A 498,751-nucleotide genomic window follows, 5' to 3' on the forward strand; every position below is an offset into this window, starting at 1 on the left:
CAGAATGAGGAACGATTCCATCAAAAATAAAGCATTTAAATTCAAAAGACAATTCTGTGCAGAGAATGAATAATTAATCAGGTAAGGGATGGTAGCAAGGAAACTGGGATTTTGTGGATAAATTAAATTGTTTACATGGAAAAACAGACAGACCAACCAAATCAACAGACTCACCAAATCTCGACCAGCTGGAAGCAGGCATATTGGCTGCTAATATGGAAAATTATTTTGACAGTAAAAAAATTAATGACAGTTAAAAGAATGAATGTAGAAAGCACTGCTTAAACCCTCAAATGATGAACAATATCAAGAAGAAAAGGCAAAAAGAGGATAGTAGTGAAAACAAAATACAAAACAAAAAACAAAATAAAAAAATTAATGACAGTTAAAAGGATGAATGTGAAAAGCACTGCTTAAACCCTCAAATGAAGAACAATATCAAGAAGAAAAGGCAAAAAGAGGATAGTAGTGAAAACAAAATACAGAAGACTTACTTCAAAAGGAGGAGCAGAGCAAGATGGCTGAATAGAAGGCTCCACCAATTGTCTTGTCTGCAAAGGCAGCAATTTAACAAGTATCTACTCACAAAAAGCTTTTATAAGAATCAAAAATCAGGTGAGCACTCGCGGTACCTGGTTTTAACTTTACATATCTGAAAGAGGCATTGAAGAGGTAGGAAAGAGTCTTGAATTGCTGACACCATCCCTCCCCTGTCCCCTGGCAGTGGCAGCATGGCACGGAAAGAGAATCTGTGCATTTGGGCGAGGGAAAGTGCAGTAACTGTGAGACTTGCATTGAACTTAGTGCTGCCTTGTCATGGCAGAAAGCAAAACCAGGCTGAACTCAGCTGACATCTACCCATAGAAGGAGCATTTAGACTAGCTCTAGCCAGAACATTGTTCCCTATTCCACAAGATGGAACTTGAGCTGTGGCAAGCCATGCCACCCCAGGCTAAAGTGCTCTGGGGCCCTAAATAAACTTGAAAGGCAGTCTAGGTCACAAAGACTGCAACACATAGGCGAGTCCTAGTGCTGAACTGGGCCCAGATCCAGTGGACTTGGGGGGCACACAGCCTACTGAGATACCAGATGGGGTGGGTAAGGGAGTGCTTGTGCAACCTCTCAATCCCAGGCTGCATAGCTTGCAGCTCCAAAAGAGACCTCTTCCTTACACTTGAAGAGAGAAGAGGAAAAGAGTGGAGAGGACTTTGTCTTGCACCTTGGATACTAGCTCAGCTACTGTAGGAAAGGGCACCAGTCAGAGCCATGAGGCCTCTTTCCCAAGCCCTAGCTCCTGGATGCCATTTCTTAGACACACGCTGGGCCAGAAGAGACCTGCTGCCTTGAAGGAAAGGAACCAGTCCTGGCAGGACCCATCACCTGCTGACTAAAGAATCCTTGGGTCTTGAATAACCAGAAGCGATAACCAGATAGTATGCCCTGGGCCTTGGGTGAGACTCTGAATCTTACTGGCTTCAGGTGAGACTCAGCATATTCCCAGCTGTGGTGACTATGGGGAGAGGCTCCTTCTGTTCGAGAAAAGTGAGGGGAAAAGCAAAGGGAACTTTGTCTTGCACCTTAGGTAGCAGCTCGGCCACAGCAGGGTAGAGCTCAGAGTGGGCTCTTGTGGTTCTCAATTCCAGGACTTGGGAATTGGACAGCATTTCTGTACCTGCCCTGGGCTAGAGGGGAGCCCACTCCCCTGAAGGGTGTGTCCCAGGCCAGGCAGCATTCACCACAAGCTGACTGAAGAGCACTTGAGCCTAAAGGGAACATCAACAGTAGTCTGACAGCACTCCCCACTGGGCTTAAGGTGGCAATAGCCATAGGATGAGAACTCTTCTGCCTTTGAAAAGGGGAGGGAAGAGTGGGAAAACCTGCATCTTGTGGTTTGAGTGCCAGCTCAACCACAGTACAATAGAACACCAGGTAGACATCTAAGGTTTTTTGACTCTAGTTCCCTGATGCCAGGATAAAACCTCTGGACCCACTCTGGGCCTGGGGGAACTTGCCACCCCAAAGGGAAGTACATAGGTCTGGCTATCTTTGCCACCTACTGAATGTAGAGCTCCAGGGCTTTGAGTGAACATAGGCAGTAGTCAGGGAGTGGTTACAGCAGGCCTGGGGTGAGACCCAGTGCTGTGCTGGCTTCAGGTCTGACCCAGCACAGTCCCAGTGGTGGTGACCACAGGAGTGCTTGTGTCACCCCACCCCAAGCTCCAGGCAGCTCACAACCGAGAGAAACTTTATTTGTTTGGGAGAAAATAAGGGGAGAAAACAAGGGTCTTTGCCTGGTAATCTAGAGAATTCTTCTCGATCATATCCAAGACCATCAAGGTGGTACCTCTATGTGTCTGTAAGAATCAGACCATTTCTGGGCTAGGGGTGCCCTCTAATGCAGATACAGCTTCGATCACAACACCCAAGTCTTTTTGAATATCTGCAAAGCCTTTCCAAGAAGGACTGGTACAAGTAAGCCCAGGCTATGAAGACTACAATAAATACCTAACTCTTCAGTGCCCAGACACAGACAAACATCCACAAGCATCAAGACTATCCAGTAAAACTAAATAAGGCACCAGGGACAAATCCTGGAGAAACAGAGATGTGTGACCTTTCAGACAGAGAATTCAAAATAGCTGTGTTAAAGAAACTCAGAGAAATTCAAGATAATGCAGAGAAGGGATTCAGAATTTTATCAGATAAATTTAACAAAGAGATTAAAGTAATTTTTAAAACATAAAGCAGAAGGCGAGGCGTGGTGGCTCATGCCTGTAATCCCAGCACGTTGGGAGGCTGAGGGGGGTGGATCAAGAGGTCAAGAGATCAAGACCATCCTGGCCAACATAGTGAAACCCTGTCTCTACTAAAACTACAAAAATTAGCTGGGCGTGGTGGCACCCGCCTGTAGTCCCAAGCTGCTCAGGAGGCTGAGACAGGAGAATCGCTTGAACCAAGGAGGCCGAGGTTTCAATGAGCTGAGATTGCACCACTGCACTCCACTCTGGCAACAGAGCGAGACTCCATCTGAAAATACATAAATAAATAAAACAAAATAAAAAATAAAGCAGAAATTCTACGAAAAATGCAATTGATATACTGAAGAATGCATCAGAGTCTTTTAATACCAGAATTGATCAAGCAGAAGAAAGAATTAGTGAGCTGGACAGACTATTTGAAAGAAGATTTTGTCACAGCAGACAAAAGAAAAACAATAAAAAGCAATGAAGCACACCTACAGGATCTAGAAAATAGCCTCAAAGGGGCAAATCTAAAAGTTACTCCCTTACAGAGGAGGTAGAGAAAGAGAGAGATAGGGGTAGACAGTTTATTCAAAGGGATAATAACAGAGAACTTCCCAGACCTAGAGAAAGATATCAATATCCAAGTATAAGATGGTTATAGAACACCAAGCAGATTTAATCCAAAGAAGACTATCTTAAGGGTTTTAATAACCAGACTCCCAAAGGTCAAGGATAAGGAAAGGATCCTAAAAGCAGCAAAAGAGACAAATAATATATGGAGCTCCAATATGTATGGCAGTAGACTTTTCAGTGATAACCTTACAGACCAGGAGAGAGTGGCATGACATATTTAAAGTGCTGAACAAAAAAAGCTTTTACCCTAGAATAGTATATCCAGTGAAAATATCCTTCAAACATGAGAGACAAATAAAGACTTTCCCAGACAAAAGCTGAGGGATTTCATCAACACCAGATCTGTCCTACAAGAAATACTAAATGGAGTACTTCAATCAGAAAGAAAAGAATATTAATAAGCAATAAGAAATCATCTGAAGGTACCAAACTCACTGGTAATAGTAAGTATATGGAAAAACACAGAGTATTATCACTGTAAACTACTCTTAAGTAGAAAGACTAAATGATGAATCTATCAAAAATAATAACTACAACAAATTTTGAAGACATGGACAATACAATAATACATAGGTAGAAACAACAAAAAGCTAAAAAGCGAGGTGGGAGGACAAAGTTAAGGTGTAGACTTTTTATTAGTTTTCTTTTGGCTTGCTTGTTTGCTTGTTTATGCAAACAAAGTTAAGTCATTAAAATAATGGGTTATAGGACAGTATTTGCAAGCCTCATAGTAACCTCAATCAAAAAACAAACAACAGATACATAAAAAATAAAACAAGAAATTAAATCATACCACTAGAGAAAATCACCTTCACTAAAAGGAAGACAGGAAAAAAGGAAGAGAAGACCACAAAACAACCAGACAATAAATAACAAAATGACAGGAGTGAGGCCTTACTTATCATTAACAACACTGAATATAAATGGACCAAATTCTCCAATCAAAATACACAGAGTGACTGAATGGGGGGAAAAAAAGACCCGATGATCTGTTGCCTACAAGAAACATACTTCATCTGTAAAGACACACATAAACTGAAAATGAAGGGACAGAAAAAGATTCCATACCAATGGAAACCACAAAAGAGCAGGAGTAGCTATACTTATATCAGACAAAATAAATTTCAAGATGAAAACTATAAGAAGAGACCAAGAAGGTCATTATGTAATGATAAAAGGGTCTATTCAGCAAGAGGATATAATAATTTTAAATATATGTACAATCAACACTGGAGCACCCAGATATATAAAGTGAATATTATTAGAGCTAAAAGGAGAGATAGACTCCAATATAATAATGGTTGGAGACTTCAACATCCTATTTTCAGCACTGGACAGATCTTCCAGATAGAAAATCAGCAAAGAAACATTGGACTTAATCTGCACTATAGACCCAGTGGACCTAATTTATATTTATAGAACATTTCCTCTAACAGCTGCAGAGTACACATTCTTCTCCTCAGCACATGGATCATTGTCAAGGAGAGACCGTATGTTAGGTCATAAAACAAGTCTTAAAACATTCAAAAACATTGAAATAAAATCAAGCATCTTCTCTGATCACAATGGAATAAAACTAGAAGTCAATAACAAGAGGAATCTTAGAAACTATACAAACACATAGAAATTAAACACAATGCTGCTGAATGACCAGTGGGTCAATGAAGAGATTAAGAAGGAAAATTCAAAATTTCTTGAAACAAATGATAATGGAAACACAACATGCCAAAACCTGTGATACACATGAAAAGTGTTCTAAGATGAAAGCTTATAGCTACAAGTATCTATATCAAAAAAGAAAAAAGAAGAACTTTAAATAAACAACCTCATGATGGATGTTAAAGAACTAGAAAAACAAGAGCAAACAAAATCCAAAATTAGTAGAAGATAGAAAATAATAAAGATCAGAGCAGAAATAAACGAATTTAAATTGAAGAAAACAGCACAAAATATCAGTGAAACAAAAATTGTGGTATTTTTGCAAAGATAAACAAAACTGGCAAACATTTGTCAGATTAAGGAAAAAAGAGAAGACCCAAATAAATTAAATCAGAGATGAAAAAGGAGACACTGCAACTGATACCCTAGAAATTCAAAGGGTCATTAGTGGCAACTGCAAGCAACTGTATGCCAATAAATTGGAAAATCTAGAAGAAATGGATAAATTCCTAGGCACATACAGCCTACCAAGATTGAACAATGAAGAAATCCGAAACTTGAACAGACCAATAACAAGTAACAAGATCAAAGCCATGATAAAAAGTCTCCCAGCAAAGAAAAGCCCAGGACCCGGGGGCTTCACTGCTGAATTCTACCAAACATTTAAAGAAGAACTAATACCGATCCTACTCAAATTACTCCAAAAAATAGAACAGGAGAGAATACTTCCAAACTTATTCTACAAGGCCAATATTACTCCAATACTAGAACCAGACAAAGACACATCAGAAAAAGAAAACTATGGGCCAGTATCACTGATGAATATCAACGCAAAAATTCTCAACAAAATAGCAAACTGAATTCAACAACACATTAAAAAGATGATTCATCATGACCAAATGGGTTTTATTCTAGTGAGGCAAGGATGGTTCAACATATGCAAATCAATGAATGTGATACAGCATACCAACAGAATGAAGTGTAAAAACCATATGATCATTTCAATTGATGCTGATAAATCAATTGATAATAAGTCATTATATCAATTGATGTTGATAAAATCCAACATTCCTTCATGATAAAAATCCTTGAAAATGTGGGTATAGAAGGAGCATACCTCAACATGATAAAAGCCATATATGACAGACACACAACTAGTGCCATACAGAATGGGGAAAAACTGAAAGCCTTTCTTTTGGGATCTGGAACATTACAAGGATGCCCACTGTCACCACTGTTATTCAGTGTAGTACTGGAAGTCCTAGCTAGAGCAATCAGACAAAACAAAGAAATAAAGAGCACACAAATTGGAAAATAGTAAGTCAAATTACCCTTGTTTGCAGATGATATGATCTTATATTTAGAAAAACCTAAAGACTCAACCAAAAAACTGTCAGAACTGATAAACAAATTCAGTACAGTTGCAGGATACAAAATCAACATAGAAAAATTAGTAGTATTTGTATATGCCAAAAGTAAACAATCTGAAAAAGAAATCCAGAAAGTAATCCCATTTATAACAGCTACAAATAAAATAAAATACCTAGGAATTAACCAAAGAAGTCAAAGATATCTACAATAAAAACAATAGAACACTAATGCAAGAAATTGAAGAGGACACCAAAAACTGCAAAGATATTCCATGTTCACAGATTAGAATAATTAATATTGTTAACATGTCCATACTACCCAAAATGATCTATATATTCAGTGGAATCCCATCAAAATATCAAGGACGTTCTTCACAGAAATAGAAGAAAAACAATCCTAAAATGTGTACGGAACCACAAAAGACCTAGAATAGCCAAAGCCATCCTGAGCAAATAGAACATTGGAAGAATCATATTACCTAACTTTAAATTATACTACAGAGCTATTGTAACCAAAATGGCATGGTACTGGAATAAAAACAGGTATATAGATCAGTGGAACAGAATAGAGAGCCCAGAGATAAATCCACACATCTACAGCAAACTTGTTTTCAACAAAGGTGCCAGGAACATACATTGGGAAAAGGACAGTCTCTTCAATAAATTGTCTGGGAAAACTAGATATCCATATGCAGAAGAATGAAACTAGACCCCTATCTCTTGCCATATAAAAAATCAAATCAAAATAGATTAAAGACTTACATTTAAAACCTCAACCTGTGAAACTACTAAAATAAAACATTAGGGAAATTCTCCAGGACATTGGACTGCTCAAAGATGTCTTGAGTAGTTACCTGCAAGCACAGGCAACCAAAGCAAAAATGGACAAATGGGATCACATCAAGGTAAAAAGCTTCTGTACAGCAAAGGAAACAATCAACAAACTGAAGAGACAACCCACAGAATGGGAGAAAATATTTGCAAACTATCCTTCTGATAAAGGATTAAAATCAGACTATATAAAGAACTCAACAACTTCATAGGAAAAAATCTAATAATCCAATTAGAAATGGGCAAAAGATATGAATAGACATTTCTCAAAAGAAGACACAAAAATGGCAAACAGGGGTATGAAAAGGTGTTCAATCATGGATCATCAGATAAATGCAAATCAAAATTACAATGTGATATCATCTCACTCCAGTTAAAATGGCTTTCATCTGAAAGTCAGGTAATAACAAATGCTGGTGAGGGTGTGGAGAAAAGGGAACTCTTGTACACTGTTGGTAGGAATGTAAATTAGTATAGCCACTATGGAGAACAATTTGGAGGTTCCTCAAAACAATTTGGAGTTTCCTAAAAATAAAGCTACCTTATAATCCAGCAGTACCCCTCCTAGGATCAACCCAAAAGAAAGGAAATCAGTATATCAAAGAGATATCTGCACTCCTACGTTTATTGTAGCACTATTCACAATAGCCAAGATTTGGAAGCAACCTAAGTGTCCATCATCAGATGAATGGATAAAGAAAATGTGGTACATAGACACAATGGAGTACTATTCAGCCATAAAAAGAATGAGATCCTGTCATTTGCAACAACGTGAATGGAACCAGAGGTCATTATGTTAAGTAAAATAAACCAGGCACAGAAAGACAAACTTCACATGTTTTCACTTATTTGTGGGAGCTAAAAATTACATAATTGAACTCATGGAGATAGAGTAGATGGATATTTATCAGAGGCTGGGAAGGGTAGTAGGAGGCTGTGGGGAAAGTGGTGATGGTTAATGGGCACAAAAGTTAGAAAGAAAGAATTAATAAGATCTAGTATTTGATAGCACAACAGGGTGACTATAGTAAAAAATAATTTAATTGTACATTTAAAAATAACTAACAGAGTATATTTGGATTGTTTGTAACACAAAGGATAAATGCTTGAGGTAATAAATTTTTAAAAGGCTTCAAGAATAGCAACAACAACAAACAATGAATACAAGTAAATTGAACTTGCTCATTAAGGTCATGTAATTTGGAAAATGGTGCTTACTTTAATTATCTTTTTTCCTAAATATTTTAAAATTACATGCTGAATTAGAAACATGCATTGGAATTTCAAATATATATAACAATTTATTAGGTTGGTACAAAAGTAATTGCTGTTTTTGCTATTACTTTTAAATGGCAAAAACAGCAATTACTTTTTTGCCATTACTTTTTAAATGGCAAAAACAGCAATTACTTTTGCAACAACTTAATAAAAGAAGAAATAGATTAACATAAATGTGGCATTTTGAATAAAATTACTTTATGTAATTTTTCATTAGGCAAACACTAACAATTCTAAGTGGCAATTAGAGTGACTCATCAATCAAATTATTTGATTGCATCAAAATGAAAAACTCAACAATTTGGCATTTTAAGCAATGAGTCCAAAGATATTCCAATTATATTGTTTAGTCCCCAGAGTATCTTTCCCCTTGTCTGGGATTGTCCAATACTGAAAACCATGCCTCTTCCTAAAATATAGTGAAAGATACCTTTTTAAGACGTTTCCTAGGTCATCTAGACAGGGCCCTGCGATGTGGTGATGAGAGCTACCATTTATTGAATATCTAGTGTGTGCCAGGCACTGTGCTAAGTCCTTTATATGCTTATTCTGTTCACCATCATCCCCATTTTACAGATGAGGAAACAAAGATACAGAGACAGATGTTAGCTTGTTAAGTCACACGTCTAGTAAATAGTGGACACAGGATTTGCACCAGGCAGACTGACTGTGGCTCCAGTTTCCCACTGATTTTGGAGCTGTATTGAAACAAGCACCAGGATAAATAAATCTGGGAGTAACTGTGCAACCAAAGAAAGGAACCTGAAGAATTGTTGACATGTGCAGCTCAAGATACAATCTGCTGTCCCAATTTTCCTTTTTCTACTCACTCTTTTTTTTTCTGTTGCTACTTTTGCAAAGCAAACAAGCTATCCAAATAGTCCACCTTTTAAACTAACTGTAGACTAGAAATATCATTTATTTATATGTAAAAAAAACCTTGTAGATTTAGTAAAGAATCAGTAAAGAAAGTATTTTCTGCTTAAACAGCATAAGTTTACCTCTTGGTACACAAGATATGGCCCTGTATTAAAGACATGGTCTTCTGTCGCCATCTTCAGGAAGAGATATAAATATCTCCTTTATTTTGTGCTGTCAATTTTTAGTATATTCATGATTCAACCAAAGTTTGTTATATACAAACAGATAAAAGCAGAATTAAAAAACATATTTCTTAGTACATTTAGTGCACTAACAGCCAGTATTTAAAGAGGATCTAAAAACTAGACTTCAGTATAGAGAAAGAGGAGTATTGTATTATAAAAAATGGATTTTGACATTTTTAAGGAAAATTTGGGGTCTTCATCAAACTCCAATGTTACTGAAATATGTCTTAATAAAATATACCTGTAAGCATTGTCTTGCTTTCCAAAGGCTTATGTTCAATGAGCAGAGAACAAGGTGCATCTTATTTCCTCCTAAGCTTATTTCTGCGGGCATGGAACTTGCCCTTGCCTGGTATTCCTTAGAACATACTTAGATCTTGGCCCCAGAGAGCCTATCTTGTTCACTGATCTATCCCCAGCAATCAGCAAGATTTGTGACCCATTGTAGGCACCAATAAACATTTGTCAAGTCAATGCTTTCCTTGTTGTGTTCTACAATGAATCATCCTCTACTGTATAACTTTGGAGATAACCTAGATTTAACCAAAAATGTTGGTCAGGCTCACCCAGCTTATCTTATCAGTAAGTGAAATGAGCTTTCTCTAAGGCAAGCCAGCCTTCAGGATTAAAAAAACAAAAAACCCCTGCTTTTCACAGATCCTAAAATTCTGTTATGAAAAAGTCACCTTTTTGAGTGTTACCTTTTTAGAATTTCCTATTAAAATTTCACACTTCATAGGAAAATTAACATCTTAAGTGCTGTTAACTCTAAGTTTGGCTGGGCTCAGGGGAGTCTTAATTCCTGGGTTAAGGGATACCTTATTGGGGTACTACAGCAACTGTGGGAGGTGAGGGGTTAGGGTATGGGAAGAACGTATTAGAATTTTTACATATGTCATCTTTAAAATGTCTTTGTTTTACATGACATTTAGGGTATATAACTCATTTTTTTCCTTTTTTTTCCTTTTTCTTTTTCTTTCTTTCTTTTTTGTTTTTTGAGACAGAGTCCCGCTCTGTCACCCAGGCTGGAGTGCAGTGGTGCAATCTCGGCTCACTGTGACCTCCGAATCCCAGGTTCAAGAGATTTTCCTGCCTCAACCTCCCGAGTAGCTGGGACTACAGGTGCATACCACCAAGCCTGGTTAATTTTTTTGTATTTTTAGTAGAGACAGGGTTTTACCATGTTAGCCAGGATAGTCTCGATCTCTGGACCTTGTGATCCACCTGCCTTGGCCTCCCAAAGTGCTGGGATTATAGGTGTGAGTCACTGCATTCAGCCGTGGTATATTACTTATTAATACAATAGTACGTGTATATAATTTATTCTTATATATTTACACATATATCACAGTACTCACTAAAAAAAATTATTAATAAGTTTGAAGATCAATGTTTAAAAAACATGACTTTGGAGTCAGACCTACACTTGAAGTACAGCTCTTTCACCTGTAGACTGTGGAAAACTGGATAAATTCTTTAACCTCTTTAAGTCTTTATTTTCTCTTTCATAAAATGGGAATAATAATATTACTTCTGCAAGGTTGTGGTGAAAATTGAATGAGTGGTCTGAAAAGTATTCAGCCGTGGGCCTACAAAATATTAACAGTTCAGTAAATACAGCTGACTTCATGGGGTTGTGATCTGTATAGTCAGGGCCCTGAGTTCTGAGGTGGTTTGCATTTGGCTTAATGCTCTGCTATGGCTACCTTGAAATTCTTAATAATTTTTGAACAAGGGTCCTGCATTTTCATTTTGTACTGGGCCACATAAATTATGTAGCCAGTCCTAGTAAAGGGTAGCTTTTACTGCTGGCCGAGTTAAATTGCTGTTCAAGTCTTTTTAGTTCAGTTATCTAAAGGTTTGTACTTTTTGGTCCATGTCACTACTTAAGCTTCTTTAGGCTACAGAAGTTCCTTCTTTGGGGATGAGCACAGTATTTTTTCTAATGTAATTTTTTGTTAGGATATAATTCACATGCCATAAACCTTACCATTTAAAAGGTAAAATTCAATTGTTTTAAGTATATTCACAAGGTTAGCCAAGTCTCTTTATTTTATTGCATTATTTTTAATTTTTTTAAGACAGAGTCTCACTCTGTTGTCCAGGCTGGAGCACAATGGCACAATCTCGGCTCACTGCAACCTTTGCCTTCCAGGTTCAAGTCATTCTCCTACCTTAGCCTCCCGAGTAGCTGGTATTACAGGCGTACACCACCATGCCCAGCTAATTTTTGTATTTTTAGTAGAGACAGGGTTTCACCATGTTGGCCAGGCTGTTCTCAAACTCCTGACCTCAGGTGATCCGCCCGTCTTGGCTACCAAAGTGTGGGGATTACAGGCGTGAGGCACTATGCCCAGTCCCATTCTTTTTAAAGAACCCTAGATTAGGAGTGAATTGCACTGATTTTACATTGTTTTCCCCACCCTTTGAAGCAGGATCTAATAAGTGATGTGTGACTGAATTATACTACTTCACTAAAATATATTGCCCATAACAAACTAATGCTATTAATGAACTGGCCATAACATTTTAGAGGTGGGAGAGATCCTAAAGATCATTTGGTCTTACTCCTTCATTTTATGATTTAGTAAATTGAAACCTAAAGAGACTGACTGCTATGTTCAAAGCCACAAAGAAAGTGGTTAGGGCTGTGGTTAAACCCAGGTCTTGTTTTAATTTCATGTGTCCCTAGCTCTATGATTCTGTCATTCTGTTTAGACTGTTCACCATTAGACAGCAGAACTAAAAACTTCACTAATACAGAAAATTAGTTATTTGCAGGTACCAGCAGCAGGGTTCAAAAGAGTAAATTTTTTAGTCTCCTTCCCTTTAGTAAAGTGAATATTTTCAGAAATTCAGAATTTTGGGTGTCAAGCTATTTGGATAATTGTTTATCTAGTTTTCCTCACTCTAGAGCCCAACTACGTGATATTGAGGCCTTTATATTACCATTCAGTGATGGCATAATCCTGTCCCTTCTGTGTGCAATTTTGGAAATTTTTGGAAATCAGCCATGCTGCACAGTGGTAGCAATTTAATGAACTTGTAACATATTATTTAGCTCATTAAAGTCTTTGCATTTAAGCAATGTTGATGCTTTTAAGGTTGTGAAGAAATTTTAGTTTAATGCAGAATTAGTTCTAATACATTCTAGAATTTTATCAGAAAACTTTGAGAGAATAGACACCAATTTCATGGCCAGGCAAATTAAAAACACAGTAACAGTAACTCAGGCAATCACACAGACTCATGCATAATTAAGTTAAATCCTCCTTTTACATTTTTTGGGAGTCTTCTTTGGGAGGATATTTTAAATATTGATGTTGTGCAACTGTAATTAATAATAAATATTTGGAGTGTATTGATGACCGTGGTGGGCCTTCCGGAGCGGCCGCTGCCATCACGCTGGCTGCAGTGGGGCTGCGCACGCGGTGGTGGCAGGAGCCGCTGCAGGAGCAGCAGTGGCGATGGTGGGTCCCCTGTGCCCCACGTGCCCTGTGCCCCCCGTTCCCAGGGCAGCCAACTGCACCACCCTCACCGTCGCACAGCGGGGCAGGACACACTCCCACGTTTGGAATCTCCGTTGATGCTTCAACCTTTTTCCACGTCTTGGGAGCCCCCCAGCACCCAGCTGAAGGCACAGCCAGGACTCATGGGGCCGCCTAAGAGCATAGTGTGTGTTTGTGCAGGATTGGCTGGAGCTGCTGCGCCGTCTGCACCTTGCCTACCGCTGCTGCAGGCAAAATGCGGAGGAGGCTAGCAGTCCCTGGAGCCCACCCCTGGGAGACCCCTCGGAGCCTGCTGTCCTGGGAGCCCCCATGGTGGGGCCAGGCCGAGTCACCCACTGGCAGGGGAGCAGTGCGGTGGGGCATGGAGGGGCAGGCAGAGAGGGGCCCGGAGGCGGAGCTGGGCTCCTGGCAAGGCCGTGTTCCATGGAGTCGGCAGGAGCCGGGAGCAGGCAGGAGCCCCACCTTCCCAGGGTCAGCTGTAGCAGCCCAAGTTGTGGCTGTGGACCCAGGCCTCCCTGTGCTCTTGGGGGCCGGGAGCAGGCAAGAGCCCTGCCTTGCCAGGTGCAGCTACAGCCGCCCAGCCGTGGCTGCTGATCCAGGCATCTCTGCACTCTTGGAGGCCATGAAGGCCCCCCCTCCACTTTACCCCCGCAGCCCTGGAGGTGTCTGCTCCTGCTGCCTGGCCTCTCCCAGCTCCTGGTGCCCACTCTAATCTCGGAGCAAGGTTGGGGCCAAGCCCAGGTGCTGTTGCAGCCCAGCTGGGTGTGCACACACTCTGGGCAGCGCTGACACACCAGTCCCCTGCCGCCTGAGCCTCCTCTGGACTTTGGGCACCAATAAGCCTGCAGCAGGGGCTGAGGGCAGCTTTGCACTGGCCTGCAGGTGCCCCTGAGCCCGAACAGCCTGGGCACCGTGAAGGCGGCAGGATCAGACAGGCTCCTGGGAAGCAGGCAAGTCTCTAGTGAAGCCCCACCTTCCATCCGGGGAAGGTCGAAGCCTGGCGGCCGGGCTGCTGGTCCCATGATCAGAGTGGGAACTTGTAGCTTTTTTCAGGTCGCCCATGGCTGCTAATAGTCTGATTGGCACACACTTCCTCCCCTCTGAGGTCCATTAAAAAGCCACGGACTCAGACCTGAAGAGACGATAGGACGACCTACCTACAGAGAGGACCTACCCTCTCTGCCGAGAGCTGAACACTCATTGGGAAAACCCTGGCTACCGAGAGGAGCTACCTACTATGGGTCTCCTCTGAGCTGTTCTATTGCTCAATAAAGCTCCTCTTTGTCTTGTTCATCCTCCACTTGTACGTGAACCTCATTCTTCCTGGACACAGGACAAGAAATCGGGACCTGTCAAATGGTGGGGCTAAAAGAGTTGTAACACAAACAGGGCTGAAACATGCCCTTTGCTTGCCACGTTGCGGGCAACAAGAAGGAGAGAAGACAGAAGAAAAGAAGACCTGCAGCCCTTCAGGGAGCCCAGACTTAGGAGCTCCCCGAGCCAGGTCTGTGACACCCTCTTTAGGGCTCTGCGGTTTCTGGTGTCTCCAAGTTTCTGAGTATCACCATGTTCCCTGATGTCAGCTGTGGAAGTTGCTTATGGTATGCCTGGTCCAGCAGCAGCCTTGCGGGGAGCCAGCACTGGAGCCAGCACCTGGAGCCGCCCACCCTGTTGCAGCTGGAGTGCCTGGTTGTGCACAGTGGCGGGACCCCACCTCTCGCCCACACCCGTTGCTGCTCCACGCCTGACTTGCCCTTGGCAGGTGTGGGATCCAGGCCAGCAGTGCGAGCCAAGCGCAATCTTCCAGGCAGAGTGGGCGGAATGAATCCAGCGGGCCAGAGCAAAACCCAGCAAAGGCACCACTGGCCACAGAGGTTGCTGGCTGGCCAAGTGACACTCCAAGGATCCCATAACACTATGTGCTACGCATTATAAGCACTTTACATACATTCTCCCATTCATCGCATTCTCACAACGTATTTATGTAATGTTTTTTATTATCTATGTCTATTTTAAAAATAAATAAACTGAGATGTTAAGCGATAAATAACTTGCCCAGGGTCACATATCCAGATGGTAGAATTGGACTTGAATGGAGATGTCTGACTCCAGAGCCCAAATCCTTAACCACCACCCTACACTTTCTCCCTATTCTCGTTGGAGAAAATGATAAACCAAAATTTTACTTGATTCATTTTAGTGAAACTATAATTTAATAATGAAACTATAATTTATAATAATGAAACTATAATGAAAGCACTTTGCAAGGATAATGAGTAGACACCTTCAGATGGAAATAGGCCCAAGAGAAGATTCTGTAGCAGATGCTGCTCTTCTGATTATACCCTTAGTATTTTGGCTGAAATAGAGAGGACGCACCCTGTCCAGAATCCTGGCTCTAACAATATTTGGAACAGTTTAAAAATATTAATTTTAAAAACTGGAAAAAAGACATATATGGGGCATGTAAAACATATAAAAAGTAGAGAGAATAGTAGAGCAAACTTGCATGTGCTCATTATTCAGCTAGAGTAATTATCAGCTCAGGGTCGATTTAGCTTTACCTAAAATCCCACCCACCTCTCCCTACCCTCTCCAGATTATTTCTAAACAAATTAAGCAAATTCACACTTCAAATCTTTTCATGGTGAATAATTCAGCATGACTCTCTAAAAGATAAGAGCTCTTGTTTGAAAGCATAACCACAATACCATTATAACCTCTAAAATTTAATAATACCTTAAAATCATCAAACATTGAGTATTAACAGTTCTGTGATTATCTCATAATTCTTTTTTTTTTATACAGTTTGTTCAACCCTGGATCCAAATGTGCTCCAGAAGATAAGTTGGTATGTCCTTTAAATATGTTTTAATAAGAGTTTCCCCTGCTGTCCTTCATTTTTAATTCTTGTAATTTATTTGATTAAAAAACAAATTGTCTTTTAGAATTCCCCAAATGCCAGTTTTGCTGATTGTATCCCTGGGGTATTATTTAACACACTCCAATATGATGACTACAAAAAACTTAAGTTTTTCTTTTTAACTTTACAGTCAGTCTTTAGGGATGCCTCCCTTTTGTTCATTTTGTCGTTAAGTATACCTTCAGAAATGTACAATTTTCCATGTTTTAAAATCAATGTAGTTTCAATTTACTTTTATCTGATTTTGAGAATTTTTTTCATATGATTAAGGACCACTTTAATTTCTTCTTATGTGAACTACCTGTTCATATTTTTTGATAGAGCTACTGATTTTATTTTTAATCAAAAGAATCTCTGATATATTTCCTTTCTCTGTGGTATTAATTACAAATATTTTTTCCCAGTTAATTGTTTTTCTTTTCGCTTGCTTAGGATACTCTCTGCCATGCAAAATAGTCTTGCTTTTTTGGTAATAGAAGGTATCCATTTTTGCCCATGTTGCTTCTGGATTTTGAGTCATGATCAGGAATGTTTTTTTCATCTCCAGGTTGTGGGTGAATTTACTCATGTTTTCTTTTAGTACTTGATGGTTTTATTTTAACATTTATATTTCTGACCCCGTTGCAGTTTATTCAGGTGTCAGGTATAAGGAATGACTCAAATTCTACACTCTTCAGAGCAGGTTTTAAAACTCAGGACTTTATAAAGGGATAACAAAGGGATCTGTTCAAGATGATGGAACCCACAATCTCTGGTGTAATCAGAGTAGGGTAGTGATAGCAGTAGGGTTCTGCTGTCTCCACGTCCAGCTTGTTTTTACTGAAGAACTGGTACTAACACCTTGTCCCTGGGGCCATGAGAAAAGTGTATGCTCTGCCCTACTCAGGACTGGCCCCCTCTTCTCCTGTATCTGCAGATTGCCCTCTTGTCCAATGGCCTGTGCGGCTCCATGCTAGGAGTGGGTTTTCTTCATTACAGACACTTTCTGGGGGAGTTCTTCCTCTTCTCATGTGGAAATGCCAAGTTCCCATTTAGTATGGAATCTTAATTCCAATGTCAACCGATATTTGCACAGGGTTTTGCTGACCTCCTTGTCACACTGACTAACCTGAAAAGTGGTCTGGCCTCTTTGCTTGGGCCTTTAGAAATCTCTAACCTGAGTACCTTCTCTGGGCAGGCTGTGTTCTCTTTGGTCAGTGAGGTAAGGACATTTTTTTTTCTGCTACCTTTAGTGAGCATAGTCTCTCTCTAAGGTAATAATAATAATAGCTAAAAGGTATTGACTGCTTTGACAGGCACCACACTTACCCCTCATGCTTGTGGGGCCAGGGCAAGAGTATTAAAAAAGACCCACATTCCACATGTCTATGTACCTCAAAGTTAGATATCAAATAAACTTTTAAAAATGTCCTTACAGGCCGGGCATGGTGGCTTATGCCTGTAATCCCAGCACTTTGGGAGGCCAAGGTGGGTGGATCACCTGAGGTCAGGAGTATGAGACCAAGCTGACCAACATGGTGAAACCCTGTCTCTACTAAAAATACAAAAATTAGCTGGGCGTGGTGGTGGGCACCTGTAATCCCAGCAACTTGGGAGGCTGAGGCAGGACAATCACTTGAACCTGGGAGGCAGAGGTTGCAGTGAGCCGAGATCGTGCCACTGCACTCCAGCCTGGGTGACAGAGTGACTCTGTCTCAAAAAAAAAAAAAAAAAAAAAAAAAAAAAAAAAGGCCTTACACTGAAAAAATTACATATTCTTGAGGGGCCTTACACACAGGTTTGTGGGCACTCAGTCCATACATGTATGCCCCAGGTACATGTTCCCATACCCCACAAATCACTTTCCTTTCAGGTCACCCTCTAACCTAGAAGAACACACTCCAGCAGAGAAGTCCAGAAGATAGCCCTGTAAATGGGCTTAGAACCATTGGCGTAGGGAATTCCACGGTCTCAGATATCTGGAACATGGTCTTAAAAGTGGGGGTGGATATGGGTTCTGGGTGGGCATGCTTCTTTAGCCTTGTAGAATCTTTGCTCCACAAGGAAAAGGGAAGTCTAGATGGGCCCCAGGCTGCTTTATATATATTTTATGCATTCAATCCTTACAACAATCCTATGAAATAGGTAGTGTTATGCCTATCTTACAGATGAGGAAACTGAAGCTGAGAGAGATTTAGGTAACTTGTCCAAGGCCAAAAGGCCACTAAGTGGCAAAGTAAGGATGACAATTTGGGTAGTCTGGCTCCAGAGTCTTGCCTTCTGAACTGAAAGGATTGCCCCATTGGACTATTCCAGGGTGATTTTAGTGTAATATATTAATCCCTCCCCACACCAATACTCAAGTATTATTGCTCGAATACATAAACACTCAATAAAGTTATTATGGACTCCTTATTCTCGGCAATCACCTGAGCTTCCTTTAGTAGAATTAAAGTATCTCTAAATTACCTTCCAGCTCTAGAATCCTGATTCTTAGGTGGAGTTTATTACAATTTCCTCTTTAGTATAAACTTCAACAATATTCTAGAATGTATACCTGAAGGGAACACACAACTATTAATAATAGTTATTAGTAATAAAAAATTTTTAAAAGATAGAATCTCACTCTGTTGCCCAGGCTGGAGTGCAGTGGTGTGATCTCGGCTTATTGCATCCTCTGCCTTCTGGGATCAAGCAATTCTCGTGCCTCAGCCTCCTAAATAGCTAGTGCTACAGGTGCACACCACCACGCCTGGCTAATTTTTGTATTTTTAATAGAGATGGGGTTTTGCCATGTTGCCCAGGCTGGTCTTGAACTCCTGGCCTCAGGCAATCCACCTGCCTCGGCCTCCCAAAGTGCTGGGATTACAGGTGTGAGTCACTACATCCCACCTAGTAATAATAATCATTAAATTATTAATTTAGGAACCTACCTAGCAGTGAGATTATTGCACATCTTTAAGATTTTGAAACACAAATTAATACCTTCTATAGGAAACTCTCATTGCTCTTACTAGCAAACACTGATAAAACTGAATATCTAAGAAAAGATTTAAAACTGGGGGAAGTACAATGCAACTTAGTATAATAGGAAATTTAATATATCTAGAAGATATTATCATAAATTGTCCAAAAACGTAACAATGCAAATAGGGTATTTCTTGGTATAGATTTTAGAGAAAGCAAATAAATTAGCGTATACGGCCCACTTGGGAAGAATGTGTAATGATGCCAGATCCAGCGGTCCAGATCTAACAACTAGATGTTACCTCTATTATAAGATACCCAAAACATTTGAAATGTGTTGAAAGTATAGCATGCATTATTAGCTATATGACTAATTTTTCACATTCTTTCTTTGAGGCTAGTGTTTCAATAGGGGCTTTATTAAAAAAGTACACTATGACTGACATATTATCAGCAGGAAAAAAAAAGAAAGAATTGTTACCAGCACTAATGTCTGGATTAAGAAATATTAAGTGATGTGAAGTTTCAAATGTCTGTACATTGCAAGTTGGTCTTCAGGCAAACTAGACTTTATGTAGAGTTCTAGCTAGTTGCATTTGAAAGACCAGACTCTCTCTGGGTATCTAGGCATGCTTTGTAGAATAGGTCTTTTTCACACAGGGATTAAAGAGGCTTCTTCTCACTTGTCTGACCTGGTTCTTTCATGTTATCTTTATTGTACAGAGAATAAAGAGGAACCCCATCTTCAGAAGAAGAAATCATGAAAACTTTTCATTGATTTGATATTCTCTTAGACTGTACTACCTTCCACAGCTGAATAGACAGAAACTCTTTATCCTTTATTGAAAAAGTTTGAAAAAAGATGGGAGGGCGATGGGAAACTTTAGAAGTTTTTTTTTCCTCCACAAATGACTGATCATTCCCCTTTCCCTTTAGCCCTAGCATTTTATATCTTCTAATGTGACTTATATAGTTTATCTAAGATGTTAATTATTTCTGTAAACATGCTAAACATAGAATAAGTTCTGGATGATAGACAAAAATGCTGAATTTTAATTTAAAAATCAATCCTTTCCTTTATGAATAAGAAATCATTTCTGCTCTAAAAATAACTGCCATTTAAGGAATTGAACAGACAAATGATTGGCACATGTAATATGCAGGAAACCCACATTTCACAACCAAGTAAAACTAGTCCAACTTTGTTTTCATTTTTATTTTTAATAGCTTTGTTGAGATATAATTTAGATAGCATACATTTTACCTCCTTAAAGTGGTGCTCTTCAGTATATTCAGAATTGTGCAACCATCATTACAATCTAATTTTAGAACATTTTTATCATGCCTGCCCTCCAAAACCCCATACCCATTAGCAGTCATTCCCATTTCCCCGCCTACCCACCTCCAGCTATAGGCAACCACGAATTTACTTTCTGTCTATTTATATTTGTCTATTCTGGACACTCTGTCTGAAAATGGAATCACACAATATGTGTCTTTTGTGACTGGCTTCTTTCACCCAGAATAATTTTTTTTTTTTTTTTTGAGACGGAGTCTTGCTCTGTTGCCCAGGCTGGAATGCAATGGCATGCTCTCGGCTTACTGCAACCCCCACCTCCTGGGTTCAAGTGATTCTCCTGTCTCAACTTCCTGAGTAGCTGGGAGTACAAGCACTTACCACCATGTCTGGCTAATTTTTGTATATTTAATAGAGATGGGTTTTCACCATGTTGACCACACCCAGAATAATATTTTTAAGGTCTATGTTGTAGCTTGTATTAGTTCACTTCTTTTCATTGGAAAATAATTTTCCATTATGTGGATATACACATTTTATGTATCCATTCACAAATTGATGGATATTTGGATTATCTCCACTTTTTGGTTATTATAAGTAATGCTGCTATGAACGTTCATGAACAAGTTTTTGTGTGGACGTATGTTATTCTCTGTCCTGGGTATATACCTAGAGGTGGAACTGTTGGGTCATATGGTAACTCTATATTTAACTTTTTGAGGAACTGCCAGATTGCTTTCCAAAGCAGCTGCATCTTACTGAGATGTAATTTATTCTCATAAGCAGTGTATGAGGGTTCAAATTTCTCTACTTCCTCTCCAACACTTATTACTGTCTTTTTGATTATAGTTATTCTAGTGGGTGTGAAGTGTTATCTTGTGGTTTTGATTTGCATTTCTGTGTTGGGTAATTATGTTTAGCATCTTCTTGTGCTATTTTTATTTTTAAGTCTTTTACTTAAAAACGTGGACTCTAACCCCATTTGTTGATAACTTGTTATTCACTACTGTCAATTTTTATTAGTTTAATGGTATCTAAAGTATGATACCAATGAGGTCAAGGTTACAAGTTTTAGTTCCAAATAATTGGTTAGTTTCATACAGAGGAAACTGTGGTTAAAGAGCTACGCTCATATGTCCTAACAGTGTCCATCAATCTGACAGGCTTTTAATTTATTTTTATTTTTTTGAGACAGAGTCTCGCTCTGTCACCAAGGCTGGAGCACAGTGGCACAGTCTCAGTTCACTGCAGCCTCCACCTCCCAGGTTCAAGCAATTCCCCTGTCTCAGCCTCCTGAGTAGCTGGGATTACAGCTGCATGCCACCACACCTGGCTAACTTTTGTAATTTCAGTAGAGATGGGATTTCACCATGTTGGCCAGGCTTGTCTTGAACTCCTGACCTCAAGTGATCTGCCCACCTCAGCCTCCCAAAGTGCTGGGATTACAGGTATGAGCCACCACACCAGACTGATCTGAGAGGTTCTTGATCTTGCCGGTTATCAGGGTGTGGATTTATCAATCAAAGGATGTGTCCTAATGACTCCAAATATCATTTCAATAAAAATAAAATTTATCATTCATAGCTATTTTTAAGAACAATGATTTATTGTTTTAATAAAAATAGTACATGCTAATTTCAAACATTTTTGAACCATCAAAATGATACAAAGAAGAAAGCAGCAAATCTTTCTAAATCACATTGTTCTAAACAAAACCAGTATAGCTTTTGTTAACTGTATTACAATATCTTGATGTATAGATACAATTAGATGCATGGATTGATAGATGGTTGAATGAATGGAAATAATGTCATGAGAATATGACCATACTATACTATTTTAAAAAATAAAAAGTCCCATCTCAACTAATTTTACTTGGTTTAACAACAACAACAAAAAAGGAAAACTGAAGAACGGAGACAGTTGTTTCCCTACTAAATTGATTCAATGCCCACTTTCCATCTTTTTACCATGGCTTCACCATCTCTGATTCTTTTGCTTACTTCTTGGGTGGCTATATATCATTGTCAGGTAGTTTTTATTTCAAAAAGATCCCATGGGAGTGGTAGCAGAAACTTCTAGTGAATACCAACATTACTTTCTCCTTTTGTTCTTAGTAAAATATTCATAATTGTAGGCAGGCACAGTGGCTCACACCTGTAATCCCAGCACTTTGGGAGGCCAAGGTGGGAGGATGACTTCAGCTCAGGAATTTGAGACCAGCCTGGGCAACATAATGAGATACTGTCTCTTAAAGAAAAAAAAAAAAAATCCTGGCATGGTGGCATGTACCTGTAGTTCCAGCTACTTGGGAGGCTGAGGTGGGAGAAACCCTTGAGTTTGGGAGGTCGAGGCTGCAGTGAACTGTGATTGCATCACTGCACTGCAGCCTCAATGACAGAGTGAGACCCTGTCTCAAAAAACAAACAAAAAATTAAAAAAGACCTATAATTTTAAATGTACATACTTTCCCCTGCACCCAAGAATATACAGTACAATTCCAGCCTCCCTTGCAGCTAGATGTGCTTGGTTACTAAATTCTGGCCAATGGGATATAAGCAAAAATATTGTATGAGACTTACAGAAAATATTCTAAAGAGAGAGGATATGCTCATCTTCATTCTCCTTCCTGTTAGCAGGTATGCAAATATAACCACTAAAGTTTGGTCTATCGTCTTAGATCATGAGGTGAAAGACCTGTGCTGGATGTAGCAAGACAGGAGGGAGGATTCTGAGGATCTGACAATTTCCTGAAGCTGCTGTACAAGGCCTTAACTGCTTATCTCCACACTTTTTATGTGAGAAACTTCTACCTTCTTTAATGGTTTGAGATCTTTAGTCATTTGCCATTAACCATCATAACTGTCACAGTGCTATATAATTTCTTTAATATTTCGAATATCTGCCTGTTGCCTGTATACATAATTTAGCTAGTTATAATTCTGATGTTACACTTTGTTCCTCTCAGAACTTACAGACATTGCTCCATTTTTTCTGGCAGCATTGCAAGTTGCAGTGTAGAAAACTGAGACCAGCCTGATTTTTTTGTTCCTGATGTTCCACACACATCCTCGATTTTTTTTTTCTATCTAGATCCCTGAAATAAATTTTCCCAATTTTTTATTTCAAAAATTAAAACAAGTAGAAAAATATCTAGATTCAGCAATCGCTGATATTTTCCATATTTGCTTAGTCTCTTATGTATATGTCTGTATGTGTATGTATATATTTCTCTATTTCCATTCACATTTCTTCCTGAATTAGCTAGAAATAAGCTGCAAACAATATTTTACTACTAAATACTCCAGGATGTGTTTCATAAGATTTTCCTAAAAATAAAAACAGCAATTCCTTAATATCCTCTAGTATGCACTCTGCATTCAAATTTCCCTAATATTGTTTTTCCCCACATTCTATTTAAACTGTGGGGAAAAAACCAAACCAAACCAAACCAGCAGGATCCAATCAGGATTCACACACTATTTTTCATTGTTACATCTCGTTAGTCTCTTTTACTAAAGCAAGAATAATTCCTTGCTTTTTAGTTTTTTAGTTGTTATTACATTTACCCTTTGATGAGGCTAGGTCAGTTGTGTTATATACTGTCCTACCTTCTGGCTTTACCTGATTGTTTCCTTGTGATTTCAATTAACTCATTCATCTATGCCACTTTTCCTATAGACTGAAAGTTAGGTCTCAAGGCTTAATTAGACTTGGGTTAGATATTATTTGGTAAAAATGTTTTATGCAGCACTTTATACTCATCACATCAGGAGGCAGGAGGAGCAAGTTGTTCTGCCACTAATGATACTGAGTTTGATAAGCTGAGATAGTGTCCTCCAGATCTCCTCATTTAAAGGTAAGTAATCTGTGGGATGATTTTTTTTTAGCATTATGGGAACATTCTTTCATCTCATTATTTCAGTATACAGTCGATCCTTGAACAACACAAGTTTGAACTGTGTGGGTCCACTTTATATGAGGAGTTTCATTCTGCCTCTGCCACTTCTGAGTTAGCAAGATCAACTCCTTCTCTTCCTCCTCCTCCTCAGCCTACTCAATGTGAAGACGTTGAGGATGAAGACTTTTATGATGATCCACTTCCACTTAATGAATAGTAAATATATTTTTTCCCCCTTATGATTTTCTTCCTTATTTTTTCAGATGAAGCAAGGAGGAGCAAGTCACTTCTTCACTTCTTACATGGATGGCGGGAGGCAAACAGAGAGCTTGTGCAGGGAACTCCTGTTTTTAAAACCACCAGATCTCGTGAGACTCATTCACTATCAGAACAGTGCAGGAAAGACCCACCTCCATCATTCAACCACCTCCCATGGGGTTTCTCCCACAACACATGGGAATTGTGGGAGTTACAATTCAAGATGAGATTAGGGTGGGGTCACAGCCAAACCACATCACTGATACCTTAAATTCATGCTGTAACTAAGTTCTTCTCCAGCAGAGAATGTAAACTGTCTTCCAGGTGGGGTTCTTCATCTATCTCTTGCATGTTATGTACCTTTCTTTCAGGATTTTAGTTTGTGTTTGCAATGCCCTTTCTTTTCATCTTGCTCATATTGGATAGGGGCAGCTATTTCTAGATCATGTATCTCCCTATTCTGATATATTTTATAGAAATTATTGTTTACATCCTTCCCACTTTAGGAATGAATTGATCTTATCAGAGCTAAAATATGGTGGCTCCTGTTTTTTCTCCCCCGCCCCCCTACTTTTCTGTAGCCTAATATTGGAAAAGAGCAGAGTAAGAAAATGGGTGAAATCTGTTGGGACTAAGTACATCCTCCACTAAGGGACAAGGTTTTGCTCTTGCTTAAGGTACTATGAAATGACCAGTTCCAGGACCTATCCCATGCAAAGATATATCTCACACCTGTGAATGCTGGATTATTCCTTTGACTCTGCATAGTACAGCCATCATTCAACCACTTCCCTGATGATGGCAGGTCCTAGTGAAACTATTTTTGCTGAAGACCTAAAGTCATATGTAGGGTCTTCTCTAAACATATCCCCCTTCTTCACCTCAACCTCTAAAAATATATACATACATTTGACTTTTCCAAATTGGAGCATTTTTGTGAGAATTTTCATGAGTTTTTCAACTTATCTTCTGTCCTTAGTACTGTTTGTTGAATCTTTTTCCCCCTTATTATCTAGGAAACTTCAGGAAGTAAATTCTGAGATCTTGCTTTACTCAGCTATTACTTTCTCATCGTTTTATAATAAATGGATCTATGTCTTGGGTTGGGAGGTGTGGGAGTAGCGGTTAGTAATACTAGTTCTGTAGTTGGACAGACCTAAATTTGATTCTGGTTCTGCCACTTATTGAATAATCTTGGTTAAATTACTTATTCTCTGGGTCTCAGTTTCCTCACATTAAAATGAAGTTATTTACTTATAGGGTTGTTGTAAGAATTAAAAGAGGTAAGGGATGTAAAGTGCCACTTATTTTTTTTCCCATACCTCTATTTTTAGTTAGGTACATGGCTTCCCAGAATAAAAACTAGTTCCTAAATCTCCTTGCAGCTAGGTATGCCTACATAACTAAGTTCAGACCAATAGGATATAAACAGAAAAGACTTGGGGTAGCTTTTTCTTTTTTTATTTTGAGATCTCACTCTGTTGCCCAGGCTAGAGTCTACTGGCATGATAACAGCTCACTGCAGCCTCAATCTCCTGGGCTTAAGCAATCCCTCCCACCTCAGCCTCCTGAGTAGCTGGGACCACAGGCCTGTGCCACTACACCCAGCTATTTTTGTAGTTTTTGTAGAAAAGGGGTGTCACCAAACCCCAGACTGGTCTAGTACTCCTGGGCTCAAGCAGTCCTCTTGCCTTGGCCTCCCAAAGTGTTGGGATTACAGGGGTGAGGCACTGTGCCTGACCTAGGGTAGCTTTTGAGCATCCTCCTTTTAAAGGCAGCCAGGATGTGCCCCATGACCCTTCTCTTCTTTGAAATGTACTTGAAGTGTATGTTTGATGGCTAGTACTACATCTTGGACCATGAGGTCTAGGGACAGCAGAGCAGAATGCTGGCATGCTGCCAGTAGCCTGAGTGCTCAAGGATTCCTTTAAGCAGAGCCATCATTCTAGGCCTGTACTACCTCCAGGTTTTTGTCAGAAATAAAATTCTATCAAGTTTAAATCATGGCTATTTTGGGTTTCATTTACAGGTGAACCTACTCTACCATCTAAACAATTTTTTTCATCATTCTTAGCATTTAAGAGCAGCATCTGGAGTCAGACTGCCTGAGTTCAAATCCAGGCTTTGTCACTATTTTGTGCATTCCTGGGCAAGTTACTTAAACTTTCCTTACCTTCATTTCTTCATCTGTAAAATGAGGAAATAACAGTAACTACTTCATAGGATTATTACTAGGATGAAGATGAAATTATTTAATACACGTAAAGCACCATTTATAGTGCCTGGAACACAGTAACTGCTATTCATTACAACATAATGTTATTATATTATGAGTTTTGCTCATGTTTTTTAAGACTGCTTATTTCCAAAGGATATTACCAGCCTTATTTGATACTTTCAAGTAGAGGTTACTATCTACTGCCATATAGTAATAATTAACATTTATCTAATGCTTTACAAATTAACTTTTCACATATGTATTGTTTCATTCTTACAATTATCCTGTGGGGTAAGTATTGCTACACTTTATTAAATGAGGAGAGTAAAGATCAGAGGATGTAGTGATTTGCCTAAGGTTACAATTGTAAGTGGCAGACTCAGACTTATTCCTCCAACTCATTTAACAGGCTGGTACAGCATGGGGGTCACTAGTTATACTAAAGATAATTTAGGAAATGAACATGTTCCATCCATTTCATTTAAGAGACCCCTTTTCAGTACATTTGTACATTTTCTCTCCAAAGCGTCTCTTCCTTTCTAGACCACTGCCCCATCTCTAACGTAGCCTCAAGCACTACCCCAGACTTCTAATACCTCATGCTTTAATTACTGCTTTCATTGTTATTTCCTTATTTTTATTCAAAAAAATCAATGACTCCATTATTTTAAGGATACAGCGCAAACCCCTATTCTCAGCTCCAACTACAATATAACCTTTCATGTGTCCTCTTGATCTTACATGAATTCTCCCTTGAACCGAACTGGGTATTCTCTTTAGTGTTCTCTAAATCCACTTTTCTGCATCTACACTTTTGTTTATTCCCTAAACCCATGTGGAATGCTCTTTCAATTTATCTTTACTTATCTCAGTTCTATCTATATTTCCTGGTTCCTCCATGAAACTTTTCCTGATGTATTTTATCTGGAAAAACTCTTCCTCTTCTGAATTCTTATATAGAACTTACTGGCCAGGCACAGTGGCTCATTCCAGCACTTTGGGAAGCCAAGGCGGGCAGATCACCTGAGATCAGCAGTTGGAGACCAGCCTGGCCAATAGGGCGAAACCCTGTCTCTACTAAAAATACAAAAATTAGCTGGGCGTCGTGGTGCGTATCTGTAATCCCAGCTACACGGGAGGCTGAGGCAGGAGAATCGTTTGAACTTGGGAGGTGGAGGTTGCAGTGAGCCAAGATCTTGATATTCCAGCCTGGGCAACAGCCTGTTTTGTCTCAAAACAAAACAAAAAGAACAACAATAAAAACTTACTGTCTTTAATTCATTTGGCACTGTTTTATGGCACGACATCATTGATCAACTATATTTTTGCTTGTATCTCAAACCTTTCTCAGACCGTGTTTTTGTTTTTGGTAGTGTTCTTGTTGCCTAGCACAGTGCCATCTCACTTATTTGTTGATCTGTTTCCTTAAAAACAAAGATGAGAGCAATTCAAATCCTCTTCATCACTGCAGGCGGCAACAAATCATCCAAACTCTGGCGCTTCCAGTTCTTTCGAGCTTTCCTACTAGGTCAGACTGCTGTCTTAAAATTTGAGGGAGATGAACGGAGTAAGCGATTACACTGAAAGCCTGGGAAAGAAAGGACGTTCCAAACGTCCAATCCATCATCTTTTTGCAGCCTCTTAGTCACTGGGATTTTGAAATCTCTTTCCAAAGGCTAGCTATGGCCCTAAATTAGAAATAGGCTACCTGAGAACACAGTGGATTCATAGTTCACCTCGGGCAGTTTTAGGAGAAATGCCACTAGCTTCTGCGTTTGAAGGCCAAGGTTACTTGTTCACGGTATGAGCACCTTCCTGCTTCCAAACTCTGGTTATCTGTAAATACCTAAGTCCTCTAATTTAGGACGCAGGTCATGGGAAGGCGCCGGTTCTTAGGGCACAAGTGAGCTCACATTCCCAGCATTTTTCTTAAACTTGGCAGAACTGCACTCTAACAAATTAAAATCCATGTGAATGAAAAGGAAAACTGATGTAGGAAACAAACTTAAGCTTGAGTCAGTTACAGCATGGTGAGGATGTCGGTTACAGCAACCCTCTGGGACCGATGCAGGAGAAATTCTAATGGTGGGCTGTAGAGACCGTCTCTGTTCCAACTCCACCGCTTTTCTCCACAGAGACCCATGCACGCCAGTTCCCGCCTCAGTCACAAGAGAACGCCCGAGCGGGCACGCGGTCGTCCTTGGTGAACCGCGATCTCCTCACCCCAAGAGCCGCAGGCTCCGCTGACGCCGGTACCGGTCTCGCCGCGACTCCCTCTGGGCGCGCGGAATCCTGGGATTTGTGGTCCCTTCCGCTCACTGTCCGCCCTAGCCGGCGCGGAGAGGACTACGCTTCCCAGGATGCGACGGGGAACGAGGCCTCTGGGGCCGGGAGAGGGAGGGGGCGGCCCCAGTCCTCCGGGGCGTCGCTGTTTCCAAGCGCCGCGATCTCGCCTAGTAACCGGCAGCGGAGGTTCACTAGCGCGGCGTTGTGGCCCCGCCCCCGAAGCCCCAGCTGGAGGAAGAACCTGTCTCCCGCGGCGCCCCAGTGACGAAGCCCATCCCCGGGTGCGGGAGGCAGGGAGGGGAGGGCAGACAGAGGATTTCGCTCGCCCGCGCGGGATCCAGGACGCGCCGGTGGCGTCCGCTGGCAGCAGAGGTTAGAGGCAGAGAGCGCGGGGATGCTCCGCGGACGAGGCTGGCTCGGGAGTGGGAGGAGTGCAGGGCGCCGCCAGGGCGGCAGTGCGCGCGGGCCGAGCAGTCCTGAGGGCGGGCATCCCTCGCACAGCTCGCCGACCCCCGGGACGTGTGTGTCTGTTGGGGGTTGCTGTCCCGCGGGCGACCCCGCTCCACGCTGGGCTTAGGGCAGGACCCGGGATTCCGTAGGACCCGGTGTTTAGCGCAGACGTTTCTGGGGGAGAGGTAAACGATTTTTGCCGCTTGTTATTTAATTTCTCCTGGAACAGGAGCGTTTGTAGGTAGCGCACTCCCTCCGATTGCACTAGTGCCTCGTTTCTTCCGTGTAAGACAGTCTTTCATGATGCGGATTGGAGTTGGTGATCAATGAGAGCTGCTAAGTTCTTTATGGCTTTCTCGGTGAAGAGAAGGTTCACGGAGGATGTGATTATTAAACACACACATGAAAACTAATTGGAGCATCTAAAAAATGACCATTGCTTATTCGCCCTCGTTTATTAGGGAAACAGCAAGCGTTCATTCAAATCATATCAGCCAGGCAGCAACATTTACGCATATTTCATGTCATTAAGGAGATGGAACTGGAGGGAGAAAGCGGGAGTAGGGGAAAATTTTTAAAAATACCAAACTTGGTTTAGTTTGGGGATAATTTTCTTGGATTGGGTGACTTATGCGAAAAATCTGTTTCTTTCTTCCTCGCTCTTGCATCCTGGATATAGACTGTCAGTTTCGGATCCAAGGACAGCGATGGCAGAACTCACCCGGGTTGCCTGTCAAATCAAGGCTATCGCAGAATAAATCCCGCCGACTGCCGCGAAGCCCCGGCGCACCGCAAACTTCAGTGAGCGAACTGGGTGATCGCTGTTGGGATATGCAGATCCCTGATGTAAAAGGCGGGGTGGCCCCCCCGAGAGCCTCTCCTGGGGGCCGGAGCCCGCAGGTGCAGTGAGGCGCGCGCGCGGGTGCCGGCGCCCCCAGAGCCGCCTTGCCCGGGGAGAGGGAGCCCGGCGCCCGGCGGGGTCTGGCGGCCGCATACGGGCGGCGGCGGCTTGTCTGCGGCGGCTGCAGCGGATGATGGTGGCGGCCGGCCCGCTGGGCTGTGCCTGTGCGTCGCCTCGGAAATCAGCGCCCAGCGCCGCGCGCTGAGCCCCTGCAGGTCGGCCGCAGCCCCAGCCTCGGCGAGGACTGCTCCGGCGCGCGGGGGGGCGGGGGGCGCGCGGGGTCGGCTTATCATGGCGGATCGGACGGCGCCCCGCTGCCAGCTCCGGCTGGAGTGGGTGTACGGGTACCGGGGTCACCAGTGCCGCAACAACCTGTACTACACGGCCGGCAAGGAGGTGGTCTACTTTGTGGCTGGGGTCGGGGTGGTTTACAACACCCGCGAGCACAGCCAAAAATTCTTCCTGGGACACAACGACGACATTATCAGGTAAGGGGGTGGCCAGGGGCGGCGGGGAGAGGTTGAGTGTGGAGGCTGGGAGGGTGGGAAGAGGATGACCACCTGGGCTTTCCCGGGGTCGGATCCGGGAGCCCCGTGGAATAGAGGATTCTGTCTGGAGCCGCATGGAATTACTGAAGGGCTGCTGATTCTAGGGCCAGGGCAGAAACAGAGTCGGGGGTGCAGGTAGGAAGGAGAGGTGTCTTTTCGCTGTATCCCTCCGGAATCCCGGCTTTTGAATCTCTAGGGAGTTGAGTGTTCCTAATGCGTTCTTGCTGTTCTTTCCTGCTACAAGTGGAAGGAGCCTGGGTAACTATCAAACACTTCTTCCTTCCCTAACCAGGTGCACGGTAGGACCAATAGCCTGAAGTGTGGGCATCTTCTTTGGGAGGCTGCTCAGTGGGTTTCTCAGTAAGCAAGAGGATTAAAAAAGATCTAAAAGAAATTTTACTACTGGTAATTTGGAATCTTCATCTCAGATGCTTTGGACCTGGGAAATTTCTGCAGTGGGCGGGGAGTTTGTTCTCTAATATTTCACTTGGCAGTGTTTTAATGCCCAAAGCATATTTATAACTAAATGGATGCTTCCACAACATCGTTGAGGTTATTAAAGGCTGGCAGCTGCTGGATCACAAAATCCTACCAGCCAGCCCACACAATGACCAACATCTGCTAGCGGATGGCCCAAGACTGACTGACAGGAGAGCTCATTTGGATGAATGGCCATTTTAGGGGCCTTCCCGATTAAATTGAAGGGGGTTACATTGTGATTCTTGGCCCTATCCTCTCATCTTTGGACCAGACACATTTTCCTCCAACCGTTGTCAGCTTTTATGTGACCAAACAAGGTATGGGCCAAATGCTGTTCACAGGGAATCCTTTTCAGCCTTCAGCAGTTAAGGAAGATTTTCATCATATGGGAGCCTCAGCCCAGAGGGAAAATGACTTGCTGAGGATGGACTACAACTGACAGAGACCATATTTGTACCTTCCAAACTTGTGTGTTTCATTGATGTAGAACAACTACCATTACATTCTCAGAATATTGCCACTTTTGCTCTAAGTTTGTCTTTCACAATGAAATAAATGAAGTGGTGTCATGTCCATGCTTCTAATTTCTCAGTGCAGAGAATGATTTCAAAGATTAGCTTTTTTTTTCTCTTCCCAATGATGTGCTTATATTGCAGAGCCTTTTTTTTCCTGAGACCTAAGGTTGAAAAATTGTTACAGAAAGCAAACACTTAATATTCAAAATACAGATTTTAAAAATTCTTGACTTTTGTTTGAAGATGAGAGCTCTAATGTTCTTAAGATTTGGTAGAACTAACATGTAAAACTTTTTTCACGTCACATATGACAAAAATAGCTTTTTTTCTTCCCTCCCTAACATGGTAGTGGTTGTGATTGGGGCATCCTTACATAGTTTTGTTCTGCAGATTTTGCTTCTCTAATTGCTAGGCTGATTATGAAAGTTACAGGTGCAAATGATTAACAATGACTCATGAAAAGGTTAGATGTTAAAAAATTTAAGCCCATTATGTTTTTGTTCTCTCTGTCTTAATGCAGTGCTTTCCATTACAGCATCAAAATAATATGTAGTCCTTTGGGGGAAAGGAGAGAGTGGCACTTAAACAGAAAATTCCCTGTGGTTAAATAATACTAATGTGACAGTTCACTGAACTACTTTGTGGGTTTGAACTCTTAATCCTAATTTTTTCTCTGATACAAGGAAAAAAACCAAAATGCACTGTTGAAACTGAAGGTGGGAAAAGGGTGGAGCTGCAGTAAACCGTTGTTATGACAAGCAGCCGGGCTAGTGGGATGTGATGAAATCTAGCTTGGGTGGTTAAGGAAACATTCAGATTTGAAGAAAAGGTGAATGAAGTGATGTGTATAACTGGGTTTGTAGGGAGCCTTAACTGATGAAAAGCAAAAGAGACAGTTAGCGTCTGATCTATTTATTAAACTACCTTAGTGACATAGTAGTAAGGCTGATTTCAGAGAAAAGACTGTATTCATAATTCTCCACAATATTTGGTTGGGTCAGTGTATGTACAGGTGAGCAGAGTAGAGTTCTTTAACATCCATATATGTCTTTGTACATAAGAATAAAATTAAGTTTAATGAATTAAAAAACACAAACCACAGATTATTATGGAATTAAGAGCTATAAAATTGGAATGTTTATGCTGTTCTTTTGCTTTGTCTTATGTATGTAAATATCTTTTTCTGGTGAAGGCACTGCACAAACCACAATGCACAATTTTTTGTCCTTATGAATTTTAACTCATTTCCATGTGTTCTTCCACCTGAAATATTGAAGTTTGTTATTAAATGGAGAGTACTATAGCTAAGGTTCTAATGCAGAAATATTTTGGTTTTTTATTGAATCATTACATGAATATCAAAACTTGTTCATTTCTAACTCTTGTTTCGATCAAGTGAGATAGCGTAAGTAATTGTCCACTTGGTACATAGCTTTTTCATTAGTTTGAAAGATATATTCATGTGCATACATCTGTACTGCTTTATTTTTTGTGTTGCTTTGCCTAGAATATTAACTAGAAAGCAGCCCAACAAGTATTGATAACACACTCCATTTTATAAAACCATGTGATCTCCGTGATCATAATGAACCCTAATAATAATGCAGGTTTTGGCAGAGTTCATTAGGGCTCAGCATATGTGTCCTTCTGCTTTGACAGGCTATATGTTTAAGTCAGATTTTTAAAGATGTTGGTATGTGAGGCATAATATAATTTACTGAATGTGGAGGCTTAGTTTTATTCTCTTGAATGATTACCTTTCATTTCAGGTAACAGATTAGAAGATGATGCCATATTTTGGACCTGATAACATTGTGATAGAACAAGTGAATACTTAAAGTAATATTTGCTATTGGGCTAACAACAAGATGCAAATCAGGGCTTGATAACAAGGACAGTAATAGAGACTGGGATAATTACTAACTTGGTTTCTACTTTAGGTAGTAGAACATGACACAGAATGGGAGTACATGAAAGAAAAGCCCATGAACACATTCACCCTCTGTTACTTCCCTTCCATTTTCACAGTGATTCCAGTTGAGACGTTTATCTCCTCACTCTGGACCCCTATATATATTGCTTCTGACTAGTTCCCTGTCTCCAGGTTCTTCTCCCTCATTTTCTGGCTCCCAGTTGCAAAGGAGGTTTATCTACAATGCTGCTTTAGGGGAAAGGGCACTGACTTTGTTATCATGCACACTTGGGTATAAATCCCACTCTGCCATTTACTGGAGGTATCTGGGTGAGCGGCTTCACTTCTCAGGGCCTTGTTTATTTGTGAAATGGGAGTAACAATACCTAAACTGCGGAGCTGTAACTATTAGAAAAAAATGTATGCAAAGGGTTTAGTGTAGGACCTGGCCCTTAGTTGGTGCTCAATAAATATTCTTAGTTGTGGTAGAAGTAGTATTTCACTAAACACACACACACCCCCCAAAACAAAACAATGATTCATCGTTGCTCACAGGCAGAAGTCCAGATTCCTAAGCTTTCTGTTCTCTCTCCTAACCTACCATCCTATCCTTATTTTCCTTTTTTAAAAAATCATAAATTGTTTGCTTCCCACTTGCCATATGATGACTCTGTTCTTCCCTGCCTCACACTGGAATGATTCATCTTCCCCGCTGGCCCTTCTCTGTCTGTCCAACCCCACCCCTCCAATGGCATAGCGGTGGGAGCTTGGGCTTTGCTGTCAGTCATACTTGAGTTTCAACCTAGGTCTGCCACCAGCTGGCGACTTTACTAAACCTCTTTGACTCTTAACTATCTCGTCAGTGAAACAATTTGTCACTTATGAAATGGAGTTTTAAAGGTATCTCCTTTGTAGTTTGTTGTGGGGATTACATACAAAAATGTTTGGCCAATGGTAGGTGCGCAGCACCAGGGTCCTGTTTGCATCTGCATCCTGCAAGGCCCCATCTTCTGCAGTCTTACCTCTCCCATGAGACCTCGCACCATCCTCCGATGAAGGGGCGCCTTGCACTTCCAAAACTTTATGTGTTTTGTGACTGACGTTGCTCACTTCATATGTATCATTTAGGGCTATACTTTCATTCTGTTTTCATTTGTAAGCATATACAGGACCCTTGAGGCAGAGAATGAATCTTATAACCAGAGCTAACATCTCATGAGTGCCAAACTCAGAACTAAATGTGTGTATGGATTGATCTGATCCACCCTCTCACAATCCAGTGAGATAGGCACTGTTGCTAACCCCAGTCTACAGGGGAGGCAGCTGAGGCACAGAGAGGTTGAGGATCTTGCCTGTTGTCACTGTCTGGCAGACTGTAGAATGGGAATTGGAACCCAGATTGGTCTGATTCCAAAGCTCCAAGCTTTGGCTTCACTGCTCTGTGGCCTCTTATTTTTCTGTCATTGTGATCCCTATAACTGTGACTTCTTCCTAACCAGAAGGTAGTAAGTTGTTGCTCTTTGTAACTCCGCTTATCCTCTGTTGGTCTATAAACTGTTTGATTTATTCAAGAATATCTGAAGTAGATCATTAGAATTCTGCCTGGAAATGGAACCATGTTTAAGTTTACTTTAGAAACATCCCCAGCTTGGCCGGGCTAATCCCAGCAATTTGGGAGACCGAGGTGGGCAGATCACTTGAGCTTGGGGGTTCAGGACCAGCCTGGGTGGCATGGCAAAACCCCATCTCTACAGAAAATACAAGGGCTGGCTGGGCATGGTAGCAGGGCCTGTGGTCCATGCTATTCAGGGACCTAGGGCAGGAGAATCTCTTTGGCCCAGGAGGTGGAGATTGCAGTAAGTTGGGCTTGTGCCATTGTGCACCAGCCTGGGCGACAGGAGTGAGGCCCTGGCTCAAGAAAAAAAAAAAAAGAAAAGAAAAAAATTGAAAAAGAGAAATATCCACAGCTTTGGAACAATGATCTGTTGGAGATTTTAATTTAAAAAAATTATTTTAGTCAAAATTGTGACATGGCTCAAATAATCTAGCACTGCAAATACAATTGAACTTGTTGGATTTGAAGAGACTTGTCTAACAGCCATGATTGGGTCTGGAGTGTCAGGTAAGCAGGTTCACATGAAGGCCTAGAGATGTGACTTTATATTCTTTAGTCCCTTGACCAGTTTGAATAAGAGAAACATGGAGGTAACCACAAAGAATCAAATCCATATTAACTTGAGTGCTTGCTCTGTACCAGACACTTCATATATATGTCATCCTACTGAATTCTCCCACCCCCAACACTGAGAAATAGGTCTTCTCATGTTACAGGTATGGCTCTGAGAGGGAAAGAGGTTTAATCATAGTTACTCAATGGGACCATCCTTCTGCTGTTTGGATCCCACTTACTCTGTGTATTGGAAAGAGCGTGAAGTGAAAGCTTTTGATGGAAGCTTATAATGATCTTCATAAATGATTGCATTATTGCTCTTTTTATTAATTATAGTCTTTGGTGATTTTTATTAAGATTTATTTTTTCTCTAAGTTGGGTGTAATTTATTCTTTCATATTTGTTAATTCATCAAAAACTCATTTTACATCTATAACGTGCCAGATGCAGGGGGTGTAGCAGTGAACATGACAAAGTTTCTGCCGCCTTGAAGCTTACTTTCTGATGGGGATAGCCAACAGTGAATGCGCAAGAAAATAAGGTGACTATAGATTGTGATAAGTGCTAAGAAGAAAAATAATCACAGAGAAACTGAGTTGAATGGGGGTATGGAAGCCACCTTAGGCAAGATTTCCAGAGCAGCTCTCTAGGGAGATGGCATTTAAGCAGAGACCTGAAGGGTGTGAAGGGGAAGACAGGTGAAGATGTAGTGGCAGAAAAGAGGTTATGTGCAAAAGTGTCAGAGTGGGAAGCAACTTAATGTGCCCAAAATTCTGGTATAGATAGCCAGAGAAAGACCAAGGTCATTGTAATTCTCATCCAGGTCATTAATGCCTCATGGGTTTTGGTAACATATGTCCTAGATTTCCAAGGACAGTCACAAATATTCCATTCAGTTATTGTTGTGGATATACTTGTTCTTGTCACATCATGAATCTAATTTTTAATTCAGAAATATGAGACTGGGCTCACTCCTGTCATCCCAGCACTTTGGGAGGCTGAGGTGGGAGGATCATCTGAGCCTGGGAATTGAGGACCAGCCTGGGCAACATCGGGAGACCACATCGCTACAAAACATTTAAAAATTAGTCAGGCATGATGTCATGTGCCTATGGTCTCAGCTACTTGGGAGGGTGAGGCAGGGGAATCACTTGAGCCTGGAAGGTCAAGACTGCAATGTGCGGTGATCACACCATTGCACTCCAGTCTGGGTGACAGGGTGAGACGCTGTCAAAAAAAAAAAAAAAAGAAAAACAAAAAAGAAAAGAAACATGACTGTGTTTTCTTTTACCACATAATGGTCACTGCTTGAAAACATTGCGCTGAATAAAGAATTTTATCAGTCCCACCAACCGCATCAATCAGACATGCGGATTACACTGTGATAGGTGAAAAGCTGTTCCCATGGCAGCAACCCTAATTAGGCAACACTATCCTGCAGCTTCTCCTATCCTCAAGGTGTGGATCTGAACACCTTTTTGAAGCACTGTGAAATTGTTTTCCACAACAGCCACACCATTTTACCGTCCCGTCAGCAATGTATGAGAGGTCCAATTCCTTCACATCATTGTCAAGATTTGTTACTGTTTGTCTTTTTTTATTATAGCCATGCTGCTGGGTGTGAAATGATATCTCATTGTGGTTTTAATTTTCATTTCCTTCATGACTAATGATATTGATCATGTTTTCATAAACTTATTAGCCATTTGTATATCTTCTTTGGGGAAATATCTATTCAAATCCATTACCCATTTTTAATCAGTTTGTCTTTTTATTGTTGAGTTCTAAAAGTTTTTTTTTTTGTTTGTTTTTACATATTCTGGGTATAAGTCCCTTATATATTATTTGCAGATTTTTTCCCATTCAGTGAGTTGTCCTATTCACTGTCTTGGTGGTACCCTTGGAAGTACAGAAGTTTTTCATTTTGTTGATGTCCAATTTATTAATTTTTTCTTTTTTTAAGCTTTTGATGTCATATCTAGGCAACCATCACCTAATCCAATGTCATCAAGATTTACTCCTATGTTTTCTTCTAAGAGTTTTATACTTTTAGCTCTTACATTTAGGTAGATTATCTATTTTGAGTTAATTTTTATATATGGTGTGAGGTAGGGGTCCAACTTTATTCTCTTGCATGTGGATATCTAGTTGTCCCAACATCGTTTGTTGAAAAGACTACTTTTTCTCCATGAAACTATCTTGGATGCCCACAGCCTTTGAATTCAGCCAGCAGGGGACTAACTTCTTCCATGTAGAAGATGCTGAATGTTTGGGGGCCCAGAAATGGAAATAACCATTAAAGAGATTAACCTAGAAGAAATAGAAACCATAGGCTTTGGTTGCTATTCTATATTTGTAACGATGCTATTAGAGCTAATGAATGACATGTAGATTTTTATGTATTTATAAAGTAAACTATAACTTGAAGAGTGAGTGCAGTATTTAGTAACTGCTAGTTTAGGGACCAATAACAGTCTATCCATTGGATTTGTTTACTCCCAAAGGTTTTTGCTTCTTAAAAATGATTTTATAAGCATCAGCCTTGCTGCTGGACACAGGTCTGTTGAGCCAGCTGAGGAGGTGAGTGGTATGGAAAGCAGGGGGAGTTGTAACAGAGGGTGCCCTTTGATCTCTACCCCTTTATCAGTTCATTCCTTTCTTTCCCTTAAGGGAGGTAGGCATCTGGATGGCCTCAACTGGAATTTGAAGGATTCTGGGATTGTCCACTGGTTTGCTGCCTGCTACTCCCTTTCCCATGAACACAGAGGAGGGGAGCAGCAGGCCAGCTTACCTCCTGGAGGTGAAAGGAGCTCTCTCTGGACTGGTAATTCCTTAATAGGCTGGTTAGAGAATTTTTCTAAGGCTACGGGGAATTATTTTAAGGCATGAGCCTTCATTTTTAGTTTAACTGCTGTTTAATAATGCCAGGAAAACATTTTTCTGTGTTATGAGTTGATTTTATGGATAGGAATAAAACAAGACTCACAAATGACAAGATGTCTTCTAAGTAAGGATCATCAGTTGCAAGAAACTTTTTCAAAGAAGTACAGTTGAGGAGATTACAAGGTGGAAAGAAAACCTTTTGGAACTCAATTACAGGGAGTGCACACTATCAGTCACTGCACACTATCAGGCAGCTATTCTTTCTCTACTTATTTCTCTTGCAAGTGTCCCTATGCAACCCAGGGATTCACATCTCTGCTTCTCTCTGGAAAATCATGCTTTGATTTTCTCTGGCTGCTTAACTTAAGGATTCATTTTGCACATGGCCGCCCTCCCAAAAATCCACCTCAGTCCCCTGAGTACAATCAATCTTGGTCCTACAAAATCAACTGAATCAATCTTTTGAGTCTTAATTCCAAATTCCTAGGAAAGAGAATCTAATTTCCCTGTCATGGGTCAGGATGTCCACCGGGTCCAAACAGCTGTAGCCTGGAGGGTGGGACAGTGTTTCAAAGGGCTTCCCCTTTAGAGAAGATCCCCCCACCCCTAATAAGGGGGGACTAGACTGGGAGAGAATAAATGGCAACTTTACTACAGAAGGTGGATTAGAAGAGGAGGCAAATGATTTCTTGATGCACAGAAAAGGACAGTGATGAGAAATACTGAGTTGAGGACAAGAAAAGATAAGTAAAGGGATACTAAAAGGGCTTACATTAAAAATATTGGCGATATGGCCAGGTGCGGGGGCTCATACCTGTAACCCTAGCACTTTGGGAGGCCAAGGTGGGCAGATCACCTGAGGTCAGGAGTTCAAGGCCAGCCTGGTCGACATGGTGAAACCCCGTCTCTTCTAAAATACAAAACTTAGCTGGGCATGATGGTGAGTGCCTGTAATCCCAGTTACTCAGGAGGCTGAGATGGGAGAATCACTTGAACCCAGGAAACAGTGGTTGCAGTGAGCTGAGATTGCACCACTGCACTCCAGCCTGGGTGGCTGAGTGACTCTCCATCTCAAAAGAAAAAAAAAAAAAATATTGGTGATATATATTATGGAGTTTTCACTTCTCATAAGAGACCATGCCAAAGTGTCTCCGGACAGTGCTACGCAATGGCTGGTGGCCACAGTGTTGGAAGACCAGTTGGGCATTGTTTGCCCACTGGGGTGCCAGTGCTACTATTAAGGGTTTTTTTATCCCCTGCTGGTCTGGTGTCAGGGGTGGTGGGTTAGAGGAGTGCAGATGGAAATGAGGCTGATATTGGCAGGCACTGGGGAGGTGGCTTGATGGTACTCACAGGAGGCTTCCTGGAGCTGGCACAGTGGCCAAGGTAGTAGAGGTAGGGATGAGGGACAGAGGTTAATTACCAACTGGTAAAGAAATAGTTCCATATTTTAACTGGTAGAGATACTGGTGCATACCTGCTGAACATCAACCATGGCAATGAGTGAAAAGGTTTTACAAGTGAACCCTTGGGTGATTTAGTGAGTGTAGCTATCTAACACATTTTGAAAATGAATTTTCCTAAGGCTAGATTTAAAACCTGGTTAAGGTTCCTTATTGCCTGCATGATGAGAGTTAAACTCCCACAGGATGTTCTCCATGGTCTATTATGATCTTCTCCCTGGCTTCTCTTCCAGCCTGATGTCTCTCCCTGTCTTAACATCCTCCAGCCCTATCACACACCTTGCAGTTCCCTGAAGGATGCCAGTTCTGGCATCCTATTTTGTGTTTGCTCATCCCTGCATGTATCATTTTGGTTGCCTGAAATGATCCCTCCTTTCTCTACTTGTACAGTCCTTCACTCCCTTCAATGTCAATGCAAGTGTCACCTCTCCCTGAAGCCTTATCTAATAGCTCAAGACTGTCTTGTCCTCCTTTCTCTATGCATCTGGGCTACCATGCACATTCCTCCCTTCTGGAGTCATTGCATCATGTTGCATTTGTTGACTTACCCATGTTTCCATCTACTTTGAATTTCATGTGTATGTCCCTGTGCCTAGCACCTTGTCATGGGCATAGTAAATGCTTTGGATATTTTTACTTATTCTTTATATTTTGAATTATTTGGAAGGAGCAATAGGGGTGAGATTTCTATAGAACTCATTTTATACATACTTTGTGAAGATAAAACCCAAAAATATTATTCTCAGCTGGCATTGAGAGGCAGGATTCAGAATCTTCTTTTTTAAAAAAATATTTGAATGGCAATAATGAGTGATTATCGCTGTGTTCTTAGACGCCAAATTTGATTTGACTTCTTCCTTGTACTTCTCTACTGGTCTGGATGGAAAATACAGCCATTGAGGACATAATGTTTCCTACTGGAATATGGCCATGGCTCTTACAATGAATGAGGCATTCCTTTTGAATGTTTGTGCTTCAGATATTTTGACTGTATTATGAGAAAAATCATGATTTGCATCCCTTTCAATGTAAGAAATATTGTCTTTTAAGCAACTTTTGAAAATATGTTGGAATGTTTGTAAGAGGGAAGTGAAGTCCAGATGTCTGCAGAGATTGTAAGGTAGCACCTGCCAGCTCTAACTAAATTTGTCTTTCCTGGCCCAAAAGAGTTTCACCCGAAGATACAGAAGTAGGGGTTCGAGGGAAAATCCCTGGAGAAAGTGACTTTTGAAGGCTGAAGAGCGGTTTGGCAGGGAGGTGGAAAAAGAATGGGGAAGGAGGGAACGACGGGGCAGGAACAGCTTGTGCAGAGGCTCAGGGGCTTAAAATAGCAGGGTCCCCTGAAGCAAGAATAAGTAGCTCAATGTTACCAGAATGACGGATGAGAGTGAGGAGGGTATGGTGGGAGATGAAGCTGGATTAAGTGGGCTGGAGCTAGATGGCTAAGAGATTTACTGCGCATTCCACAAGTTATGGGGACCAGTGAGTTCATTTAAACAAGGCAAGACAAGGCCAATTTACATTTCAGGAAGATCATTGCAGGAGTATTTCTACTTTGTTTTTATTAACCTTTTCTTCTGATTCCTTTCTCCTCTTTTCCTTCAATGCCAGACTTCTCAGAAGAGGGAGCATGGCATTGTGCATGGGGATTGGGGTCCCATGGGGTTGAACACCCCATGGGCTCTGTCTCTAACCAGACATGTGACTCTGGGCATGGCACTTACCTTTTCTGGGCCTCGGTTTCCTCAGTTGTAAATCCCTAAGATCCTTCCAAAATCTCTTCTAAGTTAAAGTCCTGAGGTTCTTAGTTGTCTGCATTACTTTCTCTCTTTTCTTTATATCTCATTTACTTTTCAACATAGTGAACTGGTTTCTGCTTCCACTGGCCCCTGGAGTTCTCTGGAGCGGCTTCAGTGACCTCCATTGCTAGGTGGAGCCATGTCGTGCTTAACCTCTTCACAGCACTGAGTCAGCTGATCACCTTCTACTCAGTGCCCATCCTTTTCTTTCCTCATCATGGTGATCCCCTGATTTTATCTTACCTCCCCTGCCCTTTGCCTACTGTCCCTAGGCCTACCTGATACATACAGGGACTGGTCAATGTCACTGATCACATTCTCTTGCCAAAAGTGCATGGCCTCAATCTAATCATGAGGAAACAGACCAATGCAAATTGAGGGACATTCTACAATTTAACTGGTCTGGACTTGGCAACAAGTGTTATTCTTGTAAAAGACAAAAACAGATTGTGGGACTGTCCAGGTTAAAGAAGACTAGAATTATAGAACTAAATGCAATGTGTGACCTTGGATTGGGTGGAGAGGGGTTGCTGTATACAACAGTATTGGGACAATTGGTGAAATTTGAATATGGGACTATATATGAGGTAACAGCTCTGTGTCACTGTAAAATATTCTGAATTTGATTGTAGCAATGCAGTTATATAAGAGAATGTACTTATCTTAGAAGATGTGTGCTGAAATATTTAGGAGTGAAGAATCATGATGGCTGCAGATTACTCTCAAATGGTTCAGTAACGATGACAGCAGCAGCAACAATAATAATAATAATAATGCGTATGTTTTGTTTTTTAAGATGGAGACTCGCTCTGTTACCCAGGTTGAAGTGCAGGCATCTGTTCTCTCCTTTTCTCTTCATGCCATGCTCTTTCCTGAGACCTCTTGCCCACTGCCTCTTCCCTGCTTCCGTCCTTGCCTTTCCATTCTATTCTCAACACAGCAGCCAGAGTAATCTGGTTACAATAAGTAATTGCAGTCTTTGCCATTACTTTCAGTGGCAAAGACTGCAATTACTTTTGCACCATCCGTATAAGTCAGGTCATGTAAGTTCTCTGCCTTGGACCCTCAGAGTAAAAGCCAGAGTCCTTGTTATGGCTTCTAAGTCCCTATTTGGGGATTTGGCCCCTTTTACCTCTGTGATCCAATCTGTTTTCTCTACATTCCTTGATCCGCTCCAGCCACACTGGCCTTCTAGCTGCTGCTTGAATACCGAGGTGCTCTTCTGCTGAAGGGCCTTTGCACTCTTTGCACTCTTTATGCCTGGATCCTTGTCCCCTCAGATATTCACATGACATTATTCACTTCCTTTAGGTGCCTGATCAGTGTTAGCTTAACTGATTACCCTATTTAAAATTCAGACTCTTCTCTAACACATTCCTTATTGCCCATCCTTGTTTTATTTTTTTCCTTAGTAATTCTTTTGATCCATCTTGTCTCTTTAAGATATAAGCTGTATTTGGGCAGGGCTGTTTCATTCACTGCTCTGCCTACAGTTCTTATAATGGAGCTTGGCATGTAGAAGGTGCTTAAGAAGTGTTTGTTGAATGAATAAATGAAAGACTTGTGCATGACTTTTATTTGTTTTTGGATGATCCCCTTAGAATTTCTGCTTAGAATAGGACTTCTTTTTTGTACTCCCTTTGACAGACTATGAATCCTATAGACCACATCTCAGAATAATAGGCTTGTTTTTTCTGTTTTATACTTTTATTGCAGTGTAATACAGATACAGAAAAGTACGTATATCATAGTGCACACCTGGCTCAATTCTCACAAACCCAACACACCTGTAACCTTGCTCACATCGGGAAATCAATACCACCCGCACCACAGACAGCACCTCATGCCCTTGTCCAGTGACAGTCCCCACTGCAAAGGCGACCTCCATCCTGACTTTTAAGAGCTTAGATTAGTTTTGCTTAAGGTACTTTTAACAGGAATGGTACAGTTTGCATTCTTTTGTGCCTGGCTCCTTTCAATCAATATTATGTTGATGAGATTCATTTGTGTTTCTACATGCTTATTCTCAGTTCTGTATTTTTTGTTGTGTGGAAATACTGGAGTTTATCTGTTCTACTGTTTATGGGCATTTGGATGGTGTGCAGTTTCCTTTGGCTACTGGTACAAGCATTCTAGCACAAGTGAACATATGTGCAGTTCCACCTAGGAGTGGTATTGTCAGGTCACAGGGTGCACAGGGTGCCTTGCTAGATACTGTCTAATGGTTTTCCAAAGTGGTTGTATCTGGCCAGATGCAGTGGCTCACTCCTGTAATCCCAGCACTTTGGGAGGCCGAGGTGGGCAGATCACATGAGACCAGGAGTTTGAGACCAAAGCGATTGTATCGATTTATACTTCCACCATCACAGAGTAGTGTTTTCTCATCACAGAGTAGTGTATAAAGTAAAATATATACATATATTCTATAGGAAAGTAATTCTTTTGAAATATAGTTATAAAAATAGTTTTAATATGTGGGTATATAGTATATGCGCTTCTTTATTAACACATACACTTAAAAGGTTTAGCAGTTCTTATAATTACTGTGATTTAAAAGTAGCAATGAATATGCCTGATGTTTGAGATATCTGCAATGAATGTAATGTGATATGAAAATTCTGTGTTTTTACCAGTCACAGAGTCACAGGTACTGCTGATACTTCTATGGTTTGTTGATTACCTTCTGAATGATAGGATATCCTAGTCTGTTACAAGTTAGTGAAAATAAAGGTATAATTTTTAATCTAAGTTCATCAACCTCCTGAAATCTATAAAAGGGTACATGGACCCCCAGGTTAGGAACCTCTTAAGGAAAATGACTTACAACAAAGATTTCTTGAGTGCCTCCTATGTGCCATACTCTGTGTGAGGCACTGGGGACCCAGCAGCACACAGCACACATCTCTCAAGGAACTTGCAGTCACGAGGGCAGGAGTCCACACACGCACAGCTGGATACGGTTAGTTACCCAAAGTGTGTGAGAGCCTCAGGACATACTCCTAGCCCATTCATGGGAGGTGGGTGGTGGTTCGGGAAGGCTTTCTTCCAGAAGGGGCATCATTAGATTTAGGCTCTATACCTGTCACTCTGGCTGCAGTGTGGATAATGGATTGGAGGAAACAAGTCTGCAAGCACTCGAAGGAATCCAGGTGTGAAGTAATTGTGGTAGCATGCAAAGAGAACTATGAATACATTCTGGAGACTCTAGATTCCTGGTGATGGATTGGATATGGGGGAGGGCATTGGGAATGGGGTAGAAAGAAGGCAGGTAGGTGTAAGCTAGCGGTCAAGTTTCTGACTTAGTCAGCTAGTTGGATGGTGATGACCATTCACTGAAACAGAATGAGGAGCAGGTTCGGGATCAGGGGAGATGAGTTCAGCTTTGAACATGTTTAGATGGAGGGGTCTGTGAGACATCCGAGAGGTGGTTGTACATTTATATGGGCCTTTGCTCAGGAGAGAGCTGTGAGAGTTTCAGTGTGTGTGTAGGAGTGAGTGAGATACCCAGAGAGGGTAGGGAGGAAAGAGAAGATCCCAGGGTCAGGACTTTGAGAAAGATCAACTTTTTAGAAACCAGCAGATAAAGGGGTGTCTATGAAAGATGGGAATGGTCACAGGGGTAGGAGGTAAACCAGGGAAGTAGAATGCCCTGGAATCCAGAACAGAGAGGTGTCAAGAAGATGCTCAGTAGACTCAGCAGAGTAGAAGAAGGTGAGTCTGGAAAGGGGCACAGTGGGTTTAGCAATAAGAGGTCATTGATGAATTGCTTTTACTACATAAACACTGCGAATGCTGATTTTTCTCTGGACCGTACTTTTATCTGGGTTTTAAGCTTTCTGTTATAGCAATAAGAATGTCCAAGGGTCATTTCCTTTTAGGTTTACTTTTCTTCTTACATCTGCTTTATATATTTTTCCTCATGCTCCAGTGAGTTTTATGCTGCAGTGGTAGTAGGCAGTCCTTTCAGCTTTATGACTTCTATCTCTAGCAGACTCTAGCTCTTTTTTTTTTCTTGGGACAATAAGAGATATTGTTACAGATGTTGCTTCTTGGTGAAAAGACTTGCAGGCCTATTTTTCTGCGGAGTGGATATGATCACATTCACTTTGACTGGCCCTGTTTATGTATGTGAGGGGCTGGCCTACTGATAATGACTTTGCAGGTCATCTTCCTTGCCTTCAGTGAAATTCAGTTTCTAGTCCATATGATAAAAATGTAATAGAAGAGATATAAATTATATATATAAATTCTATAAATGTATAATTATTTTCTTCCCAGAATGTCAGCAACTTGGATTTTTTAATAATATATGGGAGAAAAATGAGAAGATACTGAAATTAAACAAACGTGTGTTGAGTGCTTACTCCGTAAATGACAGTGCAGGCCACACGATCCCAGCGATCCCAGCAGGAACCAGTGAGTGCCTGGATACTCCTTCCCTCTTCATTCTCATTGTCCAGGGAGCCCCAAGTGCAGTTGATCTTGGCCTCTCTGTCTTACTGCTTCTGCCCTGGTCCACATCCCTGGTTTTGTGTGGATGGTTGCAGTAAAGTACTGACTGGTCTCCCGGCTTTGATGGTTACCCCGCTAGCCCAACCTCTGCTCAAGAACCTGGTGAAACTTAAACAAAAAATTCAGATTTATGAGCCCACTCCTAAGGATTCTGATTCAGTAGGTATAGGTGTGAAGCCCCAAAATCTGCATTTAAAAATTATCATAGAAATATAGATATAGGTATCTATAAATGAGTACACACACACACACACAATTTCCTTGCTCTTTCTGTTGAGAGAACTAAGAAAGCAGTGACACAGCAGCACCAGAAACATGACTAGCACCCAGAATTCAGTTTCTAAAGACTGTTCTCCACAAAAAAGACCAGAACTCCTTGGAGAAATAGCTGATTCTAGGCCTGTGGCAGTGAAAGCACAAGATACATCTGGAATATCTTCTTGTGCTAGAAAATATAGCAGTGCTTAAAGAATAAGGGGAGATATTAAAATGACATGAGAGCCGGCTTGAAGGGACTTCCATTGGCCACATCTGGGATAATTTGAGCATGAATTATAATCTGTAGAATAAAATAAAAATCCTTGCATCCATAGTGATATAAATAACTCAATGGGGAGAAGGCAAAGCTCTTCCTTGTGTAGAAAGCCAAGTATTAAATATAGCTGGAATGATGGATTTAGAAAACCAATGGATGCTATAACTAGTGATGAAGGTTTGTTGAGGAACGTGATTTCACATCATCCTCCACCAGCAGGTATTTATTATTTACAAAGGACAAACAATAAGTACTGTGGAGAAACCTGGCAACCCACCATAACTAAATTCAAATTAACATTCACAACAATGAGACAAACCACACTATTAAAATTAAAAAAAGATTCCTCAAGTGGTTTTAGTCTCCAGAATTCCTGCTCTATGCTAGCACTGGAGTTAGTGTTCGTGGCACAGATCTGATCTGTCTTGTGCCTTGCTTAAAAACTCCTGCCAACTCTATTGCTTCTGGAATGCGACCCTACCCCACCTTTTTGCCATTATCTCCTGTCACAGCTCTGTTTCCCCAACTTTCCTACCTTTGGTCCCATCACCCATACTCCTTGCAGTAAGTCAAAGGGTTTCTGTGTCTCCATGTTACTGCCCACAGCCTTGCTGCTGAGAGTGCCTTCCAGGTCTCTCTCTGTGGCAGATTCATATAAACCAAGAGACAACTACAGTGTCACCATCTCTGTGAAACCCTTCCTGATTTCATGGGAGCAGAACTAATGTCTGTTTCCTCCTTGCCACTGTAACATTTTCTCCATCCGTCTCTTAAACACATCTCAGTTCTGCTATGGCTTTCCATTTGTGTGTCTCCACCCTAGCTATGCAGGCGACTGGCCCCTCTGTGACCCGGAGACACTTGATGTGGTGAAAAAAGCTAGGGCTTCAGTGCCAGTCACACCTAGGTTTGAATCAGATTCTACCACTTCTTAGTTGTTACGCAGCCAGCCTCAGCTGCTTCCTGTAGACACACTGGTAGGTTATTATTGAGAATTTAATTCAATAAAGCATGTAAGGAGCTTTGCAAAGTGAGTTGAAGAATGACATAAAAGAGAACGAACCCTCACTCTAGGCCCTGAGTAAGTTTTTTTACACGGTAAGTCCTCACTGAATGTCATCATTGATAGGTCTTCAGAAACTGTGACTTTAAGCAAAACAGTGTACAACAAACCAATTTTACCATCAGTCAATTGATAAAAAGAGTTAAATTCCTACAGCATATTTCTGGCAACAGGAAAATCACTAACCTTCTAACTAAAGATCAAAATGCTTATCATATTAAACATTAAAGTAAATGGGAGCTATCTAGATGTTTAAGAAAGATTAATAAAAACTAGTAAGATAATGATTTACTCGTTTATTCAGTTCAGGGTCCTGGGTGGCTAGAGCCCATCCCAGCAGCTCAGGGCACAAGGTGGGAACCAGCCCTGGACAGGACGCAGTCACATCGCAGGGTGCACGCACACACATGGTTGCACTCACGTAGCACTCAGGGAGACACACCAGTTCACTGAATGTGTGCATCTTTGGGGTGTGGGAAGAAAGCAGAGCACCTGGAGAAAACCCTGGCAGATGTAGGGAGATTGTGCAAACTCCACATGACAGTGGCCCTGGCCAGGAATTGATATTTTTTCTCATCAATGCTGTAACAAGCATTGAATAACAAGCATTGAATAACCTTGAATAACAAGGTGATGTTATTCAAGGACCTGCTATATGTATCTGTCATTTACATAGACATATTTTATATATATGCATTTTCCCCTGTAATCCTGAAGAAAATTCAGAGGGATAGTCACATGGCTAGTAACCAACAGACCCAACTTTGAACCTATTTCTGTCTGACTCCAAAGCCATGTTCTTTCTATTACATGGGAACTCATAAACCAGGAGAGACAGAGAGCGCCAAAATTACCTTAAATAAGAAGGCCATAGTGAAAAATGTTAAGCTAGAGTCGTAGTCTCTAAACTTTTTTTGATTGTATACCTCTCTTAGTAAAATACTCTTGTGCAACTTCCACTAGAGGAATATTTGCTTATTTATATATTTATGTTATATACTTGTATTATTGTGCTAACATTATATTATAAAACACATATAACATTTACATTAAATTTATATGTAAATGCAATTTACATATGAATTATAACATTTTCTTACTATACTCCCCAAATCATCTTGCACATCATCTTTGAAAACCTCTGAACTAGAGAACAGAGGACGGAAGGTAAATTTGACTAGTGGGGTTTTAGAAGAACACATTCTGGAAGAGATGGTATTTGGGTGGCCTCTAGGAGGATGTTAGGAAGTTAGCTGGCATACTGGGTGGGGGAAAGCATTGCAGGTTGAGGTCACAGTTAGGGTGAAGACAATGCATTGGACAATTCTCGGCATGTACATTGAACAATGAGAGTTGGGCCAGAGGAGAGTTGTGGGGGGCGGGGGGAATCTAGAAAATAATGATGTAGTGCACTTAGAATGCAGTTCTGAGACAGGTGGTCTTCTGAGCTAAAGAGATTGCTTTATGTTATTAGTCTTCTGTGGGGAAAAGAAGGACCCATAATGGTTGATGATAGCCTAGAAGAAAACAAGAACTGGCTGAGTGCCTAAGGGGCCAGAGGAAGGGATATAAACCCATGGGAATCTCCTTGGGTGGCAAAGTGACCCCGAGGGATAAATTTGCAGGAACATGTAGGTGATTTCACATTTGGATAGGATAAAAATCCAAATGCAGAGGTGAGCCATGGAAGTTTTAAAAGATGTTAGTGACTGCGACTGGATCTGGATTTTAGACATATAGACTTATAAAAAAGTAGCATGGACAGGGGAGTGGGGTATGCAGAGTGAGGGAGGCCAGTGTGAAGGAATGACCTTTGGAACGCAGAGCAGGAGGGAGACAGTGGAGAGCCAAAGGGGGCATTTGTGGGATGAGGAAGTGGGAGAGGGAGGAGCAAATGCATTGGTTGACTAGGAAGTTGTGGGTCAGTTAGGGGAGAGAGGGACTGAGGAGGAGGAGTGGGTTCTGGGGCGGGAGGATGGGGGCCTACTTCAGACATGCTGAGTTTGAGGTGCCTATTGAAAATTTAACTATGGACATTAGAAGTGCACAGAAGAGACCTTGCCTTTTCAGATGTCAGGCACCACTCTGTTCGGTGCTACTAGAAGGATGGGAATGTGTGTGTATAACACCACACACACACGTGCGTGCACACACACATACCCTGCCGTGGAGGCCTTCCCAGTGAGGGAGTAAGGGAAACAAGGCATTGTGGGATGCGGAGAAGAGGGCCTGCCTGCCTGCACACTGGTTTTGGGGAGCCTTTACAAGAGAAGGGATGCTGGAGGAGAGTCTTTAAGGCAGGAAGCATTCTCCAGGTGTGAGGTCTAGGAGGACTGTCCTGCTTCTGACTCCAGGGTAGATTAAAATGACCAGTTTTGGTGAAGCAGAGAGGTATTACAGAGCACTGAATTCAGTTTAGAAGCAGTTAATCTTGGGACAAACTTCTTTTAAGAGTAACTTCCCAAGGAGGGAACGGGTCGGCAGTCTTAACTGCAGGTCTGATCTTCAGGAAGGTTGTTGGATGGAGATCCAGATGGGATAGTCTCTTCTATGAAAGGTAGCCAGATGGATAAAGGTGAGACTCATCTCACAGCTCACAGACACTGACTGAGTGCCTGCCAGGAGACACTCATGGAGATTAACATATGTGTGAGCTGAAATGCATGTGAAATGAAAAGTGACAAGACCTTAAGATAGGCCAAGTCTGGTGGTTAAAATCTGTGATCCCAGCACTTTGGGAGGCTGAGGTGGGAGGATCACTCGAGTCCAAGAGTTCGAGATGAGCTTGGGCAACATGGCGAGACTCCACCTCTACAAAAAAATGAAAATAAAATTAGCCAGGTGTGGTGGTACACCCCTGTGGTCCCAGCTGCTTGGGAGGCTGAGGAGAGAGGATTGCTTGAGCCCAGGAAATTGTGGCTGCAGTGAACCATATTCCCTGCACCACACTCCAGCCTGGGTTACAGAGCAAGACCCTATCTCAAAAATAAAATAAAAAAGAGCTTAAGATAAAACCATGGGGTATATCCTTCCCTTTAACTAGTGAGGAGAGGAGAAACAGCATGAAGGGGCCTGAGCAGGAGCAGAGTAGCCAGGAAGAATTGGGGAGGTTTAGGATCTTGTAAGCCAAGGGAGGAGCAAGAGGCTCTGCGTGTGTTTTGCTGGGTGGGGCTGGTGGTAGAGGAAGTGGAGGCGGGGTCAACTGTGGAGCTGTGCAAAAAGATGGACCAGGATTGAGACTCAAAAGAGGTTAAGGGAAGAACAATTTCATTCCAGTGGTGTGGGGCAGAATCCAAACTGCTAGAATAATGAGTAAGAATGAAAATGTGGAGGCAACAGGAAAGTGTAGCCTAATTAGGGCAAGGCACTTCCTGGTATCTGGAAGATTTAAGAGTTGTCTTGCTCATAGGCACCTATTCTGGGAGATTCAACACGCCCAAGATGCCATCTGTTTCAGTAGGAAATACTGAATGAAGGTGCAGGTTGACCATCAACTGTGTCTCTTTTTCCCAAAATGATCCTTAATCAAGAGGACATACCTACTTTGATGGAGCAACAAATCAGAGGTTTGAAAATCTATTTATTGTTTTCCTTGGGTACAGGCTTGTGATTTCATTTGGTTTTATAGTGGTTTATTATTCCTGAAATTTCAAGATGTATACAACATTCTGTTTAAGGGCTTTGTCAAAAATAAAAATACAAAGAAGAAGAGAAAGAAAGAAAAGAGTGTTGTTGTTGTTACTAATCCTTATAGTATGTCACACTGCAAAGACTGATTTATAGGCACAAATTTTACATAATTCAGGACTTAGTTTTTTTCTGAGTTATAGCATCTTTTTTCTTTTTAAGTGACTTTTTTGTTTTATAGATAGAAAACGATTGATCTGTTTATAGGTATTTAATTCCATACGTGTCCTAGTTTCATCTAACTCTCCTATGAATCTCAAAAGCTAATTCAGCAGCTAGCTTTTTCTTTCTGGGTACCACACAAAAATAAAATATCAAATTTCCCGCAATAAATCAATGGAATTATTAGAGCAGTACTGTGCCATGAGTGATCAGTGATCAGCCATAGATGCCACATCAAGGAAGCAGTCACTCACTTGACATCCCAGGAGTGGTTTTCACTGAATGTCAATTACTGAATGTCTAACTTACTTTCTCTGGCACTGTATGCACTTCAAAGAGACTGCAGTATGAGCGCTGTGTATTTTCTACAGCCTATGCTCATTCAAATCCTCATTTGACCTTTTCCCTTGTGTTCATAGGAATCTTAACTATAGGATTTTAAAATTGATTTTATTAAATATCAAGGAGATACATAACATTTTGGTAAATACATAAAGTGTAAGTAATAATTAAAGATTTTTAGAATTTCACCAAATGTCACCACTATGCTGGTGGGTAAAATGCTTCACCCTAGACAGTGGGGTTTTATGTTTTCAGAGCAGGTCACTTCACCTTTTCAGCCACGACAGAAGCAAATCTAGCCAAGGATATCCTTTCTTTTCATGCCAAGTGTGCTTTCTGGATAATAAGGTAAAAGGTCTGCTAGACTGATGTTCAGGTGGTGGCAACATACTACTGTAGGACAAGATCCTGAAATTCAGAATAGTGGGAGTTAATAATGAGAAAATTTTGTGAAATGACTAAAAACAAACTCATTAACTTATATATTCTCCGGTAACCTTACTTATCACTAGAGAAAATTAGTATGTTTGTCTGAAGCCCACATAAAGAATGAACTTAATTCTTGCTTAAGACTAAATGGCAATAAAAAAGTGGTAATTGTAAGGGAATTGGAACTTTAAACTTATTTCAGGCTCTTTGTTTTATTTTATTTGGGCTCTAAGCAAAAATTACTGTACTAATTAGCATGATAGATTTTATGCCATGTTATTTATCCTTAAGATATGAAATTATGAAAAAAACTTTGAGATATATGTGAAAAAATGTTAAACAGTTCTTGTTTCTACTAGTATACTCATTTTAATCTTTTTTATTTATAACTACATTATACAACTTTATCTCGGATTTTTACTTTATATTAATACTTGGATTACAGAACTGAGTCATTATTACTTATCCTAATTTTGTGCTTAGTTAAATTTTGTTACAATTTATAGGTTTAGAAACTTTCACTTTAAAATGTGGGAGGTATTCCAGTAATTCTGGGGAAAATGGGTTCCTTATAGTGAAGATTATTACAAAAATTATAATGGGTAAAATTGTTTATTAATTCTGGCAAGACACCAAAAAGGAATTATAGTTGTTGACAGAAAACTCAGAAAAAATAAACTGTAAGAGAACATAGGAAATTATCAAAACTATGATTATATGGTGTCAAAGAAAGACTCAATAAAGCTTTATTTCCTTTTCACACAAAAAAATTTGCCCCAGTGCCTTTGGTGGGCATGATTTTTATATGATTTTTAGTTGAAGCTATAAGCTAAAAATCATGGGTGTTATTGAAAGCTGTCTTCTAAGAGCCTACCTGGCTTGGGAAAATATGGAATCTAGTTTTGGTTTTTCTTCTTCAGGCTAAAAGGCCAGAGTGTCTTGTTTGCTGTCTTCACCACTGGTCCAGCACAAGGACTAGTATAGGGAGGACACTCAACACATTTTTGTTGATTTGAATTGACTCAGAGGCCAGTGTTTACATACATTGTGGCTACCAGAAGAACCCCTGGACTTCTTTTTATTGCGGGGCAGGGAACAGGATTGCACTCTGTAGCCTAGGCTGGAGTGCAGTGGCATGATCATGGCTCACTGCAGATTCAACCTCCTGGACTCAAGTGATCCTCTCACCCTAGCCTCCCGAGTAGCTGGGACGACAGGTGCATGCCACCACTCTCTGCTAATTTTTTATTTTTATTTTTGTAGAGACAGGGTCTTGCTTTGTTGCCCAGGCTGGCCTCAAACTCCTGTCCTCAAGCAATCCTCCCACCTTGGCCTTCTAAAATGCTTGGATTACAGGTCTGAGCCACTGTCCCTGGCCAGAATCCCTGGACTTCTAATTTGTCAGTTCAATCTCAGTTTTATATCTAAGCCTTCATATCGATGGACATTTAGATTGTTGACTATTATGAACACTGTTGTAGCACACATCCTTATGTATGCTTTCTACAGTATATGCGTATTTCTGTAGCAGATATTTCTAGAAGTAGAATGGCCAGGGTCAAGGAATTTGTATATTTTATATTGTGATAGATGTTGACAAACTGCCTTTCAAAAAGAGATGTACCAGTGTACATGCAGGAAAATGATATTCCCGACAGCTTCTTCTGCTCTTATGTCAGATTAGTTTTAACTCTCTTAAAGACAAAGAATGTGGAAATTTTCTAATTTTAGAAAGTAAATCATTCATGGGTAAAAATAAACAATGTTTCTTCTTTTCTTTTTGGTCTCTTTCATGGTAAATGCCTACATTTACACATATGAAGACTTGCAGAAATAGTCTATTAAAATAATAAATTCAAATATAATAAATCTTATATTCAAATATCTTGGGCTTGATCATTTAAAATGTGATTGTTTAATTGCTATCATAACGTAAATAAGGATTTATCCTACTGTCTTTTCTATAGAATTGTCCTACCAATAATATATATTATCAATGCAGTGAGAAGATAAAACCAGTATTTTATAATGTGTACTTTGATTAATAATATGTAATGATATACCTCATACATATGTGATTTATATTACCTACTATGTGCTGGGCACACTGAGTATTTTGCATACATTACCTTATTTAATCCCACAAAAATTTTTTGAGGTAGATACTATTATTCTCTATTTACTAAAGAAGAAACTGAGGCCTGGAGTATTTAAGTAATTTGCCCCAAAATATCCAGCTGGTAACTGTCAAACAGGAGTTAAACCCAGATGTCTCTCACCCCAGATCCCAGCTGCCTAATTTACCTAATTGCCTGGCATATTTTAGTCATTCAGTTATTGTCATCTGATGGTAAGAATCAGGGACATTTTTCAAAGAAAAATAATGACATGAATTTAACATGAATTCCCATCAAGGTATGTCCATTTGTGGTCTTCAGAGAGGTCCCTATTGAAAAAACTAGCCCTCTTCTAAGAATTTCTGCTTGGTACTAGGTTCAGATCAATTTTTTTCCTTGATGGTTTGCTGAAAGCAATGGCAACAATTCCTATCACCTGTTTCTTGAACAAGGGAAGTACTTTGGCACAGAGCAGGGCCCTGCCATGGTGAGCTCTCGGACTATCCATGGTGCACTGCTCACAATACCCACTTAGTCTGGCTGCCCAGCCTGAGGGCCTGATTTTTGGCTTTTGGATATGGCCCAGGAAGAACTCAGGTGACATGCAGATTGATAATATTTGACTCCAGGGACCGGACTCAAGCTTTAGACTTGGAATGACCAAGCTGGAACTCTGCCATTCCGATGGCTTCATAGCTACTTACTCACCAGCCAGTCTGCACCATTAGGTGCTCACTCCTCTGGGAAGCCATAAAGAGTTGGTGTGAGCAGTTAGCTTATTGGCATCACCACCACAGTTTTTTGGTGTTTTGAGACTTTCAGTTCAGGGTAACAGAACCCAACTCAAATTGGCCTAAGGAAACAATGGAATTTAATGGCTTATGCCACTGGGAAGTTCTAGATTGGTGCTGATATCAGAGCCTACAGGGACTCAAATGACTGTGAGTAGTATTTTAGACTCTCCCTTTCTCCATATCTTGGCTGTGTTTCTCTCCGGTTGTTGGCCTCATTCTTTTCTTCTGCTGGCAGATTTTTTTGAACCTATGGGTATGGGCAGTATGTTGATGCCATGGTCATGGGTGGCTTCTGGCTTCCAGCCTCTCAGCTGAAGACCTCAGAGGAAACAGGGAGCTTTCCTAGCAACAGATTGTAAAGTTACAGGGAAGGACACTCTGGCCATGCCAGGGTCATGTGACCATTTTAGACATATGACTGTAGCCCAGAATGGTATCATGGTTGTCTGGTCGGTGCAAGAAATTGTGATTGGCAGTCCTCCCTGAGCCACATGGGATGGGGAAGGGCCAGTTTTTTAAAAAGGAGAGAAGAGTTATTACCAGAAGAAAGGGAAAGAATGTTGAGCTTACTAAAACAATATGTATTTCAAAGTGGTAGTTACAAGAAAGCCTGGAAAATGATAGGATGTTGAGCTTGACGCATCATTCAGAGAATAGATGAGTCCAGGAGACAATAGATCCCTGCTTGTTATCTCTTTGAAAGGGATGGTTGCCTTCACCAATATCTTTTTAGGTTGAGAATCAGATCCGTGTTTTATGGTGACAAAGACAATTTACTTGGGCAAAGGGCAGAATGATCTGGGCATGTTAAATAGCAAATATGAAACCTGCATATTGGATTACTGGTGTGGAGGACAGGGATCACTTCCTTAGTGTAGTTCCTGAGAAACACACGGACATGTAAGGGAGCTTGGGCATGAGCTTATCTTGGAGGACTCTAATGGGAGTGTAGATAAAATGGAAGCTTCTGAACAGAAGATTCCCTTTGAATACTGAGCAGAAGGTTCACAAGGAACTTTAGTTATTTTATGCAAAGCACAAGGGAACAGAGAGGATTAAATTAGAGCTTCTGCTTCCAGAAAAAGAAAAAAAATAGGATACGTTTAAAGAAAGAGAAGCTTACAAAAGGAAGGACAAATGCTCTGCAGCACACAGTAACACCCCGCCCCCCAACCGCAACCTTCCATCCCCCATATCCTTATCAAACTTTAGACACATTTTTAAAAGTCACTGAAGTTATTTTGTGGGCCTATATTTTACATTTATTTTTCAGTTCAAACAGAACATGTTATTCCATGTTGGCACACAGTAGCCTAAAAGTTGTCTTGGTTGGCTGTGCAAGGTTTGTTATGTGGAATGTGTAGTGCCATTTATTGTTAACTTCTGGCTAATAAATGTCTTCAATCTGCTTTCTGAAAACTGAGACAGTTAGAGGGTATCAAAAGAGGACGAAACTTTTATCATCCAGTTTCAAGAAATAAGGGTGATAGGCCTTTGGGTTTCATAATGATACCTGGAATCCTTTAAGGGTTTGCATTTTACACATTTAACCATTTTGAAGGTAAACTTCAGCAGCCTCTATTTGTAACTTAGGCTTCCAAAACTTTCCTCCTTCTTTCCCACCTTAAAGATGAGTTCACTTTAGGGCATCATTTTCAGCATGTCTAGCGTCCCAGTGTTTTTCATTGCACCGTGTTTAAATTACATGCTCTACTTAGATTTGTTGGGAACCTCGCAGAATCTCAGTTCTGCTGTTTTTTAAAGGTTACTTTTTTTCCACCATTATAATACCTATATTTACTCATTAAGCAAAATTTTAAAAATAAGACCAGCAAGAAAAAAATTATTCATAGTTGAACCCCAAATATCTGTTTACGTTTTTGTGAACGTTTAACTTGAAATATAACATATATAAAAAAGTATACAAATTGTGTATTTATGATGAAATTTAGCGAAGTTAATACACCCATATAACTACTACCCAGATCAGGAAATAGAACATTAATGCAGCCTGGAACCGCTCACCTACCACTTCCCAGTCATTATCCCCTCTTGAAGATAACCACTATTCTGACTCCTCTTATGTAGATACGTTTTGCCTGATATTGAACTTCATAGAAATTGAATAATAAAGTATATTCTCTTTTGTGTGGGGCTGAATTATTCAACATTTGTCAATGAAATTCATGCATGTTGCAGTAGATAGCATTTGTTCATTCTTTTCCATTGCTGTATAGTATTCTACTGTGTGAATATAATTTATTCTGTACTTGCTGTTAGCCAAAAGGCCAAGAAGTGATAAATATAATTTATTGTGTTCACTATTGCACATTTGGGTTGTTTTCAGTTTGAGGCTACTATAAATAATGCTTCTTTTTAAACATTTTTTTTTTTTTTTGAGACAGAGGCTTACTTTGTCACCCAGGCTGGAGTGCAGTGGCATGATCTCGGCTTACTGCAACCTCCACTTCCCAGGTTCAAGTGATTCTCCTGCCTCAGCCTCCCGAGTAGCTGGTACCACAAGCATACACCACTACACCCAGCTAATTTTTGTATTTTTAGTAGAGATGGGGTTTCACCGTGTTGGCCAGGCTGGTCTCGAACTCCTGACCTCAGGTGATCCACCTGCCTCGGCCTCCCAAAGTGTTGGGGTTACAGGCGTGAGCCACAGTGCCCAGTTACATTCTTATACGTGTCTTTTGACACCTAGATCATAGGGCATGCACATGTTTAGCCTTAAGAGGTATATTACCAAATGGTTTTTACCAGTTTATGTATCAGTAATGTATGAGAGTTCTAGTTTCTCCACATTCTTGCCAACACTTGGTACTGAATGTCTTTTTCAGTTTTAATTATCCTGGTGTGGAGTAGCACATTGTGTTTTTAATTTTATTTTCTCTGATCATCAATAAAATTGGCACTAGTGTAGTCACAATGATGTTCCTCTAAAGATATATCCATGTCCTGATCCCTGGAGCCTGTGAATATGTGACATTACATGGCAAAAGGGACTTTACCAATGTAATTAAGTTAAAGATCTTAAGATGAGGAGCTTATCCTGGATTATCCCAGTGGGCTCAATGTAATCATAAAGGTCCTTATAAGTGAGAGTGACAGGAGAGTCAGAAAAGGAGATGCCATGATGGAAGTAGTGATGCCATGAGGGAGGCTCGACTGACCATTGCTGGCTTTGAAGATGAAAGGGACCCGCTAGCCAAGAAATGTGGGCAGCCTCTAGAAGGTAAAAAAAGCAAAGGAACAGAGTCTCCCTAGGGCCCCCAGTAAGAATGCAGTCCTGACTTTTTTTTTTTTTTTTTTTAAAGAGACTGGGTCTGACTCTGTCGCTCAGACTGGAGAGCAGTGGTGCAGTCGTAGCTCACTGCAGCCTTGAACTCCAGGCCTCAAGCTCAAGTGATTCTCTGACCTCAGCCTCCCGAGTAGTTGGGACTACAGGTGCATATCACCATGCCCGGCTAATTAAAAAAATTTTTTTTGGCCAGGCACGGTGGCTCATGCCTGTAATCCCAGCACTTTGGGAGACTGAGGCGGGTGGATTATGAGGTCAGGAGTTCGAGACCAACCTGACCAACATGGTGAAACCCCGTCTCTACTGAAAATACAAAAATTAGCTGGGTGTGGCACCTGTAGTCCCAGTTACTTGGAAGGCTGAGGCAGGAGAATTGCTTGAACCCGGGAGGTGGAGGTTGCAGTGAGCCGAGATCACACCACTGCACTCCAGTTTGAGCAACAGAGCAAGAGCGAGACTCTGTCTCAAAAAAAAATTTTTTTTTTTAAATTAATCTTGCTATGTTACTTAGGCTGGCCTCAAACTCCTGGCCTCAAGCAATCCTCCTGCCTCAGCCTCTTGAGTTAGCTGAGATTACAGGTGGGAGCCACTGTACCTGTCTTGAAAATCTGACCACTAGTCAGTCTTAAAAATCTTTTTTTTTTTTTTTTTTTTTTTTGAGACGGAGTCTCGCTCTGTCGCCCAGGCTGGAGTGCAGTGGCACGATCTCAGCTCACTGCAAGCTCCGCCTCCCGGGTTCACGCCATTCTCCTGCCTCAGCCTCCTGAGCAGCTGGGACTACAGGCGCCCGCCACCTCGCCCGGCTAGTTTTTTTGTATTTTTTAGTAGAGACGGGGTTTCACCGGGTTAGCAAGGATGGTTTCGATCTCCTGACCTCGTGATCCGCCCGTCTCGGCCTCCCAAAGTGCTAGGATTACAGGCTTGAGCCACCGCGCCCGGCCTAAAAATCTTGATTTTTATTCATTGAGACACATTTTGGACTCCTGACTTCCAGAACTGTAAGTTAGTACATTTGTGTTGTCTGAAGCCACTAAGTTCATGGTAATTTCCTATTACGACAGCGGCAGGAAACTAATACAAGCACCTTTTCATGTGCTTAGTGACCATTTTGATGCCCTTTTTGTGAAGTGCCTCTTCAGGTCTTTTTGACCATTTGAAATAACTGGGTTGCCTGTCTTTTTCTTATTGATATATATGAGTTATTTATATATACTGGATATGAGTACTTTGCCAATTCTGTATTACAAATATCTTCTCCCATGCTGTAGCTTGCATTTGTATTCTTTGATGATCAGAAGTTCTTCATTTAGTGAAGTCCAATTTATCAATCTTTATTTTACTTTATGATTAGTGCTGTCTGGGTCCTGTTAATGAAATATTTGCCTAATTCAGGGTCATGAAAATATTTTCCTCTGTAATCTTCTCAAAATGGCACTGTCCAATAGAACTTCCTGAAGTGTAGAAATGTTCTATGTGTGTCCTGTCCAGTGGTAGCCCACTAGTCACATTTGGCTACTGGCCACTTAAAATGTGATTAGTGAAAGCTAAATTTTTAAATTTTATTAGATTTTAATTAATTCAAAATTAAATGTAGTCAGTCACATATAGCTAGTGGTTACCACAATGGATACCACAGTTCCAGAAACTTTATTGATTTACCTTTCAAATTTAGGTCTATGATCCAATGGAAATGATTTTAAGAGATAGTGGTCATGATTAGCAATTCTTTTTTTTAATACAGATAATACAGTTAACCCAGATGTATTATTGAAAAGATCATTTTTTAACCCATTGAACTAGTGGCAACCTTGTCATGTATCAGGCAGCCCTAATAAGTCTGTTTCTGATTCATTCTGATCCATTCTGATCCATCAGTCTTCATCCTTGCACTGACGCCACGCTGTTTTAATTACTGCAGCTTGAACTCTGAGAATATAACCTCTCTGACTTTGTTGTACTTCTTCAGAATTGTCTTGAGTATTCTACATCCTTTGTATGTCTGTATCAGTTTTAGAATTGACCTATCAATTTCCATTAAAAACCTGCTGATATTTTGATTGAGATTATATTTATTGTATAAATCACTTCGGAGAGAATTGACATCTTTATAATATTGAGTCTTCCAGTCCATGAAAATGATACATCCCTTTACTTTGTTCTCTTAGTAATGGTTTGTAATTTTCTGGGGGAAATCTTATCCATCTTTTGATGTTCATCTCTAGGTGTTTGATGGGTTTTGATGCTATTGCAGATGGTATACTTTCAATGTTCATTTTCTAATTGTTTTTGCTAGTATATAGAAATAGAATTTTTAAATTTTTTTTTGAGACAGGGGCTGGCTCTGTTACTCAGACTGGAGTGCAGTGGTATGATCTCAGCTCACTGCAACCTCCACCTCCCAGGCTCAAGCGATCCTCCCACCTCAGCCTCCGAGTAGCTGGGACTACAGGTGTGGGCCACCATGCCTGGCTAATTTTGCTAGTTTTAGTAGAGATGGAGTTTCATCATGTTGCCCAGGGTTCTGCTTAGGTTTTTAACCTCTTAACAGCTGTTTTCTGCTTGGCTAAGAAAGCTCTTACTTCTTGGTTAGGAATTGGCAAATACCTTAAGGGGAAATTGTGTGTAGAGTGTTGGACTTTCCTCTCTGCCATACCATTTTTAATTTGGATCTTGGCCCCTCTTCCTTAAGTTTAGGCTACCTTGGAAGCCCTGAATTCTAAGTTATATTTCTCCCGTCCAGTGAAAATGCCATGAGCGATAGGTGGCAGTTTCTGCTTACCATCTGGGCTCTGCACTGCAAACTGGTAAATGCCCCAAGGAGGCAGAGTGGATGAAATATAGGGCTTACTTTAATGTTCAGGGCATTGCCCTTCTATCAGGATCCTTGCCCCTAAAATTCCTCCTGCTTTGGTTTGTTCATCAGTGTCTTCAATCGACTGTGCTCTGTAATTTTATCTAGCTTTTATAGAAGTTCTCAATGGAAAGGTTGGTAGAATAACGTTTACTTTGTCCAACATAGAGTGGATGTCTAAATGTTAACATTTTAATGGATTTTCACTCTGTTTCCTTTAATGTGCTTATGTTTTTATGTCTGTGAGCGTGCTGTTTATACAAGTTTGGGTTTTGGTCCTGATTTTGTATTGTCATATATCGCAGTTTCTTGAACCATTTCTCTAGTATTTGGGCAGCAGGGTGTTTCTTTTATTTTCCTTTTTAAAAAACTCTTTGTTTTTAAGTTTATATTTTCCTTTTTATAAATGATGTTCTCAGGAGCATTTTTTCTACAAAAAGCCTTTTCTGGATTTGGGATTATTTTCTTAAAAAGTGGGATTTCTAATTTATTTTTGTTGCGGTTTTCTCTGACATTCTGGGTCGTTATTCCTGGCATGCTGAAATTTAATTATACTGTGCCTTTGTTTGGGTCTTCCGTCCATTGATCTGGCCTTTATTGAGCCGTTCAACCTACAAACTCCTGAGTCTCAGCTCTGGAATGTTTTCTTGCCTTCCTTTCCATTCTCTTTGCTCTTTCTTTTTCAAAGCTTTATGGTGGTTTTGAGACCTCTTGGACCTGTAATTGTAATCCTATTTGCCATATTATTATTGTTTTCTATTTTCTGGTAGATTTTTCTATTTTATCATTCAAATCTGTTGAATTTTTATATTTTAAAATGCTTTTTAAAAATTTACTGAATTTTTCTTTTTTTATAGCTTCTTGTTTTCAATATATTGCCATATTTTTTCATTTTTCTCTGAGTATATTAATTATGTCCCCCCCTTATGTCTCCTTCATTTTCTCTATCACCTCAGCATTCCATTTTTCTCCTGTATGTTTGTATTGGTCTTTAACTTTTAGGTTCAAGGCTTTCATCAGATGTTGGGCAGCCTTTGGCTCTCTTTGTATTTAAGAGCAAGACCCCTGAAAGCAAATTGGCAGCTGTATGTGAGGGGCAGCGTTGATGAGTGGTTTCACCTTAGGGTGTTAAGGTGGTGCACCGCCTTTGCGTTGGAGGATGCTATAATACAATGTCACGATGGAGAGGCATTTTCTCTTGTGTTGGTCAGTTTCCCCAGAAAGGAACCTCTAGTCTCTTGCCTGGGGGTGACCGTGGGGTATGCGGTACACCTGGTGGTCAGTGTTCCAGGAGTCAAATAGAGAGAGGTTTTATGGTTCACAAGGCCGCTGACTCACTTAACTTCCTGTATGAGCTTTCCTCAGGTGGGCAGCCCCAGAGAGTAAACCTCCAGAGTTTTGCTGGGTGAGAGGAGGATTCTGGTGGACTCACTGTTCTTTACACAAGCTTTCAACTAGTCCTCCTACTTTCACCCCCTCCTTCCATTCCAGCCTTCAGGATATGTATCTGCAAGCCCCGAGCCTTTCCAGGTTTCTGGCTGTGAGCTAGCTGCTTCTTTCTGACTTCCCCCTTCTTCCTCCCACCCTCGCCCTGGTAGGCTTAGATTTCTTGGGGTTCTAAAATCAGTCATCACTTACTCATTTGCTTTCTGGCTCCTTTTTTTTTTCTTCAAGGTTTCTTTTGCATACTTTATCCTTTCTTCTTGTTCTCTTTGTCTTTGTGGGCTTGTGTCTTTTAAAATAACTCCCTATCTTTTCAATTTGGCAAGAAGCATAGATAAATGCTTTAAAACTGAAAGTCTTGCATTGGGTTTTGTATGCCAGTGACCGTAATTTTCATTTCTATGAGTTTTATTTGACTTTCACTTTTCTTCTGTTCTCTTCTGCATTATTCTTACCATGTGATATCTATACCTTCATCTTTTTATTGATTTTAAATAGATTTAAAATCTTTCCAGCTGTTCTATTGTTTTCAAGTCCTGAAGGGAGAGGGGAGTGGGCCGAAAGAAGGGATGCTAATTCTCTTGCTTGCTGTGTCTCCTGAGTCTTCCTTACAGTGATTTGTTTTTCTTTGTCCTGTGTAATACTGTTTCTGGTAGGAGTCCTGTGTGTCCTGGTTGTGGAGACATCGCTACAGAGTAGGTTTCACCTTGCTTCTGATGGCCCAGAATGTGCTCTTATAGTTTCTCTTATTTCTGGACCTCTATACATGTGGTTTCAGAAGTGTTCTATTTTCTCATCTTTGCTTCACTGTCTCTTACTGATCTCTCAGATCTCTGTTTAGAAGTGATTTGCTCTGGGACGCTTTTCCCAATCCCCCATTCCCTGTATTGTCCCCTAGTATCTTATACTTCCTCCATTCGTAGTACTTATTACCCTGTAGTATAGTCATCCATTTGTTTGTCTCTCTCTTCCTTGTGACTGATTCTGGAAGGCAGGATCATTTTATCTTGTTCACTGTTAAATATCTGGTGCCTGCCAAAGTATCTGGCCCAAACCAGGTGTCTGTAAATATTTTCTAAAAGAATATGATGCTGTATCTTGTTTTAAGAGGCTTTGCAGGATGGATTACAGATTGGTCTGAGAGCATTGCTTTTTTAATCCTGGTTTTGCTACATTCCAGGTGACACTTCTTCATAGAGCAATGTAGGGTGATACAGGAATGCTCTGCAAACATAAAATATGGGCGGTTCATAGATGGTTCATAAGTTGTCTATTTGGGTTATAGATTTTCTTCCTGTTTTCATCACTTCCACATATAGTACATAATGGATCACACACTTGAAAACAAAAAATTGGGATGGGGTGCTTGGCACACAACCCAGTCTTCTTGTGTGGCTCCCTCTTAGACACAGTGAAGCAGCCTCCATTATGTGGATATTTTCAATTCCATTTTTCATTTGTGAAATGTGTGATTATAAAGCAGCTGTCTAACAGTCTGTTGTGTCTAGCATGTCTTGTTTTCAGGTAGTAGGAAATGACACGTTCATACCAGATGAATAATAATATGCATCTCTGATAATTAGGCCTATAGTTTACGGTGGCTTTGACTGGTATTTCCTGTAGCTATCTTCAAAACTTGAGTTTAGGAATACTGTCTAAAGAATATAGCTAAATAAATGAGTGACCTTGGTTTTCTGGAGTATTTTATGGTAATACTAGAAAGAATAGTGATGGTAACTATTATAAGATCATGGGGGAAGTGCTAAAATGAGTTACTTATTTTGGAACTAGCAGTAATATTATTTGCTAATACTTATTGAATGCTGACTAAACACATAGCAACCTTATTCATTTAAGGAGTTTTTAAAGGTTTTATGGAGTTTTTTTTTTTTTTTTTTTTTTTTTGAGACGGAGTCTTGCTCTGTCGCCCAGGCTGGAGTGCAGTGGCCGGATCTCAGCTCACTGCAAGCTCCGCCTCCCAGGTTTACACCATTCTCCTGCCTCAGCCTCCCGAGTAGCTGGGACTACAGGCGCCCACCACCCCGCCCGGCTATTTTTTTGTATTTTTTAGTAGAGACGGGGTTTCACCGTGTTAGCCAGGATGGACTCGATCTCCTGACCTCGTGATCCGCCCGTCTCGGCCTCCCAAAGTGCTGGGATTACAGGCTTGAGCCACCGCGCCCGGCGGTTTTATGGAGTTTTTAAAAGTCATAAATTCAGACATAAATTAGTAATGGATACCAAATCTGGGGGAGAGAGAAAAACTTTTTTTTTTTTTTTTTTTTTTTTTTTTTGAGACGGAGTCTTGCTCTGTAGCCCGGGCTGGACTGCAGTGGCCGGATCTCAGCTCACTGCAAGCTCCGCCTCCCGGGTTTATGCCATTCTCCTGCCTCAGCCTCCGGAGTAGCTGGGACTACAGGCGCCCGCCACCTCGCCCGGCTAGTTTTTTGTATTTTTAGTAGAGACGGGGTTTCACCGTGTTAGCCAGGATGGTCTCGATCTTCTGACCTCGTGATCCGCCCGTCTCGGCCTCCCAAAGTGCTGGGATTACAGGCTTGAGCCACCGCGCCCGGCCGAGAAAAACTTTTAAAACTCTAAAAACTTTACATATACCAACTCATTTAAATCTAAAGAAAAGTTGGATTTACATCAACACATCTTCATCACCAAGCTAGCATGTGAATGCTCAGGAGAGAGCAGGCACAATCTGCTCAAAATGGAGACATTTTAACTATGTCCCAATGTTAGGCTGTGCTAAGGTGATCCAAGAGTGAAGTTCGAGGTTGGACAAAATTAGATGTAATTAATAGTTGAGGAAACTTCCTTTCCTCCATATATATATATATCTTTATTTATTTACATATATTTATATATTTTAATGATTAAGTATAGGTGAGAAATAAGATAACTTGCTCTAGATATCAGCAGGATCATTATACACAGCAGGATCGAGTCAGACTCCGATTCTGGGCCATTACTCTGATGCATTAAGAATGTTAGTAATTTAAATAGCCTAACTACCAGTTTTTCTCAGTTTCCATTATTTTATAGTCAAATTGATCTTGGTCTTAGATTTATTTAGTGTTTGACTTGATCCATAATTTTAATCATTGAAAATTAATTTTTGACTACTTAAGTAATATATGAATAAGTTTTTGTTTTTTTTTTTAAATTTTAGACCATTCCAAATGAAGCTTTCATTTCCTGTCCTGGTCTCCCTCCATGCTCCCCAGATATTCACTACTGCTATGAGTTTGGTATATATTTTTCAGATCTTTCTATTCACATACTACCCGAGAACATAACAGAGTATTGCTTTATGCATGTGCTTGATTTCTTTACATAAATTCCCCTATTGACAGACTTTTAGGTTCTTTTGCTTTTCAAGCAGTGTTTTGGTGAATCCTTGTACACATGGGAGAGTGGCCCTCTAGGGAGATATCTAGAGGTGGACTTGGTTCGTCACAGGTACACCCATTTTCAGTTTTAATATAGCCTGTAGAATTGCAGTACCTAGAGACAGCAGGCTTGGAGAGTACCTGTTTCCCTACCATCTGGCCGGTATATGACACTATCAAATTCAATTTGTTTTGCCAAATGTAATTCTATCTGGGTTTTCTTTCTTACATGAAGAAGTAAGTTTCCATCTTTCCCTTATACAAACAAACCTTGACGGAGAATCACTGCCTTTTGTCCTGGAATTCGAAAGATTTCAAAGATGGTGGAGGTGTACATTCTCTCTCCCCACTGCTTTGAAGTTGAGGGAGCATTTTTTTTTTTTTTTTTTTTGTAGAAAAAGAATCTGGGACAGATTGAAAGATGGAGGTTACTCTGTGTCTGGGAAATACAAACCTCCTGAATCTAGAAGCATGAGGCTTACCATGATGAATGGTGACCAATAATGTTTTTATTAATCTGGGAAGTGCTGAGTTTGGTAGTCAGTATCTTTGAGGTTTATGCTAGTGAAGTTAATCCCAAGGCATTTGAGAAACTAGATTTCAGCTTCTCTGCTTTATGGTTTTAATTCTACTTTAATCTTAGTGGTAGTACAGCCAAATGATAATAAATCTCATCATTGTTGAGAAATTGTTTTCCATATGGTTATTTCATCTGAGAATATGATTTTAAACAGACTGCAATGTCATAGTACTCCCAGTTTGTGGAACAGACTTGTTTAATGTTACAAACTTGAATTTTGCAGTTTTGTGAACCAAAAAATATGATAATAAATGATATGTTTGTTTCTTTTTTATGAATGCTTAACTGAAAAGAAGCATAAATGAAGGTGCTTGCTTTTATTAATTGGGGAAATACCAGGGATTAAACAAAGCTTGGCACTTCGGTGTTTATAATTTCTGGTAAGAAAGTTGAATAAAGTATTTCCCCTTTTCAGAGCAGCTTACTAGTTTTATCTGAAGTATATATGAATATAATTAAATTATCAAATTTGGTTCATCATTTAAAAAATCACAAAGGCATGAAAGTGGACATTTATGAATCACATTGCAATTTGGTCAAAAGTGATTCTTTCACTAACATAAATCATAAATTCTGTGGATATAGCTTGACTTTAATTTGTCTGAATTATGATATGGAAATGTTTAAAATGGTCAAAAATAGTTGCAGGTACCTATGCTTTACATTTAAAATATAAGTCTATTTAAACTTATTTTGGAATAATTTCAAACTTACAGAAAAATAGCAAGAATAGTCCACAGATTTCATCCATTTTTAGTATTTTGACACATTTTCTTTGTTATTCTTTCTCTTTATAGATACGCATTAGTATTGCTTTTTTTTTTTTTTTGGAATCACTTGAAAGTAGGTTGCATGCATCATTCCCTTTTACCCTTAATACTAAAACATGTAATTTTAAGAATAAGGATAGTCACTTGTATAATCACAGTATGGTTATTAAATTCAGGAAATTTAATATTGACACAATACTGTTATCTGCTCTGTAGTCTACTTTAGTCAGTCATGCCAATAATTGCCTTAGGGCAATTTTTTTCTGGTATAAGATCCAGCTCAGATAATGTATTGCATTTTATTTTCATGTCTCTTTAGTCTCTTCTGATCTGGAAAAGTGCCTAAACCTCTCTTTATCTTTTAGGACATTGACATTTTAGAAGAACACAGGCCAGTTCTTTTACTGAATGTCCCTCAAGTTGGGTTTGTATGATGTTTCCTCATGATCAGCTTTAGGGTTTGCATGTTTGGCTGGAGTACCTCAGAGGTGACAGTGTGTCCTCCTCAGAACATCACGGATGGCAATGCATGATGTCTATCCACTCATTATTGGTGATGTTCAATCTGATCATGGTAAAATCGATCATTAAATGTTATTCATTTTCTCTATCATATCATTACTATTTTTTCTTTTCTAATTATAGAGTAATTTGAGTGGAAGTGCTTTAAGACTCCACATAAATATCTTACTCCTCAAGCTTCTCCCACCTCCAGATTTAGTATCCATTGCTGATTTATGTCTGAATTTATGACTTTTAAAAACTCCATTTTTCCTTCCATATTTATTAGTTGGCATTCTGCTATAATAAAGTGCTTCCTGCCCTTATTTATTTTGATGTTCAGATTATCCCCAGGGCCAATAGGAACTCCATTTATCTATTTCCTTTGTCCTTTTGACATGCTCTTATAAATTTGTGTAGTATGTTATTGCTGTTTGGCATCAGAGCTGTTCCAGGTCCATTTTGTACTTTCCCTTCTCTAGCACTGGGATCAATTTCTCCAAGAAAATCTGGTTCTTTTAGTGGGGACTGGTATTTAAGAACCATGATCTGTGATCATTGCTGTGCCAGAATGTCATTGTTCTTGACCTTTTCAGCAGATGGAGCTGGGGAATACATATACCTACATACTCATATATATAGCTAAAAAGATAGAGATATATTTAAACATCATAAGTTTATACTGGTACCCCCCCCCCCCAATTCCAACACAGCTTCCCACCCTACATTCTTCCTTGGTTTCTCCCATTTATTATTTATGTCTCTTTTCTTCCATCGTGAGAAGTCTGGCTCACAAAACATATCAATACATTTATTCATTTGATCAATCCTGCAATGTGCATAAAATAGTTTCAGGATTGTATGCCCATCGAATATGAAAAACAAACCACTAAGAAGAGTTCAAAATTTATTTGCAGTTCTTTTATATTTCTTTACACTTAGAGTGAATAGTCAAAGTTCTATGTTCAGAAGTTACTTGGATTAGTTCTGTATTTCAAAAATTCAGCATGGTTATGTTATTCATTTTAAATGAAGTTGGGTTCACTGGAAAACAGTTGGGTTTACATTCAGTTTTAGGCTTCTCCCTCTATCCTTGTTGATCTAATTGAATTTTTGAATGTTTATAGAAGATTAACATGATTCCAAAACTCCAGACTATACAAAATAAGATATAGTTAGAGAAGTATTCCAAGTTTCTTTCATTTTATTATCTTTTAAGTTAGCAATCTGCTTTTAAAGAATATTGAGAATTTAAAATCAAACACAGTGTTTGGCTAGATGCATTTGTGTGCATGTTTTTGGATGGGTAGGTGGGTAGAGGATATTAGTGTCTGTTCTCCAAGTCATAGAAAATATGGAGAATGAAAATGGTCTTTCTCCTTCTACCAGGAGCCTAAAAGGGTGACTGTATTCAAAGTGGTTAAGGTAAAAATTGGGTATGACATTAATTTCATCGGAAAGAGCTTCAGCAGGCCTGGCAGGGTGGGGTGAGGGTTTGGAAAGGCTCTGGTGCTTTCAGGGCATGACACTAGGGGGCACCTTGGCTCTGATGCTGCCTTCAGGCTCCAGTCTCTATCAGAGTGAGGCTGGGAAGAGAGGTTCAAGATCTCCAGCCCTGAAGGCCTCTCCAAACTCCCTTGGTTGTTCTGTGCCATCTTGTAGGGTTTTGACCCAGGGGTGGACAGAAGTTGAAAGACAGGAACATTCTCAGGCCTCTGGCCTTTTCCCTCTTTGACTATTTTAACTTCCTGCTCTCTAGTCAGCATTTTATTTTGTTTAGGTTGGCTAAAATGGCTGAGTTAAGTAACCTGTCCAAGGTCATCATTCAAACTCCAAGCAGTCCAGTCATTTTCAATATGCCATTTTAGAAAGGTTGTAGACAGCAGTCATGTATGCTGTGTGCCTGTCTGCCTGTAAAACAAGATTAAGTCCATATAATTTCCTAATACAAAACAAACTGGCACAAAGTAGACATAGTGGGAATATTATTAGTTACAAGTCATGAAATCGGAAAATTCAAATGAGAGCCATTTAAAGTAAATTTAGAATTAACGAGATTAGACCAAGAGGAAAAATGTTGAGCTGATAATTAACTCAACATCAGATCCCCCCAAAGCAATCACAAATAAATTCATTATCCCTATTGCTCATGAAACCTCGGGGCACTCCACTTGTATAAGGAATTTGAGGTGCATTAACCTTAAATTGCACTTGTCTGCCTCTTGTTGCTTCTGTAGGCATGTTTGCATTGCTTACATTAATGCTTAGTAATTCAATAGCTAATGTGAAATCCTCCTGCTTTAACTTTGGGGAAGATAAAATTAAATTGTGCTTTCATCAGTAAATACAAGAATAGGTTAAAGGGTGAACTTGTTTTTAAGAACATCACCTATCTCATCAGGAGTGACTTGTTAAATACTGTTCTGCCTAAGGCAGAATCAAACCCAGTTTGGGGAAATGGGGCAGCAAAAGGCCACGGTGGCCTTTTCAGCTTTATTTCTATTTGGTATATGCGTGGTAGGATATGCCAGATTCCTATTTAACCTCTTCTATTTACAAAATTGCTTATGCCAAAATTTATTCATGGGTGCTTCCATTAAAGCTTGTAGTGAATTTTTTCCACCTGGGATTGTTGGCATTTGATTAGTGGGAGATGTTAAATCACATATATGAATAGTTAGCTAATATTTTTGCTTTCAGTGTTTGTTTCCATTTTTAAAATTTTTCCTGTCTTGACTGCATTAGAATTTTTTTTTATTTCCCACTTTCTTGTAATAATATATTTTCTGGATATCTTCCTTCAAGTGGAAAACTACCTGAATTTAAAATTTAAGTGATCGTAGAGGTTTTAGAAGCAGTAAATATTTATTATATTCAGCCTCTAACTTATTGTGTATAATTTAACACACGTAAGCAGATCTCTAGAAATTACTTACAACGATATTTTTAAGAAGAGAAATGCTGATCTTATATTTTTAGTATGGACTGACATAATTTTAAATCTTAATGGCTAAAACTTGTTATGACTTATCTATATCTATAATTTTAGCATTTAATTATATATCTCCTTTTGAACTGTTCTCTGATTGTTTACCCTCTTTTTCCCTACAAACTTAAGGGCAAACAAATTTCATGCATTCTTTTATTTTTATTGTTATTTTTGGAGACGGAGTCTTGCTTAGTCGCCCAGGTTGGAGTGCAGTGGCGCGATCTCGGCTCACTGCAGCTCCGCCTGCAGGTTCACGCCATTCTCCTGCCGCAGCCTCCCGAGTAGCTGGGACTACAGGCGCCCACCACCTCGCCCGGCTAATTTTTTTTTTTTTTTGTATTTTTAGCAGAGACAGGGTTTCGCCGTGTTAGTCAGGATGGTTTCGATCCCCTGACCTCGTGATCTGCCTGTCTCAGCCTCCCAAAGTGCTGGGATTACAGGCGTCATGCATTCTTTTTAGTTTAGTCCCTATGGTATGTAGTACTATCTATACCATTATAAAATAGGTACTTAATAAATAGTAAATACTTTAACCATTCCTTATCTACATATGATCTACTTTCTTTCTTATTTTACTTTTTATTTTGAAACAATTTTAGACTTAGAAAAGTTGCAAGAGGCGTACGAAGAATACCAATATACCTTTCACCCAAATTCTTCAAATGTTAAGTGTTTTGCCACATTTGCTTTAATATTCTCTCTCTTATTCTCTCTCCCTTCTTTCTACCTCCTGCTCTTACACTTTCCTTCCTCTCTGTCTGTTCTTTTCCTATATCTATCCACATGTATATGTATGTAGATACATATTTTTTTCTTGAGCCGCTTGAGAGTAAGTTGCAGACTAGACACCTTGTGTAGTTACTAAAAACAAGGACTTCTTTTGTGTAACCATAGTACAGCTTTCAAAATCAATAAAATAATATTTAAACAATAGCTGGTGTATAGATCTGATTAATATTTTAGCAGTTGTCCCAATAATGTCCTTCAGAGCAAAAGAAAATCCAAGATCGCATGTTAAACTTATCAAGTCTCTTTAGTCTCCTTTGATCTAGAACATTTCCTTAGTCTTTCTTTGTCTTTCATGACCTTGATACTTTTGAAGAATACAGAGCAGTTATTTTATAGAATGATCCTCAGTTTGGGTTTGTCCAATATTTTCTTATAATTTTGTTTATATAATTTTGGCAGAAGTATCATAGAAGTGATGTATTCTTCTTAGTACATAATATCAGGAGGCACATATTAATTTGTCCTATTACTGGTGATGTTAACTTTGGTCACTTGGTTTAGAAGATCTGCCAGATTTCTCTATGGTAAAGTTACTATTTTTTTTTCCTTTGTAATTAACATGTATCTTGTGGAAAGATACTTTGAGACTGTGTAAATATCTGTTTCTTATCAAACTTTCACGCAGGGGTTTTAGCATCAACTGATGACTCATGGCATAGTAAATTATTAATATGATTGCCAAATTAGCTTCTGTTGTTTATTTTGAATATATATCTCCTTTGTTTATATGTTTATGTATATGTCCTTTGTTTAGCTTCAGAATTATCTCCTAATTGTCTTCGTCATTATATGCCTTATTCTATTGTACAGTAAATAACATTTATTTCTCACAAATAATTAACTTCATACTGAATACTTTTCATGATGGATTATCTGCTATCCTTAATTTGCAATAGCAGCCAAAAGTAGCACCAAGTATATTAAATATCACTAGCAGAACAGCTTGGTTTCACATCATTTTAGGAAAAAAAATAATATCTAGAAATATAGTATTTTGTGTCAAAATTACCCTCCTTGAATGAGGCAATCAAGGTAGGTTTTTGTAGAGCATCTATTTGCTGTCACTGTTTCTTTGAAGCATCTTGAATACTCTTTTGACACTGTTACAGCAGTGTATTAACTGATGCAGCATAAACACAATTTAACTCAGTATTAACAGGACATTTTGACAAACCCTAATCAATGAAGAAGGACCTACAACTAGGGAACAAAAGCCTAGATTCTAACGCATCAACATAGATATAGTTTTGCCGTTTTATTATATGATGATAAAGTAGAATCTACTAGATAAAAATAAATAACATGTAAATAGATATTTATATCAAGACTGGATAGTGTACTTTTATTTTAAGAAACACCCATGCAGGCCGGGCGCGGTGGCTCAAGCCTGTAATCCCAGCACTTTGGGAGGCCGAGACGGGCGGATCACGAGGTCAGGAGATCAAGACCATCCTGGCTAACACAGTGAAACCCTGTCTCTACTAAAAAATACAAAAAAAAAAACTAGCCGGGCGAGGTGGCGGGCGCCTGTAGTCCCAGCTACTCAGGAGGCTGAGGCAGGAGAATGGTGTAAACCCGGGAGGCGGAGCTTGCAGTAAGCTGAGATCCGGCCACTGCACTCCAGCCTGGGCGACAGAGCGAGACTCTGTCTCAAAAAAAAAAAAAAAAAAGAAACAGCCATGCAATACTTTTAGTCTCCAATCTAAAAAGATATTTCACCTGGAGTATCTATTTTATTGTATTTCTACTATGTCTATTGCAATTTAGTTCTGTGTAACACACATTTACTGAGTAGCCTGCCTGTACCTGTATAGTAATTAACTAATATGAAGAGTGTGTGTGTGTGTGCGTGCGCGCGCGTACATACGTTGCAAAAATATTGGAAGAAGTGCTTTCTTTTTTATTTTTTGTAGAGACAGGGTCTCACTATAGTTCCCAGGCTAGTCTCGAACTCCTGGCTTCAAGCAGTCCTCTTGCCACAGCCTCTCAAAGTGCTGGGATTATAGGCATGCTCTGCCATGCCCGGCTAGTTTTTGTATTTTTTCTAGAGATGAAGTTTTTGCCATGTTGCCCAGGCTGGTCTCAAACTGCTGAGCTCAAGCCATCTGCCTGCCTCTGCCTCCCAAAGTGCTGGGGTTACAGGTGTGAGTCACCATGCCAGCCAGAAGAAGTACTTTTAATTTAATTTTAAATTTCACCTGCAAACATCTGCATGAGATCACATTCAGAGTAATGATTCTTAGACTTTGTAGGGAGTGTGGAATTGTTGTCTAGGTAAGTTTTTTTCATTGGTTCAGATGTGGGCCTCTTGAAAGGGAACATTGTAGATGAGATCATATGCCAAGGCTACCTCCTCATTGGTGATATCCTGTTTCAGTTCTCATTATAGTTCTAAACAGATCAGAAAACATTTTTTTTGATGATTCATTGGCCTTTGAGAACAATGAAAACATGTTGTTTTGGCCTTAGTTGATCTCAGAGATGCCATCCTTTATGTACTTACTTTTTAATTAAAAGGATTCAGCAACTCTCAGAGAATCAAACTGATTTTGCAATGTTTTGGCATCTTATTGCTAGAACTACTGATAGATATGGTATCTCAAGGATAGCATGCAAGGACCTTTCCTAGTTGGTCCCACTACTACTTTTCTTCCCAATATGATAAGAGGAATTCTGAATTGGCTCTTTTGTAAAGTTTTCAGGGTGGCAGGCAACACAGTGACAAGAACACTTGTCAACAGTTTATTTACATTACGTTGATTATATTTAATCATTGTATAGTTAATTTGCTTAAATCTCTCTCTGTGTAATGTCCGCGAAAATGTTTTTGGTTGGTGACAAGCAACATGGCAGAGATGCAGAGAGCTGAGAGGCCCAGATTGTAGCCCGAGATCTGTTATCCTCTTTCTGTGTGATCTTGGGCAAGCCACTGTCTCCTCTGAGTTGGTTTTCTCATCTGTGAAAAAGACAAATTACAACATCTCTGAAGCTTTACATCTTAAAGTTCTAAAACTTTTCTGTTTAATAGTTAAATATATAAAAATTTTCTACTCAAAGTTTTTTTTTTTTAGAAAATGAATGGCATTTTGGCTTCTATATAAATAACAATTATACAAAACATTGTAATTCCCAATCTATGATTTATAGGTTCTAATTGAAATACTTCTCATGTTCATGTCTACATAATGCCAACACATGTGGATAATGATGACTTTGCATAAGATTTTGTCTGTATGAGTTTCAGCTTTCAGTTGAAAGCTGGGCAGTTAAGAACCACACTATCTGAGAAGCTGGGAAATAACTTATTTTGATTAATCAAAATACAATGTACAGATAAGCTGGTTGAGATACCCAAATCTGACAGGACATTTAAAATAAACTGGCAAAGATTTATATGAGCCAGTCCGCCTGCAGTGTGCACCTGGTGGGTTGTCTGGAAGCTTTGATGAATTAGTAGTGATGTCAGAAGACTTCACTATAATTCTAGGCTAGAATATTGCCATAGGGATGCAGCAGAGGACATCTGGTTTCACTTCAATTTGTCCATCAGAGCCAACAATTTGAGTGCTACAGGGACGAGCCCTAGAGAAACAGATTTTAATACCATGCACCTGATCTATGATGGATTCTTATTTTTGAGAATGGATGGGTATGTTTAAAAACGTTTTTAAAAATTATAGTACAAAAGTAATACGTGCTCACTGTAAGACATTGAAAGCTACTGAAGTGTATACATTTAAAATATCCTCAACCCCATCCACCCCAACTCTCACTCTCTTAGGGCAGCCAGTATAAGCAAAAATTTTAAGTACTTTATTGAGGTGTTATTGACATTCAAAAAGCTGTATGTATTTTAAGTATACAACTTGATGAGTTTGGAGGTAAGTAGAGGCCTGTGAAACCATCACCACAATGTATGCCATAAACATACCCATCACTTCCAAGAGTTTTCTTCTGCCCTCTTTATGATGATGATTAGAACATTTCACATAAGATCTCTTTGTGAACTTTTAAGTGTGTGATACAGTATTGTTAACTCTAGGTACTATGCTGTCCAGTAGATCTGTAGGACTTATTAATCTTGCATAACTGAGACTTAAACTTTGTACCCTTTGACCAATTCCTCCCTGTTTTCCCCTCCTCTTAGACTCTGGAAATTTTATATAGATCTTTGTAGGCCTTTTTCTAAGTATCCCACTATTATATTATGTTATTGTAATTTAGAATTTCAGACTTGACTGAATGTAGATAATTTTGCATTCTATGGAATGGTGTGAAGAAGCTCTTTAATATTTTTCAATAAAATTGATAGTCTATCAATATACTCAAATATTTGTCCGGAGCTTCTTGCCTTGGGCCAGTCTTGGGTAGTTTTCTAACTTAAATAGTGATCTTGGCTTAACCTAAGTGATGTAGAGCTTGTTCAGTTTTGGATAAGGAGATGGTGAACTATAAATAGTGTAAAGATGTAATTTATCATCCTAACTGGGACACTTTGAGAGTCCTTAATTACACTGGGACAACAGGTGTAAGCTGGGACTGTTGGACATTTGGTCGCTCTAAAAGTTGACACCAGCACACTTGGGACCACTTGCTTTCCTGTTCTGTTCCATGGTTCCTCATTCCTGTTGGATGACATAGCTGTGAACTCTACTGCATCTGGTCATTGACCTTAAATGAACTGATGGTTGATCGCCTTCTTGCCCTTTGGTTTCTCTAATAGAGAAACTGCAATATTTCTTAGGGAGACTTGTTAGCACCCAATATCAGACTAAGTTTCTTAATTCCATGATCATCTAGTATCTGTCCTTTCCACTTCTCACTTCCTAGTCTCTTCTCAGTTGCCTCCAGCTGGGCTTCTCTTGCCACTATTCCATAAAATCTGCTTTTGTTAATGCCATTTATGACCTCCATGTTCACAAATCTAGGGGTAATCACATCTCTGTTCTTAGTTGATACAGTTGATCATTCCTTTCTTAGAACATGTTCTTCCTCTTATTCCTGTGACTGCACGCTCTTCCAGCTTCTCCCCACTTTCCAGTGCTGCCTTCTTAGTATCCTTTGCTGAATGCTTCTCTGCTTGTCCTCTGTGTTGAATTGCCCCAGGGCCCTCTCCTACCCACAGTCACACTTTTGTGGATATAGTAATCATCTTCATGTTGGTGAATGGTTGTGCCATGTACTGAAATGGAAACACAAAGTGGAGCAGGTTTAATGTGGGGTGGGGAAGTGGAAGGTCAAAGGCTCTGTTTTGACCATAGTGGGTTTAAGATGCCTGTTACAGGCCCGGATAATGATGTCAAGTGGGCAGTTAGATGCATGAGTCTGGAGCTCAGTGGCAGGATCAGGACTGATGAGTTCTGTCATCCAGCCTATGTAATTTACTGAGCAGTTAATATTAATGGCATGCTACACATTTTTGCAGTTATAATTACAGTTTAGGCTCTCTACCTTCTCACCAGATCATCCCTAAAGCCTTTAACCTGGACTGGCTAGATGAAGTGTCCCTTGGTATTCTATTCCAATTGTTTCTTTCTCATCATGCTTATTCTCTGTCATCCTGTGAGTCACCACATGTCCCGTAACGCCACAGGCAACCATTCCTTACTCATACAAGAGTGGATACATTATCATAGGTATCTTACACTGTGTCAGCAGTTATTCAAAAGCCAATCTTTAAATTATGCAGGTTTTCTGCCTCAACTGGTCTTCATCAGCTGTTTATTACTGCATTTCTATTGCTAATTGCATAAATGAAGACAGATGCAGGAAACTCTGGATGTGGGATGTCTTTGAAAATGAATGCTGCTAATGCCATTTTCAGAATGTCTGCTACAAAATTCCTCCTATAAAATGGTAGCTATCACATATGTGTGTGTATGTATATGTATATGTATATATGTGTGGACACACACAGACACATACACAGTTGGGGTTGCAGCTGTTCCTCACAGTTGTCCAATAATCTATTAACTGAGGTAGTGTTGATACGGTTTCTTTGAGGCATAAAATGATTATATACTGGGCAGCAAAACTGCAGCCTATTTTTTTAGTCTGATGGTTTCATCTGTGTTAACTCTTCAAGAAGAAGATTAGAATTAAATTGACTAGGCAAGCAAAGCTGAAAATTGAATTAATTTCAGATTTGTAATAAAAAATGGGATCTCGCCTACTCAGTGTTAACGAGGGCCCTGTAGGCTATACAAACTAAACTGACATTCTCTCATTAAAATGATATTTTCTCCAGTGAAATGTACTGGCACTAAATAGTCTCTGAAATGCTTTATGCTGCAGGATCACAGCTGCCTTCAGGATTATGTAACTGAGAGCAGTTTTTGTGAATCCCGTGGAAGCCACAGCATTTATTAAATTGTTGCAATTTTACCAACTATTTATGGAATTCCTGCTTTGTGCCAGACATTGTGCTAGGCAGTTAAGATAAGGAAGGTAGCTCATGATTCTTGTGATGAAAGAGCTTCCAATCTCATAGGAGAAAGTATTACATATAAAACCAAGCTTGAAGTGACTTGGTCAGTGATGTGAGAGAAGTGCTATAGAAAAATGAACAGAGAGGTGACTAATTCTATCCAGTTGGTTTGGATAAGAAGGAAATGAGTAATGAGAGATGTGGACTTTGATGGATCTCACCAGGAAGAAAAGAGTCATATGGAACTGTGAAAATTACAAAACATTTCATGTCAAGTTAAGTACTATGGAATTAATTCCATTTTTACTATATGGTTTACCTTTAAGGAGATTTGATCATTTCATTCCAAGATACAATTTCCCCTAAACTGAGGCTACTTTTTTGTTTGTAAGAATGGCAAAAATTTACTGAATATCTCCCATGTGCTGTGTGCATATGTACAGTCCCTTATGCTACACATAACCGCAGCTCTGTGGTGTGGGTAGCATTGTCACCGTTAGATGGGAAAGGCCAGGAGACTTGTGCATGGTTACACAACTGGTAAATGGCAGAGCTGGGCTTCACACCCAGGTCTGTTCCTCTGTGGGGACCATGTGTTTCTCCCACAGAACACTGCCTTTCTCACACAGGATGGTTAACAGCTGTGACTGCTGGTGGATGGAGGTGATGACATTGTCAGAGTCCATTTGTACAATTCTGGATTAATTTAACCGGATGCTACATTTGGGGAAGTCTTGGAATGAAATACTTTGCAGTATTTTGTTGACTTGATGATCTGAGAGCTTAGGTGTTGGTTAGGCCCAGGGCAGGGCAACACTGACCTGTTCTTATGTCCTCATGTCCGAAAGTGACTGGATCTTGGAGGTTGAGTCCCAGATACTGAAGAGAGTGGTAAGACTCTCAGTGGCCCCAGATGAGCTGCCTCAGGAGTGCTACCCTGTGGGTGGCTGGGTGAGCTAACTGTCCAGCTAGAGGCTGTGGCTCTCCCCTAAGGTACTAATGGTTAAGGCCTCTGGCTACATAAGGAGAGATATTTTCTCTTGAAAGGAACCAGAGCTACAGTAAGTGACCTAAGTCCTTGAGGATTAGAAGGCTCCACTGAGCAGTGAAGCTGAGCATGTAGCCCAAAGCTGGGAGAACAAGACACTAGGACAAGTTTCAGAACTGCGTTCCCTGAGTGCTTCTATGTGCCCACCTCTTTTCTGCCAGTGTTCCAAGCCAGGCTGTCAAATTGCTTATCTCAGATCCATAACTGAGCCCAGTCTTCCCCTCCTGGGCCAGTGGCAGATTATGCCTGGAAGGCTGAGCTTTCTTCCACTCCTCATCATTCAAGATAGGAAGAGACATTATTCATCTTTGGAGGGGAATTTCAAGCCTAAAGGAGATGTACAAAGTATTGGTTGCTGACATCTATATCGCTAGGCAAAACATCACTAGGCAATTATTTCCAATTTACATTGTCTAAGCTCTCAGATGTCCATGGAAGGAGCCATATTTCTGTCTCTCTTCTTTCATCTCCTACTATGTTTACAACTGGGAACTTCTTTCTTGCAGCTTACTTTAAGTTTGCATACTTTATTTGAACATTCATATCTGTTTCTTCTATGCTCAGGAATTATGAAATTTGTACTTCTCCTAAGGAAAATTATCACAGAATTTTCTCCCAGAGGCATCTTAGTGTGGCATGAGAGCATAAGCTTTGGAGTCAGATCTAGATTCAAATCTGTTTCTGCTGTGTACCATCAATTTGATTTGATGACTGCCACAGGGCCTCCTTTGTTCTTGTTCCTTTGCTGTCCTCAAGAAGTGGCTGCCCCTACTCCAGCCTTCATGTCTGCATTCCAGCCAGCAGGAGGAGAAAGAGGGTCACTACTAAGAACACTTCTGGAAGTTGCACACATGACTTCCATTTTCATCCCAGTGGCCAGAGCATGGTTGCATGGCCACACCCAGCAGACTCCAAGGGAAGCTAGGAAATGTCTTTATTCTTGGTATTTATTTATGTAAAAGATGAGGAGTGATTATCATAGGTTGAGTTTCCTAGGAAGCAGCTCAGAGATGAGGTTCAGCTTGCCCAATGTTTATTGGATCAGTAGTGATGGAAGGGAGGGCAGAGAGAGAAGTCAGGATACTATGCGGGCTCCATAGGATGTCCTGGCCTTTACATTTCTACATTGATCAGTCATTAGGCACAGGTCATTTTGGGAAGAAGGGTGACTGTGCGTAAGGGAGCTGTTGGAAGTTGAGGTGATCTCTGAAGAACCTGACAGCCAGAGGCCTTCTGGCCAATAGCACTACCAGCAACATATCCTTCATGGAAATGGGTTCTGGATGGTTTTTAGCCTTCATCACAAATGGAAGAGCTAGCATCTCTGCTACACTACATCATAGGGTGGTTGTAAGGATCAAGTAAAATAAAACATAGAGGTCCTTTTGCAAGAGGACCTGGCTTATGGTAAGTGCCCAGTCTATCTTAGATGTGGTATTAGCATTTCCCAAAGTTATTTTTACAAGATGTTTTTCTCCCAGAGGATCTTGTGGTACTAAACGAGTTGGCATCCCTAGTCTAATGATCAAATGTCGGAAGTAATGTATTGCAAAATCTTTATCTTCTACTCTGTGTGGATTGGTCTTTAGTCAATCCTTCTCCTAATGATTTGCATTAGAAAAGATAGTGTTGACATTGCTTTTGCCTTTGATTTTCACCCAAGTGGAAATACAGAAAGTACTTACAATATGTAAAATTCTGTATTGTTGACATTCATTACTTTTGTTAACAAATGTATCACATAGAAATTTCCTGAAAATATGATCAAAAAATGAAAAAGCAAATACTTAGTGAGCAGACATGCAGCAGGGGGAACTTTACTACCCAATGTGAGCCAGCGTTTCTCACCTGTGCCACTACAGTAGTCTAATTGGTATGCCAGTTCCCACTTTTGCTCCAGGTATAGTCTATTCATTATGGTAGCCAAAATAAGCCTTTAAAAGTTTTGAATCAATCTTACCAATTCCTTTTACTCTCAACCCTCCAGTTGCTGCCCAGTGTATTGACAGTGAAATGTGGAATCCTTGCCATTCCTTGCCAGGCCCTGCAGGCACTGGCCCCTAGCCACTTCTCTGACGTCATTTCTGTCCCAGCCAGTTTGCTCTAGCCACACTGGCTTCTTTGCTGTTTCTCAGACAAACCAAGCAAATGTCTGACTCAGGACTTTTGGACTTGTTCTTTCATGTGCCTGAAACGCTCCTCCCCTTGATTTGGCCTTGGCTTACTCCCTCATTTTGTTCAGATTTCTGTGCTCCTCCTAACCTCATTGGAGGCCTTTCCTGACCTCTTTGTATAAAATTGCACCTCTTGTCACTCTTTATCTCTCTCACCCTATTTTACTTTATTCATAGCACTTATCACAACTTAAAACTGTGTATTTAATGTTTATTGTTCATTGTCTGACCAGACTATAGGATCTAAGAGAGCAGGACCTTTGTTTTTGCTTATTGCTATATCCCCAGGAGAGTGCCTGGCTTCAAGCAGGCACTCAGCAAATTTTTGCAAGTGGAGGAGTGAGTGTGCTGGAATCTGGAAGTATAGTAGTAACTAAGACATGTACCCTGCCCTTGTGGAATGGGAATATATAGTCCACAACTAAAACTCATTCTAACAGAAGATGCAATAAAAATTATAGAATTTTCTCTTTAAATATATTATTGTTATAAATACCCATAGCATTTCTAATATTGAGCTATCCTTGCATTCTTGTGACAACCTTACTTGGTCAGGATATACAATTATTTTATAATAACATACTATTCTTAAGATTTGGTTTGCCATTATGTATTCTACTTAATATTGGCAAGTAAGAATGGTTTTCTGTAGCTTTATGATGTCTTTATCTAGTTTTGATAACCATAAGCCTTATCCTGGTTATATCAGCAGGGGTCACAGGGGTCCAACCTGCTTTATTTTGTTGTTGTTGTGTTTTGTTTTGCCTTAGGCTTTTAGCAGCCCAAAGCCATGTTTTTTAGTTTCTGTCTCTAGTGATAAGTGGAGAAGGAGGAGGAGAAAGGGGCTTTATTGGCCCAACCAGAAACAGAGACTGAGAACCCATGACTGTATTCTCTCCCTTGGCAAGAATTGCCTTTTTTAAAGGCAATTTAAATAACATACAGAATCCCTGTTAATCTAGGTTTTACAGAACTTGCCTGTAAAACTGCCTGGGCTCGGTACCTTCATGTTGGGTAGAAGTTTGTCTTTATACATTTTACGATTATTGCCCTATTTAATTAGTTTCTTTTTCTTGAGTCAATTTTTATACTTTTATTTTCTGGAAAAGCTTTTATTTTATCTATATTTTTGAATATAGGTAGTAGGCTCATAAAATCTTACATCTGTATCTTCTAATATTGCATCTAAATATTCTAATTTGTGTTTTCTTTCACTGGTTGTAATCAAGCTTGGCAAAATTTTTTCTACTGTATTGTTGTTTCGTTTATAATCCCTTTGATGAGGGGTTTATTAGCAGCCCAAACTCCAGCATTATAAAATACATACAGGAAACAAACATGCACATGTATTCCCTGAATCTACTAGAAAAAGGAATGTCTCCTCCCTTCCCTCCTGTGCCACCCCACCCACCCCCATGTCTCTAAATCAACCTTGGGTGTTTTACAACATATAGTCAGTCTGAAAGCTAATACTGATACCTTGCTTTATATGAACATTTATATACTGGGACCCTGGTGAGGGACTGACTTCACTGAGATAGTTCATGGCTTAATGCATCTATGTGATTTATGTCTCGTTTTCCCTAAGTATTTATCCTAATAACTTTAACAGATTCTTTGGTTTAAAAAAACACCTTTGATTTTGTTCATTGACTCTACTTTGTTGTTATTTTATTCTGTTTCATTAGGGTCTCTTTTTATTCTACCACAATTGCCAAAGTAAGGACAGCTTTATCGCCAGCTGCAGCTTAGCTGTCCACATCACCCTGTGAGGCCTGGAGTCCCTACAGACTCTAACCTACTAATATTTGACCTCAATACTCACAGAAGGAAGTCTGCTAGCACTGAAAATGAATACCTACTTTGGTGCAAATCTTAAGGTTTTAGCATGGAGCCAAATGCCTTCTCACTGCCAGCAAATTATTTGGGGTGGGGGTGGAGGAGTTGTGATGGTAGAGTGATGGAGAGGAACCTATAAGTAGTCCAGCGCAGGTATCATTTAGTTGAGTGTCCTGATGGCTTCTTGACTCTGAGCTTGGACATTTATGCTCACTTTTTATTGCAGGCTTTTTGCTTTGGGTTCCATGTAAATCTGAGTCCTTTGCTTTCTGTCTTCCACATAGACCTCAAAACTTTTGGTCGACTACTAGCACCATTTCTCAGTACTTAATTTTTAACAAAACAAGACACTGGTATGATCTTGCTTTGGAAAGGGGAAATATAATTACTATCTTGGTGTGTCCTTGTGGTCCTCATTTAACTCCTGTATTTTGTCATTGGCCATGTGGGAGAGATGGGAATCAAGAGTTCTGTTGAGCACTGGAATCTTTTTCTCACCCCAGAGTGACCAATCTGCCCTCAGCTTAGTGATTTCGGGAGCAGAAGAGCCCTTTCCATGGGTGGGTACATGGAATGTTATATTAATGAGTGCTTGCTTGAAAGTACCCATGTTTTCTTTGGCAAAGAAACTATCTTAAAATCCAAGATGTGGATTATTTGAGAATATGATTTATTTATAGCAAACTTCTGCCATCAAAATAGACTTCAGAAATTGATTTAATAAAATTATTGGGGAATATTTACATATGAAAAAACACCACTGGTTCTATTTTAGAATCTAAGCTTGTAGAGAAACAAAAGATAAAGAAAAAATGTTTAACTCTATAAAAGATAATCTAGGCATTTATCACCTACACTTTCAAAGAGTGGAAATAATGTCTTGACTTTCTGTTTTCTCTTCAACTGGTTGGGGTCATTTAGACATGTCAGGGTAAGAGTTTTTTTCCACTTACATGTATCTGTGAATCTCTAAATGTTTGGCTTATTTGGGATTATGTCAGAATGTGCAAATCCAGAATTAATTCTCAAAAGAAAGTGAGATAAAATCAGTTTAAGATGGCAAGTGAAGGATTTGTATAAGATTTCATTAAAGCTTATTAAGTGTCGAAATTTATTACTAAAGAAGGCTCTGAAGTTTGTGCTAAATATAGAAAAAGAAGGAGGAAGAGAGAAGGGGGAGAAGAGAGAGAAAAAAGAGTTTTCTGTCTGGGATGAGGAGAAAATTCTACCCCCCTCCCAAACTGGGACTGAGCTGTAATTCTGACCCACAAAAGTCAGCTACATTTCCAAATGAGGATTACCATCATGGTCATTTTATCACTCTGTGCGAGATGCTGACACCACGCACTAACTTTTGGGTTCCACGTATTTCTTTTTATTGTGGAAGAGAAAAAACTAAAATATTATTAAAAGTGCATTGTTAGGCCGGGTGCAGTAGCTCACACTTGTAATCCCAGCACTTTAGGAGGCCAAGACAGGCAGATCACAAGGTCAGGAGATCGAGACTATTCTGGCTATCATGGTGAAACCCCATCTCTACTAAAAAAAATACAAAAAAATTAGCTGGGTGTGGTGGTGGGCGCCTGTAGTCCCAGCTACTCAGGAGGCTGAGGCAGGAGAATGGCGTAAACCTGGGAGGTGGAGCTTGCAGTGAGCCAATTTCGTGCCACTGCATTTCAGCCTGGGTGACAGAGTGAGACTCCGTCTCACAAAAAAAAAAAAAAGATGTGCATTGTTAGAGTAAAATTAATATATATATCATATATATAAAATATCTTTCCTTACACTCTCTACAGTTATGGTAGTAAGAATGAACTAATACTTTATACTTTCACCTGAGAAATGACAGAGCTTCAGAATTTGATTTCTTTAACTGTACAGTATTAATGAAATTCAAGATGGTATTTTGAATGAAAGAGCCAACAGGAAGAAAAAGCCACTTTGGTGACAGTCTCATGAACTTGTCAGTGGTAGAACTGGGGAAGATAATATAAGTTTTGACATCTCAATTTCTTGCCACCCTATCTGACATGGCACTAGCTTGTTCTTTTAGAATATAGGAAGGAGGGGCCGGGCATGGTGGCTCACGCCTGTAATCTCAGCACTTTGGGAGGCCAAGGTGGGCAGATCACCTGAGGTCGGGAGTTCAAGACTAGCCTGGCCAACATGGTGAAACCCTGTCTCCACTAAAAAAATACAAAAAAAATTAGCTGGGTGTGGTAGCAGGTGCCTGTAATCTCAGCTACTCCGGAGGCTGAGGCAGCAGAATCGCTTGAACTCAGGAGGTGGAGGTTGCAATGAGCCGAGATAGCACCATTGCACTCCAGCCTGGGGACAAAAGTGAGACTCCGTATCACAAAAAAAAAAAAAAAAAAAAAAAAAAAAAAAGAATATAGGAAGGAGGGCCTGGCATGGTGGCTTACACCTGTAATCCCAGCACTTTGGGAGGCTGTGGCAGGTTGACCACTTGAGCTCAGGAGTTCAAGATAGGCCTGGACAACGTGGCAAAACACCATCTTTACCGAAAGTACAAAAATTAGGGGGATATGGTGGTGTGTGCCTGTAGTCACAGCTACTTGGGAGGCTGAGGCGGGAGGATGGCTTGAGCCCAGGAGGTGAAGGTTGCAGTGAACCAAGATCCTACCACTGCACTGCAGCCTGGGTGACAGAGCCAGACGCAGTCTCAAAAAAAAAAATATATATATAGATATATATATAGGAAGGAAGGAAGGCAGGAGGGAGGGGAGAGAGGGAAAAAATATCTTTACAAAAGTTTAAAAAGTAGAACAAGATGGTTGTAAAACCTTCAAATGATACAGAAATGTACAATAATACAAAGTAGAGTCCCACCTCCTAATTCTGCTTTCCAAAGGTCCCTACTTTTCACAGTTGGTTGCATATTCTTCAAACATTTATCTGTGTAGAAGCTAACACATGCATTTAGCTAACTAAGAGACATTTATTAATAATTGTTTACAGTTTTTTACTACTGCAAATAATAACACAATGAAATGCCTTTTTACCCATTAGTGTAATATCTATTGAAATGTAATCAGAAAGGAATAGTTAGATATGATAAAAATGACTTTTAGTCTGTAAGGCTAAATAATTTACTAGACAAGAGTGTTCAAAAATCAGAGTGATTTAATATCCCTTAGCTTTTAGAATGCATTGGCAAGAATGACGTTTGTAGCTTTCGACTTGTGTAGATAGATAGATGACTGTCCAGGAAATATTTGATCTGATACAGACATCTTTGCACGTGCTTGCTTTGTAGAGAGGGCTGTACTGGAGTGAGTGGTTAATAAGGCTCTTAGTTCTTCCTATATTCTCTATTCATTCTCCCCAGCAATTAAAGGAACTGTGTCTATAATATTGGAGATCTGAAGGAGAATTCAAGGTTAAAAAAGAAATACACTGTTATTATGCTAATTGTCTAAGATAATAATATTGATTGTTTAGGGAAATACCTCAAATGTACTACACAGTTTTTGATGGAATATTTGCAATCTGGCTGTAAATATGGAATGATAATGGAATGAGATATTTTCATAAGAACATAGTAAAAGGATAATGCTTAAGAATAAACTACATTATGGCTTGTGAGCCACATGAATAATGATTTGAATTATGTGACTGTGGAATTGTTGCATGAGTATAATAGATGGTTCATTCTTGCCTCTAAGCATTTGACATGCTACTTATTATGAAGGTTCAAATCCCATGCTTATTTATAATTCTTTGGGCAGTAAGAAAGGAATTATTAGCCCCGCCATCCTTTATTTGTATGTAAAAATGTGAAGGGTAATACTATGTGGTTTTCTGTACATGAGGATATACTACTGGATAGTAAAAATAACAATTTACCTTTATTGAGTGCTTACTATCTGCGTGCATTGCTCTGAACACTTAAACATGGAATGATCTCAATGACCCAACTATATATATACACACACGTATGTATGTATGTATATATATATAACCCTCATTTTACACGCGAGGCATAGAAATGGTTAGTATCTTGCCCAGGGACGCACAGCTAGTGAGTGGCAGGCTGGCATAGGAGTTGAGAGACTTTTCTGGCAGTGATGATAGATTTGCAAGGAGCCAGCCATCCATTTACATTCTTGTCCAGACACTTCTGTGGCCAATAAATGGCATGAGATTTTGAAAAAAGTGATTCAGGTAAGAAGATGCAGCTGATGGCTGTGGAATGGGAAATGGTGTCATTCTCAGATAATTGGTCCACATAGGAATTAAACTATTACCAGCGTGCTTAAACTAAATTATGATGCTTGCCCAAATTATGGCAGTCACCCTCTACTTCACCTGACTGAAAAGTTTGAAATTTAATTATATCTAGACAGTACTGACAAATCATTAAAGTTAGAGATTGCTAAATATGTTTTCAAGCTCATATCTAATACTAAAAAACATACAAGTGTTATAGTGAAATACCAGCATGAATTTACAAGTATAAATAAATAAATATATATGTATATTTTATTCTATTTTGAGACAGGGTCTCATTCTGTCACCCAGGCTGGAGTGCAGTGGTGTGATCACACCTCATGCAGCCTTGACCCCTCTGGGCTCAAGTGATCCTCCCACTTCAGCCTCTCAAGTAGCTGGGACCACAGGTACATGCCACCACGTCCAGCTAATTTTTGTAATTTTTGTAGGGATGGAGTTTAGCCGTGTTAGCCGTGCTAGTCTTGAACTCCTGGGCTCAAGTGATCTGCCCACCTTGGCCTCCCAAAGTGCTGGGATTCCAGGCATGCGCCAGTGCTCCTGGACTACAAATATATCTTTTAAATTTCTTTTTTTTTTTTTTTTTTTTTTTTTTTGAGGCGGAGTCTTGCTCTGTCGCCCAGGCTGGAGTGCAGTGGCACTATCTCGGCTCACTGCAAGCTCCGCCTCCTGGGTTCACGCCATTCTCCTGCCTCAGCCTCCCGAGTAGCAGGGACTACAGGCGCCTGCCACCACGCCCGGCTAATTTTTTTGTATTTTTAGTAGAGATGGGGTTTCACCGTGTTAGCCAGGATGGTCTCGATCTCCTGACCTCGTGATCCACCCATCTCGGCCTCCCAAAGTGCTGGGATTACAGGCTTGAGCCACCGCGCCCGGCCGTTAAATTTCAAATTGTTAATATTGAGTTACCTTTTCTACTTTTAATTACAGTGCATGTAACAAAAAGTTTTCTCTATTTTATGCCAACCAAATCTATATTGTATTGAAACTAGGCATAAAATAATAAAACATTTGAAATAAGTCTACATTCTAAGTTTTATTTTGAATTTCCCTGTCAGTTCAAAAGTATCTTTTCTGTATGTATGTTAAATTTTACTTCATTGTTAATCTTATTTGTTGATTAGTTCTTTTCCTTGATATTTCCCTAATAGTAAACAAAATCTTTAAAAAAATATTTACAAAGTGTCATTTTATGTTTTATGAAATATTATTTTGGGTTTTTAAAGTCAAATTGGTATATTGGGAAGCATGATAAAAATGAGATTTTATAGTAATTGACATATTTTGAAATATTAGAGAGATTTCCCAGGGAAATTGAAAAAGACATGATTTTCCTTAATTGGGGTTATTTTATTTTCCTTGATCAAATTCAAGGCCTTGCTTTTAATTTCTTAGATCTTATTCTTCTTCCTTCTGGAAACCAACTAAGACATAAACACTGATTATCTGTTAATTACTTTGTTCTTGTATGGCTTCTCAGTTTTTTGTAATGAGTATCATGAATATATCTAATCAAATCATCAAGGGTTATAAGTATCTCTACTAGAACCTACTTGTATTTTTTTTTTTTTTTTTTGGCTAAATTCTGTCTTCTTGTCCTCTTCTCTAAGATGCGTTAGTGCTCCTACCCTCATTGCTTGTTCATCCTCACCCACCTCCATTTTGTTACCCTGTTACTCATTGATTAAAGGCCATAACCTCCACTAGTGAGAATGCTGGGTTCAGAGCTGTGCCACCACTTGTCTACTGTGTAACCTATGGTGAACACCAGGTGTCTCATTCACAAAGAGAAGAAAAGGTTAGCACCGAATTTTGGGCTGCTGGGATGATTAAATAATCTCTGTAAGGGGTTTAGCTTCCTGTCTAATACGTAGCAAGAGCCCAGTAAATCATAGCTGTTTTTATTGCTGTCAATGCCCAGTTACCTCTGTCCTTGTGGAATATTCTACATGGTAGGGAAGTTAATGTATGTATGTATGTATGTGTGCATACGTTATATCGATCTGTAAATAATAACTAATAAAAGTTACATCATACTGTATTACATCCTACACAGAAAATGCTAATTTACAATGCCTGGGAAATGTCATTTACTGACCTAAAGTCTTGCCTCGTAAAATAAGAAATTATTCATATTCCATGGCAATTGATGTATACGCATATTTCTTTTTTATTGTTCTGGATATAACTATGTAATGAAGCACTGTGTTATACTGCAAGTAAAAATCAAGCTTAAGTCTAGATTTTTAATTTATGCTTTTAAAATTTCCCTTTAGTTAGTGTTTCAAATAACACTCAGAACATCACAAATTGTTTTCTGTAATACCATTAGGTCAGTTTGTACACAGCCTTTAAAAGCTCTTTTTCATATCTAGAACAAAGCTGTATTTGATTTTAGATTTAAGGAAGTGAAATAGAGACATATACCTTTTCTCAATCTAATTTTAAAAATTTAGTTAAATGTGGATATCTGGTGTGGCAAGGAAAGAATTGTCCATGTAATTAGCTATAGTTTATGCTGAATTCGTGCTAGTTTGAGCTGACTGTGATGATTATATTCACTGAAATGTTTTTGAGGCTTGATTTTTTAAAAAAGATTTTGAGGAGACAAGATTTTTTAAAATGAGATTAAAATAATTCTTACTTTCATCACCCTAAAAATTGACTACAGTATTTTTTTGTGTAATACTGTAAATACGTATCATTGATATACATGTAATGAGACTGTATATGCTATTTTGTATTCCATTTTCTCTCATGTAAATCCACATTGCAAGAATTATTTTAAATATCTGCACACTAGTGTATTATTATGTTCATGTTCCATAATTTATTGAACTGTTTCAATTTTTTTTGAGATAGGGTCTTGTGGTATTGCCCAGGCTGGAGTGCAGGGGTGATCATAGTTCATGGTAGCCTCAAAATCCAGGGCCCAAGTGAACCTCCTGCCTCAGCTTCCTAAGTAGCTGGGACTACAGGCATGTGCTACTCACACCTAATTATTTATTTCTTTTGTAGAGATGGAGATCTTGCTATGTTGCCCAGGCTGGTCTCAAACTCTTGGGCTCAAATGGTCCTCCTACCTCAGCCTCCCAAAGTATTAGGATTATAGGCATGAGCCACAACACCTGGCCTGGACTGTTCTTTAATGTTAGATCTTTATGAAGTTGTAAATTTTTTAATCAATTAGCAAGCAACTAACTATATGGTGCCTATCACTTTTTTGCTGTCTTAGAATAAATATTTATGAGTAGAATTACCAGGTAAGAGTATAAATACGAATAAACCTTTTGTAACTTATTACCATATGTATTTTCAAAAGTGTTATAATATTTTACCATACCAGTAATAATGAATTTGTATAGTCTACTTTGCCAATATTGGGTGTTGCATATTTGACCCTTAAATAAATGGAAGTTAGGGATGCTGCCCCCACCTCCTTTCAGTGAAATTCCAAGTAGAACTTTTTGACTCCCCAGAACTTAACTACTAATAGCCTACTGTTGACAAGAAGCCTTACCAATAACAGAAACAGTCCATTAACACATATTTTCTATGTTATATGTATTATGTACTGTATTCTTTTTTTAAAAAATTTATTGTAAGTTCCAGGATACATGTGCAGGTTTGTTACATAGGTAGATGTGTGCACCTATCAACCCATCACCAAGGTATTAAGCCCCACATGCTATTCTTAAAGGAAGCTAGAGAAAAGAAATTAAGAAAATCATAAGGAAGAGAAAATACACTTACAGTACTGTATTTGTCAATAAGATAAGAGTACATCATTTGTTTACAGGATGAATTGTCTGTCTGACATAGCAGGCAACTGCAGCTGCATACCTCAAGCTAGGGCAAATCTCAAGCAATTCACCATTTTTCTTGTAATACGATGACTTTTCTGTGCTTCTTGGGAACACCTCCAGCCTAAATCACTAGTGGCACTTCATATGGATCCCATAGTGTTATTTCAGGTTTACAGTATTGCACTAAACACGATGAAAAATATGAGAGAACTACAAGAGATCCCCACCACCACCACACACACACACACACACACACGCACACACACACTTTTTTTTTTTTGAGACAGAGTCTCACTATGTTGCCCAGACTGGAGTGCAGTGGCACAATTTCGGCTCACCACAACCTCTGCCTCCCAGGTTCAAGTGATTCTCGTGCCTCAGCCTCCTGAGTAGCTGGGATTACAGGCGTGTGCCACCACGCCCAGGTAATTTTTGTATTTTTAGTAGAGACGGGGTTTCACCATGTTGGCCAGGCTGGTGTTGAACTCCGGGCCTCAAGTGATCCTCCCACCTCGGCCTCCCAGAGTTACTGCCTCGACCACCCAAAGGTGTGAACCACTGTGCCTGGCCCCCGTGGTCTTTTAGGGGATGCTCACAACACTTGAGTTTACGACAATAGCAAAGTATTACAGAGGTACAGTATGCACTACAGTTAATTTTATGCAGTTATGATTTAGTACTGCATCTTTATGTTTGTTTACATTTCTCTTGACTGTGAATGACTCCATGTATCGTCTGTGTGTAAGTTTGATAAATTTTAATGTTTTATTATACATTTGTATAAATTTTATGGTAGCAAATGATAAAATAGACCAGTACTTACATGTATTTTTTACATTAATGACATATTTTTTCTTAATTTTTTCAGTATTTCTAGACTACACAGTTCATTCAAATTGTCACAAATCTCCAAAAAAATGTTTCAGTATATTTACCGGAAAAATCTGGGTATAAATAAACCAGTACAGTTCAAACTTGTGTGTCATCTAAGGATCAACTATATATATAATATATGTGTGTGTGTGTGTGTGTGTGTGTGCATGCAATTTAGGGCATGGTTATGGCCAAGAGGAGGTGGAGTGGCTACCCAGGGTGTTGGGGTGAAGGAGCTAGAGGTGGAGTGGCTACCCAGGGTGTTGGGGTAAAGGAGCTAGCTGAGAGCACCCATTGCAGGGAACCTTCTGTTTTTTCTAGTGTAATGAATTTGAGAAGTCCCACCAGGGCAGTAGAGGAGGAGATGGCTGGGTTCTGTGGCTCCTATGCTTATTCCCTGAGTGTCTCTTTTCCCTGGAAGCTTTCTCTCTGCTCTGTCTTCAAGGAGGGTCTTTCCCTAAGTCTCTAATCCCGGCCCTTTTTTGCTACTATTATCTTAAACACCTAAGAGTAGCAGAGAGTTCCCTGGACTGAGGCCTCAGAATTCTTGACAGCAAACAATCTAGGTATTTACATAAGCAGAAAAGTCACTTATTGAAGGGTATTGGGACATTCACAGGATCTCTAGGAGAGACAGAGACCACACAATGGAGAACAGTGCCCAGCCACAGTGGGGTCCCCTCCCGTGCTCAAGTGCTACTACCGCACCCACTACCTACCCCTCCAGCGGGTTGTGGTGAAGGAAGAATCTGCTGTACCCTCTCAGGGGGACATAGCGGTATAGGTAGGTGGACAGTTTACACAAGGTAGAACCCACAACACACATTCCTCTCCATTATACTGAGTTTCTGGCAAATACTATGGGACTCCATTGAGTCCAGATTTCAACAAAGAAATGGAGCAAACAATTAGAATAATTCCCAGTGGCTTGAGTTTCCATATTGAATCCAGAGGCTCTGTTAAGACAGCTGGTCTCTAAAGGCCAGGTTAAAATAATGTTCTCCCCTTTCCTCGGAATTCATTCCCACACAGGTTCCCCAAGCATATACTGGACAAGTGAAACTTGTTAAACATTACAAGTTTATATGTTTGCAAAATAGTGCCATTGTTTTGGTGTGTAAGCCTTTTTCTCTTGGGCTTGACTTTTTATTTGACTCCCAGTGCAGTTGGAATCTGCCTCTGATTATGGATCTGGGAAGAATGGGGCAGGGAGAGGTTAGAACATGAGAAGACTTAGGTTCTCTTTGAAAGATAAGTGCCTCAGATGCGCCCACTGAGGTCTCCAGGCCAGGCAGGCACTGCCTAAGGAGATTCAGCAGGGCTCTGGGGAGTCGTGCAGTGTGCATTGGAGGGAGAGAAAGCAGGTGGGGGGGGTGTGGTTCAGGTGTTGGTAGTGCTCGAAGTGACCAAATGCTCTCATTTTCCCATCAATATCGTTTCATAGAAACACCTGACAAGGCTCCCATGGTCTGAGCCTTGTCAATGAGATGAGTTGGGGTGGAGGGGCCTTTATGTGTATCCAAAGGTCAGTTTTTATGAGAATTCAAGAGTATTTATATTTTAAAAGTAACCCGGAGGAAGACTGAATTGTGAAAAGATTGAATTGTAGTCATGCAGACCTGGTTCTGAATCTTGGCTCTGCCACTTACCAGCTATGTGGCCTGGGCAAGTTCCTTAACCTCTGTGGGCCGCAGGACGTCTGTAAAGAGAGAGAAGTATGTTTATCCCATTGGATGGTTCTTGAGCATTAAGTGAGATAATGTGTAAAGTAGCACATAGTAATTGATCTATAAACAGTAGGTGATTGTCACTGGATGATTAACAAATGCTTACGGAACTGAAGTGATCTTTAGCAATGAAGTGGAGCATTTTGCTCGTGGGGAACTTGGGAGTCGCGCCTGGAGATGTCTCAGTCTGGGGTGCTTTCTTAAGATCTCTCAAATCAGATTTTATAGGAGGTTTGTTTCACATGTTTAAGGTAGCCTGTGTGTTTAGGTGGAATTGTTCAAATGTCCATTGTCATAAATTTGTTTAATATCGTTGCTGCTTCTGCATCAATTTTTAGGCCAGACCTAAGTTATTTGAAACCTGATTGTACACACCCCATCACCCGAGGCCTAGTTGGAACCTCCCTCACCTGTGCGATGATTTTTGCTGTAGCCTGCCTCTTCCTCATCCCGCAGACCCAAAAACCCAGCACACCCCACAGCTGCTGACTGTGATGAAACCTGATGGTCAACATCAGAGTCAGGTAAATTAGACCCCCTCCCTTCACACGTGTTTTCTTTAAACTAGCCAACCACTGCCCTGTGGAAAGCTTGCGGGAGAGCACCCAGGGACTTTAATAAAGGCTCAGGCCCCCGAGTCCTCGCTCGCTTGCTCGCTAGCTGCCTACTTACTGGTTGAGCACGCAGGTCCCAGATGGCTCCTGCTTCCTGTTGGCCCTGCAAGGCAGGCTGCCCTCTCCTCTCTGGCATCTGTAAGTAACACTGGCTTGTTATTTCATGTGTTTTGTTGTGTGGACTCCTGTGCCTCACTTGAACCTAACTCCCTTCCTGGTCAGGGCCGGACCCAGGTGAGACAAGAGCCGCAAGGATGGCTGCCACTATAACTGAGTTTTCTGTGACAGGGGCACCTGGTCATGTGTTCACACTTAGGATTAGGTGTCCAGCTGGGAAAAAAGGTATTCTGTGAGAGACACTATAAACATCTTGGGCTGTCCCCCCGGAGTAGGTCTGGAATCGATAGCCACTATCCAGAGAGAGACCTCAAGACCAAGTTAGAGGAAAATTGAAGCTTAGTAAAATGATCAAACAGGATTTCGCCAAAATAACTGGTTATTTTGCTGGTTATATTAACTTGTCTAATAGGATGGTCAACAGTTACATTATTGGAAATTCCTGTTGCACTTGTTTTGTTGTGAAATGGTGATGAACATTAATTGGCTTGCTAAAAAATAGGGCCAAACTCTTCAGAACGTATATTTTAGGAATCAAAACATTATTTCTCCTGAAGTTTTAATAACTTTGTTGTTTAAAATACGTGTTTCATTTTTATTGGCTACATGAAAAATGGAAAGTCATTTCTGACTGGTTGGAGTTCTATAGACTCAGTGCTGAATCCAGTGGTTAGTATTGGCTTTTTATTCCCTTCCCAATCCACCCCACCCCCTTTGCCACTTGATTACTTTTCTTAATAAAATGAGGTAGGTTTGCTATCTTTTTGCTTTTTATGCTGTCATATCCATCATCTGTTATCGTTTCCCTTTCATGTGTTCTGTTTCTGCTTAATTCCTTCAGCACTTTGGTTTTATTCCAATAAATAGCTTCTGGAATATACTTGCCTAAACAACAAAAAACAACAACAACAATGAAAAAGTCCATTTTTAGCAAGCGTTATGCTGACCTTTAGAAAGAATGTGCTTTCCATAGTAGACATGGGTGGGATGTAACTGGCCCAGCTGATGTTGTCTTCAATACTTGTATTGGTTTTCTTCTCTTCCCTTGTCATGTGCCAGATACTGTATTGGATGCTTTACAAACTCTACCTTATTTAATTATATCCTTACAATATCCAGAAGGGAGTTAATATTCTCGTCCTGCAGATGAGCAAACTAAGGCTCAGACATGGTCCTAATAGGTAGAATAGAAGGAATTGGAACCCAGAGTTAACTCCGGCACACTTGCTACTTTCCTTACCAGAGCTTGCTTCTACCTAAATATTAAGTCAGTACGTAGAGCGAGAGCTTTAGAACACAGAATATCTACAAATACTGATTGACTTCTCTGGCTCTTGGACCCAAATTAGTATGAGCTTCATGGTGTGTATGTGTGGTGGGGATGCCTCTTATTTTTGCAAAGCATGTACACGTTGTATTTTTAAATGATGAAAAATGTAAAGGTAACCTGTGCAAGAGGGAGATCTAAGAATAGTCAGCATTCAATAAGTATTTGTTCAAAGAATGTCTTCCGATGATATTGCATAATTTCAATTCATGTATCAGAAAACTCAGTAATGACTAGTGATCTTAATAGCAGAGATTGAATAGTGGGCACTTGTTTCTAATCAGCCAATCGAAAAGCAAATTAGGTAACTTGCTGTGTATATGGTGACAATTCACCCATTTTCTATTTTCTCTCCCACTGTTTTCCCACATATATATATGTTTTCATTGACTTATCAATGAGCTAGATAGGTTAATTTTTATTGTGCCCAGAAAATATTTAGGTAATTTCGGATTCACTGTGGAGTGGGGAAGCACCCAAACTGTGAGCTGTACCCTGAATTGCAGAGTAAGTTTCCAACTAGTGGGAAATATAAACATTGACAATATTTGCACTCTTAATCTGTGTGTACATTACCATACTCTCTATTGTCACCACCCATTTCACGGCTGGAGAGCCCATTCTTGTGTCATTCAGATACCAGCATTTGGAAGCCAAGGACATAGATTTTAATAGACTTAGAAGCAAGAAATCTGTTATATTTTTAACATCCTTATCACCGGGCTTTCCCACAGTTGATCATTCACATCCATATCAGTATCAGGACCCTCTTGTGTATAAAGGACATTGGTAACTTAATTTTCAGACATCGAAGCAAATAGTCACAGGCCTGTCACTGCATTACCAGCATTCAGCATTTCTTCTGAATAAAGATTACAAAAATATAATAGGTGTGAAGAGAAATTCAGAGGGGTGAGGGAGGACTTGTAGGTTTTCAACTTTATTTCCTGCTTCTCCTGAGTTGCACATGGGAACACAGATGATGCGAGTAAATGTCTGATCGGGAAGTGACGGCACAGTTACAGTCCTGCCGGTATGCTCACGTGGGTGGGTCTTTTTCTTATCTCTTTTGAAGATAATTTATTGGGGAGGTGCCTACATTCTGTCTAGTTTGATTTCAACAGTGGTTTGCCAAAATGAGAATGAGTCCGAATTTCTCACTGAAATCTGTATCTTCAAAATCAAGAAATCCAGCAGTACTACCCCTTCCTCTTGTACCTGTGATACAAGTGTATCCATCATTGATGGAGTTCTCCAGCAATGTCAACCCTGAAGTTGATTCAGTTTCTCCCCACTTCTATTTCCAGTCAGTGGATTCTATAATTAGAAGAAAGAATGGCTGAGGTACTGTAATAAAATGTTTACCTTAAACAAAGCCACACAGATATCCCTTTTGTTCTCCTCTCCATGTCTCTGGGTAAAGTAAACACTAACTGTGATGTTAGCCTGCAGGCTAGAGCCAAGAGAACTGGAGATTGACAAAAAAATAATATAGGAGGTTCAGTAGTGTCCACCCTTCCATTTGCCCTCCGCTTGTGAAGTCCAGCCCTGGACTATACTACAAAGTAGCTGTGCTCTTGGACAAGTCATTTCTCCCCTCTGGCTTTGGTTTTCTTCAAATCTGTAAACTGAGAGGGTGGGATGAGATTATACTTGAGTTTCTTTTTAGTTCTGATTCTATGAAGGAGTAACATATCTTGTTTGACTCCGAAAATCCTGACGATCTCTTTTAGGCTTACTGTAGTGTTTATTACAGCGAGCTCTTTAGAAGCTTCCGCATAAGCAGACATCAGAACGCGCCTGGACCTCCCAAAGTCATCTGGTTTTCTTCAGTCTTTTAAAAGTTCAGAAATGTGATTTGTAGAAGGAGTAATAGGAGTATAAATTACAGTGGGAAATGGGAAAACATTCATCTTGAAGCCATATGTTTCTCTGTCTCCTTTTGACATGTAATATTTTCTCTTATTTCTATTGTGTTGGGCAGAATGAAAAATGGGTCTTGATATACTTTGTCCCTTCAATTGTAGCCTACTTTATTAATGCCCCCTGGGCTGTCTCCTATAATATTGGTGCCAGTTTCTCTTTTTAGTAAGTCATTATGCAGATCTTTGGGGATGACTGTCAGAATGCTTAATAAAAACTTGATAGCTAAGCTAACTTTTGATTTGGGTCTCTGAGTAGGCATCCGTATGCCCCGCAATCTCACTCCTAGATATCTCTCCAAGTGGAAAACTTATTTTCACACAAAAGCCTGTCTGTAAATGTTGATAGCTGCTATATTTGTGATTGCCAAATACAAGGGGCATAGGGGAAATTGGGAGGTGATAGAACTGTTGCACATCTGGATTACTGTGGTGGTTCCATGATCACAGGTGTTTCCAAACTCACAGAACTGTACACAAAAGGGTGAATTTTTCTGTATGTAATTTATACCTCAATTTAAAAATGAGAAAAATTACTGCTAAAGTCTATTTGAAGTATTTTTTGTACCTAATACTATGGGCACTTTGGGATAAAATACAAACACACTGTAGAAATGTAAGACATTGTTCACAAGGACCTTATACTTTAAGGAGATTGAAATTTAGGATTTCTAAAAAGATGTTATTAGGACATACAGATTATTGGAAGTAGTCATTATTTCTGTCAGACAACTGATACACCGGAGTTATAAAAAGGAAAAAGAGATAAATGACGTTTAAAGTTATAGCATCTGAACTTTTTCTTAAAGTTGATTTAAAGTTTTTGATCTTAGGCTGGGTGAAGTGGCTCTCACCTATAATCTCAGCACTTTTAGGAGGCTGAGGCAGGCAGATCGCATGAGGCCAGGAGTTTGAGACCAGCCTCATCAACATCGTGAAGCTCCATCTCTACTAAAATTACAAAAATTAGCTGGGCATGGTGGTGCATGCCTGTAATCTCAGCTACTAGGGGGGCTGAGGCAGGAGAATTGCTTGAACCTGGGAGGTAGAGGCTGCAGTGAGCCAAGATTGCGCCATTGCACTCTAGCCTGGGCAACAGAGCGAGACTGTCACAAAATAAAATTTTTGATCTTTGAGCATTTGCAGGGCAGTAGAAGGGAGGAGAACCAAGTAATAAAACACGGATCAACTTTATTTTCCTGAAGAAGCATAAGGTAAATATGTATGAGTAGGCTCTTTTTTTTTTTTTTTTTGGTCCGAGCATATCATAACTACTTTTGACAATCCTTGTTTCTAATAAAATTTATGCAACATATCTTTATATATTTAATTTTTCTGTGCAATTCAAGGAGAGCAAATGGTTACTATGAACACTAAATCCTGTTGAACTTCCTCACACACCCCCAACATAGGCAATTATTTCAAAGGCTGTGGAAAAGACTGCTAGTTGCCTACGTCTATTCTTCCCTTCCTTAGCAACAGAACCCCGGTTCTTTTCGGGAAAGCAGTGTCCCTGTAGAAAACATTTGCTAGTTTTCCTTTGAGTCAGATGTGGCTAAGTGACTACATAAGTGTGGACTTCGAGGAAGGGGAGCTGGTTCGGTTAGTAGGGGCAGCAGTGGCAGAACCTCCCCAACTCCCGCCTCCTGGTGCCTGAAATGCAGCTGTGATGGCTGGAACTCCAGCCTAGGTCTTTTCTCTTCCTTCCCTGGCTCCTCCATAGCCCACTAGGAGACAGTTCTTCTCGAAGAGAAAGTCTCTACTTGACAGTTGATGGGACAGTTGTTACTGGTTTCCCTGAAATAGCTCTTTGGTCAGTTCCCTTGCCTCACCTCATCTAATAAACACGAAAACTGACCCTTAATAAGCATTTCCACTTTGCCGGCAGTGTACTAAGTATATTCCATATATTATCTCGAATAAATCATATCCCAATGAAGTAAGTCCTGTTGTTATCCACATTTCAGACAAATATAAAGGCTAAGATAGATTAGGCAGCTGGTCCTGCTGCTTGGTCGTGCAGCAGGGGAGCTGGGGTTTCGGCAGAGGCCCGTTTGCTTCTGGACTGTGCCATTACACTCAGCTGCCCATTCATCTTCACTCAAGTCCCTGTTAATGTAGGTCACTCAGAGGCATTAAAAACACTAGTTCATGGATTTCTATCACCCTTTTCTCTGTTCTTATTATTGACATTATATAAATTTTTCTTGGTAAAATTCTTAATTTGACCACTTGCTGACCATGTGATTTCATTACTAAAACATTAGTTCTCAGTCTTCTTCCCCAGCAGAAACATCTGAGGAAGTAGGGACAGGAAGAAGAAGGGTCAACTCAGTTTCCTTAGTTCCAATCCTTTCCACACCCCTCTGGGTTCTGTAAACTGGCTCGTCCTGATGCCCCCTAAAGGATCCTGTCTGTCTAATGATTTTTTCTAAGAAAACTTCTCTGACCAATGGCCCCTGCATAATGCCCCTTTTTCTTTTCAGTGGAGTAAAGGCTGGGCCACCTATAAATGGTTAGTGCACTCAGGGATTAACTTTAATAGTAAAAAGGTCCTAAGCATTCTTATACAGGTGTTCAACTTACAAAAATTGTACAACATTATGCTTATGTGACAAGTGTAATACGGTTGTTTGGTTTAATAAATGCCTACAGGAGGGTCATTGGAGGTGAATTTGTAGCTTCAGTAGGTACCAAGACCAGCCCGCACCTGTATGACAGCAATTAAAGACTTTCAGGATATTGATTCCCTTAAGAAGGAATCATTTGTTAATTTGTTGACCACACTAGCTCCCACTGACCCAGTGTTCTTTACACTCCTTTACCTCAGAATTTTACTGTGCCATTCTTGTATTATTTATCTGTGTTTTTTTGTTAGTTTTTCTAGATTGGTTTTGCTTTAACTCGGTCATAAGCTTCTGGAGGGTACAAAATAAGTATAATTTGTTTTCACATTGCTATAAAGAACTACCTGAGACTGAGTAATTTATAAAGAAAATATGTTTAATTAACTTACACTTCAGCATGGATGGGGAGGCCTCAGGAAACTTATAATCATGGTGGAAGGTAAAGGGGAAGCAGGGCATGTCCCACATGTGACAGGAGAGAGAGGGTGTGTGAGTGAGGTGGGGAGGTGCCACACTTTAAAACCATCAAATCTGGTGAGAACTCACTATCATGAGAACACAAGGGAAATCTGCCCCCATTATCCAGTCACTTCCCACCAGGCCCCTCCTCCAGCATATGGGGATTACAATTCGAGATGAGACTTGGGAACACAGAGCCAAACCATATCAATGAGTCTCATCAAATACACACTTAACTCATGTGGGGGAGGAAAGGGGAAGAGAGGGCAAGGAGGAGGATAGGGAGCCAATTTAAAAAGCATGATATAGCATCCTGTTACTCCCAGCAAGGAGCATATGCCACCAGGGAATGTCTGGGTTTGGCTTCCTCAGTGGGCCTCAGTACTGTGCAGTCACGTACATAAGCCACATGCACTGCACTGCCCCTGAGGGTGCTCTAAGGAACTGACTATAAGCAAACTTTAGTATCCAGCCCTCAGCATAAGATGTGATTTCCCCCGTATTCAACACTTAATACTTGAGTGAGCCTGATTCCCAGGTGAAAATGCCGATGCATGCAGAGGCATAGATTAGGGGATTAGGGAGCTACATCTTAAGAATTTAAGAACAGTGGTACTAATTCAGCTTAAAAAACTGCTTCTGTGGAATTGGCATGATTTCTCTTTCATGCACATACTTATTGGTGGGCTACAACTGTTGGCATTAAAAATCCAGCACCAAAATCTAGATGAGATGCTGTCATCATCCAAATTTCAAAACACTGAATATGAGATAAAATTATACAAATAAAGTTATAATTTTTCTGTGAGAAAGTTTAAAGACAAGGATTTCAAAAGATTCTGAAGGGAAAAACAGTCAGGTATGATACAAAATCCATCTAATAGTATATAAGCAAAATCCCAAGATATCGTATCTATCTATGAGATCTCTCTCTCCGTATCTACATCTAATTTTAACCAAAAGAAATCTCTTTGGGAATAAGTCTGATTAATGGCTTCTAAAAATGACTGAGAAAATATTTCCTCCTGAATTTCCTTATTCAGTCTTTACTCATTACTCTCAAAATAACACAATAGGAGCCTAAAGAAGCTAAATGACCTATTTCTTCAGAGAATCCATTTCTTAAAGGGAAAATGAAATATTCCCACTTCAGGTGGAGTTACATTTATGTAACTTGTGTATTTTTTTTTGAAGTGCATTGAGTAAAGTGGGCACTTTTTTGTTTTGGTAAGTTTTTTTTGTAAATGGAATCATTTTAAATATGCTGAGAGCTTACTATCTTAAAGGGACACTTAAATCCTTTCAGAACAAAAACTGAGTATATTAAATATGTGTGTGTGTGTGCGCGCACACACACACACACTCAAGTGGCCATTAGTTCAGTGCCAAAAGACTTACAGAAACAGATTTAAGCATACTAGGCATCCAGAAAAGGGTATGGGGATCTACAAAGTACCTACTTAGGAGAAAATGTTGTGTTTCTTGTGGTGACATAAGTGAATGCATAGAACAAACCGTTTCAGAGCACCACCAGACTATTATAGAGGGTTAAGTGTGGTAGTAAATGATTCAGACCAGGACTCCTTACCCTGTGGCCATGTAGTCACAAGGGAGGATCCTTTAAAATGGTAAGCTCTGCAGCACTTTGGGAGGCCGAGGTGGGCGGATCACGAGGTCAGGAGATCAAGACTATCCTGGCTATGATGATGAAACCCCGTCTCTACTGAAAAAAATACAAAAAAATTAGCTGGGTGTGGTGGCGGGTGCCTGTAGTCCCGGTTACTCGGGAGGCTGAGGCAGGAGAATGGCGTGAACCCGGGAGGCGGAGCTTGCAGTGAGCCGAGATAATGCCACTGCACTCCAGCCTGGGCGACAGAGCGAGACTCCGTCTCAAATAAAAAAAAGCAATCTGTGATCTTGCAGGTCTAAGGTTGAGTCTGAGGAGCTATATTTATTATAATAAGTCCCACTTGTTGAGGATGCTGCTGGTCCGAAGACCACACTTTGAGTAGCAAGGGGCTAGTGTAGACAATAACAACCATCGGAGTTCAAAGGAGAGAAATGAATATGGTTTGGCCTTGAGACCTCTCTCAAACCTAACCCTCTCTTCTAGTAATATGCATCCTGTCTTAATTGGCTTAGGATATACACACCTTAAACAAATTAAGTCATGATTTCATATATAGGTATGTATCAGAGAGAGGTTTTTGTTTCAGACCACTGCAATAAAGCAAGTCACACAAATATTTTGATTTCCCAGTGCATATAAAGTCGTGTTGATGTTATAGTCTACTAAGTGTGCAATAGCATTATGCCTAACAAAATGTAGAAAACTTAAATTCTTTATTGTAAAAAAAAAAAAAATTGTTAGCAATAGTTGAGACTTCAGCTCAGGTCTGTGGGAAGTGGTTGGTTTCTGGTGAGACTGTACCATGGAAAGGCAGCCTGTGTAGAGGTTATAAGCACCAGCTTCAGAATCTGACTCCTAGAGTATGAATTCCTGTCTCTACCACTTATCAGCCATGTAATCTTGGGCAAGTTACTTGGCTTCTCTGGACTTCAGTTTCATTGATACATTTTTTTTTTTTAATCCTTATGCCAATAGCACATTGTCTTAATTTAACTTTATATTAAATCAAGATTTAATATAGTGTGAGTCTTCCAACTTCATTGTTTTTCAAGGTTTTGGTTTTTAAAAAAACCTATTCTAGGACCTTCGTACTTCCATATAAGTGTCTGGATCAGTGTGTCAATTTCTATAAAAAAGCTTGTTGGAATTTTGTTAGTATTGCAATGAAGCAATTTGGGGAGGATTGGCACCTTAACAAGAATTGAGTTTTTCAATCCATAAACATGATATCTCTTCTTTGTCTTTAATTTTTCTATGTAATATTTTACAAGGTTTTTTTTCTGAGATAGAGTCTCACCCTGTTACTCAGGCTGGAGTGCAATGGCGCCATCTCGGCTCACTGTAACCTCCACCTCCCGGGTTCAAGTGATTCTCCTGCCTCAGCCTCCTGAGTAGCGGGGATTATAGGTGCGCACCACCACGCCTGGCTAATTTTTTTGTATCTTTAGTAGAGATGGGGTTTCACCATGTTGGCCAGGCTGGTCTTGAACTCCTGACCTTGTGATCTGCCGGCCTCAGCCTCCCAAAGTGCTGGGATTACAGGCATGAGTGACCACACCTGGCCATTTTATAGTTTTTAATGTAAAGGAGCTACACATCTTTTTGTTAAATTAAGATCATAAGTACCTTATGTTTTTTGATGCTATTATAAGTGGCATTAAAACCATTTTCCAATATATAGCTACCAGTACATAAAAATTGATTTTTGTATATGATTTTGTGTCTTGCAGCTATTGTTATAGTTATTTCTAGTAGGGTTTTTAATGTTGATTAGGATAGTAGGATTTTGTAATTATAGATTAATTAGGATAAACGATATCTGAGTAGACAGTTTTACTACTTCTTCTTTTTTTTTTTTTCGTTTTTTGAGACGGAGTCTCGCTGTGTCGCCCAGGCTGGAGTGCAGTGGCGCAATCTCGGCTCACTGCAAGCTCCGCCTCCCGGGTTCACGCCATTCTCCTGCCTCAGCCTCCTGAGTAGCTGGGACTACAGGCGCCTGCCACCTTGCCCGGCTAGTTTTTTCTGTATTGTTAGTAGAGACGGGGTTTCACCATGTTAGCCAGGATAGTCTTGATCTCCTGACCTCGTGATCCGCCCGCCTCGGCCTCCCAAAGTGCTGGGATTACAGGCGTGAGCCACCGCACCCGGCCGACAGTTTTACTACTTCTTTTCCAATCTTTATACCTTTTATTTATTCTTGCTTTAGTGTACTGCTAGGACCTGCGTCTAATAATGAATAAAAATAAAGATCCTTGCCTTGGTCTTCGTCATAAAGAGTATTTCAGCATTAAATATTTTAGCTTACAGGTGTTTCATAGTTGCCTTTTATTAGATTGGAAATTTCCATTCTATTCTTAATTTGCTGATAGCATTTATCATGAATGGGTGTTGGATTTTGTTAACCAGCAAATCAGTACATCTGTTGAGATGATCGTATTTTTTTTCTGCTTTATTCTGTTATATAGAGATTTTTGTTTGTTTGTTTGTTTGAGACGGAATCTTGCTCTGTCTCCCAGGCTGGAGTGCAGTGGCACCGTCTCAGCTCACTGCAATCTCTGCCTCTCGGGTTCAAGCGATTCTCCTGCCTCAGCCTCCCTAGTAGCTGGGACTACAGGTGTGCACCACTATGCCCTGCTAACTTTTGTATTTTCAGTAGAGGAGTTTCACAATATTGCCCAGGCTGGTGTTGAACTCCTGAGCTCAAGTGATCTGCCTGCCCCAGCCTCCCAAAGTGCTGGGATTACAGGCGTAAGGCATTGTGCCTGGTGGATACTTTTTTTTTGTTTTTAATTTAAACTAGATCACCCTTGCATTTTCGGGATAAACCCCACTTGGCTATATATTTCTTAATTCAGTTTGCTCATTGAGGAAATTTTGGCATCCATGTTCATTAGGGGTAATTATAATTTTATTTTCTGGAGTTGTGTTAAGTTTTGGTGTCAGTATGCTTGCCTCATAAAGTGAGTTGGGAAGCATTTAATCCTCCTGTATTTTTTCACAAGAGTTTAAGATTGACATTAGTCATCCCTCGGTCTCTGTGGAGAATTGGTTCCAGGTCCTCCTGTGGATGCCAAAATCTATGGATGTTCAAGTCGTTGATATAAAATGGTGCAATATTTGAATATAATTTATGCATATCCTCTCATATACTTTAGATTACTTGTAACCTTATACAACTGCTATGTAAACAGTTATTATACTGTATTGTTTAGGGAATAATTACAAGGGAAAAAAGTCTGTATGCATTCAGTACAGATGCACTTTTTTCTGAATATTTATGATCCAAAGTTGGTTGAACCTATGGATGCAGAGGTCTAACTGTATTTCAAGATCGTTTTAGCCTGGAACCTTCATGTTTCCTTATAAAAGTTTGAATCGGCTTTTCCATTTCGATAAAAATACCCAGTTAGAATTTTGATTAGGATTGTATTGAACTGAACAATGTTGATTACAGTTCACTAGCAAAACGATCTGGGCTTAGTTTTCCTTGTTGATAGGTTTTTGATTATTCAAATTTTGTGCATATAGAACTATCCAGCCTTCTGTGTATATATGAATTCTGGAAATTTGTATCTTTCAAAGAATTTGTATATTTCATCTGCGTTGTCAAATTTATTGGCATGATGCTTCTAACATTCCCTTATCCTTAATGTCTGTAGGATCTGCAGTGATGTTCTCTTTCCTTCTTAGTATTTGTGATTGACTATTTTCATTAATCTCTGAAAAGCTGTTACTGTCTGTTAATTTTCTGTGTTTTCAGTTTATATTGATTTTTGCTCTTTGTTTTTCTTTCCTACTTGTTTTTGGTATAATTTGCAGACGCCATTTTTAGGGATATCTTAAGGACAATGCATTCTTATATTTTCAATTTTTTTGCTTGCCAGGACTTAACATTTAGGTGATTCTGACACTTACAACTTCGGATGGCTTTTTGGTTTTCGGATAGGTGTGCCCATTCATGCATTAAGGGATATTATCAGCTCCTTGGATACTCCTTAGATAAGAAAAAGTAGGCTTTTCCTTTCCTATTTAAATTAACAATTCAGATAAAGCCTGAGTGGGCGACGAGGAAAAACTTGTTTGATGATTATGTGTATGTAGGACTCCTATATTTTCTTTTCTCTGAAAATAGAATCATTAAAGAGTACAGGTTTTGGAGAAATGCACCAAATAAGAAACTAAAATTAGACTTTATACCTCAAATTCTGTGATTCAGTGTGAGAAATGATTAATCTCTGCCATTAACATTTAATATTTAGGTTTAAAAGAATATGTTGAGTTCACTTCTAAACTGAGTCTACGTTAGCTTCAGTCAGTATTGTAGAAATCATAGTTCTGTGAGTGCGTGTGCCCTTTTCTCCCTGCCTTTGCAGAACCACATCACAGACCATATCTAAGTCAGCTGTGTATCCTCTACCGGCAAACTTTGTTCTGGCTTAACCCCTGAGACAACTCTGGTGGCAATAGTTCTGGCCCCTTCCTCAGCTCCTGAACCTTCTGTCTATGGGATCTGCGTTTTTTTCCCCCACTTCTGTCCATGTGAATTTGCGGTTGCTACTGTGTGGTCCTTTTTTATGTTCCCTTAAGGCCTCTGAGGGTCTCCCAAGGACTGGAGCTTTGCTATGCTCTTATTAGTCATTCTCTTCAATACTAGGGACTTACTCCTGGGCTTTACCTGGTATTTGGTCTTGCTAAGGACAGGTTATTCTTCTTCAGCCATGCCTGTCTTGAATTTGGGGTTCTGCTCCTGACTGTTGTTCTTCCATCTCTCCACACCTGCCAGACTGAAGCTTCCAGGGAACCTGGGTTTCTGGCCCCTGCCTGCTTGTCTGGCCCCTCTGTGAGCGAGCCTCTGGAGCCGTGTCTGCCAGCCGATGCCTCATACCACTGGAAATCCTGGCTTGGTCCACACCTTTCTTCCCACAGCCTTCCTTACTTCAAAGGTGCAATACTTTGCCACATCCTGAGAAATCATGTTTCCAAATTGTTTGTACAGCTTTACAGTTTTAAAATCTGATAGTATGCCTTAGTGACATTAAAAAATGAAATATTTAAACTATACGGACTCTGTATAATCTCTATGTACATTAGAATTTAATATATATTCAGGTGCAGGTATATAAGCATTTGATGTCTATACCCCACCAAAAAAAGGTATTCAATAAATATTGTTCATTTGAGTTTCTTGTATTACATAAAGTAGAACTCTCTCTCAGATGATAATGGATAATAAATCCCTTTTTCATAAATGATATAGTTTTGTTAAATACACTCCAAGCATTAACACTTAACATATTAGTCTTGTCACATCCACTATTTGAGTAAACACAAACTCATAATGTTTGAAGTGGTAATAATCCTGAGTTAATTGACAAGAATGGATCAGTCCACATGTTAATTATTGGAGGAAAAAAGATACCATTGTCATTTCATGCATATCATCAGCTTCCTGGGTTATTGAGAACATGCCCCAGAGCCAGGCTGCCTCAGTGTGGACCCTAGGGTATCCTACAAACAGGAAGAGAGTATTTGATATGGAATAACTTAAGAGGATATTTCAAGGATGATCACAAAGAGAGGGAAACTCAGGAGTATAAAGATTACCAAAGAATGCTAAAACCAGGAAGTCATGTTGATAAGAATGGAGACGTCCTTTTGACACTTACCTGGTCTTCAGTCTTAACCTCTCTCCAGGGCACCAGACCAAAATTTCCAACCCCTTGCTAGATATCTGAAACTGCCTAAAACACAACAGATCCAGAATGGAAGTATTTGTTAATTGAATAGTTATTCATCAGACCCCACTGTGTGTCAGGCACTGTGAACACAGGAGGTGTGGTACCTGTCCTCAGTTAGCCTGCCGTTAGCTTATGTTCTTTTCCCACTGGCTTCCCTTCTTGGTTCCTTCCCAGACCCACCCTGGGATCTGTGCCCCTGCCCCATCCACTGCTCCTGCTAGTCTGCCAGTTGGCTGATCCTATCTCCTTGGCTTACCTCCCTACCCATTCCTTTTATTATGGTTATGGTTCTGGTCTTGCCATTAAGGCTATTGAGATATTTCAGCGCTTTCTCTTTCCTGGTACATAGTAGGGTTGTACCTGTCTGCCCACTTAGAGTTAGGTGTGGCCATGTAACTTTAGCCAGTGAAATATGAGTAGTAGTAACGTGTTGCTTAAAAGACGGCGTGCACTTCACCATGATCTCCTTTTCCTCCGGCATGTTCAAGATGGTGTCCTCTCTCCCAGCCTGGGCCGCTGAGAGAGGCCCTCTGCTGATGCATGGTGGAAATGTAGCATGAGGAAGGAATAAGCTACGGAGATGGTGAGGTCCTTCGTTACTGCAGCATAACAGCCTGTCTTACACAGTTGTTTACGTGCATGTCTTCACTAGAGTATACATGTCTTAAAGGCAGGCTCTGTCTCTCTCTCTTTTTTTTTTTTAAGAAGTGGGTATAGATCTACTTCTAAGCCTGCTGTACCTAGTGGGTCCTCAAAATAGTTTTACTTGAATCTTCCTGAAACATGGAAGAACAATATTGATTTGGGAAGAGCCAGGAGTGAATAATATTTTAGAAAGATTATATAATACATGCGTGAGTAAATATCTGGCTTCAGAACCTTTAGAAGGAAAGAAATTGATGGAAGAGAAGAGGTGCAGCTGCTAGAGGTAGGCCAAATCCACCATAGTCATGTTACTTCACTTGCCATGTCACTGGGGAATGCTGGCTTTGTCTTTAGCATTGGCAAACAGTTCTAGAAGGACACTTGAAGCTTTAGCTTTATCCTAACATGTTTTTCATGAAGTTATAAGATACACATGCCATGTTTTATTTTTTTACTTACTTTTAAATGCATTTTTATTTAGCCAGTCGGTAATTTGCAGTGGATTTTAAAGTCATTAGTGTGAATTAATGCAGTATTGCAGTGATACTGTTTTCTAGATGTATTAATGAGATGTCTCTTCTAACATTAATTTACAGAGAATATTTTTAATAAAGGCAGACGACCTGAGTCATTCTAATTAGATAAATGTACAGTTTCAATGGCACTAATAGAACTATTCATTTTACTAGCCTGAAAAGAAGATTAATGGTTTATATCACTTGAGTTTCTCAATCAATAATAAGTCAAGTCTACAATTCAATGATGCACTATCAAAGCAGCTGGATATGGGCCTCCATGGCATAGCATTGTGGGTCCATTTTTTCCAGAAGAAGAAATAATTTCAGGAGTGAAAATCACCCCCACAATCCCTAACCTTCAGCTCCCAGCATTATAATTGCACTGTTTGCACGAAGTTACTTGCAGTTTATGTGTGTGTCAGCCCTGTCTATAGAAATGATATTGGTGATTGGTCACTCCCCAGAAGATATGTTTTTGCTCAAAGGATTTTATTTAAACATCAACAGGTTCTTTATTAAAAATCTGACTTACATTTTTAGTTAGAAATCTATTGTTTTTATTTCATTTAAATTCAATCCTGTGAAAGAGTATACCTGAGTGTTGTCATTCATTCTCCTGTGGACAGATGTATTTCTTTTTTTAATACAGCTACAGCAAACATAGATGCAATCTCACAACATATACTGTTGAGTGATAGGAAACAAGCCCCAGAAGAATACATATAACACACCATTTAAATAAAGTTCAGACACAAACCTGTATACATGCTTAATAAAACTATATACTAAGACTCAATATGGAATTCAGGGTAGTGGTGTCTTGATGGGGAGGGAGGAGGATATGACCAGGGGTGGTAGGCAAGAGTGTCACTGTTTAGTACTGTGTTTCTTAAACTGGGTGATGGGCCTATGGACATTCATTTCTTTATGCTTTATATATACATATGTAGACATTTGTATTTGTGTCTGAATGTTTTATAGTTATTATCTCTAGTAAACAATGTCATCATGGATTTGGGTGTTAAGAAATAAAAACGATAGGATTTTTCAAAAGAGTTTTCAGAGGACTGTTAGCAGCAAGTAGATGCCAAAAGATGATGGTATAACTTAGGGGTCAGCAAACTACAACACACGGGCCAAATCTGATATACTGCTTGTTTTTGTGTGGTCCATGAGCTCAGAATGGTTTTTACATTTTAGAGTTTATTTTGAATAAAATCCAAAGACAAATAATACACATGTGAAAATTGTATAAAAATGCATTCATTCACTTATGTATTGTGTATGGCTAGTTTATTATTGGTTTATTTATTTATTTATTTTGAGACGGAGTCTTGTTCTGTCGCCCAGGCTGGAGTGCAGTGGCACAATCTTGGCTTATTGTAAGCTCCACCTCCTGGGTTCACACCATTCTCGTGCCTCAGCCTCCCAAGTAGCTGGGGTCACAGGCGCCTGCCACCACTCCCAGCTAATTTTTTGTATTTTTAGTATAGAGAAGGGGTTTCACTGTGTTAGCCAGGATGGTCTTGATCTCTTGATCTTGTGATCTGCCCACCTTGGCCTCCCAAAGTGCTGGGATTACAGGTGTGAGCCACCGCACCAGGCCTTTATTATTATTTTTAAGACGGTGCCTTGCTCTGTTGCTAGGCTGGCGTGCGGTGGCGTGATCTCAGCTCACTGCAACCTCCGACAACCTGATTCAAGTGATTCTCCTGCTTCAGCCTCCTGAGTAGCTGGGATTACAGGCGCCTGCCACCACGCCCAGCTAATTTTTGTATTTTTAATAGAGACAGGTTTCACCATGTTGGCCAGGATGATCTCAATCTCCTGACCTCGTGATTCACCTACCTCGTCCTCCCAAAGTGCTGGGATTACAGGCATGAGCCACTGCACTCAGCTATGCCTGGCTACTTTTATACTAGCATGGCAGAATTTGGTCGTTGCAACAGAGACCATGTGACCTTCAAAGAGTAAATACTTCTGACCCTTTATAGAAGGTTTACTGACCCCTTATATAACGGAAAAGAAATTGAGATTAGAGAGGTAAAATTAGCTCCCAAGTTTTCAGAAGCAGGCAAAACTCATTTTGAATCTTTGCTCAGTTTGTTACTAGATAGAGCTCTTTGACATTTGCTAGAAATTAAAAGGACAGCGAATGTGAAAATGTCCAGCAAACTGGTTGGTACACTTTATAAAGAGACTTGTGGTTTTGGCTGGGTGTGGTGGCCGAATAATCGGTCTTCAGAGACCCCACCCACACGGATGCTTTTATTTTTCCCAAAACAAGCATGAATTGACTTAGAGGCTGGCTCAGGGATGTAACGGCACCCTCCAGCATGGTGAATGCACTCAGGAGGGAGTTGTCCCTTACTACAGCTTACGTTCCTTGCACCTGGCTCCAACCCCTAGGACATGAGGTATTTGGATGGGTAGATGGATGAACCACCATTCTGGATAGTAATTTTCTTGGTTCCCAAGCAGCTTTGTTACTTTCTGTGGATGAAAACCAATATGGGGGAAGAGAAGGGAAGCAGAAGTGTTACTTACCTCTGTATAGTAGACATGTAGGATCCTCAACTCCATCCCAACCAGACCCTTATTGGGGATTAAATTTGATCTTACATGTGACGCCTCTGGAACAGGAGCTGGTAAATGGCAGACTCCAATTTCATTAGGGGTCAAGGAGCTAGAATAAAGTTACCCTTCATGTTATCTCTTTCCTTGCATTTACTTAGACCTGGACATTAAATTCTTTTCTTTAAAAGTTTCTCACCAAGGCCGGGTGTGGTGGCTCACGCCTGTAATCCCAGGACTTTGGGAGGCTGAGGCGGGCGGATCACAAGGTCAGGAGATCGAGACCATCCTGGCTAATGTGAAACCCCGTCTCTACTAAAAATATAAGAAATCAGCCAGGCATGGTGGCAGGTGCCTGTAGTCCCAGCTATTCGGGAGGCTGGGGCAGGAGAATGGTGTGAACCCAGGAGGCGTAGCTTGTGGTGAGCTGAGATCTCACCACTGCACTCCCGCCTGGGTGACAGAGGGAGACTCAGTCTTAAAAAAAAAAAAAAAAAAAAAAAAAAGTTTCTCATTGGAGTTGAAAATTGCTTCCTATGACATGTCTGAGAATATGAAGTAATGTAAAGTGGGCTGGGTCGGCCTTGGCCTAAAGTGATGCTTACATGAATTAACCATCTCTGAAGGGATACTTGTGTCAAAGTAGGAGTTTATTCATGCTTGGTTCCCCAGTGTGATGTCTGGGATTGCTTGTGCCAGCTCTGAGGAGGGCATGCTTGTCTTTTTTTTTGTGAAATAATAGAATATGGATGAATCTATTTCCCCATGAAACCATTTCTGTTGAACTAAAATACAAAGGAAAATCAGTGACCTTGAATTAGGCTTGTTTGCAGTGTTATTAGCTTTCAAAGGCCCTTTCATTTCCATTTAATGATTTTCTTCTGAACCAAACTATTGTAAGGAGTCTAATGTAATTTTTCAAAACCAACATCCCAAACCTGGTTATTATTTTGTACCTAATTTGGTTAGAAAAGTATGAAGCCCTATGTATTAAAATGTCATGCCATCACTTCTCAGAATGGCACTTTTAAAAACTGATTTTGGTCATCTGGATAACTATTTCTTAAACTACTGATATCAAGAATAAGTGGTATTTTTCATGATCTTTCTTGTCTGCAGAGTTCGTGACAGGAATTTTGTGCATGAAGGATGCTTGTGTCATTGAATATGTTCTTGGCATCCATCTTACTCTTATTCAGATATCTGAAGCTATACATGTCAACTTATTCAACTTGTATTTATAAAAGTGTCCATTAGAGGCTAGGCACGGTGCTGTTCCAGGGTTCATCAATGGAAAAAACAGACTGTAAAATCCCTGCCCTCTTGTAGCTAACATTCTCTTAAAATACTGATGACAGAGTTTTAAAATACTGATGGCAGAATTAGAATGAATGCCCCTGATACAAGAAAGAATGAAATGAAGTTTTTATTTTCTGCATCTAAAAATCACAATAAGTAACTTATCTCGTACTTCTAAGAGTTTGAATTTTTTTTAACTTGGTAGTAATTTTAGTAGGCAGGGTACAGTGGCTAACGCCTGTAATTCAGCACTTTGGGAGACTGAGGCGGGCAGATCACTTGAGCCCAGGAGTTTGAGACCAGCCTGGGCAACATGGTGAAACCCCATCTTTACAAAAAAATACAAAAATTAACCAGACATGGTGGCATGTGCCTGTGGTCCCAGCTACTTTGGAGGCTGAGGTGGGAGGATCAATAAGCCCTGGGGAGGTCGAGGCTGTGATCATGCCACCGTGCTTCAGCCAGGCAATAGAGTGAGACCCCGTCTCATAATAGTAGTAGTAGTAGTAATAATAATAATTATTATTATTATTATTTAGTTGCTCTGATAAAAGGCCTTGTTACTTATGGCTACTGTTTGAATGCCCACTGTCTCAGACCCTGTGCTGAGCGTTCCCATTTACCCCATTTGGCAGATGAAAGCTGCAGCATGTTCTCTGCTCGCTAGAGAGACACACTCTTACACATGGAATCTTAAAAAGGTTTTAATTAGTCACTTATGCCAAGTTCAGTGATAGTTCCACAGTGAGTGAATGCAAACTGCAGAACTGAGGGTAATGGGCAACAGTCAACGATGGGTTTCCAGTTCTGGAAACTTGGGAGACTGGGGTGACACAGGTCCCCTCCTTCCTGCCCACTTACTCCTCCAAACAAACACAGACATGCTTAATGAAATATTACATATGATCCTCGTTGAAAGAGAAGAAACTTGAAAGGGAAACAGGACAGAAGAAAGAGGAACAAAATGAAACTGAAGGGGAAGCGGGGGGTGCTGTTACCCACAAAAGCAAAGCAAAAGCCAGAGCTCCGAGTGTGAGCTGCCATAGTGTGGTGTCTGTAGTTTCCGTATGGCCAGGAAGTGCCCTTGGAAGCAAGTTTCATGAACATAAATGATCAAAGCCAACTAAACTGGTCCACTAGTCAAACTTGGCTTCATTAGAAAAGAATAGGACCTCAACTCAGCCCTGTTCCTCAGCTGCAGGTCAACGCAATTGAGGGGTAAGGGGTTGACGGTGGTAATAAAACATTGTGCTTTTAGGGGTTGACGGTGGTAATAAAACATTGTGCTTTTTTCTCTGCTTTATCTTTGCTTCATACCTTTGTCAAGCCACCCTAGACCCTCCTCTAGCAGCTCCAAGCCCCTTTTGTTTCTTGTCACTTCTGTTTAAGCCTTTGCCTTAGGCACCAGTTAGTGAAGTGATTATCTTAAACTTGCCATTGTCAGTGCTTTGGAGAATGCCTTGCATTGTGACCAAACTGATGAGGGAATTGTTAAGTTAAAGGTGAACTCTGCATGACCAAGGTATCAGAACAGCTTGAAGACTGCCATTTTATTTGTTTGTTTTTTTGTTTGTTTGCTTGTTTGTTTGAGACAGAGTCTCACTCTGTTGCCCAGGCTAGAGTGCAGCGATCTAGGCTCACTGCAACCTCCACCTCCAGGGTTCAGGCCATTCTCCTGCCTCAGCCTCCCGAGCAGCTGGGACTGCAGGCGCCCGCCACCATGCCCGGCTAATTTTTTTTTTTGTATTTTTAGTAGAGATGGAGTTTCACCATGTTAGGCAGGATGGTCTCGATCTCCTGACCTCGTGATCCACCCGCCTCGGCCTCCCAAAATGCTGGGATTACAGGCGTGAGCCACCACGCCCGGCCTGAAGACTGCCATTTTAATGCACCTTTCACGAGGCTGTGCAACTCTATATTTAAACAGGTGGCCAGTTTTGTTTTTAAGTGACCGTCCACATGGAGAAAATAATTCCCGGATTTCAATTTTGAAACAGTTGAAATTCTCCTCCTCTTAGAGTGTTACCTCCTGTGTGTGTGAAATACAGCTGGTCACTTCTGCCTGTGGTGCTGACTCTCCACTCATGGACGGGGTACCATTTGAGATGTTTGGCAGAACATTCTGAGGAACTGGAAATGATGAAATCACTTTGAATTCAACAGTAGAATGATAGGCCATTTAATGCAGCCTTAATCTTGTGGCTCAGTTGGTGTGGTGTAATATTAGGCTTGCCTTTCACCTTCCAAATCCCTTGATAGTATAAACTAGCGAATTAAGACTTACCCTGAAAATGACTGCGTGCTACACTACAAGAGAGGTAGAATGCTCCAGGAGCAGCACAGATAGAGGTAGTAACATTTTGCCATCTGGCAAAGCCACTAGACCAGATGGATTCATTAATGACTTCTCTAAAGTATTTAATCAGACCTTACTGAAACACATGACTGGCATATTTAATTATCCTAAATTACCAGGACTTCTGCCAGATATAATCCTCAATGCTTGAGTCATACTCCTTGCTTAAAGAGAGGAGGAGAAAAGGATGAATAGCTCCAGAAAGCTGGGTTTCACATAGACCCCTCTCATTAGTGAAACTTCTCATTAGCAAATTGTTGTGTTACAGTCTTAGGCAGTATTTCTTCTTTTTCAGAGAATGCACTGTAAGACTAGCCATGCTGATCAAATTCTTTTTAGCAATTATACTGATGAGAACATCTGGGGGTTGATAAATCTGATACAGCCATCAGACAACCCTTCCCACTTCCTGCCTGTGGAAGACTTCTAAACCAACAGATGCCTTCTTGTGTAAGTTAATTAGTTTTTATTTCTCCAGGATCACTTTTGTTTTAATCTTTATATTTGTATCAGAACAATGGAGATACAAAATTACAGAAAGCATTATAATGTAAATTTGCCCCTGCCCTACTCTTTCCTATCTGCAATCTACTTTTCAAAGGAACACTTCTAATTTTCATGACTGTTCTCTCTGGTGGTTACTTCCACATCTCAAAACAGTATGATTAATGGCTATTTCTTATTTTCTTTAGACATGTTGACTTCCTTTTAAGATACTTGAGGATGTAGCTTAGGTATACCATTCTTACATCACTTTCCTTCTCCTCCCTGAGGGTTATTTTATTTTTTATTCCCTTAATATTTACCTTTGTAGCCTTAGGTTATATTTTCATACCTCTTATTTTTGGGGTTGTGAACTAGAAACAGCATCTCTTGGCTCCTAACATATGATGAAGGTATTAGTAACTTGAGTATTCCACTGAGTGCTCCAGGGCTCTTTCACTCAATATAATATTTTTGAGATTAATCCATGCTGTGGATGTCACAAGTTCCATTTCTCTTTATGGCTGAGAACAATGCCATTGCATGAATAGATGATAATATATCCATTCACTTGTTGGACATGTGACCTATTTCCAATTTCTGGCTCTTATAAATCTATAAAGACTTGTATGCAAGTCTTTGTTTAGACATTTCCTTTTTGTTTCTCTTGGATAAATTCCAAAGAGTGGAATTGCCATATCATAATGGTAAGCATTATAAGCAACTGCCAAAAGACTTTCCAAAGTGATTTATCATTTTACATTTCGTGTTAGCAATATCTATGCATTGGAGTTGCTCTGTGTCTTCAGCAACACTTGGTATTATCAGTCTTTTTCATTTTAGTTGTCCTTGACAATGTTCAAGCCTTTTAGCCATATTTTAAATTGAGTTGTGTTCTTATTAAATTGTAAGCATTTTTATATATTCTGGGTAGAAGTTTTGGTGATTTTGTTGTTTTTTTCTTTTCATTCTCCTAGTCTGTGGTTTGCCTTTTCCTTTTTTCTACTAGTGTCTATCAAAGACCAGAAGTTTTTATTTTTAAAGTCCAATTTATCCTTTGTTTAATTTTTCATGTTTGTTTGTTCTCTAAGAGACCGTTATCTTTCAAAGATCACAAAGATTTTCTAACATTTTTTTCTATCAATGACATGGTTTAGCTCTTAAATTTGAGTTTTTTTGTATATGGTAGAAGGGAAGAGTAAGGTTCACTTCTTTCCATATGGATACCTAGTTGTTCCAGCACTATCTGTTGAAAAACAATCCTTTCTCCTGATGAGTTATCTTGACACTTTTGCTGGAAACGAGTTGATCATGTAAGTGTGGGTCTGTATATGGATTCAATTCTATACCATTGATTTGTATGTCTATACTTATAGCAATATTATGTCTTAATTCTAATTCCTTTTTATAAAGACTTTTTCTACTTTTATTAACATTTTTTCTGACATATACATGTATGTGTATATATATGTGTGTATGTATATATACATGTATGTATATATGTGTATATTTTTCTCAATAGTTGAGTCCAGGTTCTCTTACTATCCAGTCATGACTGGATTAAACTTCTAAACTGTTTTTCTTGCTTTAGATCTTTTCTTGTTAGGGAGGCATCTTCAAATAACTGATCTTGTCCATTCTGAATGGTTTTTATCAGTTTAAATCTCAGAGGATAGTCTTATTTTTAAATTCAAAGAGAGTTCACTATAGCTTTCTATGTACATGAGTTGCTCTGACTTAGAATGTCTGTTCCTGGCCGGGCACGGTGGCTCACGCTTGTAATCCCAGCACTTGGGGAGGCTGAGGTGGGTGGATCACCAGAGGTCAGGTGTTCGAGACCAGCCTGGCCAACATAGCGAAACCCTGTCTCTACTAAAAATACAAAAAATAGCTGGGCATGGTAGCACGTGCCTTTAGTCCCAACTACTCGGGAGCCTGAGGCAGGAGGAGAATCACTTGAACCTGGGAGGTGGAGGTTGCAGTGAGCCAAGATCACGCCATTGCACTCCAGCCTGGGCAACAAGAGTAAAACTGTCTCCAAAAAAAAAAGAATGTCCGTTCCTGGGGGTGAGGGGTAGGTTTCATGTGGGTCCATCACATGGCAGTTAATTAATAACAATACACCTATATAGTGCTATGTTTTGAGTGCTACTGTTTTAATCACTGCTTTAGGATTTATTAAGTCCTCATAATACCCACTTTCTTTGAGGTAGGTACTGTTGTTATTCCCATTCTTATGGATGAGAAACTGGAGCACAGAGAGGCTGAGTAATTTGCTGAAGGTGATATATGGGAAATGGTTCTTTCCCAGTAAGTAGAGGAGACAGGTTTCAGTGATGCACTTGTCACTGAAACAGCTCTCCAGGAGAAAAAAATGTATGCATACGCATTAATAAACTTATACACTTTACTGATATAAATAATATATAATGCACAACTTGCAAATAATAAAATGTCATACTTTTTATTTCACACAGCCAATCAATTCTGATAGAATGCTTTCATTGATTTTTTTTTTTTTTTGACTTTTTTTCTAAACCCTATATCTGTGGTCAGTCTATGGTTGCAGTTTAACCATGACTTGACAAAATCAAATGAGGAATAAATTCTTGATTACCATCTGGTTCAGCAAGGAAGTTGTTCACATCATTGGCAAATGATTAAGGTTCCAATATGTATGTTTTACATTTTCTTTATTAATGTAAATAAAGCTATCAGCCAACATTTGCGTTGGAACTACACTTGTTGGTCAATGATGTGAGAGAACATTGAGAATGTTTTCTCAATTTTTTGTATTTACAATGTAACAGCTATAGAGTGACACACTTTTATGCTTATTCTGCATTATCAACATTGTATCCTCTCTCTTTAGACAATCAACAAAACAATAAATTAAGCCCTGGTTTGTAGCACTTACTGATTTCCGTGATGTAATCCACTATGGCTGACTTCTAGCCACCAATGTGACATCATTGAAAATGGAGTTGGGAAGAGGTGTGTAGTAATACACCATCTATGGTATTTCTACCATACAGATAGGATAGCAATAAATAACTTCACGACTATAGAGAACAATGAAATGTAGTAAAATAATTACAAATGATGAGCTTTCAGTATGTATTACCTTTGCTTTTAATATAATTTATGTAATTGTAAATCTATATAATATCTAACAGTGGCTGTGATTAACTGGTTTACAAAGTTGCTAAAACTTAATCAATTTTTGGTAGCCAGTCGAAGCTGGCTCCAACCACGCCACTGTATGGCATGTTTTCAACCATTCTTTTATACGAAGGTATTGCTGGAATATAGTTTCATGCCAGTAAGTATAGCATAAAATTATGGCAAGGTATTACGTATCTTTATGTTACTATATCACATTTTCATGAGATGCACCACTCATCAAGCTTGTTAAAGTCCAGTTTTAAGGCCCCCTGCTCGACCATGGATTATACGGATTCTGTGGGGTTCACATAATTCAGGAAAATGGCAGTGGAGTTTGGTGGTTTGTCCATGTTGCTGTCATTCCTGTTTGTGCTGCCCAAGCCCACCTCCTGGAAGACAGGGCCCTCTCTGTGGTGTGGAGATCACAGTTGTGGTGGGGTACTCAAGTACTAAGCGCATCTCTTGGGACCGGGACTGGAATGCAGCCATCCCCATCTGAGGTTCCACTATTTCCAGGCCACTGTGTTCAAATCAGGCCTGCCTTTGCCTTTTCTGCCTTGCAGCTGAACATCCACTGAGGTTGGGTCACTCACCCTTCAATCCCCAAAACAGCAACCTCCCCTTCTGTCCTCAGACAATCCAACCTAATTTTGATGTGCCTCTGCCTCTGACATTGGAAAGCTGCTCTCAAGGTTATCTTCAGGGGAGGGAGGGAGAAGGCTTTCATGCTTTCCTAGTGAGACCTTTTTGTTAAAAAAAAAAAAAGAAAAAACATATAAATTATTACTCAGAATCGCTGAAGCAGCCTGGGTAAAAATGAAATGAGGCTTAAGAATTATGAATATTTTTTAAATACTGCACTTGGAACAAGTGCTCATAAAATTTTTTGCCTCAAAGAATCAAGAACGATTAGTATTGATTAGTGTTTTTTGTTGTTGTTTAATTTCATAAGCAAGGCTATTTCCTTCCATGACCCTTTTGATTCTCATCTTTTCTTTTACACAAGATGTTTGGAAATCTTCCTGATCTCATCTGACATCAGGAAGGACATGCTTTTCCCTCCTGGCATGCTAGAGAAAGAAATCAATTTCTTCTCCCAGATAGGTCGGTGAAAGTCCTTCTCTGCAGTGCTTTCTATTGCTATGGTAACAGAAGATGGGATTTCCCAACAGAACCAGCTTTATGTATTAAAAAACAGTTCTTTCAAAACTTGATCCCTTTTTTGTTGCCATATGTAAATTACAATAAATGCAATAAACTGAGTACCAAAGGAAAAAGAGTGACAGCAAACCTTTTTATGTAGGTGTGGAATGAGACTTGCATTGTATTGAGACTCTTAATGAAAGGATGTCAACTTTAAAAGTTTTAATATTGTGATAGTGTTGTCATAGCTAAAATAACTTGAAAAAGTTGCAAGTTTTCTTAGAAAAGCAGAGAATTAAATATACGGACTCTCAGTTGGCAGACAGACTTAAAATAGAGATAAATAGTGTCCGTACATCCAGTCATAACGTGGTAAAGAGGATGACAAGAAGCCCAAGGTAGAACAAGCATTTTGTGTGATGGTGGTACTCTTTGCTTCTGTGACGTCCTCTGTAGGAGAACACAACAGTTGGCCATTTCTCATGAGATCTTATAAAAAGCCTAGGAATTCAGGGGACAGGGTTCTTTCCATCACAGCCCCTTAATTGTATACAAAGACCTGACCTTTTAATCTGCTGGTTGACTAACAGTGTGGCTGGAGGGTGCCTTCAGAGGCTCAGAGAACTCAGAAAGGAGCAAAGAGCAATTTTGAGATAGGTGGAAAAGGATGGATTTGGTTTCATATGGGGAAAATTCAAACATAATACTCACCTGTCATTTAAAATGCTTCTGAACTAAAATTCCAAAGATATGTGGAATTTTATTTATTAAATAAATACTTAATAAATCTGTAACTCCACTATTATTGATACCTTATATTCTCTTGCAAATCTAATGAGTAAAGTTTGTGAGCTTTTCTCCTTTTTTGAGGCTTAACATGTGCTTTTGAAATGACATGACAAATTTAAAAGAGAAGTAAATGTCATTTGGCTGTGCCCTGGATGACACATGGATGCCATTTGGCTGTGCCCTGGATGAGACATGCCACTCTGGTGAAAGGAGTGAAGTTTCTGGGAAGCTGATGGGAAAGGTAACAAATAGTAAAGGGAATAAAGGTGGTTCTCTGTTCTTGCTGTTCTTGACATAGACATAGATAAATGGTAACATTGTGAGTCACTCTAAGCAATCATATTGCATCAAGCCAGAGAGGTGACATCAGAGACTGGCTCATGAAAGGAGAAAAAGCTCACTTTCTTAATGTACCCAAATGGCAAAGGAAGTCTGGAGAAAGGGCTGTAAAGAGGTGATTTAACAAACAGTGTGAAGGAACTTCTGGCAAGAAAAAAAATTGCAATGTGAACTTTTTAATAAATGTGATAAATTTATGGGCTTCAATAGGAATGAAAAGAACAATAACCAAAGTAAAAATACTTTAAATCCAAAATGTGAGGTGTTTGGGATAGCGCTGCTGAGTAACTAAGGCTGGTAAGTTATTTGAAGACTTGCTGAAATCTGTTTATTCCATTCTCCCAACCCCTCATTCAAAGAACTGAAATAAGTCAGGAATTATGGGATTAGAGTAAGAACAATTGCCTGGAGCAGTGACTTATTATTTCCTTCTGGATGCTTCAGAATCTCAGGAATCTACCAAGTATCTCAAGGATTTTAAAACAGAAGCTGTGATCACAGCAAAAGAGTTCAATTTATGTCTCTTGAAAGTGTTTCTGGCTATCCAGGGGAAATATGCTCATTCTTTATTTTCTAGTCCCTGGGTGGAATCTGTTGCCTATAGCAGGGGGAGAGGCAATATGGCAGCCAAGATTATTGGCACCATTCATTCCCTCTTGAAGTATTTTGTTAATGCTTACTCTGCCGTATCATGTTCCAGGAACTGTTTAGAGTGATGGAAAACAGCTCCTGCCCTCACGGAGCATACCATCTACTCAATCATCATCTTCCTAGCTTGAGGACTCCAGGTGTGATGCTAACCTGAGGAGTCTCCTTGGGTTCCCCACTAAAAATAGAATAGAGTTAGGCCATCTTTTCCCAGGATCAGGCTTATAGGCTGCAAACTTTACTATAGCCAGGCTCTGTGAGTTACAAACCCAGTTGCCCACACAAAATCTTCTTTCAACTTGAACGTGCCCAAGCTCGTCCTTTAGTCTCAAACATCCTAAGCCTTTCCCCCTCTGTTCTCGCCCCCAATAGCTCTTGACTCCTCTTCTTTATCCCTTCTACCCATGTCTTCCCTCACTGTCTCTTCCTGGTCCCTAACTGACCACCCTGCCTATCCTAACACCCCTCACAGATCTGTCCTTACCCCTGCATTTCATCACTGCTAGGGTTACCTTCCTCAACTATGAAACTGTTTATGCTGTGTCCTGCCCAAAATAGTCATTGGTACCCTAATTTTCTGGCCTGGCTAAGACAGCTTTCAAGAGCCGCCACTGCCTGCCTGACCCATCTCATTTCCTACCATTCTCTGTAAGACTTAAACTGTGGAGGACATTGTCTTTTCTCATGAATCTCCTTTGCACCTTGTCTGTCATATGAACTCATGTCTTCCCTAATGTCCTGGACAGCTGGTCACTCCATCCTCTATCTTTCTCCATCCTCCATCTTTCTATGTTACTGTGTATATATATTGACGTATTGTAATTATTTATTTACATGTCTCTTTCCTCTGAAAGTGGGCTCCTTGAAAGACAGCAGTGTGATTTCTGTTTATATATCTATGGTACTGTACCTCACATATCGTAGGTCCATAAGGACCTGTTGAATAAGTGAATGAGCTAAAATATACTGGTTTATCAACAAACAGGGTTTTCAGACTGCTTCCATCCACTCAGCTTAATGAGCAAACGTGGCATGCCATAATCTTGCAGTTTTCTGGGACATCTAGATACTTTGAAATAACAGGTGTGTCTCAACAAAATTGAGATTGGGAGGGTCCTTTCTAATTAATCATCTCTCACCAACTGAATGCCAAAGTGTTCTACAACCTTAAATAGTTACAAAGCTTCTAGCATTCACCTATTGTGAAAGCTACCCTTTATTATGGGTTATCTTTTTGTATTACTTGCTTATGAAGATTCCTAAAGATATATTTTCCAGCGAGCACTTTTCAGATGTCCAACGTGCATTTAAAGTACGTATTTTGTTTTTGGAAGCCATATTATATTCACGCAGACATGCTTATGTTGGTTATAGATATATAATGCCAATTACACAAATGATGAAATTTGTATTCATCATACTCTGTGCCAGGCACTCTGCTAAGTACTCTAGACTCACTGTATCATCTGTTTTCTGTATTACCTCTTTTTAGATGAGGAAACTGAGGCAAAAGATGAAGTAATTTGTCCAAAGAACCAGAGATAGCAAGGGCGGCCAACATGCAAATCCAGTGTCTGATGTCAGAACGTATACTCTCATTAACATCACGCTAAAAACTGGAAAAAAAAAAAAAAAAAAGTCTACTTCTATTTACTGTGTAAGCAGATGCTGAAAATTGAAATGGGAAAATTTCTATTTCTGTTTATTATATAAGCATAAGTTTATACAATGAGCTAGTTTCCTATATAGGTAATGTGCTCTTGATTCCCAACATCTATTTTTTAGAAAGGCACAACATCTGTACACACTGAATTTAAAACATTAGGGTGATTTTTTTTTTCCATCTAGGAAAAATACTTCTCAATGGCTACTGACTCCTTAAAATATCAGCTGGTATTTGACGAAGTTTCGTTTTTATCAAACTACAGAGGAAAATTGTTATACAAACCACAATTGTAATTTGTAGTTTTTTGGTGTCACAGTGATCTGTGTAAAATGGAAACTTTAACTTAAACTGTATCATCTATAGTAACAGACACAGAAACAGCACTTGACTCTGGGACCCCTTCATGCTTTGAAATCCTAATGAGGATAGTATCCGGCGCTTCTGCAAGCAGATTTAATTCTGAGAAGAGAACCTTTCCCTAGCAACAACATTAAAAAAAAAAAAATTAAAGTCAAAAGCTAACTTGAAAACAAGTAATATTTTGAAAATCAATAATTAAATTTCACAACATAAAACAATTATAAAACTATACAGATGACTTTAAATTGAATAATTACAATCACAATAGCGCCTAATTTTCAAGGTAACCAGTGGGTAAGACCAAATGAGATTGTCAGACTGTGCTGAGCCTCTCTGCTAAAGTGAACATTTCAATTAGACAAAGTAATTAATGACTTTGGGGACAGTTCAGCCTCTTTCTCTTGAGATCACCTTGTTAGATAATTTAAATGAGAAACAGATTTGGATAAAAGGTGATCAGTGTTTTCTTCAGTTGGAAGATGTGAAAAGAAACCTTTTTCTCTTTCAGCCTTGCCTTACACCCAGACAAAACTCTTGTTGCAACTGGCCAAGTCGGGAAGGAGCCATATATATGCATATGGGATTCCTATAATGTCCAGACTGTGTCTATTCTTAAAGATGTCCATACACATGGAGTTGCCTGCCTGGCTTTTGACTCAGATGGACAGGTGTGTATCTTTTTTTTTTTTTTTTTTTTGTTTACTTGTTTTATTTAATGACTTCTCACAATTCACTTAAAACTATAATACCAATAGCCAGTAGACTCAAAATCCATCAACTCTTGCTGGTTCTCCTGACACAGCCTCCTAGAATTTTTTACCTGTTTTTTCCTCGTTGAAGCTGTGGCACTAACACCAAGCTCTGGATAGGCCTTGGTGTTGGTTCCCCTAGTCCCACCATCTGGTTAAAAAGCCTCCATAAAAGAAGTCACGAATTCATGCTGATCAGATTCACCATAGCCCAGTAATTCTACTTTGTTGTCTGTTGTTAGCTTCCTATTTGGAGTAAGGGCTGGACCAAGCCTTATTCACAAACCTCAAGCCCTGAGCATGTCTGTAGTACTTCTTGATTTCGAAAGATGACATCACCTCCTAATAATCCACTGAGAAGATTATCCTTGACTCTTTAACTTGATGTCATTTCTAGCTTCTTCTCCCTGTCCTCTCCCAATTCAATCTATCATCAATTCCTGGGTATTCATGTTTCTTTACAATAACTGACATCCTCTCCTTTCCATTCTCTCTGCCACTGTCCTGTAAGTGCTAATAAGTCAATGTCATGTCTGACTTAGTTTAACCTCTTAGTCTCCTCACAGGCAATTTCTTGCTAATGCATTTCATCAACTGAAAACGGTGTCAAAGCGTTGTTTAAAACCAGTAAGAGCTTAAAACCAATAAGAGCTTGGAGTACCCAGTAAATAAAGTCCACACTTTGTTAAGTGGGCATTCTGTTTTAGCCAACTTTTCTAGACTTTTATCCGTTGTGCCCTTGTGGAATTGAACAAATCTGCAAGACTCCGGTATCAGACCTTGCACGTTTGTACCTCTGGGCTCTTCCTCAGTCTGTCCTATCCACCTAAAGTGTCCTGCTCACCCTTTTGCCCATTGAAGTGATTCAGTCTCCAAAGGTTTTTACAAAGCCTGGCCAATCCCTCCCAACAACATTTTCTCTTCTTCCTTTGACCTACAGGAATACTTGGCAGAAAAGATAGGTTGATATGTTCTAGAAAAAGTAAAAACAGAGGGGTCATTGCTGGCTCCGGCTGCATTCATCTCCTCACTAAGGCCAGGCCTCTTCTCCCCGTTTTCTCAACCGCCTCCGTTTCCTGTGCCACCCTTCCTCTCTCTCTCTCTCTCACCCTCCATGTTTCTGCCTGTTAATTCCTTCAATCTAATTTTTGACAAATTTCAGAGTTAAATGTGTAAGTTGGTGCCATGCAAAGATCTGTCAAATTATTCATAGAGGCTTAACTGAAAGTCTGTGGGAAATTCAGTGGATTATAGGAGTTGACCTGGTTTGAGTCACTTTTGAAAAACAATTAGCATTTACTTGCTGTTTTCTGCTATTTTAAGAGAGCATCAATCACTAGTCATTTTTCTTTCTAGAACTAGATTCACTACATATGTAGACCCCTGGAATTATATGTTCTTTATTTTACTTCTCTGTAATCTCATCCAGTTAGTTTAATGCATACATTCTCTTGTATGTCTACATAAAGAGACAATAGCTAGATGCCAGTATTTGTTCAGGCTTGCAGTTATATTGGCTTCCTAAATAAACTGAAGTGGGTCAGAATCCATATGCATGTACAAGTATAAATGTATGCTTATGTGTGTACTGGTGTGCACCTTCTCTAATCTGATTTTGTTATTCAAGCAAGCATTCTTTATCAATTTGTTCTGAAATATCACAAGAAAATGTAATGCAGCAAAGGGAAATCCAGCTTTAACGTAGTTTTTGTCCATATTAATTTATGTTAGAATCCTAACTATTTTCCTTTAGATTTCATTTTGAAGGATGGTGGTGGGGGTGGATTGCATGGTACTTAACTGTCAGGTGAGAGAAATAACCTCTTGTATGTTAGCCATGATGGATTTCATGGCTTGTTGATGACTATTGCTTCAGGTCCGCCTTACTCCCTGGACAGAGTTAACTGGAATCGAATGATATTTAGAAATGACAAATGGCCCATCACCTCACAATTGACAAAAGGCAATAGAAATGCTTTTCAGGTAGCTATGGAACCTGTCACTACAGATAAACAAAATAGGTTTCTTTCAGCTTTTTCTCAATCAAGAAATATGGGTTTTACTTCAGTGCCCTTATTTGTGTTAACTGGTTTTCTTCTCTTAAAAAGAATAAGCTGAATGGAATTCATCCATTCAGATTTTCTTATGAATAAAAATACAACCACATCTTATTTCCATTGCTGAAACCCTCAATTAAAAAATTACAGCAAAGACATTTCTTAAGGACACATTAAAAAAAAACCCCAGTGATGTGTGTTACGTTAAAAATTCCTGGTGGAAGCCATGTTTAGTGAAGAAACCTGAAGAATCTCTGCATAACAGCACATGTATACATTTAGCCATGTATGGCTGGCTGTTTCATCCACACTGAGTGTGCACATATGCAGACATACTCTCGAATGTACTCAGTACGTACATGCTCTTATACTTGGGGAATACCATATGTTTAAAACGTCTTTAATTTACGTTACTTCACTTGACCCATACAACAACCCAACAAAGTAGAAGGAATGAATATTTTCTATACCCATTGTACAAATGAGACAACTGAGATTTAAGGAGGTTAATTTTGCAAGGTCTTATGTCTGGCTACTTAAAAGTGAAAAGAAAAGCCAAATCTACTTACAGTTCAGACTTCTTACACAATGCTGTCTCCTTGCAAGTGATATCCTGCAAGAAACTCTGATTTTGGTATGACTGTTGACTGTTTTTCACACTTTTGGTTTTGTATATAATCATGTGTGTTGAATTTTATTTTTCCTTTAAGGACAGGTTCTGACCTGAACCCAAGGAATTTAGGCTGGGAGGTGAAGTACCAGATTACTTCTACTTAGATTATATTAGTCACCTTAAATGCTTGTAAAATTATAGAAAACTAAAAATTAATGTTCATTTATTCTATTCGTCAAACCCTTAAATTTTAGCAGTTTGAAGCTTTTAGGCTATAGAATCCTGGGTTCTATTAAATCTCACATTAAGATTTTACCTAAAAATTTTAAGTTAAAAATTCCAAATACTGCCTTCAAGTACTGTTTCTGTAATTTCTATTGACTTATCAGAGATTTCCTGAGAGTTTACCTGTATGTTTCTTACACTTAAAAGGATAAAGGAGCTGTAGCTCTTAGGTTTTTGAAATTTCAGCATATGCTAATGGAAAGTCATCTATTGAGATATTTTTAGTTTTGGGTTTAAGATGGGTTTTGAGAAATCGGTTTGTTATAAGAAATTCAATGCCTAACCCATAGTAATCAGTAACTATTTCTCAAGTGTCAATAAATTTTCCCATCACTTTTAGGTACTAAATTATTGTTCTTATTCTTAGCGTTTAGCCTCCGTGGGGTTGGATGCCAAAAACACAGTCTGCATTTGGGACTGGAGGAAGGGAAAACTTCTGGCCTCAGCCACTGGCCATTCTGACCGGGTAAGAACTTGCTGGATCAAGCTATGCAGATTTCAGAACTGGGGGGACCTGTGATTTTGCTTCTCAGACTTCTAATGTTTTTAAAAGTTAATTTTTCATGTATACATTTTTCCTATTAAACTTATAAGCATCCTCTTTTTTCATGGTTAACAGCTAACTGTGTTAATGTGCTTCTGGTGATCAAGTACTTTATATGGATTGTTACTGCTTTTCATAGGCAAAGCAAATTTTTGATGCTGGCATTTTACTACGTTATGAAATCAAAATGGAATTGAATTTGAAATTATGTATAGTTTAGACGTATTCATTTAGAAATGGAACTAGTTGTTAGAAAAGAGTCACAAAATATGATTACAGGGGTACACATTTTAATTTTGAATGAGTGTAATGACAGCTTTGTGATTCTTTGTAGTATTTGAGAACATTGAATGTGGCCTGCTTATTCCTATTGAAGTCAGTGTGATCAGAAATAATTCCATGTAGTCTTAGGCGATGAAGTGGGTTTATACATATAACTGGTCAGAAATCTAATTTGCCAGTGTCTTGCATGATTAAAATAATTTGACTCCTTTATTATCTTGGGTTCTCTAGTTTAAACAATGAATTTGCGTGACTGTCTTACTTGAATTTCTAGGTGTTTTGTATTTCTGCACAATGTAAGTGTTCATGTGGAACAGACTGTCCAATCTTTTGGCTTCCCTGGGCCGCAGTGGAAGAATTGTCTTGGGTCACACATAAACACCAACACTAATGATAGCTGATGAGCTAAAAATCAAATCATCTCATAATATCTTAAGAAAGTTTACAAATTTGTGTTGGGCTGCATTCACAGCCATTCTGGGCTGTGGGTTGGACAAGCTTGATGTAGAATCAGGCTCTAATTAAACATGAAATTCACTGTCTCTTGCTTAGAAGGAACTCCTAAAAAAAATTTTAAGTACGAATGGCACATTCATCTATGGAGGTTTGTAGTTGTAAGGAGACCCCACAGATGTTGCAAATTCTACTCCAGGATCAAGTCTTCAGAAAGCTCAGGAGTGACCAACAATAGAACCTCAGTACTGGAAGAGGCCTGGTATCCCACTGGTCCAGTGGTTCCCAATCCTAGCTACATATAGAATCCCCTGGGGAGACTTCACAGCTTATATATATATATATACTCATATGTAATATTTTATGAGTTATGCTGCATTTACTACTTCTATTTCTGAATCATTTTATATAGTTTGACCTGAACTAGTATACTGTCTGTCTATCTTATCACCTTGGAAAAAGTAAAAAACTAAAGTTACAAACAGTTTAAACCAGTAAAATTTCCTTACTTAGAAATAGCCTAATGTAATCACTTTGGCTTGTATAGAAAGAACTTTTATTGTTAAATTCTTACTGTTAAGCTAAATTTGGCCTCAGCTGCCCTCCATATGGTAAATCTCTACAAAATCAACTGCAACCTAGCTTGGTAAGTAACCAGACTGAAAATTTAGGTGCATGCTTCTGTAACAAATAGCTGAATGGCAGCCAGCTTCAGCCAATGGCAGGCTGCCACCTGTTCAGACCATGCCCAAATAAAGCAAATTCGGAGCTGAAACTAGGAAAGCTGTTTCTGTACCTCAGTTCATTTTTCCCAGGATGCATATACCTAGTGCTGAGTCTGTAATCTTAGGATGTTTTAATGAAATGCTTTATTTGGAACACTGTTCCCCCAGACCCCATAATCTGTGTCACACAAAATTTTGCTCTTTATTACTGATACCAGTATGAATTATTTACTGCTTGTGGCTAACTTCAAGATTATCTTCAAGATTATTTTAGTGGCACTAAAATACTTAATCCATTACATTTATATAATGAATGTTTTATACCCTGCAAAATAACGTGATATACTTTATTTTCATTGACCTTAACAAAACTTGAGGTGGTATAATCCACTGTAGAGAAGATGAGGTTAAGGTTAGAGGTGCTCAGATTTGCCTGCGCTTAGATGGCTGAAATGGATACTTGGACCAAGTATTTTTTCTTCAGTGCTCTTTCCGGGGACCCTAATTGCTCCTTTATATGTGATGAGCAGTTAGTGGTCTAGGTTATTTCTCTGGTCTAGACTTTGTCCCTGACAAGTAGTCCCTCCCTTTCTATCAGCATGTCATGGAATGTGGTCCATGGATCCACCTCTGTCAGAATCTCCTGGAGTCTGTTTAAAGATTTGGGTATCTGGACCCAATTCCAGACCCACTAAATGGCAGCATCTCAAATGGACCCTGGAAATACCTGTTTTAAGCAATTGCTATGGGCAATTTGATTCTCAGGATTGATGGTCTTTTCCTTCTTGTCTCTGAAATGGAAATAGAGCTACCTGCAAACTCTCTGGTAGCTCTTGTTAAAGAATGACAAATAGTAGTAGCAGATATATTTTCAGTTCATCGTATAATTGAAAATATAATAGTATGTTGGGTCAGATTAAAATGATAGCCTGAGGGACTATTTAAATTAGTGTCAGATAAATGCCTCTGCCTTATGTTTAGGAATATTAACTTCTGTGATTGCTAGAGACTATTGGCCACATTAAATTGTAGTTAACTATTGAATGTTTTCCTAGTTAAAAAGAAGTATTTAAAAATTCTTTAAATTTCTATTGAAAAGCTATCTCCAAAGTGTTAGCATTGTGGAGAGCTATTGAAAAATTTGATCAAAAATTTATCCTAAATTGTCCATTTGTTTATCCCAAAATATGATACCAGTTTGTTTTAAATAATTATGGTAAGTTCTCACTCTACTCAGGCTTTAAGGTAAGTAGACATGAGGTGATAACATGTATGTTAGTTCCTGACTCATTCCAAGCCAAATCTTCCATTTTTATCCTGTGCAGGTAACATTGTGTTCTAAATGTTAGGGTAGAGTCTTGGCAATTGGACTATTATTTGGAAAAGGCAAAAACATGTCAAATGATCAACATGGCAACTTTTAATGTTTTGAACAGATTTTTGATATTTCCTGGGATCCATATCAGCCAAACAGAGTGGTTAGCTGTGGAGTAAAACATATAAAGGTAAAGTTTTTTGTTTTTCGTTTTTTAATTTTGGTACCTTGAGTGCAAATAATTTTAGGTGTTTATATAGATAATTTCATGTTGAGAGACTGCTTGACTTTACCCTTTTTTTCTTCAATATAGAGCCCTCTTACCTGTTTCTCTGCTCCTGAAGCAAACTAACATCAGCTGATGGGGCTCTCTCTTAGAAATGCAAAGTAATGACAATCAAGTGAAGTGCTCAGCAGGCAGCTGAAAAGGAAATTTTATGTAAATTAAATATCGAACTGAAGACTCATAATACTTGTGGGATTGCATGTTTTAAAACAGTGCTGATTTTAATGTTGTGAAGTAAGTTTTTCCATTATAATGAATATTTACATATTTGCATGTCAACACTTTGACATGTTACATTCCCTTAAAAGAAAGGTGTCATGTTGCGCTCTACAAGGAAATAGAGAAATTCACAGTACAAAGCTATCTGGACCATTGGTTTTTAAAGCCCCAGTCTTCCTCTAGACTACTCTCTCATCTGGGTAGGCCCACATTTGCTTCTTATTATTTTGTTCACAAGTAGCAAAATTAACTGCATCAACATGTTTTGCTCTGACATAGCAAAAATTTATCCTGACCCCTGGGATATGGCCCAGGATCTTCTTTCTCTATAGGATTGTAAATAATAGAAGTTAAAACTCATAAACAAGAGTATAAGGATTACCTTCTTGCATAGAGCATGCATGGATTCTGTACAAAAATGGTACATTTCTGTATGAATGAAGATTTTCCTCTAACCAACCCCTCCTATTTTGCAGTTCTTTTAGTCTAGTTTTTCGCGATCCTTCCCATTATTCTTACTTGGTTAGAAAGGGACAGATGATAAAATACTCAAAGAAGTATAACAAATACGGAAGACTTACCTAAAGAATGTTACAAAACTCTGCAGAGGAATGTAAAACAATAGTTGAATAAATGAAGTGATAATGTTGATTCTGGACATGTCTAAAATTTACAAATGTATCATCTCCAAATTTATATTTGGTAGAAATGCAGTTAAAATCCCTGTTACTTCTGTTTTTACCTGACAGAATTTCCCTTTAAATTATCCTAAATTAATCTGGGAGCATAAAATAATGACAATAACTATGAACTTTGGGATAAAAAATCATGAAGAGGATATGTACCACTATTTACTAAAGCATAGTAGAATTTAATTTGAATGGTATAAGACTTGGATAAAAAGAAGTAATGCTGAAAAATAGACCTTAATATGTATGACAACTTAGAGTATAATAGCATCTGTAACTGGTAGGCACAAATTTATCAATTTTTTGGATAAAGTTAATACTTCATACTATACACTAAAACAAAGTCTATATGAATTAAAGAGGTAAGTTTCAAAAACTATAAAATAACTAGAGGAATATATAGGCAAGTGTTTAACTGCTCAAATTGGAGAAAGATTTTTTAAAATATAAAAGCAAAGACATCATAAGGGATAATACTGATGCAACTGTAGAAATATTAAAACATTCTGTGTAATTCCTTCTTTCCACAAAAAGAGGGAAACCGCAAACTAGCAAAAGTATAAGCAGCACACGAAGTAGATAACTGGGTTGTTCTGAAAATGCAAAGACCTCTTGCAAATCTGTAGAATGGACAAAGAACATGGAAAACTGACAAAAATAGAAACACTGTTGGCCAATAGATTTATGAAAATGTTTAAATCTCATTAATAATTAAGGAACACAAATTTTAAAATAACAGAACATTTTAAATATATCAAATTTATGACTAAAAGTACCCTATCTTGGCAAGGATTCCATGAATGAGCACTGTTAAACCTTGCTGGTGGAGAGGGGTAAGCTGATAATGGTCTTTTGGTCCAGAAATTTGGAAATATTTATCCTTAGAAATGTCAATTATCGTTGATCCAGTAATTTCATATCTTAGAATCTATCCCAAGCAAATTGTTATAAGTGTGAACCAAGAGCTGACTCCTTGCTGAGTAACTGATCAATAGCAAATAACCAAATAGAAGATCTGAAATAAACCAAACAGAAGATCTGAAACCACTTGTGTCTCTAGGAAGTTGAATAAAATGTTACATCCATATGATGAAACACTATACAATCGTTAAGTTATGATTTAGATGATTAATTATATTGGGAAATATTCAAAATCTATTATGTGGGGAAGTTCACAGTTGACTTTGTGGGTGGGTGATGGTGGGATTAGATTTGTGGCTTTTTCTTTAAAAACATTTTTATGTAGGAAATATATTAGAAGGACATCTCCAAATGTTAAACAGTATCTCTGGGTAGTGGGTTGATGGATAATTTTTCCCTTGTATACTTCATTGTAAAATTATTTTACAATAATATATATTCCAAAATAAGAAATTTAAAAATGGAGAAAAATTTCAGAGGTTCCACTACTCAAAAGTGTAAGATATTCCACAACACTTTAGAGTTTCATAAACATTTAATAATCCTGTACCAAGCCCTGATGTGTATATTTTTAATCTAGGAAAATGTCAGCTGAAATCTAGGTACTTTGCTTTATTAGCAGCAGCTGGAGGCTCCTTCTATGCTTGGTACAGCACACCTGAAAGACCACAATCTCATTCAGTTTTATATTTGAGTCGGTACTAGATGAAAGAACAAAAACAGACCCTACTTTCAATTTGCTTGAAGTTCAGCCATTAAAACATTAAGATAGACCGTTTTGGAAGAAAGGTAAAATCAAAGCCCTCTATCGATAAAGATGAGATCCCAGCTGGCTTTAGAAGCACGTTGTCAGGATGGAGATGCTGCTTAGACTGAGCCTCGGTGGGGGTGTGAGTTTGGTAGGAAGGATTGGGAGGCAGAACTAGGGGAGGGGTTGCACTTCTGTCAGGAGTTAAGAGAGGCATTGGTCACCCATGGAAGCGTGGGACTGGGGAGCTGGGATGGCCCATGGCTCATGATATGTTCCAAGATTACCAATGTTTTCATCACCAAAGAACCTATTCCATAGTTTTCTTAGGGAACAAATATTTTGAAAGATGGTGGCCACAAAATAAACTAGCCATTGAATCATAGTTTCCTTAGCAATGTTTTATCAGTCAAAGATGTGTTATCTGCCAACATGAGTTTCTGATCAGACTAAAATACGAAAATTGTTTCAACCATGAGTAAAAAACCATGTGAGTTCATGATGATCCTGATTTCTGTTAGGCTGTGGGGGGTTTCTGGAAATTTGGGACCCTAACCTGGGAGCCATCGTCCATCCTGTACTCAGCGCTGAGGAAACCCAGGACCCTAGAGGGTTAGGTGGGAATTTGACTTCGATTCGTGATTGTTTCCCTCTCCTTGACTCTGGGCAACCATTTAATCTCCCTGAGGCTGAATTAATATTGATTTGTTCTATTTCAGAGAGAGGTCACTACCTCCTGAATTTAAGATAATTACATTAAACAGTATGGAACCCAGTAGGGGCACAATAATGTTAATTTCTTTCCCCATTTTCCAGGATCACAAAAATGATGGCAGAGGTGAGATTAAAGCTCAGCCTCTGACTCATAGAGCTCTTTCCACTGAGAAATTTCTTTAGTGAACTACCTTGCCTTAACTTTTTTCAAAAAGAAAACCCCACATTTATTGGGTTCTAACTAGATTTGCTGCTTAATTGATAGAATTCTCCTGATTCCTTCCTATCTCTTTCTATCCTTAGTTAACTCTAACTTTTAAATCGGTAAATTCTAAAAGCAGAAAAGCTGAGACAAGATTCTGAAATTTTATTTGAAAACAAGAGCTACTTACCCTGTTTAAATTTAATCGTCTTAGCAGACTTGGATATTTTTTCTAAGCAAATACAAGCATTTTTACCTCAAAGAATCTGGAATGTCTACCTAGCAATATTTTATTAATTTTGTTTAGAAATATAATAAATTTAAGCAAACCTCAGCAAATTATTTTTCCTATCTGTATTCTCTATATCCAATTACCAGGATTCCTCAACTTTTCTTCCCAAAAAAACCTACCTTAACATTGAATTATTCCAGTCATACATTGAGTGCAAAATCTTTGTACTCGAAGAAAATACTTTCATCTGAAATTTGTGTAGCTAGGGTGAAATCCTTTTCGGATTTGTAAATCCCCTATGTTTTGGCAAACAGGCAAATCACAATTACATGAAACAAATGCTTGAAAAACAGTAACAGTTGAGCATCAGTCGCTTCATTGGTTTTATAGCAAATGAGCCTACCAGGTTTGTGGATACTGTTGAGCCGTCTCTAGTCAGACAGAAGGGACTTCAGGGACCACCTAGGGCTAGATGAACTCAAGGTACCTGCCAGCTGTAACAAAATTTGCATTGCAGTCTGTGGGTAGAGACAGGAGAAGATAAACAAGGTCTCCTCATTTGATGTGAATTTAATCATGCATTGCTACCCTAAACTGCCACTGTTTTTCATGTAGGAAATGCTTCTCAAAAAGAGATAATATTTCAGGTATTTGCCATTTTCTGCAGAAAACATCACAATTTTAGGGAATCATTTGACTATTTGGAATGTTTCATGTGGGCCTTATACCATCTGACCTGGTGACTTGTCAGTAAACTTTTATGTAGATCAAGTCTGAAGATAATGGGGTCTATTTTTTGTGACTGTCTAGAAATATTCAGATAAGTCAGGCTGGGGGTGTACATCCAAAGTTAAAGGACAAAATAATTCCTTTAATCTTCATGCATGAGGAGGTGTAAAGAAAAAGGGAATTGTCTGCTGTAAGCATTGCCATGAACAGCAAGTTCTTAGGCATGTTGGTACAACCAGTAATCATTTATGTCTAATAGTTTGTTTGGGTTCACAGTAACAGCTTAAATGTTTTCCAGAGCTTATACCTAACTAGCTTTTTCCTAGATCTCTTTATTCTTTATTAAAAAAAAACAAAAAAAAAAACTTTAGGCTGGGCACGGTGGCTCATGCCTGTAATCCCAGCATTTTGGGAAGCCGAGGCTGGTAGATAACGAGGTCAGGAGATGGAGACCATCCTGGCTAACATGGTGAAACCCCGTCTCTACTAAAAATACAAAAAAATTAGCTGGGCGTGGTGGCAGGTGCTTGTAGTCCCGGCTACTCAGGAGGCTGAGGCAGGAGAATGGCGTGAACCCGGGAGACGGAGCTTGCAGTGAGCCGAGATCATGTCACTGGACTCCAGCCTGGGCGACAGAGCGAGACTCAGTCTCAAAAAAAAAAAAAAAAACTTTGTTACAGGTGTGTGCTACCACTCCAGTCTAATTATTTTTGTAGAGGTGGGGTTTTGCCATGTTTCCCAGGATTCTCTGTAACTCCTGGGCTCAAGTGATCTTTCTGCCTTGGCTTCCCAAAGTGCTGGTATTACAGGCATGAGCCTGCTTTATTCTTTCAACATATACTTTAACACCTTTTCATTAATAATACCCAAATAAATGAGTTACCAGAGCTGATACCTTTTTCTGAGAAGATAATCCCATATTGGTCCTTCATTGTGTATCTGCCCTTCATTCTTGCCAAGGCATCCCTCTATTCCCCAACCTGCTGCCACGCACACACACAGCACAGCCCCCCACCCCCAGCTGCCTGAATCCTGGCCATCTTGGTGTTATAGCCATCCCAGAACCATTTCCTCCAGTACCCAACTACTCTGAGAGGCCCATGGTTTTTCCTCTCCTGCAGGTGTAAAATAGTGCGGTTATTACTCATTTATTCCCACATTCCTGCCATGTGGTTTCGTCTCATCCTGCTCTTCTGAATCCAGATGCAGTTTCTTCCTCACCGCTGATCTGAGTCCTCTTGTTCATTCTGTTTAATTCAACTTAGTTCTCTACCTTTGAATTTCCTTGCCACCTGGGCACAGTCTGAATATGTGATTTAAAATTATCTCATTGTTTCATTTGCCTCTGCATTGATTCAAAGTTGTCAAAGCAAAGATAAAGATTTCAATATTTTTTCTAACCCCATTAAACCTTTACCTTCAGTGAGCTACTTCTGTTTGTTTTCCCTGCCCTCCAGATGGAGATGACAATACTGTCTTCCTTAGCCTATTAAGGGTTTTGATAGGATCAAATAACTTAGCATATGCAAATAGCCTTTGTAAACCGAGGGGGGCCATATCAAGGACAATGAGGTTATTCTAGTTGATACATTAAAACTATGTTAAGGTTTTGAGAGGCCAAGTGGGGCTGATCACCTGAGGTCGGGAGTTCAAGACCAGCCTGACTAACATGGTGAAACCCCATCTCTACTAAAAATGCAAAAAGTAGCTGGGTGTGATGGCACATGCCTGTAGTCCCAGCTAACTGGGAGGCCGAGGCAGGAGAATCACTTGAACCCAGGAGGCGGAGGTTGCAGTGAGCCGAGATCGGGCCACTGCATTCCAGCCTGGGCAGCAGAGTGAAACTCTGTCTCCCCCTGCCCCCAAAAAAACTATGTCAATGCAAAATATTTTGTGTCTATATAACCATGGGAGTGTCCTTACTACCTTCTATAAAATTGCTGAAGTTTTGTGTATGGTCTTCTACACGATGGACACATTTTATACAACTAAAACTGAAAAGCCTAGTTAATTATTTGGGTATGTGGAAATATGACTCATTTATGAAACATTTCTAAGTAACATTTCTACAATGAAGATTTATAACATTGAAAGTTAGAAATTATTTCCAAATATATGTACACTAAAAATACCTAGATATAGCTGGGTGCGGTGGCTCACGCCTGTAATTCCAGCACTTTGGGAGGCCGAGGAGGGCAGATTACTTGAGGCCAGGAGTTCAAGACCAGCCTGGCCAACATGGAGAAACCCTGTCTCTACTACAAATACAAAAATGAGCTGAGCTCGGTGGTGCACTCCTATAATCCCAGCTACTCAGGAGGCCGACACACAAGAATCACTTGGCCCTGGGAAGTAGAGGTCGCAGTGAGCTGAGGTCGCACCATTGCATTCCAGTCTGGGTGACGGAGTGAGACTCTGTCTTAAAAACAGAAAAAAAAAAATCTAGATGATATGTCAACAGGCTAACCAGAAGTTATAGACCTTCACAGTTTTCCTTTTTATACTTACCTGAGTTTCTAAACTGCAATAAACCTATACTAGTTTTATAACTTGACAAAAATCTAAGCAAAACATGATTTGTCCATTTGATTCCAACTCTGAGAACATTATCTTCTATTAAATCACCATTAAACAATGAGCAAAGCTTTGAAATTTTGGAACTTTGAAAGTTTTAAAAGTGGTGTTATAGACTTTTCTCATGTTCCTGGGAGTTAGCTAAAATGTTTTTGTGTTACATGTTGTTGTGTTACAGCAAAGCAAATTAACTTATTTGTGCCTAGCTTGGATAGGGCAAATTACGTGAAATGCACTGAAATATAAATAAACACCAATGCAATACATCCAAATACTCTATCTTGGAGATCTATTTTATCACTTACATTCTAGTTTTGGACACTGTGTGGAAATGCCCTGACTGCAAAAAGAGGGATATTTGGCAAAACGGGGGATCTTCAGACCATCCTTTGCCTTGCATGTGCCAAAGAAGACATCACCTACTCTGGTGCTTTAAATGGTGACATCTATGTCTGGAAAGGGCTCAATTTAGTCCGCACCATTCAAGGAGCACATAGTGTAAGTATTACCATGTGGAAACTGTGAGTGACTTACTAAATAAGGTAAGACCACAAATCCCTCCCTGTATTTTTCTCTTGTTGCTTTAGAATCAGAGGACCCTGCTGAACACTCTCCACTCATGACAATTTCCCAAATTACATTTGCTCACCTAAAGGAAAACATATTTCAAAGCATACAATGTAATTAACCTTCACTTTAACTGTTAATTGCTTGATTTGTGTCGTCCTCAGTAGTTTGACAGAATACTAGAACTAGCTCATCAGGTTCATCTTACCGGCACTTCTCAAACTTTAATGTGCCCATGAGTTTCTGGAGGATCATGTTAAAATGCAGATTCTGGCTCCATAGGTCTAGGATGATGTCGCCACTGCTCATCAGTGACCCATAGTTTGAACAGGAAAGGTGTAGATAACTATTGCTCTTACATTGGTTGATAAGATAGATTGTCTTCATTCTTTATGTTGAGGTGCGGGGTGTTACCTCCACACCAGTGTCTTGAGCTCTTAAGGTACAATCAGAAACCATTGATAACCACATATCTTCTGGTGGTCTGCTCTGTAAGAACAAGGACAAACTTCTTACCACTCTGCCCTCTTTTTTGACACATATGAAAATGACTACATTTTTGTATCTACAGATAATAAAATTGTCCCTACAAATGGGAAGATGATGTGAAAGGCAAAGCCTATCATAGGGAATGGAAATTGGGTAATGATATTACTGGAAATGATAAACCTTTAGCTTATTGCCTCCAAACTGATTCCCTATACCCTTAATATGAAGAAAAGTTTAAGCAACTCTTAGAGCTATGACATTTCAGATCTTTCACTATATGTTGCAGGTAATTTTCTTGGCTTCACTAATTATGAAACAGCTCTTAAAATAATAGGTCAGTATTTGTCCTCATTCATAAAAGCAGCTGCCTTAGTAACCTAATTTCTTTTTATACTGGATCTTATGTCAACATTATATTCTTGCAGCACTCTTGAACAAACCAAATAAAGTATTTTCCTGTGGAGGAGCATCTTTAAATTACTAAAAGTATTTCCCATGTGAAAATCTTCAAACGATGCTTAACAAGCTAACACAAGTGCAATTTACATTTTCAGTTAGGTTCAAGTGATACCTTTGTGAGCTCACTGAGGTACATTTTGGGCACTTTTGTGCCTATGCCTATGAAAGTGTTTATGTTCCTAGCCTCTTATCTCTACTTAATTATTTTAGGCAGCAACTTCCATGAAACACCTCCATAGTTGTCTTTTCTCTCTAAGGGCCACTTATCACATAAAAGAATTTGATTCCCATACCTGCATTAATTGTATTTTTGAATTTTTTTAAAACTGCCATCTTTTTAGTAGTGGTAAAAGAGCACTTAAACTAGTTTGCTTTGATTATTATGATTTTTTAAATGTAGCTGAGATGAACAGTATCATAAATGGCTATTTGGTCTATTGTCAGCATTTCAATAGAGAACAAGGGGGTTTTATTTTTGTTTTTGCCTTGTTATGTTTTTAAATCAACATTCAACTGTATCTACTCATCATACTTAGGATGGTTGCAGCATTGAATATTACCTATTTTAATCAACAGGCTGGAATCTTTAGCATGTATGCTTGTGAAGAAGGCTTTGCCACTGGTGGGCGAGATGGGTGTATACGACTATGGGACACTGATTTCAAACCAATAACCAAAATTGATCTCAGGGAGACAGAACAAGGATATAAAGGTAATATATGTGTTAAACTTACCTGTAACTCTGGATGTGAAATATAATGTGAAGTTCTGTATTCGTATTTGTTTCTTTGTACCCCATTTTTAAAAGGCAGTTTATATAAATATATTGAATACAAGCAAAAGTATGTTAAAAGTAAATGGATGTCCTTTTTCCTAATTTGCACAAATGCATCTGTATGAACCAGCAATGCTGCAGCCAAAATAAGCATTCTGATGAAGTTGCTGAGGTTTCTTAGGAGATGGGATTGTTAGTGACAAAACCGAGAAATTCTAGACAAGTTGGTTATCATGAGAGTGAATGTGCCCAGCCTTTGAAAACAAATGAGAGGAGAAATGTGACAAATTTATTTTTTTAAAGATAGCGTTAAAGTAGTAGACACTATAGTAGTAGGGATTAAGGGCATGGGCTCAGTCATGTGGTGTGGGTTCAAATTCTTTTTCCCTATGAGAGAGTTAAGAAATTGAACGGCAGTCTCAAATCTCGGGGCATCTATTTCCCCATCTATAAAAGGGAGAGAATACTAGCACCAGCCTCCCATGGTTGTATGAGGATTAAATATACTTGTGAAATGCTTAGGATGAGGACTAAATATACTTGCAAAGTCCACTTAGCACTCAAATTGTTAGCTATTCTCACAGTATATAGAGTGTGTATATCAGAATACAATACATCTTTTAAAATTCTCATGATAGGCCTGTTACCTTTTGACAGATAAAGAATTTACAGCCGAGAAAGATTAAAGTGGAAAATGTAAATAGGAAAGACAAGAAGAAGTCAGTCATAGTGTTGTTAATATGCTAAGCACAGGTTGGGAGGTTCTGTTCACTCCCCACAGGTGGGCCACAGACCCAGCACCAAGGGAGGGGACATGGTACTGTGAGCCATGGAGGTCCACAGGATGAAAACTTACCCATCATTCTCATGAAGGGGAATCTTTTTCAGTGCCAAGATGAGGGAGAGATTTCCTGAGCATCTTTTAGAGAAGACCCGGTGACATAGGGCTCAAAGTCCTCAACAGGCCTGAAACGAGCTGTTTCTCCTGGGTTGTTTCTCATGAAGCCCCCACTTGTGACCTGATGGCGATGCTGCCACAGAGGTTGTTCGATAGGCCAGATCGTGTGGCAGTGCGCGATGCTCTCTGCTGGCCTTGGGTAGATTTCAGAGGACTGGGAGAAGACAGCGTAGACTGCGTATCCTTCAGGCCATCCTTAAATAGTGTTGTTTTCAGTAAAACTTTTCCAACAGTTGAGCAACAGGGAAATGAGCTGGATATTGTACCTCCTGTTTATACCTGGGGGCCAGCTACTTTACATGTCTGTGAACCACAAAAATGTGCATTTAAGTCAACTAATCCAGGATTGGACTGTTGTCTTCTCATGGAGGCTCAGGATGCTGGTGTGCACACGTTTCTGAATACTAGGCACAGAGGTTGGCATAGGAAGCTGTGGAATTTGGTGTCTACCTCAACGTAGGGACAAGGAAATCAAAGTCCTTAAGTTCTCTGCCATAGAGTGTGGGCCAGGGAAACTTGATCCAGAAAAACATAACAAACAGATATAAGCAGGCAAGTACCCATAAGACCAATTTTTTTTAAGTACAGTAGCCAAAAATGTTTCACCCTGAACCATGAAGCTTCTTGGTGTATCTTTCAAGGTAAACCAGAAACCAAAACATATAGTTAAAGAGTGAAGTCAACTTGCCAGATGGGATTAGTAACCATAAACTGCCTAAACATTGGAGAGCACCAACCAGGATTCATGACTTTTTTGGCAGTTACTCCATTTAATCCAAAAATTGTATCACATAATTAAGGCATACATTTTAAAGCATAGGGATCAGCTAAGAAGCTATTGGTTTACCCTGCTGTACTTTTCTGCCCAATACTGAGTCCTTGAGCCTGGCTCTCCTGGGAGAGTTCAGGGACCAGTTCTGAATGAGGATATACGTAACCAGGTGTTGTCCTGATCACATGGGCCCCACAGCCACCTCCCGTCTGCAGTTAGGACAGTCAGCGATGCCCTCCATTGGACATCCATCTCAGATTCCCGCCCCATCCTTGCCGAGATAAAAGCAGATCTGGGTGGTACACAGTGGACATTGGGAACCCGAAACAAACCTGCATCTCATAGGATGTGCCCTGTGGTGCGTGGGCTTGGCGTTTATCAGGGATTGGTGTGCATCTTAGATGGCTTACTGATAAGACAGTTGCCTGCGTTTTGTGGGGAGAAACAGACTGCTTTTAAAACATGGTATAGATCGTGTTCCAGTTTGAGTCCAAGAGAGTCAGAGAGGGCATGGGGGCTGGGATGGAGCTCCCAGGAGAGTGGAGATGGCACTGCTTAGCACGCAGCCCCGCAGTGTGGATGCTCTAGATGACGTCTTCACTTTTAGAATTGCTGCTGACCACCAGTACTCTTAATTGCTTAGTATTTTACTTTAAACTGATTAATGTATCTTTTTAAAACTTCGCTTTAAACTAATATTTGTGGCATGAGTTTAATATGCTGGGATCTAATTTTTGCCCTTGGAACACCCACCTAAAATTATCCCCTCCCCCTGGCTTGGGCAACATTGTCACAAAAGGCCACTGTGTATCATCAAGCATCAAAAGAGTTGCTGGCCTTCATTCCAGCCCCCAGTGAAAAAACAATATACATGTAGCATCAAAAGAAGAAAAGGCTCCTGGTTTGAGTTACTGGTAACAACTAAAGTCTGACCCACCCATTGCTCCCAACTTAGGGAGTTCTGGAGCCTGCATGGACAGGGCCATGTGGGGAAACTTGGTCTAAATCCCCCTCTAAGGCACTCGGTAGCGCTCAGCCAGGCCTTGGTGAATAATCAGCCAGGCCATTATTCCACTGAAGCAAGGAAGGAGGATGTGGAGTTCCAGAGCCATTTTCCACAGCTCTGAGCAGGGAGAGACTCTCAGAACCGGCCCTCCTGTGGTCTTGGAGGCTGGCTGCCGGGGCCATCCTGTGATGGGGCAGCCTCTCCAAGGCACGTGGAAGTGTGCCCCAAATCCGAAGTGAAGTAGAGTGATCCAGCACAAGTATAGTAATTAAAATACATAGGATTTGAGGAGATAAAAATAATCAAGATGTAAATAGCTTTCTGGTGTAGCTTCCCCTTCAGCCAGGCAATATCATACCCTTGGTCCTTTGAACATTAACAGAGAGCTGAGCAAATAAGAGGGCGGGAAAAGGGAAGGAAAGAGGGTGGGAAAGGAACAAAAGAAAGCAGAGTGGACAGAAGATGGTCAGGTGTCCTCCCCACCCCCCACCACCCTCTCGTCCCTTCCCTCAAAGAAGACTTGGCCTTCTGCTCCACCTCTCTTTGCCTCAAACAAACCAAGTGTATTTGAAAGGAACAGATTCAGGCAGAGCAGTGTTAGACTTCCTTGCCCTCAGTTTGGACATGACAGTTTTATTTTTATAAGAACTATCTTGATATAAATGAGCTTTCTTCTGTGTTTTTGCTATTTGTAAAACAGTGACACTCAAATTTATTTCAATGGAAATGTAGTGATTTCTCATCTTACTCAAACAGCCAAATAGTTTTCTAAGCAAATTTAACCAGAGAATTAATCATGGCCGTAGCCCAGTTCCCATGACATGGTATGGGTAATTTTCTATGTTCTATACATTTAAAAGTATTAGTGAAAATTAATAAATTGCTACTTACTAGTGCTTAGGAATCTGAGGGTATTTATAAAGATCACACTTAGTGTACCACCTGTAAAGACTTGTGTTGCTCTTCCTATAGATGTCTAGGTGATTTACAAAATGAATCTGACAATTTCCAAGTTGTTTAATGCAAATGTTTGCAAGATTGGCATACATTTGCATCTTCTAATAACTATTAACTGTTAGCCATCAAGAAAGAAGTTTTAAGATGAACCAAGATGGATACTAAGCTCAGAAAAAAATGATGACATGGCTTTGTAATAAAGTGACATTGTTAATTCTTTTACGTCTTTGTAGTAGCTTGAGCTAATTAGGACACTTGACTTACAGTAAAAACAATTAACCCCACTTTAGGTTGAGTGTGAATCGGCTTGGAGATGGGTCACATTCACATCAAGAATTGGTTAGTGTCAGATCTGATTCTCCAGCTCCCTCCTTTCTCCCCAAGGCTTAGTCAAAGAAAATGTCCCTCACATGATGAGGAGGGCCATCCCTCAGTGAAGGGAATTATAGCGTTTTACTTGCACCAGTGACTTGTGCATCTTTTGTGAGTTATTGGATTTTTGCTGACTGGGTATTCGAACAGGTTTCTCTAGCAACAACACAAGATGATAGAAACCAACAACCTAATTCACCCAGGATCCTTCATCAGCAATTCTGAAAGCCAAAAAGTTCAGATTACCAGAAGATTTTTAAAATAACTAATGTGGCAGCAAAACTCGACCCGTTATGAGGCTATTGGGTGTTTTTATATATTTTGTTATAGAAGTATTTAATTTCAAGGTGCTGCCTTAGTGTCTGCTGGATATATTACAAGTACAAAATCCAAATTTTTCTGAATTCCAAAATGCATCTGGCACCAAAGGATTTCAGCTATATGGAGTTGTTATACATCTTAGTGAATACAAACTTCTGGAATTTTCAAGTTGGGACAGACCCTGGATGTAAGGCAGTGGCGGGGGATGGGGGGAACTCCCTTACTTCATGAATGGTAGAATGAGGCCCAGGGTCATTAGCATCAAGCTAATTGTAAACTGAGGTCACTCACTCATACCTCACACCAAACTTCATGACAGTGCATGCTGAGTCTGATCACTTTTAAAGCACATTTATGATCTGGGTAAAATAATGAAGCTTAAGTAACTTATAGCGGTGGCAAGAAAAGCCAAAAATTCTTAAAATCCATCAACCAAAATGAATTACTTCTAGGATAATAAAACACCATTGAGTTAATGGTTATAAATGATTCTGACTAAAGGAATACAGTAATTATTCACATGGTATAAGATGTATTATTTACTTATTTGTCCACTCAGTAAACATTTATTAAACATCTAAGTGCCAGATACATGCCTAGGAACTGAATAGGAAGTCCTGAAAAGTATGCTTCAGTCATGATTACATTTAAGGTGTGAGTGGAGGTGGAGGGAATTCTGTGGGTTTTGTTTTAACTACCAACACATATTTGTTGAGTTGTTGCTGTGTCTAATGGACTATAAAGTCCGAATCCAGAAAGATCCTGCATTAGGTGAATCACTGAGCAAGAATTAGAGGCCGAAATTCCAGGACATGAGATGCCCTGCTTATACTTGTCACTATCTTCACTGCTCCTTCCCTGGTCTGGGCCACCGCTGTCTTTCAAATAGAATACTGCAGTTGCTTTATAACTTGTATTCCTACTTCGACCACCATCCTCTGCACAGCAGCTAGAGGGATTGTTTGAACTTTACGTGAGCCAGATCACATTACTGCTTTCCTCAAAACCCTGCAATGATTCATCTTACCCAGAGTCAAAGTCCTTAAGGCAGCCCACCACCCCTGCCATTGCTCTGCTTTTCCCTGTCTGCTCCTTCCCCTCTCTGCCCTCCCAGCCTTCTCCTTCTGCCTGTGACACTCTTGCCTAGAATCTGCATGACTACTTCCCTCCTCTCCTTCAAACCTTTGCTCAAATAAAACCTGTGCTGATGACCTCTTCTAGAATTGCAACTCATTCTGCCTCCACCACTCCAAGTATTCCAAATCCCCTTCTCTCCTGGGTCTGCCTTTCCCTTGTAACATACAGTATAATTTCTGTGTTATGTTCTTAGCTATTGTCTGTTTCCATAAAGGTAAGGATCTTTGTTCACTGATGCCTCCCACCCACTTAGGATGTGCCTAGTGTGTGCTGGAGTCCTGGAAGTAGCTGTCAGGTAAATGAAAAGTGTCGTAGGACTGGAGGGTGGAGCCTTGTGGAAGAGCGCAAGTGATGAGGACGCAGAAGGAACAGATAACTTGGTTTCTTTGTGTCAACCTGTGACACCGTAAGCTTCCAAGGGCCAGCTACAGGAGGTCTTAGAGGTTTAGGGAGGCATGTGGCATGATCGGATCTCCACTTAGTTCTCCTGCCCCAGAGCAGAGGGCAGACTGGGGCGGGATAGGATCGGAGGTGGGAGCCCAGGTGGTGGTTCCACAGTGTTCATGCTTATTACTGTTTTTATTCCTCAGAGTACCGTGATGGTCAGATAGTCTCACAGCTCTCAACCAGGAGTGATTTTTGGACATTTGACATTGTCTGAAGACATTTTTGATTGTTGCAACTGCAGAGTTGCGACTGGCTTCTGTGGATAGAGGCCAGGGATGCTGCTAAAAGTATTACAATGGACAGGAGAGTCACCACAACAAAGAATTACCCAGCCCCAAATGTTGATAGTGTTGTTGTCGAGAACCCTTGCAGAGAACATCCAAAAAACCAACTCTCAAACCTGAGAACACCCTTGTTTATGATAGAAGCAAAATAAGCACATCCTATTCTCCGGTCCCGCGGGTGGCTCCATTACTCACCTCTTGACTCCTTGCGACTGTCACCGCTCTCCCTGTGTGCCCACTGCTTTTCTTTGGGCATGTCGTTCAGCCTCACTGTTCTGAGAAGGTGGAGGAACACTGCAGAGGCCCGTGCCTCAGGAGCTGGAGACAGATTGGCAGCCAGGAGACGTGATGGCGTTGTGTGCTCAGGTTCCATGTGTGACATGGTGTCTGGGCTGCTGACCTGGCTTGCTGTGTAGTAATTCCTCTGTAAATACCCCTCCTGAGCCAGCCTTATGTAAAAGCTAGCCTGGATGGGTTCCCTCCCGGGGTGGAAGGCCATGGGCTTGGCTGTGTGTTCTCATCTTCTGATGTCTCACTAGGCTTTGTGGATCTTTCACAGTTCCTGTGGCTATAGGATTTTGAGTCCTGTGGAGTGGGTTTTGAAATAAGCAGAGATTTTGTAAAAAGAAACCTTCCCTGTGAATTCTGCTGGAGATTCTCAGGCAGGGAGCCTTTGTGAACAGGAGCAGCAGGTCATAGGCAGTCCGCACTGAGGTTGACCTGCAGCCCCAGCCCTGCGATTCTCCCAGCTCAGGACCAGTGCTGAATGCCCACTCTGTGGTGGCCTTTGTGGTACATGCTCTACACACAGGATCCCATTTAATCCTCAAACTCCTCTGGGGGTCCCCTGGCAGGGAGGCTTCTCAGGCCCAGATCTGGGCAGTCACATGGGGCCCCATGCTCACGAGGGCCCTGTGGTTGGTTGCATGCTTTGCTGTCACTTCCTTGGAATTCTTAATCATTTTTTAACAAGTGGCCCCACACTTCTGTTTTGTACCGGGCTCTGAAATCATCGGTTTATGAATCCCTGGGGAGATGTATGTCTTTCCTCCTGCATTTCTTTCACACATCCAAAGTCTGTTTTCAGCATTACCCTTAGAACATTAGAAGCCCCCGCAAGGCCTAGAGCTCCTGTGCCCAGGCTCCAGGCTCCCTGTGTGACCTCAGCCACCCCTTCCTGAGGGGCTGCAAGGGCAGGGGGCTTTGAAGGTCTCTGCTGTCTTTTCCACATCCTCTCCCAATACTCCCTCTTAAGTCTGGGTGAAATTACTGTTCCTCTTTCTCTTGTTCTTACTACCTTTTACCTCTCGCACTCAAGGCATTCCCTGGTTTTGCATCCTTAATAAAGTTAGGTTTACAGGGGACAGCTACAACCTTGTCTTGTTTCAGTACTATGTCCGGGGCATACATTCACAGAGACAGGAAATAACTTTGTGGGGAAGGGTATTAACGCCACACTTGAACTGCCTGAATCCTCATTTTTCCCCCCATTGCTTGCTTGCTCTGTGAGTTGAGGCAAGTAACACAAACTTTCTATACTGTCATTTCCTCGTCGGTTCAGCATGTATCAACTAGCCCCATCAAGGGCCTGGCGCTGTCCATGGGGTTAATGATAACACCGCCTTCTAAGCACTCACGAGCATTCATGGGCACAGGGCTCCATTATGTTGGTGAGGATCCTTACTGCCCACCTGCAGGGCTTGCTTGTTTAACTCAAAGTCGACTTCTCAGAGATGATACTGTCTTCGTCGTCATTTGCTCATCGTCCTTGGGCTTTCCCATCCAGTGGGGTAGAGTTTGTCAGCATGTGACTGAAGAACCACTGCATTAGAATCAGCTGGGGACCTGCCTGGCACTCTGAATTTTCAACAGTCTGACATGTGAGAAACATACTAGCTGGAGAACGGCTTGAGCAGGCGGTGGTTCAGCCCGGGGGAATTAAAAGTAATGAAGTCTTGATCTGCTCCAGACCAACTGGGAGGAATATCTGGGAGGGGGGCAAGCATCTGTATCTTTTAAATCCTCTCTCTGTAGATTCTGGTGTACACTGAGGGTTGGGAACAACCGTGCCTGGCCCTTTACCATATCAGGCCTTGGAACACGGGTTTTAAGAACACTGTTAAGTACGAGTCTCTCCTTGCTTTCAGTTTTCCCCTTTTGGACCAAATAATTGGGAGAAAAGGCCATTTTCTTCCCCAAATGGTTTGTTCTCTTTGTGTACTGGAACATAGCCTTTTCCTCTGCGAGTCTGCAGTGGCAGCAGATCAAAATTATAATAGCAAATGACAAAAACTAAGTGTAACATAAGGCAGAGTAAGACTCTAGGAAAGGTCTATGGGGCACTTCATAGTTCCTGGCACTGCCACCTTACAGGGCTCGGATGTGACTGCAAGTACAGCAGGTTGTTCTGTGCTGAGATGTAAACTTAATAAAAAGATCCTGGCACAAAGCCCTGTGGGTTAAAATAATAGCATAACGTATTGATTCATTCCTCGGTGCTAGACACTGGCTCAAGTGTTGTTGCATTCAGTTCTCACAATGCTATGAAGTGTGAGTGCTAATATCTCCACTTTACAGATGGAGGAACTAACGATATGAATGACTAAATATCTTACCATGTCACACAGCTGGGAAGGGCTGGTATATAAATCCAGTTCTTATCTTTAACTGTTGAAAATAAACTCGTGGTAGAAAATAAGCAATGTCTCTTAGTAATGAGGTCTGATTTGATACAGACTAGAGCTCCCCATGGCCAGGCTTCAGGACTACAGCAGAGGGGATTGAAAGGATGCTGTCTATATTCTCTGGTCTGAATATAAAATCAGGGCCACGGACTGGTGAGAATTTGGTCTTGGCATTAAAGGATTTTTTGGTTTAGATGGGTGGTTTGCTCTCTACTGCCATCTGCTGGCTCTCTGTACCAAGCACAGGCCCAAGTTCCACGTTTCTCATCACAAGTGGCACAGGGCATGGTGTCCAAATGTGGACACCTCATCTGCGTGGTAAAACGCCTTCAGTTCATACCGTCAAAAGTAACAATGATGTGTATTCCTCCAGAAAAGAGAACTTCTGTAGTTTTAAATGGTTAGTATGGTTTCTCCTGTTTCTCTTAACTACTATTGGGTTTGTAACCATATTCCAAATACTAGCTTATGTTTCTCTGACTCCCAGAGCAGAATATAAAGGAGTATAAGACAGTTTCGTTGCCTTCTAATGCTGCAGCTGCCTTGGCCAGCCCAACTGGGACATCATGATTACCTTTCTGTTCTCTGGGTTTGTGTCAGAAGTAAAAAACTAAGCCTGGATAGACAGGAGAATTGAATGAATGCCAGAACCTTGTGCCGTTCACCAAGCTCTCACCAGAAGAGACTGTGTTGTTCTCTTTACCACTCTTGCATGTAGAAGAACAATTAGGTTTAAAAAGGATGGAAATGGGATGCTATTAGGAAACATGAATATGGCTTTTGACCCACTGATGTCTTCCTTTTTAAAATGGTTATCTTAGGAATGAGAGTGACCTGGTATTGTACCTATCACCTGCTGGACACATCCCGTGAGGTTGACTTGTCTGATGTGACAAAAGACAATTGATGTGTTTAAAGAACTGAGTACTTACGGAGAGACCCAGTTGCTCTCTGAGAGAAAATGTTCACAGCTCATAAAGTTGATATTGCAAGCAATGAAAATGTAGCAACTCCTTCTCTGGTTCTCTTCCCTTCCACCCATATGTAGCCAAAAATAATCCTTGCTAAGCTTCGCCCTTACGTTGGTTAGTTCAGTGGAACCCTTTTTCAAATGAACCCTTTTTCAAATGAAATCGGAGATGGTGAGGTGCCGAGAGAAAGACAGCAGTGGGATCCTCAGACTCCCGCCTCTTGCTGTCCCATTTCCTGGCTCTCTCCTTGCCAGGACCCTGGCACTCTTCTGAGGAATGCAAGAGCTCCCTGGATGTGGTCGGAAAAACACTGAGTGCCGTGTGACTTGTCTGGTTCATTAGTCTGGACTGAGTTGGAAGGTTCGTCTTTGTTTCTGAGCCTCTTAAAATTGTTTTAAAGAGAAGATATATAGATATATACTTAATGTCAATATTTAATTCCAGGTCATGGGTGGTTATAATAATCTTTTTTCCTTGATGAATTTGTTCCCCCAAATAAGGTTAAAAAATAGCAGGACAATAAATACAGTAAAAAAGTAGTTTATTTAGTTTTTGCTCATGTTGGAATATCATTAACTCTTTCCTTCCTGATAATGCTGAAGAGTACAGCATTAAACCCTTTCTGTAATAAAGCATAAATATATGCTTGACCAAATATAGCTCCGGGTCCTAGGGAAGAATTCAAGTCATTTGGCCTTGAGAGACCAGACATGCTGTTGGAGGCCTTGGGAGAATTGGTGTGTTCATGCTTACAGTGAATCCATGGATTCCAGGCCTGCCTGGAAAAGGGCCGTTGTCTTTAAAACAATCAGTGGCATTATAAAAGGGCTATGATCTGAATATTTAATAACAGTTAAAATGTATAACATATCACTTAGATGTGATGTATATGTCTATGTGTGTATACAGTGTATGTGTATATAGGTACACATATACATTTGCATCACTTTAGTTGGTTTTTGATGCATGGATATCTGCTTGCATATGTCTGGCTCTTTTTAAAATGTAATCTTCATTAGGGCGGGAGCCTGTCTTGTTCACTGTTAAGCTCCAGTGTCAGGCACAGAGTAGTGCTGAATAAAAATTTCTGGAATAAAGGAATGAATATATCCCTTTTTTGAATGTTCTTACTGAGTAACAGGGGTAGTATCTTTTATTTCTTGGCATCTCCAAGGACTCAAATGTTTGATTCTGATGTTTTATTTCATTTGCTCAGTAATTCTTTATTGAGTGTCTACAACGTGACAGTCACTGTGCCCAGATACTGAGGATATAGCAGTAAATAAAACTGATAAAACTCTCTTCACAGACCTTTCTATTCTACTGAGAGGAAGCAGACAATAAATACAGTAAAAGTAGATTGTTTTTTGCTGATGTTGAAATACCACCGATTCTCCTTCTTTCCTGATGATGGCGAAGAGCAAAGCATTAAACCCTTTGTGTAATAAAACTAGATGATGCAAAGCCTGCTGGGGAGACAACTAATTCAGCCCCTCCTGCCAATCCCCTGCGGGAACTGAGAAAAACACCAGGGAGGAAACGGGAATATGTTGACTCATGAGTGGTAATGCAACCCCAAAAAGGGTAGGAAAGAGATCAAGACAAAGAGGGGAGCCAGTGGCAACAGGATTGTGGGAGCAAGGCCGTGTGGTTCTCTGCAGCTGAGCTGCATGCCCTGTCAGCTTGCAATGACATCCTGACTGCTTTTACCATACATCTGCCCTTCCCATCCTTGAAAGCCCATCCTGATGTTTGCAGTGGAGGATTTCAAGTAATTGATCCTGAACTAGTGTTGCCAAGGTGTCTGTACTCCTCCCGGCGGGAATAATGCATCTGCCTGTGTGCTTTCTCCCGCCATTTCAAGACCTGTAGCAGTGAATTCAGAGCAAGGAGTAAGGACAGTTATCTCATGTATTTGTTGAAAGCCTTATGCCTTGAAAAACTACTTTCTCTTAATAAATGCATTATCTCATTGGATCCTCTCAAGACCACAGTGAGGTGATTAAGATGAAGATTATAGTTAGGGTGTCCATATACCCCAAATTACCCCTTCTGTTGTCCCAGCATCCCAACTGGCTTAGTATTTGTCTTGGGGTTTTTTTTTTTTTTTTTTTAAAGACAATCTTGCTCTGATGCCCAGGCTGGAGTACAATGGCACAATCTCAGGTCACTACAACCTCCGCCTCCCAGACTCATGCCATTCTCGCGCCTCAGCCACCTGGGTAGCTGGGAATACAGGTGCATGCCACCATGTCCAGCTAATTTTTCTATTTTTAGTAGAGACGAGGTTTCACCATGTTGGCCAGGCTAGTCTCAAGCTTCTGGCCTCAAGCGATCTGCCTGCCTCAGCCTCCCAAAGTGTTGGGATTACAGGCATGAACCACCATGCCTGGCCATTTTTTTTTTTTTAATAGACTTTGTTTTTTAGGGCAGTTTAGGTTCAGAACAAAATTGAGAATGTATAGAGACTTACCATATACCCCTTCCTACCCACAACACACATACATAGCTTCCCTCAGTATCAGTGTCCCCCACCAGAGTGGTACATTTGTTCCAGGGGGTGAATCTACCTTGACATGTCATTATCACCCAGAGGCCGTAGTTCACGTTAGAGTTCGCTCTTGGTGGTGTACGTTCTGTGGGTTTTGACAAATGTGTAATGACATGTCTCTACCATTATAGTATCCCACAGGACAGTTTCCCTGCCCTAAAAATCCTCCATACTCTGCCTGTTCATCACTCTGCCTATTCATCTCTCTGCCCTAGATTTTTAATTTTGCAGTAAACAGTTTTTAGACTTTTATAATTGAAAATATTTTGATAGAACTATTTAGTAGGTCTTTCAACATAGGAAAGCTATTCCTTAGTCAAATACTTTAAAATATTATGTAAATTTAGTTTTAGAGCCTCTTAAAGGCATTCTAATTGGAATGACAGGTTACATAGTCACCATAATTATAGTCTACATCTTAAGGGGGGAGAAAAACCCAGCAAGGAGGGAACATTCCTGTGTCTAGCCAGCTGGGCCTAGAGCAGGAGTAGAGCCTGGGTCCTCGAGCTTCTGGTACTTTCTATCCCAGAGACACAGTGCCTGCTGGGGAGGTAGCATGGAGCCCATCACATCCTGGCCTTGTTTTAAAGTAGTTAGGAAAGTGATACTGCTTCGGTATTTCTAATTCGGATTAGAAAATTCGCTGCCTAAACAAACAACAAACCCAGTAAGGAATGGAACAGACTACAAAAAAATCCAAGAGATTGAGACCAGGCAAGTGAGGACCTGCCTAGGGAGGATGAAATAGTACTACTGAGATGGAAGTGTGGACTTTAAAGGAGTACTATGCTTTTGGAGAAGATTCCACAAATTAAGTCGGTGAAGAATAGTATTTTCATTGATAAATGTTTGATGGTATTTTGAGACTGAAATTGGAGTTTCATTTGCATATTTCTGAGACACGATGCATCTGTTTATTCCATAGGATGTATCTAGATTCTGATCAAATATGTATTAAACTTGTTTAATATGATAATCATCTGTTCTGTAGTATCACCTACATATAATTTTAACACAGTGTTATTCCTAAAGGTTGAACTGATTCGTCTTTCATAGCAAATCAGAAGGACATTATTCTGAAGGTTAGGTTTTCATAAAGACCGATTTATCATCTTATACTTACTTTAAGATATAGTATTTAAAATATTCTACTGTTGAAGACCAGCCTGGGCAACACATAGCAAGACCTCATCTCTACAAAAAAGAAGAAAATTAGCCTAGGCATGGTGTTGCACAGCTGTAGTTGCACCTCCCAGCTACTTGGGAGGGTGAGGCAGGAGGATCACTTTGAGCCTAGGAAGTTGAGGCTTCAGTGAGCTATTGTGCTACCACACTCCAGCCTGGGCAACAGAGTGAGACCCTGTCTCTAAAAAATAAAAACAAACAATCCTGCTGTAGAAACACATAGTTATCCTAAGTCTAGGAAAAGCAGCCACTCTTTCACAGACTAGATCACAAGGGGTGGAGGAAACATCCAACACTTGTAAGAAAATAACACAGAATGGGCCAGACGTGATGGCTGATGCCTGTAATCCCAGCACTTTGGGAGGCCGAGGCAGGTAGATCATGAGGTCAGGAGATCGAGACCATCCTGGCTAACATGGTGAAACCCCATCTCCTCTAAAAATACAAAAATTAGCTGGGCGTGGTGGTGAGCACCTGTAGTCCCCGCTACTCGGGAGGCTGAGGTAGGAGAATGGCATGAACCCGGGAGGCGGAGGCTGTGGTGAGCGGAGATCACGCCGCTGCACTACAGTCTGGGTGACGGCAAGACTCCATCTCAAAAATAATAATAAAATAACACAGAATGGTGGCAGCGTTGATTCTCTGCCTCCAGGAGTCCTTAAGATGTGTCACATTTGATGCTATCTTGGTTAAAGGGCATTTACTTTAGGTTTTGTGTGTGTATGAATAGCGTGAAGATTTGCTTCTGTTTTACTTATTTTTGTCAGGCCTCTCTATCCGGAGCGTGTGCTGGAAAGCAGACCGCCTTCTAGCAGGGACCCAGGACAGTGAGATATTTGAAGTGATTGTGCGAGAGCGAGACAAGCCGATGTTGATCCTGCAGGGCCACTGCGAGGGTGAGCTCTGGGCTCTGGCCCTGCACCCCAAGAAACCTCTGGCTGTGACAGGCAGTGATGACCGCTCTGTCAGGTGAGGCCCCACTGCTGTCACCTCTCTGACTTGAGACGGATTTATTTTCCCAAATTTGCTTATTAATAGAAGGATAAAGTGCAGAATAGAACCACACAGTTTCCAAATGAAACGTTAAGACCTTTAGCCCAACAAGTGGGTTTTTGGCATTTTGCTGCTGCTATTGTCTTTCTTGGCTGCATCTTAAATCATGGAAATGTTTTTTAGAAGTGAAAAATACTTGAATACTGGTGAGGCTGGCTTCCAGTTCTTTCTATTTGAAGATTTATGAGCTAAGCACACTCATCTGTGATGAAACCATATTGTCCCCTCGTGCCTTTGGTCTTCTGCAGGGGCTGCGTAGAGATTTTACTATTTGGTTAGCGACTCTCTCATTCATCATCATCAGAACTTAAATTCTGATTCTCAAAATTGTCTTTAGCACTTGAGTAAACTATTTTTTTTTTTAAAGTCTCAGATGAAATTTTGAACCACATCATCACGTCAAAGAATCATGGGGCCTGAGACAATAGTTTACTCAGAGCCTCCAGCTTTCTTGCTGTGGATCATTTTATTCTTTTGAGAGCGCACTGGCTAAAACGAGCGCAATGACTTATGATTCCAGGATTTTTATACCTATTAAAGGAATGAACATACAACTTAAAGGTTTGAGATGTAGAATATTACCCCAATTTCAGTATTTTATTACTTAGTGCTGAGCTTTAGATATGCTCAACGACAAACAGGCCAGAAAGAGGGAGCGTGTGAGAGGAACAGACTGATCAATCGATTGAATGGCTACTGCCTCTGGGTTTTAATGGCTAAAATAGAACAATGTAAACTGGACTAAAGCTCACTACTTCCCACCTCCCTTATTTTGTATGTTTATGAGTCTAATTAAAATACAGTTAATGTAGTCATTCATTCTATTTTTTCCATCTCTACCAAGCATGAAAACCTCATTGATCTAAAAATCAGTGAGGACAGCTAAAACAACTATTGTTGTCTCCTTGTGTGACATAAACGGTTATTTGGTTTATACTTCACTTTACTCACTTCCTCCTTTTCTGTTTTTCTCTTTTTCTTAGTCTTGAGTTTTCCCACTTATTCAGACACCTGTGAAACTCATTCATACCCATCCAAAAAGAAGTGATTTCAAGGAAGTCCTTCACTTTTATATTTTAGCAATTGTTGAGTCTCAGAATTGCAAACATCCCTGAGGAGCCCTGACTGCCAGAATCTTATTCTCTTTAGCCATTAATTTGACTAGAATCTGTAATGCATTTTTATACAAAGTATTAAAATTTAGGAATGCTGAAAGTCATAATTTCTTGAGAAAGATGAGCATAGTGACTTTAGAAGGATAGTACCATTTACTGAGGAGTGATGGTTTCTTTAATAGTAAAGCAAGGGTTACATTGCTTAAAATAGTACAAGGTTGAAGCAGCATGAGATCATGCATAATGGATGAGGTATTGAGAACCTACTCAGCTTGGGCAGGTCAGGGTAGCTCACGCCTGTAATCCCAGCACTTTGGGAAGCCAAGGCGGGCGGATCACGAGGTGAAACCCCGTCTCTACTAAAAATACTCAGAAAAAAATTAGCCGGGCGTGGTGGTGAGCGCCTGTAGTCCCAGCTACTTGGGAGGCTGAGGCAGGAGAACGGTGTGAACCCGGGAGGCGGAGCTTGTGGTGAGCCGAGATCGCGCCACTGCACTCCAGTCTGGACGACAGAGTGAGACTATGTCTCAAAAAAAGAAACAAAAGAACGTGGCTGGGTGCAGTGGCTCACGCCTGTAATCCCAGCACTTTGGAAGGCCGAGGCGGGCGGATCACGAAGTCAGGAGATCGAGACCATCCTCGCTAACACGGTGAAACTCCATCTCTACTAAAAATACAGAAAAATTTGCTGGGCGTGGTGGTGGGCGCCTGTAGTCCCAGCTACTCAGGAGGCTGAGCCAGGAGAATGGCGTGAACCCGGGAAGCGGAGCTTGCAGTGAGCCGAGATCGCGCCACTGCACTCCAGCCTGGGCGACAGAGCGAGACTCTGTCTCAAAAAAAAAAAGAAAAAAAAAAAATCGTACTCAGCTCAAGGCTGCACAGTACAGGCTGCCTAAGGACTAGTAAGCTATTTACTGTGCAGCTCAGCATCATAAGGGATGTGCCCCATCCCTTCTGATGGCGGAATGCTTTGAGAGAAACCGTGCTACGTGTGACTTATTCTTGTCTATCTGTTGCAGAGCTCAGTCTGCCAGACACTAGTTTGTGTTAAGAGAAGACCGTCTTTAGAAAAGCACTAATTGATGGAAGTCAGATACCACAATTGCAACCAACATGTAAAGCCTTATTTGTATCTTCAGATGTTTCATTCGGGTTCACTCACTTTGGGGTGCCTGGATTTAGGTGTTGCGGAGATAGGAACGCATGCTGAAAGCTGTGTTTGAGCTGCACTTGCCCCTTGTTTGCCACTTCTCCAGCAGTGACTGTGCTCACTGGCCAGGAGTCCTGTGAAGTGTCCATCCCCATAAAAGTGAACCCATTCACTTGGGCGCCCAGGGAGCTTGTGAGGAGCAACAGCGGGGATATCATTCGCTCTTCTTCATCTCGGACGAATTTTCTTCCTAGGAAGGCCAACAAATGCAACATATGTTTCAATCTGTGTGTGCTGAAATAACTGTTACCAGAAAGCACTTCTATATATTTACATACATGTATAGTTATATTGATTATGTATACTGATATGTAGATATATATTTATATTGAGAGATATATATTTATGTTGATATATATTTATATTGAGAGAGATATATATTGATATATGATTTTTTTTTTTTTTTTTTTTAGGCAGGGCCTTGCTCTTATTTCCCAGGCCAGAGTGTAGTAGTGTCATCATAGCTCACTGCAACCTCGAACTCCTAGGCTTAAGCTGTCTTCCCACCTCAGCCTCCCAAGTTGCTGGGATTACAGGCGTGCCTCACTACACCCAGCTATTTTTAAAATTTTTTGTACAGATGGAGTCTCACCACGTTGCTCAGGCTGGTCTCGAACTCCTGAGCTCAAGTGATCTTTCCTGCCATGGCCTCCCAAAGTGCTGGGATTATAGGCATGAACCACTGTGTTTGGCGCATACTTTTTAAAAAGCTGATAATAATGGCATCTTATCCTATAAGTACTTTTTAACATGTGTGTGTGATGAACAACCCTTGGTATACATAAAGGACAACTTTTAATTTCCGAAGTGAAAGTAATATTTTTTATGAAGTAATATTTTTTGGGGGGGTGGGGGGAGACAGGGCCTTGTACTGTCACCCATGCTGGAGTGCAGTGGCAGGATCAGCCTTGAACTTCTGGACTCAAGTGATCCTCCTGCTTGTGCCCCCCAAGTACCTGGGACTGCAGGCATGCACCACCACATCCAGTTAATTTTTGCATTTTTTGTAGAGTCTGTGTCTCATTATATTGCCCAGACTAGTCTTGAACTCCTGGGCTCAAGTGATCCTCCTGCCATGGCCTCTCAAAGTGCTGGGATTACAGGCATGAGCCATCATGCCGAGCTTTAAATTTTTTTTTTTTGTTGTTCTGTGAATCTCAAAATCTTTGGAAATGTTATCTCATTTTATAATTTGTGTTGGTTTCCTTCAAATAATGAAAATGACCCAAAGATGCACTAAAACACCTTTCCAGACTCTCTGACAGGCCATGATGAAGGGCTGTGGTGTGAAGTTCTTGTCTTTTCTTGTTTCTGTTGGTGTGGTGAGCAGGCCTTCTTGCCTTGGGCTGGCCGATGACCATGGGAAGTTGGTTTTGTTTTGTTTTGACTTCGTTCTTGTGCCTAGGCTGTGGAGCCTGGCCGATCATGCCTTGATCGCCCGCTGTAACATGGAGGAGGCAGTTCGCAGTGTAGCTTTCAGCCCCGACGGATCTCAGCTGGCCCTGGGCATGAAGGACGGCTCTTTCATTGTTCTCCGAGTCAGGCACGTACTGATGTTGAAATGGTATTTAGAAATGCTCTTGTGTTTAAATGTTACAATTTTCCTGGTTAATACATGCCAGGACCTTAGGAAAAATCCATTTACCCATTCAAGTAGGAATACTGTAGATCTATGATTCCCTGTCTGTAATTCCAAAGTCCTAACACTCTGAAAATACAAAATTATTTGATAATTTGGCAGCATAGTCTAACCCAGCAAACTGATGTGTGGTTGCTTATAATCTAGTACTCTCTTAGTAGAAATAATCATGCATCATGTGACTTGCTGCAAAGTTACTGTGTTTAATACAGATTGCTGCCCCAGCCCCCAGTGGGGATGTTACATGATATATTGTATATGAATCTTTCTAAAATCTAATGAATAATGAATTCCCAAGCACATCTAATTCCAAGGGTTTCAGATAAAAGACTGTGGGCTTTGTAGTAAGCCAAGAAAACAGGAAGAAAGAGTAAAGCAGCATCCAGCAGCACCAGATGTTTAGAGGTGAGCTTTAGTAAAAGATTTCTTCTACCTGTAATTGATATTAAAATGGAATATTTCCTATTTACTAACATCCTATATAATTTTTACTGGAAAAAATTATGACCCACCCTTGTAATTCCTCTGAATGCATTTGTTGTTCTCTGGACTCGCATGCTTTGTAATTACAGAAAAGAAATACAGCTGTAAATTAAATATTGCCCGCTTTGCACAGAGAATTCTCCATAGCTTTAATTGGAGAATGGTTTTAGCACAGTTTATTATACTACGTTCTCACTACCAGATTTCTTTTTTGATGGACTTCTCAAGCCTCCTAACACAAACACACACATATTTCCAGGCACTTATTTTATGACATTATAGTACACTATAATGCTATTAATAAATGATAGCAGGTATGAGGGACTGTTATGTAGAATGGTTATTTGGAATTCTTTATACATTCAGTTTTTTTGGAGTTGATGAAGCCATCTTTACTGGCTCCGGGGACCTGCTAGTCGTCATAATCCTACTCACGGTTGTAGGAAAAAAACAACCCCAATGTGCTTTCAAATGTGAGCAGAAATTCTTAAAAGAATCTGGTCAGAAACAAAACAAAATATTCCAGTGACTCACTGTATTCATGACTGAAATGTTTTAAATGATTACATCACAATTTAACATTTAAAAAGGTAATTTTCTTCAGCTGCTTTTTTGACTTGCTCTTTTTGTGACAAGTATCAAGCTTAACAGTCACTAGTTTCTTAAAGTATAAAAAAGATGATTTGTTTATGTTAACCTTGATATATTCTACCTTTCTCCATGGCGTATTTTTAAAACAATTTGACAAACCCCAACTTTTGAAACAAAAATTTTAGGGAAAAATAATATGTAGTTAAACATGAAAGCAAATATGTATTTCTTTTATAAACTTTAACAATTGATACATAATACACATATTTTCAGGGTACATGTAATTGCATACATTCATATAGTTTGTGAAGATCAGATGAATGTAATTGGGCTATCCATCCCCTTAAATATTTTTTTCTTTATGCTAGAGACATTTGAATTATTTTCTCTAATTTGGAAATATATGATAGATTATTATAACCTATAGTTACTCCACTGATGTATCAAATGCTAGCTCTTACTTCTTCTGTCAAACTGTGATTTGTACCCATTAATCAACCTCTCTTCATCACAAATATGCACTTTATTAAATTTTTTGTTTTTACTTTGGGAGCCCAAAATATCATTTAAACAGTTTGTTATTCTCCTAAAATGCTATAAATCTTAAATAATACCATTTTATACATTTCCTCAAAAGTTAATCCTTTAATTCCTGCAGGTTTGGTTCTCTTTCAACACACTTCTTTTTCTGACACATATATTTTAAAACTTGGATTTTCTACTTGTGGATTTGCTGCTTATCATTTTGCTTTTTATTCTTACAGAGATATGACAGAAGTAGTTCACATCAAAGATCGAAAAGAAGTCATTCATGAAATGAAATTTTCTCCAGATGGTTCTTACCTTGCAGTGGGATCCAATGATGGCCCAGTAGATGTCTATGCTGTTGCCCAGAGGTATAAGAAAATTGGAGAATGCAGCAAGTCCCTTAGTTTCATCACGCACATTGACTGGTCCTTGGATAGTAAATACTTACAAACTAATGATGGTGCAGGAGAACGATTGTTCTACAAAATGCCATGTAAGTCATGTGGAGGCCTTGGATGTTTCTGAAAAAGCAAAATTTTGAACCAGGTGAAGGAAATGCAGGACAAGTGTCATGGCTGTTTTTGAATTTGTAAAGCAGGTTTTCTGGTTTTTGCTGGAAAGCCCCCCCACCTCAGGGCAAGGAATGTTTTCTGTCACAAGATCACAAATCACAAACACTCAAAGGAAAGGTTGATGAGTTAGAACATGTTAAACTAAAAATTAGTGAACAATAAGGGAGACCATGAATGAAATTTAAAGACAAGGCATAGACTAGGCATAAATTCTTGCCATTGTTATAATGGACAAAAGATATATATCTAGAATATACAAAGAATGCCTAAGGATAAGGGCAAGGGGGAAAAAAAACTAGAAAAATGGGCAAATCTCAAATAAGCAATAAACAACTAGGAATCAGGGAAATGATAATTAAAACAACAGTAAAGTACCATTTTATGCTATTTAGATTGGCAAAAGTCTGATGGCGAGAAGAGGGGAAATGAAACCACGTATACTGCTGGTGAGAACATGCACCAAGGCATGTGCACAAGGATGTTTGTTATAGCAGTGTTTGTAATAGCCAAAAATGAGACACAATGCCTAAATGTTGATCAGCATGAGGAGAGTTAAATTAAATGTGGTGTAGTCACATAATGGAATACTTCAAAGAACTTGAAAAAATTAAACTAGAGCTACTTGCATCAGTACGGATATATCTCAAAAATATGCTGAGCAGACAAAAGAAAGTTGTAGAATGACATATAGACTGTATGGTCATTTATATAAACTTTTAGCACATGAAAAAATTCTGTGTTGTTAATGACCATATACATATGTAGTAAATGTTTTAACAATGCGTGGGAATGACAGACACCTCATTCAGGGTGTTGGTTACCCTGAGAAGCAGAGATGATCTTGGAAAGAATAACCCAGTGGGGCCAGGCATGGTGGCTCATGCCTATAATCCTAGCACTTTTGGAGGCTGTGGTGGGTGGATCACTTGAGATCAGGAGTTCGAAACTAACCTGGCCAACATGGTGAAACCCCATCTCTGCTAAAAGTACAAAAAAATTAGCCAGGCATGGTGGCGGGCATCTGTAATTCCAGCTACTTGGGAGGCTAAGGCAGCAGAATTGCTTGAACCCAGGAGGTGGAGGTTGCAGCGAGCTGAGATTGCACCACTGCACTCTAGCCTGAGCGACAGAGCGAGACTCCATCTCTAAATAAATAAATTAATTAATTAATTAATTAATTTAGAAAAATAGCCCAATGGATTTTAACTCTGAAACATTTTCTTTAAAATTCTACTGTGATAAAGACATAATGTTAAGATGTTTTGAAGCTGTGTGGTACAACACTTGTTACACTATAGTAGTCTGTATAATTTTCTGTATGCTTTAAGTATTTCATAAATTTTTAAAATAGAGAAAATCTGAAACAATTGTAGAACCAACTTTCAAGTATTTGGATGTTCGTGACCTGTTTAGTTCATTAACCAAGTCTTTTGCTTTATCTGTTATTTCTTCTTTCTTCCTGTTCTTTGCCCATTTCATTGTTCATTAATATGTACCTAAAAAGTTGAATAAATGGTGATAATGCAAAATAATCATAATGCTTCTGTCAGTGCCTTGAACACACAGTTCTGTAGCAGGGTTAGAAATGAATGAAAATGAACTGGAGGTGTCATCCATGGGTTTCAGCTTGTCAGGCAATAATACTCCCATCGTAACACAGATACCCAGGGATAGTCGGCTACATTATCATTAGGAAAACTGGTTTCTGCCAGAATAGAAAAGAACAGTCCATTGAAACTTTACAAGGAATGGCCCTGGGAGAATTAGAAACTCTGAGATCAGCTTAGAACTCCAACACAACATTTCAAGATTTAAGTCTTCAAAGATTTGAGGATCATAGTCCTTATTTACTTTGATTGTTTTAGTCCGGATCTGGGTTCTTCATAATTCGAATCTCTTATTGGTTATTTGGTGAAATGTGCCCACTGGGATTTTTTAAATGCTATTTTTGTGACCCTACCATAACTTTTATAAGAGATTCATCTGACTTACATAATACTCATTTACTAACATTTAGTTTGTATAATACCAAAATAAATGTCATAAATAAGACTCTGCCTTATCAAATTCTTCAGGGCACCATTGCTGAGGTATGTATTTCTTTGTTTTTCTTTGCTTGATATTACTTTTTTATATATTTTTTGTATGTGAAAAAATATTAAACACATGTTTATCATTTGCAATAAAAAAATACCATCCTGTTCAGGGGTGGTATCATAATTTACTTCATCACTCTCCTATTATTGGGTATTTGAGCTTATTTCTAGTTTCTTTGTTGGTCCAGTTGTTGGAATTCCAAATGCTTTGGTACTGGTGGAATTTCCTCTCCTGAGTTACTTCCTAGGACTGTATTCTCCAAGGCAAGAACACTAGGTCAAAGACTGTGTTCCAACTACAAACATTTTTATTTTGTTGTCTCTTTAATGAACTTTTATGTAATGCTGTGTTACAGTCCAGAATTTTAAGGTGCCAGTTTGATAATGCGCCAGTGTTATATAACGGCATTTATTCTCACTGATTCTTTATTTTGAAAATATTTATTTTGAGAGAGAAATTAGGTAATATGCTTAATTGTTTTGATTTTGAGTTTTAAAATTGTGTGTAGCTAGACACTTCCCCAAATGTATGTTTGTTTCCTCCTTTGCGTGCTCTCTGGGGAACATCCCTGACCTGCCATGGTGGGAACTGGGTACTGGGCCATCCGCATTTGGGAATATACCCAGCACAATGGTTGGGATTATTTTCCCCAGTGAATTACATTTTATTTCATCATAATCTTGTAGATTTTCAGTGTCTAGTACTTATAAATTTAAATAATATTCACTAATTTTTTTCATTAATCTACTGAGCCTGAATTTTTAAAACATCACTTCTGAGCATCCTTAAATTATGAAAAATAGAAGCTCAGGATGAACTTTGGCTAAGTTTTTAAAACCTGGCAAAGCATTGGTGACTAAACATGATAATACATGGTAAAAGTCTTCCCATTAATAATACAAAGCATAATACCATCTGTATCTAGGTAATTAAGTCATTGTTAGTAGCTTGAGACATTACATTTAGTATGATAATCATTTTCTTTTTAAATTTTTTCATATATTCGTATGTTATGGGTACATGTGAAATATTGTGACATGCATAGAATGTGTAGCGATCAGGTCAGGATATTTAGGGATGCATCACCTGAATGTTTCATCATTTTCTTTTTATGTCTGAGTTTTGAGTACGGGCTTTCTTTAAACCATGCAAAAAAGAAAAAATCACAAATGGGATAAAGAGATTAGAATATGTAGTTTTCTTTATCTACAAACTTTTTTTTAAAGTTTCAGATCTTTATAAAAAATGAATAAATTAGAATAAGCTTTTTATTTAAATGTAATGTTAATATTGATTATTTTCAGCGGGGAAGTCTTTAACAAGTAAAGAAGAAATTAAAGGAATTCCTTGGGCTTCCTGGACATGTGTGAAAGGCCCTGAAGTGAGTGGAATTTGGCCCAAATACACTGAGGTTACTGACATCAACTCAGTGGATGCGAATTACAACAGCTCAGTGTTGGTGTCTGGAGATGATTTTGGACTTGTTAAATTGTTTAGATTTCCTTGTCTCAAGAGAGGTAAGGCCAAAAGAGATGTTTCATTTCATAAAGATTTACTCTAAATTGAATATAGCACAATTAAGGCTGATCTTCCTGGTGTCTATTCCAGTACACTGTTTATTTTATCTTGTATATTCATATTTACTCTCTTTTTTTATTTTTTTTATTTTTTTTATTTTTGAGACGGAGTCTTGCTCTGTTGCCCAGGCTGGAGTGCAGTGGCACGATCTTGACTCACTGAAACCTCTGCCTTCTGGGTTCACGCCATTCTCCTGCCTCAGCTTCCCGAGTAGCTGGGACTATAGGCGCTTGCCACTACACCCAGCTAATTTTTTGTATTCTTTAGTAGAGTCGGGGTTTCACTGTGTTAGCCAGGATGGTCTCGATCTCCTGACCTGGTAATCTGCCCATCTCAGCCTCCCGAAGTGCTGGGATTACAGGCATGAGCCACCACGCCCAGCCCATATTTACTCTTAAATAATTTTAAATAGATTGTGTTGTTGATGTCTTCTACTTTTGACATCCTAAAATATGCAGTTTTGCAAATTTAAGTCAGAATTTGCTAATAGAGTTCTTACCATATTGCGATTTGTAAGCCTTGTTTCACGTTTCAAACAAGTGATATTTATGTAAATATTCATAGTTTATATATAGTCCATTAAAATGTTGTAACTAAAATTCTTTTATGATTCAGAGCTATTGTGCTTATACATGGAAAAGCAAAGGAAATCCTTTCAGACATAATTAAAATCTGACCATGGTTGTTGTGGTGATAATAGTTTATGAACCTCTCGTCATAGCAGTAATTTTGCAAAGTAGGTTTACATAACTGGTGAAATTTTTGAGAGAAGTTTGATTCAAAACAACCCTCTTTTGCCCTCGTGTTTTGTTGTTGTTTTGTTTTGTTAAAATTGTTTGACTTCAATTATGTGGCACGCTCAAGCTTTGTAGAAGGTGATGAATTAACCATGTAATGACCTCTTCTTCCTTTGCAAGTTTAGGCAAAGCCATATTCAGGCTCTTCTGAGACTCCTCAACTGTGCCTGAAAATCTGATCTTAGAAAAGTAATCAACAGGGACATGCTACTGCCTGAAAACTCTTTCACTTGAACAATTTTTAGATTAAGCACGGAAAGGGATTGAAAAATGCAATCAAAGTCATTTTCAGCTAACTGGCAGCTTTGAAGCAGTGACAGTTATGGTACAAATGGAACATAAAATGCATAGCAAGACACCATTGCTGAAACATCACAAAATGACCATCCGTTTAAAATGCACAAGGCACAGAATTACCTCAACATGCGCAGTTCATACTCTTCTTTTTCCCCACAAGAGCCCTTTGAGTAACAGGGCATAGCTTGTTAGATTGAGTCGTATACTTGCAAGGGGTAAGTTAGGCCTCTAAGAAATTATCTGGGAATTCAGAATTGAGAGGAAACAACATTGGGGTCAGTGGCAACACTACTGGCCTCCAGTGTCAGAACTTGAGAATAAACATAACTCAATGAGAATTGATATTCTATATATCCCAAGTCTTGTAAGGTGTGCTTGGGTCTGGAAAATAGCAATGGAAATGTGGATCTGTTATTAGAACAGAAAGGGTGTATTGTGTTAGTCTATTCTTACATTGCTGTAAAAAAGTACCTGAGACTTGGTAATTTATAAAGAAAAGAGGTTTAATTGGCTCACGGTTCTGTAGGTTGTACAGGAAGCATGATGCTGGCATTTGCTTGGCATCTGGGGGCGCCTCAGGAAACTTACCATCACAGCAGAAGGTGAGGGGGAGAAGGCACATCATATGGCCAGAGCAGGAGCAAGAGGGAGCTAGAGGAGGGTGCCCCATGCTTTTAAACAACCAGATCCCATGAAAATTTGTTCACTGTTATGAGGACAGCACCAAGAGAATGATGCTAACCCATTCATGAGAAATTCACCCCCATAATCCAGTTACCTTATACCAGGCCCCACCTCCCATTCTGGGGATTGCAGTTCAACATGAGTTTTGAACAAGGACACATATCCAAACTATGTTAGAGAGGGTGAGTAGTGTTGTCAAAATGAGTCACCATTGCATAAAAAACAACTCTTTGGATAATGGCACACAGAGGGCATCTGCATGAATGAGGAGAGATGGACAGCCAGATAACAGTGGGTGAGAGTAGCAAAACTCACCTCCGCAACCCACAAACGTATGCATGTCGTCATAGCAAATGGATTTGTGTTTCACTTTTCATGACACATGGCTTATAAATTTTATAATTTGCCTCTGAGACATTCAGGCTTTTGTGTCCTTTTTGTGCCAAAACTAGTGAGGAAGTGAATAAAAGAGAGGGAATTGTTGATGGGACTAATTGCAGTTGGTGGGATGTATCTGTCTATAATTTAGGTGACAAGTGACAAGTATTCCCCGTATGTTTTGAACCTGTAAACAGCCAGATATGAGCAGGTGCTGATGACCATGAGCAGTTGTGGGAAACGACCAAACATTATTGTTTTCCATTGTGATTTTTAAAAATTCCCAACCAACTTAATTTGACTTGTTTGCAATTATGTGTGTTTAATATTCAGTTGCACAGTAATTAGGCATAAGTGTTCTGCAGTTAATGAAAATGACTGCTACTGGTGTTATGTTTACATAGCCAAACCAATTTGTTTTTCTTATTTTGACAGTTTTCACACCTTAAAATAGGATCAATACTGACAGCTTTCTCTGATACCACTTAGACTATATCCTGTTTGACCATCACCACACAGACCCTGAAATGATGTAAAATCCAAGGCCTTGCTCAATGACATTTGCCATGTCCTAATAGCCTTGGTACTCACCCCTACTCCAAGGGGAGACTCAGAGGCTCTCTGTGTTCTACTTGGTGCACCCGTTGCATTCCTCCTTTGCATTATACCTCAGCAACCCATGAAAGTATCTGTGTCCTCATAGCAAATGGACTTGTGTTGTACATTTTATGACATATGGCTTATAGACATAGAGGTGGCTTGCACAGCCACCTCCCATGATGAGTGTCCTGAATGTTAAGACTTCAGTTGTGGAAATCTTGGATCTTGGATCTTGGACGGGCCAGTGCTGGCCTTCCATATGTCATGGATAAGCTCGATGCAGTGCAGGGACAGGAAGGCCACTACTAGAAATCAGAGTCGTCTTCTAAGTGCAGTGAAAAACTATGGACAGTTTTACGTGGAGTGATATAACCAATCTAAGTTTTTGAGACTGTTTTGATACTTTGTGGAACGGTTAGGAAAAGGGAGATTTCAAGTAGAGAAGTTATTGCAAGAGTCCAGGTAGGAGATGATGTGGCTTGGACAAAGGTATTAGGAAGAGATGCAGAGAGGTGGTCAGGCTTAGGAAACAGTTTCAAGGCAGAGGTGAGGGTCTTACAGATGGATTGGATATGAAAATAGAGGAAAAGAAAGTAATCAAGGATGACTTCTAAGTTTCAGACTTGAGCATTGGGGTGAGTGGTGGCAGCATTTACAGAGCTGGGAAAATGAGAAAAAAGATGTTTGTCTCTGGGAGTGCACATAAGGGGAAGGGAAACGTCTCGGTCTGTTTTCCCTGTTGTAAGTTAGGGGTCCATGCTGGGCATCCAGGTGGACATGGCACAGAGCTGTCAGTGCTCCAGGGAGACTTCAGGACTGGAGATGAGCACTTGGCAGTCAAATTGACAGCACTTTAAAGCCACAAGGGAGGAGGTTGATAGAGAAGAGATGAGAGCTGAGGCCTGAGCCCTCCTGTGGTGCAGAGGACAAAGGGAGGTCTGGTGGAGTCATTCAGTGTCCCAAGGAAAGCCTTTTCATTTATTCAAGAAGTGTTTGTTAAATGCTGTTCTAGGGGATGGAGATAGGCCAGTGAGGAAAACAAGCACAAATCCCTGCCCTCATGGAACTTTTGTTCTACTGAAGGTCCACAGTTAATATGCAAGAAAATATAAACATAATTTGATTGTGAGAAATGCTATGAAGAAAAAGAAAGCAAACAGTGGGAGCAGAGAATGCTGGAGTTGGGCAGTGTAGTGTTCTAAATAAGTTGGTCAAAGAGGGCCTTGCTCTTATGGTTTTATTTGACTTAGAACCTGAAGGAGAATGAAGGATCCAGCCGTTCAGATACCTAGGGAGAGAGCACTTCAGACAGAGGAAATGGCAAAGGCCTAGAAGCAGAGAATACCTAGCATGTTTGGGGAATAGCAAAGAGACCAGTGTGCCCGGAGCAGAGTGAGTGAGGGGGAGAGAGGGCAGAAAGAAAAGATCACAGAGATAAGGCCTAAGTATTAATGACACTAATGCTTTTGCAGATTCTAGTTCCAGACTACAAAGGCTATACTGATTATCTATTGCTGCATAACCAGTTATCCTCCAAACTTAAAAGTGTAAATGCACAAACACTTATTATATCATGGTTTCTGGGAGTCAAGGATTCCCAAGAAGCACAACTGGGTGATTCCAATTCAGGGTCTCTCGTGAGGTTGCAGTCATGTGAAGGCTAGACCAAGGCCAGAGGATTCACTTCTTCCAAGATGGCTCACTCATGTGGCTCTTGGCAGGAGGCCTCAGTTCCTGCTACGTGAGCCTCTCCATAGATTGCTCCAGTGTGCTTATGACGTGGCATATAGAGATCCAAGAGAGATAGCAAGGAAGAATCTGCAGTACCTTTTATAACTTCCTCTTAGATGCTACCTTCACTTTTGCCATATTCTGTTGATTTTGCATCAGAGAATTTGTGGACATATTTTTAAATCTCTACAAAGAGATAGGCTAATTGATCTGTGAGGAAGGTATAAAGATCAAGGAAGCAAAGAAGAGGCCAACACGTTAAGATCTAGAGAGAGATGGGAAGAGTATACCCTGCTCCCCAATTACTCAATCAATCATCAGCCAACATTTCCAAGTGACCTTAATCGGAGTCAGTTTGACTTTATTACCAAACTGATTTCGGTAACTCTTTCAAGTAGGCAAGTTTGCTTTTGAGACCCAATGCTTCCTTTGCCTTCTGCAACAGAATTCCCCTAATTTTTCTCAGAGCCCCTAGTATAATGGGGCTTACCTGGTCAGAGCATGCTCTCAAAAAATGTATGAGCATGACATGTAGCAGTAATTTTCACCTTCTTACAAATCATTGCCTCTCCAGTAGACATTTGAAATTTAAACATGTGATAGTTGAACAGATGGCCTCCCCCAACCCTGATAAAAGGGATTTCATTTGAGAAACTGTAAGAAATAGAATGTTTTTGAAGAGAAGTTGGGGTGTTTGACCTCCTGAAATCTCCTGTGGACTTTGGGGTTCTAGGCTTCCTTGTAAGATGGACCCTGCTTATTACTCGAGTGCCTTGATGCTGCTGTGTACTGAGCATATGCTGAAGGCTTTACTACTGTAGTTCAACCACAAATATCACTTCAAATAGCTTTTTCTATTGCACTCACTACCTGGGGTTAGTGTTCACTGAGTAAAGCAACCAATTTAAGGAGGGAAAAATGATTCTTGAAACTCTGTATCTACATGACTCTAAACAGTAATTTTATTTCCATAGAATTATTTTGTTTCCCTGTTGCAAAGGATTGCCTGTTTTATCTTGTATTTAAATAAGAATGTGTAAGATGTTTGTTCTCTATCATTTATTTTCAGAATCCGTGAAGCAGTAGGCATTATTTGGAACAGGTTCAGATGTGTCTTTAGCCACAGGGCTTAAATTTTAAGACCTATTTTTAGCTTACTGCATATTGGAATAATTGAGATACCTTTTGAAGCATTTGCTTATTTGTTACAATATGTAAGACAACTTCATTTTCAGATACATTTAAAGATTTTACTCCTTAACATGAACAGGAGAGGGGTTGTTTTAAACTAATGAACTCTTCCTTTTTCGTAACTAATCCTCTCAAAAAATATTCTTTCAGGAGCCAAATTTAGAAAGTATGTGGGTCATTCTGCACATGTCACAAATGTCCGCTGGTCCCATGACTTTCAGTGGGTGTTGAGCACAGGAGGGGCTGATCACTCAGTTTTCCAGTGGAGGTTTATTCCAGAAGGTGTCAGCAACGGCATGCTGGAAACTGCACCCCAAGGTAAACCCAGCAGTAATTTCTTAACATCATTTTATTTTTCAATAAGCATTTCAAAGAATGATCTAATATGTATCCTATAGGTAAGGAGTTTAAGCAATTTTGGAAAATTGATTTCTGTCATCTTAAAATTTTAAGAAAAGAAAAAACTTTAAAGATTAATATGGGTCAGTTGGATAATTTTCTTTGAAGGATGTTGCTATACCAAATGCAAGTTGAGCAGGACGTCAGCAACGTGACATCTGCAGTGTCAGAATAGGAAGCTCCTGATGCTCCCTCCACTCATGGACACCAAATACACATTGATTTGCAGGTCAGTTCCCTCTGAGAGAAAGTCATACAAGTTGAGAAACTCCTACCCACCAGGCAACTGAGAAAACATCCACAGCGGGTAGGTAGGAAAAGCTGAGCACTGCTTCATGAAATCAGGACAGGAATCCCCACCACCTAACCTCTCCCGTGGGGAGAAGGGTTTGGACCTCACACATAGTGCCCTAACTCTAGGTTCCCCATGGATTGGCTCTTAATTCACCAAGTCTGGGAGTGGAGAGCTTTAGACATTTGGGAGTCTCTAGACCATCGGAAAGAAGCCTCGGTTTGACACAAGTGCTCAAACCTTCCAGGGCCTTCATCCGCTGGAGCAGTTCTGACAAGGGGCTTAAAAAACGCAGCCCAGTTTCTACCTAGAAGGGGTTTATGACACATTTCTGGAGGCTACTTGGCAGCCTGGGTTCTAACCAATATGCAACAGGGAGTTAGAGGGGGAGACACACATTAGGCCAGCTGGCAGCCTAAGAAACAGGCTGTTACCTCTGAGCCTCCTCCCATGACTCATCCCAGCAATAACTCCAGGTCTAATAATATCCTCTGGAAGGAGTTTGTCCACACATTGAGCTCCCCAACTTTTATAGCTTCCACTCGAGGAACCGCATCCTAAACCTCCCACTTCTGGGAGCAGAGGGGACGAAGTATATGAGTGTCTATCTAGACCGTAGAGAAAAGTGGCAGTTTTATATGGACTTGTAGGCACTTCCAGTGGCTTCTTCCCTTAGGAGCAGTGACGAGAAGGTGCTCTAAGAATGCAGCTCCTCATTTCTCCCCAGATGGGGTTTATGCCATGCGTTGAACGCCCAACTTTTACAGCTATCTCCCAGAGGACTCCATCCTAAACCTCTTAGCTCTGGGAGCAGAAGGGACTAGGAATATTCTAGTCTTCCTATATCACAGAACAAAGATGTGGTCTTAAATGGGTTTACAAACACTTCCAGGAGCTACATCCCCTTGGAGCAGTGCAGAAAAAAGTTGGTAATGTGCAACTCCCATTTTTTTGTCCAGAAGGGGCTTACAGCACACACTTCCAATGCTACTTGATGACCTGCCATCTAATGACTTCCATCAGGGAGCTAACAGGGCAAACATGTAATAGCCTTCCAGCAGCCAGAGCTCAGCACATGAGCCTTTGCTCTGGCTCACCCCAGTGATAAATCTAAGCCTACCCGTACTTCCTGGAAAAAGTTTGGTCAGATACCAAGTGCCACACCTTCTATAGCTCCCACCTGTCTCCTTAATGAACTAGCTCTGGAAATTGACAGGGCTTTGCATTCCTGAGTGGACTTAAACCACAGAAAATGAAGAGGTAGAGGCACAATGCGCCCACTTCAGGAGTTATCTCCCCAGGACTGGAGGATACAGCCTAAATGTGAGTGCAGGCATTTGTCACAGATTCTCTACCTGGCTTAGTGCAGAAAAAGTGAGCGGTAAAGGACTGTGCTCAGCTTCACTGTGAAGACAGAAGGAATTGAAACACATAGCCCACCCTCCAACCCTTCTAGCTACATATCAAGACAGTCTGATGTGTTCCACCTTTACAGTCTTGTGGTACCAACAGGACATGGCACATCTTAAGCTCTAGGGGCCGCCAAAACAGACAGTAGTCTGGACAAACACACAGATTTGAGAGGCACCTTAAAAACCATTGGCCAGTCAGACTGGTGAGATCCTTCTCCTATACAAGGCCAGTCTGATGAGATAGGGAGAGGTAGTATGGTTTTTTTTAATCTAATTCACTGAAACCAACACACAGCATCAATGACAATGAAAAAATGAAATTCCTGATAAATGAACAAGACATCTCCAGAAAGCAACCTCAGTTAAGTAGAGATATGTGATTTTCCCAACAGGGAATTCAAAATAATAGTCATAAAGACCCTCACTGAGGTCAAGAGAGCAATATTAGAACAAATTGACAACTGTACAGATAGAAGGTGTTTTTTTAACAGTACTCAATGAATTTTGGTACTTTTAAAATACTTTCTCTGAGGGTCGGCTGGGTGCAGTGACTTATGACTGTAATCCCAGCACTTTGGGAGGCTGAGGCAGGTGGATCAGTTGAGGTCAGGAGTTTGAACACCAGCCTGGCCAACATGGTGAAACACCCCATCTCTACTAAAAATACAAAAATTAGTCGGGTGTGGTGGCACACGTCTGTAATCCCAGCTACAGGGGAGGCTGTGGCATGAGAATTGCTTGAACCCAGGAGGTGAAAGTTGCAGTGAGCCAAGATTGCACTACCGCACTCCAGCCTGGGTGACAGAACATGACTCCATCTCAAAAAAACTTTCTCCGAAGAGTACTGCAACTGAACTGAAAAATTCAATAGAGAGGTTCAACAGCAGACTAGATTAAGCAGAAGAAAGGAACAGTGAACTTAAAGACAGATTACTGGAAACCATCCAATCTGAGAAACAAAGAGAAAAAGAGTAAAGATAGCTTAGAGACGTATGGTGGTCCAACAACTTATGTATTACCAACATGCCAAAAAGAGAAGAGAGAGAAATGGGCAGAAAACATGTTCAAAGAAATAACAGCAGGAAAAATCCCATACCTAGGAAAGAAAATAAGCCAAATCTAGGAAGCACTAAAGGACACCAAGTAAGATGAATCCAAAAAGATGCACCCCCAAGAAACATCTTAAATTATCAAAAGATAAAGGCAGAGCTTTGGAAGTAGTAAGGGAAAAGAGAATCATCACGCATAAGGAAACCTCTATAAAACCATCAGCGGATTTCCCAAATGCAAGTTGAAGGTCTAAGGTTTACGTGAAGAATTAACCTTTGGGGATAACAGGAGAGGATACATTTCGGCTTCCTTAGGATAATTGTAACAGGTGGTGAGTCTGCTCAGTCAGGCTGCAGGGGGACAGGGTCACCTTTGAAATGGAAGTGGCCTTCAAAATGGGGCTTAAGGAATGGTTCACGGTTGGGGCCTATGTGTTCCAATTCAGTGGACATGTATGTAGTCTTTTCATTTATATCCACTCTTATGTCAGCAGGGATGAGCAGGTGGTAAAATGAAAAAATTATTTGGATAAATGTCGACAAGAGTTCTGTGGTGGTTTGGGCCATGACAATTACCAACACTTGGTGGGCATGGTTAAACGGCTAAAGAGGATCTGTGTTGAAGTAAACGGTTGGATTTATTTTTGCTCCAGCCTTTCCCTTTTTAAAACCTGCCCATTTTACAAAACAAAGCTTAAAACCCAGGTATCTACTATGTAATAGAAATGTGTAAATGACTAACCTGGGCAACATGGTGAAACCCTGTCCCTACAAATAAAATTTAAATATTAACTGGGCATGGTGGTATGCACCTCTGTAGTCCCAGCTGCCAGGAGACTGAGGTGGGAGGATTGCTTGAGCCCCGGAGGAGGAGGCTGTAGTGAGCTGAGACTGTGCCACTGCACCCCAGCCTGGGAGACAGACCCTGTCTCAGAAAAAGTGTAAATGAGTTTAGTCTGCCCGGTGAGTGGTGTGGGGAAGGAAGTTGGCCTAGTCTGTTAATGTTCCTGAAAGGAGTGAAGGGTGGGCTGAACTAAACCAAAAGATGAAAGAAAGATGTTTTAACAATTTATATTAAATCAAAACTATGGTATAGTTTTTATTCACTTTGCTGGGATAAAAGGAAAAACATTTTAGATAATTTCAAATGCTCAGAGTCTCAGAATTTTTGCTTGTTTCTTATGGGTTGTACCTCTGCAGAAGGTGGAACTGATTCCTACAGTGAAGAATCTGATTCAGATTTATCTGACGTGCCCGAATTGGACTCTGATATTGAGCAAGAAACTCAAATCAATTATGATCGCCAGGTCAGTAAGCAGGGAGCAATGAAAATTTGTAACCCTAGAAGGGGATCTCATTGGATTTGGACATAGCACTAAAAATCACTGGCACTTAGACAAAGAAAATTAAGGCAAAAACAAGAAAAGTAGTCTACTTTGTGCCTTTAAGTGCAGGTTAAACCCAAAGTTTCAAAACTGAACCCCTGGTATTTGGGCTCTTTGCCTCCCCAGCACCTAAAACTTTGAAATATTTTTTGGAAGAAAAATGTGCAAGTAAGCCATAGGTCTTTTTTCACTTTCTTAGCAGATTATGAAAGCATGTGTTTTCTTTACAAGGATGGATACCCTTGAGGCATGGTGGTTTGCATGTGAGCTTGTTAGCCCAGTTTTTCTATTAACTCCTGCAACCGTTTCCATTTAATCAAAGTAATTATCTACTTAAAAGCTCAAATAAAATGTGTATTAATCTCTCCAGTCAGAAATTACCTCTAGTAGGAAAGCTGATCAGTTGACTTCAATTTTTTTTTTTTGGAAGTTGACATTTTAGCGCTAAACAGTGAGTGTTAAAGCAATCCCTCAGAGGAATCTGAACACATACCACCTTGTTACGGCAATAACCATGGGGGTTCTCTTTTTCTTCCTTGTCACTTAACAAAGATATGCAAAGCAGATTCTGTACATGAATTGGAATCAATAAGACTTCAAATTTCAGATACATCAACTGTCAGTGTTGCCAATAGAGATTTAGGATATAGGCCTATGGCAGCTAACATGTATTGAAAGAAGTTAAGTAACTTGCCCATGTCCACTTTGCTTGTAGTATTAGGATAACAATGCTTATCTAGGCTTCTTTCCAAAGTGCACACTCTATGCACTACTTGGTTTGCTTCTATGTAAGCACTAAATTGAAATAGTTTTCAGCCCATAATTGTCACTCATTGATTCAGGGTTTGAAAAATTGTGTTCATAGCAAGACAGTCTAATGGTTTGGGTCAACCCCATGATGAAATCATCTTAACTGTGTATTGACACATTGTATTATGCAATATGACTACTAAAAAGACTTGAAAAGAGATTATTGTCTGTGGCCATACAACCCTGAACGTAGTCGATCTTGCCTGAAAGGGAATTATTAATGTGGAAATATTATGCAAACGCTAAACAATATTATACTCTGGTATCAGGAGACGATAAAATTTAAACACAATACAAAATTTAGGAAAAGAAATCTTTAATTGGGAAGTGTTTATTTAATAAAATGATGCCAATAGAAGAAAGAAAAGGGACCAGACACAGTGGCTCATTCCTGTAATGCCGATGCTTTGGGAGGACGAGGTGGGAGCATCACTTGAGGCCAGGAGCTTGAGACCAGCCTAGTTAACATGGTTTCTGTATCTATTTAAAAAAAAAAAAAAAAAAGTCTGGGTGTGTGCCTATAGTCCTAGCTACTCAGGAAGCTGAGATGGGAGGATTCCCTGAGCCCAGGAGTTTAAGGGCTACAGTGAGCCCTGATTACGCCACTGTACTCCAGTCTAGGCAATAGAACAAGACCCTGTCTCTAAGGAAAATAAATAAAAGAATGAAAAGATAGACTTAAAATTCATGCCTACAACTTAAACAGTTTGAATATCCTTAATGTGAAAATCTGAATTCTCCAAAATCCAAAACTTCGTAAGTACCAGTATGATGCTCAAAGGAAACGTGCATTGGAGCATTTTGTATTTTGATTTTGGATTTGGAATGCTCAACCATTAAGAATAATGCAAATATTCCAAGACCTGAAAAAAATCTGAAATCCGAAACACTTCTGATCCCAGACATTTCAAATAAGGAATACTCAGCCTGTATATTCTTCCTGACATTTCACTTTCCAGTGCTTACACCGATATGTGATTTCTATTCACAGTATTCCTGAGTTATTCCTGAACAGGGATTTTTAAACTCAATTTTACAGATGAGAATTTGAGGCCAACAGAGGTTATGAGACCTGTTTAAACAATAGAAATATCAAGACTAGAATTCATTGATCTAAAGTAAATCGTTGGTGAGCTGATGAAAGCATCATGAATTAAGATGAATAATTATCTTTAGATTCTGGAAACTTAATTAATTGCATCTATAGTAGACAAAACTAGTGAGATTTCTCCTGACTTTTACAAATAATTTTTGATCAAATCCTAAACAGGGACCTTATATTTTATGATTTTTTAAATAGTTTGATTAAATAAAAACTTGATGAAGATGAGAAATTATTACTAGATAGGATTTCATTCTCCACCTGTTAAATGGACATTTCTTGGTAGCAAAGTATAAATACACAGTAAACAACAGATTGGTTTTTTATGTGCATTTAAATGGTACAATCAGCAGCACATTTTAGGTCCCAAGTTAGACCAAGATTGATCTTTGCTCTATATCTCAGATCTGTTAAGATGCATGAAGCTATGAAGGGAATGTAATTCCAAAGAGGGATTTCAGGAGAAAATTGTCATGACTCATAAGGTCCACATTTTTCAAATTTCAGAGTCATTAAGAGATTTCTGGCCTTAGAAGAAATAAAACAAAATATTTATATTTTACTGATACTTAATTTCCTTTAAAATTTACTAATATATTTTCTAGACATTAAGAAAACAGTAACAAATCAAGAAAGACTAACTTAAAATCTCAATTACTTAAAAAATAGTTCATGTTACTTTTGTTCATTAGGAAAAAGTAATATTCAATCTCATGTCTTATGTTTCCAAAGACATTTTATTGAAGCAATTAAAGATTTTACAAGAATGCTAAGGTATTGATATTTTTGGAACCTCATGAAAGGCACCTCACCCAGATGTTTCTGTTGTACTTTAAGGTTTACAAAGAAGATCTACCTCAGCTAAAGCAACAAAGTAAAGAGAAAAACCACGTAGTGCCCTTCCTCAAACGAGAAAAGGCTCCTGAGGACAGCTTGAAACTCCAGTTCATACACGGGTGGGTGGCCTGTCACGGGCGCCCGTGCGTGTTCCTCTGTCTCTGCCTGGTTATCACCAATCTTAGCACCAGGCTTAAGGGATCCCCTCCCCTCAGTGTTGTCCTCCTCCTGGCTAGCTCTTCTCTGCAGTGTGTACTTAAACCTGTGGTTGCTATTTTAAGTGTGACTCTGTCCAGTTTCCTCGTCGATGTTCTGTGCCATCACAGTGTGATTGCCTCTAGATTTTTCAGACTTTATGTAATTCCATGACATAAAGGGTACTGCTGCTCATCGCTGCTGCACTTCTTTCTCATCACCATCTTCACTTCCTGTTTCTCCTTTCCCCTAATCCCCTGCTCTGTTTTGCTGGTTCCACCATAGGACAGTATTTCCTTCAAATATATTCTGCACATGTGCCCAAAATAATTTTGAATTTTATAAAATTATATGCACCCTTGCATATTTTAAGTAGACAACTAAAACTTTTTAATGTCAGTTTAAATGGTTGAGAAGATGCTGTCTATATTATGAATACATCAGTCCTTTAAATGGATGCAAAGGAACCTAAACGCCATAAATATTTGATTCTCACTATTATCAACTTAAAAAATACGTGAGGCCAGATACAGTGGCTCACACCTGTGATCTGAGCACTTTGGGAGGCTGTGGAGGTGGGATTGCTTGAGTCCAGGAGTCCGAGACCAGCCTGGGCAGCATGGTGAAATCTCATCTCTGCAAAAAGCTAGCCAGATGTGGTGGCGTGCACCTCTAGTCCCAGCTACCCAGGAGGGACGCTTGAGGTAGAGGAATCGCCTGAGTTGGGGAGGTCTAGGCTGCAGTGAGCCATGATCTTGCCAGTGCACTCCAGCCTGGGTAACAGTGAGGCCCTGTCTCAAAAGGGTAAAAAAAAAAATACATGAACAAGTCCTTCTGTAACAGGAAGAAATTTTACATCATTCATATTTCTACCTAAGCCCATGTTTCCATTCTAATTTTCCCATAAAATTTTACTCTAACATAATCTTTTTATGCTTGAAAGTCCTTTGTCACCATCCCTTCTGCAAGAAAAAAAAATTTCTGTGACCCTAAGACTCTAACTCAGCCCAATACAGTGTCCACTAGCCACACACAGCCACTGAGCACTTAAAATGTGGCTATTCTGAAAAAAGATGTTCTGCATGTGTAAAATGCACACCAATTTTGAAGACTTACTATGAAAAGAGGAATGTAAAATATCTCATAAGTTTTTATATTGATTACATGTTGACATAGTAATACCTTAAATGTGTTTTGGGTTTAAAATGTTACGAAATAAATTTTGTTTTCTCTTTTTCTAATGTGGCAACTAACAAATTTTTAATTACTTAGGAGGATCATGTTATTTTTCTGTTAGTGCTGCTCCATTAACAATTTATTTGAATTATAACTATTAGTAAAATCAACTAAGTCAACAGAAATATATTACTAATTATGACATATAATTATTAAGCACAGAAAAATTTTGTTGGAAATTATTTTAATATGGATTCATTTTCAATTGCAAGTTCTGTGCATTTATATTACTTATTGTTAGAATGTAACAAAGTTTAATATTGAGTCTATTCTCAGTTCTCATTCTTGTATAGATGTAAGCTCTGAGAAAGTTTATTCTCTTAAGTAGGTAAGAATGGAGGCCATTTTATAGCAATGTTATTCAATTCTTCAAACTCCTATGATAGGCCAAAAAAGTCATATTTGATTTTGATATATCACAAAATGTAATGATCTTTCAGCTGGTAATTCCATTAAGTGTCTGTACAATTTTGTTGAAAGCAAAGAATTGGAAATCACTTGATTTGCAGGATTCCTTAGCCAGTCGTTAGAGTTGTTTTCTTTCAACATCCATACTTGTGTTTTGAATTGTTCCTTTGTTTTGGTGCCCCTGGAAGGGTCTGTGTCCCAGAGTAATACCGCATGGTAGGATTCCAGATGGAGGAGAGGAATGGCTTCCTACAGTGGGCAGAAGGCATTTATGAGAGGGGAGATAGGAAAGGAGTACCTGCGTCTCATCACAGATGTGTTCTCAGATGATCATTTTTAAGAAAAAACACACACAATAGCTGAAGATCTGCAAACAGATTCTGTTATAATGTTCAGTGCCCATGTGCCTTTTTGAAAGTCATCTCATGCCCTCAAATGGCCAGATATCCTCATTTAAACATTGCTGTCCTATGTGACACCTGGGGTTCCACTTGTACTTGTTCACGTCAATATGTTAGCCTTGCCTCTGACGCCTCCTGCTCCATGCATTTGCTGTTTGTTCAACCACTGTGCATTTCTTGGACCTGTGCTTCAGTTATAGAGGCTACGACTGTAGAAACAATCTGTTCTACACACAAGCTGGAGAAGTAGTCTACCACATTGCTGCAGTTGCTGTCGTGTATAACCGGCAGCAGCACTCCCAGAGGCTGTACCTGGGGCACGATGATGACATTCTCAGCCTGACCATCCATCCAGTGAAGGACTATGTGGCTACTGGGCAGGTATATATCTCCTGTAAAACTAGGGCCTAGCCAAAAAGAGAATTAAATTTTTGAATTCAGTTTACATATTAGAAATTCAAGAAATACTGGGTAGAAATAAACATGAGATGGGAAGGTGAAGATTGAGTGAACACTGCATCATTCCATGATGATGGGTGAATCAACCAAAGCATTCTAGCACTATTGGGAGACCTCTGAGGAGTTCTTTCCCTGGAATGATGAGATCTATGAATGGGACCAGCTAAAACTAAAATAGTGAAAGTTTTGTCAAGGAGCAGTTTTATATACTTCCTCACTGTATGCCTAGGACTTAGTGTATCCTAGGTACTCAGTAAATATTTATTGAATGAAACATTTAAAAATACTATAACATCTAGAGTATAATTATATTTGTAAGACTTAAAACCATAAGACTTTTGACTAATTTATATTTTAGCCTTATGAAAACACCTTGAATTTTATCTGACCTTTTTTTGAAATGCCTAAACCTTAGATTGAGTCTATAATTGAAAAAGCTGCTAAAACAGGGACCCTCTACATTCATTTGGGGATGGAAAGAGAAAAATAATAGTTAATTTATTAAACAAAGACTTATTAAACTCAGATGTATTACCTTGCTGACAAAAGAGTAATATTTCAAAAGTATTTTTAGTTTTATCTTTTCCTCAAATGTATAGGTCATACTTTTGTTCAGTTTTTATCATGAGTGTTTAATTGCAGATAATACTTCAACTGGTATTAACTAAGTGGCAAATTCTAAGAAAACATTCTTGGTATAATGTCAAAGGTTAACATGAGACCAACCCTCTCCTGAGACTTGACATGCAGGTGGTAAAGCCTTTGGACAGGGTTCATAACCTGGGGTTCATGAAATTCATGAATGAAAATGAGAGCATGAGGGGAGTCAACCCCTTAAAAGGTATATTTGGGGGGGAAAAGGATCCATAACTTTTAAATTGTTTTTTAAAAGGGTTACAATCCTCCGAAGGGTAAGGACTGGCCATTGGTTTATACATGAATTTGCCGGCCCTCCAACTGAACGTTAAGAGACCTATTGTGTTAGTTGATGTTATAAGGTTTTCCAAGTAATTGATCATTGCTTTGCTTTTTCACTTGCCCTCATTTTTTGCCTATCTTATAAACAGAGGGTGCTTGATTCATGTGTATTTAATAGCCTCTTTTTTTAAGTAAAAGCCAGAGGTGATTTTTTTTACATAAACTCCCAAGAAGATACTGCACTCAATACTGTATTTGATGGAAGGTAAACTGGTGGCAAACAGTATTCCAGCAGCCACCTGCAGGAGACTGGGCCTCCACAGACCTCTGTAAGAGTGGCCTGGATGCTGCTGAATTATGCCTATGGCTTTATCTCCCATTTTTCCTTTTAAAGTCATCACACCTAGCAGATTTCCCACCCCCTACATATTACAAGTGAGGAAAACCACTTTACTATTACAATTTTCTTTGTTGTTGGGGATTAGTGTGATAGAAGCTTGTATCCCTGCAAAGATAATCCACCTTACTGAAAGATAGTTGTGCCATGAAAATGTTATTTCCCAGGGGGAGAAGCGGGGCCAGGCCTCCTCCAGGTGGGTAGCGTAATGGAGAATGGGTAAAATAACTCTGGATAGCATCATGACAATGTACAAGTGACTTCCTTGACTGAGAAGCAGAATCTTGTGTCGAGCTGGGAAGGCAGGAGAGGGAATGGTAGAAGTCATTGAGAAAAACAAGGCACAGTGGACATTTGAATTAGCCTTAAAGGCCCAGGCATCAGGTTAGGCTCTGCTGGAACTCTACCTGATTGCCAAGACAAGCCTCTTAGAGATACCGTGCCTCAGTTTCCTCATCTCAAAAATAGCTGAGTTGTACCAGATGGTTTCCTAGGGTCCTCCTACTCTCCAAATGGGTTTATCTTGGTTTCTGAGCAGTGTTGGACTGTAAGGAACAAAATCTTTGTTAGCATAACTTATTAGTAGTTAATAACAGTCATCCTGTTATTTAAGGTTGGAAGAGATGCTGCTATTCATGTGTGGGACACACAAACTCTAAAATGTCTGTCGCTATTGAAAGGACAACATCAGAGAGGAGTGTGTGCGCTTGATTTTTCAGGTAAGGCCCCGAGTCATTGACACATGGTTCTACATTGAGAGAGAGACACACACAGAGAGAGTGTGCGTTTACACGCGTGTGTGTATGTGTGTGTGTATTTAAACATGCTCCCACTTAGTTGTTCTTTTTGTATTGAAGTGCAAGCTCTTTGTATGCCAACTACCCACTCTTAGACTGGGAATCATACATGGGAATGCCTCATCGAAAAATGTGGCCTTTAGATTACACACCCCTTCCCATCTTCTTCATTTTCTCTCTCCCAAGTCATTACCCAGAGCTCACACTGTGTTCTGTATTTGCTTGAGCAATTTGAAATCCAGAGCAGCTGTTGCTGTTGACTTAGTCGCAAATGTCTGGCAGTGACTCAGAACATCAATTTCATCTCTCCAAATAAGTGGGAGCACATCACTTCTGATTGAAAATACAAAGTACTAGAGAGAAGGCTGCAAATTCTCTGCAGAGGGTCACTTTACAACATTGGTATTTTGGAAATAACTTTTATGTTGAAAAAATAGAACTGAAGTTTTCATCTTAATTTAAAATTTGAACACAGTATCATAAAAAATAACTGAAGAAAGTAAGTTCCTTTAGAGTGAGTTTTCTTTAAGCTAGCATTTGAGAATGAAGGCGTATCACAAAAAGTATTTCTACCCAGAAATTTTTAATAATCACAACTGTAGAAATTAGATCAATAGAAAAAGAATTCTGGACTTCCTACAGAAAGCTAATTTTATAATTTTTTTCTAAATTTTATTCAAGTGCTTAATAAGTATAACACATGTAATATTAAATTCCATGACTCCACAAGCCTGATCTCTCTTCCCTATCCCTTCCTCTCCCTGTTCAAGCCCTCATTCGCTCTCATCTATGCCATGGTAGTCATGCTGGTCTCTGATTCTATCCCACTTCCTCAGTCCATCCTACCCTCTTCTGGAGTCTCCCAAAAGCACAGTTACCATTGCCACCACATGGATTCCCCTTGGTTGACTGACTCAGTGTGGAGCCCTTGAGCCATCCATGGCCTTCCATGATCTGGCTTTAACCTTCCTTAACAGTATTTTTAACCCACCAGCCCTTAGTGCTCCTTCACGTCTCTCTAACTATGGAGGCTACATGTACTCTTGCCCTTCTTTTGCCTGTGTTCTTTGCTCATGCTGTTCTAACGTGTCTTTTCAAGTCCTCCCATCCTTTAAGGTCAAGCTGGAAGTTTTCTCTTCCAACTTTATGGGGAGAAATAACCTGTCCTTTTTTCTGCATCCCTTTTTTTCTGCGTCCCTTAGCCCTTTGTTGTCATTGCTCTTATGGCACCCATTGTTCTTGTGGCACTCCACGTGGCACGTAGTTATTTGTGTCAGCATCTCCCATGCATTTCACACACAGTAAACTACTTGGCAGCAAATCCCCTCTCTCTGCTCCCCACTGCACATGTCATACGGCTGTGCAGATAGAAGCTACTAAAAAAGTGTGAAGGACTAAATGAACAAATGAGGTTCTGCTTCATGCACTTCGTCTTGCCTTTCCCTATTACTGCTAGCATTTTACAATATAAAGCACGTTTGGGTGAAAACTACCTTCTTTGGCTGACAAATGCAACATGGGGCAATTTTTAGTTTTTGTAACAGGCTTGTTCTCACATACTGTAAATTACTCTACAAATCTGAGCTGCTGTATCATTATTAGAAGTTATTCAGTGCCTTCGGTGATTATTAAATTAGTAAAAATGAAGGCTAAACAGTTCATGCTCTACACTGGTGACGTGAGGTAGGAGAAGGCATAAGTGTCAAGGGAGAGAGAACTCCGCATACCACCTGCCAGCTGAATAACACACTCAGTAATTCACTCAATAAACAGTGAATACAAAGTCCACACTCCCGGAAGTTCGATGGACATGCAGTTTTAAAATACGTGTGCCATGTGTCACTGATAAAGCAGTGACACCTAAAACTGTAATTTTAGTTTCAATATGATTGTATTTCAAAGATGTGGATGAATTCCTTCTGCTTTTTGTTCTCCATAGTTCCACTCCTCAATGGCCAAACTGCCCTTTTCCTAAAATTAATTTTGCTAGCAGACATATATGTGTATACTCAATATAAGTAATTAATGTGCTTTAGAAGAGTGGTAAAATGCCCATTAAAGTAGCAAAAATAAATAACAACAGCTAAATGTTTACCACATTATTGGGAATCCAATATATTCATACTCTTGGCAGCGCTGAAAATTGACTCAATCCTAGCGAACAATCTGGCAATGTATGATAAAGCTGTAATTCAAAATGACAAGTGTGAAGACTGTATTTTATGCACATTTCAGTGTATCAGGATAAAAGAAAAAACTGAACTCAAAACACCATCTATCACTGATTGCAAATGAGAATGTGCATATGTATATTAGCATATAAACAAAGTGGCCAGAAATTTAGAGTCATATAAATAGAATTTAATCATTAGGTTATTTCCTCCATAGAGTTGATTAATTTTCTATTTTTTAAAATCAAAATAATTAGCTCATGTTATTTAAATACCTTTGGAGGAAGAGATTAGCAGATCAAAGATATTAATTATGAGTTGAGTTAATAGCAATAAGGTGGTCCCCTGTAATGTGGTCTCTGCATTTCAGATAGCTAACATTTCTTCTGGGCTCTTTAGTATTATAGAAGAAAGAACAAGAAGTTAAGTGAGCTTAGAAACCTTTTTCCCGTAAGACAGCCCTTCAGATCAGTGCCTGGGTAGAGAAATGAGATACTCTGGAGGAGGTGAGGAGCCCGATTCTGTAACTGCTTCTGATTCCCATCTTGGGCAAATAAATTCCCAAACATGAAATATTTGTGCATAAGAAGGGTATTTCAGTATTTTAACAATACAGTCTCCATTCCCCAGGTAACAATCACTGGGAAAGAGCCCATTTTTCAGCAAGTGTGTTGCTTGTGATTATGGAAATTCACCTTTTTGTCTTATAGGTTAAGGAGTATGTCAATATGTAAATGGTAGAAAGGAATCTGATAGCTTTAGAAAGTGCTAATACTAAGGACTATTGTGGAAAAACTTTCGCTGATACGTGATTCATTACCATGAATGGTTACATACAGATGAACTGTAGTCATTGACTGGAGGTTGGGGTAGGGGAGTGGGGACCTGTGGTGACTCCTGAAAGTGTGAGCTGAGGCCTGTTTGGTTTAATTTCTATCGATAGCAGTCTGTTACAATAATATAGTTTGAGTCTTAAACCCCTGCACCACTTTACAGGCCGAGAATGGAGATCCTGAAGTTTGGTGATGTGGCCTGGGTAAAAGTCAGCAGTGGCCGATCCAAAGGCAGAACCCAGGTCCATTACGAGAGCCACCAGGCCTGGGTTTGACAGCAGGCGGGAGGCATGCCAAGAGTTCTCCTCGGTGTCAGGCCTCCTCCGGCCCCTTCCCTTTGCTGGTGCTAGTGTGTATACTTGGCAAGAGTGTCATGCCTGGGTATGCAGGCTCACTTTCTGCTCCCTGTGCCCTCCAGTAAGCATGTCCATCTGTCCCTCCCACCCTCCACTGTAACTGTGGAGTAGACATGGTGGTGCATAGAGGCCCTCACGTGGAACAGCCCCAAGTGAAGAGAGATCCCGTTCTAAAACAGCCGAGAAACACACACTTACCTGAAGTATGAGCAAGGGCAACTAACGCTACCTTCTTTTGGAAACTGATAGAAAAGTGAGTAGCTCAAGTAGAAATGTTGAAAGAGGAGACTACGTAGACCTCCTTGTTTAACCATGTAAACAGGGCACTGACGTGACACTTATCAGTGATAATTTAGCTAGTGCTCCATCTGTGTGCCTCAGTACCCCTGTCACTGCCCATCTCTTAGGAGTTAGCTCATTTAGGGGGTTTTGTGGGCACCTACTGATAGTGTGCTTGTCTCTTACTAGAGAATAAATTGTCCTGGATATATAAAGCAGGCAAACAGTGCGAAAATTAGACAACTGAGGATTTAGATTGTTCTTGCCACTTTTCGAAAGCAAACAAAAGACATTTTTAATCAAAAACATTTCTTGGGACAGAATTTGTAACTGGGCTACAAGGACAAGAAGGAATGAATTTGTATTATCTCAGTTGAGAACCTCTTTTAACTCAGTATTTATTACTGTCCAGGGGAAGGGGAACCATTTTTGTTTTGTGCTTGCCGTGAGGGAAGTGCTTCCGCATGAGTAGAAAACCAGATTAGAAATAGAAAAGGTCAACCACATAAATATTTTCTAGCTTAAATATCAACCATATAATTTTTTTAAACCTTCATAGAATAATACTGATTTCCATAAGAGCACATCTGAGACTTGATTTCATTGTGTTCAATAGAAAAACCTATGCATTTTTTATGAGCCCTGAATAGAGTGACCAACTCATAATTGTCTGAATAAAACTTTTTCTAATTCACCCTTTACTGTTGACATTAAATGCCTTCCTATTATTTCTGGACTATGTCACAAACATCCATAATTAATGCATGCTATAACTGGAAAGATGTGAAAGGACATTACCTAAGACTCTAAAAACATGGCTAAAAATAAAAAACTTCAACTAACTGGCCAGAGAGTAGATTTCCAAAGCTAAGACCAAGCCTTACAGGGAAAGTGAGAACTGGGAAAGAGTAAAAATGTAGCCAATTTTATTTCCAAACTGTGTAGTATATACACAGAAATAGCCCACGTCGGCAGAACTCAGGGAAGTCAGTATCCCAAAGAAGAGGTATGGTTGTTGAGGTGCCTCTGGGTTTGCACTGCTGCTTCCATTGCTACCACAATCAGAATACCTTTTTTGGTTTAGAAAGGTGTTGCAACAGTGAGGATAAGCTGAGAGGGTCTTGCAGAAATTCTCCTAAAATAAAAGCTCACCTCCTACAATCCCAAAATCAGCTTACCCTTAGGCCTTCTTCAGATGACATAAAAATTTATTATTTTAAATGTATTTGTGCTTGCATTCCAAGAAGAACATATAACTACACAGATTTCAAAAGAAAACGTGAAATATAGTCAGTGAATGCAACAAGACATTGAATGTTTGTGCAGTGTTTTTGAAATGAATAATTTTTTAAAAATTTGTTTATAATTAACATGTAATTGCAAATGTTTACAGGGTATAATGTGACATTTCAGTATGTATTTATATTGTGTAATGATCAAATCAGAATAGCTGTCACATCCATCACCTCAAACATTTATCATTTCTTTGTGGTGATAACATTCAAGATCTTCTTTTCTAGCTATTTTGAAATATACAACACAGTATTAGCTATAGTCACCTTAATATGTAATGTAACACCAGAACTTACTCTTCCTAACTGTAACTTTGTACTCACTCTTTAATCATCATCCAAAAACAAAATTTTTTTTTTGAGACAAATTCTCACTGTGCCACCCAGGCTGAAGTGCAGTGGCACGATCATGGCTCACCGCAGCCTGAACCTCCTGAGCTCAATCAATCCTCCCACATCAGCCTCCCTAGTAGCTGGGACTACAGATACACACCACCACACTTAGCTAATCTTTTCTGTATATTTTGTAGAGACTGGGTTTTGTCATGTTGCCCAGGCTGATCACCAACTCCTGGGCTCAAGGGATTCACCTGCCTCAGCCTCCCAAAGTGTTGGGATTACAGCACCTGGCCAAAATCTTTATAGCTATATAACATAGTATGTTCCACTTCAATTTATACCATCCATAGGCATATTCTATCTTTATCTTCCTCCTCATCATCAATGTCACCAGTATCATCAACATTCATTGAAAGCTTGATTAGTGTGAGGCTTACAAAGGAAGTGTGATAAGATTATTTTAAGCCTTAAAAGAGGTTATGATCTTCAAGAGAGAAAACACCAATAAAATCAAATACAGAGGCATGCCAACATAAAAACAACCAGGCCATAGCAAGAGTTGTGGGAAAAGTAATGTTGGTAATGAATAGGAAGTCATTACTAGTTCCTTCTCCTAAATGCATACAGAGGGACCTTGCCCAATTTAAAGCCTGGTAACCTTTAAGCATAAGGGGGTATCATTAGTTGTGATTTGAAAGACGTAATTTATAATAATCACCTGGTGGTGATTTAGCCCTTAAGGAAAGTGTTAATGTCTTCATCTAATACTACAGCCTAGTAGCTTGAAAAGGTCATGTAACTTTCAAATCCTTGCCTCATACTTAATAGTGATGGAGGGTTGGAGAGGATTTGGTTTGTTAAACCAGACTTTTTCTTTCTCTGACTTTCCTTCCTCCAGAAAAGGAGGAGGAGACTACCATTTCCAGTTGGTTGGAGAAGGGTCTCTTGCACAAGCAAGGGCCCTCGAAGCATGGGCATTGGTTAGCATTTGAGATGGGGTTGCCAGATTGAGCCAACAAAATTATAGGAAGCTCAATTAAATTAGAGTTTCAGGTAAATAATTTTTGTCATAAGTATATTCCATGCAAAATAAGGATAAATATGTAATATACATATAAATATTGCATGGTACATACTTGTACTAAGAAATTAGTTACTGCTTACCTGAAATGCCAGTTTAACAGGGTTTTCTATATTTTACCTGGCAACCCTAATTTGGGGTCTACTGCAGGTCTGCCTTTGAAAATACCAGTTGAGACCTCTGAATGGACTGGCAGACCTGGGAGAGGCAATTTATCACAGACCTGTGTTGCTTTACCCTCATAGCTGGCCCTTGGTAGTCAGAGAAGAGCCCTGATATACTGACGCAGGATGAGCTTGATCACTCGTCTCCTAGCAACCGCACAGCTAGTGGAAGGGAGACTGCTGACCCAGAGATGCTTCTGTGTTGAATCTAGCCTTGCAAGGAGGCAGCAAAGGAAAGGCTTATTGACTATACCTCTTCTTTTGTCTTGAAAGGAAAAAGCAAATTAACTGTTTTTATTTGAAATTTAATTGTGCATTCAGTATATTTTTACAACAATTTTTGGGAAAATAACCTAAATGTCCAAATTATAGTAATCATGGATAATTATTGTTCTCTTAGAGAAATAAATTGTCCTGGAAATGTAAAGCAGACAAGTGATGTGAAAACTGACAATAAGCAGTTATGCATAGGGATTTACAGTAATCTATTCTTGCCAGTTTTCTAAACAATTACAAGTAATATTTAATATTAAAGGAAAATGTTCATGATATAATAGATGAAGAAAGACTAGATAACCTGTTTAGTATGATTCTGGTATTGTTTTTTCTAAGCACATTTATGTAAAGACTAGTAGGATATATATCAAATGTAAGCCTTAAAGTTTGGGAGATTTAAAATTTTTCTGTATCCATATTTTCTAAATTTCCTATAACAAGCACACTATATTTGAGATAGGGAACATAAAATTTTTTAATTGTAAAATCATCTTTTGAAAGAATTTTTTAAGTTAAATTTAGTTTCTGTAATGTTCCTAACTTGGAGAGTTAACCCAGTTTTTAGAGCTGAAAATGGTCTCAGGGTCACAAAGCCAAGTGGCACCTCAAGTAAATGTCATGAGATTTGTTTGTCACAAAATAGACAAAAGTTTTTGTAGCTTACCTGAGAGTCTCCCTCTAGCTCTGTGTCTGAGGATGTCAGGTGGGCAATTTACTTCGGCAGCCCATTATGCATTAGGAAGCTTGGCTGTCTCTAGTCATGCATTTCATTGAGTGAGGTCCATTTAGTACATGATACCTCTAATGTATTAAAATATAATAATTGTACATGTTTATAGAGTATAGTGTGATGTTTCAGTACATGTATACATTGTGTAATCAAGTCAGGGCAGCTATCACATCCGTCACCTCCAACAGTTATCAATTCTTAAGATCAATTACTTATTCCTCTTTATAGTATATGAAATGTTTTTTTCATGGAAGAAATTTTGACATTTGTGTTGTTTTCATACAGCTGATGGAAAATGTCTGGTGTCGGTTGGTTTAGACGATTTTCACAGTATTGTATTTTGGGACTGGAAAAAGGGAGAAAAGATAGCCACAACAAGGTAAGAAGCTGCCGGGATCTTATGGTATCCTGCTGATAATCATGGTTTAGTAAAGGTCAATAGTTTCCATTTTCTGGTAAGATTTCATCTTCAAACTCAGGTGAAACTCACGTAGAAAGCTTAGCACCTAAGTGAAAAAGTACTGCAGTGTTTCATGGTGGCAAACCTGACTTAGAGCAGGTAATGTTTGTTGCAGTGAATCAGAAAATTCTGAAATCCTCTGCAGAGAGTTGTTCACTGCTTCATTTTGAGTGGTCTGTGTAATCTGTATCAAAGCATTTCAGCAATACAAAAGGAGCTTTTCTTTTCTCAGGCTGGTGCCTTGCCCCTTGTTTTTCCTCTGTCCTAGCATCTGGTGAAAGATTGTCAATGTCATCAGAGTCAGAAGCACCGTTTGTCATGAGGCTGCAGCATGCTGGAAAGGAGGCCCCACTGAGTGCATCTGCCACTTGCTTTCAAAGCAGGCAAATTGTTTCCCTAATCTCCTGTCTTATAAATAGATTTTTTGAGACCGACTGCTGTTTATAGACCACCTGTCCTCCCTTACCCCAGCCTTCCTGCCTGCTGATTCAGCGCTGAGTCTGAACATGACTTTCCATTTCTACTTGCATTGAGCTCAGCTGTTTGCCCAACTCTGATCAGGGTTCAAAATAGTTGGCAGCCAAGGCCCAGCAATACAATTTGTTGCCCAGGCGTGTTGTCAGTGTACCTCCCCATTCTTCCCTGCATTAATGATGTCCTTTCTATCCTGCAATATAAAATCATTTTGAAGTTAATAGCCTTGAACCCCAATATTCACTTTTTAAATTAATATTTTCCTCTACAATATTAAAAAGGAAAAAAGTTTTGTGGGAATTTAATGAACGAAGCTTTATAAATTGCTAGACACCCGGAGGAGCAGCAGATGGAGGCTTGAGGACTCCAGCTGACCATCTTAGGAGAAAAAGAGAAGCTTTTCTGATGACTGCTATTGAGATTGAATTCTTGGCAACAAATGGCAGCTCATAAATCTGCCTGCCCAAGTGGTTTTCCTTTTGGTCTTTCTTTCTAGTATTCCTCACTGTCATTCTACTCCCTTCTAGTACTCAGAGTCAGCTTCTCATCAGAACTCTGTTTCCCCGCTAGACTAAAATACAGAATTTAATATTTCTGATAATATACCACCTGCCTCTACAGATAATTTCAGGGAAAGCACATGTCTGGATTTCAAAAGCAACAGAAATGCAATTTTCCTGCTAGAAAACGCTCTGCAGCTGTGGGTGGCTCACCAGTTTTATGACAGAAACATTAATAGAAGTGGAAGAAAGAAATATTTCTTAATATTAAAATAGTATATATTTTATATACTTGGTGGATAGTGTTACTGCTTCTATGTAACACGATTTATATTTGGAATCACTTCTAAGCCTTATGACACATTCCCAAAACAAGACACCTGCAGAATTACCCAGGAGAACATTTTGGATTGACATTAACCAGTGCTATTTCCAAGGAGGACTATCAAGGATTAAAGTTCTTCGGAAGAATAGTAGATTTTGCATTAATAAGTAAATAAAAGTTATGTAAATATCTATTTGCATAATATTAACAATGATACATATTTACATAAATACACGAGAAATTTAGACAAATAAATAAAACATATTTGTGGCCTTAGAGTGCTTAAGTAGATAGAAACTTTTAAAGACAGGAGGCCATGCACCGTGGCTCACAGCTGTAATCCCAGCACTTTGTGAGGCTGAGACGGGCGGATCTCCTAAGGTCAGGAGTTCGAGACTAGCCTGGCCAAAATGGTGAAACCCTGTCTCTACTGCAAATATAAAAATTAGCCAGGTACGGTGGCGGGCGCCTGTAATCTCAGCTACTCGGGAGTCTGAGGTGGGAAAATCACCTGAACCCAGGAGGCAGAGGTTGCAGTGAGCCACGATTGCGCCACTACTCTCCAACAGGGCGAGACTCCATCTCAAAAAAAAAAGAAAAAAAATTTAAACGGACATGATAGAAGTGACAAACAAGTAATCAACTGAATGATACCTTGATTCCAGGGTCATCTAAGCTCCCAAGAGGGCCTAATTCACAGAAAAACTGATTCAGTCCTACCCCTCATTTTTCACTTCTGTGTCTCAATCACTACCAGCCTCATTTATAGAGCAAGGCTGAGCAAGAAACCTGCTTCTGGCTGACTGTGCTGTTTTAGCAAGGGTGATTGTTCTGTACCACTCGTCGCCCAGGAGGTGAGATTTCTCCACAGAGGAGGAGCATGTTTGGTAGCTGTGGTGGCATCGTCAGTTGTGCTGCTGGTGGCCATGGTGACATGTGCCAGCTGTACACCCGGGCACTCAGAAATTGCTCCTCCCCCAATTGGTGAGAAGATTTTAAATGAACCTGCTCTTTAGCAGCTCACAGAAACTAGAGAAATTCAGAATTGGACCATAGAGATCTTATTTACAAGATACCCTAGATTTTATTTACAAGATCTCTGTGAGACTGGATCCAATCTATTTAAACAATTTCCCCGCATGCATCTTTGCTATTTTTTATGAGTGATTTAGGTTACCTCCATTACAAATGAATTTTTCAGTCTTTTTTTTTTCCCCCTAAAGATCATTCCAATTTTAGGCTAGTATACAAGTAGCCCATTTAAGAACCAAGGCTGATCTCCTATAGGAGTAATTACAGGGCCTAACATCACTGTCAATCAGGGCAGAATAATGTGACGATTAATCAGGTACATCTGTGCTCCTTTAGTTGGACTTGTGTTGCTCTGGTAATGTGACTGGGGAACAATGACTAATTACAGACACATTTCATCTCAGAGTTTGAACAGCAGGGATCTTGGACAAAAAAGAATTATCAATAAGAACACTTCCAAGGCCAGTCTGAAAGTTTTGCTGCTAGAAAGCTGAGGGACACACTGTAGGCCTGCATATGGCAGGCGTATTGAACTTCCAAGTAATCGCTTCTGTATTAGCTTCGCCACTTCATCTATTTTAGGTCCCTACCTTTACATGCACTTAATGACTATGATAGAGTCTCCTGTATACCATATGGGCCCCTTTCTTTTTCACTTTCTTTTTTAAAATAACACTTATTCTTTCCTCTGTTTTGTAAAAATTATATATGATCATTATAGAAAAATTAGCAGAGAAAAGCACTTTAAAAAAGGAAAATCATCTATAATCCCACTACCCAGATGTAGCCATGGTGAACATTTTAGCGTATATCTTTTAGTATGTATTTTTCTAGTATTCGTATTCATTTTTATTTACATGCGGGGTATTGAGCATATGCTCTGTAACTGGCTCTTTTCACTAATACATCGTCTCACTGTGTTTTAATTTGTTTCCTGTTTTATTCTATATTCTATATTTTGAGCCAATTTAAATTTTTTTTGGAGATAGAGTATATGTATCAAACACTCATCAGTCTTCCTGTTAAAGGCTACTGCCACAGAAAGGGAGAACCAAATTACACCCAGGACTGAGCCTCTGTGCAAACAGAGGAGTTCTGAATGGACAATATGGAAACCAAGTCACCCAGTGTGCAGTTGCCCTTGGCCTCTGGAAGAGGCTCCTTCCTTTGTGCTTGCTGATGGGGTTTATGTGGCCCCATGCGGTGAATCCCTTGTGATGGGACATGAGGAATTGTCCAGTGTTAGGACAGCAGCACAGTGTGTAAGTTCTTATTCTCACCATCTAAGGTCTGACAAACCCTTTGCATTTTGTTTTGTTTATACATACACAAATGCATGTGCGTGCACACACACACCTGTACTTACAGGCAACTTCCCTACAAGTATAACACATGTGTAAAAGAAAAATGAGAGGTATGCAATGTGTTCTTTATTTAGATACTGACATTAGCTAAACATGTACATGCCATCCTTAGCCACTTTAGCTATAACAGAAATAACATCGGTGTTTTTATGACATAGAGTAGGACAACAAAAACTCTCACCCAAACTCAAAGTGCTTTTTCTGTTTTCCCACTCAACAACAGTCAACACAGAAGACTTCTGTGACCAAACTTGTGGGGATTTCTCCCCACCAACAAGCAAACAATTCTGTGACAGACACTAGCTGAGTATTTTCTAGTTCCGTTCTATTCTGACTCTGTCTGCCTGGAGGTAGCCTCAGATCCCACAGGTTGAGGGCTCAGTTTCTGAGGCTGTGCCCCTCATCCCACCTTGAGTTTCATTAATTGGCTGGAGTCGCTCAGAGAACTCAGACGTACTTACTTCATTTGCCACGTTATTACAGAGGATGTTACAAAGGTTATGGATGGAAAGCTATATAGGGCAAGGCACATGGGAAGGGGCACAGAGAGCTTCCATGGCCTCCCTGGGTGCACCTTCCTCCAGGGATCTCCTTGTGTTCAGCTATCTAGAAGTTCTCCAAACCCTGTCCTTTGGGGTTTTTAATGGAGGCTTCATTACATAGGCATGGTTGATATACTCACTGGCAATGGGTGAGCAACTTAACCTTTGATCCCTCTCCCTTCGCTGAAGGTCAGGAATGGGGCTGCAAGTCCCAACCCTCTACTACTGCTTTGGTCTTTCTGGTGACCAGCTCCCATCCTGAAGCTACCTCTGGGCTGGCAGCCATCGAGTCAATCATGAGCATACAAGAAGACCTCACTGGAGATCCTAAGGATTGTAGGAGTTGTATGCCAGGAAATGGAGGGGGAGAATTGAAGACCCCATACGTATTTTGTAATATCACAATGGCACTAAGAAATTAGATGGAAACTAAAAAGTTCTCACAAAAAAAGGTTTTTGTAAATGTTTGACATTGTATAGATACAAGGAAACAATCTTTTATCTCTAGGAAATATAATTTGCTATATCTGTTCTTTATTTTCATTTTGGTTTTCTCTAGTCTCTCTAAAGTGTATATGAATGATTTTGAATTTAGGGGGATTTTCCTCCAATCAAGAAATCACTGGGCTGGGCATGGTGGCTCACGCCTATAATCCCAGCACTTTGGGAGGCCGAGGCAGGTGGATCACTTGAGGTCAGGAGTTCCAGATCAGCCTGGTCAACATGGCAAAACCCCATCTCTACTAAAAATACAAAAAATTAGCTGGGCATGGTGGCGTGCACCTGTAGTCCCAGCTACTTGGGAGGCTGAGGCATGAGACTCATCTGAGCCTGGGAGTTGGAGGTTGCAGTGATCCCAGGTTACACCACTGCACTCCAGCCTGAGTGACAGAGTGAGAATCTGTCTCAAAAAAAGAGAGAAAAAAAAAAAAAACCTAGTGCGGTGACTCACACCTGTAATTCCAGCACTTTAGGGAGGTTTAGGTGGGTGGATCACCTGAGGTCAGGAGTTTGAGACCAGCCTGAACAACATGATGAAACCCCATCTTTACTAAAAATACAAAAAATTAGCCAGGCATGGTTGCATATGCCTGTAATCTCACCTACTCAGGAGACTGAGACAGGAGAATCACTTGAACCTGGGAGGCAGAGGTTGTAGTGAGCCAAGATTGTGACACTGCATTCCAGCCTGGGCAACAAGAGCAAAACTCCGTCTCAAAAAAAAAAAAAAAAAAAAAAAAAAAAAAAAAAAAATTTTTTTGGATGCTTAATGTTTTTATGGTTATCTGGTTGATTTCTTCTCTTAAACTGTAAGAGGTTAAACACATTTCACCTTTAGACCTTTTTCTCCCCTAATTGTTAACGGTATGTCCAGTGATGTATCCTGGCTCTAATGTCCATGTTCACTTTTGATTTTCAAAGAGTCAGAGCCCCAGAATTCCATCTCTTCCTTGCCTCTCATCATAGGGTCCACATTCATGTAGCCATAATGGATCATGAGACATTCTATTCTTTTTATTGTGGAAAATTTCAAAGTTACGCCAAAGTAGAGGGAATAGCATAATGAACCCTCTGTACCCGTCACCCAGTTGCAACAATGATCAGCATCCTACACGTTGCACAGATCTTTCCTTCTCTCTTTTTTTTTTTTTTTTAACTTTTTTTTTGTTTGTTTTTTCTTGTTTGTTTTTTCTTGAGATGGAGTCTTGCTCTGTCACCCAGGCTGGAGTGCAGTGTTGCGACCTCAGCCCACTGCAACCTCCTCCTCCTGGGTTCAAGCAATTATCCTATCTCAGCCTCCTTAGTAGCTAGGATTACAGGTGCCTGCCGCCACTCCCGGCTAATTTTTTGTATTTTTAGTAGAGAACAGGGTTTCACCATGTTGGCCAGGCTGGTCTCGAACTCCTGACCTCAGCTGATCCGCCCACCTCAGCCTCTCAAAGTGCTGGGATTACAGGCATGTGCCACCACGCCTGGCCTCTTTTTTTAATCTATTATTCAGCTTCATCTTTTACCTTTAGATATGGTGGGAATGGAAAATGGTGCAGCAACTTGGAAAACATTAGTGCCTCAAAATGTGAAACACACATTCTCCACATTCTGGCCAACACTTGTTATTGTCTGTCGTTTTTATTATAGGCACCTCGTGAGTGTGAAGTGCTATCTCATTATGGTTTTCCCAATAGCTAATGATGTTGAGCATGTTTTCATGTGCTGACTGGGTATATTTTCTCTGTAGAATGTCTGTTTAAAGATACCACCCAATTTTAATAGAGTTATTTGTCTTTTTATTACTGAGTTTTAAGAGTTTTAATATATTTTGAATATAGGTCCCTTATCAGATATGTGATTTGCAAATAATTTCACCCATGTTCAAGTTTTTAGGCAAGAATACTTTATAGGTACTTCCTGTCACATCAGAAAAGATAAAATCGATGGTATACCAGAGAGTAGAGAGGCAGTAGGAATGGTCCTTCTCAGGTGCAAGCAATAGGGGTATATTATCTATAGAGAATTTGAAAATAACTAAAAGCCATACTGCTTTTTATTATTCCCATTAGCTGGCAATTCTAAACAATGTTAGTGATGGAATTCCTTCCCTCCAGGATGGACCACTTCCCCAGCACCACCTTGGTGTACGCCACTGCCCAAAAGGTCTAGTTGTTCTGCTGTCAGTCATACTCAGCTCAATTGGTGGATTCTGGAGTACTGACCTGATCCTTTCGTTACACAGCTCCCCATCAACACATTTTCTAATGGTTGTAGCATCCGCTGACAACCTTGGGCTAAATTGATTACTTAATTTGGGTTAAAAGTGGTAATTTTCTAATTTTATTCATTCTTCATATTAGCTAGAATTATTTTATAAACAAGAATTTTCCCTCGTGAACCATTTGGTTTCTCTGAAATATAATTCTCACAGGAAGTGTTTCTTTAAATGTTAGGGTTATTTTATTTTTGTCTATAACTTGCTGATTTTTTTTTCCCAGTTTGTCATTCATCCTTTGAGTTTGCTATGGTGTTTATCATCAAGCAAAAGGTTTCTATTTTTATGTGGTTATATTTATTAATCTTTTATTGCTTCAAGATTTTCATATTTAGAAAACTATTGCCCATTCTCACATTAAAAAGAAATCACCTATTCTAATGTTCTATGGCTTCATCTTTTATATTTAGGTCTCTAAATAGTTTATAATCTATTCTAGTATCTGAGGAACAGGTCCAACTTTGTTTTTTCCTTATGGCTGCCAAGGTGTTCCAAACACTATTTTTTCCCTTTTTAAATAGATTTTATATTTTAGAGTGGTTTTAGGTTGACAGCAAAATTGAGCAGAAAGTACAGAGAGTTCCCATTACCTCCTACCTCCTCATATGCACAGCCTCCCTTACTATCACCATCCTGCACTAGAGTGGTACATTTGTTACAATTCATGAACCTACCTTGACACATTATCACCCGAAGTCCATAGTTTATATTAGCGTTCACTCTGTTTTGTACATTCTATGAGTTTTGACAAATGTATATTGACACATGATCTGTCATGGTACTGTTACCAAGCTAGCAATGGGCTTGCTGCCCAAAAAGCATAGACGCCAATACTATGCCACCAGCTTTTGTGAAAAGAAAGAGTTTATTGCAGTTTGACGGCAAGGAGACGGGAGGCAATGCTCAAATCTCTCTCTCGAGCTGGGGGCTGGGGCAGGATTCATAGCAGCGGGTAATGAGGCGTGATCTGATTGGATCTTACAATGCAGTGTTGCCGGGAGACATGATAGGACTGGATCATGCCATGAGGTGTGTAGTTCTTAATTTGGTCCCTGTTCCTTGGTCCAGTCACTTAGGTTCCACCCATGGTTGCACGCTTGGTTCATCTGGGCATGATCAAGTTATATAACTTGCAACCTGGGTTCCATGATAACTGAAAAACAACTCACCATTGTATTATGTAAAGTTGAACCAGACTGGGCTGATTCTGCAGTTACCACAGTATATTCAGAAGAGTTTCACTGCCCTAAAAGTTCTTTGTGTTCTGCCTATTTATCCCTTCATCTCTCCCTCCCCTGTATACTGTGGCAACCACTAATTTTTTAGCATCTTTGTAGTTTTACCTTTTCCAGAATGTCATATAATTGAAACCATACAGTATATGGTCTTTTCTGATTGGCTTCTTTTACTTAATGATATATATTTACTTTTCTTCCATGTCTTTTCATGATGTGGTAGTTCATTTCTTTTTAACACTGAATAATATCAATTGTCTGGATGTACCACAGTTTGTTTACCCATTCACCTGCTAAAGGACATCTATGTTGCTGCCAAGTTTTGACAATTATGAATAAAGCTGCTATAAATATCCATGTGCAGGTTTCTGTGTGGACATAAGTTTTCAGCTCATTTAGGCAAATATCAACGAATATAATTGCTGGTTATATGGTAATAATATGCTTAGTTTTGTAAGAAATTGCCAAACTGTCTTTCAAAATAGCTGTATCATTTTGCATTCCAACCAGCAATTAACAAGAGTTCTTATCACTCCACAGACTAGCCAGCATTTGGCGTCAAACACCATTTATTTTAAAAGTTCATCTTTCCTGCTATTGATATAAGACCTTGTCTTTGTTATACACTACATTTTTATATTCATTATATGTGTCTGTTTCAAGATTTTCTGTTTTGTCATTTGTCAGTCAACTCATACACAGGTTCTATACTGTTTTAATTACAGAGCCTTTATAGATTGTTTTAATATCTAGGAGAGCTACTCTTTGCACTCTGCTTTTCTGTTTCCATTTTCCTGGTCATTCCTGCTGGATTATTCTTCCATGAGAACTTTAAAATCAAGGTGTCTAACTCCGGATTAAACACACACACACACACCCCGTGGTCTTTTTATTGGAACTAAGTTGAATTTATAAACTAAGGGATAACTGCTATCTTTAGGATTGAGTTTTCTTTTCCAAGAACATGGAATATGATTCTATTTTTTAAAGTCTGCCTTTTTAATCTTACAAATCAGGTCTTTTTTCTCTCTTCATTTTTATATGTTGTATGTATCTTGTTGAGTTTATGCCTTGTTATTTTTATTGTTTATAAATAGAGTCCTCTACTCCATCATATTTTTCAACCAGTCATTGTATATGCAAAGGTTATTGATTTGGTACTGAATTTTATATAATGCAGCTTTACTAAAATGTCTTATTTGTAGTCATTTTAAAATTACTTCCCTTTGAATTTTTTAGATATGTATAATTTGCAAATATGATTAGTTTTAGCTCTTCCATTCCAACTCTTGTGCCTTTTAAAATCTTGTCTAACTGCATTAGTTCATGTGTTCAATATGATGTTAAATGGTAGTGGTAATTATCCTGACTCTATTGGGAATGCCATTAAGTAAGAATCTTTTGAGTGTGCACACACAAATATGATGAATAAGCTATGTCAGCATGTTCTGTCTTTAAAGAAGGGATAATGACACATAGCGTGTCCGGAGAGCCGGCCTATATATAGTTACCTTGAATAAATCTGGATTTCTCAATGATGAAGCACAGGGAAATATAAATGTCTAAAGGACAAGTCTGAAGCATCCTTTAATTTCTACTGTATTGGGTGTTGAGTGTTTTATTTTTTAAATCATGGATGAGTGTTAGATTTTTGTCAAATACCTTTTCAGCATCTGAAAATGATAATATGACTTTTCTCTTTACATCTATTAATATGATCAATCGTATTACTTGATTCCTTAATATTGAGCCACCCTTGTGTTTGGTCCTAATGTATTATTTTTAATATGCTTTCAGATTCTATTTGCTAATATTTATGATGTTTGTATCTATATTAATAAGATAGATTGGTCAGTCATGTTCTTTTTGTTAATTACTTTTTTTTACATTATTAAAATTATGTCCTAATATATCAAAGACCATCAAATAGTCCCTCTCATGCTGTGAGATGCCAAGTCTACAGCCCAGGTCTGCAATTGGCCTTTACATTTATATTTGTCCTTCTGCCCCTTGAGTTATAAACCTACATCTCTGAATGTACGGCATCCCAAAGTGCCTCGAATCAATAGAAGACATCCTTTCTCTTTCCATAGCTGTGGGTCCAGGGCTTCAACTTCTAAATGATATGTTTCCAGCTGAAAACCCATTTAACCCAGAGCAATGCTTTCCGCAGCAAGAGTGGTTCATGTGAAGCTTTTCGTTAATACTATCTCTTTCCTCCTGCACAAGAGGAGAAAAAAAGGAGTCAATACTATCTCTTTCCTTCTGCATATCCCCAGAATTACTTACAACCCCACAGTGGTGGCATTAATTTTATCTTATGGAGACATTATGACATGTTTTAAATGTTTCATTACTTTGTTTAATGTATAAGTAAATAAACTTTGGCAGCAATATTAGGGTAAGAAGAAAGGGCTCAAACATGCAAAGAAAAGTGAAAGCTTTTTTTTTTTTTTTAATGTAAATGCCTGTGTGGATTTTAAACCATTTTCTAATTTAGTGGTCCTGTTAGATGTGCTTAAAATTAGACCAAATGCATGCTTTTAATAAAACTGTTGCTTCCATTCAAACTAGAATTTTATTTCCTATTTGTCTCTTACAGAGGACATAAAGATAAGATATTTGTGGTAAAGTGTAACCCACACCATGTTGACAAACTGGTTACAGTTGGGATAAAGCACATCAAGTTCTGGCAACAAGCAGGTACCGTCCTTTGGGTTTATCATTTATGTGACTGAGAGCTTGACCCTAGCTGGAAAGAAAAACAAAACGAAACTACTGCTACTACCTGGTTTGTCTCTGCAATCTAAAGTAAAAATGCGCCTAAAAAATTCACTCCCAAACTCACTAAGAACGCTTTGAAGCTTAGAACACTCTATATGATGCTATGCATATTCATCAATACCTAGAAAGCTTTGGAAAATGTTCTGCTGTGAAAATAATCATTTTTATATTTAGTCGTCTGTTCTGAAAGCAGTAATTATGTTAGACTACTGCACAGGAAATAAAATGATCATTTTGGTTTAGTGAATAAAATTGTATCTATTTGGAGGGTTCCTTTATTTATCTATTACTGAATTTAAACCTGAATTAAACCCTGAGTCTGCCCACAAATAGGTGGGCCAATAAATATTGGTGGATTTAATGTTGATAATAATGATAAATAAATAAGCATGAGAAAACATAAAGGATACCTTACTCTTCTCACTAATAAGTCAGACTTAATACAATTGAATCTGAATTCTTCGTATCAGCTTTGGTACCAAGCCCAATTTTATTATGCAGAAACTGTGAATAAGGTTCTGTTTCAGTGCATTTTGCTTTTAAAAGAAGGTAATGCCACCCAATATGTCTGGAAAGCCAGCCTGTGCATAACTGTCATGAATAAAACTGGGTTTCTCAGTGACAGGGAGTGTGGGGAAATGTGAATGTATAAGGGACAAATCTAATGACTTGTCCCGTATACTACATTTTCCTACAAAACGATTCATTTTTCTCACCCCAAAATTGCTGTGATAAATAAGCAGAGCACATATAACATGCTTATATTTTACATTTATAGTCAGTACTATTTTTATTGTTTTTGGTCAGCATTCATGAAGACTTTGCTTGCTCCTCCAGGCACTTAGTCACTCTTTCTCTTGGTTGACACAGAACTTGTGCTGAGCCTCAGTTAGACGCATGTCTTGGAGTGAGATGCGTATTGAGTCCTCCCTCCAGCCAGACTCTGAGTTCCTTGAATGCAGGAACCCTCTTTTCATCTTCATATCCCAGCAGTGAGCGCTGCACCTACCACATGTAGGGGTTCAGTGAACGCTGAGTTAATGAATGAATGAGAAATACTCTTAAAATATTTTTGCTTGTGATGTTCTCTGCCACTTTTAGACATCTTTACATAAATACCTAATGAGAAACACCAGATTTCTCATGGAAGTAGTCATTCTACATGCTCATAGGAAGTGCCAGATTTTTAAAATAATAACTGTTCTTGGTCCACTCTAGGTGGGGGCTTCACTTCTAAAAGAGGAACTTTTGGAAGCATTGGAAAATTGGAAACAATGATGTGTGTTTCTTATGGACGAATGGAAGATCTAGTGTTCTCAGGAGCAGCTACTGGAGATATTTTTATTTGGAAAGACATTCTACTACTGAAGACAGTGAAAGCTCATGATGGGCCTGTGTTTGCTATGTATGCATTGGATAAGGTATGGCCTGCGTTTCAGCATTCATTTTCCTCATCAGCCTTCTAAAATTATAAGGTAGTCTTAGGATGGCCCACCAAGATGATGCCTGTATCTAAAACAGGCCTTTCTGAATTAGGAAGTCGTTGTCATGAAGCTCTGTCAAGAGACAATAGGGAGGAAAGCAAAGATATTTTTATAATTTCATTTATCGTTGTTTCTTTATATGCAGCTTCTCTCCACTTTTTCCACACATTCTCTTTCTGGCCCCCACTCATAAGAGTCCCTTAAGAAGTGTCAGGATAAATGTGGACACTTAGCAGCAGAAGAGTCCTGAGAAATACTTCAGCATTGTCTTCCTCCTTGGTGACACAACGGGCAGAGACCTAAAAGTACCAGGTGGTTACATTATTGTTCCAGACATCGATTTGCTATGACAGAAATTTCCATCCATAACCAGCTTGCTCCTGTGTAGAAAGGCTCAGCTTTCACAAGAGTGTTAGAGTGAAGACTGTTCACTGGCCATATTTCCACTCAAGCTCATCATGATTGCCCTGGTCTGTTTACCTGCCTTGTAGTGTCCCTTTACAAAGATTACACTTACCTTCTGTCTTAGTCTGTTTTTGCTGCTGTAACAGAATTTCTGAGACTAGGTGCTTTATAATGAACAGAAGTTTATTGGCTCACAGTTCTGGAGGCTGGGAAGTCCAAGATTAAGGGGCTGCAACAGGGAAGGGCCTTCTTGCTGTGTTACCCAATGGCTGAAGGGCCAATAAGAGTGGGAGGGGCCAAAATCACCCTTCTGTAATGAACCCACTCCTACAATAACGGCATTAACCCATTCATGAGGGCAGACCCCTCATGGTCTAGTCACCTCTGAAAGTTCCTGCATCTTAATACTGTTACAGAGGCAGTTAAATTTCAACATGAGTTTTGGAGGTGACTAACATTTAAACCATAGCACCTTCAGTGTTTTAAAACACTTTATTCAATCAACTTGCCAGCAAATATCAACTTCTTTTCAGTTACTTCCAGTTTGCTGGTGGTACCACTTCATCTGTGCCCTCTGACCTCCAGTTTAAGCCACCTACTACTCCTCACCCAAGCCTCAATTTTCATTTACCTGTCCTTAGGCAAATGTGTTGATTCTACTACAAAAGTAGGTTCTTGTTAGATACGCAACTACAATGGTTGTTTTAGTGGCTAAGCTGTTTTTTGTTTTTTTGTTTGTGTGTGTGTGTTTTTTTTTTACTGGCAAGTATGTTTTTGGTTAGACTGGCAAGTATTAGAAAAGATTAAAGAAGAAGAAGGAATTTCTGTAGGCCCAGAGGTAAATATGGTGTAACTTGTTTAAGCTATTGTTGTTTGGTAAATTAAGCTGCAAAATCATGAGAAAAGACAAGGATATCACAATATAATATACTGCATTTAAATTTAATTTGGGGATTGAATTTTCCTGGGTACAAATTCTATATAAGAATAAGGATATTTAATGTTACACACTTCAAAATGTTATTTCTTTGTAAACTTCATAAAAATGCATTAAATTAAAAGTTGCTGAGGAAGCAATGAATTACTCAGCTTTTTTCTTAAAAAAAAAAAAACCCTCTAAGAACAGTTGGCATATATAATAAATTACCAGAAAGGAAAACTAGTACAGCCAAAAAATTATAAGCTTAGAACAGGAATAAAGATCACTGTTCAGTAAAAAATATCCAGTATGTTAAGCTTTTTACTTTCCAGGTTTTTGTAAAAATTAATCTGGATTTTAATTATGGTAATTGTGTCTATTGAATGAAATAGGATAGTTTCATTGTATGAAGTACCTAAGTTACTCTTAGTAAATAGTGATGTTTTCTTCTGGGCATGATTTTATCTTTAAATGTCTAACAATAATTTTAAACTGTGATGTTAACTTCAATCCATTTGGTCAGAGTATGTGAGATACCAGAAACTCTGCTAGGTTTTGAGGTTGGTTCCATTCTGTAGGAACCACATTCTGGTTGGGAGACTGGGCACAGGCACAGCCATGCTTGATCAGTGGGCCAGCTGTCAACCAGTGTTCTGAAGAGAGTGCAATGGATACATGATGAGAAAGTGCTTAATCTTGCTAGGGGAGTGTGGGAGAAATGCTCCCAGAAAATAGTATTCAAACATGGTTATCATCAGAGTTTTCCATCTCATATATTTAGGAAGGTAACATCCACAAAGCTGCCTTACTCAACGGGGGAATCCTTCTGGGGCCAAGTGGGTAATTGGTCATTTTGATGTGTATATAACACCTCCCACGTGTGCCTTCACAGGGCTTTGTAACAGGTGGAAAGGACGGCATCGTGGAGCTCTGGGATGATATGTTTGAAAGATGCTTGAAGACTTATGCCATTAAAAGATCAGCATTGTCAACTAGCTCAAAAGGTACCACTCCCAAACATGTAATAGAAATCTTTGTGTTCATAGGGATGGAGAAGATGGTACTAACGTTTTTAGAAAACTATTAGCCAATCAATTCTCTCCCTCTTCCATGTTTTGAACTCTCTTCTCCTGGTAGAAATGTCAAGGCTGACTGCCTAGTACCTTGTTCTTTGGAGCTATACAAATTGAATTTATACTGAGAAGCAGTGTTTTTGTTATTTTATTAAATATACCATCCCCTTCCCAGGCTTGCTTTTGGAGGATAACCCTTCAATTCGTGCCATCACGTTGGGACATGGACATATCCTGGTGGGAACAAAAAATGGAGAGATTCTGGAAATCGATAAGAGCGGCCCAATGACACTACTTGTTCAGGTACTGTTTGTACCTATTCTAAACTGCAGCTCACATCAGGGCTTGGACTAGGGTGAGGCAAAGTTGATGCTTAGGTTCCAAAACTTAAGGAGGCACTCACTCTCAGGGTTGCACAAGAGTTGAACTAGTTACCTATTGCTGTGTAACAAATTGCCACAAACTTAGCAGCTTAAAACAACACACGTTTATTGTCTCACAGTGTCTGTGGATCAAGAATCTGAGCACAGCTTAACTGGATCCTCTGCTTAGTGTTTTATAAGGTTGCAATAAAGACCAGGATTATGGTCTCATCTGAGGCTAAACTGGGGAAGATTCTTCCAAGCTCACTCATGCTGTTGGCAGAATTTAATTGCTCATAAGTGTAGGACTAAGGGCTTTTCTTTTTTCTTTCTTGCTGGCTGTTGGCTAGAGGCCACTCTCAACTCCTAGAGGCTGCACACAGTTCCTTGCCACATAGGGTTTCCCAACATTGCTGCTTTCTCAAAGCCAAAAACAGAGGAAAAAAATAGACACTACACTCTTACGTTACATAATTATGTAATCACATATGTGGAATCACGAACATTCAATCACCTTTGCCATATTCTGTTGGCTAGAAACAAGCCACAGGTCATACCACACTCAAAGGGAGGTGATTATACAAGAATGTGAAAACCAGGAGGAGTATGAGGGTCACCATCACTGGCCACCCTCTGGCCACCAGTTATTCATGCCCCTACCACATACAGAATTCTTTACCTCCACCCCCAAGGTCCCCAAGAGCCTTATCACGTTACAGGATCTGCTCAAAGTCCAGAATCTCATTATCTAAATTGGGTCCAGGTGTGGAAGAGGTGCCTTAGGTATAAGTCCTGTCAATCTGTCCATCCATAAAATGAACAAGACAAGTTACCTACTCCCCACATGCCAGATTCACCAGTGCCCCTTTGGAATATGGGCCTCACTGTAGTCTCAGCCTTGATCCACATAAACACATTACATCCTCCTTAATCCCTGTCTTCCCTCAAAAGTCATATTTAGGTAAAATTGAACTAAAATAATAAATGTAACAGAACCCTTTAGGAGCCAAGAAATAATAAAATCTCACCTCAGGGATGAGGATGTGGTAGAGTGTGGAGGTGCGTAGGTAGTCCTGCCCAGTATGGTGATGGATAAGACCATATTTAGTTGGAAGAGGCATAGTGGGGGGTGAAGGATGTGTGTTCAGAAGTTGGAGGGAAAAGAAAATGCCCTGATCATATGAGCAGTCAGAACTTCCAAGATTCTAGTGCAGGAGCTTCCCTTCCTTGCCCTGATCTCTGGGTGATGCCTGCAGGCTTGCTGTATTAGGAGTGAATCCCCAAATCCCACTGAGAGGGTCCCTCTGACTTAGTGTATCATGGAAACACATGTGCATATACACTATGGCTCAGGACACTGCAAGGCTTTAAAAACACATGTGCCCAAGTCCTATCCTGGGTATCCTGAATAAATCTGCGTTTTAAAAAGAAAAAATCTGTGTGAAAAACAAACCTCGAAAGCTCTGCAGCTGGTCGTGCCTGGCAGCCAGGCTGGGGAATGAGGCTGGAGATACATCCTTGAGGCATGATGTCTTTGTTCTCCAGCTGATCTTGCTTTTGTTGTTTTCTTCCAAACGAAATCTTTTTTTTCTGGCCATAACTTCTCATCTAATTTTACTGAAAAATATTTATTTACTTTTTAATCTCCAAATGTTTGAGAATGTAAATTGTTTCCATGTATGCTATATTGCTAGATATTTTGGAAGATTTACGCTCTCATATGATTTAAATAATACTGTAAGATCTAAACTTTGTTTTCTCTCTTACTGTGTTACACTTGAGGTAGTTTGGTTTAAATATGTTTTATGCTTGATAAAGGCTTTCCACTTCTTAATTCTCTACAATTCTATTCTTTCCTATGTTTCTTTCTATTGCTCTAGTAAGAAAAATAACCACAGCAATCATATATTCAGCACCTACTCTGTGTCAGGCAATACCGTTGTACTAAATTTGTCTCATCTCCACAACAGATTGGCTGTGTTAAATTGTTTTATAGATGAGGGACCTAATGCCCAGAAAATTACCCACAGTCACCTGCTGAGAACTGCAGAGCTGGGATTCCATCCAAGGTTTACCAGAGCCCTTTTTCACCTCACCAGGCTGTTCCCCACGTCTCTTAACCTGGACGCTGCAGGAAAGCCCCTGAGCTGTGGGGTGGCTGGTTGAGCTGGTGGAAGCTTCAGACCAGATGTTAGTTACCGTCTTTGCCACCTACATGTGTACCATTCTCTCCCTTTTTTTCTCAGCATCTTTTTTTCCTCTTCTGCTCTCTCATTTGCTATTTCCTCTTAGGTGGAACTCAGTATTTCAGTTCAGTCCATGTTTGTTGGGCTCTTGCCCAGGTCTGCTCTGTGCTGTGTGTATGCGCAGTGGAATAATGGCTTCTTGCCTGCCCAGGACTATCTCACAGTCCTGTTCTGAGAGACGATAGAGACACCAAGGGAAAGTGAAGGACTATGGAGGCAGTGTGAGTGAGACGATGGACTGTCCTGCTGGGAGAAGATTTTAGAACCATTGTGCCAGTTTCGGTGGCATGGCAATCCAATCACAGTTGGAATAGATGGCTTATTTTTAATAAGGTTGGGGGAGGGGAGAATGGCAGGTGATGGGTTGTGGCACTTCCCGTCATGTGTGCTTTGAAGCAGTCAGCTCGCAGTTGAACAGCTGTTTATGATCAGCTTTATGGGTGATCAGCACCAAAGCAGGATCCTAAGCCCATTTCCTTGTGCCATTCAAGGTCCTCCAGGCCTGCCTTGCTTACTGTCTGATCCTGTGTTACACGGGGATTAAAATAAACAGATTAAGGAAATATAATTTTGATATCAATATAAGGCAGTGGTTTAAAAGGATCTCTGGGTCCCACGATCCTGTTCTTAACTAAAATACACAAAGGGGCTCAGTCTGTGGAAGAGCTTCAAGCAGAGTCAGTCTGGGAAGATGTGAGGTTGACCCCTGACCTGTACCCTGACTGTGACTCTGGGGCTGGGAGGCTTCTGAAGAGAAGACTGGAAAACTGGGGATGTAGGGTGTCCTCAAATCCAATAAATTCAAAAACAATGTCTGTACCCTTCAGCCCCTCATTTTCTCATATTTGAATGTCAGCTGTATTTGGAACTTTACATCTTCTGCCAAATTTACTGTTTTGCTCAAATAGCTTCTCAGTTAGATTGGAATCATCCAATTTCTCTTTGGAAAGCCACCTGTTCCCCTTAGCATTCCAGCTACAAACACCTCTCAGATGCCTGTGTGTGGGCTTCCTTTTTGCTTTACTAAGCAAAGCCTTTTTATAATTAGCCATTAAAAAGCAAAAATTCAGTAAATAGTTAATCTGGTCTGTTTTATTGCTCTGTAGCACTAATCTTTACCCTGCGTTATTGAGTGAAAAATTATGAGAATCAAATTCATTTCCTCCCTGTTAAGTGTTCATTTTTTAAAAAATACTGCTTTATCTTAGTTATTATTCTAAGTCAGCCAAGTGTGTTTGTGATGAGATAAAGGTATATGGAATTGGTCCAGTGCTTATTAAGCACCTTTCAGTTTTGGATGTTCATTGTTAGCACATGGACAGGCCAATTTGTGAACAGATGTAGAACCTTAGCTACACCGAGGACACTTGAAATGAAAATTTAGCTTCCTTTATTTCTGCTCTGCCGAATGCTACATGTTCAAAGGACTAAAATTGCGTAAATAATGAGAATATTGCTCTTCAATTCCACTGACATGAATGGGTCAGACCTGCATCTTTTATAATTTAACTGAAGGAAATGGTTTGTGTCCTTGTGATTCAGCTGTTTTACTAGGAGGGTACATATATACTATGTTTATTTAGTATCCACAGAAAAGCAGGCGTTTCACCATTTACCTGGATGTTTCCAAATGGAAAGATGTTTGGCATCATACAAACAAAACCAATCAGCAATGAGTTCATGTTTTGCTTTTGCAAATGACTGATTTAGCATCGTGTGGGTCCAGCTCTAGTTTCAAGTTTAAATGGAAAAATTATTTCGGGTGATCATTTTGGTTCAAGGAAGCTCAAAGTGTGTTTATTCCTGTTTATACCTTTTTGTGATACTCTTGGACTGAATATTCAGCACCGGGCTAAAGAAGGGCCAGCCAGACAGCGTAAGTAGAGTTGATGTTGCCTCTTTTCCTCTCCCACAGGGGCACATGGAAGGAGAAGTGTGGGGGTTGGCAGCTCACCCTCTCCTGCCCATCTGTGCAACAGTCAGCGATGATAAAACACTTCGCATCTGGGAACTGTCCGCCCAGCACCGTATGCTGGCAGTACGGAAACTCAAAAAAGGTACGTAACACCACCTCACACATCTGTCAGAGTATTTACAAGTACCAATGTGTCAGGTTTATTCATTCATGTAATTAGTATTTACTGAGGGCCCCTGTTATATGCCCAAAAATATGCTGGGCAATGGGAATTTTATATTGGTTGCTACAGTCTTAACTAAGCACATGTAGAATTATTCAGAAGGCTAGCCTAATCCAGTTCCATTTTTCACTTCATTTTCCTTGCACTGCACAGATATTTGCCACCTGGGGGCAATATGTCCTTCTTCTTCTCATCGAGAGCTGTGGGAGTCAATTGAAACTCATCAGCTTTTAAAGAATGCTGTTTATTTTGTAACTGTCTCCAGAACTTACTTTATGACTTGAAAACAAACGTCAATTATATAGAAATGTAATACTTAAGAAATACTTAAATATGTCTTGAACACCTATATGCACTAGAACTATGAGGTGTACTGAGAGGTACAAATTCAGCAAACATTTATTAAGTAGCTTCTGTGTGGCAGGCACAGGGGATCCCATGATGAATGGTCCCATCTCTAGTGTCAGAGATAGATAGGACTTGAACAGAGTCCCAGCAACATATCCATTCAAATTTGGTAATTCGAGGAGAGTCTTTAAAATGGGACTATTTATAAAGGGATGGGGAAGGTGTGAGGAAATGACCCGGGATAGTGCAGCACTATGCAGCTAGTAATGGCGGCCTCTCTCACTAGCCCTGGTGTGAAGGGGCAGGAGGAGGGGACAACTGCTGGAACCCTGAATATGAGAGCCGCTTGAGATGGCAGCCTGAGAGGAGCCACCACTGTTAGCCAGGGGACTCTGCCAGCATGCAGTGCCTCTGCGGGAGGCAGCCAGGGAAATAAATGGCCTAGCTTCCCTATTCTTCCTCCATCTCTCTAATCTCCCACCCATGCTCCCCCTTGGCCAAACTCAACCAGAAACCAGAGGACAAGGGAGGCCACTGACATTTTCCGTGCAGGCCAGCTTCAGGCACAGAGCAGGGTGGACGAAGGCAAAGAGGGGATGTGGAAGGACAGACTGGAGCTATTTGGCACAAAGTACCCTGGAGCCTCAGAGGAGATCTACAGCCTGGAACTGCTTCATCAGGGAGGTGATGAGAGCTGAGGCTTAAAGGATCTGTAAAAGTTCTTAAGAGGAAAGGATGAAATTGGGGCCTGGCCCTAAAATATTTGTACTGAGTAATTTTATAAGCACACATGAGGATTGTATTCTAGGGTAATAAAATGAAGAAAGCTGTCAAAACAGTATTAACAATAGTGATGGTGGCTAGTATGGCTGGGCCAGCAACTATGCCAGCTCTTTCCATGTAGTCTTTGTAAGAATCCCATGAGTAAGGCTATTTTATTGCCACTTACAAATCAGAAAGCTGAGGCACAGGGAGCTTAATTAGTTTGCACATTTAGTAGGTAACGGAACCAAATTCAATCCCATGCAGTGTGACTCTGAGAACACACCTGTGACCACTGCTTAACACTATCTCCCTCTGCCGTGTTGCCTCTCTTTACACTAGACTCCTGGGAGTTGTAAATGGTGGAGGAAAGATTTCCCAAATCCAAGTCCAAAGCCCATGCTCTTAATCACTACAGGCTAGAATCATTTTGGCCACTAGTTCATGATAGGCCAAGTCCTCACTGTGGAGGACTTGAATGTCAGTCAATGGACTTTATTCCCTAAGTTAAAAATTAGTTAAAAAGAACAACTGTTGACCCATCTTAGATAGGATAACCATTCAACCTAGTTTACCCCTGTTGTTCTGGTATAATTATTAATAGCTTTCCTCTTCACTCTCAAATGTGTCTTGGTCTGTACAGTAGATTGTGGTTAACCAAATCTTGATGATGCTCTTCAAGGGCAGGCTTGTCTTTTCATTGTTGCAGTACTGGCACATCAGTTTTGGGTGAGAACATAGCTTTCAGCATACCATGAACAGAGGAGTTGGTAAAGAGGCTCGGTATTAAATGCCCTGGCACAAGGCCACCTGGCTGTCCTATCCCTGGGGCTGTGCTTACAACTCTTGACAATAAGAATGGTGGCAGAGGGTAGGCATATTCTTAATTTGTTTCCTTTTAGACATACCTTTGCAAAGTCCATGCTCCTGATTCAGAAATGTCTTTGTGACCCTACAAAGCAGTAGAAAACATGGTTCATGCAGTACCATCACCCTAGTGCCAATTAGTTTTCCAGATACCCCTCAAGAGAATGTTCAGATTCCATTCTTCCCATGACAGAAGAGGCAAGAGCAATATCTTTCACCCCTAGAGTTATGCATTACAATCCCTGAATCAGAGAATTGGAGCAACTAAACGAACGAGGTCCTCTAAAGCAAGTTGTATGTAAGGCATAATATTTTTTAAAGAAAGTTTTCTGAAAATTTTATTATAGAACTCCTATTCTTAAATATTACCTCTTTTCTTGGAAGCAAAGATACTGGTCCTATTAACCCTACACTATACTCCTTTTCTCCATTTACCCCACTTATTTTTTGAAAACCCCAAGTATTTAAATACTCATAAATGAATGAATAGACCTCATAGAAGCTGAAAATGTATTTTTGATATTATGATCATTTTCTTTGGATTTCGGGAGAAGAGATGTTTAATTTTATTTTCTTGAGACAGGGTCTCCCTCTGTCATCCAGGCTGGAGTGCCATGGCGTGATCACTGCTCACTGCACCCTCCACCTCCAAAGCTCAAACAATCCTTCCACCTTGTCCCCTGAGTAGTTGGAACTACAGGCATGTGCCACTATGCCTGGCTAAGTTTTGTATTTTTTGTAGAGATGGGATTTTGCTATGTTGCCCAGGCTGGTCTTGAACTCCAGGGCTCAAGCAATCCAACTGCCTTGGCCTCCCGAGGTGCTGGGATTACAGGCATGAGCCAATGCACCCAGCTTATTTCTGTATTTTTTGTAGAGCCTGGGTTTTACCTCTCGGAATGTTGCAAACCCAGGCTAGTCTTGAACTCCTGGGCTCAAGAGATCCATCTGCCTCGACCTTCCAAACTGCTGGAATTACAGGCACGAGTCACTGCACACAGCCAAGGGATGCCTTAAATTATGAAGTTTTAGTTTTCACAAGTTTAGTGTCAGTTTAAAGGCAGTCACATGTCTGTGCATAATGCACATGATCAGATTTCTTCATCTCTTCGTGTGGTTTGCTTGACAGTGAAGTTTTGGATAATAAGTGTTTTTTGTGGATTCTTCTGTAGGTGGAAGATGCTGTGCCTTTTCCCCTGATGGGAAAGCCTTAGCAGTTGGCTTGAACGATGGGAGTTTCCTGGTTGTAAATGCTGACACTGTTGAAGACATGGTCTCTTTCCATCACAGAAAAGAAATGATCTCTGATATTAAGTTTTCAAAAGGTGAAGATGACAGCAGATACTTTTTAAAATAGCACAATCTTGGGACAAAAAATTACAAGAATGAACTATTTAGATGTTTCTTTGACCATTTCCCCACTTTTAAAATACTAAGTTCCTGGAAGTAAATTCCTATATAAGATGCTTTGGGGTTAACCCCACATTTTTCTTTATAGATACGGGAAAATACCTTGCCGTGGCATCCCATGATAACTTTGTGGATATTTACAACGTACTTACAAGCAAAAGGGTTGGCATCTGTAAAGGTGCTTCGAGTTATATTACACACATTGACTGGGACTCTAGAGGTAAAGTATGTTGTGGCTTTTAAAATAGAATTTCTGTGTTTAAATAATGTCCATTTATGCATCGTTTCTAGAGAGAATGGCAGTTGAGTATTAGAAATGGGAAAGGGGAACCCAAAACAATATAAACGACTGTAATTTTACAACCCAGAGGCAGCTGGTGCTAACATTTTGAATACTTTTTCCATCTTTTTATGCTTAAAGTTATTATTGTCACTATTGATTCAAGCCATTGAGTTTTGAGACGGTTAAAGATACATGATGCCTTTTGTTATCATCGCAAGCCACCACCTCACCTTTAGTTGGGCGTGCCTTCTCCTTGTTTTGGGTCTCCTCTTTCTCCTCCTGGCTTGTTTCCCTTTTTCACCCAAGACTCTCCACCTCTTAGAGAACCACCCAAAAAACCTGCAGCAATTTTCCTCCTCCAGCAGAGGTAGAAATCTACATTCAGCCTGCCTAAAGTTTCTCTGCTCTATAAAGCTCCCAGCCTACTCCCACCTCCTCCAAGTCATGCCCACAAATGCCATCAGGATTTGTCTTTTTAATAAATCTAGCTTTTATGGTGTTGCAAAGTCTTAAGCTAGCAAATGTGGAGGCTCTGGAAGTGAGTAAGACATGGTTTCTGCTCCCTGTGGAGTTTATAATTGAGTGAGGGAGACATACTCATCCATAAATAATACAAGAGCACAAAGTGGGTATGGTGTGAGTAAGCAGTGGTGAGTCACAGGGGAAGTGGTGAGCAGGGACTCAGAACGGGCCACGGCAGCATTCAGTACCCAGGATGGAACATTGCACTGTAGGGTGAGTCACTGTAAATCCTATCCTCGAGATTCGGCTGGTGTTAAGAGTCTGGAGCAGGCACTTGGGAATGGGCAGCATTCCCGCCTTCAGAGACATTGTAGTCCACTGTGGTAGAAAAGCACCAAGCCCAATGTATGCTCTGAGGGAAAGCTCCTTGGAGGTAATCCACGGAGCCTCCATAGAAGGAAGTAACCTTTGAGGTTGATCTTGAGAGTCGAGGAGAAATCCACCAGATAGCGCAATCAAGGAAGAGCCATTTCAGGCAAGAAGAAATATGGCATATGAAGAGCAAAGGTGGGAAGAACCAGGGGGTGATGAAGAAATAGAAGTGCTGAGTGGCTGAGGGTGTACAGGGAGGGGAATGTGGAGACGCAGGCTGGGACGGAGTAGAAGTTTCATGCTGAACTGTGTACTTGTAGGTACTAGGTAACTCTGAGGGATCTAGAGTGGGGCATTCCCTCCCATCTTGGGGAGAAGATGTGAGCCTGGAGTGGGAGCAGTTAAAATTAATCAGGAGAACGATGATGAAGGCTTCAGCCAAAAAGGTATTTCAGAGATGCCAGAACATTTGTTTTTTCAAGTAATTCTTGGAGTAGTGGCCTTAGACCAGGACTTGGAAACCCTTCTGCCCGACAGGCATTTAGTTGTAACTACACTTGCCATACTGGAATTTGGACTTTATTTCAGCTTTACAGCGTTCAGGGGTTTTATACAGTGCAGTAGATAGAGAAGAAAGCATGCGATGCACTGCATTTATACAAGGTAGTACAAGTCCCAACAAGGGCAAAGGGAGATCAGATAAGTCCATTTCGCTTTCATGTCAGGGCAGTGACAGCCGGACACAGTGCTGAGGGCTTCAACCGGCATTTAAGACCAGTCAGGGCACTATGACTTATGTAGGAACTGGTGAGGCCGATGAAAGCAGTTGCTTCTCAGACTCTTCTTTGATATTCTCTGCTTTTTTTTTTTTTTTTTAAGCAGTGATTTCTCCCTATTTATTATCTTGCTATTCTCTTGCCAGGTAGAATAGGGTGTGATTAACTTTATTTAGAATCCAACATACACACACACACACACACATACACACAAAATAGTTGATACGATATGTGAAATCCCATTACCCAGTGACTATTAGGGGTTAAAACCCGTTATTTTTTCTATTAGGCAGTGAAGAGTCCAGAGAAAAGAGGGTATATAAAGAGTAAATTTTGGCTGGGAAGATTTCTTAATTATTTTGAATTGTAAAATACACATAACAAAAATTTACCATTTTAACCTTCTTTTTTTTTTTTTTTTTTTTTGGAGACAGAGTCTCGCTCTGTCGCCCAGGCTGGAGTACAGTGGCGTGATCTTGGCTCACTGCAAGCTCTGCCTCCCGGGTTCACGCCATTCTCCTGCCTCAGCCTCCCTAGAAGCTGGGACTACAGGTGCCCACCAACACGCCCGGTAATTTTTTGTATTTTTAGTAGAGACAGGGTTTCACCATGTTAGCCAGGATAGTCTCGATCTCCTGACCTCGTGATCCACCCGCCTTGGCCTCCCAAAGTGCTGGGATTACAGGTGTGAGCCACCGCACCCAGCTCCATTTTAACCATTTTTTAAGTGTACAGTTCAAGGATGTTAAAAACATTGACACTGTTATGCAACCATCGCTGCCTCTGTCTCACAACTCTTTTTGTCTTGTAAAACTGGAGCTCTATTCCCATTAAATGATAACTTCATTTCCCCAACCCCTGGCATCTACCATTCTACTTTCTGTCTCTATGAATGTAACCACTCTAGGTACCTCATATAAGTGGAATCATACAGTATTTGTCTCTCTATAATGGGGTTATTCCACTTAGCATAATGTCATCAAGATTCCTCCATGTTGTGGTGTGTGTCAGAATTTCCTTCCTTTAAAGACTGAATGTTTCATTTTATGTATAGACCATATTTTGCTTATCTATTTATCTGTTGAGGGGCACCTGTGTGGCTGCCACATTTCAGCCATTGTGAATGATTCTGCTATGAACATGGATGTACAAATATATCTTCAAAACCCTGCTTTCAAGTCTTTGAGGTATATACCCAAGGGTGTAATTACTGAATCATATGGTAGTTCTATTTTTAACCTTTTGAGGAATTACTATACTGTTTTCCATAGCAGCTCTACCATTTTATATTCCCACCAGTTGTACACAAGAGTTCAAATCTCTCCACATCCTTGCCAAAGCTTATTTTATGTGTTTATTTTGATAGTAGCTGTCCAAATGGATGTGAAGTGTATCTCATTGTGGGTTTCATTTGCATTTAAGGAGTTTGTTCTTAATTCTGCAAACGTATAGGCCCTGTGTCAGATGCTAGGGGTATAAAGAGAAGTAAGTCCCAGATAGAAAGCACAAGATCTCAGCCAGGATCGGGGGTACTGCTGTGGAGGGACCTGGGGAAAGATCTGTGTAAAGTCTCTCAATATGGAGCCATCACTTGGTGGAAAGAGAAGCAAACCTCCCTATTTCCATAATCCTGCCCAAGGCCAGCCTCCTAGAGCTCAGGAGGCTGAGGGAGGGCACTGGGAGTGAGCAGGAGAGGAGTGGAGTCAAAGGTCTTTGAAAAGCTACCTTGCCTGTCATCATAAGGGTGCCTTCAGTCAGGTGAAAGGATTGGACCCAGTGCTTTCTGTGGGTTGAGAGTAGTAGAAACACTTCTGATTTTTAGGGAGGAATTATACCATCTGGAGAATAAGAGGAAGTATGCCTGTAAATCTTGCCTGATCTAACTCCACTAGCCGTGAGACATGTATCATCCTGATATTCCTGCATTCCCGACATCCCAGTCCCCAAAATGCCTGATCTCGAGAATATGCCATGCTGCCTCAAGACCAGCCTGGCTTTCACAGCAGGGGCCTCCAGGGTCTGGCAAGGTTGAGAGCAGAAATTAGAAGCAGGGATCTGTTTCATGCCTTTGATCCTGTCGAAAATAGTGAAAGCATTTGCCAGAGCCAACTGGCTTCTCAGCGGCACGGATGGCACAGCCGCCAGCCTCAGCAGCCTCTTGTGCCCATGGCAACTATAGGTCCTTGGAAAACCAAAAAGTGCATTGGGCTTTTGCAGGAACATCAGCTACCCCTGAATGAAAGCTCCAGCATGGAATACTTGAGAAAGAAAAAATGTATGGAGGGAGAGAAAACATAGAAAGGATATTTTCTAAATGCTGTAAGTTCATTTCTAGAAATAACAGCCTGTAACATCCTTTACAAATTAACAATTTGAAGGCTGGGCGTGGTGGCTCACACCTGTATTCCCAGCACTTTGGGAGGCTGAGGTGGGTAACCTGAGGTCAGGAGTTTGAGACCAGCCTGGCCAACATGGTGAAACCCTATCTCTACTAAAAATACAAAAATCAGCCAGGCGTGGTGGCAGGTGCCTGTAATCCCAGCTACTTGGGAGGCCGAGGCAGGAGAATCGCTTGAACTGGGAGACAGAGGTGGCAGTGAGCCGAGATCGCACCACTGCACTCCAGCCTGGGTAACAGAGTGAGACTCTGTCTCAAAAAATAATAATAAATAAAATAAAAATGACAATTTGAGCCATAATAGCACACTTCATTCCCATTTTTATTGCAAATGGCCTGATATTTGGTACATTTAGTACCAATTGTTGGAATTAGTCTAACTTGTAAATTATATAGCAGCCGGGGTGATGTATGTGGATCACTTTGTGGGCTGCAAAGCTCTATGGTACCTGGAAGATGTGTGATGTAAGGACATGGGTGTCTTTCAGCTTTTAATCTGTGAGAGCAGATATTTCCAGTGAATAAAAATGTGATTCTGAAAGAATAGGATTACTGTTTTTGTAGAGCAATTATAAATGCATTAAACAGAGTTTTTGTTCTTGATTCTGCTCCTCGCCCTCAGAATATTTCAGTGGTGATAGAGAGAGAGACAGCAGGCAGAGAGAAAAAGGAGCAGTGACCCAAATATTTCCTTATGCTTAAAAAATGTGTATTAGCAGCAGTAAAGAAAATTTTGGTTTTAAAAAAAAAAACTCTTAATTATTCCTTCCTCATAGAAGAATAGCTTTTTGGTTTGGTTTTTTCTTCTTCACATCCTTGATTGCAAAGAACAGAAACCCACCAACCAGCTTAAACTTTTTTTTTTTTTTTTTGAGACAGGATCCCACTCTGCCACCCAGGTTGGAGTGCTGTGGCACAATCTCAGATCACTGCAATCTGTGCCTCCTGGGCTCAAGAGACCCTCTCACATCAGCTTCCCAAGCAGCTGAGGCCACAGGCGCCCGCCACTATGCCCGGCTAATTTTTTTTTTTTCTGTATTTTTAGTAAATATGGGCTTTCACTATGTTGCCCAGGCTGGAAACCGGCTTAAATTTCAAAATAATAATAAAAGATGAGTTTATTGGAGAGATACAGAGATATTTTATAGAATCCAAGAGCAGGAAACAATCTGCCAAGGAACTAACTTTAGGAATGAACTAGAAAATGCACAGGAACCAAGCAAGCAGTTCTTCTCCACTCCTCTCCCACTCTTAGGCAGCTAGTTTCAGCATCCACTGCTCTTCTGGGTCTTACCTCTGCCTATGACCCCTCTCTCTGCACAAGCGGCCTTTCTCTACCTCATCTGCACATGGCCAGTCTCAGCTGCCCCAAAATGCCACCCACAGGCCCGAAGTCCACATCTCATCCCGGTAGGCACCAGCTGATTCAGCCTCTTGGATTCCAGTTTCCCAAGAGAATTTGATTACCCAGCCCAGTGTGAGCCTGGCCCCTCCAGGGTCAACGTCTGCCCCCAGAGTACAAACATGACCACGGAGGCAGTTCTCAGGGAAGGGGCATGGGCTACATGGGGACCCTACGAGCTGTCTGCATCGCTATCCAGCACTTCTGGTACTTGTCTATGTGTTTAGATTCTCAACTATTTTTGCAATCATAAATTACCTCACTGAGAGATTTTTCTCGTTTTTGGTTTTAAGTGAAGTATGATCTTTGAAACTATGGTGTAAAGTAAGTTGTTGGGATTTATCTGAGGATTACAGTCCTCTGAGTTATTTTAGTATCTCATGGCCAAACATCATCTAAAATTAGCTGTATTCAAAGAATGTGTTCACTGAATACTTTAACTGTTTGTCCACATGCTTTGTCATTTGCAGTCACTCTTGAGTGTCCTAAAAATAGAATCACTTTACAGTATTAGTTACTCATTTTCTTATAATTCTAAATAGCCAAAGATAACTAACTCCCTTTTTTCTTTTCTCACTTACATATATTCAGCCATAAAGTCAGAAGATGTGCCCATTTCAGAGTACACATTTTCAGATACATTTGCTCCAAGTCAAGGAAAAATCCCCTAATGTTATAATTCACCAAATTAGAAATGATTACAGTTGTCATTTAGAAATGAGAGAACCTTATTTTTAGTCATATAGAAGTAGATCTACAACTTAAGATCAGCCAAGCTAGGCTGGGCGTGGTGGCTCACACCTATAATCCCAGCACTTTGGGAGGCCGAGGTGGGCGGATCACCTGAGGTTAGGAGTTCAAGACCACCTTGGCCAACATGATGAATCCCTGTCTCTACTAAAAATACAACAGTTAGCCAAGTGTGGTGGTGGGTGCCTGTAATCCCAGCTACTCGGAAGGCTGAGGCAAGAGAATCGCTTGAACTCAAGAGGCGGAGGTTGCAGCGAGCTGAGATTACACAACTGCACTCCAGCCTGGGAAACAGAGCAAGACCCCATCTCAAAAAAAAAAAAAAAAAAAAAAAAAAAAAAAAAAAAAAAAGATTAGCCAAGCTAGATTTCAGATCAAGTTGGTGCCTATTTAAGTGCTAAAGAGCACGATCTAAACCGAAAAGTTCTTATTTTGGTATTATTTTTCTAAGAAAGATATTTCAAGACTACTAGATATGCCATAGTTATGGGGAAGAAACAAAAGGAGGAACATTATGTGTATGTATACTGAATTATTCATAGGTGAAATATTATGATGTCTGAAATTTGCTTCAAAATAATCTAGGGTGGAGGTTCATGAAATAGGCTTGGCCATGTGTTAATAGCTATTGAGGCTGGACAGCGGGCATCCAGGGGTTCTTTATACTCTTCTATACGTGTTTGAAACTTTCCGTAATATTTTTAAAATGCCAAAAATGTTGAAACATATATACCTTGAGTCATTTACATTTTAAGCCTTACAAGATTGTTGCCATTGTAGGAAGAGAATTAGGAAATCTAAGCTTTTTCAACATCAAATCCAAGATTATAATTGTCCATCAGACTGAAAGACTATTTTTGCCCAACATTTTCTTTGGGGAAAGTCCTGGATTTCTTGTCAAATTTTCAAGTAGGACCAGAGGGTGGGGAAGGAATGAGCATTTATAGTTTATTTTGTGTGTTCTGTTTCTAGGCTTTAAAGGCAAACTTAGAATTCAGGCCAAAGTAAATGTGAATGCCCACAATAAGCGATTGACTTCTAATTGCCATAATCTTCCAATGCCATATTCTTGCCAGCACAGTTTGCTGAGAGGCAACTGGGAAAAAGAGGGGGAAAACTGATTTTTCTCAGGCTTTGGAAAACTATGTTTTCAGTGCAGCAGAGTAGAACATATCAAACTTTATTCTTCTGTTATTTGAATGATGTTCAAGGTCAAATTTTATGAAGTCCATATTCTGAAAATCACAGCTTTGGGGTTTGTACCACATCATGTAATTGGCAGTACATGCCCTTCTGAATAATTCAAAATGTATTTACTCAATTTATGAGGCTTTGATTAAAATGAATCAAAATAGCAGCACCCATGCTTCTCATTTTATAATAAAGAGTTAAAGTCAGAGTTTAATTGTCTCTCTACTTCATTCTTTCGTAACAGGAAAATTACTGCAAGTTAATTCGGGTGCCAAAGAACAACTTTTTTTTGAAGCTCCAAGAGGCAAACGGCATATAATAAGACCTTCAGAGGTAACAATCATACACAAAGATTTTTAAAAATATTTTGTGAAGATTTCATATGTGCATTTTAATAAAACCTATCACGTTAACTACTAATATGTATTATATTTAGTATACCTTTAAGCTTGATCATGTCTTAAATCCGATTGCTTAATCTGGTTTCCAGATTCCCAGAACATATGGATTTATCACACTGCTGGTGGAGCAATGTACAGTTGATGCTCTGCTTAATTTTTCTCTGCCTGAAGACAATGAATAAGCTAACAATTTGGATGTTATATATTCCTTTTTCCATTTGACATGTCATTTTGTGCAAAGCTTTTTATGAACATACATTTTGAAACATGATTTCTCAATGTTTATTTGTAATTGTGAACATTATTATCTATAACAACAGGTTTTTTTGCTTTGTTTTGTTTTGAGGTGGAGTGTTGCTCTTTTGCCCAGGCTGGAGTGCACTGGCACCATCTTGGCTAACGGCAACCTCTCCCTCCTAGGTTAATGAGATTCTCCCACCACAGCCTCCCAAGTAGCTTGGATTATAGGCATCTGCCACCACACCCAGCTAATTTTTTAATTTTATTCTTTTAGTGGAGATGGGGTTTCCCCACGTTGGCCAGGCTGATCTCAAACTCCTAACCTCAGGTGATCCGCCCACATCTGCCTCCCAACGTGCTGGGATTACAGATGTGAGCCACCGTACCCAGCCTGGAAATTATTTTTTTGAGACGAAAACAATCTGCAATCTGACCATTGTATTGTATCAAACTGTTTTCTTTTTTCTGTGTTTCCTCATGTCCTTAGCTACATATATCATTTTTTAATTGCTGAAATCAAAGCCTAGATAAAATTTTTGAATCCCTAAACTAACACCCTCTTGAAAGCTAGATGCCTTTTGTAGACATGTACCTCTTTCACGGTGTACACATAACGAGCCCTGGTCTAAGTGTTGACGAGGATGAAGAAATATTGCTTCCTTAGAGGAAAAGGAGGTAAGGGTGTGCCTCTGAGTGGCAGGCATCTGCCTCTCCCTCACTTCAGTTTACCAGTATCTTAAACCGGCCCAGTATTGTAAGGTTCTCCCAAAGACATTTGGACACGTGTACATTTGCATTTTCATTGTTTGTAAAGGAAGTATATGTGTAGTACTTTACAAATATACATTGTTATAGATCATGGCATTGTATTAATGGAAATTGTTGACTGAGAAAGTTTGATCTCACTCCTCTCCCTAGTTCCAATTTATTTGTCTCTGATCAGTCCTCTTTTTAACTTTTTTATATAGAGGAGCTTTTATGGCCTTGAGTAAGAGATATTTGTAATTATGTCATTCATTCACTGGTCATTTGTTGACTGCCAGATACTTTATATACCTTTATTTTTTATTTTAATTTCAGCTTTTATTTTAGATTCGGGGGTACATGTGTAGGTTTGTTACGTGGGTCTATTGTATGACACAGGATTGGCATACAAATGATGGCATTACCCAGGTAGTAAGCACGGTTCCCAGTAGATAGTGTTTTAGCCTTTGCCTCCTCCTCTCTCTGCCCCCCAGTAGTCCCCAATAGTCCCCAGTGTCTATTGTTCCCACCTTCCTGTCCGTGTGTACCCAATGCTTTGTTCCCACTTGTGAGAACGTGTGGTATTTGGTATTCTGTTCCTGCATTAATTCTCTTAATATAATGGCCTGTAGCTACATCCATGTTGCTGCAAAGAACATGATTTCATTATTTTTTATGGCTGCATAGTATTCCATGGTGTATACGTACCACATTTCCTTTATCAGTTGGTCACTGATGGGCATCTTGGTTGATTCCATATCTTTGCTATTGTGAATAGTGCTGCAATGAACGTATGCGTACATGTGTCTTTTTGGTAGAACAATTCATTTTCCTTTGGGTGTGTACCCAGTAATGGTATTACTGAGTAGAATCATAGTTCTTTAAGTTATTTGAGAAATCTCCAAACTGCTTTCCACAGAGGCTAAACTAATTTACATTTCCACCAGCAGTGAATAAGCATTCCCTTTACTCTTCAGTCTTACCAGATTCTGTTATTTTTTTTACTTTTAATAATAGCCATTCTGAATGGTGTGAGATGGCATCTTGTGGCTTTGATTAGCATTTCTCCAATGATTGGTGATAAACATTTTTTCATGTTTGTTGGCTACTTGTATGTCTTCTTCTGAGAAGCATCTGTTCATATCTTTTGCCCACTTTTTTTTTTTTTTAAGACCCCTTTTTAAGGGTCTTGCTGTATCACCCAGGCTGGAGTGTAGTGGCACCATCACGGCTCACTGTAGCCTCGATTTTCTGGGCTTAAGTGATCCTCCTGCCTCAGCCTTCCGAATAGGTGAGACCGTAGATGCACACCACCATGCCCAGGTAATTTTTGTGTAATAGTTTTAGTAGAGCCAGGGTTTTGCCGTGTTGCTCAGGCTGGTCTCCAACTCCTGTTGCCCACTTTTTAATGGGGTTGTTTTTTTACCTGTTGACTTCAGTTCCTTTTAGATTCTGGATATTAGACCCTTTTCAGATGCATAGGTTGCAGATGTTTTCTCCCATTCTGTAGGTTGTCTTTTTTCTCCATCGATGTTTTCTTTTGCTATGTGGAAGCCCTTTAGTTAATTAAACTTGTCAAGTCTCACTTGTCAATTTTTGTTTCTGTTACAATTGCTTTTGAGGACTTAGTCATAAATTCTTTCCCAAGGCCAATGTCCAGCATGGTATTTCCTAGGTTTTCTTCTAGGATTCTTGTAATTTGAGGTGTTACATTTAAATCTCTAATCCGTCTTGAGTTAATTTTTGTATATGGTGAAATGGGGGAGAGGGGGTACAGTTTCATTCTTCTGCATATGACTAGCCAGTTGTCCCAGCACCATTTATTTAACAGAGAGTCCTTTCCCCATTGCTTATTTTTGTTGACTTTGTCGAAGATCAGATGGTTATAGGTGTGCAGCTTTATTTCCGGATTCTGTATTCCATTAGCCTATATGTCTTTTTATACCAGTACCAGTCTGTTTTGGTTACTGTAGCCTTGCAGTGTAGTTTGAAGTCCAGTAATATGATACTTCTGGCTTTATTCTTTTTGCTTAGAAATGCTTTGGCTAGTCAGGCTCTTTTTTGGCTCCATGTGAATTTCAGAATATATACACCTATATTTTAATCCTCATAACAGTTTTACCTAATAGTTGTCAATGTGGTTTTACAGATAAGGAAACTAAGGCTCTGGGAGGGCAAAAGATCCACAGCACTGTGATCTCAACCCAGAGACATCTGTGTGTGACTCCATGGCCTAAACCATGAAACCTCTCAGTTTCTCCTATGGATTTAAGCATCATTTCACATCACTTCAGCTGTACTTTCCCTTCCTGTTTTAATGCTCCCAAATAAGTATACTAAAATGAAATGTAATTTAACAAAATGGTAGAGGAGGATGAGGCTGGCTTGGAACAGATGAGCAATTATTATATAAAAGAAAATGCACAAGAGGAAAATTAATGTTATAATGCTCCCCAAAGTGACAGGCGCTTGCTCTGAAGAGTTAATTTGTTACCCCATGGTGCACATTTGTTACTCCAGAGGCTGATTCGTGATGATGATGGTTGCAAGTCCCTCCAACTGATGCTTTCTTGGCCAACTTCCCTAGTGGTGCCAAGGCCCTTCGACTGAGCATGAGGGATTTTGAAAAATCTTTTTCAAATAAGCATTTTTTTTTTTTACAGAAACAATCATGGTAAACTAATACAAAGCTTACCCAGCAAATTGTTAAAATATGACAAATGTTAAAATGCCTATTTCAAATCCATCTGATACAAATAGTACAGTTAAAGCAGCACCATATTGGGAGGCAAAGTCTCTGGAGCAAACTTCCCACTTCGGCTTCCTAAGCATACTGTGACTGCAGTGATGTAACCTCTCTGTGGGCCTCAGTTGCTTCCTTTGCAAAATGATAACATATCTACCTGAGGCAAGGTGCTGAGGAAGGGATCCCTTGAGGGCTCTCCTTCTATCTTAGTTCCAGCATTTTTAACAAGTTTATTTAACGCTTTTGCATTGATGGATTATAGGTATCATTCTTAATGCTCCATTTTAAGTGCAGTTTCTGTAGCTTCCAGCAAGTTAGACATTTGCTTCCCCTGGAGAGTAGGGTGTCCTGATCTGGCCAATGGTGTTGTGTTACAGTGTCTGCCAGGGAAGCAATACCAGCTCCCTTTCCTTTCCTGCTGGGATAAGGAGGCCAGCATCACTGTGGGGATTGCAAGTAGACTAGGAGATGGAATCTAGAATTTGGAAGGGAGTCAATGGCCAAAAGCCTGCTTCCAGAACCAGCAAGGGATGGTTCCCTGCTTCTCTTCCTGTGAAGGTTAGGTTAGAACATCATAAGGGGTTGAGGGACTCTACTTCTAAAACTGAGATGATTTCTGGGGGAACCACCTTGAGTCACCTCAGTCTGTGTTCCTACCTGAGGCCCCCAAGTCACAGGACCAGATGCAGATTTTTGGTTCCACTTCTGTGTGCCTCCAAAAGAAACACACAAGATTAAATGAGGAGAAATTTGAGTGACTAACAAATGTATAGCATCTTACCATGTTGTGACTAAAACTCCTGGCTGCATCTTTTATCTTGTAATTTCTCTTCTAAGCAATAACAACAAGCAGAAATTAGGCAAGGTATTAGCAACGTGCAAAGCAGTTTCAGATTGAAAAGGAGAGCTCTGGGCTTTAATTTTAGCTACAGTTCTCTAATTTCTTATACTCCTTCTGAACAGTGCTTTGTCTAAAGAAACTGGAATATTAAGGTGTAATAGCAGATCTTGAATGAAAGTAAATGAGACAAAATCTCCCAGGAAAGCCATAATGTTGTTATTGTCTATTATTGTTTTAAGTAAATGGAAAGAAAACCCTCAATCTTACCAGAATTAACCTATAAAAATTACAAATATTCTAGCCAAGAATTTCAGACAAAACAGTTTTAAAGGATAAAAGATTCATGGCAATACAATATGAATAGCTCTTCGGATTTTTACAGTAGTCTCTCTAGAGCATACAGGATATTAAGCTTGCTGCAGAATCTTATTACTTTTTCCTCCAAGGAAGCGGTCATTTTTTTTTAAGTTGTGTCTTATAACTTCTTAAAATAATTTGCTAAATGATCATCTCCTTTGATCAGCTTAGCTTAGTGATCCTCAACTGGGAGCAATTTTGCTTCCCAGGAACATTTGGCAATGCCTGGGGACAAGGGTATGCTACTGGCATCCACTGGGTGGAGACCAGGGATGCTCTAAACATCCTGACATGCACAGGACAGTCCCAACAACAAAGAATTTTCAAGCCTAAGACATCAGTGCTGGGGTTGGGGAATCTGGATCCAGCTTATGGCTTATACAGTGATAAATGTCTAGTTAAGAACTAAAATAACTTATTATTGTCAAATTTCCACAATTTCAAAATGTTCATTTTATCTAGAGAAAAACACTTGGATATTTGACTGCAGTGTTGGTTTCTTAATGCAAATAACCACTTTAAATATGCAACTTAGAATTTGTGTACCTCAGCACTCAACACAAATACCTATTGTTGTCAAAGTAGTTTAGAATTACTCAGGTGCAAACTGTTTATTTTGAATAAAACAAACTAGGTTGTGCAAAAATATAATTCTCTTTCGTTCTTTTTCAGATTGAGAAGATACAGTGGGACACATGGACCTGTGTCCTGGGGCCCACCTGTGAGGGAATCTGGCCAGCACATAGCGATATAACTGACGTAAATGCTGCCAGTCTTACCAAAGACTGTTCCCTTTTAGCCACTGGAGATGATTTTGGTTTTGTTAAGCTTTTCTCATATCCCGTCAAGGTAATATTGCATGTTTATTGTCTTTACTTGCTCAGTCTCATTAATAACCTTAAATCTGTCTATTGTATCTAAGTGCATTTTTTAAAACTTGAAGTCATAAGCAGTTCATATTATCGGAGTATTATTTATGCTGTATAAAAACCTCCATGACATTGTGTTTGAGTGACTAATTTCAGTGCAGTTCTCACGGCATAGAATTCTACCTTGAAAGGCCTTTAGTGGTCACCAAATCCAACATCTCACAAACTGCAAAGTAAGTGTTACCTTTACAACCTCTCAGACCAGTGCCTTTCTAACTTTTATTAGGATACTTCCACAGATGAGGAACTTAATACCACACAGCAGCCCAACTGATTTTTAAATACCTCCAATTACTAAAACGTTTTCCTCTGTGTTGAGCTGAATTCTTTTCTTTCCTCTTTTTTTTTTTTTTGTACAGTGGCATGATCTCAGCTGACTGCAACCTCCGCCTCCCGGGTTCAGGCAATTCCCTGCTTCAGTCTTGCGAGTAGCTGGGATTACAGGCGCTTGCCACCATGCCACACTAATTTTTGTATTTTTAGTAGAGACAGGGTTTCACCATCTTGACCAGGCTGGTTTTGAACTCCTGACCTTGTGATCCACCAGTCTTGGCCTCCCAAAGTGTTGAGATTACAGGCATGAGCCCGTGCGCCCAGCCTCTTTTCTTTTTAAATACAGTTCTACCTTCTGAACCATCATTAAACAATTCCATTCCTCTAACAGCCATCATCTTTAGTAAGATCACATTTGACCCCCTGAAGTCTCATTTTTTTTCCAGCCTAACATTTCTAGTTCCTTCAGCCATTTCCCATATTCCATGGCTTACAGCTGTCCCCTCCCTTTAAGCACACTGCAGTTTATCAGTTCTTCCTTCAGCTGTCTAATCTAGAACTGTATTCAGTGTTTCAGTTGTAATCTGATCAGGTCAGAGCACAGTGGGACTGCTGCCTTCTTGGTTTTGATGTTTACATTTGTATTAAATCAAACGAAAATGACGTTGGCCCTTTTGCCTGCCACACTACAAAAATTGAATTCATAGATGTCAATCTCAAAAATGTTCAGATTATCCCCCAGCCTATACTTACACAATTGATGTTCTAAGATCTGAATACAGAACTTTACATTCATACCCAAAAAGTTTTATTTATTTCTTCTAAGTGTTCCATCCTATCTGTATCTTTGAATACCTTGTCAAAGCATTTTCTCTCCCTTGCAGCATCATGTCATCCTCTGCTTTCACAATCCTGAGTTCTAAATCATAGAAAAAAAGAGAGACTGGAACAATCAAACGTCAACTCTGGGAACCTCCTCGTCAATTCAATTTTACATTCCATTTATTTATTTATTTATTTATTTTAACTAATGAGTGAATGAATGACAGGGTTTTGCTCTGTTTCCCAAGCTGGAGTGCAGTGGCACAATCACTGTTCACTGCAGCCTCTACCTTCTAGACTCAAGCGATCAATCCACCTCAGCCTCCCCAGTAGCTGGGATTATGTGCATACCACCATGCCCAACTAATTTTTTTACTTTTTGTAGAGATGGGGTCTCACTGTATTGCCCAGGCTGGTCCCAAACTCCTGGACTCAAAAAATCCTCCCACCTGGGCCTCCCAAAATATTGGATTACAAGCATGAGCCACCACACCCAGCTGACATTCTGTTTGTTAATCTACACATTGTAACAGTTCTTTAATCAGTAACAAATATTTAAATTTACCTCCCTGTACAGCCGTTTATCCTAGTCCAAGAAGACATCATTAAATACTTGGCTAATGTCTTGCCTAAAGACAAGTGGATTTGGTCTCTGTCATCCTTAATCTCTCCTAATAAGTCAACCTATAAAATATGTGAGGTTAGTTCACAGTGTACCCGTTACTGTCTGGTTATCACTACTTCTTTTTCCAAATGCTTATTGAACTCCTGTGTAATATTTCATCCTAGAATTTTCAAGGGATTACATCACCTCATGAATCAATATTTGCCAGAACCTATTTGTTTTCCCATTGGGATACAAGAACCACTTTATGTTTGATGCCACCTCTCCTGATTTCTAAACTTTTCAGCTATTACTGTATTGTTTCTGTGGTCACGTTTGAAGGTACCTGTACTCACGTAACTGAGTTGTTTTCTCCTTCGCGGTTTGAAGAGCATTCTCTTTGACAGAGGAAATGAGAAATTGACTTTCAGTTCATGTGAAGCCATCTGATTAAGAAGTGTTCCTAACTTTTCTCTATTTTGCTTCTATCCCTAAATATATCTTTCACATCCTTTTCAAAAGTTATTTTTTGTCTTCATTCCAGAAACTACACTAAAAAGTCTGTGCAAGGCTTTTGTATTCATCCTCAATTGTTTGCTCCTCCTGTCATTTGTACATTTTAACCTGAACATACCAGTTACCTCTATGGCCACTTTGGTTACTTTGGATGCTTTTCCTCTCTTCTCCTTCCTTTGTTAATATCTGATTAGATTATTGTCAGTAGCCCTTTCTAAAATACACATCTGATTATGTCCAGTGTTACCTTCATTGCCCATCCCAAAGCCACCTGGCACCCTTCTGCCAATGATCTGTCACTTACCAGCCCTTCTTGTTTAATCAGAATTTAGTTCTAAGTAGCCATTTTTCTTGCTATTTCTACGTATAAATGAAATTGCTAGCAGTACAAGGCAAAAAGTTAGTGATACCCTGGTTTTAGTAGACCGAGGTTTTGGAGTAGCTGTTTAGATAACTAAAACCCCCACAGTACTATTGCACCTTGCTAGTACTTTCCCTGCCTGACAAGGAGGCTTATCTATATATCACTGTCATTTCAAGTTGTGTTCCTCAGACCAGAGTTCCAGGGAGGTATATCTCAAGTGGCCAGGAAGGAACCTGTGCAAAAGCTCTGGAATCCTATTCCTGTTTCAACAGAGTTACACTTTGTTTTGTATTTTGCACATTCAGCTTCTGTGTATGCTTTTTTCCTAAGATTTTACTGTGAAGATTTTCAAGCATACACATAAAGTGAGAGAATAATATAGTGAACTCACAGAAACCCACAACCTAAATTCTGTAATTTAAAGTAAACTGTAGAATTAAGAAAGAAAAATAAAGACCTCAAATGACCTAACTTTACACTTCATAAAAACTGGGAAAAGACCAAGCTAAGCTTACTGTTAGCAGAAGGAAGGAAATAATAAAGATTAGAACAGGAATAAATAGGGACTATAAAGAGAATAGAAAAGACCAACAAAACTAAGAGTTGAGGTTTTTTTTTTGAAAAGGTAAAATTGACAAACCTTTAGCGAGACTAGCCAAAAAGAGACTCAAAATTATAAATGAAAGAGACATTATAACCGATACTGTAGAAATACAAAGTATCATAAGAGACTACTTAGAGCAGTGATATGCCAACAAATTGGATAACCTAGAGGAAATGATACATTTCTAGAAATATACAACCTACCGAGACTGAATTGCGAAGAAATAGAAAATCTGAACAGATCAATAATGTGCAAGGAGTTTGAATCTGTAATCAAGAACCTCCCAGAAAAGCCCAAGACCGTGTGGCTTCCTGTGTGAATTCTCCTAAATATTTAAAGAAAAAATATTGCCAGTCCTTTTTAAACTCTTTCAAAAAAAAAAAAATTGAAGAGGAAGGAATACTTCTAAACTCATCTTGTAAGGCCAGAAGAACCTTGAGACCAAAACCAGATAAAGACATTACAAGAAAACTACAGACCAATATGCCTGATGAATATAGGTGCAAAAATCTGAAACAAAATACTACAAACCAGATTCAACAGCACGTTAAAAAGATCATAGGCCATGATCAAGTGGAATTTGTCCCTGGGATGCAAGGATGGTTCAACATATGCAAGTCAGTAAATGTGATATACCACATAAACAGAATAAAGGATAAAATCATTTTATTATCTCAGTGGATGTGGGAAAAGGATGGACAAAACTCAACATCCTCTCATGATTAAGATATATCTTCTAAACTCAGATATAGGAGGAAGGAATTTTAATAAAAGCCATAAATGAAAAACCCACAACTAACATACTCGATGAAAAGTCAAAAGCTTTTCCTTTAAAATCAGGAACAAGTCAAGGAAGTCCTAGCCAGAGCATTTAGGCAAGAAAAAGAGAGAAAAGGCATCCAGATCAGAATGAAAGAGGTAAAATTATCTCTATATACAACATGACCTTATATATAGAAAACCCTAAAGACTCCCCCCCAAGAAAACTATTAGAATTAATAAAGTTGGTGAAGTTGTAGAATGCGAAGCTAACATACACAATTCAATTACATTTTTATATACTTAGACTATCTAAGAAAAACTGTGTCATCAAGACGAATAAAATGTTTAGGAATAAATTTAGCCAAGGAGGCAAAAGAACTGTATACTGAAAACTGTAAGACACTCATGAAATAAATAGAAGACACAAATAAATGGAAAGAGATCCTGTGTTCATGGAGTGGAAGAACTAATATTGTTAAAATGTTCACAGTACCCAAAAAATAATCTGCAGATTCAATGTAATCCTTATCAAAATTCCAAAGGCATTTTTTTCACAAAAATTGGAAAAACATCCTTAAAATTTGTATGTAACCACAGAAGACCTACATAGCCAAAGCAGTCCCAAGAAAGAATAAAACTGGAAGTGTCACACTTTGAAATACAGATTTCAAACTATATTACAAAGCTATAGTAATCAAGACAGTATAGTACTGACATAAAAACAGACACATAGACCAATGAAACAGAAAAAAGATGCCAGAAATAGATCCGTGCATATTATATAGTCAATCTTTGACAAGGATACCAAAAGTACACAATAGGGAGAAGACAGTCTCTTCAATAAGTGGTGTCAGGGAAACTGGATATCTGCATTCAAAAGAATGAAATTGGATCTTTATCTCACACCATTTAGAAAAATTAAAATGGATTAAAGACTTAAATGTAAGACCTGAAATCATAAAACTCCTATATTTTCTATAGAAGAAAATATAAAGAGTTCTTTGACATTGGTCTTGGCAGTGATTTCTTGGATATAACAGCCAAAGCACAGGTAAAAACAAAAGCAAGTGAGACTACATCAAACTAAAAAACTTTGCACAGCAAATGAAACAATCAACAAAATGAAAAGGCAGCCTATGGAATGGGAAAAATAATTGTAAAACCATGTGTCTGATAAAGGGTTAATATACAAAATATATAATGAACTTGACAACTCAATAGCAAAAGCCATGATTTTAAAATAGGCAAATTACTTGAATAGACATTTCTCCAAAGATGACATAGAAATGGCCAACAGGTATATGAAAAGATGTTCAACATTACTTATTAGGAAAATGTAAATCAAAATCACAGATATCACCTCATGCCTGTTAGGATGTCTATTAAAAAAAGAACAAGTGTTGGTGAGGGTGTAAAAGGGAACTCTTGTATACTGTTATGCCCACCAACAGTGTACAAATTGGTATAGTCATTATGGAAAACAATATGAATGTTTCTCAAAAAATTAACTAAAATATGATTCAGTAATCCCACTTCTGGGTATGTATCCAAAGGAAATGAAATCAGTATCTTGAAGGGATATCTACACCAATATGTTCATTACAGCATTATTCACAATAGCCAAGATATGGAAACAACTGAAGTATCCATCAACAAATGAATGGATAAGGAAAGTATTTGTGTGTGTGTGTGTGTGTATACACATGTATATATGGCGGTATATTATTCACCCATAAAAAAGAAGGAAATCCTGTCATTTGCAATAGTGTAGATGAACCTGAAGGACATGGTAAGTGAGATGAGCCAGGCACAGAAAGACAAATACTTTGTGATCTCACATATATGTGGAAGTTGAAAAGGTTGAACTCATAGAAGTAGAGAGTAGAAGGATGGTGGCCAAGGACTGGAGAGTTGGGGGAAATGGGGAGATGTTGGTCAAAAGGTATAAACTTTTTTATTTTATTTTTTTGAGATGGAGTTTTGCTCTTGTTGCCCAGGCTGGAGTGCAATGGCGCAATCTGGGCTCACCATAACCTCTGCCTCCTGAGTGCAACTGATTCTCCTGCCTCAGCCTCCTGAGTAGCTGGAATTACAGGCATGTGCTACCACGCCTGGCTAATTTAGTAATTTTAGTAGAGATGGGATTTCTCCATGTGGATAAGGCTGGTCTTGAACTCCCAACCTCAGGTGATCCGCCTGCCTCAGCCTCCCAAAATGCTGGGATTACAGGCGTGAACCGCCACATCTGGGCAAAGGGTATAAACTTTTAAGATAAATAAGTTCTGGGGATCTGACATACAGCGTAGTGACTATATTTAATTATACTGTATTATTTACTTTAAATTTGCTAATAGAGTGGATCCTAAGTGTCCTTACCAAATACACACACACAGTGGTAACTATGTCATGATTAATGCATTAGTTAGCTTGATTATGGTAGTTATTTCACAATGTATGCATATATCAAATTCTGTTGTACACCTTGAATATATAAAATCTTTGTTAATTATACCTCAGTAAAGCTGGAAGGAAAAAGTACATTTTAGATATCAAGATTTCTTACCCCTAAATGTTACATCATGCACATTATTATCTAGAGTTCAAGATTTGCTTATGCTATTTTTTAAGTAAAATTTATATACAGTTGAAATACATAAATGTTCAGTGTTCCATTTGATGAACTTTGACCAAAAGCTCATATACCTATATAACCATCCTTATGAAGATACATAGGCCATTGCCACCCCAGGCTGCTTCCTCATACTCCTTCTGGGCCAGTCCCCATGCCCCCTCCCTCCTCAGGTCAAACAACTGTTCCAGTGGTTTTCACCATAAATTTTACCTGTTTAAGAATTTCATATAAATGAAATAGGTACTGCTTTTTATCTAGCGTCTTTCACTCAGAGATGTTTCTGAGATGCATCCATGTTGCATAATAGTTCATTCATTTTCATAGCTTAGTAGAATTCCATTGTATGGATATAACAGTTTGTTCATCCATATTCCTATGATGAACATACTTTTCCAGTTTTGGGTTATAGTAAAGCTGCTGTGAACATTTTTAGGCAAGTCTTTGTAGACATATGCTTTCTTTCTCTTAGGTAAATACATAGGAGTGGAATTTCTGAGTCATGGGGAAAATATATAACATTTTAAGAAACTGCCAGACCTTTTTCCAAAGTGGTATCATTTTGTATTCCCACTAGAAATGTAAGAGTTCCAGTTGCTGATACTCAGTATTGTCAGATGCATAAAATTCAGCTGTTCTGGGGAGTAGATAATGGTATCCAGTTGTGTTTTCAGTTTACATTTCTCTGATGACTAAGGATGCTGAGCACTTTCTCGTCTATTTGCTGTTTGGGAAGTATCTATACAAATCTTTTGTCTATCCTTTTAAATTATCTTTTCATTCTTAAGTTCTGTGTCAGATTTGATTGAAGAAATAGGTTCATAGCTTAAAAAGACTACTAGCCAAATACGAATTATTTTGATAGAATCATTTGTCTTCCTCTTTTTTTAAAAAGAATTACTTATTTACTTATTTTTGAAGATGGAGTTTTTGCTCTTGTTGCCCAGGCTGCAGTGCAATGGCGTAATCTCAGCTCACTGCAACCACTGCCTCCTGGATTCAAGTGGTTCTCCTGCTTCAACTTCCTGAATAGCTGGGATCACAGGTGCCTGCCACTACAGCTGGCTAATTTTTTATATTTTTAGTAGAGATGGGGTTTCACCATGTTGACCAGGCTGGTCTCGAACTCCTGACCTCAGGTGATCCACCTGCCTTGGCCTCCCAAAGTGCTGGGATTATAGGCATGAGCGACTGCATCTGGCCTCTTCTTTAAAAAAAAAAAAAAAAAAATCTGATTTTTCTGGCACACTTTCCTTCTGAAATACATGAATCTCTTGCCAGTGAATATTTCCAGCTGTATAGTCACACTTGTCCAACTGCTCTCACTCTGTTGAACAAAGTTCATTATCTGTTGTGAACTGAATGGTTGTCTTCCCAAATCTATGTTAAAGCCCGAACTCCCAATGGGACTGTATTTGGAGATAGGACATTTAGGGAAGTAATTAAGATTAAATGAGTTTATAAGGGAGGGACCCAAATCTGATAGAATCAGTGTCCTTATAGAAGAGATGCCAGAGAGCTAGCTTTCTGTCTCCACACACACACTGCACTCTCTCCATGTGAGCACACAGTGAGAAGGCAGCTATCTACAAGCCAGGAAGAGAGCCCTCACGAGGAACCAAATTGGCCAGCACCTTAATCTTGCCCAGCTTCTAAAACTGTGAGAAATAAATTTCTGCTGTTTAGCTACCCAGCCTAGGGCATTTTGTTATGGCTACCCAAGCAGACTAATGTACCATGCCATTGCTATATTCTCGCATTGAGTTCTATGTCATCAGTCTTGGTGATACCTGTGAGATCTTATTACCACCACACAGCTCTGTGTCCAAAATTCAAGTTCCATTTGTTAGGAGCTAAAATCATGTCATTATCTTGGCTCTTTTTCTCATTCTACTTTCCCATGAGTGGGTATTTCTTCCAGGCATTTTTCTTTCCATGCCAGATGTGTATCTTTATTAATATTCAGTTTTATAGGTTAAAGCCTTCTCAATTAGATCGTTAGTGCCCTGACAACCATCTTGTCCCAGCCTCCATGAGACAGACTCTAACCTTTGTCAGAGCCTTAACAAGAGCACGACCCATTTTTGTAGTATCTTAAACCATGGATCAGAAAACCAAATTCTGTTTTTTGACTCGATCTGTATGGCCTGCTGATTGCTTCCCATAGCCTCCCTTCCCTTCCAAACCTAGACCCTTCTGCTAAATGGAGAGAGGAAAACACCACTATGTCATTTGCATTTTTAAAACCCTCCATTCCCTCAAGTCCTTAAGTTTCCTGCTCAGAATGTCAAAAGCTCTGGAGGATGATTTTTCAGAGAGAAACTGTGCATGGAAAATTTTACAGATAGGGAAACTGAAATGTGAATGTAGGGGGTGAGTGCCCAGCTTTCATGAGATTCTCAGAAATTTCCTCCCTACAAGGGATTGGCAACCACTACGCTGGAGACATATTCCAGGTTTTTTTTTTATTTAAGACAGAGTCTTGCTGTTGCCCAGCCTGGAGTGTAGTGGTGTGATCTTAACTGACTGCAACCTCTGCCTCTCAGGTTCAAGCAATTCTCCTGCCTCAGCCTCCCGAGTAGCTGGGATTACAGGCATCCACCACCCTGCCCAGCTAATTTTTGTATTTTTAGTAAAGTTGGGGTTTCACTATGTTGGCCAGGCTGGTCTTGAACTCCTGACCTCAAGTGATCTGCCCGCCTCAACCTCCCAAAGTGCTGGGATTACAGGCATGAACCACTGCACCCGCCCATATTCCAGGTTTTTCTGGTGCTATCATCCATTATTTCATCACTCGATGAATAAGAGAGTCGTGGGGAAGCAGCAAGTTCTGATGGGTGTAACAAATGGAGATTCGGCTTGAAGACCCAGAAGGGTCATTCATCCCACTGGCTGTGCCAGGTCTTGAGGATGTTTCCTCCATGGGCCCTGCCGGGAACCACTAAACATCGCTGCCAGCGTCTTCCTCCTGAAACAGCAGCTGGTTTCACAGAACCTTCTACCCAGTGTCAATTCCCTTTATTGTTGCATGGAGCAGTGATCTCGTTTCCTATTCTGAGAATCTTGAATCACCCACTGCTGGGAGAATCTCTGCCTTGTTAAATCTCTTCATTGGCCCTGAATTTTTTCCTCTCTTTCTCTTCCTCCATGTCCCTTTTTTCCCTCTGCAACCTGAATCTCATCCCTTAGAGTCTGTTTTTCCCTGAACCTTTTTTTGCATTTTTTCTTCCCATCTGGAAACCCTGTGTCCCTCTTATAAGTTAAGGGTGTAGAGAGGCATTTCTCATGCTCTTTTACTTCTGTAAAGAAACAGCTTGCATTTGTGGTATATAAACTGGATGTGCTCCTGCTTCCAGCTAGAAGACCAGCAGGGCACATGGCTGCAGCTGCTGTGACTGTCCTCTGTTTCCATGCCTTCTGGATCTCACATGTTCGAACAGGTTTTTCTTGGAAATTCTTTTGTTCTGCCTATGCTAGCAAACTAATGACTCTGGAGGGCCTCCTGGAAATAGATCTGCCTGTTTGCTTCAGGAATCTTTCTAGGCTCAGTACTCTACTGAGGAGTTGGCAGTTCCACTCTGCTGTCAGCTAGGGGTTGGCCAAATACAGGGAGATCTTGACCAGGAGTATTACAAAGTCATGAACGCTCCTGCACCTGTTCGCTGCCGTGTGTCTATGCTGGTTTCAGATTCTCCAGCATGCCAGTCCAAACTCCTCTGGGAGCCACTTGTAAATTAATAAAATTTTCATCTAGGATACTGGTGGCTCTCTCACGACCTCAGAGAGTGCATGTGGCTTTCCAGATTGTGTAAGGTATTCCCTCGGAGTCGCTGAGAGGATGGAAAAACTCCACCTCTTTAAATGGCTCCCGCTGCAGCTGTTTTTGCCAGGCTGTGGCTCATGAGCTGAATATGGAAACTCTTTCTGGTGCCAGCTTTGATTTTGCACCACTTGTCAGGACTGCCCTAGCGTGAGCAGCTGACTCACATTCCACGCTCCACCCTCTGCCCTCTGCCCTCAACTGGGGATAAAGGTGGGGTGGCCTGGGCACACCAGTCAAAAAGCTTTTAGTCGTTACTGATAAATTGGGTTTTATGCATTTGGCTACGTTTGTTGAAAAGGAGCTTTGTCTTTCAATCAGTGTTTGAGTGTTTCTGTTAAAAATGCTTTCTAGCGTCTGTGGCAGAAACTGTTAGTTCATTTTACATCTTACTTGGGGCCCCAGGTTTATAAGAGATCCTTTGCTCTTCTGCCACTGCCTCGACTATGGTACAAAAGTCACTGTAGGGGATGGCTGTGAAGACACTTTTGATCTCAGATGTCAGCCAGACTCACAGTGAGTAGTTTACACTAAAGACCTGTGGAGACAGCACATTTGACATTTGAGAGAACCAGAACAAGCTTTTTATATGTCCACAGATTCCCAGAAAATAGGTTCTGTAGTCTAACGTTTCATTCATTCCCTCAAAAAATATATATTGAGGACCTATTGTGAGCTGGGTACTGTTTGAAGAAAAAAAAGAGACCTAGTGCCTGCCCACATGGAGCTTACATTCTAATTGAAATGTAGGGAAATTGCTGTTGAACTGTTTCCTTTGTATCCAGTAGAAGCCAGTAGAAATTAATATGGATAAATGAGCCCAGAGAAAGAAATAATGAGACAGTGGCTGGGGTAATCACCAATTTCGGGCTTTACAGGGACAGCATGCAAGATTCAAGAAGTATGTGGGGCACAGTGCACACGTCACCAACGTGAGGTGGCTGCACAATGACTCTGTGCTGCTCACAGTGGGCGGCGCCGACACAGCCCTGATGATCTGGACCAGGGAGTTTGTGGGGACCCAGGAGAGCAAGCTGGTGGACAGCGAGGAGTCGGACACCGACGTGGAAGAGGATGGAGGTGAGCCCCCACCTGCCACGCGCCTCCTGTGCCGACTGTACCTCCCACCACCTCCCTTCCTGGGCCACTGCAAACCAACTGGCTCCCCAATCTCTTTTTGTTGTTTGAGGCTATGACAGCGATGTTGCTAGAGAAAAGGCCATTGACTACACCACCAAGATCTATGCTGTGAGCATCAGGGAAATGGAAGGCACCAAGCCACACCAGCAGCTGAAGGAAGTTTCCGTGGAAGAAAGGTATGGTGTTGCCAGGTTTGCTTGCTTTTATATCTGATGACAAGAAACTTGTTTAAACCAGAGTGCATTTTCTTTGCCCTCAAAGTTGCTACTTAAGTCTTTTATAAATCTGCACAGGGTCTTCACCTGTACACAGGCTTAAGCTGGGAAAAAAAAAATGCACGACATCACAGTATGTGACAAAGGGTGGTTTATACTTTGTGGAAGTTGGTTCTGGAATGTGACTTGCATAGACATGAAATTTGGCTGGGCTAGGCTTCTCCATGCCCAGAAAAAATGCTAGGGTATTTCAAAAACAGTCCTGACTGTGGCAGCTGATAGGAAAGCCTGCTGACCAGCAAGGTAGGAGGGAGGACAGGCTTTTGAGGTCATGGAGGAATAGTTGTGGAGTTGTGAAAAAGCATCTTCCATTCTAATCAGAAGCTGTGCCTTATACTCCGTTCACTTGGTGTATCTTCTCTTACTGTGTCTTCATTTGCCCAGATTTGTCTAGGTAGGTTTGGCAGTTCCAGCCTATCCCATTTGATTTTGTTGCGTTGGATCCTCTATGTAGAAAGTGTGTTTTCTGTTATTATTTTAGGGCTTTTCAATGTGCTATTTTAAGTATTGATAAGAATGGTTAAGCACTTTAGCATTTCTAAAAAGAAAAGCTCAGAATTACTATATTACTTAATGTATCATATTCATGCTAAGAGAGGATATTGAATAAAAACTCTAATAACTAAAGAGAATTGCATGGATCTCAAAGATGTTTTAAGAATTCTGTTGGCTGTTCACATTGAGGTAGGCTCAATGTTCACAATACACTAGTCCCACAATATGTAATTTATGAGATTCAAGTAGTTTGCATTTAGTATGGCTTTCTGCCTAACAATAACCAATCAGTCTGACCTATCACTTCTTACTATTATGTGGGGTTTTAGATGCAAAGAAATGTAACCTCCTCCTGCTCCTCCTCCTTAAATTCAGTGCCAGATGTTAAAGTAAACTTGGTAAATGGTGGGTGTGCTACTGGCAAGAAGATTGAATCTAATGCAAAAAAGCCCTAATTTTTCCCTAGCGTCTTTGTTAGATGTTACAAAGATTCAGAGCTCTCTTTTAAGAAAAAATTAGAGATTTTTCTGCAGTGGTCTTTATAGTTCATTTTGCTTGCAACATGGTTTTAAAGTGGCCACAAACAGAAAATAATTTTCCAAGTCCTAATTCTAAGAATCAAGGGGAAAAAAGAACCATATGCATAGAAGTGCATGAATAGGCCTCCCACTTAAATAATCCACTCTAAAAAAAATGTTTGACCTGAATTATACATTCCTTTGGAAAAAAAAAAACTACCCAGTCTTTCTAATTTCATTTCTAGTTTCACATACCATTATGAAATGAGTTGACATGGCCATTATCCCAAGGGTGTTTCTGACTGATTTCTGTAACTCAATCATACATCATGCTGAGATTCTTGCTAGCCACCAAAATATAATCATTTAACCCAAGCCCCAAATTCCAAACACTGCAGCTGATTTCGAACCCAAACCAAGGCTCACCTGTTCCTCTTGTCTTGTTGCCTCTTTGGGCAAGTCTGTCAAAATCTCATACTACCCAACTTAATGAAAGGTAGGAGAACTGATGATAGAGAGGACCCCAATAATTTTTTATTTTAAAATTCAGAATTTTCAAGTTACCCCATTTTATTATCAAGCTATACCCACATCAGATAGGAAGCTGTATAGTAGCATACACTGGATTGACTCTTTTTTTTAACAAAAGGAAAAAGCCTTATAATATTATGAGATAGGGGTAGGCAGTTCAGTACTTTACTAGCATTAACAAAAAGTTCACACCAGGATTTAGCGAAGAAAACGATTTTGAGATAAGTCTAGGGTCTGGAGGAATAATCAAGCCTTTTCTGTGGAGAGCAACTTCCTAGATAACTTAAAAAGCCTTGACAGCCTCAATTCCCAGAAGGAATTGTAACTGGAGCACACACTGCCAGCTGCACAGCATGCTGGGAGCAGAGTGGGGCCGTGCCAGGTAGGGTCAGCTAGTAAAGAGCACTAAATGATGCCCAACTTAGCAGCCTCCATGGGGGCAAATCATAATCAGAACCAAGAACAAGCAGATTGCACCAGTCCTGGTCAGTAATTTTAGGGGAGCCTGAATCTCAGAGATCAGACTGCAGTCAGCTTCTGGACCACAAAAGAGAACATTGCCAGGCAAGTCAGGGCATTCAGGGAATTTGAGAGAAAGCAGGATGAGTGATGGAATTGGGAGGGTGGCACAAGATGTTAAACAGCATATCTTAGTCCTCAGCTAGGGTATAAAACAGGGCCCGTGGACTCCAGCATCCTGGAATGACAGAGGGCCTGAGACAGAAAAATGCTGACATCAGAACCACATGAAGCCAGGCAGCAGTAGCCAGCTTCTCCCTGGGAATATTCAGGGCTGTTGCCCAACAGCCCCTGACACTGCTTTCTTTGGCTACTTCAAGCCCTGCTTGAAGATTTGAGAGGCAGGGGTTTTCCTTGGTGTTCCCGTCATGATGCCTTCTGTATATACCTGTAAATACCTCTATATACCTGGGTGCTTTTTCTAAACACTTGGTTCAAGACATGCACCAATGAGACTAATGGGAGACGAGTACTCGAGGACTGAAAGAGATGTGAGCTTGGAACAGCCACTCCACGCAGGATCCTTAGCACTGTTTTGTCTCTTAGCAGTGTTTCAGGCAGCTCTACCTCTGGTAAATCCCCTGTCACCTAAAAACAATTAGAAACTGTGAGATGACTGTAGCACCTGTGGTACTGAGAAAAATGCCTTGAAGGCAGCTGTGCTTTATGCATCAGTTACCTTTTAAGCAACTGAATTCCTAATTCCTAAATTTTAAGATAGCTGTGGACTGCTTCTAATTAGACTCAGTTATTTGACTTTAAAATAGCTGTAAGACTTCAGATCATGCTTCCTTGTACAATTGCTAATTACATTGTGAGTTCCTATTCTTCAGAAGCCATATGATCTTTAGTTCTAATCTTTCAAAAAATGAGGAAGCTGAGAAGAAATTTACAACGGGTCTCAAAAGAATCCTGGGCTATCCCTACCAGATATATAATGTCCGTGAGGTGTTCAGCGGGTAGCCCAGTTACTCCAGCTTTCCTCTAGCACACCGGGATGCCCTGCCTCCGTGACCTAGACTCATCTGGCTGGTCCCCAACCTTGGGTGAACCCTTGGGTGTTGTTGCTGCTCAGCTGGCACGTGTGGTGCGTGGCTGAGGAAACTCATGAAGTCTTTTATTTTTGGGAATCCATGCTTTCACTCCTTATCTGGGCACTCAGGGCTACCCCACGCCACCCTCCTTCATCCCCAGCCGACTTGACGCTAATTCTGGTCTAGAGGAACCCTTCCAAACCTTCCTGCCTCTCAAGTGCCACGCCCCAACCTGACACACCTCTTGCTCTCAGCTTTTGACCTCACCTCCTTTGCCATGTTTTCTTATAATGTAATCTTTTATCCATCTACAAACTTAAGATATTTCATTGATACTTAAAATGTCAGGAAAGTTCCTTTTGAGGAGAAAAAAATGAAGGGGGAAGCATAGTTTTTCAGAGCAATTTAAGATGCAAAATGCTTATATCATCTCAACATGAGGGATGGTGCCCAAATCCTGTATTCAGACTTCAGTAAAAACAGTTTTCCCCAATTCATCAAGCGGTAAAATCCCTAAGGTTTGCTCAGTACCAAATTACTAGAGTTGCCTGTAAAATGAAGAATTTTCTTTTCACATTACTGAAGTCACGCCTAGCTTACATACTGTTTTTTGATTTATAACGTAGAGGCTTTTAAGGGGGTCACCCAACCCAAACTGGCCTAAGCAAAAGGGAACTTACTGGTTTACACACCTAAGTATGCAGGGGTAGGGCAACTTCAGGTATCACTTGTATCAAATCTTGCTGCCAGGATTCTGATTTTTTCCTTCATATCTCAGTTCTGCTTCCTCTGGGTTATTACAGTTCTTCAGACAGAAAAATGGCTACAGAACTTACAGTCTCTGGTTCAAAATCAGTGGGAAAGAATTGCCTCTGATTCACAAGTCCCCCCTACAAATGTCTTTTGAGGTGCTATTGGCTCTGGTGAGCCCCAGGCTACCCTTGAACCAATCACTGTGAGCTAGGGAGAAAAAGTCTTTGACTCTTCCCTTGGAAATAGTCACCTGCCACCATAGACTAGCAATATAATCACTTACACCAGAGGTGATTTGGACAGACCCAAAATAGAAAATGTCTACTACAATTCACCCTTTTCTTGTCCTATATATCCTCTTAAAATGGCCCCATTTAAAACTATCCTAAATATAGGCCAGGCACGGTGTCTCACGCCTGTAATCCCAGAATTTGGGAAGCCAAGGTAGGCAGATTACATGAGGCCAGGAGTTCAAGACCAGCCTAGGAAACATGGTGAAACCCTATCTCTCCTAAAAATACAAAAATTAGCCTGGTGTGGTGGCACACACCTGTATTATCAGCTAGTCAGGAGGCTGAGGCACAAATCACTTGAACCCAGGAGGCAGAGGTTGCAGTGAGTCACAATGGCACCTCTGCACTCCAGCCTGGGTGACAGAGCGAGAATCTGTCTCAAAAAAAAAAAAAAAAAAAAAAAAACCACCATGAAACCCCACTATCCTATATGTAATTTGAAATGCAGTTATGCCACCTTCCCAAAAAGAGGCGGCTCAAAGTCTCAGCCAGTCGCCACATTCAGGATCTCAGAGTACTGTGAAATTTTCTTATCCAGGTCCAGATAAACCCCTCATGGTCCTGTGGCTAATGATAATATTAACCACCCTAACTTGCCAAATAGTGGTAAAGAGAGGACAGAATGAAGACAATTTTTTTGAATCACCACTTTGGAGGAGGGAGAACGAGACAACATGCAGTGGTCACTGGTCCAAACCATATTGCCTTCAGCTGGACTTGACAGTCAACGATTCCTGCCCTAGCCATGTGCGAGTATTATATGGCTGGGTGGTAATATGAATGTTGGAAGATGCCAGCAGTCAGGATGTAAAGGTTTTGTTTGTTGTTTCAAAACATACACATATGGAAATGAAAAATAAAAGTAGGAAGTAACATAATACTCTCTTAAAAGTACAGCTCTCCAAGTGTCCCAGGTTCCTACTGGGATGTCAGTAATGCCCCTATATTTTGTCATTCTCATGGGAAAATTTGTATCCTCCTGCCCTCCCATGAGCTCCTCCGTTGATGAGAGACTGGCTCAGGACTTGGCTACTCCACAGACATGCATAAGCTGTCACTTTGTGGGAGGGAAGGTCAACTTTTAGAGACATCTGCCAGGAGGCCCACATTTCAGGTCAGTCCAAATTCCATTTTTGTCATTTAGTCCTCTGGCCTAAGATTTGGAGTTTTATAATATCAACTTAGAAAAAAATATATATATATATGTGTGTGTGTGTGTGTGTGTGTGTGTGTGTGTGTGTGTGCGCGTATACATATATATTTGAGACTGGGTCTGGCTCTGTTGCCCAGGGTGTAGTACAGTGGTGTGATCCTGTCTCAGTGCAGCCTCCACCTCCTGGGCTCAAGCAATTCTCCCACTTCAGCCCCGCAAGAACCTGGGACTGGGACTACAGGTGTGCACCACCATACCAGCAAATCTTTTTTTTTTAGAGACGGGGTGATCTTACTATGTTTCCCAGGGTATTATCAAACTCCTTGGCTCAAGCAGTCTTACCACCTTGGCCTCCCAAGTGCTAGGATTCCAGGTGAGAGCCACCGTGCCCAGCTCAAAAAATAGATTTTTTTACATCTCCAACTGATACTTGAGTTCTCAAGGGAAAGATATATCAATTAAACAAATTACTATTTTATTTCTTAAATCATTTGTCACTCTGCCCGCATATTTGGTGATAAACTGAATATGAGTTAATTTATTATTAGGAGATATTCCTTTTTAAGAGTGTAGTTTATATTATTTATCTCTGGAAGGAATATCATAACCTTTTGTAGGCTCAACAAATTTTCATTAATGGTTTGGTATTGGCATTGCTTCGTGTTTAGATTGTCACGTTAGCAGACCCACCTTTGGGTTGGTGTGCGTGTCATTTTTGTGCTACCACCATGTACCTTTGATATCGTCTGCTTTTTGCTAAGGGGTCCCATGCTTATCTTTGATATTCCTGTCCTGTGAGTGGCATCTGGGCTCTATGAGTACACATTAGTTGGAGATTTGGAGAACACACAAAATCTTGTTCATTCTCCTTTAATTGTTCTTTCTAATGGAAAGTGATGATTATCACAGAAAAGAACCTTAGGGTATTTCACTGTGGAACAGTAATTACTATCATTCGTAACTACTTTTGCATATGTTTTTATTAACTAGTATTATAGCTGTGTAACTTTTTAAAAATCAGAGATGCCAGTAAAAATGCAACCAAATCAATGTCAAGAATTTATTAGAGACATGTAAAACTTTACCCAAGTAAAGTGAAACAATTTTGGTGAGTTTTTATACCACCATCTGAGCATGCCACAACAATCAGCTTACAAAATACATTAATGCTGAGGTTTGTTGCTTTTAAAAATTGTAGTCTTGTATTCACATTATGTTTTGTTATTCCCATATATCCTTTAAAAATAATGTTTAAGGCCAGGCGTAGTAGCTCACACCTGTAATGCCAGCGCTTTGGAAGGCTGAGGTGGGAGGATAACTTAAACCCAGGAGGTTGAGGCTGGCAAGAGTTTAGATGAGCCTGGGCAACATAAGGAGCCCAGTCTCTACAAAAAAATTTTTAAAAATTAGCTGGGAATGAAAACACACTCCTGTAATCCCAGCTACTCAGGAGGCTGGGATGAGAAGATCACTTGAGGCCAGGAGTTCAAGGCTGCGGTGAGCTGTGATCACACCAGTGCACTCCAGCCTGAGCAAGAGAGCGAGACCCTGTTGTGAATGAATGAATCAATGTGTGTTTAAACATATTGGACTCATCTCCAGAAGTTTTCATTATTCCATTAAGAGAAAGCCAGAAATTAGAAACTTACAACTACAGCAATACTTAGTGCCAATGTCCACATTTTTTGTTCTTATCAAATTATCATGCAGCTTCAATTTTGTATACTGTGGTAACTACATGATCACAAGGGAACATTCTCTTTGATAATTGGTAGGTAGTATCTAATAATATCTCTAAGTATGGGTTATGATCTTTTACTGAAATTCATATGAGCTGACCAGGTATTAGTCTTCCTATTTACATCTTGTGGGGCCATGCTTAGTAATTTATTTTTAAATGCCTGCTGTTTGACATAGGTGGATGTCCTCATTTCTTCCTCACTTAACTGGCCACATGGGGGTTGGTCATAATGGATATTTTTATTTGCTATATACAGTTGGAACTTGCATTCTATAGAAACCCAGTTTTATAATGACAAGATACAGAATAAATAGAAGAATTAAACTATTATAAAAATTGGCATATAAGTACTCACTTAACCTTTGTATTTTGAAGAGGATACAATAATTAGCTCAAGGATTGTTTTCTCAATGCACCTGAGTCAGCCATCTGTATTTTTTTCAAGGCCCTTTATTAACAACTGCTGAGGCATACAGCTTTTGGCTGTCTATCCAGGGATGAATAAAAGAATGTTAGACTTAATACTTTCTGTTTCTATGTTATCTTTATAGCATTATTTTACTTACAGCATTTTTCACCTATCACTGAAAAGAGGTTCAACTGCTCCCTTCTTTTCTTACCTGAGAAGCTGCATAACTTATGGCCAAAAGTCAAAATCCCAGAGTCACCTAAAGCATATTTTTTTTCCTTCTTTAGTAGACTTTGGGCTTGTTGCCAGTCTCTCCGGCTTAGCTCAGGCTAAAATGGTCATGTCTCTCTTAAAAAAAAAAAAAAAGTCTGGGCCGGGCGCAGTGGCTCACGCCTATAATCCCAGCACTTTGAGAGGCCAAGGAGGGTGGATCACATAAGGTCAGGAGTTCGAGACCAGCCTGACCAACATGAAAAAACCCCATCTCTACTAAAAATACAAAATTAGCTGGATGTCGTGGCACATGCCTGTAATCCCAGCTACTCAGGAGGCTGAAGCAGAATTGCTTGAACCCAGGAGGTAGAGGTTATAGTGAGCCGAGATCACTCCATTGCACTCCAGCCTAGGCAACAAGAGCAAAACTCTATCTAAAAAAAAAAGAAGTCTTAGGCTAAGCACAGTGGGGCAAGCCTGTTCTCCCAGCACTTTGGGAGGTCGAGGCAGGAGGATCGCTTGAGACCAGCCTGGACAATATAGGGAGACCTTATCTCTATGAAAAATTTAAAAATTAGCCCGATGTGGTGGTTTAGTTGATTGGGAGGCTGAGATAAAAGGATCACTTGAGCCTGGGAGGTCAAGGCTGCAGCGAGTCATGATCATGCCACTGTACTCCAGCCTGGGCTATAAAGTAAGACTCTGTCTTTAAAAAAAAAAAAAAAAAAAAATGTAGAAAAGTGAGTTTTTAATGCTTAAATTGTATTGCCTTAGCTTCAACTTAGTGTAGTTTACTTTATAATGGATAACTGTAGATACTGTGATATGTATAGTTTTATCACTGATGTGTTAGATTTTATCCAGATATTCAGCTGTTTTACCTGGGTAGATGACATGTACGCAGCCATCATCTAAAAACAGTTTCAAGCAACATTGTGTTTATATACTCTATCAGTCAAACTTTGTGCATTAATTAAATACTGTTTGTATTTAAATCATTATGGAATCTCTAACTTCTACAAGAGTTGGCTCAATGAGAGTCAAAGGAAAACTCGGCTCCCCTTGGATTTCCTCTTACATATAAAACCTCAGAATAATTTAGTGTCTACCTTGAAAGTGGACAGCTACATTCTTAAAGACATCCTTTGCTTTAATCCCACTTCTGACACCAGTCTGCTTAGTCCTCACAGGACAGTGATGTTAATGATGTGAATGATGGAAAAGTGATTGTATAAAAGTTAGGTGGGGCCGGGTGTGGTGGCTCATACCTGTAATCCTAGCACTTTGGGAGGCCAGGGCAGGCAGATCACCTGAGGTCAGGAGTTCAAGACCAGCCTGGCCAACATGGCAAAACCCCATCTCTACTAAAAATACAAAAATTAGCCAGGCATGGTGGCAGGCACCTGTAATCCCAGCTACTCAGGGGAAGGCTGAGGCAGGAGAATCACTTGAACCCAGGAGGCGGAGGTTGCAGTGAGCTGAGATCGCACCATTGCACTCCAGCCTGGGCAACAAGAGCGAAACTCCATCTCAAAAAAAAGTTAGATGACGTTTCTCTAATTTTAGGGTATGCAGAAAGCTATAGTTACAGTTACATAAGGCAGGAGCTAATAGCATTTTTTTAGGCAGCACTGTTAGGGCTTCCCAAGTCCTTAGCATGCCCCAGTGAGACATACAGCCATGCTTATTAGCATTTTTCCAAGCACCAGAGGCTTCCTTTATTTCTTTGAGATGTATTTTATACTTTTCTACCATCTCCTCCTGAAACACATACCCAAATGTTTAGGAGAATCTGAGTACATGCCTACCAGCTCAGGCAGTGTAACTAACTACTACAAAACAATTCTAACACACTTGGACATGTCTACTATGGGAACTAACTGACTTTGGCTTCAACAGACCCTACCTCAGGCCCAGGTTTCAGGCTGTCTGAAGTTCTCTTCAGCACAATGTGATGGGTTCCTTGGCCATCTTCTGGCTGCACCTGTTCTGCTCTCTGAGAAGATTTTGTTTGTCTTTGTTCTGTCTTGCCAAGTCTGAGATTGGCACTGGGGAGAATTGCTTCTGAGGGCTTCCTTTTTGGTTTCCTTATTATCTCATTTCTGTTGGTGGGAGACCTGTGAGTTGCCTTAAGAACTGAACAATCACAGGCTCTTGCTGTTGACCTGATCAGGGTTACACATAAGGCTCTCCTCTCCCAAGTAGGTTGTCAACTCTGTGAAAGCAAAATTCCTGTTTTATACCTGCTTTATCTCTATAATCTAGAACATGCTGGCATTTAGTAAATAAGTGTTGAATGAATAAATAGACTCCTTAACAACTTAACAAGATTTAGGTTCATTTTCAGTCTAGCCCATGGATTAGATATCAAAGGTTGAGATCTTGTTGACACTTTGTCATTAAAATTCATAATCCAGCTAGGAAATCTCTGCTTCTAAGCAGCTGGCCTCACTGGTCACCCTTTCAGTGCTCAGGCTGCAGCCTTCTCCATCTGGGTTCTGCCTTTAGGCAATTCCAAACAGTGGTCTGAAGTGGAGAAGCCATTACCCCAGACTGCATCTCAGTGGTGTTGAGGGTAATTTTCTGCTTTTTCTGACAAGGAATGTGTGATAGTGGATGTTTAGGAGGGGTCTAGAGGATCAGGCAACTCTGCTTTCTCTGTCTTACCTGCTGTAAGTTTACTTCCATGTGGATGGATGAGTAGTGCTTCCAACAGTCCCCATGGACAAGGACTCATTCCCAGGTACCAGTAGCCCCTTGCAATATGCACCCACATTTGGCTGATCCCAGCTGTCAGCATTCCATCATTTTCAGTAGCCCCCACTTGTGGACCAGCAGGCAAGTCAGAATCCTGAAGGGTGATCCTCATCCTCCCCACTCCCTGCAGTGCCCCTGTCTGGGCTCTGCTCGGTCTCTCTTAACCCTCCCTCCATGCAATAGCAGAGGCTAACAACTTTCACACAAGAGATGGTCACCCTGGTTTATGAGGTTTGGGCACCCCATACAAGTCTGGGGGTATGTCCCAAGTGGAATTCCTCTCCCAATTCTCTGTGAAGAGAGGGGAAAGGAACCATTTCACTTCCCAAACTGCCTTCCACCACAGAGGCAACTTCACTCTCCAGTCATCTCAGCGGCCCGGCACAAGCAAACACGAGGAGGCGGTGCCAGAATTATTCTTAGCAGCAGATTATAAAGGAGGAATCTGTGAATATTCTACATTAATATTTTAGTCCTTGTGGAATATATTCACTGTCAGTCTATGGCATATGTTCCTTAGGAAACCAAGGAACTTTTACCAAACCAAAATTAGAAGTAGTTTCTAAGCCTTTTATAAATGGTGGTGCCCTTACCTGTGAACTGACAGGCGCTAGCACCAAATGACCTCAAAATTCCACTCTGGCATTAGCATTTTCCAGAATTTTTCTTAGACTGTGCTTACAGTTGAATAGATGAGGGCTTAAAACCTATCTTCTATCTCATTCTTTCTGAGTTGACTTGAATGGGTTTATGAACTGAAACAAAAAGAAAGTTCTATAAAGAAAACTATATACTGTGGGCTTAAAAATTTTTTATGGGGTTTCGGAGATTTTTTTTGTTTGTTTTGGTCATGTTTTAGTTTCAACTCCAAATTAATAGCTTCTTTAATCCTTGATTCCTTAGTATATGAGTCTATGGCATTAGTATAAAATTTCACTGGATTATAAACTGTGTAGGATTATCAGTTCCCCAGTGGTTGGTACTGTATCTACCATGGGACCACTGTGTGTCTAACACGGGGCCTTGCATTTAGTACCCAGGAAACAAATACTTTTCCAATGAATAGATGAATGGATGAATTTACTTAGCCTGCTTCTCTTAATATTTAAGTAATCTGTCTTCAAAATGCCGTGCAAGTCCATTCTTGGTCAGCGACACTTTTTCCTTCACTTCATTAGCAACTCTGGATGGTCTTTATGGGAAATGATGTGACTCATGTAGAATCCAGAATGCCCCAACTGGCCCTGGGACTGCACTTGGCAAATGACTTTTTAATCTTTGTAGTATCTGTCCTTCAGGAATTATAATGTTTGTTTGGTTTAAATCTATTTAAGAAGATTCTGTGTCACTGTGGCCATCATGCCTATCGTACACACCAAGCTGCTTTGTCAGCAGATTTACAGTGAAACAAAGAATGTGTTCACAAGTGACTATGAGAAAATGGGAAGGATGTAGATAGATTTCCTTCAGTCACCAAATCACCATATATAAGTAATCCCAGTTTTCCTTCTAACCTTTTATGCTGTGCTTGGAGACAGAAATCTGGGAGAATTTGCCCCCAGTTGGTTTTTAATTTCTAATTTTTTAATGGATGCAATAATTTTATGTTTATAAGGTAATAGTTTCAATACTTTCAATGTATAGTGGTCAAATTAGTATCATTAGCATATCTTTCACCTCGAACATTTGTCATTTATTTGTGTTGGGACCATTCAAAATCCTTTCTTCTGCTATTCACTCATATGTGGAAGCTGCCCCCAGTTTTTTTTGAACACCTTATTTAATCAGGAGATCTGTGGGAATTTCAAGCTCGCCTGAGGCACGATGAGCATGGTGAAGTGGCACAGTGTCAACGGCAAATGAGCAGCCTGCGCTCCCAGCTCCTTCGTCAGTGTAGCCGGACAGAGGCCCTTTGTTGTCATTGATCAATAGCTGCTTTGTGGGCCTGTATTGTTAGAGTTGCTAAGAACTGACGATCCTGCTAAGCTAGTGCTGCTGAATTTACCATTTGGAGATTGATGAAAACTGCTCCATCCTATCTTGGAGCTTGGTCCAATAAATGGGGAGGAACCTCTAGTTCTACATTTCCATCCCATTCGCGAGGCTGGAGTGACCTTACAGAGCCTGAGAGTTGGTACAGAGATCTGCGGTTGTGTGTGTGTTGTTTAAGCTGAGCCCAGCCTTCCCTGTGGGAGAGTGATGGCACACGTGTAATGCACACAGGGCGAGGAGCACTCCTGCTCCAGAGCCCTTCTCTCTAAGCTACTTTCTTCTTCACGCCACCCCTTCATTCTGCAAGAGTTCTGCCTGCAGAGCTGCGGCGAGCAGGTAGAACGGCAAGACTCCTGTTCTGTATGAAGATGCAAGGGACTGAAATTCTATTAAACCCAGAAGTGCTGAAATTAATCATCTCCTAGACCTATTGCTTAGCTAGGTAACTCCACTAAAAGCCGAATCATTCGTTGATTTTTTTCTAAGTGAATATGATGCTATTTTTATAAATGATTTTCTTTATTCAAACCCCTTGATTTTCTGTATTGGTTTGAAGCAAAGCAATGACTTCTATCTAATAATTTTAGGAAGTAAACCTGCTGTTCATTATAGAATAGTTTGTTCACTTTTGATGACAAAGAGTAGCCAGTGTATAAAAATCCAGAAGTAAAGTGATGGAAAATGATTTTTAGAAAAGATGAATGTGCCTAGGAAATCACACTCCCACAGTGTAATCATCGAATCAAACCTACTCACTTGTGGAGATAAAAGAACACTTCAAAAATATGTAAGCACTTTTCTGTCAAAAGGGAGTGTCTCTCCGAAGACTGTGGCAGAGTTGGGTCTGATTATTTTAGGCAAGTGTTTGAACATCTCACAGATTCTTCATTTGGGAGGAATGGGAACTACCGGGGGTGCTGACCCGCCTCTTGTCAATTACTGTGTGGTCAAGATGTGGTAACCGAGGAGGCATTTGCAGGAGTGAAAGGTGTGGAGGATCAGGGTGCTCTTGTGGGTGTGTTTAAAGTATGTTGGCGTGCTCTTTACCCGACTCCCTCCCGCTCATTAGAAGTTCGTGTTGTGCTCTGCCATCTTTTGCCCCTTCATGTTCTTGTCATCTGTCAACTTCCTGTCTCTGAGCATTTCAGCTCATGGTCAACTGGCCAACCCCAGCCAGCTCCTGCCATGCCCTGGGTTACATCATTACCTGGAACTCCTCTGTCCCTCAGTGTCTTAACCAACTGTCCTCAGGATTGCTCATTCCCGGGTACACCTGATCTTCATCCTGACAAATGAGTGCCTAGACACCGTCATTTTCCCCCAAGTTCATCAGCCCTTCCTGGCCTCACTTTTTGTGCCTGCTCAAATGCCATTTCCCAGTCCTGCTGGCCCTTCTCCCCTACATTCCTCCTACCACCTACCTCTCCACTCTTCTGATAGCAAGTCCCATGTTGGCACAGATGGCCACCACCAGAGAGCCTGCCTGGCTGCTGCACGTGGCCCTCCAAGCTACTGCCTATTTTCATCCTTTTCTTTGGTAGGTTCTCTCTGCTGCTTCTCAGCAGTCATCCAGGTTTCATCCCTTCTCAACTTCCTGCCCCTCCTTCACTGAGAAAACAGAAGCCACTGGCACGCACTCCATCTTGGCGCTTCTTTCTCTCTCCTCCATCTTGCTTCCCATCCTTCACTCACATAAGCCATTCACCTTCTTCCTTCTCTTCTCAGAGGAAGTAAGTCCCTTCTCCTATTTGAGACAGGTCCCTCACCTGGTGCTTGGCCCTGGCCTCCTGTCCATCTGTGATCCCTCATCATCTGTCCCCTCATCTGTGTCTCCCATGTCAGTCTCCCAACTTTCCACCCAACTTTCCTCAGGAAAAAAACAGGTCCTTTGACTGATCTTCTCAACTTACACACACATTTCTGCCCTCACCTTCCCTCCAACTTTATTCCTTTCTCATTCAGGCCTTGCAGTCTTTTCTTCAGTCTCTATCCTATCTGACCTGTCCTCTGTCCCTGCCATTCTGTTGACATGTGGGCTCTCTAACCCCTGAGTCCAGTGACCTCTCTCTGTCCTACTAAAAGAACTTGTTTATTCTAGAGTAGCATTGTCCAATAGAAATATGTGAGCCACAGGTATAAATTTTCTAGCAGGCACATTAGAAAATTTGGGATGGTGACATTGATTTTAATAATATATTTTAACTTGATATATTAAAAAACATTTCAATATGTAATTAATATAAAATTATATTTTACATTCTTTTAAAAATTTTTCAGTAGGACTTCAAATTCCAGGTGTATTTTACAGTTATAGCACAATTCGGGCTCTTGAAAGCCACATGTGGCATTGGCTACCGAATTGGACAGTGCATATTGGAGAAGAATATAAACATACTTTTCTCGTCTTTTTGAAAGAATCTCTCTTGGCCCTCCTAATGCCGCCCTCTCTCTTCTCAGTGTCTCACCTCTGCTTCCTCTTCCAGCCCCTTACAACGCTGTTGGTCCTCAGGATTTTACCTTTGGCTGGCCTCTTTTCACCCTCTACCATCTACCCTCTCTCTTAATTAATCTTTCATATCCCACCCATTGGCTAGTGATTCCCAGGATCATATCACTGACTCCCATCTGTCAGTGGAACTTCCAACTAACAAAGCTATCTCACGGGTGTTCAAAGCTCAACATGCCAAAACTGAACTCATGATCTTCCCTCATTCATATTTTCTCTCTGTCTCATTCTATGATGCCACCATCTATCCGGATATGCAAGCCTGGAAAACTGGTATTGCCCTTGGGTTGCTTTCCCTAGTTCATCCCATAAAAGCAATCTGTAACAGAGTGCTGCGAAGTCTATTCCACCAGTATTTCTTTAAATATGCCCCTGTTTTCTTCTCCACAACCACTGCTCCAGTCAAGTGCCTCATCATTCCTCTCTTGGATCATCACAGTGGCCTCTTCAGTATTCTGCCCATCTTAGTTCCCTTCACTCCACCCTTTGGGCTCTCATTTTTTCACCCAGATAACTTTGTATTCACCTAAAATAGCCAAGTCTAAGATGATATCCTGATTTTTAAAACAACAACAACAAAAAAAAACAAGGCTGTGTGATAGCGTCAGTCAAGAGCATTTTCGAGAGGGTATGCTCATTTTCAAGAGCATTTTCTTTCAGGACATCTTGTAGTTCTGCCTGAATCCTTTCCATCAACCCCATCACCAAGCATCTCTGTACATGGTTCTGGAAGATATAGGAATCCACTTAACAGAGTCCAGTTCTTAGGAATACTCTCAGCAGAGTCCAGTTCTGAAGACTGCACTTAACACAGTCAAGTTTGGTCTTGATAACAGAGAGGCCCCATGGCTTTGGAGATTTTTCCTAAGATTTTTTTCCCCTTCCCTCCCCCGACTTTCCTCCTCCCCTCCCCTCTTCCCTCCCCCTCCTCCCCTCCCCCTTCTCCCCTCTCCCCTCTCCCCTCTCCCCTCTCCCCTCTCCCCTCTCCCCTCCCCCTTCTCCCCTCTCCCCTCCCCCTTCTCCTTCTTCCCTCTCCCCTCCCCCTTTTTCCCTCCCCCTTCTTCCCTCCCCCTTGTCTCCCCCTCCCCCTTGTCTCCCCCCTTGTCGCCCCCCCTTGTTTCCTCTCCCCCTTGTTTCCCCTCCCCCTTGTTTCCCCTCCCCCTTTCCCTTTCTCTCTGCCTCGCCTCCCCTCCCCCACTCTTCCCCTTCTCTCTCCCCTCTCCCCCTCCCCTTTCCTCCTCCCCTCCCCTTTCCCCCTCCCCTCCCCTTTTCTCCTCCCTCTCCTCCTCCCCTTCTCTCCCCCTCCCCTTCTCTCCCCCTCCCCTTCTCTCCCCCTCCCCTTCTCTCCCCCTCCCCTTCTCTCCCCCTCTCTCCCCCTCTCTCTCCCTCTCTCCCCCTCTCTCCCCCTTCCCCTCCCCTTCTCCTCCCCTTCTCTCCCCCTCCTCCTTCTTTCTCCCTCCCCCTTCTTTCTCCCTCCTCCTTCTCTCTCCCTTCCCCCTCCCTTTTCTCTCTCCCTTCCCCCTCCCTTTTCTCTCTCCCTTCCCCCTCCCTCTTCTCTCTCCCTTCCCCCTCCCTCTTCTCTGTCCCTTCCCCCTCCCTCTTCTCTCTCCCTTCCCCCTCCCTCTTCTCTGTCCCTTCCCCCTCCCTCTTCTCTCTCCCCTCCTTCTCTGCCTTCTCTCTCCTCTCCCTTTCCCCCTCCCCCTCCCCCTCCCCTTTGGATTTCCTAAGACATCCTAAAACCATTGGTGTATTTTATGCCACATTTTGGAAGCTGAAGAAAGCTGTTTCCTCCAAGGACACTGAATATTGTCTGATGAACACGACTCAAAACAACTTCAAACTTGCATTTCTTGGCTAGATGGATCTGAGTTTTCCCACACTCACACCCACACCCCTCTTTATAGAAACTGGTTGGAACGACTTGGTTTCTCACAGGCTGTCCAAGCCTCACTCCCCAGTTGGCTCTCATGTTGTACTTTATCTTGGGTTGCAACTGACTCGTGACCTCAGTGGTTTCAGAAGCTTCCCTGAGCACGTTGGACGTGAACGCTCTTACACATTTCAGGTCATTGTGTGCTCTGCTCCACCTCTTGCTCTGTCAGCCCAGTGCCTTGGGGAGGGGAAAAGGAGGGACAAGTGCCCAGGCATTGGCCTGCCTTGGGGGTCTGTGCAGGGCAAGAGCGCCTGTCAGGATAACACTCCCCACATCTTCAGCTGAGTCTAAGCTTTCTCTTCAGCAGCCCAGCTGCTGGGCAGTGGGATGACAGCAGGAATTGGCCTTCCCATGATCCTGCCCTGCCCACAGAATGTGCCACCTGTTCCCACAGGGAATATAGGGTTGTGACTCTCCCCACAGGCACTGAAGAGCAGGGCCGACTTGTTACTCAACACCAAGCCCCAGGCTGGAGTTCACAGGCCTCTCCCTGGGCTTCCTGCCTTCACTGTGTCTTCCTTGGCAGGCTTCTCCTGCTCTCCAGAGCTTAGGCCTGTCTGCCACCCTCTCCCTGTTTATCCAGTTTGTTTGCTGTCTTGCCAGGCTCCCTCCTTAAATTTCTTGCCCAATGGAAGCTCTTCCTCCTTTATTCCCCCCACCCTGCGCCCCCCCCGCCCCCCCCCAATCACCTCAAAGCCTACTTGCCCCACCAGGCCCCTTTGTGTCTCTGCTCCTCCCACCTCCAGTCTCTCACCCTCTCACCTTCCCAGCTCTTGGCCCCACTGGGTCTCCCTGCCAATGCCCGGTTGTGCCCATGGCCTTCCTCGCGAGGAGTGTGAGGAAGGCCATGGGCACAACCGGGCATTGGCAGGGAGACCCAGTGGGGCCAAGCTGGGAATGACAGCTGGGAATGACAGCTGGGAACGACCAACTCTAATGAGTTGATGGGACTGAAAGTGAGTGAATGTCCTCATGCCTCCACTCTTTCCCACCTCAGCAAAGCTTTTCAGAGCCCCATTTCTGATGGAATCTGAATCTAGAAGGATTTAGATCCACAGAGAAATGTTAAACCTCCAGTGTCTGGCTGTGTGTGAAGCCTCTGGCAGTCCCTCCCATATTTGATGTTATGAACACTGTTTATAGATACCTGGAAAGAAGCCTTTAATACTTGTATTGTGTTTTAACTTGCTTTCCTTTGGAGGCAGGGAATTGTCAAGTAAGTATTCACACCGCTCTGGAGAAAAACACAGGTGTTCGGTGAACATCCAGTACTAAGTGTTCACGCGGAACCCACAACTGCAAAGGGTCAATACTTAAAATCCGCTGAATTTGCCACAATGCAGGTTTCTTCCCCTTGCTCCTCTCATCTTCAGTTTTGAAGCAATACAGCTGTAAACATATGCTTGCGAAATGAGAAAGAAACATTGAGATTGCTTTACCTTTCGGTTTTTTTCTGAAAATCAAGGTGAAAAAAAAGCATCAGATTGCCTCTGTGTATATATATACAATCTCCTGTATATATAAGTACACGGTGTTTGTGCTTGTATGCATACTCTATATTCACTGTATAATATATTACATATTATACAACCTGTGTGTCCCCTGAAAACGAGCCCTGTGTTTATCCTTGAATTATGCCTTATGAGCCATGCCATAGTTCCAGTGTCCTCTTGCTCTCCTCGTAGCCCCTGGCTTGCTTTTGTCATACACTTAAACATTCTTAGGTGAAAGAAGAAACCCACGGATTTCATTTGAAAGTGCCACTAAAACAGAAGAAAGAGCAGATGTCCTGGGAAGCGATAATTAATGTGAAGGAAGTGTCTCATTGTGAGAACTGGCATGCCCCCAGTCTCCCAATTTTGCTCAATTTGGTGGCGATGATGTCAGCCGGGGGTGTCGTTTTGCAGAGATGTGCTCTCTACCCATTCTTCAGTGGTGATTATAATACCATTTGGTCCAATTATCACTTATGATTGCATAACATGTTTTGATTGAAGAGTTTCTGAGAAAATAAAGGTACCCTGTCTTCCCCTGCACACAAAAAGAACCCCCGCAAGCCACTGGAGCAGGCAAGCTGACCTACCAAGAAACACTGGGAATTATTAGGCTAAATTATGAGTTGAACTTGATTTGGAAACAAAGTATCCATTGTACATAACTCCCCACGACATCCAGGAAGATGTCATTGTTTTTCTGACAGCAAGTTTGTCCCCAGCACACTCTAAAGTAAGCAGAGTCCCCGGGCGCATTCGTAAAGTCACGGAGAGTGTGCGGGAAGCATTGACAAAGCTTCCTTTTCTCTCCCTATTCTGTAGGCGCTTTAGTGCAGAGTTTGCCCAGAGACGCCGGGGTATGAGCTTTCTGAATTTGTAGACTGGTGCACTCTTTCATTTCTGTTTTAGTTCTTTGCTGGCATGCCGGGGAAGCATGGTGTGTGCCACACAGGAATGTCTGTTCACTTGGAAAATGCTTGTGCATGAATGAGGTGGTTGCTAATACGGCTCTAAACTGTACTAAGTTTCTCACTTGGCTTTGTTTGCTGCTTACAAGGGGATCAAGGTAATCCTTCTCTTTGCATATCCCGGGAGCAATAACTAATTACTTTGGAACGTGCGGTGGGAGCTGGTACAGTTCTCTCTCTCGACCCATCCATAGAGAAATCTCATTTAAGGAAACCCCACGTGACCAAGAACTGGTCTACTCATCTAGGATTCCATTAGGGCTTACACGTTATAAAATCTCTTCATTAAATCTGGAGGCCCCAGTCCCCAAAACTGAGGTGGGAAAAGCAACCTTTGGTGTGGTGTAACAGCTGAAGGCAGACCCGAGTCCTGAGGCGAGGGCGGAGTGGGAGGCGCGAGTGCTGTCTGTCTGCTGTCCCTCCGCTTCCTGCCTGCCTGTTTGAGAAGTGAGGCCGACCTAGGCACTTGGCACGTGGTCCTTAGGGCCCGTTCCGAAGCCTGGCTTGTAAGTGCCACTTCACACCACACCACGGCCATTGACAACTTAATTCTGAACAACATGAGCACATCCCTGTCTGAAAAAGGTCAGCAAGTCCAGGAAATGTAGCCTCTCTCCCCTCATGGTCAGGCCCCTCCTTGCTTTTGAACCAAGCCCCTCTTGTTTCAAGCCCACGTGGTCTTCCTGCTCCCAGGTGAAGGTTAAGCAGAGGGATGACGCCCAACCCAGTGCCTGTGAATTCAGGCCAGGTCCCACGGCAGGTGGGGAGGGGGAGAGGAGGGCAGGACCAAACAGATCCAGGTGGAGGGGCCTCAGGCGGGGGAGGAGAGAGGAGGCTGGCACTGGCCTAGACAGGCTGCACCAGGAAGGCGGCCTTGCAGCCCTCGTTCAACGCTGTGCTTCCTCTGGCCACTCTCTCTTCCAGGCCACCCGTTAGCCGAGCAGCTCCCCAGCCTGAGAAACTGCAGAAGAACAATATCACCAAAAAAAAGAAACTGGTTGAGGTAAGTTAAACAATTACTTCTAATTTGATATTGACGTTCTAAGACCTACCTGGTGGACAGCCCCATCTGCACGTCCCAAAGACAGTTAAGTGAAATGGAGTAGGTCCCTTGGCTCTCTTCTGTCCCCTCTCCCTCAGACCTGGGAGAGTCCCACATTGCCAGTGGGATTCAAGTTCATGGTTTCAAAACCTTACCCAGAGCCACCTTCTAAGCTTACTGCCTATGATTCCTCACCACAGTGCAAATCTCCAGCCCCACAAACCCACTGCTTGTGTTCTCGGAAGCTGCCTGGGACTTTCAAGTCCCTGTGTTGTCATTCCTTCTGCTTGGAAGGCTCCTCCTGCCAGCTCCCAGTACCCTGGTCCTTCCAAGACCTTCCCTGGTGTCTTTTCTGTACAGTCTTTCCTGATGCTTCTCACCTGAAACCTTCCTGCAGCTCCCTGCCGGTACCCGCCTCCGACCACCTGCACCATGCTGGGCACAGAGGAGCTGCCCGAGAGGTCCGTGTTGGATTAAGAACTGATCTGAATCAGCCACTGTTCTTTGTCTTAGAAGACAAGACAGGAAGAAGAGAAAGACTAGAAACCCTAACAGTATCTAGTTTGGGAGGGAAAAATAGCACATATGTAGTAACTTTGTAGAGCAAGCACCAGGCGGCAGAACGAGCATGGCCTTTGTCTCTGTGTTCTGCTCTGCCCGCCCTGGCGCGTTGATGAGAGTTTATTAGAGCAAACCTCTGAGCCGCCATTCAGCTCACCCAGAGTGCCTGCCAAGGCACAGACACAAAACTGCTAGGTACTCTTGACAGGGCATCAAATCTCTGGACTTTGGCACAACGACAGAGCCAGGAAGTAAATCTGGGTTTTTTGGAAAGTCACGGTGATTCTGTGTGTTAGCCTGGCACCCCAGCATTTCAGAAAACTAAAGAAGGGGTTACATTTTCTCAGCCAGTCAAGAAGCAGAATGTTTTCAGTGAGCGTGTATTGGCCTCACCAGCCATACCATTCCCGGGACACACAAGGCCGCTCACGCGATGTGGGTGTGTTCCTCGGCTCTCCCTTCCTTCCTCTGAGGGTCATGTTGATCTGTGTGTGTGAATGCAGGAGCTGGCTCTAGACCATGTGTTTGGCTACAGAGGATTCGACTGTCGAAATAACCTGCATTACCTTAATGATGGCACCGACATCATCTTCCACACGGCAGCGGCTGGCATCGTTCAGAACCTCTCCACAGGTGACCAGGGGATTAAAAATACAGGTTTTTCTTTTAGTTTTTTTTTTTTTTTTTACATGCTTTCCCCACTCTTCAAATGCCCAAAAGCTTAAGCATTTTCCTTCCTTTATAGAGCCATTCCCCCAATTCCAGCATGGTGTCAGTTAGGCCTGGTAATGCTCAGGCTCAGTTACCAGAGCCAGAGCCTTCTCTCTTTCTGACCGGCGCTTGACCTCACCTTGTCGTAGGCCTTAGAGAGAAGGCCTCCATGTTGACACCAGCCTCTGTAACCGAGAGCCATGGAGAGAAGCCAGAGACAGGGTGTAAGGAGTGGAGGAATTCCTTAGAGACCATAACCAAGAAGAAAGCACAGAACTTTGCCTATTCATTTCTACAATGAGCCATTTTTTAACAGCTCGGATTTTTCAAATTGTATTTTGACAGTTTAGCCACATTTATAATGAGGTTGAAAACAATTAAACAGTAAACAAAAATACCAGGCCCGGTGAGGTGGCTTACACCTGTAATCCCAGCACTTTGAGAGGCCGAGGTGGGCAGATCACCTGAGGTCAGGAGTTCAAGACCAGCCTGGCCAACATGGCGAAACCCCGTCTCTACTAAAAATACAAAAATTAGCCAGGCATGGTTGCGGGTGCCTGTAGCCCCAGCTACTCAGGAGGCTGAGGCAGGAGAACCCAGTTTGAGGTTGCTTGAACCCGGGAGGTGGAGGTTGCAGTGAGCCAAGATCGTGCCGTTGCACTCCAGCCTGAGCAACAGAGGGAGACTCCATTTCAAAAAGAAAAAAAAAAATAAACCACATGATGACTCAAATTTTTACAAATGAACATTTCAAACAAAAAGAACCATTCAGAAATTAACAGAAAGCTATACTATTACCACTAGATTTAAACAGGTTCACATTTTGCCTTATTTGCTCATGCCTCAAGAAAAAAAAAAAAAAAACCTTCATTTTAAATTCTTGCTCTTTGTCAATTCTGTGTAGTTGTTCATACATAGATTTAGCCAGTGAAATCACTGGGCACATGTTGATTTGTGTTATTTGAGGGAGGAGGACCTTGACATTGTGTATATATTTTCTTCACTTTCTAGCCCTGCCATCATATTGGTAGCAGTACATGCCTTCCTTGTGTATGTATCTACACCATCTTTCATCTTTAGGTTCTTGAGCATTTGGGTGGGTTTAAATTGGCCACTTTGGAAGTCAGCAAACCCATTTGCTGTGATAGATGATGAAGTGCTCTTTCTTCCACTTCCCGTGACGTATGTCGAGTCAGGGCTTTCTGGGGTAAAGCCGTCACCTGTGCCGTCCAGGCCCCCAAGTGGATTGGCATTTGGTAAATAAAGATGATGAGTCCCTGAGAGTTTCATATTCCACATGAAGAAGTGGCACCATTTTGTTCAGTGAAACATCATCTCCAGGCCCCCACCCCTCCTTCTTCCCAGATGTGGACGGTGAGAAGCCCACTCCTGTGCCACGGAGAGGAGGAAACTTTGATCTTCATCATCGTGGTCTCTGGAAGCCCCTGTACTTGAACTGTGCTCTGCACCCACACAGAGCAGTGGGAAGTATCGAAGAGCAGCTTGAATGTATCAGATAACAGACACTAGCGTCCCTTCTCCCGGACCCAAAACAGAATATGAACATTTCAGAAAAATGATCCTTCATCTCCCCAAGTGTAATTCCGGAAGTGAGAATTTGAGGGCTGTAAGCTGTCACTTTTATAACGAGGATCCAAAGACTCCATACGATGCTTTGGAGTTGCCCTGAAAGGTCTTTAGGTTCCACTGTTCACCCTCCCATGATCTCTCTCCCCTAGGGAGCCAGAGCTTCTATCTGGAGCATACGGATGACATCCTCTGTCTCACAGTGAACCAGCACCCCAAGTACAGAAACGTGGTGGCCACCAGCCAGATAGGTAGGAGGTCCTGCGGCAGCTGAGGCTCTCCCAGCTTGCAGGGACACTGACTTGTCAGCAATTATTGGGAGAGGGAGTGGGTGGGTTGCTTACATCCATCCCTTCTTGTTGATGTTGCTGTTGATTTTTTGAGTCCTGAATGTATCTGTGTCACCTGAGTTGACACATCCAGTGACTGTGATTCTGAGGGACCATGAAGTCTGACCAGTGCCTGAGAGTCTAAATACACGATGGCCCCATCCCTGTGGACTTGTAAGAGTCGTTTTTCAGACCCAAGTGTCAAGAACTCCGTGTGTTTTGAAGCCTGGTGACTGTGCTTGGCCAGGGTAGATTTCAGTAAGTGTGCCTGGACCCCCTGTGCCCTGGGAAACTGCCAGTGACAAATGTGAACTGATTCACATTTATGAGAAGTTTGTTTTTGCTTTGTCATCTCAAGAGCAATTTTTACAACTTCCTGCTTGTTTTCATTGAACCCATGTCCATTTTTAAGTTTAATTTGGAACTTTCTGATGCTGGTGTTGAGTGCTTCACTGTTGGAAACGTGACTTATTTTAGCTATTGTTTTCCCTTGACGCTTCCTCATTGCCATTGCTCACCCAATGCAGGTGATATTACGGAAACCCCAGGTAAGGCTGTTCCATCCGTGAGTAGTTTGAATCTGCACAGCAAAATCATGTCATTCTATCATGTTTGCTGATTGTATCTTGCCGAATTGCAGATACAAATCATTGACCTCACCAGTTTCCTTCGTATAAAATCCTCCACAAGTGTGTGTGTGTTGAACATAAATGTCTGTAGGGCTCTGCCTTTAAAAGCAAATTTCCTGTAGTCTTTCTCCTCTGGCCAGGTCAGGCTATAGGTCTTTTATGCCCAATGACTGTAACACCCTTAAACGCTTGTCTTAAGAAAGGCTTTTATAGGCTGGGCGACAGTGGCTCACGCCTGTAGTCCCAGCACTTTGGGAGGCGGGCGGATCACCTGAGGTTAGGAGTTCAAGACCAGCCTGGCCAACGTGGTGAGATGCTGTCTCTACTAAAAATGCAAAAATTAGCTGGGTGTGGTGGTGCGCACCTGTAATCCCAGCTACTCAGGAGACTGAGGCACGAGGATCATGTGAATCCTGGACACGGAGGTTGCAGTGAGCCGAGATGGTGCCACTGCACTCCAGCCTGGGCAACAGAGCAAGACTCCATCTAAACAACAACAAAAAAAGGCTTGGGCCGGGCGCGGTGGCTCAAGCCTGTAATCCCAGCACTTTGGGAGGCCGAGGCGGGCGGATCACGAGGTCAGGAGATCGAGACCATCCTGGCTAACATGGTGAAACCCCGTCTCTACTAAAAATACAAAAAAATAAGCCGGGCGAAGTGGCGGGCGCCTGTAGTCCCAGCTGCTCGGGAGGCTGAGGCAGGAGAATTGCGCGAACCCGGGAGGCGGAGCTTGCAGTGAGCAGAGAGCGGGCCACTGCACTCCAGCCTGGGTGACAGAGCGAGACTCCGTCTCAAAAAAAAAAAAAAAAAAAAAAAAAAAAGGCTTTTACATGAACATAAGCATTGCCTTGGCTCTGCTATTCATCAGTCTTCTTTGTCATGCCTCTCCACACTCAGGGACAACACCTTCCATCCACGTATGGGACGCCATGACCAAACACACCCTCTCCATGCTGCGGTGCTTCCACTCCAAGGGGGTGAATTACGTCAATTTCAGTGCAACCGGAAAGCTCCTGGTGTCAGTGGGAGTGGACCCTGAGCACACCATCACCGTCTGGCGATGGCAGGAAGGTAAACCAGCACTGGGTTTTCTGTCCCTCCAGGGTGTCTGCCTGTGGCATGGACTGGGCTCGAACCCAGATCTGCCTCACTCCGAAGCCTGCCGTAGGCACTGACTGCTGCTGGGCAAGCGGAAAACAGGGCACTGGGGATCCTGGTATAGCTGCCCCACTGATGCCAGTGCATCCCTGGGTCCCAGGGCCAGGAGGAGGCTGGCCAGGGACTCCAGGGCCCATTAGTGAAGGGGCTCTGGGGAGGTGCCCCGATGTTGGCAGCCCTCCTCCTCGGAGGGCAGCAGCCTCCCCGACATCTATCTTAGCCACCTTCCTACCCAAGAGTCCTTGTCTTCCATGCTCTTTCTGATGGCCCCTGGATCCTACTACAGCCTTATCACTCTGTCTGCTTTAGTTTAGGAAATGGGGTAATGTTTTATCATAGTCTCAGAAGCAATTAAACTTTTTTTTAACATTTTAACACATTTGAAATAGGGATTTATCTTACGATCAAGGTTTATATTTACTGTAACAGGATTTCTTTCTCGTGCTCCCCCAATACATGCACACACACCTCACACACATGCACACACGCAAGCTGCAACTGAATGTATGGTCATCTTAGAACTAAAGATGTGCAGTCTTCCACGTATATTCTCAGGTTGGGTACTGCCCTGGCAAAAGCGGATCCAATTAGTCAGGACGTTAATGAGGTCTGTCTGCAGCCAGGCAGCCTGTATCTGGGACACGCTCTACCAGGCACGCGCAGAGGTGGCACTTCTCCCATCCAGGGCTCTGGAGTCCCATTATCTCCTCATCTTCCCGTGGAGGGGATGGTGTGTGGAGGCTGTAAAGAGATCAGCACAATGGGAGGAAAGTTCCAGTCCCTCCTGAGCACCCCATATGAGGAAAAGAGGCTGACAGCTTGCAGACATTTGTGATGATACCATATTCCTTCGGAAGGTGACATGATCTCTAAGGTTTCTAGGAAACCACATTTTCCCATTCTCTTGTTCACCAGTATATCTCGCCCAGTTGGCTGTATAGTCAGTATCTTGGGTGCAGATTCATTCCTTGTGATCTTAAGTGGCCAACTGATTGACCAGACTCAGCCCAGAGAAATTGAGCATCTTAAATGATAGATATAGAGCATCTTGGAATGGGAAGAACTAGAGAAGACTTCCTGCACAGTCCGGACCCATCCTAAGGAGAAATTCCTCCAAATGCACCCCTTTGCCCTGTGCTTGAATACTTTCAAGGATGTGGTTCTCATCACTTCATTAGGAATCCCACACGCTGTCAGAAAGCTCTTGCATAAAGCCCCTTATGTGGGGACATAAATTGCTTCATTATGTTTTCCTTTTGTGCTGCTAACTCTGTTCCTAGATCCTTGGAAGAAAGCTCTCACACTGGTCCTGCTGCACGGCCTTGTCTCTTTAGGTTCAGGCTCACTGTTTTAACTCCCTCTACCTGTCCTCCAAGCATTGCTCGCTCTGGCCTGCCCCAGCAGACTCTTGCTCACCCAGGGTCCCTTCTGACCTCCCAGGGGAGGTTTAGAGGAGCCAGGGCTTTTAAACAAGCTCCCAGGGGAAAGAGGAGCCTGCTCTTGTTTGTACAGAGGGTTGTGAGCCAGTGCTGATATCTGACATATCACCACCACCACCTCTTCCGGGTTGACCACGGACATGTCATCTCTCCTCCCTTCCTTCTCCAGTGTGGGTTTGCCTTCATTTCAAGTCTTACTTACAGATAAATACCCTGTGTTTGGGGAGGTTTATATACATTTTGTATATCACCAGAGCCTATTATTCATTCTTCATTTATTAGAGGATTGTTTTGGGGAACGTGTGTGTGTGTAGGTAAAAATAAAATAGAACTAAAATGAACTTATTACATAAAATCCATGTTGTTAGGTCCTAGGTATATGTGTAATTTGCTCTAAGCAGACTAGAAACCAATGCAAAGAGGGATACAGGTGTCTCCACAATTAGAAGTGTCCATGAAATGAAAACAAGGAAAATACAAATGGTGGCCTTGAAAAAATATCCAATTCATTGTATGTTTGCACTTCTGCCAAGACTGGTGAGCTGGATCCTCTTTCCATCTCATTATTGGCCACTTGTATGCTGCTTTTGTAATTCACCTGCTCAAATCCTTTTACTACTTGAGGTGGGAGGGTTGTTTGTCTTTACTTATAATTTGTAGTTCCTTATAGATCTTTAATGTTAATCCTCTGAATCTTACAAGCACTGCAAATGCTTTCTTCCAGTGTGTTGTCTTACTTTGTTTATGGTGTCCTTGAAGATCGTGGATCTTAAAACCTCTGAGCCCTAAGTAGAGAGAGATCTGTTACAGTAAGTCAGGGATTCCACATGCAGACAGAATTACAGCTGGGAGAAGGACTCTGGCTTTCCACCACCACGGTGCTAGAAAGCTGTCGTAAAAACATACGTGAAGTGATGAGAACGAAGAAGAAACAAATATGTGTGTGAATAATCAAGGGAGGGGTGACAATTAAGAAACTGGAACAAAAACATTCAGAGTAAGTTAAAGGGTAATAGGTTTAAAACAAAAATTTAAAACTCGAGAGCTTAAAAATAATGAGATTTTTTAAAAGGTGGGTTTAAAATACAGGCTAAAAGAATAGAAGCCAAGAAATTTTAAAAGGGGCTAAAGGAGTTATGATAATACTGTTACTACTAATAATAATACTGGCTAAGACATGATTGCTCAGATCATCAAGCACTGTGCTCAGGGCTTCACTTAGGTCAGTTCTTTTCGTCTGCACTGCACCTTCTGAAATAGGAACGATTATTAGCCCCATCTTATAGGTAAGGAAACCGAAGCACAGAGAGCTTAAATAACTTGTCTAAAGTTGTTCTACAAGTAAATGATAGAGTTGGAATTGTATTAAGACGAAGGTTAAATAAAACTCAAGAGACAGTCAAAAACATAAATAAATGGGGTTGAGGAAAAAACTAGTACTTAAAAGGTAAAAAACATTTAAACCTAACCACCACAAAATACAAAGGAAAATGGGGAGCTTAAAAAAAAAAAAAAAGAAAGAAAGAAAGAAAGAAAATGCAGGAGAATCTTAGAAATAAAAAAAAAAAAAGAAAAGCTGTCCAGAGGAATGTGAGTCCCAGTGGCACTCTGGGAGCAGCTCTGTCGTCCTGTGCGGGGATGACTCCTGTGCTGATGGAAGGGGGATGGGGGATATCTTTAAGCCACTTTGCTGCCTTCTCATATCTGGAAGCTTCCGTCTCACAGACCATCCTTTCCTGCTACGTTCATGAATGCCTGGGTGCGGGGATCTGTTACCAGCACCTGCTGCTCTGGAAACTTCCCAGACACACTTTCCCCACTGCTACCTGGGAGTAGTGTCTGCAGGGGAGAGAGAAAGTGCTGTAAAGAAGAACTGAGGCATGCCCCAAGCCTGCTGGGGTGGAGACCTCCTGGGCTGTGGCTCCCCCTGCCTGGCCCATGAAGCAATGAGGAGCCTCACCAGACTCTGTCACCCACACAGGTGCCAAGGTTGCCAGCCGAGGGGGTCACCTGGAGCGCATATTCGTGGTGGAATTTCGCCCTGACTCAGACACGCAGTTTGTATCTGTCGGGGTCAAACATATGAAGTTCTGGACCCTGGCAGGCAGCGCCTTGCTTTACAAGAAAGGAGTCATCGGGTCCCTGGGAGCTGCCAAAATGCAAACGATGCTCTCCGTGGCCTTCGGTGCTGTGAGTTCTAGCAGCTGCTCCCTGAGAAGGGGACCCAGGCCCCCTGGGCATGGGCAGAGGCTGAAAACAGCAGGAAAGCCATTTCCACATTAGCTCCTGTACTGGCTTATTTGCAACCATTGTTCCGTTTCTGTAGCACATATGGGTGGGTTGACAATATATATATAGATATTTATATCTATATATAAATATAGATATATTTTTCTGAGACAGAGTCTTGCTCTGTCACCCAGGCTGGAGTGCAGTGGTGCAATCTCGACTCACTGCAACCTCCACCTCCCAGGCTCAAGTGATTCTCCTGCCTCAGCCTCCCAAGTAGCTGGGATTATAGGCGCCTGCCACCATGCCTCACTAATTTTTGTATTTTTAATAGAAACAGGGTTTCATCATGTTGACCAGGCTGGTCTCGAACTCCTGACCTCAGGTGATCCGCCCACCTCAGCCTCCCAAAGTGCTATGATTACAGGCGTGAGCCACCTTGCCCGGCCAATATTTTTTTTTTTTCTTAAAATATTAACCAGAAAAGGTAGGACACCCACCCAGGACAGGAGGTTTGTTGTTGTAAGGGCAACCCTGACTTGCAAGCCCCAGAGAATATTGGGACCAATTTCCACTGCTAGATAATGATCCTTTTTCTTCCCAGCCCTCTTGTGCCACAGATGCCCCCAATTGCCACCCTTAAATGAGCTATGGGGTGCCCTCAGCCAATGCAGGCTCCAAAATGGGGACATGTTGGAACACAGTCACTTCATGGTCCTCCAGGAGTGGGTTTCTCCCTTTCATAGAGGAGCTCCAGGAAAGTGTCCTGTGGCCCGGAGTCTGCCCCTGCCCCTGCTGTCACTTGGGCAGTGCTCACGGAAGAGAAGTCCTTGCTAATGCACAGCTGTGCTCAGAGGGGAAGTCAAATGCCCAAGCCAATTACATATAGTTAATTTCCAAGCCAGGCGGACTACCTTGTGATGTGCTCTCAGTGGTTTCTCTGCAATTTCTGCTGCTTTCCTTAGCACAAAAAGATCAAACCGCCTTGGCATGTCTGCGTCTCTAGCTATGGTTCCTTAATGAGAGAACGGGTGCCTGGGGAGGGACCTGCTTGAGTGTGTTCCAGGTATAGAATATGTTCTTTTGTTTACAGAACAACCTCACTTTCACGGGTGCCATCAATGGAGACGTCTACGTGTGGAAGGACCACTTCCTCATCCGGCTGGTGGCCAAGGCTCACACAGGCCCCGTGTTCACAATGTACACAACCCTTCGGGATGGACTCATAGTGACCGGCGGAAAAGAGCGGCCGTAAGCCAAAGCTCCTATGAAAACAACTTGTCGTTTGTTGTTATCTTGGGAGAAACTGACAGAAGTGTCCCCAGCTTGGAGAAAATGCAGATTGTCATCCTCCTATCTTTTTTGCTTTAGGAAGATCAGTCTGCTCTCTCTCCAAGAGGGCCCTAGGTCAAGATCCTCAGAAGGAAGAGAGGAGTGCAAAAGTGGTTTGATGGTAGTTTAAAAACCCGAGAGAGGTGTAGTGGTTCACCCCTATAATCCCAGCACTTCGGGAGGCCAAGGTGGGCAGATCACCTGAGGTCAGGAGTTCGAAACCAGCCTTGTCAACATGGTGAAACCCCATCTCTACTAAAAATATAAAATTTCGTTGGGCATGGTGGTGGGCACCTGTAATCCCAGCTACTTGGGAGGCTGAGGCAGGAGAATGGCTTGAACCCAGGAGGTGGAGGTTGCAGTGAGCCGAGATTGTGTCATTGCACTACAGCCTGGGTGACAAGAGCGAAACTCCATCTCAAAATAAATTAATAAATAAAAATTAAAAACAAAATCTTGAGAGGTATTCTTGAACAAACCACAGTGACTTTGCTGTTGATAAAATGTTATTCTTGGTAGCTCTGTGGAGGAATGGAGGAAGGAGAGGGGAGATGTGGAAGCGAAGCCTGAAGACAGGAGAAACGTTTCTGTGTTATAATCTAATAAGTCTGAATTTCCAAATTACATTTTCTTTCCTCCCAAGATAGTAGCATTCGAAGGCATTTTAGGAAATCTGCAAGCTCAGGAGGTTGGGATCGCTCAGCAGCAGGGCCTAAGAGGGAGGCTGCCTGGAGGGTCCGGACCCCTGAGGGTCTGTCCTTCTGGGCTCCAACCAGCCAGGAAGGACCCTGATGACTGGGAAAGAGGGGAGAGGCCTGGAGGCAGGAGTAGGTCTTAGGATGAGGGTTAACAGCCTGAGTCCCTTTCAATCTTTTTTAGGACCAAAGAAGGAGGTGCTGTAAAATTGTGGGACCAGGAGATGAAGCGCTGCCGGGCCTTTCAGCTGGAGACCGGGCAGCTGGTGGAGTGTGTGCGCTCTGTGTGCCGTGGAAAAGTGAGCACAGCCAGCTCCCCTGGGGGCTGGGCCAGGGAAGGGGGAAGTGTAGGTACCTTCCGAGCCAGGCACTTTCCCTGGACTGGTTTAATCCTTGAAACAAGGCTTCAAGATGTGAATTGTGCTGTAGTGGGAAGCAGCTTAAGAGAGTCAGACTCCCCCAGGAAGAACCAGTTGGGTGACCTTGGGTGTGTTCCTTAATGTTTTTGTGTCCAGTACACAGGTTTGTCATGAGGGTCACATATTTATACATGACAGTGCCTTTCATCTTGCCTGGCATGTAGTCCCATTCAGGAGGTGTTAGCTACTAGTATTATAGATGATATTCTCATAAGCTCAGAGATACTAAATAGTTTGCCTATGGCCTAAGTTATAGGGTCAATAAGGAGGAGGTAAGGGCCAGCAAACTAAACTGTCTGACTCAAAGCCATTGGTTTCCAACTCACATTTGGCAGCACATCCAAAACAACTGGTGAGTTTTAAAGAATATGGATGTCCGGGCATCCACCTGGGACTGGACCAAAATCTGAATCCGAATCTCAGGGATGGGGCCTTGACTTGTATGTTCCCTTCTATTTCCTTCTATTTAAATTCCCCCAGGAGATTTGATGCACTTAAAAGCCAATCTCCAAACCTTGATCGAATACCTTGTGTTTGTTTTTGAATATCAGTCTAAGAATTTGCTTTCTAGATGCTCTCCATGAAAAAGGCAAACCAGATGTGGAATACCACGTGATTCGAAACTGGGGATTTTGTTCTTAAATAGCTAAGTGATGCCCACCTGGAAGGGTAGTTATCGGACATGAAGGCAGGACTACACCTGGAGCCTGGAAGTTATCAGGAAGTAGATTTTTTTTTTTTTTTTTTGAGACAGTCTTGCTCTGTTGCCCAGGCTGGAGTGCTGCAGTGTGATCTCAGCTCACTGCAACCTATGCCTCCTGGGTTCAAGCGATTCTCCTGCCTCAGCCTCCTGAGTAGCTGGGATTACAGGCGCCCGCCACCACACCCAGCTAATTTTTTATATTTTTAGTAGAGATGGGGTTTTGCCATGTTGGCTTGGCTGCTCTCAAACTCCTAACTTCAGGTGATTCACCCATCTCGGCCTCCCAAAGGGCTGGGATTATAGGCGTGAGTCATCACATCTGGCCAGGAAGCAGATTTTTGTTCAGTGGAAGGAAGAACTTACTAAGAGTTTGAGCTGTCCAAGAACAGGAATTGGCTGCCTTGCTCTGCAGTCACTGGAATATTCTAGCAGAGGCTGGGTGATGGAGCTCTCACCCAGGTGAGAGCTGTGCTGAAGGTCAGGTCTGTGCTGAAGCTCTCACCTGAGGTAGCTGATGGAGAAAAGGCAAAGTGAAAGGGTGGAGAAGAGCAATTAGGAACGGACGGTTTGTTGTTAAAAACAAAACACTGGCCAGGCGTGGTGGCTCACACCTGTAATCCCAGCACTCTGAGAGGCCAAGGGAGGCAGATCACTTGAGGTCAGGAGTTCGAGACCAGCCTGGCCAATATGGTAAAACCCCCATCTCTACTAAAAATACAAAAATTAGCCGGGTGTGGTGGTGGGCACCTGAAGTCCCAGCTACTGGGGAGGCTGAGGCAGGAGAATCACTTGAACCCAGGAGGCAGAGGTTGCAGTGCAGTGAGCCAAGATGTCACCACTGCACCCCAGCCTGGGTGACAGAGTGAGACCCTGTCTCAAAAACAAACAAAAACAACACTCTCACCCCTTCCTATTTTAATATTAACCCTGCAAAGGCATTTTCCCAAGTTACTTGTGTTTTGTTTGTCCTTTTTCTAATAGTGTTTCAATTACAACAGGGAAAAATCTTAGTGGGAACCAAAGACGGAGAAATAATTGAAGTTGGTGAAAAAAATGCTGCTTCTAATATCCTGATTGATGGTCACATGGAAGGGGAGATTTGGGGCCTGGCCACTCACCCTTCCAAGGACCTGTTCATTTCTGCCAGCAACGACGGCACAGCCCGGATCTGGGACCTGGCTGACAAGGTGAGGCCAACTCTGCCCAAACTCAGATGCCCACGAGTGGGCTGCCGGCCGTGGGAGCTGAGTGAGGGGAGGCCCAGCCAGCATCATGGCAGAGACAGGGATGGGGCCAGATAGGAGATCAAGGTAGAAAACCTAACAATAAAAGAAGGCCCACTCACCACAACCCATCTAAACAGTATATTTGACAACGATTATTCTCTTGTCATGAAAGAACCCACAAAACTAAAAATATGGAATCAAATGATGTTTTCCCTGGATGAGAAGACTAAAAATGATTTAAAATGTCAATGTTCCCAAATGGGCCTAATGTATTTCTGTCAAAATCCCAACAAGGTTTCTCTTAGAGTTTGGGAAGGCAGTGTTAAAGTTCACCTGGAGTAAAACTGTGAGATAGCAGGGAGTGGCTGGGTGGAGGGGGTGAGTGGGAGGGAACAAAGGGTTCTTCCCAATCCTCATGCCCTATCCAGTGTTAAAACAAGTACTCAGGTTCTACTAATTAAAATGCTTGGTTTCATTTTAAAATGGCTGGTAAATGTTGTATTTTTAGTGTCATAGTCACAGAATAGACAGGTAAAAGCCTGAGTATGGTTGTTAGACTCCTTAGTTTCTGTAATTATTTATTAAACATCATTAGCAACAGCTGTCACTACTTGACGACCTACATAACCCCAGCTGCTTCATGGACATGATCAGTGCCTACAATAACCTCGCAAAGCCCTTATTAACATCGCTATTAGTAAAACTAGGGAAACTGAGATGTGATTTACCCAAACACACCCAGCTAATAAGTGACAGGGCCAGGATTCAGGATTTGAACCAGCAGAGGCAGAAGCTCAAACTCTTTCCCCTAAACAAGAGGTTGGCAATCTATAGTTAAAGGCCAGATCTGGCCTGTGGCCTGTTTCTACACGTCCAGCTGCCCTGTTTTATTCAGGTACTGTGGCTGTCTTGTGTTACAGTAGGCAGAGGTGAGTAGTTGCGACAGACTTTATGGCCCACAGAGTCTAAAGTAGGTGCTACCTAATCATTTACAGAAAAAGTTTGCCAGCCACAGCCCTAAAACTTGTTGTCCCCCAAGCTGCTCTAATCAAAACATACAGCCCACTTCAGTTATTCAGGGACATTTACTCTAAGAAGTAAGAGATTTGGTGGCTTGCAGTGGCTGCCAGGTCAGCCTGACTTCTCTGGCCTGGTGCACGATGTCTCCTGGAGACCAGCCGAGGGGGCCAAGGGCTCAGGTGACTTTCCTTTGCATCAATGCAGAAGCTGTTAAACAAGGTGAGCCTGGGCCACGCAGCCAGGTGTGCAGCCTACAGCCCTGACGGGGAGATGGTGGCCATTGGCATGAAGAATGGAGAGTTTGTCATCTTGTTGGTGAACAGCCTGAAAGTTTGGGGGAAAAAAAGAGACCGGAAATCTGCTATCCAAGATATCAGGTACCTAAGTGGGTGGTCTGGGCGTGGAGGAGAAAGGCAAGCATTCTGCTTACCAGTGGTTCCCATTCCAGCCACGGCTGGAATAAAGAATTCAGCTGTGAGAGAGTCACTTTCAACAAGTCACCTATGAAAGAATACCTTCTCCCACGCTCGCTCTCAGACAAGGCTTTGCTAATTTCCATATAAGTGTGGTTAAAATTACTTGTAAATGTCATTCTACCATATTTCCCGGGGATTCGATCCAGATAAATTGTTGAATTCTATAGAATGCCAGGAGAGGTGACCACATGTGAGTCACAAGGCAGCTCTCGTTGCCTTTGGGCCTGGAAGGCCTGTCAGAGCAGCCTTCATGCCTGACCAGCCCCAAACAGCCCTCCTCATGGACCCTGCTCTTGGATTGCTTTTTCTAGAATCAGCCCAGACAACCGATTCTTAGCCGTTGGTTCTTCTGAACACACAGTTGACTTCTATGACCTCACTCAGGGCACAAATCTGAACCGCATTGGCTACTGCAAAGATATTCCAAGCTTTGTCATTCAGATGGATTTTTCTGCGGATGGCAAATACATTCAGGTATGCTTGGGGTTTACTGATATCTGGGGCAACCAATAATAACAGCAATAATAACAATGGCCTATATTAATCGAGTCCTTACTGTGTGCCAGGCAATGTGCTCACTCTTCACCAGAACTCCTTAAGTAGTTACTTTTTTCATGTTTTGTAAATGTAGAAACAGAGACTTAGAGAATTTAAAATAGTGAAGAGTGAGAAAAGCAGGAAACACAAGCCCTAATCATCTTTAATTTGCCCCTCACTGTCTCACGTGTCTGCCTGAAGAAACCATCAAACAGGCTTTGTGTGAGCAACATGGCTGTTTATTTCACCTGGGTGCAGGTGGACTGAGTCCGAAAAGAGAGTCAGCAAAGGGTGGTGGATTATCATTAGTTCTTACAGGTTTGGGGATAGGTGGTGGGGTTAAGAGCAATGTTTTAGGGGTAGGGGTGGATCTCACAAAGTACATTCTCAAGGGTGGGGAGAATTATAAAGAACCTTCTTAAGGGTGGGGGAGATTATAAAGAACCATTTTAAGGGTGGAGGAGATTACAAAGTACATTGATCAGTTAGGGTGGGGCAGAAACAAATCACAATGGTGGAATGTCATCGCTTAAGGCTATTTTCACTTCTGTGGATCTTCAGTTGCTTCAGGCCATCTGGATGTGTATGTGCAGATCATTGGGGATATGATGGCTTAGCTTGGGCTTAGAGGCCTGACACCACCTCCTTTTCAGAGTTTCCTGATTTCTAGTTTTCTGGGGTACACCTAAGCCTTGTGCCACTTCTGGTATTTATTCATGTAATTTCCAAACTCTACTGGGTAGAATGGCCCCTCCATATGTGGGCCCTGGACTCCAGCCAGTGGGCCTGGAGTGAAAGCTCATCCCTGGGTCCCAGGGCAGCTGACCAGTGGAAGGGAGGGAGAGGGGTCCACTGCTGGGACTGACCCCTGAAAACAGAATGATTTCTCCAGCACTCAACAAATCTGCGTTTGTGAGCTGGCCTGGAGCTGGATATTCACTGCAAAAGGAGAGAGGATGTATTTATTCATTGAACTATTTGCTGAACCGGGCACTATGCTAGACTTTTAGATGGACAAAAGGAGACTGGTCCGGTAACCATCCAAGGGGTTCACCTTGCCCACTGCCTAGACAGAGCCAATTTCTCAAGACAGGGGAATTGCAATAGAGAAAGAGTAATTCACGCAGAGCTGGCTGTGCGGGAGACCGGAGTTTTATTACTCAAGTTGGTCTCCCTGACCATTTGGGGAGCGGAGTTTTTAAGAAAAATTTGGTGGGTGGGTGGAAGCCAGTGAACCTGGAGTGCTGATTGGTCAGAGACAAAATCATAGGGAGTTGGAGCTGTCTTCCTGCACTGAGTCAGTTCCTGGGTGGGGGGCCACAAAATCAGATGAGCCACTTTATTGATCTGGGTGGGGCCAGCTGATCCATCAAGTGCAGGGTCTGCAAAATGTCTCAAGCACTGAATTTACGAGCAGTTTGAGGGTCAGAATCTTGTAGCCTCCAGCTGCATGACTCCTAAACCATAATTTCTAATCTTTTGGCTGTTAGTCCTACAAAGGCAATCTAGTTCCCAGGCAAGGAGGTCTGCTTTGGGAAAGGGCTACTACCATCTTTGTTTAAACCATAAACTATGAACTCTCCCATAGTTCAGCCTAAGTCCAGGAATGAACAAGGACAGCTTGTAGGTTGGAAGCAAGATGGAGCCAGTTAAGTTAGATCTCTTTCACTGTCTCAGTCATAATTTTGCAAAGGCAGTTTCAGTCCCTGTTTCCTGGAGCTTGCTCTGTAACAGAGAAGACAAGCACTGAACAATCACAAAATATAAATACAATTACAAACTGTGATTATGTGCCAAGAAGGAAAAGTACAGCATTCTGGGGAGCATGTAACAAGGTGCTGAATTTAGATGCACTTCCTCTCAGCAAGCGATATTTCAGCTGAGGTCTGCAGGGTGTGTAGGCGTTAGCCAGCAGAGAGGTGGGAACACTGTTCCAGTCCATCTGCATGAAAGGCCCGAGGCAGGAAAGAGCTCAGCTTCCCAGCTCATTCCAGGAGAAGCACTGCAGGGACAGAGGAGGCTGAAGAGGAAGGCAGCAGCCATTCACTGCAACTGTCCTTGATGGTAGGAAAAGTGGTCTGTTTCCCTTGGAAGATTCCCAGAGCACCAAGGGTCAGGTTCTAGACACCTCAGAGATCCCCTGTATCAGCTGCTGGTGTGAGAAACCTGCCTTACCTCTGTACCAAAGGTTCTTGGTTTCCTGAGAACTGGGATTGCTGTGTATCAGAAACACCTGGCAACTTTGTTACAGCCAGCATTGCTGGGCCCCACCCTTTCAGTGTCTGGGTAGGTTTGGGGTGGGGCCCAATAATTTGCATTTCTAACAGGTTTCTAGATGCAGCTGAGGTTGCTGGTCGGGAACCACACTCAAGAGAATCGCTGCCTTAGGACTCTGGAAAATAGCAAGAAAATGGATGAGAAGAAAGATGGGGAAATGGCCTGCTGGTGTTGCCGTGGGCTGGCCATAGGCTTTGCAGCCTGGAGCTGAGCTTGGGTTTGGAGAAAAGCCCTCGGGATGTAGAGGCTGGGCCAGTGTTCCGGGAAACAGTGCACCCAAAGGCAGTCTGTGGAACTGAGAAAGAACGTTGATGAACATGGCTTCTCTTCTACCTACAGGTGTCAACAGGTGCCTATAAGCGCCAGGTGCATGAGGTCCCCCTGGGGAAGCAGGTAACTGAAGCCATGGTCATTGAGAAGATCACCTGGGCCTCCTGGACAAGGTGACTGACTGGAAGAAAAAACCTGAGGAAAAGGTCACAAGAGAGTCTCTTGTCTCAGGCTCAGCCTCCAAGTTTGTGCAGGATCTGGAGAAGCTGAGAAATGGAGTTGTCTTTTCTTTTGGGGGTGAGGGTGGGAGGCTTCTTGGCACTAGTAGTGTAAGACACTGGCTTTGATCTGACCTAGGTTTTTGAAATGCAAAGTCCCTCTTTTTGTGTAATTTCTCCTACAAGTCTCCAACCCCTTCCAGCAAGTTCAACAGGAAACCATCTGCTGTCTCTTGGCCAATCCTAGTGCACAGTGAGGTCTCCAATCACCAGGGGAAGGGAGTGGGAGGGCCAGACCCCTGCTTAGCAGGATGAGAAACAATGGCTAATTCATGGGAAAAGAGGCCATTTAGCCTGTGAGTTGAAAGGAACCCCTGCTGTTCTCCCCAACACACACATATTCAAGGGGACCACAGGGAACAGGGAGAGAATCAAAGATGGGGGTAACTTTTGTTTTTGGAGTGTAGGGGACTGAGGCAGAGGGGGAACAGTAAGAGCTGGCACAAATGTACAGAGGGGAAGAAGACAGATGCTTTCATGCCAGGAGGGCCACATGGCTGTACGGAATTACATAAAATAGCACCAGGGACCAGTTTCATGGAGTACAATTTTTTCCAGAGACCAAGTCGGTGGTGGGGTTTCAGGATGAAACTGTTCCACCTCGAGGAGCTTGCAACCTAGATCCCTCGCATGCTCAGTTCACACTAGGGTTCGCGGTTCCTATGAGACTCTAATGAGACGGCAGATCTGACAGGAGGTGGAGCCACCACTGCTCACTTCCTGCCCTGCGGCCGGTTCCTAACAGGCCATGTACCAGTCCCGGTCCGCGGCCTGGCTTTTGGGGACCCCTGATGTTAAACATCCCTCTCTTCCTTTTCCCTGGGAGGTGATGACTGACTGCAAGAAACCTTTGCACGTGACTTCCTTCTAACCCTTCTTTCTGTTGGAACAGTGTCCTGGGAGATGAAGTCATTGGAATCTGGCCACGAAATGCAGACAAAGCTGATGTCAACTGCGCATGTGTGACCCACGCTGGCCTGAACATTGTCACAGGAGATGACTTTGGGCTGGTGAAGCTCTTTGATTTTCCGTGCACAGAGAAATTTGTGAGTCTTCCTCAGAGTAACCTTTCTGCAGGTTCTCTGTTTTGCCGTCTGCAAGAGATAGGGGCCACATCTAGATGAACCTCTGGGAGACACAGAGAAACCCTGTCCCAGTACTGTGGAAATATGGCAATGACTTTTTCACCTCCTGGAGGGGCAGTCCTGGAAGCCAGAAGGGAGGATGGAGGGTGGATAAAATGGCCAGAAGTGGGGCAAGGATGAGAGGCAGGAAAGTCAGCCAAAGGCTGGCTAATAGATGAGTCCAGACCAAATGGGAGTCCCCAGTGAAGGTTGGTTCTGGGACAGGGGATTTGAGTGCTGGAAGTAGCCTGTGGTTGCTGAGAGGAGCCAGGGTCTCTTAACCATCTCCATTCACTTTTGCTCACAGGCCAAACATAAGCGATACTTTGGTCACTCAGCTCACGTGACGAACATCCGTTTCTCTTATGATGACAAGTATGTGGTCAGCACTGGAGGAGACGACTGCAGGTACTAACCTAGCTGACCCAGTTCTTACTCCCCAGGCCTGGCCAGCTCTCCCTCCCCATCTCAGGCGTGCTGTGAGTCAGCCTCACCCAGGGGCATGAGGAGGGCTAAGGTTGGGCTAATAAACAGGTAATCCCATGAGTCCTCATGAAGGCAAGTACTTTCCGAGATAAGGCATTTACTCTTTGGTGACTGTCAACCCAATGGTTGTGACTGGAGCTGTCCTGGGATGGCGTGGGCATGTGATAGCTACTCTGGGCACTGCTGGGGGACAGGGACAGGTGGCTGAGACCTGAGACGGCTGATTGGAGTAGGAGCTCTTGGCAGCCCACAGGCTGTTGTGCACAATCAGGTTAGAATGGAAATTCATCCATAGAACTCCCAGCTGATCACCAGTGTTGGGAATTTATTTATTTATAGTATAGAGGAACAGGACTAGGTCATTCTAACTCACTCAGCTTCCCCATTTCTGATGAGCTTCATTGTAGCAGGAATACTGGGTTCTATTCAGCCCAAGCAAAACTCTTGAGGGGATAAAGAAGAAATACATGCATTCTGATACTTCCTAGTGGTCTGAGTTAGGTTGTAAGAAAGGCACCTATAAAGAATTTCGTCCCACTTCCCACTCAAAAGCACTGCATATTTCTGATGGCCTGCCTGGGAGCACCCATCTCCAGCCTGCTGTGCTGGCTACTTCTGGCACTTATAGCCCTTGAGATAGGACTGACAGCAGCTCCCTGCGAAGTGCAGACACCCATTCAAAGCAGCACCAACCAAACTATCAACAAGCTAGGAGTAAGAGACATAAATGAACTGGTCACCCCAATGCAGGGGATACAGACTTGTTTTAATATAAAAGACTTAGAAGTGACCTTAACCATGCAGGGCTTATAGGCCTTTGTAGGCACAGGAGCATGCTGTGACCCCTGGCTCTGTGCTAAACACTCGAAAGGGCTCTCTGACTCAAGTGGAGTTGATAAACCTTTTCAGTAGTACCAGGAGAGAGTGTGATATCAAAGTGCCAAAAGTCCTCACGGACCAACATTCAGCACAGACATTCAAACTGCTGAAAGAACCAAACAGAACTCAATTGAAAAAACAGACCTTTAAAAAAAAAAAAAAAAGCAATAGATCTTAATTTGGTGGCAAGATCCCTGGTTTACCTTTTGAAGTCAAAATGTTCAGTACGTCACCTGAGCTTGACTTTTGAGCACTTGGCAAGATTGTTTTTTGCCACTTGACACAAGTATGACGTCCAGCTATGCAAAATGACTGTTTGGTCTGCCTTTTCAGTGTATTTGTGTGGCGATGTCTGTAAATGCCAGAAGCCTCTTATGTTATTGCTGCTGCTGCTACCAGCCAGCAACTGCAGAGGCCACGCTGAGGTGCCTCCTTGCCACCAGCCGTTGGGAAATGCCTACCATGCTGCCCCGGACGCACAAGCTCAAAATGCTGCGGAAGTTACACAGCTGCTCCCATATCTGGACTCTCCAAAACTGTGATGCCACGAAGGAAGGTCAAGTTGTAAAATGTTAAGACTGCTTGCCTCTGTTCCTGAGACTAAACACTATACATACTAACTACATTGACAAAGAACTCCTATCTGATAATGTAGCCCGCTGACAAATTTTGAAGCCTCGGTTACCCTAAACCAATATGTAGCTTTTAATTTGCATCAAAACTTTTACAAAGATGTTTTGCTATTGTTTCTATACACTTCAAGAATGTTCATTTTTACAAATAAGTTGAACAAGACAGCCTAAGTTAGATGCACCGAAGTACTAGAAGTATCACTAGCCTCTGTTCTCCAATTTAGCTTTCAAAACCAAATGAGCCATGTATAAAGGAGTTGAGAAACTTAATTTTTTAATGTTTCATTTGCAGAGTTTTATATCCATTAAGTGCCTTTGAAAGTTTCCAGTTGTGTGGGCTGCTGTCTCACCTCCCACCAATTTCTCCTTTCTCCATATGGTGCTAAAACTTCACAGCTGAGGAGGGCTGCAGGACCCTTAGCAGATTCAGCATGTCACCCTTGTCCTGTGTTCATGCCAAGGCTTCCTAAATGAAAGACGTCAGTTACCTGCTTATGGGAAGGTGAGCAGCAAAGGAACTGAAGTTCGGGACGGGGTAGAATCATGGGTTTTCATTGTGTTTCGTGCCAAACCCACAAAATCCAAAATAGAATTCAAATTAAACAAAGTTCTACTATAAAATGGAAGGGAAAAAAGGCTCTGGAAGGTCCAGGAGAATGAGCTGACTTATCTCGTTAAATCTTAAGATAAATGGGGTAACCCAAGGCTGCACCTTATTGTACCACCCTGAGTGGAGTTGAGGTGACTCCATTGATTGCTTCAGATGAACTATGTAGGTCAAGTCCAGATTCTAAAAAAATTACCTGCAGAACAAATTGTAAACCCAAGGAATAGCTGGTAAATCAAAATTATAAAGTGAGTTAGAGTTCCTTGGAGTTGGTTGTATGACAGAATATGACTTGGACAATCTTTACCGGAAGCCATCCGTACGGCCCTCAGTCACACTTTCCATGTAGCTGACCAGTAACTACAGGATGTGGCCGACAGTGCTCACTGAAAGGAGAGCTGGTGAGGGATTGGTCGTTCTGAGCACATAGACGCCTATTAGTCCTTCCGTTCAGTGAACACAAATTCGAGATCTACATTTACTGGCTACTTGCATTTGTCAGTTTAGAGAAAAGGTAAAATGAAGCATTTTCAGTTAAAGAATAGACTAACAAACATTTACCACAGAAGTGCTTCAGCATTCTAAATGGATTAGATCACTCATTAAGCTATTTTTATATGCCAATTTACTAATGCCTTACATCAATCCACGAATACGTTGTTGGGCCCACAGTAGAGTCCCTATGCAGTCCCAATTCTGTTTTCTGTAACCATGTGACTGGTGATGCTGAGTGATAACCATGTCTGCCTATATTGTACTAGACTCTTCATGCTGATCGGATCTTGCATTGAAATAACCACGTGGAAGAACAATAAATCGATTAGTTATGAAATGTACAACCATATTTAAAGAGCAATAGTGTCCGTGTGTCATGAAAAACTTATTTGTAAACGTTTATATGGTATGATTTTATGTATGTTCATAAATCCTGCACTGTATGATATACGTTAAAATATCGGTGCATGAATTTATTTTCAAAGTATAAAACACATCACTTAAACATTTTATGTGTCAAATAAATTTATTTGATTATGTAAACACATTTGTTGACTTTTGTTTCCCAAGTAAACAGCTGCACCATCAGCTGAAAAAACTTTTCTAAAAGCACAAGCTACCATTCACTGGTTGAAGCAAAGTCTACCCACTATGTGCATTTTTAATCTGCAGTTTCGTTTCATGAAATGAAAATACCAAAGTACATTTTAAGTCTATAAGCTTTATTGATACTTTGCTTTTACAGTTCACAATGCATTCCACAGATTTAGTTCAGTACAGCTTAAACCACAATGGTATAAATCTTCATTTTGTAATTTCTTGCATAACAATGTTTGATATTTGCAAACAACATTTTTGGAAGCATTAGATTCAGTCCATAGAGTTGAGTTTGTGACAAAATTAACTACAGGAAGTCTGTGCAATGAAATTTATGTTGGAGTTCTATGTGTGTGGCATTTCATGTTGAAAACAGATGGTAGTGCTCCTAGAAATGTATTTTCTTTTTCTAGCTTATGTGCTTTGGAACTATACATGTATAACCAATGACTCTGAAATACCAAGCACTGTGGGGTGGCTGGAAGGTAAAGGTCTAAGCTTTGTGAAACACTATATATACATAATCTATATTTACTTATATTGGCAATTAATATAACAGTAAAAGTCACAATACACCTAGAACATACCAGAAAAGCAAGATTTTCCATTCCTGCTTTACTGTTATGATCTCGTCTAAACATTTCATTTCAGAAAATCTGCATCAATCTACACGGACCATACACAGTGCACAAACTGAAAAGGGCTTTTTTTTCTAACTCCACCATCTCTGCAACTTGCCAAGATGCAGCAAGACTACCTGCAACAAAGTAAAATATACAGGTTTTTATTCCACCAGTGCCTCAGATAGGAAAAAGATATGATTACGGTTTAAATCCATACATAGCAGCTTACAATACTTAGATGATGAACACATGGCAGTCAAGACAGGTAATTTTCCCTCACAACAGTGCATGGCTAAAAATAAAGATCTAACAACGATCTGTGAAACTGCACTGCAATGTCAAGGTTCGTACTTCCCTGACCCTCCCCCGTATACTCAAATGAATACCCCCTTTAAAGATGAACTCCTAGTAATTATTTTGGGTGTTTTCATTCAGCTTTGCGCTTCAATCCAGGGATTTTCGCTTGGATTCTGAAAATGAAAAAGTCAATGTAAATATCAGTTTTGTTTGCTGCTGCTTAACATACCATCTTCCAAGAACCACTTGTATGTTATTCAGCTAACACAAGAAATGAAATCCTTGAAGCTGCCTAATTCTACACTGTAATTTTGCCACCTTGGCCTCATGAATTAGATTTAAACAAAGCCTTAAACACATAATAAACCCAGAAATGAATGGTCCAAATGTTGTTAGAAAAACAATTTTTTTTTGGCAACTCTGAAGTCACACTTGAGGTCTGACAGAGATTCGTTACTCATTATGCCTGCAATATGAAAATACTGTTCTCATAATCCAGCATACCTTATCCTAGTAAAAACACTGCAGATTTTTAAATACTTACTTAGCCATAGCATCTTTAACATTCTTATTTGCAAGTCCTAGATAATGATCTATCTGTGCCTGAAAGAGAGGTATAAAGGAATTATGAATTACCATTGCTAAAGAATCTTATTAACCACTACTATGTGTCAAACTAAAGGCTTAAGAAACTATCACATTTCTCATTTTTATAAGACATTGAAAATGGGCACTAATACATTCATAAATCCCATGTAATAGAGTGGGCGCTCTATTCTGAAGTCAGCAGTTAGGAAATTACCTGATGCCGTTCATAAATAACAGGAACACTGAAGAGTGAAATGAGAGCTGAAAAGGGAAATATACAACTTTTCAAAAAGACTGGAATGATTTGGGAGAAATAAACACTCAAAAAACTATGAAACTGGCACCTCAAGATAACCAAGCAGTGTTGCTAATGAATGAATACGAACATAAGGATCTCTGGCTGCACCTGCTGTTGAGGAGCCACTCCAGGAGTGAATGAACGGTGTGAGGCTGCAGTTAGTTATTCATTAGAGCCAGGAACCATTCCTAGCTTCATTCATATCACAGGTTTCATAAAATACAGGTATTCCTGGTAAGATTGATGACTGCACCATCATATAAGGCCACCCTTTATCTGGTCTGTCACTGTTAGTAGGAGCAGTCTTCAGCACCTAAGGTAGCATTTCAATAAACTGGGAAGCAGTATCACCAACTTATTTAAAGAGAATACAACCTCAAACATTTTTTTTTTTTTTTTTTGAGATGGAGTTTCACTCTTGTTGCCCAAGCTGAAGTGCAATGGCGCGATCTCGGCTCACTGCAACCTCCGCCTCTTGGGCTCAAGTGATTCTCCTGCCTCAGCCTCCTGAGTAGCTGGGCTTACAGGCGCACGCCACCACGCCCGGCTAATTTTTTTGTAATTTTAGTAGAAATGGGGTTTCACCATGTTAGCCAGGCTGGTCTCAAACTCCTGGCCTCGGGTGATTCACCCACCTCGGCCTCCCAAAGTGCTGGGATTACAGGCGTGAGCTACCGCGCCCGGCCCAAACTTTCATCCTCTACTTTTCATACAGTGAGAATATTCCCCACTAAAATGTCTAAGCTCTCCTGGCACACAATCTTTTTTCCAGCAATTTTTCATCCCAATGGCTTTGTAGACTTACCCAAAATCAGTAGCGTCAGACCATTAAACAAGGCACCAACATAGGTAAATACCCACATCAACACTGCAAACTATAAGAAAATAACAGCCCATTATAAATAAAATTCAAGTAACGTTTCTTAATTATGCTTTCAAAAGCATCCCATCTAAATGCCAACCTACAGAGGCATACAACTTGAAGACTGGGTAAAGTACCATGAACAGCTCACTTTTAAGTCACCAGTCTCAATTACGAATTTCAGAATCCTAAAATAGTAGATTTGACCCATTTTCTCTGGACTACACTACCAAGTAGTTGATTCTGCTGAGATGAGAAAATATACCAAGGGTACATCTTACCCCTCCAGCACTAACAGCATTTAGCTTTTTTTTTTTTTTTTTTTTTTTTGAGACGGAGTCTCGCTCTGTCGCCCAGGCTGGAGTGCAGTGGCCAGATCTCAGCTCACTGCAAGCTCCGCCTCCCAGGTTTACGCCATTCTCCTGCCTCAGCCTCCCGAGTAGCTGGGACTACAGGCACCCGCCACCTCTCCCGGCTAGTTTTTTGTATTTTTTAGTAGAGACGGGGTTTCACCGTGTTAGCCAGGATGATCTCGATCTCCTGACTTCGTGATCCGCCCGTCTCGGCCTCCCAAAGTGCTAGGATTACAGGCTTGAGCCACCGCGCCTGGCCAGCATTTAGCTTTTAAATGGGAAGACTAGAACGGTAATATGATAATTGTCTATTAAAATTGATTTCAAAGTACTAACCAGTTGAGTGCTTGAAGATATATGAGCTGAATAATTCACACATTAATATCTCAGACAGCTGATAATAATTGGGCAAAGAGTACTTATCTGGGAAATTATGTTTCAGGTACCAAAAATACCACCTCCAGCCTTTGAAGGATCAGGTACAAAGTTAGTCTGAATTTTGTTAAACACTGGTCATCATCAGTTCCTTTGCTTTCTAATTCAAGGCCTTCATGTATATGTCTGGCAATCACTCTGACCTATTTCATAGGTAAACAACATGATGCCACCATCTACAGTGATTATTTAGTCTTACATAACAGTATAAATGAAAAGGGGAGTAGTAGAGCACCCCCATTATCTAAAGCAGGGAACAGCAAACTTTCTCTGTGAAGAGCTACAGTAAAATTTCAGGTTTTATGGGCCACATAGGGTTTGTATCTCATATTATTCTTTGTTGTTATCTTATAACCCTTTAAAAATGTACACCACCCACTCTTAGCTCCCACACTATACAAAAACAGGCCATGGCCCAAACAAGCAGTGGTTTGCTAACCCTTGATCTAAAGCTTATCTTTCTCCATGTATTAAACGAACTCTGACTGAATGCTTACTGAGCATTAAGGAGTCAAACATTAGTAAGCATACTTGTTACACCTTAGGAAGACACCTTGGATGACTCTACAAAGCAACAATTCTACAAATAGCAACACTCTGGTCACCCTAACTGAATTTAACTAATGTTCAAGTCAGTAAATATCAGGCATTCTTAATATCTGTCAATTGAAAAAAAAAAATTAAGCTGTCCTATTCTTAGCAATTGCTATTGGAACCCCTGGTAGAAAGGTTTGAAGGATGACTTCAGTTAGTAAGGCTTTTCTCTCACACAGTTTTACAGACTCCTATTGCTGAAGCTAAATATAAGTTTTGCACTTGAGCAAGTTTACTATAGAGCAAGGGAGTTATTTTTATCCATCACTGTCCACAAGTGTAAAGGGAAAAGTGTTGACCTTCCACATTTTAGAAGAAATTGCTTTAGCAACAAAGATGCCCTTAACATGACAGAAGATAGTAACAAACACAAACTAAAGTAAGTCCTCATTTGGTCATTACAGTCACTGACAAGGCTTCACTCCAAGTCCATAGGAGAGAAGCCCAAGACTTCACACCTGAGCCACTGAAGGGGCTCATATGTCACTTGCCTCTTTGAGAACACTTCCTAAAAGCCAGGCTATTCCGAGGCAAAGAGAAGAACAGAGGGAGGTCTCAAATGTCCTTAGGGCCAGACAGGTGACACACATGTATGTGAGGGGCTGGGAGAGAACTGAGGCACACAGTGATATGCATTCTTCCTCTCAAAGGGGTACTTACAACAGCCCTGCTCCATATGCTGTCACCATGCAAATACTCCAGGCCAGTGTTGCCAGAAATGGACACTTTTGTGTGCTATCACTTAATTTTTAAATGTTGCAGCTATGTTGAGAAAATGGAAACTTCGGGGGCCCAAAACAAAAATAGCAGGTAAGTGTATCCAGGGACACACCATCAAGAGAGAAATGGGTGGCAGCGAGAACTAACCTAGAGAGTAACCATTATTAATGGGAATCCACCACAAATGATGGATTTGTAACACGGCAGGAAGAAGGTCAATAAACACCACTTTAAAGAAGCAAACAGGCTGCTCTCATTTTGGACTTAGAAATTCCATGAGCTTCCATGGCAAATACTTTGCAACATTATAGCCAATACTTATTAACTGAAGAGGTCAAAGTTTATCCCTCTTTTGCACAGTAAGGAGACTGGAGGAAGGAGGCCCAAAATGTAATGAAGATCTAACAAATACTTACTGAAAAGGGGTAAGGGCCATGTCTGGTTTATCTTTCTTTCTGGGCAATAAGAGAATTAAATTCACTGTGTATCACACACCTGGTGAAAAAGCTCTGCAGATTTCTGATGTTTCAATTTAGGGAAAGGGGACATCTTTAAGGCAAATGGTGGGAGAGTGCTTAATAAGATCTCAGAAATTACTCCGGCAGTTCTGACCATTTCAAAACTTTTCTGCATTCTCAAACTCTAAACTCTACTTGCCCTTCTGTCTCCTTCAGATTCATTCATTAGTTGGTATTGTCTGGACTGTCTCTACATCCCCAGACCATTTCCTTCTAATTTTTCTGAGAGCTCAAGGAACCTGAAAGGAAGCTGTCAAAATGTGAATGTTAACAGCTGCCTATCTATGAGCGTGAGAGCTAGATTTTGTGTTCTTTTGGGTCAGCTATTTCTGGAGCTCAGGCCGTTTTTTTTTTTTTTTGCTTCCCCTCACTTTCAGATTTAAGATTGTATTCTGGAGCACTATAGTTGCCTCAATTACAGGAAAGTAAGACCCTCTGCTGAAAATACCTGGTCTTAGTCCCTTCAAAAGTAAAATTATTAGACAGCTTTTTGGGATTTGAGGTTTCAAAAGACAGGAACCCGCTAAGAAGACTCAGAGGCATATTCAATTAGCCCAAAAGCTGAGCCCAGTAGGCACTGTCATATGCTTTTCTTTCATTTTTGGGGGTGGGAAGTGGGGGTAGGGAGGGTTTACGGTTTCATGCCACAGATGTTTAAAACAGTGATTTTTGCCATACTATTTGACTAGAAAACTGGTCGCTGCTCACTCTATAAACACTTGAAATCTTTTCTAGGACTTAGAAGTTTGTAGTTAATTTGCAAAGGAGCAAAACAAATGGAACATTACACAAGAATTTAAAAGGAGAACTCTGCAGAACATGTCTTATTTTATTCACCAAAGTCAACCACCAGAAAACTTGGACCAGGCACACGGATGCCCATCATTTCACACTGGCGTTTACAAAAGGACGAATGAGCCCTGGAGTTTGGTTATTTCTTTGATCCCATTTTGAAAGGCCAGGCTCGTCCTTCACTGCCCCTTCCAAAAGGCAATAAGCAAGGAAAAGGTTTCACATGCTAGCAACAGTGGCTCTAAAATTTCAATTTCTGAGGAAGATGGTTTCAAATAGAAATAGTCATAGTTGTAGGCTGGGCATGGTGGTTCACACCTATAATCACCAGCACTTTGGGAGGCCAAGGAAGGCGGATCACCCGAGGTCAGGAGTTTGAGACCAGCCTGGCTAACTTGGCAAAACCCCATCTCTACTAAAAATACAAAAATTAGTTGGACGTGATGGCGGATGCCTGTAGTCCCAGCTACTTGGGAGGCTGAAGCAGGAGAATCACTTGAACCCGGGAGGCAAAGGCTGCAGTGAGCCAAGATCGCACCACAGCCCTCCAGCCTAGGTGACAAAGTGAGACTCCATCTTAATAAAAAAAATAAAAAATAAAAAAGAACTAGTGATAATTGTGACCCAGAATCTAAAAATGTAGATATACATTTGAGGGCACACAACAGATCTTGCATTTATGAAGACAATGAGTTATAGAGATACTTCTTTCAAATTGTTGTTTAAAAACTATTTTGTAAACACAGCTTGATAAAATTATCTTTTCTAAATGACAAAAATTTAGAAATGAGAATTTCTACATTTTCCTGAAATTAAGATGGTTTCCATTTTCCTAGCTATGAATCATATAAAATCAATGTAATTCCAATAAAAAGTTGCTTCCTATAAATTTTTAAAAACTCATTGTTATTTAAATAAAACATTCATCTAAACTGGAGAGACTGGGGCTATTAGCAAACTTCCCACAAATTTAAAATCTGACTAAAAGGCATTAAAATAAATCCTTTTAAACAAGGTAAATACATTTTTCCTTATGCTGAAAAAGTAAAAAAAGAATGGGAATTGGAAAAACACATTTTTTGCTTGCTTTAGGGCTAGAAAATATAACTTTCCCTACCAGTTTTTGTGGCTAAAAGTCAAAAAGTAATACAGTCCACTATTAAGGAACTTAAGATTAAGATTTTAATAATTTTTTTTTTTTTAAGGAGACAGGGTCTCACTCTGTCACCCTGGCTGGAATGCAGTGGTATGATCATGGCTCACTACATTCTCCACCTCCTGGGCTCACTCAAGAGATCCTCTTGCCTCAGCCTCCCAAGTAGCGGGGACTACAGGCATGCGCTGCCATGGCTGGCTGATTTTCTAGTATCTTTTTATAGAACAGAGTCTCACAATGTTGCCCAGGCTGGTCTCAAATTCCTGGCCTCAAGCAATCCTTCCGCCTTGGCCTCCCAAAGTACTGGGATTACAGGCATGAGCTACCGTGCATGGCCAGGAAAACCTTTTTCTTTTTAAAATGCTCTCTATATAAACAAAAACTGTGGGGGATAAGTGTGGCCATACACAGAAGTCTCTCTAGAAAGGTAATCCCTATCAAGCATGTTTATAAAAAGGCGAAGTTATATTTTTTTTATCAGCTTCCTTTTTCAATAAAAGCTGTTTTAAGGAAGTATTCAGTATTTCTGTAGTACCCTCATATTCAATGGAAACAAACAGATGGAATCTGTACTACTCATATACAACGACATTAAGAAAGCGTTTAGCTAAATTCTTGTGTGGCAAAATCACAAGGGTTATCAAGGAAGACCTTTCATGTACATGATCAGAGTGTGCACCAGAATCACCAAGGGCTTCATACCCATCACCTTTCATGAGGAGAAAAGGACACATTCCCTGCCTTATTCATTTGCCTCTAGAATTTGAGATCTAAATGCCAGGTTCACTTTAAGTGCTAACATGATGAAGCAACTGTTATTTATTTGCAGTCCTAAATGAACTGCAATCTGGGGAAGTCACCAAGCCGTTTTCCTTGAGCTCTGGGCTTGCTAAAAACACAACACAGGGAAACCAATCAAGTATGTTTTTCTTCGCTTTTCTTTTTAAAAGTATTGCTAATCCTTAAGGAGAAATTAAATTTTAATCAAAGTCCTTTTTTCCAACAAGTTGTTAAGAAACAACAAGCGTTCCAGGAAGGAAATCTATCTCATCATGTGTCACTTTCTGTTACTTTCAAATTAGCAGTCACTCAACGCGAAAACTTATCAAGTTTGATTTCTCTCATTTATGCTAGCTTCCTCATGAATAACATAATTGCTTTTATAAAAAAATGTAGTTTTCGAAAGAAATTAAAAGATTTAACAAAGAAATTATTTCTCAAAACTTATTTTAAAAAGTCCTCATATTCGATTCTCAAATACCTGTGCAAAACAGAGATTTAAAACGTTTCTTAAGATCTCATCAGCCCCTAACATATTTTCTCTCCTCTTGCCTTTGACAAATATTTCTACACCTACGTAAGTATCTACACGTTGGACTTTGTATGGATGAAAATTTTCTCTGAAAGAATAAGTTTTCTTTTGATTAAAGACAAGTGGAAACTTTATACTCAAACTCAGAAAACTAGAGCATAATGCATCATTCACACATCAATTTAAATAAATAGATTTATTCAAGAATGACATTTCTCTCAAGAAAAATGTTAAATTGTAGACATATAGCTGCCTTCACTGCTATACTGTGCAAACATGGAGGATGACTTTTGGTGTATCTCTGTTGCCATGTTTATTGAATCCATAAAAACAACAACCATCTCTCCTCTCCTAAGCTCACCAGGCTTTTCTTTGAAGTCACCTCTCTCCCCCACCAATCTTTGACTTAAATTCAGAGATGGTCCTTTGCCGTTTGAAGCTCTGAATTACTACCTATAGACAGTGTTTCTTCTCAGTCAATTCCTATCCACAAACCATCCATCTTAAATGGCATCAGTACCTCCTACTCAATCACTTTTCACACATGTTCTACCCTAAAAGTCAGCTACATACAGAAGGTAATAACACATGAATAGGAACTGGCTTCCTCTAGGCTGTATGTACAAGGTTCTATTTCATTTGCTCCAAAATATTTTTACTTTATCTCTTTTGAAACTAATCAAACATGCCAAACAACATAACCATAATCTTTTTATTTACAGACTGACATCAGATCATTTTAAAACATCACTACAGATTTAGTCACTAAATGCAACCACTCTATATGAAAGAGATAAGTAATAAAAGGAAACTACATGATTTACCCTTGATGTTATTAGGAAGTAACTTAAGTTCCAAGTCATAAATAAAATAAGAGATGTGGCTGGGCAAGGTGGCTCATGCCTGTAATCCCAGAGACGCAAACAACTGAAAATAATGTATCAACTACCAGGTTATAAAGGCTAAACATTTTTTTTTTAATAAAAGCACTTTAAGCACTTACACCTATTCTGACCAGTTCAGAAATTGTTTTTTTGAGTCTAAAGGCCCAGTCACCCCCTTATTGCTACTATATCCTTGGCATGTGTGATAAATATAAACTAGAACATTTCTCTTGGAAATGAAAAATGAAAAATTATGAGAATTACCACCACTACATTTCTGTCCAGGCTTAGATTGGAAACAAGTCTGCCTGTTTTCTGCAGAGTCACAGGCAACAGCATATAAAACACAAATGCCAAGTTCTATGAAAAAGAAAAGCACTACAAAGTCCAGTGCTTCAGGCTTAATTAAATTACACAACTCTGGTTTAGTGCCTGTTTCGTCAGTCAGAACTTTGGGAGAGTTTATCTGCAAGGTGAGACTCTTAACAGCTGCTTATGCAGCAAGATCCCAAACTAAAGAAAAACTTCCAATAATGACCAATTGAAGATCAGTTGAGGTGTTTCAAAACATTAAATCTTATCTAGAATAAGAAGAGTCCAAGATATGAAATAGCTTTCATGTATGTATGAATCACATATAAGATAAGAAACTAAGTGCTGGACTGTAAAACAAAGTCAGAATGAATAAATCACATCTGGTATTAAAACTGGCATTAGACGATCTTTATGCTTATAGTCAAAATTCCCTTTAATTTCCTCTTCCTTTTAATCTTTATGATTTCCAAAAGTATGATTTTATATATATATATTAAAAAACAAAACAATTTTTTTGAGACAGAATTTTGCTCTTGTTGCCCAGGCTGGAATGCAATGGCGCGATCTCAACTCACCAAAACCTCTGCCTCCCGGGTTCAAGAGATTCTCCTGCCTCAGTTTCCCGAGTAGCTGGGATTACAGACATGCGCCACCATGCCCAGCTAATTTTGTATTTTTAGTAGAGACGGGGTTTCTCCATGTTGGTCAGGCTGGTCTCGAACTCCTGACCTCAGGTGATCTGCCCGCCTGGGTCTCCCAAAGTGCTAGGATTATAGGCGTGAGCCACCGCGCCCGGCCCAAAAATATGATTTATAACTTATTCTCCTTTAAAAAGGAAAACAGGACTCTCTGTATTAAGTATTACCCAAAAAAAAAAAAAAAAAAAAAAAAAAGCACTTACTCATCCTTATCTGATTGGATTCTGAATTTTAAAACACAAGTTTCTAGCCATGTGATTTAATTTTTATCATTCACTTGAATATAGAAAATATAATTTTACACTCAACTCTTTTGATACTAAATTCTGAGTATATCAAAAATGAAAGGCAAAATAAACTTACCTTCAGAGAATCAACTAAATCATCAACTAAGAAGAGGCGCCTGAGTTCCTTTATCGTGCAGTTCACATGACCAAGAGCAGAATTACTGTACTTCTGAACCAACTCCTCAGATATAGCAACTTCAGATTCCAGATATGCCCTAGAAAACAAAACACATTGTAATTGTCACTAATTGAAGTAATTTTCCCCAAAATGTCAATCAGAAATTATATATCTGTAAGAAATTAAGAAAATATTCTACTATGAAAGCCAACTGTTTCCAAATTAAGGGCAATATAAAAACTCAGCAGTAAGGGGTATTTCCTTGATATGCACTGTCTGCTGACTAGCACAGAAAAAGCATACACTTTGAAGCCAGACTGATCTAGGCTTGAATCTGATGCTCTGCCACTTACCTGCCTAGGTAATTTTGCAAAGTTATTCTTCCCTCTAAACTTAGTTTCCTCATTTATAAAGTGGAGATTATCACGATAATTCAATGAGAAAAGTGCCTAATGTAACTGGGCACAAGGATGCACTCAATAAATGGTAGTTATGACTATGGGTTTTTTTTTTCCTTAAAGTTGACACTATGTTGTCTCATCAAGTTTTCCTAACAAAGATCTTTTTCATTTCCAAATCCTAAACTCTCTAAGACTAACCTCTAGGGGAAATTGCTCAATGTGTTAAGAACAAGATTGTAAAGTGGCCGCCAAAGCACAGTGGCAATCCTAGCAAAACCTAAGAGTTACGTCATGCTTTAATCCATTCTGAGATGGCTAAAATTGTGAAATTTAAAAATATTGTATTGGTAATAAATAAATACATAAAAATACTATAGTGGGGAAAAAGCCAAGTCCACAGGAATGTAAGGAACAGTTTCATTATTGTTTCAAAGACGCCGTTTTATCCTGGCAAAGTACAACCAACTCAGAAGTGCTGAGTCTTCTTTCGTATCTGCTGGAAGTAGTCCTCATAACCTCCCCATGTGTGAGGACGCCAGTTTCATACACTGGAAATAACATCTTAGACAACTCCGTGTCCCATAGTTTTACCTCTGCAACATGCCCCAAATATGTTTTCTGGTTTTTATTCACAGTGCCATCACTCTATTTTAAGTGCTTACTATTTATGAGCTGGAATATTCTATCGCTCTCCAAACAAATCTTTGATCTGCCTGCATCCAAATCCATTCTGTCAGTCAATGCCAGATTAACCTTACGTGAGCTATCCTAGATAGTGCTGTCTAGGCTGAACTCAGGCAGGAGTTAGAAGACCTGCCACTACCTACCTATACAACATTGCAAAAGGCATTTAACTTCTCTGGGTAAGTGCTCCAACTCTGTAAATTTGAGAGACTTTCCTCAGTTCCTTCAGGCTCGAACATTCTGTGATTCTATGACTCCAACTTTTCAACCAGGGACATCCTCCTGAATCTTTCCAAACTTACTTCCAACTACTCTTTATGTTGCAGTCAGAAATGAGTCATTCACTAAATATTTTTTAACCTTAATGTAGCCTTTATTAATCATATGGTTTTCCCAATCCGCAATGCTCTCTTACCTCTGGTGATGCCTTATTTAGCCAGTTAGCCCGATCTCAAATCTCTCTCATCCATGGGGCCTCATCTGACAATCTCTTTCATAAAACCCTGATGTTATCTCTCACTCCTGTATAATTCTAACAATGCTTTCTTTTGTGTTAGTCTTATAGTATTTACTGGATTCAGCTCTGAAATATAGACACGTGTATACTTGTATATTTTTCCTACTTGAGTATGAACTGTTATGGACCAGGAATGTATCTTTACTAATACATGGTCTAATACACTGTTAGACAATTATTAACAAAAAACCGAATTATTAATATCAAGTGAAAAATACTCAAAGATTCACACTGATATTTAAATCAACAATTACTTGTTTACCCAAATTTGAGAAATATAAGAAAGTGGCTGATATAACCCTGGTTGGAATTCTGCTTCTTTGTACCACTGTTGCTGGTTCTTGCTAAAGACAAGATGCCTAACCAGAAGGCACAAAGACAGCACTCCCCATCAATGACATCCTGTAGATATTTACATTAATTCAACTGACATTTATGTGATATTAATACAAGGCCAGCACTGTTCATCACTCTTTCAGTAACCACAGATATTAGATACAAACCACATAATATCACCTTTACTAGAGTGATTAAGGGGAACTAGGAAAAATTGTCCAACAAGCTTAAACTGGTAGTTGGCTGAATTTACTTTATAATGACTATAAAAGGACTTTAAGAATAAAAGTGTTTCTAGCCAGGCACGGGGGTGCACGCCTGTAGTCCCGGCTACTTGGGACACTGAGGCAGGAGGATTGCTTGAGCCCAGGAGTTCGAGACTAGCCTGGGCAATACAGTGAGACCCATCTCTTTGAAGAAAGTTTAAAAAATGAATAAAGTGTTTCTAAGAAGGAAATAAATCACTAATATTTTCCAAAAACCTCAAAAATCGATGTGTAAAATTGGAACTGTAGAAAATTTAGAAGTTTTGGCTTGACAATATTTTTACATATTTCAGCATAACTAATTAAAAATCATACTTCTTTATCATTTGTGGCTTGATAACAATATGACTCAGCCTTTTTTTTTTTTTTTGAGAAAGAGTCTCGTTCTATTGCCTAAGCTGGAGTACAGTGCCATGATCACAGCTCACTGCAGCCTTCAACTCCTGGGTTCTAGCCATTTTCTCAGCGCAGCTGCCTGAATACCTGGGACTACTGGCATGCATCACCACACCTGGCTAAGTTTTAATTTTTTGTAGGGATGGTGGTCTCACTATGTTGTTCAGGGTGGTCTCAAACTCCTGGCTTCAAACAATCCTTCTGCCTTAGGATCCCAAAGCACTAGTATTACAGGCATGAGCCAACACGTCTGGCTGGCTCTGCCATTTTGAAACTACAATTTCAAGTTACTGAATTCCAAGTTTTTCTCTGCCACCCTGTAAAATGGAGTGATACCACCTATTTCATAGAATTATCATAAACTTAAACTTATTAATAATATGTACATAAAAGGTTAGACATATAAGAGCTATTCAATAAATGTTGGTCTCACCCCCAAACTTGTATAACGTCATTACTTCATCAAAAAGAGAAAGCCAGAGAAAGATCACCAGTCTTTACAATAAGCAAAATAATTTAGTAGGTCTCCTCTTTCAAAGTATGTAAATCCATTTAATTTCCCCATTAATATCAACTGGATCATGTTGTAGGTAGGTACATACTCATATGCCCAAACAGGTATTTACCTTGCCAGAAATAGTTTTTTTCTTTGTTTCCCCTACTTTCAAGCTAACAAGTTAGAAATAGTTTTTAAATGATTGCAATCTATTTGAAGAAAAATGATCTCCTTATGCAAAACAATTAACATTTCAAAGGCATACTTAATGCAGTAGGAACCGAATTCTCAGATTATTTGGGGTCAGGGTTAGGAAATCCTCCAAAGAGCTGGGTCTTGAATCAAACTCAGAACCAAATAAAAAATATGACTGAGGGATCTAGGGAGCTAAGGAAGGCAGCATGAACATGGGTACAAAACTCTAGAAGGAATAAACGAGAGACAAGACAAAGACATCTGGACTTCATCCTACAGTCTATAGAGGGCCCCTGCCTTTTTTTTCTCTTTAGAAAAAAAGGGGTACTTCTAGAAAAATTAATCTGACATCATCTGTAAGAACGGCAGTAATCCAAGGTAACTAGAAGTCAATCTGGTAACAAATGGAGTCCAATTAGGGGTCAGCAAACGTTTTCTGTAAAGGGCCAGATAGTTAAGCATTTTAGGCTTTCATGTTCATATGGTCTCTGTTACAACTACTGAATTCTGCTATTACAGTATGAAACCAGCTAAATGAATGAGCGTGGCTGTGTTCCAACAAACTTTATTTACAAAAGCAGGCAGCAGACTGAATTTGGCCATGGCTTTGCTTTAGAGGCTCCTGGTAGACTGAGGAAGCAGTGGAAAAGAACAAAATTTTGTGATTTTCTCAACAATATTTAGTGATTTTCTTTACATGAGATAAAACAAACATAACATCAAAACAGGAGCCTGAAAACTAGCATGGTAGTGGTGTTACAGATAGAAATTAACAAGTTTGAGGGAAAAAATTCATTTAAAAACGTGGTGAACTAGTGGTAGTTGTGCGTTGGTTGGGGAGTTGAACTGTTAATAAGTAGGAAGTTTCTTTTTGTGTGATGAAAACAGTGATGGTTGTAGAATTCTGTGAATATACTAAAAACAAATGAGTTTTATGGTATATGAATTATATGTCAATTAAAAAAGAGGAGGAAAAACATGCAGAGTATGAGGTGAGGGCAGACTCAAGCTGAGGTGTGTCTCAATAGCAACTATATAATGCCATAGTACACTTGTGAAAATAAGGGTAGAAGATGATAGTTGAGAGACAAGGAGATGCTGAAATAAAGCTCTCCAAAAAATAATCAAAAAGTAATGCCTTAAGAAACTAGATAAATACATAAATAAAAGCATAACAGAAAAATATCAGCATACTACTAGAAAGATATGAAATATCAGAAAGGATGTTATCAGACAGCATAAAAAGTAAACAATAAAGAATATATAACCCTCACCAAACCTACCCATGTTAAAAAGACACAACACTCATTAAAGTAAGATAACCAATGCCTAACTCTAATAAACATTCGTAACAAGTAGCAGAGTTAGTTTAATGATACGTAAACAGTCTCCTCCATCATGAGCCTTTGAAATGACTTTTTGAAAATCTCGAAAGCAGATGTTTTTGGTATAGCTTAAGCAAATATCTGCAATTATCTTTAAGAAAAAAGTGCATGCTTGTAACTCTATAGACAGTAGATGAAGTCCTAATGCTAATCCTGTTTACACTATTGCCAATGCATGCCTTGTTTTCCAGACATCTCACCTGAATGGGTGGCCTTCATCTGATTTCTGGATAGCTTGGATCACACCCCTGTATATCCTAAAGCTGATGGTCACAGAGAGCAGGGCCAAGGCAATGTAGGCTGTTACACTCACAATGCTGAATACTGTCAATGAAAGCAGCAGGAATAGGCTGGCACCAAACACCACTCCAGTCTTCTTAATGTCTCTCCAGTAGAGGAGGTCAACAACTAAAAATTGAAAAAGAAATCTGAAATTAGAACATTATTTTATCAATTTGGATTTGTTCCATCTATGAAAATAAAAAGACTACTACATAAAGTAAAACCAAACCTAAAAAGTTAAAGAAACACTAAGTTAAAGAAACATTAACTTTAAAACCCACATTTTAAACCCACTCTTAGTTGTATATCAGTATAACACCTCTCCATGAAATGTTATTTATTTCTGCATAACCAAATCATTCTAGCCATACACAATGATTAAATGTCTCCAAAGCCTAGAAGACTTCTAATCCAAAACAAGGAGTTACTTAAAATAATCTTGGGGGCTGGGCGTGGCGGTTCATGCTGGTAAACCCAGCACTGTGGGAGGCTGAGGCAGGTGGATCACCTGAGGTCAGGGATTCCAGACCAGCCTGGACAACATGGCGAAACCCCACCTCTACTAAAAATACAAAACTTAGTGGGGCATGGTGGCGCATGCCCGTAATCCCAGCTACTCGGGAGGCTGAGGCAGGAGAATTGCTTGAATCCGGGAGGCAGGGGTTGCAGTGAGCCGAGACTGCACCACTGCACTCCAGACTGGGCGACAGAGCAGGACTCTGTCTCAAAAAAAAAAAAAAAAGAAAGAAAAAGAAAAAATAAATCATCTTGGGGTTTTTCATCTCATACAATGCATGCTATATAATCAAATAATTCAATAAATAAATTCCAATAACAAAAAATATTAACACACTAAAATGAGATACTTCAGTGACACCAAAATATATGCAGAAAATAAATCAAAAAAGACTGAGATAGAAAAACTACACATATGAATGAGCTTTACAACTCTGCTCTTTTTGTTTCGTTTTGTTTTTTTCAGATGGAGTCCCCCTCTGTCACCCAGTCTGGAGTGCAGTGGCACGATCTCGGCTCACTGTAAGCTCCGCCTCTTGGGTTCACGCCATTCTCCTGCCTCAGCCTCCCAAGTAGCTGGGACTACAGGCGCCCGCCACCATGCCCGGCTAATTTTTTGTATTTTTAGTAGAGATGGGGTTTCACCATGTTAGCCAGGATGGTGTCGATCTCCCGACCTCGTGATCCACTCACCTCGGTTTTTATTTGATTTTTTTGTGCAACAACTCTGCTCTTAAGATCTCTCTTTGACAAACAAAATTGTAACTTAACCTGGGTATCATTAAAAGAAAAATTTCTACAAAGCAAAAGACAAAACAGCCTTTAGATTACCTGAAAAGCTACTTCCTTCTAAGAGTTGATAAATATAATGCTGTAAAAATTTTGGGGTCAAAGAAAAAAGAAAAGTAAATGTGCTACACTGTTACATAATGTTTATTAATAGTAATGAGTCAGACAGAGCCCAACTTAGCATGTCTGCTCTTGGATATGGCCACAGGGCCACTGAGGGGATCAAGGAAGCATAGCCTGATGTCTCAAATATACTCTTTGCAAGAAGAGGTGACATCGAAGAAAAATCACAGTTTTAGGGCTGCTTTGGTTTTGATCCCCAGGTCCCCTAAGGTGTACGTAACTTTCTGTGGGGAAAACTATGTATGTGAACTGCACAATGTTGGATATTAGTACAAAGTCCTTAATTGCTGCTAGTATATCATGAGTACTGTTTAGGATATTTTAAATGCCCAACACTGTGTCCAGTACATAGCAGTGATTCAAACACTTATTTCAGTCACCTAAATGGCTTGAATGCTATTAATTTAACATTCTATATATGATTTCGAGCTTTGTTTCCAAACTCTGATTTCAACTATTTATTCAAATATTCCCCAACTTGTTTGGTACAGCCCTGCCTAAAACATCTAAATGAGCTCAGTGTTATTCCACTAGTTTCTACTATTGTACTAGCATAACTGAGGACTGACAAGAACTTGAAATGGTCTATCTATAGGTTGTCAAAAGGACATTATGAATAATGTCATACTGAATAAGGAGATAGGAGCAATGCTAATAGGTTTCTGGCAATCAGCAAACACTTAATGAGGTGATACTGTTCAAGTAACTCAACTTAGCAGAATGAGAAAACTCATTCTGATTCTTGAAGGTCCTGTCCAACATTACAATTCTAGGAAAGATAAAACATGTAAAAGCAAGTCAATGAAGGTATAAAATAAATACTGCACTGTTATGAGAACTCAGAAAAGGGAAAAACTGGAAGAAATGTTAAAAGATTGTGAAATACTGTAAATGGAAATTAAGCTGGGTCTTGAAGAATGAATGGCATCTAGAAAACCTAAAGGTACAGGTCTAACTGTAAGCACCTTTCTGCTAGCAGTGGTTCTAGCAATTAATGCCTTTTTTTTATTATTAGGAGGGTACAGTGAGAGAACAGGGAAGTGATGATAAAGACAGCCCTTGGTAAGATCACTCTTTCCTGTGAGGCTCCCTTTGTGCCCTACAGCAGTGGTTTAATACACACAAACAAAAAACTTAGGTTCTATAGTTGGGTCACAGAGACTAAAAAAAATGACTGCATAACTTACAAGCTATGTGACCTCAGGTAAGTCACTAAAGTCCTCTATATTTCAATTTCTTCATCTATAAAACGTATATTAAAATAGGAATGAACAAAAGGCATAAAGTTTCTAGATAGAATGGAGAAAAAAGTTGAGATTTACTGCACCCCAGGGTGACAACGGTCAATAACAGCAGACTATATATTTCAGAATAACTGAGAGTAAATTTCATGTCTCACCACAAAAATAATAGGTAACAAGGTGGTAATTTAATTAGCTTGATTTAATCACACCACATTGTATACATGTCAAAACACACTGTACCCCATAAATATATACAGCTAATGATTTGTCAAAAAATAGGAATGATCTCGAGATGTGATTCACTAGATTTTTCATTAGTAAGATAATTAATGTAAAGCACTTAATAGAGTACATAGCATATAATAAATTCTTAATAAATGTCAGGGCTATTTGTTATTATCACCACAATCACATTATTTAAATAGTAAATATATAAAGAAGAAAATTTCAAACGTATTATTAAAGTCAATAAACTATACTGTTGTGTCGTACTATAAACATGTTACTTTATAAACCACATTGGAAAGGATTTTAAACCTTATCTAAGTTTTTACTATTATAGGGTAAGTAAAAGCTAATAGCCCAAAGGAATCAGCAGGTAAGGTATACCTCAAATCTATTTTTCTTTTCTTTCTTTTTCTTTTTTTTTTTTTTTGAGACAGTCTTGCACTGTTGCCCAGGCTGGAGTGCAGTGGCGTGATCTCAGCTCACTGCAAGCTCCACCTCCCAGGTTCCTGCCATTCTTCTGCCTCAGCCTCCCGAGTAGCTGGGACCACAGGTGCCCGCCACCACACCCGGCTAATTTTTTGTATTTTTATTAGAGACGGGGTTTCACCGTGTTACCCAGAATGGTCTCGATCTCCTGACCTCGTGATCCGCCCACCTCAGCCTCTCAAAGTGCTGGGATTACAGGTGTGAGCCACCGTGCCCAGCCTCTCAAATCTATTTTCCAAATGAACAAATGCTCCTTTATAAAAGTGGTTCTCAAAATGCTCAAAAACATTAACCTTCAAAATCACTATTGGTGAGAAGTTAAAGTAAATGCAGATGTGCTCGCTATTTTTTACTATCATTAAAAACTACTCAGTAAAACCTGGCCATGAAATCAATGACTGTAGATTTGAGAGGTTTGTACTGTACAACATAAATGTCTAATCAAACCTAATATAACAGAGTTACTGTCTAAACAGGTGTAGTGACTAGATATGATTTATAATTAGTCTGTAATTTCTACCTAAATGAATATGGTAAAAGGAAATATCAGGTCTGGGATTTAAGAGACCCACATCCTAGCATGTACCAGCTCAGCAATTTTGTGATTTTGGATACGACTCCAACCTCTCTGGCCTTCAGTTTTATCGTTCATAAAGGGCATTAATCTTCTCTCTTTTCCCTTAAGGAATTAACATGATCTACAGTCAGTACAAAGATACATACATTAGTACTGCATTCAAATTCCCTGTCAGTGGATCCAAACCAATGAAGTTGTACTACTGTGGCATTATCTGTGCTCAGTATAATTTAAAAATATTTCCTTCCTTTTTAGATCTAGATTTTTTGGGGGAGAAGGAAGCTTAAATATTTTTATTCATACCAGTCTTCTGATTTGAACCTTCCTAGAAATATCTTAAGTACCAGACATTATTAAAACTTTAGGAATATAACAAATTCATATTCCTACAATTTTCCAAGCAATTATAAACTCTATCATTATGGCAACTGTATGAAACTTTTTAAAAGTATGAGAAATGATACGCTTAAGACTGATAAGATGTTTGACTGCTGATCTACATTCTCCAATCTCCACACCTTCTTTATTTCCTGAGCACATAAACTTATGCCAAACACTGCAGTAGCCTATACAACATTATCTCTTTCAATTATTAAAACCTAATGAGCCACTGTGCAGAGTGGCTTATGCCTGTAATTCCAGCTCTGTGGGAGGCCGAGGTAGGAGGCCAGGAGTTTGAGACCAGACTGGGAAATACAGAGACCCCTCATCTCTTAAACAAACAAACAAATAAACCTAATGAAAGGTAGGCTTGAAAGAGTGAAACCCAGCTCCTACATGACTGGACCGAGATCACATCATTAATAAGTGGCAGAACATGGATCTGAACCCAGGATTCCTATAGATAAAACTCATACTCTCCGTTGTATGATGCCAAATTGAAGGCTCAGCTGATTAAAGTCCTTCAAAATGTTATACGTGTGTGTGTATAACAAATGGGCAAAGCGTAGGCAGATAATTACAAGATGCAAGATGAATCATAAAGGCCAAGAAAGGCTAAGTGAAATTAACAAGACAGTTTAATCAATAAGGGACAAATTTTAATGTGAATATTTCACCTACCGTTAGACCCAAAAACGGAGAAAAGGGCTTTACTCCAATATATTTGATAAGTACTTTCCCACAGTAGAGAACTATAATTAAGTTGTTGAAAAATGACTTTCAAAAACCATGTGAATCTGATTAAATAAAATTAGGGTATATTTATGCAAGAGAAGTGTTAAACAGCCATTTAAAAAAGTGATACAGATCTACATTATCACAGAAACATGTCCATAATGACAAATGAAAACAGAAATGTTACAAAAAGACTCACAGTATATTCTCACTTAAGAAATTAAACATATAAAGTCTGAAAGGATAACCACTAAGCAGTGTTTTTCTCTGCATAACGGGAATATCAATGAGTTTTACTTGCTGCTTTATTCTTTTCTGTGCCATCTGAAATGGTCCCACTCTATTGGCAAGTATGAATCATGACTATAATCAGAAAAAAATCACACCATTCTGTTTCTATTCGGTACTACTAAAGAATCTTACGAGTGTTATTTTTCACAGTAGGCTTTCCTATTGGAAAAAGAACACCCTCTCTGTTAGCTTAATAAATATTTGGATCCAGCTGACAAGTTAAAATTCTAGAGTATTTAAGTTGATGATTCTGGTGTTCTGGGTTGAATCAGGTCAATGTCCCCAAAGTTGATGATACCAGAATAGTCATGTATACGGCCCAGCAGTACTCAATGATCACAACCTTAAATAAAATTAAGAAAGTACAGTAAACCCTAACCTACCACTTCCTTTCCTCTTGTCATATGGTTCCTAGGAACAAGGTCTTTTCAATAAATGGAAAAGTTCTGAAAATTACATGCGTAAGCCCACACAGACTGCATAAAAATATGTAAGCAGCTGCATGAGAGTAGCTCAAAGCAGGTATCACAACACACACTGAAACAAGCACTAGGAATGCTCTAGTGGAGCCATCAGACCCTTTAGAGCACTGGAGAAGAACAAAAAGGGAAGAACAGCCAAGAGAAATGAGACAACTAGGCACTGATAGTCACACATAAGATAAAATGAATACATCCTAGAACAGGAACATCTGAGAGGCAATCTACACTGCCACCAACCCCACTGTGCAAAGTACAGAAGAATTTCAATCTTTTCCTGTAAAGAAGCTGAAGAGATTGTTAGTGAAGCTGCAAGAATGAAAAAATATTAGTTGCTAGCAAACAGTGTGGCTGACTTAACTGACGTTTGCCAACAAAATTTCTAGTCCCTTACAGTTTCCTCAAATTGGTTTTAATAAAAAAAAGTTGAAAGATTGTTTATCCAAGATAATTGATTCTCAATAGGAGGGAGGTATAGAACTTTACTAAAATCCCTTCTGAGAAGTATATTCAAATACTGTTGCTTCTAATGGTCAACGAGAGAATTATTAATTTAGATTCATTAGTTAATTTAGAAGTTTGTTCAATCCTGATACCAAATCAGACAAAGACATCATAAGAAAGGAAAACTACAGATAAACATCCCTTATGAATCCAGACGCAATAATCCTCAACAAAATACTAGCAAACTGAATTGAGCAACATATAAAAAAGATTATACACCATGGCCAAGTGGCCTTTATCTCAGAAATACAAGATTGGTTCAACATACGAAAATCAATCAACATAATATACCATATTAACAGGAAAAGGACAAAAACCACATGATCATCCCAATAGATGCAGAAAAAGCATCTCACAGAAAAAGCATCTCACTAACTCCAACACCCTTTCAAGATAAAACATTTAACATATCAGGAACAAAAGGGAACATTATCAAACTGATAAAGATCATCTACAAAAACCCACAGCTAACCTCAAACTAAATGGTAAACATCTTTCCCCCTAAGACCAGGAACAAGACAAGTACATCCATTCTTGCCACTTCTGGTCCAACACTGTCCTGGGGGTGCTATGCAGTGCAACTGGCCAAGAAAAAGACATACAAGGCACCCATGTTGGAAAGGAAGAGACTAAACTCTATTTGCAGATAACATGATCTTATACAGTAAATCCTCACTTAAATGTTGAGGATAGCTTCCTGGAAACTGTGCCTTTAAGTGAAATGACATGTAACAAAACCAATTTTACCATAGGTTAATTTACATAAACAAGACTTCAGTTTCTATGGCATATTTCTGGTGACAAAAACATCATCATACTCTAAATAAAGGTTGGGTGCAGTGGCTCACGCCTGTAACCCCTGTGCTTTGGGAGGCCAAGGCAGGCGGATCGCCTGAGGTCAGGAGTTTGAGACCAGCCTGGTCAACATGGTGAAATCCCGTCTCTACTAAAAATACAAAAATTAGCCGGGCATGTTGGCAGCTGCCTGTAATCCCAGCTACTCGGGAGGCTGAGGCAGGAGAATCGCTTGAACTCAGGAGGCAGTGGTTGCAGCAAGCTGAGATCACACCGCTGCACTCCAGCCTGCACAAGAGAGAAAGACCCTGTCTCAAAAAAAAAAAAAAAAAAAAAAAAAAAATCTAAAGACTCAAAACACTGCTACTATTAAACATTGAAATAATGTAAGCTATACATACATTTAAGGAAGATTTTTTTAAAACACAATTTTTGGTGAATCAGTGATGGTGGTTGTAGCAGTAGTGGGTTAAATCAAGGAACAAATGTTTACAAAGCAAACACTGCGGTAGGAGCACCTCCTACCGCCACCACACAGTTCAAAAACAGCAAACATGGCAGGATCACTCAGTGCCTTCACACTGCACCATTGATTGTTGTGCATTTGCATCATTATTGTATACTTTACGGGTTTTTATTTTACAATAATCTGCATTCATTCATTCATTCATTTTCCAACCTGCTTATTCCAGTTCTGGGTCATAGGTGGCCAGAGCCTATCCTGAGAGCTCAGGGTGCAAGGCAGGAACCAACCCTGGACAGGACAACATTCCATCACAGGACACACTCATACACACATCCCCACACTCATACTGAGACAACTGACACACACCAATGAACCTAATGTGTACATCTTTAGAATATGGGAAGAAACCACAAAGTACCCAGAGAAAACCCCGTGCAGACATGGGGAGAACCTACAAATCCCATACAGACAGTGGCCCCAGCCAGGAATTGCTTTTTTTTCCTCATCTACATTGTAACGAAACAACACTGAACAAAACAATGATATGAGGGCCTGCTGTATACATTTAAAAAAAGCTAAGCAATCCACAAAAAAGCTACTAGAAATAATGAATGAGAGTCCAGCATGGCTGTAGGACACAATATCAATATACAAAAATTGTATTTCTATACACCAGCAATATACAATCTGAAAATGAATTAAATAATTCCATTTATAATAGCACAGAAAAATATAAGATACTTAGGAATACAGTGAAAATAATTTTAAGACATATAAACTATAAATGATAACACATTGTCGAAAGAAATTGAAGACTTAAATAATTGGAAAGACTCCTGTTCATGAATTGAAAGACATTAAGACAGTAACACTCCTCAAATTGATCTAAAATACAAACACCATCAAATTCCTAGCTGTCTTTTAGCAAAAATTGACAAGTCAATTGCAAAATTCATATGGAAATATAAGGGATCCAAAAAAATCAAGAAGAACTTGAAAAAGTACAACAAAGGTTGGAGTACTCGAACCTCCCTATATCAAAACTTCCTAAAAAGGTATGGTGATCAAGACAGTAGAGTAGTTACACAAGAACAAACAGGTAGATTAGTGGAATACAACTGATAACCCAGAAATAAACCATTACATTTATGGTCAACTGACTTTGACAAGGGTGCCAAGGCAACGCAATGAGAAAAAAACAGTCTTTTAAACAAATGGTCAACTGGATATCCAACAGCAAAACAAATAACGTTGGATTCTTCTACTCCATATCATATACAAAAGTTAACTCATAACGGCTCAAAGAGTCAAAGTTAAGAGCTTAGACTAGAAAACTCTTTTATCTTTCTTTCCTATCTTTTTGTTGTTGTTATTGTTGTTGAGACAGGGTCTCACTCTGTCGCCCGTGCTGGAGTGGAGTGGTGCCAAAGCAGGCAGCCTCAGCTTCCTGGGCTCAAACAATCCTCCTGCCTCAGCCTTCCAAAGTGCTGGGATTATAAGCATGAGTCACGGCACTCAGCCAGAAAACTCTTTAAGAAAAAAAAAAGTGTACATTTTCATGACTTTGGATTAGGCAATTATTTCTTACATATAACACCAAAAGCACAAACAACAAAAGAAAAAAAAAGATAAATTGGACTTCATTAAAATTAAACTTTCACCACAAAGAAAGTGGAAAGATACCACACAGAATGAGAGAAAACACTTGCAAATCAATGATCTGATAAGAGACTTGTACTCAGAATACATTTTAAAACTTTTACAACAGTAAAAAACAATTTAAAATAGACAACGGGTTTGAATAGACATTTCTCCAAAGAAGATACACAAATGGCCAATAAGCACATGAAAAAACACTCAACATCATTTAGTCATTACAACAATGCAAACCAAAACACAATGAGATACCACTTCATACCCCCCAGGATGGATATAATCAAAAAGATGAGCAATAACAAGTGTTAACAAGAAGTGTCGAAGATTAGAAGCCTCATACATTGCTGATGGGAATGTAAAATTCAGTCACTGTGAAAAACAATTTGGCAGTTCCTCAAAAAATTAAATACAGAGTTACCTTATGACCTAGCAATTCCACTCCTAGGAATTTTCACCCAAGAAACTAGAAAACCTGTGTCCAAACAAAAATTTAACACACAAATATTCATAGCAGCATTACTCAGGATAGCCAGAGGAGACAGACAACCCAAATGTCTATCAATTGATGAATAGATTTTTTTTAAAAAAAGGTATATCCATATAACAGAATATTATTAGGCCATAAAACAAAATGAAGTGCAGTAGTCCTTCCTTACCTGCATTTTCCCTTTCCCTGGTTAGTTTCCTGCAGTCAACCACAGTTAAAAAGTAGGTGAGTATAGCACAATGAGATACTTTGAGAAAGACACCATTCATTTAACTTTACTATAGTATACTGTTACTATGATTCTATTTTATTGTTAAAGTTAATTTCTTACTGTAACTAATTTATAAATTGAACTTTATCACAGTTATGTATAGACAGGAATAAACAGTATATACAGGGTTCGGTCCTATCTGCAGTTTCTAGGGCATATGCAAGGGGTCTTAGAGTCTTATACCTCAAGAATAAGGGGGAAACTACTGTACAACCTGGATGAATCTTGAAAACATATGCTAAGTCAAAGAAGCCAGTCACAAAAGGCCATATATTTTATGATTCTGTTTATATGAAATGCCTTGAATAGGCAAGTTATGAATTCTGTAGAGACAGAAAGTAGGTAAGTGGTTGTCAGGGGCTGGGGAAAAAGGAAGGAAGAGGAGTGACTGCTAAAGGGTGTGGGGGCCTTTTTTGGGAAGGGGGTGAAGAAAATCGTCCTGGAAATAGATATAAAACTTTAAAAAAACATTCATTTCAACATACTTCTCTACTAGGTTGCAAACTCCATAAAAGAACATGTATGTATTAATACCCAACTTTATCCCCAGAGCTGAGCAGAAAGCCAAAAACTACTACATTTTCAATATTATTGTTGACTGATTAGAATGAATGTATACCTTATGACAGGTTACTAATTCTAATTGATGTATTTAAAAAATGTTTCTATGCTTTAGACTTAACATTTATTTTATTTACACTATTTTCAGATGTCTACATTTATTAAATAACAAAAAAGCTTTCAGGTAATTTATAAAAAATAAAACACTGTTTTGCAGGCTTGTCTCCCCTTATTAGACCCTGGAAAACTGATAAATGCCTTTCATCTTTATATTCCCATTACCTACATCATTAATGCTTGCTGCATTGTCTGAATAGCAGTCAGATTATTTTTAGAACACAAACATTTAATTTTCAAATTAAAATAAAGGACACCTTTCAATAAGAACTACAAGATCACCAAAATGCTAATTTTGGATTCCTCGGTAATCACTTTAGTAGCTCCTTATTTTTGAAAAACCAAAATTAAGACAAAGAGTTTATATAAGGAAAGTTTAACTTTTCATGGTTCCTCAAGTCTCCTATACTGCAGAATAAAGGGTTAATCATACAAGGTAACCCTATTCTGTGGCCTCAACCTTACTTATATAAAATGTTCATTAAACATCCTTTCAAAGATCTGAGATGAATCTAGCAGTACTTTTCCATGTATAACTTTGGGGGAATGCTTATGAATTGCTAAAAATAATGCTCATCAATTTTAACAAACCCTTGTAGTTTAGAAAAAATTTAATGCTCTGCAGTCCTTGCCAACATTTGTTTCCAAGATAAAAATGTGGAAAATGATTGTGTTTTGTGTAATAGCATCTTTATCAAACTAAAATTTTAATTCAAAATAAGTCAGTACACTTAAATCTTTTCTTTAAAATAAAAACTTCTCGCTCAATGCACAGTAAGAAGAGTTGCCTACATTTGGTAATCATAAACTGTCATTTGCCATAGCTAAAAATAGTGTCAGCCTGCATTGTACATGCCTTACATGCAGAAGTCATCCAATTACATTTTAACTCAAATCAAATTCTTACGTTCTTCTTTGAACAGCCCGAAGTCAGGTTTCAATTTTAAAAAGCTTTTGTCTGGGAAGGCGGGGCAGGGGGGAGTTGAACTGGCTTGGCTGTTCCTAAAAATACTAGGACAGGAAATGGCTAGCAAAAAAATACCTACTTTTGAAGCAAAAGCAAATATTAAGTTCTCTTTAATAATGCCAGGTGAGGAATGAGAATGGCAGTTAAATAGGAAATAAACAAATATATAAATATTAGAATGGTATTAAAATTTCATGTTTTTCACAACTATAATGTTTATAATAATAATTACATATTTATTAGGAATCACAATCCTTAATCAAATTCTTCCCAAATGCCAGGAAAAGTAATTAGAATTCAGAATTGAAAATTTAGTACTTACATAATAGTAAGCTTTTATCTCAACACAGTAAGCATTCACCTGAAAAAGGATCTGTGCAGAGTTTAGCTCTCTGCATAAAGACATTAAGAGGGGCTTGAGTCCTATTTCTTTTGAGTCCTATTTCTTCCTTCAGGTTAGTATCAATATGATCTGAGAAGATAATGTAATCTCTGTTTCCCTGCGTGTAAAATTAGAAAAATAATACCCACCTAAGAAAGTATTTGAAGCTGAACTGTAAATTTCACATATGGAAATGCTTGGTGAACTGAACACACTAAATAAAGGAACTAAAGCTCAAGAGGTAAGAGATAAGGTCAAGAGATAAGGACAAGAAACGCAATCAAATATTAAATATGATGCTCAGCTAAGCCCTGATTTTTTACAAAAGGTGAATTCAACTTTCTCTGAAAGTATATCTAAAGAGGTTTCAATTAGCAAGTCTCAGGCTGATGGGTACCTGTTATTGCTACAAAAGTATCTCATCCAAATACCTGGCAAACCAGCATCTCTCTTGGCTATCTCCTCTTCCTTTAACTAGAGTTTTTCAAAAGATACATGCAAAATTTCAGATCCTTGTCTCTTCCACTAAATCTTTCCTATCTTACTTACAAGGTTACAGTGCTTTGGTGAATTTGAACCACCACGCCTAAGAAAATAACACTTTACATGATAAACAAATAGCACAATAAACAAACAGCAGAATTTCTACACTTCCCCTTTCTACAATGATTTTGTAATCTCCCAGTCTGAGCAAGGCACTGTGCTGAGAACATTGTATATACATTACCTCCAATTACAACAACTCTAAAAAGTATTATCTGCATTACATATATGATGCAAATGTATCTGTATATTTGTAATGTAAACATATTGTTAAATAAATTGTGTAGGGTTACAAACTGAAATTCAAGTCTGACCATGAAGGTCTCACTCTATTATACTCTTTTGTATTTAAAGGACTATACTAATATTATATTTTGTATATCACTCTTTTGTATTTAAAAGACTATATTAATACTCAAGTTTGCTTTTTAGCCTACTTGAGAATACCAAGTGCTGTTTCTACCTTAGTTTAAACAATTGAGACAAGAGACACAATTTACTAACACTACGAGTAGAGTTATAGGTGAGACCAATAAATTTCATTGAGATTCAATATGAATAAACCACGTTTTGTTTAAATTGTTTTCTAGAAGCAGTCGAAACTGTTCTCACCTTAAAAATAATAAATGTATACTATAACTATACATGTAATTACATATACATAAAAACTATAAAAATAGATTAAAAAGACATTGGTGAGTTTAAGAATGATATACAAATTTTTAAATAAGCAATAAACTTGACAAAGCATATAACGAAAATAGAAATACCATTTCTAGAAAATCTCCAGCAAATAGAAGCCAAACATAAAGATGTGAAGTTAAGTCAATGTTTACTATTCATTTTATAAAAAAACCAATCCTACACCTAGGATAGAACCTTATTATTATTACAGAGAACGGCCTTTACAATTAAAATCGTTTTAAACACTGCGTTTTCACACACATACTCCTCTCCCCACATAATATGAACTAAAAGATGGTTTGTGATTTAAAAAATATGTATTTCTAGCTCTCTAGTAACCAACAATATTTGAGGAGTACAAGATTCTCTTACCCAAGTTTAGTATTGTTAAATGAGTCCCTGCAGTTATGAAGTTGCATACGAAAGAAAATTTTCATAAGAAAACATCCGCTAAGTAATCTTCAAAATTAATCCAAGCTCATAAATATCCCTTACTGTTTAAATTCACCATCCAGCCTCACTCATTACCTAAATGTCTTGTCAGATAAAACCACCCAAATCAACAGTGCACAACTGCAAATCTTGCTATTAACTTGAAATTCCACAAAGTTAATGTTGTGAGCTATGCTGGAGAACTGCTCCAAAAAACACTAACAGTCCAACAAGGCATTTCAAAACAGCCTCTCACTTCAAAAGATTAGGAAGAGCTCCCGGGAAAGTACACTTTTAAACCACTAAACATTTTTTGTGAAGGGACATAATAAATGATCCACTGTGAAATTCAATCATAAAGCGAAAGAAGCCATTTTGTGCTAGTATACAATTTTGTAGCAAAAATTACATTCCCCTAAATCCCAAAAATCTGATTCATCCTCCGTTTACTCTAAAACTTTATGCACAGCTGTGATTAAAAACTAAATTATGTTAAGAATGAACTAAAATACATTTATTTTCATCGTTACTGGTTTTTATGTGCCAAGATAAAGTCAATCAAATTCTTTTTGTTGTTGTTGTTGTTATAAGATAGGGTCTCCCTCTGTCACCCAGGCTGGAGCAGAGTGGCACCATCATAGCTCACTGCAGCCTTGACCTCCTGGGCTCAAGCAATCCTGCCACCTCGGCCTTCCGAGTAGCTGGGACCAGAGGCATGCACCACCACACCAAGCTAATTTTTTAAAAGTTTTGTAGAGACAGGGCCTCCCTATGTTGCCCAGACTGGTCTTGAACTCCTGGGCTCAAGTAGTCCCCCCACCATGGCCTCCCAAAGTGCTGGGATTACAGGCATGAGCTACAAGGCCCAGCCAGTGGTCTTTTTCCTATATTTCAAGTAGAAAATGCCTCAATATGTTGCAGGAACATAAAAACTACCTACGGCTGTTTACTGTCTTCTAAGGATAATATGAATTTCTCTAAGAGAAAAGTGAAGTTCAATAACACCACACATGCTTCATTTATAATTAAATTCACCAGTTTACTTCATTAGTTCATCTAGTTTTCAGTATTTCCCTTAATCCTAGACTCTATTTCCAGCTTTACTAGGAGAAAACAACAAAAACGGGCAGAAAACAGTTCTAGTTTCTCACTCCTAGTTTTTCTATACCATGATAATTTTCTCTTTACAGAACAATTCTACCTTTAATTTCATTTTCTCTAAGGTAAAGCTAAGTATCTTCTCTTTAAGTATGTTGGATATACATGACTCTCCCTACCTGCACTCACTTCAACGACTTTCAATTGCAAAGAACATTAAAATGAGAACTTTTCCTATGACAAGTCTGTATTTCTGATATTTTGATAAGCATGTAGTTATTATTTTAAATTACTGGAATTGATCAAGACCTACATAAATAGAAACCTAAAATTAGAAAATAAACTGGTTCAATGTGTAATTTACTGTAGTTTAAATTTTCCTTCTTGTTGGCATCTAAACTTAAAGTAAGTAGGCACCAAGTCTTAGAAACAGGAAGTTACTGCTCAAAATCCTATTTTCTACTAACAAAAACGAAATGGCGTTAACTCTAGAAACTTAAAGCTTAATATACTAGAGTTGGGGGAGGGGAAAGCTCAAAGCAAATTACTAGTTCAAAACACAGAATGAACTCCACTAGGAAGTAAATCAGTTATATTTCTTCTTCCATAACCTTATATAACTATTGTACATACAATATATGTTCACCGAATCAACGAACAGTACAAATAATTATCATTAATATTTGATAATTTGATAATTTTTCAGTTTTTAAATTGCATTGAGCTTCATAAGTAAATGTTATATAGAATATAGAAGTGATATAGTATTTGAAGAAAGACAACACAAAATATTTTAGTGTCTATAAGACGTCAAATGCCTGAGGGGCAGCTGAATCAAACAAACTTGAAAGCCATGAAGCAGACTAAAAAAAATACACACACACTCAGTAATATGTCAGCCTTATTCATGAAACAGCAGAGAAGTAAGTATAAACGTGGTGTCGGATCACTGCTCCAAGGATGCAAAGAAAAGTACTGCCTAAATTAAACATCATCCTTCAGCCCAAATTCTAGCAAGAGATGGGACCAAGTGAATACAGTCAGCCCTCTCTATCTGTGGGTTCCACATCTGCAGATTCAACTAACTGTGGATGGAAAAATGTAGCTAGGCCTATGATGACTGCATCTGTACTAAGCAAGTATGGACTTTTTTCTTGTCATTATTCCCTGAACAATGTAACAACTATCTACACTGTAAAAAGTAACTCAGAGATGATCTCAAGCATGCAGCAAGATGTGCGTAGGTTATATGAAAATACTGCACCGTTTTATATAAGGGACGTGGGCCTCTGTGGATTTTGGTATCCATGGTGTGGGGGGACGCACGGTGGAGGGCTGGAAATAATCTCCTGCAGATACTGAGATGGCTGTAAATAAAAAGGGAACTTGGGGGACACCCAGAGAACAAATTTAAGAATTCTATTCTCTGCCTAGATATTCTGCCTACATCCAAGCATGTAATCCAATTCTTAAAGACGAAAAGAAATTATTCTCCTGGCCCAGGAAATTCCCACTAGGTTTAACCTTTTGACAATACCTGTACTAAATGACTAACCTCACCTACCTTCTTCCATGATTAGTGTGACAGACAAATGCCTGCCTTTTTTATTGCAGTGAGGACAATACGAAAGAAGTATATGACATTCAATAACATGCCACAACTAGACAATGCACAAATAAAGTATCAAAACATAGGCCATTTTAGCTTTTATATACTTTTCATTCTTTGGTTATTCAAGAATAAATTATATAAATGCAAATATAAATTATAAGATAAAAACAAAGGTTTCATGCCAGCATGGACCAGTGGCATGGTCCTGTGTGGGCCTGATAAATATTTAAATCTCTTGTTTTCTTGGTTTCCTTATCAGTAAAATAGAAAGTTGGAATAAATGATTAATAGAATGTCTTATCTGCAGGAATACTCTAAAAATTCTGAACCTACAGAAGTTCCTTAAGTTGCTGAATTGTTCCTTTAAGAAGGGGAGAAGTGGGGGAAATCCTTTTTCTAATTTCTCCCACTTGAAATCATATTTTAACATTTTCCAAAAATTTATGTGGGTTTAAGGCCAGAAGTAAACCTGGCTGAACAATGGAGTTCTCAGTTTTTCCCTTCACTGAGAAGCTGCACCAAGTCAATCAGAAGATCCAGTGATGAAGCCACTACTGTTGTCAGTCTTCAAAAAAATTTGGAGGCTGGAAAAAGAGCCAAGATATTTACGCATAAATAATTGCAATAGAAAGTACAAAATGAGACCCCTTATGCCCTTCCCTTGGGGGGAAAAAAAAGTACCAAGTGAAAACTGAGGGATGGGAGTGAGGAACACTGAACTACCTCCCCTCACTAAGGGAGGCTTAGTGAACACCTCAAGGAGAACCGGGCCTTTGATAAGGACTACTTGAGCAAAATGAAATGGGAAGAAAGGGTATTCAAGGTGGAGAGAAAAACACAAGCAAAGGCAAAGAACAGGCATGTTTAGAGAACAAGTCCTTCAATGTAGCTAGAGACAGGGAGTAATAAGAGATGAAATTATAAAGGTTGGGGCTAGGCCATGGAATGCCTTTTAAACGTCTAGGATAGACACTATAAACTTCATTTGAAAAGTAAGTAAAGGAAAATCCCTTAAGTGCCATGATTAGAGCTACATTTTGGAAGAGTAATTTTAATTTGGCTGTGACACATATAATTTAGTGGAAAGACCAGTTATGGGTCCTGGTAAGGATTAGTAGTACACAGACTTGAGTAAATAAAATTGAAAGGGTATTTCCACCATTGCTCCCACTGCTTACACATTCTTACAATACAAAGCTGCTTCTTATCAATAACTTAATGAGTTAACACTGACAAAATAACTATCTTAGAGTAAAAACTCTAAGAAAGGAATACATACATTTAACCTTAGCCAGAGATCCATGATGGACACTCACATTCACTAATGAAAATAATTTGTACAATCTTTCTGGAGAGAAGTTTTGTAAAAGGCACCCAAAGCCTAAATAACATAACCCAGAAATTTGCAAGTAATCACAAATAGAAACAAAGACATATTCAGTTATAATCATTTCAGCATTGTTTCTACAGGTTGAGGTATTCCTGTAATACTTGGGACTAGAATACATTGGAATATTTGGAAATATTTTGGAATACCTGCACATATATAATGAGGTATCTTGGGAGTGAGGCCCTAGTCTAAAGATGAAATTCACTCCGTTTCATCTACATGTTATACCCATAGCCTGAAAATAATTTTACGCAGTATTTTATATAATTCTGTGAACGAAACAAAGATTGTGTCAAGTATTTATGGGTGGAGTTTTCTACTTGTGGCATCACATCAGTGCTCAAAATGTTCCAGACTTTGGAGCATTCTGGCTTTTAGATTTTCAGATTAGGAATGTTCAACCTGTACTTGCAAAACTTTAGCAATAACCTGATTTAACTACATGGAATTAAAATATTGCAGTCATTAAAATAATGTACAGTATTTAAAAAATAAAAGTTATTTCCCCACTTAATGGGGGAAAAAGACTACAGAATAAAATATACCACATAACCCTCCCAACACACATTATCCTGTTAAAAAGATGCCCCAAAAACCATTCTCTGCGTGATGTGAGTTTTGCTTTTCTATTTACCTTCTAAATTCTCTATAACACATACCTATGTAGTGCTGCATTACTAACCCAAGATCTAGAAGATGTATCTAATGAATGCCTAAATATTCAGTTTTAACCAAGTTTAGAACTGAAAGGAGAGTCCTTCCAATCAGTAGACCCCGTAATTATTAATTAATGCCAAAGTTCCATCGTTGGGTATTTTTTGGCTTTCCCAAGTAAGGCATTTCAAACACCAAGACCCCTGCTCCTCTCTACCAAAATGGCAGTATGAGCTTTACTCAAGGCTTTCAAAAACTGTAAAGCAGCTTATCACAAGATCAGAGAGTCCTATAAGAATCTCTACGCGGAAGTATGCTGCAGAAACGGTCCAAAACTAGTTTGTCTTGAGATATAATTACATTGAGTTTTAATGCTAGAAACATTTATTTCCCTATCCTACAGAAAGAAACTTCTCTCGAAGGTCACCTCTGGCACATTAACTGACAAATCCAAAGAGTACTGTAACAATAAAGAATAGTGTTGCACCTACTTTTAAAATTTAACAAGATTCAAAGATTCATATCCATTTCTCCCTCATATTAACCAGTTTCTTTCTCTAAGTATTTAATTGCCCACTCCTTCTTGAAAATTCTTACCCCCCTTAGTATCAGTTATACTATCTTGCTTCTTTTACTGCTCTATAACTCCTCATCTTCCCTGATGCCGCAGACCTCCGTAACATAGGTTTTAGGCTTGCCTTTCTTAATAGTCAGTTCCTTCAGGGCAATCGCCTCACACAGTATTTACCTGCCTCCCTCTACATTTGACTCTCAAATTCAAAGTGTCTGAAACCCAACTTGGCATCTTTTCTATTTTAGCTTTATTTCTCCTGATACTAAAGGACTGTCATTGCCAATGTTTCACTCTAATTCAAACTTCATGTTGCCCCTTGAGTCTTTATACCTCATCCTTGTCCTGCAAATCTATACCAAATGCCAAGTATTCCTTCCTTGAATTTCTCAAATCTACCACCTTCTTTTTCCTTCCTATTTCAGGCCAAATTCAAGACTATCTGTTTTAAATCTGGGCACAACTACAGTCATCCTAACTGGTGTGGCTATAGGTTATTCTCCCCCAGTTGATCTTACGGGGCACGCTAAACCAGTCTTTCAAAACTGCTATCATTTACCATTCTCTACTTTAAAATTTCCAAAGCCTTTTTATTTCTTTTACAATGAAATTCAAAACTCAGTGTCTTCTGCGGTCTGGCCCAGGGTATCTTTTCCATAAAACCAGAGAACCTCTCAACTGGAACCCTGGACAGCATGCAAACGAGGAAATTAAGACCAAAAAGGGTAAGTTTCTTGTTCTAGCCAAAATCAAAATATACCAGAAACAAGGCTTAAACCCTAGATCACTGTTTCCCGAATTTGCCCAACAACATGAATTACACCAGGATGCTTAATATGCAGATGGCCAGGCCCTATAAAATCTGATTTGGTAGGTTAGGACCTAAGGAATCTGCATTTTTAAGCAGCACTAGATGATTCTCATCTACAGAGAAGGATGAGGAAACCTAATCTAGATCATCTAAATTTTCTACATTATTTGACTATACCAATCTTACCTTTCAACTCCTGTCCTAAATATTCTGTTCTACCCAGAAAGTTATTTACTGTCTCAACTACAGCTTTTTAGTGGTTGTATCATTCTCCTACCCCCACCCAAATCCCTAGGCCTACCCATTCCTTCCTATTTTGAGCTCCTAAAAATCTTCTGACTGCCTTACTCAAAATTTCTCATATAACCCCAATAATCAAATACTATGTAAATGTCATTTGTCATAAGTATCCTCCTAAAGAAAATATGAATATATAAAACAATACAAATTATTAGTAACACTTCTAGCCTGAAAGATTAAATATCTTAAATACCAGTTAATCAGCACGCACGGTGGTGTGTGTACACCACCTTTTAAAGAACACTGAAATCAGAGCATCTCTCTCAAATCTGTCACTATACTATACTGGTGGTCAGGGGGAGAATGCAGTAGAAAAATGCTTAAGTATATTTTTAAAATTTACCTAGACCCTAGATTAGGCTCTTTTTCTGCCATCAAACTCTTTTTTTTTTTTTTTTGAGGAAAAACTCATTCCATGGTAGCTTCCAACTTCTGTGATTTCCAATTTAAACCTTACTCTCACTCTGTAATCTTAAATTAATATTACTCTAATATTGAAATTGGCTGCTGAGAAAATACTAAAACACAATTTTACCACTGAATCAGAAAAACAGGCAAAGTTAATCTTACTGACCAAAACAGCCAGACAACTACTAAAAAACATTAGGCCATTCCACTTACAAAGTTAGGCCCCCCAGAGATATTCAGGAGTAAATTCAATTTTACATTTGGGTACCTAAAAATAATCAAACAAATCTCTGGAAAAAATATGAACTACACTGGATCTTAATTTCTCCTGTCTCATAATACCCTTAAATTACTTTAACAAATAAAGAACTTAGGATGTTATTTAATGATCTAAGACTTAAGTTATTAATAGAGTCTTAATAGTTGCAGAATGAGCCCTGATATGACTTTTCACCTACTTTTAAGGCCTGTGTTTATTGTATTATCATTTGTATCATTTTCACTTAGCAAAAGCTACCATATATCAATTCATCAATCTGTAACGGCTAACAGGATGAAGAAATAAAAAAAAATCCTTCTCTTTAGGTTCACATATAAAGAATTCCTAAAGGCAAAACCCAAAGCTGTTTGGTTTTCTACTGTTTTGTAAGTTGCAACCATAAAATCTTACCAATGTCTCAATATGATCTCAATCTTAAATTCACCTTTTCCCCACATCCTTATTGAACAAATTTTTAAAAGGATATTGTAAAAGTTACTGTAATTAGCTCTACATACTGCTTTTAGAAATATTGTTGCCAATCCTGCTTGAAGGAAATAATTTTTTTAAGTATAAAACTTGAATGTAGCCAGGAAAAAAACTGCTTATGTAGAATGTCTATTGGAGCTACTTAAAAATAGCTCTAATAATTTTAAGTTAATTTATTATAAGTGGTTACACAGCCTACCACCTTCTTTAAAAAAAAAAAAAAAAGGTAGATTTAACCATCTACATAAAAAAATATTATTTAAATATTCATTCTAGTCAACATTTTACCATTTACAGGCTTAAATTCTTACACAACGATCCACTGAGATTTGAAAGGATCTGGGCTTTCAAGGGGGAGGAAAAGGGATCAAAATCACTGATTGGTCATTACAAGGACAAAGGTTAGTGACTTAAATATAGACATGCGTTTAAAATTACTGTGTAATCATACTGTGTATAATTTGAATGATTTCAAGATGCATATAATCTGATTAAAAGAAAGTTGGTAATAATTTTAAAGGTTCAAATCAGATTTTCAAAGAAAAGAGGCTTACTGCAAACACAGTATCTTGCTACCTACAAACCTTTACACAGAATTTCAACTACACCAAGTAAGGTTTGTTTAAAATAGTCGCGGAAAATATGTCACTACAAAATACAGAAACAGCAATGTATATTTACCACATCCAAGTGACGAACAAATGAAATCTGTCAGATCTATACTGTTTACAATGTGCAAGATTAGAGAACAGAACCTAAACGGCAGGACTGAAAAGACTAAACCGAATGCCAGTGAAACAGAACAGCATGACATTTTCTGGTATACAACTAAATGTAAAAACACGTGAGATAGCTGTTTTAATCCTTTAGCCTTCAACTCTTCAGTGGTTTCACTTTTAATCCAAAATATCTAAATTCCAAGGCTTATACATAGAAATATATTAGTGGTCACATATAAAAACTGAGTAAGAAATTAAAAAGCAAATATACCCTTGTCCTTCCAATTTTTCTTCTGACCGTCCATCTCTTGTCACGATCTGCTTTGCAGCTCCAATTATTAATTATGCATACCAACAGAAAAGCTGTAACTGCACAAATCTACTCCCTGAGACATGAAATACCCGTTTCCTCAACCGAAGTCTGCAGTCTCCTCTGCTGCACAACTGCAGCAGAACTGAAGTCACCTGACGTCTTCTGGGTGTGGAACAGTCTGACGCAGTGCAATCTGTAACTAGGCTACTAATACTCCAGCATTAATGCTTTCCTTCTAACTGTTGATTGTTTTGGGCATTTGCCTTGTTGCTCATACCAAATGGAGCTGCATTTGCAGGGAGAGGGCAGGTTACCAAAAGAAAGGAAATAAGGGTTGTTCTTAGAACTAACCACTGAATGTATTTGAAATGCACTTAAAGCCATATGCAGTCTTTTTTTTAACACATGGTTGAATTATGCTACTGGTTTTCACTTTCATTTGAAACTCTAAAATTGATGGTTACCTGATAAGATAAAAACGGACTGATCAAATAGTAATAGCCTACATTTCAAGCTTGTGAAATGATGTCTCCTTAATTGCTCCTAAGTTTATTAAGACATAAAACATTCAGCATTTTGCACCTTATGAAGGGATAAGTGGAAAATAAGTCAAATTAGTAATGTTTATTGAACATATTACTTGAACAGAAAACAGACTTCAATGTTAGCAACCTAATCTTCCTAATATCTTTTTTTCCTTTTACAATTATGGAAATCCAGAGACTTACAAACATACACTTACTCTTAATCATCACCTGCTCCAACTCAATCTTTCATTGTTTATTAGGTATCACTACAGACACTATAAATAGATTCTTAGCTTGGGGAGATATATTCATGGGCTAATGATACTATCTGCCATGAGAAAATGACATAAAAGCAAACTATAAATTTTATTTTTTATTTTTTTCTGACACAGAGTCTTGCTCTGTCACCAAGGCTGGAGTGCAGAGGCGCAAGCATGGCTCACGATGCAACCTCAACCTCCCAGGCTTACGCGATCCTCCCACCTCAGTCACCACAGGCATGTGCCACCATGCCCAGTTAATTTATTTTTTATTTTTACTTTTTTTTTTTTTTTTTTTAGAGACAAGGTCTCCCTGTGTTGTCCAAGCTGGTCACAAACTCCTGGGCTCAAGCAATTCTCCCGCCTCAGCCTCCTAAAGTGCTGGGATGAGCCACCACACATGGCCTAAAATTTTACAGAAAAATATAAAAACAAATCTATGTACAGCATTTTAAAAATCTGTGTTCAACTTTATAAAACTGACTTTCATTCCAATGCAGTGTCTCTAATTACGTTCCACAATCAATTTACCTGATACATATATCCACCTAAGCAGAAAAGGCAGTAACAGAGCAGCTCAAATTGCAAAAATACTGTAAGGTATGTAGCCTATGTACAAAAATACATACTTAAGACTGTATAACTACAATGAAATAGAGATTTTTCTGGAACCTGCTATCTGTCAGCTGCAAAATCCTTAATATCAGAAGTGGCTTGATATTAATATACACTCCTATTATATACCCACAAAAATTAAAAACATCTAAGAGTTAAACATAGAAAGAACTAAAATTAGGAAAATGAGAGGGGAAAAAGGAAGTGGCTTGAATACCAATGACACATTTATTTCCCTATCTGCCTCTCTAACTCCAAACATAAATAAAGAAAAGTAATTTTTAAAAGAGCTCAGTATTCTCAGCTCAAGTTAATATTTAACTTTAAACTTTATTCACTGAACCCTTGCATAATGTGATATTTGAGAACCCAGTCATCAAGTCATATCATGGCCTGAAAATGTCTGGCCTCTTCACACAACATTCAGAATCTCTAACTATTTAGTAAATACAAAATACTAATTTTCTAATAACAAGTCCCTTAAAACTGAAAGCCAATAAATAACTAGCATTGGAATAAAATACTCAACTATAGTATTAAAACACTATTTTCAAGTCAGAGATTACTTCGCTAGTAGAAGAAAAAAGATTTATTGTGATCAAGTTACTCGGCACTTAAGACTACTTGTATCTTCTGCGGTACTTGATTTGGCTTAACAATTAAAGAAAAAAGCCTGAGAGGGGCACGAATGTGTAATAAAACATACCCACTCATCTAAACATTAAACATACCTAATAGCACACCTGGCAGATTAAAAAGTCAAAATAGGAGCCCTGAAGTTTAGTAAACATTTCAGCCTACATAATGACATCTACTTCTTTAATTTTTATGGTCTTTGTAAGTGTACAAGGAAAACTAGCTTGTGGAAATCAATTGACGTTTTGCCCAGTTCTTTCTTATAAAGTTTTTCAATTAGACTTGTTTTAAGTTTGGCAAGATAAGCAAAAAAGTGCTTAAATCTGAAAAACTGGTATGACACAAATTTGTTAAAAGATATAAAGCCAGATGGGCTATGTTTATTGTGAAAATCATATAATCTCTACTAAAATAGAAGCCTTTAAGGACATTGCCTGACAAAAAGTAGGCACTATGTAAGTGCTATTTACTTACCAGTATGCTAAAAATAACAATCAAACTAAGAGACAAGAAGACAAGTAAGGCACATCTAGGAAAGCTTATATATTAAGTCATTTAATTCTAGGCAATAACCCAATCTTTCTAAACAGAATTGCCCCCCTCTCATACACAAACTATTGTCCTTGCTGTATAGTTCTATTATTTTCCAGCTGAGAAAAATTTACATATGCATAGGTAATATGGTCCTACTCCACAATGAACCCCAACTTAACAAGTCAAAGAAAGGACATAAACCTGTTAAAAACTTACCTTCATTTATTTTATTTTCCTTCAACCACATAACTTTTTTAAAAAATTAAAATTTCTTTCAAGGACAATTTGTAAGTAGAGCACATATGTCCCAATTTGCAGAATGGCATTTTGATTATCTGATACAAGAACCTCTTTTCTCTTAAAAGCAAAGGCTCACAAAGGAGAGGCCACAGAAAACTCCTTTATTTATACTGCAAGCCAATAAAAGTGTTGTATGAATTCTAAGTCCTATTTCATATTGTGTGTTTGTAGGGGAGAAGAGGAGGAAAGCATTCTCTTTTTCCTGAACGCAAAATCAGCTTTACACAGAACTTTTGAAATAAACTGTTCAAAGTTTGTATTTGGCAATTTCCCACTCCTCAATGTCCATGTCCCCAGTATCCCCTTTTCCCAAGCATGACAAAAAAAATCAAAGATGAAAACTTCCCCAAGTACATATCCATAATGTCTTTCCAAAGGGTAATATGCTCTAAAATTACCTACACGGTTTCTCTGCTCACATCTCAAACCAAACTCTCTTTTCCTTAGTGCACTTACCTCTTAAGTAGGAAAATTACATGAATAAATCAATTCCTACTAACAAAAAACTCTTTTATGACCTCAGAAACTGTGTATGTTTTCTGGTGGGTTTTTTTCTTGGGATGGTGGGTGGTGGTATCTAACTGGCGAGATTTCAGACAGTAGAAAGTTGTATTTTAGATTTTAGAACAGGCAGCACTATGCAGTTGTTAAGTCCACCCCAGCCAGCTCTTATTCTAAGACATTCTTCCTTCTCCATTTCTTTCTTTCCTCTACTTCTGCACCCAAGAAAAACTCAGGCTTTTGTTTTGCTTCGTTGCCTTTACAACATTTAGAGATGCAAGGGAAAGAGGGTGGGAAAGAAGCAATCTTTTGGATTGAAAATGCTCCACTGAAAGTTAAGACACTGCTTATGTACACTGCTCTTGAAAACTAAAATAATTTCTACTTTTCAGCCACAGAAAACAGGCATTTTAAAAAAAAAAGAAACAAGTATAGCTACACAGTTGTTTTAAGCTTATTTCAAATTTTAACTATTCTGAGCTACTCAAAGGTATGATATTAACATGTTTCATTACTGAAATGAGTTAATTTTTAAAACCCTACCATACGCTGTAATATAATGCCCTCTATGGACTAAATTACCGCACTTCAACATTACTGAATTAAATCTTAAGAACTGGAAAAAGATTTTAGTCTAGAAAATGAATGACAGTACAAGTTAAAATAGCAAAACAACGAGCATTTTGAAGTTCATAAAAAATTTAACATAAGGTACCAAAAATGAATACTAATAATTCATAAACTGGAAGTGACACTTTTAATGAAAATATGCTAACTTCTTACATTATAATCTAAAATATATAAATATTCTTAAACACCCAAAGCATTAAAAAAAATTTTTTATATAAAAATATGAAACACTTCATGAATTCTGTGTGTCATCCTTGTGCAAGGGCTATGCTAATCTTCTCTGTATAATTCCAATTTTAGCGTATGTGCTGCTGAAACAAGCATGTTTTTTTTTTTTTTTTTTTTTGAGACAGAGTCTCGCTCTGTTACCAAGCTGGAATTCTGTCATCAGGCTGGAATGCAGTGGCACAATCTCAGCTCACTGCAACCTCCACCTCCCGGGTTCAAGTGATTCTCCTGCCTCAGCCTCCCGAGTGGCTGCGATTACAGGTGTGTGCCACCAAGCCCAGCTAATTTTTGTATTTTTACTAGAGACGAGGATTCACCATGTTGGCCAGGATGGTCTGGATCTCCCAACCTCGTGATCCGCCCACCTCAGCCTCCCAAAGTGCTGGGATTACAGACGTGAGCCACTGCACCGGGCCTCAAGCACGCATCTTTAAATTCTGAATTCAAAAATGAATAGTCACTAGGCTCTAAACAGATCTCCTTAAACTTTAATGTCTTCATTTAAGTATCCAGGTTTGGGGGGAATCTTTAAGGTCATTTCATAATGTTTCCAGTAGTATGATTAAAGCATTTGTTTGATTTGGTACAAGATGTCAATATTCAAATTTGTTTATAAAAATTTTCAGCTCACCTGTTAGTGCAAAATGATATTCACAGCTCACTAAATTTCTCTGGCCAACTGACTTCATTCCACAGTCAATTATAGATCATTCCACAGACTTGATTTTCCATCTACAACACTAGATGGCACCAACACCCATAGTCTACAGTTGATTGTCCAATTCATGGAAGGCAATCTGGCAGACATTAACTTTCTGGCTTTTCCATAAGATTGTTGCCTGGTACTAGGGAGCTAGATCAGAGTATGGGAATAGGAAAACAACTCTAACACGAAAAAAATAAGTGGGGTAAAATAATCTCTAATCAGAATCCAAAATCAATTTTAAATAGATCAGAATTAAGTGTAAAATTAAAACTATAAGTAAATAACGTATTTTCCTTTGTGAAAACTGAAAATGTCCACTGAAATGTAAACTAAAAATCTTTTAGAAAACTGAGGGAAAACTAACACAAGAGTTGACATCCTTTATATGTGAAGAACTCTCAGAAAAAAATGAACACCTAAATTTAAAAATGGGCAGAGTATGAACAAGCAAATTACAGAAAAAATAAACTGCCAACATGTTCACATCCACTAATAATCAAAGATCAAAAAAGCAAGACACTACTTGCACCTATCAAACTGGTAAAAGGCTTTTAAAAAATACCAAGTACAGAATGTCTGGAAGAATACTTAAAGAACAAGTCACAGCAGGTAACTCTAGGAAAGAGCACTAGGCAGCTGGACAACAGAGAGAGGAAGAAGTCTGACTGTGACTGTACTTTCTGAATTTTGTATAATGTAAAAATATTATCTATCAAAAAATAAACAATATGAATTGGTGAAAGTAGAGAAATGGGTGTTTTCTTATTCTGATATAAGGGTAAAAATTAGTACAACTTTTCTTGTGGCCAATTTTTGTAGACACCCTTATAAATGCTCATACCCACTAACCTAGGTTTTTATTTCGAATTAATTTATGGAAAATAATTCAGGGATATGTAAAACATATTTAAATATAAAGAGGTTAACAGCATTATCAATAACAAAGGAACAATCTAAGGGTCCAACAATAGCAAAGTGACTGGTTAAAATATATCCATACTAAGGAACACTAGGTAAAAAAATCAGCAGCAGAATATTTAAAGACATGGAAATGTTTGCATTATATAAGACATCGCTCAAGTTTTTAAAAGCTTATAAACAATATATAGAATATGATTGAAATTTCATGAAACACTATTACATTCTTAAAAATACACATATGCGGCCAGGTGCAGTGGCTCATGCCTTTAATCCCAGCACTTTGGGAGGCCAAGGTGGGCAGATCACTTAAGGTCAGGAGCTCGAGATCAGCTTAGCCAACATGGTGAAACCCTGTCTCTACTAAAAATACAAAAATTAGCCGGGCATGGTGGCCCACATCTGTAATCCCAGCTACTCAAGAGGCTGAGGCACGAGAATTGCTTGAACCCAGGAGGCAGACGTTGCAGTGAGTAGAGATCCCGCCATTGCTACTCCAGAGCCTGGGTGACAGAGCGAGACTCTGATTCAAAACCAAACAAAAAATCACATGTGCATTGAAAGTAGACTAGAATAATATATTCTAAAATATTAACATTGATTATGTCTGGGTAATATGATTACAATTTTTTTCATCTCAAAGATTTTCTGTATTTTTCAAATTTGTACAATGAGTGTGTATTGTATATCAGACTGCTTTATAAACTGTTGCCCTAACTTCACTGATAGTTATCAAGTCCTTAGAAAAAAATCCTTATTACTAAAATATTGAAGCTTGAGTAGATTAAAATATTTGCCAAGGGTCATACAGCTAAATCAGTGAAAGGGTCGGAATTAGAACTCAGGTCTGTAAAATGCCTAAAATTAAGCTTTTTAAACCACATTATATTTAGCAGGTATCCCTCTTTTATGGTACATATTTATTTTCAATCTGTTTTGGACCCACAGTAAGCGCTAAATAAATCCTCACTAACAATATCACTTTTTAAAAAGTAAACATAATCATTTCCTTTATTAACAATAGTCAGGTTCTACTTTAGCTACACTGTACATCTATTGATAGCCTTCCAGTTAAGATAAACTACTTATCAAAGTCCAACTTACATCAAAATTTTCCAAATATATTTGCTCAATAAAAATGTATTTTAAACAAAATATCAACTCTTGGTATCTACAGTACTTCAGTAAATTACAGTACTTCAGTAAATTATGAAACTACTGAATTATGAAATTCAGTAAATTATGAAAATGTGCTAACTTCTTACATTATAATCTAAAATATACAAATATTCTTAAACACCCAAAGCATTTTTTAAAATTTTTCATATAAAAAGATGAAACACTTCATGAATTCTGTGTCATCCTCATGCAGGGGCTATGCTAATCTCTGTATAATTCCAATTTTAGTGTATGTACTGCTGAAGCAAGCATGCTTTTTTTTTTTTTTTTTTTTTTGGTTGAGACAAGAGTCTCGCTCTGTTACCAGGCTGGAATTCTGTCATCAGGCTCAAAGGCTATATATACTTTTTAATAAAGAAAAATATTTTAAATCATAAGAATATCAAAATAATTCTTATTCATGAACATATGTAAGTTCTTATTCATGAACATATATAGGTTTGAAAAGCATAATTTCGTATATTTACCAAGACAAACAAGTCCTTTTAAAGTGAGTTATCATGGTAATACTACTTGGTGAATCCTGGATATTACATAGTTTAATTATAATGAACAAATAATCCACGTATGGTCAGTTTACACTTCACTTACCAATAGTTCTGATGAGTTCAGCAATATACAATCTATATTTCGAATGCGAACTAAAAATATTCTCTGTGCATTAGTGACAAGTAGCCAACAAACGTATATTAAGGTATCATTAAGTCAAGATCTCAGCAGTTTGGACAGGAGACATGAGCACCTTTCTGTACCAATGGCCTACTAACATAAATAGATAGCAGTTGTCCAAAGTAGGGTTTTTCAGTCTCTACATACTAGCAACAGAATGTTACCCTAGTTTCAATATCCCCACATACAGAAAAGTATGTTAGAAAATGTAGATGGCAACCAACTTTCTTGACATCTTAAGATGTCAAGAAATGTCTTACATTGCCTAATGGTTCAACACAACAGGTGTGTGATAAAAGCAGCAGCACCTTGATTGCTTGCTAAAGTTAGGACAATAACTGCTTATTCCAAAACCAGGAAATAACTGTGAATGGACAAAACCTGTGTTGGAATCGCAGTTCATTCTTGTGAAACTAGGTAACAACTAATATAAATAAGAAGTTAATCCAATGTCTGAAACACGGCAGAAGGTCAAAACATTGTGCTTATTACATAATTTACCACGTATCTTTGAAAAAGTTACTTAACATCCTTAGGCTTAGATTTATCACCCATAAAATGGTTCCTTTTTTTTTTTTTTGAGATGGAGTCTCGCTCTGTCACCCAGGCTGGAGTGCAGTGGCCGGATCTCAGCTCACTGCAAGCTCCGCCTCCCGGGTTTACACCATTCTCCTGCATCAGCCTCCTGAGTTGCTGGGACTACAGGCGCCCACTACCTCGCCCGGCTAGTTTTTTTTTTTTTTGTATTTTTTAGTAGAGACGGAGGTTTCACCGTATTAGCCAGGATGGTCTCGATCTCCTGACCTCGTGATCTGCCCGTCTCGGCCTCCCAAAGTGCTGGGATTACAGGCTTGAGCCACCGCGCCTGGCCAAAATGGTTCCTTCTTACAGATTATGGTGAAGACCTAAATGAAACAAATATGTGAAAACTGCTTTGTGTTTAGAAGATGTTCCATAAATGACAGTCTTCCCCTTCCAGGTAAAATGAGAAGAATTCAGCTTTTCTCAACACTTTAAAATTCTCAGTTAAAAATCTAAAATTGGGAGAAAGAAAATCTAGAACTGAAACAAATGAAGCTAATTGTATTTCAAATGAATATCATAGCCATTAGTCAGTCGGAGAAGGAAGGAGGGAAAAGAAAAAAGAACGAACTAATACAAGTAATCTGTGAATAACGTATTTGACTATACACATTCCACTTTAGGCAGGGTTGCGGAGTAGGGACTTGCAAACAATCCAGAACTCTTTTATCAAGTTTTTTTAATTATAGTGATATGAAAAAAGAATTCCAAAACTCTTATAGGTGTATTAAAGGATTGGATATAAATAATGTATTGGCGGTCTTAGGAACCAGGGTTCTCACTATAAAAGAAGAGACAAATATGAAATAAGGAAAGAACAAAACCTGTGAGAATGGATTAGAATCAGAGGTATCTGTGTGAACTCATTTCTTATGTATGTGTATGTGTGTATGTTTATGTGTATGTATGTATATAAGCATTTCCTAGCTTTATCCACTGAAAGGTTAAAATGGAGAAGATCCCCACAGTAGCAATGACCACAACTAGCATCTAGCTTTTGATCTTTAATACCTCACTATTATGAAAATGACCTCTCACTCTACATTAAAAGGAATCGGGGATCCTTGGAGAAACTGCTGATTCCAGGGCTGGGACACAGCATAAAACAGGCCTGCAATATTTTGTTAGGCTAAAAAGTAAGATGTTCCCCTCCCAACCCCAAAGAAAGAAGGTTGCATGTCCCTGAGCCTACCTGAAGGAACCCTCAAAATATGGAATAATTTACCACCAAAATAATAAAGTTCAGTAATGAATCATAAACCATTGGAAAGAAAATGGAAATTCATAGATCCATGCTGATAATTAATCAGCTAATTAATTCATTAATGGAAATGGGGGTCTGTTGCTTAAACAGGAATGCTGAGGGTCAACAGAAAAATGTACGGGGAGTAATGGGTTAAAAAAATTATTTTTCAACTCTCATGGTAAAGACTGGATCAAGCAAGAATCATCAATGGTTTACTAAATCAGGGGGGCAAATTTTGTTTTTTGTTTTTTTTTTTTTTATTTTATTTTTTATTTTTATTTTTTTTTCTGAAACGGAGTCTCGCTCTGTCCCCCAGGCTGAAGTGCAGTGGCCAGATCTCAGCTCACTGCAAGCTCCGCCTCCCGGGTTTTACGCCATTCTCCTGCCTCAGCCTCCCGAGTAGCTGGGACTACAGGCGCCTGCCACCTCGCCCGGCTAGTTTTTTGTATTTTTTAGTAGAGACAGGGTTTCACTGTTAGCCAGGATGATCTCGATCTCCTAACCTCGTGATCCGCCCGTCTCGGCCTCCCAAAGTGCTGGGATTACAGGCTTGAGCCACCGCGCCCGGCCAGGGGGGCAAATTTTGATAGGGAGTGAGATATCTGCATGCGTTCAAGTGTCACTCCTCAGACTGCTTATTATCTGTAAGGGAGAAACAAAGACAGTAATTATACGATAAGCAAATCAGAACCCATCTTGCCCAGATGGTCAAAATTAACATAACCAGTGAGGGACTGATGAATAGCAGGTAATTCTAGAAGTGGTGCTATGAGAGGGACACATCATCATCTATACAGTAAATGAATTCATAGCCTCAAATTAATCACTAGGAAACATCAGATAAATCCACTATGAAGAATGTTCTATTATAAAGGGGGGGAAGAGAGGCCCTGTGCTCTTTAAAACTGCCTCAAACAAATTTACAAGAAAAAACAAATAATCCCATCAAAAAGTGGGCAAAGGATATAACAGACACTTCTCAAAAGAAGACATTTATGCAGCCAACAGACACATGAAAAAATGCTCATCATCACTCGCCATCAGAGAAACGCAAATCAAAAACCACAGTGAGATACCATCTCACACCAGTTAGAATGGTGATCATTAAAAAGTCAGGAAACAACAGGTGCTGGAGAGGATGTGGAGAAATAGGAACACTTTTACACTGTTGGTGGGACTATAAACTAGCTCAACCATCGTGAAAGACTGTGGCGATTCCTCAGGGATCTAGAACCAGAAATACCATTTGACCCAGCCATCCCATTACTGGGGATATACCCAAAGGATTATAAATCATGCTGCTATAAAGACACATGCACACGTATGTTTATTGCGGCACTATTCACAATAGCAAAGACTTGGAATCAACCCAAATGTCCATCAATGACAAACTGGATTAAGAAAATGTGGCACATATACACCATGGAATACTATGCAGCCATAAAAAAGGATGATTCATGTCCTTTGTAGGGACGTGGATGAAGCTGGAAACCATCATTCTCAGCAAACTATCACAAGAACAGAAAACCAAACACCACATGTTCTCACTCATAGGTGGGAACTGAACAATGAGAACACCTGGACACAGCAAGGGGAACATCACACACAGCGGCCTGTTGTGGGGTGGGGGGAGTGGGAAGGGATAGCATTAGGAGATATACTTAATATAAATGATGAGTTAATGGATGCAACACACCAACATGGCACATGTATACATACGTAACAAACCATCACATGGTGCACATGTACCCTAGAACATAAAGTATAATAATTACCAAAAAAAAAAAAAACCTGTTAATGTTATAAAAAATAAGACTGGAAATGGGAAGTCCTACTCAGAGCAATTGGGCAAAAGACAAATAAAGGATATCCAAATTAGAAAGGAGAAAGTCAAATTGTCCCTGTTTGCAGATGACAAGATCTTATATAAAGAAAAACCTAAAGACTACCAAAACCTTGTAAATTCTGTAAAGGTGCAAGATATAAAATCAATATACAAAATTATTGCACGTCTATACACAATAAACTAGCTGAAAAAGAAATCAAGTAGGAAACTCTATTTGCTTAAAAAAAAAAAACCCCTTGGAATAAGTTTAAGGAGATGAAAGACCTCTATAAGGAAATCTACAAAACAATGATGAAAGAAACTGAAGAGGATACAAACAAATGCAAAGAAAGACATTCCATGTTCATGGATCAGAAGAGTTAATATTGTTAAAAAATGGCCATACTAGGCCGGGCCTGGTGGCTCACGCCTGTAATCCCAGCACTTTGGGAGGCTGAGGCGGGCGGATCACAAGGTCAGGAGATCAAGATCATCCTGGCTAACACGGTGAAACCCCATCTCTACTAAAAATACAAAAAAAATTATCCGGGCACGGTGGTGGGCGCCTGTAGTCCCAGCTACTCGGGAGGCTGAGGCAGGAGAAAGGCATGAACCCGGGAGGCGGAGCTTGCAGTGAGCTGAGACTGCGCCACTGCACTCCAGCCTGGGCGACAGAGAGAGGCTCCGTCCCCTCCCCCCCCCCAAAAAAGGGCTGTAATATCCAAAGCAGCCTACAGATTCAATGCAATCCCTAATAAAGTACCAATGACCTTCTTCACAGGAATAGGAAAAAAATCCTAAAATCTGTACGGAACCACAAAAGACTCCAAAACGCAAAAGCAACCCTGAACAAAAATAAAGCTGGCAGAATCACACTCCTAAATTTCAAAATATACTACACAGTTGTAGTAACCAAAACAGCATGGTACTGGCATAAAAACAGCAACACAGACCAATGGAACAGAATAGATAACCCAGAAATTAATTCACATATCTATAGCCAATCGATTTTTGAAAAAAAAATAAAATGCCAATAACATTCATTGGGGAAATGCCAAGAACATTCATTGATATTACTGAGAAAAAATATCAGTATTTACATTCCAATAGTAAGAATATAGTTTGTCACACATTTCTTTATAAATGGAGGGGGGAAGAAGACCAGAATTCATTAGTTTCTTGACAAACCTGACTCCTCCAAATTAATAAAGCACCATCTGCATCATAATACCTTATTCATCTCTCTTGCAAAATCAGTCTTTCTTCCAAAAACTAAAACTGATTTCTGCCTACAAAATGTCATTTTAAGAAAACAAGAACAGGAAAGGCCTGGAGGCTCACGCCTGTAATCCCAGCACTTTGAGAGGCAGCGGCGGGAGGATCTTTGAACCCAGGAGTTTGAGACCAGCCTGGGCAACAAGGCAAGACCTCCTCTCTACAAAAATAATTAGCCGGGCATAGTGACATGAGCCTGTGGTCCCAGTTACTTGGGAGGCTGAGGACCACCTGACCCTGGGAAGTCGAGGCTGCAGTGAGCCATAATCGCACCACTGCACTTCAGCCTGGGTGACACAGCAAGAATCTGTCTCAAAAAAAACAAAAGAAGAACATATGAGATAATAAATGATCTGAGGAAATTAGTATTTTATTATTTAATACTTTTAACGTTTAAATGCATATACATTAAAATGACCGAGAATTTTTTTAAAAACACACTTAAGTATTTCATAATTAGAGATGGCAAAAAACTTTTAAGCCATCTGATAAGAGAGCTTCCCTTACATTTTATAAGACCATTGCTGTATTTTGGTACATTTGACTTAGGTACACTTAAACTTCACTTTCAGGAAGACAGAGAGGTAAGTACCTACCCTCACTATACAATGTTTAACTATGTCCTCAACAGTGTGTCTACACCAGCTGGCTGTAATTTGCATAAGGGCAAAACCTCGTCTTAGTTTCATCTTTTCCCCTCCCCCACCCCCCCAAAAAATCTCGTATAGTGCTTGATATAAGCATGTTAAAGCAACTCTTACCTGATTTTACACCTATTTTTTTTTGGGGGGGGGGTCTTTTTTTTCCTTTTTTTTTGGAGAACGGGGTCTTGCTATATTGCCCAGGCAGGTCTCAAACTCCTGGGCTCAAGCCATCCTCCCACCTCTGCCTCCCTGAGAGCTGGGATTACAGGCATGAGCCACCAAGCTCAGCCACTACTTACCTGCTTTTAACAGATGCCTGTTATATAATCAAGTCAAGAAAATTATTAAGTTGCAAGGACTTGAGCTAATCCACCCTTCCTTTTATAGAAAAGGAAACTGACATGTAGAGAAACAAAGTGATTGTCAATGGTATAGTCAAGACTAAAACCTCAGGTCACCTATATTGTTTTCATTACAGTAATACTGGGTTTCCTTCCCATAACTTTTGTAGAATACATATACTGGGTGTTCTAAATAATTCTCTATTCCCTAGTAAGTTGCTATGATAACTAATATCAAAAAAGGTGAAGTCAAAAAGGCAGGAAATACCAATTTTCTCAGAGAAGGGAGATAAACATATTCTAAAAGAGAATGCCCAAGCATTGCTTACACTTTCTTCCACCATCCCCATTAAGCTTTCAAAGGCAATGCCCCCTTTTCTTCCCTTTCTTCTAAACTATTAGGCTATAGATTTCCCACGTTTAACAAAAATAATCCAAGAAGCAGGTGACTCCTGAAATACTGAAATTCTTGAGGGCCACATCTACCAGAGAACTGCTAGCTTTAAGTTTTGGGAGGGAGCACTGGCGGGGAAGGGAGACTTCAAAGGTGTTGCTATACTGATTACTCCTTGCTCTTCAGTCATCACCACACTGCTCTGGGCTTCTGAGACCCTTCTTTCTACTCTTCCCTCCTAAACCATTTTACTGTGCTGTTTGAAACCCCCTTCCACTGTGAACCAGCTCCTCTAATCCTCAGCTTCTTTACTGAACATTCCTGCCTTTACCTCATCTTCACTAAAACCTGGCTCTTCCTTGAGGATACTGCTTTCCCTGTGCAACTTGCTAAATGAAGGCTCAATCGTTCTCTCATACTCTACACACCTAAGGGAGGCGGGGGGAGGTCAGTACCCACTGCTCACCAAACTTTATTTCAGAGGCCTTGGGCAAAAGTCTTGGCTATTCCACTATGTCATTCTCTATCCTTCCTCATTTCTTCTATCTACTATCCTCCAGTTACCTCACTGCCCTTTACCACAGACTCTTACCCCAGTCTTCCTCTCCACCCCTAGTCCTGCCATCATCCTGGGTGACTTCAATGTTAGGTGCAATGTGCAATCCAGTATCACCACCTCATAGTTTACTTGACCTCACCTCTAGCAATCCTAATCTGACTACACAGTAGGCCTTTGCCTCATGGCCTATCACTGGCCATTATAATCAACCTGAACTGCTATTTCTCTGAAATTCTAAATTCAACATCCAACACACACACACACACACACCCTGCTATCCCGCGCATTCATTCTTTCTCTCTCTCCCCTACTCTGACCACAATCTCCTATCATTCTGGCATGTATTTATTCCTACTACTCTTGGTTCCTTAAACCTAATTTGGGCCTTGAGTTCACTGACCATCTACTCTCCTCCTACCTCTCCTACCTTTTTCTATTCACATCCTTCAACTTAGATGCCACAGTCCATCACTTCAAATTACTCTCTCGCTATCAGCCTCGACTTTCTTGACTTACTGTCCTTCCATAGGGCCCACCTACCAAAACACATCCTTGAATCACTACAACCATTTGCCTTCTCTGAATCCATACCTAGGTTGTTTGGCACAGTCAAAGAAAAGTCACCCTACCATTTAGACCACCTTTCGACCTTGATTAGGCTCCTAATACAATGCCTTTGGTTTCCCTAGTCAGAGGTATTGCAGACCCCTTCCACCCAATCATGACCTAGTTCATTCCTAGCAAATGAACTAACATACTGCTTTAAAGAATAAACATAAACCAGCAAATAATTCCCTCAACTTTCAGCCACAAAACCCTAACAGTATGAATACCCACACTTTCCTTTCCACTCACTACAATCAAAGCTGTATCCTTCCTTCTAATGCTAATTCTTCCACCTGAACCAGGGAGCACATTCCCTATCCCCTTCTGACTTTCTGCCAGCACCTGTAATCAGATTTTCCCCTTCTCGTCTTAAGAGAAAAAAAAAAAAAAAAAGGCCCTTCCTCCACTACATACTCTCCTTCCTGCTTGCTAATATTTTAATTTTTCTCCAGTAAAACACTCAAACTTCTTAAGAGTAATCAACATTTACTATTGATTTGCTCAAATCTCATTCACTTCTCAATCCTAGCTATGCCCAAGCACACTACACCATTTGCCGCTGTCATGCCAACACCTTCCCTCCTTTTTGACCAACTTGCAATCCTTAACTGACCTCTCTAGTATTTGATAATTTTGACCTTCCACCTTCAAGTAGTCCTCTTCTCTTGATTCTCCCCAGTTGATATCTGGGGCTTTAATTTCTATCTCTAAGCCCACGACAGACACATACAGCCAAGATCTCTCTCAAGAGCTGCATATGTATAATATCCATAACTTACTGGATATCTTAAAGGTATGTACATCAATACCAACATATTCAAAACCGAATTTGTATCTTCCTTCTTAAATCTACTTTAATCTCTCATGTTCCCTATCTCAGTTTCTCATACTGCCATCCATACATGTGCACATGCCAAGAATGAAATCCAGGGTTCCTGGGGTCATCTTTACTTCTTCCCCTCATCCTTTACGTCCTTATCCATCAAACACCAAGTCCTATGTCTCTGTGCTCATCCCACTGCCTCAATGTTCATAATCTCCTCTTTCTTAGATTACAGCAACTGGTCTACCACTGTTCCAATGGTGATGAGCTGGACTGTACTGCTGAAGCACCAGCACTTACATACATAAGCATGTTCAGTAAATTTATCCTAATCACTATTTTAGAGAAAACGTAGCCAAATCAGAATACTAATAAAGAGCACATGTGCAAATCACCTTATGCAAATCAGGTATGTGTAAAATGGATAGTCAAAAGAAAAAAGGAGAATCGGTACTTTTCAAAATAATTCATAATAGCATAACTCAATTTATACTTTTCAACAAAAAGTCTACACTCAATATGCCTAACTTTATACCTACCACTGGAAAAGTACTATACTATATTGAAATATTTAAAACATGCTGCAGAAATGTTCTTTAAAAATTAAATATGATAATTTCTGGGATAACAAAAACACATCTGAAAATATTTTAATATCTCTTGCTCTTCACGTTATCAAGAAAAACAAGTGAAAAAAATAAATAAATAGGTATTAAAGTCAATTCTTATAAACAAAAATATTTTCTATTAATAGTTCCATAGTGCATTATAAAAGTGTAACTGTGTGGAAAAGTTAAGGGTGAATGCTGAGTGCAAGAGAGTTAGAAAAACCACTAAAACCTTTAAGTGAGAAAGTGGAGAAGACTTCTTATCAATGTGACATATTAGACACTATAAACATAACATAAAACACAAAATGTAGTGGAATGTTCCCTAAGTCAAAAAGTGGTATGAAAGCACAAAATGCATATAGATTGGATTACCTGAAGTTTTACTCAGCTCTGCTGAAAATATAGCAGATGGTGATCTGTCCTCCTTTTCTGTATCAGAAGGAAGATTTTTCTCAGCTTCTTTCACAAGAACTTTGGGTTTAACTATGCCGCCTATCTCTGCTTGAGTGGTCAAAGCAGAAACATCTGGAGGCAGTAAGAGCACCTTTGATGTAGCAGACCCATTTTTGGAAAAGTCATCTGAGAAACTGATTTTCTCTTCAACTTTGGGTTGTACGTTCTTCAAAGAAAGGTCATGGGGCAATTCTGTGCAAGGCAATGACCCAGCTCCACCCGGGGCATTAGCAATTTCACTTTTGTGGGATACTTCTAGGTCAGTATATTCCCTGGCTAATTTAGAAAATGAATCAGTTTTAGAACTGATCAATGTAGGGAACTCATCTATAATTTCAATTGGAGATGAATCTGAAAATGTTTCAGTTTCTCTTACTTGTGCTTCCTTAGAAAGAAATAAGTCATCATCTGAATAAACTGCAGTACTGAGCTCCTCCATCTGCAAAGGAATTTTCTCCTTTTTGCTCAATGTTGAAACTTCATCAGGTAACAGGGTATCTTTTGTGTTATCTAAATTGAGCTTAAAAGATTCCAAATATGGCTTTCCTCCCTCAGGTGGTAAAGCACTAAGTTTTTCCTTATTTTCATGTTCTATCATTGACTCAAATGAAGTTTCAGGGAGATTTTCTTTCACAAGCATCACAGCTTCATCTTGTTTTTGTGGAACGTCAGGTATGGAATCATCACTAAATAAGTCAACTGGTTCAGAATCAGGTGAGGAATCTTCAACTAGCTCAGAATGATCAGGCACTGGCTGTTCAACTTTTGCCATTTCTGAATAATCAGAGAAATCTGGAGTTGGTTCAGCAGAAAGCTTTGTTTCTTTAATTAAATCACATGCAATAGATATATAAGGAGCTTCTGTTTCTTGAACAGCTGCATTAATGCTTTCAGGCTCTTTAATTTCTTCCTTTATTCCTGGTACTTTTTTTAGTGATACACTCATGGCCTCTTCGTATGGTGGGGGGTTTTCAGGCTCATGTATTACACTTTCATAATTAACTGAACAAGCTTCTAATGGTGATGAGCTGGGCTGTACCGCCGAAGCACCAGCACTAGGAACTGCAGAATTCAATGGTGCTTCCATAACAATGTCAGGCAAAACTGGTGAAGGAGTAGCTTCTGATTCTTCAAATGATGGGCAAAGCTGTGCTGCAGGATAGAGGGACTCTTGCATAACTTCTGATGTTTGAACCAAGTCCATTTTTGTTTCATAAGCAATCTTTGTACCAGTAACTTCGTTCAATTCACTTTCACATGCTTCCTGTACTAAATCTGGAGTCAGGCCTTCAGGCATGTTTGCCACTACTTCCTCAGTCACCTTTCCTAAATTATCTGTTGTGACATAATCTGTCTCAGAATCCTGTGCTGCTACAAGAAAAGGGTTTGATGTTTTGGTGCTAGTATTCTTCTCTGTTACTATTTGGGCCTTCTTTTCTTCTATTTTTTTTTCATCGGTCTTATTTTCTGAAGTATGATCTCCTAACAAAGGAAAAATGTTTGTTGCAATGCTCTCCGTTGCTGCTGGGTTAAAAGGAGCACATGTGATATATGCTCCTGAACGATCCTTTATAGCTTCTGGTGTACTGGGGAAAGAAGTATCATCGTTACTACTCTCACTATCTTTTTCATGATTAGTTTGCTCAAGGCTATCTGCAAAACCTTTTTTATCCACTTTACTTTCCAACTTGCTGTCGATTTTACCTCCAGCAGCCAACACATCACTATCTTCCTTACTATCTTTCACTTCCCATACTCGCTCAAATGGTTTGAAGTCTGCATATTCCTCCCTCATAGGAGCTTCCACTGCAATTCTCTTTTCTTTAAAACTGTCTTTTGCTTTTTCTAAAGACATAACTTCATCCTCTTCTTTAACCAATTTAGTAAGAGCTATAGGCAACTCTTGTTGATTATGAAGGATGTTATTACTAACTAAATTCTCTTCTTCTTTATTTTTCACGATTATTTCTTCCCTAGGATTTGCTACTATTATGGCAGATTCTGCTTTTGGAGAGACACTGAATGATGATCCCATTTCTGAGTATTCTAATTCTGAAAACTCTGTTAAATCTCTATCTACAAGTGGAGTTTTTGCCTTCTCTGAGAACTCTTTAGAAGCTTCATTGACAGTTTCTTGAAGTGTTCCTTCGGTGGGTAATACTGTTGACAAATTACCAAGGTATTCATGTTCTTTAAAAGAAGCAGCTGAGAGAGGAGACAGAGAAGGAAGAGAAGCAGCAGTTTCAAGCAGGACAGATGGGAAATCCTCTTGACCAGCCGAAATAGTGTTACCTGGCTGCTCCTTCAAGTCCATAATATTTTCTGTGACCATGGACAGAAAGGAAAGTTAGAGAATGCCAGTGTTCTCAGAGTTAATGCAAGTTTTATGACAGATTCAAAATAGTGTTAGTAAAGACTTACTGTTTATTAAAATGAAATGTTAATAGCAATTAATAAGTAACAATAGAGTAGACTTGAATCATTACTGAAAATATTAAGCTACTGTAAAGATAACATATGCATGGCTACAGAGGCAATTACATGCTATGCAAAGACAAATCAAGTCTGAGTAAACCTCAAATGTTATCAACTAAGATACTAAGAGCTAGTTTTAGAGAAGAGAAGAATATCTGCGAAAAGAGTTTGAGTGACAGTATAGGAAAGAAGGGGCACTGGGTAATTAAATGCCATAGACTGGTATTTATTTACAGGAAAGTCTTTCTGGCTATACTCAAACTATATTTGGAGAAAGGGAATTGTAAATATGTAAATGTAATTCAAGGGTCCAAGAATTCCTTATGTACTTCCGAGTGTTCATCGGATTTTGCTCATTTTTCCCTTGGGCATACCATATAAAATGCAAATTTCAACTTTTCCAGTAGACAGACATTCTTGGAACCATGCTAATTTTTAGTAAATCCAAGCTACTCTGCATAGAGTTAACACACTAAAAAGTTAAAGTTAGAATACAGAGAGGATAAAAGGCTGGCAGAAAAGAACTTGCCTGCAGAGGAGCGTATCACAGGCTCAGATGCAGCAGGAAGAGCAAAAAGGGTCTCATCTGAAAAACAAATAGAATATAACCTCAGCAGAAATAAAGACAGACTGAAAGGAGACTAAAGATCAGAGGAGCAAGCCAGGGTTCAGTTTGTAATAAGTTAACAAAAAACTTTACAGAGAAAGGGCCATGATCAAAAGGAAGTCAGAAAAAGTAGTGCTATTAATTCAGGTTAAATCATCATATATATTATAAAGTTAATTAAATGTTATCCATAGAACCTATCATTTTTCAAGACGCAATACAACCTGTTTATGTTAAAGAAACTTAGGAATCAAAGTGGCTTTAAAATACTGTTCTACTTAACGTATCACATCCAAAGCTTCCTCAGGTTTTCATATAGGTAAATTGTCTTGTTCTATTCAAGCCAAAACTAAAAAGCTGAATTTGAATAAAATTAACAACTACAAATGTTTAATCTTTTCTTACTGGCATATGTTTAATTTAGAAAAACACTTTTAAAGAATTACGCATTTTCTCTTACATTCTAAGTTGTTACAGTCATTGTACCCCGTTCTTTGAAGACATGAGTCCTGTGCCAACGTCCAAATGCCAGAGTCCAAAATACAAAAAAAAATAATAATAATTAACTGCCTTTAGGACGACACTATTATTGGTGTTATTTAAAATTAACCTAAGTGAGGGCTACTTGTTATTTGTATACACAACTAGTGAGAGACTAAGGCAATTCAATTCCAGAGCCCATTTCCTTAATCACTGTATGTTACAGAACTGAATGCTTGTATCTCCTCCAAAACTCATGTTAAAGCCCCAACCCGGAATGTAACAGTATCTGAAGATGGGGACTTTGGGAGGTGATTAGGGTTAAATGCAGTCGGGGTGGGGGGCCTGGGCCGAGGGGATTAGTGCCCTTATAGGAAGAGACACCAGAGAGCTTGCTGTGGTGCTCCCTGTCTCCGCAGGCACACATAAGAGGTCATGTGAGCACACAGTGAGATGGTGGTCACCTGTAAGTCAGGAGAAGAGGCCTCAGAAAGAAATCTACCTTGCCAGCACCTTGATCTTAGACTCACCAGCCTTCAGAACTGTGAAAAGTAAATTTCTGTTCAGCCACCCAGCCTATGGTATTTTGTTACAGCAGCCCAAGCTAACTAACACACTCTATTTGGTAATATTAACTTTGTACAATGTCATCTTGAACCTGCAGTTGGGAGACCCTAAGCTGTAGGGAAAAGAAAGAAAGATCAGACTGTTACTGTGTCCATGTAGAAACGGAAGACACAAGAAATTCCATTTTGACCTGCAGCTAAAAAATTGCTTTGCTTAAATGCTGTTAATTTGTAACTTTGCCCCAGCCACTTTGCCCCACCTTGTGCTCACAGAAACATGTGTTGTATGGAATCAACATTTAAGGGATCTAGGGCTGTGCAGGACATGCCTTGTTAACAAAATGTTTACAAGGAGCATGCTTGGCAAAAGTCATCACCATTCTCTAGTCTCAATAAACCAGGGGCACAATGCACTGCGAAAAGCCACAGGGACCTCTGCCTTGGAAAACCGGGTATTGTCCAAGGGTTTTTCCCCATGTCAGAGTCTGAAATATGGCCTCATGGGATGAGAAAGACCTGACCGTCCCCCAGCCAGACACCCATAAAGGGTCTGTGCTGAGGTGGATTAAAGAGGAAGAAAGCCTCTTGCAGTTGAGATAGAGGAAGGCCACTGTCTCCTGCCTGCCCCTGGGAACTGAATGTCTCAGTATAAAACCCGACTGTACATTTGTTCAATTCAGAGATAGGAGAAAAACTGCCCTCCAATGAGATGTTTGGGCGGAGAGAAACATAATCTGGCCTGCGTGCACATCCAGGCATAGTACCTCCCCTTGAATTTAATTATGACACAGATTCTTTTGCTCACATGTTTTCTTGCTGACCGTTTCCTTATTATCACCCTGCTCTCCTACCGCACTCCTCTTGCTGAGATAATGAAAATAATCAATAAAAACTGAGGGAACTCAGAGACCGGTGCTGGTGCAGGTCCTTGGTATGCTGAGTACCGGTCTCCTGGGCCCACTGTTGTTTCTCTATACTTTGTCTCTGTGTCTTATTTCTTTTCTCAGTCTCTCGTCCCACCTGACAAGATATACCCACAAGTGTAGAGGGGGAGGCCTCCTCTTCACTAAGCTAAAGATCTTCTACAGTTTACACTAGACAAAGGCCTCTACCATCAGACAATTTGAAAGAGCCTGAGAGATGACTGGAAGGTAATATTCCTTGAACAGAGAGAATCTAATAAATTTAGACAATTTCATCTGGATGGACAAGCTAGACAAGGCTGTCAAAATAGATAAAAGTCCAAGAGATGTAGCTAGCATGAATATGGACTTACCTTCCAAGCGTATTACCCTTAATGAATTAGGAGAGCTAATTTCACAAGGCCCTATATATTTTAGATAAATATATACTGGGCATGATGTCATATTTAAAGGATTCTTAGATGAGGGTGATGACAGGAAATTTATGATGTGTGTTTAAAAGGGTTTCCTACAACCCAGAGCAATAGGTAGGATGGGCTTTCCAGTCAAAGGAGTAACATAATGGCTTATAAGATTTTTAAATAAAGTGCATATATATGTGTACACATTTTTAAAAGATTACTTGCTATGTGATCTTAAATTACAGTTTCTCATTTGTAAAATGAAGGAAAGTTCCCTTCAGCTAAAATAATGAATTATTAGCTTGTATAAAACTGAAATTTGAGGGTCAAAGAGCAAAACCAAATAATTACACAGCTGCTCCATCTAAATAAGAGTTAGCCAATTCTTAACAAAATAGTTGCCTTTTTTATCTAGACAATATAGTTAAAAGCCATTAATTCAGAGGCTTGTCTATCTGGAAAGCGAATTAGAAACACGTATTATTTTTAAAATTAGTGGGAAAACAAACTACATCTAAATTTGTGCCATAATTTTGAAGTATTTTTTTTAATATACTGTACTCTTATTCTTACCTAGTACAATAATCTCTTATAATAAAAACTATATTCCTGGAATTTTTCTAAGTAAAAAAGTTTTCAAATTGGTATTTCAAAGATTCATTATGTTTAAGAAAAAAAGAAAAATCTTCATTTTGTAAAATGGGATTAAAACCAGAGTTAACCATAAAACAAGTACTACATTTCTAAAAGCTCTCAAAAAAAAAATCCAGAATAGTTATCTTCTGGGCCTTCAAGAATACAGCTCAGACTCCTAATAAGGCAATCATGGGTCATGAAATTGAATTGCCTAAGTTCAAATCACAAATCCATCACTTACAATGGTGTAACTCTTAGCCTTTCTGTGCCTCATGAAATCTGTAAAGTAAGGATAATAATAGTACCCACCTCAAAATGTTGTGAAGGAGGGAGAGGAAAAGAAAAAAGAAGTAACAACCTGCCCTAAGTCACAGAGCTAGGAGGCCAGAGGGTCAGAATTCAAAACATCTAATTCCCAAGTCTTTGTGCTTTGTCACTATTATTTTTTAGCTAGGCTTCCTCAAAGCATAAGATGTGCTTCATCTGAAGGATGTGTTTATGTACGAGTGCAACTGGTACAATCCTTCTCACTGTATCAGCCCCTCAAGTCTGTTCACCTCAAACAAGGTAAACTGTCACCCAGTAAATACCTTGTAATTAGCAGAAATATTGCATTGATCAATTGCTTCTATTCTACAATATAACAACATTTATGGAAACATTAAAGTGGGACAGGTACTGTGCTGAGCCAGCACATATGTTTCAGAAGTTCATTCAGTTCTCAAAACTACCCTGTAAGGTAGGTACTACTCTTACCCCGTTTCACATATGAGAAAACACAGGCATTTAAATCATATCTAATGATAATACTAGAAAAAACCTGCATTTTAAAACCACAGAACTTCTGCTTCTGGCTATGAGATTAATCACAACAGACTAATTCTTCCAATATAAGCAACTAAAAATATGGGCAAAATACTGGAAGCAACTATCTTGAGACACGGACAAGAGGCAGGACAGCAGTGTGAATTCTGAGGAAAGGGAAACCTGCGAGATGACTACCCTGCTTTCTGTCTGAAGGCACATTCTGGTCTACAGTACAGAGAGAAGCCCAAGAACACCGCAAACTCTTGCTAAGCTAAGGAGACTGAGGAGTTGTCTGGAATTTGTGGGACAGGGTAACATACAAAGAAAAGCTTCACAGAAAAGGAGCTCCAAAAATCTGGATAGGGGTTCCTCTTAAACCTCTGAGTGAATACTACGCTGCATGTGCACAGCACAAGACTCGGCAAAGCCTAGCCAAGAAACCTATGGTAGATCTGCAAGCTAACTGGATTATATCAAAGGTCAGAAAGTGCTGGAAGACCTGACCTAAAAATTCTGACCAGGCAGAGAGGAAAGATCTCACTAAACACCTCAAGCAGGACTACTCTAAGCCTAAAGGACACTCTAGACCAAGAGTCAGCAAACCATGGCTCATGAGCCCACACTGTATTGGAACACAGCCATGCCCATTCACTTCTGTACTGTCTATAGCTACTTTTGCACAATAAAAACAGAGATGAACAGTTTAGACAAAGGCTGTATGGCCCACAAGCCTAAAATATTTACTCTAACTGGCCCTGTAAGTCTGCAGACCCCCGCCTCCAGACCCACCCTCACTTTACAACCAAAACTTGAAAGGATCAAAATGATTTTCCAGCAAATTAACTGCCTGCCAGAACAAAGTTAAAACCACCGAATCCATGACATACAGTATCAAATAAAAAACTACTGGACATGTAAAGCAGCAAGAAAATATGACCATAAATAAGAAAGAATAGCAAACATAAACAAATAACGTAGATGTTGGATTTGCACTTTTTTTTTTTTTTTTTTTTTTGAGGTGGAGTCTCATTCTGTCGCTCAGGCTGGAGTACAGTGGGGCTATCTTGGCTCACTGCAACCTCCACCTCCCAGGTTCAGGCAATTCTCCTGCCTCAGCGTCTGAGTAACTGGGATTACAGGTGTCCGCCATCACACCCAGCTAATTTTTGTATTTTTAGTAGAGACGGGGTTTCACCATGTTGGCCAGGCTGGTCTCAAATTCCTGACCTCAAGTGATTTGCCAGCCTCAGCTTCCCAAAGTGCTGGAATTACAAGAGTGAACTTCCACACCTGGCCTGGATTAGCAAATTATTAAAATGAAAATTAAAACAGCCATTAAGATATTAAGTACAGAAAGAGACATATAGAGGAGACAGGGAATCTTGGTGGAGAAATATAGACTAAAGGACCAAATGGAGATGCTAGAACTGTAAAATATATTAACTGAAAAAAATAATCACTAGATGAACTTAAAGGCAGATTAGACAATACAGAAAAAAGATTTGTTGATAAACTTAAAGAAAGATCAACAGAAATTATTCAAACTGAAACACAGCAAGGGAAAAGCGCAAGTGAAAAAAGGAACAGTGCCTCAGTGCTGAGAGACAATCAAGGAGTTAAAATACCTGTAATTGCAGTCCCCTTAAAAAGCAACAGTGGGCCGGGTGCAGTGGCTCACGAGGTCAGGAGTTCGAGACCAGCCTGACCAACATGGTGAAAACCCATCTCTACTAAAAATACGAAAATTAGCTGGGCATGGTGGCGCGTGCCTGTAATCCCAGCTACTCAGGAGGCTGAGGCAGGAGAATTGCTTGAACCCAGGAAGCAGAGGTTGCAGTAAGCCGAGATCACGTCACTGTACTCCAGCCTGGATGACAGAGCAACACTCCATCTCAAAAAAAAAAAAAAAAAAAAAGCAACAGTGGCCAAGCATGGTAGCTCATGCCTATAACCCCAGCACTTTGGGAGGTCAAAGTGGGAGGAGCACTTGAGGTCAGGAGTTGGACACCAGTTTGGACAACACAGTGAGACCCTATCTCTACAGAAAACTTCAAAATTAGCTGGTGTAGTGGTGCACACCTTTAGTTCTAGCAACTCAGGATGCTGAGATGGGAGGATCACTCAAGCCCAGGAGTTTGAGGCTGTAACATGTCATGATCACGCCACTGCACTCCCGCCTGGACAACACAGTAAGACTCTGTCTCTTAAAAAAAAAAAAAAACTGAAGAAATTTAAAAAAAAAAAAGATAAAATGGTCTTAAGTAATGCTTAGAGAGAAATCTATAGCTTTTAAATGCTTTTAGAAAAAAGGCTTAAAATCAAAGTGTAAAGCTTCCACTTTAAAAGAGCAAGTTAAATCCAAACAAGTAAAAGAAAATAAGTAGTAAAGAGCAGAAACCAATGATAGAAAACAGATTTTAAAAAATCAATGAAACAAAAAGTTGCTTCCCTGAAAAGATCAACAAAATTGACAATCACCTAAAATGATCAAGAGAGACAGAGACTGAGAGACAGAGAGAGAAAGCAAGTATTGAAAATAAAAGAGAGACTATTATTGTAGGTCCTAAAAACATAAGAGAACATTATGCACAAATTCATGGCAATAAATTAGACAACTTAGATGAGTAGACATTTTCCTTGATGTCTACTTATCAAAATGAAATAGACAAGTTTCTTTATACCCAGTCATCAAAATGAAATAGATGCATTCCTTGAAAGACACAAATTACCAACACTGACACAAGCAGAAATCAAAAATCAGAATAGCCCTATGTGACTATACTTGTAATTTAAAACCTCCACGAAGAAAACGCCAAGCACAGATGGAGTACATAATCATTAGTGAATTTTATAAAACATCTAATCAATAGTACCAACCTTACACAAACTCTTTCAGCATATAAAGGAAAAGCAAACGCTTCCCCAAAATTTTTATAGATTTATGCATTAATACCAAAACCAGAGAAGGATATTACAAGAAAATTAAAATTAATTTATATAGTATTATTCCTTATAACCACACATGCAAAAAATCTTCAATAAAATAGTAGCAGATTGAATCCAGCAACTCATAAAAAGTATAATAATCACCAAATGGGGTTTAATTCCAGGAAGGTAAGATTGATTTAACATTCAAAATCAAACAATAGGCCATGAGCAGTGGCTCATGCCCGTAATCCCAGCACTTTGGGAGGCCGAGGCGGGCAGATCACTTGAGGCCAAGAGTTTGAGACCAGCGTGGGCAACATGGTAAGACCCTGTCTCCACTAAAAATACGAAAATTACCCAGGTGTGGTGGCGTGCACCTGTAGTCCCAGCGACTCTGGAGGCTGAGGCATGAGAAACGCTTGAAACCAGGAGGCAGAGGTTGCAGTGAGCCAAGATCATGCCACTGCACTCCAGCCAAGGTAACAGAGTGAGACTCTGTCTCAAAAAAAAAAAAAAAAAAAATTAAAAAAATTTTATAAAATCAAATAATGAAATTCACTATAGTAACAGCAGCCCGAAAAAGAAAAACCATATGATCATCTCAACAAATGTCAAAAACTTATCTGACAAACTTCAACACCTGTTATCATAAAAATTATCAGCAAACTAGGAATAGAAGGAAGCTTTCTCAACCTAAGAGTCAGGATATCTAGGAAAAAATACGCAGCTAACATCATACTTAAAGATGAAAGACTAATGCATTCGCTCAAGATTCTGCGTAAAACAAGCAATCTACCAGGCTTCTCATAAAGATCTGAAGAGAAAAGTAAAACTATCTTAACTTATAGACAACAGGACTGTGTAGTTGGAAAATCCTAAGGATTCAAAATAAAATAACCCTACCAAACCCGGTAGTGAATTTACAAGGATATAGGATAGATGCAAAGACAGTTTACAAAACTTAACTCTATTTCCATATAGTAAAAACAAATGGAAAATGAAAATATTTTCTAAATATCATTTACTATAACAAAAAAACATAAAATATTTAGGCATAAATTTAACAAGAGATGCACAAAATTGCTATACTGAAAAACTGCTGAGAAATTACAGATGATCTAAACAACAGAGATAGCACATTCATGGGTTGAAAGATGTTAATATTGTTGAGTGTCAGGAAGCAGTTCTCTACATGAGTATCAGTTCTCAATATGAGTATATTGTGTTTTTACACATCTTCCCTATGTTCCTATCTTTTAAAAATGTTTGTATTGTGAACGGCCTCGGAAAATAGAGCTAGTTTCTTCTTCTTCAGCAACAAGCAGCCATGTTTATTGTGTGACACAAAAGATTTGTTTCCCTAAGCTTAAGATTTCTGTCCTATAATACAACCTGCTACAGGTGCAGATCTCACTCAGCCATCTCAGTGTTGTTCCATGTGAAATGGGGCTGAGGGAACTAGCACAAGAAAATGCTAATATTCTGGCTACTGTCATTGCTGTGAGTAATAAAGGTCCTCTGCCTCTGACCCAGGCATCTTATATCCTCTGCCAGCATCCATGAAACTATATGACAGGCTAACTTGCTACCTTTGAAGTAGTGTAAAATCTCAAATCCTAAGATGTCACTTATTCCCCCCTACTAAGTTAAAGATTCAATGCAATCCCAATCAAATTCGTAACAGGAATTTTATAGAAATGAACAAGCTGATTCTGAAATTTATGCAGAAATACTAGACACCTAGAAGACACAAAACAATTTTGAAAAAAGATCAAACTTGCAGTCACACTACTTAATTTATGACTTGCTATAAAGCTACAATAATCAAGTATTGGCATAAGGATAGAAAAATCAGTAACACAAAATAGATGTATATAAATAGACACACTTCATATGGTCAATTTTTTTTTCCCAAAGGCATCAAAGCAATTCAATAGAAAAAGAAAAATATTTTCAAAAAACTCTGCTGGGAAAACTGGATATTATATGCATGGAAAAAAAACAAATCTGGATCTATAGTAACTCATACCATAGACAAAAAGTACCTCAAAATGGATCAAGACAAACAAAAGCTAAAACTGTCAAGCTTCTAGAAGAAAACAAAGTGTCTTCACAATCTTGTAAGTAGGCAAAAATGTCTTAGACATCACAAAGAAAGCACTAACCATGAAAGAAAAAGTAATTATGACTTCTCAAAATTAAAAACTTATACTCATCAAAAGAAATGATCAATAAAATTAATAGGCAAGCTATAGACTAGCAGAATATATTCACAACACATGTATCAGACCAAAGATTTGTATCCATAATATATAGAGATAACTCTTACAAATATGTAGGAAAAAAGGCATACAACCCAATTTAAGAATGGGCAAATTACTTGAACAGACACTTCACCAAAGAAAACATACACATAAAGGACATGTAAAAGTCCCCTAATTCTTTATTCACTAGGGAAATCTAAATTAAGATCACAATGAGGAACCACTACATAACCACTAAAAAGGTTAGAAATCAAAAAATTGACAATATCAAATGTTGGTGCAAATGTAGAGCCACTAGAATTCTCACACATTGCTGGTGGAAGTGGTTGGGGGAACAGTTAAGCAACTTCTTATAAAGTTAAATATATAGCTACCCCATGACTCAGCAATTCTACTCTCACGTATTTACCTAAGAGAAATGAAAATATATGCATACAAAAATGTCTATGTAAGAACGTTCACAGCATTCTTTTGTTCATGGTAACCAAAAAATATAATCCAAACGCCCAACAAGTGAATAAATAATTAAACTGTGCTATATTCTTAGTATGGAATACCACTCAGCAGTAAAAAGGAACAAATTAGAGATACCTGCAGCATCATTAGTAAGTCTTAAAAGCATCATGCTGAATGCAAGTAGCCAAGCACAAAATGTATGATTCCATTCATACAGACTGATGCTTTAAAATACGTAAAACTAATCTATGATGAAAGAAATCAAAACAGTAGTTGTTTGGGATTGGTGTAGGAGGTAGGAACCAGAGCAAAGGATTGAAGGACTGACTGCTAAGGACCCAAGAGATCTTTCTAGGATGATAGAAATGTTGTATATCTTGTCAGGGATGTGGATTAAATAAATGTATGCATTTGTCAAAATATGAAACTGTTAAAACTTAAGATCTGTGCATTTTACTGCAGGTAAAAACATTAAAATGAAAAAATTGTATGGGCATTCTTCAACAAATAAACTGCAGAGAGAGAGAGAGAGACCACAAGCAAGGGAGAACCTGTTGACAGATTAAAAGACTAATAAATCAAATTGATCTACTGTAACATGTGGACCTTACTTGAATTCTGATTCTGTTAAAAAAAAAAAAAAAAAAAAAAAAAGGCCATTTATGACATTCAGTAAAGCTCACACCAGCACTTTGGGGGAACGAGGCAGGTGAATCACCTGAGGTCAGGAGTTCGAGACCAGCCTGCCCAATATGGTGAAAACCCGTTCTCTACTAAAAATACAAAAATTAGCCAGGTGTAGTTTTGGGCCTACAATCACAGCTACTCAGAGACTGAGGCAGGAGAATCACTTAAACCCAGGAGGTGAAGGTTGCAGTAAGCCAAAATTACACCACTGCACTCCAGCCTGGGTGACAAGAACGAAACTCCATCTCTAAATAAATAAATGGAAATGTGAACATTACCTGGATGCTTGATACTAATTCTATTGTATTGAAGCCATTTTAACCACAGTTTTACCCTCAACTCTTTTAGAAGTCCATTAAAATATATACGTTTGATTCTATCAATGTTAAACTTAACCATAGCCCCCACAACATGTTTCATTAACAAAATTTTAACAAGGGAACAAGAGTGAGTTTGGTTGATAAGAGGGTAAATGAGAAGGTATGCTGTAGGTGGCAGTTTCTCAGTCCTTGTTCAAGTGATGTCTTATAGCCCTAATCCTTATGGCCGATCTGTGTGTAGTACAGATGGCCTATAAAATATAATGAAATACTTACTTGATCTTCTATATTCTGATTTCCAATAATTCACCTATGCAAGCAAAAGCATCTAACAAAGTTTTTATCAAGTTATTTTATACAAAATTTGGTTTTTATACAAAATTAAAATATCAGAATTTGGTAAAATAAAACTTTCCATAATTTAACAATGATGTTGATGAACTGAGACTCAGAAGTTGTAAAGACAATATTTATGAAAGGGATTTATATCATAGATACAAGCATCTTTGGTAACCTCTTCAGAAAAGAAAAGAATAAATAAAAGTAAATTCCCTTATTTTCTGAGATCAAAACCTCTAGTAGCTTAAAAACAAAAAAAGTTGTCATGCTTTTAGGTCATAGGTCACCTCCATCTAGGGTTGCCAGGGCACTGAGATAAATGAACTTAATAATGGCACCTTCCAATTAGGCGAGTTTACAAACCAACCTACAAAATTGGGGAGAAAGAACATGTAGGCAGACCTGGAATCCTTAAGCAAGCTTCTCTCTTTCCACAAAAGCAGTTCAGAGATCTGTAACTATGTCCCGTAAGGCCAATCACAAAATCCTCTGGTTTTAAGAGCAGAAAATTCTTTATAACTAGGGGCTTGTATTTTTTCCTTATTCTGCTACCTGTACCTCTCGTAAGTACAACCTCTATCCATCTTTCTTGTTCTCTTACTCAGCCCTAGGCCTAGTTTAAAAAACAAAAAAAGGAACATATTAATTTTTTTCTTAATACTGAACTTCTAAGAGACCACCAATATAAGCAGCAACTCCAAACTCTTGAACAACAAAACTTTATAAACTTTCTGTATCTGTGGTAACAATTCCATCAATGAAAAGAACAAGCTATTAAAGAAATAATTATTTTTGAAAAGTAGAGGGCCACCTATGTAAAGAGACTGCTTTTTTAAAAAAATCCAGTATTTGGCAGCTATAGCTCCTACTACAGGAATACAGAGAATATTTTTTTCATTCTCAACACAATTTTTTTTTTGAAATGAAAAAGCAGGAAGACTTAGCTGTCTTTCTCAGTCAATTATCAACTGAAAAGAGAGAGCCAAATACCTGTATAATTCAGTATGTTTCAAGGAGGCTAGAATATTTATTTTTAAAAGTCTCTAGTTCACTTAATTATATGCTAATTTTTAAAAATACATGTTAATAAAAACCATGTGTTTATGGAAAAATACACAATATTAACACCGAAAGTATTTCGATTCTCCCCAAAATTAATCCATAAATGTAATGCAACCTACTAAAACTCCAACAGAGGGAGAGGGGACAAGATAAAAAAATTTTAAGATGAGGTAGAAAATTATACACACATAAGATAGCCAAGAAAAATATTTCTGGAAAAGCCATCTAGCTAGTATTTAAAAATTATAGTACAACAATCTGATACTTCTGTGTGATCTGACAGATAAATGGAAAAGCAGAGGAAATATTTCACCCATACTACAAGAATATGACAAAAATGGTACTTCAAAGTGGTTAAGAAGGATAATTCAAAACAAAAGGTATTGGAACAAATGGGAAATAATCTTGAAATATAAAATTATTTCACTACTTCACTTTCTAGAACAAACTGCAAATAAATCAAATAATTAAATGTTAAAATGAAATCATAAAACGTATAAAAGTACTCATTAGGAGTAAACATGGGGGAAAATTATGATCCTCAAGAAGGATTTTCTAAGAATTACATAAAACTCAATTACTTTTTTGACTTTTATGACTTTGAGTCATAAATGATAAACCTGACTACGTAAAAATGTCTAAACAGAAAAATATACCATATGGTCAAAATACAAATAACAAATCAATAAAAAGTTTTCAAGACATATGACAAAAGGCTAGTTACCTTACAATGCAGATTAAGTGAATCTACACACATGAGACCAAAAACCCAAAAGAATAGGCAAAAGCTGTGATTAGAAAAAAACTGACACCTAAGTCTATGAAAAATGACTCAAATGGAAATTAAAAGAACAATTTGCTAAACAATGTATTAGTTCACTAATATGTTGTGTTCGTAAAGATATAAGGGAAAAGGTACCTTAACAGGTTAGTGGGAATAAATGTTGGAACAATTCTTTGAATGATACTTGCATTAGCCACCAACATTTTAAATGCAAATATCCTTTGAACCAGTAATTCTACTTGCACAGATTTATCCTACAACATATATAATGGCATGTATTCCCAAAGAAGTGTATACAAGGGTGTTCACAGAAATATTATTTGTAAGAGAAAAAATTAAGTATCAACCTAAATAACCATCAATAAGGGACGGATTAAATAAAATACGGTACATCCCCAGAGTCCTCTGCATCTGTTTTTGTGGAAAATAAAGTGAAAAAGATATACATGTATAAATATTTTTCCACAGATTATCTCTAAACAGATACTCAAGAAACTACTAACAGAGGGTGGATCTACAGAAGACAATTTGTGGAAATCTGGGTAACACCTACAAAGAGTTACTTTTCTGTATATTCTTGTAGCACTATCGGAATTTTTAACGTATATATAAATAAATAAATGCTTTCATAAGATTTGGGATTTTTATCGTGAGAAAATACTATAGTAATTCTAGAACTATACAGAATATGAAGATCAGCATCTTACTCATTCAACAAACTGAGTGCCTATCACATCTAAGGCACTGCAATGCAGATACAATGCATACAGTCCTTTTCCTCAAGGAAAAAGGTAACAGCACCTTTCCTCAAGCAGTACACCATCTGGTGGAGAACAAAAATCAGTAACCATACCATTACCTTTTATAGAATGATATACACTATGAAGAGATAAGAACAGAATGTTATGGAAACACATGATGAAAGCAACTTAAAAATCAATGATCATTCCAAGAAACATAAAAATCAATAGCTTAAATATGAAATTATTAACTCCTCCTTTGGGGTTAAAAAGGATGATGAGGGCATTAGTCTGAGAAAATCTTAGCATCAGTAAAGCTGGGTCTCATCATTTTGCATACCTATGTACTGCACTAGCTATCCACAAAGGTCACATTCATTCAAACACTACTAACTATAGTTTTACCATTACAGTTCCCATCCCTAGTGCTGTCATCCTCAGAAGAACCTGATCCCTTTAGAAACAACAACAAAAAGTCTCAAAGAATGTACCATAAGTATAGTATATCTGCAACATTTACTTCTACTTATTTAGGGGTTCCAGGGAAGAACCAAGAAATAGCCATTCAGTTGATACTTTTATCCTGGGCTAGCAAAGTACTTTAAAAAGGAACCATTAAAGTGAGGCTTTGAATCAGCAGTTACTCAAATAAGTTGCTTAAAGGTATATTATGAAAGTAACTGGCAGGGCACAGTGGCTCACACCTGTAATCTCAGCACTTTCAAGGGTCGAGGCGGGAGAACTGCTTGAGCCCACGAGTTCAAGACCAACCTGGCCAACATAGTAAGACCCCATCTTTAAAAAAATAAAAATAAAGTTGGGAGCAGTGGCTCACACCTGTAATCCCAGCACTTTCGGAGGCCAAGGGAGGTGGGTCACCTGAGGTCAGGAGTTCAAGATCAGCCTGGCCAACATGGTGAAACCCCATCTCTACTAAGAACACAAAAATTAGCCAGGCGTGGTGGCACATGCCTGTGGTCCCAGCTACTTGGGAGGCTGCAGCAGGAGAACTGCTTGAACCTAGGAGGTGGAGGTTGCAGTGAGCCGAGATTGCGCCACTGCACTCCAGCCTGGGCTACAGAGCAAGACTACACCTCAAAAATAAAATAAAATAAAATAAAAATAAAAATAAATTTAGGTTGGGCGTCGTGGCTCACACCTGTAAACCCAGCACTTTGAGGGGACTGCTTGAGCTCAGGAGTTTGAGGCCAGCTTGGGCAACATGGCGAAACCCTGTCTCCACAAGAAATACAAAAATTACGTGCCTGTGGTCCCAGCTACTTGGGAGGTTGAGGTGGCAAGATCACTTGAGCCCAGAAAAATGAGGCTGCAGTGAGCCGAGACTGCACCACTACACTTCAGCCTAGGTGAAAGAGCAAGATCCTGTCTCCAAAATATAAATAAATGTAAATTTTAAAAATAAAATAAAATTTTTTTAAAATTTAAAAATAGCCAGCATAGGGGTGTGCACCTGTAGTCCCAGCTACTTGGGGGGCTGAAGTAGGAGGACTGCTTACGCCCAGGAGGTCAAGGCTATAGTGAGCCATAATCACGCCACTGCACTCCAGCCAGAGCGAGAGAGTAAGACTCTGTCTCAAAAACAAACACACACTTGCCAGGCATGGTTGCTCATGCCTGTAATCCCAGCATTTGGGAGGCCCAGGCAGGAGGATTGCTTCAGGCCCCAAGTTTGAGACCCACCTGGACAAAAGTGAGACCATCATTTTTTGGTTTTTAGATTTTTTTTTTTTTTTTTTTTTTTTTTTTGAGACGGAGTCTCGCTCTGTCACCCAGGCTGGAGTGCAGTGGCCGGATCTCAGCTTACTGCAAGCTCCGCCTCCCGGGTTTACGCCATTCTCCTGCCTCAGCCTCCCAAGTAGCTGGGACGACAGGCGCCCGCCACCTCGCCCGGCTAGTTTTTTCTATTTTTTAGTAGAGACGGGGTTTCACCAAGATAGCCAGGATCGTCTCGACCTCCTGACCTCGTGATCCGCCCGTCTCGGCCCCCCAAAGTGCTGGGATTACAGGCTTGAGCCACCGCGCCCGGCCGGTTTTTAGATTTTTTAAAAGAAAGTAACTACACATAAAACAAAGCCAATTAATGGACATTAGGTAGCATGCTCCTTTTCAGAAATGTTTTTGTAATATGGCAAATCCTTTAAGTTTACAATAACATAGCACTAAAATAGCATGTTTTCTAAACACTATTCCGTGTAGTTATTTATCAGTGGTTCCACGTATATCCATTACTTCATTTTAAAAAGGACTTGAGAGTTTGCAAATTACAAAAAAAAAAAAAACACACACACACACAAATTTGACACTGAGGTGCTGAGGAACCAATCTGAAACATAATTCACCATATCCATAGGGAGGATACTACTTATTCCCAACTTTTAAAAATAAGGAATGGTTTAACCAGAAATTATTCAGAATGACAAAAATGAAAGTGGGGAATGGACGGGCATGACTTTCTTGTCTTTAGAAGCATCTACTTACTTCCTGGGAACTTGGACTTTATATTAAGAACTGATACCTAATATTTAAACCATATGTCACACAATCTCTTAAAATTTCTAATACATGCTCCTATGCCAATAGAAATGATCATATAATAAATGGCTTTACAATACTAAAAACTAGTAATTTTTAAGCCCCAACCCATAATCTATATTTATGAGCAATATTCAATTTTACACAAATTTTCATGGCAATTAAATTTTGGCAGTCTCTGAAGCTGATTTAATAAGCACTAATATTCTTTTCTTTGTTTTTACATTCATGGTTTCCAAGTCCTATCAATTCGTCTTTCATACAGCCTTTTTGTAACCTAACTATACAAACAGATTCACAGCCAATTAAAGAAAGCGTGCTTCTTATACTCTTATATTCCTCCCTTCTATTCTATTCCATTTTCACTGAATGAACAAATAATGAACTAGTTCAGGCCCTACTCATCTCTCTCAGAACTACTGTAATAGCTTTCTAAATAATTCATCTCTTTTTCCTTCCCACCTATCTTAAATATTGTCACCAATTTTCTAACACCGCTTTCCCAGTGCCTCCGCTCGGTTCAAATAACCTTCAATGGCTGTCTTCCCAAAGCCTAAAGCTCTAATTCAAGAGGGGGTGAAAAATAACAACTTTAGAAACAACAATTAATAAAAACATTTTTGGTTTCATAATATAAATTACCAAAAGCAAGGGCAACTGGATAGCAGAGCATGGATTAAAGTGGAATGATAAAATCCAAATTCCTTAATTTTGCATTCTGTATCCAGATCTATGTATTTTCAGTCTCAATTAACCTTGGTTTAGAACATGTCCAGAAACCAGCCTGAAGTCACCCTTAATTATGTTTCAACTGCTCTCAAATCAATTTCTAGCCAGAGTTTTCTGTGCATATCCTCAAAGCCTAACTTAACCAACCACTAAGCCAAGTATTTTTCCATGAAAAATGGCCCTGAAGTGAAAGGTTTTAGTCTCACATCAGTTACTGCATTGCGATGGAGATGTGCTGACAACAGCAAACAGTAAAATTACAACTTATTAACAGATGAAAATCAGGGATTACTCATAAATAATGTAAACAGCAATGTTAAACAGACAAGTGTCAGTGATCTAGAAACCCTCTCTTCCAGGTAGGCTAGTCTATGCTTCTAACCCTGCTCTGCACATTTCTCACCTTTATCTCACACATCAGTCCTCTCAGTAGCCCTGAATCTTCCAAACTTATCTTAGTTCCAAAATCACAGTATAATTATTTAATAACCATATATATATATTTTTTAATGCTAAACATTTTTACCATCGCCTGTTAGAGACCCCCAGTGATCTGGGTGGGTGAGGCCACCTCTCCACTCTCCCACTAGTTTTTCTCACTAGTCTTACACTAGATTCTCCGACACAAAGAGCTCATTTCTGCCTCAGGGGTTTGCCCTGAAGTTGCTTGGAAATTTTTTATCTCTGCAGCTCAAATCTCACCTTCTAAGCCTTTCTTAGTGTTTATGGGGGCTTAAAAAGCCCCCATAAATCTCCATCATTCTCTATGCCATTATCCTGTTTATTTTCCTCATACCACGGCTATTCTGGGTTCTTTACGTGCTTATTATCTGTACTCTCCCAAGGGTGAGAACATGTGTCTTGCTTATTGCTATACCCTCAAAGCTCAGAATAGAGCCTGTCTCTTGGTAGGTAATCAATAATCGGTTGAATTAATGAACAAACTCTTGAATGCATTAAGAAATCCAGACATATTGAAAATGGTTAACTATCCACGACCATAATCACAATGCTCTTACACTTACTAATAGAACTTAAGTTTCCCAATAGGTATCATCAATATGGAATTAGGGAACTCTGAACAGGCAATATTCTTTCCCCTTTGCCTTCCAACCTCAGCATTCCAACACACAAGATTCCAAGAGAGTGCTGTCACCCCCTGAATCCCTAATGTTCAAAGACAGAACTCTTTTCTTTGTTCCCATACCAATACAAGATGAGTATGCTTTTGTCAATCATTAAACTTCCTGTGGCCAGGTGCAGTGGCTCACGCCTGTAATCCCAACACTTTGGGAGGCTGAGGCCGGCGGATCACTGGAGGTCAGGAGTTCAAGACCAGCCTGGCCAACATGCTGAAATCCCATCTCTACTAAAAATACAAAAATTAGCTGGGCGTGGTGGCAGGCACCTGTAATCCCAGCTACTCGGAAGGCTGAGGCAGGAGAATCACTTGACTCTGGGAGGTGGAGGTTGCAGTGAGCCGAGATTGTGTCACTGCACTCCAGCCTGGGCAACAAGAGGGAGACTATCTCAAAAAAAAAAAAAAGAAAAAAAAAATTCTGTTTAAAAACTTATTTTATATTTTTCCTCTCTTGCCTCAGTTTCCCTCAAGTATGTCTTTTTCATAAAGAAAAAGATTGTTACTCCTCATCTTCTAAGACCTTTAATATGGCAATTAGTGTTTTGAGTAGTATGGGGGTGAGGAGTATATCAACATCAAAATATTATTCAAAAGCATCACAATTGGCTTATTTTTCCCCATTGTGGAGAAGTGAATTGAGAAAAAAAAAAAAATCAGACTGATTTTCTTTTAAGAAATAATCCACCTCTAACATCCTACAAGGCTATGAAGATTTCCAAGCAGGCAGTTACACTACTTGATTCTTGACCTTTTATACCTAAAGGTCCTACTGCTAGTGGGACACACTTTCCGTCCCCGAAGTAGCAAGTACTTATGAATGCATCTAATTTATTATGCATTCTCAATCTCTAACAAACGTGATTTTTTTCCCTTCCAAAATAATTTCCCAAGATGAAAACAGCAATAAAACAATGGGCCTAATAATAATATACAATCAGGGACTTAGGTGAAAGAAAGAACTTGAAAACTATTTTACAGACCATACATACAGTCATGCCTCACTGAACAGTGGGAACAGGATCTGAGAAATGTATTGTTAGGCAATTCTGTCGTTGTGCAAACATCAGTGTACTTACACAAACCTAGATGGTAGAGCCTACTATACACCTAGGCTATATGGTATAATAAATTGCTTCTAGGCTACTAACCTATACAGAATGTTACTGTAGGCAACTGTAACACTATGGTATTTGTGTAGTGCTTATCTAAACATACCTAAAATACACTGTACAAAGGATTAAAAGATGGCACACGTGTACAGGGCATTGGCCATGAATAGAGCTTGCAAGCCTAGAAGCTGCTCTGGATGTTAGTAGCGAGTGAATGTGAAGGCCTAGGACACTACCATGCACTACTGTACAACTTACACTCTACGGTTAAGCTACACTAAATTTATCTTTAGATATATTTCTTCAACAATAAATTAACCTTAGCTTACTGTAACTTTTCTATTTTATAAACTTTTTGGCTCTTATTGTAATAACGTTTAACTTAAAACACAAACACCTTTTATAGCTATAAAAAAAAATTTTATATCCTTATTCTATAAGCTTTTTTCTACTTTTTTTTTTTTTAACGTTACAAACTTAAGATACAAACACATTACCCTAGGCCTACACAAGGTCAGGATCAAGACGTCGCTAGTCCGCAGGAATTTTTCAGCTCCATTATAACCTTTCGGGGCCATTATAACCTTTCGGGGCCACCGTTGCATATACGTCTGTCCTTGACCTAAACGTCGTTATGCGGCACGTGACTGTATTTTGATTCTGTAACCTAAAACATATCACTTCTGAAAAACTGTATTTCTAACCAATATATATGAAAATGTCTGTCTCAAAACACTTCTCTATGTCTCATGGTAAATCTGCCACGAGTTCAATTAGCCAATTCCTGGCAAGGAATCCACAGGTTTTCCCTTCTTTAGGAATGTCAACCATTTTGCCTTTTATTTTTTTCTTTAAGATTCAATTATGATGCACTAAGAGGCTGGGCCAAGTCCACACTAACATCAATTCCTCCGACCCTGCAGCTGAAACCCTGGCAGAACTACGCCCCCTCGGAATACAATGCCCAGATCCTCTCTCCCTGGCTCGGTTTAGCTGGTGGGGAGCAGTCCACATCACACCCCGGTGAGCTGGGCGGTGGCAGGACTTTACCAGAACTCTCTCCTTCCCGTTTCTCCACGCACCACACCACTGGAGGCGCTCTCCCTTCACTGCGGTTGGGTCAATGTGGACGTTTTCCACTCGGCCAGCTCCCCACAAGCACAGGAGGGGGAGGGGAAGCGCAAAGGGGCCACCCACGCCAGGCAGGAGGTGAGAAGGGAGCCCAGGGCCGAATGCAGGCCAACAGACCTGCAGCAGAACTGCACCTTTTCCAAAGGAGCAACCCAGATGAGTAGACAAAAGCACCTCCTAAAAAGGTCTGGGTGCCAAGGCCTTTCCTTCCTTACTTCGAAGCCCAACCAACCCAATAAATCCACAACCCTGGTTCCCGGGTACACACCCGGCTCCTACTACGGGTGGGTGCCTAACTTCCGAGAATCGGTAAGCTGGGCACCACAGAGGGTAGAAGTGGGAGCCGGGTGCGGTGCACGTGTTCCCCGAAACGAAGACGGACAATAAGAACAAGCCCGGCCTCCAAGGGCCGCCCCACCCTTCTCCCCGCGCCTCCAACCAGGAGGGGCGCCATCGCCCCGAAGTCTGCAGACAAAGCCCCCTCGGGGCGGACAGGATGGCCCAGCCCAAAGCATCTGGGGCTGCACACAAAAGAGGGAGGGGCGCGAGGGGCGGCGCAAAGCGAGAGGGCGCGGCACTCACCCACGGAGCCCGAGGAGCCCCTGCGCTTGGGCGCGGCCGGGGTGGAGGGGGACGCGGCGGGAGCCGGGGCGGGCGGGGTCCACGCGGGCTCGGCCTGGGGGCTCACGCTGGCTGGGGGAGGAGGGGGAGGCCGGGCCGGAGGCTCGTCGTCCTCAAGGAGCTTGGAGGGCGAGACTGCGGCAGCAGACAGCGGGGATGGCGCGGGCACCGTCGACGACACCGGGCTCGGGTCCCAAGACGGCTGCCGCTCCGGGGCGGCGGGGGGCGCGGCCGGCAGGGGTCCCCGGGGCGCCGGAGGCACGAAGTCATTTCCGAAGTCCATCAGGGGGGCGCCGGCGGCAGAGGCGGTGGGCACCGGGGCCGCGGACAGCCCGGCGGCGGGCTTCCTCTCCAGCACCTCCAGCTCCTCCAGGTCTTCGTCCTCGTCCTCTTCTTCCTCCTCCTCTTCTTCCTCCTCGTCCTCGGGCTCCCTCACGAACTGGTACTTGAACGCCGGCTGCGGCCGGGGTGGGCTGTCCGAGGACGAGACCAGAGGCGACTGGTCCAGGTCTTCCATGGCTGGCGGGTGGAGATGATGCTGCAGCTGCTGCTGCCGCCGCCGGAGCCGCGTCTCAGAGCCGCCGGCGTTTGTGGGGGTTGGGGAGGACTGAGAGGGGCTGGGCCGAGCGAGCCGAGGGACCTACTGTGGTGACGGCTCCCGGAACAATGAGACTGCTCCTCCTGCCTCCGCGCCGGTGATGCGCCACCCGCCCTGTCCCCAGTTGCCGCCGCCGCCGCCCAGACGAGCTAGGAGAGAGGCCAGCGGACTCTCCGCCCAGTTTGGCGTGACTCACCCTACCCGGGGGAGGGCAGGGACTGGCGCGGGAGGGAGAGAGCCAATCGGCTACAGGATAGAGAAGATAGGCGTCCAGCCAGGCCAACGGAAAGGGAAGGAGATGAAAGTGGGTGGGGATTACGGCACTTCCTCTCTCTTACCGGCGGGGATTGCGTTCAATGGGCGGTGCTGGGAGCTGGGAGCTCCACCCCCACTTTGGGTAACTGTGAGTTGGGGTGGGGTCTTGGCCTTGCCGGCAGCTGGGGGTCCGTCTGTCGTAGAGCACTGGGAGAGGGGGCGGGCTGCTGGCTAGGAGGGGTCGGCGCGGTTCCTGGCGCGCCACCGGAAGGGCGTTATCCTGGGGGACTGGGAGTGGAAACTTTCCTCCCGGGAAAGGAAGAAACCCGACTGGAGAAAGGTATTAACGGGACTGTGAAGTGGGCCCTAAGGATTTTTAAAGATTCTTGAAATAAAATATTATTTTTTCACTTAATGTTCCAAACCACATCACTACTACTACCACCCTCAAATAAGAAAAAACTTGTTTTTTTGACAGACTCATTCAGTCTAAACCGCAGCCCCTGGAATTGGTAGGCAAAACAGCTGTGCTGAATTAACTGGGGATCTGAGGCCGACCATTTGAAAGTCTGCTCTTCTTCCAAAGCGAGTTTGGGGCCCTGCCTGATGCTGGACTCTTACATGGTAGGAGAGTGAGTCACCCAAAGAGAGAGGCGGCGGGAGACCGGAAAGTGGAAATACAAAGATGCCTTGGAAAGCTAATTTGGTTCACGTTACATTTCAGTCACCTTAGGTTCATGAGTCAACATTTCGGATGATTCAGGCCCTCTGGGAGTCAGGAAGCCCCATACTCATTGGTTTGATACGCAGGAATAAGCATGATACCCATTCCACTTTTTCTGAGGCTGGAGAGTTTAAAGAAAGTAATTGCAGAACATGTAAGAATCAGGATCTTTCTGATTTACCTTTCAAAAATATTCACTGCATGCCTACTCTAGAGGCCCTGGAGAGAAAAGGATAACCCGCTTTCAAGTTGCTCAACGTCTAAATCTGTGCTGTACCTGACAGGTATTGGCTACTTAGTCACTGGCTACTTGTGGCTACTGATTGGACACTCAGAATGTATGTAGCTAGGCTGAAATTAGATGTGCTGTGTCAAATGCGCACTGGATTTCAAGAATTAGTACCCCCCAAATGTAAAATATCTCAGCTTTCGTATTGACTTAATGTTGAAATTGATATTTTGGATATATTGGGATAAGTATAATATTAAATTAATTTTACTTGTTCTTTTTAAAGCAGCTTCTAGAGTATTTTAAATACTGGCTCACATTATATTTCTTTTGGACAGTGCTAGTCTAGATTAATAATTAAGAAATTTTGATTGCCATGGGGAATCACTGGTTATTTAAGCAAATTCTTAGCTCCAACTAATTTATATTACTGTGGCTTAATTTGGGTATTAAAAAAGAAAAGTAGGAGTTGGAGGGAGGGTTAAATAGGTGGAACACAGAAGATTTTGGGGGCAGTGAAACTGTTCTGTATTATCCTGTATTGGTAGATACATAACATTATGCATTTGACAAAACCCATAGGACTATACAACAGAAAGAGTGAACCCTAATGTAGACTATTGACTTTAGTTAATGATATGTCAATATCAGTTCATCAGTTGTAACAAATGTACCACCTCAATGCAATATGTTAATAATAGAGGAAACTGGTTAGGGGGCAGGAGTGGGAGTGTATGGGAACTCTGCACTTCCTGTTCACTTTTTCTGTAAACCTAAAACTGCTCTAAGAAATAAAGTCTGTGAACCTTTAAAAAAGGAAAAGAATAAAGATTTCCTGGCAATGTTACTTGATTGGGTTAATTATCAACAAGATATTCAAGACCTATCACATCAATTCCACAGATAACTGGCTTTATTTGTACAAAACGTTTGTGACTTGCTTTGAGCTTGGTTTTATTTTTTGGAGGGGTTGGGAAGAATAGGAAGAGAGATGTATTGATGTAGAATTTTGGGGCGGGAGGTTAAAGCCAAATGAATTTAAACAAAACAAATGTCTACAATGATGACTACAAGAGACATATTTGAAGTCTTTGTCAAATATTTATCAAAAATTATCAAAAATTTGCCTGATTTTCAACCAATTGCATACACATACAAAAATATACTAACAATATTTTATGATACGACCTTTTCTATTGTCACAGTTTAGCTATCAGCAGTTCAGTCTTCCCCTTATGCTTTTCCCACTATGAGTGTTCCGATAATCCTTAGTGATAGGTTTCACAGGGCTTTTCTATAGGTCTAATATAAATAAGACTTACGTTATTTGTAAGTTGTTTATATGATAGTTCTACATTCATATATCGCTGTACCTACTACTACTAAAATAGTCTCAAGGGAATATCTTTAACCAAAGTTTCACAAAAGAATAATTGTAGCCGGGCGCGGTGGCTCAAGCCTGTAATCCCAGCACTTTGGGAGGCCGAGACGGGCGGATCACGAGGTCAGCAGATCGAGACCATCCTGGCTAACACGGTGAAACCCCGTCTCTACTAAAAATACAAAAAGCTAGCCGGGCGAGGTGGCGGGCGCCTGTAGTCCCAGCTACTCCGGAGGCTGAGGCAGGAGAATGGCGTAAACCCGGGAGGCGGAGCTTGCAGTGAGCTGAGATCCGGCCACTGCAGTCCAACCCGGGCTACAGAGCAAGACTCCGTCTCAAAAAAAAAAAAAAAAAAAAAAAAAAGAATAATTGTAAATAGTAGATTTACAATTTTAATAGGAAATAACAGTTAATATTGATGCAATAATATAAGCACTATCTGGTGCAGAGTAAAAATAAATTTTATTAATCTCAGTGATTTCTAAAAAAATAAGTATTTGATTGACAGATGAGTAAAGAGTTTGCCCAGCGTTCATAGAATGATCAACAAAGCAAAAAGAAAGGAGGCTGTTGCTGCTCTACCACAATTAAAAGTAAAGCTAGTGATACGTTATTGTAACTAGATGTGAATATCACTCTCACTAACAGAATTCTGGTGGACATTTGAACCAGTTAAAGGAAAAATGCACATTCTAGGTATTAATAATAGTTTTAAAATAATTGTTCAATGATTTATATTTGAAAATAGCTTATCGGCCGGGCACGGTGACTCATGCCTATAATCCCAGCACTTTGGGTGGCTGAGGTGGGTAGATCTCTTGAGGTCAGGAGTTTGAGACCAGCCTGGCCAACATGGTGAAACCCCATCTCTACTAAAAATACCAAATTAGCCGTGCATGGTGGTGCACACCTATAACCGCAGCTACTTGGGAGGCTTAGGCAGGAGAATTGCTTGAACCTGGGAGGCAGAGGTTGCAGTGAGCCAAGATCGTGCCGTTGCACTCCAGCCTGGGTGACAAGAGCAAAACTCCATCTCAAAAAAAAGAAAAGAAAATACCTTTTCAGAAGTAGAAGATTAAAGTTTTCAGATACCACTGGTTAGTAGCTGTTCTCTCTGAGAACACTACAAGAGAGCCAGCCTGGTAGAATCATAGAATCTCAGGGTTGAGAAAACTTTGGGAGGTCAGCTTGACCAATCTCCCTTCCATTATCAGGGTCTCGCTTATAAGCAAGAGCTAAATAACGTGTACATATGGACATAGAGTTTGGAACGATAGTGGAGACTCAGAAGATGGGGGAAGGAGAGGGGATGATGAGAAATTCCTTCTTGGTACAATGCACATTATTAGGTGATAGATACACTAAAAGGGTGACCACTATGCAATCAATACATGCAACAAAATTACACTTGTACCCATAAATTTATACAAATAAAAAATTTAAATAGTTAAAAAGAAATTCTTAAGAGTACCAAAATGATGTTTCAGTCTCTTTTAAATAGAAAGATTGAATGTAATTCAGTGGTGCTCTTCAACACAGGCCAGTCATTTTCAGTAGGTGAAAATCTGTGGTTGACTGCTGTTGAAACAGGTAGTATGTCTGTAATCCACCTCTCATCTTTCTTCTCTTGCTGAACCATCCCTTTTGTGCTTTCACTTTATACTTTTTCATAAGATAAATATTTGTTGGGTATACAGTCTGCACCAGGCCCTGCTCAAGACTTTGAAGAATACAGCACTAAGCCAAACAGACACAAATGTGCTTGCATGTTTTCAGTAAGAGACCTATTAGTTGGAGAAATCACCCATTCCATTTCTGTAGTATTATTTGCAGAATGCTAAATTGACACCTAAGCTGGTATTTGTAGAACAAGTTAATCGTACTTGCATTATGTATGCCCCTCAAAAGAGTTAAAAGGCGCAGGATGGGTATCTTGCCTACATGTAGCAGGATGTGAACTCCAGATGAGAGGTGGATTGTAGAGAAACCTGTTTCAAGAGCAGTCAACCACAGCTTTTTCACCTCTGAAAATGACTTGCCTGTGTTCAGGAGCACCACTGAATGACATTTGACCTTTCTATGTAAAAAAGACTGAAATATCATTTTGGCACCGTTAAGTGAAAAATTAACAGCATGCTAAGTTGTTGTCCCTGTCATTTTGCTGGGATGTTAGATTTTATGAAATGTACCGTTGTGTGAAATGCACCATTTTGTGAAATGCAGTTCATGGTTCTATTCAACATCTTAACCTATATTAAATCCATTCTGTAATAAGAATAGAAATATAAATATAGGATCAACTTCTTTCAGTCATGCTAGTGAAGCATTGACAGTTAGTGTTAGACCTAAAATAAAAATGTTAAGTCCTAAAAAGAAATCACATAATAAGCAAGTGGAAGTCATAATTAAAATTGAACCAAATCTTTCTCCTTTAACTGTTTTCAGTCCTCTGCATTATTAGAAATTAGGCTATTTGAATATGCATTGTTTCCCTGGAGAAATTTATTTTAATCTAGCCAAAAAATTATTTCAGGTCCAAGAAAGTTAATTTTGATCTAGCAGTACAAAACCAAGCAGAAGACATCCTATGCTGTCTTAGACAAATAAAAATGTGTCCTCATATGAAAAATGCAGACAAGAGTCCACAAAATTTAACAACTCATTCTAATATATAACTTATTATTTTTAATACCTAAAGGTTGAAGTGTAAGTTCTGTTATTTCATCTTCAATGTAGATAGATAGAAACCAAGTGGTCACTGTCTTTAAATATCATTCATTGATTCACCTAAAACCTACTGACCATCTAGGCTCTGGTGATAAATAATAGATAAAACACATTTCCTAATGTCAAAGAATGTATAGTCTAGTTTACATAAGAATGTATACATGTGTATATATATATGTATATGATACAGATTTATATATCTATATATACATATATGTGTGTATGTGTGCGTGTGTGTGTATATATATCTGTACCCACACAGTTGTTCCACTGAATCCATGCTTTTACTTTCCATGGTCTTAGTTACCCTCAGCCAGCTGCAGTTCAAAAATATTAAAATGAAAACTCCAGAAATAAACAATTCATAAGTTTTAAATTGTGTGCTGTTCTGAGCAGCATGATGAAATCTCAAGCAGTCCCCTTCAGTCCCTCAAGGGAGGTGAATCATCCCTTTGTCCAGCGATCACACTATCTATGCTCCCTGCTCTCCCCTTGTGATAGAGAGTCACTTAGCAGCCATATCTGGGATCAGATTGGCTGTCATGGTATCACAGTGCTGCATTCAGGTAACCATTATTTTACGTAATAATGGCCCCAAAGTGTGAGGGTAGGGACGCTGGCAATCTGGATATGCCAAAGAGAAGTCATAAAGTGCTTCCTTTACATGAAAAGGTGAGCCGGCTGTGGTGGCTTGTACCTGTAATTCCACACTTTGAGAGGCGGAAGTGGGCAAATCACTTGAGGTCAGAAATTCAGGACCAGCTTGGGCAACATGGCAAATCTGGTTTCTACAAAAAATACAAAAATTAGCTGGGTGTGATGGAGTTATGCATTGCATAGCTGCGATGGAGTCGCAGCTACTTGGGAGGCTAAGATGGGAGGATGGCTTGAGCCTAGAGGGGTCGAGGCTTCAGTGAGCCCTGATCACACCACTGCACTCCAGCCTGGGCGACAGAGCAAGACCCTGTCTCTAAAATAAAATCAATGAAAAGGTGAAAGTTTGTCATAGATATGTATGTATAAGAAAAAACAGAGTATATATGTAGGGTTCAGTACTAGCCACCATTTCAGGGATCTGGGGGTCTTGAAATGTATCCCCCAAGATAAGGAGGACTACTTCATACCTTTGTGTGTGGGGGAAAAGAGAGAGAGAGAGACATATTCCAGCAAGATTTGGGATAAGGCCTCATAAAAGTTGACGCTTGATCTTTTAAGATAGAAAAAGATAGGCATTTAAAGAAGAGGGAATAACATCTGCAGAGGCAGGGTGAAATGAAACTTCGACAAAGATTCAAGACACAGAGAGACATCTGCTATAGCTAGAAAGGTCCAAAGTGATTGAAGATAAAACCAGAAAAATAAGCTAAGTACAGACACCGAAGGTCTCAAGTGCCATGCTGAAGAGTAGAAGCATTTGCCTCCCAGAGTTATTAAATATCTTTTGAAGCAGTGTGGTGGGATGACCTGACTGGTAATTTACAAAACAACAGTGACAGAGGATGGATTTTGGGTGCTAGAGTAAGAAAACCAAATACTGAAAATGCAATTATCATAGTTCAGGTAACCATTGCCTTTATTTGTAGCTTTATTATAACAACTGTAGTTTAAGTGAAACATAACTACTGCTTTTAATTCTGGCAAAAGTTGATAAGAGCCTAAACTAATATCACAGGAAATAGGGAAGAAAAGATAAATTTAAAATACATGTAAGAAGGTGAATTCATAGAATCTGATGACTGATAGGATGGAGGGACTAATGGAAAAGAAGAAAGAAAAGCTGATTCTAAGGTTTAAGCTTGGGTGACAAGGTAAATTGGTGCTGCCATTATGAAAGAAAAGAACTCTGAGGAGAGAGCACAGTTTGGATGCATAATGCTAGGGAGACTATAATGACCTAAGTTTTGAGGTACATTGAACTTGAGTTGACTGCAGAACATTGAAGCAGAAGTAATCAGAGAGCAGCTGGAAAACCAGGGCTGGACTTTAGATAGAAGTCTAGACTGCAGAGCAAGGTACCTGAATCTCTTAGCTTTCGTGGGTCAAGATTTGATGGGAAATGGTGGGGCTGTGGAAAGGTGATCAAGCAGGTTGCTGGGTACTGTCTGCTACTCGTGGGAGAAAACAGCCAAGAATGCAGCCCTGGAAAACATTAACACGTAACATCTCTGGATGGAACTGAATCTCCACTTAATCTTTATTTTTCCAAGCAAAACAAAATAAAACAAAAAACTCCTTTTAGCTTTTCTTCATAGGTCCAGTGTTTCAGTTTTTAAGTAGGTGCTCCTATTTGTCTTCTCTATCCACCTTAAATATTAAACTCAGAACTCAAAATAGTATTCCAGTAAGTGTCCTGCATTTTTACCACAAAGTAATCAATAGTAATAGGTACAGCACCAATAATTTAAGCCTACAGATTGCCTGAAAATCTTCAGTAAGCTAGTGACTCCAGTCTCGTAGCCAATAACAAGCCGTAGAATTGCCTACCAGACGTTTGCCTTCTCCTGTAACCATCCACTAATGAAGACCCTAAAGAGAAGGAAATGGCTAAAAGAAAAGTAATAAGAGATTAAGCAAGCTCCATTAAATTACAACAGTAACTAAATAAGTGGTTCTCTTATATGTTACTTGTATTTATGAATTATATAATTTTAAAAAATCAATAGATCTATATTGCTCCTACATCACTTGTTTTCTACTTTTATTCAGAGAACCCAGAAACACAGTCATCACCAGAATGCTACAGTATATGACCCTACCTATGTCTTTGTTGAAACTCCTTTACCTTTCATTACTAAAAAGTGATTGTAATCTAGAATTTTCATTTCATATTAGTTTTATTTATTGTCCTGAGCAGAATTTTTTCCTGTCAAGTAGTAGAGGAAATGTTAATCATTTATGAATGATAAAATGCTATTTAATCTAATGAGTTAAATATGGTGTATCATCAATTCATTTCATGTCTGTCCCAAAACCCCATCAAAATGTCAGTAAAGCAATTAAAAAAAAGATATTAACCAACAATGACAGAGAATAAGAGAGGAGACAACAATGGGTAAAATATTTCAACACATTTTTGGAAGACAAAAAGCAAATGGAAGAGCAGTTAATGACTTAGCAAAGTGGATGAAGTTAAAACCTAAATATCTTTCAAGGGGCAGTATCAACTAGAAGCAAGTCATTGTGTGTCACAGAACTCCTAAGAGGCCCAGTCCTTGGAGATGTCAGGATTGAAAACAAATGGATTCAGTAAAAGTGGAACCCTTAGTCCCCATGTCCCCATCCTGCTCCTAAAAAGCCTGTTTCCCCCAACTCCTGCTGTCTATTCCCCATTCTCCACCAGATAGGACATGGGAGAAATCTTAAATGGTGAAAAACAGTGGCTCCAGAGAAAATTCTTCAAAATATTGGCATGTAGAGTACCTCAGTAAAAAAGGCCTGATCAGCCCTACATTTATATCCACTCACCTTCTTCCTTCTCCCCACAGAGCTTCCAATACATATTTTTAAGGCTATACCCTTACACATGAAACAAAAAACAAGAACTACCAGATATTCAATAAAAATCTTGAATGAAAACAAATAGAAAAATAAAAAAACTTGAAGGAACAGAGACATACAGAGAACAGAAGAAAATAACAAAGAAACTACAATTAATATTTAGAGTGACTGGCTGGACATGGTGACTCACACCTATAATCCCAGCACTCTGGGAGGCCAAGGCTGGTGGATCATCTGCGGTCAGGAGTTTGAGACCAGCCTGGCCACATTATTCCCAATAGCCAAAATGTGGCTATGGGATGATGAAAAATTTTGGGAGATGGATGGTGGTGATGGTTGTATAGCAAATGTGAATATACTTAATGCCACTGAAAAATTGTTAAAATAATAAACTGTGTCATATGTATTTTACCATGCTAAAAAATAATTACTTGCAGTTTTTTTTTCATTAGTAGTGTTAGAACATGAAGTTGAAGAATGTCTCAGGAAATAGGGGGAAAAAAGAACAAAAAAATGTATTACCAACAAACTAGTGGAAATTGAATTTTTTTAAAAAAGCAATAATGATATTGCCCAAAGATACACAATTTTAGTTAGGAGGAATAAGTTAAAGAAGTCTGTTGTACAACATTGAGGCTATAGTAAATAACAATGTATTATATTCTTGAAAATTGCCGAGAATAGATTTTAAGTGTTTTAACCATAAAAAATGATAAGTATGTGAGGTAATACATATGTTAATTAGCTCAAGTTAGCCATTTCACAATGTACACATATTTCAAAACAGTGTGCTATACATGACAAATATACATAATTTTTGTCAATTTAAATAAATAAATCCCAAAAATCAATGACATTTATAACAGCACAAGAAAACATGAAATATTGAAGGATTGATTTAATAAAATATGCCCAAGACCAACACACTGCAAGCTTCAAGCGTTGCTAGGAGAAATTAAAGAAGCCAGAGGGACTTAAACTTGATATAAAGACTTATGATAAAGCAACAATAATTAAGTTGATATAGTGCTGGCATAAAGATAGACAAATAGATCAATGGAACAGAATAGAGGGTGTAGAAACAGACCTATAGAGCCACACATATATACTCAATTAATTTTTAACAAAGATGTCAAGGTATTTCAGTGGGGAAAGGACAGTCTTTTCAACAAATAGTACTGAAACAATTGGACATACGTATGCAAAAAAAAAAAAAGAAGAACTCTGATCCTTATTTCACATCACATTCAAACATTAACTCGAAATGGATCATGAGCCTTAATAGAACAATCAAAATTATAAAATTTCTTGAAGAAAACAGCATAAAAATTTGGCACGGAGATATAATGCTTTGGCAAATGTAAAATGGTACTACTACTTTGGACAAACACTGGGCAGTTTCTTAAAAAGTTAAACATCCCCAGTCATATGACTCAGTAATTCCACCCCTAGGTATTTTTCCAAGAGAGATGAAAACTGGAAACAACCCAAACGTCCATCAACTGGTGAATGGATAAATATATTATAGCTTTGGTATTTTAAACAGCAATAAAAAGGAACAAACTTGATATAGACAACAACATGAAGAAACTCATGAGGATTATGTTAAGTGAAAGAAGAGAGACACAAAAGACTACACACTGTATGATTCTGTTTATGTTACATTATAAATTAACAGGAAAAACTGTAAGGCTATGGGGTGGAGGAAGGGAATGACAGCAGAAGGACTAGGGAACTTCTGGGATTGATAGAAATCATCTATATCTTGATTGTGATGATGGTTATACGACTATATACGCTGTCAAAAATCATTGAACTGTACATTTAAAATGAGTGAACTTTACTGGATGCAAATTATACCTCAATAAAGCTGATTATTTTTTCTAACATTAAGACAAAAAGATGAAAAATAGATGATAAAGATAGGGAAGAAGATAAACTTGGGAGGTCCATGAATTACTAATAAAAGATCCGGAAAGAGATAACAGAGAAAAATACTAGGTTTCTTATTATTCTAATTTATCCTCTAGAAAGTGAACTTACAGTACAGTACTCCATTCTCCATGACAGAGCATTATTTAAGAGTTTACATTTTAATTTAGTACTATAAATGTGGGCAGATTTCGTGTCAAAATGTTTTAAGACTACTTTTTTTAGGTTTTATTTTATTTTTGAGATGGAGTCTCACTCTGTCACCCAGGCTGGAGTGCAGCGGCGAGATCTCGGCTCACTGCAACCTCCACCTCCCGGGTTCAAGTGATCCTCCTGCCTCACCCTCCCAGGAAACTGGGACTACAGGCATGCGCCACCATGTCTGGCTAATTTTTGTATTTTCAGTAGAGACAGGGTTTCACCATGTTGCCCAGTCTGTTCTCCAACTCCTGGCTTCCAGTGAACTGCCCGCCTCAGCCTCCCAAAGTGCTGGAATTACAGGCATAAGTCACCGTGGCCAGCCTTAAGACTACTTCTTAAACAATCTGCCTTCTCTAAGTTACTCTCTACTTCTATGAAATTGATTAGGCTATAAATAAAATATAATTTTAAACTAATTTGTTATTTAAACCTTAGAATCAGGACAAGTTGTGTTTTCAAATGACCCTATACTACTGTGTAATTTAAAAAGAAACTATTACGTAAAACAGATGTTTCTTTTTTTTTTTTTTTTTTTTTTTTTTTGAGACGGAGTCTCGCTTTGTCGCCCAGGCTGGAGTGCAGTGGCCGGATTTCAGCTCACTGCAAGCTCCGCCTCCCGGGTTTATGCCATTCTCCTGCCTCAGCCTCCCAAGTAGCTGGGACTACAGGCGCCCGCCACCTCGCCCTGCTAGTTTTTTGTATTTTTTAGTAGAGACGGGGTTTCACCATATTAGCCAGGATGGTCTCGATCTCCTGACCTCGCGATCTGCCCGTCTCGGCCTCCCAAAGTGCTGGGATTACAGGCTTGAGCCACCGCGCCCGGCCAAAACAGATGTTTCTTAAGCATATTGTGCTTTCATTACTGTATCTCTGTGTTTCATCAATCTATCTTTGCTTCAACAGCTTTATTGAAATATAATTCACATATACAATTCACACATTTAAAGTATGTGATTCAGTGCTAGCCATTTATCTTTTGTGCAACTTTTGAGTAAGATATGGAGGAAGAGACAATGTGAGTCAGCAGAGCAAGACTGTAAATCCAGTTTTGCTATGCCCTAGCTAAGTAACCATCAGTAACCTCTGGACCGCCATATCCTCATCTGCAAATCAGGGGATTAAACTAAATGACTTCTTAGTCCCTAGCTCTCGTCTACTTTCAAGTTATCTTATTTATGGCTCACGCCTATAATCTCAGCACTTTGGGAGGCTGAGGCTGGCAGATCACTTGAGGCCAGGAGTTTGAGACGAGCCTGGCCAACATGGCGAAACCCCTGTCTCTACTGAAAATACAAAAATTAGCTGGGCATGGTGGCGAATGCCTGTAGTCTCAGCTCCTCCAGAGGCTGAGACAGGAGAATTGCTTGAACCCGGGAAGTGGAGGTTGCAGTGAGCCAAGATCGTACCACTGCAGTGTACTCCAGCCTGGGCGACAGAGTGAGACTCCATCTCAAAAGAAAAAAAGTAACTTATTTATTTTTAACCTTTAATTCCTCTTTAGCACTAACACCAAAAATTGGGATAAGCAGCTCAGAAAGTTATACTTTACAGCCAGACAGTTGCAACAATGCTCTGAATTAAAGATGGTGCTGGCAGATTTATTACAGCACTTGGAAGTCCTTATAAATGTAATACGATTCTTATGCCTTGTCTTGAAAGAAGACAGTTTCATTTTACGCATTTCAGTAAGAAAAAGAGAAAGAAGGTAGTCACAGAGTGTGTTTAACTTAGATGAGCTTCTTTTTTCTAACTTTATTTTTCTCACTTCTAAAAGGAAATATGAAAACTCTATGTAGAAAGCTGAATAGATTTGGAAATATATTCAAGAAAATGAGATTAAAGTCAGTGGCTCAGCCAAATATCAAAACTATAAACAATATTGACTGTGGAGCTTTTATTAAAATCAAAAATGAGAGTCCCCATAAAGACCTGGTTGATATGCAAAATTTTGTCACTGCAGATATTTTAACAGTATATTACTTCATTTGTCTCTTTTCTCTATTTCAAATTACAGAGTGGAATCAGTGATTACATTTTTTAATGAATTTACCACTATTTCTAAACAGGATCTCTTAGTAAGTAATTAGGTATTGTTATAGGTTAAATTGTGTCCCCCTAAAAAGATACGTTGACATCCTAACCCTCAGTACCTCAGAATGACCTTGTTTGGAAATAGGGTAATTGCAGATGTTATTAGCTAAGATAAGGTTATGCTGGAGTTAAGATGGGCCCTTAACCCAGTTTGACTGGGGTCCGTCTGTGAAGAGAAGACAGACACATAGGGAAGATGGCCACGTTAAGACAGGCAGAAACTGAAGTGATGCTACCATAAGCCGAGGTACTCCTGGGGCTGCCAGAAGCTGGAAGAGGCAAGAGTGGATCCTTCCCTAGAGGCTTTGAAGCAAGTGTGGCCCTGCCAACACCTTGATTTGGAACATCCAAACCCCTGGACTGTGAGAGCATTAATTTGTTGCTTTAAACCACCCAGTTTGTGGTACTTTGTTATAGCAGCCATAGAAAACATACAGACATATTCCCAAACACTACATACCAAACATACACACAGAGACCTTAAAAACCAGACTTGGGAGGATGGGACTGTCATGAGTCATAAATCACTCTGCTCTTGGTTGTTCTTTGAGATTGGACAGTGGTCTTTTCCTGACTAGGCAATATCTAGGAGATAGCCAAAGGTAATAATGTAAGCATCAGCTAATGTGAGACTAGCACATGGCAGCCAACGTTAATTGGCCCAGGGAAACCAAGAAACTCTAGATGGAAATAGAGGTAAGCAGCCCTCCAGGCCCCAGGAGAGTATGCGTCTCCACAAAAGCTATGCCTCTCCTAGGTTGTTTCCTGCCAGTAAGAAAAAGAGATCATCAGCAGTGGGTACCTTCTGGGCCAAAGGTGACTTCAAGCCCGTGAAAATTAAAAACCAGTAACTATGGTCAGAAATACAATTTTAGTAGGCATTTTGGGGCATATCAGCCTGCCCCAGACCCCTTTTATCTAAGAACTTCCCTACACAGGGCTGCAGCCCTGGCAGCATTCACATTTGTATTGTTCTCTGCCCCTCCATCCAGAGCTGATTAACCAAGGATGCACACGTAACTCTAGTCAGGCCAGTCTTGTCTATCTGTCTGTGTCTGTGTCTGTGTCTGTGTGTGTGTGTGTGTGTAAGAACTGACACTTAGAAACAAGAACGTGAACTGGTTACTTGAACTTAGGATGTGTATACTCAAGAGTGAGGGGATGGCTATATCTTGTCCTATGCACACCAAGGCAACAAAGTCAGTCTACAGAAAGGGCGCATGGGGGGATGCAGGGGTGGGGGTGGGGGGGTGGAGAGAGAGAAAGAGAGAGAGAGAGAGAGAAAGTAGCTGCTTATATTCTTGAGGTGCTTCTAAGTCCTAATTCCAATCTTTCATGAAACTTGGCTGCACTTTCTGCCTTCCTTAAGATACTCTATTCTTTAAATAAATGTTTTTGTTTATACTGATTTGAAATAAACTTCTATTACTTGCAACCAAAGATCCTTGACTAATGAAGCCATAGATATTATTATATTATCTGTGTTATTAAAATGTTTTTGTTGACAGTTACCTATAAAAGTCAGGTGGGGCTGGCATGGTGGCTCATGCCTATAATCCCAGCACTTTGGGACACCGAGGTAGGCAAATTCTTTGAGCTCAGGAGTTTAAGACCAGCCCGGGCAACATGGTGAAACCCCATCCATACAAAAAATACAAAAACTAGCTGGGCATGGTGGCATGTACCTGTGGTCCCAGCTACTCAGGAGACTGAAGTGGGAGGATGGCTTAAGCCTAGGAAGCAGAGGTTGCAGTGAGCCAGGACTGCGCCACCGTACTCCAAGCTGGGTGACAGAGCAAGACCCCGTTTCAAAACAAAACAAAACAAAAAAAGTCAGATAGGAGTGAGACTTCTCTGGATACCCTCTTTATGTACTTTGACCTTCAAATTATGTATCTGTATTACCTATTTAAAAAGTATTTAATTTAGAAATTATTGTTGAAATAAGTTCCCAATATAGTGATTATGTGTTCTGCATCACAATTCAGGATGCCCACTCTGTTTATTAAAGCAGAATAAAAAAAACAGATCAGAATTTTAAAACTCAGGCCTATGTAACAAAGCCAGAAATTTTACAATGGAGAATCAGAGGTTATGCAATAAGATATAATTCCTAGGTTTAGGTAGTAGGCTTGATCTCAAAATAAGGCTTGTTATCCAGAAAGTAACCCAATCCCCTTCATAGACCTCTTTGGGATGCTTTGAAAACTTCTGACCCCAGAAAAAATGCACAAACACAAAACATAATTTTTCAATGGTTCATGCATGCTTCAAAACCCATCCATGGATGTCAATACATTTAGCTGCCAATACATTTACACTGCTCTCCTGTTTAACTGGAGATGAATTTACATACCTGAAACAACTAAATAACTATGCAATGGTATTAAATATCTGCATAGCTTAGCAAGAAAGCCAAATAGGGAAGAAATCAGTGGGTCTGATACGATGTATGGGGATTTTTTGGAGGAGCTGAGAAATGACTTCGCTCTCAAAATAGTAGAATTTGGAGGCATAGAAGGTACAGAAAATAGAGCATAGGCATTTGAGAAGAGAGCAAGGTATGTATGGGAACCATGGGACACAGGTCTAATTGATGTAAGGACTTGTGTGAGCAAATTATATATGGAAAGCACCTAGCACAGAGTCAGGCACGTGGGTATTCAATAGTAATTATTATTATTATTATTAGAGCAGAATAAAGTCACATAGCTAAGGTGAACCCATGTTCTAAAGGACCTTGAATGTCACAAAAGCAATAAAGACTTGATAAGTCACTCTATTTTTGAGCAGAAGAACTTGATTCAGCAAAACTATTTGGAACATGTGAAGAACGGGTTGGAGAAAGTGAAAAGAAGATGAGTACTAAGAGTAGTTCAACCAGGCATGGTGGTTCATGCCTATAATCCCAGCACCTAGGGAGACCAAAGCAGAGACTTGCTTGAGGCCAGTAGTTTGAGAACAGCCTGGGCAACATAGCAAAAACCCATCTCTACTAAAAATAAAAAATTAGCTGGGTGTGGTGGTGCATGCATGTGGTTCTAGCTAGTTGGGAGGCTAAGATGAGAGGATCGCTTGAGTCAAGGAGGCCAAGGTTACAGCAAGTCATGATTGCATTATTGCCCTCCAGCTTGGGCAACAGAGCAAAATCCTATCTCAAAAATAAATAAATAAATAAATAAATAAATAAATAAATAAATAAATAAAGAATAGAGTAGTTCAGTGGGTTTTGATTACAAAGCTAAAAAGAACTAAAACTAGGATGGTGGGAGTGGAAAAAAGGACCTATTTGAGGGACTTTAAAAACTGGAGAGGCCTCAGGGACTCATTCATGATCTACAAGGGATAAAGGAGAGGGAAAAGTCAGAGGGATATTTTTAAATTTACATTATTATTATCATTTGCTTATTAAATATTACTAAATTAATCTCCTATTCTTTAGATTCTATGAGTGTTGCACTACTGGAATGTTTGTTCTGGGTAAAAGATGCAAACATCCTTGATGAAGCTGCCCACGGCTCACACCAAAACTAGGCTGAGATATGATGTAGGAGGGAATCAGGGGTTTCTCTTCAGCCATGAACAGCTTTTAACTGAATGTGTAGGTGGCGATAATGTTAAACGTACCACACAAAATCAGATTCATTTTTTTACCCATACGAAATTTCCGTGGTATACATGCCAGCTACCAGCCACTTTCAGGCTTGTCTATGCTTAACAGCTTCTGAACTGTTTGTTGATGAAATTTTAATGGAAATTCTTATAGTAGAATCCCAACTGTTCTCTTACTGTGGTAAGCCTGATTCATGGTAGTTGGAAGTTTTCATTCCCTCTTGGTGATTACGTTGGGTCTGCAGCTGCTGGAAGCAGAAAGAAGAGGGAAAATAAAGTGGTGCTTCCAGGTTGCTAAGAAAAATGGAAAAAAATCATAGAAATGACAGGAAGCGTTAGAAATCATCTCTACAGTCAAGGTTTATTTCAGTCACGTGGCAGCTCTGTTACTTGTTCCTCGTACATTGTACAGTCAAAAATGCAATTCTGGTTTAAGTTTTGGCTTTCTTTTTTGACAATTTTTTTAAAAATTAAAATAATGGGGGGGGGGTCTCACTATGTTGCCCAGGCTGGTCTTGAGCTCTTGAGCTCAAGTGATCCTCCCACCTCAGCCGCCCAGAGTGCTGGGATGACAGGCATGAGCCACCATCCCTGGCCTATGTTTTGGCTTTCAGGAGGTAGTGTGATAGTAGAGAACATGGTGCCAGAAAACTTGGGTTCTAATTCCAGGTTTATCTCTAATTATGAAGATGACCTTGAGCAAGTCAATTCATTTTTTTTTAACCCAGCCTATGACAAGGTATTGTTTCAGGAATAAGTGAAATTTCATTGTCAAAGCTCTTTGCAAATGTAAAGCACCACAGAAAAATAAGGTATTTGTTGGAACTTTTTACTTTTTGTTTTGCCTGTGCTGATCTCAACATCCCAAGGACAAAAATCAATGATTTAGACTTAATTGGTTTTCTTTTTTAAAATATACTTAATACACATAGTAGAAATTTAATTAATACTTTTTTAATTTTTGAGATAGTCTCACTTGGTTGCCCAGGATGGAGTGCAGTGGTGTGATCACAGCTCACTGTAGCCTCAACACCCCAGGTTCAAGCCATCCTCCCACCTCAGCCTCCCGAGTAGATGGGACTACAAGTACGCACCACCACACCTGGCTAATTTTTGGATATTTACTGGAGATGGGGTTTCAGGCTGGGCACAGTGGCTCATGCTTATAATCCCAGCACTTTGGGAGGCCAAGGCTGGCATATCACTTGAGGTCAGGAGTTCGAGACCAGCCTAACCAACATGTTGAAACCCTGTCTCTACTAAAAATACAAAAATTAGCTGGGTGTCATGGCAGGTGCCTGTAATCCCAGCTACTCAAGAGGCTGAGGCAGGAGAATCACTTGAACCCAGGAGGTGGAGGTTGCAGTGAGCCAAGATTACACTACTGCATTCCAGCCCGGGCGACAGAGTGAGACTCTGTCTCAAGAGAGAGAGAGAGAGAGAGAGACAGAGAGAGAGAGAGAGAGATATGGGGCTTCACCATGTTGCCCAGGCTGGTCTCTAACTCCTGGGTTCAAGCAATCCTCCTGCCTTGGCCTCCCAAAGTGCTGGGATTACAGGGTGAGCCACCCCACCCTAGCCTTAATACTTTTTGATTAATGTTGCAAACAAGAGGGAAACTGTCCTGGAATGTCACTGGCTAATGGATTGAAGCTGCAGTCAGCCAGTGGGTGTCTTGCTATCTTCCCACAGCAGTAGTAGGAGAAGGAGATAAGGTGGAGAGTAAGGGGAGAAAAAAATAGATTGGATTTCTAACAATCTCCCAAAAAACACACAGAATTTAGCATTTTATATTTGGCTATTTTTGTTACAAAAAGCTAATTCAATGCCCTGGACTTTAAAAGGAATGGGCATGGGGCAATACAATTAACAATAGTGTCTTGCCATTATTTTTACCATTTTAATGTTTTCTATCTTTTATTTGTTTCTTTGCAGTTTCATAGTTTTTCACACCTTTTTAGTGCTAATTATAGCATATAGTTGTTATATTTCAGTTATACCTATTTTTAAGTGCAGTGATCTCTTGAGAGATGTCTGCTGGATTCTCAATGTCAGTGGAAGTCATGGTTAATTTCTACATTCCTTTATCATCCTCACTTATTCATTCATTTAACAAATATGCAAGGAGCACCTACTGTATGCTGGACAGTGTATGAAGCACTGGTTATAAAAGCAAAATAGGCACAATCCTTGCCCTCATGCAGCTCACAGTCTGGTGGCAGAGTATCCTAAAGACTTCTTGGGCCGGCCACAGTGACTCACACCTATAATCCCAGCACTTTGGGAGGCCAAGGCGGGTAGATCACTTGATTCCAGGAGTTTGAGACCAGCCTGGATAACATGGCAAAATACCATCTCCACAAAAAATACAAAAATTAGCTAGTATGGTGGCACGCATCTGTACTCCCAGCTATTCAGGAGGCTGAGGTGGGAGGATTACTTGAGCCTAGGAGGTCAAGGCTGTGGTCAGCCAAGATCATACCATTGTACTCCAGCTTGTGTGAGAGAGCACAATCCTGTTTCAAAAAAAGAAGACTTCTTGTTGGCCCCCAGTATCCATTATCCTCTTCTTTAGAACTGGACCTCCAAAACTAAAGAATGTTAAGCAAATAACAGTCATGGCATTCCTCCTCTAAATTTTAGTATGCATATTTTAAAAATAGGATTTTTTTTTTTTTTTTTTTTTTTTTGTGAGACAGAGTCTCACTCTGTCACCCAGGCTGGAGTACAGTGGCACCATCTCGGTTCACTGCAATCTCTGCCTCCTGGGTTCAAGCAATTTTCCTGCCTCAGGCTCCCAAGTAGCCAGGGTTACAGGCGTGTGCCACCACACCCAGCTGATTTGTATTTTTAGTAGAGATGGGGTTTCACCATGTTGGCCAGGCTGGTCTCAAACTCCTGACCTCAGGTGATCTACCCGCCTTGGCCTCCCAAAGTGCTGGGATTACAGGCGTGAGCCACCGAGTTTTCCCACATAGCCAAAACAACAATCACAGCTGACAGTAGTAATAATTCCTTAATAGAATATTATATCTGAATGCCCATGCATATTGAAATTTCTCCCGTTGTCCATGCAATGTCCTTTATAGCTGGTTTATCCAAACCAGGATCCAAGTGAGGACCACACATTGCATCTGGTTGTTGTGTCCCCTCAGTCTCTTTGAAATATATCAGTCCCTTTATTCCTGATACTGCAATGTTAAAGAGACAGAAACAGGGACAATTGTTCTATAGAAGAATGTCCCAATTTCTCAATTTCTTTGATTGCTTCGTCAGGGTACCAGTTAGCTTGTTTCTCTTTCCCTTGTGATTTCTGTAAAGCTGAAATTACGTTATGACAAATTGATACAGAAGAGGGGCAGGGAAGTGCTGGAAGGAGAAAGGTGGGTCCCTGGCAAGGGCTCCACCCCCGGGCCTGTGCCCATAGACCTAGGTGACCACAGGCACTCCTGCCTTCACGCCCAAATGTTGCATTTCCCAAGACCACCCTGGCCTGCCACACCCCCATCCTGTGCCTATAAAAACCCGAGACTCTAGCAGGCACACACACACAAAAGCGGCTGAACGCTGACAGAAACACATTGGCGGAGGAACACACGAGCGGCTGGATTTCGAGAGGACATCGAGAGCACATCAAGAGCACAGGGACGGGGACAGGCACTGGCATGGCAGCAGGTCATTGACCGGCAGAACACAGTTTGGCCAGGGCTGTCGGAGAAGAGTCCGGCCGCCGCGCAGCCCCACTTCCAGGGAAAAAACCATCTCCCTGCTGGCTTCTCCATCTGCTGAAAGCTACTTCCACTCAATAAAACCTTGCACTCATTCTCTAAGCCCACGTGTGATCCAACTCTTCCAGCACACCAAGGCAAGAACCCCGGGATACAGAAAGCCCTCTGTCCTTGCAATAGGGCAGGGGTCTAATTGAGCTGGCTAACACAAGCCGCCTACAGATGGCTAAACTAAAAGAGTACCTGTGGCCGGGCGCGGTGGCTCAACCCTGTAATCCCAGCACTTTGGGAGGCCGAGACGGGCGGATCACGAGGTCAGGAGATCGAGACCATCTTGGCTAACACGGTGAAACCCCGTCTCTACTAAAAATACAAAAAACTAGCCGGGCGAGGTGGCGGGTGCCTGTAGTCCCAGCTACTCGGGAGGCTGAGGCAGGAGAATGGCGTAAACGCGGGAGGCGGAGCTTGCAGTGAGCTGAGATCCGGCCACTGCACTCCAGCCTGGGCGACAGAGCGAGACTCCGTCTCAAAAAAAAAAAAAAAAAAAAAAAACAACAACAACAAAAAAAAGAGTACCTGTAACACGCCCACTGGGGCTTCAGTTGTAAACATTCACCCCTAGATACCGCCATGGGGTCAGAGCCCCACAGCCTGCCCCTCTGTAGGCTCCCCTAGAGGTTTGAGCAGCGGGGCGGTAAAGACTGGAGCCACCCTCCCATCGCATGCCCTGCGAGGGGGACAAGGGAATCTTTCCCATTTCAAAATTAAGGCCCAATTAGACTCAAATTTGAACATTTTTGGCAAGATTGTGTCTCAAGTAGTACTGTGTACTTCAAATCACATTACATCAGGAGACACAGAATATCTGACCCCTGGATTGAGGTGATGACAGCCTGAATTTTTCACTGTAAGCTTTGTTCTTTTATGGACAGAAGTAATCTGTGCAGAGGTTTCGTTTTGTTTGGCACCTTATGAATGTCCTTTCTCATTAGCTATCTACCTGATCATTTTAACATCAATTGAAAATCCTTGCCTGAGTCAATAATTTCACTAAGGAACCCTCGATTTTTAACAGTGTGTATAAAATCTCCCTTACTTTGAATAAAAACTGAATTTGCCTTCCCGACTCCAGCTGTATGGAATACAAGCATAATGGCTGGAACTGGAGCAACCATTTTGGACCGTGAGGTGGAAGCCATATGCTGAATTTGGTGGAATAGCTAGAGGGAAGAAGCCTTGGTCTCTTATGACCATGGAGCTACCATACTAACCTTGATCTACCTGCCTCTAAACTTTGTTTATATGAGAGAAAAATGAACTATCATTTTCAGCCACTGTATATTTTTCAGCAGTTGAACCGATTCCTGACACAACAAAGAAGATAATAAAACAAGCATATAATTATAATTTTGGTAAATTATATTTTTAAAAAATAGAACATGGGACTAGAAGACAGTGGGCTTCTTAGGTGAGGCGGGAAAGCCTTCACCAGGAGGTTGCATTTAAGTGGAGAGTAGAATGCTGAGAAGCAGCGAATTGTGTGAGGTGGTAGGGAGTATCCTAAACAGCGGAGACTGTGTGTGGGAAGTGATAAAGTAGAAAGGGCTTGCTTGGCATGTTCACAGAATTAAAAGGAGGCCATGTAGCTGGAGCTTAATGACACCAGATGGCGGGGGAGAGGCTAGCAGATGCAACGTCATTTAGGACTAGCAGGCCATAGTAATGAGTTGACTTTTTTTTCAAGCATAATGGTAAGAGTTGTAAGCAGGAGAATAACACTGAATTATGTTTTAAAAAGTTATTCTGGGCCCGACGCAGTGGCTCACACCTGTAATCCCAGCACTCTGAGAGGCCGAGGCAGGAGGACCACCTGAGGTCAGCAGTTCCCGACCAGCCTGGACAACATGGTGAAACCCCGTCTCTGCTAAAAATACAAAAATTAGCCAGGTGTGGTGGTGGGCGCCTGTAGTGCCAGCTACTCGGGAAGCTGAGGCAGGAGAATCGCTTGAACCTGAGAGGCAGAGGTTGCAGTGAGCCGAGATTGGGCCACTGTACTCCAGCTTGGGCAAGAGAGGGAGACAGTCTCAAAAAACAAACAAACAAACAAACAAACAAACAAACAAACGTTATTCTAACTGTTGTGTGGTAAACAGAGGGCATCAAAAGTGAAAGCAGGCCAAGCGTGGTGGCTCACGCCTGTCATCTCAGCACCTGGGGAGGCCAAAGAGGGAAGATTACTTGAGGCCAGAATTTCAAGACCAACATGGGCAACAAAGTGAGGCCGTCTCTCCACAAAAAAAAGTGAAAACTTAGCCAGGTGTAGTGGTGTGTACCTGTAGTCCCAGTGCCTCAGGAGGTTGAGGCCGGAGGATTCCTTGAGCCCAGGAGTGGCACCATGATGGCTGTACTCCAGACTGGGTGATAGAGTAAGACCCTGTCTTAAAAAAAAAGAAAAGAAAAGAAACACATAATAGAAATTTATTTTCAAAAGAAACATCTAGAGTCGTCCCAGACCAACTATAGCACTTTGGCAACAATTATTCATATTTAAAATAACATAAACATTCTTTTTTTTTTTTTTTTTTTTTTTGAGACGGAGTCTCACTCTGTTGCCCAGGCTGGAGTACAATGGCACAATCTCGGCTCACTGCAATCCCTGCCTCCCGAGCTCAAACAGTTCTCCTGCCTCAGCCTCCCGAGTAGCTGGGATTACGGGTGTCCACCACCACACCCAGCTAATTTTTGTATTTTTAGTGGAGACGGGGTTTCACCATGTTGGTGAGGCTGGTCTCAAACTCCTGACCTCAGGTGATCCACTGGCCTTGGCCTCCCAATGTGCTGGGATTACAGGTGTGAGCCGCTGCACCCAGCCTACACAAACATTCTTAAATCATTAAAGAATATATTGGATTTCTATACAAAAATACCAAGACTGTGAAAGTACAACAACTTACTTAAAAATGCTCATCAGTAAAAAGAGTTTTCTGGTTAATCTTCAACCAGGAGTCAAATTAATTATAATGTAAAATTCCAGTTAATTGAGACTTTCTTATTTTAGATTATGTAATAAACTAAACATGAATTTTTCCCTAATATAACTTTCCTTTTTGAGGAATCACTTATATGAAAGTGATAGGGTATCAAATTAGATTAATAATATAAATTAACAGCTTTAATTTTCCATTTACAATGCATGTATTATATTATATGTGTTTGTACACATTGTATCCCAAACAAGCCAGTAAGCACATGCTGGAAAGAATGCAAGTGAAATTACAGAGATAAGTTGAGTGTATTACTGATCGACATCCATAGCCTGAAAAAGCCATCGGTTCTACTCTCCTAGGATGTCTTCTTTATTCAGCATTCTACAGGAGTTTATTCATATCAGAATCCACTGGCATGGTAACATCCAGCTTACATAGATAGCATTTTACTAGAGCACTTGTTTTTATTTATACCACATTTTCTTTACATTTCTATAACTAAAAGCTTTTCTTAAATCACACTCATAATCTCTGTGTTTTTTCCTATCTGCCTTCTACCGCTATTTACTAGTATGATGAATGTGTTATACTTCCTCTGTAAAGGGCCACCTTTATAGGCATATTAACACATTTAAACCAAAATGAAATCAAGTAAGAATATACCAAAGAAAATTAATGGATATCCACCAAAAGACATGTAAAGGTGCCCATGGCAGCTTTATTCATAATATCTGAAACTTAAAAATTCCCAGTACTTTGGGAGGCCGAGGCAGGCAGATCATGAGGTCAGGCAATCGAGACCATCCTGGCTAACACGGTGAAACCCCGTCTCTACTAAAAATACAAAAAAAATTAGCCAGGCCTGGTGGCGGGCACCTGTAGTCCCAGCTACTCGGAAGGTTGAGGCAGGAGAATGGCGTGAACCCAGGAGGAGGAACTTGCAGTGAGCTGAGATTGCGCCACCGCACTCCAGCCTGGGCAATAGAGTGAGACTCCATTTCAAAAACAAACAAACAAACAAACAAACAAACAAACCTTAAAAAATAAAAAAACAAATTTTCATCAAGAGTAGAATGGATTAATTCATGTAAGGGAATACTATTAAAATGGTTTGCAATAAAAAGAGCAAACCATTACACATGCTAATGTAAGTCAACCCTAGAGAACCCATGTTGAACAAAAGAAACAAGGTACATACATACACACACACACGCAAACCATGCAGTAAGATTCCATTTATATGAAGTTTAAAAACATGCAAAACTGCCTCTGGATGGCTAGATAATAAAAAAACAAACATGCAAAACTATGATGATAAAAATTAGAACAATGGTTACTGGGTTAGGGAAGTATTACTGACTGAGACAGGGCTTGATAGGGCCCTGTGGGATGCTGGAACTACTCTATACTTGATTTGGATGGTGGTTACACAGTTATACACACTCATGTAGAAGGTAATGTATATACACATGTGGAAAATAAATTTCAAGATTAGTGCATTTTACTACGTGGGTGTCATGCTTCAATAATTTGTTTTAAAGTCAGTAGTAAATTATGGTACATTCTCCAATAGACTAATAGAACTTTTCAAAAAGAATAGAACTACATGAATTGAAAGGAATTATATCCCAAAATATTAAGTGAAAAAAGCAATTGGCAAAGTAGTTTGTTAGTATGAACCGATTTGTGTGTGTGTGTGTGTTTAATAACCACATGTTTGATTGTATATGCATGGGTAATTCCTGGAAGGACACACAGGAAATTGTTTTAATAGTAGGTTACCTCAGACAACTGGGATGTGGGACTGAGGGCTGGGGTTTGTACATAAACTCTTATTTTTCAGTTTATCCTTTTTAATGCTGTCTTTATATAAATTTAGCCTAATTTGGCTGGGCACAGTGGCTCACACCTGTAATCCCAGCACTTTGGGAGGCCTAGGCGAGTGGATCACTTGAGGTCAGGAGTTTGAGACCAGCCTGGCCAACATGGTGAAACCCCATCTCTACTGAAAAGACAAAAATTAGCTGGGTGTGGTGGCAGGCACCTGTAATCCCAGCTACTCAGGAGGCTGAAGCAGGAGAATTGCTTGAACCCAGGAAGCAGAGGTTGCGGTGAGCCACGATCGTGCCATTGCACTCCAGCCTGGGCAACAGCAAGACTCCAACTCAAAAATAAATAAATAAATAAATAAATAAATAAATAAATAAATAAAGCCTACTTTACAAGACCTTATTAATCTTTTCTGCATTTGTAAAATTGTATTATGTTGAGCTATATGAAATTGTCATTTTTGTAAGTCAAAAATGTGAGCATATTGACAGTTTCATTTAGTTCAGTGTCATACAAAGAACAGAAGTAGGTATATGAAAACATTCATTTAGACATTACTCATTCAGAATTCGAAATAATTTGCATGTTCAACATAAAGAACATAATCCAAACCCAATAAGATTATCTATGTATATTTGAGTTTAATGTTACCCAAAAGTATAGTAATTTAATAAACCCTTTAAAAATTGTTTATAATGTACACTGTTCATATACTAAATTATTTCTAATAGTTTCTGAACCTATAAATTAGTATTACAAAAATGTAATGAAATTGGAAATTGGAAAATCTAGGGTTAATGTCCAGCTCTGTCACTGGCTCTCTGATGTAGGATAAGCTGCTTGCTGATTGCTCTGAATCTCCATTTTCTTCAGTATAAGATAAAGAATATGATACCTGACCTGCAGGATTGCTCAAAGGATTAACTTGTTGACGCATGTAAAAACGCTTTGGAAAGTACAAAGCACCATCCAAATGTAGTCATTTACGTTTTTAAACAAGGAAAGGGAATAGCACATGTTTGCTTTGAAGGGATCAACTTTGCAGTAATCATATTGCAATTTTTTTTTTTTTTTTAAGATAGGGTCTTGTTCTGTTACCCAGGCTGTAGTGCAGTTGCGTGACCTCAGCTCACTACAACCTCCACCTCCTGGGTTCAAGCGATTCTTGTGCCTCAGACTCCCGAGTAGCTGGGATTACAGGCATGCACCACCATGCCGAGCTAATTTTTTTGTATTTTTAGTAGAGATAGGGTTTCACCGTGTTGGCCAGGCTGATCTTGAACTCCTGACCTCAAGTGATTAGCCTGCTTCAGCCTCCCAAAGTGCTGGGATTACAGGTGTGAGCCACCGCACCTGGCCCCATATTGCTATTTATATTCTTCTAGATCAATAATTCTCAGATTTTTCATCTCAAGATCCCTTTACAGTCTTCCATGCTGTGGATTTTAGCTATTAATGTTTACTGTACTGTAAGTTAAAATAGGTTTTAAATATTTATTTTAAAATAACATTAATAAACTCACCACATGTTAAAAAAATCACATTTTTATGAGACGAAGCTATTGCTGAAACAACAAATAATTAGTAAGAAGAGAAGTGTATTATTTTACATTTTTGCAAATTTCCTTAAAGTCTAGCTTAATAGTTGGAGTCTCATATCTACTTCTGCATTCAATCTGTTGAAATCTGTTTTTTTGGTTGAAATATATAAAGAAAATTTGGCCTTAAGCAGATATGTGGTTGGAAAAGGGAAGAATATTTTAATGATTTTTTAAGATGATTGTCGATATTACTATTTGGTACCATATCAAAACTCAATAAGTAGTAGTTCCTTAAAGGTGATTTGCAGTGTGGAATCTGAAACTATATCGATGAACTTTTCCTGCCCTGCTATGTTAAAATCCATTGGTCTGTCTTGCACTCTGAATGGATCTTTCAACCGTGCACCATCTAGTAACATCATATTGAAAATATCAGTACATAGACTTATTCACATCTTCCCAAGGTTGACACATTTCCTTAGATGATATTTTAAAATCATATTAATCATATGATCATTTCTTGCATCAGAAAAGTCTTTTAGTACTAGGAAACTGTCATATTCACAACGGTGAATACACGTCTTCTAAAATTCAAAATTTTAGTTGAAAACTCAAATTTTATATTTAACAAAATACTGTCAGTTTTTCTTTCCTTGAAATGACAGGTTTACTTTGTATATTTGTGATTAAAGTTCTGCTGAAAATCCAAGTTTGAATAGCCACAGTGTTTGCCTGCCAGTTGCTCTTTCAAGTGAAAAATGGTGTTCCACAAAAAAAAAAAAAGTGGCTAGTTTGGCTTGCAGCTCAAATCATTGCATAAATGGTTTGCTCAAGACAACCACTTTTGTACTTCAGTATGCAGCAACAATGCTTTCTGTGTACTTTCCATTTTACCACACAGAATGTTAAAAAATGAATACTCAAGGGTCAAGATTTAATAAAATTAATAATTTTTACTACTTTGACAAGGACCTTCTTCAGTGAAACTGGCTTTTCTTTTTACCGTGAGTGCACAGAGGTGAAGAACACAAAGACAATTAGTGTACTTTAAAGCCACTGCCTTGATTTGTGCCAAGGCACCCAAAGTTCACATCACCATTTCTTCTGCATCATCAGTGCAAAATTAGAGAGAAGTGGCACAAGGGGTGGGAAGAGGGCAAATAACATCTTAATATTATTATAAAAAGGGTTTGGACCTTGCAGACTTTCTGAAGAAATCTCAGGAGGAGCACCCCGGAGTCTGTGGACCATACTTTGAGAATTGCTGATCTAGATAATGACTAACACATTTTACCTAGCTCAGAACGAACCCTAATTAGACTGGTTTAGTCCAGTCATCTTCAAGAAATCAATTGTTTAGAATGTGAAAGTTCTAATCTTTATCAGTGAGATAAAAAATTATGCTTCTCATCCACGTCAGCATTCTTCTGGAAAATAAAATCCAAAATTACCTAGTCCTCTGTAACTGCCCCCTCCAAACAATCAGAAAGCCCCTCTAGTAGTCTAAGGGTTCCTCTTAGTAAATTCAACTCTCCCCTTGTCTAAGAACAAACTGAAAATATCTGCATGGCCAGAGACTACTTTCCACAGCGTTTATTGCTATTAAACAAATAAGAGTTACAATTTGTAGGTGAGTACGGAGTATAATTGTTCACCCTCCTTTCAGAAGTAGTTAACTTCTAGGAAAATTCACCTGTGAGTTTTCTCTAAGGCACTCAGGGCAGGCCTCTGCCTCCTCCACCTAAGCATTCTTCCAAAATTAATAATAGAAGCTGGCAGACAAGCAATCTCCCAGAGAGGCCCAACCAATATTCCTGGGGGTGCCACCAGGGCCTGCAGCTCCACCCATCACCCAGTGTCCACGAGGTTCAGTGTTTTCTCTAAGACAGCAAGAAAGAAAGACCAGAGTGGAACTGAACCATGTCAATTTGATGTCAAAGAGGAAAAAGAGAGAAACACAGGTATATGAATTAAGCCAAATGCTGGCTGGAGAAGTAGGGATGATGACTACTGGGGCAAGGATTGAAAGAAGGGATGAAGAATTAAGAGAAAGCACCAAATGTGGGGTAAAAGATGACACATTATTGAACTCCCTTTTAAAAAGTTTGCCCAGTGGTTTGTATAGTTTCTATGGCAGAGACTAATCATAGGGCAAACTGAGAACATGCCAAGCACCATTAATCAAGGCAAAGAGACAGTCTAAAGCAGGGGTTCCTCAACCTCAGAACAATGAAAACTATGAGGTGGATATTCTTTGTTATGGGGGCTGTCTTGTGCATTCTAGGATGTTTAGCAGGATCCCCAGTTGCTACTCACTAGGTGCCATTAATACTCCCATAATACACCCCCAAATCCTCTCCACCCCCGAAACAAAAGGCCAGGCACAGTGGCTCGCACCTGTAGCACTTTGGGAAGGTAAGGCAGAAGGATCCCGTGAGCTCAGGAGTTCAACATAGCAAGATCTTGTCTCTACTAAAAATGTTAAAATATTAACCACGCATGGTGGCTCACACTTGTAGTCCCAGCTACTCAGGAGGCTGAGGCCAGAGGATCACTTGGGCCCAAGAGATCAAGGCTGTAGAGAGCAATGATCATGTCACTGCACTCCAACCTGGGTGAATGAGCAAGACTCTGTCTCAAGAAGAAAAAAAAGAAAAAGAAAGAAAGAGAAAGAAAGAAAGAAAGAAAGAAAGAAAGAAAGAAAGAAAGAAAGAAAGAAAGAAAGAAAGAAAGAAGGAAAGAAAGAAAGAAAGAAAATACTCCCTCCCATTTGCAACAACCAAAAATTCCTTTGGGAAGAGGGATGAGATTAGGGGTGGGGAGCAAAATTGACTTTAGTTAAAAATCACTGGTCTATTATTATCTCAGCATATAAAATTCTCCACTCCTATCAAGGACAAACAATTGTTTAGATTTTTTTTTTTTTTTTTTTTTTTTTTTTTTGACGGAGTCTCACTTTGCCTCCCAGGCTGGAGTGCAGTGGTGCGATCTAGGCTCACTGCAAGCTCCGTCTCCTGGGTTCACGCCATTCTCCCGCCTCAGTCTCCCAAGTAGCTGGGACTACAGGCGCCCGCCACCATGCCCAGCTAATTTTTTGTATTTTTAGTAGAGACAAGGTTTCACCGTGTTAGCCAGGATGGTCTCCATCTCCAGACCTCGTGATCCACCCGCCTCAGCCTCCAAAAGTACTGGGATTACAGGCATGAGCCACCGCGCCCGGCCTTTCTTTCTTTTTTTTTTTTTTTAATGGAACTTTGAAAATCCAAGCCCAGGCTAAATTCCTGAAAATGGTTTCAAATTCTGCTTAGTTTTTACAGTAATAATTTACTGGCCACCGGGGGTCGCTTGCTTGTGATCTACAAGATAAAATATCTGGCACAGAGTCAGTCATCCTGGCTCCTATTACTATCCTGCAATTAACTCTTTGTGTCTCAGTTTCATCATTTCTCAAATGGGAGCAATAGTACCTCCCCTACCTTCTGTACAGGTGATTATAAGGATACGATGAAAGGAGATGGAAAAGTGCTTTGAAAGTTAAAAGATAACGTAACCAGACATAATTAAGTCATTATGGTCTTTCAGAAACTGGAAACACACTAACAAACAACCCTGTGTGTTTGATGCCCGTTTCTACTTTTAACTACATATGATTTGTCTTGATGGTGTAGGAGAGGCCCCATTTGCCATTAAAAAATGCTAGCCATTTACTTCTGCTAATGCAGAGAATAAATGTGATCTGATTCTATGAAAAATGCCACAGGCCATCACTGACTTCAGACTGTCCATTTATAGATTACCGCTTTTTAGCAAACCATAGCCCATACCCTTCACTGACGTCCCCAGCACTGCTGCAGTGCCTGTGGATGTCAAAAAACCACAAACAAAAAACCCTGACTCTTTTTAGAAATTCTATGGATTTATTAGTGAAGGGAGGGAAGAAGTTGTAAAGATCATGAACAGTTTAGGAGAGAAGAGTCCAAATTACTTTGTAAAGTAAAAATGTTATAATGACTGAGTTAGCCTGAGAATTTTGGAACCCCAAAGAGATTCCAAGAGATGAGAAGAGCAGAAAGTAAAGTGAGAAGATTGCTAAAATCAACTTCATTTATTTGAAAATTTTCCAGAGTACAAGAAAGTCAAAATGTTCATCATCTTTCTCCTCCATTTCCTGCAATAAGGAGCTCCCAGCACTATCCCAAATCATTAAGATGTCCTTCCATGGCATGTGTGTGCCACAGTTGGTGTCAACAGTCCCCTATTAATGTGGATGGTTTTTAGTTTTTTTTCTTTCTTTTTTTAAAAAATATAAGTAAAACTGGAGTAAACAGAGTCAAAGAAAAGCATTATTTGTATTTATATTTTCTTAGGATATATTCTTGGTTGTGAAGCTTCTGGATTGAGGGGTATACACATTTTTTAAGTTTTCTCCTTTGATAATAATTTTTTGAGCAATTTCTTCTCTTTAATTACCACAGTACCATCTTGCTGTTCTAGATATAACTGTACCACTTAGCACTTGAGCACATGCCTAATGATACTCGATATGCATTCTAATTTTGAAAGTCCCCAAAGGAATGTTTACATGATCTTCAAATTTGGAAAATCTCTTAACTATAAGGATCACAACTATTACTGTTTTCTGTCATCTTTTTCAGGATTACCATTTGTGCTTTATACTTCTCTATTAAATATGCAATGTTCATTTCAAATAATCAAAAGAGAAATTGTTAAAGTGTTTTTTTTCTGCAACTCTATCCTCCGAAAACGAGCTTCTTCAGTTGCTCAGCTCAGTTGCTGATTCTTTCATCTTATTCAATCACCCCTTCTAGCTTCCATCCCGCAATATAATTATTTATGTCTACAATTTTATTAGGCATTCTGTTAAGAGGCCAGGCTGGGTTTTACATATTTTTAAATAAATTATAAAGAAAAATTTTACTGTACCTACAACAGCAAAGAAAGACAATTCTAACTAGCCATGTGTCTCACAGAAACCACTTTCAAAAGTTTGTTGCTATGCATAAACTTGTGACCTTTTTCTTGCCTGCTGGGGATAACCTTTAACTCAATCTCTATTTATTTCTCTCCGTAAATATCAAACAACCAAGAGCATTAATTTTATCATCCAATGTGCATCCCATTATATCTTATTATTTGCAATAGTGTCTACAAATAGCTTTATAGAAAACATAAATATGCAGTAACATAGAATTTAGTTGTTACTGTTAGAAGAAACAGTAGCAGTAGTTCAATTTTTATGTGTTATCCTTGGAGCTAAGAGTAGGAGGAGAACAGAGAATTTGGCAGCAAGTTGGTATACTTAAGGAAATGCCTAACAGCCAACCCCAGTATCTTTGGGAAGCAATTCTGGGAATTACAACAGAAATGCTAATACATGACATCTGTATGAAGCTACACTACTATGTCAATGTGTGAATTTCCAGGGACTCATTAGGAGCCACTTTAACATACAATTTTCAGCATTCCCTTTTATCTTTAGACTGCTCATATCAGTGGCTTTCTGGGGACATTTGCTGATTCTATGCACTGAAAATTTCAATCTAACAGCTTGATTCACAGATGTTGAAACTGAAAAGAACTTTAGAGATAAAGCACAGTTTTTTTCACTTAAAGGCAAAGAGACTGACAAACTTATCCAGACCACTCACTGGTTGGTGGCAGTGCCAGGACCTGAGCTCAGCTTCTGACATGAGCTCTGGTGTACCACCCACAGCACCACCCTCCCTCAGGACCACCTGCCCCAGTCTCATCGCAAGGTGGCATTCACTGTGAGGTTAAACCAGAGTCACAGCATATCCCCAAAGCAGTTCACTTGCCCAACCTCAGCAATGAAAACAGGTGGCAACTAAGTACACATAATGCACCCTTGTCATCAATTTCAGGTGTTCTCTCTCAGACACCCATGTTTGAAGGTGATGTGCTTTAGTAACCCATTTGTTTTACAGGATGCTATGGAAGTTGGTAGTGACTCTGAAGCTAGGTCAGAGATGAATATCATAAAGTAAGAAAACACTGGCCGGGCACAGTGGTTCATGCCTGTAATCTCAGTGCTTTGGGGAAGTGAGGTGGGAGGATCGCTTGAGGCCAGGAGTTTGAGACCAGCCTCAGCAACATAGCAAGATCCCTGTCTCTACAAAAAAATTTAAAATTATCCAGGTGTGGGGGCACACTCCTGTAGTCCTAGTTACTCAGGAAACTGAGGCAGGAGGGCTGCTTGAGCCCAGGAGGTTGAGGCTTCAATGAGCTATGATCACACCATTGCACTCCGCCTGGGCAACTGAGCAAGACCCTGTCACTCCACTGCCCTCACCAAAAAAAAAAAAAAAAAAAAAGAAAATATAGAGGAAGAGGGAATCCTCCCTAAATCATTCTATGAAGACAGTATCACCCTAATATAAAAATGAAGAAAGGATATAACAAAGAAAGGAAACTATAGACCAATATCCCTGATGAACATAGATGCAAAAGTCCTCAACAAAATACTAGCTAACAGAATCAAACGGCATATCAAAAAGATAATCCACCATGATCAAGTGGGTTTCATAACAGGAATGAAGGGATGGTTTAACATCTGTAAGTCAATAAATGTGATACACCACATAAACAGACTTAAAAATTAAAAAATCACATGATTATTTCAAGAGACGTAGAAAAAGCATTTGACAAATCCAGCTCCCTTCATGATTAAAACCCTTAGCAAAACTGGCATATAACGGACATACCTTAAGGTAGTAAAAGCCATCTATGACAAACTCACAGCCAACATTATACCAAATGGGGAGAAGTTGAAGGCATTCACCCTGAGAACTGGAACAAGACGAGGATGCCCTCTTTTACCACATCTGTTCAACATAGTACTGGAAGTCCTAGCCAGAGCTATTAGAAAAGAGAAAGAAATAAAAGTCATCCAAATTGGTAATAAGGAAGTCAAAATGTTACTGTTTGCTGATGACATGGTCGTATACCTAGAAAACCCTGAAGACATCCAACAATCTCCTAGAACTGGTAAATGAATTCAGCAAAGTTTCAGGACACAAAATTAACATACACAAATCAGTAGCTCTGCTATATACCAACAGCAACCAAGCTGAGAATCAAATCAAGAACTCAACCCCTTTTACAATAGTTGCCAAAAACAAAACAAAACAAAACAAAACCCTTAGGAATATGCTTAACCTAAGTGAAAGGAGCTGAAAGGCCCTTATGAGGAAAACTACAAAATACTGCTGAAATAAATCATAGGTGACACAAACAAATGGAAACACATACCGTGCTTATGGATGGGTAGAATCAATATTGTGAAAATGATCATACTGCCAAAAGCAATCTACAAATTAAATGCAATACCTATCAAAAAACCACCATCATTCTTCACAGAACCAGAAAAAACAATCCTAAAATTCATATGGAACCAAAAAAGAGCTCATATAGCCAAAGTAAGACTAAGCAAAAAGAACAAATCTGGAGGCATTACATTACTTGACTTCAAACTATATTATAAGGCCCTAGTCACCAAAACATCATAGCACTGGTATAAAAATAGACACACAGACCAATGGAACAGAATGGAGAACCCATAAATAAACCCAAATATTTATAGTCAACTGATCTCTGACAAAGCAAACAAAAACATAAAATGAGGAAGACTCCCTATTCAACAAATGGTGCTGGGATAATTGGCAAGTCACATGTAAAAGAATGAAACTGGATTCTCGTATCTCACCCTATACAAAACTCAAGATGGATTAAAGACTTAAATCTAAGACCTGAAACCACAAAAATTCTATAACAAACTTTGGAGAAACCCTTCTAGACATTGGTTTAGTCAAAGACTTCATGACCGAGAACCCAAAAGCAAATGCAACAAAAAGATAACCAGATGGGACTAAATTAAATTTAAAAAGCTCCTGCACAGCAAAAGAAATAATCAGCAGAGTAAACAGACAACCCATGGAGTGGGAGAAAATATTCACAATCTATACATCCAACAAAGGAGTAATATCCAGAATCTATAAGGAACACAAACAAATCAGCAAGAACAAAACAAACAACCCCATCAAAAAGTGGGCTAAGGACATGAATAGACAGTTCTCAAAAGAAGATATGCAAATGGCCAACAAACATATGCAAAAATGCTCAACATCACTACTTGATATGGTTTGGCTGTGTTCCCACCTAAATTTATTTTGTTCTTTTTTTTTTGAGATGGAATCTCACTCTATTACCCAGGCTGGAGTGCAATGGCACAATCTCAGCTCACTGCAACCTCCACTTCCCAGGTTCTAGGGATTTTCCTGCCTCAGCCTCCTGAGTAGCTGGGACTATAGGTGTGCACAACTACACCGAGCTAATTTTTGTATTTTTAATAGAGATGCGGTTTCACCATGTTGGCCAGGCTGGTCTCAAACTCCTGACCTCAGATGATCTGCCTGTCTCCCAAAGTGCTGGGATTATAGGCGAGAGCCACTGTGCCTGGTCCAACCAAAATTTCATTTTGAATTGTAGTTCCTATAATCTCCATGTGTCTTTGGAGGGACCCAGTGGGAGATAATTGAACCATGGGGATGGTTACCCCCATGCTGTTCTCATGATCGTGAGTTTTCACAAGATCTGATGTTTTTATAAGGGGCTTTTCTCCTTTTGCTTGGTACTTCTCTCTCCTGCAACCTTGTGAAAAAGGACATGTTTGCTTCCCCTTCCACCATGATTGAAAGTTTCCTGAGGCCTTCCTAGCCATGCAGAACTGTGAGTCAATTAAACTTCCTTCCTTTGTAAATTACCCAGTCTTGGGCAGTTCTTTTTTTCTTTTTTTTTTTTTTTTTTTTGAGACGGAGTCTCGCTCTGTTGCCCAGGCTGGAGTGCTGTGGCGCAGTCTCGGCTCACTGTAAGCTCCACCTCCCGGGTTCACGCCATTCTCCTGCCTCAGTCTCCCAAGTAGCTGGGACTACAGGTGCCCACCACCACGCCCTGCTAATTTTTTTGTATTTTTAGTAGAGAAGGGGTTTCACCATGTTAGCCAGGATGGTCTCGATCTCCTGACCTCGTGATCCTCCTGCCTCGGCCTCCCAAAGTGCTAGGACTACAGGCGTGAGCCACAGCGCCCAGCCTCAGGCAGTTCTTTATAGCAGCATGAGAACGGACTAATATACTACTTATCAGGGAAATACAAGTCAAAACCACAATGCAATACCACCTCGCTCCTGCAAGAATGGCCATAATCAAAAAATCAAAAAATAATAGACATTGGTGTGGATGTGGTAAAAAGTAAACACTTTTACACTATTGGTAGGAATGTAAACTAGTACAACCACTATGGAAAACAGGAGATTCCTTAGAGAACGAAAAGTACATCTACCATTTGATCCAGCAGTCTCACTCCTGGGTATCTACCCAGAGGAAAAGAAGTCATTATATGAAAAAGATACCTGCACACATGTTTATAGCAGCGCAATTCACAGCTGCAAAAAAAATGGAACCAGCCCAAATGCCCATCAATCAACAAGTGAATAAAGGAAATGTTATATATATGTATATATACACATATCTACCATGGAATACTACTCAGTCATAAAAATGAATGAAATAATGGCATTTGCAGGAGCCTGGATGGAATTAGAGTCTGTTATTCTAGGTGAAGTAACCCATTTCACTTAGAATGGAAAACCAGACATTGTATGTTCTCACTCATAAGTGACAGCTAAGCTACGAGGACGCAAAGGCATAAAAATGATATGATGGACTTTTGCAGACTTTGGGGACTCGGGATTCAGGAGAAAGGGCGGAGGGGGATGAGGGATAAAAGACTACACATTGAGTACAGTGTATACTGCTCAGGTGATGGGTGCACCAAAATCTCAGAAATCACCACTAAAGAACTTGTTCATGTAACCAAACGCCACCTGTTCCCAAAAAACCTATTGAAATTTTAAGAATTTTAGAGAAAGAAATAATAGTTTTTAATAGTTTTATCATATTATTTTTATTTAATTTATTATTTTTCAAGGCTTGCTTTGCTGCCCAGGCTGGAGTACAGTGGTACAATCATGGCTCAGTGCAGCCTCAACCTCCTGGGCTCCAGTGATCCTCCCACCTCAGCTTCTGGAGTAGCTAGTTCCACAGACATGTGCCACTGTGCCCAGCCAAGTTTTGCCATATTATTTTTAAACTGAATAGTATAGATTTAGAAATGATATTCCAGTTCTTCTTCTACATTATAGAGGAGAAAAACAGTAACAAAAAGTAAACAACTTCCTATGGCTAAATACTTTTTTACTTCATAGGAGACTTTAGCCTGTCTTCCTTTCTTCCTTCCTTCAGAAAATATTGAAAACCTGCTAGTAATACTTGCAAGATACTATCCTGTGAGTTGTGAGCATACAAAATGACTCAGAAATGAACTCTACTTTCAAAGGATTTACTGACAAGTAGGGACAATATTTGTAAACACAGAGAAAATGTGTTAAGTGCTTTAAAAGCAGGGAGAAATTGCTTCTGATTGGGATCATGGAAAGATGGAGAATGTGAAATTTAAGGTTACTAAGAGAGAGGTAGATTTTGAATATGTGGGTGTTTGAATATGTGGGAATATTTAAATTAAAAGAAAGGATGATCACAGAAGTAGACAAACTCAGGGCAAGTACTGGGAAAAAAAGGTTCGATTTATCTGAGCATCCTTGGAATAAGGAGAGGAAATGGGAAATGGAAAACAGAGTAAGATAAACGGGAGCCAGTAGACCGGTTAAGAGGCCATGTATTAGGACAGTCCAGAAAAGGGGCCAGGAGGGCCTGCATTAAGCTGGTGTCTTGCAAGTGGCTGTAGTGAACCTGGAGGAGGTTGTGGTCACAGAGGTTTGGTGGTGGAATCTAGGATTTGGCAACTCATTGATCTATAAGACAAGACAAGGGAAGGGCCGAAGAGGTTGCCAAAGCTTCAAATATCAGTCCCTGGGGAGATGATGAGGGAAACCAAACCAATCTCAGTCTTTATGGAAGCAAAAAGTTATCCCAGTGCTAATGAAAATGAATTGTGCCTGGGTGGTTAACTCATCATGAAGGAACAAGTGTTACTTCTTCCACTTCTTGGGAGGACAGACTGGGCTTTGTTAGGAAGGAGAGTTTTTTGTTTTGTTTGTTTTGGTGTTTTTGTTTTGTTTTGTTTTGTTTTAAGTCTGACCACTGAATCGTCAAGTAACTTAGAAGAGTAAAGGGCCTAAGGATAGAAACAGGGAGAGCGAGGAAAACACACATGTCAGGTAAAGTAGCAGAAGACAATGAACTTCATCGTCTTCACTGAAACTGAAAATCTCCGCTTTTTAATGAAATCTCCATCTTTTAATGTTGTCAGTTCAGAGTGTTAAAAGGTATTATATTCATAGAATAAAATGTGTCTGCTGTCAGATCTGATCAGAGATCACCAATTTTCCGACTTCAGGTATCAGATCATGAGGCAACAGTTCTGGACTCTCCTACAGAGGGATGATGCCTAGGAATAAAAAGACCAATAGCCCTGTCCAAATACTGCTGAAATGCATACACTCTGGAACTAGTACAGTATACTATAGTGGTTAAGAGCACAGACTCCCAAACCAGACTGCCTGGGTCCAAATCCTGGTCCCTTACTAACCAGGCAGTCTAGTGCAAACTACTCTCTGTACCATAGTGTCCTCAATTTAAAAATGAATGTAATAATACTGTGACTTATCTGGTACAGAGTGAGTGAGTGCTATGTAAACATTTGCTAGCATTATCTGTGATAAATCTCTTCTTTTTGTGGGGCAGGGACAGGGTCCTCCCAGGCTAGAGTGCAGTGGCATGATCACAGTTAACTGTAGCCTTGACCTCCCAGGCTCAAATGATCCTCCCACCTCAGCTTCCCTAGTAGCTGAGGCTACAGGTACAAGCCACCACACTCGGCTAACTTTTTGTATTTCTTTTGGAGATGGGGTCTCTCCATGTCGTCCAGGCTGGTCTCGAATTCCTGGGCTCAAGCGATCCTCCTGCCCCAGGCTTCCAAAGTACTGGGATTACAGGTGTGAGCCAATGCGCCCAGCCATATTTTTGATGAATCTCAAGAGAAACATAAGGGGCTCTGCAAAATGACTGATTAGATTTCTAATTATCCTGGATAGGTGGCAGTCTTGAGCAAAATTTAATTTGATATAAAAAAATGAAATATGACATTTCTTGTATTTGCGTATCACAGAGCAAATTCATACCAGTTACCTTGATTCTGTTGTCATATTTCATCTTCATCATAGTATTTCTCTCCATATCCTGTGTCAAATAAAATTTTTATACCCTTCTTTAATGGCTTAGCATCACATTCCTCAATGTTACTCATATCCAGAATAGTCCTGTTATTTTAGATGACAACCCTCTATTGAAAGAAAAGGGTAGGAAAAATTAAGTATACTGAAACCATCTTTCTAAGAAAAGTTTTTAAATCTTATTTTACAATATTCTCCCTTTCCTAACTGATTGGGCATACGACCCTTCTGTCTTTTATAAATAGCCAATAAAGTTTTTTTGCACATTTATACATACATAATGCATATCCACAAACTGTGCTATAGACAGGATCTGTTTACTCAAGCTTAATTAAAATGATTTGAAAGAACTAATTTTACACTATGTAAAGAATATGCAATCTTTATCTTTTGAAAATATTGTGGTCTTAAAAATGAAAAAAATTCTTTTGGAAGGAAGTGACATTATGCTTTTTAAAAAATATTCGGTGCTCTCAGAAGGTACACTGTATTCACTCTCTCTTTCTTTTCCCCTTCTTCCTTCCTTTCTTTCATTCTTTCTTATTTTGAAACAGGATCTCACTCTGTTACCCAGGCTGGAGTGCAGTGGCAGGATCACAGCTCACTGCAGCCTCAACCTCCTGGGCCCAAGAGATCCTCCTGCCTCAGCCTCTGAAGTAGCTGGGACCACAGGTGCTCACCACCATGCCCAGCTAATTTGTTTTTTATTTTTTGTAGAGACAGGGTCTTACCATGTTTTTCCAGCCTGGTCTCGAACTCCTGGGCTCAAGTGATTCTCCTTCCTCAGACTCCCAAAGTGCTGGGATTACAGGTATGAAACACCATGCCCAGCCTTCACTCTCTTTTAAGCTACTACACACCAGAAAATGAATTCAAAACTTACTCTGTCTAATTTAAACAGCATATATGCAGAACAGCATTATTCATACCTAAATATATACATGTCATTTTGAATACATTTGTGATTATTACACTAATTGCAAACTCAGAGAATTTATTTATTTCATCCCATTGATTAAAAAAAGATATATCCAGCCAGGCGTGGTGACTCAGACCTGTAATCCCAGCATTTTGGAGACCAAGGCAGGAAGATTGCTCGAGCCCAGGAGTTCAAGAGCAGCCTGGGTAATATAATGAGACCTCATCTCTCAAAAAAAAATTTGAATTAACTGAGCATGGTAGTACATGCCTGTGATCCCAGCTACTCAGGAGGCTGAGGCTGGAGAATCACTTGAGCCTGGCAGGTGGAGGTTGCATAAGATCATACCACTGCACTCCAGCCTGGGCAACAGAGTCAGACCCTGTCTCAAATGAAAAAAAAAAAAAAACAGTGAGTAAGAGAGAGATCTATTCCCTGCCTTTCTGCTAATCAAGATTGCTAATTCATTTTTACCAAGTATGATGAAAAAGAGGCCTTACATACTTTTGCTTTTTTTCCCTCATGCTGCCTTTAAATATAACAGCCATTTTATTCTTTCAGGTAGATGGGTACTTTACTTGGTAGAAGGCCTAAACTGAATTTCAGTCTTTGACATAATCAAGAAGCATAAATGTGCAATAATTTGTATAAAGACAGTATCTTTAATCTCTTTACAGAGATTATTTCTCACTGGCTATACCATTTCCAGGTATGGAGCACAGGATCAGGCTGACAGAGCTGGATCCAAAGGGCTCAGAATGGAGCAACCAAGGTGCATTCTCGATGCTTCGGTCTCCCTAAGCTCTTCCACAGAAACAATTGTCTATCACCTCAGCAATGGTTTTGTAAGTACTCAGAAATTATATCACAACCAAAATGCTATTGTAGATTCATATATCTCCCAAAAACCAGAGACTCGAGAACAGCCAAATCAGGAGCAGCCACCACAGACCAAACCCCCACACTCCCAACAGGCTCCTGAAACAGGCGATCCCCAGCAAGCCCAGCCTTGGCGACTGGCCCAACTTCACCCACCCCTGGCCAGGTAGAGACCAATCTATAACATATTTCCAAAGCCTTATCTGTCTATAAGCCTTGGCTCAGTAATTCCACTTAAGAAAATAATCCTAAATTTCTGCAAAGCTCACGAAAGCAAATATGTATTATGCTAAGTTGTATGCATCACAAACCACGGTAGGTGTTGGAAACAATAAAATTATTGCTTGCCCTTATGAACTTTACAAAGTGAACTGGAAATTTTATACTTACCATTTACTGAATGTCTCCTATGTACCAGGTGCTCTACTAGGCATTTTATATGTGTTATCTCACTTAATCGTTATAGCCTATAAAATACAAGTAGCATCACCCACATCTCACATTAAAGTGGTTTAGTAATTTGTCCCAAGTCACACAGCTAAGAAGCAGCATTTCTGAGATTCAAACTCAGGGCTAAAGCTTTTCAAATTTTGTGCTTTACCCACCAAGCTGCATTATATATTTTAAATAATAGAAACAACATCAACAACCATCTAATGCAAACAACAGAGGAGTGAGTACATAAGTTAATATCAATAGGTTGGATATGCAGCCGTTAAAAGTGATATCTATGACAGTTTGTCACAACACAGAAAATTGCTTGTGTGTAAATACAGCAATAAAAACAGGATGTGGGGCTGGGTGCGGTGGCTCATGCCTGTAATCCCTGTACTTTGGAAGGCCAAAGTGGGAGGAACACTTGAGACCAGAAGTTTGAGACCAGCCTGGCCAACAAGGCAAAACCCTGTCTCTGCTAAAAATACAAAAATTAGCCAGGCATGGTGGCGTGCACCTGTGGTCCCAGGTACTTGGGCAGCTGAGGCACGAGGATTGCTTGAGCCTGGGAGGCAGAGGTTGCAGTGACCCAAGACTGTGCCACTGCACTTCCGACCTGGACAACAAAGCGAGACTCTGTCTCAAAGTACAAAACAAACAAACAAACAAAAACCAACCAGGATGTGAATTTGTATACTATGATTTAAGCTATGTTTAAAACACATACACACACGTACTAGAATAAAAAGCACATTTTAAGAAATAGGCAAATCTCCTGCACTTTCACTTAAATAATACAAAATTAAGGGAAAGTATAAGGGGAAAAATTGTGTTTTCACATACGATTCAGACAAAAACAGTTGACCCAAGCCTATTTAAAATGGGGACTAGATCCTCTTTTCCCTAACAGTTACTTTAAAAATTTCCTCTCATCATCCTATCTGCTATGTGAAATAAGAAGCAGCAGATATTTGGTCTGACCCCAGTTTCTGGCACACAACTCCTAAAACCCTTGTAATTTCCTGAGTGTCTCAATTGCTAGGTGCATTCTTTGTTCTAATATTTGGTCTTTGACCCCCCGGTTCCTGAAACAGCTAATTCCTTGGGGTTTCCTGGGTTAAAGGAGCACCTTTTGTTCTAATGAGGTAACTCTTGGCAGGTTTCTGGAAGTGGAGTGGTCACCAGAAAGACCAACCCATGATTAAAAGTTTGGAACTTTCAGTACTACTCTGCAACCTCCAGGAAGGAAAGAGGGATCGGAGTTGAGTTAATTGTTGATCATGCCTACACGATTAAGCCTCCATAAAAATCCCCAAACTATGGGGTTCAGAGAGCTTCTGGGTTGCTGAAAACATGGTAGGTGGCATCCCCGAGAGGGCGTGAAAGCTCACAACCCCTTCCCCATACATTGCCTTATGTATCTTTTTCATCTGACTGTTCCTGAGTTGCATCCCTTTTTTTTCCTTTTTTTTAAATAGAGGTGGGGTCTCTGTATGTTGCCTAAGCTGGTCTTGAACTCCTGAGCTCATGTGATCCGCCAGCCTGAGTCTCTGAAAGTGCTGGGATTACAGGTGTGAGCCACCATGCCTGACCCTGAATTGTATCCTGTTACACAGGATACAATTATATAATAACAGGTTTTAATAACAGGTAAACAAAAAGTGTTCTCTGAGTTCTGTGAACCATTTTAGCAAATGATCGCACCCCTGAGGGGTCATGGGAACCTCCGATTTGTAACCAAGTCAGACAAAAGGTGTGGATAATCTGAGAACCTACTGTTTGCATTTGGCATCTGATGTTTGGGGTAGTCTCATGGGACTGAGCCCTTAACCTGTGGCATTTGTGCTAACTAGAGTTAGTGTCAGAACTGAATTAAATTGTAGGATACCCAGTCAATGTCTGCCAAGAAGTGGAGAATTGCTTAATGTGGCCAAAACCCACACATTTTGGTGACCAGAAATGTTCTGTGTTGTTGTTGCTATTTTGAAACAGGGTCTTGCTCTGTCACTCAGGCTGGAGTGCAATGGCGCAATCACAGCTCACTACAGCCTGAACCTCCTGGGCTCACATGATCCTCCCGACCCTCGGCCAACAAAATAGCTGGGACTACAGGCACACATCACCATGCCCAGCTAATTTTTAAAGAAAATTATGTAGAGACTAGATCTTACTATGTTGCCCAGGCTGGTCTTGAACTCCTGGGTTCAAGCGATCCTCCCACCTTGGCCTCCCAAGGTGCTAGGATTAAGGCATGAGCCACTGCACCTAGCTCTGTGTTGCTTTGAGAGTATAAACAATAGGAAAAGACATTTTAGTTTTTTCCTATTGCACACTGTATTAATTAGGGTTTTCCAGAGAAACAGAACCATGTGTGTGTGCATACACATAACAGGAGAAACATATATATACACACATCCTATTGGTTCTGTTTCTCTGGAGAACCCTGACACAGTGTGTAATAGGTGTGTGGGGGGGGTGTGCGTATATATACATATATACCCACACATACACATAGAGGGAAAGAGAGGTAGATAAATCTGTTTCAAGAAACTGGCAATTGTGGGAGCTAGCAAGTCCAAAATCTGCAGGGCAGCCTGGAGACCTGGAGAGGAGGGGTGCCGCAGTTTTAAGTTCGACGGCAGTCTAGAGGCAGAATTTCTTTCTCCTCAGAGGATCTCAGCCTCCTAAGACCCTCGACTGATTGTGTGATGCCTACCCTCATAATAAAGGGGAAACTGTTTTACTCAAAGCTGACAACTCAAATGTTAATCTTGTCTTAAAAGTACCTCACAGCAACATCTAGACATGTTTGCCCAAATAACTGGGCACCATAGCCTAACAAATTCAAACATCAAAATGAATAATAATATAATCCTTCCCCAATCTACATAGAAAAAAAATGAATGTGTATTTCAGATCCTGAAATATAAGCTTGTTCCCTCCTTTGACAAACATTATTGAAGGCCTGGCCCCTTTCTAATGTTAGGCCCATTATGAGACATAAATATAATCTCACTGCACATTTGTTGGATCATAAGAAATCAAATCTATAGCCCCTTCATGTTTACAAAATATGTTTATAAATACATCTTGTGTAATGTTCACAAGTCATTATTGTAGTCCTCACTTGACCAAAAATAAGGCGAGATAGAATACTCTGACACATCAAAGACTGTAGCAGCAATAGGTGATAGAGCCAAGAAGAATCAGATCTTCTGACATTTCTTCATTAAATAGAGCCCTTTCTTCATCAAATAGACACTGTGAACAGAAGTAACACAGGTCCTCAAGGATAGCACCTATTTTATTATTTCCCGATTAATCTACACTGAAAAGACACAAAGGTCAAGATGCCTAGCTTATTCCCCTGCCCGGGAATATAAAGTTGTATAACAAGCTTAGGAATTGATCACTGTCTACAAGTAGTGCTTAGCTTTGTTTTTAACTTTTTATTAAAGTATAGCATGCTACTCAGATCATAAGTTTACACCTCAATACATTTTCACAAAATGAATACCCCTGTGTAACTGCTACCAAGATCAAGAAATAGAATATGACCAGGGCTAGGTGCAGTGGCTCACACCTGTAATCCCAGAACTTTGGGAGGTCAAGGCAGGAGGATTACTTGCGCCCAGGAATTCAAGACCACCCTGGGCAACATAGTCTGATCCAGTCTCTCCAACAAACATTTAAAAATTAGCCAAGCATGGTGGTATGCACCTGTAGTTTCAACTACTAGGGAGGCTGAGGTGGGAGGATCACTCAAGTCGAGGATTTTGAGGCTGCAGTGAGCTGTGATCACACCACTGCACTTCAGCCTGGGCAACAGAGGGAGACACTGTCTCCAACCAACATAATAATAACATTTAATAATAATAATAGCATCAGCATCTCAGAAGCCCTTTTGGGACCCCCTCCCAGCCATCATCTTTCCCACAAAGGTAACCACCAGCCAGATATCTTTCACTATCAACCAATTTTGCCTTTGTTTTCAACTTAATCCTACTGTATGTGCTTTTTGATATCTGGGCTCCTTTGCTCTATGTCTGTGAGATTAATCCACTTGTTCAGTTATGTTACTGCTGTGTAGCATTCTGTTGTATAAGGTACCACAATTTATTCATCTGGTCATCCAACAATTTGGGTGGTTACGTTTGTGGGTACTGTGAACAGTGCTGCTGTGAATATTCTGTACCCAAGTTGTGGTCCATCTTATACCTTGAAGTGGAATTGCTGGGTCATTCATCTGCATGCACTCAATTTTACTGGAAACTGCCAAACAGCTTCCTAAGTGGTTGTCCTAATTTGTACAACCACTAGCAGTCGATGAGATTTCCAGTTGTTCCACTCATTAGCTTTTATCATTGTTGTGTTTTCAATGTTATACTTTTACAACATATGGATATATCCATACAATGTATAACATTGGTTTGCATGTTTTCAAAACTTCATAGAAATGCTATTATATCATGTTGAAAATATTCTACCACTTGTTTCTGAGATTTATCTGTGTTGGTACATATAGTTCCAATTTATTCTCTTTTACTGCTACACACCATTCTAGTTTTTCAAGTCTGACTCTTGTTGATGGCCACTCAGGTTGTTTCCATTTTTTCATGATTATAAATGACACAAAGACTGTTCTTATTCATGAGTCTTTGTACCCATTTGTGAGAACATCTCAAATGCAACTGCTGAGTCACAGTGTATGTATATCTTCAGCTATACTAAATATTGGCAAAATTGCTTTCCAAAATTGTTGTGCCAACTTACACTGCTATAAGCAGCCTGATGAGGGTGTCCACTGCTCCAGATCCTCACCAATGATTTGTATGGCTGGATTTTTTCTTTTAATGTTTGTTGATTGAATGGGTGTGTAATATCCTAATAACTTTCATAAATAAGTTTTCCAAATACTTTATAAATATATACACTTATATTTGCAAAGAGGAAGAGAGGTTCATTCCTTCTCTCTGTTCACACAGAGCTGTGGTTCTGGAACCTTAGTGTTCTTTATCTAAGCAGGGCCTGGAGATCTGCCTGACTGCATGCAGATGTCAGAAGACCCTGAGGAATGTTGCCTCAGTGCCTTGTATGCACAGCTAGAGCAGTTATCTCAAGTACTTAGGGGTTATGTTATCTTCTCCTCAGCTAGGACATGGGCTGCTGGATGGCAGAGACAAATTCTATGACAGTTTTGTATCCCTAGGGCCCAGCCCACAGAGGAAACTCAGTGAGTATTCATGGATGTAGGGAAGGAAGGGAAAGTAGGAATGATAACTTATTTTCTGTTGGTCTGCATCAGATCTTAGAGGATCTGGAGATACATAAAATTTGTTTATTTAAAAATGCACACCATACACATATTCTTTTCTATTAACTGTTAGGGGTTGAATAATATTCCTTCATATAAATAATTTTCAACTTGGCCTAATGAATGACATATCAAAGCCTTCCATTTTGTAGTATTTCCTCATGTTTTCTTTCAGAAGGATTACATAGTGAATACTTTGGAACAGGGTGCTCCCTGGACAATATATGGATGCATTCATACGATACATAACATTGGTTTGCATATTTTCAAAACTTCATAGAAATGCTATCATGCTGAAAATATTCTACCACTTGGCACATACACTGGAGCTCTCCTCCCAAGGGTCTAGTAAGCAAAATACATTCAAAATGATGACTGGGAGTTAGTGAAAGGCAGAAAGAAAAGAATCTTCTGAAAGTAAAAAAACAGAGATGGATAGAGGCAGAGGGAGGAACACAGAAAAGGAGAGAGGAGATGAAATTTATCCAACAGTGGATTCATTCATTAGGAAGAGCTCCTCATTAGGCAACATTTTTTACAGGGCAGTTTATTGGTCTCCCATCCTCTGGCCAGACTGACAGCACAAGAATAGGGTTATCTTTTTATTATTTTTTTATTTTTTTAATTTTTTTTTGAGATGGAGTCTCGCTCTTGTTGCCCAGGCTGGAGTGCAGTGGTGTGATTTTGGCTCACTGCAACCTCCGCCTCCCAGGTTCAAGCAATTCTCCTGCCTCAGCCTTCCATGCAGCTGGGACGACAGGAATGCGCCACCACACCCAGTTAATTTTTGTATTTTTAATAGATGTGGGGTTTTGTCATGTTGGCCAGGCTGGTCTTGAACTCCTGACCTCAGGTGATCCACCCACCTTAGCCTCCCAAAGTGCTGGGATTACAGGCGTTAGCCACTGTGCCCGGCCAGTGTAGGGCTATCCTTAAGACTCTTTTAACTCAGGATATCGCAAAACAAGAGGGTTGAAAAGGGCTGAACCCTAGCATGTAATCTATAATTAACCTGAGCATCAGTATGGATGCTAAAAATCAGTACAAGTATACCCAATGTGGTAGCTAGATACCTCCCCTCCCGGGACAGCACTGTTAAAACCTTCACTCTGGGCTAGAGGAGGGTCTCTGTTCTGGTTTTGAGGTCACACTCCTGAATGTGACTTGTCTACTTCTACGGTTCTTTCTGGGCACATCCCATTTTGGTCAGCTCAGCCACTTTTTGGCATTATCTGCCAAGTAATCAATGGATTTATCAATTACGGAAAAATCTGTCTCCTTGTCTGGATGTACTTAAAATTCAGCGTTTAAGGAACAGAGACGTTCTGCTCCAACTCAGTGAATGCTGTCAACTGCATGTCTAGTGCTTTAGCTATTTCTGTTTCTAGTCATCATTTCCCAAATCTGCGAAATGCAGAAACGCTTGAGATACAAGCCTCCTCCAAAGCTAGGCCATTCTACAAATTGCCTTCTGCTGGCCACCACTCTTCAGCACAGCACTGTGGTCCTTGTGCCTGGGAAGGAAGTCTTATTCCTTTCCTTGTCACTGGCCTCCCAGGCATGTGGTAAAAAGGCCCCCCTGGCACACCTGGGACATGGAACATTTTCCCCATTACTGAGATCACTGACTGAGAGCAGCAACTAGACTGACTCCCCTCCTCTGGTTCCCACCCCAAGCAGCTGTCTGAATGTTAGAATAGGCACAAGGAGTTGTTAAAGCGGAGAAAGGCTTACTTTTCATAAACAACACATGTTTTCTAAGGAGAGATTTATTTAATGAAAGCCTTTTTTCCCCCTGAGTCTGCGGTAGATTTGAATTGTAAAATAGATTTGGAGCTGTTTTGAGGGGAAGGATAGGGCTGGAGTGGAGACAGCAGAATTCCTCTACCCAGAGAAGTCTAGGATCTGGGAATAGGAGGTATGATAAGGCCATAGAAATATCCCCAAATGTCCCCCAGGTAGAGTGGCCCAAGAGAGTTGAAAACAGAGAGACCCAATATTCCATTTAATATAATTTGTGTTACAGTATCACCTTCACACTATTTCCAAACACGCACGCTCACATCTGCTTCCAGCAAATCTTTAATGCAGTTCCCTGCACACTCGATATCTTGGCTGCATATGGACATAGAGAAAGTGGCTGAATTTCCTCTCTGAGAAGAGGATGTCACGGAGGAAGAAGACATAGTTGCTAAACGGAGCCAATTTAACCAAAGCAGAAGCTGGAGCTAGAGACGACAATGAGAATGAAGCTTCCACCTCCCCTCTATCCACCTGGAAGTTCCACCAAAATCATCTCAAGAGCTTGGAAATTCCATGAAAAGTGGAGGAGGGCTTTTGGGTCCATTCTGAAGGCCAAGGAGGACTACAGCTGATGGTTCCCAAAGACCTGTCTTCCACACTGACCCAGGGTCCAATTGCTCACACAATTTCTCCTCTTAGATGTCTAATAAGTAACTCCCATTTTAAACAGCCAAAAACCAAACTTGGCTCCGTCCCCTAAACATGCTTCTCCCTCAGTCTTTCCCACCTCAGTTACCAGCCTCACATCCACTCAGTTGCTCAAGCACCAAATCTACCAGTCATCCTTGGTTCTGCTTTCTCTCTCTCTCTCCATCCAGGAGATCAGCAGGCCTTGTCAGTCCCTCCTCCAAGACACATCCCAAGTTGACATTTCTCACCTTCTCTGCACATCTCCATTGATTTCACCCAAGAAGTCTCAGCCACCATTCCTCAACGGAACTCCCAGTTTTGCTCAACTGGTTATAGCAAAAACCTCCCTAACTAGTTGCCCTGTCTTTCCTCTGGCCCCCAGTGGCCTTTTCACTACCTGGTGGTAGCAGCCAGAAAGGGGTATGTTTGTGTATAAATCAGACCATATCACTCCACCATTTACAATCATCCATGGCTTCCCATTGCAATCCAAACTCCTCTCTGTGGCCTAGGGGGCCCCATGTGACTGGGCCCTGTTCACCACCCTGACCTCTTTCCTCCTCCATTCATAGGGTGTCATCCACACTGGGCCCTTTCTTCCACATACACACAAAGCTTCGTCTTGCCTCAGAAGCTCTGTACATGCTATTTTTCTGCCTGGAATGCTTTTCCCTCAAATTTTCATCTATCTACCCCAATCCCTAAACTTCTAGCCCCTGCTCACCCTCTACCCTTTATCTTATTTTCCTGTAACACTTATTTGTTGCTTGATTATGTATTTTTCATCTTCCTGTCTTCATTAGAATGTAAGCTCAGGCCAGTTACAGCAGCTTGCACCTAGAATCCCAGCATTGTGGGAGGCCAAGGCAGGAGGATTGCTTGAGCCCAGGAGTTTGGGACCTGCCTAGGCAATATAGCAGGACACTGTCTCTCTAAAAAGAAACATTTTTTAAAATTAGCCAGTGTATTAGTCCGTTTTCATGCTGCTGATAAAGACATACCTGAAACTAGGAAGAAAAAGAGGTTTAATTGAACTTACAGTTCCACACGGCTGGGGAGGCGTCAGAATCATGGCAGGAGGCAAAAGGCACTTCTTACATGGCAGCAGCAAGAGAAAATGAGGAAGATGCAAAACAGAAACCCCTGATAAATCCATCAGATCTCGTGAGACTTACTCACTATCATGAGAATAGCACAGGCAAGACTGGCCCTAATGATTGGATTACCTCCCCCTGGGTCCCTCGCCACAACATGTGGGAATTCTGGGAGACACAATTCAAGTTGAGATTTGGGTGGGGACACAGCCAAACCATGCCAGGCATGGTGGCACGTGCCTGTAGTCCCAGCTACCTGGGAGGTTGAGGTAGGAGGATTGCTTGAGTCCAGGAGTTTGAGGCTGCAGTGAGCTGAGATGTCACCACTGCACTCCAGCCTGTGCGACAGAGTGAGACTATGACTTTAAAAAAAAAAAAAAAAGAAGCTCAATGAAGGGAGAGATTTTTTTTCTTTTTTTTTTTTCGAGTCAGTTTCCCTCTTGTTGCCCAGGCTAGAGTGTAATGGCACGATCTCGGCTCACTGCAACCTCCGCCTCCTGGGTTCAAGTGATTCTCCTGTCTCAGCCTCCCCAGTAGCTGGGATTACAGGCATGCATCACTACACCCAGCTAATTTTGTATTTTTAGTAGAGACGGGGTTTCTCCATATTGTCAGGCTGGTCTCAAACTCCTGACCTCAGGTGATCCGCCCGCCTCAGCCTCCCAAAGTGCTGGGGATTACAGGCATGAGCCACCACGCCTGGCCCAAAGGGAGAGATTTTTTACCTCCAGCTCATAGAACAGTACCTGGCAGAAAAAAAGTGCTCAATACAAACTTGTGGAATGAGTATACCTGAGTTTCACTTGTTTCCTGCTTGCCCTCTGTCAGAGGCCACACCCAGTTGTGGCACCTGGTAAAAGCCTCACTCATTAGAGTTTTGTCATTTAACTCCTTCCTGTAAGTCAGGTAAAACTGACCACGTATACATGTAGATGCCCTTTTCCAATTTCAGTTTGGGGGCTCCCCTGGAGAAAGCAGAGGCCTCGCACTAGAGCTAGCAGCAGCCCCAGGAAAATTCACACAGGGGTGAAGTTTTATTCTTTTGAAGTAGCCAGTTTTGCCCCTTGGCATTTTCTTCTTCATAGACATTTCCCCAATGGGTAAAACTTTTTTGTTTGATTTTAAAAATTCACTTTTTCACTCATCTATTCAGTGTTGCTTACTGAGTTATGATCACTGACAAAAATAACCATTGTGTGTGTGTATATGTATGTGCATGTGTAAAATAGCAGACAATGAGGGCCTTGCATTGTTCTACGAGTTACTTGAAAATGCCTGTGTTTTGATACCTCGTGATGCACATTCATGGGCCAGCCAATTGTAGTGACAGCTCTTTAATGAAGAAATGACATATACATTAATATAGAATTTGTATTTGCTCTTAGTAAATACCCGTAAGTGCCTAGTTCAACAGTTTCTGTGGTTGAAATGCTAAAAAATACAACTGAAATGCTGTTGAACTTTGAATGGCTAAATGCATGTATACCTGTATGTTGTTTTATTTACACACACACATACATATGTGTGTATATTATATTTAAATAATTTATTCTATATATATTTAATTTATTGTACATATATAGAATAAATTAAGCAATAATGTCCCTGGGCCCAAAGAAAGTATTCTGCATTCTCCTGTTATGCCAGAAAGGTGTTTATTATGTTGAGGGAAGTTCCTGCACTCATAACCTCTAAGTGATTCCCCAGCACAGCTTAGAGGTGATGTTTCTGCCGGAGGAAGCCCTGAGTCATTCTCTGAATCTTTCCTGAGATCTGGAGAGTGCAAGGGTACCCATACCTCTCCCTCCACCAGGCCAGGGGGATTAGGAAAGAGTCAGAGATGAAGGAGAAAAGGAGAAGAGAAATTGGTAAGAGGAAAAAGGGTAAATGTGCTCAATTCTCTCCTCCTCTGATTACATCCAGAGGAAGGCAGTCTGAGGGCCCCTTAACTAACTCCCTTTTAAGGTCTGGCAAGGATATAATGCATTTCATTTAGCTATGCTTCTATTACTTGAATGGCTTGCTTTTTTCTAAGGGAAATAGAATTGGGGAAGGAATTATAAGGAATAGAATTTTCTTGCTTTTATTCTGTCTATAAATGGCCTATGAGAGGGACATGGAAATAGCATGAAAGAGTCACAATTTTCTTACAATCACTAGTATCCTACACTAATGTACCTGGGTGGCAGAGCGGATGGAGCCATAATGGTGTTTATTATGGACTGAATCATATTCCCCCAAGATTCATATGTTAAAGCTGCGTGCTCAGTGTGATGGTATTAGGATGTGGAGCCTTTGGGAGGTATTTAGGTTTACAGAGGCCCTGAGAGTGGAATCCCCATGATGGCATTAGTGCCTTCTAAGGAGAGATCTCTCTCTCTCCACCACATGAGGACACAGTGAGAAGGCAGCTGTCTGCAAGCCAGGAAGAAAGCCCTCACCAGGGCTCATCCATCAGCATCTTCACTTTGGGCTTTCAGCCTCCAGAACTGTAGGAAATACATGTTGTTGTTGAAGCCACCCAGGCTATGCTATTTTGTGACAGTCGCCAAGCTGACTAAGAGAGTGTTTTACATGAATTAATTAAGCAGATATTTCCTGAGCATCACTAGTACTCTGGGTACTGTTCTGCAGTTAAGTATAGAGCAGTGATCAATCAGGTGAGGTTCTGCTTTCATGGGACTTCAGTTTGAGTGGGAAAATATACCACATACCATAAAAAAGTTAACAGACAAGTAAATATTAGATAGTGAGAAGAGCCATGAACAAAACACAACAGAACCATGCTATGTGGAGGGACTGGGGAGTGGCTACTTTAGATCAGGTCATCAAAAGAGGCTTTCTGGGGAGGGGACATTTGAGCTGAATGACAAGGAAGAGCTGATTAGGAGAAAACCTGGTGGAAAACGTTCCAGGCACAGGGAACCATGGTGCTAACATCATGTCTATGTAAGACCAACAGTTAACCTCTGAGTTAGGTCAAGCAAAGAATGAAGGGGACTTGAGACAGGCTTGAGTGCTAATGTCCAAAAATGAAAGCAAGAGATGCACAGCAAGAAATTCATAGAAGAAGCTTTAGATTTTGAATACCAATGAACTAACCATGGTTTCCGAGTGACCTCCTACTCCACACAAGTCCTCCCCTTGTATTTCCTGCATTATTGCCATCCACCATCCACACAACATGCAATATCCAAATATCATAATAAGGCTGGGCGCGGTGGCTCACACCTGTAATCACAGTACTTTGGAAGGCCAAGGCAGGTGGATCACCTGAGGCCGGGAGTTTGAGACCAGCCTGGCCAACATGGTGAAACTCCGCCTCTACTTAAAATACAAAAACTAGCTGGGCGGTAGTGGCATGTGCCTGTAATCCTGGCTACTTGGGAGGCTGAGGCAAGAATTGCTTGAGCCTGGGAGGCGGGGGTTGCAGCAAGCCAAGATCATGCCACTGCACTCTAGTCTGGGCAACAGAGTGAGCTCCTGTCTCAACACACACACACACACACACACACACACACACACACACAAATATCATTATGAGACAATTAATTTTTGTTAAATAATTTTAAAAATTAACATCTTATAATTGTGAGGTCCATTTGTCACAATTGATGAATGAATCAATGTTGATACATTATTATTAATTGAAGTCCACACTATTCAGATGTTTTTCTTTTCTTTTAGTGAAACCCTGTCTTACTTTGTTGCCCAGGCTAGAGTGCAAGTGGCTTAATGAGGGCTCACTGTAGCCTTGACCTCCCAGGGTCAAGTGGTCCTCCCACCTTGGCACTCCCTACCCCCCTGCCCCCTACTCCCCTAAATAGCTGGGACTATAGGCACACACCACCACACCTGGCTAATTTTTTAATTTTTTGTAGAGATGGGGATCTCACTATATTGCCCAGGCTCTATTCAGATTTCTAATGCCCTTTTCCTGTTAGGATCCCACCCAGGATACTGCATTGCATTTAGTCATGCTTCCTTAGGCTACTTTTGGCTCTAACAGTTTCCTAGACTTTCCCTGTTTTTGCTGCCTTTGACAGTTTTGAGCAGGGACTGATCAGGCAATTTGTAGACTGTCCCTCACTTGGGAATTATCTGATGCTCTTCTCCTAATGAGACAGTGGTTATGGGTTATTGGGAGAGAGATCACAGTGGTAAAGTACCATTCTCATCCCATCACATAAGAGTGCATGCTGTGCCGGGTACAGTGGCTCACGCCTGTTCCTAGCACTTTTGGAGACCGAGGTGGGTGGATCACCTGAGGTTGGGAGTTCAAGACCAACCTAACCAACATGGAGAAGCCCCATCTCTACTAAAAATACAAAATTAGCCGGGTGTGGTGCCGCATGCCTGTAATCCCAGGTACTGGGGAGGCTGAGGCAGGAGAATTGCTTGAACTCAAGAGGTGGAGGTTGCAGTGAGCTGATATCATGCCATTGTATTCCAGCCTAGGCAACAAGAGCAAAACTCCATTTCAAAAAAAAAAAAGAGTGCATGCTGCCACCATGATTTATCACTGCTGATGCTGACCTTGATCTCCTGGCTGAGGTTCCAAGTGATTTTTGATCCCTCATTCTCCCATCCCTGGAATCTATCATTCATCAGGCCTCATCTGATACATCTCTCAACGTTCTCTCTCAGAACCCACTCCTCATCAGCATTACCTCTACAGTCTCAAGTCTGAGTTCCCAGACTGTTCTCAGCATCCTGTACCACATTATCAAAGCTCTAATCATAGCCTTTCTCTGGCTAAATAATCCCACTTAGGAATAAAACTTCTGTCTTAGTTGGAAGTTAAGGTCCAAGGTTTTCAGTGTTGCTCTGGGGTCTTTTTCTCAATCTGAATGCAAGCTACTTTCCAGTTTCAGCTCCTGCCCTGAGATCCGGGTACTGTGCTAGCACTCCTCCGCCACACCCTCTGCTCATTCCATCATGCTGCAGTAGTTACTGCTTATTAAGCTTCTGTCCTGTGCCAGGCAGCGTTCTGGGCCTGAGAACACAAAAACTACTAAGAAAGAGTTCCCTACACTCAAGGAATGAGGTGTAGTTGGAGTGACAGTCATTGTAAATGGATAATTGCAAGGTGGTTAGGTAGATGCGGGGCATTTATTTGGGCATGTACAAATTTTAAAGGGAGCAACTAGGCCAAAGCCCCTCACTGTGGCCCCAGTACTTAGGGGAGATTATACTAAGATAGTGATACCTGAGCAATGATGTCAATAAAGAAAAAAGTTCACCAAGCAGACAAGAGGCCAAGAGAAGTTCTGGGCAGAGGGCACAGCACACACTAAGGCATGGCCACTAAGCAATTTAATGTGGAAATATTTGCAAAAGATGAGTAAGAGCTAAACTGTGATGAAACAAGTTAAGAAACTTGAATTTTAACCCACAGTTAAAGCACAGTGTTTTCAAGCTGTAGGTCTTGAAATCAATTTAGTGAGTCCCTATGATTATTTTAAAATGAAATAGAGGAGAAAAATTTGTTTTGTGAAAATGTCATTTCCATTACTGCACACATATGCATCTTTATGTGTGGTTTGCAAGGTAAACTATACTTCTTACTGGAAATCACCTTTACATAAAATACTGCTATATGGAGGTTTTGCAAGGATATATAGCAGGGATGTATTTTCAAACAGTATTTCTCAAACTTACAGAGCCCGTCCGGGTGTGGTGGCTCATACCTATAATCCCAGCACTTTGGGAGACCAAGGAAGGCAGATTGCTTGAGCCCAGGTTTGGACAACATGGTGAAACCCTATCTCTACAAAAAAATTTTTTTTTTAATTAGCTGGGCATGGTGGCACATGTCTGTAGTCCCAGCTACTTGAGAGGCTGAAGTAGGAGGACTGCTTGAGCCCAGGAGGTCAAGGCTGCAATGAGCCCTGATTGTGCCACTGCACTCCAGCCTGGATGACGCAGTGAAATCCTGTCTCAAAAAAAAAAAAAAGTCTTGGCCCCAATCCAGACTCACAGAATCAGAATTTCCAGTGGCGAAGGCCTGGTAATTCTGTATTTGTAATCAATACCCCAGGCACTTCTTGTGAAGAAAGCTTTGGAACACTGGTACTTTAAGAGAATAATAGAAAAAAAAGATCAGAACAAGAAGAAACTAGAGGCAGAAAGAGCAGTTGGAAGACACTTGCTATTGCCCAAGAGATGGCAAAACTTGAACCAAGGCAACAGCAGTGGGGGAAGGAGGAGAGGCGGCTTCAGGAGGCCTTGAAGACGCAGACTGTCAGAGGTAGAGCTGCAGGACACCACCCAGGCCTCTAAGGATTGTATCTTGAACACTTTCATAAACGTTGGGAATATGAGAGGCGGAATAGGTTGCTGGGAAAGATAATGAGCTCAGTTTTGGAACATGTTGACTTTGAAGTGAAATCCATAATGAAGAGTGGACATTTGGACAAGCTGTTCTGGAACTCAGCATAGAGGTCAGAGCTGGAGATAAGGATTTCTGAATCATTTGAATCGCTAGTATATAGGTGAGAGGAGGAAAAGTGAAATTCCCCCAGGAAGCAGGTGGAGTCTGAAGGGCCAGGAATGACATATGGAGGCCTTCCGCACTCCTGACCCTCCTTATCAACCTTCAGCCTCATCCTTCTCCTCTGTGCCCTTCCCCCAATCTCTTTTTCTACCTCACACAATTTTATCAAAGGCCATCTCCCAACCGTTACTACCTTAGATGGAATTAACCTCTGCATTGTGCTACGGTATCTCTTTGTACTCCCTTTATCACATCTCCAATCATTTTAGATTAGGGCTAGTGTTGTCCCATTTTCTTTTTCACCTGTTAGAGGCAGAAGCGTGTCTGGATTTCCAGCACCCAGCACAAAGTTGGTGTTTAGTAAATGTTTGTGATCTTGTGGTGGAGATTTAAGGATGACTCATTCATTTGGACTCATAATTCTAGTGTCTAAAGTATAAATGAATCTACTCAAACAATAGCTGCCAAGTTATAATAAATTATTGCTGATGGTATTTCTTGACACAGTACCATCTGGCCTTTGTCTTCCTATTTCTAGTTCAAGGTTCTTACATTTTATTTTAACAATAGCTACCCAAATTTATCTTTTTCATATCACTGCATCACACAGAAAGGGCATATTACTATGATAATTTAAAACTATTATGTAATAATAGAATAATAATACACTTCCAAATACCCATCACTCAACTTCAATAATTACCAACTCAGGGTCAATTCTGTTTTATCTTTACCTCCAACCCCATTGCATATTATTTTGAAGCAAATGCCAGAGAACGTATCAGTAAAAGAGAAGACGTTTTTAAAACCATAATATTATAACACCTAAAAACATTAACAATAATCTCTTAACATCAATATTGATTCATTGTTCAAATGACCAATTTTCTCATAAATGCAAGTTCTTTTACAGTTTAAAAAAATTAAGATCCAAATAAGGTCCACTTGTTGCAATTCATCAATATGCCTTTTAAATCTCTTTTAATCCATAGGTTTCCCACTGAACCCCCTTTCTTGCAAATTATTTATTGAATAAATCAGGTCATTTGTTCTGTAGAGTTTCTCATAGTCTAGTTTGTTTGCTTCCTTCATTCTCCCAGTGTAGTGTAACAAGTTTCTTTGTCCTCTCTATTTTCTGAAATTGGTATTTGAACAAGAAACTTGGTAAGATTTGAATTTCCTTTTTTGTTAAGACTTCTTCATGAATGGGTATCTTCTTCCTTCTTCCTTCAGGAGGTCCATACTGTTTGGTTGTCTGTATTCTTGTTATGTTAGCAATCACTTCTCCTTAAGGCCTAGACCCATTAGTTCTTTAGAGGCTATCGAAAGGGGACTCTATTATTCCTTTGTTGTTTAGTGGTTGAATTAGTTCTTTAAACAGGAACTTTGTCTCATGCACTATTTAGTTACTGGGGCATACAGTTCATATAAGAAAGGCAGAAAAAAAATGGTAGAATTTATATACTGGTTATCAGTTCAATAATGAGTTGCCTCTCAATAATCTTCTAAACATGACCAGTTTTTTGAGCATCATTATGGACTCATAGATTTAAACATATTTGAGGTGTTTCAATCTATTGCTGGTATCATCCCTATTGATGTCAAAATTGTGACACCTTTGGCCATTGGGAGCCTCTTTAAGTTGGTTCTGCTGTCCTTTTGAGAATGACCCTGTAGTCTTCAATATCTTCCTCACTATCTATACGACAAGGTGCTTCAGGGTTCCCTTGTTCATTTCCTGCCCTAGACCTTGACTCAGCCGTTTCTTTAAGGAGCCTGGCTCTTTTACGTGGGAAATGGTATTTCAGGACATCGATCAGGGATTTGGGGGTGCTCATTGCACCTGGGTTGGCTAGAGACTGACTTTAAATTTTTGAATTTCTCAGACATACTAGTGGCTAACAGTGCAAGTGCCAGAGGTAGACTGGATTTGAATCACCACTCTACCACATATTATGTACGGACACGGCGCTAGTTTACCAACTTATCTGTGCTTCAGTTTTTCTCAATTGTGAAAAGAGAATAATAACAGTAGCTAAGTTTGTAGAATCCTGGTAAAGTTTAAATGAAGTGATTCATGTAAAATGCTTAGAATAAGGGCCTGGCACATAAGGCTGTGTAAGCATCGGCTATTATTATTCTTATTACTAGTCTCTTTCCAGCCTTGTCATTGCTGCCTGCCCACACTGTGGGTCATCTGATATGCAATACAGACTTACATTTTATTTGTATCTAGTGACATACGGACTTATTTTAGAGAACTAGTCTAAGTCACATCTGCAACATTTGTCCTACTAATCTGCTACTTTAAATGATGCAATACTCGCACATATTAGAACATTTCCTGTAAAGGAATTCAAATTCAACAAAACTAATGGCATTCATAAGGTCACCAAGCACCAGCGTACTTTCTGCTTTTTATACTTGTCTGGAAAGGGGTAAATTAGCAGAAGCCTGGCTAGACCTTAACCACTATGGAGTTAAGGTCTTACTTTGCACTGGGGTAAGTGCAATGTAAATTGTTTTTACTGGGGTAAAAACAATGGCTTGGACAAGCCCCATTCGTCTTCTCTTTCCTAGTTGAACACAGGGAGCTATTAGGGGTGGCATTCCCCAAGCCCTCCAGATCCCTTTCTAATCAAACTGGTAGAATTACAAGACATATCCCAGATCACATAAATCTTAATGTTGGTTCTGTCTGGAAGCCCATGCATATTATGAAATCTTGATCTATTCAGCCATTTATCATAACTCTGTCCTCAGGTTCGAGGAGTTAAGATCTCAGCACTGCTGCAACCGAAGACAGTGAAAAGCAAGCAGCAGACCCGTCGGCTGTTTCCTTGGTGGTCCATCAGACCCCAGGAAAACTTAAGGTACAGTTTCTCTAAACCTAAAAACCCTATGGAGCTCTAACAAGAACAGTCTCTACAGTAGTTAAATTACAGTTTCTTTAAAGCAAAGGCATTTGTTTACCTGCAATTTCATATACTTGCATTACTGACATATGATTGTGCTATCATTGCATCAGCCGTGTCAAGTTGTCCACAGCTCGCTGGCTAGAAATTCTCAGGATGCGCTAGGGTTCATTTTTGCTTAAACAAAAATTTACTTGCTTGTTTTATTCTTTTCTTTCTTTCTTCTCTTGACAGCACTCTTAGCATTTTTTAAAAAGTAGCTATCATTAGATTACTTGACATTTAAAACACTTTGGAATAAAATATAATTTTAATCGGCCGGGCGCGGTGGCTCAAGCCTGTAATCCCAGGACTTTGGGGCCAAGACGGGCGGATCACAAGGTCAGAAGATCGAGACCATCCTGGCTAATACGGTGAAACCCCGTCTCTACTAAAAAATGCAAAAAACTAGCCGGGCGAGGTGGTGGGCGCCTGTAGTCCCAGCTACTCGGGAGGCTGAGGCAGGAGAATGGCATAAGCCCGGGAGGCGGAGCTTGCAGTGAGCTGAGATCCGGCCACTGCACTCCAGCCTGGGCGACAGAGCGAGACTCCGTCTCAAAAAAAAAAAAAAAAAAATTTAATCACATATTTGTCAACAGGAAAGTGTGAATAAATAATGGTAAATTCATGCAATAGAAACTATTAAGCCACTAAAATTATAAAATGCATTTTTAAATACTGACATAGAAACATGAGAGAACAAAAACAAGCTCCAAACAGTTTGTATAGTAGGATTAAATTTTAGTAAAATAATAATTATTTTACATGTCGGCATATGTATAGAAAAAAATCTGAAGAAACAAGTTGTTAATAGGGGTTATCTCCAGGGGTGAGATTATCATTGTCTTTTCCTACATATTCCTATAGTCTCTGAATTTCTTATGAATATTTATTAGTTTTCCAATCAGAAAATGTTTATTTTTTTGAAAATCAATGTTGTTATAACTTGTTCAAAAGAGTGAAGTAATACATTATCCATTGTAATAATAACTTTACTGAGATTTCTCATGGTAGCTTCTCAGGAAATTCTATAATACTAATAAGTTTCCGTAAAAATCGAAGTTATTAATACAATTACTGAAGAATTGAAAAACAGTATACTTAGTCTTCTCAGAATCCAAAATAATTTAGTATATATTTTTATACATATGCAAAACCAAATGGAATTTAAAACTTTGAAATCTTTAGAACAATCAACAAACCACTTCATTCATTAAGCATACATTTCTGCTATATAGTCTGTGCCAGGCAATGTGCTAGGCATGCAAATACCAGTTACACAGAGATGAAAAAGATCAACTCCATTTCTGTCCTCATCTGCTGGACTGAACCAGCCCTGTGTATATCCTGGAGCATAGGAATAATTAACTAGAAGAACTGCTGCATGTGAATAAATAATATGCAAATTAACTAATTTTTTATGCTAAAGTGAATTTTTCATTTCATAAGGGCTAAGTGACTAGAAAGATTATACATTTCATCAGCACATTCAAACTTCACAAAATCATCACACACTGTAGGATGTATGTTCATATATCTTGACACCTCCAAATCAAATATAAAAGGAAAGGAAAAACAGACGTGAAACCTTATCATCGTTTTCTACTGATGTTTCACTTTTAGATGTGACATCTGAAATCTAAGACAAAAAAAAAGCTTCTGCTTTTATTTTGAATCATAAAGTTAACAAGTCTGTTTTTAAAAATCATGAGCACCAAATTCCTTAAAGATGAGATATTCTTATTTCATAACTTTCCGTCCAAATCATGCCTAAATCATTTTTCAGTTCTTTGGAGCAGATGACGATTAAGGGGGAAAGGGAATGAGGGATCAAAATGTTCAGTGAAATGGAATTTAGTTTGTTTTTGTAAGGTTGAAATCCCTTGAAGATGCTATATAAACTACTACTTTAGGCCAGGGGGTAGCAAACCTTTTCTGTGAAGGGCCAGATAGTAAATCTTTTAGGATTTGTGCATCATGGACCATGCTGTCTCTGCCAAAATGGCTCAACCCTGTTGTTTTAGGGCAAAACAGCCATGAACTACACATAAACAAAGGGACATAGCTGTGTTTCAATAAAACTTTATTTATGGATGCCAAAAATTTTAATGTTATGTAATTTTCACATGTCATTATTCTTTTGATTTTTAAAAAATAATTTAAAATGTAAAATTCGTTCTTAGCTGGCAGACCTCACAAGAATCTAGTGGCTGGTTGGACTTGACACATGGCCAGTTGCCAGCCCCTGCTATAGGCCAGTGTGTGGTGCTTGGGATCTGCGGCTTCTCTTTGGTCCTGGTATTGAAGGGTAGGAGGTAGGAGAGGAGAATCTAAGAGATTTATAAAACAAAACTCTATTGTTTTTCTAAAAACAATTCAAACCTCTTTATTAATCTAAGAAGTTACTATCATGGCCGGGCACAGTGGCTTACACCTGCAATCCCAGCACTTTGGGACGCTGAGGCAGGCGGATCACCTGAGGTCGGGAATTTGAGACCAGCCTGACCAATGTGGAGAAATTCCATCTCTACTAAAATTACAAAATTAGCTAGGCGTGGTGGCGCGTTCCTGTAATTCCAGCTACTAGGGAGGCTGAGGCAGGAGAATCGCTTGAACCCGGGAGGTGGAGGTTGCGATGAGCTGAGATCACACCATTGCACTCCAGCCTGGGCAACAAGAGCAAAACTCTGTTTAAAAAAAAAAAAAAAAGGAAGTTACTATCATAAAGTGTGTGTGTGTATATATATAGAGAGAGAGTTTTTTTTTTTTTTTTTTTTTGGAGAAGGAGTCTCGCTCTGTCACCCAGGCTGGAGTGCAGTGGCATGATCTCGGCTCACTGCAAGCTCCACCTCCCGGGTTCATGCCATTGTCCTGCCTCAGCCTCCCGAGTAGCTGGGACTACAGGCGCCCGCCACCATGCCTGGCTAATTTTTTGTATTTTTTTAGTAGAGCGGGGTTTCACCATGTTAGCCAGGATGGTCTTCATCTCCTGACCTTGTGATTCGCCCATTTAGGCCTCCCAAAGTGCTGGGATTACAGGCTTGAGCCACCGCGCCCGGCCGTAAAGTATATTTTTAAAAGTTTATAAAACATTTAAAGAAACAATGAGTTTTAAAAGGATGCACTTGTATCCAGAACCTACAAAGAACTCAAACAAATTTATAAGAATAAAACAAACAACCCCATCAAAAAGTGGGCAAAGGATATGAACAGACACTTCTCAAAAGAAAACATTCATACAGCCAACAGACACATGAAAAAATGCTCATCATCACTCGCCATCAGAGAAATGCAAATCGAAACCACAATGAGATACCATCTCACACCAGTTAGAATGGCAATCATTAAAAAGTCAGGAAACAATAGGTGCTGGAGAGGATGTGGAGAAATAGGATGACTTTTACACTGTTGGTGGGACTGTAAACTAGTTTAACCATTGTGGAAGACAGCGTGGTGATTCCTCAAGGATCTAGAACTAGAAATACCATTTGACCCAGCCATCCCATTACTGGGTATATAGCCAAAGGATTATAAATCATGCTGCTATAAAGACGCATGCACCATATGTTTATTGCAGCACTATTCACAATAGCAAAGACTTGGAACCAACTCAAACGTCCATCAATGACAGACTGGATTAAGAAAATGTGGCACATGGATCTAATTAAACTGAAGAGCTTCTGCACAGCAAAAGAAACTACCATCAGAGTGAACAGGCAACCTACAGAATGGGAGAAAATTTTTGCAATCTGCTCATCTGACAAAGGGCTAATATCCAGAACCTACAAAGAACTCAAACAAATTTACGAGAAAAAAACAAACAACCCCATCAAAAAGTGGGCAAAGGATATGAACAGACACTTCTCAAAAGAAAACATTCATACAGCCAACAGACACATGAAAAAATGCTCATCATCACTCGCCATCAGAGAAATGCAAATCGAAACCACAATGAGATACCATCTCACACCAGTTAGAATGGCAATCATTAAAAAATCAGGAAACAACAGGTGCTGGAAAGGATGTGGAGAAATAGGAAGACTTTTACACTGTTGGTGGGACTGTAAACTAGTTCAACCATTGTGGAAGACAGTGCGGCGATTCCTCAAGGATCTAGAACTAGAAATACCATTTGACCCAGCTATCCCATTACTGGGGATATAACCAAAGGATTATAAATCATGCTGCTATAAAGATACATGCACACATATGTTTATTGCGGCACTGTTCACAATAGCAAAGACTTAGAATCAACCCAAATGTCCATCAGTGACAGACTGGATTAAGAAAATGTGGCCCATATAGACCATGGAATACTATGCAGCCATAAAAAAGGATGAGTTCGTGTCCTTTATAGGGACATGGATGCAGCTGGAAACCATCATTCTCAGCAAACTATCACAAGAACAGAAAACCAACCACCACATATTCTCACTCATAGGTGGGAACTGAACAATGAGATCACTTGGACACAGGAAGGGGAGCATCACATACCGGGTCCTATTGTGGGGAGGCGGTAGTGCGGAGGGATAGCATTAGGAGATATATCTAACGTAAATGATGAGTTAATGGATGCAGCACACCAACATGGCACATGTACAAACCTGCACGTTGTGCACATGTACCCTAGAACTTAAAGTATAATTAAAAAATAAATAAATACATACATAAAAAGAAAATGTGGCACATATACACCATGGAATACTATGCAGCCATAAAAAAGGATGAGTTCACGTCCTTTGTAGGGACATGGATGCAGCTGGAAACCATCATTCTCAGCAAACTATGGCAAGAACAGAAAACCAAACACCGCATGTTCTCACTCATAGGTGGGAATTGAATAATGAGAACACTTGGACACAGGAAGGGGAACATCACACACTGGGGCCTGTTGTGGGGTAGGGGGCTGGGGGAAGAATAGCATTAGGAGATGTGCCTAATGTAAATTACAAGTTAATGGGTGCAGCACACCAACATGGCACATGTATACATATGTAACAAACCTGCACATTGTGCACATGTACCCTAGAAGTTAAAATAAAATAAATAAATAAATAAATAAATAAATAAATAAATAAATAAATAAATAATTTTTTAAAAGGATGGACCTGGAGAGCATTATGCTGAGTGAAATAAACCAGAAAGAGAAAGATACTGTATGATCTCACTTACATGTGGAACCTAAAAACGTTGAACTCAGGGCAGAGAGTAGAATTGTGGTTACCAGGGACTCAGGAAAGGGAAAAATGGGGAGGTGATGATTACAGGGTACAAAGTTTCAGTAATGCAAGATAAATAAGTTCTGGAGACCTATTATATAGCATAGTGCCTATAGCTAATGATACTGTATTGTACACTTAAAATGTGTCCAAGAGGGTAGCTTCTATATTGAGTGTTCTTACCATGCACACACACAAATTAATGATAATAATAATAAAGGGGTTGGGAGAAAACTTCAGGAGGTGATGAATATATTTACGGTCTTGACGGTAGTGATGGTTTTATGGGTATATGCTTATCCTCAAACCCACAGCGTTGTGTACTTTATTTTTTTTTCCTCTTTTTCCATGTCTCACAGAAGACTTCTATAGAGTTGTATACTTTAAAAATGTGTAGCTTTTTTGTTGTTGTTGAAATGGAGTCTCGCTCTGTCACCCAGGGTAGAGTGCAGTGGCGCAATCTCAGCTCACTCCAACCTCCACCTCCCCGGTTCAAATGATTCTCCTGTCCCAGTTTCCCGAGTAGCTAGGATTACAGGCTCCTGCCACCACACCCGGCTAATTTTTGTATATTTAGTAGAGATGGGGTTTCACCATGTTGGCTAGGCTGGTCTCAAACTCCTGACCTCAGGTGATCCACCAACCTCAGCCTCCCAAAGTGCTGCAATTACAGGCATGAGCCACTGCGCCTGGCCTATGAGTAGCTTTAAATATGTAAATTATACCTCAATACAGTGTTTTGGTTCTTTTTATTTATTTTTATTTTTTTTTGAGATGGAATCTTGCTCTGTTGCCCAGTCTGGAGTGCAGTGGCACTAGCTGGGCTCACTGCAACCTCCACCTTCCAGGTTCAAGCCATTCTCCTGTGTCACCCTCCCCAGTAGCTAAGATTGCAGACATGTACCACCATACATGGCTAATTTTTTTTTTTTTTTTTTTTTTTTTTTTTTTTTTTTTTTTAGTAGAGACAGGATTTCACCATGTTGGCCAGGCTGGTCTCAAACTCCTGACCTCAGGTGATCCGCCTGCCTCTGCCTCCCAAAGTGCTGGCATTACAGGCGTGAGCCACCACGCCTGGCCGTTATGTTAATCTTTGAGACAAGTCTTGCTCTGTTGCCCAGGCTGGAGTGCAGCACTGTGATCTTAGCTCACTACAACCTCCGCCTGCTAGGTTCATGATTTTCATGCTTCAGCCTCCCAAGTAGCTGGGACTACAGGCGCATACCAACACACCTGGCTAATTTTTGTACTTTTAATAGAGACAGGGTTTCACCATGTTGACCGAGCTGGTCTCGAACTCATGGCCTCACATGATCCACCTGCCTCCCAAAGTGCTGGGATTACAGGTGTGAGCCACCATGCCTGGGCTTGTTTTTATTTTTTAAGGGCAGCTTTGAATGAAGAGACATCCATTCCTTCCTATTTTTCTTGCTGGGCATTGGGAAATAATTTATTTTTAAAAAAAGAAACTTCCTAGATTAATAATAAGAGGCAGTATCTGTTTATTGTTTTGTTTTAGTTTTTTGTTATATGTGTCTTTTGAAACAGAGTCTCATTCTGTCACCCTGGCTGGAGTGCAGTGGTGCAATCTTAGTTCACTACAACCTCAACCTCTTGGGCTCAAGCGATCTTCCCACCTCAGCCTCTCAAATAGCTGGGACTACAGGAGCATACCATGACGCCAGGCTAATTTTTGTATTTTTTGTAGAGATGAAGTTTTGCCATGTTGCCCGGGCTGGTCTCAAACTCCTGAGCTCAAGCAATCTACCCACCATGTCCTCCCAGAATGCTGAGCCACCTGGTCCTGCTCATTGTTTTCATTAGCTTTTCTTTGATTACTACTCATGTGAACTTTTTCACATTTTTAGGCCTTTCATATTTCTTCTTTGTGAATTACTCATTGCCTTCCACCCAATTTTTTCTATTGAGTTTTTGTTTGTTTGTTTGTTTTTTGTTTTTGAGACAGAGTCTCGCTCTGTCATCCAGGCTGGAGTGCAGTGGCACGATCTTGGCTCACTGCAACCTCCACCTCCCGGGTTCACGCCATTCTCCTGCCTCTGCCTCCCGAGTAGCTGGGATTACAGGCATTTGCCACCATGCCTGGCTAATTTTTGTATTTTTAGTAGAGATGGGGGTTTCACCATGTTGGCCAGGCTGGTCTCAAACTCCTGACCTCAAGTGATCTGCCCACTTCAGCTTCGCAAAGTGGTGGGATTACAGGCGTGAGCCACCATGCCGGCTGAGATTGTTTTTCTAATTTATTTTATGCAAACTCTGTATATTGTTACTGATCCTTTATCTATTATTAAGTAACAAATATTTCCCCATTCTCCCTTGCTCTTTTATTTTGTGGAGCATGTTAATGATAGGTAATCTTATTGCAGTCAAAAGCAATATTTTCTGCTGAGTGTGGTGGCTCATGTCTAATCCCAGCAGTTTGGGAGGAGAAGGAAGCAGGAGAATCACTTGAGACCAGGGATACAAGACCAACTGGGGCAACATAGAGAAACACACCCCCACAGACTCTACAAAAAAATGTAAAAGTTAGCCAAGTACAGTGGCACATGCCTGTAGTCCTAACTACTCTGGAGGCTGAGGCCGGAGGATCGCTTGCACCCAGAAGTTCGAGGTTACAGTGAGCTATTATTGTGCCACTGCACTCCAGCCTAGGCGACAGGAGGAGCCCTTCATCTGTAAAATAAATTTTTAAAGCAATCTTTTATTTTGTATCTTATTTCTTTTCTCTTATGCTTAAAATATACTTCACCTTTTCAAAAGCACATATACAATTATATTTTCTACTATTTGGGGGGTTGTACTTTTTAATATCATGCTGTTGAGACTTGGTATTCGGTTTGTTATATAAGCTAGAGATCCAAAAACCATAATTTTCTAAATAGCTCACCTATTTTCCTGTGTTCAAATCCTTCCTCATCTATAGTCCCAGCTCAATGCACATATTCCACTTGGGAGACAGCTCACCCTACCCTGAATTTCTTGCCCTCCTCCTATTCTTCCTCCCCTGTAGCTTTTCATTCTCTCTCATATTATAATCATCTGTGCATATTTCTTCTATTGCACCACACTGTACACTCCTTGAGAGTTGGGACTGAGTTTGTCCTCTTTGTGTCTCCCAAAGCCCTCATCCAGGGCCTCCATACATTTGTGAGAGGAAAGAGCAAGTGATAATGACAAATTTCTAGATACACTTTCTTGCAAGTTTCATGTAATATTTATTAAAATCTTCTTAATGGAGTTTTGCTGTTGTCACCCAGGCTGGAGAGGAGTGGTGCGATCTCGGCTCACTGCAACCTCTGCCTCCTGAGTTCAAGCGATTCTCCTGTCTCAGCCTCCTGAGTAGCTGGAATTACAGGCGTGCACCACCATGCCAGGCTAATTTTTGTATTTTTAGTAGGGATGGGGTTTCACCACGTTGGCCAGGCTGGTCTCGAACTCCTGACCTCAGGGGATCCACCGGCCTAGGCCTCCCAAAGTGCTAGGATACAGGCGTGAGCCACCATGCCCCGCCTTATCGAACATTTTGACAAATATTTATTTTTGTAAGCCTAAAAGTCATTCTTTGAACGTTTAAAGAAAGTTAACCAAAAGATAGTACAAAAGCACTAGCACCTGAATGTTGAACGTCACCATATGTGTAAAATTATATATTTCAGAGTAGTGTGAGCTTTTAATGTTAAGTCATATTAAACTCTTAAATCAAATTAAGCAGACCCAGCATTGGCAGTGTAGCTTTAACTTTCTGATGTTAATAAAAACAAAACTGATGACTTGAAATTAAATCATGCCAAGGTGTTGATACACTTGTCTTAAGATATTAATGAAACACTTCAAAACACTGATATGAAGTGCCCAGATTCTCAGATGTTTGTTGAGTGAATTTTGTTTAGCTGTGTTTTTTTTTTTTTTTCTTCAGTGAACGTCTGGCATGTTGCAATCATCAAACATGTGGTTATCTTTGTTGTACTGGCATAATCAGTGACTCATACATTCAGTGATAGCATTTAAGCAAGTTTTATCAGCAAGCAATATTTTCAGTTCATAAATAAGTTTTCAAAAATCATGTAAGGATTTAAATTTGCTGAATGTAAATACTGAACCTCAAAAAGGAAGGAAGGAAGGAAGGAAGGAAGGAAGGAAGGAAGGAAGGAAGGAAGGAAGGAAGGAAGGAAGGAAAGAAAGAAGGGTGAGTGATGGCTACTCTAGGCCCTACTTTCTTGCCCTTGCTCCTTCCACAGGGGAGGGCAAAACAAACCTCACAGCCAGTATGAGACTGCCTGGCTGGTACATCTGGGGGTTTTGTGGTGGCCAGGAATCCAAGGAAGTTCTTATTTGAACAACAAGGCTGGTATTTATAGAATGAGGTCAGGCACTTCAGGCTAAGCAGATACAAAAGTGAGCAGAGATGGCAGTCAGGCTCTGGGTGGATAAATGGTGCCCTGGGCATCCAGAGGCCCAGTATCTATGAACATCAGGAATGTCTGTGCGACTCCCCAGACAAACAGGGATCCCAACTCAGGATTTCTCACCCTGGGTCAACTATAATTACAGAAACAGAGTTTGTGAATAGTTCTGCATGACTCTGGAAAGCCTGTGTGTGGTATAGTTAAATACACGTCAGATTCTGTACAACCTCATCATACCTTTAGCTACTTAGAGACTGGATTTTAAAACACACGTTTCCTATCCTGTTAAATTCAGTCCTTTTTTTTTTTTTTTTTTTTTTGAGATGGAGTCTTGCTCTGTATGTAGCCCAGGCTGGAGTGCAATGGCGCCATCTTGGCTCACTGGAACCTCTGCCTCCTGGGTTCAAGTGATTGTTGTGCCTCAGCTTCTCAACTAGCTGGGATCACAGGTGGTGCCACCACTCCCAGCTAATTTTTATATTTCTAGTAGAGATGTGGTTTTGCCATGTTGGCCAGGCTGGTCTCGAACCCCTGACTTCAGGTGATCCACCCGCCTCGGCCTCCCAAAGTGCTGCGATTACAGGCATGAGTCACCCACCCGGCCCAGTTCTTTATGTATATAAATATACGGACAGCTTTAGGGAAGTGTGATTAAGCATTTTTTTAATTGCCCATTTCAGTTGCAATCCCAAAATTCTAAGCTAGAGAGCATTTAGTTACTTGAGTACTCATCTCTTGCCAAGGCAGGAGAGGGAGAAGGGTGAAGGGGCTCCAGCATCTGCGATGGGCCTGGAATTCCACTCAGGGTGAATGACATATTGAGAACTGAGGGTTTAGTAGGTTCAGAGTCCCTTGCTAGCCATATTGAATAGGGTTTGTTTTTCTTACAGAATTTTGAGAAGAACCAGTTAAGAGCAGCTCTAGTGGAGGGATGGGGGAAGAGGGGCTAATAAAAGTGTTTCTTATTTCCACTGGATTTGGAAATAAGAAGCCACAGGGCCACGCTCCTATCCTTACCTACCTCTCCTCTCTTATTACTTTGACTCCCATAAAGAAATAAATATTTAGATTGGCACAAAAGTAATTGTGGTTTTTGCCTTTACTTTTAATTAAAAACATTAAAGTAATGGCAAAAACCGCAATTACTTTTGCACCAGCCTAATAATAGGCCAACTTCTATGACTAAAATCCCAGAAAATAGTAAGAATAAAGAATCTATAGGAGCTCTTTACAGCCATATTCCTCACAGAATAATTCCAGGAACTCTGTGCTAAACACATCCCTAAGGAAACTCTGTGGCAAAGAGAAGATCAAGGCCAGTAGTTTTTTCAGGTCTGCAGCATTTCTGAGTGACAGCAGGCTCAGCTGGACACGTCTCTAAGTACAATTTCTAAATTATGAGAAGTGGGATTGTTTTAAATCTATATATCGAATTCTTATTTTAAACACACACACTTTTGAAATGTTTCAGCCACAACTGTTAAAAGATTGATAAATTATAAGTTCCTGAAATACTGAAACGAGAAAAACACTTATATATTAGAAGAGTGCTAAATTCCTTTAAAAATGAAAATGCACTAAATGTTTCAGAGCACAGCCATAATTTTTAAATCCCAGCAATTGGATGCCTGCATGGGAGAAAGTCACTGAACAGCCTGAGCCCTTCAATAATAGATGCAAAGTTAAAGAAATGTCAACGCTGATAATAACTTGCTCAGGGTGACTCAAATGCAGCTTCTCTGCTGATCACTTCCGGTATTAACTGTGCTTACAAAAGCAAATACCTCATATTTCTTCCACTCTATAGAAAAACCAACAGGTACAGTATCACGTAGCTAGGTAGGCCTTGAATAGAAAAAAGGGTAACTCAGCTTTGACAAGGACATTTATCTCTGGAATTTCTGTCCTCTGAAAATATTTGTTACTGATATTCGCTTGCTATGCCCCAGTTCCCTGATTCTGCTAAAACACCGTTTAGAAAAGGAAGCACTGGAGCAGGGTTTTTACTTTGTTGATGGTCTGGAGCAAGGGGGTGTTACTGTGTATGTTCCATGTTAGGGGTTTGTCCAAGAAAAAGGAACAGACGGCTAGTGACTCAGAGCACATGGTGACCCGAGTGCCCTTGGGCAAACAGGAGCTCCAGGAAGAGAGTAAACATCCTCTAAATATTTGAAAAAGAGAATCACCCAGCCACGAAAAGAGGAGTCTGAGGGAGCACCCTAAAACAATCTTAGCCCTTTAGAGGGATATTCTTTCTTCCCTGGGGAGAAAACTGTTTCTCTCTTCCAAAAGAGAGTGGACATTGAATTTATACTCATAAGTGGTAAGAAAACCCTTGGGTAAGGGAAAGATGATAAATAGTGAAACGAACAAAAGAAATTCTGGAATCTCAGGTCTGGGTGCTGTGGTTCACACCTGTAATCCCAGCATTTTGGGAAGTCGAGGCTGGTGGATAGCTTGAGCCCAGGAGTTCGAGACCAGCCTGGGCAACACGGTGAAACCCCACCTCTACCAAAAACATACAAAAATTAGCCAGGTATGGTGGCCTACGTCTGTAGTTCCAGCTACTTGGGAGGCCGAGGTGGGAGGATTGCTTGAGCCTAGGAGGCAGAGGTTGCAGTGAGACGAGTTTGAGCCACTGCATTCCAGCCTGGGTGACAGAGGGAGACCCTGTTTAAAAATAAATAAATAAACAAACAAATAAAAATAATAAAAAATTATGGAACCTCGTCCCTGTCATCAATAGAAAACAGCTGTAAAAGAAGCAGAGGCACAGCCCAAATGGCCCCTGAGTACCCCTTCTCACCTTCCATTTTCTTAGAATGGTAGATATTTGCCCAAGGTTATAATAATATCAAAAGAAATAGAACAATTAGGAATACACTGTGACATATCAGAGCCAATAAAGGCTCAAAAAATTCTTGCTGATGAAGAAAACAAATGTTCCCAAACAGCATTTCCTGGTTACTTATCAATAATGCAGACCAATGTCAATCTATCTCAGGGCGCATATGCGTCCATTTGGATCCTTTAAAAAAAATTGTCTCATTCTTTAAATAAATGTCAAGGCTGTTTACTCCAGAAATAAGATAGAAAGCCAACCTCAAATCAGGAAAAATACAGATTAAAAATATATCTAGGCCAGGCCAGGCACAGTGGTTCATGCCTATAATCCCAGCACTTTGGGAGGCCAAGGCAGGCAGGTCTGCTGAGGTCAGGAGTTCAAGACCAGCCTGGTCAACATGACGAAACCCTGTCTCTACTAAAAATACAAAAATTAGCCGGGCATGGTGGTGCATGCCTATAATCCCAGCTACTCAGGAAGCTGAGGCAAGAGAATTGCTTGAACCCAGGAGGTGGGGGTTGCAGTGAGCCGAGATCGCACCACGGCACTCCGGCCTGGGCAACAGAGTGAGACTCTGTCTCAAAATAACAATAGCAATAATAATAATAATAATAATAAATATCTCTGCATGGGGGATAAGGTCTGAAAAAAAGAAAAGAATAAAAACAAAATAAAAATAAATCATCTTTGTTTTTACTTGCTTGCCTGCTAACCTCGGGAAATTTGCTAGTTGCAAAATTGCTTTTTATTTTCCAATAATTCCTGAGGGATCACTGGAATACTTGCATGAAAAAACAAAAAACAAAAAACAAAAAAAACTTCACTTTTACCTCACTCTTCCCAGATTTTAAAAACAGAGCAAGCAAATAGATAACAAAGAAATCTTTTTCAGAGGCATCCTCAAATCTTAGGCCCAAATACATGGTGGTATTAACAGAAACAACGAAATATCCATAGCAACTGTGGAAAGCAGATCACATCCCATAGTGAGATAATAAATAAAGTCACTGCCTTTCGTGACACCTTACTCAACCTCAGACAGAAATAAATGCTCCTCACTCCTGTTCCCATAAATCCACCTAGCTTGTGTTTGTGGGAGCAGAGGGAGGATTGCTCCCCAATCCAGGCCCTCAAAAGTGGCTTTCCCTTCCACAGCACCTCCCACCCTCTGCTGGGAGTCAGAGACCTCTCCCAAGGACCCACTCAGGACGGTGTCTGGGGCTGTTTAGGAGGGGTCTCCACTGGGTAGTTTGGAGGAAACTCAACGAAATCAAAGCCCAACAGCAGGGGCCACGTAAAGAGTAAGTGTTGAAAAAATGTTCATGCCCACCCTTCCTTTATCCAGACACATTGAACAGATATTCACTGAAATTTCCTCAGAAAATCTACCTCACCCCATGTCTATCCATCTTCCCGACTGCTGCCTGCCTCCTGCCTTGTGACCAGCTCTGCCGGCAGACCCTGCAGTATGACTCAGCGTGTTGAAATCTGCCTCTGTGGGCACGCACTGCTCTCAGAACTGCTTCAACCACCAGAAGCAGCTAATTGCAATAAGTCTCTGGGGACCCTGCTCCAATGGCAACACTCAAGAGGAAGCGACCACCAAGGCAGTACCTTCCTATTAAATGCTACTGACCTCCAGAAAGAACGTGCCTTGGCTTTGTGAGGAGCTCAGAGGCTCTGAGAGGGCCCCTGTGGGGGAGCGTGTTCAGGACTATACGAGGCCTGCCTTCCCAGCTCGCCTGCACTGGGCTGAGATGATGGTGGTGATGACGACAAATAATACTAAGAATAAAGGTACCACTGACTGAACGCTTATCATTTGCTAAGCACTTGGCATATGTTGCCTCATTTACCCCTGACAGCAACCCAGTAAAGTCCTCATTTTACAGGTGAGGAAACCAGAGGTCACAGAGCCAAAGTCAAGCGGTGATTAAGCAAGGCTTGAGCCCAGACTGTGGGGTTCGGGGTCTAGGCTCCCCACCATGTCAACACGACTGACTTTAGAGCAGCTGCACTTTCCACACTAGTATTGTTCTAAATCTAAGCATGGCCAGAGGAAAGAATAGGAAACTCCACATTGACCTCTAAGCTTTTTATAGAGAAGCATCTCCCCAGACACTGCCCCTCCAGCGAGCCTGGAGCCGGGCTGCCTCAGCTGCGTCTGCAGCAGTCCTCACAGGCCATGCCGGAACCTGACCCTGAAGCTCCCCGCATCCATGCTGCCGCTGGCTCCCAGCCCCATCTTGCAGCTCCAGCTGTCTTTATGAAACAATTTCCAAATGGATCAACCCAGGAGGTTCAGGAATAGGCCTGTACTTCTATAACTGAATAAATAGGGGCTGAAGTGGCAAGGACAATGAAAATAACAGATAATCTCCAACTCTCTTTTGATGATACAGTTAGAGTTCTCCTCTGCTAGAGAATTCATCAGAGCTGCTCATGACTCTGGCTTCCTTGTTTTATTTCTTCTGCCAACCCCCAACTGGAGTTTCTGGAACAACCAAATAGCTAAAAGCAAAAAGAGGAAGCTGCAAGAGTCTGACATTTACAAAGATGGAGAAATTGGTCTCTAGACACATGAGAACAAACTGTAGAAAGAAAAATTGTGGCAAGATCAATGTGGCATCTGGGAGCTCAGCGGATGGTCCATAGATAGAAGGCCCTGGCCACATCGTGATTCCAGGGCCCCAAAAACCACCAGCACTGGTGTGAGAAGGAGGAAGACCATGACCTGACATTAAGAGAAAGGCTATGCCCTGTGCTGCTGCTAGGAAAATAAAAAGGCCACCACCAAAAGAAGCCCTCTCCTTTCTTTTGCGAGGAGGATAAGCAGTGCAGTCCAAGGCTTCCTAGGGTGGGAAAGGGTGTATTCTCTACTGTATGTGTGGAAGCCTTGCTTACCTGTAGAAGAGGATCCCTCAGGACTTCAGAACTATGGTTTCTACAGACTGGGGCATGTTCAGGCCCATGTGGAACTGAATTCAAGTCTTATCAATAATCATAAGCAACAGAGGAGGATGTCAGGTGAGCATCCCTGGCTACTCCATCCTCCTCTGGAAAGCTTCTGTCTGTCTCTCTGCAGGAGATAAAAGAGACAAGGGTGGTGATGGTAGTTGCTCTGGGGGAGAAGTTGCTGCAGTGGCCCTTGCTCCAGTTGAACAATATTATGGATTTCCGTCCCGCAGGTGACCTTTCACCCCGGACCTGTAGGGTCCATGCAGTCCAGTGTAGGTAAATTTGCTCTATCCGCCTGGTTTACAACCCACATCATCCCAACTCTGCCCTACCCGAGAGTTGCTAGAAGCACCTATTACTCTTGTAGAAGGTGAGGGAGAGGTGACCCCCAGTCCAAAGTGACTGGAGACCATGACTGGCCAGTCCAGGATCAGAAGGCTAAGGAACCACCTGTCTAAAAGTCTGGTGCCAAACATAGGCCCTTCAATGCTTTTGGGAGTGTTCTTGGCCACCCCTCTCTGGCCAAAAACAGAGTATCAACTGCTTCTGAACCTGGGCCCTGCACAACTAAACTGGGCTGTGAAAGAAACATCCATGCTGAGCCTATTGCTCCCTGAAATGGCCTCACAAATGTGTTTTGGAAACCATGCATTTTTCAAAGCTTGATTTTCTTTGTACTTGTTGAAAGTTTTGTTTTCATCTTTAAATGCTAAATATACAATTTATCGGAAAATATAGCTAGATTTATATTTTCCCAGTCAGCAGTTTAGAATCGTCTGCTGGAATAATATTATAGATTATTTGGAATAATATTATAGACTATTATACATTAGTCTATAATAAGACAGGCACACTTAGAACATTTTACCATGTTGCTTTTTCATTCTGGGACTTGGTGCATCTTTGCACCAAGTGTTGATTTGTCCCACCTCCCTCTTTTGTGAATTAGTCTGCAGCTCCACTTTGCAGTTTGAAACGTGAGTCAGCAAAGGAGAAACTCATTTCTCTATGCAGGGGATGGAGCTGGAAGGGAACAAGGAGGCTCCAAAGTCCAGGTCATGGTTGATGTCTCCTGATTAACTCCAGGCCAGGGGTGGTGGCTCACGCTTGTAATCCCAGCAGTTTGGGAGGCTGAGGCGGGTGGATTACTTGAGGTCAGGAGTTCAAGACCAGCCTGGCAGACATAGTGAAATCCCATCTCTACCAAAAATACAAAAATTAGACAGGTGTGGTGATGCACGCCTGTAATCCCAGCTACTTGGGAGGCTGAGGCAGGAGAATCACTTGAACCCAGGAGGCAGAGGTTGCAGTGAGCCAAGATTGCACCACTGCACTCCAGGCTGGGTGACACAGTGAGACTCTGTCTCTAAATAAATAAATAACTCCAGAAAACCATAGAAAGTTATTATACCCCTTCTCTAGTCTGCCTTTGAAAAGGCACGTTCCTCCTCTAAAGCTTCTGTGGGTGCAAAGGCTCAGGGGTGGCAATAGCGTGAAGAATAGCCACCCCCATTCATCTCCCCTTGTCAATCCCAGGTTCACTAGAGGGTATACCAGCTTAAAGATGACTTAAGAGATAGAAGTATTTATTAACTGTTACCACTGAGCTGCCACACCAGTACATGCATGTGGGCTTACAGGTTTCAAGCACTTGGGATATAGAAGTCACAGCTGGGAAAGAATATAAAAACTTCTCCCTTCAGACAATTTGATTTTCCAAATTATATTCTTGGTATATGGGTTAAATGGTGCATATCAGCTTTCTATGGTTTATATAATGAATTACTACAAATTAGTGGCTTAAAACAACACACATTTATTATCTTATCAGCTCTGTAGGTCAGAAGTCTGACATGAATCTTACTAGGCTAAAATCAAGATGTCAGAAGGTCTGTATTCCTTTCTAGAAGCACTAGAGGACAATCTGGTTCCATGCCTTTTCTGGCTTCTAAAAGCTCCCATTTTCCTTGACTCCTGGTCCCCTTCCTTCATCTTCAAAGCCAGCAATAGCTGATTGAGTCTTTCTCACATTACATCACTATGAAACTGACTCTCCTGCTTCTCTCATTCTCTTATAAGAACTTCTGTGATTACATTGGGCCCATCTATCACAAAATCATGAGAAAAGAAGGCTGGGGCCCACCCCTGTCTTAAGCTTCTAATGCTACTGCCCAAGAAAGCACAGTCTGCTCCCAATAGCCCCTCAGTATTCTATTCCAGGGCACTATGTTTTTGTCATTGACAGAAGAAAAGCATTCTGTCTAGCTCATCCTTCCTGTACATTGCTTCTCCTCTTACCATATATGGGCAGGGAAATCCAGCAACTTGTATGTCTGGCTCAAAGTTAAAGTCACCAATGTGCTGCAACGAAACCACTACCTCCTCCCCACAGTTCCTTCATGCCATCCTCTTAGGACCATTTTTTAACCCTTGAAACATTTTGATGACTCAGTGCTGTAGAATCCCAGCTCAGTGTGATTCAAGGCTTCAAGGTAAGCTAGGGCTTTGTAAAGTGACAGGTGAGACCCTCTGGGTGCATTCAACATGGCTACTGTTGTGGCCATTAGCTTCCATTGTGAGAGACAACCCAAAAGAGGATCACATAACAAGGAGATGGGGACTAGTCTCGTTTTGTTGTTGTTGTTTTTGTTTTTGAGATTGGGTCTCACTTTGTTGCCCAGGCTGGTCTCAAACTCCTGGCCTCAAGCTATCCTCCTGCCTGGACTCCCAAAGTGCTAGGATTACAGGCATGAGTCACTGCTGGGGCCTCATTTCTAATTGTTTCATCAGGCTGATCCTAGACCAGCAGCTGATAAGACTCTGGCTGTGCTAGAAGCCGTGTCAGAGGTTTGAAACAGATAATGGGAGAAATATATCAAGAATATCAAAACCTTGACATAAAATGACGATAAAAATAGATACACAACACAGTGGTTAAGAATGTTAAAATGTCTCCACACCACATATTAGCCATGGGATCCTGGGCAAGTTTCTTAACCTCTCTGAGCCTCAGTGTCCTCATCTGAAATTGAGGATAACAACAGAATCAATCATATAGGATTCCAGTAGCTAATACATTGGAAGCATTCACTGTTAGCTGGAATTATTAGTCAGATGCTAAGCTAAGCACTTTCCAAGCATTTCTTAATTAATCATCAAAATAGCCCCATGAGGTATGTACTATTATTATAATCTCCATTCTAAGATGAGGATGAACTTACAGTCACATGGCTGATGAGTGGCAGAGGCAGAACCAGAATCCAGGTTGGTCTGACTCAAAAGCCATGCCCTTAACCTCTGTAGGGAGCAAGATTCTAGGCGAAAAGACTGGTCAATAACTGCACCTTAGATGTCTCATCTCTTCTACACTTCCCAGCATTCTCCCTTATGCATAGCTGTATCTTTTTCTTTCTTTTCTTTTTTTTTTTTCCCCGAGAAGGAGTCTTGCTGTGTCACCCAGGCTGGAGTGAGGTGCAATCTCAGCTCTCTGCAACCTCCACCTCTTGGGTTCAAGCAATTCTCCTGCTGCAGCCTTCCAAGTAGCTGGGACTACAGGTGTTTGCCACCATGCCCAGCTGATTTTTGTATTTTTAGTAGAGATAGGGTTTCATCCTGTTGGTCAGGCCGGTCTCGAACTCCTGACCCCAAGTGATCCACCTGCCTTGGCTGGTGATTGATTACAGGTGTGAGCCACTGCACCCGACCGGATAGCTGTTTCTTATGTGATGGATCAGAAAACTTCAATGAAAAAAGCATAAAGACAGACATGTGAAACCTTGAAATAGCCCTGGGTCATCTCGGACTTGATCCAATGTCACACACTGGTTGAGTATTGGGTTTTGAGGCTCCTGAAAGCTCACAGCTTCCAGCATTTCCTTCAATGAGCAGCATCTTCCTGAAGGGCCTCCTAACCATCACCTCAAGCTCGTCCTGGAACACAGAAGACACAGCCCTGGAGCAGCAAGTCCCAATCCTGGCTCAGCAGCATCCCAGGGAATAACACCTGGCTCAGGGAGCACAATGAAATCCTCATTAATCAAATTAATTTTAACTTGCTGTAATTTTAAAGGAGAATCTATGCTTTTCTGAGGGGTTGCTATGGATCTAAACAATGAGAGGGCGTGGCAGCTCTAGAAGGGGCAAGAATTGCTGTGTTAAAAGCTTCATGAAATCTCACAGATAAAATATGCAAAAGAAACCAGACACAAAGAAGTAAGTACTTCATGATTTCATTCAGATAAAGGTCAACAACAGGCAAACTACTCTGTGCTGTGCAGGGATGCTTTCTTTGATGGTAAAAATATAAAAAAGGAAAAAGCACAGAAGCCAGGAGAGTGATTACCTTTGGGGTAGGGAAGGGAGTTGGAATTCCACTCGGCAAGGGTCTACTGGGGTGCTAGCAATGTTCTATCTCTTAACATGGGCGGAAATGACACAGGGTTCCTTTTATTATAATTCATTTGGTTTTATAAGATTCCCTTTATATAATGCATCTATGCAGTTTTCTGTGTGTTATATTTCATAATAACAAAGGTTGGTTTGTTTGGAATTTTTTGTTTTGTCTCACTAATGAAATGTGTAGCAACCCCACCCCTGAGAAGACTGAATTTCTAACAATCTTCTAATTGTTGCTGATGCTGCTACACTTTGGGTAGCACCGATCTAGTCTACTCTCAAAATTTTGCCCTGTCTTTTAAAAGACACCCAGGGCTGGGCATGGTGGCTCATGCCTGTAATCCCAGCACTTTGGGAGGTCAAGGTGAAGGACTGCTTGAGCCCAGGAGTTCAAGAACAGCCTGAGCAACATACTGGGACTTTGCCTCTACAAATATTCTAAAAATTAGCCAGGAGAAGTGGTGTGCACCTGTAATTCCAGCTACTTAGGAGGCTGAGTTGGGAGCACTGCTTGAGCTCAGGAGGTCAAGGCTGCAGTGAGCTGTGTTCACACCATTTCACTACACCCTGGGCAATGGAGCAAGACCCTGTCTCAAAAAAAAAAAAGATACCCAGGAAGAAGTTTCACATGATAAAGCGTATAGACTATGGTCCTCTGCTTCTAGTGGACAGACTATTGAATTTAGTTCAGGATTCTCTTGTAAAGCAATCCTCCCTGCCCCGCAAACACACACACACACACAAACTCCCTCTCAGTGTCAAGTTGAATCTTCCCCAAACCAGGAGTTAAGTCTAGTGGTTTCTGAAACCATGCAACCAGTCATCAGTGCAGAGGGAAAAGGACAGAAAGGTCCTAGCTCATGGAACCCTGAAAAAGAGACTGATCTCTAATGCAGATGAGGACACAACCATTCTGTTCCCTGTTGTTCTGATTGCTATCAGAATTCAACCATCAGATATGGGTCCCTGACAATTTATCAGGAAGCAAGCAGCCTGCCTTTTCTCCTGTCTAAATTCCGCATTATATTTCCTTGTATGCTACACAGAATGCAAAACAGCAGCTAAAATTAGAAGCTGAGGTGCTAGTGAGGCTGATTTGCAGTGCGAAGAAGGCAGAGAGATGTCAAGGGGAAGAATTCAGAGGAGAGCTGCCTGGGGCCCCTTCCTGAGCTGTCACAGACAGCAGCCTGGAAAAGAAATACAAGGGAAGGAGACAGAGGTGGGAGGCTGGATGGACTGCCCAATTATTATACCTGCAGAGAATCCTTGCAGGTTTTTTGGGCTCCCTAAAAGCGCCCTGACCTATTTTTTGAAATTTTTTTTTCCTTATTCATCAAAACATATTCTTAGTGAATTGCAGTCAAGTTTCCTGCAATTACTCAATGTAAAGTTTTGTTCTCTACACTGGGAGTTACAGTCTATGCCTCTACGTGTAATGGTAATATACTCAACAGTACCAGGCTGATGGATAGGGTGAATTTTTTAAAGTGGCAGGGAAGCTGCAGTTTTAAATGAATCCATCTGAAAAGCTTTGAACAAAGCCTTGAGTCTATTCAAGAACGGAGAGCTCATGTGATAGCTGGCTGGCTTCATCCCTTAGCTAGGAGACACAGACTTATTGGATGCGAGTATAAAAGCCTTATAGTAGAAGTAAATTTCATAATGCCTTGGATTTATAGAGCATTTTATTGCACAGAACCTGTATTCTCTGGGCAGAGTGACCAGCCCAACTTGGAATCTCGCTTAGCCATAGTGAAAATGATGAAAGTATTACAGGGGGCAAAAAAGCAAAAGATCAGGGAGAGAAGTCAATAGTTCCCCAGGGATGTCCCAGGGCAACCTTGCTCCCAGGCTGCTGGAGCACCACTAGGATCTAGGGCATGTGGTTTTCACAACTGCCTCCTCTTCCTCATGTCATAGGGCTGTTGAGAAAATGGGATTAGCTGTATGGCCAACCCATAATTAAGCAGGGGCGGAGGAGTCAGGCCATTGGCCAGCTGGCTTCTCATTTCCCCTTCTCTCAGCTGCTCACCAGCCTCAGATGCAGGAGGGTGAAGACGGGATTCCCAGAACACCTCTACATTTACTCCCATGAACTGGAAAAAAGCACAGTCATTGCAAGTGACTGTAAAATGCAAACCCATGCCTCACTGTGGGCTATGTGAGGCCCAGACTGGCCCATGGCACTGAGAGGTGGGGTGGATGAATGATTCCCCTGCCCACTCTGGACACCCGGGCCTTGCCTTGGCAGAACCTAAGGAGGGGCTGAACAGCACAGCTGCATCTCTGAAGAAAGCAACCCTGTGCCACCCCAGGCAGAGGCCGAGGCCAAAGGAAGCAAAGGTTCTTAAAAGGAAAGCAACACTTCCGGTCCCTCTCACTTCAGCTCTCCGAAGCCACTTTTCCCATCAGGTTTCCCCTTATCTTCAGCTCACCAGGGTGGGCACAAACAGAAAGAAACTCCCGGATGGGCACCCTGGCAGGCTCAGGGAAACTGGAGCCCATCCTCGGGCCCTGCCCTGCCAACCTCCCTCCGGCCCAGGCTTTACGAGGGGCCCTTCCTCCAGGCTGGGGCTGGCCCCCAGACCTCTCACTGTCCCTCCACTCAGCTTATCCCCTTTCCACTGCTCAGCAGCCAGAAGACAAGCAGGGGTATTTAAAAACTTGAACCTGACCAAATGAACTTGGAGATGGTTTCAATAAATGTCCAAATGAGTTTTCTGTGTGTCTATGCTTTCTCTGACTCCCATTCTCAAGCAAGTGAAAAAATGTCTCTGAGTGAAGCCCTCAAGCTCTGACTGAGAATATAATGTTGTTATTATTAGAGCAACCGGGAAGGAGTCATGCCATCTCCAGGCAGGGCTAGGGTGGGCCGTGTGGGAGGCAACCACCAGCAGCTGCTGGGCGGAAAGCTTGTTTATTGTCAGCAGCCTGGCTCAGAGATTAAGAAAAGCTCGGGTCTCCAGCTCACACACACATAGCTGCAGGCAGCAGCTGCTCCAGACATGGTATTCAACCGCACGGGTCCCCAGGGTCTCCTTTCAGGGTTGACTTGACCAATAAGGAAACCCTGGTGGCCACTAGGACAGCTGGGAAAATTCCCATGGGGCCACAGAACCAAACACCCCCAGTAAAAACGTTCAGCATCCAATGTTCCCCAGACTAAACCCCAGAACCCAGAATCAGCCTTGAATCCCACACAATAGCAACAGCTCTATGTCCTGAGACTGTTTTCCAGTCATTCACCAAATACTTACTGTGCAGTGTCTGACAGACACCATACATGGGACTGGAAATAGACCAATGAATGAGACAGTCAGTCCCGATCCCTGCTCTCATGGGGCTCACAGTCTGGTAAAAATTACCTGCAATTAAACTGGTAATCATGTGTTGAGTATTATGATAGAAGAAGCTCAGGGAGCCAAGAGCACGACATCAGGAAAAATCTAACTGACGACAAGGAATTACCCTGGTAAGAAAACTATCACTAAGAGAATGTGAAGTTTGCGATTAGGGTCTCAGGAGACGTCAGCCCAAGACCGTCACCACTATTTCTCCTTCTTTGGCTAATTAAACTTTTAGCTAATATCTACCTATTTGATTCATGTTCTATTTATTACCAGTCTTTTCAACAGAAGATTCTGAGAAAAGATAATTATAATCATAGAGCATCTATCAAAGTATACAGGATTTTCTGGGAAGCATGACAGATCCTTTTATCCACTGAGGTCATTATTATTATCATGCTATTGTCATCGATCATTATTCTTACTCTTCCTCTGATGATGACAATTACCAGGGAAGGAGGAAGGAAAATGGGATTTGTGTGAGGTACCAAAGGGACTTAAACTTTATCAGTAATGTTTCCTTTTATATAAAATAACCTGAAATAAATATACCAAAATATAAATATTTACTCATTCAGGATACTGAGAACATGAGTGCTTGTCATGTCATGTTATTCACTATACATTTCTATATTTAACTTTTTTTCTGAAAACATACAGAAATACAAAAAGATGGCTAGAGCACATAACAAAATTTTAGCGGTATTTCTGCCAGGTGGGATTTCTTACTTTTACCTATCTGTATTTTCTTTTTTTTTTTTTTTCTTTGAGACAGGGTCTCACTTTGTTGCCCAGGCTAGAGTGCAGTGGTGCAATCTTGGCTCACTGTAGCCTCAACCTCCTGGACTCAAGTGATCCTCCCACCTCAGCCCCACAAGTAGGGGCCCTTCAGGATAATTTTTGTATTTTTTTATAGAGAGAGGATTTTGCCATGTTGCCCAGGCTGGTCTCAAACTCCTGGACTCAAGCAATTCACCTGCCTCAGCCTCCCAAAGTGCTGGGATTATAGGCATGAGCCACTGCACCTGGCCTTGGGTTTCCATTTTTTAGAACATGTTCCTGATTTTTACAGGTTCCCTGACTTAGAGTGCTTTCTGGCTTATAGCACCAAGAAGTCATTACTTCCCCACCAAGGTTTGCACACATGGCCCTGATCAGAGCTGGCTTCATGGGCCTGCAACCTGTGTAGTCATTTGCACAACCCCAAGGCTCCAAAAGAACCCCATAGTTGGTTTAATGTTCTGTGGCTATTGTCTGAAATTCATAATAATTTTATCTTTGAATTTGTGTTTTGTAAGTGATGTCTGATGAGAGGATGGAGCAGGCATGTCAGTAGGGAAGATAAGCTGGCAGCAGTCCACGCACACATGGGTCAGTCTTATGGGCACGAGCAGGCAGTGTGCTGGGCAGCACCCAGAAGCAGAGCTGAGCCCAGATTAGTGACAGTGGTGGTGGGGGCAGCAGAAGCTTAGGTGGCAGTAGTGGCCACAGTCCCAGAAGAGGTAGAAACTCCACGAGGGAGCACGAGGACAGAGGTGGGAGACCTGCACACACACCCATCCCCAGAGCCTGTCCCTGCACCATCTGCACAAATAATAACTCTCCAGCCAGAGCACTGGGACAGGAACTGCCAATGCTCAAGCAGTAAACCTTGTTGTTAAATTAGTTAATACCACAAGATACAAATGTACACATGGACATTGCAATAAAGTCTATCAATCAGAGTTGTTAGAATTATCCAATGAGTTTGGAATCTCTAGTTTCAAATTATTACAGCACATCCACAGACTTAGAAATAGAAATTAAATGTAGAGACCATTGCATCAGCAGAAAGAGCATTATTTTATAAGGAATAAGCCAATTATTAACAAGAAAGAAAATCTAAAATTAATTTATATAATGGAAGATAAAGCAATAGAATGCATAAATAGGCATTTTAAACTATATACAAATCATGAAACCACTTTTGATTCTCGTATGACCTCAGCAAGTTGCAGAAAATGCCAAAGGAAACATTAAAATGTCATTCATAAATTTATATTTGAAATTAAATTCAGACTTACTTGAAGGCTATCATCAACTCTAGATGTACTAAAATTTATATTTTAAAATAATTTATCAGAAATTTACCCCAATGCTGTCCCAGCCTATAAAATACACTTAAGAGCTCCAGTAACAATTACATCAGCAGAAAGATTATTCGCAAAATTAAAAACTGTCAAAAATTATCTGAGATCTTGTATTTGCCAAAAATGACTGTCACTTTCAATTATATCAATTGAAAATGAAGTTGCTAAAAGTAAAACTTTTGATGACCTCATAAATGAATTTGCAAAAAAGTAAGCCAGAAAAATCTTATGATCAAGATATCACATTGGTAATTATCACTTATTATATAATATAATACCATATGACACCAAAAGTGGCTTTTTGCATTTTTAAGTTTATATTGTTACTCGTGTAACACTATTATGCCTATTACGTTTATAAGTAACAAGATCTTTTTGAAGGAAAAAGTTTATATAAAGCACCTTTAATAGCACTTTTCTTTCCTAAGTTTTGAATAAGGACTCTGCATTTTCATTTTGCACTGGGCCTTGCAAATTGTGTAGCTATCCCTAACCAGGACTATTCAGTCACCATCTCCCTTTGTAATGAAGTCCAGCATCTCTCTGTAAGGCAGCTGGTCTTGGGAAGTAAAATGGCCCATTCAGGGATGGACTAGGAACTTTGTATCTTTATTGTACTGGCCCACAGCTGAGCAAAGGCAAAATAATGCAGAAGCCAGTCACAGGACTCTTCTCCAGAGACCACAGTGCAACTGCCAGCCCCACACATAGATGCTGCAGCAAGTTTGAGCTGAGAGAATCACCCTAACCCCCTCTCTTTTGTCAGTATCCTTCTCTGATGAATTTCTTCATTCTTTTGGGGACACACCATGGAACAAGACTGAATTCCTGAGGAGGGGGCACAGCATAGGGTGTATTGAGGCCCCAATAGCCAGTTTCTCCGCCTTTCCATCTAGATCCAGTTTGATGGCTCCTGGTTTGATACCTAGAAGCTCTCACAGGGTCATTTAACCAAGGAGGCAAAGTCTTTGGTAGATAAAAGCCTTGCAGGCATGTAAGGCTAAATCAAAGGAAAACAAAGAGGCAGGCTTCAAACCAAGAGCCAAATCAGAAAGGCAATCCTATTCACAATTGCCACAAAAAGAATAAAATAGCTAGGAATACAGCTAACCAGGGAGGTGAAAGACCTCTACAATGAGAATTACAAAACACTGCTCAAGGAAATCACAGAAGACACAGACAAATGGAAAACACATCCCATGCTCATGGATAGGAAGAATCAGTATCATTAAAATGGCTATACTGCCCGAAGCAATTTACAGATTCAATGCTATTCCTATCAAATTACCAACAATCTTCACAGAACTAGAAAAAAACTATTTTAAAATTTATATAGAACCAAAAAAGAGCCTGAATAGTCAAGGCAATCCTAAGCAAAAAGAACAAAGCTGGAGGTATCACATTCCCAAGTTCAAATTATGCTACAAGGCTACAGAAACCAAAACACCATGGTACTGGTACAAAAACAGGCACATAGACCAGTGAAACAGAATGGAAAGCCCAGAAATAAGGCCACATATCTATGAGCATCTGATCTTCACCAAAACTGACAAAATGGGGAAAATGGGGAAAAGACTCCCTATTCAATAAATGATGCTGGGATAACTGGCTACACATAAGAAGAAGACTGAAAATGGACCCCTTCCTTATACTATACACAAAAATCAATTCAATAATGCAAACTGCTGTACAAAACAAAAGAAAAAAGTCAACTCAAGATGAATTAAAGCCTTAAAAGTAAAATGCGAGGAACTTGAACAGCTTTACAAGAGAAAAACAACCCCATTAAAAAGTGGGCAAAGGACATGAACAGATACTTCTCAAAAGAAGACATATGGCCAGGTGTAGTGGCTCACGCCCATAAATCCCAACACTTTGGGGGGCCAAGGCAGGTGGATGACTTGAGGTCATGAGTTCGAGACCAGCCTAGCCAAAGTGGTAAAACCTTGTCTCTACTAAAAATACAAAAACTAGGTGGGCATGGTGGCACATGCCTGTAATTCCAGCTACTCGAAAGACTGAGGTGGGAGAATCATTTGAACTCAGGAGGCAGAGGTTGCAGTGGGCCAAGATCTCACCAACGCACTCTAGCTTGCATGACAGAGCAAGACTGTCTCAAAAATTTTAAAAAAGCCGGACGCAGTGGCTCACGCCTGTAATCCCAGCACTTTGGGAGGTCGAGGTGGGTGGATCACGAGGTCAGCAGATTCAGACCATCCTGGCTAACATGGTGAAACTCTGTCTCTACTAAAAATACAAAAAGTTAGCTGGCACATGGCACACCTGTAGTCCCAGCTTCTGGGGAGGCCGAGGCAGGAGAACGGCATGAACCCGGGAGGCGGAGCTTGCAGTGAGCCAAGATGGCGCCACTGCACTCCAGCCTGGGCGACAGAGGGAGACTCCATCTCTAAAAAGGCCAGGCATGGTGGCTCACACCTGTAATCCCAGCACTTTGGGAGGCCGAGACAGGCAGATCACCTGAGACCTGAGGTCAAGAGTTTGAGACCAGCCTGACCAACATGGATAAACCCCGTCTCTACTGAAAATACAAAATTAGTCAGGTGTGGTGGTACATGCCTGTAATCTCAGCTACTCAACAGGCTGAGGCACGAGAATCGCTTGAACCCGGGAGGCAGAGGTTATGGTGAGCCGAGATAGTGCCATTGCACTCCAGCCTGGGCAACAAGAGCAAAACTCTGTCTCAAAAAAAAAAAAAAAAGAAGACATATATGCAGACAACAAGCATATGAAAAAGAAGCTCAATATCACTGATCATTAAAAAAATGCAAATCAGGCCAGGCGCGATGGCTCACGCCTGTAATCCCTGCACTTTAGGAAGCTGAGGCAGGTGGATCACCTGAGGTCGGGCGTTCGAGACCAGCCTGACCAACATGGAGAAACCCTGTCTCTACTTAAAAAAAAAAAAAAAAAGAAAGAAATCTAAGGCCGGGCGCGGTGGCTCAAGCCTGTAATCCCAGCACTTTGGGAGGCCGAGATGGGCGGATCACAAGGTCAGGAGATCGAGACCATCCTGGCTAACCTGGTGAAACCCCGTCTCTACTAAAAAAAATACAAAAAACTAGCCCGGCAAGGTGGCGGGGGCCTGTAGTCCCAGCTACTTGGGAGGCTGAGGCAGGAGAATGGCGTGAACCCGGGAGGTGGAGCTTGCAGTGAGCTGAGATCTGGCCACTGCACTCCAGCCTGGGTGACAGAGTGAGACTCCGCCTCAAAAAAAAAAAAAAAAAAAAATGCAAATCAAAACCACAATGAGATGCCATCTCACAGCAGTCAGAATGGCTATTACTAAAAAGTCAAAAACTAACAGATACTGGTGAGGTTGTGGAGAAAAGCGAACACTTTTTTTTTTTTTTCTTTTGAGATGGAGGCTTGCTGTGTCTCCCAGACTGGAGTGCAGTGGCGCGATCTCGGCTCACTGCAAGCTCCACCTCCCGGGTTCATGCCATTCTCCTGCCTCAGCCTCCCAACTAGCTGGGACTACAGGCGCCTGCCACCACGCCCGGCTAATTTTTTGTATTTTTAGTAGAGACGAAGTTTCACCATGTTAGCCAGGATGGTCTCATCTCCTGACCTCGTGATCTACCCGCGTCGGCCTCCCAAACTGCTGGGATTACAGGTGTGAGCCACCACGCCCAGCCTGAAAAGCGAACACTTATACACTGTTGGTGAGAGTATAAATTGGTCCAACCATTGTGGAAAGCAGTGTGGCAATTGCTCAAAGAGCTAAAAGCAGAACTACCATTCGACCCAGCAATCCCATTACTGTGTATATACCCAGAGGAATATAAATGATTCTATCATAAAGAAACATTAATGTAAATGTTCATTGCAGCACTGTTCACAATAGCAAAGACATGTAATCAACCTAAATGCCCATCAGTGACAGACTAGATAAAGAAAATGTGGTACATATACACCATGGAATACTATGCAGCCATAAAAAAGAATGAAATCATGTTCTTTGCAGTAACATGGATGCAGCTGGAGGCAAATTAATGCAGGAACAGAAAACCAAATACTGCATGCTCTCACTTATAAGTGGCAGCTAAATAATGATAACTTATGAACATGAAGGAAACAACAGACACTGGGATCTACTTGAGCAGGAGAGTAGGGGGAGAAAGAGGAGCAGAAAAGATAACTATTGGGTACTGGGCTTAATACTGGATGATGAAATATTATGTATAACAAACCTCTGTGACTCGTGTTTAACTATGTAACAAACCGTCACATGTACCCCTAAATCTAAAATAAAAGTTTAAAAATAATTTTTAATTAAAAAAAGAAAGAGGTAGCCTTAGAGCCAGGAGCCCAGGACAAAAGCTGCCCCAAGAGGTGTTCCACTGTCCTTCAGAACAAGACAAGACAAAAAGACTCAGGCTGACAAGATGATCACCTTTGGATGATTTCATTTCATTTTACACTTTTGGCAGCTTTCGTAAGAGCACAGTCACAGACAGGATTTTACTCTGGTCCTGAACACTGGATCTTCTCCAACTTCCACTACCATACAATTTGACAACTTGATCATTTCCTATCTTGTCCTGTTTTATGTTTCTATGTGTATACATCACAAGCTTTTTGAGGACAGAGACCATATCCTCTTCTTCATGTGTCCCCAAACACTAAGTCCATATTATACTTCTTAGGGCACATAAAACCCACTTTCCCATTCATCATGTCATCCATCTTCATAATACCCCACACAAGCTGGGATAATTCCCATTTTCCACAGAGGCAATTGAGGTCTTGAAAAGCTCACTGATTGGCCCACAAGGACAGAGCTAGAACTCAATCACAGATGTCTGATTCTGTTCTACTGTTCTACAACACCTCTGTGGATGGGGCCATTTCTAAAAGAACAGATATTCCCCCAGAATCACTCTTTCTATACCCTACCTAGCATGGTGCATTACAGGGTCTCCCTCTGTTTCCCAGACTTGGAGTACAGGGGAGCCATCATGGCTCACTGCAGTCTTGACCTCCTGGGCTTAAGTGTTCTTCCATGCCTGGCTAATTTTTTTTATTTTTTGTAGAGGCGAGATCTTCCCTTGTTGCCCAGGCTGGTCTTGAACTACTGGGCTTGAATAGTCCTCCTGCCTTGGCCTCCCAAAGTGCTGTGATTATAGGCATGACCCACCACACTGGGACTGTGACTGTTTTTTCCACTACATGGCAGCTGCCTTTGAGGACAGAGCATGTGCTCAAAACTACTCCTGTTATACTTATCTGCATTGCTCTGGGACTGCTATGTCAAGGAATTTGCAGGGAAAGGATGGAACTCTCCAAAAACTGGGTCGTCAGGGTGGCCTCACATTTTTTTTGCACCCTTCTAGGGTGGAAGACAACAGCAATAGCTTAAAGCACTCTGTCTAGACTTGCTTCTGGTCGTGGTGACCATCCATGCAGCCATGGCTTCTGTGCATTGCTCTTTCCGATGAGGAAAATGTGGAGTTCTAGACCCCCAGAGCAAATCCAATCCACTTGAGCTTCTCTCCTAAGTCCCAAAAGCCAACCAGATTCTGGCCCCTGGGGACAGTACCAACTCACTGCAACCTAAAAATGGTTTCCACATGTTTATAACCATGGGATAAGGAAGGACTTCTTAAGAAAGGTACAAAAACATAGAAGCCAGGAAGACAAAAGGATTAAAAACCCAGGCAACATAGCAACCCACAATTCAGAACAATAAAAGATACAGGGAAAGTTAAAAAGACAAGTGGCATATTAAAATATCTGAAGCAGGTATCATAAGCAAAGAACTAATATTCAGTATACCAACAATCCCTACAATTCAATAAGAAAAAAGAAAAAAAAGGGGGGGGGGGGTGGGAGGGAGGGTTGGGCGCAGTGGCTCACGCCTGTAATCCCAGCACTTTGGAAGGCCGAGATGGATCACCTGAGGTCAGGAGTTCGAGACCAGCCTGACCAACATGGTGAAACCCTGTCTCGACTAGAAATACAAAAAAATTAGCCAGGTGTGATATCAGGCGCCTGTAATCCCAGCTACTCAGGAAGCTGAGGCAGGAGAATCGCTTGAAGCCAGGAGGCAGAGGTTGCAGTGAGCTGAGATCACGCCACTGCACTCCAGCCTAGGTGTGACAGAGCAAGACTGTCTCAAAAAAAAAAAAAAGAAAAGAAAAAAGAGAAAAAAAGAAAAAGGGGTGGGAGGCAAAGGATATAAAGAGGCAATTCACAGTAGCAGAAATACAAATGGCCAACAGCAAAGGAAAATATGTCAAATCTCACTGTAAACAGATAAATACACTTAAATACTAAAATATCATTATTTTCTCATCAGATTAGCAACCATTAGTCCAGGCCAGTGACTCACACCTGTAATTGCAGCATTTTGGAAGGCTGAGGCAGGCAGATCACTTGAGCCCAGGAGTTCGTGACCAGCTTGGGAAACAGAGAGAGATCCTGTCTCTACAAAAAAAAAAAAAAAAAATTTAATTAGCTAGTAGTAATAACACAGAGCTGTAGTCCCAGCTACTCAGGAGGTTGAGATAGGAGGATTGTCTGAGCCTAAGAGTTTCAAGGTTACAGAGAGCTATGATTGCACCACAGCACCCACCCTGGGTGGCTGACAAAGCAAGACTCTGGGTTTTTTTTGAGACGGAGTTTCTCTCAGGCTTGAGTACAGTGGTGCCATCTCAGCTCACTGCAACCTCCGCCTTCCGAGTTCAAGCAATTCTCCTGCCTCAGCCTCCTGAGTAGCTGGGACTCCAGGTGTGCGCCACCACACCCAGCTAATTTTTTGTATTTGTAGTAGAGACGGGTTTCACCATGTTAGCCAGGATGGTCTCAACCTCCTGACCTCGTGATCCGCCCGCCTCGGCCACCCAAAGTGTTGGGATTATAGGCGTGAGCCACAGTGCCCGGTCGACTCTGTCTTTTGAAAAAAGAAAAAAGAGTAGTGATAATTAAAAAGACAAAAAACATCCAGCACTGGAAGTTAGGAGGACAATTAGGTTACATTAAATTTTAAAATGTGCATGCTCTTTGATCGTACATTCTACTTCTAATGTCTAACCTTGAGAAATACTTTGCACGTGTGCCTGAAAAAGCACGTACAAAAATGCTAACTACAAAACTGTTTGTGAAGGCATAAAATTGAAAACAACCTGAATGTCCTCTAGTAAAGGCATGGCTTAATAAGTTATGGAACAGTCGTAATAAGGAATATTATGCAGCAGTTAGAAAGACCAGGTTGTTCACTGAGCGCTGACATGGAAAAATTTCCAAGATGTATTAAGTGAAAAAAGTGAATTGTTTTAACAATATGCACAATGTTTATGTTTATATTTAAACATGTATACTCCCCACTAAATCATACATTTCTATAGGGCATACTTGTATTTGTAAATAGAAATATATCAGGAAAAATACATACTAAGATGGCCAAAAAAAAGTATGTGAGGTGATGGATATGTTAACCAGCTTGATTGTGTTAATCATTTCACAATGTATACATATATTAAAATATCATGTTGGGCTGGGTGTGGTGGCTCATGCCTGTAATCCCAGCACTTTGGGAGGATGAGGTGGGCAGATTGCTTGAGCCCAGGAGTTCGAGACCAGCCAGAACAACAAAAAAATACAAAAATCTCTACGAAAAATACAAAAATTAGGCAGGCATGGTGGTGAGGCAGGAGGATCTCTTGAACCTAAGAGGTGGAGGTTGCAGTAAGTCAAGATCTCGCCACATTTACAATAGATCTTGCCAAATTTTACAATAATTGAGGCTCTGAGAGGTAATTTGCCTGAGGTCACAGAGCTACCAAGTAACAGAAGGGTTTCAGTTCATGCCTGACTGATTCAAGAGCTGCCATGAAGGGATGTGGCTTGCAAAAACTCAAAAAGATGAGCCAGGACAAAGAAAGATTAGAGCAAAAACAGGAAGTTATTAGGAAAGTAATGAATACCACTCTCCTGATGGTAGGTTGGAACAGAGATGTCCAAGAGTCACGCAAAAGTCCTGGGCCCCCATCTGTCTTCAGTGTACAAAGGAAAAACAAGCATTTAATTCACTACATATCATATGATGATACTCTTAAAAAATTTTGTTTTTTGGGTTTTTTTTTTTTTTTTACATAAGGTCTCACTCTTTCACCCAGGCTGGAGTGCAGTGGTGCAATCTCAGCTCACTACAACCTCCACCTCTTGGGCTCAAGTGATCCTCCTGTCTCAGTCTCCTGAGTAGCTGGGACTATAGGTGTGCACCACCAGGCCCAGCTAATTTTTGTATTTTTAGTAGAGACGGGGTTCTGCCATATTGCCCAGGCTGGTCTCTAACTCCTAGACTCAAGTGATCCTTCCTCCTCGGCCTCCCAAAGTTCTGGGATTACTACATGAGCTACTGCACCCAGCCTAAAGTATTTTTAATACTTTTTAAGGCCCCAAACATTCTTTTACCATTTTGAACAAACCAGTGGTAAAAGATATTTTGAAGGCAATCAGAAAAATTGAAAACATTGGCCGGGCATGGTGGCTCACGCCTGTAATCCCAACACTTTGGGAGGCCGAAGTGGGTGGATCACCTGAAGTCAGGAGTTTGAGACCAGCCTGACCAACAAGGTGAAACCTCGTCTCTACTAAAAATACAAAAATTAGCCGGGCGTGGGTGTGTGCACCTGTAATCCCAGCTACTTGGGAGGCTGAGGCAGGAGAATTGCTTGAACCCAGGAGGCAGAAGTTGCAGTGAGCCAAGATGGCGCCATTGCACTCCAGCCGGGCAACAGAGTGAGATTCCATCTCAAAAAAAAAAAAAAAAAAAAAAACAAAAAAACACTGAAAACATTATTACATATTTCTTTTTTTATTACATGATATTTTAACAATTACTGTTAACCGTGTTGGTTGTGTTAATGGTATACCATGTTTTGTCAAAAGTCCTTATCTGTTAGATACCTACCCAAGTATTTATGGGAGGAATGATGAGACACCAGAAATTTGCTTTAAAAACATTAGAACTGCCAACAAAACAAAGTAGAAGCTGGGGGAAACAGGTGAAACAAGAATGGCAGTACGTTAATTGCTGAAGATGGGTGATGGGAATATGGGGATTCGTTATACTATGCTCTCCACTTTTATGTGTGTTTGAAACTTTTAGGCCGGGCGAAGTGGCTCATGCTTCTAACCCCGGCACTTTGGGAGACTGAGGCAGGCAAATCACCTGAGGTCAGGTGATACTAAAAATACAAAAATTAGCCGGGCGTGATGGCACACATCTGGTTAAGGCTGTAAGTTACCCTTGAGGTGTCTATTCCAATTCCTCCATTCTATGGAGGGAGAAACTGAGGCCCTGAGAAGAAGGGAAACTTAGGGACCCTGAGTTGGTTAAGTGACAGAACGATAAATAGCTCTCACTGTCCTTAACATAGCCCTTGCCAGATAACCCTTAAGGGGACCCAGCAACCACAGGGCTGGTAAAGGCACTGCTTATCCAGATGTCACAGGGTGAACCCCAAAACTGGGGTTCAGCCCAGAAAGTCACGTGGGTTCTTGGCTCCAAATAGGTAGAGGGAGCCAAGAGAGCAAAGTGAAAGCAGGTTTATTAAGTAAAGGAATGAAAGGGTGGCTAGTCCATAGGCAGAGCAACCCAAAGGCTGCTGGGTGGCTATTTTGATGGTGACTTCTTGATCACATGCTAAACAAAGAGTGAATTATTCATGAGCTTTCTGGGAAAAGGGTGGGGAATTTCCACAACGAGGGTTCCACTCCCTTTCGGACCATATATGGTAACTTCCAGACAGTTGCCATGGCTTTTGTAAACTGTCATGTCGCTAGTGGGAGTTTCCTTTAGTATGCTAATTTATTATAATTAGTGTGTAATGAGCAGTGAGGACAACCAGAAATGGCTTTTGTGGTCATCTGGGTTTTGATAGATTTTGACCAGCTTCTTGACCGCATCCTGTTTTATCTGTGGGGTCTTTAAGACCTGTATCTTGTGAACTCCTATCTCACTGCCATCAGCATTCCCTGCTTCTCCCCACTCCTCCTGACCTCTTGACAGAAGCTGAAGAAATAGGAAAGCAGATCCTAGACTTGGAGAAGGTCTGTGTGGAGTCCAAGGCCACTCAGTAATAGGACTCCCCCAGGTCCAAAGTCCAAAGGCAGCCCCCAGACTCACTCCATCTCTCAGAGGCTAATGCCCCAAAGTCCAAAGGCAGCCCCCAGACTCACTCCATCTCTCGGAGGCTGATGCCCACCCAGCAGGCACTCACCTTAGCTCAGAGCAGCACCAACTTCCTGCATGCAGTCAGTGAAGTGCCGTCTGCTTCCTGACATAAACAGCTGTTCTCAGAAAGCAAATATGCAAAGAGAATGTTATTGTTCAGGTTTAAATGAGGAAGAAGAAAGGGGGGGTGGAACGGGAGGTGGGAGCTAACACAGAGTTCTAGGTTTACAATCTAATTTTCCAGAGCCAGCCTCTGACCTGCAGCCCCTGAGTGCCCAAGCTTTTCAGGCCCACAGAAAAGGGCTTTTGAGGCAGCTCAAAACCACTTCAGACGTAAATGTGAGGAGTTACTTGCTCAGGGTTTGCCCAGTCCTGAGGAGGAAACAATTCTGATCCGGGTTTTCACTACAGGGTCTAGATCTCTGCTGTCCAACACAGTAGCCGCTTGTCACATGTGGCTATTGATCACTTGAAATGTGAGTCTGAAGTGAGCTGTGCTGTTAGTGTAAAATGCACATAGCACCAGGCATGGTGGCTCACACCTCTAATCCCATTTGGGGAGGCCAAGGCGGAAGCATCCCTTGAGGCCTAGAGTTCAAGATCAGCCTGGGCAACATAGTGAGATCCCATTTCTATTTAAAAAAATGTTTTTAATGCACATAAGATTTCAAAGATGGCACAAAAATAATAGTTTTTAAATCTCACTAGTAATTTTTATGTTGATTACATATATATACATACATATGTATATATATATTTTTTTGAGACAGAGTCTTGCTCTGTCGCCCAGGCTGGAATGTAGTGGCTCAATCTTGACTAACGGCAACCTCCACCTCCCAGGCTCAAGCAATTCTCATGCCTCAGCCTCCTGAGTAGCTTGATTACATGTGCACACCACCATTCCCAGCCAATTTCTGTATTTTTAATAGAGACAGGGTTTTACCACATTGCCCAGGCTGGTCTCAAACTCCTGGTCTCAAGTAATCCGCCCTCCTCAGCCTCCCAAAGTGCTGGGATTACAGGCATAAGCCACTATGCCCAGTCTTAATTATATGCTTAAAAGATAACATTTTCAATATATGGTGTTAAAACATTTAAATTATTCTGCTTCATTTTTTTTTTACACTTTACTGAAGTATAATTGGCATACAATAAACTGCACAATTTGGTAAGTTTTGACATGTGTATATACAATACCATGAAGCCATCATCACAATTAAGATAATGAACATCTCTGTCAACCCCAAAAAGTTTTCTCATGCCCTGCTGTAGTCCTTCCTGCCAATCCCCCATCCCTAATTACTGATCTGCCTATGGAGTTTGCATTTGCTAGAATTTTATGTGAATAAAATTATACAGTAATAGGTGTTTTTTACTGCTTTAACTTAGCTTAATTAATGTGAGGTTCATCCATGTTGTTGCATGTATCAGTGGTTCATTCCTTCTTATTGCTGAGTAGTATTCTGTTATATATCATAGTTTGTTTACCCACTTGTTAGAGCAGTTAGCTAGGCAGATATGAGCAAGGCAGCAGAGGGCCCCCACCTCCAGGCATGTCAGGTGACCATCAGGTGGTTGTTAAACTGTCTCTCTAAAATAATAATTGGTCATTGCCAGTGCCAGGACTTAAAGGCAGGCTCCCAGTAGACAGAGAACACCTGCAGCTGGCGATCAGCCGCTTCCTAATAAGATGTCAGAAGTTGGGTGAGTGGGCTCAAGCATGCACACTAAGAGGCAACATGGCAAAGTTTCACTGGTCTATGACCTTCCTCTAGGAACACTCAGCTGGTAAGGGAAGAATACCTCAAGTGAGCATGTGCAAAACTTCAATAAACCCCTGTGCACACGGCCCCTTCCAAGTGCTGGCAGGCAACTGCGCATGCGGACAGCCCACCCCAAGGGAAGAATCCAGGGAGGAGAGACACAAATCCCGGAACCATGCCAGTGTATAAGACCCCAAGTCAAAGGCTAAACAGCACACTTGGACTCAAGTTGCCCGCTTGGCCCTCTTCCAAGTGTACTATACTTCCTTTTGTTCCTGCTCTAAAACTTTTTAATAAACTTTCACTCCTGCTCTAAAACTTGCCTCGGTCTCTCACCATACCTTATGCCCCTTGGATGAATTATTTCCCCTGAGGCGGCAAGAATCAAACTGCCACAGACCCATACGGATTCACTGCTGCTGACACATTCGCCTCTTGCTGGGCATTGGATTGTTTCCAGCTTGGGGCTACTGCAAATAAAGTAGCTATGAACATTTGATTACCTGTTTCTTTTAACGTTGTTTAAAAATGAGGCTACTACAAAATTTAAAATGTGTCTCGCATTATTTCTAATGGACAGTGTACATCTAGATTCTCTTCCAGGCTGTCCACTTTCCTGAGTCATGCCGACTGCCTACTTAATTGAATTCAACAAATCAATACATGGCCGGGCGCGGTGGCTCAAGCCTGTAATCCCAGCACTTTGGGAGGCCGAGACGGGCGGATCACGAGGTCAGGAGATCGAGACCATCCTGGCTAACACAGTGAAACCCCGTCTCTACTAAAACATACAAAAAACTAGCCAGGCGAGGTAGCAGGCGCCTGTAGTCCCAGCTAGTTGGGAGGCTGAGGCAGGAGAATGGCGTGAACCCGGGAGGCGGAGCTTGCAGTGAGCTGAGATCCGGCCACTGCACTCCAGCCTGGGCGACAGAGCGAGACTCCGAGACTCCGTCTCAAAAAACAAACAAACAAACAAACAAATCAATACCCTGAGCCAGGTGCAGAGTGGGGAGCTGTTGTTACAAAGGTGAACGGCCTGGGGAGACACATTTCTGCCCTCTAGACTGGCCTTTTACCAGGTACAGCCTCAAGGAACTGGCAGTCCTGCGGAGGAGAGAGACGCATAAACTGTCACCTAGAATTCAACAGGAGGAGCCAGGGAGAGACGCATAAAGACAGGGCTCTGGCCAGGCAGAGGAGGAAGCAGGCACTTCTGTCTGGGGAGCTGGGGAAGGTTTCCCAGGAGATGATCTTTGAACTACATTTTAGAGGATGAGAATTCACCAAGCAGAGAGAGTGTTTCTAAATGCAGAAAAAGGAACTGAAACGCCCCAGGGCAAGGCAGCTTCCAGGAACTGGAGACTAAGAGCAAAGAGGAGGGCATGAGAAGAGGAGAGCATGAAATGGGGGTGGCTGGAGAGGAGGCCAGAGAGGGGGCCAGCCATACGGTGCTGAGGGTGTCCTCTATGCAATGACACTACGGAGCCAGGAAAGAGCCAGACCAGAACCACACTTTAGGAGAACACAGGAGTAACGAATACCTGGACCATGTCAGTGGGAATAGACAGCAGAGACTAAATTCTGGAGTGTTCAGAAGCAGACTGGGCAGGAAATGGTGACTGACTAGATGGGAGTCATGTGGAAGGGCTGGATTCTGAAATGTGCGGTGGTTGCTGCTACTGGGTAGATGCCTGCCTCTCTTGCCTGGACTGTGACTACAGCCTCCCCACAGGTGCCCTCTCACCCTGTCCAGACCACCCACCCCACTGCGGGCACAGAGAGATTTAAACACCCTAAATGTCTTCTATCAGCTCGGTTTCCCCCATGGCTCTCTCTTCACCCCCGACCTCTCAGCTGTAGACTGAAATCTCATTTCCCTTCACATGGGCACAAAGCCCTGGGCAAGCGGAACCTGCCGCAGGCCTATGCAGCATGGTCCTGCCAGCCCAGAGCACTCCAGCGGCTCTCCCCATTCCCCCTACTGACCAAACCCCTGTCCCCCCGCCCACAAACACAGCACAGTCGTGCATGTCCCTCCATCCTCATGCCCTCTCAGCCTATGTGCTTGGTTACACAGCTTGACCTAGACTGAAAAAAGCCTCCTCCCCTTCCAGGCATGGTTTGGAGGCTCCTTCTCCAGAAGCTCTCCCTGAGGCCTCTGGACCCATGAGCTCCTCTGTAACCTGGTGCACACTGTACACTGCCTTTTATAACCTCTTTCATGCCCACCAAACCATGACTCCTGGAGGGCAGCATCTAAGTCTTTTCATTTCTGGAACTGGAGTGCTGGAGATAGAGATTTGAAATCATCTGAAGTTGGCAGGAATTGCCTTATGAAAGCTAAGATAGGGATGAGGGAGGGGCCCCAAGGACAAAGCCCCCTGCATGCACCAGGATTTCTGACCCAATACAATGTGAGAAGAGGGTCTTTCCAGATACAATCATTGCTCTCTATTCTGAAAGTCCTGGGGAAGGCGTACTTTGTCAAGGAGGAAAACAGCTATATGGAGACAAGAAAAAAACAGCAGGAGGCCTGGGCCTTTGATGCTGTGTCCCCTCCCTTCCCTTCCATCCTCCTGCTTTAATTCCAGGCCTTGCTCTCTGAGACCTTGGGTCTATAAGCCTTTTAACCGAGAGCTGAGTCTCAGATGAGCCAGCAATGTGAGGAGAGAAACTTCCTTCTACAGTTCTGCAGAGTCTTTCTTTCTCTCCATGGATGTATAAACAATTCAACAGCACATGATAAAAGTGAAGGGAGGGGAGAGCCACATTAATTTCCTTGAGGCAAATGATAAGCTGGCAGAATTGGCCCCATGGAAGGAGATAAAAGCTCCAAACACGGCTGAATGACTCTTGGGATTCGAGCCTGGTACGGATGCAAATTAAAATAAAAACTATATAAACAGCAGCACAATTGCACCATTCAGGACTCCTTCATTAGCAGCCAGCTCTCCAGTGCCACTACCCGCAAAGACAACTTCCCTTTCTTCTTCCTTCTAACTAATTTCCAAGCTGGTCCACAAAAGGATGCTAAGGACAAAAGCAGTTCTAATTGATGAGGCTTTGGGGAGAGGGTTGTTGGGGAGATTCATTTTATGTGTGCAAATCAAAAAGCAAATGTGATGTGTCAGACCCGCTGAGGACAGGCCTCCTGCTGAGGTGCCAAGTTCCTCCTCTCAAAGCTCAGGGCCGCTCGGGCTAACAACCCAACGGTCACATCCACTACTTCAGGCCTCCTGGTGCCCGGTAGAGCCAACTTCCCAAAATGCTGCCTTGTGTAGGGGGACCCCGTTTGATAGCCAGGCCCATGATGCAGTGAAACTGCCTTAAAGTATAATAAAGAGTACCCGCCTCTACTCTTCATGGCAGAGGACAAAGTTCATCCACTGTATTATCATGAAGCATCATTACGTTGGGCAGTCATTTGGTTAAGGAGAGACGGTTTCCCCAAATTCACCTCTTGTTGAATGTTCAGACTCCAGGAAGGATACCCTGCTCTCAAACCACAGGTTTCCCTCATTTTCTTACCATTTGGTCAGCATTCCCAGTCACCCCCAGCTGCCTCTCCAGGCACCTCTTCAAACGACAGAGCTTTCCCCCATGTCTTTCACTCACATGCTCTGCTCTCTAGCCACAAAGATTTCTTGGCTGTTTCAGGCTCCTCCCCAAGCTTGAAATTCTCTCCTATTATCCCACTATTCATCCCCTAAGCCTTGTAAGCCTCAGTTCTCTCCCTTTAAAACGGGGTAAGAATCCCTGCTCTACTCCTCTCATGGGCTACTGGGAGACTCAAATGAAATGAGACACGAAAGCAAACACATGTGGCATAAATACGACGACAGAAATGTCTTAATTGAGGCAATAGCACTGCACCATTTAGTGACTGCCAAAAATCCCTATTGTAAAACGAGAGAATGTTTTTTTCAATCAACAGAACAAATTAAGATCATTACATACCAACTACTAACATGAACTTTCAGCATTTAAATATTTTGAAAACCAAAACAGCCAAAGCGAGCCATGCCCCACCTTGGCCCTGCAGGCCTGCCCCAGGGGATCTCACCTGTGCATGCCTGCTAGTCGCCCTCCACATCACCCAGGTTACAGCTTTCAGCTGTGCTGCTCTGACATCAGGTGAAAGGGCTGGTGCCTGGGAGAGGAAAAGACCAAAGAGAACAGTGAGGATGGGAGGATTTCTTTTCTCTGACTGTGAATGTTGCATTGCCTTGCCCCATTGAGAAAAATTCTATCCTTTAAGAAAAGGACAGCTGGGCACAGTGGCTCATGCCTGTAATCCCAGCACTTTGGAAGGCCGAGGCGGGCGGACCACGAAGTCAGGAGATCGAGACATCCTGGCTAAGATGGTGAAACCCCATCTCTACTAAAAATACAAAAATTAGCTGGGCGTGGTGGCAGGCACCTGTAATCCCAGCTACTCGGGAGGCTGAGGCAGGAGAATCGCTTGAACCTGGGAGGCAGAGGTTGCAGTGAGCCGAGATCACACCACTGCACTCCAGCCTGGGTAATAGAGCGAGACTCTGTCTCAAAAAGAAAAGAAAAGAAAAGGATTGTGTTTGCAGTCTAACTGGTGCGGTTGCTGTGGACAGGGACACTGTTCTTTTCCTGCTTATGTGCTAAGCAGAAAGGAGACGTGGGGAGAGGACAGTCCTGTGACCCTGCTCAAAGGACTGCCCTTTCCACCCCTCCCCACCCAGCTGAGTGGTCCCTAAGCTGCATGGCTGTTCTCTCACTTTCTCAGGTGATAAGAATAAGAGAGGTGTTATCTGCCATGAACAGCCACTGGCTTTAGGGGCTGATGGTTAACAACACAAGACCCAGCACTCTTCCTCAACACCTGCAAGCCCTGGTTGCATCAGCTTACACAATGCTGTTGAAAAGACAATGTGGGTAGATAACACTCAGGTCTTAAAGGTCTTTTCCAAATTATACTCTCCTAGTTTTCTGGCACTGCCATAACAAATTAACAAACTGGGTGGCGTAAAACAACAGAAACTTCTCTCATTTGATGGAGGCCAGAAGTCCAAAGTGAAGGTGTTGTCAGGGCTGGCTCTTTCTGTAGGCTCTGAGGGAGAATGTGTTCCATGCCTCTCTCTTAGCTTCTAGTGGCTGCTGGTCATCTTTGGTGTTCCTTGGCTTGTGGTGCTTGTCAATTCCTGACTCTATCTTCACATAACCATATCCTCTGGGTCTGTGTGTCCTCTCCTCTTCTTCAGGTGTCCTTGGATCTATGGTCCCCCCGCTAAATCCTGGACGATTTGACCTCAAGATCCTTACATTACATTTGCAAAGAACTTTTTATCCAAGGGAAGTTACCTTCATAGGTTCCAGGTGTTAGGACTTAGACATACTTTCGTGGGGGGATGCGTTCAACCCACTACATCACTCAAGCAAAGGGGAAGGGAGAAGACCAGGAAACCACACTGAACCCCACACTGAAACCAGTGAGAATTCATGGGACAAGGTGGGGACTGGAGTTATTCAGCCAAGTTATGGTATGAAGGGCAATAGGGGTGCTGAAGGGGCCTTCAACATTGCCATAGTAGGGAAAAGGGGGCATTAGCTTGGGATCTGAAACCCACGGAGGACACCAGGTGGCTGGAACGACAAAGTCACGTTGTATGAGCCCTGTCCTCAATATGTCTGTTCCCGCTCACCTCCCCTTCCTCTCACTTACCACTACTGAGTGACCTATGGATAACCCAGAGCATTTTACCCTCCTGGGGGTGTGAACAAGGCAGCAGCCTGGCTGAGCCCCAGGAAACTCTCCCAGTGGCCTTTCCTGTCTAGGACTTTGCTGGCCTGCTTTGTAAAAGGTTAGCTAACTCTGTCCACTCTGAGATTGCTCAAGTGGTTGCACTTCTACAACAGGTGTACTAATATAGGATTCGGCACTTCACTTTCTTCTGCTGCTGTTAATGTTTACATGGTAGAAGGAAGAGGAAAAATCCTCAGTTGACAATAGATCAGAAAAAGGCACACCAGGTTGGGCAGGGTGGCTCACAACTGTAATCCCAGCACTTTGGGAGGCCGCAGAGGATTGTTTGAGAGCAGGAATTCAAGATCAACCTGGCCAACATAGTGAGAAACCGTCTCTACAAAAAAAATAAAAATAAAAAAATTAACCTGTCATAGTGGTGCACACCTGAAGTTCAAGCTACTCTGGAGGTTGAGGTGGGAGGATCACTTGAGCCCAGGAGGTCGAGGCTGCAGTAAGCCAAGATTATGCCACTGCACTCCAACCTGAGTGACAGAGTGAGACCCTGTCTCAAAAACAAAAACAAAAAAGATTTTTAAAAGAAGGCATAACAGCTACAAAAATTCTAAAAGTTATACTCTCCGAGAGAGATAAAAAAAGTATTGAATGAATAACTATTCCCAAGTTTCAAAGGAAGTGTTCCTGAAGTTCTTAATGTTATCTCCCTCCAAGAAATCATTGCCAATTGGTAAATAAACGGAGCAGCTGTTTATTTCCAGCTCACAGTCATACTTACCAAGAAAACTTCTGAGGCCAGAGGTGGCAGGCCTTTGGTCAAAGCCAACCCTATAATATATGTCTTGTTTTTCAGGCTTAGAGTCCATTAACAGTTGAAAATCAAACTTTTCCCTCACAGTGCTAGAAAGAAGAAGTCTGGTGAATGTAATCTGAGAAAGTTCTGCGGATGACTTGAGGGACTGAACTTTTACATTCATCATTTAGCAGGTATTTATTGTTGAGCATGTATCTTGAGTTGATCCCTCTGCTAGATGCTATGTATACAGCCATGGACAGCAACTCAAACATGGCCTTACCTTCAGGGCACTTTCTTGAGGGGTGGAGGGAAAGAAGGAAGGGAGACATTAAACTGACGATCACACAAATAATTATAGTTTATCTAAATGCTACAAAGCAATGATATGGGGTATCATGGAGGCATATAACTGCACACCTAACAGATGATCAAATGGAAACACAGGACGTAGATACTTTGCTCCCAGTAATAAAGTCTTCAGGGGGTTTCCCCTGAAGGATTTGCACACATGCTCTCTCCCATCTCTCTCAAAAATGGTGGATAGAGCTCCCGGCCCCTCCAGGACCCAAAACTACTTGAAGCAAATCTTCAGACAGGATTTGGGGCTCTGTGCCCAGGTGACCCCTGCGGGGATCCTAGAACCCCCTGGGGTGAGAGAAAGATGCTCTTGGAAAGAGGAATGCAGCAGAAGCAAATCCCCAGGGCTGAGATTAGAAAATAAGGTTCTAACTACCTCACACCTATTAGGATGGCTACTATGAAAAAAATAAAAGATAACAAGTGTTGGTGGGATGTGGAGAAATTGGAACCCTTGTACACTATTGGTAGGACTGTAAAATGGTACAGCCATGATAGAAAACAGTATGGACGTTCCTCAAAAAATTAAAAATAGAACTACCAGATGTTTCAGCAATCCTATTTCTGGGTATTTATCCAAAATAATTGAAATCAAGATGTGGTAGAGATATTTGCACTCCCATGTTCATTGCAGCATTATCATTATATTATTATAGTCAAGATATGGAACAACCTAAATGCCCATCCACAGACAAGTCAATAAATGTGGTAAGGGGTCAGGTGTGGTGGCTCATACCTGTAATCCCAGCACTTTGGGAGGCTGAGGTGGGTGGATCACCTGAGGCCAAGCATTCAAGATCAGCCTGTGACCAACATGGTGATACCCTGTCTCTACTAAAAATATATAAATTAGCTGGGTGTGGTGGTGCGCACCCGTAATCCCAGCTACTCAGGAGGCTGAGGCAAAAGAATCACTTGAACCTAGTAGGCAGAAGTTACAGTGAGCCAAGATAGTACCACTGCACTCCAGCCTGGGTGACAGAACAAGACTCTGTCTAAAAAAAAATGTGGTATGAATATAAATGGAATATTGTTCAGCCTTAAAAAACAAGAAAATCCCGCCATACATGACAACATGGATGAACTTTGAGGACATTATGCTAAGTGAAACAAACTAGTCACAGAAAGACAAATACTGCATGATTCCACTTACACAATGTATCTAAAATAGCCAAACTCGTATAGAGAATAGAATGGTGGCTGCCAGGGGCTGTAAGGGGCTCAGGGAATGGTAGCTGTTATTCAGTGGGATAAGGTTTCAGTTATACAAGATGAACAGGTTCTAGAGATCTGTTGTACCACATTGTGACTATAGTTAACAATACTGTATTGTACACTTAACAATTTGTTAAGGTAGATTTTATGTTAAGTGTTTGTGTCAGGTTGTTCTTGCACTGTTGTAAATAAATACCTGAGGCTGGGTAATTTATAAAGAAAAGAGGTGTAAATGGCTCACAGTTCTGCAGGCTTTACAGGAAGCATGCTGCTGACATCTGCTCAGCTTCCAGGGAGGCCTCAGGGAGGGTTTACTCATGGTGGAAGGCAAAGCAGGAGAAGGCATGTCACCTGGCCAGAGGAGGAGCAAGACAGAGTGAGTCAGGAGGAGGCACCACACCCTTTTTTTCTTTTCTTTTTTCTTATCTTTTCTTTTCTTTTCTTTTCTTTTTTTTCTTGAGACAGAGTTTCACTCTTGTCGCCCAGGCTGAACTGCAACGGCGCAATCTGGGCTCACTGCAAACTCCACCTCCCAGGTTCAAGCGATTCTCCTGCCTCAACCTTCGGAATAGCTAGGATAATAGGCGTGCGTTACCATGCCCAGCTAATTTTTGTATTTTTAGTAGAGATGGAGTTTCACCATATTGGCCAGGCTGGTCACAAACTCCTGACCTCAGGTGATCCGCCCGCCTCGGCCTCCCAAAGTGCTGGGATTACAGGCATGAGCTGCCGCGCCCGGCCAAATGACCAGATCTTGTGAGAACTCACTCACTATCTCAAGGACAACACCAAGCCCTGAGAAATACAGCCCCGTGACCCACACAGCTCCCACCAGGCCCCACCTCCAACATTGGGGATTACAACATTGGGGATTACAATGAGATTTGAGTGGAGACAAATACTCAAACTATATCATGCTCTTACTACAATTTTAAGAAAATAAAACTCTAGATTGGGATTGACAACTATTGCCTGTGGGTCAAATCCAGCCTGCTGCCTGTTTTTGTAAATAAAGCTTTATCGGAATACAACCACACTGATTCATTTCATTATTGTCTATGGCTGCTTTTGCACTCAAATGTTAGTGCAGAGTAGTTGCAGCAGGGTCTGTATAATCCACAAAGCTTTCCGAAATTCCCGTCTACCCTGAAGGAGGGTGTCAGTGGCTGGTCACTATGGCATTCTCCACATTTCTGATCTTAATATTCTCCATTGGAAAACCTGAAACATTTCCCAATTGCCCACTGGTCTGTCACTCAGTCCACAGGCTGGGCTTAGCCTTGCATATCACAATTCTAATTCATGTGCTCTGACGTTGCTATGTTCACTACGGTAGTCACGAGATATGTGGCTATTGAAAGTAATCACATCTCACCTTTTAAAAAGAGAACTTCACCAACCTTCACTTTAGATTCTTCTGGGTTCTTATCACCACACCAGAATGACTTAACACCTTTACCTGGATTGCTTTGGAAGGAAGAAGGTAAATACAGAAAGTTAATGTGCTAAGAACATCCGAGTTGGCCAGACGCGGTGGCTCACGCCTGTAATCCCAGCACTTTGGGAGGCCAAGGCAGGCCAGGGCGATCAGGAGTTCGAGACTAGTCTGGCTAACATGATGAAACCCATCTCGATTAAAAATACAAAAATTAGCTGGGTGTGGTGGTGCACACCTGTAATCCAGCTACTTGGGAGACTGAGTTAGGAGAATCACTTGAACCTGGGAGGTGGAGATTGCAGTGAGCTGAAATTGCATCACTGCACTCCCGCCTGGGCAACAGAGCAAGACTGTCTCAAAACAAAAAACAAAAGAACATCAGAGTCCACTCATAAGCACCTACTGTAATCCAGGCTCTGTTTTGAAATAGTGCATTTAGTCCTCACATCAACTTCATGAGGCAGAAATCATCATCCTCATTTTACAAGTCAGAAAATGGAGACTCCAAGATGTAAAGTGCCAAAGTTCAAATTCATATTTGAACTTGGATCTCTCTGCCTGTGTACTTGATCACTGCATCCAACTTCCTGCACCATCTGCTGCTTAAACATTTGTATACATTTTTACAGAATTAATGGGAAGAATTCCATCACTTCAAATAAAGCAATAATCAGTAGGAACTAGATCAAGTGAATATATCCTGCACATCAGACAGTATCAGGCTGCCCTTGTAGCCCGATGTCACTGTGTTGATTTCTTGAAGCCTTGAAATGCTGGAGGTTCACTCATTGTTGGGTTTGAATTTTTGAATTCTTACAGTTGTATGCTGCAGTAAGGGTGTGGTGTGGGGGTGAGGGAAAGTTTGCTGAATTATGAGACCATCAAAGACCTAGTTACTCCCTGCCTGTCTGTTATTACCCCAACAACCACATTACAAACATTCACGCTTCTCATTCAGAAGAGGGAACCAGGATTGTGAGGCAGTTTTGGAAACCATATCAACAAAACACAGTTACAAAAGCAGGGTATGTTTAATTCAAACAAGAGAAGACCTGTTAGAAGCATGCTAGCTGTGTATTATGTCCTCAGGAAGCCCTGTCACATCAAGAAGGGAGCAGCCTGCAATGTGTTCTCTCAGAGGTAAGAATGAAGACCCACACAGACGCCCCAATTTACAATGGTTCAACTTACCATTTTTGACTATGATGCAAAAGCAATATGCATTTGTTCAAACTGTATGTCAAGTACCCACACACCTGTTCTATTTTTCACTTTCTGTACAGTAGTCAATAAACTACATGAGATATTCAATATTTTATTATTATAAATAGGCTTTGTGTTAGATAATTTTGCCCAAATGTTGGCTGATGTAAGTGTTCCAAGCATGTCTAAAGTAGGCTAGGTTAGGCTGTGATGTTAGGTAGGTTGGCTGTATTAAGTGCATTTTTGACTTACGATATTTTCAACTTATGATGGGTTGAACGCATAACCCCATTGTAAGTCAAGGGGCATCAGCAGTTGGAAGTAAAACAGGCTATTTTGGCTCAAAAGTTGAAAAGATATTCCTACAATTAGAAATATCAAACAACAAAATGAGCTATTGAGAGGAAAAGCCCGTGGAACTCTAGAGGTATCCAAGCAAGACACTTGTCGCAATGCTGCAGTATGGGTTTCTGAAACGCTTGACATGCTAGACTGGTTCACTGCTAATCCAAAAGCCCTAGTCCCTCCAATCCAACGAGGCTACAATTCTATAAACAAAGAAGCTTGCCTAAGGATTACATCGGGAAAATCAGTGCCCTGAATCAAATCTGTCCTTCCTAAGTCTTTCCATGTCCTAATCACCACATCTCAACTAAATATCACAACTGAAAGCCAGTGCCCATTTCCAACCAAACCCCAGTCACCAAGGGTTATAATCCAGGACTCACGGAGTAATTTTTTAAATAAACGTAAGAAATATCTTTCAGGCTGAGTGCAGTGGCTCACGCCTGTAATCCCAGTACTTTGGGAGGCCAACACAGGCAGATCACTTGAGCTCAGGAGTTTGAGACCAACCTGGGCAACGTGGTGAAAACCTGTCTCAGAAAATATAAAAATTAGCCAGGTGTGGTGGCACAAACCTGTAGTTCCAGCTACTCCGGAGGCTAAGGCAAGAGGATTGCTTGAGCCCAGGAGGCAGAGATGAGAATCCAAGATCATGCCACTGCACTCCAGTCCGGGTGATGGAGCAAGACCCTGTCTCCAAAACAAAACAAAACAAAACAAAAACAAACAAAAAGAACTTTGTTTGTCAGGTGAAACAGTAAGGTCCCTGGTTTTGGAGTAGGCAGCAAGAAGTGAGTGATCAAAATAATAACATTAACTAACATTTCTGCTATGCTTTGCCATTTACAAGGAGACCCATGATTCAGTTGATCTCCACAATGGCCCTGCAAAGGAAGCAAGACATGTTAGATGTTAGTCATTATCATCCATTTGTAGAGTGAAAGGTGGCCTGGTTCCCCACAATTGCAAAGCTAATAAATTGTGACACTGTGACTCAAACCCAAACTTCTGCCTTCAAATGGCTGAAGACCTAATGAGTGACACCTTGAAGACAGTAGGGGTCATGCTGGTGGACACCATTTTGATCATTGCACTGCAGAGACTAGCTAAGAGTTCAGAATTTTTACTTCAAATTTGTTTGCCGTCTTTGGAATGAAGGCGGTCATTTGGGCAGATGAACCTTGGCAAAAGTGAATGTATTGCTAAGAACATCATGCATTTAGAGTATGCACTTTTTACGACACTAGTGCTTAAAATATTAGAATGTGTTTCACATCCTGAGGATGCATCAGATTGAGAGGCTAGATACTCCAAGAGATAATTATCAAGATTCATTCCATTTAAATACAGGTTGTCTTTACTGTTCATTGCTCACATCAGTGGTACTGGATTTTGTTTCCTGTTTTCCCATCAGGCCTGGACTGAATCATCTCCTCTTCTGTCACAACACTTGCCTTTGAAGGCTCCCAGAAGGGAAACAAGAAACAATGAGCAAATGATAGGTAGCCTGTGTGCTGATTAGAGGCTGTTTGCACACTGTCACCTGGAGAAAGCCTTCGGTGTTGCTAGGGTTCTATTAGGGTGATTAATGGGCTTGTGAATAACTGGAAATAGCCATCTTTGCTTCTAAAACTGAAAAACATCCCTCATCAGAAACACACCTGCCAGCATTTAAGGCAGTCAAAGCTTTGGGGTAAAGAATTGCTCAAATAGCTATCGGGTAGGGAAGGGGAGATAATTCCAGGCAGGGGAGCCATTTGAGTAAAGACAGGGAGGCATGAAAATGGAAGGCCTTTTCTACTTAACCAGATCACAGAACATGTACAGGTGAGCATCACAAAGCTGAATGGAAAACACTCCTACCAGCTCTACCAGTGGTCACTGATGACTAAAATAATAAGTGTCTTTAGAAAAAGTGACACTAAGAAATGCATGTTTTGTGTTAAAAATTCTGCTCTAGAGCTTTATAAATAATTTTAAAGCTTCTGGTGCTCAGTGTTCTCCTTTGAGGAATATCGGTTATGTGGTTCATCTCCCTTAGTCCCCATTGCAGCTGGGGGAAAAGTGAGATGTTCTCATCAGATCTCAGCACTGAACATGGAGCCACTCCCTGGGCTAAATCTATCTTTTACAAATTGATTTCCCTACATGTCTTCTCACACAGTTATGGACTCTCCAAATAGGTCTATTACAGATGATAAATGCACAGCTCTTATTTCCCTACTCCAAACTGTTATTGGCTACTGAATGACTGTACCAGTGGTTCCCAAAGAGTGGTCCTTGGGCCATCATCATCTGGGGACTTCTTAGAAATGCAAATTCTTGGTGGGGCATGGTGGCTCATGCCTGTAATCACAGCACTTTGGGAGGTCGAGGCAGGCAGATTGCTTGAGCCCAGGAGTTGGAAACTAGCCTGGGCAACATGGCAAAGCCCTGTCTTTAAAAACAAAACAAAACAAAACGAAACAAAAAAACCCATAAAAATTAGCCAGGCATGGTGGCATACACCTGTAGTCCCAGCTACTTGGGAGGCTGAGGTGAGAGGAATCCCTTGAGCCTGGGAAGCAGAGGTTGCAGTGAGCTGAGATCATGCCGCTGCCCTCCAACCTGGGCGACAGAGTGAGACCCTGTCTCAACAAAAAAAGCAATGCAAATTCTTGGGCCCCACCCTGGAGCCACTGAATCAGAAGCCCTGTGGGTAGGCCCAGCAAGCTGTGTGTTAACAAGCCCTCATGTACAGGTGATTCTGGTGCACATTTAAGTTTGACAAACACTGGACTAAAGCATTAAGTACCCTCTGGAGCTTGCCATCTGAGAGAGCTTGTGTTCAGTCCTTATCGCGTCATCAGCAATATTGAGGGCATGGATGTCACAAAGAGGAACAAACACCATCCATCCCTTTAAAGGATATCCAAGGAGGCCACAATATTACTCTTCCCATTCAGATCACTGAGGTTGGCCAATGCCATACTCTGCTCACACAACATTTCTCTCCTTTCCCATCACCCCGACTCTGTTCACTCCCCTGTGTTATGCATGTGTCAATCATCCTAACTGCCCCATCACACTGTGATTCTGAGAGCAAGAACCATAGTTTTTTTCTTCTTCATGTAATCTTTGTTTTCTGTGCCCATCAAATCCAGGGAAACAATTAATGGCAAAACCACAGGGTCTTTGATTCCTGATTCTCCACCCAGTCACCACTGGGTTATTAGAAGTTCAAGCTCCACACTGGGTCCCCACTACTCCCAAACATGCCCCCTGACTACACTGCTCAAGAGAATTATGAAGCCAGGTGCAGTGGCTCATGCCTGTCATCCTAGCACTTTGGGAGATCAAGGTGGGAAGATCACTTGAGTCCAGGAGTTTGAGACTAGCCTGGGCAACATGGTGAAACCCCATCTCTACAAAAAATTAGCCAGGCATTATGGCACATGCCTGTAGTCCCAGCCACTCAGGAGGTTGATGTGGGAGGACCACTTGAGCCCAGGAGGTTGAGGCTGCAGTGAGCTGTGACTAATCAAAAAAAAAAAAAAAAAAAAAAAAGGCTGGGCACAGTGGCTCATGCCTGTAACCCCAGCACTTTGGGAAGCTGAGGCAGGTGGATCACCTGAGGTCAGGAGTTTGAGACCAGCCTGGCCAACATGGAGAAACCCCATCTCTACTAAAAATACCAAAAATTATCCGGGTGTGGTGGTGGGCACCTGTAATCCCAGCTACTTGGGAGGCTGAGGCAGGAGAATCGCTTGAGGTGGGGATTGCAGTGAGCCGAGATCATGCCACTGCACTCCAGCCTGGGCAACAAAGCAAGACTCCATCTCAAAAAGAAAAAAAAAAAAAAGAGAGAGAGAGAGAGAATTCTGGTCCCTCAGTACTTCCCCTAGTGAAAAGAGGAGACCTACAGAGCCCACTGCTGCTGGCAGCAGAGACCAAGGCCTTGTCTCCCATTGGCCTGTCGCTCACCATGTCTCACAGCTTTCACTTCTGTCTTTCATTGCAGAAGTGGAAGCATCTCTTTTCACCAGTGATGACAGTTTCTGAGTCCTATAAGACTCCTCCCATCTGCCAAAGAAATCTGACATTTTCAACACCTGTGAAAAGATGGGAAAAAAAGAAATCTGGTATTGACAGCTCTGTCTGCAGATGACTGAGGCATTCTCAGAACTAGACAAGACAGAATTAAATAATCCCTTCCAATGTCTTACTCCCCCAGCTGTGAGCTGGCTGTTCAAGGTCAGGATAAGCAGAGACGTGAAATTCTCCCACCCCACGATAGCTTCCTTCTCCATGTAGGGATCAGGGTCACCCACTGCCTCCCCTCTCAGTGTATCATTATGAAAGTTCCTTCTCCATGTAGGGAATCAGGATCACCTACTGCCTCCCCTCTCGGTGTATAATTATGAACATACATGACATTTTTATAATCCTTGGACTCAACTTAAGTTTCAAAGTAAATCTTAGGAGACTCTCAGAAAAAGATAAGCGCTGATGGCCTTTCCTGATGGCCTAGAGTTCCTGGAGAGGTGGATCCTCATTACATTGCTTCTCTGTGGTGCCTATCATGGCACTTTCACTATAAAAGGGAAATGTTTGACAAGCAAATAAATGCATTATCCAAAACTTCACCTCATCTTAGAAAATGCAAAGCAAAGCCCAGAAGAGAAGGGCCATAGAGGTAGTTAGTTTGTAGGAAAAAGTCAGTAGAAGGAAAATTGGGCAGGCTCCTGCCTGGGCAGCGCATACTCAGATGGGCACAGGCATGTAGGTGGAAGGGAGGCTAGAGGCCTGAGGCCTGGGCATGTGGAGAAGGGCATGTGAAGAAAACTGATATATTGGGGCTGAAAGAGGGAAACAATCACGTGGAAAAATGAGACAGGAAAAGAAAAAGAAGTCAATGTGGGAAGATGCCAAATATCTACTTTGCCCAGCCTGCAGCTAACTCAATAGAGAGGAACGGGGTAGAGAAGTCTCAACATAAACAAGTAAGAAAATGATCTAGGATTTCTGTACAAATGACTCTGTCCTCCAAAGACAGGCAGGAATAAGAGTCTGTGTCGCCCAAATATCTAAAAATCCACTGTAGAGGTCCTAGTCTTAGTTCTGGTCTGCATTGTCTATCCTTTCTGGATCCCACAAGACTTAAGAGTATTTATCATACTTCGCCTATGAGAGTGCAGCTGCCTCCCTGTCTGGAGTATACACTTGTTCTTGGCAAGAGCAACATCTTGCAATGAGTTTCCAGCCATCACAACACCTAGAAGGGTGCGAGCACAGTGCAGACACTTGCTGATGGGACTGCAATCAGAGGTGAAAACCAGAAAAGTGGTGCAGACTTTCCAATCAGCCTTGCAGGAGAGAGCACTAATTTTGCCACCCTAAAAACCTTTCTTCAAGCTGAAACACCTAGTCCAAAGGATATATCTGTCCAAAGGATATATCTGTAAACTAAATATTCTCGCAAGGCTGCTCAGATGAGACAGTCAACGAAGTGCCCTTTCAAACTAATCTAACAGCTATTCTGAGTGCTCACGATATGTCAGGGACTTTGATGGCACTGGAGCTACAGTGAGAAGACACACAGTCCCTTTCACACGTGTCCGCGTGAAGAGACCACCAAACATGGTTTGTGTGAGCAAACCTGAATAGCCCTGTGAGTCTGGAAGGAGATATTGTCCTTGGTCCAAGGACCATTTGCCTTGTGTGGGAAGAGATTGATAGGTGGAAACTTCAGTAGGACAGTAAATAGGAGTGACCAATGTGAAAGAGAAAAACTGGCCATGAGGGACAGAAGTTGGAACTCTAGCTGCTTTTTTAGCTACCTTATCAGCATAAGCGTTGCCCTGAGCAATGGGATCTGATGCCTTTTCAGATCCCATTGCTCACTGCCCTTGCAGTGAATGACTTCAGCTTCCTTTGGAAGTAAAGCGACCTTGAGAAGAGTTTTTATTAAAGAGGCATTAATGATGGAGGACCCTTGCATAATGAGGAAACCTTTCAGCTCATACAACAGCATGGTGGTGCAGGATATGGGGTCAGTATAAATATTGATGTGTAGTCCTTTTACAAGAGTGAGGGCCTGAATTAAGGCAATGAGTTCGGCTCGCTGAGAGGTAGTGGAGGGGGGCAGAGCAGTAGCCTCAATGATAGATGTGGAACATACTATAGCATAGCCTGCCTTTGCTGGTGTGTGGCCATTAGGCCTGGTGGAACGGCCATCAATAAACCAAGTGTGAAAAGGGTAAGGAACAGGAAAAAGGAAATATGGGGAAATGGAGTGAATGTCAGGTGAATCAGAGAGATATAGTCATGGGGGTCAGGTGTGGTATCAGGAGTAATGTGGGAGGCCGGATTGAAGTCCGAGCCAGGAACAATGGTAACTGTGGGAGACTCAACAAAGAGTGAGTATAGCCCAAGGAGCCGGGGAACAGAAAGTATATGTGTCAGATGTGAGGAAGAAAATAGATTTTGGAAGTTATGAGAACTGTAGAGAGTGAGTTGAGCATAGTTTGTGATTTTGAGGTCCTCTAAAAGTATTAGGGCGGCAGCAGCCACCACACGCAGACATGCGGGCTAGGCTAAAACAGTAAGGTCAAGTTGTTTGGACAGAAAGGCTACAGGGCGGGTCCTGGCTCTCGTGTAAGAACTCCGACCACACAGCCCTGCACTTTGGCTGTGTGTAATGAAAAGGGTTGGGATGACTTAGGGAGAGTTAGTGTGGGGGCAGCTTCTAGGGCTGTTTTTAAGGAACAGAAAGAGGAGTGGCAAAAGGATTTAGGATCTACAGGGTCAGCTAGGTTTGGGGTCAGCTAGGTTTGGTTTTGAGAGTTTATATAATGGTTTCATTAGGATGGCAAAACCAGGTATCTAAAGGCGAAAGTATCCTACCAATCCCAGGAAGGAAAGGAGTTGTTTTGTAGAAGGATAAAGAAAAAGGGGCATTAACCTTGACTATGCTTTTAGCTCCAGTCACCTTTTTAAGAGGAAATTGTTGGACAGGTCGGGGAGGGCTGGTCGTGAAACAGAACTGTAAGCCAGACCAGGTGTGAGGAGGGGAGGTGATAGAACGATTATAGGGTGAGGGTGCAGAGACTGAGGAAGAATTGGGACCTGGCTTGGCCTGGCGAGAAGCAGCCTGGGGAGGAGGGGAGAGGTCAGATGAGTCCATAGAAAAGGATTCAAAGGACTCAGAACTTGGGGTGGAGACTGAAGGAACAGACAGGAGAGAAAGAAGAAAGATTTGGGACGAGTCTCTTTGGGAGCGGAGACCAGGGAGGGACCAACGTGTAAAAGAACGCCTGGACGTCAGGCACCTCAGACCATTTGCCCATTTTTCGACAAAAATTATCTAGATCTTGTAGGATAGACAAATCAAAAGTGCCATTCTCTGGCCACTTGGAACTACTGTCGAGTTTGTACTGGGGCCAAGCGGTATTGCAGAAGAAAATAAGACACTTCGATTTTAGGTGAGGCGAGAGTTGAAGAGGATTTAAGTTCTTGACAACACAGGCTAAGGGAGAAGAAGGAGGAATGGAGGGTGGAAGGTTGCCCATAGTGAAGGAGATAAGTTTAAAGAGAACGGTAGAGACACGGAGAAGGGGTTGGGGAGCAGCCCTGGGCTGCAACGTGGGTGAGCAGCCAAAGCAGGCGTCCCTGCAATTGACTTGCTACCAAGGGAACGTGGGTGAATGACCAAGGCAGGCGTCCCCGTGGAGATCAGACACCAATGGAACATGGGTGAATAATCAAGAGAGGTGTCCCCGCAATGATCAAACACCAAGGAAAGGCTGCCTTTCCAAGTCTGTGACTGGCGCCGGAGTTTTGGGTCCACGGGATAAATGTGTCTCCTTTGTCTCTGAAAGGAATTGAAATTAAGAGAAGGGAGAGAATGAAGGGTGGCACCAAGATTGAAAGGAGAAAGAGGTTGAGGGATAGTGAGAGAGGTTGGAGAAGACAGTAAAAAGAGGCTGCTTACCCGATTTAAAATCAGTGAGATGTTCCTTGGGCTGGCTGGTCTGAGGACCTGAGGTCGTAGGTGGATCTCTTCACGGAGTGAGGGTGAGGACAGGGGACTGGTCTCCCAAAGGAGTCCCGCGAACCCAGGGTCTTTGGTACAAAATGTCTCACATGTCCGTGTGAAGAGACCACCAAATAGGGTTTGTGTGAGCAACATGGCTGTTTGTTTCACCTGGGTGTAGGCAGGCTGAGTCCAAAAAGAGAGTCAGCAAAGGGTGGTGGATTATCATTAGTTCTTATAGGTTTTGGGATAGGCAGTGGAGTTAAGAGCAATATTTTAGGGGCAGGGGGTGGATCTCACAAAGTACATTCTCAAGGGTGGGGAGAATTATAAAGAACCTTCTTAAGTGTGGCGGAGATTACAAAGTACATTGATCAATTAGGGTGGGGCAGAAACAAATTACAAGGTAGAATGTCATCAGTTAAGGCTATTTTTGCTTCTGTGGATCTTCATTTGCTTCAGGCCATCTGGATGTATACGTGCAGGTCACCGGGGATGTGATGGCTTAGCTTGAGCTCAGAGGCCTGACAGTCCCAATTTCTTGAAGCTCATAGTCTGTTGTGAAAGATACGCATTAAACAGGAAATTACATGCATGATGAGGGTTGCAAGCTAGCATTCTTGGAAGTGCTCAGAAATGCAGAGATTTAACTTCAGAGTGGTCGATTCTTTGCTTTGGTACCATGTTGGCATTTCCTGCTTACCTCAGGGGTAATACATAAGGCAAAACAGGTCATATTTCCCTTTTGAGACCGGAGGGAAAAGGCTTAGGTTGCTCTACCAACCACCAGCTGCTTGGTAAAACAGAAATAAGAGCAGTAGCAAACCAAGACACAAAGGGACCTTGCCTTCTGATATGTAGGAGGCGTCTATAACCTGGGAGGTCCTCATACAGGCCAGAAGGTGTTTTCTCAAGTGGCAACTCTGCTTCATGTCAACTCCAGCAACACCTGGAAAACTGTGGGTGCCATCTTCCTCCACCTACCACCATAAACAGCAAAGAAATCTGGAGTGAACAAAGAGGACCTCTGAGCAGCAGGACTCCTGCGCTTAACTTCTCAAAACAGGAGGGCCATTTCCAAGTTCTTACTCCTACTGTGTGAGAAATAAGGCTACGAATGAGAAGCAACAGAACATAAGGCAACAGGGAGAAATGAAAGTAGAGTGTGAAAGGCCCCAGGGGAATAAAAATATAGCTATTTGGGGAGAGTTAGTGAAGGGGACAAAGGGCCAACCCCGTGTATCTCTACTGACTTTCAAGTATCACCAAGCTGCAGCGTTATTGTACAGTCTCCTGTACTGACCGTCCCAAGTCATGAAAATAAAAATATTACATTAAATATGTCACATGTAAAGAAGCCAAGGCTATATCACAAAAGTTTAAAATCTTTAAATTTTGTACTTCAAGAGGTACAGGCTTTGGATTCTAGAAAAATATACTATTTGCAATATATCATTCCCCGAGAAGGCTAGAAAGTTAGGAAAGGAGAATGTTACCATATATAAGAACGGGCTCTTAATGCCTGCCTTATTGTGCATCTTTCCTGAGTCACTATTAAGGTGGCGATTGCCACAAATAGGGAAAAAGTCTTACACATGCAATATTGGTGGTGATTACGTAATACAGAAATTTCACAAGTATTCTGAATGTTGTATACAGAAACTCCTCTGAGGAGCTAATGTTAGGGCCTGGGGAATTCTGGTCCCGGCAACCCATCAATTAAAAACCAGCAGCTGCTCCCTAGGTATCAAAGGCTGCGATCCCCTCGAGGGGTTGCTGGCAGCCCAGCAGCTGAAAGAGCTACCCAAACCAGCACTGATCACTAGACAATGACATTTAAAGGGCACTGAATGCTAGGATAGCTCTGTCAGGGCGCCATTTGTTAGATCCAAATGCTTGCATTTTCAAATGGCAAACCCTTTTCAGGAGCAGATGTATGGCAATGCAGGCCTAGCTGTGCTGAGAGCCATGGAAACTGTTTTGCAAGCTGCTATCATTAAGCAAGTAATAACACTCCGAAACCAGGCTTCAGTGCATAATTAAGACAGGTTTTAACTCATCAGCCACCACACCCATCATCTGAAAGTATCTCTAAAAGGAAAGTATGCATGTAATAAAATGAACTAGGGCAAAGTTAACAGCTTCCAGATAAGTGTTATTGCCAGAAAACGGGGCCTTCTGGAAGCAGCAGGACAGAAACCCAATCCTCAGCGCCCCCTGCCTCTATTCTTCTGAACAAGTGGGTCACATGGCATAAAAGGAGACTTGCTGTATCTTCAAAGTACAAGAGGGGAGAGGGACCTGGGTATGCAGTGAGTCTGCCCCAGACAAAGTCTTTCCTTTTCTAGCTTTGTTGTCCTCTAGGCTGCTGGGAACCAGAAACATTGCAGGTTTCTACACGAAAAAAGGGTGAGTTCAGTTTCAGATGGTATTTCAGTCAAAGGCAGAGGCTAGGAAAGAAAGGGCACTGTGCTGTACTCACCACAACCAGCCTAAGTACACCTTGAGGTTAGTGTTGGTACCAGTGCTCAACACCAAGGGCTCTGCAGCCACCTTTTCTGCTAGGAGCCACCTTCTCCAGGCAGATTCCACTGATTTGCCCTCAGATATCTGAGACAGGTGGCCAGGAGCCAGTGGAGTTTTGTGAAAGGGAATGGCTTTGGAGCCAGGTGAGCCTGGCTTACAATCTGGCTCTACCACTTATTAGCTAGACCTTGCCAACGGCCCCAGCTCATCTCCCACAGCACATGCTCTGACACCATCCTCTGTCAATCCCTCCTCTCTTTGTTGTGTCTGGTTCCCATGGGAGTGAGCAGGAGCACAAAAAGACTAAATCCCACAGCACACCTTCCTCCCTATGGCCTTCTGAACTCAACCAACAGTGACCCTCCCTGCCCCATGGGGAACTGTGTCCACTCCAAACATCTGTCTATCCCTCAAATCCTGGCTCTTGCATCACCATCGCCAGTTCTGGGGAAAGGTGTGTTACCTTTCTTCTCAGTAGGCTAATTCAGATGAGATTCGCTGAGCCTGGGTCAAGAACAGGCAGAGTGCTCCTGTTTGTTGTGTAAAAGGGACCAGCTTCATCAGAGCTGAGCCAGTTTCCACCACCTTGCAGGACTCCACATTGGGTCTTGTTCTCCATTTTGCGGATTATTCTCCCACCTCTCCTGGTTGAATGCCTCTGGATACCCAGCTCTGGACAAGGGCCTTTTCTTCTGAGACTTGGTAGCCTCACAAAGTCCTGAGGGGGATGACGCTGCCAGAAATAACTGAAGAATTTGCTTGTCTCTGTGTCCTTCCCGTATGTGGACAGTTAATGCTTCCATTGGAAGATCTAGGGTCTGGAATTCCTTGTTCATTTAGCTGGATAGTGCCTGATGTTGAGCGTTAGTAGGATAGTACAAGTGTGGCTTTTATGAGTAGACATTTGGTTTTGTGCCAGCAGAGCGACTTGAACATAGTAGGGACAAAAGTATGTGTTGAATGAATGTTCATTTTATTGGCACTCCTAACCTCTTATATCATGTCTGGCTGTTTTTAAAATTGTACCTTGAGTGAGAATATACCAACTTTTATAAATACAAGTTCAAATTAAGTTGCTTTAGAAAAGCCATTAGAATTTAGCCATGCTCAGGAGAGCAAATGCAAGGACCAAAATTATCCATCTCGTTGGTAACTTTTCCTTGTAAAATAGCACAGAGCTCTGTCAACTGTTATTCCATTTCAGAGACCACAGGCATTCCTCTGTATTCAGGGAGAGGAAACCAAAGCAATTTTTTGGGACAAGTTCAAAAAGCCAAAGAATTTACCAAGCTAGAAAGGTCTCCACAGGCCTATAAGACTTTGCTGCCACAGTCACTAAGACATTAGCAACATAACAAGTATTGGGCGCATCAGCCCAGGCTGCAGGATTGCTATTAAAATACATTCATGCTTGAACCCTGATTTCTTTTCTTTCCACTTTTGCTGGCTAATTCTACCGCAGCAATTCAGAAGCTCTGTAACACAGAACTGCTCACTCTCTCTGCACATTCCTCATGCCAATCCTCTTTGTAAATGTTTGCTTTAAACATAATCTGCAGCTTTACTAAGATTATGTCCTGAGCACACATTTTTTTAGTCATCTGAATCTCTGGGATGGGAGAGCTGACACTTTCCTGCACCCTCGAGTTTTGCCTCCAGCTTTATTCCTTAGACTTCTTCCAGGCTTTTCTGCTCTGATGGGGGCATTTTATAGTCAAAGACCTACAGAATTCTTGAGGACAAAGATCACTTGTTACCCTTTCTTTGTGTCTGCTATGTGCCTCGCACATGGAAGGTGCTTGGAAGTATTTTTAGCAAACCAGTCTACTCGTTGCTTCTTGAATTCATTAAGCACATTCCCATCTCAGAGCCCTTGCTGAAGCTTTTTCTCCTGCCAAGAATGTACTCACTCCCTGCTCCTTTCCATTTATGCAAATCCTGACTGTCTCTCAGGACCAAAATCAAGCCCTCTGAGATCTTACAGAACACTGTTCTTTTGGCAATTCACATGCTATTTAAAAAAGAAACAAAACATTGGTCTGTGTCTAGGTCTTGTCTCTTCAATTAGACTGAAGCCCTGTATTCTCAATGTCAGCCCAAGCAATTTGCCAGGAGCCAAACCAGGAGTCTGGCCAAGGTAAGAAAGGGGCCCCTAAGCCTAGCCTCAGAGAGCGATATCAGGGGTCTAAGTCAGACACTAAGATAACAAAAGAAAGGCCCATGTGGAGAAGGGATCTGTGAAAATGAGTTGGATTCAAAGGCAGGAACAAAAAAACAGAGCAGGTACAGAAGCTGAGGTTAGGAAGTGGTCAGTCCAGAATGATGCCCTTGGACAAGGTTTGTTTGTCCTGATACTGGTATTGAAAGTCCAGTCCCTGATCCTTCAGGTGGCATAGCTTGAAGGTGCTCCCCAACTCTGGCACTGACAGCCCTGTATAGAAACTGTTGAATCCCTTATTGGAACACATTAATCCCCACCCAGAACCTAGCACAGTGTTATACAAATAGTAGGCTTTCAATTAGGAAGGGAAGCAAGGAGGCAAGAAGAGAGACATGTTGTTAATCTAATCCCTTCTGCTAGTTCGAAGGCCAAAGTGAGCCCAGGGAAAATGCCATCCTCAGAGCCACCCACACACCTAGTTGTTTTGTAAGAACTGCCATATCTTTCATGCTTTGGGGATTATTTTAATCTCTGGTAGATCTTCAGGTCCTTATGCACAGAGACTCGATCTGCTTTTTTTTATCTGCCACTGAGGAGTGGGTACTGATTCCAGCTTCCAAGCTGGGCATGGAGGTCTCACTGCATTGCTCACCAGGGGCTCTGGGCAAGATTCTGCTTCCAGTTTAGCAAAGGTGGCTGGGAGCCCTCTCTGGGTTTAGCCATTCTGCTTTGTCTTTTGTTTACCACAGTTATCCCTTTCTCCACCTCCAACCCAAACACCCAAAGCCAACCATGCCAAGAGGGGAGCAGGGTCCCCTCTGACAAGCCTTCTCTCAGCCCCTGCTTATTCTAGTGAGAGTGGGTGGCAACTGTGCCCTCAAGACTATTCCCATAGCCATCAGCAGAGGGATCAGAGCCCATGTTTATGACGCTGTCTGTCCTGCCAAATTCACCACTAATAGAGTGCACCAAAGAACAGGGATGATATAAGCGTGACTTTGACTGTAAGACTAGGCCTGTCCCTTCCCACTTCTTACTATTTTTCAAGGCAGAAACACACACAGGAGAAGGGAAAGTGTCCTTCATACTGTTGTTCTTACTATGGCCTCTCCCTCTAATTACAAGCAAAGTTGGAAGCGCAGAACATCAGGTAAATTCTGAACAGTAAAAACAAAATAAAGATTAAGAAACAAAACCAAACCCACACCTCTCATAAACAAAAGAGTGGGAAATTCTGCTTCGTTAGGTAAAATCCTATTTCAGATCAACCGATTGTGGAAAGAGAGAAAAACCCGTAAGACAGAATGATGAATTGAAGCAGCCAAGCAAAACCCAAACAGCAGAGCAGGGAATTGCATGATTATTCTTAAAATCAATGTGAAAGAGAGGCAGGGCTTGGGGAAGAGAGGCTGATCCAGTTGGAGCCGCAGAAAGGAAGCTCTATGTGAGGCTGGCCGGGGCTTACCTTTCTGGTTCCAGGCCCTGCGTGCATGTGTTATCTCTGAGCCAGCACAAGCTTATCTCTTATTAGTTTGAGAAGTGTAACGAGGGCACCTCACCCAGCACTGAATGTATGCAAAGGCTACCTCTCTCGACCTACACTATAAACCCGTGAGAAGGCAGGACAAGGGCTGTTGCAGCCATTACACAGATGAAAAAGCCAAGTCTCAGGAAGATTTGCTCCAGGCCCTGCAGACTGGAAATAACATTTGACTCTTCTATTGCCAAGCTTGGAGCTCCCAGCCTTGGGCTGCCGCAAGAAGGGAAGAAATCAGCAGGGTAGCCAGTGAAGCTCCTCAGGTTTCTTTCCTCTTTTAATCAGGGACTGCACAGACCCCTGGGCAACCACCACTCCTCTATCACTTCAGTTAACCCCCAGGCTCCATGGCCATACATTCCTTGGCTGCAAACTGGCCCTAGGGCCACAGGTATCCATTCAGCCACACTCTTTTTTATTTTTTCATTTTTTTTGAGATGGAGTTTAACTCTTGTTGCCCAGGCTGGGGTGCAGTGGCGTGATCTCGGCTCACCGCAACCTCCGCCTCCCGGGTTCAAGCAATTCTCCTGCCTCAGCCTCCCGAGTAGCTGGGATTACAGGCGCCTGCAAGCATGCCCAGCTAAGTTTTGTATTTTTAGTAGAGACAGGATTTCTCCATGTTGGTCAGGCTGGTCTGCAGCTCCCAACCTCAGGTGATCCACCCGCCTCGGCCTCCCAAAGTGCTGGGATTACAGGTGTAAGCCACCGTGCCTGGCCAACCTCCACTCTTTTTTGCCAAAGTTTCTTCTGGTAAAACAAACCTATAAAGAGAGATTTATACTAAGGAGGCCCCCACCCAGCTCAGCCGAATGAAAAGAATGGGTGGGTGCTCACGCTTCCTATTTTGGGAAATCAGTCAGTTCTCTATCAGCAGAGCCTGGCCCTCTGGCTAACAAGTCCTTGGAGAGAGGGAGAGCAACGAGTCAGGGGCAGCTTTAGAGAACTCCAGGGAGAGGGCAGCCTCAGCCCCCTAAGCACATGCTAAAGTGACACCACTATGACCTTGCCGCCTCCACTTCCACTGGGCAGGGACCTGCTTCCCATGTGTGGCACTGAGCCCACTGGGGAAGGGATTGAGGGGGTACTGCCCCTCCCCACAACAAGGTGGGAGGGAGAACAGGCCCAGATCTGTCCTCTGCTCCGATTTCCTCCTCAGACAGGAAGAGGCGGCTCCATGCAGCAGCTGTGTGACCCTCAGCAGTTTGTCATCTGTAAAAAAGTGACAGCAACACCTGCTTCATAGAATATGGTGCTGATTCATTGAGATGATGTCTGTGAAGCACCTAACATGCACTGGGTACTCAGCTAAGGGAAGAGGTGTCCATTCCTCCCAGCAGCAATTCATGAATTCTCATGGAGCATCAGCCTCTCATACATCTTGTTCTGCACCATCAGTGACAACCTTCCCTAAACCCCAAATACAGGTCTCTCTACACCAGCTGCATATTCCTATCTGCAGCTCCTCCAGTCCCATTCTGGCCCTTGGTTTTGCTGTATATTTTATTATACAAAATATATATTATATTATATACTTATATAGTATTTACCACATACTCAGGACTCTTCTAAGACCTTTGTGTCTGTTTCTTAAAAGCACAACCTTTTCTTTCTTTCCTTCTTTCTTTTCTTTCTTTCTTTCTTTCCTTCTTTCTTTCTTTTCTTTCTTTCTTTTTTTTTTTTTTTTTTTGGAGACGGAGTCTCGCTGTGTCCCCCAGGCTGGAGTGCAGTGGCGCGACCTCGGCTCACTGCAAGCTTCGCCTCCCGGGTTCACGCCATTCTCCTGCCTCAGCCTCCCGAGTAGCTGGGACTACAGGCGCCCACTACCGCGCCCGGCTAATTTTTTGTATTTTTAGTAGAGACGGGGTTTCACCGTGGTCTCGATCTCCTGACCTTGTGATCCGCCCGCCTCGGCCTCCCAAAGTGCTGGGATTACAGGCGTGAGCCACCGCGCCCGGCTCTTTCTTTTCTTTCTTTCTTTCTTTTTTCTTTCTTTCTTTTTCTTTCTTTTCTTTCCTTCCTTCCTTCCTTCCTTCCTTCCTTCCTTCCTTCCTTCATTCTTTCCTTCCTTCCTTCCTTTCTGTCTCTCTCTCTCTTTGTTTCTTTTTTGTGTGAAATAAAGTCTCACAGTCACTTGGGCTGGAGTGCAGTGGCACAATCATAGCTCACGGCCATGTGACAGTGAGCCTCAGACTCCTGAGCTCAAGCATTCCTCCTGCCTCAGCCTCCTGAGTAGTTGGGACCACAGGTGTGCGTCACCACACTGGTTAAGCCTGGCTAATTTTTTTAAAGTTTTTAGTAGAGGCAAGGTCTTGCGATGTAGCCCAGGCTGGAACCCCTTTCACTTAATCATCAAATGCCCCCAACAGTATGGTTGAGGTGCTAATTTTGCAAAGAAAAACTTGGCCACTAATCCTTACTTTTATTTCCAAATACAGTATATTTCTTCTAACCAGGGTATTTTCAAACTCTTACTCTGCAGGTTTCTGATGTAAATGCATGATCTTTCTTTAAGAACTTGCCTCAGCTCAGCCCCTTCTCATTCCAAACTAAAGCAACTTTAAGAGCTGAAGCCAAGCTGCTGTGCCTAGCAAATCATCAGCATCGATGCCCTTCTCAGACCTTTCCAAATGAGCCAGTAGGAAGAATGTCAGTGACAAGTTGGGAACCCCAGGAGACCTGGCAGGGCCAGCCAAGGAAGAGAGAACCAGCACCTTCCAAAGAACAAACGTTTCAAGTTAAAAGGCCTGCACAGGCCCTGGGCCAGTGCAGCATAATGCAGTGTGATTACAGGAGCAATCTAAAAATCAATACCAACTGGGCAGCCAACACAGCACCTATGGAAATAGCCAACCAATGGGTCCTCTCATCCGAGAACCTGGCAGCCACCATCTCCTGCAGCACAAACAAGCAAACTCTCTAAACCCAAGCAGTATCCTGGGTCTGAGAAACTGAAAAGACAAACCCTCCCAGAGGTCTGGGAGGGTCTCTATAAAGTCCTAACGCACCTCTGCAAACAGAAGCTGAAACAAGACAAATCCCCTGAAGGGCTGTCAGTCGTCATCATCATGTGGCCCCTCTTAGGTAATGATAGTGAGGAGAAGGAGGCTATTGTACCTTCCTCCTCAGCCAGCATCAGCCCTGCTTAACCACTAGACATGGCTCCTACCCAGCCACCTGGCCTGCCTGCAGGTAGATGAGGCAAATAAAGAGACCAGATGTGTTTAAAGATGTTGCTGTGGGGATGACAAGAATGCAGGATAAAAGGAGAGCGGTGTAGAAGCACGAATTACTAGCAGATAAGGCTCACTCCGAGGTATTTGAGACTCCACGGAGTCCTTGGCCTTCCTCTGGGAAAAATTAGGTGGTGGGGGGGCCCACAGCAAGGACTTTGCTTCTGTCTCCCTCACCAAGTCGCAGGATCCTTGAGTTGGGGCATTTTTTGAAGTACCAAGGCACATCAAGTTCCCAAGACCCTGCCCTACATTTCTTTCCCTTTTCTGTTACAGTAAGGACACTATTTTATGCTTATTTAGTGAAACTTTGCAGACAACTTTCTTTTGGATTAGGGCTACTTTCATCAGATAATCCAGGCATATACTAGGCGCCCACCAACATGTTTTACCAGGATATGAATGAGGTAGGAGGACTGATTTACTGACTAGAGAAAGAAACAGCAAAATATTACCTACCCAGAAGCAATGGGTCTGGGACATGGGGGAAGTGGGTGGTTTATCCAGGACCTGCTCAAACGGGTTCCCCTTCAAGACAAGCAGGATTCCTGAACTGCCCCACCAGGGGAAAGCCATCTACTCCTTTGATTCTTGCTCAAAGACAAACATCCTGACAGGACATCCTGGCATTTCATAACCCAAGCTAGACATGTGTGCCTTTATCCATGCTAGGGCCCGGCATCCCAAGTTCCCAACAAGCAGAGCTGCCATTGAAAGTGACAAGTCCCCACTGAGGAATGCATCCCTACCGACAGCACCCTGTCTGAGCTGTATCCATCACGCTGACCTCCCTTCCCCTTTTCTCCACCTCACAGAGTGGGAAAGGGTTTCTTTCTTTCCTTCTTCTTCTTCTTCTTCTTCTTTTTTTTTTTTTTTTTTTTTTTTTTTGCTGAGCCCACAGCTGATGAGCTTCAAGATACAACCTGACACGAACTCCCTGGTGGCAGACCTGTGTGGTTGCCATGGTGCCCTGCAGTGCCATTCAAGTCATCACTCCCTATGCAGACCCAGCCTGCAGCTCCTTAGCAAAAAGGCAGAATGCCAATGAGGCTGGAGGTAATGAGAAGCAGGTGTTGAAAACTCATTTCCGCCAACATATTTCCCGTCACTCCTTGACAAGCATTCTACTTTCTTCTATACTCCCCATCAACCCTAGACAGCAGAGGTTAACATGAAACCTCTAAAGTTCAGGCTGGGTGAGTGGAAAAGAATATACAAAGAACTCTGCCAATCCAATAAGGCAGAAAATAAGCCCTTGGCATATGGCAGGTGCTCAATAAATACCTGTTAAATGAATGAATCAAAGAAGCTCAGCTATGGTTTAGACCTCCTGAGGGACATTTTCTGAAAAGACATGGTCAGTTTGTTACGATATTTTCTGCCTTCGAAAATGCTTTCACGTGTTATCATATTTGATCTTTCTGAAAAGAAAAGAAGTCCTGAAAGGAAAACCCAGCCCCTTTCTCCTGACCCACCCCTTTCCCACCTTCTCTAATGGCTCAGCCCCAGCCCCTCTGGGGTCACTGGACATCCGAGAGGAGGCAGAGGACTCGGGCATGCACCAAAGCCCTGTCCCTGCATCAGCTCAGAGGGGACTTGAATGATAAAATATTTATTTGGTGATAAACCTTGTGTTCCAGATCAAATGTCCACTCTTGCCTGGATTACCTTACAGTAAAGTAGACCTAATGACAGTGTCTGCTGCCTGCTGTCCCCAAATCGCTGGAGGGTCACTCACACCAGCTTGCACAGAAGCCATCCCAGCCTCTCAGTTGGGGAAACAGACCAATCAGCAGAGATCCATATCTTCGATAAGCCACGCACCCCACGTACCCGGCCCACACGTGCTGTTCAGGACCACCAGGCTTTAGGCCTTTCTGCTTCTCTTTCCTTCCTCAGTGATAACACCGGTGATGGCGGGGTACCTCTCCTCCTCACCCCTACCTTTCTTTGGTGCCCTGTCTCTGACAGTCCCTGCATCCCTGCCCTGTGTGGTGACAGCTCCCACAGAGTCCCCTTCTCAGAGCTCTAGCTCTTCCTGGTTCTGTTACTGTGATTTCCTTCCTCCTCATGCCCTATCTCCATGGGAGGTAATGGTTCCTGACTGAGGCAGCCTCTGGGTACTCAACATTCCTTAGTGGTTCTCTTAACCTTGCCCAAATCTCTCATAATAATCTCTTTATTAAAGTCTTTTTATTTGAACCCTTATGGATAAATTCTATTTTCCTGTAAGGCGGGCCCTGACTGATACATATACTCGGAGATACCCATGTCTGCACCTAATCAGCTGAAAAGGCCAGCCATATCCTCATTCGTCAGCAGGAGCAGAGACAGCAGTGCCCGGTGCTGGTTCACTCATCTTCAACACAGAGCTTCCACATTCCAAGCAAGTCAAGCTTGCCCTTCCTTCCTCCCTCATCTCTCTAGAGGCAGTGGCCTAGCTGCACATTCTCATAAAGCAGCTCAGCGTGGGCTGCCAGCAATCTAACATCAGGATGGAATAAAACAGAAGCCTTAGAGGTCCGGCATTTTCTGGAATCTAATGATTCTGCTGATTCTCCCGCGTTTAGTAATAGCCGTTTCAATTTCAGGATGCTTAAATCACTTCTTTGTTCTTTCTGCTGTGTAACTACGGCATTACCGTGAGTCTGGGGGAATTCCTGTCCGGGGGTAGGCCTTTTTTAAGGTTTTATTTTGGTTTCTGCCTTGTTCTGAAGAAGTCAGTCCATGTACTTGGTAGAAGGTCAAGTTTGTTTGGGATTTTCTCCTGCAGCATGTCTACAGTTGACCTCTACTTCAAATGGTGCCGCTCTGTCCCTCAGGCTCTGATGTAACTCCCTCCTCTCACTTCAGGGTATGTGTCTAAGTCTGGGATCCAAAACTTCTCCTTCTCTTTTGTATTTACCGGCCTCCAACTTCCAGGTTGCTTCCAGGTTCACTGCCAAGTCACTCAGCAGGTTACTCCAATGCTCATTCATTACCCATTTATTTACTGAAGGCCTGCTATATGCCAAGGAAAACAATAGTGACCAAAAACTTATCCCGGCTCTTTAGGACCTCAGAGTCTCACCAGGGAGGGGAAGACAAGCAAACAAGATGTTTCGGATTCTGCTGCTTCTGCAGGTAATTAAAGAGGTGAAATGGAAGGTCTTGAGAGTGGGGTCCCTGCTGGGCTCTGCCTCCTGACCATGAGCATTCTAGGCCAGGGATCAGGTTCACAGGTAGCCTATTTTCCACACCTCATAAGAAATGTGTTTCGTAAATAAGTAACCACACCTGAGTTACTATGCAAATAAGCTCAGCTCTGCCCTCTGAACAGTCAAGTTCACTTTTCCACTAACCTTTTCTCTCCTGCTTCTACCTCCTCTATCTTTAACCTGTGCCGCTCATTTCTCACTCTGTCACTACTGAATGAGACACCCAGCCTGGAATAGAAAGGACAGTTTGAAGGGGGTCTCTACCCGGTATCTGAGCCGAGTTCCTTCTAAGGGCCAGTGTTTACAATGGCTCCGCCTCATGCCTTTAAAAAAAAAAAAAAAATTTGCTACAGAAAATACCGACACTGATAGCTAAATTCAATTCAATTAAGATTAATAAAAGGGGAGGGAAGCCAGTAGAATGAAGCCAGCAGGAAACTTCTCTTGCTGCAGTGTGCTGCTCCGTGCATTTCAAATGCAGCCCAACACAAGTCCTGATTCACCTTCACTTACCCTTCCACAGGAGCCTCCCAGACAGGCTAGGTGCAGCTGCAAGATGAGCTGCTAAGAACTTGCTGATTTTGATACAGACTGGTTTCCAAGACGTTCTGGGGTTTTAAAACTTTCACTCCTCCAAACACTTCAGGCTATGCCATAACTAATCCCACATCTTGCATTTATTTGGGAAAAGAGACTTTGGTATTCTGTGTGGGTGAGATAAGAAGCAAAGAATCTGGCATCTCTTTTGTTGCCATTTCCTGTTGTGAAAATCCTTCAAATCAAAATATTATTGAATGCTGGAGTTAGAAGGAGTGATGGAGATCACTCGGTTCTATGGCCTCTGCCTGTTTTGGAGAACTAATGGGGGAAACAGGCCTTGACTGAGCTCCTACAAACGACTGCTTCAGCTAACGCAGGCTGCAGTCCAGCATTCTGTCGACTGCACCACTGCGCTGGGGATTCATCCACAAGGTGTTTGCAAAGGACAGAGAGGGAATTTGCAGCCATGAAAGGGAGAATGGAAACTCTCCAAAGAGGAATAAATCAGCTTGACATTTAGCTTGCCATCTAGGCTGGCTGTCACAAGGCCATGAATCTGCCTGATGAGAAGTGAAAGAGAGAAATGAAGAAGATGAGAAAAGAGGGAGGGAGGAATACATTTCAGAATAAACAGAATCTGTGGCTCTGCACTCACTCCCTGTACTGGGGTGGCAAAGGGTTTGGTGGGAATGAGGGGAAGGGAAATATGTTCCTGGAGGAAAAGGGTGAAGGAAAGACTCAGACCCAAGAAGAAGCCAGGGAAAGCTGCTGTGGTGGACGCTGTGATGCTCCCAGATCCCCTTTCATGAATGAACAGTTATTCCCCCACATGGTCAAAAAGCTGCTAGAGCAAGATCCTTGGCCATCAGCACTCTTGGGGACTCCCTGGGCTGAAGGAAACTACCCTGCCCAAGTCATGCCTACTTCCAGTGGCAGCCCCTCATCCAGTGACTCATCCACAGGAGTCTAAAGGCCTGGCTCCACACACCAACTGGGGATACCTCAGAAGAGCCCTCCCAGCTTCAGTGCATTCCAAGTGGTCAGCTGAGCTCTTTGCTGGACTGCTTCAGAGCTTAGCTTCTCCCTCTGCCCAACCCTGCTTTCTTCTCTTCCCTTCCACAGTGTGGATATGGAGAGCCCTTCCTAATGAACAGCCTGCACACAAACCTCTGTCTCAGAGTCAGCTTTTCGGGGAGCCCTACCCACAACACTGCTTGTGAAGTCAATGTGCAGAGCCCTGCTGAAGGCAGAGAGAAGACTGTCATCTGCTGAGTCTGGTCAGGTAACTCACACCGTGAAGAACAGTGCCCAAGTCCTTATTTAGAGAATTAAGTTTGGTGCCACCTCACGGTCAACCACAACATGTGTATTGGGCCATCCAAGCATCAGAGCAGGGGGACTGAAAAGGTGATCCCTTCCCTTGCAGGACCTGCCCTTCCTCAACCCATCAGTCAGATACAGGTACAGCCACTTCTTAAAACCTTTAAAGAGCGCTCCAAACCCACCCTCGGTACTGTCACCCCTATAAAGTTCATAAACCTTAACTCTCAAAAATGCCTCCCTGCAATAATTTAAAGTTTTAATTTCAATTAAATTCCTGTGTTAATTTCTTTTTGTTGTCTCAAGCAGAAGTAGAAAACATGTATAAGGTTCTCCATTCAGTAATCCTTTATGGTTAATCTTTAATATTTCTTCAAGGTTAATGATCCTATTTCCCACTAGCTTTCTGGCAAAAGGTCATGTTTTCAATCCTATCATCTCTGTAGCTTTCTGTAATAAAGCTTGGTTTGAATGTCAGTCATTTTAATGGCTATGCCAATTTCTCACCTATTAGAGCCACCTTTATCATTCTCTGTGGCAAATGGCACAAGTGGATGCAATAACAAATCACATTCTAAAGCCACTGAGGGCACTTTGGTTCCCACTCTTCCAAGCAAGCATTTCCACAGCCTGGAGACTCTTACTGGGCTCCTAACTGAAGACATAAAGGGATCAAGAGGTGGGAAGAAGAAAGGTTAAACCTAGGAACAGAGAAGCCAATGTGCCCCAGAGAACAGAAGAGGCGGTCTGCAGAGTTCGGAAGGCAGGCAGCTCATGCTTGCAGGTGATATGTTTCTGCCTACAAGAGAAATCTGAGCACATCAATTACTTCTGTCTTAGCAAGAATCCCTGAGATACTTAGATTTCTGAGTTGAAAGTGAGATAAGGCCTGTTTTGTTTCGTTTGTTTGTCTGTTTCCACGTACAAAGCTCAAGATGTGGCCGGGCGCAGTGGCTCAAGCCTGTAATCCCAGCACTTTGGGAGGCCAAGGCAGGCGGATCACGAGGTCGGGAGATCGAGACCATCCTGGCTAACACGGTGAAACCCCCCATCTCTACTAAAAATACAAAAGAATTAGCCAGGCGTGGTGGCGGGCGCCTGTAGTCCCAGCTACTCGGGAGTCTGAGGCAGGAGAATGGCGTGAACCCGGGAGGCGGAGCTTGCAGTGAGCCGAAATTGCACCACTGCACTCCAGCCTGGGTGACAGAGCGAGACTCTGTCTCAAAAAAAAAAAAAAAAAAAAAAACCTCAAGATGTTTTCTGGGCCAGGAGCGGTAGCTCACTCCTTTAATCCCAGCACTTTGGGAGGCTGAGGTGGGTGGATCATGAGGTCAGGAGATTGAGACCATCCTGGCCACTATGGTGAAACACCGTCTCTACTAAAAATACAAAAATTAGTAGGGCGCCGTGGTGTGTGCCCGTAATTCCAGCTACTCAAGAGGCTGAGGCAGGAGAATCGCTTGAACCAGGGAGTCGGAGGTTGTGTGAACCCAGATGGCGCCACTGCACTCCAGCCTGGCGACAGAGCAAGACTCCATCTCAAAAAAAAAAAAAAAAAAAAAAAAAAAAAAAAAAAAAAAAAAAAAAAAAGATGCTTTCTGGATCTGCAATGATAAGTAGTAATTTATGTTGGAGAAAGAAATAAGGGAGGTCCAGGCCCTTACTTTGCAATCTCTGACCCTCTTTACAGAAGACCCACCCAGTAATTATGACATTTAACTGTGGAATGGTAGAGTTTTTATACTCATGAGGAAAACTCACACTAGTGGTGCTAAACCACTGGGCATGGCCTCACACCATTTCTGATAGCCAGGGGAACTGGGGTGGGGGAGGGTGATTATTGGCATCTAGTGTCCTGCATCTACAAGGTCACAGGACAACCTCACATAACAAAGAATTATCCCGTCCAAACTATCAATAGTGCTGAGGTTGAGAAACCCTGACTTACAAATAATTCTCTGTCCTCCTAAATGTATTCAACTACTCAGGAATCTTCAGGCCTTGTTTCTCCTCCTCTAGACACTCAGCTGACCTGGGAAAATTACAAGCCGCTTGACCAACAAGCTCATTATCTTGTTTTTGATGGAGACAGAGCTGAGGAACAAAGATAACAAAGAAAACCCCAACTGTGGGGTGAAAGAAGACTTAACCTTGGCTTACAGTCTCCCTTCAAAAGCTACGTGGTATGCGGGGATCCGTGAGCTGGCAGTTCTGGTCAGAAAATAATAAAGAAGTCTCAGAATTACTTCCTAGGCTAGGGTCTGCTTCAGAGGCATACAGAGATGCCTCTTGCTTTCACCTCTGTACTAATCTCACTGCCCCACTTTGAATCAAGGCTTGAGCACTGTGCAAGCAGAATAACCAGGCACTCTCTTCAGTTAGTTTTGAAACCATCTCAATGATTTTGGGAGAACAAACTCCCCACGATCTGGCAACAAGTTGTCCGGCTTGGGTTATTTTCAAGTCTACATTTCTTAGTTTCCTGAAGAATACACTGGGCATGCCAGAAGGTTTCAAAGCTACAGTTATGGCATCAGCAACAACTCTTCAACTAGCCTGTGCTTCAACCCAAAGCAGCACAAACAGAAAAGTCAGCCAAGCCACGAGGGGCCTGGTCAAGCGTCTAACAGTGTAGGATTGCTGCATAACGAGCAGGATCCTACTACAATACAGCCTTTGAAGTGCCTTGAAAATAAATTCTATGTTTAGAAAACAAAGCCCTCTCTCCAGGCCTGGACTCACCCCACTCACCCCACCCTCATCCCTATTTCACTGAAAAGCTAAATATTAAAAAGTGCTTGGATGTTTACATGTTTTCATATAGAGTAACTTTTTTCTTTAAAGGGCCATCTTCTTAAGAACACAAATCCCCCAAGAATGGTCCTCGAGCTGCTCAAGCTTTCCAGCCAGAAAATATGTCTGTATTGAAAAATGTGACTAGAAACAATAGGACCAGCCTCACTTCTTCCCCATAGAAACAATTCAAATCACTGAAGGTCTCGCTGGCATCTCTGCTGCCATCTACTGAGTCAAACTGGCACATATTCTAGTAAATCCTAACCAAGAAAGGTCATTGTTCTGTAAATGTTTCCATTGTAACTCTTATCATGTTGTATTACAATTGTTTATGTACAACTTTACTTTTAGATTGCAAGTACCCACGAGATAGACAGGATGTCTTATTCATCTTTTAGTAGGTAATCAGGAAATGGTTGTTGGATTAAGTAATTTTGAGTGTTGCACAAGTCTTCTCAAAAAAGATCATCTCAAGAATTTTCTTAAGGACTCCTCCAAAACCCAGAAACTACCATAATTATATCAAACGGAAGAGAGCAACTCATTTATTTTTTAAGACCTTCAGAGTAGCTCCTTCTACAACTTTCTTTATTCACCCAATATCAGCCTTCACAATCTCCACCATCAGCAAATTATTCTGTGTCAAATAAAAATTGTTTATTATTTAGTTCTGTGGCTCATGTGGCTTAGAGTTGGTTGTCTCCTTAATGTGAAGGCTTTTGGACACTCAAAGGCAGAACTGTTCTTTTCTTCCCAGATTGAATAACCCCATTCCTTCAACTTTTCTTTCTACATCTCCATGATCTCTACATGCTCAAAATTAGTAATAGTTTTCTTTTTTCTTTTTCTTTTTTTTTGGGACGGAGTCTTGCTCTGTCGCCTAGGCTGGAGTGCAGTGGCCAGATCTCAGCTCACTGCAAGCTCCGCCTCCCAGGTTTACGCCATTCTCCTGCCTCAGCCTCCCGAGAGTAGCTGGAACTACAGGCGCCCGCCACCTCGCCCAGCTAGTTTTTTGTATTTTTTAGTAGAGACGGGGTTTCACCGTGTTAGCCAGGATGGTCTCGATCTCCTGATCTCGTGATCCGCCCGTCTCGGCCTCCCAAAGTGCTGGGATTACAGGTTTGAGCCACCGCGTCCGGCCCAGTAACAGTTTTCTTAATGTGAAGCCTCAAAACTAGTTTCAATATTCTATTTAGCATTTAAGCAAAGATGATTTTAACAAGTGCTTGTGGTGCCTGCTATTATCCCTATCAATGGGATACCTTGCATTAGGCAAAGCTAACATTTATCAGGCAGATAAATCAGGAATTGGCGATTCATTTAACAGAGCATTCCCAGGAAAATTTCTTCAAAATAACTATTTCAGTCCTATTTCATTTAGGAAATATTCATTTTGTGAGCAATTTTTCATGGATTACAAATCACAGGAGTAGCTGTAATCTTATTGATATCTAATTTATGTGTCACTTGGGTTTAAGATAACGCACCTTTTTCTGGTATTTGCTACTGGTGTTATGAGCTCTTCAAGACCTCTTGTTCCTTACAGAAATGGTCAGCATGAAAATCATCTCTTAGAAAATATTATCATGTTCACTTGACACCTGAAAAAGCATACCCAGAGGGTAGAGGAAACTTGGAGGCTATTTATATACACAAATAGCATAAAGGAGTTTTCCCCATCTCTAAGGGACCAACCTGGGCAAAGGAATAGAAGGAATAGCCTTGGCAATTATTCTCCCTGTCCCTGCACCCTCATGAAAACAGGGAGAGTCACATTCTCTGATGCCAAGATTAATGCTCTGATGCAAGCAGGGTCTCTGCACTGCAATCTGGAAGGCCACTGGAATCTCTCTGCCAATATTTTTCCCATCCTTATTATTGATCCTAGTAGCAGCATGAACCTGTTTCTTGATGTTGTGTTCAGAAGCTGATCAATATTAAGTACTCACCTCAGGGAGGCTGGCCAAAAACAGCATGAAGACTTTTCAAGCTGACTTTTTAAACTGACTTTTTAAACTCTTTGGATTGGTCAAGGCCTGCAATCAAAACTCATGATCGTTAATTCATAAACGTCTAACTCTTCAAGCAATTTGGCAAAAATCTTTGACAATTCAGTCCCACTGCTGGGGGCTGCTTCCAAAATGTACATTTTCAAAATGTGTGAGCAGGCTGGGCATGGTGACTCATGCCTGTAATCCCAGCACTTTGGGAGGCCGAGGCGGGCAGATCACCTGAGGTCAGGAGTTTGAGACCAGTCTGGACAACATGGTGAAACTCCATCTCTACTAAAAATACAAAAATTAGCCAGGCATGGTGGGGGGCACCTGTAGTCTCAGCTACTCAGGAGGCTGAGGCAAG

General features: G+C 40.7%; 2 protein-coding genes, 2 long non-coding RNA genes, 2 other non-coding genes and 1 pseudogene across 17 annotated transcripts; 3 read left to right on the forward strand and 4 right to left on the reverse strand.

Annotated features, from left to right (window-relative positions):
- The first annotated feature begins 28,767 nt into the window (after nucleotides 1–28,767).
- On the forward strand, nucleotides 28,768–284,470 carry EML6 (EMAP like 6). 9 transcript variants are annotated; one of them, XR_012095287.1, is made up of 42 exons: nucleotides 28,771–29,331; nucleotides 30,089–30,798; nucleotides 125,422–125,581; nucleotides 128,985–129,083; nucleotides 132,058–132,126; nucleotides 139,563–139,748; nucleotides 141,342–141,477; nucleotides 155,953–156,154; nucleotides 159,969–160,106; nucleotides 162,041–162,297; nucleotides 165,778–165,990; nucleotides 171,880–172,047; nucleotides 176,082–176,188; nucleotides 179,016–179,134; nucleotides 181,450–181,636; nucleotides 183,643–183,748; nucleotides 191,633–191,726; nucleotides 202,649–202,749; nucleotides 204,049–204,251; nucleotides 206,531–206,642; nucleotides 206,887–207,014; nucleotides 211,235–211,376; nucleotides 214,607–214,759; nucleotides 214,933–215,064; nucleotides 222,723–222,811; nucleotides 228,480–228,656; nucleotides 240,009–240,210; nucleotides 240,320–240,446; nucleotides 260,778–260,856; nucleotides 261,960–262,089; nucleotides 263,907–264,005; nucleotides 265,610–265,783; nucleotides 269,291–269,499; nucleotides 270,632–270,789; nucleotides 271,750–271,864; nucleotides 273,686–273,874; nucleotides 275,138–275,310; nucleotides 275,721–275,883; nucleotides 278,274–278,666; nucleotides 279,664–279,817; nucleotides 280,203–280,303; nucleotides 281,594–284,470. XR_012095287.1 is itself a non-coding variant. In XM_007970611.3 (42 exons), the coding sequence occupies exons 2-42, from the start codon at nucleotides 30,602–30,604 to the stop codon at nucleotides 281,616–281,618; spliced, it is 5,877 nt and encodes a 1,958-aa protein (XP_007968802.1). In that variant the 5' UTR covers nucleotides 28,773–29,331; nucleotides 30,089–30,601; the 3' UTR covers nucleotides 281,619–284,470. The 9 variants fall into 9 exon arrangements, 7 of the variants coding, with proteins under 7 accessions (XP_037862869.1, XP_072879087.1, XP_007968802.1 ...); XM_007970611.3 differs by having other exon boundaries at nucleotides 28,773–29,331; nucleotides 278,563–278,666; XM_073022982.1 differs by lacking the exon at nucleotides 28,771–29,331 and adding an exon at nucleotides 29,460–29,594 and having other exon boundaries at nucleotides 278,563–278,666.
- Nucleotides 162,369–162,430, forward strand: LOC119627417 (U7 small nuclear RNA). Its single transcript, XR_005243611.1, has one exon. It is a non-coding gene; the product is annotated as a U7 small nuclear RNA (small nuclear RNA).
- Nucleotides 283,696–363,330, reverse strand: RTN4 (reticulon 4). 3 transcript variants are annotated; one of them, XM_007970619.3, is made up of 9 exons: nucleotides 362,520–363,330; nucleotides 341,804–341,860; nucleotides 338,719–341,121; nucleotides 299,318–299,525; nucleotides 294,400–294,538; nucleotides 286,203–286,272; nucleotides 285,314–285,360; nucleotides 285,056–285,114; nucleotides 283,696–284,684 (listed from the first exon to the last, which is right to left on the reverse strand). In XM_007970619.3, exons 1-9 carry the CDS (start codon nucleotides 363,073–363,075, stop codon nucleotides 284,642–284,644), a joined length of 3,582 nt encoding a protein of 1,193 aa, XP_007968810.3. In that variant the 5' UTR covers nucleotides 363,076–363,330; the 3' UTR covers nucleotides 283,696–284,641. The 3 variants fall into 3 exon arrangements, with proteins under 3 accessions (XP_007968810.3, XP_007968813.3, XP_007968814.1); XM_007970622.3 differs by lacking the exons at nucleotides 338,719–341,121; nucleotides 341,804–341,860 and having other exon boundaries at nucleotides 362,520–363,312; XM_007970623.3 differs by lacking the exons at nucleotides 338,719–341,121; nucleotides 341,804–341,860; nucleotides 362,520–363,330 and adding an exon at nucleotides 321,696–321,915.
- LOC119627496 (U6 spliceosomal RNA) lies at nucleotides 325,957–326,064 on the reverse strand. The gene has a single exon (XR_005243682.1). It is a non-coding gene; the product is annotated as a U6 spliceosomal RNA (small nuclear RNA).
- On the reverse strand, nucleotides 328,921–329,019 carry LOC119627384 (U6 spliceosomal RNA; annotated as a pseudogene).
- Nucleotides 363,331–422,115: 58,785 nt separating the features above from the next.
- Nucleotides 422,116–460,288, forward strand: LOC140713328 (uncharacterized). Of its 2 annotated transcripts, none has more exons than XR_012095289.1 (3): nucleotides 422,116–422,252; nucleotides 422,513–422,622; nucleotides 459,997–460,288. It is a non-coding gene; the product is annotated as an uncharacterized lncRNA (long non-coding RNA). The 2 variants fall into 2 exon arrangements; XR_012095288.1 differs by lacking the exon at nucleotides 459,997–460,288 and adding an exon at nucleotides 436,537–445,307.
- LOC140713329 (uncharacterized) lies at nucleotides 454,373–464,298 on the reverse strand. The gene is made up of 3 exons (XR_012095290.1): nucleotides 464,048–464,298; nucleotides 458,268–458,337; nucleotides 454,373–454,467 (listed from the first exon to the last, which is right to left on the reverse strand). It is a non-coding gene; the product is annotated as an uncharacterized lncRNA (long non-coding RNA).
- Nucleotides 464,299–498,751: the final 34,453 nt, after the last annotated feature.

This window comes from Chlorocebus sabaeus, chromosome 14 (genome assembly GCF_047675955.1).
Source record: "Chlorocebus sabaeus isolate Y175 chromosome 14, mChlSab1.0.hap1, whole genome shotgun sequence".
Taxonomy (NCBI): Eukaryota; Metazoa; Chordata; class Mammalia; order Primates; family Cercopithecidae; genus Chlorocebus; species Chlorocebus sabaeus.

Bases quoted from the DNA above. Each gene is read 5' to 3' on its own strand.
- EML6 (XM_007970611.3), top strand. From the start codon at position 30,602: ATGGCGGATCGGACGGCGCCCCGCTGCCAGCTCCGGCTGGAGTGGGTG. The intron at 172,048-176,081 runs GTAAACCCAGCA...GTACCTCTGCAG, and splicing joins GCTGGAAACTGCACCCCAAG to AAGGTGGAACTGATTCCTAC. The intron at 279,818-280,202 runs GTGAGTCTTCCT...TTTTGCTCACAG, and splicing joins TTCCGTGCACAGAGAAATTT to GCCAAACATAAGCGATACTT.
- RTN4 (XM_007970619.3), bottom strand. From the start codon at position 363,075: ATGGAAGACCTGGACCAGTCGCCTCTGGTCTCGTCCTCGGACAGCCCA. The intron at 286,273-294,399 runs GTAAGTTTATTT...ATTTTCTTATAG, and splicing joins ATTTAGTTGATTCTCTGAAG to TTTGCAGTGTTGATGTGGGT. The intron at 284,685-285,055 runs GTAAGTATTTAA...TTTCATTTTCAG, and splicing joins GTTAAAGATGCTATGGCTAA to AATCCAAGCGAAAATCCCTG.